The 576,716-nt window shown below is 42.2% G+C and overlaps 6 protein-coding genes, 4 long non-coding RNA genes and 1 pseudogene across 17 annotated transcripts; 4 read left to right on the top strand and 7 right to left on the bottom strand.

Moving 5' to 3' along the window:
• Positions 1-77,165: 77,165 nt before the first annotated feature.
• On the bottom strand, positions 77,166-77,785 carry LOC146234334 (uncharacterized). Its single transcript, XR_014741777.1, has 3 exons — positions 77,668-77,785; positions 77,472-77,574; positions 77,166-77,279 (listed from the first exon to the last, which is right to left on the bottom strand). It is a non-coding gene; the product is annotated as an uncharacterized LOC146234334 (long non-coding RNA).
• A 27,653-nt stretch (positions 77,786-105,438) lies between these two features.
• Positions 105,439-491,102, top strand: thsd7ba (thrombospondin, type I, domain containing 7Ba). Of its 2 annotated transcripts, none has more exons than XM_084689263.1 (28): positions 105,439-105,722; positions 118,906-119,088; positions 190,160-191,180; positions 194,810-195,058; positions 195,762-195,931; positions 198,793-198,951; positions 254,345-254,545; positions 295,127-295,321; positions 299,506-299,737; positions 302,165-302,280; positions 303,175-303,307; positions 314,727-314,830; positions 330,470-330,661; positions 356,945-357,235; positions 357,680-357,858; positions 418,207-418,340; positions 418,920-419,076; positions 421,753-421,894; positions 422,083-422,198; positions 422,502-422,619; positions 449,349-449,494; positions 450,597-450,768; positions 451,602-451,775; positions 455,918-456,013; positions 456,652-456,734; positions 457,542-457,734; positions 457,967-458,054; positions 489,450-491,102. In XM_084689263.1, exons 2-28 carry the CDS (start codon positions 118,941-118,943, stop codon positions 489,529-489,531), a joined length of 5,091 nt encoding a protein of 1,696 aa, XP_084545389.1. In that variant the 5' UTR covers positions 105,439-105,722; positions 118,906-118,940; the 3' UTR covers positions 489,532-491,102. The 2 variants fall into 2 exon arrangements, with proteins under 2 accessions (XP_084545389.1, XP_084545388.1); XM_084689262.1 differs by lacking the exon at positions 105,439-105,722 and adding an exon at positions 118,121-118,196.
• On the bottom strand, positions 252,082-253,084 carry LOC146234333 (uncharacterized; annotated as a pseudogene).
• LOC146234332 (uncharacterized) lies at positions 380,120-381,392 on the bottom strand. Its single transcript, XM_084689264.1, has 2 exons — positions 380,935-381,392; positions 380,120-380,776 (listed from the first exon to the last, which is right to left on the bottom strand). The coding sequence occupies exons 1-2, from the start codon at positions 381,092-381,094 to the stop codon at positions 380,451-380,453; spliced, it is 486 nt and encodes a 161-aa protein (XP_084545390.1). The 5' UTR covers positions 381,095-381,392; the 3' UTR covers positions 380,120-380,450.
• Positions 491,103-502,778: 11,676 nt separating the features above from the next.
• Positions 502,779-504,362, bottom strand: LOC146234330 (uncharacterized). The gene is made up of 3 exons (XR_014741759.1): positions 504,307-504,362; positions 503,717-503,873; positions 502,779-503,573 (listed from the first exon to the last, which is right to left on the bottom strand). It is a non-coding gene; the product is annotated as an uncharacterized LOC146234330 (long non-coding RNA).
• A 1,417-nt stretch (positions 504,363-505,779) lies between these two features.
• On the top strand, positions 505,780-508,819 carry LOC146234329 (histamine N-methyltransferase-like). Of its 3 annotated transcripts, none has more exons than XM_084689096.1 (7): positions 505,780-505,934; positions 506,245-506,427; positions 506,631-506,683; positions 506,782-506,889; positions 507,640-507,770; positions 507,901-507,994; positions 508,188-508,819. In XM_084689096.1, exons 2-7 carry the CDS (start codon positions 506,294-506,296, stop codon positions 508,547-508,549), a joined length of 882 nt encoding a protein of 293 aa, XP_084545222.1. In that variant the 5' UTR covers positions 505,780-505,934; positions 506,245-506,293; the 3' UTR covers positions 508,550-508,819. The 3 variants fall into 3 exon arrangements, with proteins under 3 accessions (XP_084545222.1, XP_084545221.1, XP_084545220.1); XM_084689095.1 differs by having other exon boundaries at positions 505,782-505,934; positions 506,064-506,427; XM_084689094.1 differs by having other exon boundaries at positions 505,782-506,427.
• Positions 508,820-513,957: 5,138 nt separating this feature from the next.
• On the top strand, positions 513,958-519,081 carry LOC146234328 (histamine N-methyltransferase-like). The gene is made up of 7 exons (XM_084689313.1): positions 513,958-514,069; positions 514,293-514,442; positions 514,799-514,851; positions 517,201-517,308; positions 517,934-518,064; positions 518,223-518,316; positions 518,584-519,081. Exons 2-7 carry the CDS (start codon positions 514,309-514,311, stop codon positions 518,934-518,936), a joined length of 873 nt encoding a protein of 290 aa, XP_084545439.1. The 5' UTR covers positions 513,958-514,069; positions 514,293-514,308; the 3' UTR covers positions 518,937-519,081.
• Positions 519,082-529,337: 10,256 nt separating this feature from the next.
• Positions 529,338-545,614, bottom strand: LOC146234327 (uncharacterized). Of its 2 annotated transcripts, none has more exons than XR_014741672.1 (4): positions 545,443-545,614; positions 534,296-534,432; positions 533,040-533,184; positions 529,338-532,949 (listed from the first exon to the last, which is right to left on the bottom strand). It is a non-coding gene; the product is annotated as an uncharacterized LOC146234327 (long non-coding RNA). The 2 variants fall into 2 exon arrangements; XR_014741673.1 differs by having other exon boundaries at positions 533,040-533,181.
• A 3,877-nt stretch (positions 545,615-549,491) lies between these two features.
• Positions 549,492-554,146, bottom strand: LOC146234326 (uncharacterized). The gene is made up of 3 exons (XR_014741726.1): positions 554,031-554,146; positions 550,763-551,670; positions 549,492-550,618 (listed from the first exon to the last, which is right to left on the bottom strand). It is a non-coding gene; the product is annotated as an uncharacterized LOC146234326 (long non-coding RNA).
• On the top strand, positions 552,354-565,229 carry spopla (speckle type BTB/POZ protein like a). Of its 4 annotated transcripts, XM_084689391.1 has the most exons (13): positions 552,354-552,585; positions 554,059-554,151; positions 554,842-554,982; positions 555,151-555,242; positions 555,348-555,469; positions 555,660-555,811; positions 555,953-556,080; positions 556,921-557,098; positions 557,431-557,486; positions 557,667-557,789; positions 562,514-562,656; positions 562,770-562,823; positions 563,567-565,229. In XM_084689391.1, the coding sequence occupies exons 5-13, from the start codon at positions 555,372-555,374 to the stop codon at positions 563,709-563,711; spliced, it is 1,077 nt and encodes a 358-aa protein (XP_084545517.1). In that variant the 5' UTR covers positions 552,354-552,585; positions 554,059-554,151; positions 554,842-554,982; positions 555,151-555,242; positions 555,348-555,371; the 3' UTR covers positions 563,712-565,229. The 4 variants fall into 4 exon arrangements, with proteins under 4 accessions (XP_084545517.1, XP_084545514.1, XP_084545515.1 ...); XM_084689388.1 differs by lacking the exon at positions 555,151-555,242; XM_084689389.1 differs by lacking the exon at positions 555,151-555,242 and having other exon boundaries at positions 554,059-554,207.
• Positions 565,230-568,032: 2,803 nt separating this feature from the next.
• On the bottom strand, positions 568,033-570,176 carry nxph2a (neurexophilin 2a; the record flags this gene model as incomplete). Its single annotated transcript, XM_084688983.1, has 2 exons — positions 568,033-569,257; positions 570,126-570,176. Coding segments are annotated over 2 exons (798 nt in total), but the record flags the coding sequence as incomplete, so codon positions are not given.
• Positions 570,177-576,716: the final 6,540 nt, after the last annotated feature.

The following is a 576,716-nucleotide window of genomic DNA, read 5'->3' as shown; positions in this document are numbered from 1 at the left end:
AACTTTGATAATTAATTCCTCCATCTGGTTCTGGGATTTGTAGTTTCTTCATGGTTACCATTATTGGAAGTCCTTTACCACTGTGATTGATACAGACATTAGTGTAAAGTCAGAGGGAGGCCTTGCCTACACTGATTACAAATAACCTCCAGTCCCTCTGTGTTGAAACATCCTGGAGACTAATTCCTTCTCTTACTGAGTGATGGAAATATCAATCACACCATGGAATCTTTAATGAAAATGGCAAATAGCTCAGAGCCACCTCCTGCTCAACGCTCGGTCAGTAATATGACTGTGCAGTGTGCAGGCTAGTTATATTTCATTCATGCCAGAGTTTGTCAGTCGTGTTAGCCACAGTTTTAGTTCCTCGCCTGGAAAACGGGGTTCTTGAGAGCAACCAGCTGTGCAAGGGAAACGCTTGCGCTTTAGAAATACCTTTGTCTTCTCGTACAGACCCAGAACCGTACTGATTGTCACTCGAGAGCCATCAGCTTCATCCCTAACACACAATGTATCAGGCTCATATAGCTGCAGCGATGACATGGACTCTGACTCATCTCTGTTACCATCATCTTTTATTTACCATTCAGAAGTAAACTAACAGACTTTAATTTCTTACCCTTTTTTTGGAAGGAAATTAGGGGAATAGAGAAAGCGTTAGGAGAGTCTGTGTTTTTCAGCTCTTTATGAGCTTCCAGGTTAGTGAGCTTGGTGATGGTCTCACTCTGCCTGGCTCCCTGGCTGCTCAGCTGTGACAGGCAGCCAGGGTAATGAGGGCTGGGAGTTTGACTGATGCATATTCTCAGCCTTGAATGCTTCATATAAAGAAGATGGACTGCTGTGGTTCGGAGGGAGCGCAGGACTAACTGTTGTGCTGTGAATCACCTCAACAAGCGACACTCCTTCCTTCTCCATTGATCTATCACAAGCACCCGCGACCCAACCCCACCACACACACAGTCATACAGACTTCGCTGCCCTCCAAGTTCCTAATTGAATTCCAGAAACCTATTGATTGAAATATGAGGGACCTCAATGGCCGGATGTGTGTGTAATCATGTTTCTGTGTTAAGGGTATCCTGGCAGTATCCCAGCATTTATTATAAAGACCAATGGATCTGTGGCGCAACCCTATGTACAATCCTTTAAAGAAGACATGTACAAACAACCAGTGGGAATTTCACAGTCAAGTAGTCTCCTGACTGAGAGAAAGAGCAACAAGAAGTGTTTGGCAGCTGATTGCATTGGTGATGAACAGTAGAGGACAGTGTTTCTTGGCAAACATGCCCCATCTGCCGCCTACGTCCGATAAGCAAAGGGGGAGCTTGCCATTACCCATGCTCGTTACCCAGTTCTGTTTCCCCTGTGGGAGATGATTCCATCCCATGCTAGGTTTCTCTGCTGATATCCATCTGATGCCATTGGTTACGGAGCACCCCATTTCCAGTGGCTTTATTGATTGAAGCATTCACTCTTTCAGCTATTTGATCCTAATTCTCTCTCTGTCTTCTTCCCTGCCACTCCCTCAGGCTCTCTGTGAGCAGAGGACCATCTGAACTGATAACAATCACGCCCTCAGATGGAGAGAAACACACTACCTTTCCCAGCCTGTCCATTATCTTCAGAAAGCCAGTCAGTTTCTCTCCTGTCTGTTAAGCTCTCAGCAGGGGCTGTATTTACACACCCTCAACACCCACAGGAGAACCAAGAAGGGTTCTTATTATCACAGCTATGATGGCTGCCATGCCTGTGTGACATGTTTTCTACTCTATACATACGTAAATGAGTGGATGGGGTTAACGTAGGTGGGTGGCTTTAAATTTGATTGTTACATCATCATTTCTGGAATGAAATGCACTTAACCTTGAGTAACAGTTCTAGATTATGTGTGCTGATGTTTTTTTTTTTTATCTACTAATTTCTACTCTACATTTGTAAGCATTCAAATCACCCAGTTTGTTGCTTTTCTAAACTGTACTGATTAAACTGATTGCACTTCACTGATAATGTAATGCAATATAAAATGTACATTTGACTGAAACAGAGAGTTCAATATGGAAGCAAATCAGTGACATGTTTTTATTTTAAAAGGCATTGAATACTTAATATTGAAATTTAAACAAGACCGAATTCTCATATGAATATATTTCAATGTAAAATACAATTCAGGTTGCTCAAATTCGAGCCTAAAAAAATCCATCTTAAAAATGTAAGCCAAAAATTTTTTGTCGTCGTCATCTACCGCTTGTCCGGGGATCGGGTCGCGGGGGCAACGACCTAAGCAGGGAGGCCCAGGCTTCCCTCTCCCCGGCCACTTCCACCACCTCTTCCTGGGGGACCCCGAGGCGTTCCCAGGCCAGCCGAGTGACATAGTCCCTCCAGCGTGTCCTGGGTCTTCCCCGGGGCCTCTTCCCGGTGGGACGTGCCCGGAACACCTCACCAGGGAGGCGTCCAGGAGGCATCCTACTCAGATGCCCGAGCCACCTCAGCCAAAAGAGCCAAAAAAATGTACCCCCCAAAATTTGGGCCTATCAAATTCAAGCCTATCAACTTCGAGCATAACATTTTCAACCTTAAAAAATTACGATTGTAACATCCGGAAAACCAAGGATAGGTAGAGCAATGGAGAAATAGAGAAGAGAGAACGCATGATGACAACCCATAGACTTATATATACTAGACACAGCAACTTTTCTCTTCCAAGATGGCGTGCCCATTCATTTCTATGAAAACGTGCCCGACCCTGTCTAAGGAGAGCCTGTCCTCTCCCTATTAAAGGGGCAATTGATTGCAGAACCGAATGAACCTTGTCACACTTGAAAAACGACAGTTCAGTGGGTAAAATGGACATACAGTGTACCTCAAAGTCCATTGACACCTCTTTCCCATGTAAATCTCACAATTAAAAAATGTAGCTGTGAAACAGGAGGTCTTGAAAAATCCCCCCCGCTGTGACGTCCCAACGGGGCTCCATCCTTTTTTGGTTCTGGTCTGTACCTTTGTCACGCCCCTTTGCTGCGCGCTGCTCTATGTACTTCCACAGAATTACAAAGAAGAACGTTTTTTCTAGCATATTAAAAATGGACTACGGGAATAAATGCAGTGTTCCAGACTGTACAGGGAATGCTGACACTTTTCAGAGTCTTCCTAAGGAACCAACACTCAGTGGGCTGTGTCATGTTTGTCTATATGAGAAGATCTGTGCAGTTCGACCCTCAATTACACATTTGCTCAAACCATTTCACCGAGGACAGTTTTGTATGAAAACCTTGGACAATTTAAAGGATTTGCGCCGCTGCTTTGCTCATCACAAACGCATTAGCAATTAGCAATGCTAACGTCTCCTGTATCTAGCATAGGTAGAATGCTAAATACGTGTCTAAACACATCAACATAGCTACCTTACTTAGCAAATGACTCTAGCTAGACTAGCTGTATTCTGCATTAAAAGAGAAGCTTCCGAAAAAATTGCCAGAAAACAAATAGCAGTCTAGACTATTGCTAGCGCCTGTCTAGATTATCTATTTGAAAGAACCGGAGAAAGGCAGGTGCTAGATACAGGATACGTTAGCATTGCTAATAACTGCCCTTACAAAAAAGAACTATATTAAAGTATACTATAAGTATACTAAAATATGTATAGTTCACTTTTAGTCCACTTTTGATATACTTTAAAAAGTATGCTTAAAATGTTTTCACTTTTGATATACTTTTAAGTATGCTTTGAAAATAGTTCACTTTTGTAAGAAGTATACTTAGAAAATAGTTCACTTTTGATGTACTTTTAAGTATGCTTTGAAAATAGTTCACTTTTGATATACTTTTAAGAAGTATGCTTAAGAACTGGTATACATTTCTTCTGGAGTAGGATGTACATTTCTATTATTATACAGCAAAAACAGTCCAAATCATTTTTAAGTACATTACAGGTAAATCTTTTTAGATCCATCTCATTCTAATTATTAATGTCTATGAAAATCTGTTATGCATTGCACATTATTTTTTTTTGGTATTGAAGCTGTAACCTTAATTACTGCAAAAACATTATGAAGCCCTATAATCTTATACTAATAATTATTAATTGGTGTATTAATGAAAAAAAAAAATGAAAAAGCTACTTGAGAAAAAAGTAGACAGAAGGGTTGCATTATGTATTTGAAGGTTATGCTGTCAAACTGACTGAAGAAGGAAAACAACGTGAAAATATAGGTGCAAGCAGCAATGTGGTGGCCGAGCAGGTCAGATGACCCAGAAGAAACTTTCGACATCTAGTGACTGCGGTGTACCTGGCTTCCTTTGCAGTGGCTTACAGTCTCGCTAAACAGAGAATCAGAGACATGACAAGCTTGTCAGCTTAGGCTGGATTCAAACCTCTGACGTTGACATTGCCAGGACACCAAGTTATCCTAGTGAGCTATTCTCAGTGCTGGAAATCACAGATTTCAGTTTCTGGGTAAAAATTTGATTCGTCCAAAGTTTGAACAGCTGTAATTCCGTTCTATTTTGACATTTCAAGGTGATTGTGGTCTGAAGATAATCTGTGCCAAATTAGGTGAATATTTGATATTTACCAATAACGATTCATTCATTCAAAATGGCGGCCACATCAATTCAGCTGGTATCACAATTTAACATGTATCAGACACAGGATCGCCCCCCAGCGGTTAGATGACACAAACTTTGTGGACCTCTTTGGAACAGGGTCCCAAACACCTGTACCAAGTTTGATGTTGATTCAGCAAATATTTCCTGAGATATGATCTCACTTCCTGTTTTGGCGGCTTCATCGCCGAATTTGATCAGCTTTACCAAAAGGTGAAAAGGTTTGTGAGGCTTGATCTGAAGATAAATGGTGCCAAATTTTTGCTTATTGCAGCGCCACCTAGAGGTGAAATGGCATGACCTATTTTGGACCTCTTTAGAACAGTGTCCCTAGTCCCTATACCAATTTTGGTGTCAATGCAGTAAAGAGGTGCTGAGATATGACCTCACTTCTTTTATGGTGGCTTGGTTGACGACTTTGATTGGCTGATGACTTTGATTGGCTGTTCCAGTCAAAAGTGTAGAAAAAAACAAACAAACATGTGATGTCTTTTGTGAAGCTTGATCTGAAGACAAATGGTGCCAAATTTTTGCTTATTGCAATGGCATGACCTATTTTGGACCTCTTTAGAACAGTGTCCCTATACCAAATTTGGTGTCAATGCAGTAAAGAGGTGCTGACATATGACCTCACTTCTTTTATGGTGGCTTGGTTGACGACTTTGATTGGCTGCCACTTTGATTGTCTGTTCCAGTCAATTGTGAGGTTTGGTCTGAAGATGATCTGTGCCAAATTTGGTGAAGATTGGACAAACCTCATAGGAGAGGTAGCGAAAAAATTGTATATTCAAAATGGCGGCCACATCAATTTGATGTGGCTGTAACTAACAAACGGTTGCGAAAATCAAAGCTCCAGGGGATAACTTTTGTGAGGCTTGGTCTGAAGATCATCTGTGGCAATTTTGAAGAAGATTTGACAAGAATTGTAGGAGGAGTAGCAAAAAAACGCTTTTCCTTTACATTCAAAATGGCGGAGAATCAATAGGACTGGGTATGATGTCATAGAGTGCGTTGAACTCGTCTTGATCCAGGGAATCCAACAATACCTCATTTTGGACAATGGGGCATATGGTTCAAAAGTAACATGTGTAAACACACCTTCAACTTTGACCCATTGGTGGCGCTAGATGGTTGGAATGGGAGACGTGAAACTTTGTGACATTGATGAGGGGACTGGTCCCAAAGAGTGTGCCAAATTTCACAACTTCTGACCATGTGGTTGGGGCTGCCATAGACTCCCATGACAGATGTGTAATAATAATAATAAATATAACTGCAAGCAGTAATGGCGGATTCCTCCAAACACTGCGAACCATTGAAAAATGTTTATTCTTGACAAATTGTAACTGTATAGAAAAATGTATGCTGCAGAATTACCAATGGCATACCAAATCTGAAATGCAATACCATCAAGATCCACAAGGGCCTTTATTTCAAGCCAGTAAGTGAAGGAAGGGGGCTTGGTGAGCTTATCCATTCCAGAAAGCCTTGTATCTTTATGCATTAAGGCGTGGCCTGTAGCGCCACCTATGGGTAATGGTGGGCCATTTGTGGTGTGGTAGTTACTCTTGGCCTATACTATTAATGTTTCAGGATTTTAAAAACTTTTTACCATTGCATATAAAATCGGAAATGCAATACCAACAGGATCCACATGGGCTTTGGGTAAAGTGTGGTAGTTACTCTTGGCCTGTACTGTCAATGTGTCAGGATTTGGAGACCTTTTTACTATTGCATACAAAGTAGGAAATGCAATGACACCAAGGTCCTCAAGGGCCTATGCTGATATTCAAGGAATGAGTGGGGGCTTGGTCAGCCCACACAGTCCTGATATGTTGCGTGTGTGTCTTGCCAAGCCCGCGCGTGTCAAGGGAAGAATGAGTGTCTGAGAATTTGGAGCATGCGCGGGGAGGAGCAGGGGACACATTTCATTGTAAATTTCCCTAGAAATTAGCCAAGCATGCATGTTTCAAAGATTCACCAAAAATCGACCTTTCATCTTAGAGTCAACTTTTTCTCAGATTTGTGTACTAAACATTCTCAAGAGTCTTCATATGAACTTGTTTGACTGGCTTACGTGTAAAGCATTGCGAACCATTGAAAAATGTATATTCTTGACAAATTGTAACTGTATAGAAAAATCAATGCTGCAGAATTTCCAATGGGATACCAAATCTGAAATGCAATAACATCAAGATCCACAAGGGCCTTTATTTCAAGCCAAGAAGTGAAGCGCTTTAATCTTCACAAGAAGTGAAGTGCTTTGTGCTTTAGGGCGTGGCCTGTAGCGACACCTATTGGTAATGGTGGGCCATTTGTGGTGTGGTAGTTACTCTTGGCCTATACTATCAATGTTTCAGGATGTTTTTAACTTTTTACCATTGCATACAAAATCGGAAATGCAATACCAACAAGATCCACATGGGCTTTTGTTAAAGTGTTGTTGTTACTCTTGGCCTTTACTATCAATGTTTCAGGATTTGGAGAACTTTTTACCATGGCAAACAAAATCTGAAATGCAATACCATCAAGATCCACATGGCCTTTGCAAAAGACCAAGGAACACTCTCCTGAAATGTTGCGTGTGCGTCTTGCCAAGCCCGCGCGTGTGTCAAGGGAAGACCTATGGGTAATAGTGGGCCATTTGTGGTGTGGTAGTTACTCTTGGTCTATACTATCAATGTTTCAGGATTTTTATAACTTTTTACCATTGTATACAAAATCGGAAAAGCAATACCAACAAGATCCACATGGGCTTTTTGTTAAAGTGTTTCTTTGCCTATACTATCTATGTTTCAGGATTTTGAGACCTTTTTACCATTGCATACAAAATCGGAAATGCAATACCATCAAGAGCCACATGGGCCTTTTTTTCAAGCCAATAAGTGAAGGGAGGGGGCTTGGTGAGCCTATCCATTCCAGAAAGCCTTGTATATTTGTGCTTTTTGGCGTGGCCTGTAGCGCCACCTATGGGTAATGGTGGGCCATTTGTGGTGTGGTAGTTACTCTTGGTCTATACTATCAATGTTTCAGGATTTTTATAACTTTTTACCATTGCATACAAAATCGGAAATGCAATACCAACAAGATCCACATGGGCTTTTGTTAAAGTGTTTCTCGGCCTACACTATCAATGTTTCAGGATTTGAGACCTTTTTACCATTGCATACAAAATCGGAAATGCAATACCATCAAGAGCCACATGGGCCTTTGCTAAAGACCAAGGAATGAGTGGGGGCTTGGTCAGCCCACACTCTCCTGAAATGTTGCGTGTGCGTCTTGGCCGCGCGTGTGTCAAGGGAAGGCTGAGTGTGTGTGAGATTTTGGAGCACGCGCGGGGAGGAGCAAGGGAGACATTCATTGGAAATTTGCCTAGAAATTAGCCAAGCAAGCATGTTTCAAATATTCACCAAAAATCGACCTTTCATCTTACAGTCAACTTTTTCACAGATTTGTGTTATGAACATTCTCAAGAGTCTTCATATGAACTTGTGATTGAATCAGAGTATCAGTTTTTGAATGGCTGATGTGTAAAGCATAATTTTAGCGTTAGCGATAAGTTCAATTTGCTTTATATCAATCATTTTTTGAGATATGAATTTGCCTTTGCACATGGTAACATGTTGTAGTGTCTTCCTCCGATCTACCAAGTTTAGTGTTGATATCTCAAAGATTTGCTGAGACATGACTTCACATCCTGTTTGGCGGCTTTTCTGATGAATTTGATTGGCTGTACCGGACAGACGGTTATGAGGATCAAAATTCCTTTGATAACTTTTGTGAGGCTTGGTCTGAAGATCATCTCTGGTGATTTTGAAGAAGATATGACAAAAATTGTAGGAGGAGTAGGCTTTCAAAGGTTTTTGATAAAACCGGAAATGGCGGGAAATCTATATAACCGGAAATTAACGCCATGGTGTGCGTTGAACTCGGCTTGATCCAGGGAATCCAATGGTACCTCATTTTTGAAAATGAGTCATACGGTTCAAAAGTTGCGTGTGTAAACACAAGTCCAACTTTGACCCATTGGTGGCGCTAGAGTGGTCTAATGGGAGACATGAAACTTGGTGTAGGTATAGAAGAAACTGTCCTTAATGAGTGTGCCAAATTTCACAAAAAGTTGTCGATGGGGTCTAGGGGCTGCCATTGACTCCCATGGTACAAGAATTACAAATAATAAAACCACCAATAACAATAGGTTTCCTCCTTACGGAGGAATCCTAAATATAACTGCAAGCAGTAATGGCGGATTCCTCCAAACACTGCGAACCATTGAAAAATGTTTATTCTTGACAAATTGTAACTGTATAGAAAAATGTATGCTGCAGAATTACCAATGGCATACCAAATCTGAAATGCAATACCATCAAGATCCACAAGGGCCTTTATTTCAAGCCAGTAAGTGAAGGAAGGGGGCTTGGTGAGCTTATCCATTCCAGAAAGCCTTGTATCTTTATGCATTAAGGCGTGGCCTGTAGCGCCACCTATGGGTAATGGTGGGCCATTTGTGGTGTGGTAGTTACTCTTGGCCTATACTATTAATGTTTCAGGATTTTAAAAACTTTTTACCATTGCATATAAAATCGGAAATGCAATACCAACAGGATCCACATGGGCTTTGGGTAAAGTGTGGTAGTTACTCTTGGCCTGTACTGTCAATTTGTCAGGATTTGGAGACCTTTTTACTATTGCATACAAAGTAGGAAATGCAATGACACCAAGGTCCTCAAGGGCCTATGCTGATATTCAAGGAATGAGTGGGGGCTTGGTCAGCCCACACAGTCCTGATATGTTGCGTGTGTGTCTTGCCAAGCCCGCGCGTGTCAAGGGAAGAATGAGTGTGTGAGAATTTGGAGCATGCGCGGGGAGGAGCAGGGGACACATTTCATTGTAAATTTTCCTAGAAATTAGCCGAGCATGCATGTTTCAAAGATTCACCAAAAATCGACCTTTCATCTTAGAGTCAACTTTTTCTCAGATTTGTGTACTAAACATTCTCAAGAGTCTTCATATGAACTTGTTTGACTGGCTTACGTGTAAAGCATTGAGAACCATTGAAAAATGTATATTCTTGACAAATTGTAACTGTATAGAAAAATCAATGCTGCAGAATGTCCAATGGGATACCAAATCTGAAATGCAATAACATCAAGATCCACAAGGGCCTTTATTTCAAGCCAAGAACTGAAGTGCTTTAATCTTCACAAGAAGTGAAGTGCTTTGTGCTTTAGGGCGTGGCCTGTAGCGACACCTATTGGTAATGGTGGGCCATTTGTGGTGTGGTAGTTACTCTTGGCCTATACTATCAATGTTTCAGGATGTTTTTAACTTTTTACCATTGCGTACAAAATCGGAAATGCAATACCAACAAGATCCACATGGGCTTTTGTTAAAGTGTTGTTGTTACTGTTGGCCTTTACTATCAATGTTTCAGGATTTGGAGAACTTTTTACCATGGCAAACATCTGAAATGCAATACCATCAAGATCCACAAGGCCTTTGCAAAAGACCAAGGAATGAGTGGGGGCTTGGTAAGCCCACACTCTCCTGAAATGTTGCGTGTGCGTCTTGCCAAGCCCGCGCGTGTGTCAAGGGAAGACCTATGGGTAATAGTGGGCCATTTGTGGTGTGGTAGTTACTCTTGGTCTATACTATCAATGTTTCAGGATTTTAATAACTTTTTACCATTGTATACAAAATCGGAAAAGCAATACCAACAAGATCCACATGGGCTTTTTGTTAAAGTGTTTCTTTGCCTATACTATCTATGTTTCAGGATTTTGAGACCTTTTTACCATTGCATACAAAATCGGAAATGCAATACCATCAAGATCCACATGGGCCTTTTTTTCAAGCCAATAAGTGAAGGGAGGGGGCTTGGTGAGCCTATCCATTCCAGAAAGCCTTGTATCTTTGTGCTTTTGGGCGTGGCCTGTAGCGCCACCTATGGGTAATGGTGGGCCATTTGTGGTGTGGTAGTTACTCTTGGTCTATACTATCAATGTTTCAGGATTTTTATAACTTTTTACCATTGCATACAAAATCGGAAATGCAATACCAACAAGATCCACATGGGCTTTTGTTAAAGTGTTTCTCGGCCTACACTATCAATGTTTCAGGATTTGAGACCTTTTTACCATTGCATACAAAATCGGAAATGCAATACCATCAAGAGCCACATGGGCCTTTGCTAAAGACCAAGGAATGAGTGGGGGCTTGGTCAGCCCACACTCTCCTGAAATGTTGCGTGTGCGTCTTGGCCGCGCGTGTGTCAAGGGAAGGCTGAGTGTGTGTGAGAATTTGGACCACGCGCGGGGAGGAGCAGGGGAGACATTCATTGGAAATTTGCCTAGAAATTAGCCAAGCTAGCATGTTTTAAATATTCACCAAAAATCGACCTTTCATCTTACAGTCAACTTTTTCCCAGATTTGTGTTATAAACATTCTCAAGAGTCTTCATATGAACTTGTGATTGAATCAGAGTATCACTTTTTGACTGGCTGATGTGTAAAGCATTATTTTAGCGGTAGCGATAAGTTCAATTTGCTTTACATCAATCATTTTTAGAGATATGAATTTGCCTTTGCACATGGTAACATGTTGTAGTGTCTTCCATCGATATACCAAGTTTAGTGTTGATATCTCAAAGATTTGCTGAGACATGACTTCACATCCTGTTTGGCGGCTTTTCTGATGAATTTGATTGGCTGTACCGGACAAACGGTTGTGAGGATCAAAATTATTTTCGATAACTTTTGTGAGGCTTGGTCTGAAGATCATCTCTGGTGATTTTGAAGAAGATATGACAAAAATTGTAGGAGGAGTAGGCTTTCAAAGGTTTTTGATAAAACCGGAAATGGCGGGAAATCTATATAACCGGAAATTAACGCCATGGTGTGCGTTGAACTCGGCTTGATCCAGGGAATCCAATGGTACCTCATTTTTGAAAATGAGTCATACGGTTCAAAAGTTGCGTGTGTAAACACAAGTCCAACTTTGACCCATTGGTGGCGCTAGAGTGGTCTAATGGGAGACATGAGACTTGGTGTAGGTATAGAAGAAACTGTCCTTAATGAGTGTGCCAAATTTCACAAAAAGTTGTCGATGGGGTCTAGGGGCTGCCATTGACTCCCATGGTACAAGAATTACAAATAATAAAACCACCAATAACAATAGGTTTCCTCCTTACGGAGGAATCCTAACTAGCCTATATGTTATGGGTAATAGCTTGCTACGCTGCAATACATAGCTACATAACCTACTTTCTACTAGCAAACAGGAATCCTTGGCTCAGCTAAAAGAAGCGTAAAAACAGTATAAAATCGTGTTCAAGTTATACGAATTAAAACGCTATAATATTGTGTATTGCTGTTATAGTTCTACTTTCATTACTTACTGTGCGGTCAAATGTAAACTAAAATCGAAAAAGCTGAGGGCAACAGTCGAATGAAAGATTGTTCTTCTCGATAATGAAGGTAACGGCACCGGTGTGTTGGTGGTATTGCATTTCCGATTTGGTACCCGACCTGTCGACTTTATTCGATTAACTCCAGTCAACAATTCTCGAACCTGACACGCTACTATACCTTGTTTTTTCAAACAAACAAAAAATCTGATTCTTGCGAAGTTTGAAACCCATCCGAAATGGGTAACCTAGCACCCCATTTATTTGCTTACGTCAAGAAAGGTTGCCTAAAAATGTCTAATAATCTACAGTGCGCCTACCTTGCGGTAGCCAGTTTTATAAATGGTTGCACACATAGGCTACATGATGGTCGTTTGAATGGTTGTTTATTCCGTTATTTTAAAACAGATTTAACAATTTTGTAATGAACAATATGTTCATAGCATGACAAACGTAAACTAATAGGCTATATTTAGTGTTATCGTGGCATGTTAGGGCGTCATTATAGATTGTTGACATGTTCTTCAACAAAGACAAAATTAAAGAAATCACGTCTGATAACCACAATATTGAATGTGTGTGCGTCTTCCTAAGCTTGCGTGAATGTGTGTGTGAGAATTTGATGCAGGCGCATTTGGAAGAATAGCTACCTAGCAATTAGCCAAGAATGCAAATTTCTAATATTCACAATAAATATACTTCAAACCGACCCAAAATGCCAGTAAAGTAGCCCAATATTTGTTGGGTGTACAACAAAGGAGTTACCACTAGTTCCAATAGATGCCTCCAGATTTAAAATGTAAAAATGACTGGTGGATTCATATTTTCCTTGTTTTCTGCTGTTTTTGGGTACTTTCCACATCAGCACCCATTTCCCAGTGTCATATAACTGGATCTAGTTAATGGTGTAATGTTATGGGCATGGAGATGAGGCTTCTACAAGGGACCGGGGAGCAGGGCAGTAGGATAAAGCAGGGCTAGACGTTATATACTGGACACACACCACGAATAAAAGGAGATTTCTCAAGTTTTATAAAACATGTCACGGAGCATTCATTCCACAAGCAGAAGCTTGTACACCCAGTTCCTCTATTGTACACTACTACACTTTGACTTTGAAACTTTAATGTAGTCCCATACTATACCAGTTACAGATATACAACACAGATGAGAGTGAATAAGAGATAATGGTAGTGAGATGGCACCACTGCTTTTGTTAGTGCCTGCAATGCTGGGAAGAAAACTATTTGACAACAATAATGTTTAATGTAACTGGCCTTTCTAACAGTACAACTGGGCCCAGCTTGGCACCCCAATGGTCTAGAACCTCCCATAGTTGCATTGCAAATCAAAACAAGTGCCTTTTCATTAGTCCAAGTGGCAGACTCATGCTGTTTGAGCTTGTCAAATATCACCAGACATGGACTTCTGCCTAAATTGACATGCACCAACTCAGAGCAATGAGTTTCAACAACCATTAGCACAGTTATTCAATTTGTTGACTTTACTCTTAATGCAAGACTATGTTTAAGTTATTGTCTGAAATTCTTTGTCGGCAACTGTTTATGGAAGAACCTTCCCTCACCAAATTGCTTTGGTCATGCTTTCTTAAAAGTCTAGTCTTTAGTTTAGATGTGCCAAAGAAGATGATAACATGACCAAGCTGCGTTTGGTTGATTCAACTGTATAGTTCTGAAGAAGAAGACCTTCTGTTTCTTTTAACAGGAGAATTAGCTGTGGCCAAACTAATCAGAGAATACCTACAAGTCTAAAATGGCTACTAGACTAAGGAGTAAAGGTGGGAGTTTGGTACTGTTGGGGCCATGTACTGTTATGGTTTTTGATTCAAACAACTTGCTAAATGATTAAATGTCTGTTAAATGTCAAATCCAACTTTAAATGTATAAAAGAGAGAATTAAACCTAGAGGTTTAAAAGGCTACGTTTATTTAAACAAATTACAGACAGGATTTGGGGAAAAAGCTCTAGAAATTAGCCAAGCATACATATTTTAAATATTTACAATTGATCTACTTTTCATCTTACATTGAACTATTTTTCTGATTTGTGGGGGTGCCGTTATAGGTTCTAGAGGTTTTTTGTTCCTTATTAGAAATAAGGCATGTGGTATGAATTTCAGAATTTTGGGACAAATGGGATGCAAATGGCATCACTTTGAAACTTCTTACCATTTACCATCAAGATCCACAAGGCCTTTGCTAGAGACTAAGGAATGAGTGGGGGCTTGGTCAGCCCACACTCTCCTGAAATGTTGCGTGTGCGTCTTGGCCGCGCGTGTGTCAAGGGAAGACTGAGTGTGTGTGAGAATTTGGAGCACGCGCGGGCAGGAGGAGGGGAGAGAGGGTTTTGCAGAATAGCTCTGAAATTAGCCAAGCATGCATGTTTCAAATATTCACCAAAAATATACTTTTCATCTCACAGTCAACTTTTTTTCAGATTTGAATACTAAACATTCTCAAGAGTCTTCATATGAACTAGTGATTGTATCAGAGTATCCGTTTTAGACCGGTGGATGTGTAAAGCATTATTTTAGCGTTAGCGATAAATTTGATTTGATTTATGTCAGTCATTTTTTAAAGTATTAAGTCAATTTTTCACATGGGAACATGTTGTATTGTCTTCCACCGATATACCAAGTTTGGTGTTGATATCTCAAAGATTTGCTGAGATTTGACCCAACTTCCTGTTTGGTTCCTTTGTTGATGATTTTGATTGGCTGTACTGGACAAACGGTTTTGAAAATCAAAAATCCTATTGATAACTTTTGTGAGGCTCAGTCTGGAGATCCTCTCTGGCAACTTTGAAGAAAATTTTAACCAAAAATGTAGGAGGAGTAGCGAAAAAACGTGTTTCCTCAATCTTTATTGTACAGAAAAATCCAATATGGCGGCCGTTATAGGTTCTAGAGGCTTTTTTGTTCCTCATGAGTAATAAGGCATATGTAATAAATTTCAGCATTTTGGGACTTATGGCCTGCAAATGGCATCACTTAAAAAATTGACATTTTGGGGCGTGGCCTGTAGCGCCACCTATTGTCTCACATGGCCCATGTTTGGTATGGTAGTTACTAATGGTCTGCAGTTTCAACATGCCAAATTTCACAACTTTTTACCATTGTGCTCTAGGGGCTGCCATTGACTCCCATGGGTAAAACATAATAATAATAAAACCACCAATAACAATAGGGTTCCCTCCTACCGGAGGAACCCTAAATATAGCTGCAAGCAGCAATGGAGGGGCCAAGCAGTCCAGAGCAGGACAAGGCCTCCATAGCACATGCGCAACAATGAAGTCACAGCAACCTGTTGCACTCATGCAACACACCAAGTTTGGTTGAAATATCTGTTTGCGTTCAAGAGTACTGAGTGTTCAAATTTTTTTTCTGGTATAACACCACAGGCCTCCTCTGCTCCTCATGGGAACGAAGGAACCGAAGTTTGGTGATGATCAGACACATTTTTGCTGAGTTATGCTCTCACGTGTCTTTTGCAGATTCGCTGCCGCCTTTGATCAGCTCTAACGAACAAACGGTTTTGAAAATGGAAAATCCATGCAACACCTTTGTGAAGCTTGGTCTGAAGATCATCTGTGCCAAATTTAGTCAACATTGGACAAAATTTGGGGCGTGCAAAAGGTTTTTACACTTTTCCATGAAATCCAAAATGGCGGCCGCGTCAATTCGGTTATTATGAAATATTATCAATGGCCAGGCTTGATATCTCACAAGATATCAAGAGACAAAGAAATTACTTTATTAAGGTAAACACTTCCATAGTTATTAGCCAAAACACGTTTATGCTTCTGGCCACGCCCCCTTTTAGTCACATGACACCATTTTTGGAGGACATCCTTAGAATAAAGTTCCGAGTAGGCCTAACAACTTTGGTGTCACTGCTTCAAAGAACTGCTGAGATATGGCTTCACTTCCTGTTTGGCGGCTTTTCTGCAGAATTTGATTGGCTGTACTGGACAAACGGTTTGGTAAATCAAATATCCTTCGATAACTTTTGTGAGGCTTGGTCTGAAGATCATCTGTGGCAATTTTGAAGAAGATTCGACAAGAATTGTAGGAGAAGTAGGCTTTCAAAGGTTTTTGATATAACCGGAAATAGCGGAAAATCTGTATACCGGAAATTGACGCCATGGTGTGCATTGAACTCGGCGTGATCCAGGGAATTCAGTGGTACCTCATTTTTGAAAATGGGTCATACGGTTCAAGAGTTGCGTGTGTAAACACAACTCAAACTGACCCGTTGGTGGCGCTAGAGTGCCAAAGCATGGGACATGAAACTTTGTGAATTGGACCAGGGGACTGTCCCCAATGAGTGTGCCAAATTTCAAAACTTTCGACCAAGCGCTTATGGGGGCTGCCATAGACACCCATGGCGGAAGAATAATAATAATAATAATAAAACTAACAATAACAATAGGTGCCTCGCAGCTTCGCTGCTTGGCCCCTAAATATAACTGCAAGCAGTAATGGAAGATTCCTCCAAACACTGCGAACCATTGAAAAATGTTTATTCTTGACAAATTGTAACTGTATAGAAAAATGTATGCTGCAGAATTACCAATGGCATACTAAATCTGAAATGCAATACCATCAAGATCCACAAGGGCCTTTATTTCAAGCCAGTAAGTGAAGGAAGGGGGCTTGGTGAGCTTATCCATTCCAGAAAGCCTTGTATCTTTATGCATTAAGGCGTGGCCTGTAGCGCCACCTATGGGTAATGGTGGGCCATTTGTGGTGTGGTAGTTACTCTTGGCCTTTACTATTAATGTTTCAGGATTTTAAAAACTTTTTACCATTGCATATAAAATCGGAAATGCAATACCAACAGGATCCACATGGGCTTTGGGTAAAGTGTGGTAGTTACTCTTGGCCTGTACTGTCAATGTGTCAGGATTTGGAGACCTTTTCACTATTGCATACAAAGTAGGAAATGCAATGACACCAAGGTCCTCAAGGGCCTATGCTGATATTCAAGGAATGAGTGGGGGCTTGGTCAGCCCACACAGTCCTGATATGTTGCGTGTGTGTCTTGCCAAGCCCGCGCGTGTCAAGGGAAGAATGAGTGTGTGAGAATTTGGAGCATGCGCGGGGAGGAGCAGGGGACACATTCCATTGTAAATTTCCCTAGAAATTAGCCAAGCATGCATGTTTCAAAGATTCACCAAAAATCGACCTTTCATCTTAGAGTCAACTTTTTCTCAGATTTGTGTACTAAACATTCTCAAGAGTCTTCAAATGAATTTGTTTGACTGACTTACGTGTAAAGCATTGCGAACCATTGAAAAATGTATATTCTTGACAAATTGTAACTGTATAGAAAAATCAATGCTGCAGAATTTCCAATGGGATACCAAATCTGAAATGCAATAACATCAAGATCCACAAGGGCCTTTATTTCAAGCCAAGAAGTGAAGTGCTTTAATCTTCACAAGAAGTGAAGTGCTTTGTGCTTTAGGGCGTGGCCTGTAGCGACACCTATTGGTAATGGTGGGCCATTTGTGGTGTGGTAGTTACTCTTGGCCTATACTATCAATGTTTCAGGATGTTTTTAACTTTTTACCATTGCATACAAAATCGGAAATGCAATACCAACAAGATCCTAATGGGCTTTTGTTAAAGTGTTGTTGTTACTGTTGGCCTTTACTATCAATGTTTCAGGATTTGGATAACTTTTTACCATGGCAAACAAAATCTGAAATGCAATACCATCAAGATCCACAAGGCCTTTGCAAAAGACTAAGGAATGAGTGGGGGCTTGGTAAGCCCACACTCTCCTGAAATGTTGCGTGTGCGTCTTGCCAAGCCCGCGCGTGTGTCAAGGGAAGACCTATGGGTAATAGTGGGCCACTTGTGGTGTGGTAGTTACTCTTGGTCTATACTATCAATGTTTCAGGATTTTTATAACTTTTTACCATTGTATACAAAATCGGAAAAGCAATACCAACAAGATCCACATGGGCTTTTTGTTAAAGTGTTTCTTTGCCTATACTGTCTATGTTTCAGGATTTTGAGACCTTTTTACCATTGCATACAAAATCGGAAATGCAATACCATCAAGAGCCACATGGGCCTTTGCTAAAGACCAAGGAATGAGTGGGGGCTTGGTCAGCCCACACTCTCCTGAAATGTTGCGTGTGCGTCTTGGCCGCGCGTGTGTCAAGGGAAGGCTGAGTGTGTGTGAGATTTTGGAGCACGCGCGGGGAGGAGCAGGGGAGACATTCATTGGAAATTTGCCTAGAAATTAGCCAAGCAAGCATGCTTCAAATATTCACCAAAAATCGACCTTTCATCTTACAGTCAACTTTTTCGCAGATTTGTGTTATGAACATTCTCAAGAGTCTTCATATGAACTTGTGATTGAATCAGAGTATCAGTTTTTGACAGGCTGATGTGTATAGCATTATTTTAGCGGTAGCGATAAGTTCAATTTGCTTTATATCAATCATTTTTAGAGATATGAATTTGCCTTTGCACATGGTAACATGTTGTAGTGTCTTCCTCCGATCTACCAAGTTTAGTGTTGATATCTCAAAGATTTGCTGAGACATGACTTCACATCCTGTTTGGCGGCTTTTCTGATTAATTTGATTGGCTGTACCGGACAGACGGTTATGAGGATCAAAATTCCTTTGATAACTTTTGTGAGGCTTGGTCTGAAGATCATCTCTGGTGATTTTGAAGAAGATATGACAAAAATTGTAGGAGGAGTAGGCTTTCAAAGGTTTTTGATAAAACCGGAAATGGCGGGAAATCTATATAACCGGAAATTAACGCCATGGTGTGCGTTGAACTCGGCTTGATCCAGGGAATCCAATGGTACCTCATTTTTGAAAATGAGTCATACGGTTCAAAAGTTGCGTGTGTAAACACAAGTCCAACTTTGACCCATTGGTGGCGCTAGAGTGGTCTAATGGGAGACATGAAACTTGGTGTAGGTATAGAAGAAACTGTCCTTAATGAGTGTGCCAAATTTCACAAAAAGTTGTCGATGGGGTCTAGGGGCTGCCATTGACTCCCATGGTACAAGAATTACAAATAATAAAACCACCAATAACAATAGGTTTCCTCCTTACGGAGGAATCCTAAATATAGCTGCAGGCAGCAATGGCGGGTTCCTCCTTAACATTGCAAACCATTACCAAATTGACATGACACAGACATGTATTTCACACATGTACACAATATTCCAAGACAATTGGATCAGTGGCTGATTTTAAGTCATTTTCAAAAATTCTTCACAAATTGTCACTGTAGAGAAATGTCCATGCTGCCGACATTGTGGGTTCTTGATACTCTTTTGTTCCCCATGAGCAATATGAGGCATGCGTACCAACTTTTAGAAATTTTGGACAAACGGGGTTAAAATGCTGTTGTCGTCGTTGTCATCTACCGCTTGTCCGGGGGTCGGGTCGCTGGGGCAGCAACCTAAGCAGGCCCCGACTTCCCTCTCCCCGGCCACTTCCACCAGCTCCCCCTGGGGGACCCCGAGGCGTTCCCAGGCCAGCCAAGAGACAGTCCCTCCAGCGTGTCCTGGGTCTTCCCCGGGGCCCCTTCCCAGTGGGACGTGCCCAAAACACCTCACCAGGGAGGCGTCCAGGAGGCATCCTGATCAGATGCCCGAGCCACCTCAGCTGGCTCCTCTCGACGCAGAGGAGCAGCGGTTCTCCTCTGAGCCCCTCCCGGATGACCGAGCTTCTTACCCTATCTCTAAGGGAAAGCCCGGACACCCTGCGGAGAAAGCTCATTTCGGCCGCTTGTATTCGGTCACCGCCCATAGTTCGTGACCATTGGTGAGGGTAGGAACGTAGATCGACTGGTAAATAGCGAGCTTTGCCTTTCGACTCAGCTCCTTCTTCACCACGACGGACCGATGCAGAGCCCGCATCACTGCGAACGCCGCACCGATCCGCCTGTCGATCTTGCGCTGCATTCTTCCCTCGTGAACAAGACCCAGAGATACTTGAAGTCCTCGGCTTGGGTCAATGTGCCTTTCATCAACCCCAAGTTTGCGTGCTACAGGTCTGTTGCTGCTTGTGAGTGCTTTCTGCACAGCTTTCTGTTTGAAAGCTAAAATATAAGAATGTTTTGGCATGCTAATTCAGATTTCTACAAAAAGGAGAGACACGCGCAGCTTCAATTTTACACTCAGCGTTTGTTTGACCTCCTTGTCTAGTTGTTTGTCTGCAGCGTTTAATCAAAGAAATATGGTATATGACAGCAATATTTTGTATGTAACTGGCCTTTTTAACATCACAAGTGGCCGCAGCTTTGCCCCTTATGGTCTAGGACTTCCCCTAGCTGCATTGCAAATCAAGAATAGAGCTTTTCATTTGGCCCAGTGGCAGACTGTCTGAGGTTGTCAAATGTCACCACTCATGGAATGCTTCTTGTCCAATAAAATAGACTTACTTGAATGGAACTAATTGTTGTGCACACATTTATATTCCAGTTATAAACAAACATCAACCATATTGTACATGGACAAAGTTGCTTCCTAATTGCATTCACTCTTATTTCATAGTTTTTGTGATGTCAAAGTAGAATAACTACATATGTGTCTTACATAAACATACACACTCAATTTTAAATCAATTGTAGTCAGTGTAGTTAAATGTGGTAATATGTCCATATCATTGTTGTGTTGGAAATGTATGTGAATGCTGGGTGGTTGACTATTTCTTATTGTATGATCTGTTTGAGATGTAAGCAAGGTAAATATTCCGTGAGGTCTTAAGATAGATAGCAGTTTTAGAATAAACAAATACTTTATTAGCAATGAACAAAATTTACAAGTTAAAGGCAAATGAATAAGTAACATGAATATAAGTAAAAGAACGTATGTCGAGCACACTCATGCTGTTTGAGGTTGTCAAATATCACCAGACATGGACTTCTGCCTAAATTGACATGCACCAACTCAGAGCAATGAGTTTCAACAACCATCAGCACAGTTATTCAATTTGTTGACTCTACTCTTAATGCAAGACTATGTTAAAGTTATTGTCTGACATTCTTTGTCGGCAACTGTTTATGGAGGAACCATCCCTCAACAAATTGCTTTGGTCATGCTTTCTTAAAAGTCTAGTCCTTAATTTAGATGTGCCAAAGAAGATGATAACATGACCAAGCTGTGTTTGGTTGATTCAACTGTATAGTTCTGAAGAAGAAGAAGACCTTCTGTTTCTTTTAACAGTAGAATTAGCTGTGGCCAAACTAATCACAGAATGCCTACTAGTCTAAAATGTCTACTAGACTAAGGAGTGAAGGTGGGAGCTTGGTACTGTTGGGGCCATGTACTGTTATGGTTTTTGAGTCAAACAACTTGCTAAATGATTAAATGTCAAATCCAACTTTAAATGTATAAAAGAGAGAATTAAACCTAGAGGTTTAAAAGGCTACATTTGTTTAAACAAACTACAGACAGGATTTGGGGTAAAAGCTCTAGAAATTAGCCAAGCATACATATTTTAAATATTCACAATTAATCTACTTTTCATCTTACATTAAACTATTTTTCAGATTTGTGGGGGTGCCGTTATAGGTTCGAGAGGCTTTTTTGCTCCTCATGAGAAATAAGGCATATGTAATGAATTTCAGAATTTTGGGACAAATGGGATGCAAATGGCATCACTTTGAAAATTGACAATTGGGGGGGTGGCCGTACGCCCACCTATGGATAATGGTGGGTCATTGTGGTGTGGTAGTTACTCATGGCCTATACCATCAATGTTTCAGGATTTTGAGAACTTTTTACCTTTGCATACAAAATCGGAAATGCAATACCATCAAGATCCACAAGGCCTTTGCTAGAAACTAAGGAATGAGTGGGGGCTTGGTCAGCCCACACTCTGGAGATGTTGCGTGTGCGTCTTGTCAAGCCCGCGCGTGTGTCAAGGGAAGGCTGAGTGTGTGTGAGGATTTGGAGCACGCGCGGGCAGGAAGAGGGGAGAGAGGATTTAGCCAAAAATCACTGAAATTAGCCAAGCATGTATATTTAAAATATTCACTAAAAATCTACTTTTCATCTTACAACCAACTTTTTTTCAGATTTGAAGACTAAACATTCTCAAGAGTCTTCACAAGAACTAGTGATAGTATCAGAGTATCCGTTTTAGACAGGTGGATGTGTAAAGCATTATTTTAGCGTTAGCGATAAATTCGATTTGCTTTACATCAGTCATTTTTTAAGATATTAAGTCAATTTTTCACATGGGAACATGTTGTAGTGTCTTCCACCGATATACAAAGTTTGGGGTTGATATCTTAAAGATTTGCTGAGATTTGACCCAACTTCCTGTTTGGTTCCTTTGTTGATGATTTGGATTGGCTGTACCGGACAAACGGTTTTGAAAATCAAAAATCCTATTGATAACTTTTGTGAGGCTCAGTCTGGAGATCATGTCTGGCAACGTTGAAGAAAATTCGACCAAAAATGTAGGAGGAGTAGCGAAAAAACGTGTTTCCTCAATCTTTATTGTACAGAAAAATCCAATATGGCGGCCGTTATAGGTTCTAGAGGCTTTTTTGTTCCTCATAAGAAATAAGGCATCTGTAATACATTTCAGCATTTTGGGACTTATGGCCTGCAAATGGCATCACTTTAAAAATTGACATTTTGGGGCGTGGCCTGTAGCGCCACCTATTGTCTCACATGGCCCATGTGTGGTATGGTAGTTACTAATGGTCTGCAGTTTCAACATGCCAAATTTCTCAACTTTTTACTATTGTGCTCTAGGGGCTGCCATTGACTCCCATGGGTAAAACATAATAATAATAATACCACCAATAACAATAGGGTTCCCTCCTACAGGAGGAACCCTAAATATAACTGCAAGCAGTAATGGCGGATTCCTCCAAACATTGTGAACCATTGATTTTTTTTAATTCTTGACAAATTGTAACTGTATAGAAAAATCAATGCTGCTGACTTACCAAGGGGATACCAAATCTGACCAATTCCAAATATAGCTGCAAGCAGCAATGAGGTGGCCAAGCAGTCAAATAACCCAGAAAACATTTTAGACATCCTCAGAAGAGGGTAACAAGTACACGCAGCAAGTTTGGTGTGAATCCATCAAAGATTTGCTGAGATACAACCCAACTTCCTGTTTGCTGGCTTAACGGCACATTTTGATTGCCTGTACCGGAAAAACGGTTTCGAAAATCAGAAAACCATTTGTTAGCTTTTGTGAGGCTTGGTCTGAAGATAATCTCTGCTAAATTTGGTGAAGATTTGACAACATGTGTAGGAGGAGTACAGAAAAAACGTTTTTCAATGAATTCAAAATGGCGGCCGCATAAATTCGGCTATTATCACAAATTATTATGAGTCACACACGGGATGTCCCAAGATATCATGAGACAAAGGAATCACTCAATAAAGGCAAACAAATCAATAGTTATTGGCCAAAACACATTTTTGCTTCCTGCGGCCACGCCCAGTGATCACATGACACCAAATTGTCTAGATATCCTCAGAAGAGGGTTCCGAGTCATCATACCAAGTTTGGTGTTGATATCTTGAAGATTTGCTGAGATATGACTTCACTTTCTGTTTGGCGGCTTTTCTGATGAATTTGATTGGCTGTACCGGACAAACGGTTGTGAGGATCACAATTCTTTTCGATAACTTTTGTGAGGCTCGGTCTGAAGGTCATCTCTGGTAACTTTGAAGAAGATTTGACAAGAATTGTAGGAGGAGTAGGCTTTCAAAGGTTTTTGATAAAACCGGAAATAGCGGAAAATCTATATAACCGGAAATTGACGCCATGGTGTGCGTTGAACTCGGCTTGATCCAGGGAATCCAATGGTACCTCATTTTTGAAAATCGGTCATACGGTTCAAAAGTTGCGTGTGTAAACACAAGTCCAACTTTGACCCGTTGGTGGCGCTAGAGTGGTCTAATGGGAGACCTGAAACTTGGTGTAGGTATAGAATGAACTGTCCTTAATGAGTGTGCCAAATTTTACAAAAAGTTGTCGAAGGGGTCTAGGGGCTGCCATTGACTCCCATGGCACTAGAATAAAAAAAAAAGAATAAAACTAACAATAAATATAGCTGCAAGCAGCAATGGAGGGGCCAAGCAGTCCAGAGCAGGACATGGCCTCCATAGCACTTGCGCAACAATTAAGTCACAATAACCTGTTGCACTCATGCAACACACCAAGTTTGGTTGAAATATCTGTTTGCGTTCCAAAGTACTGAGTGTTTAAAGTGTTTTTTTTCCGGTGTAACACCACAAGCCTCCTCTGCTCCTCTTGGGAACGATGGAACCCAAGTTCGGTGACAATCGCTAAAATGGTTGCTGAGTTACGCTCTAACGTGTCTTTTGTGGCTTCGCCGCCGCCTTTGATCGGCTCTACCGAACAAACGGTTTCGAAAATTTGAAAATCCATCAGACACCTTTGTGAAGCTTCGTCTGAAGATCATCTGTGCCAAATTTAGTAAACATTGGACAAAATTTGGGGCGTGTAAAAGGTTTTTACACTTTTCCATGAAATCCAAAATGGCGGCCGCGTCAATTCGGTTGTTATGAAATATTATCGATGGTCAAGCTTGATATCTCACAAGACATCAAGAGACAAAGAAATTACTTTATTAAGGTAAATACTTCAACAGTTATTAGCCAAAACACGTTTATGCTTCCGGCCACGCCCCCTTTTAGTCACATGACACCATTTTTGGAGAACATCCTTAGAATAAAGTTCCGAGTAGACGTACCAACTTTGGTGTCACTGCTTCAAAGAACTTCTGAGATATGGCTTCACTTCCTGTTTGGCGGCTTTTCTGCAGAATTTGATTGGCTATACCGGACAAACGGTTTTGAAAATCAAATATCCTTCGATAACTTTTGTGAAGCTTGGTCTGAAGATCATATCTGGTAATTTTGAAGAAGATTTGACAAAATTGGTAGGAGGAGTAGGCTTTTAAAGGTTTTTGATAAAACCGGAAATAGCGGAAAATCTATATAACCGGAAATTGACGCCATGGTGTGCATTGCACTCGGCTTGATCCAGGGAATCCAATGGTACCTCATTTTTGAAAATGGGACATACGGTTCAAAAGTTGCGTGTGTAAACACAACTCCAACTTTGACCCGTTGGTGGCGCTAGAGTGCCAAAGTATGGGACATGAAACTTTGTGACTTGGACCAGGGGACTGTCCCTAATGAGTGTGCCAAATTTCACAACTTTCGACCAAGCGCTTCTAGGGCCTGCCATAGACACCCAGTCTTAAGAATAATAATAATAAATATAACTGCAAGCAGTAATGGCGGATTCCTCCAAACACTGCAAACCATTGAAAAATGTTTATTCTTGACAAATTGTAACTGTATAGAAAAATGTATGCTGCAGAATTACCAATGGCATACCAAATCGGAAATGCAATACCATCAAGATCCACAAGGGCCTTTATTTCAAGCCAGTAAGTGAAGGAAGGGGGCTTGGTGAGCTTATCCATTCCAGAAAGCCTTGTATCTTTATGCATTAAGGCGTGGCCTGTAGCGCCACCTATGGGTAATGGTGGGCCATTTGTGGTGTGGTAGTTACTTTTGGCCTATACTATTAATGTTTCAGGATTTTAAAAACTTTTTACCATTGCATATAAAATCGCAAATGCAATACCAACAGGATCCACATGGGCTTTGGGTAAAGTGTCGTAGTTACTCTTGGCCTGTACTGTCAATGTGTCAGGATTTGGAGACCTTTTTACTATTGCATACAAAGTAGGAAATGCAATGACACCAAGGTCCTCAAGGGCCTATGCTGATATTCAAGGAATGAGTTGGGGCTTGGTCAGCCCACACAGTCCTGATATGTTGCGTGTATGTCTTGCCAAGCCCGCGCGTGTCAAGGGAAGAATGAGTGTGTGAGAATTTGGAGCATGCGCGGGGAGGAGCAGGGGACACATTTCATTGTAAATTTCCCTAGAAATTAGCCAAGCATGCATGTTTCAAAGATTCACCAAAAATCGACCTTTCATCTTAGAGTCAACTTTTTCTCAGATTTGTGTACTAAACATTCTCAAGAGTCTTCATATGAACTTGTTTGACTGGCTTACATGTAAAGCATTGCGAACCATTGAAAAATGTATATTCTTGACAAATTGTAACTGTATAGAAAAATCAATGCTGCAGAATTTCCAATGGGATACCAAATCTGAAATGCAATAACATCAAGATCCACAAGGGCCTTTATTTCAAGCCAAGAAGTGAAGTGCTTTAATCTTCACAAGAAGTGAAGTGCTTTGTGCTTTAAGGCGTGGCCTGTAGCGACACCTATTGGTAATGGTGGGCCATTTGTGGTGTGGTAGTTACTCTTGGCCTATACTATCAATGTTTCAGGATGTTTTTAACTTTTTACCATTGCATACAAAATCGGAAAAATATACCAACAATATCCACATGGGCTTTTGTTAAAGTGTTGTTGTTACTGTTGGCCTTTACTATCAATGTTTCAGGATTTGGAGAACTTTTTACCATGGCAAACAAAATCTGAAATGCAATACCATCAAGATCCACAAGGCCTTTGCAAAAGACCAAGGAATGAGTGGGGGCTTGGTAAGCCCACACTCTCCTGAAATGTTGCGTGTGCGTCTTGCCAAGCCCGCGCGTGTGTCAAGGGAAGACCTATGGGTAATAGTGGGCCATTTGTGGTGTGGTAGTTACTCTTGGTCTATACTATCAATGTTTCAGGATTTTTATAACTTTTTACCATTGTATACAAAATCGGAAAAGCAATACCAACAAGATCCACATGGGCTTTTTGTTAAACTGTTTCTTTGCCTATACTATCTATGTTTCAGGATTTTGAGACCTTTTTACCATTGCATACAAAATCGGAAATGCAATACCATCAAGATCCACATGGGCCTTTTTTCAAGCCAATACGTGAAGGGAGGGGGCTTGGTGAACCTATCCATTCCAGAAAGCCTTGTATCTTTGTGCTTTTGGGCGTGGCCTATAGCGCCACCTATGGGTAATGGTGGGCCATTTGAGGTGTGGTATTTACTCTTGGTCTATACTATCAATGTTTCAGGATTTGAGACCTTTTTACCATTGCATACAAAATCGGAAATGCAATACCATCAAGAGCCACATGGGCCTTTGCTAAAGACCAAGGAATGAGTGGGGGCTTGGTCAGCCCACACTCTCCTGAAATGTTGCGTGTGCGTCTTGGCCGCGCGTGTGTCAAGGGAAGGCTGAGTGTGTGTGAGATTTTGGAGCACGCGCGGGGAGGAGCAGGGGAGACATTCATTGGAAATTTGCCTAGAAATTAGCCAAGCAAGCATGTTTCAAATATTCACCAAAAATCGACCTTTCATCTTACAGTCAACTTTTTCACAGATTTGTGTTATGAACATTCTCAAGAGTCTTCATATGAACTTGTGATTGAATCAGAGTATCAGTTTTTGACTGGCTGATGTGCAAAGCATTATTTTAGCGTTAGCGATAAGTTCAATTTGATTTATATCAATCATTTTTAGAGATATGAATTTGCCTTTGCACATGGTAATATGTTGTAGTGTCTTCCTCCGATCTACCAAGTTTAGTGTTGATATCTCAAAGATTTGCTGAGACATGACTTCACATCCTGTTTGGCGGCTTTTCTGATGAATTTGATTGGCTGTACCGGACAGACGGTTATGAGGATCAAAATTCCTTTGATAACTTTTGTGAGGCTTGGTTTGAAGATCATCTCTGGTGATTTTGAAGAATATATGACAAAAATTGTAGGAGGAGTAGGCTTTCAAAGGTTTTTGATAAAACCGGAAATGGCGGGAAATCTATATAACCGGAAATTAACGCCATGGTGTGCGTTGAACTCGGCTTGATCCAGGGAATCCAATGGTACCTCATTTTTGAAAATTAGTCATACGGTTCAAAAGTTGCGTGTGTAAACACAAGTCCAACTTTGACCCATTGGTGGCGCTAGAGTGGTCTAATGGGAGACATGAAACTTGGTGTAGGTATAGAAGAAACTGTCCTTAATGAGTGTGCCAAATTTCACAAAAAGTTGTCGATGGGGTCTAGGGGCTGCCATTGACTCCCATGGTACAAGAATTACAAATAATAAAACCACCAATAACAATAGGTTTCCTCCTTACGGAGGAATCCTAATAATACTACCAATTACAATAGGTGCCTCGCAGCTTCGCTGCTTGGCCCCTAACAATAGGTTTCCTCCTTACGGAGGAATCCTAAATATAGCTGCAAGCAGCAATGGAGGGGCCAAGCAGTCCAGAGCAGGACATGGCCTCCATAGCACTTGCGCAACAATTAAGTCACAACAACCTGTTGCACTCATGCAACACACCAAGTTTGGTTGAAATATCTGTTTGCGTTCCAAAGTACTGAGTGTTTAAAGTGTTTTTTTCTGGTATAACACCACAGGCCTCCTCTGCTCCTCTTGGGAACGATGGAACCCAAGTTCGGTGACAATCGCTAAAATGGTTGCTGAGTTACGCTCTAACGTGTCTTTTGTGGCTTCGCCGCCGCCTTTGATCAGCTCTACCGAACAAACGGTTTCGAAAATTTGAAAATCCATCAGACACCTTTGTGAAGCTTGGTCTGAAGATCATCTGTGCCAAATTTAGTAAACATTGGACAAAATTTGGGGCGTGTAAAAGGTTTTTACACTTTTCCATGAAATCCAAAATGGCGGCCGCGTCAATTCGGTTGTTATGAAATATTATCGATGGTCAAGCTTGATATCTCACAAGACATCAAGAGACAAAGAAATTACTTTATTAAGGTAAATACTTCAACAGTTATTAGCCAAAACACGTTTATGCTTCCGGCCACGCCCCCTTTTAGTCACATGACACCATTTTTGGAGAACATCCTTAGAATAAAGTTCCGAGTAGGCGTACCAACTTTGGTGTCACTGCTTCAAAGAACTGCTGAGATATGGCTTCACTTCCTGTTTGGCGGCTTTTCTGCAGAATTTGATTGGCTATACCGGACAAACGGTTTTGAAAATCAAATATCCTTCGATAACTTTTGTGAAGCTTGGTCTGAAGATCATATCTGGTAATTTTGAAGAAGATTTGACAAAATTGGTAGGAGGAGTAGGCTTTTAAAGGTTTTTGATAAAACCGGAAATAGTGGAAAATCTATATAACCGGAAATTGACGCCATGGTGTGCATTGCACTCGTCTTGATTCAGGGAATCCGAAGGTACCTCATTTTTGAAAATCAGTCATACGGTTCAAAAGTTACGTGTGTAAACACAAGTCCAACTTTGACCCGTTGGTGGCGCTAGAGTGGTCTAATGGGAGACATGAAACTTGGTGTAAGTATAGAAGTAACTGTCCTTAATGAGTGTGCCAAATTTCTCAAAAAGTTACCATATGGTTCTAGGGGCTGCCATTGACTCCCATGGCACTAGAATAAAAAAAAAAAGAAATATAACTGCAAGCAGTAATGGCGGATTCCTCCAAACACTGCGAACCATTGAAAAATGTTTATTCTTGACTAATTTTAACTGTATAGAAAAATGTATGCTGCAGAATTGCATACCAAATCTGAAATGCAATACCATCAAGATCCACAAGGGCCTTTATTTCAAGCCAGTAAGTGTAGGAAGGGGGCTTGGTGAGCTTATCCATTCCAGAAAGCCTTATATCTTTATGCATTAAGGCGTGGCCTGTAGCGCCACCTATGGGTAATGGTGGGCCATTTGTGGTGTGGTAGTTACTCTTGGCCTATACTATTAATATTTCAGGATTTTAAAAACTTTTTACCATTGCATATAAAATCGGAAATGCAATACCAACAGGATCCACATGGGCTTTGGGTAAAGTGTGGTAGTTACTCTTGGCCTGTACTGTCAATGTGTCAGGATTTAGAGACCTTTTTACTATTGCATACAAAGTAGGAAATGCAATGACACCAAGGTCCTCAAGGGCCTATGCTGATATTCAAGGAATGAGTGTGGGCTTGGTAAGCCCACACAGTCCTGATATGTTACGTGTGTGTCTTGCCAAGCCCGCGCGTGTCAAGGGAAGAATGAGTGTGTGAGAATTTGGAGCATGCGCGGGGAGGAGCAGGGGACACATTTCATTGTAAATTTCCTTAGAAATTAGCCAAGCATGCATGTTTCAAAGATTCACCAAAAATCTACCTTTTATCTTAGAGTCAACTTTTTCTCAGATTTGTGTACTAAACATTCTCAAGAGTCTTCATATGAACTTGTTTGACTGGCTTACGTGTAAAGCATTGCGAACCATTCAAAAATGTATATTCTTGACAAATTGTAACTGTATAAAAAAATAAATGCTGCAGAATTTCCAATGGGATACCAAATCTGAAATGCAATAACATCAAGATCCACAAGGGCCTTTATTTCAAGCCAAGAAGTTAAGTGCTTTAATCTTCACAAGAAGTGAAGTGCTTTGTGCTTTAGGGCGTGGCCTGTAGCGCCACCTATGGGTAATGGTGGGCCATTTGTGGTGTGGTAGTTACTCTTGGCCTATACTATCAATGTTTCAGGATGTTTTTAACTTTTTACCATTGCATACAAAATCGGAAATGCAATACCAACAAGATCCACATGGGCTTTTGTTAAAGTGTTGTTGTTACTGTTGGCCTTTACTATCAATGTTTCAGGATTTGGAGAACTTTTTACCATGGCAAACAAAATCTGAAATGCAATACCATCAAGATCCACAAGGCCTTTGCAAAAGACCAAGGAATGAGTGGGGGCTTGGTAAGCCCACACTCTCCTGAAATGTTGCGTGTGCGTCTTGCCAAGTCCGCGCGTGTGTCAAGGGAAGACCTATGGGTAATAGTGGGCCATTTGTGGTGTGGTAGTTACTCTTGGTCTATACTATCAATGTTTCAGGATTTTTATAACTTTTTACCATTGCATACAAAATCGGAAATGCAATACCAACAAGATCCACATGGGCTTTTGTTAAAGTGTTTCTCGGCCTACACTATCATTGTTTCAGGATTTGAGACCTTTTTACCATTGCATACAAAATCGGAAATGCAATACCATCAAGAGCCACATGGGCCTTTGCTAAAGACCAAGGAATGAGTGGGGGCTTGGTCAGCCCACACTCTCCTGAAATGTTGCGTGTGCGTCTTGGCCGCGCGTGTGTCAAGGGAAGGCTGAGTGTGTGTGAGATTTTGGAGCACGCGCGGGGAGGAGCAGGGGAGACATTCATTGGAAATTTGCCTAGAAATTAGCCAAGCAAGCATGCTTCAAATATTCACCAAAAATCGACCTTTCATCTTACAGTCAACTTTTTCGCAGATTTGTGTTATGAACATTCTCAAGAGTCTTCATATGAACTTGTGATTGAATCAGAGTATCAGTTTTTGACAGGCTGATGTGTATAGCATTATTTTAGCGGTAGCGATAAGTTCAATTTGCTTTATATCAATCATTTTTAGAGATATGAATTTGCCTTTGCACATGGTAACATGTTGTAGTGTCTTCCTCCGATCTACCAAGTTTAGTGTTGATATCTCAAAGATTTGCTGAGACATGACTTCACATCCTGTTTGGCGGCTTTTCTGATTAATTTGATTGGCTGTACCGGACAGACGGTTATGAGGATCAAAATTCCTTTGATAACTTTTGTGAGGCTTGGTCTGAAGATCATCTCTGGTGATTTTGAAGAAGATATGACAAAAATTGTAGGAGGAGTAGGCTTTCAAAGGTTTTTGATAAAAACGGAAATGGCGGGAAGTCTATATAACCGGAAATTAACGCCATGGTGTGCGTTGAACTCGGCTTGATCCAGGGAATCCAATGGTACCTCATTTTTGAAAATGAGTCATACGGTTCAAAAGTTGCGTGTGTAAACACAAGTCCAACTTTGACCCATTGGTGGCGCTAGAGTGGTCTAATGAGAGACATGAAACTTGGTGTAGGTATAGAAGAAACTGTCCTTAATGAGTGTGCCAAATTTCACAAAAAGTTGTCGATGGGGTCTAGGGGCTGCCATTGACTCCCATGGTACAAGAATTACAAATAATAAAACCACCAATAACAATAGGTTTCCTCCTTACGGAGGAATCCTAATAAAACTAACAATAACAATAGGTTTCCTCCTTACGGAGGAATCCTAATAAAACCACCAATAACAATAGGTTTCCTCCTTACGGAGGAATCCTAATAAGAAGAAGAATACGTAGAAACCCTTAAGGTGGCTTCGCGGCTTGGCCACCAATAATGTAGTGTGGCTCATTGGCTAGTCAATTCCCATGATGCAAGGTGGTAAATGGTGTTAAAATTAACTGATAAGTTTGCCGTTTGTTCGAAATACAAATGTAACTTCATGAATTTCGTTTTTTAAATGTGTCTGCTTAGAATGTAGTGTTTTGTTGCGTGGTAATTGTCATTGTTGTGTTGGTTTACCATTGTAACCATGAGTTAAATGACTGTTACATTTCATAAGAACAGCTGGATTCTTGAAACATTCATGCTTATGCAGTGAATCGCTTCTTTCAGCTAAGAATCTGCAGTGAAATGTTGTGAGGGCCCCGTTCTCGATAAGTGACGTAAGATCTGAGGCGTTTGAAGGGCCGCTAAACATTTGAATACATTAGTAAGTAATAGTAAAATTAAATTTAGAATGTAGTTCTAAATGTTCTCTAATGTTCTCTAATGTTCTAATCTAATGTTCTTGATGTAGTTACATTTAATGAAAGTGCACTTAAAAGTATTGCAAAGTATACTTTGAGGGTCTTTAGGAAGTATACTTTATGAACTGAAAGTGCACTACACAGGTTACTTTAGAGTATTCCAAGTGTGGATGTCACGAGAACCGATACTTACGATACCTTTCGATGCTAAAATAACAAAACACCGACAATGCCCATTTTTTTGAAGCACCGTAAGCACTGATGCCAGATGTTAGCATCGGTGCTGCGCCTCTTCTGGAACTGATGGGGACAGTATTCAGGAGTGTTCCAGGCGACGTTTATATTCAGAAAACCAAGATGGCAGCTGCAGCGATCGCCCCATCTCGACTTGTTTACAACATAAGCACAAAAAGTTGTGGTTGGAAATAGCCTACTTTGCATTTGAGGCAGATGACCGTGGCGTAATAATTAATCCGTAGAAGCCACTATGCAGAAAATGCTACCGTGTTCTTCAGATCAAGGGAGGTAAAACTTCCAATTTAGCTAAGCAACTGAAAGATCGTCATCCGGATTTGTTTAAAGAATTCAAGGTGAGCCGTTCCAGAAGAGGCGCAGCACTGATGCTAACAACTGGCATTATACCAGATAAATCAATGTTCGTTGTGGTCGCTGCAAAGTTCTGAATACATCCAAAGAATGTACTCTCTGTTTTTTAACCTGTCATACACGTTACACGATGTTTGAGATGGTGGGCACTACAGTTACAATGGCTTATGTAATGTAGCCTACATAGTTTAGGTTAGCTATGCTGTAGTTTGAACTTAGCGTATAGCCTACCCTGGTTAGAAGGTAAACTCATGTTCATCTTGTCAGCTGAATGGCTTAATTGCACTGTATTACGTAGTGCTATGCTCTGTTGCACATGTTTTGTATGTCTTATGACATTTAGCTATTTTTCCAAATATTTTTATAAATAAGTTCATGTTTCAAGTTCAAGTACATGGAATCTTAGAAAATCCTTTTTTTTTTTACCATTGTATCGAAATTGGCATCGAGAATCGTGTTATATTACTGGTATTGGCACCGACTACTGAATTTTTGGTATCGTGACACCCCTAATTCCAAGGTATACTTTGAAGTATTTCAGGAAGTATACTTGATGAACTCAAAGTGCACTACACAGGTTACTTTTAAGTATTCCAAAGTATCGTTTGAAGTACTTAAGGACGTATACTTGATGAACTGAAAGTGCACTACACAGGCTACTTTAGAGTATTCCAAAGTATACTTTGAAGTACTTGAGGAAGTATACTTGATGAACTGAAAGTGCACTACACAGGCTACGTTGCAGTATTCAAAAGTAAACCTTGAAATGCACTAGAAGTGTACTTTAAAGTGTACTAAATGACTAAGTGGGCCAAATCAGTTTACTTAGTCCAAAAAAGTATATCAATAAGTACACAGCTAGTATACTTTAAGTAACATGATAGCATACTTAGTATACTTTGTTAAGTTCATTTTGTAAGTATACTTAGTATACAAAGTATACTTACAAAATGAACTTAAAGTATACTTCTTTTTTGTAAGGGTGTACCGACAAAATCATCCTACAGCTAGCGGTTGTGATGAACATAAGGTTGGAACGCACCTCTCTCAGCAACAGCTTCAAAGCAAATCCTGCTTTACATTGTCTCAGGTTTTCAAAAATTTGGTGAAATGGTTCGAGCAAATGTGTAATTGAGGGTCGAACTGCACAGGGATCTTCTACGCTAGAGCTACGGTATAGACAAACATCAGCCATGCCCGTTGAGTCAATGTTAGCTAGACTCTAGCTCATCTGCTTTTTATTAAAGGTCACATGACATGCTGTTTTTGGATACTTTATATAGGCCTTAGTGGTTCCCTTTTACTGTATCTGAAGTATCTTTCCCAAAATTCAGCCTTGGTGCATAATTACAGCCACTACCAGCAGTCCCACAATGAGCTTTCCTCAAAACGCGCTGTTTCTGTGTCTGTTGCTTTAAATGCTAATGAGGAGGAGAGGGATGGCAACATGTGCTAACGTTTACAATGGATGTATCGCAATGGCTCGTTGCTGTAACATGCCTTGAATTAAGCCATTCTCATCTGATCACCCTGGTTTGCAGAGATGCACACTCACAGTCATTTCAATAAGGGGAAAGGCGGATATCGCGCGCGCCCTAACACCAACAGCATAACGGTTATCCCAATTACAAAGAAGCGTTACAGCATGTGTATTCACACACATACTTGATGCTATCTACCTTTACATTAGCAACAGTAACTCAGTTGTTAGCTGCAGAGTTAATGTTACAGCCACATTCTAAGGGTAGCAAGCTAGGTAACCCATATACAGTAAAGCAACAAAATTATATAGCTTATATAGTTATTATACTACTATACTATAGTATAATATAGTTATTATACTACTATATATTATATAGTTAACTTACTTGTCCAAGGTTTGTAGCTTGACCAAGGAGAGTTAGTAATGATCCTGAATTTAATTTCAGCAAGGCCAGCTTTTTATAGGCTCAAGTTGAGGAAACAGTGGCTGAAATGTTTGGCGCAGACATACTAAACTTTGGAAAGTTGTGTCAGCGGATTTCCAGCAAAAATAAAATGAAGGAACTAAAAAAAAAGACTTTTGATTTGTACATTCAAAAACAGAGCAACTATTATGCTTAGTTTGTTTGCTAGCCATGATGTTTCTCCCTCCGGGAAAAAACAATATTGCACTTGCCTTTGCACGATCGTAGCTCAGTTTCTCATGGGCGGGCCAGATTATCTGGGCGGGAAAAGCAGAAAGAGGGGAGGTAACCTTCCACCTTGTGACATCACAAGGAGGAGATTTTCAAACAGAGCAATTGAGCCTTCATTTTCTCAAAGGCAGAGAACTGCCTGGTTGGTTTACACCTATCGAAAATTCTAGCCACTGGGGGACCAAAGGCAGGTTAGGGGAACTCATATTAATGTTAAATAACCTCCTGAAGTGAAGTTTTCATGTGACCTTTAACGCTGATTTGCAAGGAATGCAAGAACAGCTAGCTAGCGAAAACACCTAGACTGTAGGCATGTAAACTAGTTTAGCTTGCTAACGCAAGAGCATAGGTAGAATGTGTGATGATTTCGTTTATTGGTAATGGGGCTAACGTGTTTGTTATTTCATGTTCCTAACTGTGTTTCATTCGAATAAATAACCTGTGTTACATGTAAATCTCCAATGTGAGATGTTTGTCCACATCTTTGTCAGGGTATTTTTCAGTAAGATATCTAGAGCTAGCTAACTGAAGCTGAGTTGAATCCAGATATAGTTTGGTTGCAAAGCTGTAACGTTCTACCCACCGAAGTCAATCCAGTTTTCTTCGACAACAGAAGTGGAAACAAAGGTTATAATTTCAAATGATATCTAGTCACTGTTGAAAACAGCTTTGTGTAGACACAATAGATTAATTTGCACGTTTTTATTTCAAGTCTCCACCTTTGGTTGTGTTGCGTTTTTGCTCCCCAGCTTCACTCGTTGAAAACCAACCAATCAGCGCGCAGCTCATCTAAATATTAATGAGCATACCATAAAAGGAGAAAAGCTAGTGTTTTCTCCCAGGAAAACTTTAGAGGATCTATCAAGGGACATACAACAGCACCCGGGCTATTTTCAACCCAACCAATGTTACATACCCCATTCCGAGACCTTAAGGAACAGTGTGAAATACCCCTGTCAGAAATATTAATCTATCAAGCCTGCACAGTCAGTCGGTCAACAAGTTTAAGAAAGTTTATTGCTTGCGGCTGGCCCACAAGGAGACAAAAAAATCACACTCCATTGTGCTACAAAGTTTGTCCGCTAGCATGTTGTGCTAGCTAGCTATTTAAGCAGCCCTGCTCTTTACAGTCATTGGTTAAGACAAAGGCATGCACATGTTCCATGGCTCTTCTTCATCGGCTCCTTGCATAGACCTGGCATGTGTGTGTGCGTGTGTCTTTTGACCCCTGTAAGCTTGACCACATGATTCACCCAACACAGATAAAGCCAGACATCTTTTATGGCCTCTCCAGTAAGAGCGAGTTGGCAGCCCAGGTCTCCTTGTTTACATATGCCTAGTGTTACCCAAAGTTCAGATTTGGGGGTAGGCCTCTCTCCACACATTACAAGGAATGCTAAACACAGAATCATTCTTATACAGGATAAATGTGTTACATCTTCAATTTTCCCAACATATCCCTCCTGTTTATCCTGAATAAAATGTGTTATTCCAAACCCACGCCTACACACAGTCAATAAAATTAAAATACATAAAAATCAAAAATAATTCATAAATCAAAAATTTGTAATATTCAATCAGACTATACAGCATTATTGTCTTGTAGTGTGAATTCTTGTGCATGACGGGGAAGCCCATGGTATTGGGATAAAAACCTGTCATTACTCAACAGTGTGATCATTTGAAGTCTTATGTGTTGCACCTCATCTCAGATCTCCTTCACAAAAAATCAAATAGAAACAAAGATTGCAACAAAGAAATCAATACAGAAATAATCAGGATCTAATAACATGCCTACTTGTTGTCTACATGGTCATCTCTAAAACCATCAAACATCAGTAGACTGTCAGTCAGGTTTTCAGTCAGACAAGCCCTGATTGTGCTCTTCCTCTCCAGGTTAGGTGATAAGCATTTCTTTCCACGTCAGGGAGTCATAAACCTCAGTTAACCAAACAAAAACCTGTTTAACCCTTAAGTCACCCCAGATTTTGTCTCCAGATGTACTCCCCCAGTCAAACTTATCTCCATTTTATAGATGGTAAAACAAGCTCACCCTCCCCCAAAGGTGATCTCCTACAGAGCGGTCAGGACTTTTGGTCAACAGACATTTCTCTCCAGCCTGCTGCTAAGACACACATCCTGAAATCTCACTATATGTTCTCAATTTCTGTTTATTTTCAAATTAATACCAACTTTCTGTAGTGCAACCAAGTTTCTCAAAAACCAAACATTAAGCTTTAATGCAATTCCCAGATAATACTTCATCAAGTCACATAAATGAAACAGTATTGTTATCGCCTCTTCCAACAGTCAATAACTGTTCTCAAAACGTTCAAACTTCTGCCCTGAAACATAACAAATCAACTGGAACATCTTTACGTAACTGGTAGAACGTATCATGATAGGAGTGTTTGTACCTACATTTTATTCCACAGAAATTCTAATTCTAATTTATATCAAGATTAAAACTTCCCTTATGAATCCATTTAACATTTGCATTGTTACCAATGAAACAGTCAAATCATTATATCCGTAGTTATAGCACCATTTAGTCCATATGTATTTCAACATACAAAACGGAAAGTCATTCCCAAGACGATTCTCATTATTATCAAAGTCCAATTTGCTGAAATTGATGCCATGATTGTGTGCATGGTGATTGTGTAATCTTCTCTTAGAAAATGTCGTCTAGTTACAACGGCAACCTCAACGCACTGTACTATAGGCACAGCACAACATTTTCCTTAATTTGACGTCAAACAAAATGCACGCTTGACTCATGTGTACCATGCCATCCTCTCTGGAACTAGCCAGGAATGACCCCGTTCACCTTGGGTCATTTTCCAGGACTTAACGTGTAAAATCCATCATCACAATCCAGTCTCCTTAGGTCAGGGACTTCTCACTAGATTGAGACAGCATCTCTCTCCTGTCTGCAAATTTCAGAAGAAGTAGACTACACAGTAATTAAAATTACATTCTCACAGAGGTCAGTTGAAAGCAACTGACTCACCGTTGGTCAATTCCTAAATCTTTACATTTTGTTAGCTCAATTAAGTTCATGCATATATTGTTCTCTCTCAAATCGGGTATGCTAAAAAAGTTTTTTTCTTGAAGTTTTTCTTGAATAGTTTGCAAATCCATGAGCTATGAATACTTTCGTTATCACTCCCTCCTGTTGAGACATGATTTATCTCATGGCTCGATATTATAGCATAACGAAATAGATTCTTTAGTAACACAAGTTCCTCCTGTGAATTTACATAACCCATAATTTTTGTGACGCGTCTCGCATATCTCTTAAGACAGTCTCATCCACATTATACCTTTCCTAATGTTAAGACAACCTGTATGGCTGCCTCTTTTGCTGCCACATCTGCTTTAGCATTCCCAGAAAAATTAAAACAATGTTATCAGTATGAACTTCTAGTTGAGCAAACAAATTCTTCATAATCAATATCTTTCCTTGTAGATAGTCACTGAGGTTAAAACATTGCATCTTTTAACCATAGGGAACAGCAATGAGATGCTCTTGTATTGTTCAGTAACATAAAACTATTGTTATAATGTTTAAGCACACATTATAAACCTGTGTAATCTGTTTGATACTGTAGCACTGTGCCTGGTTGAGGTCTAGCTTTGGCACATGCAAGACAATTGGACTGCCCTTTTTATGCGAGCAGTAAACATTCTCCATTCCAACCACTAATTTTCTGTCAGTAAATCCAGTTCTTAATACTAGTGTGTTCTGCTCGTCTCAGCCTCGTGTCTATATCTCTCTATTGTTTCCACTAGGGGCATCATACAGGAGCAATCACCTTTTCAAACCATAGTATAGGGAAGACTATTATGAATATTTGCAACAGTAAGCTAAATATGGTACCACGGATGTCACAATACTACGGATGAGGAAATAAGTCACCCATCTTTTCTACCTTTCTCTGGTTAACATTTTGATCCACCAATTCAGGAATTTGGACTAGTTCTAGTAGAACCAACACAAGTTCTTCAGAATTCTTATCTTTCCAGGTGATCATTGCCCTATTTATCCATTGTTAAGCAAACATGTATAACAAGACAATACCTCATCATTTGATATTCAACTCCTATTACTTATGTCTAGAAATCTGTTTCTTTGTTACCTTTTAAACAAAATCAACTGTTAGTCTAATTTCTTTCACTCCAAAAACCTTTTCTTTCTTTAAAACCCGTTAAGTTTAAGACCTATATCATTTTAGATTCTCTGTTTAACCAAATCACACCTCTTTTTGTCAAAGATATGATAAAAACCATTGTCAACCATTGTCAACCAGAATGTAATCTGTATGCTTCTCAAATGAAAATATAGACCCAGGGTATCCGCGGGGTCTTAAAAAGTATTAAAAGTTGATAAATCCATTTAGGGAAAATTAAGTCTTAATCCCGATTTTACAAGGTATTACATTTTGTTCACGCTTTGTCCAAAGAGTTTGACTCTAAAAAGAATGCATGAATATATTTATTTTCCTCCCCATGACGGTTATAAACAACGAAGTGCTCGGTCAGCGAGTCACGTATTTTGCAAAATGCACGGTTAGGTGATGTGTCGCCCTCCACATGTCGCGAAACAAAGTCAGAAATGGGGAAATGTACATTTGCCGGATGAGTTTATACAATGGCTGAAGCCTGTCCCAGAAAACATGCTTACTGTACTTATTGTCAAAAGAAGATTAGCGTAGCTTCGATGGGCATCAACGCTGTCAAGGCCGCCATTGGCCGCAGATAGCAGCAGCTGCTGTCCATTGCCAGTTTCTGTGCTCCACCAGCGACACCACCACCCAACAAAACAGCTGAACTTGTCAAAACAGCTACGACAGCGACCTCTGCCCCATCGTCTGCCGACATCAGGGTGGCTATGGGTGGCACAAAAACGATGCGCACGGAGGTTATCTGGTGTCTCAGTAATGCGGTGAATCACCGCTCACTGAACTCAAACATTCAAATATTTCTATAAACCATGCCTTTTATTCTTTAATTTATTCTTTTGAGCTTTGTTTCTTCCGAGCTTATCTGAGTTCTGTTGTATGGTTGTGCTCTATAGATTTATTTGCAAACTACAACTGTTTATTAAGTTTAAAGGGGCAATTGACTGTTTTTTTTGGGGTACTTCACACTGTTCCTTAAGGTCTCCAAATAGGGTATGTAACATTGGTTGGGTTGAAAATGGCCCGGGTGCTGTTCTATGCCCACTGACAGATCCTCTGAAATGTTCCCAGGAAAAACACTAGCTTTTCTCTTTTATGGTATGCTCATTAATATTTAGATGAGCTGCGCGCTGATTGGTTGGTTTTCAACGAGTGAAGCTGGGGAGCAAAAACACAACACCGAAGTTGGAGACTTGACTTAAAAAGGTGCAAATAAATCTTTTGTGTCTACACAACACTGTTTTCAACAGATTGACTATATATCATTTGAAATGATAACATTACTTGTTTCCACTTCTGTTGTTGAAGCAAACTGGATTGACTTGGGTGGGTAGAACGTTAGGCTACAGCTTAGCAACCAAACCATATCCTGATTCTACTCGGCTTCAGTTAGCTAGCTAGCTCTAGATATCTTGCTGAAAAATAACAAGACCAGATCTGGACAAACATGCATCTTGAATTGTGGATTTACATTAGACAGGTTATTTATTTGAATGAAACACAGTCAGGAACATGAATCAACGTTAGCCCCATTGCCAATAAAGTTGGCTAAATTATCATACATTCTACTTATGCTCTTGCGTTAGCAAGCTAAACTTGTTTACATGCCTACAGTCTAGGTGTTACTAGTAACAGTTACTAGCACTGCTACCGAAAGAAAGGACTTGATAATCTACAGTTGACTGCCTTTATTGTAGCACTTTTTACAAATGGTTGCACACATACATGACGGTTGTTTGTAGAGTATATTTCTGTTATTTTGAAGCAGATTTAACCATTTTGTAATGAACGCTATTATGCTCATGGCATGACAAACGTAATTATAGCATATTATAATTGGTTATAATATCGTGGCATGTTACAGCGTCATTATAGATTGTTGACAAGTTATTCTGGCGCAAAGACGAAAATGTATAAATCTGGTCTGATCACCACAATAGTTATGGTCGTTTTATTCTTAGAACTTTGTCAGTTAACACCACAATGATGGCTTTAACAATAAGCTAGTAATAGTAAGTAACACTCATCATCATTATAATAGTAACATATGTGTAGCCAGGTGGGCAAGAGGTAGGGATTGTTTTATTGGCTTGGATAGCGACTTCTTGGTTAGGGTTACACTGTTACTTTAAGAGCAGTTCACCATAAGCTTGCAAGGGTGGTGAAATCGCGTTTTAAGTCAAAGTTAGCGCGGGTAGAAGACTTCAGAGCTAGCTTCCGATACAGGTGTGTATTCTTGCCGACAAAGTTAGAAATAAGGCTTTAAAACTTTTATTTTACCTTAATGGGCTATCAATGTTGGTGGATGAGAAGACTGCAAATGTAATGGGCCAATATTTGTTGTCGATGATTATAAATTCATGTAGATTTAATCTGGATGGTGACTGCATGTGAGCTGAAGGAATTTGCCACAAGGTGGAACGTATTGAACAGCGGGATAGTGTAAGCAATTAAACACAGTACACTAGAACATTGTTCAATATTGCAAAAGCCATGTATACTAATAAATTGTGTTTATTTTCATGTTCTTGCCTAATCCAGAGGGGAGATATTGCTGGCTGTATGTCTAATTTCCGTGTGTGATTTTATGGAACGCCGAGTTAGTCAAAATTAAATCAATAGATAAACACATACATAAATAAATACGGCTATGAAATAAACTCTGAAAAAAAAAAAAGATGGTAATAAATATATAAATATAACATTATATAATTATATAGCTGAATCCATTTACCGACATCAATAAATAAATACATGTATTTATTTAAAAATGATGTTTTTGTAAAGACAACATGTATTTAATTCATGGGACACATAATGCCACATTTATTTATTTTTTGAGACTTTTACGCACCACATTTTTTTCCACATGTATTTCCACACCACATTTATTTCCACTCCACATTTATTTCAGTGCTGTATTTATTTCACATCTCACATGCAAATGAGAGGGGCGTGGTTATCGTCAGACCAACAGCAGATAGCTATGCTACCTGTATGGGGGTGACAGTGGCATCGCACTGCCGAAAAGCATACAATGTAGACAAGCTTTGCCCATAATGTCTGTGTCGTCTCTGCCTTTGTATGGGAGTGATGGCGGTGACTTAGTAGCCTACGTGTGGGGACTTGATCTTTGATAGCTATGAGGTTGCGCTGAAGTTACCTTTATAAACATGGCTTTCGCTCGTGTGACGTGGAACTCGTCTGCAAAGCTAACAATCACTGCCAACACTATGTCTTCCTAGGTGGTATGTTGGCTATCACCGGTCTCGAAGTCGGCAACTGTAGGCCAAGTGGCTGGCTATCCGGCTAGCTAGCTGACAAAATAATAAAAGGACGACATCAGTGTGGCCATTTCAGCTAAAGCTAGCTACTGTAGAGCTAGTAGTGTTGTGCTGTATTGGCACATATGAACAGCCAAACCTGTTTTGTCACTGAATGGTCATTAAAACGAGTCCAGTGGTAGTGGTTTGATTCAATATTGAATAATTCCATAAACCTGTACATAATATCTGGGTTTGGTTATTGTGTACCGTGTTGAATGGGTCTTGGTCTTGACACGTCTTGGTTAGTTGCAACTTTAAATTGCCAATAATAACAAAGCGTTAAGAAACTTGACTTCAATTTGAAGCAGTAGCCTACTGTAAATCCACAGGTATGGGTAATGTCTGGAATGGTCTGGCTTCACTTCAGGTCTCGTCTCACTAAATGGTAATGCATGGCATAATGGTGAGGCTAGATCGTTATAATCAGGTGCCTTATCGACCTAGTTATCCACATAATAGCAGAGCGATGTAGCAGTGGTGGCAGTGATTGTCTTCTTTGTTGCTAGCTGTGTTAGCTAACATTACCTGGCACTTATCACCCCCCACTACCTGTACATCTTGCATACGAACAGTGCTCGATAAGTCTCAAACTATTTAAGACTTCAATATCTATGTTCTGTAGAGCACTTATCCGCCCAAGTACCTCTACAAAATCTACTATCTGTGCCAAAATAATATATCCTGACAAGCCATGCCGTTCGGCAGTGCGATTCCACTGTCACCCCCATACAGGTAGCATAGCTATCTGCTGCGTTGGTCTGACGATAACCACGCCCCTCTCGTTTGCATGTGAGATTTGAAATAAATACAGCACAGAAATAAATGTAGTGTGGAAATAAATGTGGCGTGGAAATACATGTGGAAATAAATGTGGCGTGTAAAAGTCCCATGAAATAAATAAATGTTGTCTTTACAAAAACGTCATTTTGAAATAAATAAATGTATTTATTTATTGATGTCGGTAAATGGATTCAGCTATGTAATTATATAATGCTATATTTATATATTTATTGCCATCTTTTTTTAATTTCAGAATTTATTCCATAGCCATATTTATTTATGTATGTATTTATCTATTTATTTACCTATTTATTTATTTAATTTTGACTAACTCGGCGTTCCATATGATTTAGCGCACAGGCGGTACACCGGAGAGAAAGTGAATTTCTATTTGAAATGTCATGAATATGGTTAATTGTCAAATGTTTTAATTAACCTATGTACCAATGTGTGGCTCAACCACTGTATTTTTGTTTATTTTCTTTCATTATTCAGAAGAGCCACTACTGTTGCTTATATTGCTTATACTGTTGCCTATTTTGTACCTATTGTATATAGCTAAGTGAGGAAATCAGTAATTTTGTTTGGAAATATCCTTAAAGCTTAAAACTGTACTTAATAAGTGCAGTCAGGGAATCAAACCCACAAATAAATATAAAAACGATCTTTACATTCCTGTGTCCAGTCTGACTATTACTGGTCCACATATGTAGGCTTAATTTAGCTTGCTATGCCGAGCTAGAACAGAGCTAGATATTCAAGTTTACAGTTTCTTTCATCAGACACAATAGGCCTACTTAAGCAGTCAAACTAAAAACACGAAGCAAAAAGAGCAAAGTATAGGCCCTGAACGTATAATAAGTACTAATAGTATTGATTTTCGTAAAGTTCACATGTATCAGCTTCTTGATCAGACTTGTAGGCTACCACATTCTGACAGTTTTCTGCAATGCCTTGTAGCTCTAGCTCAAAAGCTCGCGACTGGTTGTTGCAAAGTATGATGTGTACAGCTAGTTGCAAGCATGCACGAGTTTCCGAGCTCAGACAAAGTAATTAACACATAAAACACTCAGAGACTGCTGGTATGGCTGTTCTGATATCTGCAATTGATTTAGCTAGTGTTGCTGTTGTTGCTAAATTCAATAAATTCGAGGGGGCAGAGCTTTAGCTCCTTCAGGCGACACGCCCCCCCAGTCTCAAGCAAAGTAGACTGCTGATTTTCTCAAGATTTCAAAGCCTGATTTAACATACTTGTCTGTTTTATTTCATTTGAATATGGATGGGTAGTAACAGCACATTCTTCTGTGGTGTGATGAACTTAAAATTAATTTTCAGTTCCACTTTACAGGACCTTTAAGGCTCGATAGCTCAATTCCACTTTACAGGACCTTTAAGGCTCGATTACTCTACCTATCCCTGGTATCTCGGATGTTACATTCTTTTTTTAAAGGTCACATGACATGAAAACTTCACTTTAGGAGGTTATTTAACATTAATATGAGTTCCCCTAGCCTGCCTTTGGTCCCCCAGTGGCTAGAATTTTAGATAGGTGTAAACCAAGACCTGGGTGTTCTTCTCCGACTTTGAGAAAATGAAGGCTCAAACGCTCTGGTTGAAAATCTGCTTTTTGTGACGTCACAAGGAGCCTCTGCACAACCAGTAGCCTATCTTAATGTTATTTTAGCTGGAAATGCGCCGACACAACCTCTCAAAGTTTTGCATGTCTGCGCCAAACATTTCAGCCACCACTGTTTCCTTAGTTGAGCCAATACAAAGTTGGCCTTGCTGACCGTCTGAAATTAAATTCTGGATCAGTACTCCTTGGTCCAGCTACAAACCTCGGACAAGTAAGTCAACTAACGCCATATCATTTTGTTGCTTACTATATGGTTACGTAGCTTGCTACCCTTGGAATCTGGTTGTAACATTAGCTCTGCAGCTATCAGCTGAGGTACTGTTGCTAATGTAAAGGTAGATAGTATCAAGTATGTGTGTGAATACACATTCTGTAACGCAATGTTGTACGCTTCGTTGTTATGTGGATAACGTTCTGCTGTTGGGTGTTATGGCGCGCGCGATATCCGCTTTTCCCAACATTGAGTGTGCAACTCTGCAAACCAGGATTATCAGATGAGAATGGGCAAATTCGAGGCATCTTACAGCAACGGGTCTATGAGCCATTGCGATACATCCACTGTAAACATTAGCGCATGGTGCCGCCTCTCTCCTCCTCATTTAGCATTTAAAGCTACAGACACAGAAACAGCGCGTTCTGAGGAAAGCTCATTGTGGGACTACTCGTAATGGCTATAATTCTGCACCAAGGCTGAACTTCGGGAAAGAGACTTCAGATACAGTATTAGGGGACCACTAAGGCCTATATAAAAGCATCCAAAAACACCATTACATGTGACCTTTAAGCTCGAAAAAGTTTTTGGCTCGAATTTGATAGGCTCCAATTTTTGGGGCTCAATTTTTTTGGGCTCAACTTTATTTTACATTAGAATATATTCTTATGAGATTTTTTCAGATTTTTTCAAATATATATATATTTTTTTTGATATAAGCAAAAGAGAAGCACAGTACATGCATATTCAGCAGTCTGTGGCTCTCAGCTTCTATCTGCTCCTCTAATGACAGGCTGTGGAAGTATACAGCCGCTGGAAAGCTATCTATCAATGACAAGATTATCCTCACAGGACTGAGGTTGCTACATGGAACTTACAAATCTTATCTCACTAGTGACGTATTGGGACACCAGCCAACAAGGAGGACTTGTGAATCGTGTGCAGTGTCACTTCACATAGGGCAAAAATGTTGTTCTAAAGTTCCTATAAAAATGTAGTTCTAAAGATCACTGTGCAGATGGTCCTGCCTCCTGGACAGACAAGCAGGAGAGCCAATGAAACCATCTACAGTGGCTGCGCATTGGTCCTTCAAACATCAAACTGACTAGGTACCATAACTGAACACAATATAAAAGTAGTTTTGTAAAAAAATTGAACTGTTCATTGATAGACACTTCTTTTAAAAATCTGAAGGTGAGAATACTAACTTAGCCTGGTGAGTGTTCAATAGTGCATGGCAAGCCTTTTCATGGCGTAAAATTAAGTATTTCTAATAAAGTAGCCTGTATCCAGTCGCTGTCTTTGAGACTCTTTGGGAGTCTGGACATTGATTGGGTTTGACCACCTTGGCTGACAGAGAGGAGCCTCCAACAGTCAACAGTGGGAGGCCAGGTGAGCCTGAGGGTGAGATGGGATTTCCTGGGGGCTGGGTTGTGTGTGTGTGTGCATGCATGTGTGAGTGTCTGTCCAGCTGTGTGTGCACGTGTTTGTGTGTGTGTATATGTGAGTCTTTGTGTGTGTGTGTCTGTCAGGGCATTACCATGGCTGAGAGCAGCCAGTCAGTCCTTGATCTCATTACGTTGTCTGATAGACATCAGCTGAAGGTCAAGTCCTGTCAAATGGTGGACCACTGACACCCCTCTGACCACTGTCCTCCATGTGTGTGTGTGTGTGTGTGTGTGTCTGAGAGAGAGAGATCAAATCTGTGTGCAGGTGTGCTTACGTGAGAGAGCAAGTCAACCGAGTGCGTGTCAGGTATCAGGAGGGATAGTCGCCCACTGAACACAAACACTTAGTAGAGTCTATTGGATTTGCTAAACCCTTACACTTTTCAATTACATCAAAGCCCTGTCTGAATACAAAGAGGGAGGCATTGTGTGCATTATGTCATGGGAATGTGTCAAGTCAAGATGCTGGCTTATTTCTCAGTAGATGTTTTCCCTCTTCAACCCCCCCCCCCCCCCCCTTCCCCATCCTCTCGCACCTGTCTGCCACCTGCCTGACTGCATCCCCCCTGTCTCCCAGGGCTCCTGTTGCTGGCCAGGCTGAGACCCCTCCCCCCTCTTCCCACCCCCACCTCAACCATTACCTTTGTATCATTGAACATATTCAGTTCATATCTCTGTCACATAATGGAATTAGTGCAGTGAGACACTCCTTCCAGTCAAATGCGTTTTCCTATGTCCAGACCCCTGCTTATTTGTGATTGAGTCCCAGTGTGTCTTTGAGGTGTCAAGGGTAATTACATCTGAAGAAAAAGCGCAAGAGTTCCCAGGTAAAAAAAAAGTATACTTAAGAGTATTTCAAGCATATTCACATTTTCAATAGTACATTTTAAATATACTAAGAAAAAGTGTACTATCTGTGAATATATAAAAAGTATACTACCATCATGCTTTTACCAATTTTAACATTAATACGTTGAACACACTTTTAAAAAATTGTACTAAAGTACACTTTTAGTAAATATATTATAAAAAAATATACTTTAAGTAAAACGTATATCTAATTTCTAAAGTGTACAACTGGAACTTTGTGTTTAAACATATTATTTGTATATTTTAAAATGCATGCTAAAAACGATCTTTGTAACAATGCAGTTAAAACTTACTTTAAAAATAAACATTTTACTATGCTGCAATGTTAGGATATTTTAAGTTACTTTCGAAGTCCCTTCATCAGCTTTCAGTGTACTGGTATACATTTGCTGTACTATAGTGTGTAGTAGAGTAAAGTACATCTTTTTTTTCTTCTGGCTTCTTTCAAGATCTCTATTTAATGCTCAACACTTGAACGGGGGCTTATTACTTGAGGAATTATTTTTGGTATCGTCTCAGTTGCACTATCAGGGCTTGGAAATACAGTGACTTGCTTAAGTAGGCAAATGGCTTGTAGAACATAACATTTCATAATAATTTCAGTTAATCAAACAGCTGCAAGAACCGGTGAAATGTTATAGGCTAGCTAGCAAGCTAACGCTAGCATCGCTAACATTACTAATTCAACTTTGGTAGTGTAAACAAGCTCTTTTTAAGCTCGTTTTAGATGTAATTGTATATCGTGTGGACCATGAGACGCGGTATCTTTTCAAAACTTGTATTTTACCACTGCTCTTCTTGACATAGCCATTCGAACAGCCCTCACTAAAGCAACTCCCGTGGAACAAAACACCCTTGTCCTTTATCACATAGTAGGGTCTGCTACAATAGGCTATCCTCATGATTTGCAAGGTAGCTAACTAAACGTATAAAAGAATAATTTTGTAGACATAGCAATGGATTCTGCTACTAAATGAGTGGCTTTATTTCTGGAAATACAGTATCCACAACCGAAGTGTGTTACACAATGCTGTAAGATCGCCTATACTCGTGCATGGCTTTTTTGTACCCAGAATGCCCTGCGGCAAGCTGAAAAGCTACTAAGTTAAGGGAATTAGCTTGGTTAAATAAGCATTGTTTGGAGTTCTATTGTTGTGTTCGTTTTGTTTTGACATGTGTAATGCTATGGTCTATAGTCTAGATAATTTGAGTGTTCACCCTGATTGTGAATGTTGTCTATTTAGATAGCTATCCAAGCTATCCGTTAAGAATCATATACACATGTAAACCTTTTTAGTATAATTTTCGTTCAACGTCGGCTGCACAATGGTTCTCTGGTTTGAAGGAAATGCCCCTCCAGGTAAAAAAAGTACATGTTAAGTATACTTAATCATTGCATACCTGAGTATACTTGAACACTGATTAGTCATCAGTATACTCAAAATTATTGAATGATTAATTAATTTGAAGTGTGCTATTTTGGAATAACTTATTTTGTATTAAACATATTTAAATTGTAATTAAATTGTACCAAAGCACAATTTAAAGTGTATTAAGTGTACTTTTATGTGCTAAAGTGGAACAACTTCAAGTATACTTAGTACACTTTAAGTATATGGACATAGCCGTATACTTAAAGTGTACTAAGTATACTTGAAGTTGTTATGCTAAGATTTAGTATACTTAACATATTTTTTTTTACCTGGGTTGTTCAGTTGGAGAGAACACAGTGACCCATTACTAGGTTGTCTTTGAGGTGTCAGGGGTGAAATGTGTGTGTTTTCAAGTGAAACACATACAACCTTTTTATGCAAATGATCACCACGCTTGGGTCTAGATGGCTGTGACTTTTCCCTCTCTATTTCTTTGAGGGTCATAGGCCACATCCATGTAGAAAGACTCAGGATCAAACATGTTTGCATGATGATGACTCTTTATTTCACAACACCTGAGGCATTCTAGAAATAGCTGGTCTTCTGTAGATAGCTGCAGTTACAATGGACGTGTATTCCAGCACTCTCTCCTACGCCTGCTACAGTGCGCCGACCCTTCGCCTGAACACATAGATACTTCGGGAGCTCATCCTCATTGGGGGTTTACTACTTCATCATAATGATAATGTGTTAATTTATAGAAAGCCAACATACAGGGTAATATGAACCTCTTGATCTGCTGTCAAATGCCCTAACCATTGAGCCATACCAATCCCTCTGTCAGCATCCTCACTCCCCTCCCATCAGATAATGAGTCCTTTTACCAACAGGGATGCTGTTGGTGCATAATTACTCAAATACATGCATTACCACACTTGCCGATGGAATTATTATCATTTTTGACTATTAATTTTTTTTCTAAATTACCTCACTTTCACTTCCTGGGTTTTTCTCTCTTATTACAGAAGCCCTCTACTCAGTGTGAGAGGATCAGCAACAAGGCCTCAGATAAACTCTCTTCTCCGGATTTGTGAAATATGTGAGTTTTCCCTCCATGTCAAAATGGTTTGGTCTAACCCGAGCTCTCAGAAGTTTGTAATCCCTGTTCCATTTTGGATGTTTGTGTGCCTATTTTGCCTTCCCCCTCTCCCTCTCCCCTTCTGCATGTGAGGGATAACTGACAAACTCTCAGTTAAAGAACTTAGATAGGAGATAATAAGAAGACTTATGGGAAAGGGAAAGGGCTTTATCGAGCATTGACAACAAATCCTAAAATCAATTAAGTCTGTAATCATATACTGTACCTTATCTTGGCCCTTTGATGAAACACCTTACTCACCTACGTTTTAGTAAGTTTGGTAAATATATTGAGTGACCTGAAGATATTCTGAGGGTTCTTGAGTTGTTGGGTGTCCTTGCTCCTATGTGAGTTGCTTGATGTGTTTTATGTTAATATTATGTTTATGTTAATATTCTCATCACATTACAATATTCATGTTTATGCCCATCACATTTAACAGACATTTAACTTTTCTTATTGAGAGAAGACGGGTTGAATCAGCAGCTTGACTTGCTATCAGTCTGCCTGTTGGTCACAGATAAAGAGCCCGCAGGATGTTTTTCTGAATAGAGAGATGTTATTTTGTGTAGCCAGACAGACTACAGGCTTAGCTGAGAGAGCCGCCAGAAGTAAACAGGTGCTCCCCATGTCTCCTTGGAACTAGGTTACAAGGCTGGTCCGAAACAACTCTGGGTAACAACAGTAGAACTCTCTGAACCCTTCTGATGTCAGGTTCCGTACAGAACACTATAGAGCCCTCTAGGTATTTAGGCTGCAGCTTACACAGCTAAGAGGGGATCTGCTTGGATTTTGTCTGTCAGTTTAAACTGTAAATTTACAGTACAGTAAAACAAAGATTACACAGGCGTGACTCCAACCTCTTTGGTGCACAGTTTCTTATCCAATATGCTGTGAGGACTATATTAATTTCACGCCTTTCACAAACCTGGTTTTCTCTTCAGACCTCTAAGTTTGAGTGAAAAGCTGCTTTCAAAATATTAAAAAACAGACCGTTTTTTTCACCAGTGTGGATCCCCTGGTAGTTTATTATCAGGGAATCCATTAATTTCTACCCAGCAGCTCATGGGTTTCCTTTCAGTGTCCTATTTAACATTTCACAGTGACTACAAGCAGTTTCTTTGCTCCTTTGCATGTAATTAGCACACAGACTATATTGTACGCCTGCAAACAATGGGATAATGACTATGTCCGCTCTGGTGGCCCTACATTCTATTCATGAGAGCTGTGAGCCTTTCGGCTCAGACTACCATCATGACAAAGAAACAATCCTTCTCCATAGCAGGTGCAGTAAACACTCGGAACATTTGGAACCTACCTTCAGATCTTCCCTCTGTTCTCTAGCTGGCCTGGTTTATGTAGGTCATTGTACCTCTGCCCGGACGTCCCACAAGGCCGGGCAGAGGGTCAGAGCAGGTCCGGGGGACGACCCGGAGGCAGGGCAGAAGGTCGGGGCAGGTCCGGGGGGCGGCCCGGAGGCAGGGCAGAGGGTCGTGGCAGGTCTGGTAGACAGCCTGGGCACGGTGGCCCGGACGAGGGGGAGCCTGGGAGAGCGGACGCCTGGGAGCGCGGACGAGGGGGCGTCTGGGAGCGCGGACGAGGGGGCGCCTGGGAGTGCGGACGAGGGGGCGTCTGGGAGCTCGGACGAGGGGGCATCTGGGAGCGCGGACGAGGGGGCGCGGACATATGAAATATGTTTATAGGCATTAGTCGACTGAAGCATTATTACCTGTGAGATTAGTTATCTGTCATCACATGTAAAGTTCCTTAGTTTTTTAGACAGATGGACAAGGTAACGGCAATTGCATGAGTTTCTTGATTTTAACTGATCTTGATTTTGATGGCTGTTCGAAAAGACGCTCCAAATAAGATCCAAATTTACATACTAATAAATGTGAATATTAAAACATGAGAGGGTACAATTTCTGGGGAAATTGTGATGTCTGCTTTTCACGGTTGCAGATGGGTCCGTTTTTTACAACTACCGTATTTCTTCGAATATACGCCGCAGCGTTTATAACACAATGTTCATTTTTGGTGCAGCGTTTAATTAGTAAGAGTGATTTCGTGAATTGTAGCTGCAGTGCGGCCATTGGACTCGAGTACAAGTGCAGTATGAGTGTGGCAACTCCCTTTACAGTACAGTTTTTCCCAATAGCTAAAAGACTAAAACCCAGTGTCTGAACAAAGTTCTCAGTTGACTGAACTCATTTAACTCAATTGTGCAGTCTGTTGTCAATACCTTAAACCATTTCACATGGTAAAACACAATTTGCAGATCTCACTTAGACTTTTCAGCAAAACTCTAAACACATTCTCATTCTCAAAACACATTCTGCACTCTAATACACGTGTCATCCATACTGGTAAACACAAGTGGCAACAATCAAATACAAATAGAAATATAAGCCAGTTCAGAGAGCAAACAGGTTGTTGAAGGTGGGAAAATATTGCTTGTGATCAGGGTCGGACTGGGACTGAAAAACAGCCCGGAACTTTGAAACACAGACAGATTTTTTTTCTTGAATAGTGCCGTGGCCGTAGCGGCCGTTTGTTTGACCGGCCGTTCGGGAATTCTCCCGAGTCTCCCAATGGCCAGTCCGACCCTGCTTGTGATGTCAACAAAGTGCTCTGGCCTGACCCATCCCAAATAAAAGATTATAGCTGCAAGCAGCGATGCGGGTTCCTCCGCAAAATGGCAAAATATTGTAAACATGTACACTGTAGAAGATCGAGACTTGGACAACAAGAGAGCAAAACGATTTCATGTTTGGCCAACAACCATAGGCTGAACGGGGATTTGAACTCATGAGCAAGTCGGTCTCTCTAGCCTCTCTGCTACACATCAACAGCTGAGGAATTATAATTGGTAAGTATTAACTTTCCATAGAATATTGTAACTCTTCATGAGTTGATCTCTTTCCAGACTCTCAGTCAAAGCACAACTAACTACAGTCATGTGGACACTCGGGCTAAGGCAGAGGTCATATTTATCGCCTTGCGATTTGGCCTATGACAGTTTAGCAACCGACTCTCTGGTCCGATTAAACTACACAACATACACAATCAGGGTGACCAACAAGATTATATTAACTAACAAACAATAACATTACAAACATCTACCTGAACGAACACAACAACTGAAATCCCTCGCAAGGCTGTTGTAACCAAACTATTTTCCACAAGTCTTTGCGTTTTTGGACATCCCGCAGTGCATGCTGGGTACCCAAGTGGCTGACGCTGATTATCTAGCTGTGCACCGACTGCGTGATATGAGTATTAGTTTTTGGTCAGCTTGGGACAAAGGTTAAGAAACGGTTGACATTTCAAAGTGAAATTGCATGAAATTGCACATTGTATTTCAGAATGATGTCTGCCTGTTTAACAAAACAAGTAATCAAAATTGACAGGCCAAAAGACTGCCTGACCTTGCGCTTTGCAGGACAACATCTCGACCAATTGAGCCACCCGCAGAACTGAAAAAAGTCAGTTTCTGTGTAAAAAAAGAAAGCCTTTTCTCCTGCAGCATGGATTGCTGGATTCGGCCAAAGTTTAAACAGCTGTAATTCAAGGATCTTTTGACATATCAAGGTGAAATTGCGCATGGTACTTCAGAACTATGTCATCCTGTTTAACTAAACAGATATTCAAATCTACAACCTACAACCTTATACTTTGAAGATCGCCGTCCCAGCCCAGTGAGCTAATCTCAGTGTTGAATATTTTTATGTTCAGTTACTGAATAAAAAAGTACGCAGTTTCTCCTGTGGTAAGCGAAAGTTGAAACAGCTCTCATTCAATCATATTTTGACATACCAAGGTGAAATTGTGTATGGTACGTCAGAGTAATGTCACCTTAAAGCCTATTAGGTTTGAAAAACCATCATTCAAAAATGACATTTGATTTAGTGACACAAACATATTGAGTAAATGTGTACATTTACATAAATACACTACTTTCAGCCATTTTGTACTTGATTCAATTGCCTTAAGTAACATTTTTAAATACGTCAATGATACATATATGTACCAAATTTCAAGTCAATTAGACCTTTGGTTCAAGAGAAGAGGAATTTTGAATGTTTTCCCAAATTATCACTGTACAGGAAAATCCATCATGGCGGACCTTATGGGCGTGGCCTGTAGCGCCCCCTAAGGTCTGATGTGGGCCAGTCTGTGTTTGGGCCGTAGTTGTGGCATGTTGTATCAATATGCCAAATTTCAAAACTTTTTACCAATGTGTTCAAGAGATAAATTACAAGAATAAATATAGCTGCAAGCAGCAATGTGGTGGCCAAGCAGTCAAATGACCCATAAAACACTTTAGAAATCCTCAGAACAGGGTTCCGAGTGCATGCAGCAAGTTTGGTGTGAATCCATCAAAGATTTGCTGAGATACGACCCAACTTCCTGTTGGCTGGCGTAATGGCACATTTTGACTGCCTGTACCGGGCAAACGGTTCTGAAAATCAAAAAATCATGTGAAACCCTTTGTGAGGCTTGGTCTGAAGATACTCTCTGCCAAATTTGGTGAAGATTGGACAACATGTGTAGGAGGAGTAAAGAAAAAACGTTTTTCAATGAATTCAAAATGGCGGCTGGATCAATTTGGCTATTATCACAAGTTTTCATGTATCACATACGGGATGTCCCAACATATCATGAGACAAAGGAATCACTTAATAAAAGTAAACAAATCAACAGTTATTGGCCAAAACACATTTTTGCTTCCTGTGGCCACGCCCAGTGATCACATGACACCAAATTATTGGACAGCCTCAGAAGAGGGTTTTGAGTCATCCTATTAAGTTTGGTGTTGATTTCTCAAAGATTAGCTGAGATATGACCCAACTTCCTGTTTGGTTGCTTTGTTGCCGATTTTGATTGGCTGTACCGGACAAACGGTTTTGAAAATCGAATATCTTTTGATAACTTCTGTGAGGGTTGGTCTGATGATGATGTGTGCCAATTCTGGGGAAGATTTGAAAAAAATAGAAGTAGTTGAAGCGAAAAAACGTGTTTCCTTATAATTCAGAAATTGACGTCATAGGGTGTGTTGAACTCGTCTTGATCCAAGGAATCCAATGGTACCTCATTTTTGAAAATCAGTCATACGGTTCAAAAGTTACGTGTGTAAACACAAGTCCAACTTTGACCCGTTGGTGGCGCTAGAGTGCTCCAATGAGAGACATGAAACTTGGTGAATATAAAGAGGGGACTGTGCTTAATAAGTGTGCCAAATTTCACAACTTTTTACCATACGGTTCTAGGGGCTGCCATAGACTCCAATGACAGAAGAAGTGTAATAATAATAATAAGAAAAGGTAGAATCACTTATGTGGCTTCGCCGCTTCGCGGCTTGGCCACCAAATATAGCTGAAAGCAGCAATGGAGGGGCCAAGCAGTCCAGAGCAGGACATGGCCTCCATAGCACTTGCGCAACAATTAAGTCACAATAACCTGTTGCACTCATTGCAACACACCAAGTTTGGTTGAAATATCTGTTTGCGTTCCAAAGTACTGAGTGTTCAATTCAGTGATTTTTCTGGTATAACACCACAGGCTTCCTCTGCCCCTCGTGGGAAAGATGGAACCCAAGTTTGGTGACAATCGCACAAATGGTTGCTGAGTTATGCTCTCATGTGTCTTTTGCGGCTTCGCTGCCGCCTTTGATCGGCTCTACCGAACAAACGGTTTTGAAAATGGAAAATCCATCTGATACCTTTTTGAAGCTTGGTCTGAAGATCATCTGTGCCAAATTTTGTAAACATTGGACAAAATTTGGGGCGTGTAAAAGGTTTTTACACATATCCATTAAATCCAAAATGGCGGCCGCGTCAATTCGGTTGTTATGAAATATTATCGATGGTCAAGCTTGATAACTCACAAGACATCAACAGACAAAGAAATTACTTTATTAAGGTAAACACTTAAATAGTTATTAGCCAAAACACGTTTATGCTTCCGGCCACGCCCCCTTTTAGTCACATGACACAATATTTGGAGGACATCCTCAAAATTAGGTTCCGAGTAGGCATACCAAATTTCGTGTCACTGTCTCAAAGAACTGCTGAGATATTACTTCATTTCCTGTTTGGTGGCTTTCCTGATGACTTTGATTGGCTGTCACGGACAAACGGTTGTGGGGATCAAAATGCTCTACCATAACTTTTGTGCAGCTTAGTCTGAAGATCATCTCTGGTAATTTTTAAGAAGATTTGACAAGAATTGTAGGAGGAGTAGGCTTTCAAAGGTTTTTGATAAAACCGGAAATAGCGGACACTCTATATAACCGGAAATTGACGCCATGGTGTGCATTGAACTCGGCTTGATCCACGGAATCCAACGGTATCTCATTTTTGAAAATGGGTCATACGGTTCAAAAGTTGCGTGTGTAAACATAAGTCCAACTTTGACCCGTTGGTGGCGCTAGAGTGCCCAAGTATGGGACATGAAACTTTGTGAATTGGACCAGGGCACTGTCCCCAATGAGTGTGCCAAATTTCAAAACTTTCGACCATGCGCTTATGGGGGCTGCCATAGACACCCAGTCCTAAGAATAATAATAATAATAACAATAACAAATATAGCTGCAAGCAGCAATGGAGGGGCCAAGCAGTCCAGAGCAGGACATGGCCTCCATAGCACTTGCGCAACAATTAAGTCACAATAACCTGTTGCACTCATGCAACACACCAAGTTTGGTTGAAATATATGTTTGCGTTCAAGAGTACTGAGAGTTCAAAGTTATTTTTCTGGTATAACACTGCAGGCCTCCTCTGCTCCTCGTGGGAACGATGGAACCCAAGTTTGGTGACAATCGCACAAATGGTTGCTGAGATAGGCTCTTGCGTCTCGTTTGGCGGCTTCCCCGCTGCCTGAGTGTATGACACTTACATAATTGTGTGGGCAATATAGAATAGCAGACAGATATAAATGTATTGTTTAAAAGTTATGACCATTCTAGTGATAAATGAGAAAACAGGCTAAAGCATTTAGAATGTCAAGATTCATTTCACATGACCACTTCTCAAATACCTTTGCATACAATAAATTGCACCTGAAAATAACGGACACCACCACTGAAATATGCATTTTATGTGTTCAATAAAACACACACTTTATTTGTTTTGAACATTAAACTGTGAGGGGAATGATATCTCAGCAAAACATACAACAGCAAACTTTCTAACTATCTACTGTAAATCATTTTTTTTATAAATAACTGCGAAGCAGAATATATATTTAAATGCATAAACTCAACTGCAATCCCTGTTGAGAGAAGAGAGGGAGAAGACAGGGAGATAAAAAGGCAGGGGGAAGACAACACCAATAAACACATCCTTTTTCATCTACGCCTTGTCGCGATACTGGTCACACTCAGATGACTGCCAAAACTGAAAACAGTTCCTATTGCAAAGCAAGCAAAGTCGTTTGCCATTACATTTCGGCGCGCAAGAAACTACTTTTGTTTTATTTTCAGTCCTATTTTTACGATTAGCATAGCCAGGCAGTGGTTCTCAAACCTGTCCTCAAATACCACCTGTTCTGCATGTTTTAGATGTTTCCCTGCTCCAACACACCTGATTCAAATGCATGTTTGTTACCAGGCTTCTACAGAGCTAGATAACGACCCATTTATTTGAATCAGGTGTGTTGGAGCAGGAAAACATCTCATATGCAGGACAGGTGGTACCTGAGGACCGGTTTGAGAACCACTGTGTTACAGGATGTTTTCCATTCTAGGGAATATGGGTTGTGTGAAGTGACGACAAAGGAGGGACTACAGGTTTTAGCATAATAATCTGATTATTATGAGTATTAGTCTTATGGGAAACAGAAACAAATAATATACATTGATACATACCCAGATGATGTTCCTGGCTGGGTATCAGGTTCAATCTCATTTTTCCATCTCGTCCTGGTCTTCCTCCAGCAGTTCCTGGTTCAGTAGATCCTCCTCCTTTGTGCTGGTAATCAACAGTCAGCTGCCTCCTCCTCTTGCAGCGATAGTCTTCCTTCACCTCTACAACAGAAAAAAATCAAATTGGTAGCCTGCAGTGTGTTCTTCCCAAATCCGATAAACCATAATGTTGAACTGTGGACAGCCCTTTCACACCTTCCTTGCGAATAGTAAGATACAAACATCCTAAAATCATGTCTGTATGATGGATGGGTATAGCTATCTGCAAAAATATAGAAGGATGTTTCATGACATGAGAAAATCAACAAGCTAAACTTATCCAACTACTGTACAGTAGCACACAAGTTTCCAGGCAGTTCTGAACCTACCTATCCCAACCTCAGGCAAATGTACGGAAGCAACAACATTGGCCCAAAAAGTTACTGATCTTTAGCTAAAATATGACATAGTATTGCTAGTAACTATTTACTTCACACACACACACAAAACGTTGATATAAGAAGAGATTTGCTGCTTGCCTGTCAACAAGCACCGATTGGGTGACGTCGAAAAACTAACTAGCAGTGTAGTTACTCCTCCGCGTAACTACCAAGGTTTTACTATATTCCACAATCGACTAAATTGCCCCAAAAAGGTATAAATATTTAGCATAAAGTGTACATGGTGGTCCTAGCTAATGTTTATTATCCAGGTTTCCCAAAATTAGCTAAATCGTTTTTCTTTTTGCTCACGTCACTCCAGTCCTACTGTAGTTCTACAAATAAATGCTTCGTAACTAAAAACTTAGACTTTTAATTTGAACAATGTTGACAATATTGATATTGATAACACATGTGAAGAAACTTGTCTTACCTCGTATGATCGACTTAGTTTTCAAAATGAAGCAGTAAATCCAGCTCTTGCGGTAATCTTATACCATACCATAGATATCCTATATGTCTGTGCGGTCAGAAATAGGACTCTACCAGCAGTTTCAAAAACGTGTTTGTTTGGTTGCCACGGTGATGGTGCAGCTATGATTGCTAACAAGCTTGGCAGAGAGAATAATATACATTTACCTAGCATCCACACCTCAAACAAGTGAACCTAGACGCAAAACTATAAGTCCGATAAAAAAAATGAGGATATTTTCCGAGACCCAAGACTCTGCCGAAACCAGAGATGTCCTTTATATGTCTGTGCGGAAAGAAATACGACTCTACTGGCAGTTTAGAAATCGTCGTCCTTGTGCTTTGTCTGAGAAATGTGTCACTAGATTTGCATTGGGCTCTATGGGGCGAGAGTTGGACTTTGTCTCGCTTTTGTGGGGCTCTGAAAAAATGTGTAAGTCTGTTGGATTCCACAGACAACTGTCTACGACCAACACATAATTAGCTATCTATTGATCCAAAAATGAAGCATGAAGAGTGAAAATTGTGGCAATGCTGGCAAACTAGAAATACTTTTTGAAACTGATTTCGAAGCTCCCCTCCACTCTAAGCGTTTCAGTCAGCAGTCTAGACTCTCACATAGACACCCATGTAAATCTCAGAAACGGTTTGAAAAACTAATGAAACATAATCAGTGATATTAAAAAAAGTTGAAAATATATCAAAAGGCTGAATTACAGAAAAAATTGTTTAGGGTTTTGTCAACATTTTAAAGTTTAAATGGTGGCTGTAGCTGAAAGATTGAGGAAGAAGAACGTTGAAGAAGTTTAAGAGGATTGAGAGGATTTGAGAAAAAAAAACCATGTTAAAAATATGATGAATATTGATATTTTCCATGAAATCCAAAATGGCGGCCGCGTCAATTCGGTTATTATGAAAAGTTATCAATGGCCAGGCTTGATATCTCACAAGACATCAAGAGACAAAAAATTACTTTATTAAGGTAAACACTTCAACAGTTATTAGCCAAAACACGTTTATGCTTCCGGCCACGCCCCCTTTTAGTCACATGACACCATTTTTGGAGAACATCCTTAGAATAAAGTTCCGAGTAGGCGTACCAACTTTGGTGTCACTGCTTCAAAGAACTGCTGAGATATGGCTTCACTTCCTGTTTGGCGGCTTTTCTGCAGAATTTGATTGGCTGTACCGGACAAACGGTTTTGAAAATCAAATATCCTTCGATAACTTTTGTGAGGCTTGGTCTGAAGATCATATCTGGTAATTTTGAAGAAGATTTGACAAAATTTGTAGGAGGAGTAGGCTTTTAAAGGTTTTTGATAAAACCGGAAATAGCGGAAAATCTATATAACCGGAAATTGACGCCATGGTGTGCATTGCACTCGGCTTGATCCAGGGAATCCAATGGTACCTCATTTTTGAAAATGGGACATACGGTTCAAAAGTTGCGTGTGTAAACACAACTCCAACTTTGACCCGTTGGTGGCGCTAGAGTGCCAAAGTATGGGACATGAAACTTTGTGACTTGGACCAGGGGACTGTCCCTAATGAGTGTGCCAAATTTCACAACTTTCGACCAAGCGCTTCTAGGGCCTGCCATAGACACCCAGTCTTAAGAATAATAATAATAAATAATATAGCTGCAAGCAGCAATGGAGGGGCCAAGCAGTCCAGAGCAGGACATGGCCTCCATAGCACTTGCGCAACAATTAAGTCACAATAACCTGTTGCACTCATGCAACACACCAAGTTTGGTTGAAATATCTGTTTGCGTTCCAAAGTACTGAGTGTTTAAAGTGTTTTTTTTCCGGTGTAACACCACAAGCCTCCTCTGCTCCTCTTGGGAACGATGGAACCCAAGTTCGGTGACAATCGCTAAAATGGTTGCTGAGTTACGCTCTAACGTGTCTTTTGTGGCTTCGCCGCCGCCTTTGATCGGCTCTACCGAACAAACGGTTTCGAAAATTTGAAAATCCATCAGACACCTTTGTGAAGCTTCGTCTGAAGATCATCTGTGCCAAATTTAGTAAACATTGGACAAAATTTGGGGCGTGTAAAAGGTTTTTACACTTTTCCATGAAATCCAAAATGGCGGCCGCGTCAATTCGGTTGTTATGAAATATTATCGATGGTCAAGCTTGATATCTCACAAGACATCAAGAGACAAAGAAATTACTTTATTAAGGTAAATACTTCAACAGTTATTAGCCAAAACACGTTTATGCTTCCGGCCACGCCCCCTTTTAGTCACATGACACCATTTTTGGAGAACATCCTTAGAATAAAGTTCCGAGTAGGCGTACCAACTTTGGTGTCACTGCTTCAAAGAACTTCTGAGATATGGCTTCACTTCCTGTTTGGCGGCTTTTCTGCAGAATTTGATTGGCTATACCGGACAAACGGTTTTGAAAATCAAATATCCTTCGATAACTTTTGTGAAGCTTGGTCTGAAGATCATATCTGGTAATTTTGAAGAAGATTTGACAAAATTGGTAGGAGGAGTAGGCTTTTAAAGGTTTTTGATAAAACCGGAAATAGCGGAAAATCTATATAACCGGAAATTGACGCCATGGTGTGCATTGCACTCGGCTTGATCCAGGGAATCCAATGGTACCTCATTTTTGAAAATGGGACATACGGTTCAAAAGTTGCGTGTGTAAACACAACTCCAACTTTGACCCGTTGGTGGCGCTAGAGTGCCAAAGTATGGGACATGAAACTTTGTGACTTGGACCAGGGGACTGTCCCTAATGAGTGTGCCAAATTTCACAACTTTCGACCAAGCGCTTCTAGGGCCTGCCATAGACACCCAGTCTTAAGAATAATAATAATAATAATACTACCAATTACAATAGGTGCCTCGCAGCTTCGCTGCTTGGCCCCTAAATATAGCTGCAAGCAGCAATGGAGGGGCCAAGCAGTCCAGAGCAGGACATGGCCTCCATAGCACTTGCGCAACAATTAAGTCACAATAACCTGTTGCACTCATGCAACACACCAAGTTTGGTTGAAATATCTGTTTGCGTTCCAAAGTACTGAGTGTTTAAAGTGTTTTTTTCCGGTGTAACACCACAGGCCTCCTCTGATCCTCTTGGGAACGATGGAACCCAAGTTCGGTGACAATCGCTAAAATGGTTGCTGAGTTACGCTCTAACGTGTCTTTTGTGGCTTCGCCGCCGCCTTTGATCGGCTCTACCGAACAAACGGTTTCGAAAATTTGAAAATCCATCAGACACCTTTGTGAAGCTTGGTCTGAAGATCATCTGTGCCAAATTTAGTAAACATTGGACAAAATTTGGGGCGTGTAAAAGGTTTTTACACTTTTCCATGAAATCCAAAATGGCGGCCGCGTCAATTCGGTTGTTATGAAATATTATCGATGGTCAAGCTTGATATCTCACAAGACATCAAGAGACAAAGAAATTACTTTATTAAGGTAAATACTTCAACAGTTATTAGCCAAAACACGTTTATGCTTCCGGCCACGCCCCCTTTTAGTCACATGACACCATTTTTGGAGGACATCCTTAGAATAAAGTTCAGAGTAAGCGTACCAACTTTGGTGTCACTGCCTCAAAGAACTGCTGAGATATCGCTTCACTTCCTGTTTGGCGGCTTTTCTGCAGAATTTGATTGGCTGTACCGGACAAACGGTTTTGAAAATCAAATATCCTTCGATAACTTTTGTGAGGCTTGGTCTGAAGATCATATCTGGTAATTTTGAAGAAGATTTGACAAAATTTGTAGGAGGAGTAGGCTTTTAAAGGTTTTTGATAAAACCGGAAATAGCGGAAAATCTATATAACCGGAAATTGACGCCATGGTGTGCATTGCACTCGGCTTGATCCAGGGAATCCAATGGTACCTCATTTTTGAAAATGGGACATACGGTTCAAAAGTTGCGTGTGTAAACACAACTCCAACTTTGACCCGTTGGTGGCGCTAGAGTGCCAAAGTATGGGACATGAAACTTTGTGACTTGGACCGGGGGACTGTCCCTAATGAGTGTGCCAAATTTCACAACTTTCGACCAAGCGCTTCTAGGGCCTGCCATAGACACCCAGTCTTAAGAATAATAATAATAATAATACTACCAATTACAATAGGTGCCTCGCAGCTTCGCTGCTTGGCCCCTAATAACTGCAAGCAGTAATGGCGGATTCCTCCAAACACTGCGAACCATTGAAAAATGTTTATTTTTGACAAATTGTAACTGTATAGAAAAATGTATGCTGCAGAATTACCAATGGCATACCAAATCTGAAATGCAATACCATCAAGATCCACAAGGGCCTTTATTTCAAGCCAGTAAGTGAAGGAAGGGGGCTTGGTGAGCTTATCCATTCCAGAAAGCCTTGTATCTTTATGCATTAAGGCGTGGCCTGTAGCGCCACCTATGGGTAATGGTGGGCCATTTGTGGTGTGGTAGTTACTCTTGGCCTATACTATTAATGTTTCAGGATTTTAAAAACTTTTTACCATTGCATATAAAATCGGAAATGCAATACCAACAGGATCCACATGGGCTTTGGGTAAAGTGTGGTAGTTACTCTTGGCCTGTACTGTCAATGTGTCAGGATTTGGAGACCTTTTTACTATTGCATACAAAGTAGGAAATGCAATGACACCAAGGTCCTCAAGGGCCTATGCTGATATTCAAGGAATGAGTGGGGGCTTGGTCAGCCCACACAGTCCTGATATGTTGCGTGTGTGTCTTGCCAAGCCCGCGCGTGTCAAGGGAAGAATGAGTGTCTGAGAATTTGGAGCAGGGGACACATTTCATTGTAAATTTCCCTAGAAATTAGCCAAGCATGCATGTTTCAAAGATTCACCAAAAATCGACCTTTCATCTTAGAGTCAACTTTTTCTCAGATTTGTGTACTAAACATTCTCAAGAGTCTTCATATGAACTTGTTTGACTGGCTTACGTGTAAAGCATTGCGAACCATTGAAAAATGTATATTCTTGACAAATTGTAACTGTATAGAAAAATCAATGCTGCAGAATTTCCAATGGGATACCAAATCTGAAATGCAATAACATCAAGATCCACAAGGGCCTTTATTTCAAGCCAAGAAGTGAAGCGCTTTAATCTTCACAAGAAGTGAAGTGCTTTGTGCTTTAGGGCGTGGCCTGTAGCGACACCTATTGGTAATGGTGGGCCATTTGTGGTGTGGTAGTTACTCTTGGCCTATACTATCAATGTTTCAGGATGTTTTTAACTTTTTACCATTGCATACAAAATCGGAAATGCAATACCAACAAGATCCACATGGGCTTTTGTTAAAGTGTTGTTGTTACTCTTGGCCTTTACTATCAATGTTTCAGGATTTGGAGAACTTTTTACCATGGCAAACAAAATCTGAAATGCAATACCATCAAGATCCACATGGCCTTTGCAAAAGACCAAGGAACACTCTCCTGAAATGTTGCGTGTGCGTCTTGCCAAGCCCGCGCGTGTGTCAAGGGAAGACCTATGGGTAATAGTGGGCCATTTGTGGTGTGGTAGTTACTCTTGGTCTATACTATCAATGTTTCAGGATTTTTATAACTTTTTACCATTGTATACAAAATCGGAAAAGCAATACCAACAAGATCCACATGGGCTTTTTGTTAAAGTGTTTCTTTGCCTATACTATCTATGTTTCAGGATTTTGAGACCTTTTTACCATTGCATACAAAATCGGAAATGCAATACCATCAAGAGCCACATGGGCCTTTTTTTCAAGCCAATAAGTGAAGGGAGGGGGCTTGGTGAGCCTATCCATTCCAGTAAGCCTTGTATATTTGTGCTTTTTGGCGTGGCCTGTAGCGCCACCTATGGGTAATGGTGGGCCATTTGTGGTGTGGTAGTTACTCTTGGTCTATACTATCAATGTTTCAGGATTTTTATAACTTTTTACCATTGCATACAAAATCGGAAATGCAATACCAACAAGATCCACATGGGCTTTTGTTAAAGTGTTTCTCGGCCTACACTATCAATGTTTCAGGATTTGAGACCTTTTTACCATTGCATACAAAATCGGAAATGCAATACCATCAAGAGCCACATGGGCCTTTGCTAAAGACCAAGGAATGAGTGGGGGCTTGGTCAGCCCACACTCTCCTGAAATGTTGCGTGTGCGTCTTGGCCGCGCGTGTGTCAAGGGAAGGCTGAGTGTGTGTGAGATTTTGGAGCACGCGCGGGGAGGAGCAAGGGAGACATTCATTGGAAATTTGCCTAGAAATTAGCCAAGCAAGCATGTTTCAAATATTCACCAAAAATCGACCTTTCATCTTACAGTCAACTTTTTCACAGATTTGTGTTATGAACATTCTCAAGAGTTTTCATATGAACTTGTGATTGAATCAGAGTATCAGTTTTTGAATGGCTGATGTGTAAAGCATAATTTTAGCGTTAGCGATAAGTTCAATTTGCTTTATATCAATCATTTTTTGAGATATGAATTTGCCTTTGCACATGGTAACATGTTGTAGTGTCTTCCTCCGATCTACCAAGTTTAGTGTTGATATCTCAAAGATTTGCTGAGACATGACTTCACATCCTGTTTGGCGGCTTTTCTGATGAATTTGATTGGCTGTACCGGACAGACGGTTATGAGGATCAAAATTCCTTTGATAACTTTTGTGAGGCTTGGTCTGAAGATCATCTCTGGTGATTTTGAAGAAGATATGACAAAAATTGTAGGAGGAGTAGGCTTTCAAAGGTTTTTGATAAAACCGGAAATGGCGGGAAATCTATATAACCGGAAATTAACGCCATGGTGTGCGTTGAACTCGGCTTGATCCAGGGAATCCAATGGTACCTCATTTTTGAAAATGAGTCATACGGTTCAAAAGTTGCGTGTGTAAACACAAGTCCAACTTTGACCCATTGGTGGCGCTAGAGTGGTCTAATGGGAGACATGAAACTTGGTGTAGGTATAGAAGAAACTGTCCTTAATGAGTGTGCCAAATTTCACAAAAAGTTGTCGATGGGGTCTAGGGGCTGCCATTGACTCCCATGGTACAAGAATTACAAATAATAAAACCACCAATAACAATAGGTTTCCTCCTTACGGAGGAATCCTAAATATAACTGCAAGCAGTAATGGCGGATTCCTCCAAACACTGCGAACCATTGAAAAATGTTTATTCTTGACAAATTGTAACTGTATAGAAAAATGTATGCTGCAGAATTACCAATGGCATACCAAATCTGAAATGCAATACCATCAAGATCCACAAGGGCCTTTATTTCAAGCCAGTAAGTGTAGGAAGGGGGCTTGGTGAGCTTATCCATTCCAGAAAGCCTTGTATCTTTATGCATTAAGGCGTGGCCTCTAGCGCCACCTATGGGTAATGGTGGGCCATTTGTGGTGTGGTAGTTACTCTTGGCCTATACTATTAATGTTTCAGGATTTTAAAAACTTTTTACCATTGCATATAAAATCGGAAATGCAATACCAACAGGATCCACATGGGCTTTGGGTAAAGTGTGGTAGTTACTCTTGGCCTGTACTGTCAATGTGTCAGGATTTGGAGACCTTTTTACTATTGCATACAAAGTAGGAAATGCAATGACACCAAGGTCCTCAAGGGCCTATGCTGATATTCAAGGAATGAGTGGGGGCTTGGTCAGCCCACACAGTCCTGATATGTTGCGTGTGTGTCTTGCCAAGCCCGCGCGTGTCAAGGGAAGAATGAGTGTGTGAGAATTTGGAGCATGCGCGAGGAGGAGCAGGGGACACATTTCATTGTAAATTTCCCTAGAAATTAGCCAAGCATGCATGTTTCAAAGATTCACCAAAAATCGACCTTTCATCTTAGAGTCAACTTTTTCTCAGATTTGTGTACTAAACATTCTCAAGAGTCTTCATATGAACTTGTTTGACTGGCTTACGTGTAAAGCATTGCGAACCATTGAAAAATGTATATTCTTGACAAATTGTAACTGTATAGAAAAATCAATGCTGCAGAATTTCCAATGGGATACCAAATCTGAAATGCAATAACATCAAGATCCACAAGGGCCTTTATTTCAAGCCAAGAAGTGAAGTGCTTTAATCTTCACAAGAAGTGAAGTGCTTTGTGCTTTAAGGCGTGGCCTGTAGCGACACCTATTGGTAATGGTGGGCCATTTGTGGTGTGGTAGTTACTCTTGGCCTATACTATCAATGTTTCAGGATGTTTTTAACTTTTTACCATTGCATACAAAATCGGAAAAATATACCAACAATATCCACATGGGCTTTTGTTAAAGTGTTGTTGTTACTGTTGGCCTTTACTATCAATGTTTCAGGATTTGGAGAACTTTTTACCATGGCAAACAAAATCTGAAATGCAATACCATCAAGATCCACAAGGCCTTTGCAAAAGACCAAGGAATGAGTGGGGGCTTGGTAAGCCCACACTCTCCTGAAATGTTGCGTGTGCGTCTTGCCAAGCCCGCGCGTGTGTCAAGGGAAGACCTATGGGTAATAGTGGGTCATTTGTGGTGTGGTAGTTACTCTTGGTCTATACTATCAATGTTTCAGGATTTTTATAACCTTTTACCATTGTATACAAAATCGGAAAAGCAATACCAACAAGATCCACATGGGCTTTTTGTTAAACTGTTTCTTTGCCTATACTATCTATGTTTCAGGATTTTGAGACCTTTTTACCATTGCATACAAAATCGAAAATGCAATACCATCAAGATCCACATGGGCCTTTTTTCAAGCCAATACGTGAAGGGAGGGGGCTTGGTGAACCTATCCATTCCAGAAAGCCTTGTATCTTTGTGCTTTTGGGCGTGGCCTATAGCGCCACCTATGGGTAATGGTGGGCCATTTGAGGTGTGGTATTTACTCTTGGTCTATACTATCAATGTTTCAGGATTTGAGACCTTTTTACCATTGCATACAAAATCGGAAATGCAATACCATCAAGAGCCACATGGGCCTTTGCTAAAGACCAAGGAATGAGTGGGGGCTTGGTCAGCCCACACTCTCCTGAAATGTTGCGTGTGCGTCTTGGCCGCGCGTGTGTCAAGGGAAGGCTGAGTGTGTGTGAGATTTTGGAGCACGCGCGGGGAGGAGCAGGGGAGACATTCATTGGAAATTTGCCTAGAAATTAGCCAAGCAAGCATGTTTCAAATATTCACCAAAAATCGACCTTTCATCTTACAGTCAACTTTTTCACAGATTTGTGTTATGAACATTCTCAAGAGTCTTCATATGAACTTGTGATTGAATCAGAGTATCAGTTTTTGACTGGCTGATGTGCAAAGCATTATTTTAGCGTTAGCGATAAGTTCAATTTGATTTATATCAATCATTTTTAGAGATATGAATTTGCCTTTGCACATGGTAATATGTTGTAGTGTCTTCCTCCGATCTACCAAGTTTAGTGTTGATATCTCAAAGATTTGCTGAGACATGACTTCACATCCTGTTTGGCGGCTTTTCTGATGAATTTGATTGGCTGTACCGGACAGACGGTTATGAGGATCAAAATTCCTTTGATAACTTTTGTGAGGCTTGGTTTGAAGATCATCTCTGGTGATTTTGAAGAATATATGACAAAAATTGTAGGAGGAGTAGGCTTTCAAAGGTTTTTGATAAAACCGGAAATGGCGGGAAATCTATATAACCGGAAATTAACGCCATGGTGTGCGTTGAACTCGGCTTGATCCAGGGAATCCAATGGTACCTCATTTTTGAAAATGAGTCATACGGTTCAAAAGTTGCGTGTGTAAACACAAGTCCAACTTTGACCCATTGGTGGCGCTAGAGTGGTCTAATGGGAGACATGAAACTTGGTGTAGGTATAGAAGAAACTGTCCTTAATGAGTGTGCCAAATTTCACAAAAAGTTGTCGATGGGGTCTAGGGGCTGCCATTGACTCCCATGGTACAAGAATTACAAATAATAAAACCACCAATAACAATAGGTTTCCTCCTTACGGAGGAATCCTAATAATAATACTACCAATTACAATAGGTGCCTCGCAGCTTCGCTGCTTGGCCCCTAATAACAATAACAATGACTCCTTGAGTCACCACCTTACTGCGGTGGAGGGGTTTGCGTGTCCTAGTGATCCTGGAAGCTATGTTGTCGGGGGCTTTATGCCCCTGGTAGGGTCTCCCAAGGCAAACAGGTTCCAGGTGAAAGACCAGACAAAGCGTGGCTCAAAAAAACAACCATGAAGAAACACAACAATGGTTCTCAGTTGCCCCTGCCCGGAAGCGGGTCACTGGGGCACCCCCCTGGGGCCAGGCCCGGGGGTGGGGCTCGATGGCGAGCGCCTGGTGGCCGGGCCTTTTCCCATGGGGCCCGGTCGGGCATAGCCCGAAGAGACAACGTGGGACCCTCTTCCAGTGGGCTCACCATCCGCAGGAGGGGTCATGGGGGTCGGGTGCAGTGTGAGACGGGCGGCGGCCGAAGGCGGGGGCCTTGGAGGTCCGATCCTCGGCTGCAGAAGCTAGCATATAGTCGGCCTCGCCTCGACACACAGCACAGGCTCCGGAACCAGTCTCCTTGAGAGGGGCTGGACTCTCTTCCACTCTGGAGTTGCCCTTGGTGAGAGGCGTCGAGCTGGGGTGGGAATACTTGTTTCCCCTCGGTTCGGTGCCTGTACATTGGGGTTCACCCCGGTGGATGAGAGGGTAGCCTCCCTCCGCCTTCGGGTGGGGGGACGGGTCCTCACTGTCGTTTGTGCTTATGCACCAAACGGCAGCTCAGAGTACCCACCCTTTTTGGAGTCTCTGGAGGGGGTGCTGGAAAGCGCTCCTCCCGGGGATTCCCTCGTCCTCCTGGGGGACTTCAATGCTCATGTGGGCAATGACAGTGAGACCTGGAGGGGCGTGATTGGGAGGAACGGCCCCCCCGATCTGAACCCGAGTGGTGTTCTGTTGTTGGACTTCTGTGCTAAACACGGCTTGTCCATAACGAACACCATGTTCAAGCATAAGAGTGTCCATATGTGCACCTGGCACCAGGACACCCGAGGTCTCAGTTCGATGATCGACTTCGTAGTCGTGTCGTCGGACTTGAGGCCGCACGTCTTGGACACTCGGGTGAGGAAAGGGGCGGAGCTGTCAACTGATCACCACCTGGTGGTGAGTTGGCTCCGATGGTGGGGGAGGACGCCGGTCAGGCCTGGCAGGCCCAAACGTAATGTGAGGGTCTGCTGGGAACGGCTGGCGGAACCCTCTGTCAGAAGGAGCTTCAACTCCCACCTCCGGGAGAGCTTCGATCATGTCTCGGGGGGGGCCGGGGACATTGAGTCCGAATGGGCCATGTTCCGGGCCTCCATTGTTGAAGCGGCTGACCGGAGCTGCGGCCGCAAGGCGGTCGGTGCATGTCGCGGCGGTAACCCTCGGACCCGGTGGTGGACTCCGGAGGTGAGGGATGCCGTCAAGCTGAAGAAGGAGGCCTATCGGGCTTTAATGGCTGGTAGGACTCCTGAGGCAGCTGATGTGTACCGGCAGGCCAAGCGGAACGTGGCTTTGGCGGTCACGGAGGCAAAAACCCGGGCATGGGAGGAGTTCGGCGAGGCCATGGAGAATGACTTCCGAGCAGCTTCAAAAAGGTTCTGGACCACCATCCGGCGACTCAGGAGGGGGAAGCAGTGCTCTGTCAACACTGTATACGGTGGGGACGGTGCGCTGCTGACTTCGACGGGGGACGTCCTGGATCGGTGGAAGGAATACTTTGAAGACCTCCTTAATTCCACCAACACGCTTTCCGACGTGGAGGCAGAGTCTGGGGACATCGGGGGGGGCCCTTCTATCTCTGGGGCCGAGGTCGCCGAGGTGGTTGAAAAGCTCCGCGGTGGCAGGGCCCCTGGGGTGGATGAGGTCCGCCCGGAGTTCCTTAAGGCTCTGGATGTTGTAGGGCTGTCTTGGTTGACACGACTCTGCAACATCGCGTGGACATCGGGGACAGTGCCTCTGGACTGGCAGACCGGGGTGGTGGTTCCCCTCTTTAAAAAGGGGGACCGGAGGGTGTGCTCCAACTTTAGGGGGATCACACTCCTCAGCCTCCCTGGGAAAGTCTATTCAGGGGTCCTGGAGAGGAGGGTCCGCCGGATTGTCGAACCTCGGATTCAGGAGGAGCAATGTGTTTTTCGTCCTGGCCGTGGAACAGTGGACCAGCTCTATACCCTCCGCGGAGTCCTGGAGGGTACATGGGAGTTCGCCCAACCAGTCTACACATGTTTTGTGGATTTGGAAAAGGCGTTCGACCGTGTCCCTCGGGGGCTCATGTGGGGGGTGCTCCGAGAGTACGGGGTACCGGATTCCCTGATCGGGGCTGTCCGGTCCCTGTACGACCGGTGCCAGAGTTTGGTCCGCATTGCCGGTAGTAAGTCGAACTTGTTTCCGGTGAGGGTTGGACTCCGCCAGGGCTGCCCTATGTCACCGATTCTGTTCATTACCTATATGGACAGGATTTCTAGGCGCAGCCAGGGTGTTGAGGGGGTCCGGTTTGGTGACCTCAGGATCGGGTCGCTGCTTTTTGCAGATGATGTGGTCCTGTTGGCTTCATCGGGCCGTGACCTTCAGCTCTCACTGGAGCGGTTCGCAACCGAATGTGAAGCGGCTGGGATGCGAATCAGCACCTCCAAATCTGAGGCCATGGTTATCGACCGGAAAAGGGTGGAGTGCCATCTCCGGGTCGGGGAGGAGATCCTGAACCAAGTGGAGGAGTTCAAGTATCTCGGGGTCTTGTTCACGAGTGAGGGAAGAATGGAGCGCGAGGTCGACAGGCGGATCGGTGCGGCGTCCGCAGTGATGCGGGCTCTGCATCGGTCCGTTGTGGTGAAGAAGAAGCTGAGTCGAAAGGCGAAGCTCTCTATTTACCAGTCGATCTACGTTCCTACCCTCACCTATGGTCACGAACTATGGGTAGTGACCGAAAGAACGAGATCGCGAATACAAGCGGCCGAAATGAGCTTTCTCCGCACGGTGTCCGGGCTCTCCCTTAGAGATAGGGTGAGAAGCTCGGTCATCCGGGAGGGGCTCAGAGTAGAACCGCTGCTCCTCCGCGTCGAGAGGAGCCAGCTGAGGTGGCTCGGGAATCTGATTAGGATGCCTCCTGGACGCCTCCCTGGTGAGGTGTTCCGGGCACGTCCCACTGGGAAGAGGCCCCGGGGAAGACCCAGGACACGCTGGAGGGACTATGTCACTCGGCTGGCCTGGGAACGCCTCGGGGTCCCCCAGGAAGAGGCGGTGGAAGTGGCCGGGGAGAGGGAAGCCTGGGCCTCCCTGCTTAGGTCGTTGCCCCCGCGACCCGATCCCCGGACAAGCGGCAGATGACGACGACAATAACAATAGGTGCCTCGCAGCTTCGCTGCTTGGCCCCTAAAAAGAATAAAACTAACAATAACAATAGGTTTCTTCCTTACGGAGGAATCCTAATAAAACTAACAATAACAATAGGTTTCCTCCTGACGGAGGAACCCTAAAGACGCACATTGATCACATGTTTACTCCTTAGATTTGTCCCTTTTAGTATTTTATACTGTAGTACAGTGCATTGTAGGCTAAACACATTGTATGGGCCTGAACATTGTGCTTTCCATTTGTTACAGTACTGACTGCTCAATAGATTTTGACTGATGGCAGGTTCATATCAACAAAGAACAAGAATTATAATATTAAAGAGACAAAGGACAAGTTTGTGAGATGCAGGGTACAGTACTGTTAAAATAGGGGTACCAGGAGGAGGAAATTTGCAAAGAGCAAATGTAAAACAAAATGTAACCCAGTAAAAAGACAAATGACATTTATTGGTTATCTTAAATGGTTACATTTAAAGGTTAATTTGAGCAAAATGTGTATTTTTCTAACTAAAGAAAGTATTTAGAATAAGCCAATCACGTTTTAGAAATGGAATGATGAACACTTTAATTTATGCCTATCAGCTCACGGTGTGATGTAGGCTCACTCCCCACGCTCGAGGTGAACGAACGTGGGCAGGCAGAAAAAGCAGTTGAAACGATGAATGAAACCTGAAATCTGAAAGTGAACCAAGAAAAGTGATGTTTTATTTTCATTTAATAATAAGTGGTGTACATTAAAATATCTGACAAAAGATCGAAAAGTATAAAGAAAAGAACTGCATAGTTGATCCAAGGATTTGGTGAGTGGGAATTAATGTGTTGCTAGCCAGTTCATCATAAAGCTTTTGCTAGCTATTTCATTGCTATGTCTAAGTTTGCTTGCTCGGGGTGTTAACCAGGCTAGCCATTGTTCACGCCACGTGTAATTTTATTCCACGTGCGTTTAGTCGTGTTAGTGTTATGTTTTTCTGTAATGCCTAGACCGGTTTACTGTTTCATTAGTTCGACAGTAGTTTTCAACAGTGCTTGAAGTGGAGAAAAAAAGGTGCCGGTGTTACGTCCCTACTGGTTTCCGGGCTAACTGGTTTCCCAGCGTCGCGTACACCTATCAGTCTGCCTCTATCACCAGATTCGTCACAAATTCTCAAACATAAAACTGAGGATTTTAAAGTCGGATCTCATATTTGCTGCGGCGAATATGAAAGTATAGGCTACGTGCGCACTACATTACCATTTACGACAAAATAAATGGAGACAAAATAAAACATTTGCAGGCTCGCATGAAGTGGAATTCGATCGCACTAGAGCAAAACACTTCATTTTCCAAAGGCCCTTGCTTTACACCATGAGCCATTCCAGCTCATGGAAATCTTCAAATTAGTTATGTGCTTAATAACCACCTTGGCCTCCCGGTAACATCTTGATTTGGCTTCTTCTGGAACAACTGGTTACCATAGACACTACCCGAATGTAGGCTACTAATAACGTATTTCGGGTTTGTTCCGAGGCAATAGCCGTATTTACCCCGACATCAAAGCTCCTTTTGACACCACATATTAAAAATTCATACTAAGAACGTCGTGTTATCCCAGACAATACGATCAAAATACGCGTAACACAACATGGAAACTAGGGATGGGATTTCACCGATTTGCATCGGTGCATCGGCATAAATTCTCACGATGCGAAGGCCCGGATCAAAAAAGTGTGCACCGGATACAATGTGGGATGAAATCGCGATGCATCGTTTCTAACATCTTTGCATCGGTATAATCTGATGTATTTATATAGAATTGTGTATGCGAACACCTTTAGTATTTAGAGATTTGAGACTTTTGTGACCAATAATTTTATATTTAGATAGTTCTTAAGCACGCTCTTATCTCCACTGCTGTCACTGGCCGATTCTCATGAAGTCTCTCCGCAAAGTTTTGTGCGAGTTGGAGGTGTGTTTGGGCGGGTGTTGGTGGAGGAAGAGTTACACGTTTCTACAAATTGCAATGAATCCAAGGTTTGGCAACACTTCGGATTTTAAAAGAAAGATGGGCAATTTGACAAGACCCATGCAATTTGCAAGATATATCGTACTGTTATAAAGTACACAGGTAATGCACGGCTAATTTAGGTAGTCACCTGAAGAGGTTACATGGTATTTGTGTGTAGACGTCTGCCCCCCCCCTCGGATTCAGCTATGGCTACAGTCAGTGGCTAGCTCCAGCGGTACCCCTAGCAAGAATAGGAAACTATTCTCCAACAAAACAAATCCCTTTTGTGTACGACAAAGTAAGACGAGAGATAGCTGAGTCATTGAGAAAAATCTTAAGTAGGACGTATGAGTAGGAAAAGTAGGACGTATATGAGTTCAATTTAGTGTGTAGTGTTATGACAGTGTTTACAGCAGCTTGTGACTGGCAGTAGTTCACCCATTTTTACATTCAGAGAACACATACAACAGGAAGGACTGGTTTAAGGCAAGGTCCAGGCCTGATGTTATTTTATCTTTTGTCAGAGACATTGTTTAATATGTGAAATAAAACTTTCACTTGTTTAGTTAATTAATGATTTGCAGTCTGACAAAGAAATAAATCATAGCATAAAAGTAAATCATTAAGTACCATATTGAATTGCATAGCATCATATGCCCTTTGCTTCGCATCTCATTGAATCGCATCGTGTCAAATCGCACTGCATCGCAATAGGGGTGAATCGTATCGTATCACATTAGTAGTTGCTTTTATGTATCTTTAATGTATCGGATCGTTGGCAGTGCATCGAGATGTGTATCCCATCGTCCTCAGTGATGGAGATGCACATCCCTAACTCAACTGTGCTGTACAGTACTGTGTGAAAATACTTTAATTGATTGATTGACTCCTATGATAAGTGGCATGATATAGTAACGTGGGCACAGACATTATCCTACTTCTGATAATCATCGCAAGGTAACCCTAACAGGTAACCAGCTGTTAAGGATGAACCCCAAACCAAGTAACCTCAAAAGTTACCTGGATGTTAGATGTAATAATTGTTTATAGTACTTCATACAAACATGTGTAGTGCTTCACATAATAAAGACAATATGATGGCATTACATGAGTGTTGTGTGTTTGTTTGACATAAAATACAAATGTATGTATCATAGGAACCTCACAAAGTTTTGTGGACACTGCTCACAAATAAATTCGACACCTTCAGTGCTGTTATGCGGGTAGAATATTACTACATATACAGGCTACTACGTGATGAGTATTTTCGGGTAGTGTCTACGGTAACTAGTTGATTCAGAAGAACCAAAACAACTTGTTGCCTAAAGCCCAACGTAGGGCTTGGCGGTATGACGGTATATACCGTGCGACGGTAGAAATGTGTCTACCGGGAGACATTTGGCTATACCGTTTCAACCGCGGTATACTTTTATACTATATTTTTGTATTACACGTGTCAATTAAATGTCTGGTTGTTGTATTGTATATAAGCCATCATATAAATCAAATTCTTGCGATATTTAGAATTGTAGTTTAACTTTTATTTGATTTGCTATTTTCGTTTGACCTGAAGCACATTTGCGTTGGTCTGACGGAATTTTCGAGTAATGGCTGTAATGTAGTGATCACTACATTTGTTCAGAATATAAACTTGTGAAATGAATTGATTTCAAAAGATATAGCCAAGAAACACTCAGCCATAGGCTACACGAAATCGCATAGGAAACGAATGTTTCCATGTTGTGTTACGCGTATTTTGATTGTATTGTCTGGGATAACAGCGACGTTCTTAGTATGAATTTTTAATATGTGGTGTCAGAAGGAGCTTTGATGTCGGGTTAAATACGGCTATTGCCTCGGAACAAACCCGAAATATGTTATTAGTAGCCTACATTCTGCTAGTGTCTATGATAACCAGTTGTTCCAGAAGAAGCCAAATCAAGATGTTACCTGGAGGCCAAGGTGGTTATTAAGCACATAACTGATTTGACAGGGCTCCAGACTGCGACCAAATGGTCGCATTTTGCGACCAGTTTTTGAGACAGTGCAAGCATTTTTTACAAACACTCGCGCATGTGCAACCTACAAATGAATTCATTAGGTGTGCACAATGACAGTAGCCTGGCTACCAGCCCAACTTCGCAATGACAGCACACGTTAGCAACAATGCATAGATACGACGTTCTAGTCAGACAGTGGTATCGGTGTTCCTTCCCAGCTAACACAGTTACGTTGCCCTTACGTTGCCGCAACGTCACTCGTTGACCAAACGTCTTTGGCGACGTTGCGGGACCGTGCATCTGTGGGGCGCCAGTAGGTTGCCGCAACATCATCTTGTGACGTTGCCAGTCCGTAACCGCAACGTTATTTTCTGACGTTGCCAGTCCGTAACCGCAACCTCCTAGCAACGTAGCTTTCCGACGTTGCCAGTCCGTAACCGCGACGTCGTCGCAACGTTGTTTTGTGACGTTGCCAGTCCGTAACCGCAACGTTAATTACTAACCTATATTTCTCAGTTCTTTTGCGTATATTGGGGCGGTTCATATGCAGACCTCATTTGCCCCAAATGCTACTTGTTCTTGTATAATAGGCTACATAGCCAACTTCAGGAGGACTCTGTTTGTGTGGTGTGTTGCCTAACTCAAGCTAATCATAAACAAGGCAGCATTTCCATGTAACATTCAGTCATTTTATTTCAAACAAAGTGCCAGTGAATACAGTGAATGAAACAGTGAATGAACATCTTCTGCCAGTCCCCGCTACAGGTCCTGTCTGTTGGCCCTGACAATGAAGCACAAAATAAGTTAGTGTCCTATCAACATAATTGCACGCATGAAAGGGGCTATACAAGTCATAAAAAAAATCACATCTAGAATAATATACATCATCAAAAAAATATTATGGGATTCTAGTTTTTGGTCACATAGCCATGTGAAAGGTTGGATTGGGAAGCTGCCATCATCATTCATTCACCTGGCTTGTTTTGAATGGGCTGCCGGGGCGTGTTTGAGTGTCTACGCTGTGAGGAGCTCCACAGCCTTCTCTCCTAGTCCCGTCTTCCACTTCATCACAGCATCTGCAATTAGAAGTCATGAACTTATTGTTAGCACCAATTTGTACGTTGAACACTGCGTGTAAGCCATAGTTCACAACATCTTAAAACACCTACCACTCTTTCGGAACTCCAGCACCTTAAGGCGCTCCTCAAGGTCTTGGAGTTCAGCCTGTGTTTGGGCCACCTGTAGGTCCATCACTGGCACCTCTTCAGCATGTTTGCCCTGTCATCGCCTGAATAGGTGAGCCTCTTGCTGGTTCTCCTCCAATGTCTCCATCTTCTGGAACATAACCTCTAATGTGTCTGTCAGTAAAGACAAGTAAAACAAGTTTACAAGAGTTAACATGATTGGCATACACTGTGGTTCTTCTAGATTAGCTGTAACATTGATGTAAATAACACATGTTACCTTGAATGGCTGTATACAAAGCATTTGTAAGACAACATTTGTTGTTTTGACAAATATGTATCCCCCTGCCACGATCAGAACAACTTAAGTATGCCTTACAATGAGTTGGCAATGCTATTGAGAAGCTTTGAGTGTCTTATATTTGCATGGCCACACGGTGCTATCACACCCACACTTCACCGCAAAGTCACGCGTGTTCTCGGGACCGCTGGTGGGGTCTCATATACGGGTGCGCAGTGCCTCCCACAGTACTCTAGCTCTCCGCTCTATTCCTTAAAATCGCAACCTGAAACTAATGTGCGCCTACCTACATAATCAACAAGATAGAGATTAAAATCATGTACTCAGGTCTCCGGGGGTTCGGGACCCTCCCCTGGGGTCTGCTCTTTGAGGCTGCTCCACAAACAGCAGGAGAGCCTCCTCTACAGGCTGTGAGCGGACAAGGGTACCCCTATAGCCCCGCTATCTAGATCACCCTAACCTACCAGGATCCTCGCCCTGTCCCCCCTCGCTGTCTTCACGCCGGCAGCCCTAAATGGTCTGCGAACGCCGCTACCCCCCGATTGCGTACAGTGTGCTTTAAAGATTGACGACGTCCACCACAACGGCTCCCAGACCAACCACTACACTACCGACCGTCTACCCATTTATACCCTTCTCAACACTCCCCTCCACAGGTGCAGCCACTTGCCCAATCATCAGTGCAGTGCTTGACCGCTCCCCTAACTAACCCCGTCATTCACTGCAGTACCGTAGCTAAAAGTCTAGGAAAGTTGAGGCTGTTTTTCTCTAGGTACTTATAAACCTAGCTAAAAGTCTTGGAAAGTTCAGGCAATTTTTTTCTAGGTTCCTACGAACGTCGTAATCTGCCAGACAAGTGGGTTCCCCTTCGTTCTTTTGGTGAGCAGTTTCACAAGCCTTTCTTACCCGGCGTCATGGAGCCTAGCAGCTAAATACTTATTTAGCACTAGCGTTGCTACTGTATCCCTGCCTGTGTTTGAGCTGTTGTGCTGTTATACTCAGCAAGTATCGTGTTGTGGTGTCGGAGGTAGGGATGGGTATCGTTAATTTTTATCGATATCGATACCATTTTTGAGACTGCTTAACGATTCGAGTCTTTATCGATACCACTATCGATACTTTTCTATATCTTAAGTAAAACAGGTAGAACAAGGGGAAGGTGTTGCTCTCAGGAGGAGGCTGGCTCAAAGGAGCATATAAGCACAATGAATCCTGACTGGCTGAATCTAAATCTGTCCACTACAGATGTAATATCCACAACCTGGATGAGTAACTAGACTGTGATTGGTTGGTTGACAAAAAGTGACATTGTCAAGCTCATTGAATTTATGAAAAGTTGTACACGTTTCAACAAAAGGCATCTGATATAGCTAAATTACCAGCTAACCAAACCCAAACCTTCCTTATCTTATCCCTATTTTTTTCTGTCTCTGTTTTTGTTTAACACTATGCTTAAGCATCCCACAGAGCCATGCTCGTGGTGACTGTTTTGAATGATCAGCAGTGAGGAGGGGGGGGGGGGGCTTGTCTTTACTCACACACTGTGCTCGTAAATAATTTTTGCAGTTCACGCACACATCAAATTTTAGGGGTATATGCGAGTCAAATAGTTGCACTGTTGAGCCCTGAATTGGCTTATTATTATCAACAACGGAGACTCGTTACGAAGTTGGGGTGCGCTCCCCAGAGGATTGTCCTGCAAAGGCAGCTGGAGTTTGCACCGTTGCGACTCGGACACAGTCGAAGTACTGCATTTTATCTTTATCTGATGCAGGTGCTTTTTCATCGCAGTTGTTTTCCCCCTTTACAATAAATTACTTTAGAACATATACTGCACTTTGCTTTGTCTTTATCTAGCCAAGCCTTTGACCGTTCCGTGCGTTCTGCCATCGTAGCTAGCAAATGATAAATGAAGCGAAGTAGCGCGTGAGGCAATTACATTCTTCTTTGTTTAGTTTAAAGGGGGTTGGCAGGCATTTCAATTGAATTAGTCATTTTATTAGTCAAACATTGTATGTTTGTGCACCAGTGATTTGATTTAAATAACATTAATTGTTTCTCGAGACATAAATCAACGTTACATTATATTACTTGGTCTCGATAGCGGTATCGATAAACTTGGACCTTATTGATATTCGGGTTTTGAGAAATTTGGAACCGGGTCCTTACAGAACCGGTTCTCGATACCCATCCCTAGTCGGAGGACTGATTGACACAAGTCATTAACTAAGACTTGCATGTACAGTAGGCTACGTAATGTCACATTAAATAATGTATTTAAACTCAAGCTTATATGGTGTGTCGCTGTATATCAGTTGTAAAAATTACAGTAAAAAAACGGACCCATCTGCAACCGACGCAGGCACACCCCGCAATTTACCCAGAAATTGTCCCAGGGGCGATTCTAGGATCAGACCTTTAGGGGGGCTCAGCCCCCAATGAGAATGTGACATGAATACAGTGCCTTGCAAAAGTGCTAAACGTAAACCCCTTGCTAATATAAATCCCTAATTTCACTGGATAACAAAAAAATCCCAAAATATTATGCAAAATATTTAATGAAAGCTGTTGGAAAAATTGAAGATGTAACACATTTATCCTGTATAAGAATGATTCTGTGTTCAGCATTCCTTGTGTGTAGAGAGAGGCCTACACCCAAATCTGGACTTTGGGTAACACTAGGCATATGTAAACAAGGAGACCTGGGCTGACCACTCTCTCTTACTGGAGAGGCCATAAAAGATGTCTGGCCTTATCTGTGTTGGGTGAATCATGTGGTCAAGCTTACAGGGGTCAAAAGGCACACACACACTCAAACACGCACGCACACACGCGCACCAGGTCTACGCAAGGAACCAATGAAGAAGAGCCATGGAACATTTGCATGCTTTTGTCTTAACCAATGACTGTAAGAGCGCTTGTGCTTAAATAGTTAGCTAGCACAACATGCTAGCGGACAAATTTGTAGCACAATGGTGTGTGATGTTTTTGTCTCCTTGTGGGCCGGCTGCAAGCAATAAAGCTTTCTTAAACTTGTTCACCAACTGACTGTGCAATGCTTGATAGATTAATATTTCTGACAGGCACATCAACGATGTGCGCGGAGGTTATCTGGTGTCTCAATACTGTGGTGAATCACCGCTCACTGAACTCAAACATTCAAATATTTCTATAAACCTTGCCTTTTATTCTTTAATTTATTGTTTTGAGCTTCGTTTCTTCCGAGCTTATCTGAGTTCTGTTGTATGGTTGTGCTCTATAGATTTATTTGCTAACTACAACTGTTTAGTTTTTCTGAATTGCTAAAACACTAAAACCCATTGGCTGAACAAAGTTATCAGTTGCCTAAACTCATGTTGCTAATTGTGCAGTCTGTTGTCAATACCTTAAACCATTTCACATGGTAAAACACAATTTGCAAATCTCACATAGACTTTTCAGCAAAACTCTAAACACATTCTCATTCTCAAAACACATTCTGCACATGTCATCCATACTGGTAAACACAAATGGCAACAATCAAATACAAAAAACATGTCATTGACTAAACACAACCACTAAAATTGATTTCACTTGTTTTTAAATGATGTGACACAACAAATAAGCCAGTTCAGAGAGCAAACAGGTTGTTGAAGGTGGGAAAATATTCCTTGTGATGTCAATGACCCTGACCCAGCCCAAAGACAAGAAGAAGCACATTGATCACATGTTTACTCCTTTGATTTTTGTCCCTTATGTATAGTATTGTATACTGTAGTACAGTGCATTGTAGGCTCTATACTGTACAATTACGTAACAAATGGTATGGCCCTGAACATTGCACTTTCCATTTGTTACAGTAACAGTACTGAATGCTCAATAGATTTAGACTGGTTGCAGGTTTATATCAACAAAGAACAAGAGTGAGTTGTGGGTAGTGAGATGCGGGGTATAGTACTCTGATATATCGGCCGATATAGAAAATTACTGTAATGAAATAAAAAATCCAGAAACGCGTAACAAAACAAACAGATTTCCCTAACATTCTGCCCCACTCGTGTTGCCAACAGGGACGTTGTAGAGTGCCCTTTGGTGACAAACTATGCAAGGCCAGTATAATACTGTATAGGGGTACAAGGAGGAGAAAGAACAAGAACAATTGCAAAGAGCAAAGCAGAGTAGTAATTTCTGATAAATGTTGAGCTACTATGATAGAACATGTTTTCGTTCATCAAAAGACAATGACGGATAAATATGAAATTAGTTTGAGATTACGTAAAAATGTACTTCTCCTTGAGAACTATATGTTTTGAACAATGTGTTTTCAATTTTTTGGTGTATTGTTTACTGACTGCTTGATAGTGTATATCATTTTAATCACTTTGTTTATGATATGAGAGCAGTGTTTGATTTTGAGCACAGGTAAATCTGTTTTGAGGTGAAAGTTTGATTTTGAGGACAGGTAAAACTGTTTTGAGGTGAAAGTTTCATTTTGCAAGAGAATTCAGAGGTTTTGTAAATAGTGCTTGAAGATGAGGTTTTGTGTTTACAGTTTTGAGAAAATTGGTGACTGTTTCAAGAATGTGTTTTAGCAATTGTGAAAAACTGTATTAAATTTATGGTTTTTTTCAGATTAGAACTTGAAGTGGCGATGTGGTCTTAACCCTTGTGTTATCGTCATTGGGACCCACCGTCGTTTGCAACAACTTTACCCCATACAAAAACAAAGTGAAACATTTTCTTTTAACCGTTGGGCTGTCTCAGACCCCCCACATTGCGAAGGTAGAAAGAAAATTATTTTTATTTGCTTTTGTATTGGGTAAAATTGGGTAAACACAACGATGGTTCGTTATGAACCTTTTGGTCATGTGACCCGAAGGCAGCACAAGGGTTAAAATATTTTGAGAAGGTCTTAAAAAAGTCTTAAAAATGTATTGAAATTAACTTCAGGATTCCTGCATATACCCTGGTATTGCTCTGAGGACATTCTGCACTTTACCTGTAACTTGGCAGGAGGAGAAAGGTCCTTCAGTAAACTCATAATCATAAAAATGACGTGTGCTCCACAATGAGCCAGGAGAGGCTCAATCACAATACTTTCCATTGAGTGTGAAATGGCTAAACAAATTGACTTCAAATACATTATAAAACTTTGCATCCAGAAAGACAAGGAAGATGGCTGTATAATAGGCAAAGATGAAGGCAGTTAAATTTCATTTTATACTAGAAAATGTGAGTGTAGCAAATCTCAGTGTGTCAAATTGTTGTGTGTGTGTGTGTCTGGCCCGGCGCCACACAAGTTTTTAAGGCCTCTCAGTTATATTTATTAAACTTTATGTTTAAGTTTTATGTATAAAGATGTATTTGTTTTGCTATAATGTAGCTCCCATCACTGAGTAAGTCTCTCTAAGTTCATATATGTTTTATGTAGGAGAGAGAGCACACATGCGCATGCGTTAATAAGTAAAGACCTATTAGGGGGGGCCCTTTTCAGGGGCCCAGCAATTTCTATGGGCGGCCCTGCGTGTGTGTGTGTGTTTGTGTTTTTGCATGCATGTCACAGGCTTTACAGCTTCTTTGTGTAATCCTGTTCTTGGCCTTAAGGTTCCATTGATCAATGCGGTTGATTGTGAGCTTCTAGCGGCATTATCTCCAGCAGCATCAATGCTACAGGGCCTGATGCCTCCAAGTTACAGCACAGAGAGCAGAATTGCGTTTTTAGGTCCACACATGCTCAATATGGATGTGGACCAGTGTTGGGTAACGTTACATTTTAAAGTAACTAATTACAGTTACTAGTTACATTCCTTGTAAAGTAACTAGGTACGTTACTTAGTTACTTGCTGTAGAGAGTAAGGCGTTAAGTTACTTTTGCGTTACATTAAGAAAAGTCTTTTATTTCTAAGACAATTCACCTTGGTCACTCTTATGCCCAGAAGGCACATTTAATGGGTTGACCTCAGCAATAGCACATATTATACTGAATATTCAGTGTCACTCGCATATAACATGATCACTCCTCATTAAACAGCAAGACTGATCAAGGTAATAATCCACTATAATGAAAAGCAATATTTGCATGAAGTTCTTCAATCAAGGTTGGCTCCATGACGCCGGGTAAATTGGGCTCGTGAGATGCGCACCAAAAGAACGAAGGGGAACCCACCTGTCTAGCAGATTAAGACGTTTTCGTGGGTACCTAGCGAAAAGTATCTTCAACTTTCCTAGACTTTTAGCTACATGCTGAGTGCTCTCGACCAAAAGACTAAATTATGTAACGCGTTACTTGTTTGAACAAGGAACTAGTAACTGATTAATTCAATTAAATAAGTAACGTGTTATGTTACTCGTTACCTAACAAAAGTAGTCTGACTATTGTAACGCGTTACATCCAACACTGATGTGGACTGTATCAAAACATTTGAGGAAAGAAAAGGACTCATAGGAGATTTGATAGAATAACTCGAAGATGTAGTTTTAGTACGTAATATAACTCGACTTAGATAGCCTTTTAAGATCTATTTTGTTAAAAGCAAATCATGTTGTAAAACAGCATATTGATTTTGTGCCCCATTCTATTCAGGTATAAAAATACTATTGCAATACATACCAACCTATCCAGCCAAGGTGAAGTAGCAGGCTTGTTTTTTTTCCTCAAACTTATTTGGGAGGTGATTTTTCATCTAGGTTTCCCTCTTGAGTCCCCTGACCAAACCAGAAACCAACAATTGTGTTATTCCATCCTGGCCTATACTTTCAGAACAGAATGTGATAGACGCACAATCGGGAGTGGGCTAATTGGACCTGTCAGCCCACAAAAATCTGATCGGATTTGGCCAAGCCTGGGTCTCAGTTTTCCACGTCAGCTAACCCTGGGTTCACCTGAGAGACGAAATGCTCAATAAAACTTATTTCTCTCTGCCTCTCCATTTCCTTTCTCTTCCCTTCTCTCTCTTTTCTTCTCTACCTCTCCTCTCTTTCCCTCCCCCTCTCTTTCTCTCCTCTCTCCCCATCGCTTTTCCTTTCTCTCACCTTCATTCTCTCCATTCTCTCTCTCCTCTATGCATTCTCTTACCTTTGTTCTTCGCACATTCTTTTCTCTGTCATCCAGGAAGTGCCATTAGATGAGCTTCTCCCCCAGATGTGACATGTTGGGACCATGTGTCACAAAGCAGTGCCTTTGGCACCAAGTGATTATTAGCGTTCAGAATTTAAAAATCCTGAGATGGACACAAAATGACTCATTCTGGTCAAATCCCTATCCTCCCTCCTCCAAGAACAATACACCCAAGAGCAAAGCCCCTATCTATAGATGTTCTCTTTGCTCTACGTAAGCCATAATGTAATCTTATGAAGACATACTGTACTCTTTTTATATCATAGAATACAGTCCATTAGAAGAATGGGGTCACTCTGTTATTTGTGTCCTGGTACAATACTTTATCACCACTTCTGTGCTCTGGCTCTGGGAAACAGGATTTTAGAACCAACCTTTTAATGTGTATGAACTGAAAAATGTATGTTGGACATCAGAGCTGTTGAGTCCTCCCATCTGTACGTTTATGACCAAGCCAACTTAGTCGAGGTAGGAGGTCTTAAATAGGTTGTTCAGCAGGTCTTTATTCAACACGGTTCCAAATGAATGACCTAATTGGAGTCAACCCTTTTCAGTTTGTCCTTCCTGGAAGTGGTCAGGCAGAAGGCCAACAGAACAGCTCTGGTATGTTTGAATACATTATTGCTTCAATGATTCAGACCTTTGAGGGTGTGCTATTCGCATATCAAATGTGGATTGAGATTTGCTAGATGTTTCAGCGTTGCAATTTAAACCAGTAGAAACCGTTTACTGTAAAAAGAATGGACGATAAATCTCCGCTTCCTCCCACTGTACAAAAACGAAGCCTAAATATCTCGGATACGGGTGCTACCATCTTGCACTGGTGATGTCATTTGAAGCCAGAGGTTGTGCAGTAGTGATCGTGTGGTGGAGCCGCGGTATTGGGGTCTCACCCACACACTCGCCTGACCCCGCCTGATCACAAGCATACACTAACCCCTTTATATATCATCAAATAACCAATTAAACAAACTGATCAGAAAAATGAGCACTTGAGCAGTCATCAGCGTGATAAGAACTACCTAAGATGACAGAAAACAAAACGCCAACAAAAAATGTTGGCGTGCAATTTGATTTCTTTTTTTGGCTCTCGTCCCATCCGCTAACATGGAGGGGGCTGGACTATACTACAGCCAGCCATAGGCGATCGAGTAATTTTGGCTTCACTTTTCAGAGTTGTTATACTGTCCATTCGTTTTACAGTCTATGGCAAAAACACTTCACAAGGAACAGCATACATGAAACAGCATTTGAACTAACCGAAGAATGAACCTGGATTCAATGACGTTTTGTTCACATAAAGTTCAGTAATATATTCAAGCAGTTATTATATATTGGTGTCCAGGCCATACTAAATAAAATATTTGGTACATATTGGTTAATATTGCCAACTTACATTTACATGTACTCATTTAACGCTTTTATCCAAAGCGACTTCCAAGAGAAAGCTTTACAAAGGTCATAGGTCACTGATAATAACAACAAGATAGCCCCAAAAACATTGCGTGTAGCCAAAACATGAAGCACATATTGTGAACAACCAAAAATAAGTGCCAAAGGGAAGAACCATGAGAGCATGTAATTAAGCAAGTTACAATTAAACAACATGAATCGCTATAAGTGCAAGTGTACCTGTAGAAAGGTAAGCAACAGTAAAAAAATAAAATAATTATTTTGCAGCCCCTATCTCGCAACTTCATTAGGAGAATATCAAAAGCTTCTTGGTGTGGGCCAGGGGCTGACCTTCCCCTGTGTTTCACCTGTCTTGAACCCTGACCACTATAGCATGAAGGTTAACTTGGGGACAGAACTGTCCTTACTTGTCAGAATTTCAATTACTATCTGATTCACACACACTAACAAATGTACACACACACACAGACTCCCAAACACTTGCATATACACACATGCACAGACACATACACACCCAAAGCCAATGCTACATTATTCATGACAGCACCCATCAGTTACTGTCTGGCGATCCGAGGTGCTCCATCTTCTTTTTTTAGCCCCAATCATTCAAATCTGGCGCCAGGAAAGGCGTTATCTTACACTAGCTGGCGACAGTTGGGGTACATTAAAAGATACACATATATGGTTCATATTTCCATCTCACTGCAGTTAATAATTTCAATGTGAAGCTGTTATGGCTGTGATATTTAATAACCCTGAGGTGTTTTCACTTCTCGCTAACTTCTTGTCGTTGCTGACACCAATATCTTCCAAAATAAAATGTTCCCCACGTCTACCGACGAGCAGACACTTAGTCATAGATTTTCAGTTTTGTTTCCATAGCTTTGTTTACAGTGGAACCCTCTAGCCAACAATAATGTCAACACCCCAATACACCAAGAAAACAATGGCGTGTTTAAACAGGCATTTTTGTTATTAATACATTGTGAAGTACATTGTAGATCCTTTCATCCAAAGCAATGCACAAATAGTGCATTGACAGTAGGCTACCCGACTCATGGATCAGAAATTGGCCTTTAACGTCGCTATGGTGAGCTCCTCTGTCCTACTGCCTGGTGTCTAAGTTCTGCTGACTCCACACTCAAAGAGAAATATCTTATTAAGACTTGGTCCTGCTGAAAGCTACTAGCAATCAGGAACGCTATACATCCCGGCAAACGGCCAACCCCAAACAGGAAGTGGAGTTATTTCTAGCTTTAATGGAATCTGGGCTCTTTTATCTGCTTTTTCATCAGTTGATTAAGCAATGCATTGTTCCCCGAGAGAGATGGGCTGGGCTCACTGAAAAAACCTGAGTTTACCTAGGTCAAGCCCAAGGTGAGATGCAATCAAATGCCCCTCTTGTATACCGGCCAAGCCTGCTAGACAAGATATAATTACACTACATAAACTGTTGCAGTCTGTGAGTTAAAGTTACAGATAAGAGTGTCGTAGGGAAACCGTAGCTACTATGGCACATCGTGATATTTTTCATGTTAATTGCATTGTCAGGGTTCTGCATTGCTTGGCATTACAAAGACAAAGTTCCAAGGTGACTTTGAATCTTTTTTGTTGCTGTGTTGCTATTCAGTTTAAGTTCACAACTTTGAACTGTCCTTTTAATTAAAGGTAATGAACCCTGAAGGAATGTCTTGGTTGTGAATCCAGTCTAGTGAGGCAGATGTGAAGCATCTTGAATGCTGGATGAGGACCACATCACCCAGCAGCTAGATTTGCCATGTTCATCAGGTTGAATTTGTCCTGTCTTTAAAAACTTATCTGGCACAATTCCAGACTTTTTAATACTGATATTCTGAATTTTCCTTCTGAATGCCTCAGTAAGTTCATGATTCAGCACTACAAAGTTAGATTCAACCTCAAGCCCTTTTTATTAAAATATAACAAACAGAAAAACCCTGAATGATAATCAATGAGTTCTTGTTGCATATCAAGTAATTGTGGACCATATGCTGAGGCTGTGGCTGGCTTTTCATTTGCTTTTGTTTGTTTTTATCTAACTATTCAGAAACCCCATGTGTAGCTAATTATATATTAATGTGGTGTTTTACTTGGTTGGGGTGTGTACAATGTTACTAGTCTACTAGTGCTGCTATCCATTATCTCTTACTGCAATGGAAGCACTGATCTCATGTTCATGCACAAAGCAGGAGATCAAACCATTGCTTTGGTTACAAAGAGATTGGAGATTTAGACAGGACGAAAGGAAGCTGTAATCAGCCACTCATAATGATTATGAAAACAACATTGCAAAAAATGAAATGAAATATCCGTCATTAAGATACTTTACAAAATGCAAACTCTGAACATCCATTAGTCATGAGCAACCCATTCATGTTATTTTCTTTTCATGCTTTGAAAAGACTTTAAATTGTATGACCCATTAACTAAGTCCTACAACTCTACTATGCATACATATACACGATATTGCCAAAATTATTCACTCAGCTATCCAAATCAGGTACACAACCCAACCCCCAGTCCAGCACAACCCAACCTCATCCCAGCCACCCTGCTGTTATAGTCCATTTGAATGCTGACATGAATACAATCTCTGGACACCAGTTTTCCGTTCCTCCATCAGAGAGCCTGATTGAATTACCACCATGTGGACCAGCAGCTGTTGGTTCTGGCCACAGCAAGCTGCGCTGGCTAATTGAAGCATAATAGGATCAACAGTGGGGAAGGTCAGGAAGAGTGAGATCCAACCATGCCCAACCCCTGTCAGGTTTCAAACAGGGGTGCATTTAATTTTAACCCTCCAACAAATATAAACAGGTGCGAGGCAATGCTACCGATATTGGGGGGCAAAACTCTGTAAGATGGAGATGGTTCTTCAGAGTCCACATTTGGTCATTCCAGGCAGCTCATGAAAAGCTTCTGTAACCTCAAACCAAACCTTGTGTGTCAAGCTGCTGCGTATGGTAGTTGAACCCCTGATATGGTGGAGATGGTTGGATGGAAGTTGCCCATAGTCCCCCTATTGAGAGGATAATGGTGTGCATCAGTCCCCGTGATTCTTCCCTGCCCTCATTCATCAATGAGAGCCAACATCATGTCGGCTAGCAGAGAGAGAGTTTGAGAGCAACTGCAGGCTGGGCCTCGCCAAATTGGCTTTAGCCTATTACCAAACAAGAAATGCTACACTAGAGTGGCTGAGAAAAGAACAACTTTATAAGCCATGTCATTAGATCTGACTTTATTGTTTTAATGGAGATAACTATGTAATTTGGGTAATCTTTGACCATTGTGATCCTTAGGACTTTAACCTAAAGTCTTTTAGGTTTTTAGTTGCTGACTTCTGTGCTTCCTGAATCACTCTGTGGAATAGATGACAGGCTACTGAGTATCAACATTTTTTCATCAGCATCAATATTTCAGTCAGTTATCTCCCGGCACCTTGAGATCTGCTCTGAGAACCAGAGGAATTAGAGGACATTAGAGACATGACACAGATCGTTGGCAGGGGATCAGACATGTACAGGTTCCCAAAAGGATTTATGAGTGACAAACCCTTGCAGATGGATATGGGTTTACAACTAACCAGGATATAGCACACTGTACCCAGGGTCACACAGGTTCAAAGGCTCTCATCTGGGTTCTAATTGCAAACTTTCTACTTTCTGTTACCTTACACTGAAACCCCAAATCATACAGGAAGGGTCCCGCACAAATCAATATCTTTGTCCACCAGTGATGAACTTCGATTTAAGATAACTAGCTACCTTTTTAAATTCAAATTGTTTTCATGATGCTAAGGAAAGGTCAATGAGAGTATAAATCCAAAGAAAGACATGGGAGGTTGGAGCTGAGAAGCAAACGTACCAGATAGGTATAACACAGGTTTATGTTGCTTTTTCAGTTGGTGTATCCTCTCGTCAGTGAGAGTCATATGATAATGTTTTTGAGTCAGCACAAATATTGTTTCAAAACTGGGAAGAAGGCTCTCTGAAGAAGGACCATTTCCATCCATTTATGGGCAGATTTGTCATGTAAAATCTCGTTTTCATATTCTAGTCATTCACTTAGAAATGACTCAGACCTACTTTCATGGGGTCCTTTATGTTCCACAAATTGAAAATGTGAAAAGCTGAAGAGAGCAGAGGTACTTCATTCAAGCTCTTGTTGGTCCCTTAAAGCATCTCTCTCTTTCTCCTATCTTTTTTCTCTCACATGCACTTGCTCTCTTTCATACGGTCTCTCTCAATGTCTGCTTTTTCTCTCCCTTTTTCACTTTCTCCTGTCCTCTTTCGCTTTCTCCTTTCCTCTGTCTGGCTCCCTCTCTGTAGGTGTCTGTATATGTGTATATAAAGTAGGGCTGTGAAAAATAACGCGTTTATACCATTCAACTGTTTAACTGCAGTGATCCAAAATCCAAAGGGTGGGGGTGGGCATGTCCCCCGTGTAAACTTGAACGGTGCACTTGTCCGTCCATTTTACAGATCACGATTGGTCAAAAATCTATAGTTTTCCGAGTAGCCTACAGCCAATTTGTTGGAGCTATTTTAGCTAACATCGTTGTTTCTTTAGCAAAGAAATGGAAAGGAAAAGAAAAGGAGAAAAAAACAATGGGCACTGCAAGCAGGAAGAAGTATAGAAGACATGTTTAAGCCGTCAAAAGACGGAGAGAGTTTGCAGCCAGAAGATGCGGTTGTACCAGAGGCGCCAGGTGCAAGTAGCTGTAAGCTGCTGTATTTTTTACATTTAGAAATTTAAAATATAATTCCAAACCATATTGTTTTAATTTTTCTAAAAACAATATACATTTGGTATTATGGTAGCCAATATATAGGCTATACATTTTAAATGAACTAAAATAAATGGCCAAGAGAAAAAGGCACTCGTAAATATGCACATGTTTTTTGGCCTTAAATAATAAATGTGCTATGTGGCTCAAATGGAATTGTCTTGATTTTTTGTTCTGTATATTAAAGCAGGCACAAAAGACACAGGGAAAGAGATGGAGGCTGCTGTGGTGACAGGGTCCAGTGGAGATACTATGAGAGGTGCAGCACTGCACAACTCAAGAGTCAGTCTGTTAACAGGGTTATTATATGGAAATTAGTTAGTTGAATTGATTGACATTATTGAATATAGTTAACTGATTATTGTTCTTTTGCAACATCAAATAGCAGATGCAGAAACAGAGACAGGTATGGAAAAAGAAAGTGTCTGTTTTTCAGTCCCCGTCCGACCCTGGCCTTACATTTACATTTATTTAGGGTGAGTTCAGGTAATGTGGGACATCAGGTAAAGTGGGACAGTTATGCATTTTGATGATTTAATATGTGCAAAACTGACATCCCATCACCAGAGCTGATCTTGACTCGTAAATACAACACTTCTAGTCACTATGCAGTGGTTTTATTTGTCTGACATCATCAGAGTAGGCGTGATCTGGCTTGACAAGAGGTCTATACAGAAAAAACGCATCGAAAGTTCAGCGGCATATGACATTATATTTCTCAATGATAAGGCTGGCAAAGGAATTTAAATGAAGTTACAATGAGTACTATTGCAGAATATTGAAGGGGTTTAACCACTGATTGAAACACACAAAAACATTTGTAAAATAATGCTTTATTAGAAGAAAAAAGCATTTAATGTGACTGTCCCACATTACTTAATCATGTCAGTTAATGTGGGACAGCATTTTTAAGGTAAAGTGGGACATCTAGTATTGCTGTGTTTATGCTATAAAAATAATTTAATTCGACAGTTGTCAAATGTTTTATACCAATGCATCATACTGCACTTAAGTTCCCAACTAAATAACAACTTACACTGTCATTGAACCAGCGCTTTCAGACTTGTAAGCGTGACCGCAAACGTTAGTCCAACAAAATGCTAACGCAGCAGGACTAGCTAGCTAGCACATAGACTGCAGATCACTAAGGCTTACATCAGTTACACTTCATGCCTATTGTATAAGTCAACCCCCACAACTAAATTAATCTTGCCACACCCTTGCACCTAGTAGTGTTGTATATAAACTAATAATTATTATATCAGCAGACTAGGACGACAGACAATGACTGTCCCACTTTACCAGACAAGCTGTCCCACATTACCTGAAAATGCTGCCTGAGTGAGGGGGTCATGTTATGTTTGAAAGTGTGTAGCTTCTAAAATATTGTGTATTCCCATTTCATTCCAGCATGAAAATGTTCCTAAACCCTAAAACGATTAACAAAAACACCACTGGGGCAAGTTACCAGTTATTTTGTAAGTCTACTGGAGCCTCTACCAAAAAGTGTCCCACATTACCTGAAATCACCCTACATTTATTCATTTAGCTTTTATCCAAAGCGGCCTTAAGTAATCATATGTTTATTCACATCATAAAAATCCTTTAGTTCTCCTCTTCAATATGGTATAAACAGTTAAGGTGTATGATTTAATATGCAAATTCATATTAATATGAATATCATATTTCAACAGCATATGGAATGTTCGGAATGTTGTCTCAGGCACGTTATTATTAAATTACAGGATTAATTCGTTATTTTTGTTTAACACATTTAACGCAATATACCCACAATTCCACCCAATCTGCAACTTCTGGATGAGAAGTTTGTGTTCCAAAAAAACTAAGATGCAACATCCAATAAAACCAAAGTGATATGCACACTCTGCGGGAAGACGTTATCGCTCTGGATAAGAGCGTCTGCTAAATGACAATGCTAAATGACTGAATGTTATCATTTCACCGAAGCAATACCAGCCTAAAGTAACCTATACCACGACCACTATATTGCCTATAACGCGAAGCATGCGTTGGTCGGCGAGGGGAGTTCAAGTAGAATGCGCCAAACCACCCTCACTGAACAGCGTAGGGCCCTCACTAAGTCTGCCTGTGAAAAGGTGACTAGCACATTTGCCAAATGTATTGCAAAAAGCTGTAGACTGTAGTATATTGTTGAGGACGAGGGGTTCACCAAAGTTTTGTTAGTGGCAACGGGTGACTCGAGCATCAAGGTACCGCAAAATCTAAGACGCACACTAATGACAAAAATTCGGAAAATCGGTAATATATAATTATTCATGATTAATCCTCAGAAACCTGTGATTAATTTGATTTTAATCATTTCACAGCCCTAATATAAAGAGAAAAATGCTAATACACTGGTGTGAGACCAGACCTGGGAGTTCGCTTCACTACTCTGAAAATTGTTCTTCCTTCAAAGAAACAAACAGACTCAAAGAGGTTAAAGTTTAATCCTTATATCCAGGGCCAGGTTAAGGTCATCTGGGGCTCGGGGCAGAAGCCTCCCCGAGACCCCCCCCCCCCCCAACACCGCAAAAGTTTTTAAGTATATATATATTATTATTATTTATCAATATATATTACAGAGAGAGAATGATTGGTGATTAAATTATGACAGACAAAAATGTCAGTATGTGATACATTGTAATCAGTGGCGGCTGCTGGTCTTTCAAAGAGGGGAAGCTCATTTTCGGCCTACATCCTAAAAATGTTTTATTAATTGGCTAGTTCACTGGCTAGTTCACCCCTACGACAAGCCTAGCCTACGAATGACTTAATGAACGAAAAATCTAACAAAACAATATTAATCAAGGAGGAAATGTGGAAATGAGGTTAAACAAAGAATGTGGTGTATAATTGTATGAAATACATGATGAAAATTTGTTAGCGATTTCGCCAAGCAAATACCAAGAAATAGGTTGCTGCAGTTTGTCTTTTAACTACAGTTGCAAAATCCGCGATGAGACTGAGCTTGGATAGCTTCGGTGACTTTTTGTAGTACAAAAAAACGCGGAAGCCCAGCGTCCAGGCCAGCACACTCCTCCATTCACCCCCAGAGACGCTGAGCGTCCAGGGCGAGACATAATCGCAGCATTTGTCCAATGACCGTATCCAATCACCTTCATGCGAAGCCATTGTTGTCTTGCATGCTTTGATACCGGCAATAATACGTGACGCTAAGAGAACGTGCACTTCACTACGGGTAGGTAAATGCTTTTAAAAAAAAAAACATTTTTGTTCAGTTTATTTTTTTTTATCTCCCGTGCCAGGGCCCCCTAGTGGCCGGGGCAGCAGCCCCTCTTGCCCATTGCACAAACGCGGCCCTGCTCATATCAGCTATTCAGAGTAGCAATCAATTTTGGAAGTCACCCATAGCTGAGACCTATCCACAGAGTCTTGTCCCCAGTCAGAGTCTCTCCTCTCCAGCTGCTCTCACTCTCCCTGCACCGATGGCTGAAATCTGCTAATGATGGAGACTGAGAGAACCACGGGCCTTACCAACATCTGCCTCCATTGTACCCCTCACCCCCCTCCCTCTCTTTCTTGTCTCTTTGCCCAATCCCAGTGACCCTCTTAAGGGACAAAGAACTACGTTTCCCTCAAACACCCAAGTCAGCGCTGACGCTTTCTTCTTTCTGCAGCACTTTCTTATTTGTTTGTGAGAATTTTGGGGGGGTTTGTCTTTTACATGGAGGAAATTACCCATTGTGACCATTTCCACAATGACTTGAAGACACCTGAAGGAAGCGTTGGCTCGCCTGGCCCTGCCATGATCAGTATTTGTGTGGCAGATGTTGCCCCCTCTGTCTTTCTCTCTCCATTTCTCTCTTCCTTGCTGTTGCTTCATCTCTGATCATGTGGCATTGTTCTCATAATAGCACACACATGCTGTTTCTCATCACTTCGACAAATAACATTCTGAGGCATTGGTATCAGCTCATTGATTAGAGATGTCAGAGTGGATGTTCTGTAGATGATGCTGCCGATGTTGTTCTGGTGTCTCACAGTAGCGACGCTCATCACAGGTTTGGAAAGGTCAAAAACAAACAAGCTCTGACATTTGAATGTCAGATAATGTCAGCCATAATGACACATACTCTAACGTTCAAAACGCAAGAAAAGTTGTTTCCTTTCTTTCCTTTATTCTTCTCACAGCTGATAGAGGTTGTTTTACTGCTTAGGTTTGATGTCATTGTCTTCCTACGCCATTTGTTGTGGCATCTTAAATAATTTATATATAAATATATATGTTTCCCATACTGTAGCTTGTCTTGTCAAGGCCTGGTTTGCTAAGCTTTCTGCTTCTCTCTGTATATATATATGCATGATGGATTGCAAGGTTCAAACCAAACCCTGCGTATAAATAAAGCACATTCAAGACGATGACATGCAATTCCACTTTGAAGGTTTGGATTTACACTTTTATTATGTAAAGCTTTGCTCTGGAGGAGCAGAGGCCAATGTATCTCAGTTGTATCAATCTCTGTGAATGTGAGGACAATCTTAAATCTTTACACGGGAAAGGAATGCCATTTGATGGATATATTTTTCTTTGAACAACAAAAAACTAAAGATTTTGTGGTTTTTGAATAACCCAATGAAATGTTAAAAAAAGTGATTTGCTGAATCTTACACAGCCAATCATCATGGCTGGAAACTCAGTTTTAATTTCACCCATGGCTCCCTTTCCTCAGGCTCTGTAATGGACTTTTCCAGGTTCATAGCCAGTCAGACCTCTGCCTCATCCTGGTTCCTCGCTCCCCCGGACACTCTCTCCACACACCTGCTCTGTTCCCCACCATGTTCCACAGGGGAGGCCTACGGAAGCCGTCATGGTCCAGGGGTCCACTCCCCCCAACCAGGGAACTCTATTATCAGCCTGCACCAGCATCCAGGCCTTCTTAAGATGCTTAAGCGTACACACAAAGAGAGAAAGAGATACACACAAACAGACACACACAGAGGCACACATGGGCACATACATACACACCCCAGTCAGGCCCCCTTCAGGATACCCACTAGCCTGGACATCAGCATACTTTGATTCCCCTCAGAACCTCTTATCAGATCCTAGCGGTGACGGCCTGGATGGCAGTGCAGCCTCACTGCAGTGTTAATTATAAACCTGTTAACGAGCAGAGGAGGTGGCCAAGTGGAACTGGGAAGCGGAGAGTTTATTCTTGGGCTATGTCCAGACACGCTCTCTCATTTTTATTTTGTCTGTTTCTCTACACCTCTTTGTCTTTCCTTTTACTGTATTTCTCCCTCTCTCTCCTCCTCTGTCTCTCACTCTTTCTCTCTGTCAGTCTACGTCAACCTCTTTGTTTTTACTTTTACTATATAATCCTTACTGTGTCTGTCTTTCTTTTTTTCCATTATTGTTTTAGCTTTTCTTCCCCTATCCTTCTTGGTTCAGCATTCAAGAGGATATCAGTCAGCATGCGTGTATACATGTGTGTGTTTTATTTTACTTCCTCTATTCTTCATTCTCACTTTCCAAATGCTCCGTCCTCTCTGTCATCTCAAGTGAAGAGGGTAGCTTACTTCAACCCAGTGAAGATGAACTACCTCAAAAGCAGTCAATTAAATTCAGCATTACAGGGCAGTTTTATTTCTCTGTCCATGGCTGGAGTAGAGAAATCTCACCCTGGGTGTTGGTAACACTTTACGTGCAGTGCATGTAGATGATATTTGGAAACTTAGATAACAGATAATATATTAACTATCAACACATAATCAACACATTCTATCACTTATTAACTTTAAATCTTTTTTCAAGTTTCTTTTTCCATTGTATATTTTTTTTTATACGTTTTTGCCGTTACAGATAAATCAATGGATATAACTGAGTGTGTTACCCAGGTGTGAGGTCTCCTATTCTCTGCCGTCACAAGCCACGCTTACACAAAAACTTTTAACAGAGATCATTATTGCAGGCTCATGTTCAAAAGCATTTTCATTCCTCGCCATCAGTGGGTACCAAATGGGGTTTTCCAATCCTGTTTAATCGATGGATTATTGTACTGAAAATAGAAACTGTATCTGGTCACCTTGTTTGAAGCAAAACATCAATTAAAATGTTTTAGCTCCAGAGACTATTGATCCATTCTCAACAAGGGACATGTAGGAGGTAAAACAATACATGATTATCTTGCTGAGGTGAACAAGTGCCGTTGCTAGCCATTTTGGTACCCTGAGCATAATTCTTTATGATGCACGGGCATCATCTCGCAGTTCCAGTCTATTTTTTCTGCCCCTGACTCCTTTTTTCGAAAAGTTGACCCAGCCTACTGTCAAAGTTTGTCAGGCCACTGAGATGGGAAAGGGTACCCACCGTGTGCTTGGGAAGTTGAGGGTATATTTGTTTTGGGGGGGGTACCATCGTAACTTTTTTTGAGCAATTAAATATATCTCTTGTTCTGCCTATTTTGTGATATACATGCCTAAAAGGTGCCTAATATGTCTATACTGAAATAATATCGGCATTATAATTATTATAACTATAATGATTTTTCAGTTGGCAATTTTTTGGTGCCCCCTCAGGACTTGGTGCCCTACGCACAGTGCGTATTGAGCGTTATGGGAGCGGTGTGGTACTGGGTGAAGATGTGCTGCTAGTGTGCTGCTGGGGAGGTAACCCTGGATGTACAGCTAGTATATTAAAGATGAGGATAGAAAAAGAAAAAAGGAACATTAAGACATTTTGGTGAGATGTCAAGCTGCACTGTCAACATATTATTATGTGTCCATATCTTTATCAGGATTACCTGGTCAGCTTTAATGTATTGCTTGTCATTGATAAGCCTGTTGGTCCATCTCCCCTTCCTTATAGAGAAGAAAGCAGCTGTGCCCTGATGTGTCAGACTGGAGACAATCCAGATAAAGTCTCACCTATGGATTATTCTTCTAGACCAGACAGCTGATGCCTGAGAAACTGAAACTGGAATGGTGGAGAAAGTAATCTCAGGACCTGGGGTCTCATTTATAAAGCTTGCGTATGCACAAAACGGGGCTGAAAATGTGCGTACGCCACTTTCCACGCAAAGGTTGTGATTTATAAAAAACAAACTTGACTGGAGAATGTGCGGTCCTCCACGCAAACTCTGACCCTCCTGTAGGCCTACGCACATTTTGAAAACAGTTGGAATTGGCGACGCAGATGACCGTACTGTAGTCAGACTGCAGAAATTGAATGTGGGAAGAACATTACTCGTAATATTTATATCTTTTGTTTTCCTCACACACGTTTTTTTCATTCAATTTCATGATGATCATGAAGATTACATCCAGCAGTGTTATTTGCGCTTGTACTGAGTGATTCTTGTTCCATAAACACCTTGTAAAATCCAACTAAAAAAAAATTTAAAAAAATCAGCGCTTCCTCACCATCAGATTGTCCACTACGGGAGTTCAGGAGGGGGAGATTCCCCGACTGCATGGAATACAGTATAACATCACATATCCTACCTTTAGATAACTGCAGAACACAGTGTATAACTAAATATATGTATTTAATACTGTGCAAATATCCTCAAATGTCAAAAACTGCAAATACAATCGTTAAGCTCCCGTGCAATCGCTACACTGTACGTCCTCTTTATCAGTCCAGACTTTAATAGATTACTGTTCATAACAAAACGCTTTTGTTTTCAAATTGTATCTCAGTATCACTGGCACAGTTGACGCCACTCGCACAGTTTTTTTTAATTGGTGATCTACCGGCCACCACATTTTCGGAGTTTTCGGGCTCCACCAATAGGCTAACTGTCTGAGAAGTTGTCATGCGCAATGATTCACCGTAAAGAACAATCGTATGCCAGGGTCATGATGAGATACTAGATTAGCATTCATGAGGTGCTTTGCATTGACTATTTATGGTTAAAAATGGGCGTGTTCAGGGCGGGGTACAATGCTGATTCACGTACGCACACTTGTGGGTAATCTGTGATTTATAAAGTGAACATTGCGTACAGGTGTGTGTACCCACGGTTTTGTAAATCTGAATTTTTGTGTGCGTACGCCATTTTAGGCTCTTGGGCGTACGTACACTTTTAGTAAGAATCCTACGCACAGTTTTATAAATGAGACCCCAGGTGTTTGTTTTGTTCTACCAGTCTATGAAAACATGTATGCAATAACTTGCTTCTTTTAGTGGAAGCAGGATTGGTGGTTGAGGAGGTAAGTAGATACATAATAAAGCCCTTACAAGCCCTTTCCTGCTAAAGCTATTGAAGCTTAGCTTAATGCAGCGCTCATACCCATCCAGAAAGATTAACTGAGGTGATGGATCAAGTCATTACACTGACTAGCAATGATTAACATTCATCCTCTTGTGACGGTGTATAGGTTAAAGAGAGGAGTAAAGATGTTTTGTTTCTGAAGACAGTATTGCTTTTGTTATTTTTTGCAAAAAATAAAAAAGATGCTTGGAAATCATCAAGCTAATTCTTTAGTCAAAGTATGTAACTCAGATCCAGTTTCAGCAAGGATAGTCTTTCACCTGAACCTTAGGGTTCCCGGAAAAAAAGCGTGTTAAATGGGCAGTTTGGGTTACGGTTGCTTCAAGATGATGAACTAGAGAGGATACAATTTCTGGGGCAATTGTAGGGTGTGCTTGCTTCCGTCAGTTGCAGATGGGTCAATTTAACAAGCTGAACACCCTTTGAAACAAGCTATTCTAACAACGTTGTCACTGGCAGTATTTTTCAGATGGAATCGCAATTCAAACAGTACCATCTGCTGACTGAAAATATGCCCCCAAACATGTAAATAAGCTTGATATTTATTTAGGGGAAAATGGCTAATTCTAAAAAAGTTTGCTGGAAGCAAACTCAGCAGACTTTTGGTCTCAGGCCCCATCCACATTTAGAAACGCATACATGTCTGCGTTTGCACCTCCCGTCCACATTAATACGGCGTATTCGGACACTGAAAACTGAGCTTTTCGAATATGCTCCCCTAGCCACCCAGATAGCAAACTTCATTGAAACTACGTTGAATCAACATTCCGCTATCAACACTAATTTCATTGAACCAATGTCAGACTCTGTTGTTGATTCATCATCATTTTGCACCCTTATTTCATATTGAAACAACGTTGAAATCACAACCCAAAATCAACGCGATATTAACGGTATTTCCACCAATATTACTATTGAAACAACGTTGTAATCATAACCTAACTAAAGATCAACATGACTTCAATGGTATCTCAATCGATATGAAACCACAAAACGTAGCCTATAATAGGTGAAAATGTCCTGCTTACAGCCAGGATAAATGTTATGAAGGCTATCCTACACATTGGGTTTATGTGATATATAAATGAAAAAAAGAATTTTTATTAGTAGAAATATTTATTTGTAAAAAAAGAAAAAGATTTCGCTTCTGCTCTGTTTGGCATCCAGCCCCACTGTCTGGGGCAAGGCAGAGAAGACGGTTTAAACCAAACAGAGCGGCAATTCTGGGTGAGACCTGGCTGAACAGCTAGCTGGTAGGAGATTTTTTTTTTTTTCAAAACACCAAATAGTATTGCCCGAGGAGTATGTAAACAGAGCAGCATAGCTGGAAGGGGGGGGGCAGGAGTTGCATAACCATGACAACGATTGTAATGTACCCGTGTTAGTGTGGACGGCAAACATTTGGAAAACGATATGAAAACGCAAGTGCGGACGGAGAACGTTTTCAATTCGAATACGTGTATTTGTATTCACCCAGGCTAGTGTGGACGGGGCCTCAGTCTAGACTGTAGAGCCCTGCCTAAAGAAGCTGAATTGTGGTACGAGCAAGCTACTGTAGCCTAGCTGCTGTTGCTAGCCAAACTACACTGAGGGGATTGTTTGAATGCGACGAAAATTTTAAGTTTCTTTTGACATAAAGTTTAGGCTGTGGCATTGAAGACAGCAATGCACCACACAAGCTTGAGTTTAAATTAGTGCTGGGCATAGATTGATTTTTAATCTAGATTAATCTGAGCCATTAAAATGGGTCATTTGAATTCCGCCGAAGGCATTCAGAATATGTGTGCTACCCAAATAATGACAAAAAGTAAGTTTTTTCAAGCCAGGTGGCGCATTAGACCAGGGGCTCATCGTTTCCAAAATGCATCACAAACGGCTTGAGAAAGCTGTTCTACTATGATAATTGGTGATGAAAATAAATTATGTTCAATAAGATGTACTTGTGTTTATTAACTGTTTATCGGATTAGTTAGCTTGGCTGATAGAGCTTGGCTGATAGAGCTGTGCTGATGGGCTTGCCTCGGTTGCACTCAAACATAGTAGTTTGACGACGACTCTTCTCCTGCGCTACATCAGTGCTTGGCCCGGCATCTCCGCATTAGCTAAGGGATGCTTTGCTTTTAGGTGGTATTTGAGACTGGAAGAACTCCTACAGTAAACTAATTCTGCAAAGCACAAGGTGCAAACAACCTTAGTCTTGTCGAGGTTTCCATTGGGAAGCTTCTAAAAAATACATTTTCCCTGAAGCAAAGCAGGCGACTTCATAGCTGCATCCATGTTAGCAGGGCTGCGTTTGTGCAATGGGCAGGAGGAGCTGTTGCGCCGGCCACTAGGGGGCAACGGCACGGGAGATAAAAAAAAAACAACAACTAAAATATCCACAAGTTTCCACCGCCCCATAGTGCTTTGTGGGCTTCACCAGAGCCTGTTTAAACCCTTTCCTGCCGGACCATTCAAATATGGGAAATAAAATTCCCATGGTTCCCGCCTTAATATCTTTGCCGTCCAATCACCGATTTTATTTCTGAAAACTGCCAGATACTCATGACAAGTTAAGCTCAAAGCACATACCATTGGTTAAGGGGTTACTGGGAGGGGGAAATAAATACATCGTCAGCAACGGCAGCCATTGTTTTCCGAGGCGGAGCCAGAGCGGAGATAATGGGAGATTACCTACAGTGTTAGATTTACAGCTTCGAATTGAAATCGGAGACGATATTATGAGTAAAGACAAGTTTCTTAATATGTGTTGTCAATATTGTCAATTAAAAGTCTAAACTTTTTCCTTACGAAGAATTTGTTTGTGGCAGTGACGCGAGTTTTTTCAGGAAAGAATGACGTGTCTGGCTTGGCTGTTTGTGACAGGCAGCTATGACGGTAGTAGCATTGTTTAGCTTCGATTTGAGCAGATTTCTAAAAAACTTGGAAAAACAACATTAACTAGCTAGATTATGTACATTGTAAGCTAAATGTACATGCCTTTCTTGGCCAATTCGGTTTTTTAGTTATCGAGAGGAGTATCCAGCCATAGCGCTAGCTACTTTTGGGGGAGGATAATTCCGGTTTCCCCTATGTCTCCACTAGTCGCTAGAATGGTCATAACTTTTAATCAAAATAAGATATTTCTAATCTGTTTTCTGTTCTACATTGCCCACAGATTTGTGGATATTCCACCTGCTCAAAGTTTTTCTCTATCTCGTAATTAAAGTGGTTAAAAATTAAGTTGTCTGATGAGGTATGGTGGATGGAAACGTTTTTTGTAAAAAATGGCTGCCTAAAACCACCTTGATAAAATATGATTTTCCATAAGTAATCATATAATTATTTACATCATAAAAATCCCCTAGTTCTCCTCTTCAATATGGTATGAACAGTTAAGGTGTATGATTTAATATGAAAATTCATAAAATATGAAAATTAATATGAACATCATATTTCAACAGCATATGGAATGTTCAGAATTTTGTCCCAGGCAGTAAAGGGGGAGATGCTTGCCACTCCCTATTAAGCCCCATTGTCCCAAATTTAGCTGCACCAGAGTTCCACTGGGGGTGATCGTGAGCGAGTGCATGTTGAATGGGAGTCTATGGAGCTAAACGGCTAAATTTGTCTCTTTCGCCTGATTGTTGTTGAGAAATCTCCAATTTGATTGTAGTTTTTGCATGTTCAACATGGATTATAGGTCGAAAGTTGAATGAACGAGTACTTATATCCTTTTGATTTCTTACAGGGTGAGTCATTGTTGCCCATAACACGGTAGCATTCTGCTAATGAATGCTGATTGGTTAGTGAAGGACTGATACGACCAGAGCTCCCGCTTGATGGCATCCGAAGCGGAATCAGAATGTCAGAGCATTAGCAACATTAGCAACAACATTAGCGATCCAAAACTCTTTCTAGCATGTGTATTGACAGGGAGAGCCTAACCTGTCAGCTGTGTTGTCGATGCCCTGAGAGAAAAAAGTAAGTGACCAGGGGTCTCATTTATAAAACTGTGCATAAGATTCTTACTAAAAGTGTACGTACGCCCAAAAGCCTAAAATGGCGTACGCACACAAAAATTTAGATTTATAAAACCGTGCGTACGCACACCTGTACGCAATGTTCCCTTTATAAATCACAGATTACCCACAAGTGTGCGTACGTGAATCAGCATTGTACCCCGCCCTGAACACGCCCATTTTTAACCATAAATGCAAATGCAAAGCACCTCATGAATGCTAATCTAGTATCTCATCATGACCCTGGCATACGATTGTTCTTTACGGTTAATCACAGCGCATGACAACTCAGACACTGTTAGCCTATTGGTGGAGCCCGAAAACTCCGAAAACTGTGGAGGCCTGTAGACGGTAGATCACCAATTTTAAAAAATTGTGTGAGTGGCGTCAACTGTGCCAGTGATATACTGCGAGTTGAGATACAATTTGAAAACAAAAGCGTTTTGTTATGAACAGTAATCTATTAAAGTCTGGACTGATAAAGAGGACGTAGAGTGTAGCGATTGCACGGGAGCTTAACGACTGTATTCGCAGTTTTTGACATATGAGGATATTTGCACAGTATTAAATAAATATATTTAGTTATACACTGTGTTCTGCAGTTATCTAACTTTTCGGATAGTTACGGATACCCCTTGGCTATGATTGGTCCGCTAACGACATAATTACCGTTGCTCCACCTACTCTTCTGGCGGTGAATTGTTTTCAGCACTCACGGCCTTACAGAACCATAAACAAAAAAGAGTCTATCTTATCAGAAGGGGTTTGTGAAACTTGTGGACTTCTGAAACTCTGCCCACAAGGCACAATGCTTGTTGAATAGATGGAAAGCTTAAAAACCCTGGGAAATAAAGCTGGGTTCAGGGAAGATGTTAGGGGCAGAAGTATGACCTGGAAAGTTAATAAATGAGGGTGGAGGGGAGGTAGAGGTGGGGAAGTGAATGAGTATGGTTTGGAAGGGAGTGGTAGTTTGGGGTATGTTGTGAGGAAGGGAGAGGTGGGGGGTGGATAAGGGTAGGTTGGAAGGGAGTAGTAGTAGATTGGTAGATTGGAGTGGTAGGAGCATGGAGTGATGGATGAAGGACAGAAGAGAAGAGATGGGACAAAGGGCATGAGATGGGGAATGAGGGATTCTCTTTCAGCAGGATGAGTTCTTAGTAAAGGACCCAAGTGGTAGTGGTGAAAGGTAATCCCAGAATGTCAAAGTAGAGGTACAGGTATGGAAACTGCAAGTCTTTGATTGTACTCATGGTTTTGATATTGGTGACAGACTGTGACAGATGGCAAGGAGAGCTGTTGCCGCAATCCTCACAGTTTGCTTGAAATTTGCTAACACAAAAAGCTAGCTTGAATGTGTTTTTTTATCCTAAGAGATGGAGAAAGTGGTCCCCGTCTCTGAGATGTCTACTTTGTAATCAGACTGAATTCAGGAAACATAATCCTGGATTTGTGCGTCACAACTTCTCAGAGATCTCATAGCACAGCGAGGCAATTAAACAAATTGTAATTTTTCAGGATTTTGTAGAAAATGAGAGGATTGTTGCATGTGTATCATGGATCTTTATCAAAATATCTGTTATGTTATGTGGCTGTAATACTTTTTTTCCACTTGTGAGTCTGGTTTCAATGTCCCAAACCATCAGTGGAGGGGACAAGACTTTTGACAAGATTTGTTTCACAAACCTCATTCAGTTTTGAATTCTTCCCTCATAGGAAGGGAAAAGTGAGACTGGCATTAGGGGTGAATACTAATACCCCTTGGATCCAATAACAAAACTGGGTCTCAACTTCCTCTCGAAACATGACTAATCTCCTGTTTTTGAACTCCCCCTCTCTCCCTCCATTGCTCTCTGCACAGGCTCACTGTCTCCCACCTCCAATACTCCCCAGGGGGATTTGATCCGGTGGATACTTGACAGTGCAATCAGCGAGAGGTGACTGGAGGGCAGTCTTCTGGGAATGCTGTGACGAGGGGACATCTCCCAAAGTCGTGTACAGAGCCTCACAGAGGACACTCTGCTGCATGATGCGTCAGGAAAAAGACAAGGCTGTGTTTGTCTACCGTCAGCCCTAGCGAATGACAACTCCTGGGACGGGACATCTGACAGAACCTCGAACACCTGCCAGTCCGTGGAAAGGAATGATTGGCAGTCCACTGGTTCAGGTATGATTCACAGAGAGATGACTTGCAGTCCACTGGTTCAGGTACACAAAAAAAGTGGTAAAAAACAGCAATTAAGTCAGATTAAAACATAGATCAAATGTAAATAAAACCTGTCATTCGCTTTACTGTAATTACATTTAGATGTATTCATTTAGCAGACACTTTTATCCAAAGCGACTTCCAAGAGAGAGCTTTACAAAAAGTGCATAGGTCAATGATCATGAACAACAAGATAGCCCCAAAAAACATTGCGGGAAGCCAAAACATGTGTACATTGTGATAAGCAACCAAGTACCAATAGGAAGAAACATAAGAGGAAGAAGTTAAACAAGTTACAAATTAAACAACATGAATCTCAAAAATGCAAGAGTGTAACTGTAGGAAAGCAAGCAACAATTATATAATTTACAACGAGTACAAGTAGTTAACTCAGCTACAACTAACCAACAAGTTACAACGACCCAATAAGTGCAACAAGTCCCTCAGTAAGTGTCATTGTGTTCCTGGAGGAAATAAACTGACATCGGATCCAACAAATCTTTCCCATTGGGAGTGCCATTGTACTCCCAAAACTAATTCATTTATATCACTGTATTTTTTTTTTAACCAGAAAATCTCCCTATAATTCCATGAATAAAACCTCCAAAAATAAATTACATACTGACACTGAACCATGTATTAGGGCCTAAAATAAATGAGATGGTATTGGGAAAGGGGTATTTTTTTCCCCCAATCTGTCTCCCATGTGGAAGAGAGAATACACCTAATAATTTCACAGAGTTAAACAGAGATGGGATAGGGGGAAGTGTGAAGATGGTGATCGGGTCCAGACCCAGGATGCCCTCAGAGCCTAAGACTGTAATGGAGGAGGGGAAGGAGAATGAGTGGGCCCAGATTCAGGATACCCTCAGAGATTATAACAGTTAATGTCCACAACAGCAAAGCGATTTAAGCAAAGCAAAGCTTTCCATTTATTTTCAATGGAGCCAGGCAAATTTCTTGCGTGGTGTGTTGTGTGAAGGGAGGGGAATGCACAAAACTTGTGTTCTTTCAGTTTATCTATGTAAAGTCGTTAAGTTATGCAAAATGACAAAATATTTCTTTATTTTCTCATAGATTGTCTTGCAATTCTAAGTTTTTAACTGTATTTTTAACATCATTTTGATGTGGTTGACAGTGATATATTGCCATAACAATTTTTTTGGGGGGTAAAATGGCAGAAAATGCATCAACTATTGTCATACACATTATTAGGGTTCCTCCGTCATGAGGACCCTATTGTAATTGTTGGTATTATTAGGATTCCTCCGTCAGGAGAAAACCTATTGTTGGTGGCCAAGCCGCGAAGCGGCGAAGCCACCTTAAGGGTTTCTACGTATTCTTATTATTATTATTACACATCTGTCATTGGAGTCTATGGCAGTCCCAACCACATGGTCAGAAGTTGTGAAATTTGGCACATTCTTTGGGATCAGTCCCCTCATCAATTTCACCAAGTTTCATGTCTCCCATTCCAACCATCTAGCGCCACCAATGGGTCAAAGTTGAAGGTGTGTTTACACATGTTACTTTTGAACCATATGCCCCATTGTCCAAAATGAGGTATCGTTGGATTCCCTGGATCAAGACGAGTTCAACGCACTCTATGACATCATACCCAGTTCCATAGATTCTCCGCCATTTTGAATGTAAAGAAAAAGCGTTTTTTCGCTACTCCTCCTACAATTCTTGTTGAATCTTCTTCAAAATTGCCACAGATGATCTTCAGACCAAGCCTCACAAAAATTATACCCTGGAGCTTTGATTTTCGCAACCGTTTGTTAGTTACAGCCACATCAAATTTATGTGGCTGAATTGATATGGCCACCATTTTTAATATACAGTTTTTTCGCTACCTCTCCTATAAGGTTTGTCCAATCTTCACCAAATTTGGCACAGATCATCTTCAGACCAAGCCTCACAAGTTTTTTTGATTATCTAAACCTATTGACTGGAACAGCATATCAAAGTCGTCAGCCAATCAAAGTCATCAACCAAGCCACCATAAAAGAAGTGAGGTCATATCTCAGCACCTTTTTACTGCATTGACACCAAATTTGGTATAGGGACTAGGGACACTGTTCTAAAGAGGTCCAAAATAGGTCATGCCATTTCACCTCTAGGTGGCGCTGCAATAAGTAAAAATGTTGCACCATATATCTTCAGATCAAGCCTCACAAAAGACATCACGTTTTTTTGATTTTCTACACTTTCAACTGGAACAGCCAATCAAAGTCGTCAGCCAATCAAAGTCATCAACCAAGCCACCATAAAAGAAGTGAGGTCATATCTCAGCACCTCTTTACTGCATTGACACCAAATTTGGTATAGGGACTAGGGACACTGTTCTAAAGAGGTCCAAAATAGGTCATGCCATTTCACCTCTAGGTGGCGCTGCAATAAGTAAAAATTTGGCACCATTTATCTTCAGATCAAGCCTCACAAAAGACATCACGTTTTTTTGATTTTTTACACTTTTGACTGGAACAGCCAATCAAAGTTGTCAGCCAATCAAAGTCATCAACCAAGCCACCATAAAAGAAGTGAGGTCATATCTCAGCACCGCTTTACTGCATTGACACCAAATTTGGTATAGGGACTAGGGACACTGTTCTAAAGAGGTCCAAAATAGTTCATGCCATTTCACCTCTAGGTGGCACTGCAATAAGTAAAAATTTGGCACCATTTATCTTCAAGCCTCACAAAAGACATCAAGTTTTTTGATTTTCTACACTTTTGACTGGAACAGCCAATCAAAGTCGTCAGCCAATCAAAGTCGTCAACCAAGCCACCATAAAAGAAGTGAGGTCATATCTCAGCACCTCTTTACTGCATTGACACCAAATTTGGTATAGGGACTAGGGACACTGTTCTAAAGAGGTCCAAATAGGTCATGCCATTTCACCTCTAGGTGGCGCTGCAATAAGCAAAAAATTGTCATTTATCTTCAGATCAAGCCTCACAAACCCTTTCACATTTCGGAAAAGCTGATCAAAGTCGGCGATGAAGCCGCCAAAACAGGACGTGAGATCATATCTCAGGAAATATTTGCTGAAACGACATCAAACTTGGTACAGGTGCTCAGGACCGTGTTCCAAAGAGGTCCACAAAAGGTTGTGTCATCTAACTGCTAGGGGGCGATCCTGTGTTTGACACATGTTAAATTGTGATACCAGCTGAATTGATGTGGCCGCCATTTTAAATGAATGAACTGTTTTTGGTAAATATCATATATTCACCTCATTTGGCACAGATTATCTTCAGACAACAATCACCTTTACATGTCAAAATAGAACTGAATTACAGCTGTTTAAACTTTGGACAAATCACATTTTTACCCAGTAACTGAAATCTGTGATTTCCAGCACTGAGAATAGCTCACTAGGATAAGTTGGTGTCCTGGCAATGTCAACGTCAGAGGTTCGAATCCAGCCAAAGCTGACAAGCTTGTCATGTCTCTGATTCTCTGTTTAGCAAGACTGTAAGCCACTGCAAAGGAAGCCAGGTACACCGCAGTCACTAGATGTCGAAAGTTCCTTCTGGGTCATCTGACCTGCTTGGCCACCACATTGCTGCTTGCAGCTATATTTGTTGGTGGTTTTATTAATTGTAATTCTTGTACCATGGGAGTCAATGGCAGCCCCTAGAACCCTTCGATAACTTTTTGTGAAATTTGGCACACACATTAAGGACAGTTTCTTCTATACCTACACCAAGTTTCATGTCTCCCATTAGACCACTTTAGCGCCACCAATGGGTCAAAGTTGGACTTGTGTTTACACACGCAACTTTTGAACCGTATGACTGATTTTCAAAAATGAAGTACCAGGTATTCCCTGGATCAAGATGAGTTCAACTATGACGTCAATTTCCGGTTATATAGATTTTCTGCCATTTCCGGTTTTATCAAAAACCTTTGAAAGCCTACTCCTCCTACAATTTTTTTCCAATCTTCCCCAGAATTGGCACACATCATCACAGAAGTTATCAAAGGATATTTGATTTTGAAAACCGTTTGTCCGGTACAGCCAATCAAAATCGGCAACAAAGCAACCAAACAGGAAATTGGATCAAATCTTGGCAAATCTTTGACATGTCAACACCAAACTTGGTAAGATGACTCGGAACCCTCTTCTGAGGATGTCCACACAATTTGGTGTCATGTGATCACTGGGCGTGGCCGCAGGAGGCAAAAATGTGTTTAGGCCAATGACTTTTGATTTGTTTGCCTTTATTAAGTGATTCATTTGTCTCATGATATCTTGGGACATCCTTTATGTGAGTCATAATAATTTGTGATAATAGCCGAATTGATGCGGCCGCCATTTTGAATTCATTGAAAAAACGTTTTTTCTCTACTCCTCCTACACATGTTGTCCAATCTTCACCAAATTTGGTAGAGATTATCTTCAGACCAAGCCTCATACAAGTTATCACATGTTTTTTAGATTTTCGAAAGCATTTGCCTGGTACAGGCAATCAAAATGTGCCATTAAGCCAGCATACAGGAAGTTGGGTTGTATCTCATTTACATTTACATTTATTCATTTAGCAGACGCTTTTATCCAAAGCAACTTCCAAGAGAGAGCTTTACAAAGTGCATAGGTCACTGATAATAACAACAAGACCACCCCCACAGCATTGCGGGTAGCCAAAACAAGAAGTACACATTGTGAACAACCCAAAAATAAGTGCTAAAGGGAGGAAACCATAAGAGCATGTAGTTAAACAAGTTACAATTAAACAACATGAAACTCTAAGTGCAAGTGTACCTGTAGGAAAGCAATAAAAATAGGATTAACTAAAATAGAAAATAGTTTAAATCAGCTACCACTAACAAACAAGAGCAACAGTCTAAGCAAGAGTCATTGTGATCCTTGAGGAAACCAGCGTTGGGTTCGGCAAATCATTCCTAAGTACCGTTGTACTCCCGGAACAAGTGCGTCTTGAGCCTTCTCTTGAAGGTGGAGAGACAGTCTGTGTCTCTGATGGAGGTGGGGAGTTGATTCCACCACTGGGGGGCCAGGCAGGAGAATAGCTTGTGTTGGGATCGGGCGGTCTTGAGCGGTGGGACCACCAGGCGGTTGTCTGAAGAAGACCGTAGGTGGCGGGTGGGGGTTTAAGGCTGCAGGAGAGACTTGATGTAGTCGGGTGCAGTCCCGTTGACTGCTCGGAAGGTCAGTACCAGGGTCTTGAATCTGATGCGGGCCGTTATGGGTAGCCAGTGGAGGGAGATGAGGAGCGGGGTAACGTGGGAGCGTCTGGGTAGATTGTAGACTAGGCGGGCCGCCGCGTTCTGAATCCTCTGAAGAGGGCGGGTTGCGCATGCTGGGAGACCGGCGAGCAGCGAGTTGCAATAGTCAAACTTGGAGAGGACAAGTGCTTGGACAAGCAGCTGGGTGGAGTGCTCAGACAGGTATCTCCTGATCTTCCGGATGTTGTAGAGGGTGAATCTACACGACCAGGAGACCGCAGCAATGTGGGCTGTGAGGGAGAGCTCGTCATCCATGGTAACCCCAAGGTTCCTGGCAGAGTATGAGGGGGTCACCGTCGCAGATCCCAGGGTGATTGAGAGGTCGTGGGAGATGGAGGGTTTGGCTGGGATGATGAGAAGTTCAGTTTTGGTGAGGTTCAGCTGGAGGTGGTGCTCGGTCATCCAGGCGGAGATGTCTGCGAGGCAGGCCTCAATCCTAGCTGAGATCCCCGGATCGGTCAGGGGGAACAACAGGTACAGCTGCGTGTAGTCCGCGTAGCAGTGGTAGGAGAAGCCATGGGAGGTGATGATCGGTCCAAGTGAGGTGGTGTACAGAGAGAAGAGGAGGGGTCCAAGGACGGAGCCCTGTGGGACACCAGTGGAGAGCTGGTGAGGGTCTGACAGTTTGCCTCCCCAGGAGACCTGGGAGGATCTTCCCGACAGGTAGGATGAGATCCACTGGAGTGCAGTGCCAGTGATGCCCATCTCAGAAAGTCTGGAGAGCAGGATCTGGTGGTTAACCGTATCAAACGCTGCAGAAAGGTCCAGCAGAATGATGACGGATGACCTCGCAGCCGCTCTGGCAGACTGGAGGGCAGTGGTGACTGAAAGGAGGGCAGTCTCTGTGGAGTGGCCGGTCTTGAAGCCCGATTGGTTGGGGTCAAGCAGGTTGTTCAGAGAAAGAAAGTTAGACAGTTGGTTAGATACAGTACGTTCAATTGTTTTAGAGAAGAAGGGTAACAGTGATACCGGTCTGTAGTTCTGGAGGATGGCAGGGTTAAGGGAGGGTTTTTTGAGTAGAGGGGTAACTCTGGCCTGTTTGAAGGCAGAGGGGAAGGTGCCAGAGGTAAGAGAGGAGTTTAGAACATGGAGCAGAAAAGTTATGATAGAGGGGGAGATGGTTTGAAAGAGAGGGGAGGGGACAGGACCAAGGGGACAGGAGGTGGGGCGATGAGAGAGAATGAGGTCAGAGAGCTCTGCCTCGGATAGGGGAGAGAAAGAGTTTAGACATTTAGTTTGGTCAGTCATGGAGGGCTTGAGTTGCCTTTTTTGTTGTAGCAAGTTTAGCAAATCATTGTCACACATACATGAAATGTTGTTAATATAGTTTATTCCCGTTTTTTTTTTTAAACAGATTAGATTTTTTGTAAAAACTCATGACATGATGGCAAACATTATGTTAAGCGCGAGCATAGATTGTTGACATGTCTATCTGGAGCAAAGACGAAGATTAATACTTTAACTGTTAACCACAATAGTTGTAGCCATAAAATGATATATATTTAAATAATATTAGTCTTGCCTTCAGAAGCTTTTTTTAATTCTTTTTTTGATTGTGTCATCAAGCCAGACTGCTTTTGTGGGACAATGAAGGTCCTTAGTGACTATGTTTCACCCCCACTTACATCTGATGGAAACGTCTTGTAGCCTATGGTTCTATGAATATGCCCCTTTCAAAGGCAAATGTTCAATAAAGTATATTTTAAACACACTTCTCAAGCTTTTATTTATTACATTATTAACACGTCTTGTTAGATCACGTTATTATCCATTAATAGACGTTTGGTTTTCTAGGTTGAACATATAAAACACAGGTCACATTTCGACACTGATATGAAATTGAAGGCAGTGTGAAATTTGAGGCATTTCGTTTGAATATAAAGTTGACAGTAAGCTATGGTAAGTCTGCATTATGGAAGATTTCGGTTACCAAAATAACTATTAAGCTTTCTTTGCCTGGCGAGAACAACGACGGAGCTGTTCATGTTAACAGTTTATTTAATCCGATACAATGCGTTGGAAATCATACTCATGTCACGCAGAAAAAAAGTTCCATCTAGATTAGCCCTATATTTAGCCCTATAACCTATTTCTAAAAAACAAGTGAAAGGAATACTATACAGTGACAGAATACATTTCCGATAAGTTTGCATCATGTGTCTGATTCTTATCGAACTTGTACCCCTGTGACGGCCGCACCCCAGGCCACACAAACCCTAACCCCTACGTTATTGTAACATTTCTCTGTCACCTTTTGTTATAATTTCATCCCTGGGCATTGGGATACGCTTTGACCACATACACACATCAACCAGTAGATACATTACACATGTTCTTTATTTTCTTTGTGTTATGTGTCTGTGTGATTAGAGCATGGCACACTTCCAATTGTTGTTAATTGGGGGTAATTGGAAGATACCAGGTCCCTAAGAAGAGCAGGGGGGGTTGTGTTAAAGCAAGCGTTTAGTTAGTTGTTGATATGGCTTTTTCCACCCCCCACATGTCTGTATTGGTCTGACCCGTTGGGATATAGACTCCATGTCTGTTGGGAGATGGGGGGGCTTGCTTGGTATGCCCAGACATGTGTCGTTGTCTCTGCTCGGAACAATAAAAGAAAGATGAAATCTACCCATGATTCCTCGTGCTTTGCTGGGCGGTCCCTCACAACCCCATTCTGCCCATAGATTCTGCAACTGCAATGCCCACATGCTTGTAACCATATAAATCTATGCTCGCAACTGGTTGTTGCAAGTATGACGTGTACAGCTAGTTGCAAGCGTGCACTTTTGTTTGCTTCGCTAATGTTGCTGTGGTGTGCACCCGTGGGCCACCGTAAAAATGTCTCTCACTACATTTGGAATATACTGACGTGATGATGTGCAGATAAACTGAAGCTGTTCCACCAAGTCATTTATACATTTACCAGAGACATTATAAATGCTTTCTAACTTAAGCAAGAGAAAATCGATAACTTTGACAAACGCGCTTTCAGTTTCACAATCCAAATCTACAGTAGCAACCAACTCCATATCATCAACGGATTGCAGTAATGCAAACTGTCTGTCATGCGGTTGAACACTGGTAGAAATTGGAAGTTTTACAATAAGATCAGCTTTTAAGTCCTTACACAAGTGGGATGGGTGCTTTCGGCTTTTATGTGTAGCATAACTCCCATATATGTTAGTTTTGATCTCACAACCATCAAACACACACACTATTGTTTCTAGTCTTTTCAGATGAGGGTTAATGTGTTGAAAATAATCCTTGGTATTCGGAAAACATGAGTCACAAATTTTACATTTAAAAGCTTTGACCTCTTGCTGATTTTCGGTTTCACTGATTTGTGAGCTCTACACAAGTGTGTACGTAAGCTGCAATAATAAATAAGTTGTAAAAGAACATGAACAGTTCAAATGAATTCAAGGAAGAAAATGTCCATGACCTAAATGTCCGTGTTTCAGTCGGTGGTGTTTAATAAGCCCCCCCCTTTGATGATGCGACAAATTTACAAAGCTTACACTGCCACCCCCTGAGCTGTTACCTTAACGATGAATAAAAATCGTGGAGCCTCGGTGGCTAGTGTCCTATGAGGCTCAGTCCTTTCCACTGTGACCTAAGTTGAATATGGCCTACTGTCCTTTGTTGGTGTCCTCCCGTCTCTCTCACACATTCCTGTCCCGTCCCTGTTAAGTAAAGCATATGTTGAAACAAAAGAGATACAAACCTTTTATTGCCATAAAGGTTGATAGACTAAAGACAATTCCCCCCCTCCATTTTTTTTTTTAAGAAAACAAATGGTAACTTACCTAACATTTTCTTGATCAAGCCTTTTCCATCTGAAAAACTTATATATTAGGGATGGGCGTGGTTAATCGAATATCCGGATATCCTAAAGTAAGTTAGTATTCGAATACTTTTTTCGAATACTTATGAGCGTAGTTTAATTTAAAAAACATTTTTTATGAAAAACCGTCGCGTCGTGTTGTGAATTCTAATAGTTGTGATGTTAGAAATGATGAAAACCATCAAAAAAGGTAGGCTACGCTTGCGTTCTGCTGCGAGTCTCCTTTCATTTCATTTGGCGCTACAAGAAGCATTGTGTCCTGGCTAAGCAGTAGGCTACCTCGCAGCAACCTCAGTTCATGCAGTTTTTTCTACGCCGGCCTGCTCGTAAATCGACTCCGTACTGGCCTCTCCCCTGAGCATGTTTACATGCTCATTTTCCTGAATAAAAATGCGTACGGCTAATGCAGTTGTGGCTTATTTATTTTCTTACCAGTAGCCATGTAGAGCTAGCGTAATCCGCTGTTTATGTTTGCATTGTGTGGTGGCGCACCGTATCCTATAGGATTTCGGTTCCAAGTTAATATCCAAGTTAATATGCAATATTTCTCCATGTGTGTCTTTCGTTTTTATCGAGGATAGCCTTCCCAATGTGTTTAATTTAGTCCAATATAGCCTACTTTTTATTTCACATAATAATAGGCCAATCGCTTTTCCGCCAAATTAAGAGCCTACGTCTGAAGACGCAGCGTTTTTTCAAGTTCATTGTCTTTTCGTCATGTTAATAAATTGATCTTTCATTTGTTTTCTTTATTCAACCCTTATTTAATCTAATAGCTAAACAGTCCCAATTATTGCCAGAATGTGTGGTGGTTCATGTGTTTACTGTATGCTTTGCGTCACGGCAGGCTAATTAACGGAACCACATTAACAAAAATAGATTATCCGGATATTCGAAAATAATTTCGGATACTATTCGAATAGTGAAATCAGTTCAAATCTCCATCCCTTATATATATATATATATATATATATATATATATATATATATATATATATATATATATATATATATATATATATATATATATATATATATATATATATATATAGCAAGGATTATAACAACTCTTGAACTTTGGATATTAACTTTAAGAACAACCTTCTACACAAGTCATGAATTGCAATTAATGAATACTGCTCTGTTATGCCAGAGCAATGCATGATTTCCTCCTGAGTGGACCCCGAAAGATGCACATTTACCCACAGCAAGTTATCCCAACATAAAAACATGAAACAAATATGTACATGGATCCACAGCATCAACCTGGGATCAAACCACACCAGCATCACTTTTCTTAATCAACAAATACTTAATAGCTAATAGCTATCATATCGTACTTTTGTGAATATAATAGTTATTTATTTGTTACTCTTTATAAATAATTTTAGTTTACATTGAATTAATTTGTGCCCTGTAACCCTGGGTTACATTAGCCTTGCATATACCTGAATATTTTTCGACAGTTTGTTAAGGCCTAACTTCACACAGAGCTGCCAACTCTCTGAAGGAGTGGATCCCTCTCTGAATTGCTCCTCCCAAGGTTTCTTCCATTTTTTTCTCCTGTTGAGAGTTTTTCTGGGAGTTTTCCTTGTCTTCCTTGAGGGTTTAGGTTGGTTGAGGGGCAGTTCAATGGGCGTATGTGACCCCCTCTGTGACATGCTTGCGTGTAAAAAGGGCTATACAAATACATTTGATTTGATCTCTCACGCATTGGCAATGAGACACATGCATCAACCATTTCACACGCTCTCACGCTACACCTTGTATATCTCTCGCTGAAAAGACAAAGCCAACCAAGTAGCCCTGTTAACGTTGTAAAAAGGGCCGGGGTGGGGAATCGGGAGAGTTCCCAGTGGGCCGCTTCACTTTTGGGCTCGTCGAGGATTTTTTGTTGTTGACATTTGTCACGTTAGTATTATCTTTCCTTAAAGGGGCAATTGACTGTTTTTTGGGGGGTATTTCACACTGTTCCTTAAGGTCTCCAAATAGGGTATGTAAGATTGGATGGGTTGAAAATGGCCCGGGTGCTGTTCTATGCCCACTGACAGATCCTCTGAAATGTTCCCGGGAAAAAACACTAGCTTTTCTCCTTTTATGGTATGCTCATTAATATTTAGATGAGCTGCGCGCTGATTGGTTGGTTTTCAACGAGTGAAGCTGGGGAGCAAAAACGCAACACGGCCAACAGCAGCACTCGCTGAAACACCGAAGTTGGAGACTTGAAATAAAAATGTGTAAATAAATCTATTGTGTCTACACAACACTGTTTTCAACATATTGACTATATATCATTTGAAATGATAACATTACTTGTTTCCACTTCTGTTGTTGAAGCAAACTGGATTGACTTCGGTGGGTAGAACGTTAGGCTACAGTTTAGCAACCAAACCATATCCTGATTCTACTCGGCTTCAGTTAGCTAGCTAGCTCTAAATAACTTGCTGAAAAATAACACGACCGAGATCTGGACAAACATGCATCTTGAATTGTAGATTTACATTACACAGGTTATTTATTTGAATGAAACACAGTCAGGAACATGAATCAACGTTAGCCCCATTGCCAATAAAATAGGCTAAATTATCACACATTCTACCTATGCTCTTGCCTTAGCAAGCTATACTTGTTTACAAGCCTACAGTCTAGGTGTTACTAGTAACAGTTACTAGCAATGCTATCGTATCCTGTATCAAGCACCTGCCTTTCTCCAGTTCTTTCAAATAGATTATCTAGACAGGCGTTAGCAAAAAGCCAGACTGCTGTTCGTTTTCTGGCTATTTTTCGGAAGCTTCCCTTCTAATGCCGACTACAGCTAGTCTAGCTAGAGTCATTTGATGTGTGTATAAACGTATTTAGCATTTTACTTGGTATGCTATATTATACATGAAACGTTAGCATTGCTAATAACTGTTAGCACAACATCATACTGTCCTTATAGGCGGTTGCAATGAGCATACGGTCGGAACAGCACCTCTTTCCAGGTTCAGCTTCCTAGCAAATCCTGCTTGCAATTGTTCAAGGTTGTCAAAATTGTCCTGGGTGAAATGTTCAATATCCTTGTTATAATTCAAAACGTTCTTCTTTGTAATTCCTTATAAGTAGCTTACACAGAGCAGCGCGCAGCTAAACTAGTATCGGAGATGGACGCTACTTCGGGTTGGCCAGAATGTAAATTCTGGGGCGTGACAAAGATACAGACCAGAGCCAATAAGAGGGCGATCACCGGTCCTACGTATGACCGGTAGCTTTGTTGAAAAGCTAGCATTTTACAGCTACATTTTTTCTTTTTGAGATTTGAATAGGAAAGAGGTGTCAATGGACTTTGATATTCACGGTATGTTCATTTTACCCACCGAACTGTCGTTATTCAACTATGACAAGGTAAAATCGGTTTTGCAGTCAATTACCCCTTTAAAGTAGGCTACACACGTTCCGCATTCTGACACCTCAGTCTCTGCATGGGTTGTACCATGTGAGGGAGTTCTCCCCTCCGAAATAGAGTTGGTTGGGTCCATAGCCCGTCTTTTCCAAAAAGTTTTCTCAGATAGGCTACGGATAGCTGGGCCGGGGGCCCTACCGTAACGATACGCGCCAGCGAGGATGGATGGGAGCAGGGCCGGAGTGATGGCATCACTAGACAAGGTTTCACCAATTGAAAAACTTCGATGTTTATCTTACATAAAGCTAAATTGAACCATCGTGCGCTCATATAATGGCCAAAAATGTTCGCTCGCGCACAATGTGCGCTCGCATTACATGTGGTGGTCCCTATCTTGCATCACATCAAACCCATACGTCCTCGGTTTGGGCTAAGCCCAGAATGTTTACAAAGTCAGGCTCCGTTCCTGATTAACACTCGGAACGTTAGCACTCTAAGCAACTCTTACATTTACAAGTCCCTTTAATCATTTTTTATAGTGTTTAATCTAGTTTGTTTAAGGTAGTTTTGTCTCCATTGCTAGATTCCTACAGTCAAACCCCTCCTGGATGTGCAGTGGAGTTAAGTGTTGTGTGCTGAATAACCTGCGTTTACTCTTTCACAGGAGAAGAAGAGGGCAAAAAGTCAATTTGCAGGACTATGATTCTAAAAGATGACTCGGGTGTATCTGCCTGGACGCGACCAGATGGCCACCACCTCCTCCTCTTCCTCCTGTCTTTCACTGCCATCCGTGTCCATTCAGACATAGATTTTTCCAAGGACAGTCAGCACTTCTCATGGAAAACAGGTAAGATAGCTGAGTTACCAGCATCACTGTTGCATGCTACTTGAGCACAGGATTGCGCTGCCTAAATAGGATTAGCACAGGATTGGATGCCTAAATACTGGGGCTGACAGGTTAATCCATCTCTTGTTGGGTCAGCTCAATTACACACCAAAGCGGCATTGCAGGAGAATGAGGCCTCTAATTACGCAATTATTGTAGCATAATATATAATATATATATATAATTGTAGCACTTTGAGGTATATTAGGTCTATGTTTTGCAAGGATTTGTAGCTGCTGCTGTCGAGCATTGTTTTGAAAAGAACACATGAGCATTTATCCCTGGCATGCACTTCTGCTTCTAATACAGGTACATCCAGCAAATTTCATGCTGCGGTAACCAAATCATAATTACAGCGCAAATGTAAAGAAATATATAAACCCTGCAGTCTGATTGGCTGAGGTTCATTCATTGTTTCTCAAAAGCTTCACTGTTGGGAAAAAGTATTCTGTCAGTGAACAAAACATGGAGTAGACTCTCAGATAGACAGTGCACTGTTGATTTGATTCAGCCTCATTTCGACCAGCAGCTTACATTTGATTGATTTACTCATACCATCTTTAAAGGAAACGGGGCCCTCCCAGCTGAATGCTTGATCAAAGGACAAAGCCTGGACTTGAGGGGTAGTTGGCATAGCAATGTGTGCTGTTGAGATGATCTATCTACAGCCCTAAGGTGACAAAGAATGCAATATATATATATAAATATATGTAATATACAACGAGCATCTTTCCTCTGGCAGGCCCTACCTACGTGGCACCTGTTAATACATACAAGACCATGAATTCATGCCATTACAATACACAAAGCGTGTATTTGCGATAATGCATGTAGTGGTCTAATGCATGCTTTCTCCCTGACCCTGTCTTTCTGCTTGAGCAGCACTGGTTGAAACCTCAAAATATTGTAAACAATTTCTGCATATATGCAGGTAGCAACCAATCCCTCTAAGCTGCGCGCCTGCGCAGACCAGTTGAAGGATCCGCGCACTAGATTTTCCAGACCGCGCACAAAATAAAATCTGTATTTTTTTTATACAATTATTTTATAAAACCAATAAATGTTCAGTTGATCGGCGAAATGCGGTGAAGCCCACTTCATACATTTTAATGTCACTCTAGACGCAAGCTTTTAACAACGACCCTGGCGCTCTGCTCGAGCTTTGACTGGCAACGAAAATCAGAAACGTTACCTTCACGGTGCGTTCACACTGCAGCGGGGCGGGCAGAGTGGGGCGTCGGCTTCCAATTCATTTCAATGAAACCAGGCGTTGAGGCATTGTGTGGGAAGACGAGCGGGGCGTCAAAAGTTGGATTTTCTCAATTTTATGTAAATGAGGAGAGGAGCGTGAAAACGCTAGCGTTGGCCAATCGGGTTGGTTTCTTGTTTCTTGTAATGTAGCAACTGTTGGTCATGGTAAACATTTCTAGGTTTGACAATTTCAAGATGGAAGAGCAACTCATCGTATGTGTCTTCATACCCAGTATTGTATGATACGTCTATGTTCGATTACAGAGACGTAAACGAATGGCTGGCAGCCATTCGCTATCCATACACTGAATGTGTAGTGGCAAGTCATAATCTGGCGATTGATTGTCAGAGATTTTGAGTAGTATAATAAAAGGTTACACATGTCAACGTTTGTCTGATGCATTTTTTTTGTAGATAAGATCATGTCAGATCTAGAAAGCGTATTGGATTTTTGCTTAATGTGTGTAAAAGTTGTATTTTGTCTGCACATTTGCCATGACATTATACGAACTACAACAGTGATTTAAGAGAACTACAGTTCTGTCTGACACCCCCCCGAGCGTGGTGCACTGTGGGAAGGCCAGTGGTGCAGAGCAGTAAAAAACGCAGTGTGAACGCACCGTTACAGTGAGTGTCCACTACAGCGGAGCGGAGCGGCGCGTCAGTTTCCAATCCATTTTCAATGAAACCGGGCGTTGACGCTGGTGTAGAGCATTGTGGGAGCGTACGCGAGCGTCAACGCCCAGTTTCATCGAAAATGGATTGGAAGCCGACGCCAACGCACCGCCCGCTGTAGTGGACACGCACCGTTACAGGCGAAGGTTTGCGTAGGGTCCATAGGGACTATCTAGTAGCTAGTATTATTATCTTTACTATATTCTTTGCCCAGAAAAGTGAAAAATACATTTCCAAGTTAACCAAAGCGCCCTCGAGCCTGCGAGACAAGACAATGTCATTTAATTGGCTGAAGTGGCAGGCAGAGTCAGAAACACTTTGTGAATTGTGACTTGCAGAAAAAGAGCTGGCACTCAGTACGCCAGGAAATAATAAAGCCTCATATTAGTATTTTGTTTGGTCTCAGCATTGATATTTTTGACCCTTGTGTGCTTTATATATAGGAAAATGTCACCCAAAAAGAAGAGAGATATCAGAAGTTTTTTCACCACCCAGAGAGTAAGTAGCCAACAAGAAGGTTGTTGTTAGTTAGTTAGTTAGCTAATAGGAAAACTACACACACAGTGCAAACCTGCTGGCCTTACATCGACACCCATTCTATAATGGAAACATGTTTTGAAAGTTGTTAGTGTAGTGGAGCATGTAACTTTTGCTTGTATTCAATCTATCCCTAGCGTCTGCAATCTTTCGACCAGTGTGTTAGCAACAGCTTGTCTCGTTGAAGCCAGAAGGATAAAGCTAACCTACCCAAATAATGGGACTGTGCTAGTTTAGCCTAGTACCAGCAGGTAGCAACTCAAAAGTGACATTAACTGGTAATAAGTAGGCCTATATGATCCCTTGGATAGTAATATGTCTATCCCTGTAATCTCGACCAATGTCAGCAGTCAACTAAGCATGGTTAGCGTCTGTCTTAAATTGATGAATTACTGTGCAGGAAAAACAGCACCCTGAAGATACAGATGTAGAGCAGGTTGGTGATGAATCAGCATCAGGTGTTCAGGTGGGAAGTTGAATTGTTCATTTTGGTAAATACTGCATTAAATCATGTGCGTAGATTTAGGGGGGGACGCTAGGTACTTGTCCCCACAAACATTTGAAAATGACAAAATTGTCCCCACCAATATTTTAGCGAATTGTGTTGCTATTTGGATCGATTCCGACGGCCACGATGCGACAGTACAAGAAACGCCATAATTTGATTGGCTGAAAACCCGAAGAGGAGGGTTACCTGACACGCGACACGCACGGGAAGCATATGCTACTTTGCTTGCTTGCAATGGCAGTCACAGACAAGTTAGCGGGTGTGTCGGCGACAACGGTACAGCTAACTTACCAGGGCTGTCTGCCAACAATACATACATAAAAGGCCTGAGTATTACATTTTAATATTCCCTTCAGCATGTAGGCCTACATGTTTGCCCCTTTTTGTGCGTTGTAGATTAGATATGCCTCCACCCATGAAGAAGAAAGGGGACATGCAAAGCTTTTTGAAAAAGCAGTGTAAGTCAGGCTAAATAATTAGCCTCACTAGCAGTGGTAGTGACCAGGCTTTCAAATGCAAATTCTACTGTGGAAAATTATTAACTGGTGATATTATATGTTACCCAAGATATTGTTACAGCTAAACCTAACTTCTGTAGCTAATCTTTCAACCAAGGTTAGGAGTCTAGCCTAGGACAAATTCACAGTTGTCACTGCATTGCTAGACAGGTGCTGGAAAAAACAGTTGGCAATGTGAATAAGTTAACACTGTTGGTTATTCAAATATAATGAATCATGATTTGATTATTAATGGCCAAATAACACTGTATACAATATGGTAGGAGGGTTAAACTTTCTAGCCATAGGATAGGCTACAAAATGAATGAACCATTTTGTATGCAGGAAAGACAGCATGAAAACACTCCAGATGTAGAGCAGGATGAGGAAACAGCATCAGGGCTTCAGGTGAGGTTTATGATGATAAAACATTTTGTTGTTCAGCATTACAGTCTCATCATCACAGCCTCTTTTCTTGGAGAGTGCATTTTTAGATTATACAGTTACACTAGCTCTTTAGGGATAGTATACAGAATGGCATCTCAATTTGCGCGGATGGGTGGATGTCCCCACCAAGTCTGAGACCAAACCTACGCCCTTGCAATGGGGTCTATGTAACCTGTTCTGAAATGGTTCTATTATAATTTATATATCGTTATATATATTATTATCGCAAGACGCTGCAATGTAAATCGCAATATGGATTTTAGGCCATATCGCCCATCCCTACTCATGAAGGAAATTTAAAACATATTGTTTGTTTTTTATTAAATATGTTTTAGACCCTATATACCATACTGTACCACGCTGGGGGAGTGATACTGGAGTCAATGATGCAGCTCCAGCAGTGCTTCTTGTTGTGGTTAGGTTAGCATTATGAGGGATTTTTTGGGGAGCTTTAGAAATTGACATGAGTACCGTAATTTTCGGATTGTACGCTGCGCCTTTTGTCGCATTTTTCGACCCTGCGGTTTATATAACGGTGTGGCTAATCTATGGATTTTTACAGCTAACGGGTAACAGTTAATACATGGGAGCTTCCTCAAGCAGCCATCTCTTTCCCGACAACTAATTACATATGATAATTCAAAATTAAAACACCTGCGGTTTATAGTCCAGTGCGGCTTATACATGTACACATCATTCAATTTAGCTGCTGCGGCCTATATAACGGTGCGCCTTATTGTCAGAAAATTACAGTAATCATTCTTTGAACTTCAGGTAATCTCATAGTTCAATGGATTCATTCCTAATTTCTTCCGAACTTAACATGTCCCTACTTTAAAGCACCTAGTGCAGGAAACCGCCCCTTCCCTCTAAAAAAGTTCTCGCTGTGCGATTAGCACTTTCATTTCTCACTTTGTGGTTGGATAATGATACTGCCCCAGAGATAAAGAGATTGATTAATTTCACTTGAAAGGGAGTACGTTCAAAGGGAATGTAATCAGAGAGCCAGTGAGTGAGGATTTGACACCCTTGCAGGCTCTAAGAATACTTTTGCTGGTTGGTGTTTAATGGAAAAATAAGAAATCGCTTTATGAAACTAAATCTCACTGCACCTCAGAATGTGGCCATGTTATTTTGTTGCTGCAAAGTGAGCATGACAAAACATGCTACGTTTGTTCTGCACCACATACAAAGTACTACAATTTTCAAACTTGTATTGCTTCTAAAATCTACCACAAGTAGTCTGTAGAAGTTAATGTACATTTTGAATCCCATCAGGTTGCCATGGACTGGTTCTATTCTGCTTTAATGTCAACATGTGCTGTGTTCAGTTATCCTCACTACAACACTGGTTTTGATTGATGCACATTTACATGATTGATTCTCTCTCTGATGCCATTATTGATTTCATTATAACAGTCATAAGTGTGTTCAGATGGCATTAAACCAATACCTATGCTCCTCTATGACTATTGCATTCTGCAGAGAAGCAGGGTAAAGCGGAATGTGCTTCAGATTGCATGAATATGAGATTCAGACTGGAAAAAAAACCTTTCTATAAGATAAGTTTTTGATAATCTATTTGTTCCAACAAATTGAATGAGTTGAGGTCCAATGTACTGCAACCCAAGTACACAAGTAAACACCTTAAATCATGTTTGGCATGGAGCCATGTCAGGTGCTATTAGTTTGTGTGTGTGTTGTATCAGGGGGTGGGAGGGGGATATTTTTAAACAGATCTAAACAGAGTGTTTTAGTTGGATTGACATGTATGCTTGAATACGTCTTAATTTCAACCCCACTGAATAGCAACCTCACCGAAGGAATGTTGAGGTTCTCAAGGAATCTGATTTTACTAGGTCTATTTGTCGCCTTTGGAAAAAGTTAAATATCTCCAGATGATTGCTTTTAAAGATGAGTGTCCATTTGACTTTTATTTATGAATGCTTTATAGCCATGCTCTCAGTGTCTGGGGAAAAGCTGCTGAATTCTTCAGTTCCCCTCAGACAGGCATACAGGCTACATTGCACTTCAATGCTTCCTCCCTCTTTTCACAAAATTCACTTTTATCGATTAGGTTTCGATTAGATACATACACAACATAGATCTGGGACATACCATGTCTTGAGATAGCCCCAGAGGAGTATTCACTATACTACACTATACTATTCTGTACTTTTTACGACAAGATCTGGGGCCTCATGTATAAAGGATTGCACAGCTTTCATACCAGAAGATGGCGTACAGCCAAAACTTGAGTAGAAAAAAGTACCTTCGCACAGACATATTCACATATAAAACCGGTCGTACGCCAGGTCCTGCGCACCTTTCCTTTATAAATCACAATCAACGTGAGATTGACCGCATTTGAACGAGCCATTGACCCCGCCTTGCCTCCTCCCATAAATGGATACTATAAATGCGCTCCTGAGGTAATTTGTCTGAATTACCGTATTTATTTGAATACACACCGCCCTCGAATAAACGCCGCTCCAGAAATTAAGAAATGGTCCGATGTCAAACTTTAAATTAAGAAATGAGTGGTGGCATATCGTAACAGCATGGCAGCTATATCAGTATCATGCATTTCCTGAGTGATTTTATTGTTCGTTGGACACCCTCAAGTTTAACAGAAGTTATTTAGTGGTAGCGGAATAAACAGAAGGCTATATAACATTTCCCGTTTTGGGTTTTGGCATTTTGATGTGATCATCCACATTAATGATCAAACGAATGGCCAAACGAATGGCCATCTCTAGCAAAAATCGCTCCTCATTTGCATAAAGTTGAGAATCTCAACTTGATCGCGTCGCTACCCACAAAGGACCACGCAAGTGATTCGCCTGGCCCCATTGAAAAAGAATGGAAAACATGTTGTCGCTCGCATTGCGTCGTTCCATTGTAAACACACTGTAAGCCTAAATTGATCGTAGAATCCATTGTACAATGAATCTAAGTTTTACGGCCGTTCCCAAAGACATCGTAGTTAAAGTGTCTCTTGAAAATTCGTAGCTCTTGAAAGCGCATAGGTTAGCCTACTCCTTACGAGCATGTTTGGGAAAAGCACGTAAGAAATATCAATGGCTGATATTGGTCTTTTTGCTCGTTATCGGGAAACGCAGCCCAGTTAAGTCAAGACAATCACGTATTCGATTTGAGCATTTATTGATACCATGACATGGACATATGTTTGATTTTGTGGATAATCTCCTCGATGCTACGCATGCATACATGACATATGAGGTAGGGAGCAATATATAATAACCCTGGTGGATAGAACATAGAACATACAGACAGCAAGGGGGAGAAGGGGATGGTGGAGGGTGGCAGCAGCACTTATCATACAACAACCGGGGTGAGTGAGTGCGTGTCCGTGCACCCTTTTAAGGCCGTCTTATCGGACGTGGCCCAATGGGCTTGTTCTGGCTACCACAGGTGTGGTAATGAGCCGATGACGCGCGCTGCGCAATTGCCCTGCCTGAACTAGCTTCGCTCATAAGTTTCCTCACTTGTAGCAAATCTGCTTCAAATTCATGGAGATTTGGGTTTTTAACTGAGATGCAATAAACTTCCCAGTCATGTCTGTGGTTTAATGTACGTTTATAAAGTCCCAAAAGAAACTGTTTTTAATGCTGTTTTTGTTTGAAACCCAGCTTTGGTGGCAACCTCACACTGTGTGAACTGTTTTTTTCCTTTGATTAACCCTGCCAAGCTTCTCTGGAGCTTTTAATGATTGAGTCTCTTCACAGTTCATCCCAATTAAATGTGGGAATGTTTTGCTGAGGCCCAATGCTTGCAGCAAATGACAAATCAATAATAGCTTTCCTAAATGAGAAGTGTTAAAAAGGTTTAACTGTATATAGCTGTTGTAAAGGGCTTGGGTCATGGAGAACAAAAATGAAGAGATTGATTTCTATATTAAACAAATAAACATTATGTGGGCTTTTTCCATTTAAGGTACAGGATATGTGGTAAAAGCAAGTGTAGAAATGTTTTTAGACAAATCAATACTGTGTTTTTTTCCAAAATAGCTAGTTCATACATTTGTTGTTGACAACGTTTTTTATGTTGCTGTATGTTTGCAAAACAATTTGAGATAAGATTGAGATCTAAATTTGAATATTTTGCAGGAAGATTTATTAGTTGTGTCATAGGCCTATAGCCTACACATTTTAAATGGTAACTACTTGGTTGAACTATCACCTGTGGGCATCCTTTTAAACGGCCTGGAATGGTAGTTTCTGATCAAGATTGATTAATTCAGAACTGGTTATTGATTTGATACGGAAAGCTAAAGCACTCCTCCAATTTGATATAGCTTCAGGCTGTTTACAAACCCTTGCTCTACACTAATCAAATATAGCAAATTAACTGATAATTTTCTTCCTGTCTTCATGACCCAGACAGAAGGCTACTAGGTTGTGGATATCTTGACTAAAAAGCCAGTTGTTTTTCTGACTAAAGCGTTTTTCTAGATACAGACACTAATGCATGCATCATAACAGCTGACTTACAGAGAGTCCTGGGAGCAACTAGGTTGGAATTTCCAAGCTGAGCTGTCTTAATCCCTTGAGAATATTCTTGGATGGGAATTTGCTTCTTAGAGAAGCCCCCGTCTCAGAACTTCAAGTTGTCAGGAGCTTTCACGTCAGCCTTATGCTAAGAGTACCAGTTCCTGGAGACGCTTGACTCCAGTTTTCCATGGAGACTTTTTACAAATGAAGGATGAAGCAAAGAGCAGGGGGGAATGGATGATAATTGTGCTTGGAGAATGATGTAACCCTTATAAATATCCAACACTAATAAGGCCATGACATTTGTTATTAATATATAAGTAGATAAGCTGCAATTTTAGAATAAATGGACGAATAGTGATGTATCTAATTAGCATAATTATCTGGATGTTGACACTGACCAACGCTCACAGGCAGTTTGAAAATCTCTCATAGCTAGCAGTGTTTTATCTTTATATCCATCATCCCTGCCAACATTATGGTGTTTCCTTATGGACTTAGCCTTGTTATGTTCAGGTTGCTTCTAAATCTGATGTGAGCCAGAAACCTCCCAATAAAACCATCGCACAGGCCAATGTGTACCCTTTCATGATGGCTGTCTTTTAAGCTTGCCACTGGAAGACTACTGGCATGTGGTGTGTGGTGGCTTGATAGACAGGGCTACAAAATGTGATCAATGTATTTGCTTTTATCCAAAGCGATGTACTACTGCATATAGACAGTACAGCAGAAGATCGAGGATGTGAAGTGCCAAGTTCTAACAGTATTTTGTGGTCAGAGTAGAGCTGTCAACGAAGTTGACTTGCTTGGGAGATGGCAGTAAGTGCAGAACCCAGCTTGACAGCAGAGAAAGTGATTGTAACCCCAAAAATCTAAAGAGTGATGTCTGGAAATATTTCGGATTTTGGTCAGTTGATGGTTAACTTGTTGAGCCTACAGCTAAAGTAGTGTGTAAACTATGTAAGCTAGAGTTAGCTTACCATTCAACAACTAGCAACTTGAGGCTACATCTCCATGTTTACCACAGCACAGCTCGCTCGGAGCGTTCAATGTCGGTTCTATACTGTAAAACTTTAATGTAATTAATATTTGTTTCAATCACTGAATGAAGCCTGCCATATTTGGGACAAGAATTGCGACCTTAAATTGCTCGCACAAAACTCTTGATCAGAACTCAGCATTTGTTTATTGTTGTCATTCATTTTACACCGCTATGCGCAGAGAATGCGACAGTGCAGGAGAGAGAAAGAAAGACTGCGTGTGTGCGATCGAGAGGCCAAGGTCTGCGGCCAAGGTCTGCAGTCTACTTATTTTTGTGTAGGTAATTTGTCAAATATGTTTAAACTTAAGTAAATTAGGCCTACCTACAGTATACAAGTAGTTATGTTTTGTTGTATTAACTTGTCCTGTTATTGACGTACCTAATGCACAACCAGAAAATCGAATATATACGAATATATGTTTTTTTAAGGGAATATTTGAACGTCATTTTTTAGCAATTTTAACAGCCCTAGGTCAGAGTCAAGGAACAGTCTTATTTACTAAGACACATTGCAAAGTAGCCATATCTCAGCTACCACTCATGGTGAACTAAAATAATGTTACAATCCCTTACAAAAAAGAAGTATACTTCAAGTTTATTTTGTAAGTATACTTAGTATAAAAAGTATACTATTATCATGTTACTAAGTATACTAGCAGTGTACTTATTTATATACTTTTTTTGTACTAAGTAAATTGCATTGGCCCACTTTTTAGGTCATTTAGTACACTTTAAAGTACACTTGTAGTGTATTTCAAGGTTTACTTTTGAATACTGCAAAGTAGCCTGTGTAGTGCACTTTCAGTTCATCAAGTATACTTCCTCAAGTACTTCAAAGTATACTTTGGAATACTCTAAAGTAGCCTGTGTAGTGCACTTTTAGTTCATGAAGTATACTTCTTAAAGAACCTCAAAGTATACTTTGCAATACTTTCAAGTGCACTTTCATTTAATGTATGTACGTCAACATGTAAACTTCTAAATGTAATTTTACTATTATTTACTAATGTTAAAATGTTTATGGGCCCCTCAAACGCCTCAGATCTGGAGTCACTTGGCGAGAACGGGGCCTTCGTAACAATTTACTGCAGATTCGTAGCTCTTCACTACATACTCAATAATGTTCCTAGAATCCAGCTGCTCTTATCAAATGTAACAGTCATTTAACTCATGGTTACAATGGTAAACCAGCACAACAATGACAATTACCACGCAACAAAACTCTACATTCTAAGCAGACACATTTAAAAAACGAAATTCATGAAGTTACATTTGTATTTCGAACTAACGGCAAACTTATCAGCAAATTTTAACACTATTTACCGCCTTGCATCATGGGAATTGACTAGCCAATGAGCCACACTATCTTCATTATTTCACGTCGTTATTTCGTTCTTCAGTCAGTTTGACAGTTTGACAGTATAACCTTCAAATTTTCAAGGATCTTTTTCGTTTTTTTCCATTAATACTCCAATTGATAATTTTAGTATAAGAGTATAGGGTTTCAGAATGTTTTAGCAGTAATTAAGGTTACAGCTTCAGTAACAAAAAAAGATTCAATGTGCAATGCATTAGATTTTCATAGACATTAATAATTAGAATGAGATGGATCAAAAAAATGTAACCTGTAATGTACTTTAAAATTATTTTGACTGTTTTTGCTGTATAATAATAGAAAACATACATCCTACTCCAGAAAAAATGTATACCATTTTCTGTTTCAAAGCATACTTCCTAAAAGTACGTTATTGAGTACCTAGTGAAGAGCTAAGAATCTGCAGTAAACTATTATGAGGGCCCCGTTCTCGCCAAGTGACTCCAGATCTGAGGCGTTTGAGGGGCCCATAAACATTTTAATATATTAGTAAATAATAGTAAAATTACATTTAGAAGTTTACTTGTTGACGTACTTACATTAAATGAAAGTGCACTTGAAAGTATTGCAAAGTATACTTTGAGGTTCTTTAGGAAGTATACTTGATGAACTCAAAGTGCACTACACAGGTTACTTTAGAGTATTCCAAAGTATACTTTGAAGTACTTTAGGAAGTATACTCGATGAACTGAAAGTGCACTACACAGGCTACTTTTGAGTATTCAAAAGTATACTTTGAAGTACTTGAGGAAGTATACTCGATGAACTGTAAGTGCACTACACAGGCTACTTTGCAGTATTCAAAAGTGAACTAGTTTCAAAGCATACTTAAAAGTATATTAAAAGTAAACTATGTTCTAAGTATACTTCTTAAAAGTATATTAAAAGTGAACTATTTTCTAAGCATACTTCTTAAAAGTATATCAAAAGTGAACTAAAAGTGTTCTATCCATATTTTAGTATACTTTTAGTATACTTTAATATACTTCTTTTTTGTAAGGGATGCTACAAAAATCTCAATATTTACAAAGCTCTGTGCTCATCCAGATGATCAGGGGGAATCACACATCAACAGTCAGAAACACTTACTTTGCATAGTTCCATGCAAATCCGCTGTAGATGCTCTAACTACCAAAAGATTTTGACCTGAAACCCCAAGACGTCTCATACTGGCGACAAAAGGGTACCCTGTTCGTCTGCATCCGACGCCAGGGGCGGACTGGGGCTAAAAATTGGCCCGGGAGTTACAGTCAGACAGGCACACTCAATACACGGCGCGCAGCCCATTCAGTCCATGGCGAGTTGCCCACCCAATGCATCGCACATATCGACCACTCAGTGGCCTACTTGGAAAAATACCCATACACTTAACATTATTTTGGATGATTACATGATCATGTATATTTTTTCTTACGTTGAACGTCCGAAGTCCGTAAGAACACATTTCAGAAGACACTTCATAACATTTTCGAAAAGGAGGAGTATAAAAGTCAGTCATTTTAGACAGTCTTAGTGCAAATTATGTGTTCAAGCTGTGTAAAATGGAAAATAGATGGAGGTGCCGGCAATGTCAGAGGGAGGGCCGGTTGGTGAGGGAAGTGGGCCGGTATTTTGGACCAACCCAACCCCGTTGGCCCACCGGGGATTCCCCCGGTATCCCCGATGGCCAGTCCGCCCCTGCCTAGGGCTGTGACAAAGCGTCGGTATTTGACGACTTGGGAATGACAACAGGCTTTTATATGGCTCTGGCATCACTATATGAAAGGGGCAATTGTAAACTACTGCCCTTCTGCTTGTTTAAGGTCCAGCTGGCTCATTATTAACACACACGGCTTAGCATATCATTAGACAAATCAAGTAATTCCAACCTTCTAAACTATTAGTAGGTCAGGAGGTGCCCTAGCTATACTACTTGATTCAGATGGGTGATTTTATTGTGATTTCCTGCAAATAAATCGACAGATTCATACTGTATTGCAGGGGTGGGGAACGTCGGGCCGCGGGCTGTATGCGGCCCGCAAAATCATTTGGTCTGGCCCGCCATGGCACTGCAGGAACCGTATTATTAGGTGCATTATTCGTTGGCAGCAGCACTATTTTAATATGTGGAGGCGCATAGCGTTGCGTATAGGGCTGCAACAACGAATCGATGAAAATCGATTATTAAAAGCGTTGGCCACAAATTTCATTATCGATTCGTTGTGTTGCACGATTATTAGGCCACTCAATATGTCGCGGAGATGTAAAAAAAAAAAGTTTAGTTGAGGGCGGATCGGAGGTATGGGAAAGGCCATCGGAGAGACGTTGTTGAGTAACGTTGTTCTGAAACACATGGTGGAGGCAGAGAAATCAGTACAACCCAAGTCATCCAAGGTGTGGGAGCATTTCACACTAAATACCATCGAAACAGTGTGTAATTGACCGGGGTGAAGTCAGTTTCATATTTGACATTCGTCTCACATTCAGAAGACGCTACTTTGCAGCATCGCGTTAGGGACCTGGTGAAAACAACCCATACCATTTTTAAAAATGTAGACTTTTATAAAAAAATAATAATATAAAACCTCAAACAGACACCAGAGTATCTTAACAATGTCTGGTATAGTTCCACAGCCTTTACTTTTTCAATGAAGTTTCAAATAAAATGATAGAAAATCACTAATCTTTGAAAATAGCTTAATCCTTGCAAATCTTAACTTTTTCAAAATCGTGTCCAAAAATCTTAAATATACACCAGATTATTCTAATAAAGTCTGGCCTACTTCCAAAACCTTTCAATTTTCAATAATCTTGGAAAATAGCATTAAATCCATGCTAATATTATTAACTTTTTCAAAATTGTGTACCTGTTACGCACATTCTAAAGATTTTTTGCACTGTGAATTTGCACTGTCAATTCTGTTTTAGAATAAAGGGTTGGAAATGAATGCTTATTTGTTTTTGTTTTTTTATCCGATTCATCGAAAAAAGAATCGACAGATTAATCGATTATTAAAATAATCATTAGTTGCAGCCCTAGTTGCGTACCAATGTACCAAAAAATTTCGCGCACTCGCATTAACTGTGGAATTCCTTTGTAGCAAATCAGACCTGGAATACGTTGTTGGTTTGGGCTAAGCCCCAAATGTTTACAACGTATGGCTCCGCGCCTGATTAACACTCAGATCGATAAGCGGTCTCAAAAATGGTACCAATATAAAAAATAATACAAACCCCTTCCGTAATCATGATATGCCCCCAGAAATGTCAAAGTATATTGCATCCATGCCAGCTAAAATCACAAACCTCACCAAAGAGAAGCAGTTCCAGCCATCACATTAGGGGTTAATTAAATGTTTGACCAAATATAGCAGGCACATTTTTAAGTTGATAATTCTGTACGGCCACAAATGGCCCTTGGCAGAAAAAAGGTTCCCCACCCCGGCTGTATCGGGTGAATCACCTATGTGAGAGGCTGAGCGGTGTGTATCTTTGTAGCAGTGGAATGTTGTTCCCCTAGATTACACACTGGATTGTACAAAAGGACCATGTCAAGTAGGTCAAATTGGGAGGGGGATGTTGATCATTTGATGGCAAGGTCAAATTTCAATGTGTGTTTTTTTAAAAGTGTATTATAGATATAAATCCAATTTTTGGTGTATGGATATTTTTACACATTTATGTTACATCTTATGTAAAAATGTATGTTTTTCAAAAAGGTATGTGTTTTGGTTTGACGCATCACCGGTTATCTGTGTTCTGGCAGTTCTATTGTTCTTTTTGACCTGACCTACAGTTGTCACTGTAGTGAGGTACGTTGTCTTGGGGTCTGAAAATTGTTAAAGAACTGTGGTGAAATGTCGGGTTCATATTTGTGTTTTGTAACCATGGGGATATTGTACAGTAATATGTAATATTTAGTGTAAATATTATGGAGCTCGTTAACTAGGGTGCCTGTTATGACTTGTGGGGACGGCGGTTTATGAGGTTCCCATGTGCTAACTCAGGTGGCCGAGAGCTAGGAGCAAGGTACACACAAGAGTTAGGCTAACTGTACTGTTTCCTTGTGTACAGGTATGTCTTTTGTTTTAGTCCAAATTGTGTTTTATTTGGATTGTGTGGTGTGCTGTTGTGCGCTGAATGTGTATGCATAGCACCTGTTGCTTTGTTTTTGATGCATTTGTCGTTTCTATCGTCTTTTCTTCTTGCAGTTCTATTTTCTTCTTTTCGACCTGACCTCCGGCTAGTAAGGTGGCCGAGAGCAAGGAGCGAGGTACACGCAAGAGTTAGGCTGACTGTACTGTCTCTTCGTGTACAGGGAAAATAGCAGATCTACAGGTGTGTCAGTGTCTTCAATAAAAAAAATGACACAACGCTACATCTGCAGTGTTTCCCACAGATTTTAAATACATTTGTGGCGGGGGGGGGGGTGGTAGTTTCATGTCAGACGGGGGGGGGGGGGAATGAAAAATAATTCCTTTGTTAATAATTAGTTACACAGAACTTCATGATATTAAATTATAATCCAAAATGATTCACACCTTCACAAATCACAACAAACAAACAACTTCTGCATACGCTAGTGCTAAATAACTATTTAGCTGGTTGGCTCCATGATGCCGGGTAAGTAGCTAGCTAGGGCTCCTGAGACTGCTCACCAAAAGAACAAAGGGGAACCTTCGATGTCCGTAGGTACCTAGCGAAAAATCGCCTCTATTTTCCTAGACTTTCATCTACGGTACTAATGCTGAAGTCTCGCTGATATAGCTGTCTGTCTTACTAGAACGGTGTATGTATGTATCGTTGCTAACGTGTGCTGATGTTGTGACTGTGTGTGTGTGGGTCTGGGCGTGAGTGACAGAGAGACGGTGGGAGAGTAGGGAAGGGAAATGCAGTTTAACAAATACGCTGCGTGTTTTTGCCTAAATAGTGTAAATATATATATATATATATATATATATATATTATGAAATGCAATATGTGGCGGCCGGTGTTGATTCTGTGGCGCACTGCCACAAAATAGTCTTTGTGGGAAACATTGATCTGTGTGGTTGCCACGTTGATGGTGCAGCTATGATTGCTGACGCGCTGAGGGCAGAGAGAATAACAGAAATGTACCTAGAATCCACACCTCAAACAATTTAACCTAGACGCAAAACTATACGTTTAACGTGGAAAACCATGTGTTGTAAAATGGTGCGGCTCCTTTAAGAACAGCACGTACAGGGTGGGTGTGGCAGGGCGAGGAAGGGAGAGAGAGCGAGAAGAAAGTGGTAATACTAACGTATATGTTTGGTATGCAACGACCGGAGCATACATGTGTGCATGTAACTGGATTTCAGTGTCAATAATAAATCAAAACCAAAGAACACAGTGGGCATTATTTGCTAACCAGCAGCAGACAGAGAAGAAAGGGAAATTAACCCCAAAGTCTAGCTAATACTTCCGTCCTGGAACGTTTAACAACGTCTCCCCTGCAATCTCTAACTACGGTCAGAGACAGAGGTGGAAAGGTTAACACATGTAAAAAATATTATGAATATTGATTTATATTAATTCAAACATAAGAGATAGAAAGCTGAAAAGTAATAGCAGTCATAGCCTGAAACTGCTGAATTTTTTAATAGCTGAACGGTTTTAATAGCTGAAGATTTGAAGGAGCTGAAAGGTGTCACGGAAGAATAGAAGAATATTAAGAAGTTGAATAAAGTGCCGAAACAGCATTCCAACAATTATATATCTTTCATTTGTTTTTGTGACGACTGCTGTTCTGGTTGCAAGCACTATTTCTCTCTCGCTCTCTCTGTCACTTATTCTGTCTTTTGGCTTCTCTTCCTCACTCTCTCCCCTTTCTTTCTCCTTCCCTCTCCCTCCTTCTCTCCAATGCATCTCCCCCTCTCTCTCTTTTTTTTCATTCAAAATGATTCTCTCCAGTGCAGAACCGGTGGTACATAGTTTCAAATAGGAAAGCTTGTGATAAGTTTATATATTCTGTCCATGGCACAGTATATTTCAGGTGTAGCAGTAGTCTAGAGACTGTATGTGTGTGCCAGGTAATCAACATGGTATCGCCTGGCTCTGAGCAGGTTCTGAGCCCCACGAGACCAGCCTTGTCACACTTAGAAAAGGTGTCATGTGTGCCATTTCACACTTCTGCCTGTCAGGGGAAGGGGGTGGGGGATGTGGTTTTTGCTTTAGCGTGGCATCCATAGGGATCCCGAGCTAGCATAACCTACCCTGGCGAGTGTGGTGGTGGGGGGTATTGAAAGGGTGTTTTGGGGGACAGAGAAGGAGAAGCAATGTCCTTTTTTTCCCCCAGCGTGAGATCCCAGATCCACTCAAGCGCTGAGTGAAAACATTGTATCACGTTCATGCTTCAAATGTGTGTTACATTGTTCCTGTTACTGTGTATTTTAGTATATCAATGTGTGATGGTTTTCTTCCTCAAGTGGTGTTGTGAAAGCCCTTTATATAAGCCATAGTTCGTCAGAAGAGATAAAAGTGAGTAGATGAAGGAGGGGTCAGGAAAGAGGGAGGAAAGCAGGGATGGAAAAAGGCTGATGAATATGATTCAGTCAAAATCCTTGTTTGTAATAAGTCTATGGTAGGGTATTTACAAGGTTTGAAATTGAGATTGGGACCTCTGCGGTGGGTCAACATTTTTCAGTCTGCTTCTATCACCTTTTATTTTCTACAAGAAACAAAGACCAGGGGATTACCAGGTCTCAAATATGGGCACAGCAAATTTGTTTGATAAAATAATTGATTTGCTCAATGCTGTACTATTGACCCAAGACAAGGTTCAGACGCAGTCCTGAAAAACTGAAGCCATGTTTACTAAAAACTAAACACTATACATTTCTCTGAGCATATTTGTTCCACTAGAGATATTTTGCTCCAGAGATTGCGGTAAAAATTCAATTATAATTGTAAAACAGTTCTATCAGTATCCATGCAGAGTGTATTTTGCAGTCTTATGGGAATGTCGATGTGTTGGATCTCAAAATTATTCATCTGGGCCAAACCTTCGCTTAGGTATTCAACACTTACATAACCCCCCTGAAAACCAGTCAAAAATCAATATTTTGCAAACAGGCTGTGGTTTCATCGCCAGAACATGTGTGCATCACAGCTGGGACCTTGATCTCCAGGAAGTAAAGCGAGGGGGAGGCAAGGGGAGGGAGTACCTTGAGGATGCATTTCAATGTGTGGCTGCAGGAGTCAAAGCTCTTGTAAGGATGAAGCAAGAAAGAGGAAGGCCACAGCAGTGCCTTCAGGCTGAGTTTGGAGCTACATGGCAAATCCCTATGATCAGACAGCTTTGAGTGGCTGGGCTAGGCAAAATGAGGTGCCAGGTTATAAAGGGTGGTGGGGTTGGCCAGTAGTTGGGTAGGGGTTGCTCGAGGAGTTGTGAAAATGTGGTGAAACATTCTTTGGTTGTTAGCATTGGTTGTGTGGTGGGTGTTAGCATCCACCATGATAAATATACTAATGTCTCCATTGTTTTACAGTAGTTATATATGTGGCATATGTTCTAACCCTTTAAATTTAAATTCTGAACATTCCATTATGCTGTTGAAATATGATATTCATATTTTATGAATTTTCATATTAAATCATACACCTTAACTGTTCATACCCTATTGAAGAGGAGGACTAGGGGATTTTTATGATGCAAATAAATATATGATTACTTAAGGCAAATCATATTTTATCAAGGTGATTTCAGGAAGCCATTTTTTTTTACAAAAAGTTCTTCATCCACCATACCTCATCAGACAACTTAATTTTTAACCACTTTAATTACAAGATGGAGAAATACTTTGAGTAGGTTGAATATCCACAAATCTGTGGGAAATGTAGAACAGAAGACAGATTAGAAATATCATATTTTGATTTGAGGTGCTCAAATAATAAGCAGAATTTAATATTAATCGCACATTGCGTGATAGTCAGATCCAATTAGCACAGCAAGACACAGGCTAGCCTATACTTTTTGAGAGACAGGTTTTCTCATGAGGGTGTCATTTACATTAATCAGTTGGAACCACATTAAATTATGACGTTAGATAATAAAGTAATTACGAAAATAAGAAAATACAAAAACAAATAGGCCAAGCCTACTGTAATAAGCGATCTAACGTGGTCACTACATTTAATTTGTCTGCTACTTTTTGCCAGCCCTCTCCTGGATTTTGCAGACTTTGAGGTGTTCCCTGCCATTAAATCTTCCAATTTGGAGAATATTTTCGAGCAAGCTCTTGCTCTGTTTGGCTCTGTTGCGGAAAACACAGGGCGCTCTTTTTGGCCATGGTGAGCAGCCATAGATTTATGTGAGCAGCCAATAGCAGCGTTGCTGATCAAGGTTTCTTCAATTGATACATACCCCCTTTTTGACCAACGCATAACTCAGTCCAGCTGTACTAATCATAAACAACAAGGGTGTTGGAAGAACCGAATTAGCCAGATCATGAGTAGCACGATGATGTCATCTTGCATGTGTCATTTGATATCGGATGTAATAAGCGACGTGCGGAGAACGGGCTCCTGGGCCTTACGTTCTAAATTGATCTGTTATTGTTTACGTTCAAAAAAAGGTCTATTGCTCAACTTGACAATCAACAGTTAATTGTTGCAAATTTACTTGGCTATGTTGCGTAGTTTGTGTAGTAGGATTATAACAAAATAATGCAAGTGCATCCAGTCAGTCTAACTTCTTACTATGATTGTAATGCATCGTTTTGTTTTAGTTTTGCTGGCTTCCATCCAGTAACTTATTTTGTGAACATGGGCTGTGTTGCCAACTCAGAAGATTTACGAGATGGAAGCCAGCTCGAGAAAACAAAACGATGCATAGCAATCAAGTTAGACTGACTGGAAGTATCCGAAGTATTTTGTATTCGTTATAATCCTACCACACAAACAACGTAGCATAGCCTAGTATAGGAGTGACCAGATAATAATCTGGGGGGGGGGGGTGAGCAGATTTGAGTTGTGTGAAAAACGGGACACTTCATTACGGGGGGGGGGGGGGGTGTTGGCTGTTGTAATGTGCAATAGTAACTAGAAATGCATAAACGTAATGCTTTTACGAGTGCAATAACACAACAACAATTGAACATTGAATATGTTTCTTAGAATTATAGGGCTGGTAGCATGCCAAGGCCGGTGGATGGAGAGGCTGGTGGCAGAGCCGAGCCTGATGTTGGGGAGGCTGGTAGCGAGGCCGAGCCTAGCATCCTGTGAAGACAAGAGCGTCATTCTCTAGAATAGGATCAAGACTGAATGAAGTGGGTTAGGATGGGATAGTAGTTACCCGGCTGGATCTCGGGTGTAGTGGAAGTCCTTGAGGGTCGCAACTGAGCAGAAGCACGAGCAGATCCCCCTGGCGTGCCTGAGAGAAGCAGATGGTGGGAGGGCAACAAAACATGTGAGCATGCAGACAGGAGGAATAGAGTGTGTATGCAGAAACAATAGCCTACCTGGAAAGAGGGAGGTGCAGTCCAATTCTCCCATACTTCATTTGGCCTGATGTGGTATTCTCCTCCTGGATTTAAGTTAATTTCAAGTGCCTAATTCCATTTAGACATGAGTCAGTCATCAGTTGGAACAAAACTGTTCCTTGGGCGAGAGGTTCTTGTCCGGATAGACTGCAGCCTCCTGCCGGAGGTGAGTGGCTGGAACAGTGTGTCCAAGGCAGGGTACCAGATGGTGATGAAGGAGGTGAGGATGCACTCAAATATGGTACCCATCATTGTCAGTACCCAATACTGCACCATCATTTGTCTTTGACAGATCAACTTCTTCAGTTGACACAGGAAGTACATCCTGTTGTGCCTTCTTGGTGAGGGAGCTGATGCTACGTTTACATGTATTCATTTAGCAGACGCTTTTATCCAAAGCGCCTCTAAGAGAGAGATTTACAAAAAGTGCTGGGAAATGGTAGTGCCCAGGAAATGGAAGGATTCCACAGTGTTCACTGGGAAGTCACAGGGTGAAGGGGCTGGCAGGGTGTGAAAACTCATACAAAAATCATAAGCCATTTAGGGCCTACACAAAAAACTCATTGATGACACGTTGCCGTGCTTCAAAGCCAGCCAAGTACTGGATATGCCGGGGATCGTGGGCCTGCAGGGGAGGGCCATCTTCTTCCTCACCATCTTCCTCCAGCTGGTCTTCTTGAGGACCCAAGGGTGTTCCAGCTCTCACAGCTATGTTGTACAGCATTGCAGTTACTGCAATAACTGCACAGCATTTCGATGGGTGGAAAAGAAGACCTCCAGCCAACTTGTGGAGACATCGGCATCTTCCATGTGCCAAGAGTCCGCTCAACAATACTCCTGGCCACACGGTGAGCTTCGTTGTACCTCTCCTCAGCCTCGTTGTGGGGGTTGGCGACAGGAGTGAAAAGGTATGGCCTCAGGGGATACCCACTGTCCCCGAGAAACAGCCATCCATCCCTGGAAGCTTGTGCCTCCTGGCCAACAGAGGAGTTCGAAAAAACATAGGAGTCGTGGCTGCTGCCAGGCCATCTTGCCACAAGATCGGTGATGAGACCCTGATGGTCACAGACAACCTGGCAGTTGATGGCAGCATAGCCTTTCCAAAATAAAAAAAACATGGCCATCATTGGAAGGGGTTAGGATGGGAATGAGGGTGCCATCAATTACCCCAATTACTTGGGGGATGTAATTTTTCCCCAAAACAAAATCCTGCACCGCAGACTTGTCCCCTCTAGTTGTGGGGAATTGGATGTGGTCTGGGATGTGGCGAAGCAAGGCTGATGTTACTGCCTGCACAGATCTCAATAATGAGGCCTTGGAGAGCCCATATCCATCACCAAGAACCTCCAAGAAACTGCCAGTTGCATAAAACCGTAGCGCTGCCAGTAGCTGGGTTGCAGGGGTCAGTGCATAGGACCTCTGTGTTGGCAGGTCTGCCTCAACCAGGTTCAGGAGCATCATGATGTCAGCCCTCCTGAGACGGTATTTGTGTTGGATGGCAGAATCCTCGAGGATGTCCAGTGGACTCATCGTCCTCATAAAGGCGTTGAGTGTCACTAGCCTACTTCTGGGCCGCCGCCGCCGCCCTCTCTCTCTCAATTGGATTATTTGCTGTATTGCAGCCATGTTCCACTTGAGAAGTAGGCTAGACCTCTCCTTTATATACTGTGAGAATGTACGGGTCTGTCATCTGACACATCTAACACTTATACATTTACATTTATTCATTTAGCAGCCGCTTTTATCCGCAACTTCCAAGAGAGAGCTTTACAAAGTGCATAGGTCACTGATAATAACAACAAGATAACCCCAAAGCATTGCGGGTAGCCAAAACAAGAAGTACACATTGTGAACAACCAAAAAATAAGTGCTAAAGGGAGGAAACCATAAGAGCATGTAGTTAAACAAGTTACAATTAAACAACATGAATCTCTAAGTGCAAGTGTACCTGTAGGAAAGCAATAAAAATAGGATTAACTAAAATAGAAAACAGTTTAAATCAGCTACCACTAACAAACAAGAGCAACAGTCTAAGACAGTCTAGACTTTTGGAGGGGAATTGATTCCACCACTGGGGGGCCAGGCAGGAGAAGAGCTTGTGTTGGGATCGGGCGGTCTTGAGCGGTGGGACCACCAGGCAGTTGTCTGAAGAAGACCGTAGGTGGCGGGTGGGGATGTAAGGCTGCAGGAGAGACTTGATGTAGTCGGGTGCAGTCCCGTTCACTGCTCGGAAGGTCAGTACCAGGGTCTTGAATCTGATGCGGGCCATTATGGGTAGCCAGTGGAGGGAGATGAGGAGCGGGGTAACGTGGGAGCGTCTGGGTAGATTGTAGACCAGGCGTGCCGCCGCGTTCTGAATCCTCTGAAGAGGGCGGGTTGCGCATGCTGGGAGACCGGCGAGCAGCGAGTTGCAGTAGTCCAACTTGGAGAGGACAAGTGCTTGGACAAGCAGCTTGGTGGAGTGCTCAGACAGATATCTCCTGATCTTCCGGATGTTGTAGAGGGTGAATCTACACGACTGGGAGACCGCAGCAATGTGGGCCGTGAGGGAGAGCTCGTCATCCATGGTAACCCCAAGGTTCCTGGCAGAGTATGAGGGGGTCACTGTCGCGGATCCCAGGGTGATTGAGAGGTCGTGGGAGATGGAGGGTTTGGCCGGGATGATGAGAAGTTCTGTTTAGGCGAGGTTCAGCTGGAGGTGGTGCTCGGTCATCCAGGCGGAGATGTCTGCGAGGCAGGCCTCAATCCTAGCTGAGATCCCCGGATCGGTCGGGGGGAACGACAGGTACAGCTGCGTGTCGTCCGCGTAGCAGTGGTAGGAGAAGCCATGGGAGGTGATGATTGGTCCAAGTGAGGTGGTGTACAGAGAGAAGAGGAGGGGTCCAAGGACGGAGCCCTGTGGGACACCAGTGGAGAGCTGGCGAGGGTCTGACAGTTTGCCTCCCCAGGAGACCTGGTAGGATCTTCCCGACAGGTAGGATGAGATCCACTGGAGAGCAGTGCCAGTGATGCCCATCTCAGAAAGTCTGGAGAGCAGGATCTGGTAGTTAACCGTATCAAACGCTGTAGAAAGGTCCAGCAGAATGATGACGGATGACCTTGAAGCCGCTCTGGCAGACTGGAGGGCAGTGGTGACTGAAAGGAGGGCAGTCTCTGTGGAGTGGCCGGTCTTGAAGCCCGATTGGTTGGGGTCAAGCAGGTTGTTCTGAGAGAGAAAGGTAGACAGTTGGTTAGATACAGCACGTTCAATTGTTTTAGAGAAGAAGGGTAACAGTGATACCGGTCTGTAGTTCTGGAGGATGGCCGGGTTAAGGGAGGGTTTTTTGAGTAGAGGGGTAACTCTGGCCTGTTTGAAGGCAGAGGGGAAGGTGCCAGAGGTAAGAGAGGAGTTTAGAACATGGAGCAGAAAAGTTATGATAGAGGGGGAGATGGTTTGAAAGAGAGGGGAGGGGACAGGATCAAGGGGACAGGAGGTGGGGCGATGAGAGAGAATGAGGTCAGAGAGCTCTGCCTCGGATAGGGGAGAGAAAGATTTTAGACATTTAGTTGGGTCAGTCATGGAGGGTGAGGGGGTAGGAAAGGTGGGTTTAGGGAACCGACTGCTAATGTCTGCGACTTTTTTCTCAAAGAAGGAGGAGAAGTCGTCTGCTGTCAGGGTGGAGGGAGGGGGTGGGGGAGGTGGGTTAAGAAGGGTGGAGAAGTTAGAGAAAAGTTTGTGGGGGTTTGAAGCAGAGTTTATTTTGATAAGAATGTAGAGGGCTTTAGCACTAGTTATGTGAGAAGAGGGAGGGAGGGAAGATGTTACAATAGAGGAGAAATGGGAGGGGGATAGGGAGCGGAGGTTGCGCCGGAAAGTTACGAGGGGAGGGGAGGTGGGAGGGGTTGGAGGGAGAGAGACAGAGAATTGGATAAAGTAGTGATCAGAAATGTGCAGTGGGGTTACAGAGGTTAAGTCAGTGATACAGTTACGTGTCAGGACGAGGTCTAGCTGTTTGCCTGCCTTGTGGGTCGCCGGTGTGCTCAGCAGCGGCAGGTCGAAGGAGGTCAGGAGAGACAAGAAGTCGACAGCCTGCGTTCCTTGGAGGTGGATGTTGAAGTCCCCAAGGACTATCAGGGGGGTTCCATCATCCGGGAGAACGCTGAGGAACGTGTCCAGCTCCTCTACAAAGTCAGCTAGCGGACCTGGTGGGCGATAAAGAACAATTAAGCATGCTTTGATGGGATCAGTTAGCATAACATAATGATGTTCAAATGATTTGGCAGTAACAGAGAGTGGTGTGGATGTGTATTTAATATGTGAGGAAAGAAGCAAACCTGTCCCACCACCCCGCCCGGATGAGCGGGTAGAGTGAGAGAACACACACATAAGTATAACTCAACATTCACTCTACTTGCCTCGGGGGGAATGTCCCTGTACTTACTGTAAGTCGCTCTGGATAAGAGCATCTGCTAAATGACTAAATGTAAATGTAGATGATTAGTCGACTAATCGATCTAATAATCGTTAGATTAGTTGATTATCAAAATAATTGTTTGTTGCAGCCCTAATCGAAGGTTCCCCTTCGTTCTTTTGGTGAGAAGTCTCAGTAGTTACTTACCCGGCGTCATGGAGCTGACCAGTTAAATAGTTATTTAGCACTAGCGTTGCTACCTGCATATGAAGACATTATTTGTTTGTGGTTGATTTTGTGAAGGTGTGAATCATTTTGGATTAATATTTAATATAATAAAGTTCTGTATAACTAATTATTAACAAAGGAATTATTTTGAACCCCCCCCCCCCCGTTCATCGGAGGGCATTACGGATCCGTATTGAGCTGTGAGAAGTAGTGATGTGTCGTTCGTGAACGATTCGTTCATTTTGAACTCGGGAGTAACAAGTCCTCTCAAAGAGTGATTCGTTCATTTCCCGACTCGGTCTTCGGGTACGAGTCTTTGGATCCTTTTTCACGTGACCTGCATAGGCTCAGTGCTGGTAGCTAGACGAAACAAACGATTAGTTCATTTCCCGACTCGGTCTTCGGGTACGAGTCTTTGGATCCTTTTTCACGTGACCTGCATAGGCTCAGTGCTGGTAGCTAGAGGAAACAAACGATTAGTTCATTTCCCGACTCGGCCTTCGGGTACAAGTCTTTGGATCTTTTTTCATGTGACTTGCATAGGCCCAGTGCTGGTAGCTAGAGGAAACAAACGATTAGTTTATTTCCCGACTCGGTCTTTCTACGAGTCTTTGGATCCTTTTTTCATGTGACCCGCATTGTATTTTTTTGTAGAGGAAAGTTTCCTCATTCCCTTTCGCATGGCCGCTGTTTTAGTAAGACGTGAATGATATTCGCTAAAATCATCATACTCATCATACTGGTTTTGTTATTTTCACTTTACATTTACACTTACAGTTTAGTGCAGTGTAATTGTTTGCCATGAAAATTAAATGCTAGTGTGATAATAAATGACAATTTAAAACCATACAAGCTGTCATGTTGTACTGTATTTAAGGAACAGTGTGAAATACCCTATAAAATCATTATATGACCCCTTTAAGTAGGTTACAATTAAGAAACAACAGTTTTTTTTCTGGAGGTAGTCATGTCCTGCTCTGTAGTGTCAGACTCATCATTCTCCCTGAAGAACACTATCCATCCTGCATCCTGCCTTCTTCTCAGAGTTTGGTATTGTGGGAAACTGCAGACCTGGAAGGGTCCCGTCCTCCCCCCACCAGCAGCTCCCATTTATTAACCAGTGTGGGGACTGGGAACTCCATCCATTTAGAGGCAGCTTCTATCATTAATCTCTGGGATTTAATGAGATGACCAACCATAAGTTGCTGGTCTTCCTCTCCTCCCATTGTCTGAAGTATTGCTGGGTATATCAAGGAGAGTGTGGATGCAAAAGGGAGACAGTTTCGCCATTCGCTTTCAGAATGTCAAGTTGGCGTCTGCCAAGTGAGATATAATTAGTACCTAATTAAATTGAAAATGCAAAAAGCCATGCATCATTTTCCTCCCCAAACACTGTGGTCCCTAAATGAGAGGTGGGCTGATAGAATGTTGTACTAGAACTGGAGTCGTTGATAGGTTCTCTTAGTTGTGTTCCCATTGCCACAACAATGCTGAAATTGGAATATCACCCAAACAATACTGTGGTACGGCACCCTTTCTTTCAAGTAAGAGCCTTCCTTGTGAATCAACTCTTCTGTGAATAATAAGTAGCCATACAATTAGACTCAACAACAACAAGCCGTAACGTCCATCCTCAGGTGAAAAACATCAAGTTACCTACTTAGAGACCACCACTGTTAGTGTCCTACTTCTCAGTAGGTGATGGGCTGACAATTTGCTTCATTATGAGACCAATTATTCCTGCTGTGTCTTCTGCATGACCTATTCTGATTCTGGGCTGGAGGCTGGCCCCTGTGGGCTGGAGGCTGAGTGACAGGTGATACGCCCCATGGTGGTGTGTCTGTGATCCAGCTACAGACTTGAATTCATGTCGGAGGATCTGATGAGCTGTCTGGGCATGCTCGGAGCAAACCAAGAAATAAGGTTTTCTGAGAACTTTCTTCAAAAACAGAGAGGGTTATCAGTGTCTGTGTGAGTGTTTACTATTGGCTTTATTGACACTTTTTTCCAATGTCTGCAACATGTTGGTGGTCTAATTAACATTGTCAAATAGCTATTTAGTATGTAAAGTACCTCTATGAGCACCTCTTGAATTATACAGGATTTTACATAACAGGTTACATTTGCATAAAGCCAATTTGTGACTTTATGCAAATTCACTGAAGCTCAAGTAGGCTACATGTCGTTGCTTGCCAAACACTTTCTATGCCCCTTTCAATGTTAAGCGTAGAATAGGATGAGCAAAAAAAAAAAGGGGGTTATGATTAGTGCAAATTATTTGACTGTTCAATTACTCTGGGATACATATATATATATATATTTACAGTTTGCTTGAAAACCCCACCTGATGTTGTTTTAAGGGTTTCTTTTTCAGGGAGTCTCTCGAATGTACTGGAAGTATTCTAATTGCATCACCTTGAGGGCACCATCTGCCTGGAATCACAGAGTAGCTTCTCCCAAAGCCTGGTCTCAGCTTCTGTCATTCGTCAGAGAGCTGCCTCACACCAGCGAGGCCACAGCTACCTCTGAGGACTCACTGTGGTGGCTCGCCCAATATCGCTTCACGTTCATGTTAATCCCGACACTGCAATGTGCACCTATGCACGTGATTGCCTTGCCAAACTTAAGTGATGTCACAGATAAAAATAGCAATGCAGAAAGTACAGTAAATGATTTCACATTCCCTTGACACGTGTTACTCAGTGATGTGTTCTTGTAACATCTTTTGTTGAGAGGTGGAACGTGAAGGCAAACATTTGCCATTCGTTAAGGCCACAACAACCCTCAACATACAGCATGCCCTTATATCCTTCTGCCATACTTCAGGTGTTTTGCTGTGGTCACCTGGCACAGTTGGCACAGGCTCCATCTTGTCTAGGGAGAATAAAGGGCAATCTCCCACCTGATCTATCTGCACTCCCAGACGGTCCATTAGTTGTCTGTCCTGTCCAATACAGATAGAACAAGGGAATCTGAAGCATCTGCCCAACTCTAATGGACTCGATGATAACGACTTGCATGGACCTGCAGAAGCCAATCACTTTGTTTGGCTGTCTGATCAAATAAAATAAATACAAACAAATGATTAATGTCTATGAAAATCTATTATGCATTGCACACTGAATCTTTTTTGGTATTGAAGCTGTAACCTTAATTACTGCCAAAACATTCTGAAGCCCTATAATCTTATACTAATAATTATCAATTGGAGTATTAATGGAAAAAAACGAAAAAGCTACTTGAGAAAGAAGCAGACAGGAGGGTTGCATTATGCCTTTGAAGGTTATACTGTCAAACTGACTGAAGAACGAAATAACGATGTGAAATAATGAAGATAGTGTGGCTCATTGGCTAGTCAATTCCCATGATGCAAGGCGGTAAATAGTGTTAACATTTGCTGATAAGTTTGCCGTTTGTCCGAAATACAAATGTAACTTCATGAATTTTGTTTTTTAAATGTGTCTGCTTAGAATGTAGTGTTTTGTTGCGTGGTAATTGTCATTGTTGTTCTGGTTTACCATTGTAACCATGAGTTAAATGACCGTTACATTTCATAAGAACAGCTGGATTCTTGCAATGTTAATGCTGATACAGTGAATAGCTTCTTTCAGCTAAGAATCTGCAGTGAAATGTTGCAAAGGCCCCATTCTTGTCATTTGACTTAAGATCTGAGGCGTTTGAGGGGTCCCTAAACATTTTAATGCATTAGTAAGTAAAATTAAATTTAGAAGTTTACCTTGAAGTACTTACATTAAATGAAAGTGCAGTTGAAAGTATTGCAAAGTACACTTTGAGGCTCTTTAGGAAGTATACTTCATGAACTAAAAGTGCACTACACAGGCTACTTTAGCGTATTCCAAAGTATACTTTGAAGTACTTGAGGAAGTATACTTGATGAACTGAAAGTGCACTACACAGGCTACTTAGCAGTATTCAAAAGTAAACCTTGAAATACACTATAAGTGAACTTTAAAGTGTACTAAATGACCTAAAAAGTGGGCCAATTCAGTTTACTTAGTACAGAAAAAGTATATAAATAAGTACACTGCTAGTATACTTTAAGTAACATGATAATAGCATATTTTTATACTAAGTATACTTTCAAAATAAACTTGAAGTATACTACTTTTTGTAAGGGTGGCCAGTGTTTGTTTTGTGCATGGATAGTTCAACGGGTCACTGAAGCTTTAAACATCAAGTCCCAGATAGCCGTCTGACTTTCTCTACCACAGAATGTTGGTTGTCTTTGACAGCTTGCAGATTAATAAAGGCAAAGCAGTAAAGTCAAAGAAGTACTGGATGTTTATTGGTGTGTCCCCAGTTGTGCTTTACAGGTAAAATAGAGTGCACTCCACATGCAGTAATACCATGCCCCTCAACACTTTTTATTCTTGAAGACATCTCACTCTTTCAAATCAAATCACCCCAAATGACAAATGACCCCGCTGTGCCCCAAAGAAGAGGCATGTGTTCTTGTCCCAGAACACCGTGTGCTGGCGACCATGTTGGTTGTCCATGCATGATAGATAAATGTCCTTAAAGGTGGCAGAACGCTGATTAATGTTGCAGGGACAGAGGGAGCGGAGGTGACAGATGGAGGCTGGCTAACTTATTTAGCCTCAGCAGAAAGTGTTGCAATCACTATAATGTTGAATCTCAGGAGCTTGGCATGATCCTTTTTGATTGCCTATCCGTTGTTTGGACTTAAGGCCAATTTATACTTCTGCGTTTATACGGACACGCACACAGGGAACACCCTCTCCGTCAAGGAATTCCCTCTCCGTGCCCTCTCCGTACCCCTCGGAGAGCTCTGCGTGCACCTCCTGATTTTGCTGACTATCCGTCCGTCAGTCTTTCATTTTACGGATACCCCTTTGCTGTGATTGTCCATATTAAGAACCGCTTGCGTCAGGGGCGGGGTTGCCGTGACCAACAAGAGAACAGAATCCTTTGACCGCCATTGTTGTAAGTTTTTACAATTCATATTTCAGCTAAACAGTACATGTAAATCATCATCTGAATTAAAATGTGACGAGAACCGGGCAGTGTAGTTGCTAAGAATGTGCTTATTTTATTGATGAAACGGCTAATTTGTAAATTTGCTCCGACTTTTTGATAACCTAGCTAGCATTGCAGTGCAGCACCATCTACTGTTCTGGCGGTGAATTGCTTTCAGCACGCAGAGCCGTCGGAGTAGTATAAATTCAACCAACCCGTCCGACTCCGTGCGTGCGTCTGTCCGTAACGGAGTTGTAGAAGTATAAATCGGCCTTTAAGGTATCTTAACGACTCAGCGAGTGATTATTCGTTGTTGGTATTTATACTCTGAATAAAGGGGAAATGTCTTGAGGCAGGTAAAACAGTTAATTGGTCAAGTCCTTGGCCTGGGTGTTGTCCAAACAGGTTTACAGATAGGTGTGAAGGGGATGTAACTGTTGGATGGTTTCCAAAAAATGTTCATACCTTGCATACACTTCATAATATATCAACACAACATTAATTTAAAAATAATGTTTGTAGATTACAATACATTTGATACCAAGGTTGACTGATTTATCATAACATGAAAGGAAGTTACATTAAAACATCAAATTAACTCTAGTGCTGTCAGTTAAACGTGTTATTAACGCCTTTAACGCAACCCATTTTAACGGCGTCAATTTTATTATCGCAAGATTAACGTTCTTTTTGGCCTAACAAACTTAGCTAACTTTGTAGTTTTCATGACATGCTGTTGCAACAACCAGAGGCGGTCTTAACATAGAGGTCTAAGGCCAAAATATGCTACTCTGACTCTGTTTACGGATGGGAGGACGGACACGATACTCTTTTTTGTTTATGGTTCTCCGTAGGCTGTGGATGCTGAAAACAATTCACCGCTAGAAGAGTAAGTGGCGCAACATTTTTTTGTTGAAGACAACCTTAGAGAAACCGTCTGTGTGGGAGTCGTCGTTGAGTGTTTATTTACCTAGGTTATCGAAAAGTCAGAGCAAATTTACAAATTAGCCGCTTCATCAGCAGAACAAGCACATTTTCAGCAACTACACTGCCCATTTCTCGTCACATTTTAATTCAGATGCTGATTTACATGTGCTGTTTAGCTGAGATATGAATTGTAAAAACTTACAGCAATGGCGGTCTAAAGATTCTGTTCGTCTTGTTGGTCACGGCAACCCCGCCCCTGACGCAAACGGTTTTTAATACGGACCAATCACAGCCAAGGGGGTTTCCGTAACTATCCGAAATTACGACGGATAGTTAAAGGGGCGATTGATTGCAAAACCGATTTTACCTAGTCATAGTTGAATAATGACAGTTCGGTGGGTAAATGAACATACAGTGAACATCAAAGTCCATTGACACCTCTTTCCTATGCATATCTCAAAATGAAAAAATGGGGTTGTAAAACGCTAGCTTTTCAACAAAGCCACTGGACTGACGTCAGTTTGGGGACCACCTTTTTTGGCTCTGGTCTGTATCTTTGTCACGCCCCAAAAATTACATCCAGACCAGCCCACTCACTGGTGTTCATGCCCAGTCCGAGGTAGCGTAGATCTCCAATGCTAGTTTAGCTGCGCGCTGCTCTGTGTAGGCTACTTCTAAGCACTGACAAAGAATAACGTTTTGACTATAACAAGGATATTGAAAATGGACCACGGTCAATAATGCTGTGTTCCAGGCTGTATAGGGAAGGCTAACACTCATAGTCTTCCTAGGGAGCCAAACATTTGACAGGCATGGCTGCCGTTTGCCTATGTGAAGATCCCGGTGTTGTGTCCCCACTGGTTTCCGAACTAACTGGTTTCCCAGCGGTGCGTGCACCTATCAGTCAGCCTTTATCACCAGATTTGTCACAAATTCACAAACATATTACTAGTGTTTTTTCAAGTCGGATCTCATATTTGCTGCGGCGAATATGAAAGTGTAGGGTACGTGCGCACTACATTACCATTCACAACAAAATAAATTGACACAAAAAAAGCATTTGCAGGCTCGGATAAAGTGGGATTCGATCGCACTAGAGCAAAACACGTAATTCACCAAAGGCCCTTGCTTTACACCTCAAGCCATTCTAGCTGAAGGAAATTTTCAAATCAGTTATGTACTTAATAACCATCTTCAGGTAACATCTTGATTTGGCTTCTTCTGGAACAACTGGTTACCGTAGACACTACCCAAATGTAGGCTAGGGAACCAGTTAGTTCGGAAACCAGTAGGGACACAACACCGGCAAAGTTCGACACAATTATTCATTTAATCTGAACATTTCACCCAATACCGTTTTGACAACCTTGGACAATTTCATGCAGGATTTGCTAAAAAGCTGAACCTAAAAAGATGTGCTGTCCCGACAGTACGCTCATCGCAAGCTGTAAGTAGGCTACAGTATGATTTTGTCGCTAACAGTTATTAACAATGCTAACGTCTCCTGTATCAAGCATAGGTCGAATGCTAAACACATCCATGGGCGGAGATCCCGGGGGGGAACATGACCCCCCCAACACTGGGAAAAATATGATTTGTCCCCCCCCAATAAATCAATGTAAACATAACTATGTAATTTCAATAACATTAATAAAATGTAATGAAAGCGCCTTGCTGATTATGGACACAATGGCGTTTTTTAAAGTTTAACATGATTGCGAACCCCGCCCGCCCCTTGGTCCCACAATGGTTTGATCCACAGCCCCAGCCCTCAGTAGTGATGCAGGTGCGTGTGTGCAAATCGAACAGTATCTGTTTTTGTCGTTGGTGGCTGATGTCCAGTAAGTAGTTGTAAGAAAGGATTGGTTTGATAATTTATTTCTGCCACTCAATGCAATCAAACATTCATATCTGTCACCATTTTCCCCTGCATTGATCACTATGTTAGCTAGCTAGCTAAGTAACAGCACCAGCTTTTTGAATTAGTCAGTGACTGAGAGAAGCTAGCAATGCAGTAGTTGTGTTCCTTATCTGACAAGGTGAAATAAATGTCTACCATTTGAAATGCACGTAGCTAACGTGAAATTAATCCAGTTAATCGCATCATAGCGATTTCACTATGTTGGCAGGGTACACACACACTGAGCTAGCTGCATTTGCATAGCTAGCAAACAAACCGATGGAGCAAACATTAGCTAGCACCTATTCCATATGGCGTTGTCAAAAAATGGAAACTTTGCTATCGTCAATTTAATCCAAGATCAGCATGGATATTGTAGTTCTTCGAAATCCCTTTGCCATGGTTAGCGATACCGAACAGATCTATACTATATTCTACCATTTTCATAATTATTTTAAATGGTCTTGTTGCAAAAGCTAAGTTGTCTCTAGGGACTTTGAAGCACCTGTGTGCTGATCTGGAGTCAACTGGCAATAGCAAAGATGATGGCAAATAAAAAAAATAATATATATTCTAGAATCTCTGGTAAATGACCAACTCAAGGATTTTCTTCAGACCAATGCCATTATGTCTACATTTCAATCAGGTTTTAGAAAAAAACATAGCACGACCACAGCGGCACTGAAGGTGATAAATGACATCTCTGTAGCACGTGATAAGAAACAACACTGTGCATCACTGTTTATTGATTTGTCCAAAGCTTTCGACACAGTAGATCACAATGTTCTAAAAAGCAGGCTCCTCAACTCAGGACTATCAGAGCAAGGTCTCTTGGTTCCAAAACTACCTCAGTGATAGGACCCAGTGCATTAAACATGACGGTCTGTACTCAAACAATTTACCAATCTGTAAGGGTGTACCCCAGGGTTCTGTATTAGGCCCACTTTTATTCACCATTTACATTAATAATATTGATAAAAACGTGTCGGATGCCAATTTCCATTTTTATGCTGATGACACAGTTATTTATTGCTTTGCACCGACTCTTAAACAGGCTATTGAAAACTTGCAGAATGCTTTTATTGTCGTCCAAAATAGCCTTCATCAGCTGAAACTTGTTCTTAATGCAGATAAGACCAAACTCATGTTGTTTACTAGTTCTAGAGCTAGACCACAAAATGTCCCCTCTGTGGTCACTCTGGAGGGTAGTGTTATACAGGTGGTTACGTCTTATAGATACCTGGGTTTTCTGATTGATGACTCCCTCACCTTTAAGCCTCACATGCTCTATTTGGTAAAAAAGCTGAGGCTAAAGTTGGGATTTTATTTTAGAAATAAGATGTGTTTCTCTTTCAATGTAAAAAAGCGACTTGTGGCTGCTACTTTTTTGTCTGTTCTGGACTATGGTGATTTTTTGTATATGCATACCTCTGTTCAGTGTCTTAATATGATTGACTCGGCGTACCATTCATCCCTGAGATTCATCACAAACTGTAAGGCTCGGACTCACCACTGCCAGTTGTACTCTCGGGTAGGATGGCCTGCTTTGTCCACTCGTAGGCTCAGTCACTACTGCACATTTATTTACAAGGCAATACTTGGTGTGCTACCTAGCTATGTATGCTCCCTTATCATGCGGAAAAGTGCTGGTCCACACTTTTTAAGTTCGCAGGACTTGGTGTTGCTTTTGGTCCCCAATGTACGGACAGAACAGGGTAAAAAGGCTTTTGTGCACTCTGCCCCCACTGTGTGGAATACGCTGCAGAAAGACCTAGGACTTGTTGAATTAATTTCGTTGAATGCCTTTAAGTCGAAAATGAAGGAAATTGAGCTGGACTCTCAAAGATGTCAGTGTTTTTAATAGTTTTTTTTCCTGGTTACAGAAATGGGTCTATTTAGGATTGTTGCAGTGTGAATTGATTTGCTTTATTTTTTTTGTGCTATTTTAATTTTGTCCCTGTGTGTTTGTCATTGTGCTGCTGCCTGTCTTGGCCAGGTCACCTTTGAAAAAGAGATTTTTAATCTCAATAGGTTTTTTCCTGGTTAAATAAAGGTTAAATAAAAACAAATTTAAAAAAATACCACAGAAACTGAATTGGGGCTCGCTAGCTCTGCAAAATCAGCTATTCTGGTAAGCCAGCCAATATAAAACCAAAACATGAATTATATTAATATGACAAAAGTTGCAGTTTGCGTTGTGTAAAGGGTGAACTCATACAGCTGTCAATCCTTGTCAATGCAATCTGTTTCACCTTTCCTAACTGTCTAGCTACCTGGTAGATTGAAGCCTCTTCTAGAAGAATGGTAATAAATGATAGAAGCCCATCTCCTACTGTAAATAACCTGCACATTGTGTGTGCGGCCAAGAAAGAACCCTAGTGGCCTAATCTCAAAGACTAGTTGATAACATGTTAAATGATAAAAATGATGTGAAATGTGCTAATTTAATGTTTCATAATGATGCCATTAGGCAGAGGAGGCACCAGATGACAAACAGACAATAGAGCTGCAGGTAGGCAGGAACAGACTGGCAGAGACAGGGGGTCTCAGTTACGTTTGTTGAGTCTCTTGTTTGACAACATGACGGGTTCTCTTCTTTAGACTTGTAAAATAGGGACATAATTGGACAATGCCATGGATACCCCCACTCTCTACCTAAACTGATGACTGAACCAAGATTAGTTTGAGGTAATGGTATTGTTGTTGTAATTTATTGTGTAGTATTGGGTACTGGTAGTTAGGAGGATGGCAAACACCTTATGTCTTTTCTAGGAGACAGACTGTGAGTCAGTGAAGGTGGTGAAAGAGAAAGAGCCAGGGAGAGACTTCAGATGACAGTGTCACAGCCATGGCAGAACCGGGGGTCAACCTTTGTGCCAGCAGCACCAGTATAGGAGACAGTTGCATAGCACTGTCTAGTCACCTCAGTGGTGGCACAAAACCATATCAGCCACACCCACAATTTATAGAACCGCAGACTCATGCCAACAAAGTGTTGACACTTTGAGAAATGGTTTCGCAATTTTCCCAGACTTTATAATGCTTCAATTGAGATTATTTTAGATGACACTGCACCATGCCCATTGTAATTACATAAACTGCACTCATACAGTGTACAGTACATACTGGCCTTTCTTGGTATTGCTGGTTGTAAATACTGCACACCTGCATTCATACTTGACTGATAAGAAGCACTACTATAACTAGTGAAGATAACAAGTTGAGACAACCCTTCAGTTACTAACTAAATTATTCAGGAGTATTAATTATGGCTCCTCAAAAAACATTCATACCATGGTCTGGGTGAATACTCAATTCTGATTGGCTGCAGGGGTGTACATTATAGGGTGATAACGGACACCTACTGCGTCATTGTCTTTTCACCGTTCTAAATTATTCCGCTGGCTACACAGGAGCCTGTACAAAGTATCTGAAATAAGTAACCATAACAACAGTGACGGAGTCAAAGCCTCCATTTACAATTTTGAAAGACTTTAACAAGCTAACTTGTATTTACAACAATGAGTTACTTCAATATTTATTTTAACCTATTTGAAAAATGCTTCTTTTTCTGAATGTAGTGTGTCAGTGTCACGTAACCGCTCATCTCACATCCCATTCGCTATTCACCTCGCTAGTCAATCTACTTCAGTTGGTCTGCGGCCAACACGACAGTAGCAGCAACTCTACTGTACACATGGCCGATTATTTTCTTCTTAAAAATCTTTTATTTGGGGACAATGACATGGCTCGATAGCTGGCTAGTCTTGTTGTTAAACATACTGACAAATTATAATCACTGTTTGGAAAAAATGTAAAAACTTTGATGCGATCATCTCACAGCCATTTGCTATTCAACTCACTCCACATGCTGCGGCCCTAGTAGGCCTACTAGTATATGGCCAATATTGTTCGTGAAAATCTTGATATTGATTTTGAGACAGTGACATGGCTGGTTAGCTAGCAAATCTTATTGTCAAACATACTGTAAAATTATTTTTACTGTTTGTCAACCGTACACAATGTTATTGCCTTTAAATCTTGCTAGCATAACCTTAGCTTTTGGGCTAATAACTCAGCCAAAGGAAAGCCGGTGTTGGTTCTATGAGCTGAGCGGACTATAAATATCAGAGTTGGCTAACGTTGAAAAACATTAGATTTCTATAGCAAAACGCCTTAAAACATAAATTAATGTTTGTAAAAAAAAATCGTTGGCAAGTGACCATGGTATAAGCGGGATAATGCCCTTCGAGGTGTCCAATATCATCTGATAACGGACTCCTCCGCAGCGCGTCGGACGGCTCACGCCTCCGCATCGTCCGTTATCAGATGATATTGGACACCTCGTCGGGCATTATCCATTACTTTACATATTACAATGTAGGTTGTGTTACAGCAATCATTTTGGTGGCCGCCTCAGAAAATGCTCTTGAGAAAATGTCATATAATTGTCCCCCCCCCAAAATTGATAGCAGATTTTCGCCACTGAACACATCAACATACTTTACTTAGCAAATGACTCTAGCTAGACTAGCTGTAGTTGGCATTAGAAAGGAAGGTTCCGAAAAAATAGCCAGAAGAAAAGCAGTCTGGCCTATTGATAACGCCTGTCTAGATTATCTATTTGAAAGAACTGGAGAAAGGCAGGTGCTAGATACAGGATACGTTAGCATTGCTGATAACTGTTACCGACAAAATCATACTACAGCTTGCGGTTTTGATGAACGTAAGGTGGGAACACACCTCTTTTCAGCAACAGCTTCATAGCAAATCCTGCTTTACATTGTCCCAGGTTTTCAAAACCGCCCTGGTGAAATGGTTCGCGCAAACGTGTCGAGGGTCGAACTGCACAGGGATCTTTTATGCTACAGTATAGACAAACATCAGCCATGCCCGTCTAGTCAATGTTAGATAGACTAGCTCATCTGTGTCATGGAATGATCACATGCAGAATATGTTGAGACGTCATCACGTGACAGGGGGACGTTAGCGGTTGTTGTATGAACTGGGAGTGGAGTAAAAGCAACGTTAAGATAACGACTGTGTGGACATTCGTTATTCCATTAATAAGAGTTATTAATACATATTACATGGTGTCAGAAGTGACTTCAAACCGAAATGTTCAAACCTTCAAAACGTTTCTTGCGCTACCGAACGGCTACCAAGCTGGACCGGGAGGATGGCGAGGTACAGGTTAGCACCCTCATCTATACCCTGACAAAAAAGAAGTATACTTCAAGTTTATTTTGTAAGTATACTTAGTATAAAAAGTATACTATTATCATGTTACTTAAAGTATACTAGCAGTGTACTTATTTATATACTTTTTTTGTACTAAGTAAACTGCATTGGCCCACTTTTTAGGTCATTTAGTACACTTTAAAGTACACTTGTAGTGTATTTCAAGGTTTACTTTTGAATACTGCAAAGTAGCCTGTGTAGTGCACTTTCAGTTCATCAAGTATACTTCCTAAAGGACCTCAAAGTATACTTTGCAATACTTTCAAGTGCACTTTCATTTAATGTAAGTACGTCATCAAATAAAAACGGGCCCCATAAACGCCTCAGATCTTGAGTCACTTGGCGAGAACGGGGCCCTCATATTAGTTTACAGCAGATTCGTAGCTTTTCACTGCATTCTTGATAAGGTTCCAAGAATCCAGCTGTTCTTATCAAATGTAACAGTCATTTAACTCATGGTTACAATGGTAAACCAGCACAACAATGACAATTACCACGCAACAAAACTCTACATTCTAAGCAGACACATTTAAAAAACCAAATTCATGAAGTTACATTTGTTTTTCGAAAAAACTGCAAACTTATCAGCAAATTTTAACACTATTTACCGCCTTGCATCATGGGAATTGACTAGCCAATGAGCCACACTATCTTCATTATTTCACGTCGTTATTTCGTTCTTCAGTCAGTTTGACAGTATAACCTTCAAATTCTCCAGTAGCTTTTTCGTTTTTTTCCATTAATACTCCAATTGATAATTATTAGTATAAGAGTATAGGGTTTCAGAATGTTTCATCAGTAATTAAGGTTACAGCTTCAGTAACAAAAAAAGATTCAATGTGCAATGCATTAGATTTTCATAGACATTAATAATTAGAATGAGATGGATCAAAAAAATGTAACCTGTAATGTACTTTAAAATTATTTTGACTGTTTTTGCTGTATAATAATAATGTATACCATTTTCTGTTTCAAAGCATACTTCCTAAAAGTACGTTATTGAGTACCTAGTGAAGAGCTAAGAATCTGCAGTAAACTATTATGAGGGCCGCGTTCTCACCAAGTGACTCAAGATCTGAGGCGTTTGAGAGGCCCATAAACATTTAAATACATTAGTAAATAATATTAAAATTACATTTAGTTTACTAATTAAGTTTACTTGTTGACGTACCTACATTAAATGAAAGTGCACTTGAAAGTATTGCAAAGTATACTTTGAGGTTCTCTAGGAAGTATACTTCATGAACTCAAAGTGCACTACACAGGCTACTTTAGAGTATTCCGAAGTATACTTTGAAGTACTTGAGGAATTATACTTGATGAACTGAAAGTGCACTACACAGGCTCCTTTAGAGTATTCCAAAGTATATTTAGAAGTACATGAGGAAGTATAGTTGATGAACTGAAAGTGCACTACACTGGCTACTTTAGAGTATTCCAAAGTATACTTTGAAGTACTTGAGGAAGTATACTTGATGAACTGAAAGTGCACTACACAGGCTACTTTGCAGTATTCAAAAGTGAACTAGTTTCAAAGCATACTTAAAAGTATATTAAAAGTAAACTATGTTCTAAGTATACTTCTTAAAAGTATATTAAAAGTGAACTATTTTCTAAGCATACTTCTTAAAAGTATATCAAAAGTGAACTAAAAGTGTACTATCCATATTTTAGTATACTTATAGTATACTGTACTTTAATATATTTCTTTTTTGTAAGGGTAGGCTAGGCGGGGAAGCATAAAACATTTTCGGGTTGTTTACTTTCTTTGAAGAAGAGGAAAATGACTTTGATGTTGTACTGGCTAAGTTTGATGCTTACTTCATACCGAAACGGAATGTTATACACGAGAGAGCATGCTTTTATCAACATGTGCAGCGTGCAGGGGAAAAGGTGGAGACTTTTATTTGCGGACTTTATGAACTCTCTGAGCACTGCGATTTCGGAATAACTTGCGACGAACACATTAGAGACCGAATTGTGATGGGCATCAGGGACAGAGTTATCCCGGAAATTGCAGATGATACCGAATCTGACGTTGGAGGTGACCGTACAAGAGTCTCGTCAGCATGAGGAGGTGAAAGGCCAAGTTAGTCTGCAAGGGGAATCTGCATGCGCTGTGGAGGAGGTCGCGCGGGGTTACAGACAGCACAAAATGGATGAGCAAAAACAACGTAATGACACGGAACAACAACACAGACACAACAAACGCGGTGAGACATGCAATAGGTGTGGGAAAATAATGCACAAAAAGCAAGAATACTGTCCAGCAATTAAGTCCATGTGCAAGAAATGTGATGCAAGAAAGTAGGACACTGGGAAAGGATGTGCAAAAGTAAAGTTGTGAACGAAGTTACTGAACAGGAAGAAAATACAGCTTACTTTTTAGGCTCAGTAAAAAAGCACCCCTTTGAGCAGTGGCGAACAATGGACAGTTAAGCTGAATATCTGCCAAAAGCAAGTTTCCTTTAAAATAGATACTGGGGCAGACGTGTGCATTATGAGTGAGGAGACTTTTAAAACCCTCAAGTGAGTGACTGACCTACACCCTTTGGAGGCCATGCTGTGCAGTCCAGGTGGACAGCTGAACTGTATGGGCCAATTCAAAACATGTACATGGTACAAAAACAAGAAGCATTCACTTCAACTCTACGTAGTTAGAGGTGAGAGAGTGAGCAATCTACTAAGCAGGGCTGCAGCACAGGCAATGGGGCTTGGGTCAGTGGCAGTGGAGAATTTGGCCTGCTCAACACACAGCCAGTGAAAATAATGCTCCAGCCCTATGCCGTCCACACTGCACGCAAAGTTCCCATTCCTCTCATGAAACCTGTTAAGCTGGAGCTGGACAGGATGGAGGCAAACAGGGTCATAGAAAAGGTGACAGAGCCCACAGAGTGGTGCCTGCACCTAAGAAATCAGGCCAGGTGCGTATCTGCGTCGACTTGAGAAAGCTTAACAAGACCGTCAAGAGGGAGAAGTTTTTCTGCCAACAGCGGAGGAAATCACAGCTGAGCTGAGCGGGTCCACTGTGTTCTCCTCTTTGGACGCAGCATCACGGTTCTGGCAAACCGCTAGACAAGGACTGCCAGAGGCTGACAACCTTCATCACGCCATTTGCCAGGTATTGCTTCAAACGCCTATTTGGGATATCTAGTGCTCCGGAAATCTTTCAAAGGAAAATGATGGAAACACTCGAAGGCCTCCAGGGTAAAGCTGTTTACACGGATGACATCATAGTCCATGGAAAAGATCTGAGCCAGCACGATGAACGTCTTCAGAAAGTTATGGAACGTCTGGAGAGTGCTGGGCTGCAGCTAAATTCAGAAAAATGTGCTCTGCGGTAGAAATAACTCCACTTCCTGGGTAACGAGATTGACGTACACAGCCACACCCAACTAAGGTGTCTGCAATAGACAAGCTGAACTGTATGGGCCAATTCAAAACATGTACATGGTACAAAAACAAGAAGCATTCACTTCAACTCTACGTAGTTAGAGGTGAGAGAGTGAGCAATCTACTAAGCAGGGCTTAGTAGGGCAACATGCCAGTTACAGAGCGGAAGATGGACAACATCAGCAATGCCACCGCTGCTGATGACACACTGCAAACTGTGAGCAGATACATCCAGTCCGGGTGGCCCGACCACGTAAGTAGGGCACACCCCACTGTTAGGGAGTTCTTCCCCATGAGAAGCGAGTTGTCGACCCACCAGGGCCTGGTGATTAGAGGCAATAGGATAGTAATTTAGTAGGGATGGGCGTGGTTAATCGAATATCCGGATATCCTAAAGTAAGTTAGTATTCGAATACTTTTTTCGAATACTTATGAGCGTAATTTGATTAAAAAAAAAGTTTTATTGAAAAACCGTCGTGTTGTGAATTCTAATAGTTGTGACGTTAGAAAATGATGAAAACCATCAAAAAAGGTAGGCTACGCTTGTGTTCTGCTGCGAGTCTCCTTTCATTTCATTTGGCGCTACAAGAAGCATAGTGTCCTGGCTAAGCAGTACCTCGCAGCAACCTCAGTTCCTGCAGTCTTTTCTACGCCGGCCTGCTCGTAAATCGACTCCGTACTCGCCTCTCCCCTGAGCATGTTTACATGCTAATTCTCCTGAATAAAAATGCGTATGGCTAATGCAGTTGTGGCTTATTTATTTTCTTACTAGTAGCCATGTAGAGCTAGCGTAATCGGCTGTTTATGTTTGCATTGTGTGGTGGCGCACCGTATCCTATAGGATTCCGGTTCCAAGTTAATATCCAAGTTAATATGCAATATTTCTCTGTGTGTCTTTCGTTTTTATGGTGGATAGTCTACCCAATGTGTTTAATTTAGTCCAATGTAGCCTACTTTTGATTTCACATAATAATAGGCTAATCGCTTTTCCGCCAAATTAAGAGCCTAAGTCTGAAGACGCAGCGTTTTTTCAAGTTCATTGTCTTTTCGTCTAGTAATAAATTGATCTTTCATTTGTTTTCTTTATTCAACCCTTATTTAATCTAATAGTTTAACAGTCCCAATTATTGCCAGAATGTGTGGTGGTTCATGTGTTTACTGTATGCTTTGCGTCACGTCAGGCTAATTACATAACGGAACCACATTAACAAAATAGATTATCCGAATATTCGAAAACAATTTCGGATACTATTCGAATAGTGAAATCAGTTCAAATCTCCATCCCTATAATCCAGGGATGCAAACGGCGCGCTTTTCGGCGCCTCCCGCTTTTTTCACGTCAGTTTGGGTGACTTGTGTGAATCGTGCAGATCCGAAGAGAGGGGGGGGGGGGGGGGGTCTGATTATAATTGCACCAACAGTAATTCTGGATTGCCTCCACCAAACAAGTAAATAGGAAATAAGCAAATCAGCAGTATGTGCGCAAGCCTACTCGTGTGTCTTCTTGCTGCGTATCTTTTACTGTCTATGGCGAGGTGACTCAATAGGCAGATCCGGACCTAGACACAATACAAGCAAGATTTCATTGGTGCGTGTCCAATCTAAAGCTCTGTAATAACTGTAATCACCATGACAACTCACTCACTCAACATTGGCCGCAACCTTTGTGGGTCATGCAGGTCGTGTGTGTCATTGGGAACAACGCAGGCTCATCAATTTGGCTAGTAATGGGTAGCAATTTCGTCAACAAATACCAAGAAATAGGTTGCAGCAGTTTGTCTTTTGACTACACTTGCAAAATCCGCTAATAGGACTGAGCTCGAATAGCTTTGGCGACTTTTTATAGTACAAAATCCAGACATCCCGAAATGCAGAAACTCATTTCCGGGAGATAATTGCAGCATTTATCCAGTGACTGTATAGTTTTGAAGCACCAAAAAAACTGTTCAAAGCAGCTCCATTCAAGTCCCTGGATGCTGGGTTTCAACAGAGAAATGCACTGTTATGCTATGGGAAAGTATGAGAAGGAAATCGAGTCAGTCGACCTGCTACTATAATGTATCTGATTCTGAACGAACTCGTCTTCGAGATGAACGTGTTCTAACACATTCAAAATGTTAACACAATAGTAAATATTTGATCATACATTTTTTTGACATTTTAGGGGAAGCCGAGTTTCCCTTGCAGTCTTAAAGAAATCGCCTACTGTCATGGATTTTATTGGGAAGGTGACCATACACAGCTTGTGGCAAGTAGAATAAACTACCTCTCAAAAGTAAGACCCTACAGGCCTTGTCCTCCATTGATCCTGTGGTGAGGGGCCATTCCCAGGATACTCAGCTGAAGGAGTTGGCTTGGATCATCAACATTTAGTGCCCTTAGGTGGCCAGGAAGAAGAGGAAGGAGTAAAACCAGAAGAAGTGCTAGATAGTTTAATAAGAGTTTATGTATCGGAATAAAAAATTAAATAAAATATTCAAAATAAGTGTTGGTGTATTTTGATCTTTAGAATGTCATTTTACTCAATGTGCATGTAGGGGTGGGCCAGGGATGTCAGGGGGTTGGTGGCAAAGTAAGGATATGGATATTTGCTGCGGGGCAAGGGCTGAAATTACTTCTCTCTTTTTTGACCATACATGTGTTTGCATCCCTGGTAATCCCGGAGAATTTAAGAACTGAGGTTCTAGAGCGCATCCATAATGGCCATCAGGGACTGACTAAATGCTGCGACTGAGCTCTTGGTGTCTGGTGGCCGGGTATATCAAGCAGACAGTCTTATCCTGCCAGGTGTGACGGGTATGTAACAGACGTGGTCTTGCAAGCTCCGTCAGAGGTATCTGGCCAATGTTCACCCCCACGGGGAGTCGAACCTGCCACTTCTCGACTTCCAAGCGCAACCACTACCAGCTACGCCAAAGAAAAGCTAGCTGTTCGTTGACGCGGGTGGCCCATTACATACCTGAGGAGTGAGTTTCACCGATTCACACCAGTTACATTGGCATGTCAAGAACAAAGAGCTCAGTCCAGAGAGCCATTGATCTCCACACCGCTTCCTGACAGACCATGGAAACGAATTGGCATGGATTTGTGTGAATACAACCAACAAAATTACTTAGTCATATCTGATTACTATTCACAATTCATCAAGATCCTTCATATGACCACCACCACCACCCAAGTGGTCACAAAGCTAAAAGCTACTTTTGCCCGTTATGGAGTAGCAGACAAAGTGGTCAGTGACAATGGGCCACAGTTTTCCAGTGAAGAGTTAAAAATGTTTGCCTGTGAACTCGACTTTATGCATGTAACATCTAGCCCACACCAACCCGCAAAGCAACGGGCACACTGAGAGAGTGGTGCAGATAGCAAAAGGGATTCTTAAGCAAAAAAAAAACCCTCTCCTAGTACTCATGTGCTACCGATCCACACTGTGCAGCAGCACTGGCGGGGCTCAACATTAACATTTTTTGGCAATTTTGGCATTTTTTGTTGTAACAATTTATCATTGTTACAACAAAACCAAAGACTTATAAGTTGTGTTATTCTGTTAACATGTTTAACCATTTATTAAACACATCCTGGATATAAAAAGAACAAAAATGAAATCACTTTTCTAGTGATAATAAAAAGGTAATATGTAACCTGGATTAAAATAGTTAGATTTTGAGTAAATACCAATTCAATATATATATATATATATATATATATATATATATATATATATACACACATTTCATAATATTAATAATAAACTTCATGACTTAACCAGGTTAAATAAGATGAAAATAAATATAAAAAATAATAGCATCTTATTAGTTGTTAAAAAGGTATCCTGGTACTTCAAAAAACTATTGTTATATCAGCCAATCAGAATGGCTGTAGCTCTTTCTGTGGCGGGAAGAACGTGAGTTGCAAGAGATGAGAGCTCGAAGGAAGATGTTAGCAAGACTGAGCCAATGAGCTGAACAAGAATAGTAAAACTAAAGCGTTTTATACTCTTTTATTTTGATTTATAAAAGTGTTTATGTTACATTCTGTCTACACGTGTAGACTGTGGTTCATTTGTTGCTATTTAGTAAGTTGACCGAAGAGTGAATTTTCGAATGCTTGAAGCTAGCTACGTTTCTTGCTGCAAGCAGACGGTAAAGATGGCGAGCCTCCCACGAAGAAGATCTACAACGAACAATAACCTTGCATCTGTGAGTCACCAGCGTGTTGAACTCATTCATCCAGGTGGCAGTAGGACAAGCCTACTGAAACGTTCTTGATGTGAATGGAGTTACAGTTCTGGATTTAGGATTTCGGTAAGCGTGGACTCCAGCGGACTCACTGCTAATCGACAACTTTCCTTCTGCGTCACATCAAGCAGAATTTAGCATTGGACTGCCCAACGTGGTTGCTAGCAACAGTTGCATTTAATGAAAAGAGACTGATTATAGCTTTTCATATTATTGATTTGTGAATGTTATCTCATTTTACATTCCTTTTGTTATTTTCCTTGTGATTTTCCATGTAGCCTATGTTGCGTTGAACTGGCAAATGGGTATGATATTGTAAACCTTGATCTCTCCGGGAATAGGTTGTTTGTGTAGTAGACGTTTAAAGAATCATGGACACACGAGTTCGAACTGAGAAGACTTTTACTCAACTCCAGCCACAACAAATAACTCTCCTTTCTCTTGCTTTCTCCTCCAAACTCAATTACCCGCAAAGCATTATGGGTATAACAGTTCTTACACTATTGCAAAGGCTTAGCTTCAGTAGCTCACTGGCGTAGCAGGATAATAGGAAAATAACTAGATCCTAAAATAGTCCTCACTAAGTAAAAATAAGATTTTGACTAACCGAGATTTAAATGAGGACTTAAAGCAGAGTTAACTCGAGATAATAGAAACTGAATAGGAGCTTAAAGATCAACTTTAATTTAACTTAAGTTTGAAGTTATTCCTGAAACCAACTAGGTTGTCAAACTAAAACAAAGAAATACAATTTCAATTGTTTTCGTTCTTTCAAAAAGGTTGACACTTGAATAGATCGCATTTAAATGCAAAGACTGTGTCTATGTTATGTAAATTGTGTATGTAAACTGTGTTATTTGGTACCTTTGACTAATTCTATCTGCTTCTAAACTCTTTCCACTCTTTTATATAAACAAGCCGGCATTTAAAAGTTCTTGTCTTGGTCCGGGGTGTTATTATTATTTAGCTACCAACTGCTCCTCCAAACCTATACTCTGGTCCTGAGTAACTAACTTATCTACTACTCGTAAAAAGTGCTACAAATAGTCAGCAAAACAATTGACTTTTAACCTCAAACGTGACGTGCTCTCTTCCCTGCTGACAGCCATCTCTCTGCACAACTGAAACCTCTGGTTCCTCAATGCTAATATATAAAAGCTTCCATAGCATTTCATCAGTATGATACTAAGTACCCAAGTCGACACCATTCTTCCATTGCAGTTCAATAGCCTGGGGGAACAAGGCGAACGGCTGGCCCGTCTTAATTACGTGATATGCAGTTGTTATAAGTCGTGCAATAACACGATGGGCATCTACATTGAAATTCCTGACCAACGGCCTGGAAGATGGATTGTCAACCATCCGCTTAGCTGTCATCCAAACTTGGTGCTGTCTGCTACTGCTAGCATGGCTGGTCAGGTATTGTCTTCGAAAATTGTCGGTCTCTCTGTAAAATAACCACTTTTGTCTGCTTTAGATGGGAACATACGACAAACGACAGTGCATCTTCGTTCCATAAAAAAAGTTGCTTCCGTTTGAGCTCGCAGCTCTACTTTGCTGCCATCTTCACTTTATTGTCTCGCGCCAGTCTTGCGCCAGTTGTAAAAAAATGTATCGAGGTTAGAGAATTACAATTTGACAACCACTTGTCACTCCTCAACTCTTGATTTGCCAACTGTACGCCCCACGAGCTGCAAAGTTATTTATGCATTTAGCCGATAGCAAAACATGAAGGATGTTAACTTTTACAATGCACATTTTTTTTCAATCAAGAATTTGCAGTGGCCCGATCGGGCCAGTGAGTTGCTAGTTTAACTGTCCCAACGTTACTTTTTACTGGCCCCGGGCCAGTTGTTTTTCAGCAAAATATCTAGAGCTAGCTAACTGAAGCTGAGTTGAATAACGATATAGTTTGGTTGCTAAGCTGTAACTTTCTACCCACCTAAGTCAAAACAGTTTGCTTCGACAACAGAAGTGGAAACAACTAACGTTATCATTTCAAATGATATGTAGTCAATCTGTTGAAAATAGTGTTGTGAAGGCACAATAGATTTATTTGCGCGTTTTTATTTCAAGTCTTCACCTTCGGTGTTTCAGTGAGTACTGTTGGCCGTGTTGTGTTTTTGCTCCCCAGATTCACTTGTTGAAAACCAACCAATCAGCGCCCAGCTCATCTAAATATTAATGAGCATACCATAAAAGGAGAAAAGCTAGTGTTTTTTCCCGGGAAAATTTCAGAGGAACTATCAAGGGACATGGAACAGCACCCGGGCCACTTTCAACCCAATCAATGTTACATACCCTATTCGGAGTCCTTAAAGTGGAACTGAACTGCGATTAGACACAGTGATATTATAATAGTACATACATTTAATTACTTAAAAAAATATAACATACAACTGTATGCCATGTTCTATAAATAATTAAAATCTCTAGTGTAAATTATGTACTTAACCCTTGTGTTCTCTTTGGGTCATTCTGACCCATCAGTCATTGTGACCCACCGCCGTTTGCAACAACTTTACCGCATACAAAAACGAAGTGAAGCATTTTCTTTTAACCTTTGGGCTGTCTCAGACCCCCCCACATTGCGAAGGTTAAAATAAAAGTATTTTTATTTGCTTTTGTATTGGGTAAAATTGGGTAAACAACGATGGTTCGTTATGAACCTTTTGGTCATGTGACCCGAAGGCAGCACAAGGGTTAAAAAGAACTGGGCGCTGCCATGTTTAAATGACGTACACATCTGACGTCACGAGAATGGTTCCGCTCAATTTCAACCCGTCAAACTGCATAAAAAATTTAAGAAAATCGACCCATCATACCAATCCTTGTTCATCCTATGGTGTATGCTTTCGAACCAATATGTAATTATGTACCCGCAGGACCGCAGTTGTCCCATATGATGCAGAATGTGTTTTTGTCGGAAGATATAAATATAGATAACACCGACAAGTTGAACAACACCGAGTGGTGTACTTGTAGCTAGCTACTTGTCGTAACTGCAGACAATGCCAACAGACAGAATCAATCTGATCAAAGAGGCAGACCTGCATGACCTGGGTGTTGGTGGTCCACCAAAATTATCGTTCATCATTGAGCACAGGCTCTTTCCCGTGCTGTGTGAGGAGAAAGACCTTTTATGTTTGCTTATCATAGGCGTATCCTATGCTCGGTCTGACCCTTTGTTGTTCTGTGCATCTGACAATAAGTTTCGAGCACCCTACACATAGCTGGTGGCCTAAGTTGCAGTTACTAGTAGCCCCTTCAAGTTGTGTGAAACATGCTCACTGGTTGAGTTGATAACTTGTTCACTGCTAGGTTAAACAAACTACTGTGTAGGAAACATTACGTAACGGAGCTAGCTGTGGCTACAGATGTGAATTTAGGAGCTAGAGCTAGCTAGCGTAGCTATGTCAAAAACGCCAGTGTGTGTGTATTAACATAGTGTATTTAACAGGTTTATAAATATAATCCACCTCTGTAATCTGATCCCTGCAAATGCTGAATCCGGGGCAGATGGCTGTCTTTGGCGCTTTATAGCTACAAGCCATCTTCGTAAAACCGGTTGCCGCTTGGGTAGGACATTGATAGTGAATGCCTTCTGTCTTGTAAAATTTGTTTGTACAACCAGCCAGTAAGATCCGACTTTGCACCTTGTTTTAGCTGGTTCGTTTAAAGCCATTTATACCTCTGTTCTCCCTGAAAATCTATCAATGTCTATCTTGATGACTGCTAGCAGCCGGCAGTCACAGTACCTAACCATTCTCGTGACGTCACAGAAATAACGATTCAAAGATGGCCGTGCCCAGTAGTTAAATAGTAAAGTTTAAAACGTTTTTATTAACAAATGGAACATTTTGCTCTTTTAGTTGTCAGATAAAGTTTTGTGATTTTATTTTAATAATTATATGAGCCGTACTTCATAAATCAGTTCAGCTCCACTTTAATGAACAGTGTGAAATAGCCAAAAAACGCAGTCAATCACCCCTTTAAGAGGTATGTATGTATGTATGTATATTAGGGCTGTCAAAGTTAACGCAATCTCATTTTAATGAGACAAAACCCGGGGAATCACCTGTCGTCACATGATTTTGACTGCTGACGATAGCTGAATGATGGAGAGAGGGATTTTAGATGGGAAGTTCCATTTCAAAAAGTTCAGAGATGGCTCGGTTGACAAAACTAAGACTGTGTGTAGCCTACTGATTGTCAGGCTGAGTTGAGTTATCACCGGAGTACTTAATTTCATCCGGTGCGCCTAGAGATGGCTGCGCCGACGAGAGCTCCTCAAAAACTTTGCATTTTGTTTGTCATTTTAGTGTTTGTTACTTGTTTTGTCAGTGTTATATTGTCGTTTATTCAGTACGACTGGCAGACACTTCTGGACATTAAGTTGTCACTTGGCAAGGACTATTTTACGAACTTTAATTCCACTTTTCGGAGTGCGAGCTTGGACTGCAGCTGGCCTTTTGTTGTTCCGCCGTTCTGTTTACCTGCGAGACGGAGGAAGAATAAACGAGGCCGGCGTGCAGGACTGCACTGTCGCCTTTAACTCCTGATGAGTACAGGACGGCCAGATGCGACCTTCTGAAGGCCATCAAAGCAGCGAAAAGGGCTTACAGGACCACGGTGGAGTCCAGCTACCATGGGTCTGACCCCAGGTGCATGCGAAGTGGACTTAAAGCCATTACTGACTACAAAGGGAGAGGCTACAATGAGACCCAGTCCTCTGTCATACTGCCAGACGAGCTGAATTCCTTTTACGCTCGCTTTGAGAGGGATAGTGACCCCCCTGCAGTGGAGCTACCTGAAGGACAAGCCAGTGGTGTGCCTACACTAACTGTAGCCGAGGTGAGGCTGTGCTTTAAGAAGGTCAACCCTCGCAAGGAACCTGGCCCAGACGGCATTTCAGGTAGGGCCCTCAGGGGCTGCGCTGACCAGCTGGCAGGGGTCTTCAGTGACATCTTCAACCTCTCCCTCAACTTGTCTGTACTCCCCACCTGCTTCAAGAAGATCCCCATTATCCCTGTGCCCAAGAACACCAAGGTCACATGTTTGAATGACTATCACCCGATAGCACTGACCTCTGTCATCATGAAGTGCTTCGAGGGGCTAGTCAAATCATTCATCTGATCCTCGCTGCCCCCCACCCTGGACCCTATGCAGTTTGCATACCGGTCCAACAGGTCTACAGACGATGCCATCGCTCTGACTATGCACACCGCTCTCTCCCACCTGGACAAGGGGAATACATATGTGAGGATGCTGTTCATTGACTACAGCTCAGCATTCAACACCATCATCCCCTTCAGACTGGTCTCCAAGCTTGTGGACTTGGGACTAAGCACCTCCTTCTGCAAGTGGATCTTCCACTTCCTGACGGGGAGGCCACAGGTGGTGAGAATTGGTGACCGCACCTCATCTGTACTGATCACCAATACAGGTGTGCTCAGCCCTCTCTTGTTCTCCTTGTTCACTCACAACTGTGCGGCAACGCACAGCTCCAACCTCCTTGTTAAGTTTGCTGACGACACAACCATCGTGGGCCTCATCTCTGACAGTGACGAGTCAGCCTACAGAGAGGAGGTTGACACCCTGACATCATGGTGTCAGGACAATAACTTCTCTCTCAACATCAGCAAGACCAAGGAGATGATTGTGGACTATAGGAGGCGGCAGGAGGAGGAGCATGCACCCCTACTCATCAATGGATCTGAAATGGAGAAGGTCAGCTGCTTCAAGTTCCTTGGGGTGAACATCAGCAACGACCTCACCTGGTCTGTTCACACAGACAAGGTGGTCAAATTGGCCCGTAAGCGCCTCTTCTTCCTGAGGAGACTGAAGAAGTTTAGTGTGGACTCAGTCATCCTCACTAACTTTTACAGATGCACTATAGAGAGCATTCTGACTGGTTGTATTACAGTGTGGTATGGGAGCTGCACAGACAGGGACCGCAAGGCCCTACGAAGTGTGGTCCGTTCTGCTGAGTTCATCATCGGCAGGAAGCTCCCAGCCCTGCAGGACACCTACCACACACGTTGCCTAAGGAAAGCCTGCAGGATTCTAAGAGACTGTTCCCACCCATCCTTCAGTCTCTTTACCCCGTTGCCCTCTGGCAGGCGTTACCGCAGCACACGCAGACTGGACAACAGTTTCTACCCAAGGGCCATCAGGCTTCTGAATTGACACTGACATTGACATTGATTTACTGCACAGTAGTCACTTATACACTGTCACTTTCAGCTACTGGTTGCACTATCAGTAACATTGCACTACTGTACCTCACTGTACTTCGCCACCAGGCTCCTGTGTGGTCATTGACATAGTCACTGATCTGCAATTTTGCACTATTGTACTGTACTCCACTTAGGTTAGAATAGGTTATAGGGTTGAAATAGGTCTTATGTGCATTTAGGGTTAGTATAGTGTATTTTTTATTGTATCTGTAATTTAGGAAGTATTAGTATTAAAAATTAAAGAGCTAGAGACAGATTCCTTAAAATGTAAATGTTTTTAATGTATCTGGCTACGACACTAACTCACTACTACAAACTATATTTGTTTGTATGCTGCGGCTGTCTTGGCCAGGGGGGTATTCGTCGTAGCTCGCTAAGCAGTTTAGCGAGCTAATTTTCAGGCTAAGATAAAACACGCCCCTATTTTTGGTTCGTGGAAGCAAGTTTAGATAAATCACCATAGTAACATATCAATTAGCACTAACCTGCTCGAGAGCAGGCTAACGTAAGTGTAGCTGGATAAGCTTGCCACACCCCCGGAAAATAATTGGCAGCTCCCTTTTTGAGAGACCCAGCTGACCAAGGAGATATAGTTCGATTAACTTTCCATACCAATATAGTTCTTCACGATCGCCAAGATCCTTTATTTCACACGGATGAGTTCTTGTTTGAGCGATATCGATTCAGCCGACAAGGACTCATTTATTTGCAAGACCTTCTCGGGCCGTACATTGCAAATATCACACGCTGCAGCAAGCTATGCTTTATGAGCTTATGCTGCTGTATGTGAATATGTAACGCTATGTTCTAAGAAATGTCTTATCTGTTGTGCCTGTGCTTTTTATGTTTCACTGTGGGAGAGTGGGAAGCGTCATATCGATTCCTTTTTATGTCTTGACGTGACGAAATGGACTATAAAGCTACTTGAAACTTTTACTGTGCTTCAGACTCTCTGCATAGCCTTGAGGTTTTTCGCGTCAGGTAGGCTACATTTTTATACAGTATAGGCGATGCAGAAAACATTGGCAAAGCCACAGCATGCGTTGCTGTAAGAAAAGTGTACTTGGCGCTTAACCAGCTGATGAATCAATTCATCATATTCCTCGCCATGCCCCAGTCAATGAAATCAAAGAGGGATTTACACATAGGCCTACATGCATATACACATACATAGGGTGATATCAGGTAAAATGGGCCATTTAAGGTTTGGGGGTCCCAGCCCTGACAAGTAACAGGGGATTTGATTGCTTTATGGTTGCTATGGTGGGCGGGCCAATAATTCAAACAAGACTGCACCAGAAAGCTGCATGGTAAGTAGCCTGGCATACCAAATCTAATTAAACTATTATAAGGATGATAAATCTTTTTTTTTTTTTTTTTACATGCACATAAAAAAAACTATGAATATCTGTCTTGATGGCATCAATCACAAATTATGTTGTTAGTTTGGTATATGAACATATTTTTTGAAAAAGTTATGTTTTTCTTGGTGGTCCAATTTACCTTAACCCACTGAGGTAAAATGGGCCATCATTTGTGTCACTCACAAACACACATACACGTGTTGGAGTGTGTGTGTGTGTGTGTGTGTGTCACACCATGACCCCCCCAACAGTAATAATGGTAGTAGATATTTTATGTACAGTGAGTATGGCGAAGGAGAAGGAAGCAAGAGGAGAGGAGAAAGGGAGAAGGAAAGAGAGAAAAGAGAGTAGGAGCAAGGACCAGAGAGGAAAGGATACAAAGATGAAACAGGGATGGAAAGGAAGGCCAAACAATTACAATCTGTGGAAAGAGGAGAGGATGAAGGGGGCCTTAGATTAATACATGGAGGGAGAGAAGAAAGGAATTACAGTGAGTGTGCACCTCTTATCAAGAGCATGGGGTGTGCCGCAATCAACACTGCAAAGACCCATCAGTGGAAAGGTGACTGGCAGTGAACATGTGTCAGGGTAGAAGCCCTACCTTCCACAGGAGGCAGAAAGGGAGCTTGCTGCCACCCTCAACACATTGGCGCAGAGGGGGTTTCCCTTCACAAAACGTGATGTCCGGCAAGTGGCCTTTGATTTTGCAGCCAAGAACAACATTTCTGGTTTCTCCAAGACAGCAGGGAGGGCCGGATATGACTTTCTAAAGCACAACCCAGAGCTTTGGATGTGCAAGCCAGAGGTCTTGTCTGCAGCACGGGCTGCTGGACTCAACAAAGAGGTGGTTAGCCAGTGGTTCAACCAGTATGAGAGCCTTTTGGTTAAGCTGGGTATTGAGGGCACATCGTCACATATATATGGAACTGTGACGAGTCTTGGCTTCAGGATCATTTTTTTTTTATTATGGCACATATGAATATGTTTGTTTAGTGCAGTTTAAATGTTTTGTGGCTGTATAAGCAACTGTGTTTTAAAAGTAAATTTGATGATAAATTACTATTTCCCTTTGCAGTTTCACTGGCCCATTTTACCTGAACAGCTGGTCCATTTTACCTGAAAATGCTTGTGCCAAAAAAGTTGGCACAGCTGATGTTTCAAGAACTGTAGGGCCTAAATAATTATATTTTATTACATCATAAAAAATAAAAAAAAGATCAAAAACATTCATTAGTAATCATAAAAATACATGCAAAAGGCATATATGGTATTGTATTATTGTCCCAAACGATTTACCAAAAAGTGGCCCATTTTACCTGATATCACCTTAGTACATGCGCTTTCAGTAGGCCTACATATATCCTCATAAGTGTCTATGAATTAGTATCAATTATACTCTTTGGCCTTGTTTTTATACTTATTCTGAAAAAGTTGATATCATAATTTTCGCTAGCAAGATCTCATTCGGTGATTAATTTCCATTAAGCCTACTGCCAGCAGGCACATTTAAAGAAATGTGATCTGATTGATCGGGGTAATAAGGCACTAAAGATGAGCCATTTTACCAAAATACGCATTTAGTTTATCGGCAATTTTTTTGCCAAGATGCCTGTCTTGCTCTGGCAGCGGTGGCGGTGTTTGACTTAGCCATGATAATATGCTTATGCGTCTTCGTAGAGACTCATTATAATAGTTTGCTCAGATGGCGAGAATATCACCGCTCTCTCTTTCGTCTTTTCCGCCATCATACCGTTACAAAATCACGGTTTTGGTGAATGACCTTTCCTGCCTTTTGAAGTAGGACGTGCTCGTGCACTTGCCCTGATAAGTTTAGCCTGATTGAAATTAACCACATGATTTGGATGCGGATCAGCCGTCGACGAACCGATATTTGCGGTTCTCAGTTAGCTCGCTAATGTTAACGGTCTAAAGGGACAATGGATTAGCTTAGCTTCAACTCTTACGACGAACGGGCCCCAGGTCTCCCTTGAAAAAGAGATTCTTAATCTCAATGGGTCTCTCCTGGTTAAATTAAGGTTATAATAATTAGGGTCAGTATAGTCGATTATTTATTGCTATCTGTATATTTAGGAAGTTTCACTTATTTAAGCTCAGCGTAGATGTAAATGATGTTACGTGTACTTATATGTTATGTTATGCCAAGTGCTTGCGTTGTCTTGTCTTAAGATTTTCAGTGCCCAGTCTGACCTTGTGTTGTTCTGTGTACCTGACAAATAAAAGACTTGAACTTGAACTTCCAGCTTTAACTATCACATGCAAGCCAAGCACTCAGCTAGCAGCAGCATTAGCGGTAGCAGCAGCAGCGATGTCTTAAATGTATTTTATATTCCAGAATAAGTCACATTTTGTGGATGTTTATTATAAAGCAGTATAGTTTGTGAGTGAATAAAACTCCCTCACAATTGAAGTTGTGTTCCATCTGAACTTGTTATATTGACATTATCATCCAGTTAGGCCTATCTGAAGTTAAGTACACCCTAACCCTTTTAATGTTATTTCCACCCAAAAATCATTTATTGGGGTACAATTTTAACAGATAAAATAGATTGAATAATTTTGTGATTAACTGTGATTAATCGCGATTAACCATATAAAATAATGTGATTTTTCGCGATTAAATAAAAGAATAGAATTAGGCTGAAAGGTCTATTGCTTTATAGCATATTCAGGTTGTGCATCATGTTTTTGAAAAGTAACTAAGTAAAGTAAATGTGTAAAGTAACTAATTACTTTGAAAATAAGTAGTCAGTAAAGTAGCCTAACTGGATTACTTTCTTGGAGAAGTAATCAGGAACCAATTACTTTTTCCAAGTAACTTGACCAACACTGCTTAGGAAAAACTTTAAGTGAAGCTGGCTATATAAAATACTACTAATAACAATTGATCAGAGGTCAACAAATGTGTTGAAATATGATTTATTTATTTTTTGTTAGCTGGTCAAATCAATTTACAATACCTCACAAAGGACGGGGTGTGAATGAACAGTTTAAGTAGTGGCAGTAAGTGGCAGAGGGAAACAGGTGAGTTGAATCAGCAATCAGTACTCAGGGGACTGGGATCTACAGGGAGAGGTGCGTTTCCCAGCCTTTTGGGAAGGCTGCAGAGGAGACCTTACATAAACCCGTTCATAACAAAACCGGCATGAAGAAACGTGTTTTTACGGAAACTCTTGTTTTCAAATTGTTACCTGGCATTGCTTTTTTAATTTATTGGTGATCCCTCTGCTGTGGCCACCAAATTGGCCTAATGTGTTTTTTCGTTCCTCCACTTCGCCTGCAAGTATTTAAATGTCAGTGTCTGAGAAGTTGCGCCTTTTCGTTCTTTTCCCCCCCTGACGCCATGATTCAACGTAACGTAAGAACAATCTCATGCCAGGGCCATTAATATACTGTATTAGCATTCATGAGTTGCTTTGCATTGACTATTTATGGATAAAAAAGGGGCGTGTTCAGGGCGGGGTAAAATGCTGATTCACACTTGTGGGTAATTGTCAGGAATATTCATCTATCAAGCATTGCACAGTTAGTCGGTGAACAAGTTTAAGAAAGCTTTATTGCTTGCGGCCGGCCCACAAGGAGACAAAAACATCACATGCCATTGTGCTACAAAGTTTGTCCGCTAGCCTGTTGCGTTAGCTTTTTAAACATAAGCGCTCTTGACTGTCATTGGTTAAGACAAAACATGCAAATGTTCCATGGCTCTTCTTCATTGGCTCCTTGCATAGACCTGGTGCGCGTGTGTGCGTGCGTGTTTGAGTGTGTGCGTGTGAGGGTGTGTGTGCACTCTGAATCCTCCAAGTTTAACCATATGATTCACCCAACACAGATAAGGCCAGACATCTTTTATGGCCTCTCCAGTAAGAGAGAGTGGTCAGCCCAGGTCACCTTGTTTACATTAGCCTAGTGTTACCCAGAGTTTAGATTTGGGGGTAGGCCTCTCTTGGCACACAAGGAATGCTGAACACAGAATCATTCTTATACAGGATAACAGTTAGATCTTAACCTTTCTAACAGTAATCTGTGATTTATTAAGGGAACATTGCTTACAGGTGTGTGTACGCATGGTTTTATAAATCAGATTTTTGGGGGCCGTACGCCATTTTAGGCTTTTGGGCATACATACACTTTTAGTAAGAATCCTACGCACAGTTTTATAAATGAGACCCCAGGTCTGGTATCAACCCTTTGAGGCTCATCCAGAAAGATAGCATTGTATGAGGCATCATATAATGCAAAATCGGGGGTTCTTGTGCTAATGCAGTCGGCAGTACTGTGTCTTACTAAGGTGATCAGATAATGACCATGTTGATGGTTTGACTCTTTGCTACAATTGTTATTACAAATATTAGTTGAATTTTTGGGGCACTTCAGCAAAGATTGTAAGGCCAAACATAAATAATTTGTTGTCATATTTTCCACTGTGTGTCAGCACAAAGACTGTGTATTACATAGGAATCTAATTTGTAGATGGTTACAGACACAAAACACATTTTGGATACAACTCAGTGACAACCCTGACCAAAAGGTGAAGTGATGTGAAGAGCCACACAGACCTCCATAAGGAGCAGCTGTGACCGGCGCTGTCATGCCTTGTCCCCCTTTCCCCCCGTCAGCACAGCAAGTCTGTTTATAAACCCCTACTCCTCTTCTGTCTCTGTTCCACTGTGACCTCTGGTGACTTCTGCCATCCCAACAGCAGTGTCTCCTCCCCTCACAACTCTGGAGTCTGGATGTGGCTATTAGCCCCCTGCCTGCGGGCCAGACAGAGAATAGCCAGTCAGAGAGAGAGAAAGCTTGAGTGTAATCCCATCCAATTACTTGCTACGTCCCAGAAGTCTGTTCTTGAGACCTTGTAAGTCAAGCAATTTTACCTGGAGGGTTCTGATCGCCACACTTGCATCAAGGTTGAGGGAGATGAATGGGGTGTTGGGCGGTGTTGATGTTCAAGGCATTTGTTTTACATCAACAAATGTTGGATTCTATTTGAAATCCCAAATAGCACAATAACTACAACACGGACTTATGATGATTTCAGGCCAGGGGAAAGGAACATGCTATGTCCAGTGATTGATTGAGAAAAGGAAGGATATGCCTTTCACGCTCTACCCTGCCGCACCCTGCCCAGCTCCTGCCAGCTGGAGGTACCGCAGAGGCTCCTATAGATAACCATATGTTTACATGTCTGTATAATAAATTATTCATTTGTCAAACACAGATATCAGGCAGACTGTGTCTCTCACAGTTTCTTAGCCCTGCTGTCAGTCATGATCGTCTGCTCGCTTGGTCTACGAGGATCTTCCAGGTCAGAAAAACAGACGAACAATGGTGCCCACACGCCAGATTCCATCTATCACTGCCATTATTCATGCTCATATCTATGGTGTTGTTTCATTCCCTCTGTTGGACAGCGTCCAAATGCAAGCTGTTCTGAGCTGCTTTGAGGAGTCAACTAACTGCTGTGAGTATCTTATAAAATAAAGAGATTGGAAACTAAGTCAAATGGGAATCACGGAATGACCCAGAAAAAATGCTTGAAAATAAATAGCGTTGTGAGCCAGCTGCGTGGCAACAAAGCGCCCTAGACTTGAATGCACCCCGGTGAACTCTGCATGAGTTTGAACAGAGAGAGCACAGACTGAAACACCATCATTATTATTCAGATACATAAGTTCTGATCAATCAAATCAGTGAAAACTTTAGCAACACCAGAGCAGTGAATAGATATGCCTCCTTTCTGATAAGGAGACATTCCCCGAAGGACAAAAGCTCAATTGAATCACTCTGATGTTTACTGCAGTCATCTGTCAGGCTGTGCTTACTTCACTTACATCTTAGGAGACATGCACTGATCCTACTTATATGAACTTATATGAACAAAAATAGTTTTGTTTTGAACTGCTGAGGGGCTTGCAAAAGGATGATTAATTATTATTTTCAGAAATGTTATGTACAACCTTTCCAGCTGTTAGGATAGGCTACTCTTACTGTAGACACTAATGTTCGTTCGCATGGTGGAACATCCAAGTAATGAACGTAGAAGAACGTTTTGCATTTAGACTGTGAAGCTGAAAAGGAAATTACAACGGAAGCCTATTGGGCACTTTTGTGCTGTTGTACCCTAAAGGTAATTCATTAGTGCGTGTGTTTATGATGAGTTTAAGCTTCATTTGAAGCATGGCTCAAGGGGGATGGTTCTGCTACCACATATTATTACTCACACAAAAATTAACAAACAAACCCAGAGACAAATACCACAGTATTTCATAAACATTTTGTAAAAATGTTTGTGCATTTAGTTTAAACCAAATAAAAGCTTTGCATCTGGCATTCTTTAAAAAATGATTTACTTAGGTAGCTCTTTCCTGATGCTTCATTGAGTTATTGAAGGGGCTGAAGGGATGGGCCTGTAATTGGATCATCAGGCAGAACAGAAACATAAGATGTGTTCTCAAGATGATGTAAATATTTTCCAGTAAGCTATCCCCAAGATAATTATTTAGAAATTAAACATCCTTCATGTCTTGTGGTAGACACCTGCATGAAACAAACTGATTCAGGCCTCTCATGATTTCCTGCATTATATATGTTGTAATCAGGGTCGTACCTCAATGCTTGTGAGTTTAGTGAAAACCCTGAGTTGGGTAACCCTGAAATAAGGATAACTGGGTTTTCCGTTCCAGAAAGACGCAAACTTTTAGTCGGTGTCCATGGACACTGACTCTGTGAACCTAGCCTGCTCTAGAAAAATATTCATGGGGTAGCAAGAGGGTGGCAGGAGATTTTGAGGGGTTGCACCTTGTGGCAGAAGTGTTTGAGATAAAAAATGAAAACTAAAGCCTGTGCAACATGTATGCATCGTCAGTGAACACTGAAATTAATTTGAGGATTATAGGTCCCATGACCAAAAAGCTATTGAAGTTTGAAGATTTATTTAAAAGATTTATTTAAATAATTTTTAATAACATGAGATGAAAATGAACAAAATAAAGGCTGTGCTGCATGAATGCATACATCTTCAATAGTTTAAACATAACATAAACATTAATTTGACGCTCCTAGTTTATATTGTTGAAAAGTTGTTCACTTTTGAAATTTGTAATTTGTTGATGGTCCCTAAACATGCGCGTTGTTTAGGCAGCCAAAAGCATTGGTTAAGGCCCAATCCCAATACTCCCCCTTACCCCTTACCCTTAGTTTTGCGCGTTCCCGTGAGAGCTAGTTGTGTCCTAATACTCTTTGAGCTAGGGGTAGGGCTAAGACGAAGGGGTATACACCCCTTAAAACCAAGTAAGATCGGGAGCTTACTTTAAACCTAGAGCTATGTGAATACTGCGCGACCGGCAACAATGGCGGCCAGATCATCCAGAGAGTCCGATAAATGTAATATTTTCGGCTCATATCATTGATAAAAAAATTAAGACAGTCTTGTTTTGTGGTATACACAGTCCTGTACATATATATTTGCAACCATTTTCTTAATTGAAAAGTTTCTAAAAATAGCTAGTTTGGTAGGCTACGCTAATGTTACAGTGCTGATTTGCACAACAACATTAACAGCATTTCTCTGACTAGCACGTCTTCAATTTTAAGTAAACTCCATTAGCAGCGAATTTCGTTTGATATCAGTGCGTAACACTACTTGCTTTGGAGATATCGATACGTGCTAGATGACGTACCCATAGCCAAGTGGCGTCCCATTTCTTAGGGATATGTAGCCCTTACCCCTGCCAAGGGCTAGGGGTAAGGGGAGTATTGGGTTTGGCTAATGAAATAGGCCATCCGTCCGTCCGTCATCTGCCGCTTGTCCGGGGGTCGGGTCGTGGGGGCAGCAATCTAAGTAGGGAGGCCAGACTTCCCTCTCCCAGGCCACTTCCAACAGCTCTTCCAGGGGGACCCCGAGGCGTTCCCAAGCCAGCCGAGAGACAGTCCCTCCAGTGTGTCCTGGGTCTTCCCCCGGGGCCTCTTCCCAGTGGGACGTGCCCAGAACACTTCACCAGGGAGGCGTCCAGGAGGCATCCTTATCAGATGCCTGAACGTAGATCAACTGGTAAATAGAGAGCTTCGCCTTTCGACTCAGCTCTTTATTCACCACGACGGGCCGATGCAGAGCCCGCATCACTGCGAACGCGAAACCGATCCGCTTGTCGATCTCGCGCTCCATTCTTCCCTCACTCGTGAACAAGACCCCGAGATACTTTAACTCCTCCGTTTGGGTCAAGATCTCCTCCCGACCCGAAGATTGCACTCAACCCTTTTCCGGTCGATAACCATGGCCTCAGATTTGGAGGTGCTGATTCCCATCCCAGGATTAATGAAATAGGCACCAACTGATATTTACTTTGTATCATGTCGAATATGATTAAAATCAAGGTGACCTATAGGCTACAAGACTGCTGCTGCAGAAATGGATGCAGTGAAGCCTATGTATGATAGCTACTGGTAGTTCCCTCCCCATTTAGCCTACTTTTGTTTACAGGCTTGTGTGAAATTGTCAGTTACACTGACATTAAGAGAATAAAGAATAGAAAAACGATTTCCACATTCTGATCCTGTTGAACAGAGCATGGATGCTCTACACAGTGAGATGTTCATTTAGTGATTTACAATAATCATGGTAGAGTAGGTAAGCGTTAACCTCCATTTGTAATTGATTTAATTCATTTGCAATATGATTAAATTATTATTTTATTTAACCTTACTTTGACCATTCTTGCTCTGATTTAACCCATAGAGTCAAATAACTGTAATTCCATTGGTTGGTATTATTTGGTTAATGTTAATACACTGTTCAGTTTCCCATCTTCCTTCAAACCATATGGGATTTAGTTTGGCCAATATTGACCCCATACAATCTTTACATTGATTTGCTGGAACACCAGTTACAGGAGGGTACATGGTCACAGGTGAATCATGTAAATTGTAGGAACAATAGCCAATAAAAATACTCATTGTTGGATTTCTATTTATAGGGAATGAAGAAGACCAAACACAATTTCAATGATTTCAGTACCAAAAAGCATTTGGTCGGTTCTGAGTGCATGTCCATGGTGTTAGGGCTGCACGATTAATCGAATTTTAATCACGATTTCGGTTTCCCACGATCAAATTCGCGTGATCGAGCAATATTTAAAATGCGTCATTCCGTTCATAGAACGCTCCGTATCAAAGTTTGTTTTTTTGGAAAGCCAATCTAGCGCTCCGTAAACCAATGGGTGCGTTCAACATCGGCTGTGGCTGCATGAAACGACCAGCGAGAGTTGCCGCTTGCTGTCGGGGAGCAGTTATAAACGGATCCTTAAGTCGGAAAATGTGTCATTTTATGTATTGGGCTATGGTAAACTCTTTCTCCAATCTGCAGGCTGCAGCCGACTGCGGCGCTGCGTGGAGTCGAATATGTCCGTTCACGTGCCTCCATGAGCCAGTCAGTTGTTCCCTGCACCATACAGCTCAATTTCTAGATGTAGACGGTTACAGACAGAGTAACGTGAGGAAAATTCCGCAACAGATAGAAGTCGGTCATAAGGCTGCTATCTTAACAAAGAAAACAAAAAAAACTACATGTGACCTACCTTCGCTAATCCCTAAAGAATTATTTTAGATACAGTATAAGTTTAGATAGCTTGCAAATACAGAGGATAGCCCACCGAAGTTGAGTTAGCCAATGTCGTTAGCGATGCTAGCTAACGTTTGCTAGCTGCATAACTTTTAACTGGGTCTTGCAGCACTGCTTGATTTACTGAAATTATTCTGAAATGTTATGTTCTACTAGCCATTAGCCTATTTGAGCTTGGCACAGTTTTCCAAAGCCCTAGTGTAACTGTGTCGACACAGTAAATAATTCCTCTTTCAAGTAATAAGCCCCCGTTCAATTGTTGAGCATTAAATTAGCTGCAAGGTCTGTAGAGATCTTGGGACTATGCCACTCGAGCGAACACAGATCTGTGTTTTGCTCATGCAGAATTCGGTTAAATAAAATCGGTAAAATAAACGTAATGAGTGAAACAAAAGATGAAGTAACGTGGCATTTTATTTTGTGTGAGTTTTAACTTGTCCAGTGGGGCAAGTACATTTCTCTTCCACTTGCCCTACAAAAAAATCCACTTGTCCCGGACAAGCGGACAAGCCTTAATGCTGAGCCCTGCCGTATTTGTTTTTTATTGATTATATATTATGAGTTTTATACACACCCATTATGCAAGTACAATGTATTGTGACAATACAATTTGATTAGGTTATAATCAACAAATAATCGTGATAATTAATCGTGATCTCAATATTGATCAAAATAATCGTGATTATCATTTTGGCCTTAATCGTACAGCCCTACATGGTGTGTAACATTAGCGATGTAAGGGCAGAGAATGTTGCTAAAATACATTTTGGAGTATGACGGGAAACGGTAACGTTAACTTAGGTATTCATCAGGGAATTAAAGCACATCGAATCGCAGTCTTAAAGTCCTCTCCCGGCATACTAAGCGAATTACATTTTGCCCAAGATCGGTCGGCTGAACCAGGAAAGGACACCCAATGTCTGCCAACTGTATCAGGCTCAGAAAGTGGGAGGGAATGGGTAGAAATGCAGAGTTTGTCATGGGAAACCTGCTAGCGAGTAGGTTAGGTTCACAGAGTAAGTTACCATGGACACTGACAAAAAGTTTGCATAGGGGTCAGATGGCTGAGCGGTTAGGGAATCTGGCTTTTAATCAGAAGGTTGCTGGTTCGATTCCCGGCTTGTAAAATGACATTGTGTCCTTGGGCAAGGCACTTCACCCTACTTGTCTCGGGGGGATTGTCCCTGTACTTACTGTAAGTCGCTCAGGATAAGAGCGTCAACTAAATGTAATGACCTTTTATTTTATTTTAGGGTTACCCAACTCAGGGTTTTCACAAAACCCGCTTTCTGGAATACCCCCCAGAAGGTGCATCTTACCATGTTGATGTAACTTCACTAACAAACAGTTTCTGAGGAAGTGTAAGTTTAGTAAAGCGTAACGATATCTCATGGCACAATGGGGTGTTGAGGAACACTGCTGCTGGCCCACCAACATTCTTACAGGAGTTCAGCGATAGAGGGATGCTTTCTTCCCAGTTTTGGTGAAAATCAACATGCAAGCCCCCAGTTCTCCATCTCATCCCATCTTTTAGGGCAAGTAAATCTACGGGTGACCTCGAGGTCCGCATCGCCCCCTGAGGTGTCACTGTACTTACCAGGGAGGGGGAGGGGCTGGAGGCTGGCAGGTGTACAGACAACACTGGCTGGCTGACAGCTAAGAGTGTGAGGGTGAGATAGGGAGAGAGAGACGGAGAGGGAGAGGGAAAGAATGTAAGAGAGATAGAAAGACAAGTAGAGCAAGAGAGAGGGAGGGATCGGGAAAGAGAGATTATTCAGGTCTGGCTCCCTGTCAGTGTAATCAGTCCCAATCACACCTTCATACATCACACACAAACACACGTACACACACACACACACACACACACATGCTCAGACACATAGAAACACCTCTGCAGCTGTGCTGGTATTTGTGCAGAGCAAAGGTGGTCCTGCTAAAATTGTGAAGGCACAGAGGCTTTTAAGAAGTAAACCCAGGTTTACTATGTGAGGAGAGCAGGGTTGGGCTGCATCAGTGGGCAGAATAAATGCTAGGTCCTCTACCAGGTTTGGCTTTTCATTCTCAATAGCCAAGCACCTTGTAATATACTTTGTTTACATTGCACTTTGTTCAACCAGTTCCTATTTCCAATGTGACTGCCACACAACCACATGGTAATTGGATTTTAAAGGATTATGTCCGATTGTCAACTACATGTGTCAATCTATGTAGTCGGCCACAATCTTCCTCGCTCGCCTCAGGGTCCTCGAGGTGTGCAGGTCCTCAAGGGTAGGCAGTTTGCAGCCGATTACCTTCTCAGCAGTGCGGATGATACGCTGCAGTGTGCTCTTGTCCTTGGCAGTGGCAGCAGCGTACCAGATGGTGATGGAGGAGATCATTGTCTTTGGCAGGTTGAATTTCTTTAGCTGCCGCAGGAAGTACATCTTCTGTTGTGCTTTCTTAGTGAGGAAGCTGATGTCCAGTTCCCACTTGAGGTCCTGGGAGAGGATAGTGCCCAGGAAGCGGAAGGACTCCACAGTGTTGACTGGGGAGCCGCACAGTGTGATGGGGGTGAGTGGGGCTGTATTCTTCCTGAAGTCCACAACCATCTCCACTGTCTTTAGAGCATTAAAGTCCATATGGCAGGTTAACCACCACTGTTGATTAATGGGTACATAAAGCACTCAAGATATGTATATTATTCAAGAAATCTCAAAATGGTGTCTCAAAATGGTGTTTAAGACCAGTTTTTTACGTTTTTTTGTGTTAGCCTTAGCATAATAGCGCAATTCGGCGATGACGTCAAGTTGGGGAGTCGTGGAGGAGAGTAGCCTCAGTCTAGTACTAGAACTATGGCGATCTACTGGGATGAAGAAGAGGTGGCAAGAACGAATAATGTATATGATGGCCCGCAGCCATATAATTTTGAACCAAGTCGACCTTATGGCCGTCAAAGCCAATTAAATTGTACCGAGGAGAATGAGTGGAGAGTTGATAGTGTCCTGGTGAGTTGCTATCATTTAGCAACGCAGCAACGACACCTGGAGCTCGTCTATGAACAGCAGTGCACATATACTATTTATTTTGACTGTCAGTGAATAGCACCGAGTGGAAGTCAACGTTTTCTTTACATCTAGTGATCATTCAGGGCCTGACATTAACTTTTTGAGGCACTGCACTAAGTAGCCTACATAAGTTCCACTTTTTCATGCACAGGTCACGTCCGGGTAAAGATTGTGCTTTTGACCAACGAAGATGAGCTGTAATAATATACAAATGATAACAATTGAGGTGTTATAAAAATCATATTTGTTATATTAAACATTTACACAATTTCTGCAGAATAAAACACTTTCTGTTACGTAATGTATTGCATCTTCGTCCCAATATCTCTAGCTACAGACCGTGCAGCTAATTTGATGCCTAACACTTGAACGGGGGCTTATTACTTGAAAGATTAATTATTTACTGCATCTTCTCAGTTACATTATATGTGCTTTGAAATACTGTGACTTGCTAAAGTAGGCAAATGGATAGAACATAACATTTTATAATAATTTCAGTCAAACAGCTGCAAGACCCAGTGAAATGTTAGCATCAATGTCTATAGCATCGCTAAAGAGGAGAGGGTATAATTTCTGGGGAAATTGTCGTGTGTGCTTGCTTGCGTCGGTTCCAAATTGGTCAGTTTATTATGAAACAAGCCGAACCCCGTGTGATACATACAAGCTATTCTAACAACGTTGTCACCGGCAGTATTTTTCAGATGGAATCGCGATTCAAACAGTGTACTGTACCAACTACTAACTGAAAATATGCCCGCAAACACGTAAATAAGCTGGACATTTATTTAGGGGCAAATTCAAAGAAGTTTGCTGGAAGCGATCAATATCAGTAAATAAGCCAAAAGCGACCATTTCTGTCGGTCTCAGTCGAGCAAGCTAGCCTAGCTGCTGTTGCTAGCCAAACTTCACTGAATGTGCTGAAATGAAAACATTTCTTTTGGCAGAAAAGCCTGTGGCATTGAAGACAGTGACACACCACACTAGCTTGAGTTTAAATACATTATTTATGTATTTATTTATGTGACATTACTTACTGTAGGCTACATGCAAGTCTTGAATTTCTTAAATGTACGATGCTGCCACTACAAGGCAAGATACGATACTACCATTGTAGAACTACTTACTGTGCAACAGTCAATCCAGCCTAGCACATCCAAGCAAGTCGTATGTCTACTGCGTCGTCTCAGTTACACTATCAGGGCGTGTAAACACTGTGACTTGCTAAACAAACAGCTGCAAGAACCAGTGAAATGTAGCAATGCTAGCTAACGTTAGTTTGCTAGCAGTACACTGCTAGCAAACTAACGTTAGCTAGCATTGCTAACGACATTGGCTAACTCAACTTCGGTAGGCTATCCTCAGTATTTGCAAGTTGGCCACTGCAAGTAACATAGCTTTTTTTTTTTTTTTACTTGTCCTTAACCACTTAGTTACCTTTAGTAGTACTAGTAGTACAGTACAGTAGAATACATCATGCTATGGGCTAGCTATGGCTAACTTGCCAGTCCCACCTGTAAAATCCCCCCAAGATCATCGCTAATTAAATATTTTCCCCGACTTTGTAAACACATTTCCGAGATGTTCCACGTTTTGATGGTACTAGCAGAGCCCATATTAGACATTCTCTGGTACTAGCCTAGTAGTGTTTATTTCCAATGGATTTCAATGGTCTCAAAGCAGATTTTTGTCTGTTGTCTCCCCAACGTGACATCATACAATGCATTGTGGGGGAAAGAAGAATCATTGCAAAAAGTTGCTACTTTTTTGTATTATATTATGTTTTGTGACACCCAACAACATGAAATACAATGGATAACAGTTTAAATGTTTATTACCAACAACCAAATAGCGCAAATTCGTTGGAAAAATCAACCTGCCATATGGCCTTTAAGCTCCAAGTTGTTCTGGCTACACAAGGTCAGCAGGTTGTCAGCTTCCCACCTATAATTCGACTCATCTCAACCAGAGATGAGCCCAATGTGTTGTCCGCAAACTTCAATAGTTTGACGGACTGATACAGGGGTAGTCTGTAGAACTTGTCGTCCAAGGGTAGTCTGCAGAATGTGTTTTCCAGGGCTAGTCTGCAGAACGTGTCTTCCGAGGGATAGTCTGCAGAGCGTCTCCTGTGAAAGGTAGTCTGCAGGGGGAAAGATTTTTACTTCTGCTTTTGTGCCCTTCTGGTGGCTTTTCATCCTTGAAATGTATTTTTAGTTTGCTGAGGCTGATTCTGTTCTTAGAATGAAGTGTAGAAACTAGGCACTATGATAATACAGCCATTATGTGTCACATGGTATGTCTCCCTGGCCTTTATAATGTGAGGATAAATAAAGGCAATGATATGATCCAATGAACTATGAAACAATTCAGCAGTTTGAAATATTTCCCCCCCAAAGCAGAGTATAGCAGCTTGTAGGTAAAAAAAAGAACATTCATGCTGATCAGTGTTCAAGGCACACATTGTAGCTTTGTCATTGCACAAGTTTCACGATGGCAGCCTTATCAAACAATATTGTACATCTACTTTTTCTCTGTCACCATTTTAAACCAATCATTGGTTCACAACAGGATCTCATTATATCAGTTTAATTCCAATTATGATAGATGAAACAAATGATCCTGTACATGGCATGTGGCTAATTGACTCTGAAATGAGTAGGAAGAGCTATTAACTACAGTACAGTAAGGATATTACATCCATAAATTGACTAAATTGAGCACAGATAGACATTCACGCATGTTCACAATTGTTCATCAGTGGAATTTGACGGAGAAAAACAATAACTAAAAGTATTATTTTTCTCAAGTGACGTCAACTGGCATTCTTTGTTATGCTGGTAGTGTAAAGCAATGCTCTCTCTCTTTTCTTCAGTACCAGAACTATAGTATGTGACTGATTGTACTGGTTGTACTGTATTTATAATTAAAGATTCTGATCATGGCCTGTGTTCAACATATTTCTTTCTAACAATTGATGTCAAATAATAGGTTTAAATATAGCTGCAAGTAGCGATGCGGGTTCCTCCGCAAAGTAGCAAAATATTATAAACATGTACACTGCAGAAGATCGAGACCTTGGACAACGAGAGCAAAACGACTTCATGTTTGGCCACAAACAATTCCAGACTCTCAGTCAGTGCACAACTAACTGAAATCATGTGGGCAACTGGGGTAAGATAGCGTTCAAATTTAGCTCATAGCAAGAAGAACCCGTAACAGTTTAGCAGCCAACTCTCTGATCTGATTAAACTATACAACATACACAATCAGGGTGAACAACAAGATTATATTAACTAACCAACAATAACATTACAAACATCTAAATGAACAAACACAAGTGAAATCCCTCGCAAGGCTGTTGTAACCAAACTATTTTCCACAAGTCTTTGCATTTTTGGACATGCCGCACTGCATGCTGGGTACCCAAGGGTGCTGACTCTGATTATCTGGCTGTGCTCCGACTGCGTGATATGAGTATTAGTTTTTTGTCAGCTTTGGGACAAGGTTAAGAAAAGTTTGACATTTCAAGGTTAAATTGCATGAAATTGCGCATGGTATTTCAGAATGATGTCTGCCTGTTTAACTAAACAAGTAATCAAAATTATGACAGGCCAAAAGACTGCCTGGATTCGAACCTGTGGCCTTATGCTTTGCAGTACAACGCTTCAACCCATTGAGCTACCCGCAAGGCTGAGAAATTCTGGTTACTTTCTGTCGCGCCAAAAAAAGATGTATATCCTGTAGCAAGCCTGCAGCTTGTTTGATTCGGCCAAAGCTTAAACAGCTGTAACTCAATGATTTTTTGACATGTCAAGGTGAAATTGCGCATGGTACTTCAGAACAATGTCATCCTGTTTAACTAAACATGTATTCAAATTTAAGACAGACTCAGTGTTGCTGGATTTGAACCTACGACCTTGTACTTTGTAGGTCACCGTTCCAGCTCGTTGAGCTATTCTCAGTGTTGAGCATGTTCAGTTACTGTACAAAAAAAAGCTGTTTCTCCAATGGCAAGCATTGTCAGATTTGGTCCAAGTTCAAACAGCTGTAATTCAGTCATATTTTGACATATCAAGGTGAAATTGTTTATGGTACTTCATGGGCGTGTCACCTTAAAGCCTATTAGGTTTGAAAACCCATAATTCAAAATGAACTTTGATTTAGTGACACAAACATATTGAGGCAATGTGGAAATTTACATAAATACACCCCTTTCAGCTATTTAGTATTTTATTCAATTGCTATAAGTAACGTTTTTAAATACGTCAATGATACATATCTGTACAAAATCTCAAGTTAATTAGACCTTTGGTTCAAGAGAAGAGGAATTTTTAAGGTTTTCCCAAATTATCACTGTACAGGAAAATCGATCAGGCAGACCTTATGGGTCCTTGAGGCTTTTTTGTTTGCCATGAGAAATAAGGCATGCACACCAAGTTTCAGAAGAATTTGAGCAACGGGTTGGAAATGCTATCCCTTTGAAAATCGGACATTTGGGCGTCGCCTGTGGCGCTCCCTATGATCTGATGTGGGCCAGTCTGTGTTTGGGCCGTAGTTGTGGCATGTTGTATCAATATGCCAAATTTCAAAACTTTTTACCAATGTGTTCATGAGATAAATTACTAGAATAATAATAATAATACCAACAAACACAATATGGTCCTCCTGACGGAGGAACCCTAAATATAAGGCAAGGTGGTAGGTGATTGTAAGAGTAGCTGATTATATTGAAACCCCAGGGTTGGATTGGACAAAAAAAAAAAAAGCATTTTGGCTGCTTTGAATTGGATGGTAATTGATAAATGGTAATGTTTCTGCACCTACATTTTACATTTACATTTATCCGTAAACTGCTAAATGAATAAATGTAAAATGTAGGTGACCAAGATCACCTGTTCACAATAGGAAATACATTTCCCAGGGATCTTAGTTTGTTTGATTACCTTTAAAAACTTTTTTTTTTTAAGTCCTTCTTCCTGCTTGACCCACTGAAAACAAGTTGTTTGATTGGTTATGAAACACAGGTGCAGCTCCAGCGGACATTGTGTTGTGAAACTATGTTCCGTGATTCCCATGTAATCTCTTTGCTGGTTGTCTGTCTGTGTGATAGGCCAGTGGGGTCGCTGCCTGGGGGAGGAATGTGGCTCGGGTGGGACCCAGACCAGGATGGTGTGGTGCGTTCATGCAGAAGGCTGGACCACCCACCACTCCAACTGCCCGCAGGCAGACAAGCCAGAGGGCCAGCGCCATTGCTTCAAGGTGTGCGAGTGGCACCAGGACCTGTTTGAGTGGGAGGTGTCTGAGTGGGGTGCCTGCCTGCTCGTGCCCTACTTCTCCGACAAGCTCAAGCTGCAAACCGCAGAGTGTGTGACGGCGCAGCATGGAATCCAGCGGCGACGTGTCCAGTGCTCCCGCACCAACAACCGGACATTGGTGACCTCGCGCATCTGCGAGTTTTTTTCCCAGAAGCCCTCAGGGGAGCAGGCGTGTCTCATTCCCTGTCCCCAGGACTGTGTGGTGTCGCTTTTCACTTCCTGGTCCAGCTGCAGCCGGAGCTGTGGGGTGGGGCTTCAGCATCAGACTCGTCACGTTCTAGCGACGCCCATGTATGGAGGGGCCAGTTGTCCCAATCTTACCCAGACCAGGACGTGCTCCAATATTACCCCCTGCCCTCTAGGGGAGGGCGAGTTCCACTACAGCTTGAAGGTGGGCGCCTGGAGCGAGTGTCGTCTGCCCCTGCAGAGAGGGGTCTGGTTGAATGGGAGGACCATGGTAGATTTCAGCTCCAACTCCAAGAAGAAAAACACAGTCAAACGGCATACCCAGAGCTCCCACTATGACCAGCACTACCTTGACCCCAAACCTGACCCCAACTCTGACACGATCCCTGACACCAACCCTAACCTCAACCCTAACCTCAAACCCAACACCAACTCTGAACTTGGCCCTAACCCCAAGCCCAACCCTAGCCACAACCCCGACCTCAACCCCAACTCTGACCTCAACCCTAACCCAAACCCTTACCTCAGCCCCGACCCTGACCTCAACCCTAAGGCGTGGGACATTGAGGTTGGCTACCAGACACGGCAGGTCCGCTGCACACGGAGCGACGGAAAGAACGCCATGCTGAGGTAAGCCAATCAGACACAAGCACACGTCTCTGTACCATCCAATGAGAGATCAGACAGTATGTGTACTCCAGAGATGAGTTGGCTGTGAAAACAAGTCATTTTAAGGTCTAAAACCCAGATTAGTGTCATGAAAGCATGGTGGGTCTGCGGCAGCTGCTGTAATGATAGCTGTGAGCGAGGCTGAGTTGCAGACATGAATTACATAGTCCCACATTCACCTCCCTCTCCTCCGACAAAGCTGGCGTACAATAAAAACACAAGCACCTCAGATAAGACTCACGTGGCTCAGCGGTTAGAGAATTGGGTTAGTAGAAGCAGAAGGTTGCTGGATCGATTCCCGGTCATGCAAAATGACTGTGTCCTTTGGCAAGGCACTTCACCCTACTTGCCTACTGTACTTACTGTAAGTCGCTCTGGATAAAAGCGTCTGCTAAATGTAAAATGAAAATGAGACGTTCCATAATGTCAGCAACGCAAAGACACCTGCAGCCTGCTTGGAACAAAATTTAAAAAGATAGTTTTTGTGATGTTTACAGTTTATGGTTGCGTAATGTCTCTCTTGGTTTGTGAGAATCAATCCTAAATCACTTTACAATATTCCAGTTTATTTTCTTGCTGAGGGAACAGGAGATTTCTGCAGAAAGGCCTAATTCGTAATTGTTTATGGTTTTCAACGTTTCAATTATTGTGGGATTTTGGTGGGATCCCAGCAACTGTAATGTTTTCACAACCCTATGCTATTCTTGTAAATGTCAAATGCACTGCAGTCCTGAGACTCACAGCTAACCATGCTATTTCATTTGATAAGAGTGACTTTTACACATATCTCCACACTCACGTATACTAACACAGAGACACTGGCACACACACTGACACACATACTGATGCACGCACTGACACACACAAAACCTCTATATCTACTCTCTGGAATTGAGTCTGCTTTCTAGTATTCCATGTGCTCAGTGAGTGCATCGTAGTGTGGCTGGCATTCATGGAATATTGATGGAGTGCCACTATCATATCTGTCTGCTTTAAGTGATGTTATCAACTGTTTGTTGGAATATGGATGAATGAACGAATGACCTCCACCAATCAACTCCCATCGGTTACCATGGTTTCATGTACAGCAGCTGAAATCAATTTCATATGCACGCTGTGCTGCACGGAGCACACTGGAATAAACAGTTTTATTGCTTTGTGCTTGTTCAGTGCACACCAGTACAAAGGTTGCATTTCATGTAATAAGTGTTTGAGGGATGGCCGACATTCTTTCTCAGTCATGTTGTAAATGTCATCACATTCAGATCAGTTTTCCTTCTGTCACTTCCAGTCCTAAACTGCGGAGTTCAATGCTTTGTTCAACCCACAAAGTTTAAAGTGGTTGTTGAATGTGCACCTGGAATGTGCTTTGCCAGTTGCAATGAGTCTGAGTTGTTCATACTATGTATAGAGGCTTTTGCTAATGGATAGACTAGACTGTGAACTGAACATTTTTGTGGAGTCCAATTAACATATATTATTTAATATTCACAAGTTTCAACTCAGGAGCTTTTGAATATATATTTCCCACCTGAGTTCAGAAGCATTCTGCTTTTCCAATTTCACTGTAATTAGTAACATTATGGACATGCAGACAAGTACAAACACACACACATTATACATTCATATACAGTTTATAATTAAATTATCTTAATTATTGTAATTTAATTTTAATGTGAGTTATTATGTAATGCATTTGTTCACATTTCCAGATTAGCCTACTAGTGCCCTTTAAAGGTGACATGACATGCTGTTTTTGGATGCTTTTATATAGGCCTTAGTAGTCCCCTAATACTGTATCTGAAGTCTCTTTCCCGAAATTCAGCCATGGTGCAGAATTATAGCCACTACAAGTAGTCCCACAATCAGCTTTCCTCAGAACGCGCTGTTTCTGTGTCTGTAGCTTTAAATGCTAATGAGCAGGAGAGGGGCGGCAACATGCGCTAATGTTTACAACGGATGTGTCGCAATGGCTCGTAGCCCCCGTTGCTGTAAGATGCCTCGAATTTAGCCATTCTCATCTGATCACCCTGGTTTGCAGAGGTGCACACTCAGTCATTTCAATGTGGAGAAAGGCGGATATCGCGCACGCCATAACACCAACAGCAGAACGGTTATCCAAATAATAAACAAGTGTACGACACTCACGTTACAGCGTTTGAATTCACACACACACTTAATGCCATCTACCTTTACATTAGCGACAGTAACTCAGCTGGCTCGTAGCCCTGTTGCTGTAAGATGCTTCGAATTTGCCCATTCTCATCTGATCACCCTGGTTTGCAGAGGTGCGCACTCATAATAATTTCAATGAGGGGAAAGGCGGATATCGCGAATGCCCATAACACCAACAGCATAACGGTTATGCAAATGACAAAGAAGTGTACAACACTGGCGTTACAGCGTTTGTATTCACACACACACTGGATTCCATTTGCATTTATCTGTACGTTAGCAACAGTAACTCAGCTGTTGGCTGCAGAGCTAATGTTACAGTCACATTCTAAGGGTAGCAAGCTAGGTAACCTTATACACTAAAGCAACAAAATGATATAGCTTTAGTTAACTTACTTGTCCAAGGTTTGTAGCTTGACCAAGGAGATTTAGTAATGATCCAGAATTTAATTTCAGCAAGGCCAGCTTTGTGTTGGCTCAAGTTGAGGAAACAGTAGTGGCTGAAATTTTTGGCGCAGACATGCAAAACTTTGGGAAGTTGTGTCGGCGCATTTCCAGCGAAAAAAAAATTGAGATATTGGTTGTGCAGAGGCTCGGATGAAGGAATTAAATAAAGATTTGAGCTTGCATTTGTACATCCAAGCACTGAGCAACTGTTGTGCTTTGTTTGTTTGCTCGCCATGATGTCTTTCCAGGAAAAACCGATATCGCACTTGCCATTGCACGGTGGTAGCTCAGTTTCTCATGGGCGGGCCATATGATCTAGGCGGGCAAAGCAGAGAGAGGGGAGGTAACCTATCTCGTATCTACGTCACTTGGAGATTTTCAAACAGAGAGTTTGAGCCTTCATTTTGTCAAAGGCGGAGAAGAACACCCAGGGCTTTGTTAGACCTATCGAAAATTCTAGCCACTGGGGGACCAAAGGCAGGCTAGGGGAACTCATATTAATGTTAAATAACCTCATAAAATGAAGTTTTCATGTCATGTCACCTTTAATACCTTTTTGAATCAGGCCTCATGAAAGTTAATTTTATGTAAATAATGTATTATGTTGGTGAATCTGACTTTGCGTTTGACTTACTTTGATATTAGATATCACTTTTTTTCCGGTTTGATCATGTCTTCATCTAGAGCTCAAAGTCTTCTGCAATCTGTATTTTCTCACAGTTGATGCTAGATCTTACTTCTGCAATGTGCTATTTTAGGATACCTGTCCTGATGGCTCAGCCTGTGACAGTCTGAGGGCTATAATCACATCCCTATCTGGATGACATCATCCTCAGCCACAGTTTTCTCCATGCTTAGGTCTGGATACCTGATTCATCATACTCTGAAGGGGTGAAGGAGGCATAACATTCACAGATCAGGGTCCTCTTCTCTGTGTTAATCAGAACTTACTTCCTGATTGTCAACAGCCTCTGTACACATGACGATGGCCCCTTGACCTTCCAGTCTTGCATCATGCCTAAAGACTGCATTGCCTCCAATTGGTCCTCCTGGAGTCCTTGTTCCAAGACCTGCCGGGCCGTGGACCTATCACCTGGCTTCCGGATCAGGACTCGGCGTGTGACGCAGATCCCCATAGGTGGAGGCAGAGAATGTCCCGCCCTGGAGGAAAAGGAAGCTTGCAACATCATCGGAGACCTGCTACCAAACTGTCCCAGGTGCTCCACACTGTTTGCAAACTCAGTGTTACATGAATCAGGGTCGTATATTCAGCAGACACTTGAATCAAAAGCGATGGACAGGGGGTATTTGAACCCCAAATATCATTTAATTCTATACCACTATATGTGATGTAAAAACAGTGGTCCAACAGAAAATAAATGTTCCTTTTTAAAATAGTGTTCATATGTATTCATAGCAGCTGCATGGTGTGATTAGGGAAATACTCATAACTGAGATTAAGCATGTGATAAATGACTTCAGACTGGTGTCCTTTGAAATTCCCTCAACATTTTTACTTCCTACATCACAGCATTTTTCACAGTCAACCCATTTGCCATGAGTAGGCTCTTTTTTACGTGAAATCATGACCATGCTTTTCTGTCTCATTCTGTTGAGAGGCTTGCATGCTCAAAAAGGAAGCATCTTCTTTTAAATGCCACCCAATAGCCCTATCCATAATATTTAATCAATAATCAATCATTCTTATTCTGTGTGTATGTCTGTGTGTACGCCTGTGTCTGTTTGCGCCCTTGCATCTATGTGTGCATTTCTGTTTATGTCTATTTGTGCATGTGTCTGTGTGAGAATGTGTGTGTATCTGTATGTCTGTGTGTGGTGTGCGACTGTATCTGCATGTCTGTGTGTGTTCATCTGTGTTTGTATGTGTATATCTGTCTGCGTATGTATGTGCCCTCTCAGGTACGTGTGGAGGACCACAGATTGGGGAGAGTGTCGCGTTGCCCCCCTCCTCAGCCAGCAGGACAGGAGGCTGGTCGATGCCAGTGTCCTCTGTGGAGGAGGGCTGCAGACCAGGGACACTTACTGTGTCCAGGTACCCAACACCTCGTCACCACGCCACAGGAAGGAGGGTAAGGACACTTCCTGAACTCACAAGCCAATCAAGGGTGGGCCAACAAGGTAACTTGTTGCCATTTTTACCATGTATTTTGATTGCAAAAATAAATGTACATCTTTTAATCTTGTTTATTTTTTATTTATTTTTTACCTCTACAGGATATTTACCCCATAGTGTTCCAATGACATATATTTGAGCAGTGTCCTGAAACTCTTATACAGAGATCAGGCCTAGGTTTTTCAAAGATCTTGTTTAAGACCAAATCAATCGATGATGCACAATGGTAATTAATTCAGTTATGCCCCCAGTAAAGCCCGTCCTAGATTTGAATGCATCACTACATTGGGTAACAAGTTCCCCCATTTCCAGCCAGACCCATGCAGTCTCTTTCATGGTTAATAAACATAATTGATGGTTATTTCATCTTGTCACCTTGTTAAATCTCTTCATCGATTTTATGGCAAATGCATGAAGGCTCTGGAGAGAATTTGTTAGTGTTTTTAGGACTATTGAGATAAAACCTCTCACTGGGGAAGCAGACGCAAGGGGTTGGCCTTTTACTTGCACAACAGCGATGTGTCCACCGGTAGGATATCCCAACTGTGTTTGGCCTCCATCGAAACAAATGAATCCTGGAACTGAATTTGAATGAGAATCACTGTTTTGGAATCAATGAATCAATGAGATGAAGCTGGATCTCAGTGGTGACGTTGAAGTGTAGACACGACCCACACCGCTTCAGCTGATTTCAATAGAATGCCGTCAATACAGTTGGTTATAAAGAGTTGGCGTTGGTAATTTGGAAAGCTATTTGTTCCCCTGGAGGGTTGTGTTTCACAGTTGGCGGAAGGAGGGAGGCCCTATTGTGCGTTATAAAGGACGCTATCTTGTGAGACACAGTCTACAATTGGTGTTAAGTACTGTATATTTCTCTTCGGGCTTTCATTGAAATGGCAATTTGAAGCTCAACAATTTAAAATCAAAAATACAATACATATTTTACCATGGTCTGGGTGGATACTCAATTCTGATTGGAGGCAGGGGTGTCCATTATCAGATGATATATGGACACCTATTAAGTAGTTCCAGCAAAACTGTCTGTTCACCATTCTAAATAAGTGTGCTGGCTACATAGTATGAGCCTGTACAAAGTGTCTGAAATAAGTAACCATAACAACATAACAAAGCTTTTGAAAGACTTTAACAAGCTAACATTTCATTAATACAATGAGCGACTTTCATATTTCTTTTAACCTATTTGAAAAATGTCACTTTTCTGAATTTACTGTGTCAGTGTCACGTAACTGCTTAGTGACTAGTCTTGTTGTTAAACATACTGTCAAATTATAATTACTGTTTGGAGAATATGTCAACTTGGATGCGATCATCTCACATCTATTTGCTATTCAACTTGCTACACAGGCTGCGGCCATAGCCTAGTAGTCTATCTATGCCATGGCTGATACTTTGTTTGTGAAAATCTTCACATTTATTTGGGAACAATGACATAGCTGGCTAGCTTCTTGTCAAACATACTGTAAAATTATATTTACTTTTGGTCAACCGTACACAATGTTATTGCCTTTGAATCTTGCTAGCATAACGTTAGCTTTCGGGCTAATAGCTCAGCCAAAGGAAAGCCGGTGTTGGTTCTATGAGCTAAGCGGACTAGAAATATCAAAGTTGGCTAACGTTGCAAAACGCATGAAAACATAAATTAATGTTTGTAAAAAAAAAATTTGGCAAGTGACCATGGTATAAGCGGGATAATGCCCTTCAAGGTGTACATTATCACCTGATAATGGACTCCGTTGCGCGTCGGACGGTTCACGCCTCTGCATCAGGTGATAATGTGCACCTTGTCGGGCATTATCCCTCACATAAATCCCCTCATTGTGGATCGGTAACACATTCTGCTCCTTGTACCCAGCAGACAGGCAGTGAAAGAGCTCTGTCAGAAGCCATTAGAGGTGTACTGCAGTTGAACTAAGGTTTTATCAATCTTCTCTAATTTATCAAAGGGTCTAGCAGCTTGCAAACATCATATGATATCCGGCAAGTGTATTGCACAGGACCCAAGAACGTGCAGTGCTGCGTTTAAAGTTGTTGGCTGAGCGGGTTGAGTTTTTGAAAAAATAAATAAACGCGTAACCTCCATGTAGAGCTGCATGGATCTCAATAGAGACAGACAAAATGGCTACATACAACCATGTGGAGCCATTGATCTCGCAATCCATAAATGGGCATTTGCTATGACAAGAACACTGTTCAAATTGTGCCTACTCAATGCACTGCCAACAAGCTAAATTGACCACAATGGTGTTAGATTTAGCCTAATCTTTTTCTAAACTCCTCATATCCTGACATTATCAGCATCCTTCCAGGGACTTGTCATTATACAGAGCCATTATGTAAAAACTCTGCCTGCGTTCCCAAACTTGCCCTTTAATGCTAATGCACACAAACTCCAATTATGTTAAGACCGAATCAACTAACCGATATCTTAATCCCCAGCTGCATCACAGGCATGGGCACTGCACTAGTGATTACCTCAGACCCTGCTAACTGTGCTGTAATAACGTTTTCTCACTCCCATCAAGCCCAGTCACAGCCCCCTTGACAGCAGCATGCTAACGGCCCCTGTCTCACTCCCTACACACCCCCATACACTGCACTGGGCCTGGGGGGATGAAGAGAGTCTGAACCCTCCTTTTACTCCTCCTCTGCACCCTGGTTTTAACACTTTCCTGCTACTCCTGTTTTTCCACCTGGATCACTCATCACTCCTGTCTCCCCCTGCCCTCCTGTCTCCCCCCCACCGGTCTCTCCCTGTCTTTCCTCTGTTCCTCCTCACTCCCTACTCTCCCACGGCAGTATCCAGGCCTGTGAGCTGGCGTCTGTGTGCTGGCACGGAGCTTCCCTCTGCTGTCCAGCCATGCTCCCTCCCGTGTCCTGAGGCCTGCCTGTTCTCCCCCTGGGGCCCTTGGGGGCCCTGCCTGCACGACAACTGCCTGGAGGCCCAGGGACGCAAAGGTATGGACTGGGGGGAGAGGAAGGGGGGGAGTGAGGGTGAGGGTAGAGAAGAGGAAGAGAGCGAGTAGGGAAGACAGGGTGAGGTTTAAAAAAAAGCGGGATATAGTAAGACAGAGAGAGGAACTGAAGATGTAAGAGGCAAAGACAGAAAAAAGGGTAAGAGAATAAATAGAAATAGAGGGGGAGGAGGGAGGAGAAAGATAGATAGACAGAGAGAGAGGGAGGGAGAGATGGAGGTAGTAGAGAAGCATGTCTTAGCTGCTCAACCTGATGAGAGACAGAAGCAGGTCATACCTATGGCTCAGCCCAGTCCCAGGAGGGGCATCACTACATCACAGCACACAAAGTGTTACCTGCTGCGTATGTGTTTGCTTCTCAGTAAGGCTGAGTGTGTGTGTGTGTGTGTGTGTGTGTGTGCGGATTCTGTATGTCTCAATTTTAGAGGTGTGTGTGTGTGTCTGTGTGTGCACTAATCAGTTTGTGCAATGTGTCCTTGTATTCTGCTTGTTTCCGGTGTGAGCATTGGGAGAGTGGAGATTCTGTTTGTCTCCTGTGTGTGTGTGTGTGTGCGCGCATGCGCATGTTTAGGGATAAAAAGTGTGCTAAAGGACAGAATGACCTCCTTCCTCATATAAGTGATGGACCATAAGTGTCCCCATGGGTCGCAGAGACATATCGTTGATGGCCGTCACCACAGCATTCAGGCCCTGTTCACGCAGACACACAGTACTGAACTTAACTGACTGACCTAACATCCCCTTTAGTGTACACAAAATACATTTGACTCTCCTTATAACTGGGCTCTACAGTGCATGTACATTACATCACAGATTATTCAACAGCATTTATGAGAAAAAAAAACTCAAATAATGAAAACTGTATGTTATTATATGATACAGTCCCATTCCTGTATTGTAATGGAGTGTGTGATTATTGTTGTTTACAAGTAGACCCCTGCTTTTGATTTGTTGGTTCTCTGAAGCTGTCATCTAGTACTCTGTTACAGCTAATCACTATAACTACCCACAATCCTTCACTCCCGTCCACAGGCTCAGAGCATGGTGGAGCAGAGGTGCTATTCCAAGCCTCCAAAGAAAAACGGGTTCTTTAGTTCCCCCCCCCCCAACACATTTAAAATGTACATTTCCCAAAGCAACATTCTAGCCTTTTTGTTAAGCTATCCCGAACTTGTGAATGTGAATGTCGGAGAGACGTAATAACATTGCTTCTCAGACCAGAGGCAGGCAGTAAAGCAGGACTGATAAGAAGCAAGCAACGGCCAGCCAGCTGAGACACTCTCACTCCTTTGCAGGAACACAATCTGATATGACCGCCAGCAGCTTTCAATTATTCATATCCAGAGGGATGTGCCATGCCTTTTTTCCCCCTCACAGTTCTGAGATGGGTGTGGGGTTAGTGGGAGAGGTTTGAGGAGGGGGATGTGGGAAGGTTTGGGGAGAGGGGATGGGTGGAGGTTCAGGGATCAATGGCTGTAGTGAGAGGGTGTTGGCAGAGGGAATCAGAGAGAGAGAGAGTGGGGAGAGGGTGTGTGAGAGAGGGAGTGGGCAAGAGAGAGAGTGGGGAGAAGAGGAAGATGGCAAGAGAGAGTGAGAAAGAGGGGGAGCGTGTTGGAGAGGGAGAAACTCCCCTGGAGAGAGGGGCCTTCAAGGATGTGGATGAGGGGTGGAAGTAATTTGTCTGCGGGGTATCCTGGGGTTAGCTGGTGTCATCCGTGCTGGGGGTTCATTTTTGTTGAATTAAAAATTAAACAGTAGTTTCTACCTGACAGTACTACCTAAGAACACACTGAGAAAACACAGCCGATGGACTGGCAACCTTCTAGCGTTTACCATAATGGTTTTAATGACAGGGTTGGTAGGACCCATGGGCTCTCTGTATGCTGGGTATACTTGAGAGCTCCGCTGCTGTCACTAAACAGGATCAGTGACTGACCATTGTCACCTTCCTCGATCCCATCCAATCCAATTTCCAATTGGATTGGATGGAGCCCTGCTTTCACTGTACATACATACATACATACATACATACATACATACATACATACATACATACATACATACATACATACATACATACATACATACATACTGTACACTATACAGACATACAGACAGAGATACAGGTAAGAAACCCTTGCTCTACGGTGCGCTTTCAGAGGATGTGGGAAGAGACTCTGAAGATCAAACTGTAACGGATGGTTATGGATGATAAACTTTCTTATCAATGTCACCAGCTGTGCTTACACATGTTGATGTCAAGGGCCCGGCACGCAGCCTCAACAATGTGTGCTGTGACAGAAGGAATAGAACATGTGCTCCAAGTGCTTTACGAGTGCATCCAAGGCCGCCAACACCAGGCCACTGATGCCTGAGATTTATTAAGGGAAACGAGACGAGAGAGTAAAAAGTAAAAACTTTGTGAGAAATCCCCCCACCACCCCTGGTTTCAGCCTCCAGGTACTCGACATTGATGTATCGGAGATTTTGCAGAGTCTCGTGTTGGCTCAGTACCTCAGACTGCAGGGCGTTAGTGATTATTTTCTAAGTCTTAGATCTCCACAATCATTGTCTTTAGGCCCTGTGCAGAGTGCTGGGGAGCACCTAAGCACCCTGTCATATATAAAGTTAGAGGCCATCAACACAAAGAAAAGAGTGAAGCAGAGACAAAATGAGGTGAGATCAAGTGTGTTGAGATTCAATCACAATAGGAAAACAAGCCTTTTTCTCACTTGCTCCTTCCAATATGGAGATGACAGACAGTGAACGAATCACTATTCTTTTCTTTCAGTTGACAGTCCTATAATAAAATACAGTAGATGTACAATTATGCATCTGTAATCCATCTCCTGTTGTGTATGTGTATGTGTGCAGTCCAGCTATAGATGAGTCTAGCCAAGGCTGATCCTCAGCTAGCAGCAGGTAGGAGTAGGCGGTATACTAGTATGAACGCGAATACTGGTATTGCATTGTGCCATGATATGGATTTTGCCATATCATGGATATCACAATATATTAATACATGTATTAGTAAAGTGTTTCTGTTTGGTATAAAATAGAAGTCAAGTAATACTGCCTAGTGGGCTAATTCAAATTTGTATCTTTTAGCAAAACAAGGATGTTTGATTTAGGTCGTTAAAGTCTTTGTAATTTGAGCGAGTGCGGGTCGCCTGTGAGTAGTATTTTCGTTGCTAATTTTATAGAAAGAGGGACATTTTATGACGATATGACTATTGTGAAGACAGCCAGGTGGTGAGATTTTAATATAGGTTGCTGTAAAAACTTTGATTTGTTTGCTACGTGAGAGCCCCGTCAGCCTCCATTGATTGCGGCAGCAATCGTCGACAACAGTGTTGTCGATCTGCGTCTGATGAGTATTTTCTTAATTTCGTACCAGGGTCACTCGCCCACTGGCATTGTGTAGTAGTAGGTTACACGGCTGTTCTTAATGCTGTAGAATGCTCCATTCACTTGAATGGGGCTTCCCAACGTTCTTCGGTGAACAATTTTCTCATATTTGTAAGGGGCCAAGCAGCAAAGCTGCGAGGCACCTATTGTAATTGGTAGTATTATTATTATTATTAGGGGCCAAGCAGCAGCGAAGCTGCTGTGGCACCTATTGTAATTGTTAGTTTTATTATTAGGGGCCAAGCAGCAGCAAAGCTGCTGTGGCACCTATTGTAACTGTTAGTTTTATTATTATTAGGGGCCAAGCAGCAGCGAAGCTGCTGTGGCACCTATTGTAACTGTTAGTTTTATTATTATTATTATTATACTTAGGACTAGGAGTCTATGGCAGCCCATAGAACCGATTGGTGCGAAGTTTTGAAATTTGGCACACTGATTTGGAACGGTCTCCTGATTATCGTCACCAAGTTTCATGTCGATCCCTGAAGCACTATAGCGCCACCAAGGCGTGAAAGTTGGAGGTGCGTTTACGCCCACAACTTTTGAACCGTGAGACCGTTTTTCTTAATTGAGGTATCATTGGATTCCTTGGATGCAGACGATTCGATTGAACCCTGTGACGTCATTGTCGTCATGATGGTTTTTACGTCATTTGTATTTTAAGAAATTGCTACTTTTTCGAACTCGTCCTAGGCCGTTGCTCCGATTTTCATGAAAATTGCAACAGATCATCTTCAGACCATGCCGACAAAAAGTTATCAAAAGTTTATCGATAAGTCAAACCGTTCACGAGTAACGCGCCAACGATTTTGACAAGGAGCACGCCAAAGCGGACGTGAGGCCTTGTCTCTGCGACGGTTTACCGTATGGAGACGAAACTTTGATAATGTCATCACGAGCATGTCATGTAATCATCTTCCTACTACAATCACCTTGATATGTCAAACTATGACTGAATTACAGCTGTTTATTCTCGGGTCAAATCTGACAAAGCTCGCCACGGGAGAAACGGCTTCCTGTTTTTTATAATGTAACCGAACACATGATTTTCCAGCAGAGAGAATAGCTCACTTGGATAAGACGTGCTACTTTGGAACGCAAGGTCGTAGGATCGAACCCATCCACAGTCATCAAGCATGTTGTGACACTGTATTATCTGTTTAGCGAAGCCAGGTATGCCACAGTAGCTGTCTAGCAGTATAATCATAATAGTAACGATAACGTTTCATTGTCAGAGGATTTATATGTATACTTAGGACTAGGAGTCTATGGCAGCCCATACAACCGATTGGTGCGAAGTTTTGAAATTTGGCACACTGATTTGGAACGGTCTCCTGATTATCGTCACCAAGTTTCATGTCGATCCCTGAAGCACTATAGCGCCACCAAGGCGTGAAAGTTGGAGGTGCGTTTACGCCCACAACTTTTGAACCGTGAGATCATTTTTCTTAATTGAGGTATCATTGGATTCCTTGGATGCAGACGATTCGATCGAACCCTGTGACGTCATTGTCGTCATGATGGTTTTTACGTCATTTATATTTTAAGAAATGCCAACTTTTTGAACTCCTCCTAGGCCGTTAATCCGATTTTCATGAAAATCGCAACAGATCATCTTCAGACCATGCCGACAAAAAGTTATCAAAATTGTATTGATGAGTCAAACCGTTCACGAGTAACGCGCAAACGATTTAGACAAAGAGCACGCCAAAGCGGACGTGAGGCCTTGTCTCTGTGACGGTTTACCGTATGGAGTCGAAACTTTGGAAATGTCATCACGAGCATGTCATGTAATCATCTTCCTACTACAATCACCTTGATATGTCAAAATATGACTGAATTACAGCTGTTTATTCTTGGGTCAAATCTGACAAAGCTCGCCGCGGGAGTAACGGCTTCCTGTTTTTTATAATGTTACCGAACACAGCATTTTCCAGCAGCGAGAATAGCTCACAGGGATACGACGCGTTGCTTTGGAACGCAAGGTCGTAGGATCGAATCCAGCCACAGTCGTCAAGCATGTCGTGACACTGGATTATCTGTTTAGCGAAACCAGGTATGCCACTGTAGCTGTCTATTAGTATAATCGTATTAGTAACAGTAACATTTCATTGTCATGGGATTTATAGTCGAGAAGAAGTGGATTTATTGTGCTTTGTAGATACAACGCTGCTACATCTAGCCAGTGCATTTCGTCTCAAAATGACATGACTGTTTTATGATTTGTTTCTTTAGCTACTGAATTTCCATATTGAATGCTGCTTGGCCCCTTCATTGCTGCTTGCAGCTATATTTAGGATTCCTCCGTAAGGAGGAAACCTATTGTTATTGGTGGTTTTATTATTTGTAATTCTTGTACCATGGGAGTCAATGGCAGCCCCTACACCCCATCGACAACTTTTTGTGAAATTTGGCACACTCATTAAGGACAGTTTCTTCTATACCTACACCAAGTTTCATGTCTCCCATTAGACCACTCTAGCGCCACCAATGGGTCAAAGTTGGACTTGTGTTTACACACGCAACTTTTGAACCGTATGACTCATTTTCAAAAATGAGGTACCATTGGATTCCCTGGATCAAGCCGAGTTCAACGCACACCATGGCGTTAATTTCCGGTTATATAGATTTCCCGCCATTTCCGGTTTTATCAAAAACCTTTGAAAGCCTACTCCTCCTACAATTTTTGTCATATCTTCTTCAAAATCACCAGAGATGATCTTCAGACCAAGCCTCACAAAAGTTATCAAAGGAATTTTGATCCTCATAACCGTCTGTCCGGTACAGCCAATCAAATTCATCAGAAAAGCCGCCAAACAGGATGTGAAGTCATGTCTCAGCAAATCTTTGAGATATCAACACTAAACTTGGTAGATCGGAGGAAGACACTACAACATGTTACCATGTGCAAAGGCAAATTCATATCTCAAAAAATGATTGATATAAAGCAAATTGAACTTATCGCTAACGCTAAAATTATGCTTTACACATCAGCCATTCAAAAACTGATACTCTGATTCAATCACAAGTTCATATGAAAACTCTTGAGAATGTTCATAACACAAATCTGTGAAAAAGTTGACTGTAAGATGAAAGGTCGATTTTTGGTGAATATTTGAAACATGCTTGCTTGGCTAATTTCTAGGCAAATTTCCAATGAATGTCTCCCTTGCTCCTCCCCGCGCGTGCTCCAAAATCTCACACACACTCAGCCTTCCCTTGACACACGCGCGGCCAAGACGCACACGCAACATTTCAGGAGAGTGTGGGCTGACCAAGCCCCCACTCATTCCTTGGTCTTTAGCAAAGGCCCATGTGGCTCTTGATGGTATTGCATTTCCGATTTTGTATGCAATGGTAAAAAGGTCTCAAATCCTGAAACATTGATAGTGTAGGCCGAGAAACACTTTAACAAAAGCCCATGTGGATCTTGTTGGTATTGCATTTCCGATTTTGTATGCAATGGTAAAAAGTTATAAAAATCCTGAAACATTGATAGTATAGACCAAGAGTAACTACCACACCACAAATGGCCCACCATTACCCATAGGTGGCGCTACAGGCCACGCCAAAAAGCACAAATATACAAGGCTTTCTGGAATGGATAGGCTCACCAAGCCCCCTCCCTTCACTTATTGGCTTGAAATTTACAATGAAATGTGTCCCCTGCTCCTCCCCGCGCATGCTCCAAATTCTCAGACACTCATTCTTCCCTTGACACGCGCGGGCTTGGCAAGACACACACGCAACATATCAGGACTGTGTGGGCTGACCAAGCCCCCACTCATTCCTTGAATATCAGCATAGGCCCTTGAGGACCTTGGTGTCATTGCATTTCCTACTTTGTATGCAATAGTAAAAAGGTCTCCAAATCCTGACACATTGACAGTACAGGCCAAGAGTAACTACCACACTTTACCCAAAGCCCATGTGGATCCTGTTGGTATTGCATTTCCGATTTTATATGCAATGGTAAAAAGTTTTTAAAATCCTGAAACATTAATAGTATAGGCCAAGAGTAACTACCACACCACAAATGGCCCACCATTACCCATAGGTGGCGCTACAGGCCACGCCTTAATGCATAAAGATACAAGGCTTTCTGGAATGGATAAGCTCACCAAGCCCCCTTCCTTCACTTACTGGCTTGAAATAAAGGCCCTTGTGGATCTTGATGGTATTGCATTTCAGATTTGGTATGCCATTGGTAATTCTGCAGCATACATTTTTCTATACAGTTACAATTTGTCAAAAATAAACATTTTTCAATGGTTCGCAGTGTTTGGAGGAATCCGCCATTACTGCTTGCAGTTATATTTAGGATTCCTCCGTAAGGAGGAAACCTATTGTTATTGGTGGTTTTATTATTTGTCATTCTTGTACCATGGGAGTCAATGGCAGCCCCTAGACCCCATCGACAACTTTTTGTGAAATTTGGCACACTCATTAAGGACAGTTTCTTCTATACCTACACCAAGTTTCATGTCTCCCATTAGACCACTCTAGCGCCACCAATGGGTCAAAGTTGGACTTGTGTTTACACACGCAACTTTTGAACCGTATGACTAATTTTCAAAAATGAGGTACCATTGGATTCCCTGGATCAAGCCGAGTTCAACGCACACCATGGCGTTAATTTCCGGTTATATAGATTTCCCGCCATTTCCGGTTTTATCAAAAACCTTTGAAAGCCTACTCCTCCTACAATTTTTGTCATATATTCTTCAAAATCACCAGAGATGATCTTCAAACCAAGCCTCACAAAAGTTATCAAAGGAATTTTGATCCTCATAACCGTCTGTCCGGTACAGCCAATCAAATTCATCAGAAAAGCCGCCAAACAGGATGTGAAGTCATGTCTCAGCAAATCTTTGAGATATCAACACTAAACTTGGTAGATCGGAGGAAGACACTACAACATATTACCATGTGCAAAGGCAAATTCATATCTCTAAAAATGATTGATATAAATCAAATTGAACTTATCGCTAACGCTAAAATAATGCTTTGCACATCAGCCAGTCAAAAACTGATACTCTGATTCAATCACAAGTTCATATGAAGACTCTTGAGAATGTTCATAACACAAATCTGTGAAAAAGTTTGACTGTAAGATGAAAGGTCGATTTTTGGTGAATATTTGAAACATGCTTGCTTGGCTAATTTCTAGGCAAATTTCCAATGAATGTCTCCCCTGCTCCTCCCCGCGCGTGCTCCAAAATCTCACACACACTCAGCCTTCCCTTGACACACGCGCGGCCAAGACGCACACGCAACATTTCAGGAGAGTGTGGGCTGACCAAGCCCCCACTCATTCCTTGGTCTTTAGCAAAGGCCCATGTGGCTCTTGATGGTATTGCATTTCCGATTTTGTATGCAATGGTAAAAAGGTCTCAAATCCTGAAACATTGATAGTATAGACCAAGAGTAAATACCACACCTCAAATGGCCCACCATTACCCATAGGTGGCGCTATAGGCCACGCCCAAAAGCACAAAGATACAAGGCTTTCTGGAATGGATAGGTTCACCAAGCCCCCTCCCTTCACGTATTGGCTTGAAAAAAGGCCCATGTGGATCTTGATGGTATTGCATTTCCGATTTTGTATGCAATGGTAAAAAGGTCTCAAAATCCTGAAACATAGATAGTATAGGCAAAGAAACACTTTAACAAAAAGCCCATGTGGATCTTGTTGGTATTGCTTTTCCGATTTTGTATACAATGGTAAAAAGTTATAAAAATCCTGAAACATTGATAGTATAGACCAAGAGTAACTACCACACCACAAATGGCCCACTATTACCCATAGGTCTTCCCTTGACACACGCGCGGGCTTGGCAAGACGCACACGCAACATTTCAGGAGAGTGTTCCTTGGTCTTTTGCAAAGGCCATGTGGATCTTGATGGTATTGCATTTCAGATTTTGTTTGCCATGGTAAAAAGTTCTCCAAATCCTGAAACATTGATAGTAAAGGCCAAGAGTAACAACAACACTTTAACAAAAGCCCATGTGGATCTTGTTGGTATTGCATTTCCGATTTTGTATGCAATGGTAAAAAGTTAAAAACATCCTGAAACATTGATAGTATAGGCCAAGAGTAACTACCACACCACAAATGGCCCACCATTACCAATAGGTGTCGCTACAGGCCACGCCCTAAAGCACAAAGCACTTCACTTCTTGTGAAGATTAAAGCGCTTCACTTCTTGGCTTGAAATAAAGGCCCTTGTGGATCTTGATGTTATTGCATTTCAGATTTGGTATCCCATTGGAAATTCTGCAGCATTGATTTTTCTATACAGTTACAATTTGTCAAGAATATACATTTTTCAATGGTTCGCAATGCTTTACACGTAAGCCAGTCAAACAAGTTCATATGAAGACTCTTGAGAATGTTTAGTACACAAATCTGAGAAAAAGTTGACTCTAAGATGAAAGGTCGATTTTTGGTGAATCTTTGAAACATGCATGCTTGGCTAATTTCTAGGGAAATTTACAATGAAATGTGTCCCCTGCTCCTCCCCGCGCATGCTCCAAATTCTCAGACACTCATTCTTCCCTTGACACGCGCGGGCTTGGCAAGACACACACGCAACATATCAGGACTGTGTGGGCTGACCAAGCCCCCACTCATTCCTTGAATATCAGCATAGGCCCTTGAGGACCTTGGTGTCATTGCATTTCCTACTTTGTATGCAATAGTAAAAAGGTCTCCAAATCCTGACACATTGACAGTACAGGCCAAGAGTAACTACCACACTTTACCCAAAGCCCATGTGGATCCTGTTGGTATTGCATTTCCGATTTTATATGCAATGGTAAAAAGTTTTTAAAATCCTGAAACATTAATAGTATAGGCCAAGAGTAACTACCACACCACAAATGGCCCACCATTACCCATAGGTGGCGCTACAGGCCACGCCTTAATGCATAAAGATACAAGGCTTTCTGGAATGGATAAGCTCACCAAGCCCCCTTCCTTCACTTACTGGCTTGAAATAAAGGCCCTTGTGGATCTTGATGGTATTGCATTTCAGATTTGGTATGCCATTGGTAATTCTGCAGCATACATTTTTCTATACAGTTACAATTTGTCAAAAATAAACATTTTTCAATGGTTCGCAGTGTTTGGAGGAATCCGCCATTACTGCTTGCAGTTATATTTAGGATTCCTCCGTAAGGAGGAAACCTATTGTTATTGGTGGTTTTATTATTTGTCATTCTTGTACCATGGGAGTCAATGGCAGCCCCTAGACCCCATCGACAACTTTTTGTGAAATTTGGCACACTCATTAAGGACAGTTTCTTCTATACCTACACCAAGTTTCATGTCTCCCATTAGACCACTCTAGCGCCACCAATGGGTCAAAGTTGGACTTGTGTTTACACACGCAACTTTTGAACCGTATGACTAATTTTCAAAAATGAGGTACCATTGGATTCCCTGGATCAAGCCGAGTTCAACGCACACCATGGCGTTAATTTCCGGTTATATAGATTTCCCGCCATTTCCGGTTTTATCAAAAACCTTTGAAAGCCTACTCCTCCTACAATTTTTGTCATATATTCTTCAAAATCACCAGAGATGATCTTCAAACCAAGCCTCACAAAAGTTATCAAAGGAATTTTGATCCTCATAACCGTCTGTCCGGTACAGCCAATCAAATTCATCAGAAAAGCCGCCAAACAGGATGTGAAGTCATGTCTCAGCAAATCTTTGAGATATCAACACTAAACTTGGTAGATCGGAGGAAGACACTACAACATATTACCATGTGCAAAGGCAAATTCATATCTCTAAAAATGATTGATATAAATCAAATTGAACTTATCGCTAACGCTAAAATAATGCTTTGCACATCAGCCAGTCAAAAACTGATACTCTGATTCAATCACAAGTTCATATGAAGACTCTTGAGAATGTTCATAACACAAATCTGTGAAAAAGTTTGACTGTAAGATGAAAGGTCGATTTTTGGTGAATATTTGAAACATGCTTGCTTGGCTAATTTCTAGGCAAATTTCCAATGAATGTCTCCCCTGCTCCTCCCCGCGCGTGCTCCAAAATCTCACACACACTCAGCCTTCCCTTGACACACGCGCGGCCAAGACGCACACGCAACATTTCAGGAGAGTGTGGGCTGACCAAGCCCCCACTCATTCCTTGGTCTTTAGCAAAGGCCCATGTGGCTCTTGATGGTATTGCATTTCCGATTTTGTATGCAATGGTAAAAAGGTCTCAAATCCTGAAACATTGATAGTATAGACCAAGAGTAAATACCACACCTCAAATGGCCCACCATTACCCATAGGTGGCGCTATAGGCCACGCCCAAAAGCACAAAGATACAAGGCTTTCTGGAATGGATAGGTTCACCAAGCCCCCTCCCTTCACGTATTGGCTTGAAAAAAGGCCCATGTGGATCTTGATGGTATTGCATTTCCGATTTTGTATGCAATGGTAAAAAGGTCTCAAAATCCTGAAACATAGATAGTATAGGCAAAGAAACAGTTTAACAAAAAGCCCATGTGGATCTTGTTGGTATTGCTTTTCCGATTTTGTATACAATGGTAAAAAGTTATAAAAATCCTGAAACATTGATAGTATAGACCAAGAGTAACTACCACACCACAAATGGCCCACTATTACCCATAGGTCTTCCCTTGACACACGCGCGGGCTTGGCAAGACGCACACGCAACATTTCAGGAGAGTGTGGGCTTACCAAGCCCCCACTCATTCCTTGGTCTTTTGCAAAGGCCTTGTGGATCTTGATGGTATTGCATTTCAGATTTTGTTTGCCATGGTAAAAAGTTCTCCAAATCCTGAAACATTGATAGTAAAGGCCAACAGTAACAACAACACTTTAACAAAAGCCCATGTGGATCTTGTTGGTATATTTTTCCGATTTTGTATGCAATGGTAAAAAGTTAAAAACATCCTGAAACATTGATAGTATAGGCCAAGAGTAACTACCACACCACAAATGGCCCACCATTACCAATAGGTGTCGCTACAGGCCACGCCTTAAAGCACAAAGCACTTCACTTCTTGTGAAGATTAAAGCACTTCACTTCTTGGCTTGAAATAAAGGCCCTTGTGGATCTTGATGTTATTGCATTTCAGATTTGGTATCCCATTGGAAATTCTGCAGCATTGATTTTTCTATACAGTTACAATTTGTCAAGAATATACATTTTTCAATGGTTCGCAATGCTTTACATGTAAGCCAGTCAAACAAGTTCATATGAAGACTCTTGAGAATGTTCATAACACAAATCTGTGAAAAAGTTGACTCTAAGATGAAAGGTCGATTTTTGGTGAATCTTTGAAACATGCATGCTTGGCTAATTTCTAGGGAAATTTACAATGAAATGTGTCCCCTGCTCCTCCCCGCGCATGCTCCAAATTCTCACACACTCATTCTTCCCTTGACACGCGCGGGCTTGGCAAGACATACACGCAACATATCAGGACTGTGTGGGCTGACCAAGCCCCAACTCATTCCTTGAATATCAGCATAGGCCCTTGAGGACCTTGGTGTCATTGCATTTCCTACTTTGTATGCAATAGTAAAAAGGTCTCCAAATCCTGACACATTGACAGTACAGGCCAAGAGTAACTACCACACTTTACCCAAAGCCCATGTGGATCCTGTTGGTATTGCATTTCCGATTTTATATGCAATGGTAAAAAGTTTTTAAAATCCTGAAACATTAATAGTATAGGCCAAGAGTAACTACCACACCACAAATGGCCCACCATTACCCATAGGTGGCGCTACAGGCCACGCCTTAATGCATAAAGATACAAGGCTTTCTGGAATGGATAAGCTCACCAAGCCCCCTTCCTTCACTTACTGGCATCAAAATGTGCCGTTAAGCCAGCAAACAGGAAGTTGGGTTGTATCTCAGCAAATCTTTGATGGATTCACACCAAACTTGCTGCGTGTACTTGTTACCCTCTTCTGAGGATGTCTAAAATGTTTTCTGGGTTATTTGACTGCTTGGCCAATTCATTGCTGCTTGCAGCTATATTTGGAATTGGTCAGATTTGGTATCCCCTTGGTAAGTCTGCAGCATTGATTTTTCTATACAGTTACAATTTGTCAAGAATAAAAAAAATTCAATGGTTCGCGATGTTTGGAGGAATCCGCCATTACTGCTTGCAGTTATATTTAGGATTCCTCCGTAAGGAGGAAACCTATTGTTATTGGTGGTTTTATTATTTGTAATTCTTGTACCATGGGAGTCAATGGCAGCCCCTAGACCCCATCGACAACTTTTTGTGAAATTTGGCACACTCATTAAGGACAGTTTCTTCTATACCTACACCAAGTTTCATGTCTCCCATTAGACCACTCTAGCGCCACCAATGGGTCAAAGTTGGACTTGTGTTTACACACGCAACTTTTGAACCGTATGACTCATTTTCAAAAATGAGGTACCATTGGATTCCCTGGATCAAGCCGAGTTCAACGCACACCATGGCGTTAATTTCCGGTTATATAGATTTCCCGCCATTTCCGGTTTTATCAAAAACCTTTGAAAGCCTACTCCTCCTACAATTTTTGTCATATCTTCTTCAAAATCACCAGAGATGATCTTCAGACCAAGCCTCACAAAAGTTATCAAAGGAATTTTGATCCTCATAACCGTCTGTCCGGTACAGCCAATCAAATTCATCAGAAAAGCCGCAAAACAGGATGTGAAGTCATGTCTCAGCAAATCTTTGAGATATCAACACTAAACTTGGTAGATCGGAGGAAGACACTACAACATGTTACCATGTGCAAAGGCAAATTCATATCTCAAAAAATGATTGATATAAAGCAAATTGAACTTATCGCTAACGCTAAAATTATGCTTTACACATCAGCCATTCAAAAACTGATACTCTGATTCAATCACAAGTTCATATGAAAACTCTTGAGAATGTTCATAACACAAATCTGTGAAAAAGTTGACTGTAAGATGAAAGGTCGATTTTTGGTGAATATTTGAAACATGCTTGCTTGGCTAATTTCTAGGCAAATTTCCAATGAATGTCTCCCTTGCTCCTCCCCGCGCGTGCTCCAAAATCTCACACACACTCAGCCTTCCCTTGACACACGCGCGGCCAAGACGCACACGCAACATTTCAGGAGAGTGTGGGCTGACCAAGCCCCCACTCATTCCTTGGTCTTTAGCAAAGGCCCATGTGGCTCTTGATGGTATTGCATTTCCGATTTTGTATGCAATGGTAAAAAGGTCTCAAATCCTGAAACATTGATAGTGTAGGCCGAGAAACACTTTAACAAAAGCCCATGTGGATCTTGTTGGTATTGCATTTCCGATTTTGTATGCAATGGTAAAAAGTTATAAAAATCCTGAAACATTGATAGTATAGACCAAGAGTAACTACCACACCACAAATGGCCCACCATTACCCATAGGTGGCGCTACAGGCCACGCCAAAAAGCACAAATATACAAGGCTTTCTGGAATGGATAGGCTCACCAAGCCCCCTCCCTTCACTTATTGGCTTGAAAAAAAGGCCCATGTGGCTCTTGATGGTATTGCATTTCCGATTTTGTATGCAATGGTAAAAAGGTCTCAAAATCCTGAAACATAGATAGTATAGGCAAAGAAACACTTTAACAAAAAGCCCATGTGGATCTTGTTGGTATTGCTTTTCCGATTTTGTATACAATGGTAAAAAGTTATAAAAATCCTGAAACATTGATAGTATAGACCAAGAGTAACTACCACACCACAAATGGCCCACTATTACCCATAGGTCTTCCCTTGACACACGCGCGGGCTTGGCAAGACGCACACGCAACATTTCAGGAGAGTGTTCCTTGGTCTTTTGCAAAGGCCATGTGGATCTTGATGGTATTGCATTTCAGATTTTGTTTGCCATGGTAAAAAGTTATCCAAATCCTGAAACATTGATAGTAAAGGCCAAGAGTAACAACAACACTTTAACAAAAGCCCATGTGGATCTTGTTGGTATTGCATTTCCGATTTTGTATGCAATGGTAAAAAGTTAAAAACATCCTGAAACATTGATAGTATAGGCCAAGAGTAACTACCACACCACAAATGGCCCACCATTACCAATAGGTGTCGCTACAGGCCACGCCCTAAAGCACAAAGCACTTCACTTCTTGTGAAGATTAAAGCGCTTCACTTCTTGGCTTGAAATAAAGGCTCTTGTGGATGTTGATGTTATTGCATTTCAGATTTGGTATCCCATTGGAAATTCTGCAGCATTGATTTTTCTATACAGTTACAATTTGTCAAGAATATACATTTTTCAATGGTTCGCAATGCTTTACACGTAAGCCAGTCAAACAAGTTCATATGAAGACTCTTGAGAATGTTTAGTACACAAATCTGAGAAAAAGTTGACTCTAAGATGAAAGGTCGATTTTTGGTGAATCTTTGAAACATGCATGCTTGGCTAATTTCTAGGGAAATTTACAATGAAATGTGTCCCCTGCTCCTCCCCGCGCATGCTCCAAATTCTCAGACACTCATTCTTCCCTTGACACGCGCGGGCTTGGCAAGACACACACGCAACATATCAGGACTGTGTGGGCTGACCAAGCCCCCACTCATTCCTTGAATATCAGCATAGGCCCTTGAGGACCTTGGTGTCATTGCATTTCCTACTTTGTATGCAATAGTAAAAAGGTCTCCAAATCCTGACACATTGACAGTACAGGCCAAGAGTAACTACCACACTTTACCCAAAGCCCATGTGGATCCTGTTGGTATTGCATTTCCGATTTTATATGCAATGGTAAAACGTTTTGAAAATCCTGAAACATTAATAGTATAGGCCAAGAGTAACTACCACACCACAAATGGCCCACCATTACCCATAAGTGGCGCTACAGGCCACGCTTTAATGCATAAAGATACAAGGCTTTCTGGAATGGATAAGCTCACCAAGCCCCCTTCCTTCACTTACTGGCTTGAAATAAAGGCCCTTGTGGATCTTGATGGTATTGCATTTCAGATTTGGTATGCCATTGGTAATTCTGCAGCATACATTTTTCTATACAGTTACAATTTGTCAAGAATAAACATTTTTCAATGGTTCGCAGTGTTTGGAGGAATCCGCCATTACTGCTTGCAGTTATATTTAGGATTCCTCCGTAAGGAGGAAACCTATTGTTATTGGTGGTTTTATTATTAGGATTCCTCCGTAAGGAGGAAACCTATTGTTATTGGTGGTTTTATTATTTGTAATTCTTGTACCATGGGAGTCAATGGCAGCCCCTAGACCCCATCGACAACTTTTTGTGAAATTTGGCACACTCATTAAGGACAGTTTCTTCTATACCTACACCAAGTTTCATGTCTCCCATTAGACCACTCTAGCGCCACCAATGGGTCAAAGTTGGACTTGTGTTTACACACGCAACTTTTGAACCGTATGACTAATTTTCAAAAATGAGGTACCATTGGATTCCCTGGATCAAGCCGAGTTCAACGCACACCATGGCGTTAATTTCCGGTTATATAGATTTCCCGCCATTTCCGGTTTTATCAAAAACCTTTGAAAGCCTACTCCTCCTACAATTTTTGTCATATATTCTTCAAAATCACCAGAGATGATCTTCAAACCAAGCCTCACAAAAGTTATCAAAGGAATTTTGATCCTCATAACCGTCTGTCCGGTACAGCCAATCAAATTCATCAGAAAAGCCGCCAAACAGGATGTGAAGTCATGTCTCAGCAAATCTTTGAGATATCAACACTAAACTTGGTAGATCGGAGGAAGACACTACAACATATTACCATGTGCAAAGGCAAATTCATATCTCTAAAAATGATTGATATAAATCAAATTGAACTTATCGCTAACGCTAAAATAATGCTTTGCACATCAGCCAGTCAAAAACTGATACTCTGATTCAATCACAAGTTCATATGAAGACTCTTGAGAATGTTCATAACACAAATCTGTGAAAAAGTTGACTGTAAGATGAAAGGTCGATTTTTGGTGAATATTTGAAACATGCTTGCTTGGCTAATTTCTAGGCAAATTTCCAATGAATGTCTCCCCTGCTCCTCCCCGCGCGTGCTCCAAAATCTCACACACACTCAGCCTTCCCTTGACACACGCGCGGCCAAGACGCACACGCAACATTTCAGGAGAGTGTGGGCTGACCAAGCCCCCACTCATTCCTTGGTCTTTAGCAAAGGCCCATGTGGCTCTTGATGGTATTGCATTTCCGATTTTGTATGCAATGGTAAAAAGGTCTCAAATCCTGAAACATTGATAGTATAGACCAAGAGTAAATACCACACCTCAAATGGCCCACCATTACCCATAGGTGGCGCTATAGGCCACGCCCAAAAGCACAAAGATACAAGGCTTTCTGGAATGGATAGGTTCACCAAGCCCCCTCCCTTCACGTATTGGCTTGAAAAAAGGCCCATGTGGATCTTGATGGTATTGCATTTCCGATTTTGTATGCAATGGTAAAAAGGTCTCAAAATCCTGAAACATAGATAGTATAGGCAAAGAAACAGTTTAACAAAAAGCCCATGTGGATCTTGTTGGTATTGCTTTTCCGATTTTGTATACAATGGTAAAAAGTTATAAAAATCCTGAAACATTGATAGTATAGACCAAGAGTAACTACCACACCACAAATGGCCCACTATTACCCATAGGTCTTCCCTTGACACACGCGCGGGCTTGGCAAGACGCACACGCAACATTTCAGGAGAGTGTGGGCTTACCAAGCCCCCACTCATTCCTTGGTCTTTTGCAAAGGCCTTGTGGATCTTGATGGTATTGCATTTCAGATTTTGTTTGCCATGGTAAAAAGTTCTCCAAATCCTGAAACATTGATAGTAAAGGCCAACAGTAACAACAACACTTTAACAAAAGCCCATGTGGATATTGTTGGTATATTTTTCCGATTTTGTATGCAATGGTAAAAAGTTAAAAACATCCTGAAACATTGATAGTATAGGCCAAGAGTAACTACCACACCACAAATGGCCCACCATTACCAATAGGTGTCGCTACAGGCCACGCCTTAAAGCACAAAGCACTTCACTTCTTGTGAAGATTAAAGCACTTCACTTCTTGGCTTGAAATAAAGGCCCTTGTGGATCTTGATGTTATTGCATTTCAGATTTGGTATCCCATTGGAAATTCTGCAGCATTGATTTTTCTATACAGTTACAATTTGTCAAGAATATACATTTTTCAATGGTTCGCAATGCTTTACATGTAAGCCAGTCAAACAAGTTCATATGAAGACTCTTGAGAATGTTTAGTACACAAATCTGAGAAAAAGTTGACTCTAAGATGAAAGGTCGATTTTTGGTGAATCTTTGAAACATGCATGCTTGGCTAATTTCTAGGGAAATTTACAATGAAATGTGTCCCCTGCTCCTCCCCGCGCATGCTCCAAATTCTCACACACTCATTCTTCCCTTGACACGCGCGGCAAGACATACACGCAACATATCAGGACTGTGTGGGCTGACCAAGCCCCAACTCATTCCTTGAATATCAGCATAGGCCCTTGAGGACCTTGGTGTCATTGCATTTCCTACTTTGTATGCAATAGTAAAAAGGTCTCCAAATCCTGACACATTGACAGTACAGGCCAAGAGTAACTACCACACTTTACCCAAAGCCCATGTGGATCCTGTTGGTATTGCATTTTCGATTTTATATGCAGTGGTAAAAAGTTTTTAAAATCCTGAAACATTAATAGTATAGGCCAAGAGTAACTACCACACCACAAATGGCCCACCATTACCCATAGGTGGCGCTACAGGCCACGCCTTAATGCATAAAGATACAAGGCTTTCTGGAATGGATAAGCTCACCAAGCCCCCTTCCTTCACTTACTGGCTTGAAATAAAGGCCCTTGTGGATCTTGATGGTATTGCATTTCAGATTTGGTATGCCATTGGTAATTCTGCAGCATACATTCTTCTATACAGTTACAATTTGTCAAGAATAAACATTGTTCAATGGTTTGCAGTGTTTGGAGGAATCCGCCATTACTGCTTGCAGTTATATTTTGTAATTCTTGTACCATGGGAGTCAATGGCAGCCCCTAGACCCCATCGACAACTTTTTGTGAAATTTGGCACACTCATTAAGGACAGTTTCTTCTATACCTACACCAAGTTTCATGTCTCCCATTAGACCACTCTAGCGCCACCAATGGGTCAAAGTTGGACTTGTGTTTACACACGCAACTTTTGAACCGTATGACTCATTTTCAAAAATGAGGTACCATTGGATTCCCTGGATCAAGCCGAGTTCAACGCACACCATGGCGTTAATTTCCGGTTATATAGATTTCCCGCCATTTCCGGTTTTATCAAAAACCTTTGAAAGCCTACTCCTCCTACAATTTTTGTCATATCTTCTTCAAAATCACCAGAGATGATCTTCAGACCAAGCCTCACAAAAGTTATCAAAGGAATTTTGATCCTCATAACCGTCTGTCCGGTACAGCCAATCAAATTCATCAGAAAAGCCGCCAAACAGGATGTGAAGTCATGTCTCAGCAAATCTTTGAGATATCAACACTAAACTTGGTAGATCGGAGGAAGACACTACAACATGTTACCATGTGCAAAGGCAAATTCATATCTCAAAAAATGATTGATATAAAGCAAATTGAACTTATCGCTAACGCTAAAATTATGCTTTACACATCAGCCATTCAAAAACTGATACTCTGATTCAATCACAAGTTCATATGAAAACTCTTGAGAATGTTCATAACACAAATCTGTGAAAAAGTTGACTGTATGATGAAAGGTCGATTTTTGGTGAATATTTGAAACATGCTTGCTTGGCTAATTTCTAGGCAAATTTCCAATGAATGTCTCCCTTGCTCCTCCCCGCGCGTGCTCCAAAATCTCACACACACTCAGCCTTCCCTTGACACACGCGCGGCCAAGACGCACACGCAACATTTCAGGAGAGTGTGGGCTGACCAAGCCCCCACTCATTCCTTGGTCTTTAGCAAAGGCCCATGTGGCTCTTGATGGTATTGCATTTCCGATTTTGTATGCAATGGTAAAAAGGTCTCAAATCCTGAAACATTGATAGTGTAGGCCGAGAAACACTTTAACAAAAGCCCATGTGGATCTTGTTGGTATTGCATTTCCGATTTTGTATGCAATGGTAAAAAGTTATAAAAATCCTGAAACATTGATAGTATAGACCAAGAGTAACTACCACACCACAAATGGCCCACCATTACCCATAGGTGGCGCTACAGGCCACGCCAAAAAGCACAAATATACAAGGCTTTCTGGAATGGATAGGCTCACCAAGCCCCCTCCCTTCACTTATTGGCTTGAAAAAAAGGCCCATGTGGCTCTTGATGGTATTGCATTTCCGATTTTGTATGCAATGGTAAAAAGGTCTCAAAATCCTGAAACATAGATAGTATAGGCAAAGAAACACTTTAACAAAAAGCCCATGTGGATCTTGTTGGTATTGCTTTTCCGATTTTGTATACAATGGTAAAAAGTTATAAAAATCCTGAAACATTGATAGTATAGACCAAGAGTAACTACCACACCACAAATGGCCCACTATTACCCATAGGTCTTCCCTTGACACACGCGCGGGCTTGGCAAGACGCACACGCAACATTTCAGGAGAGTGTTCCTTGGTCTTTTGCAAAGGCCATGTGGATCTTGATGGTATTGCATTTCAGATTTTGTTTGCCATGGTAAAAAGTTATCCAAATCCTGAAACATTGATAGTAAAGGCCAAGAGTAACAACAACACTTTAACAAAAGCCCATGTGGATCTTGTTGGTATTGCATTTCCGATTTTGTATGCAATGGTAAAAAGTTTAAAACATCCTGAAACATTGATAGTATAGGCCAAGAGTAACTACCACACCACAAATGGCCCACCATTACCAATAGGTGTCGCTACAGGCCACGCCCTAAAGCACAAAGCACTTCACTTCTTGTGAAGATTAAAGCGCTTCACTTCTTGGCTTGAAATAAAGGCCCTTGTGGATGTTGATGTTATTGCATTTCAGATTTGGTATCCCATTGGAAATTCTGCAGCATTGATTTTTCTATACAGTTACAATTTGTCAAGAATATACATTTTTCAATGGTTTGCAATGCTTTACACGTAAGCCAGTCAAACAAGTTCATATGAAGACTCTTGAGAATGTTTAGTACACAAATCTGAGAAAAAGTTGACTCTAAGATGAAAGGTCGATTTTTGGTGAATCTTTGAAACATGCATGCTTGGCTAATTTCTAGGGAAATTTACAATGAAATGTGTCCCCTGCTCCTCCCCGCGCATGCTCCAAATTCTCAGACACTCATTCTTCCCTTGACACGCGCGGGCTTGGCAAGACACACACGCAACATATCAGGACTGTGTGGGCTGACCAAGCCCCCACTCATTCCTTGAATATCAGCATAGGCCCTTGAGGACCTTGGTGTCATTGCATTTCCTACTTTGTATGCAATAGTAAAAAGGTCTCCAAATCCTGACACATTGACAGTACAGGCCAAGAGTAACTACCACACTTTACCCAAAGCCCATGTGGATCCTGTTGGTATTGCATTTCCGATTTTATATGCAATGGTAAAAAGTTTTTAAAATCCTGAAACATTAATAGTATAGGCCAAGAGTAACTACCACACCACAAATGGTCCACCATTACCCATAGGTGGCGCTACAGGCCACGCCTTAATGCATAAAGATACAAGGCTTTCTGGAATGGATAAGCTCACCAAGCCCCCTTCCTTCACTTACTGGCTTGAAATAAAGGCCCTTGTGGATCTTGATGGTATTGCATTTCAGATTTGGTATGCCATTGGTAATTCTGCAGCATACATTTTTCTATACAGTTACAATTTGTCAAAAATAAACATTTTTCAATGGTTCGCAGTGTTTGGAGGAATCCGCCATTACTGCTTGCAGTTATATTTAGGATTCCTCCGTAAGGAGGAAACCTATTGTTATTGGTGGTTTTATTATTTGTAATTCTTGTACCATGGGAGTCAATGGCAGCCCCTAGACCCCATCGACAACTTTTTGTGAAATTTGGCACACTCATTAAGGACAGTTTCTTCTATACCTACACCAAGTTTCATGTCTCCCATTAGACCACTCTAGCGCCACCAATGGGTCAAAGTTGGACTTGTGTTTACACACGCAACTTTTGAACCGTATGACTCATTTTCAAAAATGAGGTACCATTGGATTCCCTGGATCAAGCCGAGTTCAACGCACACCATGGCGTTAATTTCCGGTTATATAGATTTCCCGCCATTTCCGGTTTTATCAAAAACCTTTGAAAGCCTACTCCTCCTACAATTTTTGTCATATCTTCTTCAAAATCACCAGAGATGATCTTCAGACCAAGCCTCACAAAAGTTATCAAAGGAATTTTGATCCTCATAACCGTCTGTCCGGTACAGCCAATCAAATTCATCAGAAAAGCCGCAAAACAGGGTGTGAAGTCATGTCTCAGCAAATCTTTGAGATATCAACACTAAACTTGGTAGATCGGAGGAAGACACTACAACATGTTACCATGTGCAAAGGCAAATTCATATCTCAAAAAATGATTGATATAAAGCAAATTGAACTTATCGCTAACGCTAAAATTATGCTTTACACATCAGCCATTCAAAAACTGATACTCTGATTCAATCACAAGTTCATATGAAAACTCTTGAGAATGTTCATAACACAAATCTGTGAAAAAGTTGACTGTAAGATGAAAGGTCGATTTTTGGTGAATATTTGAAACATGCTTGCTTGGCTAATTTCTAGGCAAATTTCCAATGAATGTCTCCCTTGCTCCTCCCCGCGCGTGCTCCAAAATCTCACACACACTCAGCCTTCCCTTGACACACGCGCGGCCAAGACGCACACGCAACATTTCAGGAGAGTGTGGGCTGACCAAGCCCCCACTCATTCCTTGGTCTTTAGCAAAGGCCCATGTGGCTCTTGATGGTATTGCATTTCCGATTTTGTATGCAATGGTAAAAAGGTCTCAAATCCTGAAACATTGATAGTGTAGGCCGAGAAACACTTTAACAAAAGCCCATGTGGATCTTGTTGGTATTGCATTTCCGATTTTGTATGCAATGGTAAAAAGTTATAAAAATCCTGAAACATTGATAGTATAGACCAAGAGTAACTACCACACCACAAATGGCCCACCATTACCCATAGGTGGCGCTACAGGCCACGCCAAAAAGCACAAATATACAAGGCTTTCTGGAATGGATAGGCTCACCAAGCCCCCTCCCTTCACTTATTGGCTTGAAAAAAAGGCCCATGTGGCTCTTGATGGTATTGCATTTCCGATTTTGTATGCAATGGTAAAAAGGTCTCAAAATCCTGAAACATAGATAGTATAGGCAAAGAAACACTTTAACAAAAAGCCCATGTGGATCTTGTTGGTATTGCTTTTCCGATTTTGTATACAATGGTAAAAAGTTATAAAAATCCTGAAACATTGATAGTATAGACCAAGAGTAACTACCACACCACAAATGGCCCACTATTACCCATAGGTCTTCCCTTGACACACGCGCGGGCTTGGCAAGACGCACACGCAACATTTCAGGAGAGTGTTCCTTGGTCTTTTGCAAAGGCCATGTGGATCTTGATGGTATTGCATTTCAGATTTTGTTTGCCATGGTAAAAAGTTATCCAAATCCTGAAACATTGATAGTAAAGGCCAAGAGTAACAACAACACTTTAACAAAAGCCCATGTGGATCTTGTTGGTATTGCATTTCCGATTTTGTATGCAATGGTAAAAAGTTAAAAACATCCTGAAACATTGATAGTATAGGCCAAGAGTAACTACCACACCACAAATGGCCCACCATTACCAATAGGTGTCGCTACAGGCCACGCCCTAAAGCACAAAGCACTTCACTTCTTGTGAAGATTAAAGCGCTTCACTTCTTGGCTTGAAATAAAGGCTCTTGTGGATGTTGATGTTATTGCATTTCAGATTTGGTATCCCATTGGAAATTCTGCAGCATTGATTTTTCTATACAGTTACAATTTGTCAAGAATATACATTTTTCAATGGTTCGCAATGCTTTACACGTGAGCCAGTCAAACAAGTTCATATGAAGACTCTTGAGAATGTTTAGTACACAAATCTGAGAAAAAGTTGACTCTAAGATGAAAGGTCGATTTTTGGTGAATCTTTGAAACATGCATGCTTGGCTAATTTCTAGGGAAATTTACAATGAAATGTGTCCCCTGCTCCTCCCCGCGCATGCTCCAAATTCTCAGACACTCATTCTTCCCTTGACACGCGCGGGCTTGGCAAGACACACACGCAACATATCAGGACTGTGTGGGCTGACCAAGCCCCCACTCATTCCTTGAATATCAGCATAGGCCCTTGAGGACCTTGGTGTCATTGCATTTCCTACTTTGTATGCAATAGTAAAAAGGTCTCCAAATCCTGACACATTGACAGTACAGGCCAAGAGTAACTACCACACTTTACCCAAAGCCCATGTGGATCCTGTTGGTATTGCATTTCCGATTTTATATGCAATGGTAAAACGTTTTGAAAATCCTGAAACATTAATAGTATAGGCCAAGAGTAACTACCACACCACAAATGGCCCACCATTACCCATAAGTGGCGCTACAGGCCACGCTTTAATGCATAAAGATACAAGGCTTTCTGGAATGGATAAGCTCACCAAGCCCCCTTCCTTCACTTACTGGCTTGAAATAAAGGCCCTTGTGGATCTTGATGGTATTGCATTTCAGATTTGGTATGCCATTGGTAATTCTGCAGCATACATTTTTCTATACAGTTACAATTTGTCAAGAATAAACATTTTTCAATGGTTCGCAGTGTTTGGAGGAATCCGCCATTACTGCTTGCAGTTATATTTAGGATTCCTCCGTAAGGAGGAAACCTATTGTTATTGGTGGTTTTATTATTAGGATTCCTCCGTAAGGAGGAAACCTATTGTTATTGGTGGTTTTATTATTTGTAATTCTTGTACCATGGGAGTCAATGGCAGCCCCTAGACCCCATCGACAACTTTTTGTGAAATTTGGCACACTCATTAAGGACAGTTTCTTCTATACCTACACCAAGTTTCATGTCTCCCATTAGACCACTCTAGCGCCACCAATGGGTCAAAGTTGGACTTGTGTTTACACACGCAACTTTTGAACCGTATGACTAATTTTCAAAAATGAGGTACCATTGGATTCCCTGGATCAAGCCGAGTTCAACGCACACCATGGCGTTAATTTCCGGTTATATAGATTTCCCGCCATTTCCGGTTTTATCAAAAACCTTTGAAAGCCTACTCCTCCTACAATTTTTGTCATATATTCTTCAAAATCACCAGAGATGATCTTCAAACCAAGCCTCACAAAAGTTATCAAAGGAATTTTGATCCTCATAACCGTCTGTCCGGTACAGCCAATCAAATTCATCAGAAAAGCCGCCAAACAGGATGTGAAGTCATGTCTCAGCAAATCTTTGAGATATCAACACTAAACTTGGTAGATCGGAGGAAGACACTACAACATATTACCATGTGCAAAGGCAAATTCATATCTCTAAAAATGATTGATATAAATCAAATTGAACTTATCGCTAACGCTAAAATAATGCTTTGCACATCAGCCAGTCAAAAACTGATACTCTGATTCAATCACAAGTTCATATGAAGACTCTTGAGAATGTTCATAACACAAATCTGTGAAAAAGTTGACTGTAAGATGAAAGGTCGATTTTTGGTGAATATTTGAAACATGCTTGCTTGGCTAATTTCTAGGCAAATTTCCAATGAATGTCTCCCCTGCTCCTCCCCGCGCGTGCTCCAAAATCTCACACACACTCAGCCTTCCCTTGACACACGCGCGGCCAAGACGCACACGCAACATTTCAGGAGAGTGTGGGCTGACCAAGCCCCCACTCATTCCTTGGTCTTTAGCAAAGGCCCATGTGGCTCTTGATGGTATTGCATTTCCGATTTTGTATGCAATGGTAAAAAGGTCTCAAATCCTGAAACATTGATAGTATAGACCAAGAGTAAATACCACACCTCAAATGGCCCACCATTACCCATAGGTGGCGCTATAGGCCACGCCCAAAAGCACAAAGATACAAGGCTTTCTGGAATGGATAGGTTCACCAAGCCCCCTCCCTTCACGTATTGGCTTGAAAAAAGGCCCATGTGGATCTTGATGGTATTGCATTTCCGATTTTGTATGCAATGGTAAAAAGGTCTCAAAATCCTGAAACATAGATAGTATAGGCAAAGAAACAGTTTAACAAAAAGCCCATGTGGATCTTGTTGGTATTGCTTTTCCGATTTTGTATACAATGGTAAAAAGTTATAAAAATCCTGAAACATTGATAGTATAGACCAAGAGTAACTACCACACCACAAATGGCCCACTATTACCCATAGGTCTTCCCTTGACACACGCGCGGGCTTGGCAAGACGCACACGCAACATTTCAGGAGAGTGTGGGCTTACCAAGCCCCCACTCATTCCTTGGTCTTTTGCAAAGGCCTTGTGGATCTTGATGGTATTGCATTTCAGATTTTGTTTGCCATGGTAAAAAGTTCTCCAAATCCTGAAACATTGATAGTAAAGGCCAACAGTAACAACAACACTTTAACAAAAGCCCATGTGGATATTGTTGGTATATTTTTCCGATTTTGTATGCAATGGTAAAAAGTTAAAAACATCCTGAAACATTGATAGTATAGGCCAAGAGTAACTACCACACCACAAATGGCCCACCATTACCAATAGGTGTCGCTACAGGCCACGCCTTAAAGCACAAAGCACTTCACTTCTTGTGAAGATTAAAGCACTTCACTTCTTGGCTTGAAATAAAGGCCCTTGTGGATCTTGATGTTATTGCATTTCAGATTTGGTATCCCATTGGAAATTCTGCAGCATTGATTTTTCTATACAGTTACAATTTGTCAAGAATATACATTTTTCAATGGTTCGCAATGCTTTACATGTAAGCCAGTCAAACAAGTTCATATGAAGACTCTTGAGAATGTTTAGTACACAAATCTGAGAAAAAGTTGACTCTAAGATGAAAGGTCGATTTTTGGTGAATCTTTGAAACATGCATGCTTGGCTAATTTCTAGGGAAATTTACAATGAAATGTGTCCCCTGCTCCTCCCCGCGCATGCTCCAAATTCTCACACACTCATTCTTCCCTTGACACGCGCGGCAAGACATACACGCAACATATCAGGACTGTGTGGGCTGACCAAGCCCCAACTCATTCCTTGAATATCAGCATAGGCCCTTGAGGACCTTGGTGTCATTGCATTTCCTACTTTGTATGCAATAGTAAAAAGGTCTCCAAATCCTGACACATTGACAGTACAGGCCAAGAGTAACTACCACACTTTACCCAAAGCCCATGTGGATCCTGTTGGTATTGCATTTTCGATTTTATATGCAGTGGTAAAAAGTTTTTAAAATCCTGAAACATTAATAGTATAGGCCAAGAGTAACTACCACACCACAAATGGCCCACCATTACCCATAGGTGGCGCTACAGGCCACGCCTTAATGCATAAAGATACAAGGCTTTCTGGAATGGATAAGCTCACCAAGCCCCCTTCCTTCACTTACTGGCTTGAAATAAAGGCCCTTGTGGATCTTGATGGTATTGCATTTCAGATTTGGTATGCCATTGGTAATTCTGCAGCATACATTCTTCTATACAGTTACAATTTGTCAAGAATAAACATTGTTCAATGGTTTGCAGTGTTTGGAGGAATCCGCCATTACTGCTTGCAGTTATATTTTGTAATTCTTGTACCATGGGAGTCAATGGCAGCCCCTAGACCCCATCGACAACTTTTTGTGAAATTTGGCACACTCATTAAGGACAGTTTCTTCTATACCTACACCAAGTTTCATGTCTCCCATTAGACCACTCTAGCGCCACCAATGGGTCAAAGTTGGACTTGTGTTTACACACGCAACTTTTGAACCGTATGACTCATTTTCAAAAATGAGGTACCATTGGATTCCCTGGATCAAGCCGAGTTCAACGCACACCATGGCGTTAATTTCCGGTTATATAGATTTCCCGCCATTTCCGGTTTTATCAAAAACCTTTGAAAGCCTACTCCTCCTACAATTTTTGTCATATCTTCTTCAAAATCACCAGAGATGATCTTCAGACCAAGCCTCACAAAAGTTATCAAAGGAATTTTGATCCTCATAACCGTCTGTCCGGTACAGCCAATCAAATTCATCAGAAAAGCCGCCAAACAGGATGTGAAGTCATGTCTCAGCAAATCTTTGAGATATCAACACTAAACTTGGTAGATCGGAGGAAGACACTACAACATGTTACCATGTGCAAAGGCAAATTCATATCTCAAAAAATGATTGATATAAAGCAAATTGAACTTATCGCTAACGCTAAAATTATGCTTTACACATCAGCCATTCAAAAACTGATACTCTGATTCAATCACAAGTTCATATGAAAACTCTTGAGAATGTTCATAACACAAATCTGTGAAAAAGTTGACTGTATGATGAAAGGTCGATTTTTGGTGAATATTTGAAACATGCTTGCTTGGCTAATTTCTAGGCAAATTTCCAATGAATGTCTCCCTTGCTCCTCCCCGCGCGTGCTCCAAAATCTCACACACACTCAGCCTTCCCTTGACACACGCGCGGCCAAGACGCACACGCAACATTTCAGGAGAGTGTGGGCTGACCAAGCCCCCACTCATTCCTTGGTCTTTAGCAAAGGCCCATGTGGCTCTTGATGGTATTGCATTTCCGATTTTGTATGCAATGGTAAAAAGGTCTCAAATCCTGAAACATTGATAGTGTAGGCCGAGAAACACTTTAACAAAAGCCCATGTGGATCTTGTTGGTATTGCATTTCCGATTTTGTATGCAATGGTAAAAAGTTATAAAAATCCTGAAACATTGATAGTATAGACCAAGAGTAACTACCACACCACAAATGGCCCACCATTACCCATAGGTGGCGCTACAGGCCACGCCAAAAAGCACAAATATACAAGGCTTTCTGGAATGGATAGGCTCACCAAGCCCCCTCCCTTCACTTATTGGCTTGAAAAAAAGGCCCATGTGGCTCTTGATGGTATTGCATTTCCGATTTTGTATGCAATGGTAAAAAGGTCTCAAAATCCTGAAACATAGATAGTATAGGCAAAGAAACACTTTAACAAAAAGCCCATGTGGATCTTGTTGGTATTGCTTTTCCGATTTTGTATACAATGGTAAAAAGTTATAAAAATCCTGAAACATTGATAGTATAGACCAAGAGTAACTACCACACCACAAATGGCCCACTATTACCCATAGGTCTTCCCTTGACACACGCGCGGGCTTGGCAAGACGCACACGCAACATTTCAGGAGAGTGTTCCTTGGTCTTTTGCAAAGGCCATGTGGATCTTGATGGTATTGCATTTCAGATTTTGTTTGCCATGGTAAAAAGTTATCCAAATCCTGAAACATTGATAGTAAAGGCCAAGAGTAACAACAACACTTTAACAAAAGCCCATGTGGATCTTGTTGGTATTGCATTTCCGATTTTGTATGCAATGGTAAAAAGTTTAAAACATCCTGAAACATTGATAGTATAGGCCAAGAGTAACTACCACACCACAAATGGCCCACCATTACCAATAGGTGTCGCTACAGGCCACGCCCTAAAGCACAAAGCACTTCACTTCTTGTGAAGATTAAAGCGCTTCACTTCTTGGCTTGAAATAAAGGCCCTTGTGGATGTTGATGTTATTGCATTTCAGATTTGGTATCCCATTGGAAATTCTGCAGCATTGATTTTTCTATACAGTTACAATTTGTCAAGAATATACATTTTTCAATGGTTTGCAATGCTTTACACGTAAGCCAGTCAAACAAGTTCATATGAAGACTCTTGAGAATGTTTAGTACACAAATCTGAGAAAAAGTTGACTCTAAGATGAAAGGTCGATTTTTGGTGAATCTTTGAAACATGCATGCTTGGCTAATTTCTAGGGAAATTTACAATGAAATGTGTCCCCTGCTCCTCCCCGCGCATGCTCCAAATTCTCAGACACTCATTCTTCCCTTGACACGCGCGGGCTTGGCAAGACACACACGCAACATATCAGGACTGTGTGGGCTGACCAAGCCCCCACTCATTCCTTGAATATCAGCATAGGCCCTTGAGGACCTTGGTGTCATTGCATTTCCTACTTTGTATGCAATAGTAAAAAGGTCTCCAAATCCTGACACATTGACAGTACAGGCCAAGAGTAACTACCACACTTTACCCAAAGCCCATGTGGATCCTGTTGGTATTGCATTTCCGATTTTATATGCAATGGTAAAAAGTTTTTAAAATCCTGAAACATTAATAGTATAGGCCAAGAGTAACTACCACACCACAAATGGTCCACCATTACCCATAGGTGGCGCTACAGGCCACGCCTTAATGCATAAAGATACAAGGCTTTCTGGAATGGATAAGCTCACCAAGCCCCCTTCCTTCACTTACTGGCTTGAAATAAAGGCCCTTGTGGATCTTGATGGTATTGCATTTCAGATTTGGTATGCCATTGGTAATTCTGCAGCATACATTTTTCTATACAGTTACAATTTGTCAAAAATAAACATTTTTCAATGGTTCGCAGTGTTTGGAGGAATCCGCCATTACTGCTTGCAGTTATATTTAGGATTCCTCCGTAAGGAGGAAACCTATTGTTATTGGTGGTTTTATTATTTGTAATTCTTGTACCATGGGAGTCAATGGCAGCCCCTAGACCCCATCGACAACTTTTTGTGAAATTTGGCACACTCATTAAGGACAGTTTCTTCTATACCTACACCAAGTTTCATGTCTCCCATTAGACCACTCTAGCGCCACCAATGGGTCAAAGTTGGACTTGTGTTTACACACGCAACTTTTGAACCGTATGACTCATTTTCAAAAATGAGGTACCATTGGATTCCCTGGATCAAGCCGAGTTCAACGCACACCATGGCGTTAATTTCCGGTTATATAGATTTCCCGCCATTTCCGGTTTTATCAAAAACCTTTGAAAGCCTACTCCTCCTACAATTTTTGTCATATCTTCTTCAAAATCACCAGAGATGATCTTCAGACCAAGCCTCACAAAAGTTATCAAAGGAATTTTGATCCTCATAACCGTCTGTCCGGTACAGCCAATCAAATTCATCAGAAAAGCCGCAAAACAGGGTGTGAAGTCATGTCTCAGCAAATCTTTGAGATATCAACACTAAACTTGGTAGATCGGAGGAAGACACTACAACATGTTACCATGTGCAAAGGCAAATTCATATCTCAAAAAATGATTGATATAAAGCAAATTGAACTTATCGCTAACGCTAAAATTATGCTTTACACATCAGCCATTCAAAAACTGATACTCTGATTCAATCACAAGTTCATATGAAAACTCTTGAGAATGTTCATAACACAAATCTGTGAAAAAGTTGACTGTAAGATGAAAGGTCGATTTTTGGTGAATATTTGAAACATGCTTGCTTGGCTAATTTCTAGGCAAATTTCCAATGAATGTCTCCCTTGCTCCTCCCCGCGCGTGCTCCAAAATCTCACACACACTCAGCCTTCCCTTGACACACGCGCGGCCAAGACGCACACGCAACATTTCAGGAGAGTGTGGGCTGACCAAGCCCCCACTCATTCCTTGGTCTTTAGCAAAGGCCCATGTGGCTCTTGATGGTATTGCATTTCCGATTTTGTATGCAATGGTAAAAAGGTCTCAAATCCTGAAACATTGATAGTGTAGGCCGAGAAACACTTTAACAAAAGCCCATGTGGATCTTGTTGGTATTGCATTTCCGATTTTGTATGCAATGGTAAAAAGTTATAAAAATCCTGAAACATTGATAGTATAGACCAAGAGTAACTACCACACCACAAATGGCCCACCATTACCCATAGGTGGCGCTACAGGCCACGCCAAAAAGCACAAATATACAAGGCTTTCTGGAATGGATAGGCTCACCAAGCCCCCTCCCTTCACTTATTGGCTTGAAAAAAAGGCCCATGTGGCTCTTGATGGTATTGCATTTCCGATTTTGTATGCAATGGTAAAAAGGTCTCAAAATCCTGAAACATAGATAGTATAGGCAAAGAAACACTTTAACAAAAAGCCCATGTGGATCTTGTTGGTATTGCTTTTCCGATTTTGTATACAATGGTAAAAAGTTATAAAAATCCTGAAACATTGATAGTATAGACCAAGAGTAACTACCACACCACAAATGGCCCACTATTACCCATAGGTCTTCCCTTGACAAACGCGCGGGCTTGGCAAGACGCACACGCAACATTTCAGGAGAGTGTTCCTTGGTCTTTTGCAAAGGCCATGTGGATCTTGATGGTATTGCATTTCAGATTTTGTTTGCCATGGTAAAAAGTTATCCAAATCCTGAAACATTGATAGTAAAGGCCAAGAGTAACAACAACACTTTAACAAAAGCCCATGTGGATCTTGTTGGTATTGCATTTCCGATTTTGTATGCAATGGTAAAAAGTTAAAAACATCCTGAAACATTGATAGTATAGGCCAAGAGTAACTACCACACCACAAATGGCCCACCATTACCAATAGGTGTCGCTACAGGCCACGCCCTAAAGCACAAAGCACTTCACTTCTTGTGAAGATTAAAGCGCTTCACTTCTTGGCTTGAAATAAAGGCCCTTGTGGATGTTGATGTTATTGCATTTCAGATTTGGTATCCCATTGGAAATTCTGCAGCATTGATTTATCTATACAGTTACAATTTGTCAAGAATATACATTTTTCAATGGTTCGCAATGCTTTACACGTAAGCCAGTCAAACAAGTTCATATGAAGACTCTTGAGAATGTTTAGTACACAAATCTGAGAAAAAGTTGACTCTAAGATGAAAGGTCGATTTTTGGTGAATCTTTGAAACATGCATGCTTGGCTAATTTCTAGGGAAATTTACAATGAAATGTGTCCCCTGCTCCTCCCCGCGCATGCTCCAAATTCTCAGACACTCATTCTTCCCTTGACACGCGCGGGCTTGGCAAGACACACACGCAACATATCAGGACTGTGTGGGCTGACCAAGCCCCCACTCATTCCTTGAATATCAGCATAGGCCCTTGAGGACCTTGGTGTCATTGCATTTCCTACTTTGTATGCAATAGTAAAAAGGTCTCCAAATCCTGACACATTGACAGTACAGGCCAAGAGTAACTACCACACTTTACCCAAAGCCCATGTGGATCCTGTTGGTATTGCATTTCCGATTTTATATGCAATGGTAAAAAGTTTTTAAAATCCTGAAACATTAATAGTATAGGCCAAGAGTAACTACCACACCACAAATGGTCCACCATTACCCATAGGTGGCGCTACAGGCCACGCCTTAATGCATAAAGATACAAGGCTTTCTGGAATGGATAAGCTCACCAAGCCCCCTTCCTTCACTTACTGGCTTGAAATAAAGGCCCTTGTGGATCTTGATGGTATTGCATTTCAGATTTGGTATGCCATTGGTAATTCTGCAGCATACATTTTTCTATACAGTTACAATTTGTCAAAAATAAACATTTTTCAATGGTTCGCAGCGTTTGGAGGAATCCGCCATTACTGCTTGCAGTTATATTTAGGATTCCTCCGTAAGGAGGAAACCTATTGTTATTGGTGGTTTTATTATTTGTAATTCTTGTACCATGGGAGTCAATGGCAGCCCCTAGACCCCATCGACAACTTTTTGTGAAATTTGGCACACTCATTAAGGACAGTTTCTTCTATACCTACACCAAGTTTCATGTCTCCCATTAGACCACTCTAGCGCCACCAATGGGTCAAAGTTGGACTTGTGTTTACACACGCAACTTTTGAACCGTATGACTCATTTTCAAAAATGAGGTACCATTGGATTCCCTGGATCAAGCCGAGTTCAACGCACACCATGGCGTTAATTTCCGGTTATATAGATTTCCCGCCATTTCCGGTTTTATCAAAAACCTTTGAAAGCCTACTCCTCCTACAATTTTTGTCATATCTTCTTCAAAATCACCAGAGATGATCTTCAGACCAAGCCTCACAAAAGTTATCAAAGGAATTTTGATCCTCATAACCGTCTGTCCGGTACAGCCAATCAAATTCATCAGAAAAGCCGCCAAACAGGATGTGAAGTCATGTCTCAGCAAATCTTTGAGATATCAACACTAAACTTGGTAGATCGGAGGAAGACACTACAACATGTTACCATGTGCAAAGGCAAATTCATATCTCTAAAAATGATTGATATAAAGCAAATTGAACTTATCGCTAACGCTAAAATAATGCTTTACACATCAGCCAGTCAAAAACTGATACTCTGATTCAATCACAAGTTCATATGAAGACTCTTGAGAATGTTCATAACACAAATCTGTGAAAAAGTTGACTGTAAGATGAAAGGTCGATTTTTGGTGAATATTTGAAACATGCTTGCTTGGCTAATTTCTAGGCAAATTTCCAATGAATGTCTCCCCTGCTCCTCCCCGCGCGTGCTCCAAAATCTCACACACACTCAGCCTTCCCTTGACACACGCGCGGCCAAGACGCACACGCAACATTTCAGGAGAGTGTGGGCTGACCAAGCCCCCACTCATTCCTTGGTCTTTAGCAAAGGCCCATGTGGCTCTTGATGGTATTGCATTTCCGATTTTGTATGCAATGGTAAAAAGGTCTCAAATCCTGAAACATTGATAGTATAGACCAAGAGTAAATACCACACCTCAAATGGCCCACCATTACCCATAGGTGGCGCTATAGGCCACGCCCAAAAGCACAAAGATACAAGGCTTTCTGGAATGGATAGGTTCACCAAGCCCCCTCCCTTCACGTATTGGCTTGAAAAAAGGCCCATGTGGATCTTGATGGTATTGCATTTCCGATTTTGTATGCAATGGTAAAAAGGTCTCAAAATCCTGAAACATAGATAGTATAGGCAAAGAAACAGTTTAACAAAAAGCCCATGTGGATCTTGTTGGTATTGCTTTTCCGATTTTGTATACAATGGTAAAAAGTTATAAAAATCCTGAAACATTGATAGTATAGACCAAGAGTAACTACCACACCACAAATGGCCCACTATTACCCATAGGTCTTCCCTTGACACACGCGCGGGCTTGGCAAGACGCACACGCAACATTTCAGGAGAGTGTGGGCTTACCAAGCCCCCACTCATTCCTTGGTCTTTTGCAAAGGCCTTGTGGATCTTGATGGTATTGCATTTCAGATTTTGTTTGCCATGGTAAAAAGTTCTCCAAATCCTGAAACATTGATAGTAAAGGCCAACAGTAACAACAACACTTTAACAAAAGCCCATGTGGATATTGTTGGTATATTTTTCCGATTTTGTATGCAATGGTAAAAAGTTAAAAACATCCTGAAACATTGATAGTATAGGCCAAGAGTAACTACCACACCACAAATGGCCCACCATTACCAATAGGTGTCGCTACAGGCCACGCCTTAAAGCACAAAGCACTTCACTTCTTGTGAAGATTAAAGCACTTCACTTCTTGGCTTGAAATAAAGGCCCTTGTGGATCTTGATGTTATTGCATTTCAGATTTGGTATCCCATTGGAAATTCTGCAGCATTGATTTTTCTATACAGTTACAATTTGTCAAGAATATACATTTTTCAATGGTTCGCAATGCTTTACATGTAAGCCAGTCAAACAAGTTCATATGAAGACTCTTGAGAATGTTTAGTACACAAATCTGAGAAAAAGTTGACTCTAAGATGAAAGGTCGATTTTTGGTGAATCTTTGAAACATGCATGCTTGGCTAATTTCTAGTGGAATTTACAATGAAATGTGTCCCCTGCTCCTCCCCGCGCATGCTCCAAATTCTCACACACTCATTCTTCCCTTGACACGCGCGGGCTTGGCAAGACATACACGCAACATATCAGGACTGTGTGGGCTGACCAAGCCCCAACTCATTCCTTGAATATCAGCATAGGCCCTTGAGGACCTTGGTGTCATTGCATTTCCTACTTTGTATGCAATAGTAAAAAGGTCTCCAAATCCTGACACATTGACAGTACAGGCCAAGAGTAACTACCACACTTTACCCAAAGCCATGTGGATCCTGTTGGTATTGCATTTTCGATTTTATATGCAGTGGTAAAAAGTTTTTAAAATCCTGAAACATTAATAGTATAGGCCAAGAGTAACTACCACACCACAAATGGCCCACCATTACCCATAGGTGGCGCTACAGGCCACGCCTTAATGCATAAAGATACAAGGCTTTCTGGAATGGATAAGCTCACCAAGCCCCCTTCCTTCACTTACTGGCTTGAAATAAAGGCCCTTGTGGATCTTGATGGTATTGCATTTCAGATTTGGTATGCCATTGGTAATTCTGCAGCATACATTCTTCTATACAGTTACAATTTGTCAAGAATAAACATTGTTCAATGGTTTGCAGTGTTTGGAGGAATCCGCCATTACTGCTTGCAGTTATATTTAGGATTCCTCCGTAAGGAGGAAACCTATTGTTATTGGTGGTTTTATTATTTGTAATTCTTGTACCATGGGAGTCAATGGCAGCCCCTAGACCCCATCGACAACTTTTGGTGAAATTTGGCACACTCATTAAGGACAGTTTCTTCTATACCTACACCAAGTTTCATGTCTCCCATTAGACCACTCTAGCGCCACCAATGGGTCAAAGTTGGACTTGTGTTTACACACGCAACTTTTGAACCGTATGACTCATTTTCAAAAATGAGGTACCATTGGATTCCCTGGATCAAGCCGAGTTCAACGCACACCATGGCGTTAATTTCCGGTTATATAGATTTCCCGCCATTTCCGGTTTTATCAAAAACCTTTGAAAGCCTACTCCTCCTACAATTTTTGTCATATCTTCTTCAAAATCACCAGAGATGATCTTCAGACCAAGCCTCACAAAAGTTATCGAAGGAATTTTGATCCTCATAACCGTCTGTCCGGTACAGCCAATCAAATTCATCAGAAAAGCCGCCAAACAGGATGTGAAGTCATGTCTCAGCAAATCTTTGAGATATCAACACTAAACTTGGTAGATCGGAGGAAGACACTACAACATGTTACCATGTGCAAAAGCAAATTCATATCTCAAAAAATGATTGATATAAAGCAAATTGAACTTATCGCTAACGCTAAAATAATGCTTTACACATCAGCCAGTCAAAAACTGATACTCTGATTCAATCACAAGTTCATATGAAGACTCTTGAGAATGTTCATAACACAAATCTGTGAAAAAGTTGACTGTAAGATGAAAGGTCGATTTTTGGTGAATATTTGAAACATGCTTGCTTGGCTAATTTCTAGGCAAATTTCCAATGAATGTCTCCCCTGCTCCTCCCCGCGCGTGCTCCAAAATCTCACACACACTCAGCCTTCCCTTGACACACGCGCGGCCAAGACGCACACGCAACATTTCAGGAGAGTGTGGGCTGACCAAGCCCCCACTCATTCCTTGGTCTTTAGCAAAGGCCCATGTGGCTCTTGATGGTATTGCATTTCCGATTTTGTATGCGATGGTAAAAAGGTCTCAAATCCTGAAACATTGATAGTGTAGGCCGAGAAACACTTTAACAAAAGCCCATGTGGATCTTGTTGGTATTGCATTTCCGATTTTGTATGCAATGGTAAAATGTTATAAAAATCCTGAAACATTGATAGTATAGACCAAGAGTAACTACCACACCACAAATGGCCCACCATTACCCATAGGTGGCGCTACAGGCCACGCCCAAAAGCACAAAGATACAAGGCTTTCTGGAATGGATAGGCTCACCAAGCCCCCTCCCTTCACTTATTGGCTTGAAAAAAAGGCCCATGTGGATCTTGATGGTATTGCATTTCCGATTTTGTATGCAATGGTAAAAAGGTCTCAAAATCCTGAAACATAGATAGTATAGGCAAATAAAAACTTTAACAAAAAGCCCATGTGGATCTTGTTGGTATTGCTTTTCCGATTTTGTATACAATGGTAAAAAGTTATAAAAATCCTGAAACATTGATAGTATATACCAAGAGTAACTACCACACCACAAATGGCCCACTATTACCCATAGGTCTTCCCTTGACACACGCGAACATTCTCAAGAGTCTTCATATGAACTTGTGATTGAATCAGAGTGTGCTTGGCAAGACGCACACGCAACATTTCAGGAGAGTGTGGGCTTACCAAGCCCCCACTCATTCCTTGGTCTTTTGTAAAGGCCTTGTGGATCTTGATGGTATTGCATTTCAGATTTTGTTTGCCATGGTAAAAAGTTAAAAACATCCTGAAACATTGATAGTATAGGCCAAGAGTAACAACAACACTTTAACAAAAGCCCATGTGGATCTTGTTGGTATTGCATTTCCGATTTTGTATGCAATGGTAAAAAGTTAAAAACATCCTGAAACATTGATAGTATAGGCCAAGAGTAACTACCACACCACAAATGGCCCACCATTACCAATAGGTGTCGCTACAGGCCACGCCCTAAAGCACAAAGCACTTCACTTCTTGTGAAGATTAAAGCACTTCACTTCTTGGCTTGAAATAAAGGCCCTTGTGGATCTTGATGTTATTGCATTTCAGATTTGGTATCCCATTAGAAATTCTGCAGCATTGATTTTTCTATACAGTTACAATTTGTCAAGAATATACATTTTTCAATGGTTCGCAATGCTTTACACGTAAGCCAGTCAAACAAGTTCATATGAAGACTCTTGAGAATGTTTAGTACACAAATCTGAGAAAAAGTTGACTCTAAGATGAAAGGTCGATTTTTGGTGAATCTTTGAAACATGCATGCTTGGCTAATTTCTAGGGAAATTTACAATGAAATGTGTCCCCCGCTCCTCCCCGCGCATGCTCCAAATTCTCACACACTCATTCTTCCCTTGACACGCGCGGGCTTGGCAAGACACACACGCAATATATCAGGACTGTGTGGGCTGACCAAGCCCCCACTCATTCCTTGAATATCAGCATAGGCCCTTGAGGACCTTGGTGTCATTGCATTTCCTACTTTGTATGAAATAGTAAAAAGGTCTCCAGATCCTGACACATTGACAGTACAGGCCAAGAGTAACTACCACACTTTACCCAAAGCCCATGTGGATCCTGTTGGTATTGCATTTCCGATTTTATATGCAATGGTAAAAAGTTTTTAAAATCCTGAAACATTAATAGTATAGGCCAAGAGTAACTACCACACCACAAATGGCCCACCATTACCCATAGGTGGCGCTACAGGCCACGCCTTAATGCATAAAGATACAAGGCTTTCTGGAATGGATAAGCTCACCAAGCCCCCTTCCTTCACTTACTGGCTTGAAATTAAGGCCCTTGTGGATCTTGATGGTATTGCATTTCAGATTTGGTATGCCATTGGTAATTCTGCAGCATACATTTTTCTATACAGTTACAATTTGTCAAGAATAAACATTTTTCAATGGTTCGCAGTGTTTGGAGGAATCCGCCATTACTGCTTGCAGTTATATTTATTATTATTATTACACTTCTTCTGTCATTGGAGTCTATGGCAGCCCCTAGAACCGTATGGTAAAAAGTTGTGAAATTTGGCACACTCATTAAGCACAGTCCCCTCTTTATATTCACCAAGTTTCATGTCTCTCATTGGAGCACTCTAGCGCCACCAACTGGTCAAAATTGGACTTGTGTTTACACATGTAACTTTTGAACCGTATGACTGATTTTCAAAAATGAGGTACCGTTGGATTCCCTGGATCAAGACGAGTTCAACACACCCTATGACGTCAATTTCCGGTTATATATATTTTCCACCATTTTGAATTGTAAGGAAACACGTTTTTTTGCTTCAACTACTTCTATTTTTGTCAAGTCTTCCCCAGAATTGGCACACATTATCATCAGACCAATCCTCACAAAAGTTATCAAAGGATCTTTGATTTTCAAAACCGTTTGTCCGGTACAGCCAATCAACATCGGCAACAAAGCAACCAAACAGGAAGTTGGGTCATATCTCAGCAAATCTTTGAGAAATCAACACCAAACTTAATATAATGACTCGGAACCCTCTTCTGAGGCTGTCCAATTAATTTGGTGTCATGTGATCACTGGGCGTGGCCGCAGGAAGCAAAAATGTGTTTTGGCCAATAACTGTTGATTTGTTTGCTTTTATTAAGTGATTCCTTTGTCTCATGATATGTTGGGACATCCCGTGTGTGATACATGATAACTTGTGATAATAGCCGAATTGATCCGGCCGCCATTTTGAATTAATTGAAAAACGTTTTTTCTTTACGCCTCCTACACATGTTGTCCAATCTTCACCAAATTTGGCAGAGAGTATCTTCAGACCAAGCCTCACAAAGAGTTTCACATGATTTTTTGATTTTCAGAACCGTTTGCCCGGTACAGGGAGTCAAAATGTGCAATTAAGCCAGCAAACAGGAAGTTGGGTCGTATCTCAGAAAATCTTTCATGTATTCACACCAAACTTGCTGCATGCCCTCGGAACCCTGTTCTAAGGATTTCTTAAGTGTTTTATGGGTCATTTGACTGCTTGGCCACCACATTGCTGCTTGCAGCTATATTTATTATTATTATACTTAGGACTAGGAGTCTATGGCAGCCCATAGAACCGATTGGTGCGAAGTTTTGAAATTTGGCACACTGATTTGGAACGGTCTACTGATTATCGTCACCAAGTTTCATGTCGATCTCTGAAGCACTATAGCGCCATCAAGGCGTCAAAGTTGGAAGTGCGTTTACGCCCACAACTTTTGAACTGTGAGACCGTTTTTCTTAAGTGAGGTTTCATTGGATCCCGTAGATGCAGACGATTCAATTGAACCCTATGGTGTCATTGTCGTCATGATGGTTTTTACGTCATTTGTATTTTAAGAAATTGCTACTTTTTCGAACTCGTCCTAGGCCGTTGCTCCGATTTTCATGAAAATTGCAACAGATCATCTTCAGACCATGCCGACAAAAAGTTATCAAAATCTTATCGATGAGTCAAACCATTCATGAATAACGTGCAAACGATTTTGACAAAGAGGACGCCAAAGCGGACGTGAGGCCTTGACTTTGTGACGGTTTACCATATGGAGTCGAAACTTTGGAAATGTCATCGCGAGCATGTAATCTAATCATCTTTTTACCACAGTAACCTTGATATGTCAAAATATGACTGAATTACAGCTGTTTATACTTGGGTCAAATCTGACAAAGCTTGCCACGGGAGAAACGTCTTCCTTTTTTTAAATAAAGTAACCGAACACAGCATTTTCCAGCAGCGAGAATAGCTCACTGGGATAAGACGTGCTCCTTTGAAACGCAAGGCTGTAGCATCGAATTCAGCCACAGTCATCAATCATGTTGTGACAATGGATTATCTGTTTATCGAAACCAGGTATGCCATAGTAGCTGTCTAGCAGTATAATCAAAATGGTAACGATAATTTTTCATTGTCAGGGGATTTATATTTATACTTAGGACTAGGAGTCTATGGCAGCCCACAGAACAGATTGGTGCGAAGTTTAGAAATTTGGCGCACTGATTTGGAACGGTCTCCTGATTATCGTCAGCAAAGTTTCATGTCGATCCCTGAAGCTCTATAGCGCCACCAAGGCGTCAAAGTTGGAGGTGCATTAACTTTTGAACCGTGAGACCGTTTTTCTTTATTGAGGTATCATTAGATTCCATGGATGCAGACTGTTCGATTTAACCCTGTGATGTAATTGTCGTCATGATGGTTTTTCCGTCATTTGTATTTTAAGAAATGCCAACTTTTTCAAACTCCTCCTAGGCAGTTGCTCCGATTTTCATGGAAATTGCAACAGATCATCTTCAGACCATGCCGACAAAAATGAATCAAAATGTTATCAATGAGTCAAACCGTTCATGAATAACACGCAAACGATTTTGACAAAGAGGACGCCAAAGCGGACGTGAGGCCTTGACTCTGTGACGGTTTACCATATGGAGTCAAAAATTTGGAAATGTCATCACGAGCATGTAATCTAATCATCTTCTTACCACAATAACCTTGATATGTCAAAATATGACTGAATTACAGCTGTTTATACTTGGGTCAAATCTGACAAAGCTCGCCACGGGAGAAACGGCTTCCTTTTTTTAAAATAAAGTAACCAAACACTGTACTTCCCAGCAGCCAGAATAGCTCATTGGGATGAGTCATGCTCCTTTGAAATGCAAGGTTGTAGGATCGAATCCAGCCACAGTCATCAAGTATGTCGTGACACCGGGTTATCTGTTTAGCGAAGCCAGGTACGCCACAGAAGTTGTCTTGCAGTATAATCATAATGGTAACGATAACGTTTCATTCTCAGGACATTTATACTCAGGAAGAGTCAGATTTATTGTGCTTTGTAGATATAACGCTGCCACATCTAGCCAGCGCATTTTGTCTCAAAATGACATGAATGTTTTTTATGAAAAGTTTTGCTTTGCTGCTTTAGCTACTGAATTTCCATATCAAATTATGCTTGGCCCCTTTGATTGCTGCTTGCAGCTATATTTAGGGGCCATGCAGCAGCGAATAGCTGCTGTGGCACCTATTGTAATTGTTAGTTTTATTAGGGTTCCTCCGTAAGGAGGAAACCTATTGTTTTCCTTAGTTTTATTATTATTATTATTATTCATCTTCTCCTTGCGCCACAATAACTCAACATGGTATTAGTAACTAATTTTCTAATTTGGCACAGTGATATTACATCTGAGTGGGTACCCCAATGCCAACTATGGGCCACATCAGACCATAGGGGGCGCCACAGGAAACGCCCAAAAGTCAGATTTTCAAAGTGATAGCATTTCTACCCCTTTGCTCCAATTCTTCTGAAACTTGGTGTGCATGCCTTATTTCTCATGGCGAACAAAAAAGCCTCAAGGACCCATAAGGTCTGCCTGATTTATTTTCCTGAACAGTAATAATTTGGGAAAAGCTTCAAAATACCTCTTCTCTTGAACCTAAGGTCACTAAATCAATCAAATGTCATTTTGAATGATGGGTTTTCAAACCTAGACTTTAAGGTAACATGCCCCTGAAGTACCATAACAATTTCACCTTGATATGTCAAAATATGACTGAATTACAGCTGTTTGAACTTGGACCAAATCTGGAAGCTGGAACGTTGATCTTCAAAGTATAAGGTTGTAGGTTTGAATCAGGCCACACTGAGTCTGTCTTAAATTTGAATATATATTTAGTTAAACAGGATGACATCGTTCTGAAGTACCACGCGCAATTTCACCATGATATGTCAAAAGATCATTGAATTACAGCTGTTTAAACTTTGGCCAAATCGAACAAGCCATGCTACAGGAGATACGTTTTTTTTTTTTTTTTTACAGAAACTGACCAGAATTTCTCACCCTTGCGGGCAGCTCAATGGGTTGAAACGTTGTCCTGCAAAGCACAAGGTCACAGGGTCGAATCCAGGCACAGTCTTTTGGCCTGTCATAATTTTGATGACTTGTTTAGTTAAACAGGCAGACATCATTCTGAAATACCATGCGCAATTTCATGCAATTTAACCTTGAAATGTCAACCGTTTCTTAACCTTTGTCCCAAAGCTGACAAAAAACTAATACTCATATCACGCAGTCGGAGCACTGCTAGATAATCAGCGTCAGATCCCTTGGGTACCCAGCATGCAGTGCGGCATGTCCAAAAACACAAAGACTTGTGGAAAATAGTTTGGTTACAACAGCCTTGTGAGGGATTTCAGTTGTTGTGTTCGTTCAATTAGATGTTTGTAATGTTATTGTTGGTTAGTTAATATAATCTTGTTGGTCACCCTGTTTGTGTATGTTGTGTAGTTTAATGGGACCAGAGAGTCGGCTGCTCAACCGTCACAGGCTATTCTTGCAAGGAGCTGAATATAAACGCTGCCCTAGCCCAGTTGCCCACATGACTTTAGTTAGTTGTGCATTGACTGAGAGTCTGTAATTGTTTTTGGCCAAACATGAAGTCGTTTTGGTCTCTTGTTGTCCAAGTCTCGATCTTCTGCAGTGTACATGTTTATAATATTTTGCCATTTTGCCGCATCGCTACTTGCAGCTATATTTTACTGTTGCTTGCTTTTTCTACAGGTACACTTGCACTTAGAGATTCATGTTGTTTAATTTGTAACTTGCTTAACTACATGCTCTTATGGTTTTTCCCTTTGGCACTTACTTTTTGGTTGTTTACAATGGGCCTCATTCACCAATATCTTCCTAAGTTATTTCTTAAATTTGTTCTTAAGAAAAGTCTACTCGTTGACGTGTTCCTAAACAGCGGAATTGTTCGCAGGTGTGTTCTTAGAAAAGCGAATCCCAATATTTCGTAAATTGAAAGCTTGTGCCCAGTTGCTCCTATTTAGCATAAATTAACACCCCGTAATTCCCATAAAAGGGCAGATGGCAGGGCCGTGTGCACACTCAGAAAATTTTCAAAAAGACATGGGAAAGACGGTAGAGGCCTCGACGCCAAAAGAAAGAAAAATGTCAGTAATTCTGAAGTGGAGATATTACTGCAAGAAGTAAGCGCGAAACGCAACATCTTATTTAGTAGCGTCAGCAGTGGCTACAAAGCTGTAAATAAAACCGATGCATGGAATGCAATTACCCATGCAGTGAATGCGGTATCCGGAGGAGGGCGCAGAACCAGAGGAAGTAAAAAATAAGTGGTTTGATCTGAAATCAGAGACCAAAAAAATATCTCAAAACATAGAAAACAGATGCTGGCCACTGGAGGGGGGAACGCTGGGCCTAAGTTATCTGAGCTGGACCAGCGCATTGGGGCCTTAATTGGACAGACAGCCCTCACGGGTGTGCCATCGGCCGAGGATTTGGATACAGACATCGGCCCCGTGTTGGCTGTTTCATCTCCTAGACCATCTCCTATCCCAGAATTGGAAGGTAAGCATTTTTTTTTGTTTTTCCAGAATTTATACAAGTTGGAAGATTCATTCAAGACAGAAGTGTGTATTTGTGTGTGAAGTGTTCTCCTCAACATCTTCAAACAGTCACTTATTTCATTTATGTAGATGAAGTCCTGCCAAGGCAACAGCAACCACCCTCTGAAGCTGAACCTGAAGCATCCATCAGCACATCCACACGTGCCCTCAGATCCCGTACAAGTTCTCCACATGTGATCACTGATGCGGTCCTGGACAACCAAGAGAAAATTGCCCAAGCATTTGCACAGATAGCCTCAACACTAACCACCATCTCCCAGATGCTTATAGAAATTAAAGAACACTTCAAAAAATAAAATGCACTGAAACCTGTGAGTGACTCAATGTATTTCTTGAAATTATAGCGAACAAAAAATCACTCATCAGCACCTCATGCTCCAATGGGACCTAGAGCAGTGTTTTCCAAAGACTGGGTCGCGACCCTCGGGTGGGTCGCAAGAGATTTTTTTGGGGTCGCCTTGTCACGATCAATGCGTTAGAACACGTTCATATCGAAGCCGAGTTCATTCAGAATCAGCTACATATATTAGCAGGTCGACTGACTGATTTCCTTCTCATACATTCCCGTAGCGCCACAGTGCATTTCCCTGTTGAAGCTCAGCTTCTATGGACTTCAATGGGGCTGCTTTGAACAGTTTTTTTCAGTGCTTCGAAACTATACGGTCATTGGATAAATGCTGCGATTATGTCCCGCCCATGGACGCTCAGGTGGGGGTGAATGGAGGAGTGGGCTGGCCTGGATGCAGGGCTTCCGCGTGATGATTGGAGGTTCTGTCGAAAGACATCTCCTTTTGATTGACAATAATTTTGTACTATAAAAACTCACCGAAGCTATTCAAGCTCAGTCCCATCGCGGATTCTGTAAGTGTTGTCGAAAGAGCTGCTGCAACCTATTTCTTGGTATTTGCTTGGCGAAGTTGCTAGCAAGTTTTCATCATACATTTCATACAATTATACACCACATGCCTTGTTTCAGTTGAACCTATAATTCCCACATTTTCTTCGAGTTTAATATTGTTTCGTTGATCGTTCCTTCATTCATTCATACACACAGTAGGCTGGGCTAGTGTCGTAAGGGTGAACTAGCCAGTGAACTAGAAAAATAATGTAAAATATATATGATTTATGAAAATGAACTTCTGTCTGCGCTTAATAAAACTCATCTCTTTGCGCTTATTGAGAACTTAGATCGCTATTTTCCAACAGAGAGGTATGCCCTTCTGAATGATGAAAGGTGGATGCAAAATCCCTTCAAATTTGAGAGTCCTCAGGCTTAACTTGAGTTGACGCTTAGTCCTGCTGAAGAAACCGAGTTATTGCAGCTCAGCTGCGATCGCACTGACGCATGGATCTGTGACCTTATCATTCTGGATAAGCATTTCGTCAGAATATCCTGTCCTCAGTAGGGCCAGTATTTCTAATTATATGCTTATTCCTTTCACTACCATGTACATGTGCGAATTGGGATTTTCTGTACTCACAAAAATGAAGACAAGCACAGAAACTGACTGAATGCTGCGCCTGATATGCGTGTTGCGCTCTCCTCCTGCACCACGGACTGAAACGCACTACAAAAACGTGGATAGGCCCAGCTATCCTAGCCTGGCTGCCAGCCCAACTTCTCCCCGCCCACAAAAAAATTTGGTCGGGAAGTTGAGTCTGGAGGGGCTCGTATTGGGGAACAACTACAGAAAACCAGAATCTGGGCGTACCAATGAAATTGCCAGGGCGGGCTTTATACGATGATGGACAGATGATCAACAGTAACGTAATCACCCAAGTCACAAAAGAGCGCTTAAATTGAATTCGTTTTGAACAAACAACATATTACGTTGCTCTGATTGGTTGTAGGTCTATCCAATTGAGCGAAGAGGCATTTGTTTTCCAGGCTCGTTTGAAACACGCCCTGTAGTCAAAGCCCAACGTAGAGTTCTCAGACTCATATTCTGACTAGAATTATGAGTATGACAACGTCAGGCTACAGCTATCCCATTAGCAATGTTGAAATGGTACAACATGTTTTGTATTGTTTGTCATCTTTTTGTAATTATTTCATATTTTGTTCCAATATTGCTGGTTCAATTGAATGTTGAAAATAAGAATACATGGGCTACATGTTTTTTTATAGTCTACATTGTATGTCCAATTAGGCACTTATTGGATACCTTCTTTAAACATTGCTGGTTCAATTGCTCAGAGAGAAGTGATCACTCAGTCTGAGATAGCTTATTAACTTTTAGAGGAGTGAGTTCTAAATATTACGACGCTGCCACCAGAGTGAGTTATTTTTTCAAAACGAAAGCTAGCGAGCTTTAGTTTGCTTCCGTTACCTAGCAACCTAGCATAATACTCGTAGCAATGCTACTACCTGCTAGTGTTACTTGTTAGCCTCCTAATTGTAAATTTTGAAGCCATACTATAGCATTTGTCATATAGTTTTTGTCTATCGGAAAATAGTCGGTTGGAATGTTCAGAATCACATATGTGACGCTACTAATTAACGGGTTAACAATGGCAGTAGGCGTACAAGTTCTGAAATAGCAATAAAATAACAGTAAAATATCCTCATTATTGTGCAATAATGGTCAAATCCACCTTTATTTTGTGATATACGAATAATCTCTATTGGCTTGGGTCGCGAAGGCTTGTGACTTTTAAAATATGGGTCCCCAGAAAAAAAGTTTGGGAAACACTGACCTAGAGGACTAAACTTGGAACAGAATCACAAACAGAACTAGAGAGGGTACAATTTCTGGGGAAATTGTAGAGTGTGCTTGCTTGCTTCAGATGCAGGTGGGTCCGTTTCCCTTCTGGTGATATTTTCAAGCATTTAGCCGACTCATATTGCATAATTCATTAAGAACACCCTTTGAAACAAGGAACCCCTTTGAAACAAGCTACTGTAACAACGTTGTCACTGGCAGTATTTCAGATGGAATTGTGAGTCAAATAGTACTGTCTGCTTAACTGAAAATAAGCCCTCTTAAACGTAAATAAGTTTGATATTAATTTAGGGGGACATGGCTAATTCAAAAGCAGTTTGCTAAAGGCAAGCTAGCTGCCGTTACTATCCAAACCACTGATTGTTTGACAGTGCAGGAAATTAAAACGTTTCTTTTGTAAGGGATATAGACCCGACATGGTGAAGGGTTTTGTTTCGCCCTGATGGGGCTTATTTCCTCGATAATGACCGGCGTTCAGCTGCTATATAAACAGTAACATAATACAAAGCAGTCGATAATTATCAGGCTTATTACACGGCTACTTGCCAACAAAAATAACTTAACACAGTGTGTCTTTTAACAATGTATCTGTTACAATTCGTATTGTTGATCAGCAGAGAAATAGTTCGCCAAAGACGTTGAACAGAGTACGCTGGGGTTGAAAAGTTACTGGACTATTTGCGGAGTGCTACGAAAGACGTGAATCCGAGGCAAAAAGGCCACTTCCCTTGACAGCGGTCAAATATGCATAGCAACTGTCAAATATGAGAAATTGTTCACCGCAGAACGTTGGGAAGCCCCATTCAAGTGAATGGAGCATTCTACAGCATTAAGAAAAGCCGTGTTATAAGACATAATAAAGTTTAGCCATAGCTGTGGCATTGAAGACAGTAGCCTACTACTACACACCAGTGGGCGAACCGAATCTGTGACTCTAAGGCTCAAAACAAGACACGGTCTCACTCAAATTCCAAGTTTTACACAAATAACAAACTATGCTGACCCACAGGCTGTCTTCGCAATCGCCATATCTTAAAACACGGCTGTCCATTTAGATGTAGAATTGACCCTCGTACGAAATTAAGAAAATACTCACCAGACGCAGATCGACAGTTGACTGAGTCAATGGAGGCTGACGGGCTCCCACGTAGCAAGCAAATCAACGTTTTTACAGCAATCTATATTAAAATCTCATCACCTGGCTGTTTTCACAATAGTCATATCGTCATAACATTTCCCTCTTTCAGTTTTTTAGTGTAAAATTGAACTATAAATTAGCTACAAAAAATACTACTATGACACTTTCTAGCATGGCTGCCACCTAAAAGACGAGGCGGTCTCACGGGCGACCAGCACTCGCTCAAATTTCAAAGTGTCACGACCTAAATCAAAAATACGAGATTGCAGTTCCACTCTAAATCGCTTTCTCTACAAAGCCAAATGGTTGTGATTTTTTGGGGGTGGTATTTTTCACTCGTAATCCAAACTCCAATTTGCGAGCTAGAAAGTCTCTATTACGTTGTATCCATGCGTTGTTTGCTAACACGTGGTGACATAGCTTGCACAGATTACCCTTTGTCGACAAAAGGCACTTTGTCCCCACAAAAACGTTGTAACCTCCTAAACTGTGCAACGGAACGTAAATCCGAATAGAAGCAACGCAATCGAGACCAAGACGAACCTTTTGACATCGACGTTGTCTATGTAGTCCAAATATTGACTGAGCCTTAGGGGCGCGAAAATAAACAATAATAATAATAAATATATAACTGAGATAACAATGGTTTGTGCTCGCCGAAGGCAAGCACACCCCAATTACAAACAAGCAATTAATTGCTCTCGAACTTGGACAGAAACTCTGTCTGGTCCCAGGAGTTGGTCAGGACGCTCATGCTCTTGTGGTGGCTGAGGGGGAAGTGCTACACCACGTTTCATGGCAATGTTGTGCAAGACACAGCAGGCCATGATTATCTTACACACCTAAAACAATGAATATGGCGTCATTTCAAATACAGAAAGCGTATGGTAGAACTTGGCCAGATAGGCTATTCTTGCCATATTTAAAGCAATTTTTCAACTGGTCTATAGACACACACACCTTCTCCGGTTTGTAAAGCAGCTTTCCACCTGCTGCGTCCAAACAAATCCAGCGTCCTTTTAAAATGCCAATGGTGCGCTCGATGGTGGAGCGAGTACGAGCATGCTTCCGATTGTATGACACCTCCTGGTAAGTCTGAGGGTTGGTCAGTGGGGTCATTAACCAGGGGGCCAGGGCATATCCTCCTAATAAAACAAGTCATTATAGGATTAGAAAGCAATTGTTGATGGAATAAATTATTCTGAATGCTTACCAATGAGCCATGCATCTCCAGCAACTCCTTGTTCGAGTCGCATACCCACAGAACTGTTTTGCACAATATAGGAATCATGTGCACCTCCTGGGAAGTGGGCGACTATATTCAGAAGTTGATTCTGGCAGTCGCAGATTAGTTGAACATTTATGGAGTGGTATTGCTTGCGGTTAAGATATGGGAACGGATCTGGTGATGGTGCCTTAATGCGCACGTGTGTGCAGTCTATTGCACCGATGGTGTTGGGGAAGCCAGAAATTAGATGGAATCCTCTCTTAATTGGGACCTATTCTTCTGCTGTATAGGGGAATTTTATGTATTGTGTAGCCAATTGATTGATTCCATTGATGACTCGTTGGAGTGCGCGGCTGATGGATGCCTGTAATATTCCCACCCGGTCTCCTAGCTCCCTCTGAAAGGTTCCAGTTGCGAAAAATCCCAAGATGGAGAGTACCTGCACATGTGGTGGTACAGGGTTAGAGCGTGTGGTATGGCTCTGCAGTGCTGGCTCCAAACTGTTACAAATGTCCATGAGGACTGCTCTTGGTAGCCTAAAGCGTCCCAACAGGTACTTGTCACTCTCTGCAAATAAATCTCTATGGTCACGGAAGATGCGTTCCCTCCTGAGGGCACGATCTGCAACATTTTCCAGCAGCAGTAAATACGCCATTGTATGGTGTAGTCCTAGTGTGTGGAATAGGCCTACTTTGAGCCTACAAATACCGTCACTTATTATTGGATGGCAAGGTTCCTTGTTAACATAATTGATGTGAATTGAAAGCAAAGCAAGGCTACTTAATTTAAATAGGCGTTGCACAATTCATACACCATGGCAATTCAAAGTGCTTTACAAATGAGCAGAAGTGTAGTGTGTATTTATTAAAACAAACAAACATATAATTATGTGTAAAATGATTAGTTGCACGATTATAAAGGAGAGAAATATTCAATTTTAATTTAGAACGAACGAAAACGGTATTACTACTTATTTTGCGCAAACATTTCAGCTCTCAATTGTGCGTAAGAGTGCTCTTCGGAGTGCGTAAATTCTGTAATTAGGGTTTGAGAACAAATTTGTTCGTAAGAACATTTGGTGAATGAGGCCCAATGTGTGCTTATTGTTTTGGCTACCCGCAATGCTTTGGGGCTATCTTGCTGTTATTGTCCGCGTTTCCCAGATTCCTTAAGAAGCTCTTAAGCGCCAAAACCTTCTTGGGAGCGCTCTGAAGAGCGCTGTGAAAGAAGGACGTGTTTCCCAGAGTCGTTCTTAGCTTAAGAAGATCTTTCACTAAGAAGGAAATGGAAGATCAGCCTGACCCACTCTTAACAGCCTTCTTAGCGACCAAACGCTCACTGCAGCCGCGTCAGGGAAAGTTATATCTGACACTCAAAGGAATACTAAAACCATGCGTGATGATAAATGTGCGCCCACAGCTGCAGAACCCTGACGCAAGAAAAATAATAGCATAAGAAGAAAAGTAACGATATAAAAATTAATAATTGCTCATGTGTTCCTTTAGCTACATAAATAACTGCGCCATGCCCGGGCACACATCAAAATGCCCACCACACAGGACGAGGTCCGCCAGGTCCACAGTGGATTTCACGCCATGGCTGGGATCCCCCGGGTAATCGGTGTCGTGGATGGCACACTCATCCCAATCCACAATCCCTCCCTGGTGGATCCGTGCTGGATTGGGAGGAAACACTACGCTGCCATCAACGTCCAGGTGGCAGTGGACCACGATGGCCTCATCACTGACATCGTTGCCAGGTGGCCAGGAGGCACACAAGACAGCTTTGTGTGGGCCAACTCAGCTGTGGGGCAGAAGGCTGGCAGAGGAGAGTTCGGCAGGAGCATCTTCCTCGGGGACAGTGGCTACCCTCTCCGGAGTTACCTCGTGACACCGGTGAACAACCCAGCAACACCACAGGAGGAGAGGTTCAATGAGGCCCACACACACACCAGGACCCACATTGAACGGGTGTTTGGCAGGTGGAAGGGACGTTTCCGAAGTATCCATCGTTCGTCGGGGGGGCTGCGCTTGTCACCTGCAAAGTGTTGCCGCGTGATTGTTGTCACAGCCATGCTGCATAACATTGCAGTGCGCGTTGGCGCAGATGAGGCGCCTCCTGAGGATGAGGATGAAGATGGGGAATCCTCAGAAGATGAAGCCCCCAACCTCGCCCCCCGCGAAACCCGAGCAGCACTCCACCAAGCTGGTGTCCAGACCAGAGAGGAGCTTGTCCATCTGTTTTGATGTCCATCATCCCCTACCCAGTCACCACGCACTGTTATCAGCACCACCCTACTCCCAACAATAAACCACCTACCACTCCCAACAATAAACCACCTACCACTACCATCACACAACCCATATCAACTATCATGTATAGGGCTCAAGGCCGTAGCCATGGAGTCAACATTGGGGGGACGAATTTATGATAATTTCGTAAAGCGTGTGTGGTTGCCTGTCGTAGCGTATAGCACATTTATATTTTCATATCAATATATTGGGGTGGACATTTTGACTAGACTTGAATATTGGGGGGGATGTGTCCCCCTCAATATGTATTATGATTACGGCCTTGATAGCTAGGAAATGACGCAAAATGATCCACACAACACATGGTTGAAAAGGAAAAGTAGTTTATTCAACAACAACAAAAAACGAAGAGGAACAAAAAGCAGTGGCACCTCTGGCTCACTGGGCGTCTGCCTCACCTGCAATGAAGGGAGATTGATTAGTGAAATTGAACAGGATACATTGTGCAATGCGGAGAAATCAAATATAAATGCCCCTCCATCCTGGGGGAGAATTATTGGGACCGAGATAGAGGGACAGTTGAATTGCGCCTCGGCCAGTGCGAGCTGTCTTTGTTGAAGATCCAGCTTCTGGCGTTTTATCGCCACCATCTCCTCCTGGAGGGCAGTCTGTCTCTCCAGGTGGCCCTCTATCCCCCGCAGCACCACCAGTTTCTCCTTTTCTATTTGTATCAGCGTCTCGCTGCAGGTGCAGGTCATTATGGGGGGCCGCCTTCTTAGGCCTCCCCGCATGCGGACACCGGGCCCTGCTGGTTGACGCACGGGGACAGTTCGGGGGTGGTCCTCTCCTGGGGATGTGTATGTGAGTACTCCGCTCCCCGATGGCTCCTCCTCGTCCTCACTGTTCCCCGAGAGGCCCTCGTCCCCAAGCATATCAATGCCTCCTCCACTGCCCTCAAAGGCCGTCTTTCCAATGATGGAAATAACTTTTTCTTCTTCAGGGGTGAGGGTTGTGGCACCGGGTGCGCCACCACCCGTGCCCGTGGTCTCTTGCCTCACTGTATTACTTTTTTTCTTGGTTTGGCTCTGAAATTCCTGCCATTTCTTTCTGACCGCACCCGGAGACCACAGGGGCTAGAGGGGGACATCCTTTGCGCTATGCCCTGCCAAATGCGTTTTTTTAGAACTAGGGTTTTTTACCCTTCGTTCCACCAAATAGGTCATCCTGGTGCTGGCTTACCTCATCTATTAGGACGGCCATCTCCTCCGGGGTAAAGGAGGGTGCCCTCTTACCTCGTATCGTCCCTGTTTTTTCCATTCTCACACGTGTGCCTAGCCACAGGGGGGTATATATGCGTTAATGGGCTTGATTACTACTTGAATACACCTGTTAGCTGTGATCACACACACGCGCGCGCGTAGCCCAATTGCACCTGTGTGTGGGGACCACAGGGTGTTGTGTGTGATTCATGCGCTGATAAAGTGGTGGGTGATCGATTTTCCTGGCATTGATTGATTTAGTTTCAACACCACGGCAGTGGACAGCTCCCACTAAGAGCTTCTTAAGAGGCTTCTTTGGCGGGATCTTAAGAAGGCAGTTAAGAACGCGTCTGGGAAACACCCCTATCTTAGCGCTCCTTCTTAGCCGAACCCTTCTTAAGAGCCTTCTTAAGTCCTTAAGAACGATCGAATCTGGGAAACGCGGCCATTATCAGTGACCTATGCACTTTGTAAAGCTCTCTCCTGGAAGTCGCTTAGGATAAAAGCGTCTGCTAAATGAATAAATGTAAGTGGTTTGAGGTCATCCACAACGCTTTGAAATCACTTTTTGTCCATATGTCCCTCTCTCTCTCTTTTGTTGTTATGCTCTTCCGTTCTTTTCTCTTCCCATCCTTCTTTTTCTCCACTCACACTCCCCTTTACAATGTAAGGCTGGGTGTCACCCTGCCCCCACCTCACATTTGCCAAAATCTGGAGTTGCTGGACGGAGTTTCTACTTGATGGGTGTCACACCTAATTGTGAAACTTACTGTTGCATTGCTAGTCATATGTTCATAAGTAAGGGCCAATATTCGGGTCTGATTGGTTGTTCTACAAATAATAGTTGGGTGTAATAGTTGGGAATTGTGAAGCATTGTTCTTTGGATTCTCAATCTCCTGTGGACTTCTCCTCAGCTCTGGCTTGTCCTACTCCTTTTCCTTCCTTACCTCTTACTCTTTATCTCTGATTTACAATAATCAGGGTAGATTGTAAACCTTCACTTTGTATCATGTTTGCCTTTGATTTAATTCCTTTGCCATGTAATTAAATATTTCTGTTATTTAACGTTACTTTGACCATTCTTGCTCTCGCAGTCAAATAACTGCAATTCCAGCATATTTGGTTAATTCACTTTTCAGTTTAGCCCTCTTCCTTTAAACTTAGGGGAATAGTTTTAGTTGTTTGCCCTACAACAACCTTTAGCTTCTTCCATGACCTCCTTCTCTGCATTGTTTCTCTTTCCCTTTATCTCTCTCTCTCTGTCTCTCTCGTCTCTCTCTTAATTTCTCCCTCCCCACCCTGTGTCCCTTTCTGCAGGGTTCAGACAAAGGAGGAGGGTGGTCCTCTGGTCTCCTCCTGGTTCTCCAGACAGATGTATCCACCTGGTGGAGTCAATTCCCTGTGAGGAGCCAGCGTGCTACCTGTGGCAGAGCCAGCCCGGGGCCCTGTGTGTGCCCAGCACAGGAGGCTGTGGCCCTGGCATCATGGTCAACACCGTCCTCTGTGTCAACACCCAAGGTACCAGAGCCTTTATGTTGCTGATACCTCTGCTTCTCACTTTCCTTCTCACTTCTCACTTTATTCTGACATATCTGTGGATACAGTACACATACCTAACTTATTAATATGTTAATATGATGTAAGACTGGCCCACATTGATATAAACTACATTAACAAAGTTTTACTCCCCTAGCAAGATTAAAACATGACACAGACAAGAAGACTTACGCAGTGTAACTGACAGTTCTAATCTTGTATTTTAGCATCGTTAATCGTCAGAGCTCAGGTAGAATGAGCGTGTTGCTGTTCCCGGACCTTCAGAACAGCCCAAACAGATTATTCATTATGTATGAGGGGATGATCCTGTAGTGTACATGCATGGTGAACACACCCAAACCTGAAGTCCAATTTGGGGCTTTGCGCAAGCCCTTAATTGCTCATCTCCACAGATCATGCACCTAATTGCATATTTTTTTGCGAGTTTTATTATTCTGTCACAATAGATTACTTGTATGTTTATTAGTGAGACAGCGGACAGTCCAGATGAATTACCCAGAGAGAGACGCTAACGAGGTTTGACACAACACCCGAGAGCCATTGCTCAAATGGGTTGGAAAAAGGAAAAGTTGATTCAATTAATCACCCCTCACTCTTTTTTGGCAAATACGTCAACAAGTTGACACGTTGTTCCGAATTTAAGTTTTAATTGGCTTGAAGAAATCACCCACACATTACAGTTTTGCCTCATCCAGGGAATGATTATTATTTGTCTAGGAGACCAAACTGCGTGTTTTATCTTAAGCGTGTTTTAGCTGTTATTAAATCAGAATAGTTGGTTTCCAACTGATGGTGATTAACTACAGCGTAGTTAATAGCTTAGATAGGCTCCTTCCACCTTTAGACAGGCCCTCATTCACCAGCGATTTGCTGTGTCTCCCCAGGAGCAGCTGCAAGCCAAAGGAAAAAAGCCTCATTAAGTACATCCATATGATACTGAACATAACTGCTTTCAATAATGACTGGCTAATAGGAGCAGCAAAACCAGATAATGGACCTTGTCATTACAATGAACATTGCCCTTTTGCTGATCAGCTCATAATTGTATTGGATTTTAGATTGGTGGACACATACCGTATTGGAGATTTCAGGGCCATTACTGAGCTTTCAGTGAGAGTGTTTTTGTTACAGAGAGATAGTGTAATGGTGAGTTTGCTGTTGTGAGTGTTCCCATTCACCCAGAAGGCTCCCAAGAAGTGATAGCATGTTGCCACAAATAAGAGCTCACATGAGGAGGAAGTTTTATCAGCCCTCAGAGAAAACTGAATATTATATCTCTTTTATATTCTGGAAAGGTCCCTGAGAGAAATCAAATTGCTCCGAGGAAGTGAGGGTCTACTACACCCACATTACACTTCCTACAGCCCACTGGTCACTTTTAAAAGTATGTGTTCACATCAGGGAAGAAAGTTTTGCAACAGAATAGACTGAGGAATGGGCTGACTGATAAAATGTAGGCTGGTGAAATGGTATTGTTAAATTGTTAATGGTCATGTCCTGTCTCAAAAGCATTAGTTCATCAACACAAATTAACTTATTTCACCCAGCAAGGAAAATACCAGACTCAAATACTCTGGAGAAAGAAGTAGAATCTCTTCTGGTCTTCATTTTCCGCTGTAGGTGAGTGATAGTTGGGATAGTCAATGCCTCTTTATTATGAATGCAGCAAGTGTGCGTGACAGATTAATTTATCAGCCCTTCAGAGTCTGTCATTGCCCTGCGACCAGTGTTCAGCTCTCCCACCTGTCTTCTGTCTGGGTCTGAGATGGACTTCATCCCTACCCAGGACACAAAGACCCGAGGCAGGTAGACACAGCCCCCAGCACTTCGGCCCATGCGAGACATGCAGACTTGAAAAAGTAAAAGGTTCAGAGCTTTTTTAAATCCCTGGAGGCTATTTATCGCAAACCTCTTGCTTGTCTCCAGCTGGACAGCTTGAGCTCACAAACGATTTATGTTCATGTCAACAAGCAGCATTCATGGATGGTTGGTGTGAAGGCACTGTCGAGTGAGCAACTCCAGCTTCAAGTGGGACTACAACAGAGGTGTGAAAAAACACTAGAAGCGTATGGGCATGTTCCAACTGGACATCAGGGTTCTCCAGGATGTTGTGTGCGTTTTACTTGACCATTTGAAGGGCTCTGGGCCATTGCAGCAGTGCCCTGGTGGAACCAGAGACAGACAAGTGTGAGAGATCTAGGATGGAAATCAAAGCCTTATCTTGAATACCCACATACAAGATTTCGTTTGTGAAATGTGTTGAATTTACATTAACAAATGCATGAAATTACGGTGCCATACTTGAATTTGAAAGCCAACAGTATGTTTTTCTCTTCTACTAGAGTTTAGATGAAGCTTAACATGCATTTGTCTCTCCTTTCTCTCACATGAGCTGTTTTCATTTTTGTGACTTATATATATATATATATTAGTGCTGTCAGTTTAACGCGTTATTAACGGCATTAACGCAAACCCAAATTAACGGCGTCAATTATTTTATCGCGCGATTAACGCTCTTTTTGGCCTAGCAAACTTTGTAGTTTTTTTCACATGCTGTTGCAACAACTACCGACGTTAGAAAAACTACAACACCACACCGGATCTAGCTAGACCGGAAACAAAACAACAGGCACGCCAAACACTCGTTTGGCTTGCGAGCTAGCTAAAGAGTAGTAGCAGAGCCCGTTTACGGATATTAGACATTCTCTGGTAGTAGGCTAACGTTACGTTTTGAGTGAATGACGAGCGCGAGATGCCGAAATGGATGCCAATAAGATTCTGAATGGAAAGTTTGCTTTTAAAAAGTTGCCAAATGGTTCTATTGACAAGACCAGTGATCTGTGTGTTTTGTCGTTGTAAACTGAGCTATCATCGCAGCACGTCCAGTCTGAAATACCACTTGATGGCCAAGCACACAGCTGATGCAAATTCTCTGCCCCCTCGTCAAAGCCAGGCGATTGCAATGTTGTTTTCAATAAAAAAAATATTTGCACAAAGCAATCCGAACCACTTTTCTATGTTGATAAGAGCATTAAAATTTGAAAAAAGATTGGGACAAAAAGAAATCAGGGACATTTAGAATAGATAAAAATGTGCGATTAATTGTGATTAATCGCGAGTTAACTATGACATTAATGCGATTAATCGCGATTAAATATTTTAATCGTTTGACAGCACTAATATATATATCATATATAGGGAGTCAGGTGGCTGAACGGTGAGGGAGTCGGGCTAGTAATCAGAAGGTCGCCAGTTCAATTCCCGGCTGTGCCACATGACGTTGTGTCCTTGGGCAAGGCACTTCACCCTACTTGCCTCAGGGGGACTGTCCCTGTACTTACTGTAAGTCGCTCTGGATAAGAGCGTCTGCTAAATGACTAAATGTAAATGTAAATATATAAAATAACACGATCAGAAGATAAAAGCATCAAGTGAATAATGGTGCAGTCTATCAAGTGTTTTTATAACACTGGTAGTGTTGGTGTGGTTGGCTGTAGATCTTTAAAGAGAGCCTACTGATAACTTTCCTTTAAGACTCACAGTGCAACAGTTTGAAGCTCTTCTCTACCAGCTCAGACACTTCACATTGCTGCAAAGAATATATTTACTTAGGTGCGTAAATCATGTTTTTGTTGTGCGTGTACTCCAGGGAACTCTTCACATGTAACACATGAGAGGTACATTTCAATCTATTTTACACAATGTTATCAACTTGAAGGCTTTGAGTTTCATCCTCGCAGTTTCCCATTTCTCAAGTTTTGTCACATCGGTCACAGTGTGCGTGGGTGACCGCACATTCTCACGAAAGTTTGCGTACGAACTGGCGTAGGCTTCGCATTATTTTGTGCGGATTGTGTTAGGAAAAACCTAACTAAATAAAAGCACGGCCATGGCCGTGACACTAGCGCTGGGTGTGAACAAAAAAAAATGAGGTGTGGTTAAAAAAGACAAGATGACTTGAAGTAGGCTATATCAATTTACAGTTTGGCCTATTTTAATATATCTTTTTTGTCATTATCTATGTTAACCTGATTTCTAGGATATGTACCAAGTAATATATACATGGCTTGTGGTCGCTGGTGCTTCAGCACCCTCAAGAAAGACCAAAGCACCCCGATATCCGCCCCAGAAATATCCAATCGGAGAATCGGATGTTAATTGTACTGAGTCTGACACGGAGTAGTCCACTGATGCGTTTGTCGCGGATGCAGAGACGGCAGCTAGAACAACTGCAGTTCCATTCAAATTAACTTCACGAGTGACCACGTTTTGCTCATTTATTAATAGTACTTATATATTATATATATATATATATATATATATATATAAATGCACAGCTCCCCCTGTCAATGATAGCATCTGCGCCGTCCCTGCTTTTTTCCCATGTAGGCCTATCTCCCGAGTCTCACTCTGGATTAAGATGGAATTCTCAGAAGCTTCCCAATCTTGACTGGCCTCAGACTAATTTAGTCATATCTAACGCTCAGGAATTTATCCATCTCCCAATCTGTCTGTAATTATTATTAAAGTGAAGAGCTCTGCAGCTGATAGATATGAGGGAGAGAACAAACTGGGACGATATTCGCCAGAAAATCTATTTCTCATGTGAAATATGTACAGTAGCTGATCCCCCTCCTCACTTCTTTATCCCTCCCAGGAGACGGCCCTCTCACTGATTAAACCTCTCATCAATCCCGCCGCGATATCGCCTCAGCGGTGTGGATGGATTCACACTCAAGGTTACCTTACACATAAAAAAACCCACAATCAACAGTTTGCTTCAGAATTGTGTTTTTTCTCTCTACCTGCCCATTCCTCTCCGCTAAATTGGGTGCAGGCTTCATCGGTGTTATCTCCCAGATGAACACCAGTGCTTTTGTCACGTCTGCCATTAAAATGCTAATGCCTTTGGCAAGGTATCTAAGGTCACATGAGTGGCGGACGTGTTGATCAATAGAAGTGACAGTCGGTCATCAGATTAGGTTGTACCCCTTAGTGATGACTGCTCACTGCACCTACTGATACACAGAGATAGGGCTTTGTTCAAAATACTTCATATCAAAACCATTAACACTGTGTGAACATCTGACTGGGTATACTTCAGTGACTGATTCCCACTTCTTGTTTAAAGAATTGCCCAAAGCTTGATGCAGTGTGTGCGTTTCTCACAGATCATCAGTCAGTTCAAACGTGTGATTCAAAGACTTTCTGCTTTTGCTCCTTTGAAATGTTGAGTTGGACTCTAATGGACAATTCTTCCTCAAAACTGCAAATAACAGGTATGTGTGACTTTATTTAACCTATTATAACCACCAGGGTGACATGACACATGACTAAAACAGCAGTCTCTCTTGCGTCCTTTCCCAAAGGTCACTGCAGACTGCAGAAGTATAAACTATAACAAAACCAGCATGAGGGCCATATAGTGTTCGGGTGCATTGGTGTGTCAGTTAGTGATGCTGCCAGGACTATCAACTATCAGGAGCAGTGAATTATGCATCCAGTGGCAAATGGCCATGATGAACAAATAAACTCTGCCTCAAACCCTCACAAACTTTTCTCTACCTCCTCCACCCTTCTTAACCCACCTCCTTACCGATCATCACCTCCCACGGCTTCTCCTACCATTGCTACGCTGACGAAACGCAGCTGAACCTGTCATTCCCCCCGACTGATCCGGGGATCTCAGCTATAATCGAGGCCTGCCTCTCAGACATCTCTGCCTGAATGACCAAGCACCACCTCCAGCTGAACCTGGCCAAAACTGAACTTCTCATCATCCCGGCCAAACCTTCCATCTCCCACGACCTCTCAATCACCCTGGGATCTGCGACGGTGACCCCCTCTTCCTCTGCCAGGAACCTCGGGGTTACCATGGACGACAAGCTCTCCCTCACAACTCTGTCTCCTGGTCGTGTAAATTCACCCTCTACAACATCCGGAAGATCAGGAGATACCTGTCTGAGCATTCCACCCAGCTGGTAGTCAAAGCACTTGTCCTCTCCAAGTCAGACTACTGCAACTCGCTGCTCGCCGGTCTCCCAGCATGCACAACCCGCCCTCTTCAGAGGATTCAGAACGCATCAGCCCGCCTGGTCTTCAATCTACCCAGACGTTCCCATGTAACCCTGCTCCTCATCTCTCTCCACTGGCTTCCCATCATGGCCCGTATCAGATTCAAGACCCTGGTACTGACCTTCAGAGCTGTGAACGGGACTGCATCCGACTACATCAAGTCTCTCCTCCAGCCTTACACCCCCACCCGCCACCTACGGTCTTCCTCTGACAACCGTCTGGTGGTCCCACCGCTCAAGAGTGCCCACTCCCAACCCAAGCTCTTCTCCTGTCTGGCCCCCCAATGGTGGAATCACCTCCATCAGAGACACTAAGGGCCTCATTTACTAACATTGCGACCGCAGCTTAATCTGAGCCTTTGCCCAACCTCAAATAGTGCACAGTGTATTTCCACATTTTGCGTGGTATTTATCAAACCAGATCCTCGTCGGGCAATCAGCGCCTTACTCCACCCTTTAGTGTTGATTAGTGCGCAGTTAAAAGACGGGAGAAATCGCCTGCATGTTACTGCCACCCTGGGTGATTCGAGGAAAAGAAAAAGAAGGTTTGCCGAACAGGAGATAGAATTATTGGTTCACTAAGTTACAGCAAACTTTAACATGTTACAAGGAAGAAATACACCTCTCCTCACATCTCTTTGCGGCACACACCCACTTTCCCTTATATCCTCCCAGCAGCTGTAATCTGCGTTTTTACTCAAGTGCGCTGCCTTTGTAAATACGGTTTTATGTCTTTACCTGCTATTTTATGCCTGAAATGGGTGCAAACCTGTTAGTAAATGAGGCCCTGACTGTCTCTCCACCTTCAAGAAAAGGCTAAAAACACTTGGTCCGGGTGTACAACGGTTCTTAGGAATGATTTGCTAGACTCTATGTTAGTTTCCTTCAGGAAAACAATGACTTATCGAGGGACTTGTTTTTCTTGTTGGCTAGTTGTAACTGATTTCACTTCTTGTACTTGCTTTGATTTATATTATTGTTGCTTGCTTTCCCACAGGTACACTTTTGAGGTTGATGTTGTTTAATTGTAACTTGTTTAACAATATGCTCTTATGTTTCTTCCCATTTTCACTTATTTGCTTTTCACAATGTATGCTTCATGTTTTGGCAATCCACAATGTTTTTGGGGTTATCTCGTTGTTCATGATCATTGACCTATGCACTTTTCTAAAGCTCTTGGAAGTCACTTTGGATAAAAGCGTCTGATAAATGAATAAATGTAATGTAACTGCACAGAAGCAATATCCTCACAGGTCACTAAAAACTCTCCCCTTTTACTCTTTCACTCACTCTCTCTCATTCTCACTCTTTTTCTCACTTTCTCTGTGCCTCTCTCACTCCTCTTTTTGTCGTCCACTCACTCTCTTACTCTCATCCACACTCACTCATGGTCTCCCACTCCTTCTTCTCTTAATACAGGGGTGTCCAAAGTCCGGTTTCAATTGGCCCGCAGCTTCGGTCTTCTAATGTGTTATCTATGGCCCGCCAGCACTGTTAAATAAATAATAAAACTTTCAAATACAATTCCTCCTTCAACCGCTAGGATAGGGTATTGGACTTTTACTTTGGCATCGACCAAATGTTCGTCTCGCGAGAACAAGGCAACAGTGTGATCGTTAGTACAGCTTTACTGTTGCGCACACACTTGTCCAACCGACTTTCAAACACACGTTGCCGCGAACCGTTCTCTGATCATTTCTACCATGGCAAGTAAAAAGAGGAAATTTGACAGTGAGGGCCGCCGCTTTCAGGAGAAATGGGAATTACAATATTTCTTCACTGACACTCGAGGCAACTGTGTTTGCCTAACTTGTCAAGAGACAGTTGCCTTGTTTAAGGAATTCAATGTAAAGAGACACTACCAGACAAAACATGCTAACGCATTTGACAAGCTAACGGCGAGTGACCGTGCTGAAAAAGTTAAACAACTCAAAGCTGCTCTGGCTTCACAACAGCGATTCTTCATGCGGGCCAATGATTCAAATGAAAACATTACCAAAGCAAGCTACGAAGTGGCCATGTTAATAGCTAAACATGACAAACCTTTTACAGAGGGTACGTTTATCAAAGACTGTGTCATGAAAATGGTGGAGAACATTTGCCCCGAGAAGAAGCAAGAATTTATGAACGTTTGCCTGGCTCGTAATACTGTGGCACGGAGAATTGAGGACATATCGTCAGATATTCATAGACAATTGGGGGACAGGGGAGTGACTTTTGATTATTTTTCATTAGCCTGCAATGAAAGCACAGATGCATCTGACACTGCACAGCTACTGATTTTTTTAAGAGGAGTTGATGACAACATGAAGGTAACAGAGGAGCTGCTTGACCTCCAAAGCCTCAAAGGCCGAACAAGAGGAACGGATTTATTCACTGCTGTTAGTGCCGCTGTTGAGGATATGAAACTACCATGGAGTAAAGTTTGTGGGATTATTACCGATGGTGTGCCTGCCATGACTGGTGAACGAAGTGGATTGTCCACACTGATCTGCAATAAAGTCAGCGAAGAAGGAGGTAACGCTATAAAACTCCACTGTATAATTCACCAGCAGGCTCTCTGCGCAAAAATTCTCAAATTTGATCATGTTATGAAACCGGCGGTAAAGGCAATAAATTCCATTCGATCTAAAGCTCTATAGCACCGCCAGTTTCAGCAGTTCTTGCTTGACATCCAAGCTGAATACGGAAACGTAATATATCACAATGATGTGAGGTAGCTCAGTCGGGGGTCTGCATTGCAGCGATTTTTCTCTCTCAGAGGGGAAATCAGAATTTTTTGGGATGAAAAGGGGCAACCAATGCAAGAACTGTCAGATCCTGTATGGCTGGCAGATTTGGCTTTTTTGGTTGACATAACAAAGCATCTGAATGCACTGAATGTTAATCTTCAAGGACGAGACGCAGTGGTGAGCCAGCTATATGCACACATCAAGGCCTTTGGAAGCAAGCTGCAACTTTTCCGAAGACACTTGTCACAATCAGAACCCTGCACTGCACATTTCCCAGCTCTGAAAGAGGTCATTGACAGTTTTCCACAGGACAACATCGGTGCGCAAATGGAGAGGTATGCAACAGACGTCACATCTCTTTCTGTGGAATTAAACAAACGCTTTCGGGATTTTGCAGCTATAGAAAAGGAGATGTTGCTTTTCTCTTCTCCCCTCTCCGTGGACCCTGATGATGCTCCTCCACAGCTGCAGCTGGAGCTCATTGAGCTGCAGTGTGACGACGAGTGGCGCGGCAGACACCAGCAGCTTTCTCTTGTTGACTTTTACCGGCAGCTGGATAAAGGAAAGTTTCCAGAAATGCGAACACATGCGAAGAAAATGCTGAGCTTATTCGGCTCCACATTTGTGTGAGCAGACATTCTCTGCCATTAATTTAAACAAGAGCCGATTGAGGTCAAAACTAAGTGACTCCCACTTACGTGACATTTTAAGCATCTCAACCAGTGCCGTCAAACCCGACCTGGCCTGTTTACTGAAATCCAGATCTCAGTATCACCCTTCTCATTATTGTCAGCAAGTTATCTGTTTCTTTGTCAATCTGAAATTATGTGTTTTTTAAGAATAACATCTGTCATTATTAACAGTGAAAATCCAAAAGCACAGTTAATATATGCACTTGGACTTATGGCACTTATTTTATTAAACTCTTGAATAAGATTTGGCTATAACTTTTGATGTTATGTACCTATAAATGTGACACAATCTATTACTGTCTGAATAATCTTCTGAATTTTGCTCTGTCTTTTACATGTTTTAACAGACAACAGACAGCATTACTTATTACTCCTGTTTAAAATGAAAGGTAAAGGTATTTCATGGAGTTTGTTCAATGTTATCTGACTCCAGATATGAATGAAAAGCAGAATTGTGTTTTTACAGTTGTTCACGCCTGACTGAGTGGCTTATATTTGGTTACATTGCCATTAAAAAATTGTGACAATGAAAATTGTTTATTATTTGCATGTAACTTTTATGGTTAAAAAATTTTTGGCCCCCGAGCATCTTCACATTATCAAATCAGGCCCTCTTTGAAAAACGTTTGGACACCCCTGTCTTAATATATCTCTCTCTCAGCATTTGTGAATTCTTCAAAAATTTTACAGGAAGGCTTCCAGGGTTCCCATCCCTGACTCGGTGGTTTCCTGTATGATAACAGTGGGTTTAAAACACTGTAGGTGTGCCAAGACACAAATTAATCTGGAGCTGCATGCAGCAAACAGTGGTATTATATCTGAGTAGGAGCCCTGGCGACAAATCCATATAATGTATTAATAATGCAGTGACTCACCTAGGGTAGAGATCTATTTATAGGAGACCCCCACGTACACTTACACAGACACATACACACATGTACACACAAATACAAACACACATTTGCCCCCAAACTGGAGAATCCTCATGAATTATAAACTTCTAAATGTCAAAAAGTACATAGATACACACACAGACATGCACACGCACACACTAGTCAATGCAGAAGATGTAATTCTTCTAGAGATCTAATAAGAATTTTGGGGATTATTTGAGAAAGACTGTTTGACAAAAATGATTCTATTAATGACTTCTCCCTTACAAACAAACCTGATGTGTGTCTGTCCTGTGCAAGACCTCTCTACTCCTCACAGCAGTGAAATTATTTGTGCACAGTAGAAAACCTGTCATTGACATGTGATGAGGTTGATGCCATTGAAGGAGAACCAAACTGTCTGCTTTGTTGCTGCTGCTTTGTGGTCATTCAGAGACGAGCCAGTGTTGTCGGTGTGTTCAGTCAATAGCGCTGACAATAATCTGTTAAATGATGTATTCTCTCAGGAGAGGATTCTGGGAGTGCAGTCATCTGCTCCGACTCAGGCCGGCTTTGATCAATGCCTTGGATTGTCTGTGTCGCAGGGTCGTTCCTGTCTGACACAGGTGGAGTTGTCACCTGGTTTCTGTCTGAAGTCTGAACTTCAGTTTCCATAGTGCCATTTAAAAAATTCACACTGCCAAGACATATGAAAGAGATGTTTGGTATTAATCCAGAGAAGAAAATCTTTCCCAAACTACACAAATACTTACGATACGTGTCCACTACAGCGTTTTTTAACACTCTGCACCACTTGCCTTCCCACAGTACACCACCATCGGGGGCATGTTAGACAAGTTAATACAGTTGTAGTTCTCTAAGGTCACTGTTGTAGTCATGGCCAGGCATGCAGACTTGGGTTCATGTACTCACAATATCAATCAAAACACCACTTTTACACAACATTTATGTAAAAATACACAATATTTTACTAGTGCAATACAGTAGACTAGGCTACATGTAATGCCACCGGTCACTCAACCAGTCATGTGTCCGAATCAGAAATGGATTTATTCGCCATGAATGTTTGCACAGACAAGGAATTTGCTTTGGCAGGGAAGTGCATACAATGAACATATATGAATCTTAAATTTAAATGTGGTCTAACTATACTAAGGATACATACACTAGCAATACTAAGTGGAATACAATTAAAATAAAATATACAATAAAATATAAGTTGCCAATTTACAATATAAAATACAATCTAAAATACAAATATTACAGGAATTGAATGTAGTGCAAAATGTAAATAGTTTTAAGACATTCAGTCAGTGTGAGCTCTTGGCCTTGTTGAGGAGGCCAACAGCGGAAGGGAAGAAACTGTTTGTGTGGCGTAAGGTTTTGGTCCTGATACACCGCAGCCTTCTGCCGGAGGGGAGTGACTGAAACGGAGTGTCCAGGGTGGGAGGAGTCCGCCACAATCTTCCTTGCTCGTCTCAGGGTCCTCGAGGTGTGCAGGTCCTTGAGGGAAGGTAGATTGCAGCCAATCACCTTTTCTGCAGTTCGGATGATATGCTGCAGCCTGCTCTTGTCCTTGGCAGTGGCAGCAGCGGACCAGGTGGTGATGGAGGAGGTGAGGATGGACTCAATGATGGCTGTGTAGAAGTGCACCATCATTGTCTTTGGCAGGTTGAATTTCTTCAGCTGCCGCAGGAAGTACATCCTCTGTTGTGCTTTCTTGGTGAGGGAGCTAATGTTCAGTTCCCACTTGAGGTCCTGGGAGAGGATAGTGCCCAGGAAGCGGAAGGACTCCACAGTGTTGACTGGGGAGTCACACAGGGTGATGGGGGTGAGTGGGACGGTGTTCTTCCTGAAGTCCACAACCATCTCCACTGTCTTGAGAGCATTGAGCTCTAGGTTGTTCTGGCTGCACCAGGTCACCAGGTTGTCTGCTTCCCACCTATAATCAGACTTGTCTCCAACAGAGATGAGCCCAATGAGGTTGGTGTCGTCCGCAAACTTCAGGAGTTTCACGGACGGATGACTGGAGGTGCAGCTGTTGGTGTACAGGATCCTGGCGTAGGATGCTGGGGAGTCCAGGTGCTGTAGAGTGAAGTGGAGGGCCATATTAACTGCATCGTCCACAGACCTGTTGACTCTGTAGGCAAACTGCAGGGGGTCCAGTAGAGGGTCTGTGATGGATTTAAGGTGTGCCAGCACCAGGCGCTCAAAAGACTTAATTACCACAGAGGTCAGGGCGACGGGTCTGTAGTCATTATGTCCAGTTGGCCTGGGCTTTTTGGGCACAGGGATGATGGTGGAGGACTTGAGACAGGCTGGCACATGGCATGTCTCCAGGGAGGTGTTGAAGATGTAGGTAAACACCGGAGACAGCTGGTCAGCGCAGTTCTTGAGGGTGGCTGGAGAGACAGAGTCCGGCCCAGCTGCTTTGCGGGGGTTCTGTCTCGAACAGTTTGTTCACTTTTCTCTCCTGAATGGAGAGGGTCGTCACTGTAGAGGGGGGGAGGGGGGAGGCCTCACGGGTGGAAAGGGGTTGTTCAGGACTGTCCAATTGTCTTTCAAAACGACAGTAGAACTCGTTCAGGTCGTTGGCCAGACAAGAGTCGTTAGTGGAGTGGGGGGCTCTGGGCTTGAAGTTGGTGATCTGCCTGAGGCCTCTCCAGACAAAAGCAGAGTCGTTAGCAGAGAACTGGCGCTTCAGCCTCTCTGAGTACAGTCGTTTAGCCTCTCTCATTGCCTTGCTAAACCTGTTCTTCGACTCCTTGAATCTGTCCATGTCCCCACTCCAAAACGCGGCCTCTTTGTCCAGCCTCAGCCTTCTGAGTTTAGCTGTAAAACAGGGTTTGTCGTTGTTGTAGCTCACCCTGGTGCGTGTTGGTATACAGCAGTCCTCACAGAAGCTGATGTAGGATGTCACAGCCTCTGTGAGCTCATCCAGACTATTGGAGGCAGTCATGAACATATCCCAGTAGAGTCAGTAGAGTCCAAGCACACCCGCAGTTCCTCCATAGCCTCACTGGTCCACTGTTTCGATGTCCTCTTAGCAGGCTTGCAGCGCTTAAGCTTCTGCCTGTATGTAGGAATCAGGTGAACCATGGCGTGGTCTGAGTGACCCAGTGCTGCTCAAGGAACCGCATGGTATGCTTTACTGACTGAAGAGTAGCAGTGATCCAAAGTGTTCCCTTCTCTGGTAGGGCATTTGATGAGTCGTCTGTATTTGGGGAGTTCTTGAGTGAGATTGCCTTTGTTAAAGTTGCCTAGCACAATAACCAAGGAATCCAGATTTTCATGCTCCACGCACGATATCTGGTTGGCGAGCACACGTTGAGCCTTGTTGGCGCTAGCCTGAGGGGACATGTAGACGCCAACCAGTATGAATGATGCAAACTCATGTGGCGAGTAAAAAGGTTTGCAGTTAATAAAAAATGATTCCAGATCAGGAGAACAGTGCTGCAGAATCACTGTCACATCTTCACAGCAGCCACTGTTAATGTAAAAACAAATACCACCACTTTTCGTTTTGCCAGAGAGCACAGGGTCACAATCCGCTCTCAGCAGTTTGAAACTTGCTAGCTGTAGCGCAGAGTCTGGGATCAGTTCACTTAGCCATGTCTCCGTAAAGCACAAAACGGAAGATGAACGAAAGTCTCTGTTTTTCCACACCAGTAGCTGAAGTTCATCCAGTTTGTTGCTCAGTGAACGCACGTTGGAGAGAAATATCCCCGGTAACGCTGTGCGTGCCCCACGCCGACGGACTCACACCAGTGCTCATTTGCCTCTTCTCCGGCGCTTTGCTGCTAGGACAAAACCGAGGGTGGCTTTGACTATAATTCCCACTAATTCTGCCGCTGGAAGCAGAAAAGTGGGAAATAAATAAATAATAATCCGCAGGAGTTGTAGTCCCGATGTTTACAAGTACTTCTCTTGTTAGAGAACCCCGGAAATCTTGGCAGAACACTAAAACACTAAACAGACAAAACAAGACAAAACAGAGAGCACCTAGCTACCGCGGCTGCCTTCGTCGGAACATCTTGATGAATCAGCTGGGCTAGTGAGCTAGCAGTGGCACAGACCAATCGCGTAATTTGACGAGACTGAATTTAAAAGTATAAAAACACACCAGGGAGACTGACAACATCGGCAATCCTGCACCATGCATTATTATTTTAATGTAATTTTTAAATTCAGGCTTGTCACATTACGTAACTTTGTTGTGAACAAACTGTCAGACCCTCGCCAGGTCTCCACTGGTGTCCCACAAGGCTCCGTCCTTGGACCCCTCCTCTTCTCTTTGTACACCACCTCACTTAGACCAATCATCTCCTCCCATGGCTTATCCTACCACTGCTACGCTGACGACACGCAGCTGTACCTGTCGTTCCCCCCGACCGATCCGGGGATCTCAGCTAGGATTGAGGCCTGCCTCGCAGACATCTCCGCCTGGATGACCAAGCACCACCTCCAGCTGAACCTCGCCAAAAGTGAACTTCTCATCATCCCGGCCAAACCCTCCATTTCCCACGACCTCTCAATCACCCTGGGATCTGTGATGGTGACCCCTTCATCCTCTTCCCGGAACCTTGGGGTTACCATGGATGACAAGCTCTCCCTCACGGCCCACATTGCTGCGGTCTTCCGGTCGTGTAGATTCACCCTCTACAACATCCGGAAGATCAGGAGATACCCGTCAGAGCATTCCACCCAGCTGCTAGTCCAAGCACTTGTCTTCTCCAAGTTGGACTACTGCAACTCGCTGCTCGCCGGTCTCCCAGCATGCACAACCCGCCCTCTTCAGAGGATTCAGAACGCAGCGGCCCGCCTGGTTTACAATCTACCCAGACACTCCCACGTTACCACGCTCCTCTTCTCCCTCCACTGGCTACCCATCACAGCCCGCATCAGATTCAGGACCCTGGTACTGACCTTCCGACTACATCAAGTCTCTCCTCCAGCCTTACACCCCCACCCGCCACCTACGGTCTTCTTCAGACAACCGCCTGGTGGTCCCAACGCTCAACACAAGCTCTTCTCCTGCCTGGCCCCCCAGTGGTGGAATCAACTCACCACCTCAATCAGAGACAGACTGTCTCTCCACATTCAAGAGAAGGCTCAGACGCACTTGTTCCGGGAGTACAACGGTACTTAGGAATGGTTTGCTGAACCCAATGCTAGTTTCCTCAAGGATCACAATGATTCTTGCTTAGAGACTTGTTGCTCTTTTTGGTTAGTGGTAACTGATTTAAACTGTTGTATTCGCTGCGAAATATTCTATTTTAGTTCATCTAATTTTTTAATTTTTATTTTACTCCTGCATGTTTTAGATGTTTCCCTGCTCCAACCAAACCTGATTCCAACTAATGGGTCGTTATCTAGTTATGAAAAAACCTGCTAATGACCATTCATTTGAATCAGGTGTGTTGGAACAAGGAAACATCTTAAACATGCAGGGCAGGGAGGCCCGAGGACCAGGATTGGGAACCCCTGGTTTAGATCATTTGAGTGTTCACCCTGATTGGGAATGTTGCCTAGTTAGATAGGTATCCAAGCTGTCCGCTGCAAACAATGTGTGTTTGCAAGTGATCCGTCGAGAGTATATATTCGCTTAAGCCCAATTTATATTTAGGTCGCAGACACTTTTGAAAAGGTCGCCGACAGAAATGTCGTCACAGTCGACACTTTTAACCGTCGCTTGAAAGTGTCGCCTACCAGGAGAAATTTCTACTGGCTCTGATGTCGTCACATATTAGCTACAGCCATTTTCTCCGATCGATCACCTAGGGCAGTGGTTCTCAACTGGGGGTACGCGTACCCCTGGGGGTACGTGAAGGCAGTCCAGGGGGTACGTGAGATTTTTAAAGATTAGCAACCATTAGCATCCATTCAAAAATCCTTTAAAAATAGTTATTATTCGGCTCTTCAGAATGTTCCAAAAAAGTTCTGTTGATTTGTATGGGTCATATGTAGGTTAAATGTCTTCGTTTGCAGGTCTGTAATTTCTTGATATTCATCGCTGCGAAAAGTTTATGACCGCTGTCATTGGCAACGGGTTTTGTGCTTCTAATTCACATCTTTCATATCATTCCGCAAGTAGTTCAGTCATTTAACGTAACGGAAAGTCATTGAAACTTGAAGTCAGAAGGTGGGTTGCTACACACAAAGTTTTACCAATTGAAAAATGGCTTTGTTTATTTTACACAAAGCTCAAAAAATATGTTGCGCTCAAATAAAGGCACAAAAAATTTGGATTGCGCGCTACGCGTGCTTGCATTAACAATTGATCTTCCGAACTAGCATCACATCTAACTCAGAATGTGCATTTATTAGCAGGGCAGGGCAGGGCAGCTGTGGTGGCGTATACGGGGGCCAGTTCTGGTGGGCGGGTCTGGATCAAAGTCCAGGGCCAACATGTGACAACCTCCGTGGATGCGGGGGTCGCGAGTCACTGACACCATTTTAGGGGTTGTGGGCTGAAATGTTTGAGAACCCCTGCTCTAGGTGGCACGGTTATCTCCTCTGGATATAGTTTTTCATGATGTTAACATTAATTTGCTAAATGTTTTCTGGTCTAATTTGAATAGCTCTTGGCTAGTAGTGTGCATTGAATATGTGATGTAATGTTGAATGAACACTACATTTTGTATTGCTTGAGGGAAGCTGAGGTGCAAAGAGAGAGAAAATAAGATGGCAATTTGTTGTTTCATTGTCTTCTGCAGGAGCAAATACATCTAAAAACCCACCCATGAGTTGTGCCTGTTCATGCCCTGAACACATTCGTTACAATGGCATAGCACTGTGTATTAGGGCCTACATATTTTTTTCAATCCAAAATGCTCTGCGCTGGTTAGGGGGTACTTGACTGAAAACATATTTCACAAGGGGTACATCACTGAAAAAAGGTTGAGAACCACTGACCTAGGGTACAAAGCATAAACAATGTAACCATAGCTATGAATGTAACAGTAAAATGATTCAGTTTACAGCAAGCGAACCTTGAGCACAGGCGACTGTTTCCCGAAGTATAAATACAGCAGCCTGAGCTACACTTTTTTTCCGTCGGCGACCACTTCAAAAGTGTCGGCGACATAAGTATAAATTAGGCTTTATCGTTGGGTGCGCAATGGTAACAGTTGCATTGGAAGTGATGGGAATAGTGCTGGGAAGTTCGGATCATATTACTGATTCGGTTCTTTGAATCTCGTTCAGTAAAATGAACAAATCTTTTTTCGAGTCATTCGTTCATTTCAACGGGGGGGGGGGGGGGGGGGGGAGGGATTAAACTCACTGCACTAAACTTTAAGTGTAAATGTAAAGTGAAAATAACAAAACCAGTCAGTCTGATGACTTATCATTCAGGTCGCGAATATCATTCAGGTCGCGAATACCATTCAGGTCTTAACACGGTAAAACACGCGAAAAGCAGGGGCGTGTCCAGACATTTTTGATAGGGTAGGCACCAGTGGGGCACTGACGTATGTAGGGGTGGCATGAAGTGTGAGCAGGAGCGCCTGCGCAGACATATACACTCACGTATGCACACACACACACACACACACCCAGGTGTCAGCATAGCATTAATTTACAATTTTTGTATCCAAAACCCATATCTACTTCATTTGCTAACACTGCAAGCAAGAACAGACCTACTAGTCATTCAGGAAAAGGCAACATACAAATGTGATTGAAAACTACCATACTTTATTCTAATTTCAAAACAACCTTCCAAGGTATGATATACAGTACATACAAAAAAGACAATGCAATTTCTGTATAAAGTGCCAACAAAATTAAAATAAAGAAGACTCTTTGGGCAAAATATTTACTTTACAAAAGTATGCAACTTTACAGGTGCAACAATGGTTGGAGGTACAGACTCTGTAGAATATTTTATCAACAGAGATAGCTGACCTTACCAGAGCTTATGTGTTTCTAAAAAAAGCTTACTTCACTTGTAACAAATCTTGTTTCAACACTGAATCGAATCAATGCACATAATGTTTTAAAGGTAAATTCACACATACCCTGATGTGTATGTGATGTTGAGGGTCTTTCATCTTTATGTGGTAGGGCTGACTTGCAGTGCATTGGGCACGCCCCCCTAAAGGTGGGGTGTATATATACTTCGTTTCCGCCCGACTGAGTAAATCATTTGAATTGTTTGGCGCGTGTTGTCCGTGGCTGTCTGTCGCTGGAGGGACTCTGGTAGGTTTCATTTATCTGTTTTGCTATGGGGGATTACTATACAGATCACTTGTATCAGTTTGTTAGCTGTGGTGTAACGCTTACAAAAGCGCTTGGTTAACGCAAACATTTAAATCTGCCACTGCAGTGGCATAGGAAGACCTGATTGCAGACTGCGTGTCGCGTTTGTGCTGGCGCATTGGCCGTCCTGTTAATCGTAAGCATAGTTTTTGACTACTGTTTTAACCATGTAAAGTTGTCATTCTGAGTTATGTGCAAGTATTTATGTCTTGTGTTTTAGCAGGAAATTGATCACTGTTTTCCCTTACCTTAATTTGTTTCGTAACTGTAGTCACCATCGATCCAGTGTCTAGTAGACAGGTTATCGGCACTTCACCCACACGAACCTCCACCACGGGACATTTACCAATAAGTTGGGGTGCTATTGGGAAGCTACAGCCCGAAGATTCCCCACCCGACGGTTGGGCCATAACGTCGGAGGGTGTTAGTTTTCCGCCCACTGGGTAGCGGGGACAGAGGGGACCTTACAAAACCGTGCAATGTGGCCAGGCTGACTGCAGAGCAAACAAATAGGTTTACTATCAGCGTGAAAACGATATCGAGAACCACGCGCCAGAGCTCCAGAGGTTGGGGAGCAAGCACCCTAGAATGTGCTGCCTCTGGTAAAAAGCGAGGTGCATCGAGACGCTTCAAGATGGTATCTAGCTGAGCTTGTTGTTTACGAAGACTTTCCTTTACCTCGACTAACTCTTTAGTGGATGTTAATGACACAGTTTGCGAGTCAACCGATAACTCTGTGATGCTATTGGTACTACATGACTGGGCCCGAGGACGCGGGGCACCAGAGTGTTCACCCTCTTCTACCCAACGGATTGCTTCCCGTCGGATATCCAAGAAACCAAGTCTGGGGTTAAGCCTAGTGTGACGGCATAACTCCCGACGCAGCATACTATCTCGCACAAATTCTATGAATTGGTCACGTAAAACAATGTCTGGATTTGAAAAACAATCTGGATCTTTGCGATTTACGATCTCCATCAGGGACATAAGAGCATGGAGTACTCCCGCAAAGACTCTCCCTCTAGTTGCCTTCGCTGAAAGAACTGCTTTTGAAGGCTAATGTACGACTGTGAACAACCATAGACATTACTAAGGATGGTAAATATTTTCTCTGGGTCATCTCTGTCCACAGCAGGACGAAACTTTATCTCTGTTCTAGCCTCACCATCCAACAAATCAAAAATGGCTAGGGCTTGTTCGGAAGTGGCCATAGGCCGTAAGGACAGGTGGCTGCGGGCCTCCTCAACCCAATCTTCCACAGTTAAAGAGTCGTGTGACAGCTTTCCCGAAAACCTTGGGCACTTGCGCTCCCTTGGAACATACACAAAACGCTCCACTGTCCCACTAGGGGCAGTGACTACAGTGTTACTCCGTGCGCTAGTGCTAGGGTGGCTGGGTGGTGAATTTACTGGTATATGGGGTGAAGGGGCTGATGTTACCTCTGCTCTAAGTGTGATGTTCTCAGCCTGGAGTTGCTGCACCAGCTCAGTAAGTGCCTTTAATTGAGCGCCCATCTCTTGAGCAATATCTTCGTCAGCCATTCTACCTCACAGGGATTGAAGTAGAACGAACAACAAAACAAGGACAACAAAAAGTTAATTGACAAAAAAAAACACAAATTCAAAGCAACAAACCCCAGTGGCAAGAGATAACAAGGCAATGGAGTTGGCAGTTATTTTAAGTTGCCCACGCCGACAGAGTCCTCATCTGGTCTTCAACCACTGTTTTCCCGAACCTAGCTAAGAACCACCAAAAAAACAAAACCAGCAACAACAAAAAACTACAAATCCAATTTCCAGCGACCAGACACTATACAAAGCTACTGACTATTACTGCCTCTGGCTGTGACCCTACTCGCAGGGCCAAATGTGACAAACCCTGACTGTCACTTATTAAGAAGGTCCACAGGACGCAGGCTAATCAATTGAATGACTATGCAGAGGCAGACATGTAGCAAAATAGTTTAGTTTATTTAATAAATATCCGGTCGCTGATGTTGAATGAGTTTACAGAACAATACACACATACATTCATACACTGCCATCAAAATAGCTCCCCACCACGGTACAGGCCACGAGTAACCAGTAACCAGTCTGACAAACCAATCCCCAATAAAAAGCAACACCATCTGGGTTAACACACTACAAATCACTCCATGTAAGTGGACCAACAGAATCCAGAACAAGGTTAAACTTACACTCCACACAAATGTGTTTGGGGACCTGAACACACAGCAAGATGTCAGAGGCAACCACAAAGGTTACATTAGGCCTAATACGTCCAAAGGTTGGTAGCACCCAGATGGCAATTAACTAAAAATAACACACATTCATACAAACCAAAAGGAAACAACGACCCAAAAGAAATGTGTTGGTGGCTCTCACTGACTAAAGTTACGAAACAAATTAAGGTAAGGGAAAACAGTGATCAATTTCCTGCTAAAACACAAGACATTAATACTTGCACATAATTCAGAATGACAACTTAACATGGTTAAAACAGTAGTCATAAACTATGCTTACGATTAACAGGACGGCCAATGCGCCAGCACAAACGCGACATGCAGTCTGCAATCAGGTCTTCCTATGCCGCTGCAGTGGCAGATTTAAATGTTTGCGTTAACCAAGCGCTTTTGTAAGCGTTACACCACAGCTAACAAACTGATACAAGTGATCTGTATAGTAATCCCTGATAGCAAAACAGATAAATGAAACCTACCAGAGTCCCTCCAGCGACAGACAGCCACGGACAACACGCGCCAAACAATTCAAATGAATTACTCAGTCGGGCGGAAACGAAGTATATATACACCTCACCTTTAGGGGGGCGTGCCCAATGCACTGCAAGTCAGCCCTACCACATTTACCATTCACATGTGACTCTATAATAATACATAAGCTGTGATTAGAATGATAATACAATCAACCTTTCCTAAGTAAACTAAGTGGTATGTTACAGTCAAACCAAATGAGTAAGTTCAAACATGAGAACAAACTTGAACGATCAGGATTTCACATACCTATGTGTACAGCTGAAGCCTGTTTCAGGACAAGCTGGCTCTCATCCTCTGACTGACTGCTCTGCCCCTGCTCTGGCTCTATTTTGGATTTCTTTCTTTTGAAGAAATCCTTTATATTCTGACTTCTTTTCATACTGTAATAGTCCCATAATGCACGACATTCTTATATGTTGTACAATAGATAATTGTGCATACACACGAATGTAATTGATGTTACACGGGTCTAACAACAATGTTACGCAGTACAGAATAGCTAAATTTTAGCTTTAGCATTGTTGACAGTCAAAACAGTGTTTGCTAATGAGATGAGATGATGACAGCCTTGTCCCAATTACAATAAAAAGAAATAAAACAAGACAGGGTAAATGTTTAGCTTATTACCGTTACAGCTTTTGACTACAGGCACAGTAAGTGTAGTAAAATGTAGGCTACCCACATCTTTCACAACGACGTTCCAGAGACATGTTGCTTCCATAGACTTGAGTTTGTTTCACCTGTAGGTTTGCCGCTCAAACTTCTTCTTCGCGCCTTTTTTTTTTGTTGCAGGCTACATACTACTTTAGCGCATCTCTGCCTCTCAGGTTTCAAAAGGAACTGCAACTCTAAACAAGAGGGCAGTTTAAATTCAGTGCCGTGGCCCGCCTCTGACTGGGCATATAGCCAATCATATTTTAAGATATTGGGGTGGCACTTGGGGTGGCCAATCAGATTTCAGGGGTGGCCCGTGCCACCCTAGGCCACTCCCTGAACACGCCAGTGGCAAAAGGGAATGAGGAAACTGTTTCCTCTACTAAAAAATACAATGCAGGTCACGTGAAAAATGATCCAAAGACTCGTAGGAAGAGAGAATCGGAAATGAATGAATCGTTTGTTTCCTCTAGCTACCAGTACAGAGGCTATGCATGTCACGTGAAAAATGATCCAAAGACTTATAGAAAGACCGAGTCGGGAAATGAACGAATCGTTTGTTTCCTCTACCTAACAGTACAAAGCCTATGCAAGTCACGTGAAAAATGATCCAAAGACTCATTCAAAGACCGAGTCGGGAAATGAACGAATGAACAACATGTTGTGCATGAAGTCGAACACGCCTATTGTTTTCCGAGGCGGAGCCAGAGCGGAGACCATGGGAGATTGCCTTCTGTGTTAGATTCACAGCTTAGAATTGAAATCGGAGACGATATTATGAGTAAAGACAAGTTTCTTAATATATGTTGTCAATATTGTCGATTAAAAGTCTAAACTTTTACTTACGAAGAATTTGTTTGTGGGAGTGACGTGAGTTATTTGAGCAAAGAATTATGTGTCCGGCTTGGCCGTTTTTGATAGGCAGCTATGACAGTTGTAGTACTTTAGCCTCGATTTTAGCAGCTTTCTGTGAAATTTGGAAAAACAACATGAACTAGCTAGATTATATAAACTTTAAGCTAAATGTACGTGCCTTGTTTGGCCAATTCGGTCGATTGTGGAAGAAGTACAAGTACTATAGCGACTGCCCTGATGCCTACAGTCGGTGCCACTTGTGTAAAATTTGCTGGCCAATGTTATACCAGTAATATCTGTTTTATTTCTACAATAGCATTCTCGTGTCAGTTGTGTCATATAAGTCAGTGTTATGGAATATGACAAATCAAGTCTCAGTTCATAGCTGGGTATACACCGGCCGGTGCAGTAAACATAGGGGGCTAGGCTAGCTTGCTAGCTACAATTTCAGTACAGTAATTTCAAAGATTCTTGCTAAATATTTCTCAACGTTGGTAAGATTCTATTCACAAAATGCAACAAATAGTACTGTAATGGTAAATATTACTTGTGAAAAGCAATCCCCTGAGCCCAATTTAAGATGGTTCACTGATTAGAGCATGAGTATGCTGCACAGAGTTGCGGCATCTTGTTTAATCTGCTGCTACGCAACTGGGATTTTGACCTTTCCAAGATGGCGGCCGCATTTCTCGGGCCCAGCAGCCAATGCGGCGTCTACTCTTTATTATGTCTATGGGCTATAGCACAAAATCACGCACCAATGAATTGCGTCTAGGTATTGCGGTCCAGATCCGGTTTATTGAGTATCCACCGCAGACAGTAAAAGATACGCATTAAGAAGAAACACTAGTTTCATTTATTTCCTATTTAACTACTTGTTTGGTGGAGGCAATCCAGAATTACTGAAATGTTTATCTGACCTCCTCCCCCCCCCCCCCCCCCTTAAAAAAAATAGCCTACTCCATTTATTTTTTCCAGGATTATCGATCTAAATGAATGCACTGACTAAAAAAGTAAATTGTTAAAACTCAAACTTTAGATTTTACTGGGGCACAGCAGATTTATACTGGGGCACTCGCCCCAGTAAAAAGGGTCTAACGACACCCCTGGTCCTACTGCTACTGGAATTTGTTGACAGCGTATTATAACGTTTGGCAAATTATAACCTTACTGATCTTTTTTTCTGTGGATGAATTCAGTGGATAATTTTGTAATGTCAGCCTTGTCAGGCGATTATTTTACACTGCTGACCACACGTTAAACGTTTGTTTCGGTTAACGCAGTAATGTTAGTAGATGGCTATGCGCTAGCTCCTAACATTAATCACTCCAATATCGTGACGTTGGACGAGGCAAGCTATGCTATTTCTCGTGAACCACAGGACCCCTACAGCTAGTTTAACACTCGCTAATATTCTGAGCAATAACGTTACAACGCGCACATTTTCAAAAGAGGAGCGAACCATGGACCAAACCTTTTTTTACAAAGGGTGTTATTGCTCGCAAAATATAACCTCTTTTAAATTTTGCTTGATTTTGTATTTCATTCCACACCATAACCATGTGAATGCATACACATGTCACAAATGAAATGACACAAATGACATACAATCATTTATTTATAGCCTACCTTAACACAATTACAAAATACAAATGTAAAATGTTTTTTGTGCCATTTAGTCCAGTGCTTCTGTGGCTTTCAGTGGTGGTTTAATGTGTCTTGTCCATATATTAAAGCAATAAATGTAACAAATAATAAATTATTTATATGGGTACATTAAAATACGAAAATAAAGACACATTTACGTTGCAGCATGGCTGCAGATGTCATGTGCTGTTGTAAACAATGCAAGTAGTGGAGGCGGCAAGGTGCTCAGTTTTGCCAGATTGGAAATGCCGAAGTATTGTACGAATGGCTCAAAATGATCGTATTTGGAGGATAATAATCGTGCATCTGGCAACACTGAGAAGGCGGTCGACCAATGACAGTTTTCTCTACAGTCAAGAGCTCGCGCAAAAAGGTAGAATATAAGGGAGATACACTTTCCAAAACTTGTAAGGGCGTAATAATTAGTTTGTGAAAGACCCCGAGAAACACAAACATCCGACAAGACAAAATCCCGGACATTTTAGGAAACCCTGCCGGACGCATTTTTTAGGTCTCGAAAAGAGGACATGTCCGGGTAAAAGAGGACGTCTGGTCACCCTAGTTAGGCCTAGGCATTATAATTTAGTCATAGAAAGGGAAGCCTACATAATGTTTTTTTAGTGGCCCCCCCCTGGGTTGTGGGCCCCTAGAATTGTCATCATCTTTCTTCTGTCATTGTTACACAGTCCTCCAGCTCTCTGAGTCAGTGTTCATTGTCTCAACTTTTCACGTGAATGTCAAGCCCAGCGTTCCTGTTATTACCACAGAGGTGACAATTGCCACCTTTGTTCTGTTAGACAGCGTAGTGCTGAGAAGGGATAAGTGCTTGCAATGTGACTCGATCCGCACCATTACGTGAAATGTTGTCTACTGTACTCAAATGGGTCAAGTTTGCAAAGTATAACCATATAAATTGCTGTCGTTTTCTCATCAATGGAATATTTTACTTTGTGAAATTCAGGACGTTTCAGTGGTTATCAGCGACCTGTGTCTATGACCATGACCTGTGGTGCTGTACTACACGCTGCAAGTGGTAAAAGTATTGTGCTATATTCCCTGTTTTCTTAAAACCCCAAAAATGTTAACCGTGTTTATCTTTATTAGTTTTGTAAAGACAGACAGTCCTGTGTCTGCTATTTTACTATTGGTATATTTTTTTTAACCAGATATCTTAAAGTAAGGTTGACTGGGAACATGGAAGGGTGAACATTATATGGGTTAGTGACTTGTTGACCTGGGATTTGAGGCCATTTAGCTGCAATTCTTGTATGAAATGTGCTATATAAATAAAGTATTATAATACAAATTATTGGGGTGTGCTTGCCTTCGGCGAGCACAAACCATTGTAATCTCACATATATATTTATTTATTATTATTGTTTATTTTCGCGCCCCTAAGGCTCCTTCAATATTTGGACTACATAGACGACGTTGATGTCAAAAGGTTCGTCTTGGTCGCAATTGCGTTGGTTCTATTGGGATTTATGTACCGTTGCATGGTTTAGGTTTTAATTAAGTTTTTGTGGCAAAAGTGAAGCTAACGGTGGCTAACTTGCTAGCCACAGTCACTGACGCTACTGACGTCACTAACGTCACGAAATATCGCGTAACTACCTCTAGCAGAACATTAGTTTAGCAGCTCGTTAACTTCTGGGAGATAGCTAGGCTAACTGCTTTACTGCAAGGGAGCTGCAGAAACGCCACAAGCAAATAGGACAGGGTGATAACTATTTACTAATTTTACTTTGTGATATGAAAAACAATATAAGCTGATATAAGGAAGTAGTTATATCTACTTTCGGAAACAGTAGTCTACTATTTCACTGAAGCATTAGCATCATGACATTAGCCTCTGTTGTCCGGGCAACACATACTACAGCGGTCTATGATGCATCTGTTTTCAATCGTTAAAATAAACATTCCTCACAATTACATTTTCGTTGTAGGATTTATTATGACATTAGATTACAAGTAAACTATTTGTTGGTGAAATTATCATTACCTGTGGTTTCAAACCAGTGTAGCTCACTGCAACGCTGTACTGTAGCCTAGTCTAGTACAGTAGCTAAAAAAAAAACATCTCCACAGCTGTTTACAGTACAGTAGCCTACGTAGGAAGTCAAACGGCACATGTTCGGCACTACCAATACTTAAATCAAAAGTCTTTCAATAGGTGAAACTATCTGACTAATGACTACTAACCTGAACTTCATTGCCACAGCCTAAACTTCAATCTGTTCATGAAAATAATTAATTTCAGCCTAGAACGTACAACGGAAGTAACGTTAAATCAAATTCAACCAACGCAATTGCTACCAAGACAGTCTACTGTAGTAGTAGTTGTAGCCTACAATTTACCAGGGCAGCTTCTCCACACAGCAGGGCTATATCGCATTTTGCCTTTTTACTGACAATGATCGCTACCACTGACATTTTTATGAATGAGTGATTTTCCCCCAAATAAATGTCAAGCTTATTTACATTTTTGGGGGCATATTTTCAGTGAGCAGATGGTACTATTTGAATCACGATTCCTTCTGAGATAGCTGCTGGTAACGTCGTTGTTAAAATAAGCTTCAAAGGGGGTTCTTTATTATTGAATGAATGCAATATGAGTAGGCTAAATGCCTGAAAATATTACGAGAAGGGAAAAACTTACAATGACATTTAAGTCATAGAGATTAGGTCAATTTTTACACCGGTCTACCAAATATATTTGTTTTGATTCAACTATGAGGTTGCTGATCACCATTCCCTCTTGCAGGGGAAATGAGTAGACAACTATTTAATTCTACTCTTCACTCTTAGAATTTTGAGTTGTAAATGAGCAGAAAAAAATATGCTTTTAAATCTATGTAATCTTTATAAATAATAAGTAGGCTATGCATTTTAATATAAAATATACAGAAATGTAATTTAAATACGGACCCCTGCAACCAACGCAAGTAAGCAAGCACACCCTACAATTTCCCCAGAAATTTTACCCTCTCTAGTTATTATTATTATTATTATTACACTGAGATTAACCAGAAGACTTGAAACTTTCGAGCCGTTTCTCCAATGGCCAGCATTGTCAGATTTGGTTAAAGTTCAAACAGCTGTAATTCAGTCAGGCTTTGCCGGATGTTGAAAAAGGTGAGCCACCTACTGTTGCGGACATGAAGTCTGCCGTATTGCACAAAAACACAAACTAGGCCGTTGATGTAAATGTTAAAAGATAGGAAAAGCTCCTTTACTTCAATAATGATTTACTTAATTCGAAGACTATTTGGTTCTTCAAACACAACATCATTACTCAATTGCCACATAGAGACCAAATTCACAATGTAGGCTATAGCCTATTAGCTAGATAGCTACAGACCGTGACATTGCCTAGGCTACTGTGATATAGAATGATTGTGGACTAAATGTTACCGGCAATGTGTAAAACTTTGAATTTGCATAGAATGCCTATTGACCTTATTCCGGAAGTCACGATGGGCGCAGCCCATAGAGTTAATATAACTAGAGTAAGCTACTTTTGTCTTCCAAGATGGCGTCCCCATTCATTTCTATGAAAAGTGCTCAGTTGCGCAGTGAGGCAAGCGAGAGCGCGAGACTGGACGCGGCCATCTTTCCACTTCCGACTCTTCCGGTCTAGCTTTAAACAGTGGCTCTTTTTCTCAAGCTCCGAGACCTTGTGCACGCTTGCAACTAGCTGTACACTCATACTTTGCGACAACCAGTCGCGATCATAGATTTATATGGTTACGAGCGTGTGAGCTAAGGCATTGCAGTGGCAGAATCAATGGGCAGAAAGGGGTACAAGTCCGATAAGAATCAGAGACATGATGCAAACTTAACGGAAATGTATTCTGTCACTGTATAGTATTCCTTTCACTTGTTTTTTAGAAATAGACTATAGGGCTAAATATAGGGCTATTCTAGATGGAACTCATCACATATGTTGCTTTTTTTCGTCTTGATATGAGTATGATTTACAACGCATTGTATCGGATGAAATAAACTGTTAACATGAACAGCTCTGTCGTTGTTCTCGCCAGGCAAAGAAAGCCTAATAGTTATTTTGGTAACCAAAATCTTCCATAATGCAGACTTATCATAGCTTACTGTCAACTTTATATTCAAACGAAATGCCACGAAATTCACACTGCCTTCAATTTATCATCAGTGTGGAAATGTGGCCTGTGTTTTATATATTCATCCTACAAAACCAAACGCCTATTAATGGATATAACGTGATCTAACAAGACTTGGTAATAATGTAATAAATAAAAGCTTGACAGCTGTGTCTAAAATATACTTTATTGAACATTTGCCTTTGAAAGGGGCATATTCACAGAACCATATAGGCTACAAGACGTTTCCATCAGATGTAAGTGGGGGTGAAACAGTCACTGAGGACCTTCATTGTCCCTCAAAAGCAGTCTGGCTTGATGACACGATCAAAAAAAGAATAATGGGTGTGTTTAACAAAAGCTTCTGAAGGCAAGATTAATATTATTTAAATATATATCATTTCCTATTGTGATTAACAGTTAAAGTATTAATCTTCGTCCTTGCTCCAGATAGACATGTAAACAATCTGCTCACGCTTAACATAATATATTTGCCATCATGTCATAAACGTTTTAACAAAAAATCACATCTGTTTTAAAATAACGTGAATAAACTATATTAACAACATTTTATGTATGTGTGACAACCATTTGCTGAACTTGCTACAGCAAGGCAGGCAACTCAAGCCATTTCTCCCTGTGCTCATTCAATATAAGTCTATGGCTCATTCAGCTCAATGTAAATTGGCTATCGGCCAATGTGAACTTTTGTGCTTGTGCCCTGTTAGTATCCGCAAGCACATTTGCAGGCAACTTTTATTGACGTAGGCAAATACATTGGGTGCTAGTTTACCCATTTCGGATTGGTTTCAAACTTAGCAAAAATCAGGAAAAATTCTATGAAAAAGCTAAGTAGGCTAGTATGAGCCAGGTTCGAGAATCGAACAAAAATTATTGGGGGAGATAGTTTTGTAAATGTTGACTGGAGTTGATAGAATAAAAACGACCAGAAGAGTCGGCAACCTAACCGTAAATGTAATACCACCTACATCCACCGGGGCCGTTGCTTCAAGCCGAGGGGCGAGGAGTGGGGGTCTGGCGCGGCCATCCGCGTATTCTTATTTCCAGTTTAGATACTTTCCACTTTAAAACGTTGCTAAAAGAGTGTCTTAAACAGGCTCTGGTACTAATTTATGGCTAATAGAGATGCCCAGCGTCAACTGCAGTTTGTGGATGCCATAACAGGTGGCGAAAATGGAATCAGACCATGGAAAGAAGAGGTCCGAGTGTTATGGGCCGACATACTTTGCATTGACCTCCAACCAAAGTTGAGGATCTGCGTCCCTGGCTGAAGGCGCTGAATTAAAAAAAACACAAAAGTTTCCTTTTGTCTGCTAGTATCACTAAAGGGTGTAATAAGAGATAAACTAGCTATATTTTAGTATGTTTTAGTGTTCTCAATTCATGATAAAATAGATACAAGATTATAACCAAATGTTTGGGCATGGCTGTGAGCAAAACAATTGCTGCAGTGCATCTAAATTTAATGTAAAGCTTTTGAAACAACGCAGCAATCAAATTATTTCATAGATGTGTCTTTTTAATTGCCATTAGATAGGAGGGAAGATACATATTGTGTAAGTTTTAACACGTTGCATATAGCTTGTACCAAAGCCCCTCAATTAAAAAGTTGTTACTATTTATTATTGTTGGGAAAATTGAAGATGTAACACATTTATCCTGTATAAGAATGATTCTGTGTTCAGCATTCCTTGTGTGTAGAGAGAGGCCTACCTCCAAATCTGAACTTTGGGGAACACGAGGCATATGTAAACAAGGTGACCTGGGCTGACCACTCTCTTACTGGAGAGGCCATAAAAGATGTCTGGCCTTATCTGTGTTGGGTGAATCATGTGGTCAAGCTTACAGGGGTCAAAAGGCACACACACTCAAACACGCACGCACACACGCCTGCGCCAGGTCTATGCAAGGAGCCAATGAAGAAGAGCAATGGAACATTTGCATGCCTTTGTCTTAACCAATGACTGTAAAGAGCGGTTCTGCTTAAATAGCTAGCTAGCACAACATGCTAGCGGACAAACTTTGTAGCACAATGGCGTGTGATGTTTTTGTCTCCTTGTGTGCCGGCCGCAAGCAATAAACTTTCTTAAACTTGTTCATCGACTGACTGTGCAATGCTTGATAGATTAATATTTCTGACAATTATTACAGCACATTCACTCGTACATTTGCAGTTTATGGCAAATAGCAGAGACCTGATGTAAAAACTAGAGCCTCAAGTAGATAAACAAGTAGCTAGCTAACGTTCTATTGTTAACAGTGCTAGCTGGTCGGTTTTGCAGGGAAATCTCAAATACATGTAATGACTGTAAAATTAATCACACGACTGAATTCTAAAGGACCTAAGCTTTCAAACAAAGTATAGCAAATCCATATGTCCTGCTAGCCTGGTCCTAACCAGACCCTCATACATTTCATTTGTACAGAGGGTCTGGGATCGCCCCATTGACAAGCGTTAACTTCCTTGAAGGCGAGTCCTCTGTTGAAGTTTAAAACTATTGGATCTGCCCAGAGCCACTCTGATCTGCCATAACCAATCGCAAGCGTTCGTCTTAGCCAACTCCTTCACCACTACTGTAACGGAGCTAGCTTCCGTAGCTGGAAAATCAAACTTTTCCCGAACCCCGTGGGGAGGAGGGTTACAACATCATGGCCAACTACAAAACTCAGCAAGGAATGTTCTTGCTCTGGCTTTAACTTATGGATATTCGGCAGCATTGCCACAACCGCAGAATAACTTCGCTCGCATCTTTCTCCGCCGCCATTACTGAACTACCCAAACTAGTGCACAAGATTAACGTAATCGTTCTCAGCCACTCCCTCTGTTCACCGATTGGACCTACAAAAAAATTGTTTTCTGAAAACAGACTTCCGAGCCTTGCTCCCAGACCTAGTACTGAAGCAAAATCCAAATTGAGCGGAAGTACGTAGGAGGGCAGAGCCAGGGTAATGCCCTGCAGTGAAATCGTTAGAACATCTTATGTTTGTGGCTAATTCGCAGCACAGCAGAGTGCAGGGCAGCGATCTGACCGGCAAACGAATTATATAAACACTTAAGTCATTTTCAAGCCATCCAGTGAAAGGCTGTATTGTTGACTTGTTGTAGCACACGAACATAGCACATCTTGCACAAATCCACCAAATTATTTAATATTTTAGCAGCGGGACTTCTCGGCAGTTCTCCATTGAATTGAATGATATTCCCGGTAAAGCGGAAGTGCAAATACAAGTGGAAGTGCAAAAATATGAAGTGGGCGGGGCGGAATAAGGTGAATAGACCTTTTTGGATGAACATTCTAGAATTTGTTTGGTAAGTTTGGCCCTTGAAAGCTTCTGGATTTCAGATGAGCGAATGATTGTTTTGATGGAGTTTAGAAGCATAAGAAGTGAGCAAGTTACTGTGGTAAATGTTTTAAACAATGTCAATCCTGTTGCTGTGTTCAGCTACTCGTTGTGATTGGGGAAGAAAAAGTTGTCCCCAATCAAGATATGTACATTTCCTTTAAAAACGGGACAAAGGGGGACTTCCTGTGTGGCGCTAGAGCGAGATGGACGCATAGTAGAGAGCTCCTCTAATCGGTTTTAGAAAAATGCCTCCTATTAAAAAATATCAGAATTATATACACCTAAAATCCAATGTGAGAGGAGGGAAGATGCAAAAGAGTCAAAAGAACGATAAAAAGATGCCTAAAAAGTCGGGAAATGGGAAAGAGGGAGAAGAAGAAATGGCCACAAGTAGGAGTAACGATGCTAGCATTAACAATGTGCTAGAAAGTCTGTCACAACTATCTAAAGAGCTGAAATATTTCAAACAAGACATGAGAAAGGACCTAAGTGAATTTAAAAGCGATGTCACGAAGTCTATGAAGGATGACCTTGCTGAATTCAAAGCAGAAGTTCTGAGTGAGTTGCAGAGTCAGAATGCTAGCATTACGGAGGCGCAAACACGCATAGCCGACCTGGAGTCAGTCTGCCTGGAATTGAAAGACACGTTGATAACAGTGGTGAAACAAAGCACGGAGATGCGGGACAAGATAATTGATCTGGAGAGCCGCTCTAGACGAAATAACCTGCGAATCTATGGAATACCAGAAGGCAAAGAAGGAAAATCAGTCGCTCACTTCGTAAGTGAACTGCTCAAAAAACATCTCGGTCTGCCGCCTGGAGTTGAACTTCAGATACAGCGGGCGCACCGTGCACTGATCCCTAAGCCAGCTGCGACAGCAACCCCTAGATCGATAATAGTGAACTTTCTGAAATAGTGAATTGTGGTTCTTCAGAAAGCCTGGCAGACGAAGTTTGAGATCGATAGACAGCGAATTTACTTCGATAATGACTATGCAACTGACATCGTGAAGAAACGCAAAGCATACGGGCCGATCAAAACCATATTGAAGGAGAAGGGGATCCGTTTCCAGACGCCCTACACGAGGATGCGCGTCCACTGGGGAACTGGGCTACAGATCTACGGGAGTGCAGATGAGGCGGCCGAGGACCTGAATAGACGAGGATACCAGGTCACTGTGGAGAAGACAAACACTGCAACGGTCGTTGAGGAACGGCTGAATGAGCTACTTCCATGGAAAAACACCACTTCAGACAGAGCAGCTCAACGTGCAAGGGAGAGACTCACCGAGTTTAGAAGGGACCATGACTGACGGACCAGGGAGATAAACGCTCAAAGAAAGAAGACATTGGAAGCTCATTTTTGAAGAGACATAAAAGTAGAGGTATTATTTTGGTTATTAGATTACACATACATCTACATTAGATTAGATTCCCATTCGAACTAAGTCTCTGTTATAATCTATTTAGATTACATATAATTTTGAAGGCAAGGTTTCCACCTATTGCTAGCCTGTTCTTTTGTTGCTGTTTTTTTCTTTTCTCCCCTTTTGATGCGAACTACAATTGATTCAGGGCGACATGCTGTATATAAAGACTCTAGCAAGTCTATCTTTCAAAACCGATTGAGGAAATGGCCTTAGCGCGGAATGTTGGACATTTCTAGTAGGAACGAGTATTTTCTCACCACTAGGGAGGGCCCCTACGAGCACGAGGCACCTTTCCCTCCTCCCACCAACAGGGAACATAGAGGATGGCTAAACTCATCCTTTTCTTTGGAAGTCACAATGTTTTATGTTCAATTCATGTTTCAGAGTTCACTTACTGTTATTGTTTTTATGTTAAGGTCTGGATTGCAATATTACAACCACAGAAATGATAGAGAATAACATTAAGATACTGTCATTGAATGTTAATGGCCTTAATAATCCCATTAAGCGTAAAAAGGTAATGACCAAATTGAAAAAAGACAAAGCTCAAATTATATACCTACAGGAAACACACTTGTCTGGGCAGGAAAGTGAGAAACTTAAGAAGTTTGGCTATACCAATACATTTCATAGTTCCTTCCGTCAGGGTGGTAGAAGAGGAGTAATCATACTAATATCAAATTCAGTCAAATTTGAATGTATCAAAATAATTAGTGACAAAAATAGAAGATTTATTATTGTAAAGGGAAAATTAGAGAATGAAATAGTGACACTGGTTAATGTTTATGCCCCACCTGACAGTGGAAAGCATTTCTTTAAATCTTTGCTCAACAACATAATATTGGAAGCAGAAGGAATATTAGTTTGTGGGGGCGACTTCAACATTGTGATGAATAATAAACTAGATACAACAAACAAAAAGAAAAAAGCCAACCAAGTCACTTCAATGGTCAAAACTACATTCAAAGAATTTGGTATAGCTGATCTCTGGAGGGAATTCCACCCCTCTAAGAGGGACTATACACACTACTCTGCCCCGCATGATAGCTATTCCAGAATTGACTACTTTTTTATTAACAAAAAGGACCTGTACAGAGTAAAAGAGTGTGAACTTGAAGGAGCTGATGTCTCTGACCACTGTACAGTGTATCTGAAAATCCAACTAAAACCACAAGAGACAAGAAAATTGTGGAGACTAAATGTTGGCATTTTAAATGATAAAGTACTTGTCGAGGAAATAAAAGAGATTAAAACATATCTAACTGAAAATGACAATGGAGAGGTTAGCCCAGTTATTTTGTGGGATGCTCTTAAAGCAGTCTTAAGAGGGAGGCTAATAGCTAAGACAGCATCTATTAAAAAAGCTAAAGAGGAAACCTACAGGAGAGAAAAGGAGAAACTGACTGAGATTGAACATCTTCATAAGAGAACAGGCAACCCTTCACTACTTCCTCAAATTAAAGAAGCTAGGACTAGTATAAATAAACTATTAAATATAGAAATTGAAAAGAAGACAAGATTCTTAAAACAATCTTATTATGAAGTGGGGCCTAAGGCCACTAGATTACTAGCAAAAAGATTTAAAAAACAACAGGCTGATAGGACGATCCATAAGATAAGGGATATAACCACAAATAAAATTACCTATGAGCCTAAGGAGATTGAAACTCATTTTAGGAACTATTATAAGAATCTCTATAGCCAACCTCCATCGGCTAATATTGAGCAAATTAAGGCATTTCTACAGACACTGGACTTGCCAACAATTGGGGAGCAACAGAATGGTCTTTTGACTTCTCCAATTACAAGAGCAGAAATAGAAAAAGCAATGGGTAGACTAAAGGCAAATACATCTCCCGGCAGTGATGGTCTACCGTCACAATGGTACAAAACATTCAATGAACAACTTGTACCACTACTTGAGGCATCTTTCAATCACACACTTGAGAATGGGGTATTACCTCCATCCTGGAAAGAAGCTGTGATATCAGTGATCTCTAAGGGAAATAACAATGAATCCTGCTCAGGTTACAGACCTATATCAATACTCAATGTAGATTATAAACTATATACCTCAATTATTACAAAAAGATTTGATCACTTTATGAATGACATTATAGATGAAGACCAGACAGTCTTTATTAAGGGTCGTCAAACCCATGATAATATAAGAAGAACACTACATATTCTTGAGCATGTTGGACACAACAATATCAGTGCAGCCTTAATAAGCCTTGACGCTGAAAAGGCTTTTGACTGTGTAAACTGGGAATTTCTTTATCAGGTCCTCAAAAAATTTGGATTGAACAAGAAGGCCATTCAATGCATTAAAACACTTTATCAAAAACCAACTGCAAGGATTAAAATTAATGGCAGCCTGACAGAGAGCATACAATTAGAGAGATCTACCAGGCAAGGTTGTTGCCTATCACCAACACTTTTTGCAATTTTTATAGAACCGCTGGCGCAAGCAATTACACAGAATGAGGATCTTAAAGGTATTAAGGTTGGGAATGAAGACCACACCATTGGGCTTTTTGCTGATGATGTGATCTGCTACCTAAAAGACCCAGACACATGTCTTCCTGTACTAATTAACCAACTTGAGATCTTTGGCTTTTACTCTGGTTATAAGTTGAACTTGGCGAAAACTCAGATATTAACATTGAACTATTCCCCATCCAAAACTATAAAACAAAACTACAAACTAAACTGGAAATCAACAACAATGAAATACCTTGGGGTAACTATAACAAGGGGGATGGATGACTTATATGAAGCCAATTTTGTTAAAATAGACAAAACTATCAAGAATGATAAACAGGTGGGCTGTCTTGTCCCTGGACTTCAGTTCACGAATAGAGACCATAAAGATGAATATTCTCCCGCGACTCCTCTACCTCTTTCAGGCTCTTCCCACTGAGATACCTGAAAAACAATTTAGAGCATGGGACAAAATTATCTCAAGGTTCATATGGAATGGACAAAGACCGAGAATCAGATTTGAGACTCTTCAACTTGGGAAACATAAAGGTGGAATGGCGTTGCCAATCCTCAAGGAATATTTTCATGCTGCACAGATTAGACCTATAGTTTGCTGGTGTGATGAACGCTATGAGGCTAAATGGAAAAGCCTTGAACAATATGTTCAAGGAAGGGAAATCCAAAGTCTCATTGGGGGTGGTAAGGACGCTAAAGATTTAATTAAACAGATGGACAGAATCACCCAATTTACATTCAAAGTGTGGTATGACACCACACGTAAATATAAATTAGAAGGTGATCTCAGACTACTTAGGTGGGCAGCCTATGACAAACAATTCATTCCAAACACTCTTGACCAGAGAATCAAACAATGGATACCAAATGGAATAACAGCACTGTGTACAGTAACAAAAGATGGTAATTTCATGAGTTTTCAGCAGATAAAAGAAAAGTTTGCATTGTATAACCAGGATCTCTTCAGATATTTGCAACTAAGGGACTACTTTGAGAGGGACGTAAAACCAAATACAAACCAGGACAAAAATGGTGTAATTTCAATTGTAATAGGAACATACAACTCAGGGAGGTACAGAATAATATCTGCATTGTATCAGCAATTAATGGAGAGTAAAGGGAATTTAACCCTATATGTCAAGCAGAAATGGGAAAAAGAGTTGGGTGTGAATATTTCTGAGGATGATTGGCTGCATATATGGAGAACCCAGCAATCTACTGCATCATCACGTACATGGAGAGAACACTGTTGGAAGAATATAATAAGATTTTTTATCACTCCCAAACTTAGGAGCAAATTTGTATCAGTGTCCCAACCATGTTGGAGAGAATGTGGTGCTGTAAATGTGAATCATGCTCATGTCTTCTGGCTCTGCCCAGACATTGTTCAGTTTTGGCAAGATGTGCACTTGATTTTGGCCAACATCCTGGGTTACGAAGTACCTAATTCATGTATAGTACTGTATTTTGGTAATATGGCTGGAAATATTGTGGCAAGAACAGACAGATACTTGTTCAAAATCTTGATAGCGGCCTGCAAAAAAGCTATTACAAAAAGATGGTATAAACCAGGTCCCCCAACTCGAGATGAATGGCTGAAAATTGTGAGTGAGATGTATGTGATGGAACAACTAACACACAGATTAAGAGTACAGGCAGAGCAATGTGAAGAGAAATGGGTGAAATGGACTCTATTTAAATGTCAATGAGAGGTTGATGTTTGAAAACTGTATATGTCTCAGGATCACTTTGTGGAATCAATGCAATCCAGCATGTTCATGGTTGTTTTTTGTTTTTGTATTATTTTTTGTCAGTCTTGTGTGTTTGTTTACTTTTCTGTTCCTCTGTATCTGTGGAAAAACTTTGTAAAAAATAAAGTGTAAAAAAAAAAAAAAAAAAAAACGGGACAAAGGGAAGACTGGGTTGCTGCTGTAAAGAATAGCTTACTTGTAGTGCTTTGAAAAGGTTGTTTGGGGTGCCATGACTATACAAAATGTTAAGTCAATCGGACCTTTGGTTCAAGAGAAAAGTAATTTTGATGGTTTTCCCAAAGTATCACTGTACAGGAAAATCCATCATGACGGACCTTATGAGTCCTTGAGGCTTTTTTGTATCTCCTGACTGGGAATCCCAATAATGAAAAAAGAATTTGCTGCAGCTTGGCTTGCTCTCTTTGTGTCACAGCCCCTTCACTCTGATTGTCCTCTGGTCTGTCTGCAGTGAGTCTGGTCTGATATTTCAAGAACCTTTTTTATCATCCAGACCTCGACCCCTCGGCTTGAAGCAACGTCCCCGGTGGATGTAGTTGGTATTGCATTTATTGTTAGACTTCCGGCTCTTCGGTCGTTTTTATTTTATTAACTCCAGTCAACATTTCTAAAATATCTCCCCCTATAATTTTAGTTCGATTCTCGAACCTGGCTCATACTACTAGCTTTTTCATAGAATAATGTCATGATTTTTGCGAAGTTTGAAACCAACCCGAAATGACATTGGCCGATTTACCTGGAGCTAGACCCAAATGCAGACAGGAAGCGGGGTAGTTTGCAGTGGAACAGTTTATTCAAGCGATTTCGTAGTCCAGGGCAAACAATGGTCTGCAACAGAGTGGCAAGGCAGAGGTACACTGGGGCAGGCAGACTCGTTGGTCGGTGGGCAGTCGGAGGGTCGTAACGAGGCTGAATGGCAGAGGTACACTGGGGGCAGGCAGGTCCGTGGTCGGGAGACAAAACAGGCAGCGATCAAACCCGAGAAGATTTGGACGAGAAAACTCATCAAAATGCTGGAAATGACGATCTGGCAACTGATAGAATACAGAACAGAGGTTAAATACAGACAATAGGGAACACCTGGTGAGGGGTGGAGACAAACCAACAGGTGAAACGGATCAGGGAGTGACAATAACATAGGAAACAGCAGACAAATATAGGCTACCACAGCATTGGCAATGTGACTAAAAAATGTGGAGGTTGAACAAGCACTTCAGAGATGACAGAGAATTTCATTTGTGATCTGACAAATATGGGTACCAAAACCACTGAGAAAAACCGTCATCACCAGCTGCATCACGGGCACAGCAATATCTATCAATAATTCCAGAAATATGTGTGTTATCAACATCATCGATGGCACTGTGCCCTATCTATAATTCCAGGAATCTCTGTGTGTGTACACCAATTATATCATGGGCACTATGCACTATCTATAGTTCAAGGAATCTGTATTTGTGTGTTTCACTGACATCTTAATCACTGACTGCATCACAGGCACTGTGCGCTAGTTTATCTGAACTCAAGAACATGTCATGTGGTGGCTTGTGGAGCTTCTTTACTACCGCTTTGAGTTTGGAAAGAACCTTTTCTTTTTCTCTCTGTTTCTCTCACTAATTTCCCATCTCTCTATCTCTCTCTCTCTCTCTCTCTTTGTTTTTCTCGCTCCCATTTCCTATCTCACTCTTTCTGTTTTGTCATGTCTCCCATTTCCACACCTGGGGAGGGAGGGGGAGACAGCAGGGAAGGAGGGCAAGATAGCAGGGAGGGAGGGTGGAGGGCAGCGGGAGAGGGAGGGGGAGAGCGGGGAGGAGGAAGAGAGTGATAACATAGTGACAAATCTGACCTTGGGTTGTTATTGTTGAACCCAGGTGACAGGTCAGGGACAGGTCATTACTTCTGTTAAACTCTGTTCGACAGAGTTTAACAGAAGTAATGATTCGTACCCTGCAAGGGAGTGCACCACCGCCACTCATGCTCCTGGCAGTACGTGCATCTGAGCACTGTCCCGGTTTTGAAACGATTGTGTCACATTGTGAGGACCATGGGAGCTGAGAAGGTTAACCCAGGGAGAGGAGTACAGCTTTTTTAACTAATGGAGTGTGATGTTAATGTGTAGCGTTGAATCTCTCATCGAAGTGATGACTAACTGATAGTTTGGCAGAGGGGACGTGTAGAAAATTAATGGCACAAGTCTTTAATGGTAATGAGATTAAAACTGAAATCCAGATTGCGTATGACAGCATATTTTCTTTGAGTTGGTGTCTAGACGAGTTAGCTCTGGGTCTCACTCTCTTGAGAAAAGAAGAACTTCACACTCCTCTGATCGTGATCAAAGACCTATTGCAGTACGTTTTCTCCCTATTACTCTCAAAAATAAGACTATGAAACTCAAAATGCCAGTGTTATGGAGTTGGTTTTTATTTGGTCAAACTGTTCAGCCTCTGTTGAATACTGTGTTAAACCTTTTATCTCTAGCAAAATGAAAAACAAGTGAGACCAAAGCAGCTTGTCACAGGAGATACAGTTATTTAAATGTTGTTGATGTTAGTGTTACCGTATATTAGATGCAGTTAGTGTACTATAGATGCCGTTAATGTAGGTAAAATATGCATAATATTACTGTACATAAAGTTACTGTTAGTGATGTTACTGTAGATGATGTAAATACATGTTACTGTAGGTAACAGGACTGTAGGTGATGTTTCTGTGCCATTGTACCCTATCAGCTCTGCTGTCAGACTCCCTCTGTGTTGATTATCTCTTGTCATCCCCCAGGAATGGAGGTGTCATCAGCCCTGTGTCAGGACAGCCCCACTCCTCCCCCGGAGGCAGCCTGTGAGGTGGCCTGCCTTGGGGACTGTGTAGTGGGGTCCTGGTCCCCCTGGTCCTCCTGCTCCAACTCTTGCTCCACCAAGAACGCCGAGGGCAGGCAGAGCCGTACTCGCACTGTCTTGGCACTGCCAGGGGAAGGTAAATGTGATCCTCCTGCCTCTGGACAACATCATTAGACCAATGATCCTGTATGTGTTTACATGGAAATAGGGATCTTGGATAAAATCCGATCACTATCTAAGATAGGTAACTGCGTAATATAATTCTTTATTAGAAGCATTGTCCAGAGAAAGTAACCATGTCTGTGATCTTGGTAGAGGGCAACTCTGATTGTATTTCCAGAATAAGTTAGCTGTTTTGGGATCTGGAGGACCATTTTTGTCAAAAAAAAGTACCTAATACAACTAAATACCCTGTCCTCTTAGACAGGGAAGTTGTTGGCAGCCAAGTACAACTAATGAATCCCTGTAACTGAGAGAATATCTGGATTGCCAGTCGATTAAGCTCATTTACGCCTGTTTAAATCCAGATCTAAAAACGCTGGATAACCTGTCCTTGAATATCTCCTTGTTGGCAGAATGGACTTGGACTAAGTGTGTGTATGTGTGTGACTGTGTGTTTGTGTATTGTGTGACTGTGTAGTACAATATGTGTGTACTGTGTATATGTGTTTCTTGGTATTTATTTAGAGGAGTCATTGACTGGGTTTGTTTGGGTATTTCACACTGTTTCTTAAGTTCTCCGAATAGGGTATGTAACATTGGTTGGGCTGAAAAAGGCCTGGGTGCTGTTTTATGCCCCCCGATACATCCAGTGAAATTTTCCCGGGAAAAAACGCGAGGTTTCTCCTTTTATGGTATGCTCATGAATATATAGATGAGCTGTGCGCTGATTGGTTGGTTTACAACGAGTGAAGCTGCGGAGCGTAACGTTAGCACTACAGCTTAGCAAACAAACTATCGTGATTCTACTCAGCTTCAGTTAGCTCTAGCCATCTTGCTGAAAAATAGATCTGGACAAACATGCATCTTGAATTGTAGATTTACATGACAACACAGGTTATTTATTTGAATGAAACACAGTCATGAACATGAAATAACGTTATCCCCATTGGCAATAAACTAGGCTAAATCATCACACATATTCTACCTATGCTCTTGCGTTAGCAAGCTAAACTAGTTTACATGCCTACAGTCTAGGTGTTTTCGCTATCTAGCTGTTCTTGCATTCCTTGCAAATCAGCATTAATAAAAAGTAGGTGCGCTAGAGTCTAGCTAACATTGACTTGACGGGCATGACGGATGTTTGTCTATACCGTAGCGTAAAAGATCCCTGTGTAGTTCGACCCTCGACACATTTGCGCAAACCATTTAACCAAGGATGGTTTCGAAAACCTGGGACAATTTAAAGCAGGATTTGCTATGAAGCTGTTGCTGAAAAGAGGTGCGTTCCGACCTTATGTTCATCGCAAGCTGTAGTATGATTTTGTCGGTAAAAGTTAGTAGCAATGCTAACGTACCCCAGACATCCCAACCTGCAGAAACCCATCTCTGGGAGGCTTTGCCACCCTCCACCCCGGGACGCAATCCGGTCGCATGATGTACCTCCTCAACCAGCACATAACCCCCCCCCCTCCCCCGAGACGCAATCTGGACACGTGCTATGCTCCTGTCTCTACCAGAAATGACCATTGGACATCCCGGAACTTCCGGGAGACTTGGGATGTCTATCCTTCTATCAGAGAATGTGTAATATAGGGAGAACTACCAATCTTGGGAAACTCCCAGGTTCTGAACTGGTTGCAGTTCCACTCTAGTTCCATGTGAGGGCGTTAATGAGTGAGTGCAGAATGAACTTTTCTCGGGATACAATTTTTTGTTTAGTAATTTGATTTCTGAATTCGAAAGGGGAGGCTAGAAAAAATACACACTGCTGGCTGTATTCTTTTAAAGTTGCCTTTCTGTTCTAAAAAGCCTTACACATGATACGACCAGAGCTACTGCTTTACGGCTCTGGTCACTTCCTTTTTTCTCTCAAGGCATTGACAACACAGCTGACAGGTTAGGCTCTCCCTGTCAATACACATGCTTGAAAGAGTTTTGGCTTGCTAATGTTGTTGCTAATGCTCTGACATTCTGATTCTGCTTTGAGCGGGAGCTCTGGTCTTAGTCAGTCCTTCACTAACCAATCAGCATTCATTAGCAGAATGCTAGCATGTTATGGGCAACAACGATTCACCCTGTAAGAAATCAAAAGGACATAAGTACTCGTTCATTCAACTTTCGACCTATAATCTCTGTTGAACATGCAAAAACTACAATCAAATCGCTGATTTCTCAATGACAATCAGGCGAAAGAGACAAATTTAGCCGTTTAGCTCCATAGTCTCCCATTCAACATGCACTTGCTCGCGATCCCCCCCAGTGGTACTCAGTGGAACTGCAACCAAATTCGGTACAATGGGGCTTAATAGGGAGTGGCAAGGCTCTCCTTAAACAGGCTCTGCTTCTATACAGGATGATATCCTGTATCTAGCACCTGCCTTTCGCCAGTTCTTTCAAATAGATAATCTAGACAGGCATTAGCAATAGGCTAGTCTAGCTAGAGTCATTTTCTAAGTAAGGTATGTTGTGTGTTTAGAAACGTATTTAGCATCCTACCTATGCTAGACACAGGATACGTTAGCATTGCTAATAGGCTAACTGTTAGCGACAAAATCATACTTACAGCTTGCGTTTGTGATGAGCATACGGTTGGAACAGCACCTATTTTCAGCAACAGCGGCTTAGCAAATCCTTTTTAAAATTGTCCAAGGTTTTCATTTGAAACTGTCTGGTGAAATGGTTCGAGCAAATGAATACATTTACTTCACAGGTCTTCTCATAGAAAAACATCAGCCATGCCTGTTGTGTGTCCGGTTCCTTGGAAAGATTATGAAAAGTGTCAGCATTCCCAGTACAGCCTGGAACATTGCATTTATGATGGTCTATTTTCAATATACTTTAAAAACGTTCTAACTTTCTCCTTTGTTGTTCCCATGGAAGTACACAGAGCAGCGCACAGCTAAACTAGTGTCTTAGATCCTGGACCAGAACACCAGAGGGCTGGTCTGTATGTAAATATTGGGGCGTGACAAAAGTTATGCGCTTATTCAAAACCAATTGTTTTACAGTTTCAAGTTGTGAGATTTAGATAGGAAAGAGGTGTCAATGGACTTTGAGGTTCACTGTATGTCCATTTTACCCACCGAACTGTCGTTATTCAACTATGACAAGGTAAAATCGGTTTTGCAGTCACTGACCCCTTTAATGTGTGTGTGTGTGCGCGCGTGTTTGTGTGTGAATTGAACACATGCTGGTGGTAAACAGGTGGGTGGCTAACTGTGTGGCTGTGGTTCAGCAAGAGAAAACATCCCGGGTTGGTGACTCAAAAGAGTTGAGTAATTAAGACAAAAATACACCTGGGCTGCCATGCCACACCGCTGATGATACTTTTCCAGATTCCCCCCTCCCCCCTCCTTGTCTGTCCAGAGCTCTAACAATAAGAACCAGAACATTTTTGTCAGGGTTTTTTCTCTGCAGAGCAGCAGTTCAATGTTATTAGCCAGTACAGCCGCCTTCTCTCCCTCTGTTTCACATTAATATTCATCCAGTCTGCTGTGTCATTCATCATCTACAAACGCTGGTGAAGGCTGTGTATCTGCTGGCCAAAACAACAGAGACTGTCAGTTTCTGAAGTCACGCTGCGTTCAAGGGCACACCTGGCTGGAATGACAACTTCACCTCATAGTGGACCCAGGAGATAAATTCCAATGGATTAGATCACTGAGATGTGTATGTACTGTAGGAAGATGTATTTTATCACTTCATCTTTGAACATCGGCACAGGAGGTGCTCCTGGTTTTGTCTTCAAGGTCACTGTGTCACCATTGGAACACGCTGAGAAATTGTGGTTAGAGTTATTCTGAGGAACAAAACCTGTAACTGGACGGTTGTTTGATGGTAAAGCATGCTTTTGGTGTATTTACACCACTACTTTGAGGTTACACAGGTTAAAAGGGTTAGGGATGAAGGAGTATGCATTACAGTAAAGTCACATTAAACTTGCTTTCAGATTTAATCATAGTCTGTCTACATAATTATTTTGGGATGTTTTTGACAAGGTACTGTGAAGCATCTCTGTGGTACATTAATATGTCATCACTACATTGAGGTGACACAGGTTGAAATAAGAAATTAAAGGGTTAGAAGAGATTAAAGCCACATTAAAGGGGATATTAAACTTGTTGTGACCCTCGTTGTGTCGTTGGTCCTCCCTGCCAGGAGGGAGGGCATGTCCTGCAGGCCCAGCTCTGGAGGAGTGGAAGCCGTGTAACAACCACCCCTGCATGGTGTTTTACTGGGAGGCATTGCTGTGGGGACCCTGCATGGAAGACGCTGCCCTGAGCCTCAATGGAAGCATCCTGTGGAACGGCACCACCACCTGTGCCGTCGGAGCCCAGAGCCGCAAAGTGACTTGCATGAAGATGAATGCCGGACAGGTGATCCCCAAAAGGTACATTCCACCCTTTTGACTGAACATACAGGGCACCCTATCACTCGGTGGGTTACAGGACTATACTGCATTTTGGGGTTGTGATGACTGTACGTATGGAACTATGTATGTTAAACTGAATATTGTTGTCCTTCTCACCCTGCTGAGATCGACATGGTCCCGGGGCCTCCCTAAAACCGTGCCAGAAAGCCCTTGACAGAGAAAGTTGTTGTGGTCCAGGTGTTTCCGGTTTAATGGTTCTTTTGGTTTGGGCTCCACCATCATCTGATTTTGTTTCAGAAAAAGAGTATCTATCAGTTCCTGCCCAGCAAGAGGAGGCATTGTGTTGCAAAGCATTGTGGGGGATAGGTAGATAAATAATTCAAATAGTTTGTCCTGCTTTAGCTCAATATATTATTGACAAGGACAAAAAGCGGTTTATGGATAGGTGTATTTCATGCGCTTGTTGCATGTATGCTTCCCTACCCCACTAATCCCCCCTCCTCTATTTCTAAGAAGACTTTAATGAAAGCTGGCACTGAAGTAGAGCACACGTTCCTGTTCTTCGTTCCTCTGGTAACACATTGTTCATGTGACAAAGCAACTGTCTGCGTATACTGTCATGTATCATATTCCTCAAAGCTGTCTTTGACGTTGAGAGTACATAGTGTTTCTGTGTGTGTGGGTGTATATAGTAGAGCTGGGGTGCTTGTCCTTCTCTACAATACTTCCTGTAGGACTGTGTTGTGGTGCTGTTGCTTCTGCAGCGGCCTGACACAGCAGCTCATTATGCACAGAACTTAGATACCACGTGTCTCAACCCATGTAGTAAGCTTCTCAAGCACGTAGACCTGCACTAGACTAAACGGTGCTGAGAGATTCTGCTGGATGAGTCATGAGGACATTAGTTTTTCAGCATCTCTCCAGCAGCACCATTTCAGAGTGTTGATGTGAAGGGTCAGGAATCCAGGGAACAGCTCTGCTCCTGGAAGAGCCCTCAGAACTGTGTCTTTGATGTTTTCCATCTCATTAAAGTCGATTTTTGTAAGAGAGAGCACTTCTAAGGCTCTTCTCCACAGCTACCACATTTGCATTTTTTGTATCTATCAATGATTGACTAGATAGACAAGGTAGTCTGTCTGTTGGCAAACCATATTCTAGTCATATTCTACACACTGAATTGTGTGAAGTGTGTGTGTTTATGTGTGTGTACAAACATGAGCCACTGAGGTTGGATCCAGTTCACTGATTGACATTTGAATCAGAATGACCAGATTGAGCCTCGTCAGGTGTGTGTGGGGGAGGGGGGACATCAGGGTTGGTCACTGCTCAAGGTACTGGAAACAGATGACAGCACGCCTCAGTGGATTTTTTTTTTTTTTTTTTTTTCAGTGTGCTTGATTTGGCATAATCACAGTGAAAACCCCATGAAGTAGTCCCCCAGGGCCTGTGCTATATAACTACACAGTTAGTTACTTTACCAGCCCATAGACTTCTCCCTTACAGAGTGCTATAAGTAAATCAAATATCTCTTTAACGGCTTTTGCTAAGTCATCCCTGTCAAGAGCAAGACTATTTCATTGGTGAACAGTTTGCATATCTTCACTTTTCTCTGCTTTAATTAGCAGGCATGTTATGGACTCTGATTGATTCCCCTCCTCCAGGACTCTCCTGGGTGGCTGCTGGAGGCTGCTGGGTGATGCTCTCTGTGTTCAGAACTTCAGATAGAGAGATAACACTCTCTCTCGCTGTCTCTCTTGCTCACTTTTCTCTTTCTCACTTTTCTGCTCTCTTTCACTTTCTCTCTCTCTCGCTCTCAAACTCATTCTTCTCTCTCTTGCGCACACCCTTGCTCTCACTCTTTCACTCTCTTTTCGGTTTCTCACATGCATGCACGCACACACACATACAAAAATTCTTATGTATGTTTTCAAAAGACATATGGAAGGCCTCTCCTTCACACAGTACATCCCTGAGTGAGCTGTAGTGATGAACCTGGTGTGTTCATCAGGAAGTGAGGATGGGCTGACATTCTGGAGCAGTGTCCTTGGCTGCGGCTGCATACTAATGAAGTTTCTGCTAATTGATATTCCCAAGTGAAATGGCCTAACAGACCATACTGTAGGCCTGAATAAGCATATGGACATATTACACTTATGAGGGGTATATACCATTGCATGCTGTTATATCTGGCTCTACAGAATGTGAGGTTTTGAGTAGATGCTTTACAAAAGCGACTTGGATGGTGTGAAAACTGTAAATCTTTAAATTTTTCATCAGTTTCCCCCCAGCTCCAAAGGGGAGAAGAGAATATGTCATGTTTGCAGCATGTGAGAGATGTCAAGGACAGGGCAGTTGTTCCTCTGCGGCTGGTGTCCTGTGACTCTCATCACTCATCATTCAGCGCCTGTGGGAGAACAGAATTTCAGACCCCTCTCTGTGCCCTAGGTGTCCAGATTCCACCCGACCGGAAAACATCAGGCCCTGTTTACTTCCCTGTAAGAAAGACTGCGTGGTGACTCCCTTCAGCGAATGGACAGCCTGTCCCTCATCCTGCCAGCCAGGTAGACAGTACCCCTGGGGTCTAGAACTCTCCCCACGAAGCATAATCAGTGCACGTCTATGTGATGTCAGATGCACAATACATTCAGAGCTGTAAATGAAGAAGTAAAGCAAATATAGCCTTAGAGAGTCTTATTAAAACAGAATTATGCAGTGTCCCTAGAAATATATTCATGAAAATTAGAGTGGAAGCATCTTAAGATTAAATCTTTTGGAGCTCATTTAAAATTTAAGTTGTTGTATTAAAGAGGCTATCTTTTGGGAAATGGTTTATTCCCAGATGTCCAATGACAACACTTAAATGTAATGGACAACAGCAACTGTTAGTTGTAATAGGTTGATTTGTGAAAAGCTAAATAATGAAGGGGATTTGACCGATATTTTACAGCGTTTTAGAAATCAAAAGTGTAACTGTTTTAGAGAACTAGGTCAGCATTTCATCTGTAAATACACTTTAGCCTGTTGGCAGCTTTCTTAATTGCACTCTTTCCATATTTATTCATTAGCATGGTGTAACAAGCCTTGAGCCTCAGCCTACTTAAGTTGTTACATCAGTCTGGTTCTTTCTAATAAATTAAATGGCAGCAAAGTGGAAGACTTTGCATCATGTATACTTCTATGATCTTCTTCTACTTCAGCCCCATCAGCAAAACACCTAAAGAATAACTGCACCTGCAGCTTGATAGCTGAACGTGTCTGAGTTCATTTAAATCCTTCCAACTCAAACTGAATGCTTCAAGTGGTGTCTTATTTACCCACAGAACCAAGGTTTGGTTTGAAATTAGAGTAGTGTTTACCTGTTATGCAGACTTTTATTCATATTTTAATTGTAGTCTGTCCATCCTTGATATTTCTTTGAGTCTGGTGTACATTAAAGGTGTTTCTGGTTCTACCAGCCAACGTCACAGCAGCCAGACAATCCCGGTACAGGACCATCATCCATAGGCCAGCCCACGGGGGCCAGGAGTGTCCTGACACACTCTATGAGGAACGAGAGTGTGAATCCCTTCCTGTTTGTCCCATCTACTGGTAAACACACAAACACAAATTTTCAACTGTGAAATAGCAATGTTTGTGTTAAAGTGTTTTGTTAAAACTTCAGCTTTCTGACTGCAGGTTTAGAAACAGTTTAAGAAAGAGAGGCAGCTTACTGTACAGTTATGTTAAAGGAGTCATTGACTGATTTTATAGGGAATTTCACACTGTTCCTTAAGGTCTCCGAATAGGGTATGTAACATTGGTTGGGCTGAAAATGGCCCGGGTGCTGTTCTATGCGCCCTAATGCAATCCTGTGAAATAGCCCTAGAATGAAACGAGAGGTTTTCTCCCTTTTATGGTATGTAGGGATGAACGATTTCGGAAAATAAGCTAATTGCAATTATTTCGACTAATATAGCAATTGCGATTATTATATGATTTATTATGAATAAATATAGATATATACTTGTGGGAGCAGCCTAGCTGACTCACTAGCCTAGGACCTAAAGTTATTTTGTACTCAATACAAATGTCAAAAATAAAAGTCCATTATCCAAAAAGTGTATATTATTGTATGTTTACTGATCAGCTTAAAATAAACAATATAACAAGATACGGATAGTATTTTTAACAAGTAAGTATAGGTCAAAAGACTGTGGTGCTTCAAGGTCCAAAAGCTTATGACTGTTTAGCAGGGATTCTTGGCTTTTAAATGCAAACAAACAGCCAATCAAATTAGGCAGAAAATGGCTACAACATAGCCTGGCTGCCAGCCCAACTTGCCCCACCCACAAAAAAATTGGATCGGGAAGTTGGGTCTGGGGTAGCTCGGTTGGGGAAAAAGTATGTCTGAACAGGAGCTGTTCGGACCAATCAAATTGTCAGGGCGGGCTTTATACGATGATGGACAGATGATCAACAGTAACGTAATCAACCACGTCACCAAAGAGCGCTTGGGTTGAATTTGTTTTCAACAAACAACATACTACGTTGCTCTGATTGGTTGTAGGTATATCCAATTGAGCGAAGAGGCATTCAGTTGAAACAGTTCAGTTGAAACACGCCCCATACTCACAGCCCAACGGAGCGGTTTCAGACTCATATTCTGACTAGAATTATGAGTATGACAACGTCAGGCTAGCTACAACATATCTCGGCCCCTAATTTACTAGGCCTTAGCATATCAATTACCAACTTAAAACTTCAAATTGGGGCCAACAACATTTTTGTAAAGCTTCTTTTAAGCGAGGATCTTCTTCTTTTCACAAGTAAATACAGGTAAATATAAACATGTAAGTATTTACAGTCTTATCAAACTTTCTCTTTAATCTTAATTCTTCACCCTGCAATAAACAAAGTTTTGTTATGGGTCTGTGAATGACACTGGTCTTGGTCCGGACCTCAGCGCTTCGGACAACTCATTTGTAGTCTGCCATCACCTTCATGATTCTGCCTTACAACCAGTAGTTCCTTGGCAGTAATGAATCAGCGACGAGGACAACATCTCCAAACTTGAAACCTCTCATCAGGCCGAGCCACTTTTGTCGTTCTTGCAGGAGCGGTAGGTACTCATGAGTCCACCTCCACCAGAATAGATCCGCCATGTATTGGATTTGTCGCCAGCAATGAAGGGCATAGACATCCTTAACGAACACGTGGAAAGCTGGGCTGTGCCTTCAAGGTGAGCAGATGATTCGGTGTCAGTGATTCGAGAACGTTGGGTTGTTCTGTGTTGGTGGTTAAGGGTCTCCCATTGATGATGCTCTCCACATCGCATAGAAGAGTTTGTAGTCCTTTGTCATCTAAAGGCCCCGTCACACCATAACGTTCTTGTCAAAGTTCTCTGAACGTTGTAATCGTTCAATTTCGAGCGTTCTAGGGCGAGGTGGACACATCTGGCGTGTGACTAACGTGTGACTATAACGCATGACTAGTGTGGGACTGACGCATGGTAACCCTAACCACCATGGTGGGATGCAGCAGGAGGGTTGAAAGTCCACTGCACACCTTTTTTCATCTTGGCTTCATTAATACGAGACAGGTCTCTGCTAATGCTTCTCACAGCTCTCGTTCAGCGCCGACGAAATTTGTGCCATTGTCGGAACAAAGTATTGACACTTGTCCTCTTCTGGCTTGGAAATGCCGCAGGGCATTAATATACGAATCAGTGTCAAGGGAATGGGCTACTTCTAAATGCACTGCTCTCACAGTTAAGCATGTGAAAAGCACTCCATAACGCTTCACCTTGACACGTCCTCTTCTGACCTTGATAGATCCAAAATAATCCACACCCATGTTGGTGAAGGGTGGTTTGTCAGGAAGCAGACAATCTTGCGGCAGGTCCGCCATTTTTTCTCTCCTGTCTTTGCATTCAGTCTTCTACAGAGATTGCACTCTGTAATCACTCTTCTTGCTGCTGCCTTGGCTCTTGGTATCCAATACCGTTGTCTAAGTCTGGCTAACACGTGGTTTCTGCCTCCTGGTCCAGTCTCTTGGTGGATGTGGTGAAGAATAAGGTGGGCTATTCTGTGTTGTTTATGCAGAATGGCAGGATGCATGGCCTCCTCGGGCACAGCCGATCGGTTCAGACGTCCTCCTTCCCTCAACACACCATATTCGATGTATGGATCCAGTTTGAAAATTGGACTATTCCTTTTCACACGGGAGCATCCTGTGTGCAAGGCCTTTATCTCTTCAACATAGGTTTGTCAGTGACTGAATTTGATCAGTTCTATTTCAGCTCTGGATATATCTGCCACAGTAAGTGTTCTTTGTTCCAGGTTTTTCTTACATTTACATTACATTTTTACATGTATTCATTTAGCAGACGCTTTTATCCAAAGAGACTTACAAGAGAGAGCTTTACAAAGTGCATAGGTCACTGATAATAACAACAAGATAGCCCCAAAGCATTGCGGGTAGCCAAAACAAGAAGCACACATTGTGAACAACCCAAAAATAAGTGCCAAAGGGAAGAACCATAAGAGCATGTAGTTAAGCAAGTTACAATTAAACAACATGAATCTCTAAGTGCAAGTGTACCTGTAGAAAAAGCAAGCAACAGTAAAAATAAAAATAAGATTAACTAAAATAGAATATTTTGTAGGGAATACAACAGTTTAAATCAGTTACCACTAACCAACAAGAGCAACAACTGTCTAAGCAAGAGTCATTATGATCCTTGAGGAAACTAGCATTCGGTTCAGCAAACCATTCCTAAGTACCGTTGTACTCCTGGAACAAGTGCGTCTTGAGCCTTCTCTTGAAGGTGGAGAGACAGTCTGTGTCTCTGATGGAGGTGGGGAGTTGATTCCACTACTGGGGGGCCAGGCAGGAGAAGACCTTGCGGTGGGACCACCAGGTGGTTGTCTGAAGAAGACCATAGGTGGCGGGTGGGGGTGTAAGGCTGCAGGAGAGACTTGATGTTGTCGCAGTCCTTTTCACTGCTCGGAAGGCCAGTACCAGGATCTTGAATCTGATGCGGGCCGTGATGAGTAGCCAGTGGAGGGAAATTAGGAGCGGAGTAACATGGGAGTGTCTGGGTAGATTGTAGACCAGGCGGGCCGCTGCATTCTGAATCCTCTGAAGAGGGCGGGTTGTGCATGCTGGGAGGCCGGCGAGCAGCGAGTTGCAGTAGTCAAACTTGGAGAGGACAAGTGCTTGGACAAGCAGCTAGGTGGAGTGCTCAGACGAGTATCTCCTGATCTTCCAGATGTTGTAGAGGGTGAATCTACACGACCGGGAGACCGCAGCAATGTGGGCCATGAGGGAGAGCTCATCATCCATGGTAACCCCAAGGTTCCTGGCAGAGGAAGAGGGGGTCACCGTCGCAGATCCCAGGGTGATTGAGAGGTTGTGGGAGATGGAGGGTTTGGCCGGGATGATGAGAAGTTCTGTTTTGGCGAGGTTCAGCTGGAGGTGGTGCTCGGTCATCCAGGCAGAGAAGTCTGAGAGGCAGGCCTCAATCCTAGCTGAGATCCCCGGATCGGTCGGGGGGAACGACAGATACAGCTGCACGTCGTCAGTGTAGCAGTGGTAGGAGACGCCATGGGAGGCGATGATTGGTCCAAGTGACGTGGTGTACAGAGAGAAGAGGAGGGGTCCAACGACGGATCCCTGTGGGACACCAGTGGAGAGCTGGCGAGGGTCTGACAGTTTGCCTCCCCAGGAGACCTGGTAGGATCTTTTTCCTCAAAGAAGGAGGAGAAGTCGTCTGCTGTCAGGGTGGGGGAGGTGGATTAAGAAGGGTGGAGAAGGTAGAGAAAAGTTTGTGGGGGTTTGAAGCGGAGTTAATTTTGTTCCGAAAGTAGAGGGTTTTAGTACCAGTTATGTGAGAAGAGAAGCATTTAAGGAGGGAGTGATACTTATCAAGGTCCAGACCGTCTTTGGACTTGCGCCATCTCCTCTCAGCTGCTTGAAGGGTGGACCGTTCTTCACGAATAACATCCGTAAGCCACGGGCAGGAGGGAGAAGATTGTGCAGGCCTGGTTGACAGGGGACAGAGAGAGTCAGTTAAAGTGGTTAACAGGGTGTCGGTGGCAGTGTTAGTGGGGTGGGACAAGAACTCGTCAATGGGAGGGAGGGAGGATGTTACAATAGAGGAGAAATGGGAGGGGGATAGGGAGCAGAGGTTGCACCGGAAAGTTATGAGGGGAGGAGAGGTAGGAGGAGTTGGAGGGAGAGAGACAGAGAATTGGATAAAGTAGTGATCAGAAATGTGCAGTGGGGTTACAGAGGTTACGTCAGTGATACAGTTACGTGTCAGGAAGAGGTCTAGCTGTTTGCCTGCCTTGTGGGTTGCCGGTGTGCTCAGCAGTGTCAGGTCGAAGGAGGTCAGGAGAGACAAGAAGTCGACGGCCTGCGTTCCTTGGAGGTGGATGTTGAAGTCCCCAAGGACTATCAGGGGGGTTCCATCATCCGGGAGGACGCTGAGGAGCATGTCCAGCTCCTCCACAAAGTCGGCTAGCGGTCCTGGTGGGCGATAAAGAACAATTAAGCATGCTTTGATAGGATCAGTTAGCATCACATAATGGTGTTCAAATGATTTGGCAGTAACAGAGAGTGGTGTGGATCTGTATTTAATATGTGGGGAAAGACCTGTCCCACCACCCCGCCCGGTTGAGCGGGGTGAGTGAGTGAAGGAGTGGTTGACGGAGAGAGCAGCTGGAGTTGCAGTGTTCTCTGGGCGGATCCACGTCTCTGTCAGCGCGAGGGCATGAAGAAAAGCATGGGATGCTAACGCCGGGATGAAGTCTGCCTTGTTCACAGCAGACTGGCAGTTCCAGAGCCCTAAAGAAAGAGAGAGGGCAGGTGGAGAAGATCTGGATAGGTAGTGAAGGTTAGAAGTTGACCGTATATACTTTGTGACATGTCTATGTCTACGGGTAGTGTAATGAACAGGAATGCTAAGGAAACACATGCTAGCTATGAATAAGTTCTAGGTATAATATAATCTAAATATGAATAGGTTGATACTTATCAGAAGAGGTGATCCGCCTCATCGGCCTTCCTCGGTGGACTCCCGCAGGTAGACTCCCTGTCTTTATTCGACTGAGTCTTTGTGCACCGAGGCTGCCAGGCGAGGCTGCCTCTGTAGTGCTAGCCGCCTTAAATATGCTATTGCGAAGATATAACGCCCCCAATTACTGTCAAACAAAAGAATACCCTGAGTACCCTGAAACCGAAAATGACTCACTGGCTAGCTACTTTTTGATCAGTTTAAACTGGTTATCTAACTGCTGACCCTTCAGCTCTACCCAAGAGACTAAGTTTTAGCTCAACTCAATATTATACTACAGCCTTGATCACTCGCAGTCAATGCGGCGGTCTCGATGTTCACTTCAGCAGGACACTATACGCTCTCAGCTGATTCCAGATGACTGCAGCTTTTAAACCTAGACCTAGAATCTACAACGCCCCCAATTACTGTCAAACAAAAGAATACCCTGAGTACCCTGAAACCGAAAATGACTCACTGGCTAGCTACCCTTTGACCAGTTTAAACTGGTTATCTAACTGCCGACCCTTCAGCTCTACCCAAGAGACTAAATTTTAGCTCAACTCAATATTATACTACAGCCTTGATCACTTGCAGTCAATGCGGCGGTCTCGATGTTCACTTCAGCAGGACGCTGTACGCTCTCGGACATGTCACCATCTGCTGATCAACCATGGATTTGTGCCTTTTTGGATCATTCTCTGTCAGCTGCATGCTCCGCTCCAAGTTGTTTCTTTTCTCGCTCAAGTGTTGCAACGTCCTTTTCAAGTGCAGAATCCAAGTTGTGGCCTTTTTCAACTTCTGCCAACCAGAGTAATACTCAACAAGCTGATCCAATGGATCTGTGCATTCGTCCAGATTTGTGCATGACACAAGCAGATGTCTTCACCTCAACATCATCTCCTGTAAGATAAGTACACTATTCAGGTTGTTCTGGCCACTCGCTTTCATTCTGCAGGAAACTAGGTCCCTGAAACCAGCTCTCACGTTCCATGAAACTCTTGGTCTTCAAGCCTCTTGAAGCTTGATCTGCTGAGTTTTGAGAGGTGTTGACATACTTACACTGAGACATTGTTTGAGCCTCTCTAATGAAGGAAACACGGTTTGCCACAAAGGTTTTGAAATGAAGGACATATTTTCAATGTATCTTAACACTGATGTACTATTTGTCCAGACGACCGACTCGATCAGGGGAACTTCAAGTTCTTCTCTCACCATCCGATCCAACTTGACTGCAATCATTGCTGCTGTCAAGTCCATTCTCGGGATCGGGATCTGTATGAGTGGAGCGACTCTAAACTTTACCATAAAGAAGGTTACGTTTCTCACCCTGATCATTCATTGACATGCGATACGACACAACGCCATACCCATCTTGACTTGCGTCTGAGAAGTGGTGAATTTGAGCAGCCTTTGTGGACCCAACTGGGGCTTGAAACATCGGTTCCAACTGAGTTCTGAAAACTTGCCTAGGTCTTTCTGCCACTTCATCCATGTTTGGCGTGGCTTGTCAAGGATTTCTTCATCCCAACCTTTCTTCTCTTTGCATAGATCTCTCAAAATGAGCTTGGCAGGTAAGAGCAGTGGTGCCAAAAAGCCCATTGGGTCATACACCGAACTAACAATGGATAAGATGCCGCGTCTTGTGCATGGCTTGTCTGGCAGGTTTATCTTAAACATAAAGCTGTCAGTGCTTGTGCACCATTGCACACCTAATGCACGTTCCACTGGCAGTTCCTTGTGCTCCAAGTCTAAATCTTTGGCTTCAGCTGCTCGTTCGTGTTCAGGGATGGAGCCCAGCAGGACTCGACTGTTGCTGACCCATTTGGTCAAATGGAAACCACCACTGGCACACAACGTTATCAGCTCCTTCACAAGAACAACGGCTTTGTCTTCTGTAGGTACTGACTTCAGGCAGTCATCCACGTAGAATTTCTTCAGCACTGACTGTATGGACTCTGTGCTTCTTGTTGCTGCATCTTCCGCTGTTCTTCTCAGTGCATATGACTCACAACTAGGGGATGATGTAGCTCCGAACAGATGCACACACATTCTATACTCCTCTACTTCCACATTCAGATTGCCGCCTGGCCACCAGAGATAGCGTAGCAAATCTGCATCAGCGTCTGGAGTCCGCACTTGGTAGAACATGGATTCGATGTCCTCCATCATTGCGACAGGCTCCTGTCTGAATCTCAGCAACACTCCGATGAGGGTGTTTGTTAAGTCAGGTCCTTGCAACAACTGGTCATTCAGCAACACCCCTTGATACGTTACAGCACAGTTGAAGACGACTCGCAGTTTCTTCTTTTTTGAATAGTACACCCCATGGTGTGGGATGAACCATACTCTTCCATCGCTGCAACTCAACTGCTCTTCTGGAACCCTTGTTGCGTAACCTTTCTCCAGAATGTTGTTCATGAAAGTCTTGTACTCTTAAAATAAGTCTGTATTCCTACTGAACTTCCTTTTTAAGGAGTTAAGTCTCTGTTCAGCAATGCCACAGTTGCATGGCATCTTCACCTTGTCATCTTTCAAAGGCAGCTTGATGCAAAAGTGACCATCCACGAGTTGCGCTGATGTCGTCACCGTATGCATGAACTGCTTGTCATGTTGAGAATGTTCTTGTCGGTCATCACATTGTCTTTCTGGGAAATCCGCATTGTAATGTTTCACCAACATGTCTATGTTCATCACAGAGATTTGATTGACAAGGAAACTCTGCTGTTTACCGTCATCTGATTAGTTTTCTTGGCATCTGCTGATTGGCCCATTGACGACCCAACCAAGAACTGTCTTCACAGCGTAAGGTCCGTTGTTCTGACTACTGATGATCTCCCAAGGCTCCATGGCTTTGAACCCGTTGGCGCCAATGAGAAGACCAACTTCTGCTTCTAGTTTTGGGAGATGAACTCGACTCGGGTAAGACCGCTTCACCAAATCTTTCTTATGTGGTATGTCGGCTTTCTTTGCAGATATGTCTGGAGTGTACACATTGGGCATCTGGATGTATTCTTCTCCATCTAAGCCACACACCTCCAGGTCGGTAAGTACATAGCTACTCACTTTCTGTTCTTGGGCTATGATTTTGTAGCAGGAATTCTGTCTTTCTGCTATGTTCAACTTCTTTGCCAAGTCTTCAGTACAGAAAGTTGCTGTGCTTCCTTGATCCAGGAATGCATAGGTCTGTACAATCTTTGTGCCTTTCCTGTGTTTTATCTGCACAGGTACAATGGGAAGAATACACTCTCGGCCCCAGTATGATCATCTCTTCTACACGCTGCGGACACAAGTGCACTTGTGACTTCTCTTGTGCCCTGTGAGCCATCATCTGCACCAATCTTCTCTGAGGCAGCATATTCCCTCATAACGTGCAAGATAGCTTGGTGCTTGAGTGAACAATCTGAGCATTACGCTTTTTTCTTAGAGTCCTTGGACATATGACCTGCTGTCAGACATCAAAGCAAAGCCAGTTTGTTTTCAGGAACTGTATTCTTTCTTTCAAAGGCTGTTCTCGGAACTCTGCACACGTTCAGTGCACGGTTCTTCTGACAGTAGTGACAAGGACTTTGGAAAACACGTATTGACTTAACTAAAAAAGGTTTCTTCTCAGGCTGGTCTTTAATGACATCTTTTCACTTGCAGACGTGTTTACAGTAGGGCTGTCAAAGTTAACGCGTTAACGCAATCTCACTTTTACACGACAATAAAAGAGCTGTTAGCAGCGTTAGCGGTAGCAGCAGCAGCGTTCACTTCGGTAATATGGCAGACAACACTCGCAAAAGAAGCGAGCAGCTGACTGGGTTCATGACGATAGAAACTGATATGTTCAATATTAAGGTCAATCTGTGGTTGCTTAAGTATATGAAGAATATTTGAGTGAGATTTGAATATTATGGAGCAGGATATTGTAGTAGGCTTTAATGTATTTTACATTCCAGAATAAGTCTAATTTGTGGATGTTTATTATACAGCAGTATAGTTTGTGAGTGAATAAAACTCCATCACAATTTAAGTTGTGTTCCATTTGAACTTGTTAGATGGACATTATCATCCAGTTAGGCCTCTCTGAAGTTAAGTACACCCTTTTAATGTTTTTCCACAAAAACATAATTTATTGGGGTAACATTTTTACAGATTACATAGATTGAATATGAAATAATGCGATTAATCGCGAATACATATTTTAATCGCTTGACAGCCCTAGTTTACAGCAAAGCTGCTTTTCCTAGACACACCGTTTGCGCTATTGAGTGGCTTCTTGAAGCTGTTCTGACTATCTGCAGTGGAGTCCAGGATGTCTCCAAACAATGGGTCATTGGAAACCTGCTTCATAGACGGGAGTTCAGAAGATCAGGAAATCTGTCTCTTTTTCCACTTTCTTGGATGTTATATGCACAACCTCTCCATCTTTCCTTCAATTTGTATGGAAGTTTGGACAAGATTTACTTCATGTTGGTGGGATTGTTCATTTCGTCCATGTAATCCACGTCATTCATTGTGTTGCAACATCCAATCAAGAACGATGCAAAGGCGTTGCAAATGAAGGAAAACGTACTGCCACCACCTCTTAGAAAATATTTTGCTAAATCAAAGCTAAAAGTAGGCTAATAACATGTGCGTTCCACTACAGCTAGCTAGCTACCGTTTTGGAAAAAAAACTTGCGCTGTGGGGGCCGTCGGAAATATTTAGAGCATCTAAAGGTTAAATCTTAAAAGAAAAGAAACACTGTCTGAACATTTCTGATCCAGTCAGTAGCCTAACAAAAACATGGCACTGACAGCCATAGTGATCCTCCTGTATGTATATCACTGAGGGGCATCATATCTTTCGTGATGAACACTGTTACTGCTTGAGGAATTTCGTACATGAATATGGAGTTAAGCTTTGAAACATTTCGATCAGGGATCCTGTCGGGTGTTATTTGGCTTTTTTGATACACTGGTGTTCAGCATTTTAGCTATGCATCGTACATGGCTTTGTGGTGTTGCCGAATTAGGTTGATGGTGTTGCCCCGTGAGGTAGCAATGTTAGCCAGGCAGGTAAATGCAATTAATTGTTCAGCCCTAATGACATGCTCATGAATGATGAGCTCAGATGAGCTGCGTGCTGATTGGTTGGTTTACAACAAGCGAAGCTGCGGAGCAAAGACGCAATATAGCCAAACATGGATTGTGAATTGTAGATTTACATTACAACACAGGTTATTTATTCAAATGAAACACAGTCTGGAAAATGAAATAACGTTAGCCCCATTGACAATCAACTAAATCATCACACATTCTACCTATGCTAGATACAGGAGACGTTAGCATTGCTAATAACTGTTAGCGACAAAATCATACTTACAGCTTGCGGTTGTGATGAACATACAGTCGGAACAGCACCTCTTTTCAGCAACAGCGGCTTAGCAAATCCTGCTTTAAATTATCCATGTTTTCAAAACTGTCTTTGGTGAAATGGTTCAAGCAAATTAATAATTGAGTGTGGAATTTCACAGGGATTTGTGTTTGGTTCCTTGGGAAGACTGAAAAGTGTCAGCATTCCTTGTATAGCCTGCAACACTGCATTTTTCAATATCCTTCAAAAACTTCAAAACTTTCTTCTTTGTAATTCCCAAGTAAGAAGTACACAGAGCAGCGCGCAGCAAATTTTGGGGCATGATAAAGACAAAAAAGTGGAAACCAACCGTTTTACAGCAGCGGTTTCAAATTGTGAGATTTGCACAGGAAGGAGGTGTCAATGGACTTTGAGGTTCACTGTATGTCCATTTTACCCACCGAACTGTCGTTATTCAATTATGACAAGGTAAACTCGGTTTTGCAGTCAATGACCCTTTTAAGAAAGGAGATATGAAAGTAGACCATAAGTGAAGAAATATATTTTCATATTGCCATCCAATATGCAGATTGCTTGCCATCCAAGCATTCTGTTTTTAGTTGTGTAACGTCCATGCCTTGACATCCTTGTAGGTGGAAGACACACAAGTGGCAAGCATGCACACTGGTCCCAGACTCAGTCCGTCAAGGAATGGCAGGACCAGTAGAAGCTTGTGGCAACGGATTAGAGACAAGAGGTGAGTTTTTTTCTCTTCACCCCTCCCCTCTCCAGAGATAGTTTTAGCAGATCTCTTTATTGCGCCATCCCCTGTTGCAGCTCCTATCACTCTCCCCTCTTCCCCATCAGAGCTGTTACAGCCTTCTGAGGATAGTTCTCTGACATTGTCCTTAATTGTGATGACACGCTAGTGATTGCAGCACAAAGAAGCTGCCAATTTTCTCCACTGAACATGAGAGCTGGGCAGTGGAAACTGTGAAGAATAAAATAATAAAAACGTGTGTCACCACGGTGATTCACAGTCAATATATGCACTCCTGGAGATGACAGGAGCTCTTACAGAGATAGAGGAATAATTAACCCCTACACTGCCATGTGTTGGAAACACAAACATACCATATACACACATTCACACACACACATACCGGCATGGTATGTGTCACACACACACCTACACATACCTTAGACACACACACACTTTTTACTCATTTATGCGGTGTTCCCCCACACATTTCGTTCCTGCATCAGAACTTGTGGTTTGCATTGAGGCAGTCGAACACAAGATGCAGACAAACCAATTACACAACCATATATCAGCCATGGCATGTTCACAGCCATTTAAAAAAACATTCTAAGACCAAGAAGCCCCATCAATGGAGATTTATAGTGGTTGTTAAAATGAATTACTTCCTTTGTTATGCCTGGAGACTGAACTGGCCTCAAGTTCAATGTCAGGAACCAATACTTGCCTTTACACCAATCATGTGTTTTGTTGGACTGTCCTTCTCTTCTATTTTCAATGTGCAATAGTTCGGAGTTCTAAAAGGAGTAGGAAACAGGTAGACAGAACAGTTCTGGAGATCAGATAGCACATGCACCAAATAAAACCCGAAGTGTCAATTAGATCATTTCAGACTTGGCAGACACATTTTCAACACTGTTATTCCAAGAAATGACTTGTTAGAGGGAATTTATTATATAATACTATTATATACGTTTTCATGTTATTATCATAATATTGTTGTCTAATAGGTGTTCTTTATGCTGCTATCCAGTAATAATATACTCTGTGACAAAATAACAGGTTACCTCAAATTATTGTAGACTTTTTTTTTTTTTCAAACCAAGAGGAAGAGTTGAATATCTTTAAGAGTATGGAGATGATTCTGAATAGGAATTGTCAATTGGCTGTGTTGGGTTGAGAATAACCTGTACTGACCTTTAGTACTTATTATTTGAATATGATTATAATATCAGCAAATTACCTGTGACATTTCAAGAACTAAGTTTTAGGCCAGAATGGTTTATGATAGTGGTAGAAAGCAGTCATTAAAAATAATGAGAAAGTGAGAGTATTATTTAAAACAGAGATACGATAAGACAAGATAGTTTATTAATCACCAGGATGGGGACTTTGCAGCACCAGAAAGAAAGAAAAATAATACGAGATAATAAAATAAAAAAATACAACAGACAAATAATAAATATACAACTTAAATATGCATACATGAACATAATATAAACAATATGAACATAGGTAAAAACAGTATAAACACTTCATGGTTTCATGAACAACAATATGGACATACAAATATAGGACACCAGTGTAAACATATAAGCAAAAAAACTAACGAAAAGAAAATATACAATGTAACATGTACAGTATACAGAGAATTAGATGATGGCTGTGGTGAGGTCAGGGTAAGATGCTCCGTCTGGCACCTGGTGGGACAAGGCTGTGGCTAAAGGTACTCTCCATCTGCCACAACTTATCATAGAGGGAGACTGTGGTGCTCTTGACACCGATCTGTAACCACACTGGCTTACGTCACCAACAGAAAACTTTCTAAAATCCATCCAACTTCCAAATTGTATTAATATTTTGACAACCATGTCCGCCAATGTGTAACTCTGCATCACAATGTGCCCATGGTACACAAGAACTCCTGTCATCCTCCAGAACTCCTTCTGAGGCAGCTCTTAGAAGCTAGCTTCCCATGGAGTAAAACAGCATTGACAATAACAAAGTCTTCCTTGTCACCATGCTGTACAACACTGCGGAACACAAGCCCAACAGTAGGTTACCTACTGTAATCTGAGGGCGCTTTGCAGATGTCGACTCTCAGGTGTATCAGCAGTCTCAGAAAGGAGACTTTCACAGCAGTTGGAGGCGCTGGAGGGGGGATTCAGGTGAGCGAGCTTGGAAATGTCTGGCTGAAACATTCATCAGCATAGGACTGAAAAAATATCTGTGTGAGGGATAGTATAAGCAGTAAATTGCATCCAGTGAACCAGCGATGGTGGAATCTCTTCAAGAAGGCAAAGAAAAGTTGTGTGGTTTCTAAGACAATGAAACTGACCTTCATTACGTAGTACTTGAGACTGTATGAGAGATAATGACTGTTAATCTTTAAATACTACCCAGCTCTAATAGACACCCCATATTACTCTGGGTCAGTGGAACAGTGCAATGCCACCTACCATTACTTTTGTGTAAACAGCAGTGTATTCACACGGTATATTTCAGATTTAATCATAGGAAAATATAGCTAATGTTTGCTAGCTACATGGAACGTTTTCTGTTATGTTGTCTGTGATAGAAGTGTGTGACAGTGTCAGAAATAGCTGTTTTCTTCATAGACCTCTCTTTCTCAAGGTCAGAGATAGAATGGTGCCGTAGCCTTAAAAAACACAAAGGAACTTAACACTTATTTAATCTGCTCTCGACTCAGCAGCAGCCGTAGCCTGGCTGCCAGCCCAACTTCGCCCCGCCCACAAAAAAATTTGGTCAGGAAGTTGGGTCTGGAGGCTCTCGTATTGGGAACAACTATATAAAACCAGGATCTGGGCGGACCAAAGAAATTGTCAGGGCGGGCTTTATACGATGATGGACAGATGATCAACAGTAACGTAATCAACAACATCACGAAAGAGCCCTTGGGTCGAATTCGTTTTCAACAAACAACATATTACGTTGCTCTGATTGCTTTTGATTACTCAAAAAAAGTAATAGATTACACATTACTAGTTACTTTTTAAAGTAATGCTTTAATTTACTAGATTACTCTTCTGCAAGTAACTAGTTACATTACTTTTGGATTACTCCGTAACATCACCTGAGATGCACTTGCCAAATAACAATATATGTACCATATATGTGCCCAAATCAACTCAAGTTATTATAATGACGACAGGGGCCAGTTGCATAAACTTAGTTTAAGACTAGTCTTAGCCTAGTCTTAAATTGTCAGGTAAGACTAGTCTAATTAAGCCTGTCTGTTGCATAAATAGTAAGACTGACTTAATTTGAGGTAGAAAAGTTAGCCACCTCTCCCCCTGGCTAAACCTTGCAGTAAGGTCTGAGTTGCTATGGCAACGAACTGTTAGAATGTTGGAGGGCATCATTTTTTCAACTGAAAAGGACAAGAAAGAAGCAACTTTTATTTTGGTTTGAGTGTAGCTAGCTTTCTTAGTACTATATCTAGAAGATGGCAAATATATGGTTTTTGGAAAGAGCCCTAAGAAGAGAGAGAGTATTCAGGGACAGATGCAACCCATTAGAGATATACTCTTATCCTGAACTAATCGAGAGGTTTCGGTTTCCTCAAGAAACTATCCTTCTGCTAGCTGGAAAACTAAAGGATCGCATAACCCCTGGAACAGCAAGAAACAATAGCGTTCCTACAGCTTTGCAAGTGTGTGTGGCATTAAGATTTTATGCCACAGGGAGTTTCCTAAACTCTGTTGGTGATGCTGTTGGACTTCATAAATCATGTCTCAAGGATTGTGTACAGGGTCTCCAGTGAAATCAGCAAGATGCTTCCTGAATTCCCCAAAAACCTTAACGCCTTAAATAAGCTCAAAGTGGAGTTTCATTCAATTGCGGGATTTCCTAATGTAGTAGGAGCAATAGATGGGACACATGTAAGGCTGCAGGCCCCCTCTTCGGATGAGCATCTATATGTCAACAGAAAGGGATACCACCGCATTAATGTGCAAGCAATATGTGACGCCAATTAAATAAAAAATAAAAAAAATGTGTTATTTGTTTTGAAACTGCAAGTGGCAGCTCGGATCTAAGACGGATTCGAGAGACCGCAGATAGAGTGCGGCTTGTCTGGGTTGTTGTATGTTTGGAAACTGCACGAGGCAGCTTGGGTCTAGGACAGATTCGAAAGACCGCAGATAGAGTGCGGCTTGTCTGGGTTGTTTTATGTGCGGAAACTGCAAGTGGCAGCTCGGATCCAAGACAAATTCGAGAGACCGCAGATAGAGTGTGTTACGGTAGTTGCAGGAATGAGGAGGCAATTGCAGATTTGATGGTCCGTTTTAATAACCTTCCAAGAGTTCACACGGACCGAGGCACATGATCCGGATCACAAATTAAATCTCTGACACGACAGGACAGTGTAACGCATAATAACCGACAACCAAGTAGAACAAAAACCCAGGTTATATACTCTACAAATGATAATCAAAAACAGGTGAGCAAAGGGTAACACAGGTGTGCGCAATGATGCGCAACGCACTGACAGCGCCGCCCTAGTACTCTGGCAAATCCGAGCGTCGACGGGGAGCCGCTGGTCCAGACGTAACAGTACCCCCTCCCCCAGGGGCGGCTCCAGCCGACCTGACAGAACGGGATTGAGGACGCCCCCGAGGACGCGGAGCCGGACGATCCGGACGACGACGGTGGTAGTCCCTGATGAGGGAAGGATCCATGATGTCCCGTGCCGGGACCCAACTACGCTCCTCGGGTCCGTAGCCCTCCCACTCCACTAGATATTGTAATCGACCCCCTCTCCATCGGGAGTCCAGGAGCCCGCGGACAAGATAGGCAGGATCCCCGTCGATATCCAAAGGAGGGGGCGGCACGGCCGGCGGGACGCCGCTATCCAGAGGACCCATCACCACCGGCCTGAGGAGGGAGACATGAAAGGTGTGATGGATCTTAAAGTGCTCAGGAAGATGGAGGGAGTACGTTACCTCAGTCACCCTCCTCAGGACCTTAAAAGGCCCTATATACCGGGGTGCTAATTTCCGGCAGGGCAGGCGCAACCGCAGATTTTGTGTGGACAACCATACGCGATCTCCGGGTCTGAACACAGGAGCCGTGCTCCTGTGTCGATCAGCTTGTATACGCTGGCGGCGCACAGCACTTTGCAGGCGGACATGGGCCGCATTCCATGTGGATTCAGCCCGTCGAAACCACTCATCCACTGCAGGGGTTTGCGTCAGACTAGGATGCCAAGGCGCTAAGGGGGGCTGGAAGCCTAGAACACATTGGAAGGGCGTCAAACCAGTGGCAGAATGTCGGAGAGAGTTTTGGGCGTACTCAGCCCAAGGAAGAACGTCAGCCCACTCCCCAGGGCGGTCGTGGCAGTAACTCCGCAGGAACCTTCCCAGCTCTTGGTTCACCCTTTCCACTTGACCGTTGGACTGTGGGCGATGACCAGACGTTAAACTAACAGACACACCAAGCCGTTCCATGAAGGACTTCCACACTCTGGAGGTAAATTGGGGTCCGCGGTCAGACACGATGTCCTCCGGTATGCCATAACACCGGAAGACATACGTGAATATTACCTCTGCTGCCCGGAAAGCGGTAGGTAGCTTCGACAGAGGAATGAGCCTGCAGGATTTCGAAAACCGGTCCACCACGACCATGATGGTGGTATGGCCCTGGGATGGAGGCAGATCTGTGACGAAATCCACCGACAGGTGAGACCAAGGTCGTTGCGGCACTGGGAGAGGGTGGATCTTACCGTAGGGAAGGTGTCGAGGAGTTTTGCTCTGAGCGCAGATGGAACAGGAGGAGACGTATTTACGCACATCAGATGCCATTTCCTGCCACCAATACTTCCCTTGTAAGGCCTGCAGGGTGCGCGTGATTCCAGGGTGACCAGATGCTAGGGTTGTGTGGGCCCAGGCGAGGAGTTGATCTCTTACCACTGCAGGAACATAGGACACCCCTTGGGGACAGTTAGAAGGAGACGGTTCGCTTACTAGTCCCTGGCTTATGGCCTCATCCACCTCCCAAGTGATGGGTGCAATGATGCGTGCTGGTGGGAGAATGGGACCCTCCTCTGCACCGTCCTCCTTGCTCTCATGTATCCGCGATAGTGCATCGGCCTTAGCGTTCTTTGAGCCCGGTCTGTAAGATAAGGTAAAATCAAAACGAGAGAAATACAGAGCCCATCTGGCTTGTCTAGGGTTGAGTCGACGAGCCGCCTTGATATATTCCAGGTTACGATGATCCGTTAAGACCACGAACGGATGTTTGGCACCCTCTAGCCAGTGACGCCATGCCTGCAGGCTCCTCTTGACTGCCAGTAGTTCTCTATCCCCGACATCGTAATTCCTCTCTGCTGGTGTGAGTTTACAGGAGTAGAAGGCACAGGGGAAGAGTTTAGAGGGCGTACCTTGGCGCTGGGACAAATCGGCTCCTATGCCCACCTCTGAAGTGTCAACCTCTACTACGAACGGCAACGTGGGGTCCGGGTGTTTCAAGACGGGAGCCGTCGTGAAGCATCTCTTTAAGCGCTCGAATGCCACTCCAGCTTCTGGCGTCCATGTCAGAACACGGGGAGTTCCTTTCAGGAGGGAGGTGAGAGGAGCCGCCACCGTACTGAAACTGCGGATAAACCTCCGATAATAATTCGCAAATCCCAAGAATCTCTGGAGAGCTTTGATAGAAGCAGGAATTGGCCAAGACAAGACAGCATCAACCTTGTTCATCTCCATCTCCACTCCTGCAGTGGAGATTCTATAGCCCAGGAACGAGATCGATGTCTGATGGAAAGTACATTTTTCAGCTTTGGCGTAGAGTTGGTTGTCTAACAGCCGCCCTAGGGCCTCCCTCACGTGTAGTACATGGAGTTCGTATGTTGCGGAATGGATCAGAATGTCGTCGATGTAAACGATTACGCAGCGTCCCAGCATGTCTCTGAACACCTCGTTGATGAACGCCTGGAAGACTGAAGGAGCATTGGTTAATCCGTATGGCATGACCAAGTACTCATAATGCCCTGTAGTTGTACTAAAGGCGGTCTTCCATTCGTCCCCCTCACGGATGCGAATGAGATTGTAGGCACTACGCAAGTCCAGCTTCGTGAAATACTTGGCTCCGTGCAGCATTTCAACGGTGGAGTGAATGATCGGCAGAGGGTACCTGTACTTGGTAGTGATGTTGTTTAGTGCTCTGTAATCAATGCAGGGTCGGAGTCCTCCGTCCTTCTTCTTGACAAAGAAAAAACTGGACACTGCAGGCGAGGTGGACGGCCGAATGAATCCCTGAGCCAAGGCCTCCTTGATATATGTCTCCATAGCTTCCGTCTCCGCATAAGACAGGGGAGGGGGTATACGTGGCCTCGAGGAAGTGGAGCTCCTGGCTGCATGTCGATGGCGCAGTCCCAGGGTCGATGCGGAGGAAGTTTCGTGGCACTGGTTTTCGAGAAGGCCTTCTGTAAATCTTTGTACTCAGGGGGAACAGACACAGAACAGACGTTATCTGGACTCTCCACCGACGTAGCCCCCATATCTACCCTCAGACACCTCTCATGGCAAGCCGGTGACCAGGCTGTAATCCTCTTGTCCGTCCATGATATGGAGGGGTTGTGTAGGATGAGCCAGGGCATGCCTAAAACTATGGGGTGAGCAGGAGCCTCAATGACAAAAAAACTAAGGTCCTCCATGTGCTGGTTGTTGATCGACACTGATAATGGGGTTGTTTTGTGTGTAATCTTGCCCTTACCAACAGGTCGACTGTCCACTGCCAGAACAGGAATGGGAACACTCAACGGTACGGTAGGTATATGCAGATCCCGAACTACCTGCTCATCCATAAAGTTCCCTGCAGCACCGGAATCCACTAATGCGGGAAAGGAACGACTCACAGGATAGTCAACCAGTAATGCTTCCACAGATAATAAACGAATGTTCAAGAGACCACCAGGGGAGGGTTCTCCTACCTTGGTGACGGTCTGGGGGGTTCGTCTTGGCCCCAGTCCCCCTCCTCGGGTGTGGGTGCACTGGGCCACGACATGTCCCTCCTCCCCGCAATAAAGGCAGAGCCCCTGACGAATACGGCGCCGTCTCTCTGCGGGGGTAAGACGCGTTGAGCCCATCTCCATAGGTTCCTCCTCCTGTGGTGCCCTCCATGGGGGGGACGGGGAAGGTGTTCGACGAGAAGACCCCCTCCTTGCTCGCAGCAGCCCATCAAGACGTACTGCCATCTTGACAAGCTGATCTAAGGACGCTTCCTCGTCCCTACACGCCAGCTCCGTCTTGATGTCCTCTCGGAGGCCACTCCGGAACAAGGTGATGAGAGCCGCATCGTTCCACCCGCAGGTAGAGGCCAGGGTACGGAATTCCAAGGCGTAATCCGACGCAGCACGGTTTCCCTGCCGTAGTTTCAACAACCGCTCACCGCTCTCCTTTCCAGTGGCCGGATGGTCAAAGATAGATCGGAACAATTTGATGAACTCTTCGTAGGACGTCAACTCTGTGCCTGCCCTCTCCCACACCGCTGTAGCCCATTCCAGTGCTCTCCCGGTAAGAACAGAGATGACAGCGGCAACCTTGGCTCTCTCGGGTAGTTCAGGACCGGAGCGATGAGCGAAATACAAGCCGCATTGCAACAGGAAACTGCGGCACTTGTCCGGGTGGCCATCGTATCGTTCTGGCAGGGAGAGGTTTAGACTGGGAGCAGGATATGCCCCTGAATCCCGTGAGGTGTGGGAAATGGGGTTTGTGTCAGCAGGAGCCGGCCGGCCGGTTGTCTCCAAACGTCGGAGCGCTTGAAGTACCTCGTCCATAGCTGTGCCGAGGTGGGCTAGTTGATGATGGTGCTGTTGTAGAACACGGTCGTGTTCACCCAATGCTTGGGTAAGGTCATCTTCTGCTGTCTCCATGTTTTCAGGTCGGTTATTCTGTTACGGTAGTTGCAGGAATGAGGAGGCAATTGCAGATTTGATGGTCCGTTTTACTAACCTTCCAAGAGTTCACACGGACCGAGGCACATGATCCGGATCACAAATTAAATCTCTGACACGACAGGACAGTGTAACGCATAATAACCGACAACCAAGTAGAACAAAAACCCAGGTTATATACTCTACAAATGATAATCAAAAACAGGTGAGCAAAGGGTAACACAGGTGTGCGCAATGATGCGCAACGCACTGACAGCGCCGCCCTAGTACTCTGGCGAATCCGAGCGTCGACGGGGAGCCGCTGGTCCAGACGTAACAGAGTGCGGCTTGTCAGGTTTGTTATATGTTTGGAAACTGCACGAGCCAGCTCGGATCCAAGACGGATTCGAGAGACCGCAGATAGAGTGCGGCTTGTCTGGGTTGTTATATGTTTGGAAACTGTACGAGGCAGCTCGGATCCAAGACGGATTCGAGAGACCGCAGTTAGAGTGCGGCTAGTCTGGTTTGTTATGTTTTAGATCCTTAGATACTTTTATCACTTGTATTATTGTTTCTGTTGATTTTATGTAAAGCACCTTGACTTACTTACTTACTTACTTCGTGGCTTGCTGGGCAGGATCAACCCACGACTCCAGGATCCTGCTGCAGTCACATATTGGACAGGCATTTGAGCAGGGCCTTATCGATGGTATTCTCCTGGGTGACTCTGGCTATCCCCTCAAACCTTGGCTCCTTACCCCATACCTAAATCCAAGAAATCGCAGTGAGGAAAGGTACAACCATGCTCACTGCAAAACCAGAAATACAGTTGAGCGCAACTTTGGAGTTCTGAAGAGGAGGTTCCATTGCCTCCATGGAGAGCTTCGAATGTCACCAGCGAGGGTCTGCAAAATAATTGGTGCATGTGTGGTCCTCCATAATATGGCAAGGTACTTGACAAGTAGTCAGAACCATCATGTGTTTGGTGGCTGTATCATTATTGAAGAGTTGCTATCAGTGCTGTCTAGTGACCCTGTTCACAATTTTCAGAGATCTAGCCCTTCCTGAGCCTAATGAGCCAGCAGGGGCGGTTTTAGGCACGGGCAGACCGGGCAGCCGCCCGGGGCGGCATTTTTTCATGTCACGTGGGGGGCGCACGAGCATTAAAAAAAGAAATCTCTGTGCGGTTTTCTCTTATCGATCATTTCAGTTTGTGGGGAATTGGCATATTGGCGCCCCCTTCAGGCAGCTGCAGGCACCCCTGCTTGCCGTGCAGCAGTTTCGTTTTCGTTTGTCGCAGCCAGGTAGTAGCGGTGGTCGTTCTGAGGGCGCTGTCAGGGGGTGGCCGACGGGCAGGGGGCGGCACACGATTTCTTCCTTCCTGGCGGGGGGGGTGCAAGTGATAAACTTGCCCTGGGCGCATATTGTGCTAGAACCGCCACTGTGAGCCAGAGCTTGGAATGGTGGTGGATGCAGAGCCCGCACAGGAAAATGAGCTTGACATGGAGCAAGGTGTTGGCCGCTATGTCCGGCAGGCACTGGTAGACAATCTTCTCAGCATGATAGCTACAACTACCTCGACGTTTATATTTCTTATCCATATAGACACACAAAGCACAAGCCAGCTATTTCAAATACTTATTTATTTTACTTTGGGAAAGAATGTCAATCTTTGATTTGCTGTAGTAGATTTTGTATTAATAAATAACATTAATGCGGTTCTCAACAAAACTTAAATGTTGAATTAGATTGTTAACAGGCTACACTTTTTTCATTCAGTGTGATAGTCTCTGGATTTCCAAGTTCAGTTTTTGTTTTTCCAATTCTAGTTTTTCAATTTCAAGTTTTAATTTGATATGCTCCACTTCAAAATTCCTGTACTGCTGCTCCAGAACCATGGACAAGGTCACTTTTGGGACAGCTGTTGCATTCTTGTCCATTGGGGCACTGGTGGTGGTGACGTTGGTGCTGCCAGTGGCTATGTCCTCGTTGTCTGGAGCTAAACATAAATAAAACAAGAAGTTGATGTCCGTATTTAACATTTACTTTGCTACATTTAGCTACCTCACTATATAACAATCGTTGCGTTGATACATTAGCTCATAGCTAGAGCTAGCACATCTACACCCCCGTTAGTGTCGCAGCCTCATGATTGCTTAAATCGTAACATAAGTTGCCCTCTTAACAAACATTAACAACAAGAATATTGTGAAATACTGTAGAGCTAGCTATGTATAGCTAACCTACAGCACAATCAATCGACTAAACTGTTGAGCAAAACACAACACCAACTCACTCCAAACCATAGGGAAAATTAGCTGTGAGGATAACATAACACTGACATTCATTAGCCTACTTTACAAATAATAGCACAACTGTTATTTTACAATACAATGAGGTCATGTCAATGTACCTGTGGTGCTACTGTCTGACAGTAGAGATGTTTCAGGCGTAGTATCAGGCGTTACGGTGGCGATCTTTGGGGAAAGGTCCTCCGAGGAGTCCTCAACCTCGAACAGTACACCCTCAACTCCGCTCTCTTGGGCTCCAGAAATCCCCCAAAACATGGGTGACTCGTTGCCATAAATCTCAATGATGAGCTCAGAAGTCTTTTTGAGCTTACGGGGAGGTCCTCCTCCAGTTGCTGTTTTTTTTCCGTTTCCAAATTTCTTTTTTTGACTCTTGAACCATGTTCTTAAACCGTTTCTGAACATCTTTAACGGTTCTAATAACCGCTGGATTAATGCTATTTACTTTTCTGGTTATTTTGTCCCATACTTGGTGTCGCTTTTGATTCCCATTAAGTTGATTAAAACTGCTCATCAACACACCCTTTTCAATTTTATATTCTTCTAATAGACACAAGTTTTCAGAAGGTAAATTTTTTTTGATCTTCCGCCGCTAACTGTAACTGTTGTGTCCGACATTTTTTCAGTTGTTACAAAGTGTCTTATTTTACCCATAATGCATAGCGTGACAGGCTATGTAAGTCAGTCTTACGTTAGTCACCCATGTTAAAGCTTTATGCAACGGGTAAATTGAAGTGTCTATGGCAAGTCGGACTTAAAGTTACATTTAAGTCTAAGACTAGGTCTATTTTTATGCAACTGGCCCCATATCTCTCTTTTATGGTTTTTAATACCACAAAAATGACAAAAAAGTTGTTAACATCAACCTAAAAGTTGGCAAGTATAACAAGGCTACAGTACTGGCAGTAAGTAAAATAATGCTTAAAACTTTAGATGGCAACATTTCCTCTACTATGTATGCTGCTACAAGCCTGTTTATCTCTGCCCTGTTTATTTAGCTTTTGGAGAGCTAAAGGTGATGTTGAAATAATAGGGTCGGGTCTTACAGGGCTAAGGGGCTCTGCCATTCTTGTTTCGCCCCCTGAACTCTGGGGCTTAGTCAAGTGACGAGTGTTACGCAAACACACATACTGTAAAGGGAAGTTTGATTTGTTGTTTTTTTCTCCTCCCGGATTGCAGTAATGCAAGTAACACAAGACATTTCTGTATTAGTAACTGTAATGCAATTACTGAAGTTATCAACAGTAATGCGTTACATTACTGCGCTACAGACAAATGTAATCTGATTACAGTAACTGGCGTAACGCGCTACCCCCAACACTGCGGAGAGCTATGTGAAGTTTACATAGAAGCTTTACCCTTTTGTTAGGTACCATCAAAAAAGGTCACTCTTGGTTTGAACTAGGCCTATACTTTTCCTAACATATGTCCCAAATAAATTTTTAGCAGTCGAGCATCTGTCAAATCCACAGAAAGAAAGCAAACTTGATTACAAAGGGTATTTGAGGTAGAATAAGTATTTTTTCTTATCTTTTCTGTAAAACAAGTGAATATTATGTGTGTGTATACTGTGTCTGCATCTTCAGAGGTTGAGAAGCAGAATGGGGCTATGGGGGGGTGAGTAGTCCGATACAATGTCCTTTAAACAGTCAGCAAACACTGTCACCCTTCTAAAGTACTGTATTATTAAAGATGATCCCTGTCACGAGTAGAGATAAAAATAAAATGCTAATAATTTGGAGAGTTGATAAAGTGGAAATCGTGCTTGGCTGAGGCTAAGAAAATTTGAAATAATCGCGCAAAAAATGGATGAGTCGTGATTCTGAACTCAGAATGTCAGCCGTGTCAACCCCCACCTTGCTGTGGAAAAGCTAAGAAAAGACGAGAGAATTAAATAAAAGGGAGAGAATGAAAGAGAGATGGGGAAAGAATGTAGCCTGGCTCTGCACTCCTACGTATTTCCGCTCAATTTGGATTTAGCTTCTGTACTAGGTCTGGGAGCTTGACTTTGAAGTCGGTTTTCAGAAACACATTTTTTGTAGGTCCTATCAGCGAACAGAGGGAGTGGCTGAGAACGATGATGTTAATGTCTTGCACTAGTTTGAGTAGTTCAGTAATGGCGGCGGAGAAAGATGCGAGCGAAACTATTCTGCGGTTGTGGCAATGCTGCCGAATATCCATAGGTTAAAGCTGGAGCAAGAACATTCCTTGCTGAGTTTTGTTGGTGGCCATGATGTTGTGGTCCTCCTCCCCACGGGGTTAGGGAAAAGTTTGATTTTCCAGCTACGGCAGCTAGCTCCGTTACAGTAGTGGTGAAGGAGTTGGCTAAGGCTTGCTAAGGTTATGGCAAATCAGAGTGGCTCTGGGCAGATCCAATAGTTTTAAACTTCAACAGAGGACCCGCCTTCAAGGAAGTTAACGTTTGTCAATGGAGCGATCCCAGACCCTCTGTACAAATGAAATGTACGAGGGTCTGGTTATGACCAGGCTAGAGAGAATGAGGGCGAGAGAGAAAATAAAACTGATAGTGCTGTACAATTTGCCAAAGGGAGAGGTAATTGAAATGAGTCAATAAGCAAGCCGATTTTGATTGCAGTCAAGTAAAGATTAGATTTAATTTGCAGGTAGTCTAAAAAAGACTATCTATAGTACATCGAAAAACTATTTCCATTCTTAATTTAATAGGTGTTTATACATGTATGTGTGTGTACATGTATGTGTGCAATTGTGTCTGTTTGAAAAAATGCTGTTCAACAGAAAACATTTGACGGCACCAATAAGTATATCATATTTAACTCTCGTGAGACCACCATCTTGTATTGACCTTATGAAAGGATGAAAATGCATTAAGGTATTAATCAGGGATATGAACTAGCATCTTTTGTAAGAGTCATCGACAAGAGCAGTGCCAGAGCATTCTCCCCCAGACCACCCACACAAACAATTCTGTGGGCTTTGGTCAGAGTGCAAGATTTAAAAGTCAAATAGGAATCAATACGATGTGTTAAAGGTATGTTTGTCGATTAATTGTACTCCAAAGATGTGGGAGTGTGTGTTTGAATGTGTGTGCGTGGGGGGTTCCTCAGGGGAGGTGGGGCAGCGCGAGGGGAGTTGCTCCCATGAATTGTACATTTGAGTAAAATCTTTTGGCCGATGTGATTCTTTGTAAAAGCGAGCTAAGCAAACAAAGAGCAGTATTTGAGAGGTTCTGACCCTCGTCACAAGAACATCTCCATCCCTCCAACTCTTATCCCTGTTTGCTGTGACATGTCAGTCTTAACCATAAGGGAAAATGAGAGCTTGCCCATCTGGTTAGCTACCATATAATTCCAACTTTCTTTCTCTTTCTTTCTTTCTTTCTTTCTTTCTTTCTATTTAAAAAATATGGCCGCCTGTACACCAAGGTGGCATTCATGTCCATGTTTTCTCTACCTTGTGCCGTTCACATGAGATGAGGCATTTCATCCATGTTAAGTTGTGACTTAGCTGGTTGTTCTCTTGTCAAGTAATGCTTTCACTTCCATGATAATTATTTTACTCTCTCCAGTACTTGAAGCTTATGCAGGGGATATTCTGAATATTAACTGCGACAATAGTAGAATTGGACTGGCTCTTGAATTTTATTAGCAGTCTCTGATGTGCTTTTTCTTTATCAGACCGTAAAACACATCTGGTCTAAAATGTGTTTCTTTCATTGCATTTTTTTAATACTTCATATTTAACATTTAAATAACATTTCATAGAATTTCATACAATTACACCTTCATTCAGTTTATCATTTTAGAGTTCTTGTAGAGTGACTAGGCATCTGTGCATTTGTAAAACTCAAAAATATGTTGAACGTCTCCCAGATACAATGCTGCATTCAGTGGTCTCTCACTGTTGTCTTCCCTCCTGTTCCTCTGCTGGTATTGCTATCTAAATGTTGCTTTCTGGCAGGCAACAATTTTACCAAAACAAAACCAAAATAATTGGGACAAGTTGTCTTTTACTGATTACATCAACCAGCCTACTGTCAAACTCCGAGACCTCAGAAATAGTTAGTATGCGGAGGTTGTGACCTCCAGTACAGTACATGTAAAAGCTAGAAGAATCGATTCTCCAGTTGCTTTAACAGTAACTCACAATCACAGCCACACCTGAACAGTCCCACAGAAAATAAAGGCTGAGGTAGCTTGCTGTTGGTACATGTAAATGGGAACTCCACCATCTCCCAAGCTCGGTATTATCATCACCTGCTTTTCTTTGTTCACAGAATGGCAATCGATAGGCTTGGGGTTAGGGTTATCCTCAGGGTTAGGATTAGACTTCGGTTTTGGGTGAACGCCGTAGAAGGTCGGACCCCCAAAAAACTGTATAGAAGTGTAAAATGTGCTTTCACATTTGTAGATGCCAAACTTGAGTCCCAAAGATGTCAAAAATTCTGTCCTCCTCCAGGGCTCAGCTGCGTGGGAGAAGACGATCGGCCAGCTGACATGGCGGAGTGCCTGCAGTGGGCCGGCGCTGTCCCTGACCGGGTCTGGGAGTGCCGGGTTCCGTGCCCAGAAGACTGCACCCTCAGCGCCTGGTCCAAGTTCTCAGAGTGCTTGGGATGTGGAGGCTCACGGACTCGCAAACGCTCTCTCACAGGTACAGCCTGATAGGTATCTCACACAAGCATCCACAGCTTTAGGGCGCACTCATTTTCCAGCAGTGAAGCAAACTTCATAGCGTAGCATTGACACAGACATGTCCCTACCAATGTCAAGAGACCACTGAAACATCCCCATCAATAATCAGCACCAGAGCAGGGGTGGAGGTGTAATTGTAGTGATGAAAAATGTTCCTCATATAATATGCTGTTCTTATTGGTCCACAGACGTTCTCAAAAGTTTACAAACCCATTTGTATACCTCCTGAAAGTTTGCAGAGGTAAACAAAAGTTTTTTTGAAACTCCACAGAGTTGTTCGATATGTTGCCTTGGAGATGTAGTGACATCACCAGTGCAAGTGCAGCTGATTGCTCTGACAACATGGTGTCTGCTCCAGATTCACCGTGTTTGATTTGGGATCTTCCCATGTATTGTTGTAGTATATAAAAAAACTAAATGTTTACTCTTCGATAGGTCAGCAAATGCTTTTTCGCCTTGATTTGTTAAAACGATTTAACAAATCTTTGCAGTTTGTCCTCACCAATGTATAAACTAGACCTAAGCCCCTGACTCTTGGTTCCAGCCATCGCAGGCCATGAAACCCTCTTTTGAGGTAAGAGAAGCTCAGGCACCCAGTAGATGCACTGTTTATTAGGTTTTTGCTTTGAATCTGTCTTCATTAATTCCTTTACTTCACACAGTTTAGGTAGGCAGTCTTAGTATATCTAGGTTTGTATGCACTGTAGCCAACTACAAATACTAGTCAATTCCCATGCTCACTCTATGGCGTTTGTATAAACGCTAAATCACTTCCCTGTTTAAACAGCAGCCGACTCTGTAGTCTTGTGCTGGGTCTAAATTAGGCAGCCGTGCATCTACACTAAGCAATCCCTTTATTTCAGCTTAGATGACAAACTCTCCTGACTGGGTTACATGGTGTGTGGTTCCACAGCGAGCCTGCTATCATTTGTCTTCATGAATATTTGATCCGTTGCCTTTAAGCCCAAAGTGAGTATCACAGCATCGCTCAGTCTTTATCTGTATGGCTTTTAAAAGCTGACATCAGTCTTGTGTGCCACTACAGGGTTAGCTAGTCAGGAACGTAGCCTTATATACTTTATATACAAATTATAATGGATGCTTCTGGTCACTCTTCTAGCTTCCTTGGCCAGCTTGTTAGACAACGTAGATACTGTATCACCGTTACGAGATGTGTTTGTGTCCAAAAAGGAACTCAGGACAGAGAAAAGATTGAGAGAGGAGGCCAAGAAGCATCTCAGTCTGATTGGAGGGTCTCTGAGGACAGGCAGAGCAGTGTAATCCACTACTATTGAAAAGTAGAAACAAGAGTTGAATTCTGACAAATTGATCAATTTGAATTAGGATGTGTTAGTGTCCGGACAGCTAAACAGAGAACATGCAGAATAATAGAGAGAGGCATAGTTACATTCATGCATTTTCTTTGTTTAAGGTAATTTCCCTGCTCTTATGTGTCTGCGGAGCGTTGCTTGCAGTACTCATTTGACAGTAATTTCCATATTCAAAGATACCTGCTGAGAACAATTTCAGCAGCAGATTAGAAAGCAACTTAGAGTGGGGCTTGGGGGAGCTTGATAGCAAAAAGCTTTCCTCTCCTCCCCCCTACTCACCCTTCCAAAAACCCTCGCAGTGTCCTCCAATATATTTTTTCTAGATTTTCCTCTGAACTCCACAGTTTATAATTTGTAATCAAACTATTTCCAAGTGGTTAAAGTCCTCTGTCACAAGTTTTACTAAAGGGTCAATTCAAGCATTTTGGTTTCAACATGTATAATTACAACACCTTTATGTATGTTGCCCCCCCCCCCCCCCCCATTTCCGGTCACTTTAACTCTCACAAATTAATTAATAGGCAGTATACCTTAAAGATGTCAAAACTGCAATGTAAGGAAAACTCAAGTTGGTCTTAATTGTAGATAACAATGGAGGTGAGGTAGGGTGGAGGCCCGGTGGATGGGGCTTGTCAGGGAGGGCAGTAGCCTGGAGGGGAGGGGAGGAGGGGGGGGCTCAGCCGGGAGCTCAGCTGGGAGTGTGGACTCCGGGCAGGGAGGGTTGGGTAAGGGTTCAGCCGGAAGGGTGGGCTTGGCGGGGAGCAGGGTCGGACTGGCCATCGGGAGGCTCGGGAGAATTCCCGAACGGCCGGTCAAACAAACGGCCGCTACGGCCACGGCACTATCCAAGAAAAAAGATCCTAATAGTTTACACTCACTTTAAGGACAGCCTTAATACCATTCAACTGTTTAACTGGAGCGATCCAAAGGGTGGGGGTGGGCATTTCCCCCGTGTAAACTTGAACGGTGCACTTGTCCGTCTATTTTACAGATCACGATTGGTCAAAAATCAATCGTTTTCCGAGTAGCCTACAGCCAATTCGTTGGAGCTATTTTAGCTAACATCGTTGTTTCTTTAGCAAAGAAATGGAAAGGAAAAGAAAAGGAGAAAAAAAAAACAACGGGCACTGCAAGCAGGAAGAAGTATAGAATACATGTTTATGCCGTCAAAAGAAGGAGAGAGTTTGCAGCCCGAAGATGCGGTTGTACCAGAGGCGCAAGTAGCTTCGACATTTAGAAAATTTCAAATATCATTCCAAAACATAATGTTAAATTTTTTCATTTGGTATTATGTTAGCCAATATATAGGCTATACATTTTAAATGAAGTAAAATAAATGGCCAAGAGAAAAAGGCACTCATCTAATTATGCACAACATGTTTTTTGGCTTTAAATAATAAATGTGCTAAGTGGCGCAAATGCAATTGTCTTGATTTTTTGTTATGTGTATTAAAGCAGGCACAGGTGACACAGGGAAAGAGATGGAGGCTGCTGTGGTGACAGGGTCCAGTGGAGAGACTATGACAGGTGCAGCACTGCAACTGTACACAAGACTCAAGAGTCAGTCTGTTAACAGGGTTATTATATGGAAATTAGTTTGTTGAATTTATTGTCATTATTGGATATAGTTAACTGATTATTGTTCTTTTGCAACATCAAATAGTAGATGTAGCTGTTTTTCAGTCCCAGTCCGACCCTGGCGGGGAGCATGGGGGCCCGGTGGGGAGGGCTCAGTCAGGTGGTTGGGCACCTCCCACCAGTAGCAGAACCAGCCAAGGCCATAGCCATGGAGTCAACATTGGGGGGGACGAAATCTGCTTGGGAGTCTGAGGGTCCCCCCCTGAAAACTTTTTATGTTTAGTTATGAATATGATCAATTTGGACAGCGTGGGTGGTTGCCATTTATATTTTATTTATATATTTATATCAATATATTGGGGGTGACATGATTAAGATTACGGCCCTGGAACCAGCCTCGAAGAATCTCATGTCTGGCAACTAGTGCTGTCAAATGATTAAATATTTACTTGCGATTAATCGCATTAATGTCATAGTTAACTCAAGATTAATCGCACATTTGTATCTATTCTAAATGTCCCTTGATTTATTTTTGTCCCGTTATTTTTTCTCATTTTAATGCACTTATCAACATGGAAAAGTGGATTAGATTGCTTAGTGCAAAAGTTTTTTTTTATTGAAAACAATATCGCATTCGCCTGGCTTTGATGAGGGGGCAGAGAATTCGTATCAACTGTGTGCTTGGCCATTAAGTGGTATTTCAGACTGGACGTGCTGCAATGATAGCTCAGTTCACAACGACAAAACACACAGATCACTTTGGTCTTGTCAATGGAACCATTTGGCAACTTTTTAAAAGTAAACTTTCCATTCAGAATCTTATTGGCATCCATTTTGGCGTCTCGCGCTTGCCATCTACTCAAAAAGTAAAGTTAGCCTACTACTCTTTAGCCAGCTCGCAAGCCCAAACAAATGTATGTGGCATGCTTGTTGTTTTGTTTCCGGTCTAGCTAGATCCGGTGTGGTGTTGTAGTTTTTCTAACATCAGTAGTTGTTGCAACAGCATGTGAAAAAAACTACAAAGTTTACTAGGCCAAAAAGTTACTAGGCCAAATGTTAATCGCGCAATAAAAAAACAGACGCCGTTAATTTGGGTTTGCGTTAACGCAGTTAATAACACGTTAAACTGACAGCACTACTGGCAACACATCGGGGCTACTGCAGAGCAATGTTCTCCCATGTTCATGCCATCTGGCCTTCCGGCCAGACTGTTGGAGCTGCTATCTGTACTGTTTGATTTCAGAGCTGCTCTGTGTAACATGTGGGACATACACCGGACCTCTGATGAGAGCCAGTACTCTCCAAACCAGGAAGCTTGACTTTAAATAGAGAGCCTCTGGCATTGTATTTTATTTTTACCATGTAACATTCCATTGGGTAAACACAAGTGGAAGTGCTTGGATATGTGTTTGATATGTGAGTGTTGTGTCTCTGTCAGCAGCTCTGCTAAGTCTTTAAACCTGCTGTGTGAATGAAGTGTCTGCCTGACTGACGAAGCTGGGTGTACCTGGCTGGCTGTGTTTAACAGGCCTCTCTCTCCCCTGACTGACTTGACACATTGTCTTACCAACCCAGATCCACACTGTGCCGCTCGTACAGTTAGAAAAGCTTCTCAGTATCTCTTCATTTGGGCTGGGCTGGATCTGTGTTATTAAACACGTTGGGCTGTAATTTCATGCCTGAACATACAAGCCAATGCTACAGTCAAACAGCATAACCTTTTCAAAGCCAAATATGTCTTGACAATGGGGAATTTTCCACATAGGTTTAAGATTGTTCACCATCTGTCATCTTTAAGGAATACTAGAGCCACATTTAATTCTATAGTTTGACATGTTTTGACAAGACAAAGCTTTCAGATGTCAACAGACAGTAAGAACAGCACCACATAAATCAGGCGAATACATTTGGAAATTACAGCTTTTTTCCACTGATTCAAAATGCCCCTGGACACAGCATGACACCTTAAAGATGTTTGAGAGGAAAGGTCAGTTGGATTTGTTCTTTCTATTCTCTGGCAGGATGAGTGGCAATGAGTCTGAAGCTAACACATTTGTCTCACCCGGACAAAACTTCCATGGTAACATAATAATTATAATCAGATGTAATGGACAAGTCTAATTATAACTGCCGGAAAGCAAGGCCCAATGAGAGGCACTAATAGCCACTCAAATACAGCTCTTTACTCTATGAAATCCTTTCATTTTCATCTCCCTCATTAGAGAAGTAGAATTGAAAAGGGTCTGTTGTGCGTGTGACAGATGCTGGGACGAGCCCTCACCTCTCCACTGTCAGACAGAACACTTGATACAAAGGCTGTGTCTGTGTTCTAGTGATTCCATTACAACGTCTTTGTGTACACAAACAAAGACTCTAGAGTTACTAAGAAGGTAGAGGTATTCAATCAATAGTGGTGTTAGCTGAAAAGCTATCAAGCTAATGATCTACCCAACACTTATTTAATTTCATAGTACATGATTTCACACGAACGTTTTGACTCCATGGTTGATTTTGTTGTAGCTGTTACCATGGTTACATGGCGTATAGAGATATGTTGCAAATTCTTCATAAGACCCTGCCAGCCTCCTATTCTAAATTGTTGTAGTGTAAGGGGTCCCATTATTGTCCGTTCAAACTGTCCAACGTTAGGGCTCATCCCACCAGATCTGGCACCCCGCAGCTATTAAATATAAAAAACTGTGGCGACTGACTGTGGCTGCAAGGGTCATCACCAGCGGCTCCTCCGGGAGTGCAAAGACAAGGAGCAGGCGGCCGAAAACAGAATGGAGGCTCTTTTTCTATACTCAAACTGTAGGAAACTAGAACCACCAACACACGTCAAAGGGGAAGGGGGGGTGGGGGGCTGGACGCACAGACCTAGTTGGCTTTAGAGGGCCATCAATGGGGCATTCCTATTGGGTCAAACAATGTGTCAATCAAAAGGGCAGAGTGTAGCGGCCATTTTAAGACTACCCCCGCGTTTGTACTCGACCCACATCTCCTCCTATGATCAATAGTGCGTGAGAGACTGAAATAAAAATAATTGGCAAAGGAAGAATGAAGCTACAAGATTGTGGCTATGTGTGGCTGTAATTCATCGTTTGGACAACTACTCGACATGGTTAGATACTTTGGACCTTTGGGAATGTAAGAAGATTAGTTTTTGAGGGGTTGTGTACATACCTAGAACATTCCGACGTAATGGTAGGTAAGTAAAACTTTTTTCTCTGGCATTGTTGAAGGAACGGTCACCGGACAAAGACGTTGACTGTACTTGCTGTTGCGACTTGATCTTGAATTGGTTTATTTCAAAGGAAGCACAAGAATCGTAGCTTTCCAATGTTATATCATTTGTGTAGCCGCCTAACAAAATGTTTTATTGAGGATTGAGTGCGTTGTAACTGAGGAAGGGAGTAGGCCGTAAGGTGAACCCTGTTATCGTTTCATCCCGCTCCACAGTCTGACACAATCTTTAGCTCATAAAAAAGAACGAGTTGTGCTAACCTACCAAAAAAAAGTTTGTCGCTGAAATTCCAGTCGATTGTCGATGCATCTATGTTTTATGTAGAACTAGTTTCTTCAGAGCCTAATAGAGGGTTTTCACCGACGTCACGTTCTGGGCGGTAATCCGGAATGCACGGCCATTGTGGAGGCACTCGGTGTAAAAAACTGAACGGAGTACAGTGTAGTATTATGCCCTTTGGATACTTCAAGTGAATGTAGCCATGTTCAAACAACCAAAATGCACATCAAAATGCGTCCAAGATGCAAAGGCATATAGGGAAGGACTTGGACTACAAAAAATGTGCGATATTTCAAGAAATTACAATTTATTGGCGGTGCAGATCCCTAGTACGAGTTAGCGTTAGCTCCCTCTTGGATCCGTGACAACCCTGTGATTCTTCCTTCAGTTGCATATCCCGATATTAGGGCTCAACATTAACTTTTTGAGGCACTTGTCCTTTGGACTTTGCACTTGTCCTTTGTCCTTTGGACAAGTACATTAACGTTTAACTTGTCCATACACAAAAGTCACTTGTCCGGGTAAAGATTTATCATTTTATAAAAAATAATAATTGTTTTGGCCTTTTATTAGTTAGCTAGCGTCGGCAGTAATGTACCTCGCAAGTGTTAGCAGCATTTGTATTGGTTAAATGTACATAGTTAAATATCAGCTAATATTCAACTGTAAAGTAGGCTATACACCAGTGGGGATTTAAGACCCTTTTTAGGGGCTCTCTCTCTCTCTCTCTCTCTCTCTCTCTCTCTCTCTCTCTCTCTCTCTCTCTCTCTCTCTCTCTCTCTCTCTCTCTCTCTCTCTCTCTCTCTCTCTCTATATATATATATATAATTATTTATTATCATTTGATGCTGGTAGTTCATGAAGAAAGGGACATCCTTAGTTTTTTCATTCATTCAATATATTGCATAATAATACATAAATCTATTAATTGTTATCAAGTGAAATTAGGGATTGATATTAGCAAGGGGGTTTAGCACTTTTGCAAGGCACTGTATTCATGTCACATTCTAATTGGGGGCTGAGCACCCCTAGAGGTCTGATCCTAGAATCGCCCCTGCTCACACTCTCTCACGCCAAACCTTGTATTTCTCATGCTGAGAAGGCAGCCAACTAAGTAGTCCTGCTAACAATGTAAACAGAAATGGACAAGGTGCAGGTCCACGGAGTGAAGCAACATAGACACACGAACACCTGTGAAAGCTTGTCTCGGGGCTATTTGTCTTATATCAGATACAGTATAAGTTTAGATAGCTTGCAAATCAAGGGCGTAGGTTTGGTCTCAGACTTGGTAGGGACATCCACCTATCAACCCCCCCCCCCCCCCCCCCAAACCTCACCTGAAGCCCTGGTGCTGCCAGTGCAAGCAAGCAAAGTAGCATGTGCTTCTTCCCGTGCGTGTCACGTGTCAGATAACCCTCCCCCTTCGGATTTTCAGCCAATCAAATTATGGCGTTTCTTGTACTGTCGCTTCATGGCCGTCGGAATCGATCCAAATAGCAGCACAATTCGCTAAAATATTGGTGGGGACAATTTTGTCATTTTCAAATGTTGGTGGGGACAAGTACCTAGCGTCCCCCACTAAATCTACGCCCATGTTGCAAATACTGAGGATGGCCTACCAAAGTGGAGTTAGCCAATGTTGTAGCGATGCTAGCTAATGTTAGTTTGCTTGCTGTATAACATTTCATTGGGTCTTACAGCATTGCTTGATTTACTGAATGTATTATGAAATGTTATGTTCTACTAGCCATTTGCCTACTTGAGCAAGTCACAGTTTTTTAAAGCCCTGATAGTGTAACTGAGATGACACAGTAAATAATTCCTCTTACAAGTAAAAGCCCCCGTTCAAGTGTTTAGCATTAAATTAGCTGCACGGTCATAGATCATGGGACAAAGCCACTTATTTTGTGTTTTGCTAATGCAGAATTCGGTCAAATAAAATCGGTAAAAGACGTAATGATTGGAACATAAGGTGAAGTAACAGCATTTTACTTTGTTTGAGTTTTAACTTGTCCAGTGGGACAAGTAAAGTTCTCTTCCACTTGCCCTACAAAAAAATCCACTTGTCCCGGACAAGCCTTAATGTCGAGCCCTGCGATATAGTCAACTATACCTGGTTTTCTCGCCGAGCCCATACACAGCGGACCCAGCACACCTTAAATCCTACAAAGGTTTGGAGGCCTATAACCAGATGGTGTGTGGATCGGTGATTGAGACTCAGTACCAAGTTATCAATGACCGTTGTGTTGTGAAAGCCAAAGTAAGTAATGCAATAACGTCTTTAACCAACCTAACCTTAAAGGGGCAATTGACTGGGTTTTTGGGGTATTTCACACTGTTCCTTAAGGTCTCTGAATAGGGTATGTAACATTGGTTGGGTTGAAAATGGCCCGGGTGCTGTTCTATGCCCTCTGACACATCCTCTGAAATGTTCCCGGGAAAAAACACTAGCTTTTCTCCTTTTATGGTATGCTCATTAATATTTAGATAAGCTGCGCGCTGATTGGTTGGTTATCAACGAGTGAAGCTGGGAGCAAAAACGCAACATGGCCAACAGCAGCACTCGCTGAAACACTGAAGTTGGATACTTGAAATAAAAACGCGCAAATAAATCTATTGTGTGTACACAACACTGTTTTCAACAGACTGACTATATATCATTTGAAATGATAACATTACTTGTTTCCACTTCTGTTGTTGTTCTGGATTGACTTAGGTGGGTAGAACGTTAGGCTACAGCTTAGCAACCAAACCGTATCGTGATTCTACTCAGTTAGCTAGCTAGGCTAACTCTAGATATCTTGCTGTAAAATAACATGACAAAGATCTGGACAAACATGCATCGTGAATTGTAGATTTTCATTACACAGGTTATTTATTTGAATGAAACAGTCAGGAACATGAATCAAGGTTAGCCCCATTGCCAATAAACTATGCTAAATTATCACACATTCTACCTATGCTCTTGCGTTGAACTAGCAAGCTAAACTTGTTTACATGCCTACAGTCTAGGTGTTACTAGTAACCATTACTAGCAATGCTAACGTATCCTGTATCTAGAACCTGCCTTTCTCCAGTTCTTTCAAATAGATTATCTAGACAGGCGTTAGCAATAAGCCAGACTGCTGTTTGTTTTCTGGCTATTTTTCGGAAGCTTCCCTTCTAATGCCGACTACAGCTAGTGCTAGTCTAGCTAGAGTAATTTGATGTGTGTAGAAACGTATTTAGAATTCTACCTGGTATGCTATATACAGGAAACGTTAGCATTGCTAATAACTGTTAGCACAACATCATACTGTCCTTATAGCTTGCGGTTGCAATGGATATTCAATATCCTTGTTATAATTCAAAACGTTCTTCTTTGTAATTCCTTATAAGTAGCCTACACAGAGCAGCGCGCAGCTAAACTAGTATCGGAGATAGACAGGATACCTCAGGATTGGTCTGGATGTCAATTCTGGGGCGTGACAAAGATACAGACCAGAGCCAGTAAGAGGGCGATTACCGGTCCTACGTAAGCTAGCGTTTTACAGCCAATTTTTTTCTTTTTGAGATTTGAATAGGAAAGAGGTGTCAATGGACTTTGATATTCACGGTATGTTCAGTTTACCCACCGAACTGTCGTTATTCAACTATGACAAGGTAAAATCGGTTTTGCTGTCAATTGCCCCTTTAACTGTATGATATCATTGGGATACTCAGGGTGTAGCCAAGTGACTCAATTGTTTTTTTTCCTTGGTAGATCTTGGTTTAGCATTGCCAACCACAAGCGCCTCCTTTACTTTGATAATCTCTGACATTCCTCTCCCTGGTTTTTAATAACTTTTGGAAGTCGATAATATTGCAAATGTTTTTCTCGATCTGTCCTAATGGTACAACTTGAAACACGGCAATAATTAACTATTTTCCTTGACGACGTTCCGTAAATACTTCAGTGCCTGTGCTTTGTTGTGATGCGGAGTGCCTCCAATATGGCGACTTCGGGTCTTATGACGCGCTGTGAAAACACGTAATCGGTATACACCAAAAAGGTAGCTGCTTTTTGTCAACATGGATGGATATGGTTGGCAAATAGAGGATGGGACCTTAAGCGTCACCGGGGGGCTATTGCACAAAACCAGGATAAGGGATTAAGTAGGGATATTCAAGTTATCCTGGATGAATGTAGCTTTGACTTGGTTGCACGAAAGCAGTTTGAATTAAAATTTTAGCATGGCTAACAGCCATGCTAAAATTAATCCTGGAGTCTCTTGTGTTACGTAAATCAGCTGCCGTTCTCATCCAAAATAAACGTTTTTAACAGTTTATTCCATTGTCTTCTAATTGTGTTCTTATTTATTTTTATTAATTAACATGCACTACTTGTCACTATTGCTGTCACGAGTTTGATTTTAGAAATGGTTGATGAAGTTGCAACGGTGATTTCAGTCAGTAATGAGGGCGATATACTGTATAAAGTCCCATTCACCTGTGTTTCTTACTGCACCATGGCATTCTGATTTCTGAACTAAGTTATGGATGATGAAGCATCGTTATTGAGACGTGCTTTCCAACGTGAGAGGTTAATACATTGTTTTACAGATATGCTTAAGTGTGGATTGAAGTCACTTCTTTTTCTAGTTTCTTTATCTCCAGATACAGTTTCCTCAGTGTTTTCTTCTTGATTTCAATACCAATGTCCAGATCCTGGAGACTTTTACTGACAGCAATCTGTGCATCTGCCAGCTCAATTAGCTTTTTCATTATATATATATATATATAATGAGTGCTATATAACTGACTTTTATTGTGTTAATTGTTGTGTGGTTTGTGTTGTATATTCTCATGTGATTGTGCCTTCTTGCTGCATACAAATTGCCCTTCTGGAACAAAGAATAAACTGAACTGACTTCTCGTACATTATGGGCTTAATATGCATTTCCATAGGATGTACATGATACCTCAGGCCTTCTGGAGTCCAGTGACACAGTCTCCTCATCATCAGCTGCAGAAGCCCCTTCCCATACTACAGAAGTTCCTACCCCTTGCCATATTGAATAGACTTTGTATTGACAGGATGTGCCAAGCCATGTGCTAATTTAATGAATAATACTCACTGAATCTTCGTCTGGTGGCAGGAGAGTAACTGTCTGGAGCCAGTTTGTACCCAATTGTGGACCTCCATTTATTCCTGCTGGCTAGTTAGATTTAATACAACATTGTTTGGTGCCAAAACCCGGGATATCTAGTCTGCAACGGAACACAGGAAAATGGAGGAAGAACAACTGGAGCGATTGAAAAGAAAGCGTGGAGCAATACATGGAGCTACAACGCAACTCCTGCAAACTTTCAACACGGAGCTAAGTGAAGACAATGTGGATGTCGGACGTTTGCGTGAGTTATTGGCGAATTTGTCTGCAAAGGAAGAAACATTGCTGGATTTAGACCATGGGATTGAATAAAGAATTGCCACGGACAATTTGGAAGCAGAAATAACAAACACAGAGGAATACAAGGAACGAGTCATCACGATGAGGAGCCGTGCACAGCGAGTGATACAGGCTAGTGACAGCGTAGTACTAGGTGACAGAACTCAAACTCAGAACTCTATTAAATTACCCAAGCTGACAATTCAGAAATTTTGTGGAGATGTAAGTTTATGGAGAGACTTTTGGAACAAATTTGAGACGGCTATTCACAAGAATGAGACTTTGAGCAAAACTGAACGGTTTTAAATCGTACCTCACTGGCGCTGCAGCTAAGACAGTAGCAGGACTGATGCTAACAGACCGCAACAATGACCATGCGCTGGAATTACTACATGACAGATATGGCAGAAAATACATTGTAGTGAATACGCACATGACAAAGTTGTTGAATCTTTACCCTGTGAAGAGAGGACGAGGAGATTATAATAATGCCTGTTTTGCGTTGGCAACATGTTCTCCGCGATAGGTTACACCCCTTAGACATATACGACAACTTTGATTCATACTCGCGCTTTCGTTTCACAAGAGCAAAGATACAGAAAATTACCGATCTGCTAGCTGCAGACTTGCAGCGCGACTCCGACAGAAACGGGGCCAGGCATTACGCTATTTCGCTACGGGCTCATTTCAAAACTCGGTTGGGGATTCCATTCAACTGCATAAATCTACATTATGTAGAACAATTAGAATAGTTGCACTATCATTGTGTAAGCGCTTGATGTACAGTTTCCAACTCAACCTGAGCCACAAAACACGACCCGTCAGAATCAGAAACTCCATCAGATAGCCGGTTTCCCTGACATACTTGGCTGTGTAGATGGCACCCACATCAGAATTAAGGGACCCAAAGAAAACGAAAATGACTTTGTAAACCGGAAGGGATTACACACGATCAACACACAGATTGTATGTGATGCTGACCTTGTAATCACAGATTCAGTGATCAAATGGCCAGGGGTAAAGCATGACAGCTGCATCCTCAAGCAATCTAGCCTTTGGTGAGACTTCGAGGCTGGAAGATACCCCAGGAGGTTGCTAGGAGATTCAGGGTATCCCTTGAGAAAATGGCTTATGACCCCATACCTAAACCCAGCAAGTGTCAGTGAGCAGCGCTCAATCAAGCACACACCAAGACCAGAAATGTGGTAGAGTGGTGTATAGGTGTTCTGAAGAACCAATGGGCCTGTTTGCACAGAGGTATCCAGCTATATTTTATTCTAACTTCATTGCCTACTTTATTTTAAGCACTGCAGGCTGTGGATCCTCACATAGCCTTTTATGTCCCCAAATGAATACCTACATGCCTTCCTTTTGTATAGGCATCTTGATGGAGCCTGACAGAGCTGCCACTGTAGCTGGTGTCTGCATTGTCCTACACAACATGGCAATGATGTGGAAAGTACCACTGGTGGAGGAAAGAAATGCAGATGATAGGGGTGACATAGACATTCCTTCCGATGAGGACAACATACCAACTAAGGCTACCACTGTCCGGACCTATCTTACTACATCCTACTTTGGATGAGCTGCTAATAAATAACCTCCCACAAAAATCGGCATGAACAAAAACTGTATATTGCAATACATTTATTAGGTATAGGCCTACTGCAAAACAAAAACACGATAGCAAAAAAATAATTCTCCAAATATTTGAAAGAAGAATCTGCACAAATAAATAATAATTATCAATAAAAAAATATAATAGAAATAGTAAAATATTATTATTCATCCATTTATTCTGCCTTAGAGTTCTCTGAATGCTATGGCTCATTTGAAAGTGTGATGACGTATCCCTTTGATTTAAGATCTTCTTTTAGTGTAAATATTTCTATGTTCAATTTGATATTTTCAAGCTCATTTTTTCTTATTCTGCTTGTATCATTTCTGTTTCCTGTTTGAGCTTTTCAATTTCCGCTTTAAAGAGTTGACATCTCAGTGTGTCAATATTTTCCTCTGTGCTAGGAGGAGGAGGCCGTCTGTTGCCTTTAGCACGCTTGGCTGCTGGTCGTAGGTGAGTATTGGAGCCATCCTGAGGTGTCTCAAGCAGACATGTGTCTGTAGGTGGGGAGAGAGGTTGTTCGGCTGTATGAGGGCGAGGTGGTGCTGGTGTTGGTGCGAGGGCTGTTGCTGGGAGAGATTTGGGGGAAACCGGTGCCGGAGCATCTTCTGCTGTTCCTCTCTCAACCCCACATGAAATCCCAATTACTGAGATGGAGTCCTCACCAACAATGTCCAATACAAGAGAGGAATATGGTCCCATGTCTGGCTTTGGACCACCTCCTGTTGGGACACTTCTTGGAAAGTCCTCAACGGCTTGCATCTTTAAATCACTCCACTTTCTAACTTCCTTGACATCCCTGTGCTCCACTCCTTTCGATTTGATGGTGTCTTTGATGTCCTCCCATATTTGTTGTTTCACATTATTTGTTACAAAGGTGTTAAATTTGGATTAATGGTCCTTTGTTTAGTTTATATTTTGAAAGCAGGATGATAATTTCTTCATGTGTGAAGTTCTTTCTTGGCCTAAGGTCAAACAAATCCCTGAAACAGTACAAACTTATGTGTCAACGGCATTAAACTGTTATTAAACTAGATTAACTAGCAAAGCTGGTAACTTGACTAACGTAACATTACATTGTTGAAGAGGAAATATAACCCCATTTTGGATTAGATAGCTAACTTTAAACAATTCTAATTGATAGTCTTTGTCAATGTTAGGCCATCATTATGTTTTTGTTATAATGTTACAATTTTGCCTGCCCAGTAGGCTAGCTACTACTAGTAGGCTACAGTTTGTTACTACTGTAGCTGTTGCAGTAGACTAGCTAGCGTTATGAACCCTGGCCTGGTATCTTAAGAGTTGACGGTTTCACCGATCACCACTCGTCTTCACTGTGTTGCACTAGCTGTTTACATGAAGATTAAGGTAGTACTTAAGTTATCACCTAACAATTTTTCCTAGTTTACGTAATCTAGATACCTTTTTTTTGTTGTTTTGTGATTATCGTTTTGCCGATAGCCTCTTCTAGATGCATAGCCAAGTGTTCAAACTGACAGATGGGCATGAGAGACATGTTTGAAACTGTCACGGTCACATTAAAAATAACAGTAAACACAATGAATGACAACATAAGTAATTTATTTCCGAGTTGATCATTGCATAAATGCAAGAATGCCTAACAGATGTACGTTTAGTTACATTGTTAGCTTGCACTAAGTTAGCTGAGTAGCTAGTCTATGAAACCCACCTAGCGTTATCATTTGTCAGCTGTTTTCATAATATATTTTTGACAACACGGTACTAAACACTGCATCAAGAATAGTGCTTATCACTGATTGGCCACAGAAAGATAAAACGTCACTTTCCGCGACATTATTTTGGTTAGTGTTGACTTTACGCTAGTGTAGCTAAGATGAAACGTACGTATCCGTGGTGCAACCAAACATTGTCTCAGCTTTAGTATTAAACTAACTAGTTTAAAGGTATCGGTTAGTATGGACTTTGCACCCTAGACTAAGAAAGAACTTATGCACAGCTGGTGCAACAGGCTGCTGGAGCCGAGTGCACCAGCTGGGCGTACGCCTGGGCGTATGCTACGTCCGACGTAGAACTGAAAATTACGACTAAAGGCCGAATTATACTTCTCCGACTCTGTTATGAACGGATGCACGCAGTCGGACGGATTGATTGAATTTATACTACTAAGGCGAGAAAAAGTCGTCCGTGATCGCACAAATCCACTGTTAATTTTATTGGTGATCGATTTCCAAGCTGATTGTTTCTGTTTGTTTGTGTTGATATTATTAGGCCTACATTTCCCCGTGGGCACGCTTCTATTCTGAGTAAACAACTCTAGAAGTTTTCAAATTTCTAATACTTTTAATAAACAGAACTAACTACTAATAATTTTAATAATCAGTAAAATGTATTTACCTTTTCTTTCTTAAAAAAAAAAAAAAATCCATGACTTGTTTTGAAGGGAGATAGGCTAGCTAAGTGCGCTTTGGATAGGCTCTTCAATGTGTTGCATGGCAACAATCGACGCTTTCGCATTTTCACAAGGACACGCATCTTCGTGTTCTGTCAAGCTGGTGCACTCGGCTCCTGAGTCTTATCAGTACCTCCGCAGCAATAAAGTTGGTCGCGTTTTAATAAAGGAGGTGGGACACAACCTTGTCTACCTTAAAGCAGACATAGAGCCTTGTCAGAGCCTTAAAGTCCCACATTACCAGTCCTGGGTTTTAGTTTCATCGTCAGGTGAAATACAAACAGCTGGGTGCTCATGTGTTGCTAGACCAGGGCACTACTAGTACTAACCCACAAAAATTCCTAAATGAACACTTGCATCCCACCTTTACTGGCAGTAGTGCAACTAAATCTGTGGAGGTCTTTCGTAGCCCAAACACAAAGTAGGATGTGGATTTCCTCCGTCGGCTTTTTGTCCACAAAATGAAATTAGTACACATACGATAGTGTTTTGGGTGGTCTCTTCAAGGCTAGGTTTTTCAGCTAAATTCTTTTGTATTCCTCGTCTGTTGGCAGGCGATGGAAACTGTACCATTTGTCACAAGAACAATCCCTTTTTGTTGTGGGTGTGTGTTCAACACACTGTCGTTGAAGCCACAGATGAGCTTAGTTTGGTTGTTATTAAAGCCGCGAACAGCGCAAAAGGTAGCCTACCAGAGCTCCGCAATGACATTTTATAACAATAATAATAACAATACAAATGACAACATTAAAAACAAACCAGTTTTAGTGAAATTATAGTTGAAATTAATTTAGAAAGAATTACTGACGTCTGGCTGGGACGTATAGCAAACCGCAACTTCCGCTATCTCACCGGACGTTGCACCCATAATCATTTCTACAGTAGACCCAGAGCCTTGCCACTCCCTATTAAGCCCCATTGTACCGAATTGTGTTGCAGTTCCACCAGAGTTCCTCTGGGAGTGATCGCGGTCGGGTGCAAAATGAATGGGAGTCTATGGAGCTGAACGGCTAAATTTATCTCTTTTGTTTGATTGTCGTTGGGAATCTCAGATTTGATTGTAGTTTTTGCATGATCAACATGGATTACAAGTCAAAAGTTGAATGAACGATTACTTATGTCCTTTCGATTTCTTACAGGGTAAGTCATTTTTGCCCATAACACGCTAGCATTCTGCTAACGAATGCTGATTGGTTAGTGAAGGACTGACTACGACCAGAGATCCCGCTTGATGGCATCCGAAGCAGAACCAGAATGTCAGAGCATTAGCAACATTAGCAAGTCAAAACTCTTTTTAGCATGTGTATTGACAGGGAGAGCCTAACCTGTCAGCTGTGTTGTCGATGCCTCGAGAGAAAAATGGAAGTAACCAGACCTTGCCGTCAAGCGGTAGCTCTGGTTGTACAATGTGTATGACGTCAGTGACATTTTCAAAGGCTTTTTAGAACAGAAAGGCGACTTAATTTATTTTTTACACCCAGCGGTGTGTTTTTTTTGCCTACCCTTTCAAATTCAGAATTCAAATTACTAGACACAAAATTATATCCTGAGAAAAGTGGATTTTGAGGGGTATAGCTCCATAGACCTAGCCTGCTCCTAACCAGACCCTCGTACATTGCATTTGTACAGAGGGTCTTGGATCTCTCCATTGACAAACGTTAACTTCCTTGAAGGCGGGTCCTCTGTTGAAGTTGAAAACTATTGGATCCGCCCAGAGCCACTCTGATTTGCCATAACCAATCGCAAGCGTTCATCTTAGCCAACTCCTTCACCATTACTGTAACGGAGCTAGCTGCCGAAGCTGGAAAATCAAACTTTTCCCGAACCCCTTTGGGAGGAGGGCCACAACATCATGGCCACCAACAAAACTCAGCAAGGAATGTTCTTGCTCTGGCTTTAACCTATGGATATTCGGCAGCGTTGCTGCCACAACCGCAGAATAGTTTCGCTCGCATCTTTCTCCGCCGCCATTACTGAACTACTCAAACTAGTGCACGACATTAACGTCATCGTTCTCAGCCACTCCCTCTGTTCGCTGATTGGACCTACAAAAAATTTGTTTCTAGAAACCGACTTCAGAGCCTAGCTCCCAGACCTAGTACAGAAGCAAAATCCAAATTGAGCGGAAGTATGTAGGAGGACAGAGCCAGGCTACCATAGACCTCCATTCATTCTGCACTCGACTGTTAGCGCCATCATATGGAACTTTAGTGGAACTGCAACCAGTTCAGAACCCGGAAGTTTCCTGAGAGTGGCAGTTCTCCCTTCATTAGACATTCTCTGGTATTAGCTTAGTTAGATAAGCATTGTTCGGAGTTCTATTGTTGTGTTTGTTCTGTTTTGATATGTGTAATGCTATGGTCTGTAGTTTAGATAAATTGAGTGTTCACCCTGATTGGGAATGTTGTCTAGTTAGATGGCTATCCAGGCTGTCCTTTGGGAAAGTGATGTCTGGGTAAATAAACAATCGTGAGACGTGAGCATTGTTCCGCGTGTAGGGAAACGCAATGCCTCACTATTTATGAAGTCAATGCATAATCAATATGCAAATTTGAATGAAAATAGAAAATTATTATGTGATTACTATAACACTTATTATGTTTATTGTATGCACCTGCCCACCATAGTAAATTCCTTGTTTGTGTACACTTACTTGGCGATTAAACACATTTCTGATTCTGGTTCTTCTGATTTGCATTTTCATGATCGTTGAACGCTTTAATGATGTTTTCCTTTAATTAGTTGATCATGATTATAATCATAATAAAACACAGGACAAAGAGTTTTGCTAAATATTGTTTAATTCAACAATATCAACAATATAACAGTGTAATTTTTTGTGATAAATTAAGTCAATAGTGCAAATGAATAAAAGTGCAAATAACAGATCAAAAGCAAAAACTGGCTCTCATTCACGACCTTTGGCTTCAGGGGCGGTTTTAGGCATGGGCAGACCGGGCAGCCGCCCGGGGCGGCATTTTTTCATGTCACGTGGGGGGCGCACGAGCATTAAAAAAAGAAATCTCTGTGCGGTTTTCTCTTATCGATCATTTCAGTTTGTGGGGAATTGGCATATTGGCGCCCCCTTCAGGCAGCTGCAGGCACCCCTGCTTGCCGTGCAGCAATTTCGTTTTCGTTTGTCGCAGCCAGGTAGTAGCGGTGGTCATTCTGAGGGCGCTGTCGGGGGGCGGCCGACGGGGTAGGGGGCGGCACACGATTTCTTCCTTCTTGGCGGGAGGGGGGGGGGGGGGGGTGCAAGTGATAAACTTGCCCTGGGCGCATATTGTGCTAGAACCGCCACTGTTTGGCTTTTTGCCCCAAAGAGCCGTCCTGTGTCAAAGTAATTATTCCCTGAGGTCCCCTTTTTCGGCCCTGTCCCCATGTTGAGAACTACAGATTTATAGGTTTTTGTTCAAAAACACTTCTTCTCTGACTTACTAACTCTCCTGCGTTAGAAAAAATCCTTTCTGCAGGTACAGATGTTGCAATTATTCCCAGGTGTTTCTTGGCATGCTTGCTTAGAGAGGGGAATGTTGGCTCATTTGTTTTCAACCAAAGAAGTGGGTCTCCATCCCGTGGAATTGGCTTGTCTTCTGAGTACCATTTCAATAGAGGCATCAGTGCCAGTTGTGTGATGCTGCTGAGATGCAAGTACTTGAGAGTCAAACTCTGTCCATATCCCACTTTTTGTTGCAGGTGGGGATGGAAAAGCCCCTTCAGTGGAGCTTGAGGTAGTTGCAGGAGCCATTGCTGAGACAGAGCTGGTGGCAGAGCTTGTGCTTGGTTCAAGAGCTGACAATGAAGAGGCTGGGGTCTGGTTCACTGATTGAATTTCAGTGATGAGTTGTTTTTTCACAGCGTCAATATTTGCCATGTCACAGAACCCAAAGTTTTTAAATCTTGTGTCCAGGTAGGTGCTGACAGCAAGACCATAAAAGGATTCAATACTACTGAAAAGCTTATGGCATTGTGCTGACAGCTCAGTAGCTAGCTTGCTACCTTGGCACTCATGAGATACAGTTGATCTCTGAAGTATTCTAACCAGGGGAATCACTTTTGAAACTGAAACATGTTTTTCAGTTGATATCTCTCTTTACTTCTTCAAATGGTCTCAGGGCATCAATGGAGAGACTAACCACGGACCAATCTTCCTCACTCAAGCACAGAGAGTTTTTTCCAAGAACACAAAGTACTGTAGTGACCGCTTCCTTTTGCTCAAGCAGTCTCTCGAACATGTAAAACACAGAGTTCCACCTTGTTTCCACTGATTGTATTAGTTTGTGTTCATGAAACTTCAGTTGTTTCTGAATTTCTTTGAGTTTCTCTGTTGCTTTTGTGCTGTGGTGAAAGAAAGCTATAATAGCACTGCATCTCTGTTGGATGTCAAGAAGATCAGGGAGAGCCTTAATGGAGTTTTTTACAACTAAATTTAAGGTGTGTGCAAAACATTGATAATGTGCCCAACCTGCTTTGCGCACAGCATCAACCATGTTGGCACCATTATCTGTGATTACAGCCTGAACAGTTATGCTGTTCCTAACCTGGCAGTTATGCTCTATTCATAAGTGATTCTTTTTAATTCTGAGCAAATGTTGTCAGCACTGTGTTTTCCTAAATAACTACTGGTTTCCAGGGCATAAGTTTGCATTTGCCAGTTCTCATCAATGATATGGCATGAGACAGTTAAATAAGCCTCTGTGGCTCTTGATGTCCACATATATGTTGTGAGTACAACACTGTTTGCAACATCCAGAGATTTTTTCACTTTTGAGCGACACTCTACACACAGTGTGGGTATTTTGCCTCCCATCAAGGTTTTCCTACTTGGAATCTTGTAGCGATAATCAAGAGTCTTCACAAAATTCTCAAAACCTTCATCTTCAACCACAGAGAGCGGTTGTTGGTCCTTCACAATCATTTCAGCAAGGCTCCTTGTGATATCTATAGCTCTTGGGGAATCACCTAGGGGAAATAACAAAATAATTAAGAGTAGTTCCTATATGCATGTAGCCTAAATATACTGTAAATACTAATGTTCATTTGACAGTTAACACACAAGGGTTATTAATTCAGCCATATTCATATTTCAGGTTTGAGGTATGTCCTTATAAAGAAATATATTGTTCAGTTCCAGTAAAATAATTCATTTACATTTATTGGCTATTATTATATTATTATTATTATACTATATATATAGTATATAGTATGACTGACCGAATAGTATCCTATTGAATCAGTCTGCTAAAATTACCACTATGATGACCAATAAAAAACATTAACTTATGCTGGATATGCTTAACCCTTGTGCTGCCTTCGGGTCACATGACCAAAAGGTTCATAACGAACCATCGTTGTGTTTACTCAATTTTACCCAATACAAAAGCAAATACAAATAATTTTCTTTTAACCTTCGCAATGTGGGGGGTCTGAGACAGCCCAACGGTTAAAAGAAAATTTTTCACTTTGTTTTTGTATGCGGTAAAGTTGTTGCAAACGACGGTGGGTCCCAATGACTTTGGGTCAGAATGACCCGAAGATAACACAAGGGTTAAATCTTACTTTCACTGCTATAAATCAGCTACCTGGATATTATTTCTGACCATGTTGAAAGGCCTCTGCCAGTGAGCTCTGTCTCGGTGCCGGGGTTCTGGTTTGGGGGTCCCCCTCCTCGTTCCGTTTACTTTGCAGCTCGGAGTTCTCTTTTGCGTGAGTTTTCATGTGTTTATTTCATGTGTTGCAACAGTACCGTATGTCTTTCCTGCAAACATCACAGCTTGTAGTATTTGTGTCTTTAGCTGTAAAGTAACTCCAGATGGCGCCTCTCTGTCTCTCTGCCATGATAAAGCCAGCAGTGTGCTGCTGACTGAGTAATGTACTGCACGTGCATGCAGAGGCGCAGATGGAATTTTTGAACTGGGGGGGACCAAGCTGTCAGCAAATGATTCCAACTCCATTTGTTATTTTGTGTAATATATATGTACATATATGCAATGTTTATTGCAGCTTCAGTATATATAGGCCTACTGAAGTGCAACACTGAGGTAACAAAAGTGAGAACGATACTGCAATCCCCCGACCCTGTAGGGGGGTCTAGGGGCATGCTCTCCCGGAAGAACATTTCTTAAAATGTAAAGTTAAACGCACCAATCTTGTGCACTTTGAGAGAAAAATTAAGAGGCTATCGATGTAGAATCTGTGCTCTTCTAAACAATATCATGTTATTTTAACCAGCCCCTGATTGGCTGTGAGGTTTAGGCATGAGGTGAGGAGTTTGCATGCATGCAACATATTATTGACATATAGTAGCGATTTCATTTCAATTTCGCAAAACAAAGAAGACATTCTCAATTTTAAAATGAAATATAATGTAAATCATTTGAACCAGACCAGCAATATTTACCTTCATAAGTTCTTCTTCACGTCCTCTGCCTCTGTAGAGCTAGTCACCTGGCTAGAACTAGCTGTTGCTAGTGCCATATTTTCTGATTTTAAATCTCTATCTACGTCCCGTAGTAGCCTATAATTTAATTTAATGTCTTTAGACCACGGCGCACAGGGATGGGTAATGAGCGTTGTTTAAGATCAAAATTACAATGCAACATACAGCAGACATCTTAGATATGAGAGACCCCCTCAGATTTTTGACTTTGTTGCTTTCATGGGAGCCAGTCCTCACTCTATGGGAGCTCGGCTCCCTCTGGCTACCACGTAATTCGAGCACTGATGAAAGGGAGCGAGCCAAACATTACAATTTTAAGCAGTCAAAAGAACGGGCCTACTAACTTCATCTCCATGACAACCAGGAAGACGCCAAGCCTAAAAGCACAAACGCCGGCTCCAAAAATACTTTAAAATAGCATAATACACTTTTTCTTTTCAAGTGTTGTAGTACTTTTGTGTGGCCAACGTTACACACGCTAACATCGCCTAATCAGCTGTGCATTTATAACTGATGCTTGTTGCCTTACGTAGGGGGAGAGTGGTGGGGACGGATCGGGGTCGCTAGGAATCTGGGAGGGACATGTCCCCCCTGTCCCCAGTGCCATCTGCGCACATGCGTGCACGCCGGCAACAAATCACAGCATAGCGGGGGAGGGGCAAAGTGAGCTTGAGCGAAGTAAGAGGAGCGGTGTTTGCACAATCACTATGTAGGAGTTGTGTGCTTAATGTAGAGAAGAGAAATTTAAACTTAAGGATTGATCTTTTCACGCTAGTATCGATCAATACTGATACCAATGTTGGTATCGATACTATAGATCGATCCGCCCACCCCTACTATATTCCAGTGCGGCCTGTACTTTACCCTGTAAAAACACGAAGCTCCCATTCTGGTGGGGTGCGGCTTATAGAAAATGCGGCTTATTTTCCGAAAATACGGTAGGTTGTAATGAGAGCGAGCTACACAATGGCTGTGTAGAGCGCGTGGGGAGGGGGAGGAGAAAGAGAGAGATAGGCCTCTAGAACAAATGGTGGACAGTCAATGGTAACTAAAGCAATGGCGCAACGTAGTAACGACGGGTCCCAGTGCAAGATATTATGACGGCCCCCCACCCTCTAGTGAACATTTTACATTGAAATAGATGGGGAAACACTTTGTTACATTTGACTCCCCTCCTAGGAATAGCCACCCTAGAACCCTGCTAGGCTATTGGCTATCTTAACGTAATAATTTGCTATCCACCTAGTAGTGACCACTATTTACCCAACTTGTATCCTAGTTATACTGCCCGACCATAATGTATGTAGGCTATAACTTGGCTTGAAATGTATATCTATCACAATAGTCGTAGATTATCTGTCTGAGGGCAGCGATACTGATCCCAGCTGAACTGCTTCACTGCTGCTAGCAGGGGGACGTCCCGTGTCGGGGTCATCCGTGGGGGGGTCGTCCGTGGCGGACTTCTTGGGCTGGCGACTAGTTGATGGTCTACTTAAAAAATAATCAAATTTCGGCAGCTTTGCTGCCTTCTCATCTTGTTCTTTTTTCTCTTGCCTTTTCCTGCTTCCACTCTTATGCTTAAAAGGCATTGCTACACGTTCAGTTGTGCTGTGCTCAATGAACTGCGTTGTCGTGACCTTCGAATTGGTGTAACTATAGCGTATTGTATCGTCACATGATCAAATAGAGACTTGACATTGGACAACATACATATTACCCAGCAATCATCATTGCTAGTCACAAAAATACCAAAGAAAATAAGAACTTATTCATTTCATTGAATAGTTTTTTGATAGTTTCTATAGTACATGTAGGATAAGCATATGATTTTGGTATAAATTGCTACTTTTCCCCAAAAAATAATAACAACCATGACTGAGATAAGTTTGCCTTTTTAGGTGTATAAATAGCATGACACCACCATTAGATTATTAACAGCGCATATTTGAACATAAGTATATCCAGGGAGTACAGCGCTGTACTGAGGGAGGGCCCGTCGTGCGACGGTACTTGGAGGGGGGGGGGGCCCGTCAAGTGACGCGTGTATGTCTTTGGACACCCCACGGGCCCAGGTGCAGCCGCACCTGCTGCACCCCCTATATTTACGCCCCTGAACTAAACCTAACGAAAGTCAGGTTAAATCATTTGCAAACTAAATCAAACATAACAAATTAAATCATAACATGCCAATCTTACAAGTAAGAAATGTAGCAAATCGCAGTTACTGTTGTCAGTTTGAAGAAGAAGAGTCAAAGTTTTGTTTGTTGTCGTCAAACGTTTAGAGCAAAGGAATCTTTCCTCAAAGTTCCTGGTGGTCCAGCGAGTTGCTGATTGACAAGGATAGGTCAGAGGTGTTGCAATTCCGGTAAATCCTTACGAAAAAGCAAGGTTTGCTTGTGCCGGTTTCATAATCTAAGCGAAAGGGGGTATCCTTTTGAAGGTGAACTATTTGATTGGTCAGTTATTTCCACTGGGCGTCGTCCTGAGATAAGCGTATAGGTGTGAAATGGCTGGTAAAAAAAAGACAGTTTCAGAAGCTTTCCTGTGCTTTTTTTGGACAGAGCCAAGAAACCGGTCCCCATCTTCCCCGTTTTCCCAGGAACCAGTGCTAACCCGTCCCATGACACCACCAACTGGTAACCATGTGAACCCACTGTAGCAATCCTTTGTATTGAAGAGAATACAATGATTATAGAATCAGTGTATTTGCATCTCCTTTGTCTTCTTAGCTGGATCATCAACAATGTCAGAGGATGGGGTCAATCTCTGTCGGCCGTGTTTGGAAATTGACCCACCAAAGAAAATGAAGAGGTGGTGTCATGGGTCCAGTGTGAATACTGTGAGCGCTGGTTCCACTCCTCCTGTGTGGATTGGGAAGATGAGGAGGATGGGAACTTTTATTGTACATTTTTTACACAAGTTATGTCCAAGCGAAAAGCAATGGTGCAACATCATACCATTAAGATGAGCAGTGGGATCCAGTTCTCCACTGGATCTAACAGTGTGCACACTAAGCAAGGTTAATTTTTATAATTATTTAAATCCGAAGATGTCTGTTATGGCAAGCCGTTTTATCATTTTAACCAATTAATTCTTGATATCCAAAATGCAATTCTTGATATCAAGAATTCAAATTTTGGATATCAAAAATTCAAATTTTGGATATCAAAAATTCAAATTTTGTATATCAAAAATTCAAATTTTGTATATCAAAAATTCATTGGTTAAATGATAAAACGTCTTGCCATAGTCTAGAGTTGATGTGAACGCAATCACCAACGATTTCTCACAATTTCATTAACACTTCTAACATGGAGAGTTTTCTTAAATGCGATTCCCCTTGTGTTTTTTTAAGGAATCGCTTTTGACTGCTATTTCGAGTTCGGAAAGTCTTCTGAAGTTCAGAACAAATCCCAGATGAGAAAACTTTCATGAATGCCAAATGTTTTCCTAAATCCAAATCAGAAGAAATTCTTTCTTAAATTCTTCTTAACTGCGTTCGAGAACGTGGCCCATTGTTCTTTCATAGAGTTCTAGGTAGTGTGGTTTGAACAACCCCACCGGTACTCTACACAACATCACGTCTTTAGAAAATATTAAGAAATGCATGGTCAATATTCCGTGTGAACTCCTTATCATGGGTTCCTCAGGCCTCAGAGAAACATACACAGCTTTCAAAAATACATGTGTCTGATGATGCCACACATTGAAACACATTTCAACTTGTTTTCATTGCATCCACAGCCATTATTTTTTTTCATCTTAGATCCTTGTCTATATAGACATATATTACAAATAATGTAATCCGCCTACAAAAGAGGCTTATTCCTTACAGTGTTTTTACACAGAAATCCAGAGGTCTTTCCTCGGAAAGCGTGTTTTTTTGAGAATGTCTGTGAACTGTCTGTGAACAGGGCAGAGCAAGAAGAAGGGCCGCTGCCTAAGGGCGGAGCTATACCCACTGGTGGAGACGGAGGCTTGTCCCTGTGCCAACTTCCTGTCCAGGCCCTATGGGAACTGGTCATCCTGCATCCTGCCTGAATCCCCAGGACCGAGTGCTATGCTAGGCTGGAGGGGAAAGGGAGAGGGCCTGACCGAGGCCCAGAGGGAGGCCAGAGAGTGTGGCCAGGGCCTGAGGTACAGAGCCCTGCTCTGCCTGGACCAGCAGGAACAAGTGGTCAGCCACACTCTCTGCAGTGACTCAGGTACTGAAGTGTTCGTGCTTGTTTGAGTTCTTTCTCTCTTTATGTCTCTTTCTATAAATATTTATATAAATGTATACTAACATGGACTCCTGCTGCTTGTATTTCATCAGACAGTTTGGTCACTGAGACACTAGATCATTCTAAAAAAGGACACTGTTAAGGTGGTTGCATTTGCCTTATAAAATGGATAAACACACTCCCAAAAACTAACTGCCGAAAAGTTCCCACATGCCGCTGAGTGTACATTGAACACGATCATTAGTCAGAAGGGAGCCCTCCGTCTGCCACGGTGTCACTACAAATGAGACAGAGGTCTCAGCCCGAGTCCAGAGGACTGCCTCCTGACATTATTACTGTGATGGCGTTCTTGATCTCTGTGGCTCTCTCCTCCCCCTCCATGACCCCTCCTCTCCTTGTCTGTGCATTTTTAATCCCCTCTGCCAGGCTATGTGGAGGAGGTCTGCCACATCCCCTGCCCCCTGGACTGCAAGCTCAGTGATTGGTCTGCCTGGACGCCCTGCAGCGCCCCCTGTGGAGGAGGACTGAAGATCAGGTCCAAGTGGCTCCGGGAGAAGGCCTTCAACGGTGGCCGGCCTTGCCCCAAGCTAGACCTGAGGAACCAGGTGAGCAGAAGTGTAGCTCAGGGCCCTCAGCCCTGCTCCTGTTCCATTACCGTTTTGTGGGATTAAGCTAACCATCGTTTCATCTATATGTGTCTTATGGTCTTGGTAGTAACATGATTTGTCTTTATTCCAATCTGAATCCTACAGACCTAGCAAGTTGGATGTTTTTTTTCAGTAACTTATTTAGCGAATAAACCTAATTTGCCAGGGTTGATGTATTGAATACATTTTCGTTCACTTTGGTACCAGTGCAAAACAGTACTGTTCTTAATTAACCACCCAGCCTCGAGAAAACACATTACGGTTTCCTTGTGGAGTCAATGCAAACACAACCTTATCAACCATAAGTATTGTCCTCAGTCCCTCCCTCTATCAGCAAGTCTAAACAGCCACACAGGGATGGATGTGCTAACGAGAATGGAGCGGTGTGATTATTGCATGGTAACCATTCCTAATAGACACCTGTGAGTTGACCCCTGGCTGGAAGGTAAGGCAGAGTGATGTGAAATCATGACCCATGACCTCACTCCTACCGGTCATCACAACCCAATTTCTTCATTGGTACTGTCATTTAGTTAGTCAGATTCAGATATTGAACATTATTAATGTCATCCACACGTTCCCTAGTTTTGAAGGGACTGTCTTATCACAGTGAACAGAATGGAGAGAGTACGATGTCTCTTCATTTGTTTGGTATAGTGTGCATCTAATGTGTGTAGTGTGTCCATCCTGCGTGTCTGCCTCTTTGAGGTGATTCTGTGTTCCAGCAGTCACCTCACATTTCAATGACAGAATTTTATTACCCAGAGATTCCTGGGCCCCATTTAGCCCCTTGGTGTCTGGATGGACCAGATCAATCGCCTGGCATGTCACGTTGGAAAGCTGTCCCTGGTTTCAACACTGCGAGGTGTGGAAGACTAAGAAACAGGACAGATGGGCAGGCTCTGAGTGCCACTGTCAGGTGTGGCCCTTCCTGGTACTTGAGACAGCACATCTCCCACAGGCCGTGGTTAAAAGAGGGAAATTGTATTGTAAATGCCGCTGGGTATGCTTGGATGGGCTTGAAAGGACATTCTGGTTCGTAGAGGTCAGTATGCAGATGAGGCGCAGAGCATGAAAGATATTCCCGGTGTGTGCTGGTGGAGATTTGTGTACAGATGGTCAAGTGTGCACTAACATGCTGTACGTACCCCCTGTTACTTACCACTGCCCTGCAATAACCTTCCCCAGGAAATCAGCACAGCGCCATCTCCCCTTTCAAAAGGGAAGGATGAGTTCTCTGTGATAACTGCATTGGGAATGGCTTGTAAAAATGGAGAGCTTAAATCTGTTCAAGGTTAGATGGGCCGATTTAACAGCATTGCCAATGCCTACTCCATTTTCACTTGGTGAGGAGCCACTAGGTCCCTGGCACCACCTGGTTCAGCTGCTATTGGCTGGCTGTGCAGTACTTCACACTGGGAGAGCTTGCTGTATCATGGACAGAGAGCTTACCTTAATAAACGGCTTTTTTTCTCTGCTTCTCCTGACGGACAATTTGAGGACCTTGATGTGGCGGGGAGTCGGACTGTCCATCCTGGCCGAGGAGACTCTTCTCTCAGCGAAGCGGGTTCTCACCTGTCACCCGAGGTGACCTGTTCTCTGAATGTGTTTGGACGCCAGCTCTCCCTCTAGCAGATGTTTCCCTTCTCCCCTCTGCCAAAAACTGACTGGCTTGACAGAGACAAGATTTATACTGCAGCGCATCTCCTCTCTGCATGCCTGAAAGAGAAAGAGATAAGACGGGGAGAGGAGGGGAAGGGGGGAGTTGAGAGAGGGGTAGAGAGAAAGAAGACGAAGAAAAGGAATGGTAGAGGAAGACAGAGAGGGAGGCGTACAGACAAGGGGGAAGAGAGAGGGCGGAAAGGGAGGGAGTGGTTGAGAGACAGCGAAGATAGAAAGGGAGGGAGGGAAAAAGAAAAGATGGAAAGAGGATAGAGTAGAGAGAGAGGAAATGTAAAGAGAGAGGTTTGAGGAAACAAAGAGGATGTGAGCAAGATAGAGAACAGGAAGGTAGTCTGCTTGTAGAGAGCAAAACTGTGACTCAAACATATATAGAGAGAGGGAAAAAGAGAAAGAAAGAAAAAAGAGACAGAGTGAGAGGGAGACAGAGAGAATGAGACAGTGTCAGACTGGCACCTTGGAAACAGTAAGACAGCACTGTCACAACTGAGTGTGAGCGTGAGCTAGACTGACGGCTCACGTTAGCAGGGCTCCACATAACCCAGTATCATTACATCAGATATTGCTAGGGATAAACCAGGGAGAAAACTTAAGAAATGGTTCCAGGTGTTTTGCAGTCCTACATAACTCTACAATGAAATCTCTGAGTACATTTATTTGTAAATTATAGTGAGAGTGATAAGTACCACAAGAGACTATAAAATGTGGATTCATAACAAATCAAGGACATTAACATATTGAGTATTTTGCTTTCTTTAAATCTTTGTGTAGGACCAGATGGAATGTTTACAGCATCATCATCTTCATACACTTATACTTTTATTGCAAGAGGCATTCAAATGTGGACATAATTTTCAAAAGCTAAGCGATTCAGTGTGGCGCTGAACAAAACGGTACAGTTTCTATGAGTTGTAACAGATCAGGTTGACCCTTGAGTTCCAGTAGCCGGATTCTGATGGATCCGACACACGCTCATGTGTGTTGTGTGTGTGTGCGCATTCATGTTTCTGTGTGTGTGTTTTGTGTATGTGTTTCTCTGGCCTAAAATGTGTAGAGATTTCTTCCTGCTCAACTCCAATGCTCTTATCCACATGGCAGCAAGCAATTAGGGGTCGGGGTTGTGTGTGTCCATGTGTGCACTGCATTGGCAAGTTTTGAGTGCATGTGTGCGTTCATCAAGTCTAATAAACTTCTTCCAAAAGAAAGAAAATGAAATTGCTGGTTTAAAAACCTTAGAAACCCTTTAAAGTGAATTCTTTACTGATACAATGACACTCCTTGGGAAATAGTAGTCTAGTCTAATACACAGAGGGCCTCATGTACATACATTTGCACCGTAGCATTATTAGCGCCATGGGCAACCCGCAGTTTGCGCATGCTGTGATACTTCGTCATATTTACGAAACCTGCAGGTGATTGGGTAAACAGCGCCTTTCTCTGTCTACTATATCGTACATTGCGAGCATTTAAACACGCAATTGAATGGGGCTCCTTCTCTCTTTCTATCATGGATCAGCCACGAAAGTCAAAACAGCTATGACTGTTTGAAATGATCCTGATGCCAATATTTGTAATGTAGCGAGGAGTTTAACAACTGCTGGAATGAAATGTGAACGCTGAGTCACAGATTTGATGTAATATTTGATTTCTTCCAGTAACTATATTGCATGGCTGCTTAATCTGTAACGCGTAATGATTTTGTGTCATAGACTTATATATTAATAGACACAGCTAGATTTTTCTTCCAAGATGGCGTCCCCATTCATTTCTATGAAAAGTGCTCAGTGGCGCTAGCCTGGTCCTTACCAGACTCTCGTACATTTCGTTTGTACAGAGAGTCTGGCCTCGCTCCATTGACAAGCGTTGACTTCTGTTGCGGACTTCCAAGGGCCACAAAGTTCAAGAATAGGCTTAGTCAGAGATCGGATACAAGGCTCACTTTATTTTGCAGAAGGATTGGAATCTCATGCGCTAGGCAGTCTCAGCAGACACAGTCTGGCTGGACCACAATTTCAGCCGATATTTATACAGAGCATAACACGTCATACAGATAATTTTAGGCTGCATGTTGACAATCAGTCGTGGGTAATGATAAACAGATGGGAAGACTGTTTGTTTGGCTCGTTGCTAAGTCCCAAGGGTCAGTTTATCCAGGCGGACAGTTTCTATGTCAACGTGACCTGGCTTCCTGTATCGTACACAACTTAGAGTACTCTTGTTGGGACAGAAAATTCCATTAAAGATAACGTCAATGAGCCCACAGAAGGAAATGTTCTGAGAATGTGTTGCACAGGAAAATGGTTAGCTCCTTGTGCAAGTGGCCGCCTGGCACAGCCTGGTGTCATACCAGGGGCTGTTTACAGCAACTCGTGTCCTAACCCCAATCTAGTGTGCATGTCCTAAATAGAGGGTTTTCGAGACCACAACAGATCACTCCTTATGAGGGTATTATCCTCGCACTACCTCAGAAATCTGTATTTGGGGGACTTCAGAACGTTTAAACATTGAAAGAAAAAATAAAACGTTAACAAAAGAAACAGAAATCCCCCCAAAATTCTTGACTATATGGATATATGGTTTAAGTAGTATGCTAGTGTTTGTCTTTTTTGAACCTGTCCAGATTTAGTGTCGTGTGACAAGATATCCATTTTGCAGTCCTTCTCAAAACTACTACAACAGTTGTACACAAGATCAATGAATCAAATAAACATCAATTTAATTATCAATAAAACAAAAATCAAAGCAATAAACACATTTACGAGCCTAAAAATAATCATTGATTGGGGGTCCACCACCTTGTAGTGGCTCGATTGATTTGTCGAGACCTGGTGTGGTCTGGATACCTTTCAGCCATCCTGACTCTCAGCCCCCTGCCCCTCCTTGGCCCTTCCGGGCACCGGGTACAGGTCAAGACTGGAGACCCTGTTTGAGAGCAGGAAAGAGGTTTGTGGGTCAGCCGACTCCTTTTTTAGGGTCCTCACAGCCGCAATTGGGGAGGCAAAGTGGGTTTTGACACAAGACCGGAAAATGGGCATGCAGCAGCAGACAATGAGTACTAACACTAATAAAGTCAGTAGCACAGCGATTCCTATCTTGACAAAACTTTACCCCCACCTTGCCAAATTTTGTTTTAAAGTTTATTTTTTAAAGTTTTAGTTTTCTTAGTTTCATGTCCTGTATTAGCCTTCACCTCATCTCTCAGTGCTCTTAGGTCAGACAAGGCTTGGGTGAATCTTCCTGTTGGGGCAGTGTTATTTGGTATGAACGTGCAACATACCTGTCCAATCAAAGTGCACAACCCCCCACGCTCAGCCAGCAGCCAATCCAATACCTGCCGATTCTGCCAGGCCATGGCCGAGGTTGCTGACAGATGCTGTCCCAGGGCGGTGAGAGCCTCATCAGTATAGTTAATGAAACGCTGCTAACTATAATACAGGTAATTGATTCCATTCAGTGTTCTTATTTACTGTTATCCATGGTAGGATAGATTCAAATCCGGAGGCCACCTAATTTCTAGCTTTAAAGTCATTGGGCACCCCCCTTGGCTGACCTATTGCGTCGATTGTTACGTCAGATGTAAAGGCACGACGAGCACGCGAGGCCCCCTGAAGTTTGCCTGATGCTTGGGCTAACTTGAAGTGGATCCCATGGGTGACTGCATGTACCCTGGCACATCTCCCTGCCCACCCCACTGGTAAAGTTGGTCCTAACCCCTTTGCATAGTCATACAGCCAAAAAACATTAGCGACTACTCGGGTAGGGACAGGACGGTGGAATTGGACACCTTTCTTTTTCTCCCTTTATCTGTCTGGCTTGTCCATCTATCACCTTGGTACAGACACCACCCACTTACCAGATATAGCTGCAGTCCTCCTCTGGCACTGTGCCTACATCTACGCTGCCCTGCTTCTCATAGCACTCAAATTACTTCTATAAAATCAGAGACACTCCTGTTGGTATTGCTATCTCTTCTTTTAACTGGGGCAACATGCCGTCTAGATATTGACAATTGATTGACAATTGATCTGGATGTCTTCTTTAACTTTCTCTCCCAGATCCCCGTCAACCCCCTGTGTATACTTACGCTGCGATCTCTACCTGTTTTACCGCTGGTAGCCATATCAGAGTTAGAGGGCACAAACGCATCTCTGGTTGCTCGGGAAGAGCCGTGGCCAATCCCCGGTTGGGGGTTCCCCAACACCATAGTGCTTCTAGGCTTAGGAGGACCACACACAACAGAACATTTTTCATTATTAGCTGGAACATTGTTGCTTTGGTTTGAATGTGCAGACATAGTATCAACTGATGTCATTGGATTGGGCCGGGGATTTTTGACGCAGTGGTTCAGGTGAAACCACGTGTTTGATCCCTCAACCTGTACAGCAGTTGCTGTTGCTTTGGGAACCTCGGCTTCAGGCCCCCCTGCTTTCCCTCTGGCACGACCCCTGGATCTGTTTTTACTTTCTCCTGGAATTAGATACAGTCCCAGGAACAGGATACTTATGTGACCAGGGGAGAGTCTTATTTTGTTAGATGATCTTGGTGCATTAGTTTGCACTCTGTCATCATAATGGTGAGTTTTACAGTGCCTTGTGAAGTATTGGCCCCCCTTGAACTTTTTGACCTTTTGCCACATTTCAGACTTCAAACATAAACATATAAAAAACAACAACAAGTGGGACACAATCATGAAGTGGTATGACATTTTTGGGATATTTCAAACTTTTTTAACAAATCAAAAACTGAAAAATTGAGCGTGCAAAATTATTTGGCCCCCTTAACTTGATACTTTGTAGCGCCACCTTTTGCTGCAATTACAGCTGTAAGTCGCTTGGGGTATGTCTCTATCTGTTGTGCACATCGAGAGACTGACATTTTTGCCCATTCCTCCTTGCAAAACAGCTCAAGCTCAGTGAGGTTGGATGGAGAGCGTTTGTGAACAGCAGTTTACAGTTCTTTCCACAGATTCTCGATTGGATTCAGGTCTGGACTTTGACTTGGCCATTCTAACACCTGGATATGTTTATTTGTGAACCATTCCATGGTAGATTTTGCTTTATGTTTTGGATCATTGTCTTGTTGGAAGACAAATCTCCGTCCCAGTCTCAGGTCTTTTGCAGACTCGATCAGGTTTTCTTCCAGAATGGTCCTGTATTTGACTCCATCCATCTTCCCATCAATTTTAACCATCTTCCCTGTCCCTGCTGAAGAAAAGCAGGCCCAAACCATGATGCTGCCACCACCATGTTTGACAATGGGGATGGTGTGTTCAGGGTGATGAGCTGTGTTGCTTTACGCCAAACATAACGTTTTGCATTGTTGCCAAAAAGTTCGATTTTGGATTCATCTGACCAGAGCACCTTCTTCCACATGTTTGGTGTGTCTCCCAGGTGGCTTTTGGCAAACTTTATGTGACACTTTATGGATATCTTTAATAGGGCTGCACGATTGAGGCGAAAATGATAATCACGATTATTTTGATCAATATTGAGATCACGATTAATTATCACGATTATTTGTTGATTATAACCTAATCCAATTGTATTGTCACAATACATTGTACTTGCATAATGGGTGTGTATAAAACTCATAATATATAATCAATAAAAAACAAATACGGCAGGGCTCAGCATTAAGGCTTGTCCGCTTGTCCGGGACAAGTGGATTTTTTTGTAGGGCAAGTGGAAGAGAAATGTACTTGCCCCACTGGACAAGTTAAAACTCACACAAAATAAAATGCCACGTTACTTCATCTTTTGTTCCACTCATTACGTTTTTTTTACCGATTTTATTTAACCGAATTCTGCATGAGCAAAACACAGATCTGTGTTTGCTCGAGTGGCATAGTCCCAAGATCTCTACAGACCTTGCAGCTAATTTAATGCTCAACAATTGAACCGGGGCTTATTACTTGAAAGAGGAATTATTTACTGTGTCGACACAGTTACACTAGGGCTTTGGAAAACTGTGCCAAGCTCAAATAGGCTAATGGCTAGTAGAACATAACATTTCAGAATAATTTCAGTAAATCAAGCAGTGCTGCAAGACCCAGTTAAAAGTTATGCAGCTAGCAAACGTTAGCTAGCATCGCTAACGACATTGGCTAACTCAACTTCGGTAGGCTATCCTCTGTATTTGCAAGCTATATAAACTTATACTGTATCTAAAATAATTATTTAGGGATTAGCGAAGGCAGGTCACATGTAGTTTTTTTTGTTTTCTTTGTTAAGATAGCAGCCTTATGACCGACTTCTATCTGTTGCGGAATTTTCCTCACGTTACTCTGTAACCGTCTACATCTAGAAATTGAGCTGTATGGTGCAGGGAACAACTCTGACTGGCTCATGAAGGCACGTGAACGGACATATTCGACTCCACACAGCGCCGCAGCCGGCTGCAGCCTGCAGATTGGAGAAAGAGTTTACCATAGCCCAATACATAAAATGACAAATTTTCCGACTTAAGGATCCGTTTATAACTCCTCCCCGACAGCAAGCGGCAACTCTCGCTGGTCGTTTCATGCAGCCACAGCCGATGTCGAACGCACCTATTGGTTTACGGAGCGCTAGATTGGCTTTGCAAAAAAAACGTTGATACGGAGCGTTCTATGAACGGAATGACGCATTTTAAATATCGCTCGATCACGCGAATTTGATCGTGGGAAGCCGAAATCATGATTGTGATTAAAATTCGATTAATCGTGCAGCCCTAATCTTTAAGAAATGTCTCTCTTCTTGCCACTCTTCCATAAAGGCCAGATTTGTGCAGTATACGACTGATTGTTGTCCTATGGATAGAGTCTCCCACCTCAGCTGTAGATCTCTGCAGTTCATCCAAAGTGATCATGGGCCTCTTGGCTGCATCTCTGATCAGTCTTCTCCTTGTATGAGCTGAAAGTTTAGAGGGAAGGCCGGGTCTTCGTAGATTTGCAGTGGTCTGATACAACTTCCATTTCAATATTATCACTTGCACAGTGCTCGTTGGGATGTTTGAAGCTTGGGAAATCTTTTTGTATCCAAATCCGGCTTTAAACTTCTCCACAACAGTATCTCGGACCTGCCTGGTGTGTTCCTTGTTCTTCATGATGCTCTCTGCGCTTTAAACGGACCTCTGAGACTATCACACAGCAGGTGCATTTATACGGAGACTTGATTACACAGAGGTGGATTCTATTTATCATCATTAGTCATTTAGGTCAACATTGGATCATTCAGAGATCCTCACTGAACTTCTGGAGAGTATTTGCTGCACTGAAAGTAAAGGGGCCAAATACTTTTGCACGGCCAATTTTTCAGTTTTTGATTTGTTAAAAAAGTTTGAAATATTCAATAAATTTTGTACCACTTCATTATTGTGTCCCACTTGTTGTTGATTTTTTCAAAAAAACATTTTGTTTTATATCTTTATGTTTGAAGCCTGAAAGGTGGCAAAAGGTCAAAAAGTTCAAGGGGGGCCAATACTTTCGCAAGGCACTGTATAGAAACCGGGACGAAGAGATGGGTATATAGCCATAACAGCTTCAAGCTTAATGTGTTTAGTTTAGTCATAGCTTTTGTGAAACTTCATCATGAACAATGTGGGTGTAGTCTATACATCACCAATCCCTACTTTCCTCTGCCACTCACCAGTTGTTCTCCATGCAATGGCAGTGGACACTGGGAGGTGTTAACTCAGAGCCAACAAACATCGTTGATGACATCAATAAACCCTGGTTCTATCAACCTAAACCACCTAGGCATTTTGTTAACAATTACTTTAGTTTCACATTTCAAACGACAAAATTGCTGTCGCATCCACCTCATCTGCCCTTTTGGTTTCACTCACCCCCCTTCTTCCCAGTTGGAACGCAACCAAGAAGGGATTGTTTTTATTCGGCGGTTGAGTTTTATTTTCTGATCCCTTTCTTGGTTTTGGTTTTTCTAGGTTTGAGTGACTGTTCGCCGTTGACCAGGGTGGCTTGATAACTTCGGGCCCCGAGCAGGAAGCTCTCAACCTCAGTCTCAGGCCCAGTTTGAGGGCTGAGAGTTAACCAACGTCATTTGTGTGCTTTGCCTTCAGGACAGCACTGTCCTGTACTGTATCAGGGAAATCAGAGTCTCTCGTCTCGTCTCTCGTCTCGTCATCTGCCGCTTGTCCGGGGATCGGGTCGCGGGGGCAACGACCAAAGCAGGGTGGCCCAGGCTTCCCTCTCCCCGGCCACTTCCACCACCTCTTCCTGGGGGACCCCGAGGCGATCCCAGGCCAGCCGAGTGACATAGTCCCTCCAGCGTGTCCTGGGTCTTCCCCGGGGCCTCTTCCCAGTGGGACGTGCCCGGAACACCTCACCAGGGAGGCGTCCAGGAGGCATCCTAATCAGATGCCCGAGCCACCTCAGCTGGCTCCTCTCGACGCGGAGGAGCAGCGGTTCTACTCTGAGCCCCTCCCGGATGACCGAGCTTCTCACCCTATCTCTAAGGGAGAGCCCGGACACCCTGCGGAGAAAGCTCATTTCGGCCGCTTGTATTCGCGATCTCGTTCTTTCGGTCACTACCCATAGTTCGTGACCATAGGTGAGGGTAGGAACGTAGATCGACTGGTAAATAGAGAGCTTCGCCTTTCGACTCAGCTCCTTCTTCACCACGACGGACCGATGCAGAGCCCGCATCACTGCGGACGCCGCACCGATCCGCCTGTCGACCTCGCGCTCCATTCTTCCCTCACTCGTGAACAAGACCCCGAGATACTTGAACTCCTCCACTTGGTTCAGGATCTCCTCCCCGACCCGGAGATGGCACTCCACCCTTTTCCGGTCGATAACCATGGCCTCAGATTTGGAGGTGCTGATTCGCATCCCAGCCGCTTCACATTCGGTTGCGAACTGCTCCAGTGAGAGCTGAAGGTCACGGCCCGATGAAGCCAACAGGACCACATCATCTGCAAAAAGCAGCGACCCGATCCTGAGGTCACCAAACCGGACCCCCTCAACACCCTGGCTGCGCCTAGAAATCCTGTCCATATAGGTAATGAACAGAATCGGTGACATAGGGCAGCCCTGGCGGAGTCCAACCCTCACCGGAAACAAGTTCGACTTACTACCGGCAATGCGGACCAAACTCTGGCACCGGTCGTACAGGGACCGGACAGCCCCGATCAGGGAATCCGGTACCCCGTACTCTCGGAGCACCCCCCACATGAGCCCCCAAGGGACACGGTCGAACGCCTTTTCCAAATCCACAAAACATGTGTAGACTGGTTGGGCGAACTCCCATGTACCCTCCAGGACTCCGCGGAGGGTATAGAGCTGGTCCACTGTTCCATGGCCAGGACGAAAACCACATTGCTCCTCCTGAATCCGAGGTTCGACAATCCGGCGGACCCTCCTCTCCAGGACCCCTGAATAGACCTTCCCAGGGAGGCTGAGGAGTGTGATCCCCCTAAAGTTGGAGCACACCCTCCGGTCCCCCTTTTTAAAGAGGGGAACCACCACCCCGGTCTGCCAGTCCAGAGGCACTGTCCCCGATGTCCACGCGATGTTGCAGAGTCGTGTCAACCAAGACAGCCCTACAACATCCAGAGCCTTAAGGAACTCCGGGCGGACCTCGTCCACCCCAGGGGCCCTGCCACCGTGGAGCTTTTCAACCACCTCGGCGACCTCGGCCCCAGAGATAGAAGGGCCCCCCCCGATGTCCCCAGACTCTGCCTCCACGTCGGAAAGCGTGTTGGTGGAATTAAGGAGGTCTTCAAAGTATTCCTTCCACCGATCCAGGACGTCCCCCGTCGAAGTCAGCAGCGCACCGTCCCTACCGTATACAGTGTTGACAGAGCACTGCTTCCCCCTCCTGAGTCGCCGGATGGTGGTCCAGAACCTTTTTGAAGCCGTTCGGAAGTCATTCTCCATGGCCTCGCCGAACTCCTCCCATGCCCGGGTTTTTGCCTCCGCGACCGCCAGAGCCGCGTTCCGCTTGGCCTGCCGGTACACATCAGCTGCCTCAGGAGTCCTACCAGCCAATAAAGCCCGATAGGCCTCCTTCTTCAGCTTGACGGCATCCCTCACCTCCGGAGTCCACCACCGGGTCCGAGGGTTACCGCCGCGACATGCACCGACCGCCTTGCGGCCGCAGCTCCGGTCAGCCGCTTCAACAATGGAGGCCCGGAACATGGCCCATTCGGACTCAATGTCCCCGGCCCCCCCCGAGACATGATCGAAGCTCTCCCGGAGGTGGGAGTTGAAGCTCCTTCTGACAGAGGGTTCCGCCAGCCGTTCCCAGCAGACCCTCACATTACGTTTGGGCCTGCCAGGCCTGACCGGCGTCCTCCCCCACCATCGGAGCCAACTCACCACCAGGTGGTGATCAGTTGACAGCTCCGCCCCTCTCCTCACCCGAGTGTCCAAGACATGCGGCCTCAAGTCCGACGACACGACTACGAAGTCGATCATCGAACTGAGACCTCGGGTGTCCATGTGCCAGGTGCACATATGGACACCCTTATGCTTGAACATGGTGTTCGTTATGGACAAACCGTGTTTAGCACAGAAGTCCAACAACAGAACACCACTCGGGTTCAGATCGGGGGGGCCGTTCCTCCCAATCACGCCCCTCCAGGTCTCACTGTCATTGCCCACATGAGCATGACCCCAGGAGGACGAGGGAATCCCCGGGAGGAGCGCTTTCCAGCACCCCCTCCAGAGACTCCAAAAAGAGACTCCAAAAAGGGTGGGTACTCTGAGCTGCCGTTTGGTGCATAAGCACAAACGACAGTGAGGACCCGTCCCCCCACCCGAAGGCGGAGGGAGGCTACCCTCTCATCCACCGGGGTGAACCCCAATGTACAGGCACCGAACCGAGGGGAAACGAGTATTCCCACCCCAGCTCGACGCCTCTCACCAAGGGCAACTCCAGAGTGGAAGAGAGTCCAGCCCCTCTCAAGGAGACTGGTTCCGGAGCCCGTGCTGTGCGTCGAGGCGAGGCCGACTATATCTAGCCGGAAACTCTCTACCTCGCGCACCAGCTCAGGCACCTTTCCCGCCAGCGAGGTGACGTTCCACGTCCCTAAAGCTAGCTTCTGCAGCCGAGGATCGGACCGCCAAGGCCCCCGCCTTCGGCCGCCGCCCGTCTCACACTGCACCCGACCCCCATGACCCCTCCTGCGGATGGTGAGCCCACTGGAAGAGGGTCCCACGTTGTCTTTTCGGGCTGTGCCCGACCGGGCCCCATGGGAAAAGGCCCGGCCACCAGGCGCTCGCCATCGAGCCCCACCCCCGGGCCTGGCTCCAGGGGGGGGCCCCGGTGACCCGCTTCCGGGCAGGGGCAACTGGGAACCATTGTTGTGTTTCTTCATGGTTGGTTTTTTGAGCCACGCTTTGTCTGGTCTTTCACCTGGAACCTGTTTGCCTTGGGAGACCCTACCAGGGGCATAAAGCCCCCGACAACATAGCTTCCAGGATCACTAGGACATGCAAACCCCTCCACCGCGGTAAGGTGGTGACTCACGGAGGGGGAAATCAGAGTCAATAGGTGTTATAGGTGTGACCAAGTCTGATCCGGGATTTATAACGGTGATTCCAGATGGACCACAAGGTTGACCCTTCAAACTGTGTTGTGGTCATCATTGCTCGTGTCCCTGTGTTCAGGCAGTGTTTCTACACGGGGGTGTTTGACTTTTCCCCCGGTCGACTTTAATGGAGACTCGGCCACCAGGCTGGATACTGGTTGGTTTCTCTGAGACTCGTTCTCTCCTCCTTCTCCTTTCTCGTACTCCTACAAAACATCTTCAACAAAAAAGCTTCACCATTGTCTAAGGGTTACACTATCAAAATTATAGATGTTAATACTTAGGGTGTGCTTTGCTTATCTATCAAATAAGTTATCAATTTAAAATTGCCTCAATACTCTCTGAGGCCATAGTCCACATTTTTCTATCATTAACTTTTTCTATCATTAACTCATTCCTAAGGGACAGAAAAAATATGTTAGTGACAAGCTAAATTCTTCATATTCCTTCACATATTATATAATATTTTCGCCTCTTTTCCTGTTTATATCTCCTGCTTTTTGCAGAGTTTGGGGATATTTAATCAAACTTTAATAACCTTGTACTTGTTTTAGTCCTGTCCACCACAGCAAATCACTTGGTTCCTGAAACAAGATCCGTCTACCGACAGAGCTAAATCAGACGTTTCTAAAGGCTCGGGTGTCAAATTAGCCCTTAGTTTTACATACTGTGCTGTTTAAACTTCACAGTTGTGAGGTCTGCCCTCCCCTGGGAGGGGAATGGTTTCAGCTGGATTTACAGTGGTGGATGCAGGCATTAATGTTAACAGCTGGGTAATCATTGACACACAGTTTTATTTTCCTTTATTACAGTCTCTTATGTGAACCTTCTTTATCAGTTTTTCAAAAAAGGGCGTCCAAATGTTCGGATTTCAGCGTCTGTAATTTTCAGAGAACACAACTTTGCATATATTGCATCTTGCAAGTTTACTTTCAGATCTAGTTTACAGCTACTTTAAACATTCAACACCTTGAAACCTTTCTGGTCAGTTTCTACAAACTTTCACAGATCCTTCCTATCAATAGTTTAGTTCAATAGTTTCCCTATCAAACATTAAACTCTTCAGGATATGACCTTGTTAACATCAATGTTAAACCTTTTTATATTTATCTTATCAACTCCGTTTTTATCTGCTCCATACTCGTTAACTTTTTAAAGATATCTTTCATTGATCCTTTTAATATCAATTATTCGATCTGACTCCATCTCATATTATCTTTTATGTTAAACACACATTGTTTTAGGCAGCACCCTTTTGAACCTGCTCCGCCCCTCCTTTACAGATCACTTTTCCTCTGAGCTGTGAAAATGCGAGGGTTTTGCACAGACGCAAGGCACGTAACCGGCACATGCTCTATGTCACAGGCATTAAATATTAACGTTAACTCCTTCAAGGTCCTAACTTGTTAATATCAAAAACCTTTCGGCAGTTGGTTAACATAGATTCTTTTATAACTTCATTTATCTGATTCCATCTCTTTATCATGTTTTAGCATTTAACAGATATCCAGTCCTTCTTTTCCCCCTCCCTTAGACAGCCCCTGTTCAAGACAGCTGTCTCAGGAAATTTCAGAAAACATGAAAGACTTTCACAGGTCTCAAGGTCATATCACCAAAACACAGCTTATTCATTTTATATACATTATTTACGGATATCCATCTACTGTAGTTTATCCAGCGCGTCTTAAGTAAATAATACGGGTAGCTACTCCTGTTTATTTACTTGACTGAAGATATAGTGGCCACTAACTCTCTGCTGGCTTACTGCTGTTATCAGTGAAAAAACTAGACAGGATATGGATATGTTATTCAAAACAACGACATTTGGTTCTCAGGTCTGTTAAAAGGTTAGTCACACAGATGTTCCAGAATTCTTAACATTTCTTAGCTAACATGATTTTTCCAACAGACTTGTAATTTCCAGCGTAACTTTTCAAACAGTTAGTTAATTACACACGGTTTTAATAATTTTTGTTGATTCAAAGCGATCTTCCAAACTTAACCGAGCTAGGTCAAAAGTTCAAAGTCATGGTTTTGTGTGACAGTTTCTCCGAATAACACTCTTCAACCAATCCTTCTGTGTCTAAAAGACAGTTATAAATTGAAATCGCCAGAGAAGTCATTACTGTCTTTTATCTGGACACGATAGAAGAAAGCTTTTAGCAAGGCACATAAATATTCATTCCTTTTCATACATTCGGGAAGATATTACAGTTTTTGTACTTCCTGGTACAAAATCAAGCGTTTGCGTCCGGTTCAAGGTTTTTTTAATTGCCTACCTTGGTAATGTAGATTTCTCAGGATCACGTCGGCGTCAGCAGTTTTGTTGCGGACTTCCAAGGGCCACAAAGTTCAAGAATAGGTTTAGTCAGAGATCGGACATAAGGCTCACTTTATTTTGCAGAAGGATTGGAATCTCATGCGCTAGGCAGTCTCGGCAGACACAGTTTGGCTGGACCACAATTTCAGCAGATATTTAGACAGAGCATAACATGTCATACAGATAATTTTAAGTTGAATGTTGACAATCAGTCGTGGGTAATGATAAACAGATGGGAAGACTGTTTGTTTGGCTCGTTGCCAAAGGTCAGTTTATCCTGGCGGACAGTTTCTATGTCAACGTGACCTGGCTTCCTGTATCGTACACAACCTTGAGTACTCTTGTTGGGACAGAAAATTCCATTAAAGATAACGTCAATGAGCCCACAGAAGGAAATGTTCTGAGAATGTGTTGCACAGGAAAATGGTTAGCTCCTTGTGCAAGTGGCCGTCTGGCACAGCCTGGTGTCATACCAGGGGCTGTTTACAGCAACTCGTGTCCTAATTTGGGCCTAATTTGGGTGTCCTAAACTAACCCCAATCTAGTGTGTATGTCCAAAATACAGGATTTTAGAGACCACAACACTTCCTTGTAGGCGGGTACTCTGTTGAAGTTTAAAACTATTGGATCTGCCCAGAGCCACTCTGATCTTCCATAACCAATCGCTAGCGTTCGCCTTAGCCAATTCCTTCACCACTACTGTAAAAGAGCTAGCTGCAGTAGCTGGAAAATCAAACTTTTCACAAACCCCGTGGGGAGGAGGGCCACAACATCATGGCCACCAACAAAACTCAGCAAAACTTGTTCTTGCTCTGGCTTTAGCTGTTGGATATACGGCAGCGTTGCCACAACGGACCGAATGGCTTTGCCATTTCTCCGCCGCCATTATGGTACTACAACACAAACTAGCGGACAACATCAACATCATCGTTCTCAGCCACTACTTCTGTTCGCTGATTGGCTGGTTAAAAAGTAACCTGCAAAATCTGACTTATCTACTGAATGGCCAGACCGAGTACAGAAGCAAAATCAAGATTGAGCGGAAATACGTAGGACGGCAGAACCAGGCTACAGTGGCGCAGTGAGGCAAGCGAGAGCACGAAATGGACCGCGCCTTTCCAGACCGACTCGTCCGGTCTTGCGCAGAAGCTTGTTCCTAGCTCCGAAACTTGTGCATGCTTGCAACTAGCTGTACACTTCATACTTTGCGACAACCTCCAAGTATACTAGTCTGCGATAGCAAGCTGTCATGAATATTTTTTCAAGCTTGTTGTTTGTCAACGATGTCAACATGACACGCGCGCTTTTTATTTCGAGTCTTTGAGACTATGACAGGTGCAGCACAGGGTTATTATATGTAAATGTGTTTGTTGAATTGATTTGAACAGAGATGATTTGATTTTTTTAGGCACGTGAATGACCGTGGTTGGTTTGAAGTTCGATATTTAACAGATATTTGGACGCCCAGTAGGCTATTGTGTTATTACGGTGTTAGCACCTCTACGACTGGCCGCTTAGCCAATGCTTTCGGCTGCCTAAACAACGCGTATGTTTAGGGAACATCAACAAATTACACGTTTCAAAAGTCAATAGCTTCTCAACAACATGAACTAATAGTGTCAAAATAATGTTAAACTGTTGAAGATGTATGTATTCATTCTGCAAAGTCTTTATTTTGTAAAATTATGAAGTTATTAAAAAGTAATTCTTTATTCAAAATAAACCTTCAAACTTCAATAGCTTTTTGGTCATGTGACCTATAATCCTCATTCATTTCAGTGTTCACTGACTATGCATATATTTATTTATTTATGAATATTCCCTGAGGAGCATGCCCCGGACCCCCAAGAGGGTTCGGATCCTTGTCACCTTTTTCATCCCTGATGAGTTTGCACCCCTGAATATAACGACCATAACAATATTGTGGTTATCAGACATGATTTATTCATCTTTGTCTTTGCTCCAGAACATGTCAACAATCTATAATGACGCCGTAACATGCCACGATATTATAACTAATTATATTATGCTATAATTACGTTTGTCATGCCATGAACATAATAGCATTCATAACAAAATGGTTAAATCTGCTTTAAAATAACGGAAATCAACTCTACAAACAACCCTCATGTATATGTGCAACCATTTGTAAAACGTGCTACAATACAGGCAGGCAACTATAGATTATCAAGTCCTTTCTCCTTGTTTTCATTCAGCTCAGGTAAATCAGCGATTTGCTGATGTTCCCTTTTGTGTTTGTCCCGTTCGTATCCGCCAACACGTTTCCAGGCAACTTTTTTTGACATAGGCAAAGAAATGGGGTGCTAGTTTACCCATTTCGGATTGGTTTCAAACTTTAAAAAATCAGGAAAAAATTTTCCAAGAAAAAGCTAGTAGTATGAGCCAGGTTCGAGAATAGAAATTTTTTTTGGGGGGGAGATAGTTTTAGAAATGTTGACTGGAGTTAATAGAATAAAAACGACCGGACGTGTCAGGTAGAAAATCGAAAATGCAATACCACCTACATTTACATTTATTCATTTAGCAGACACTTTTATACAAAGCAACTTCCAAGGGAGAGCTTTACAAAGTGCATAGGTCACTGATAATAACAACAAGATAGCCCCAAAAACATTGCGAGTAGCCAAACATGAAGCACATATTGTGATGATGATTGCTGGGTAATATGTATGTTGTTGTCCAATGTCAAGTCTCTATTTGATCATGTGACGATACCAGGGTCGGACTGGCCTCGGGAGACTCGGGAGAATTCCCGAATGGCCGGTCAAACAAACGGCTGCTACGGCCACGGCACTAGGCCTATTCAAGAAAAAAAAATCCAAATAGTTTACGCTCACTTTGAGGACGCATTAATACCATTCAGCTGTTTAACTGGAGCGATCCAAAGGGTGGGGGTGGGCATTTCCCCTGTGTAAACTTGAACGGTGCACTTGTCCGTCCATTTTACAGATCACGATTGGTCAAAAATCAATCGTTTTCTGAGTACAGCCAATTCGTTGGAGCTATTTTAGCTAACATCGTTGTTTGTTTAGCAAAGAAATGAAAGGAAAAGGAGAAAAAAAAACAACGGGCACTGCAAGCAGGAAGAAGTATAGAATACATTTTACAGTTTACGCCGTCAAAAGACGGAGAGAGTTTGCAGCCCGAAGATGCGGCTGTACCAGAGGCGCCAGGTGCAAGTAGCTGTAAGCTGCTGTATTTTCGACATATAGAAATTTCAAATATCATTCCAAACCATAGTTTTAATTTTTCTAAAAACATTATACATTTGGTATTATGTTAGCAAATATATAGGCTATACATTTTAAATGAAGTAAAATAAATGGCCAAGAGAAAAAGGCACTCATCTAAATATGCACAACATGTTTTTTGGCTTTAAATAATAAATGTGCTAAGTGGCTCAAATGCAATTGTCTTGATTTTTTGTTCTGTGTATTAAAGCAGGCACATGTGACACAAGGGAAGAGATGGAGGCTGCTGTGGTGACAGGGTCCAGTGGAGAGACTATGACAGGTGCAGCACAGGGTTATTATATGTAAATGTGTTTGTTGAATTGATTGTCATTATTGAATATAGTTTACTCATTGTTCTTTTGCAACATCAAATAGCAGATGCAGAAACAGAGACAAGTATGGAAAAAGAAAGTGAGGGAGAAAGTGGAGGGGGGGGCGGGCCGGTCTGTGTTTCAAAGTCCCGGGCTGTTTTTCAGTCCCAGTCCGACCCTGGACGATACAATACACTATAGTTACACCAATTCGAAAGTCACAATAACGCAGTTCATTGAGCACAGCACAACTGAACGTGTAGCAATGCCTTTTAAGCATATAGAGTGGAAGCAGGAAAAGGCAAAAGAAAAAAGAAAGAGGTGAGAAGGCGGCAAAGCTTCCGAAATTTGATAATTTTTTTACTAGACCATCAACGAGTCGCCAGCCCACTAAGTCCGCCACGGACGACCCCCCCCCACCCCCCCAAGGACGACCCCGACATGGACGTCCCCCCTGCTAGCAGCAGTTCAGCTGGGATCAGTATCGCTGCCATAAGACAGATAATCTACGACTATTGTGATAGATATACATTTCAAGCCAAGTTATAGCCAACATACATTATGGTCGGGCAGGATAACTAGGATACAAGTTGGGTAAATAGTGGTCACTCGGTGGATAGCAAATTATTATGTTAAGCTAGCCAATAGACCTTTTACACAACTTCCGTATTTGTTACCGGAAATACGCAATCGTCGTGAAAATCTTCTTCCTCTGTCCAGAGCAACAGCGGTAAACAAATGGCGCAAGCAACGAGCAAGAGTTATTGTAGCGTACCGGGCTGTTCTTGTTATTCCCAAAAGCAGCCATATTTGTCGTTTCATTCCTTCCCTGTTGATGGTGAAGTTTGACGAAAATGTATTCAGGCTATCCGGCGGGATGAAGGACCAAACTTTACGATTAAAAAGGGGAGCACTTACCGTAAGGGGTTGCATTATCGTCCACCTAGATCTCGACGCTGGTTAGAAATGTTTCCAAGATGTTGTTATAATACAAATTATAACGTTATGTCACAGCATTGTACTTTAATATGTAGATACACACCTATATTTTAACATTCCGGTTTTGAAGTTCAATCAAGATATGCCTAAAAATGTTACTTTCCTGATTTTAGGAGTTAGCCAGGGGTCCCATTATCGTCCACCCAATCACTTTCAAAGGAGAAATGTCAGTTTGATGCTACACATACGGTTTGAGAGCGTATTTACATACTCAAATCTCAAAGTAAGAAGCTGTAATTTGGTGTGCAGCAATATAAGATGTGTACATATCGATGAGTTACTTTCTTTTGTTACTGCTGCATTAGCCTGACGTTGTCATACTCATAATTCTAGACAGAATATGAGTCTGAGAACTCTCCGTTGGGCTTTGACTACGGGGCGTGTTTCAAACGAGCCTGGAAAACAAATGCCTCTTCGCTCAATTGGATTGACCTACAACCAATCAGAGCAACGTAATATGTTGTTTGTTCAAAACTAATTCAACTTAAGCGCTCTTTTGTGATGTGGGTGATTACGTTACTGTTGATCATCTGTCCATCATCGTATAAAGCCCGCCCTGGCAATTTCATTGGTACGCCCAGATTCTGGTTTTCTGTAGTTGTTCCCCAATACGAGACCCTCCAGACCTAGCCTGACGTTGTCATACTCATAATTCTAGTCAGAATATGAGTCTGAAAACTCTCAGTTGGGATTTGAGTACGGAGCGTGTTTCAACTGAACTCGTAAAACAAATGCCTCTACGCTCAATTGGATAGACCTACAACCAATCAGAGCAACGTATTATGTTATTTGTTGAAAACGAATTCAACCCAAGGGCTCTTTCGTGACGTTGTTGATTACGTTACTGTTGATCATCTGTCCATCATCATATAAAGCCCGCCCTGGCAATTTCATTGGTCCGTCCCGATTCTGGGTTTTCTGTAGTTGTCCCCAATACGAGACCCTCCAGACCCAACTTCCCAAACACATTTTTTTGTGGGCGGGAGAAGTTGGGCTGGCAGCCAGGCTACTCCAGACCCAACTTCCCAACCACATTTTTTTGTGGGCGGGGAGAAGTTGGGCTTGCAGCCAGGCTACTGCTGCATATCTTCTTTAAGAAATTAACGAAAGAAACGGTTGTAGACGATAATGGGGCCCCTTACACTATGTCTGCAGCAGACACTTTACCTAGACGACTACGTTTTAGGGATCACTGTTTGCCTCTTGAAACCAGAGGAGCTGCAACTGCAGATAGTGAACAATACTGCAACGGCAGTAAGAAGCTCAGGTTGCCAATATAAGAACAGGGAACATGTGCACTTAGTGGTCAAACCTCTAGTTGGTGAGGATCCTCATTTTTCCTCTGAGATGGGTAGCATCTAACCCTCACAAAAACCTGCCCGTCTACTACATTTGATACTGACACGCAAACACATGTATATCAACAGACATTGCCAGAGAAAAATGTTAACTGATGAAGTTAGCATTCGGCTAACATTATTGTCGCTACACACAAGACGTTCACTTGGACAAGCATACATTGATACCATAATGCTTCATTAAAAGCAGACTATAATGCTTTAGTATGTTTGTCTATATCCTCTGATCCAGGGGTTTTCAAAGTGTAAGACAGTAAGCCTCCCTTGAGAGAACATCAAGTTACCGGGGCTTCCCCCATTTTAACGGGGTCATAGAATTATTTTTTAGGGGTATTTCACACTGTTCCTTAAGGTTTCTGAATAGGGTATGTAACATTGGTTGGGCTGAAAATGTCCCGGGTGCTGTTCTATGCACCCTGTGAAATAGCCCTGGAATAAAACGAGAGGTTTTCTTCTTTCTATGGTATGCTCATGAACAGAGGTGGGACTAAGTCATTTTTTTTGCAAGTCCCAAGTAAGTCTCAAGTCTTTGACCTCAAGTCCCAAGTCAAGACAGGCAAGTCCAAAGTCAAGTCCAAAGTCAAGACTGACAAGTCTCAAGTCAAGTCCAAGCCCTGCAGTTTGAGTTTCGAGTCCTTTTGATCACAGAGTAATAATATATTTACACAGATCATGTATGCTTTTAAAATATGTATTTATTTATAAAAAGTGCAATTGAAATTGCAGAAAAAAATTGTGCTGACATTGCACTACTAACCAGTCATTTTTAATATTTAACTCATATTTTGAAAGAATATTCTTCATTTTAAACCACTCCTTTACAGAATGAACACATTTGAAAAAACAAAAGTGCAACTGTAATTATGTGTACAAAAGTGCTAACATAGTATTTTGCATTTTAACTAGTTCCACAGCAGTTTCTGTTCTGTATTTATCTCATCTCATTTATCTCACCTCATATTGTCTGTGTGTGTGTACATGTGAGAAACGTAACAAATACATGAACATAACAATTAACAGGGTTGTGCTTTTTATATGTCAGGGCCCTATGCTGCATTGCATTTGCAAAAGACCAAATTGGCCAAAAGTCTGTCAGTCATTTGTGCACGATGGGGACGTAGTATGATTCCACCATGGCTGAAAACTCGCTCCACTGGAGCACTGGAGGCAGGCACTGCCAGGACTCTCGGAACAGTGAAGGAAGAGTCTTCATGTTCAATTCCCAGAACAAAAGCGCGTTCTGTCCTTCGGCTATGTCAAGGTAGTGACTTAGTTGTAGTGCTGGAGTGGTCCCAACATCCGTCTTCTGCCTCTTATGGTATGCAGCAAACAGCCCTTCTCCTTCTTTAAGGTCCTCTTGCTCTTCTTCATCAACAAGAGGCACAGGTTGCTCTGTCTCTGCAGCATCATGCAAGATCAATTCTGGCAAAACATGTAAAAACAATAGCATAAACAAAAGAGCCCTTATTACCCTTTGTGTTGGTGATGCAGTGTGTTAGACTGAAATACTTAATTATTGTTGCAGTCAATTATATCAGATAATGTGGGGAAAAAGGTACACTAGACTCAGTAACATTTACCTTTAACACGTTGTACCACCTCTGTCTTGGCGTCACGACTGACCAGGACATGGGGCTCCACCCACAACAGAGAAAAGGCTGAATCCAAGGCAGCTGCTTTGAGGTAGACTGGATCTGAAATAGGGGCAGTGATCCCATCTTGTGTCTTGGCCATTTTCATGTTGATGAAGATTCCTAGAAATCTTTTGTTCAGGGATGCCTGGAGACTTCTGACCAGGCCACTCAGGAAACAGACTTAAGGCTTCATCTTCTCAAGGTGGTGGTTGAGGGACAAGATGGATGGAACAACAGCACTGATTGTGATGACCTTCTCCCCCGTGTCAAATCAGTCGCTTCTCCAAATGGCTTCAAGATGTCCACCAACTCCTTCAGCAGATTCCACTCCCGTGCTGTGAATGACAACTCCCTGTGCCCAGCCTTTTCTAGAACAGCACCAAGTTTTAGATGATTGCACTGGAGAACTGCCTTCACTTGCCTCAGTGTTGAGTTCCATCTTGTGTTGACTGCAGCAGGGATGCCTTTCTGTTCCCCAAATTCAGCATCAAACGCATCTTTGAATGTTGTGCTTGTGTGCAGCAGTGAGCTGAGTTTTGATAACTTTGAAAGAGAAGGAGATGCCACTTTTGTTTCTTTCAACTGTCTCCCACCACCTGCTGAAACACTGCAAGCGCTGTTTCTTCACCATAGCAACATCTACTGTTTGCTGATCTTCCAGGGTTAAGTCACACCAGAGCTCAGGGTCATCAAGATGATCTCCGTCATCCTCTTGTTCACTGGGGAAGCACACAGTAAATGCTTTTCGCATGTTAGCAGCATTGTCACTAATAATGTAGTCCAGTTTATCTTTAATGTTGTATTCATCACATATTGCCTCAAATTGGTCAGATTCTTTCAGCTGTGTGTGAGCCTTTGAAGCGCTCACTGGCCAAGAGATTGGACCTTAGCTGTATCCTCTCTGCCTCTTTCTCTATCCAGTGCACAGTGACACCAAGGAATACCCTCATCTTTCGGTCAGACCAAATGTCCACAGTGACTGAAACATGGTCAGTGTTGCTCAATTGAGTTTTTAATTTTGAACGTTTCTCTTCAGTGAGGTTCTCTGTTTTTGATGTCAGTGTTCTGCGACATATTGGGCTATACTTGCTGTCAAGCACTGTCAGAAAGTGCCGAAAACACTTGTTTTCCACAATAGACGGGGGCAAGTTGCAATCAATAATCAAGTCGGACATTATTGCATTGGTGATAGCTTTCTGCTTTGGATGGCTCATGCTGTAATGGCCTACACGATTGTCCAGGAATTGCGAAATTGAGGGCTGCTGTGGTTCATTTGATGCTTTTGTTCTTCTGGTATTCTTCAAATCTGTAAGAGGTAAGCATATTAAAACGGATGTCAGAAAATCCCTTATGGCCTCAAATGAATTGTATTGAAACTACTCTTTATTACTCATATTATTAATATCAATCTTAATATTGTGTTAATATGAATTGTATTGTGTGTGTGTGTGGTAAACATCATGTTAGAGTTGCTGCTGTAGCAGATTACAGCACTGGTCATGTATTGTAAAACGTATTTCGGGATTTGTGAAGTTGGGTTGTATGAGGGACTACCGTTCTTTGTGCAACTTTAAATGTCGAACGAAGTTGGAAGTTGTTGCGTCTCCGTCTGAAATCTTTGACCTGTACGTTTTGCAGACTGCACTTCGTTTTTTGTTGACCACCTCGTAGTTTTTATACCCGAACGAAACTCTTTGGTATCATTTTTTCCCTAACTGGCGCGTTGTTTGACAGTTGCTCTTCATTGGTTGAACTGCAGTTTGATTGGATGGATGCTGTCGCTTCAAAACAACGTGGATCTAATTTGATTGGATGTTGTGCCGACAGCACGTACACACACACACACACAATGAACAGAGTGTTCCTTAATAACATACTTTTTAATATTTGGGGTTTGGGGAAAGGAGCAAGTCTTGGGCAAGGCACTTCACCCTACTTGCCTCGGGGTAATGTCCCTGTACTTACTGTAAGTCGCTCTGGATAAGAGCGTCTACTAAATGTAAATGTTATCAAGTCAAAAGGCTCAAGTCCAAGTGAAGTCATGAGTCATTGATGTTTAAGTCCAAGTCGAGTCGCAAGTCTCTTTACATTTTGTCAAGTCGAGTTTAAAGTCATCAAATTCATGGCTCGAGTCTGACTCGAGTCCAAGTCATGTGACTCGAGTCCACACCTCTGCTCATGAAAAAATAGATGAGCTGCGCTCTGATTGGTCACTGAGACATCGAAGGTGGAGACTTAAAATAAAAACACTGTTTTCAACAGATCGACTAGACATCATTTGAAATGATAATGTAATGGTTTGTTTGCTTGCTCTAAACCAAAGATCTGGAATGAGACTTCAGCGACCACCAGTAAACTTCACAAACTTGAGTATAATGAATTTATTGAATACCTCTAAAAACAGCAGATCGCAGGTCTGGTACCCTACTACAGCATATGCTCCATAACCCAGTTCACATACACCACGGTGGAATAAGCACTGTAATTATACACGTTAAAGTGTTAACACTAGTGCTGTCAAACGATTAAAATATTTAATCGCGATTAATCGCATTAATGTCATAGTTAACTCGCGATTAATCACAATTAATCGCACATTTTTATCTATTCTAAATGTCCCTGATTTCTTTTTGTCCCAATCTTTTTTCACATTTTAATGCTCTTATCAACATAGAAAAGTGGTTCGGATTGCTTTGTGCAAATATTTTTTTTATTGAAAACAACATTGCAATCGCCTGGCTTTGACGAGGGGGCAGAGAATTCGCATCAGCTGTGTGCTTGGCCATCAAGTGGTATTTCAGACTGGACGTGCTGCGATGATAGCTCAGTTTACAACGACAAAACACACAGATCACTGGTCTTGTCAATAGAACCATTTGGCAACTTTTTAAAAGCAAACTTTCCATTCAGAATCTTATTGGCATCCATTTCGGCATCTCGCGCTCGTCATCCACTCAAAACGTAACGTTAGCCTACTACCAGAGAATGTCTAATATCCGTAAACGGGCTCTGCTACTACTCTTTAGCCAGCTCGCAAGCCAAACGAGTGTTTGGCGTGCCTGTTGTTTTGTTTCCGGTCTAGCTAGATCCGGTGTGGTGTTGTAGTTTTTCTAACGTCGGTAGTTGTTGCAACAGCATGTGAAAAAAACTACAAAGTTTGCTAGGCCAAAAAGAGCGTTAATCGCGCGATAAAATATTTGACGCCGTTAATTTGGGTTTGCGTTAACGCCGTTAATAACGCGTTAAACTGACAGCACTAGTTAACACGATACACTAGGTGAGCACACGCACACAACATAGGCACACGCACTTCAAACGGCAGTGAGGTTTCACGGCAATAAAGAGGTCTACGTATAGCTAGCTTTAGGTACAAAACTGCTTAGGACACTGACCGTACATCCACGGTTAAAACCAACAATAATACAGAAGTTAAAAAATACAAAAAAGAACAAGGATCGCAACTTCACCAGTCCACATTATTCGTCCCGCTGCTCACTCCACTTCGTCACCGTACAAATGCCCACTCACATGATTTTACACGCAGATTGCGAAACAATACGCCTGAAGTGGGCGCAAAAGCGTTAGTACATGAGGCCCAGAGTCACTTACCTGTGCTGGAGGAGACATTTTGGGAAATGGAAAAACAGTGTCAGTTGAGATGTTGTTCCCAGCTATAACTGTACACCTGTTCCTGTGGCAGAACATTGTATTTAAGCAATAAGGTACGAGAGGCAGTACTTTATCGTCAATAATGTACGGGTTCCAGGGTGTTGATAGGCAGGTGGGGGCAGTGCCCCACCTGTTATCAACAGAAAGAACTGCAACAAAATTGTTATTTTTAATTTCTCTAACATTTTTTTTTTAGTTTCCTTCCAATAATTTAGTATCTATGAATATAGCGTCTTCCTAAATTGTTTTATTTCATTCGTTTGTGTTAAGATTTTATTTCATGTTCATTGGTCCCTGCCTTGTTGCTTCACACTGCGTTCTGCCAATTCGAGTTAGCATAGGCTAATCGTGAAGGTGGGGCACTGGTGGGGCTAGCCCCTCTCTCACAATGCAATGTACATTGGACGTGGGAAAGTATTAATACGCATGCTCAGAATATAATGTAATGTAAAGTAGATCACACAAATTTGATGCTAGTGGGGCTGAGAGCCAGTTGCCCCACCACAGCGTCATTTCGTATTTCAGACCTGATTGGCTGCTTGTCGCCAACATTAGTCGGCAAGAAGAACGAGGAGATGTAGCTAGATTGTCTTAGCTAGCTTCTTAGCTTCACAAACGCCAGATAACTTGAGAAAATGAATAAAGTGGATTTCATACTTGAGCACTGGTTATATACCTTTATATACCCTATAAACCCTTAATTTGGAGGATAAAGTTGAAGTAAAGCAGCTTAAGTGGTGCCCATCATCCACAATATTGTCATCGCTCAAACTGCTGGTAAAAGTAACCGCAGGTTTAACGTGGAGTGGTTTTTGAAGAAAAAGAATAACGGTTAGTCTACATTTAGCATACAAAAGAAGGCACCTTTCTCTTCAAGTGAGCTCTCAGCCTTGGTGAGTGAAAGCATATTTTGTCATCCTGCCTTTGTGGCGCTGGTCCGTGCATTGGTCATATTATGGGGCTGGATCGATAGATAAAGATGGTGACGTGTCAGTGTGTCCATGCTTATCTGGTTGTTGTCATAGAATGGATCTGGATCCCTAAAAAGTTGTATTTCTGCTTCGTTGTGGCTTTCCTGTTGTGTTGAGCTCATTGCTGTTTGCACATGGCCATGTAGGCACATTGGTTCTGAGCTTGGTTACATTCCTAATTTAGGTTTGTAAATATGACAGTGGTAATTGTGGTAACATGTGTGAGAGAGAAGAGGAGAGCAATTACACAAGAAGGTCTCTCTCTCTCCAGTTTGTGTGCTACAACACCTGGTAGAAGCAAGCGGCTCTGTCATTAAAAGTGTTGTGTGGAGCCACGCTCTTTGTAGACATGTTAAATAAACACATCAAGAGGGACTTTTGTAGCTTATCCTATATTTTGAAATGTTTTTTGCCCCACCAATTTTTTACATATAAAAACGCCACTGGTTAGGCCTGACACGCAGCAGAGGAAATAGTCCTGTACGTGTGACTGTTGCTATGCAACGGACAAACAATATTGTGAACTTCACGTTTGTTAGTCTTCTAAAGAAGTTATGCATAAGGCACAACCTGAGAGCATAACCTGGCGATCTGATACAAAGGCATAGCATTACATCAGGATCATCAGTTTAACAAGCAAGTTATCAGTACAGTGACTGAAATACTTTCAGCAACATGCACACACATCCCTGGAACAATATCGTTACTAGCAGCTATCTTGCTCCACACTGCTACGTTACTGTAGTGTACTTTAGATTGTCACCATCCAAGCTAGTGCTAGCTAGCTAGACACCTCGCAAGAGATGGAATACAGACAGGGGTGGTTTTAGGCACGGGCAGCCGCCCGAGGCGGCATTTTTTCATGTCACGTGGCACGAGCATTTAAAAAAAGAAATCTCTGCGCGGTTTTCTCTTATTGATCATTTCAGTTTGTGGGGAATTGGCATATTGGCGCCCCCTTCAGGCAGCTGCAGGCACCCCTGCTTGCCGTGCAGCAGTTTTGTTTTCGTTTGTTGCAGCCAGGTAGTAGGGGGGGGGGGGGGGGGGTGCAAGTGATAAACTCGCCCTGGGCGCACAATGTGCCAGAACCGCCACTGAATACAGAATAATAATAATCTTTGTAGGTTATATGCTAGCTTTAAATATTATATACAGATCTTACCCAGTGGTGAAAGAACACGACTACAGTCTACAGTACAAGGTTGTGCTGGTGGCATTAAATGAAGAGGTTGTGGGGTTTCTCATTTTTTGATTGAGACCTGTAGCTATACTTTTGCTTCGATTATTGTTGTGTCCCCTTCGTTGTTGGTCTTAATGTTTTGGATATATCCTTCCACTGCATATTGCAGTCCAAAAGACATAGCAACAGTAAGGGCGCGGGGCTTTTGCAAACGGTCATAGCGCGCTTGGGCCACTGATTCGCCAAACCTGCTTGCAGTCTGTGTTCTACAACAGTCCTCGACGTTTGGTCTCATCACTCTCATGATTAATTTTTTTTTCTAAACATGATTCGATTTTGTAACGAGTAACGAAGGTTTAAGGGGAAATGTATCGGAGTAAAAGTATCAGTTTTCTTTGCAAAATGTAGCAAAGTAAAAGTAAACAGAAATATAAGTAGTAAAGTAAAGTACAGATATCCAAAAAAACGACTTAAGTACAGTAACAAAGTATTTCTACTTTGTTACAATACAACACTGGCTAGCCTACTAGTACATATGCTGTAAACAAGTTACGAGTGACTTGGGAGTTGATAGACTAACATTAGGCTGTTGTTAAGGTTAGCTTATGTTGATTTGGATATCTCCATTAATTGTGCATCCGTGGAAAACGTCGTTTTAAGAAGCCAAGACCAGGTCATGTAATTGCATGGCTACAGAGCTAAAATTAAATAAGTGGATATCTAGTTAGCAGCTAATGGCTAGACCTGAGCTTCCGTCCAACGTTTCAGTAGCTAGACCAGCTAGTTAGCACTGATAGCACGGGACAGTGCAATATTAATAGTCAAAAATTAACTGAATGTTGCTAGTCTAACTTGCTAACCAATAAACTGCTGAACACCAGCACTTGTAGACAGTCTTTTTCTTCGGCAACCTTTATGTTATTTTGAGTGCGCAGTAATATGTAACGCTCCCATTTTAAGGTAAATGTAAAAAGGCGTACAGCAGGCCCGGATGCAGCCTGCTTTGACTTGGGGGGCAGTGAACATTTCTGGGGGGGCATCATGATAACGGAAGGGGGTCGTCTAATTTTTTATATAACCATTATGTTAGCATTTTTGAGTCTGCTTAACGATCCGAGTGTTAATCAGGCACAGAGCCATACGTTATAAACATTCGGGGCTTAACCCAAACCCATGACATATCCTGGGTTTGGTGTGATGCTTGATATAGGATCGTCCACAGTGCGAGCGCGCACAGCGCGCAAGCAAACATTTTGGGCATTCATTTGAGTGCAAAATAGTTTTTTTAGCTCTGTTAATTAAACCGCCGCCGTTTCCTTCGGTAAAAACCTTGTCTATGAAGGTGATGTCTTTATAATTTCTGGCTCCAAATTATCGACAGGGGAAGCAGAAACATGCATGTAGCTTGGCTGAGTACTCTAACCAAGTATGAGTGCGATGCCTACCTTGGCTAAAATGTGCACGTTTGCAGTACAGGCTGCATTGGATTGCTGTCATTCAAACCATGCTCGCCTTCAACCACAGCAGCGGTAACGTTGGTACCGAGAGACAGGGAAGTGCTTCCACTAGGACCAGCACGCTCTGCCTGCTCTGGAGTAGACTATGAGCTTAATATCCCTTGTCGCAGGGGCAGTAGTAGATGGTTTGGGGATCAGAAATCGATGCATGATAAAAGGTTTTACTCTGTAGTTACAAACACGCGCGCAAAGAACAATCAATGGCTAACGAAGCTAAAAGACTAGCCTACTGTAAACGTCTTTCGTGTATCTTCTACGAAAACAAATAAAGATTAAAACTGAAACAGAAGTATGAAATTCCAGGGTTTAACATTAAACACCAATGCTAAACTTTACTATTCGTCAAAAATCCTCCACAAAAGACCGATATACAATAACTTCGAGAACAAGTGAGTGGCAAGAGATTCGAGGTTGGTTTCACTTTTATCGGTAAACGTGGATGCGGAGCTCTAACCTACGTTGCCCATTATCAACCAGACAATCACTGGGGAATCTTTGTAAAAGATTGGTAAAAAACAAAAACAAAAAAAGCATATTACTGAAACACTAACAGACATTTTCATAACTTCAACATGTAACCATATTGGCTGAAGTCAGAAGGAGCTTGGGGGAGGGGGGGCGCGGCAGAAATCTGGGATCCGGCCCTGGCGTACAGTACTTTATCACTCATTATTATATGGCAACGACGGTACAAGCTTTCTGATTGGCTAATGGGGAGTCATGCCAGACGCGTATTGCCCTCCTCAGTGGTCAATACGGCTCCATATTGCCCTCTGACGTCATCTTCAAAATGAGCGACGAGTCAGCTGCTGAGTTTTACTATCCAGATGATGCTGAAAAGATTTGTCATCGAAAGTGAGGATGAAGACTAGACTCTTTTAATCACTTGTGTCGTTATTTTGTGATGAAATTAAAGCCATTTTAGCATGTTGTCCGTTGTCCGCTTTCCATCAAAAGTAATGAGTTGCTAGGCAACACATGAAACACAGCGTGAGAAGACTTGAGAGCTAGCTACAATTAGCCAAGAGGTACCATTTATTTTCGTTTACAAAATGAAAAGAAGCTAAAAATGCCATATTCTAAACTACTTACTAACCTCAACCGTTCGGTCATGCCGGGAAATATCAAACCTCGGCTTTGCCGTATCAAACTCGCTATCGCTCGGTCGATATGTTCCAGCCTCAGTTTGATATTTCCCGGCATGACCTCACTCTCGGTTAGTAAGTAGTTATTAATGCACACCCAGATCTCCCTCTCAACCAATCAGAATGCTTGATTTCATCCACCCATATTAAAATGGTATTTTGACACTGATAATATGCCCAGTCAAACTGATGGCCCTGGATTGTTTCATGCCACTGCAGAGGGGAGGCGGTGACATTGATGTTTTGATATGCAGGGCCGAAGCCATCCTCATTAAGGAGCACCCCTCAGAAGCCCCACTAGTCTCTTCCCTGCATGGAAATGTGTTTGATGCTGCTAAATTAGTCATTCATCCTCTCCATCCAATTCAGCTATTCAGCTGTGATAAGTCATATCAACAAGCAGACAAAAGCTCTCTCTCAGGAGGCTCCACGCTAGAGAGAGTGAGAGACCAATATAGTGAGTGGTAGAGAGAGACCGGTGGAGGGAGAGAGACTGAGTGTGAGAGAAAGGGGCACAAAAACAGTGATTTTGGCAGAGCACCACTCACAATCCTATTCTGTTTTTACGAGGTTCAAATTGAATTTGGAGTAGTCAGTCAGTGTGGAGCTGTTTTGGTTTTTCCTTCTCATTGGTGATTGGCAGCACAACTACAGTTGCTATAGACTCACATGTTAAACACATTATACTGAACACTTTTTTTTACCATGATAGCTACAATAATTGTATACTCTGATTTGATCAAAATGTGCAAAAAAATCTGTCGATCATCAGTTTATCAACCAATACAGTGCTGTGTGCTCAGAGTAAGGTGATTGGGTGGTTTTTAATCTGCTTGTGGTGCAAAGTGGTCCACGTAAGGTCCAATAGGTCATCATTCACAGCAGCACAGTAGCGGTTCTAGACACATTTTATTGGGGGGGGGAGCCAAGGGGGGGCCAGGGACACTACAGGGGCCCTTGTAGAAACACCCCTGCAGCAGCATGAGCCATGCCATTTCCATATTCTAGACTGAATCTCACTCTCAATGCAGGGCTATTAATTTTCCATCTGCACACGGCCCTGGTGGGGCGGACTCCAGTCTGTGTGCTTCATTATCAGAGCAGGGTGAGTCCAGTTGGCGGGAGAAGACACCTGACGCTGGTCAGGTGTAATTACTCAGAGAGCTGGTTGTGTGCGTGTTATCTTCATACCCACCGCTCCCCCCTCTCCCAACCCCTCCATGCCATCCCAGACAGCACAATGTTCGTCTTTGCATCCCAAACCTTTCTGGAAAAAAAATCTGTGTTTGGTTCAGATGGTCTCATGTGATCATGGCATCTGTCCCCCTGCTCTGTCCTGGAGCCTCTCCAGTTCCCGTCCTCCAACTGCCCAGATGGCCCACTATGTTTTATCTGAGTTGCAACAGGTTAGCCGTGGTGCTTTGGGCTAATTACTACAACAAAATCGATGGAGTGGCAGGGAAGAGAGGAATGAATAACGGACGTTGTGTTGCCATCTCATAACGCTCTTCCTCAGAGGAAGTAGGTCACTGGCACTCAGAAATTGTATTTGGGCATTAACCCCTTCTGGATCCTGTTTAATTTTCCCCAAAACACCTAAACAGCATACCCAAAGTAAATTGACTGCTGTTCTTGAACCATTTGGAGTACATGCATGTAATTGGACTCTTTTGAAAGCTGACACTCTGAAGTTATGTATGACCCCTGTCAGTCCTACTGGTGTTGACTAATAGAAGCTTGAACACAAGGAAAGTGAAAGTTTCTATTTCCGCCTCGAATTTGTGTTGAAAACAGAGGCCTGAAGAGGCCTAGAAGTGGTAGGTATTAGCTGGAAGACAGCATAGGACCACAGGTTGAAGCCTTACCAAATTCAAATCAAAAGTCAAACATAATACCACAATATATTCAGATTTGACAAAGGTTTTTATAAGAGTACATCCAGGCGTTTTCTTTTGGAGACTCCAGAATGACCCTTGTAACCAAGGTCAAATTCTTAGTATAAAAAGGTATAATTGTTATTTATAATGAAAGGTGGTACTTAGAACTATCATATATAACACTAATAAACTAATAAATCCCTCATTAGTATTACTGAAACACAAAAACTGAAGCATGAACACATTGGAGTGCTTTATCTGATTCCCAGGATTGGCACTCATAGAACACTGACATATTGTGCAATCGACTTTTATTTTGAAGGTTCCAAAACCCCTAGCATATGGGGTATCGCCATTTTCAGCTAGCTCTAAGCTACAAGGATAGCTAGCTCATTTCATAGCCAGACAAGGCCAGTTAGAAAAAATCGTGTAGAGGGGGTGGGGGGGGCGGGCAGGCGAACAGTAGTAGTCTATATATGGGATAATATTCTACCCGCGACACAGTAGGCAATTAGTGTCGCATGCATTTGTGAATAGCATCCAGGTTTCTATGATACATACATTTGTATTTTGTGTCTAACCAACACACGACACGTGTATTGCCATCGTATTTCCTTTATTATGTGAAGTACTACACATGTTTGTATGAAGTACGATAAACAATGATCAAATCTCCTTCGAATATCCCTTTTGACAAGCAGTGTCACAAACTTCATAGAACTGTTCCTCAACCAACCTCAAATCTCAAGGAAAAACTCCCAGAAAAAAAACTCACTAGAGGACAAAAACATGGAATAAACCTTCGTCAGAATCAGAAAGGGATTTATTCGCCATGAAAGTTTGCACAGACAAGGAATTTGCATTGGCAGGACTGACGACACTAATTGCCTACTGTGTCGCGGGTAGAATATTATCCCATATATAGACTACTACTGTTCGCTTTTAAACTGATCGTATTGTCTGGGTTAACAGCGACGATTTAAGTATTACTTTGCTTTATGTGGTGTCATTAGGGGGCATTGATATCTTGGTAAATATGGCCATTGCCTCGAGTTAACCCCAAATACGTTTTTAGTAGCCTACATTTGGGTAGTGTCAACGGTAACCAGTTGTTTCAGACGAAGCCAAAACAAAAGGTTAGGCCTACCTGAAACCCAACGTTGGTAAATGTTTGACTGAATGTTACATTGTCTCATCCGTTTCAGTCGCTCACTGTGGAAGGCAACGGACTTCAATGTTGGATGTGTTTTTGCTCGTGGAATCGAATCCCACTGGATTCTTTTATTTTCTTAGCTTCCATTTATTTTGTCCTGGCGAATGGCTGTAATGTACGCTAGTGCTCGCTACATATACAACTTTGAAATGAATTGATTTCAAAAGATACAGCGAAGAAACACTCAGCCATACACGAAATCGCATAGGAAACGAATGGACACATGTTGTGTTTCAAAGGGTTACGCGCAGGTTATTTTGATCGTATTATCTGGGTTAGCAGCGACGTTCTTAGTATGAATTTTTAATATGTGGTGTTAGAAGGAGCTGTGATGTCGTGAAAAATACGGCTATTGGCTCGAAACAACCACAAATACGTGATTAGTAGCCTAAATTCAGGTAGTGTCTATGGGAACCAGAAGCCAAAACAAGATGTCACCTGAAGGCCAACGTAGTTAATAAATACGTACCGATTTTATAATATTTTGTGAGCCAAATAGTTCTCAGTGTAAGGCAACGGACTGCCATGTGGAGTGCGTTTTTGCTCTAGTGCGATCGAATCCCACTTCATGCGAGCACGCAAATGTTTTATTTTGTCTCCATTTATTTTGTTGTGAATGGATGTAATGTAGTGCGCACGTAACCTATACTTTCATACTTTCATATTCGCCGCCGCAAATAAGAGATCCGACTTGAAAATCGCCAGTAGCATGTTTGTGAATTTGTGACGAATCTGGTGATGGAGGAAGACTGATGCGTTGAAAGCACAGCTGGGGAACCAGTTAGTGTGGTAACCAGTTGGGCGACAACACCGGCGAGCCAAGGAACGGGAAGAGGTTTTAACCCCATGCAGTATGTCCCTCTCATGCTCTGTCATTAGAGAGAGCTATCTGAGCCCAGCCCGCCACTGATAAAGGAGTCATGAAAGCAACAGTGGAAGGTTTGATGAATGCTTGACGTTGCTACATTGTGCATCCTCATTGCGTGGCTGTGAGTAAAATCTTGCCAACGTCCATAATGCTGTAGTTTTAATTCAACACCTATCCCCAAAACAATTTCTGCATCCAGGCAGTCAGTCCTCCCCAGTAAATGACAATCATTAATGCAGTGGGATGAAACGAGAAGGCCCATAATGTACAAGGCCCTGCTTCAAAAACTACTCTGTACAGGGGAGGAGAGAGCTCAGTGGTTAGAGCACTTGATGGCGGATATAGAGGTCGTAGGTTCCACACCCTCACCTGTACTGTTTATTGCTTTGGAGAAAAGCATCTGCTCAGGAATGCATTTTATTATTACCACCTGTCTGGTTTAGACACACCCTTCCCTCATTCTTGACTTTCCTGTATTTCCTCCTCGTCTCCTGCTCACAGCTGCCGTCTCATGGTTTTAGCAGCCATTATGAACCAGGCGTTCATCACCTCCCGTTCCGCCATGCAGCCATTGTTCTGTATCACGCTAGCGGTCCCAGAGACGGTAACGGCCTTATCTGTTTGAAGCTGGAGCTACTCTGTGTGACAGAGAGAGTTTTATGGAGAGGCTCGCTATGCCACTGTCTCCTCTTTCCAGTGAGCAACTCCCAAGAGCAGCACTGTGTGTGTGTTTGTGTATGTCTGTTTGTCAGAGTGTGTGTGTGTGTGTGCATGTCAAAATGTTCTTAACTGATTGCTTGGATATCACACAGATTTGCAGTGTTATAGTCTGACAGCACAGCCAAAATCAATAGGCACATGATCATGAACCAGTATTTCACAGCAAATACGTCAACCCAAATAACTTCCCTTTCTGCACCCCAGCATCAGTCCATGTTTCAGACCCAGATCCAGAAAACACCTCACCTCAGTTGCAGTTCCTCACTCCTCTCCTTTCTCTGGGGTAGACTTCATGGGGTGGATATTTATAAGAGAACCCCAGGCCTTAGTAGCACAGTTGTTGCTATCCACTGCAACACTGCGTCTCTCCAAACCATTACTTATTTCAATAGACAAACCGTACACCACCTATAGATACAGAATACATGATGAGCCTCTAAATCATCGTTTCCCTCATTAATTAAACCACGGTGGTGAAAATCAATCTTAGTCTAGCAGCGCAGTAGGCATATATTCGTATACACTGTGGACGGTAAAATAAAGCAAACTAATGGCTATATTATTGTTCTTCTCTCCCCTGTTGCTTGTCATGCACTGCTAATATGGACATCCACACAGGCACAGGTCAGTGACCATCCTTCTGTATCTATGCTATCTGCACATGCACGCATGCACACACACACACGCACACACACACACACACACACACACACGGATAACCCCTTCCCAGTCACCATCCTTTGAACAAGAGGAAGAATAGGCAATTTGATCTGAGTGCTCCACACAAATAATACAAATAACTTTAAGAAGCCCGCTCAATGAAATTCCATCTTCATTTCATCTGGTGCCCTCTCTCTGACATTTCTGAAGGAGCGGGGGACTTCATTATCCAAAGAATTGTGGATCGGCTTTTGAAGGGGGAGCTCAAAAGAGCAGACCTAATATTATTATTCTTTCTTCCCACCAAAATATTCACTCAAACTGAGAGGTAAGAAGCGTTGAGAGATGGAAGGAGGAATCAACATATCTCTTTTTGTTTAACATTAAGATGAGAATCCTTTGTCTGTTTCTTTCAACTCAGTCTTTGCAATACAGTTTAGATGGAGGTGACCAGTTCAGGAACACCTACCATACTGTATTTGTTGCTGCTTGCCTTTGGCTTGTTCTCCCATCCCTCTATCCCTGGTATTTCCTTAAGTCTCCCTATTGTCTTCACTACTGGCTTTACTTTTACATGATACAGTGATCAGATCCTAGTGAGGAGGAGGTGAGGGTATTAGGAGGAGGATGGGGCCGTTTGGCTGTGGTGTGAAGAGCAGTGGGGCAGAGCCCTGGAGAGCTGGAGCAGGGTGGGTGCCAGGGTACCGAGAAGGGGCATCTGCTCTCACAGATGGGGAATGATGAGGGTGTGTAATAGACGTCTATGGGCCCCGTAGGGGTTGGGAAAACACACACACATATACTATACACGCACACACATTTATTACATACACAAGCGCACATGCGCACACACACAGTACTATACACACATGCACTGACACATACATTGCTTGTAGTTGTCCATCGAGGCCGATGATGACGTCCACCTCTGATTTCACCGGTGGATTCTCTGGTGACTGTACAGTCCTATTCTGGATCCACAGATTGTGTCACATGTGGGACATGTGTATGTGCTAGTAATGGTACTGGCAACCTTGGCTGTGTTTCCTCTACGCCTTCTTTCCTGCCTGTCCTGTCTCCTGGCTGTCCTGTCCTCCTCCAGCGCTTCTGCCCCGTCCCGGCACACCTGGCGCCAGGTGTTACGGTCAGCAGCCAAGCCCTCCAGGTCCCCAGGTCTGACTTTACATCTCTTCAGTGATGTTTTTATCTGATCTTTATAGCGCTTCTTCTGCCCCCCAGCAGAGCGTTGGCCTTGGGCAAGCTGGCCATACAGCACTTTGTGAGGCAGCCGATTGAGGGGCATCCTTATAACGTGCCCCAGCCATCTCAGCTGATGGTGGGTGATGGTGGCCTCAATGCTCTTACAGCCTGCTCTCCTGAGGATCTCAGTGTGTGGCACTCGGTCACGCCAAGTGATTCCTAGCATGCGCTGGAGACAGCGGATGTGAAAATGCTCCAGGAACTTCACATGACGGCTGTAAGTGACCCAGGCTTCGCAACTGTAGAGGAGGGTGGTGATGCAAACGGCTTGATACACAGAGATTTTTGTATGGAGATATAAGTTCTTGTTTTGAAAGACCCGGCGCCTGAGTCTCCCAAAGGCAACTGATGCTTGTTGGATTCTGTTCTGGACCTCATCGTCGATGTTATTGTCCTCAGAGAGAATGCTCCCCAGATATTTAAATGATGGTACGACAGACAGATGCTTCAGTGATGCTGAAGATGGGTGAAGTGGATGGGATGTTGTTGCTCCACTGACAGACTACCTCTGTTTTGGTGATGTTGATAGTCAGCCCCATCCTGCTGTAAGCCTTCACAGCTGCATCCAGGACAGCCTGGAGGTCTTGTGGACTGTGAGCCACAAGAGCGCAGTCATCTGCATACTGCAGCTCAAGGACCCTCACTCTGTGCAGCTTGGTGGTTGCTTGCAGCCTTCTGATGTTAAAAAGATTACCATCTAGTCTGTAAACTACTGTCACCCCGCTGTTGTCCTCAACTTCTTTATGGAAAAGTTGGGTGACGCATAGGAGGAAGATGTTGAAGAGCACTGGTGCTAGTACACACCCCTGCCGGACCCCTGTGCACACAGGGAAGGAGGCCGACTCTTGTCCTGCTATTGTCACCCTAGCATTCATACCATCATGAAACTGACGGAGGATGTTAACAAACTTGCTAGGGCATCCAAACCGGAGCAAGATGTCCCACAGTAGGTCTCTCTGCACAGTGTTGAAGGCTTTGGAGAGGTCAACAAAAGCCATAAACAGGTCTTGATGTTGCTCCCTGCACTTTTCCTGAAGTTGCCTGGCTGTAAAGACCATGTCGACTGTACTCCTGTTCTTTCTGAAGCCACACTGTGATTCTGGGAGCAATGACTCTGTGATGTTGTCGAGTAACCTCGGCAGCAACACCTTGGCCAGGACCTTACCAGCAACAGCAAGGAGTGATATACCCCTGTGGTTGCCACATATGGTCTTGTCACCTTTGTTCTTGTAGATGGTGACAATTTTGGCATCTCTCCATTGCTGTGGGATGTTTTCATCAGCCCATACTTTCATAATGTGTTGATGTAACGCTCTTGTACAGAGGTAACCACCCTGCTTAAGCAGTTCTGCAGGGATATTGTCAATGCCCGGAGACTTGTTGTTCTTCAGGGAATGGACGGCTGACAGAACCTCCAGGAAGGTCGGGGGCTGGTTAAGCTTGTCAATCGGTGGAAGTTCAGGCAGTTGATCCAGGATGGTGTGATCTGCTTCAGAGTCCTGATTCAGCAGGGTCTTAAAATGTTCAGCCCATCTCTCCAGTCCACTGCTCTGGTCTTTTAGGACTCTGAGCCCATCTGCTGTTTTCAGGGGTGTAATGCTGTGGTTTGTTGGGCCGTAAATAGATTTGGCTGCATTGTAAAAGTTATGCATATCATTTCTATCAGCAAAAGACTGGATTTCCTGAGCCTTCTCTGTCCACCACCTGTTTTGCATTGTCCGCAGGGTTCTTTGCACTTCACGCCTCGCTCTCTGCCATTGCTGTCTGGTGGCGCTCGATGAGGGTTTTTTCAGAGTTGCCTGGTGTGCTTTGTGCATGGCGTTCAGCGAGTTACGGATGGTGTCTGAGTTATTGTCAAACCAGTCCTGGTGATTCTTGGTCTTATAGCCGATTGAGTGGGCTGCTGCTTCATGAAGGGCTGAGCTGATAGTGGTCCACTGCTGGTCTGTGGCATTCTCTACACTAAGAGCGAGCTCTAGCTTTTTTAAGTTTTTCAGCCAGAGAGCATCGAAACTCATTTCTTGTGCTGGTATCTTCCAGATGGGCGCAATCTAAGCGTCTCCCACTGGACCCACGTTTCCGCGTGGGGTGGCGTACGCTCATGTGGATTTTGGCCATTATCATCCGGTGGTCTGTCCAGCATTCTGCACCTCTCATGGCCCGGCACATGTGAACGTCTTTGATGTCACAACGTCTCATGATGACATAGTCAATCAGGTGCCAGTGTTTAGAGCGTGGGTGCATCCATGATGTTTTATATTTGGTCTTTTGCTGAAAGATGGTGTTGGTTATGGTCAGGTTGTGTTCAGAGCAGAGAGTAAGTAATCTCATGCCATTTGAATTGGCCTGACCAATACCATGCCTGCCAAGCACTCCTTTCCATATCCTGTCACTCTGCCCCACACGAGCATTGAAGTCCCCAAGGAGGAGGATCTTGTCGGTCTTGGGGATCCGGTGAAGAGCCTCATCCAGTGACTGATAGAATGAGTCTTTAACCTCAGTGTCGGATGGCAGGGTTGGGGCATACACACTAAGGAGTGTAGCAAAGCGGTTCTTCGCCAAGGGGATACGGAGGGTCATCAGTCTTTCACTGATGCCCACAGGTGTTTCAGTGAGTCTTGGTAGCAGTGTGTTCCTGATGGCCAGTCCCACACCGTGCAGATGTTTTCCCCCTAGGGGGTAGCCTTTCCAGAAGAAGGTGTAACCGGCCCCCTTCTCTATCAGCGACCCTTCATCAAGGAGCCTGGTCTCGCTAATTGCGGCAATATCGATGTTGTAACGTCTCAGCTCCTCCGCAATCAGTGCTGTTCTTCTGTGAGGTCTTTCGGTCCTGCCATAAGAGTCCAGGAGAGTTCTCACATTCCATGTTGTCAGTTGTAGGTTTTGGGATTTATTTCTTCTGTTTCGACCGCAGAAGTGGAATGACCCGACAGGTGCGGTATCCTGTCCAGGTGTGAATTGAGTGGGCATTTTTTAGGCCACCTTTTCTAGGCCCCTCCTCAGTTTGAGGTGAGCAGTGTGGTCCCTAAATAGGGGCTGCTCAGTCACACAGGGTGCTGCCGAGATCAGCTGCCACTCAGTCCCAGCTGATAGCGACCAATACCCTGTGCCGCTGACGTGCAGGGTTCTGACTAGAAGCTCCCAGTCTATTCAAACCTGCTCCCGTCGCCAGTTGCCCCAACGCCGCCAGACTTCAACCAGATGTGGATCCAGAGAGTATACACCGTGGTCAGAGGTAGATACCTGCGCAAAGAGATTATTTAGAGTGCAGTTGGAGGCACGCTATCCCCAGTAGCACTATCTCCGCCATGGTGAGGTCAATCTGGTGGCAAGGGTGAACCCAGGACGACCAGTTCCCCATCCAGGCTGCAGGAGGCTGCCGGGTCTTGGCTCTGTTTAAGCCCGCCTATTGCGCACCGCCAGCGCATTGCTTTTCTGTCTGGGTCTGCTCCCTTAGCCTTGCCTCGAGAGGCTAACCCACAAGGCAGTGGGGCTATTTACCCATAGCTGGGGCAGTGGTTGACGGGTGCCAGGGCGTGTTCACCTTATGGTGGGCCTGCACACCACATCTCTGGGGCCCACTGCTGCTCCGAGATCCCCTGCAGTTTAGCCTGGGACCGCAGGGTACCCAGTTACCATGTGTGGCCGCGAGGAGGCACTGCAGGAGTCTTGGTGGTGGAGAGGCTATGTACTGGCAGAGGAGACTTACACTCTCGGCTCCTCTTTTCACCCTCTGTAAGGGGGCTAGCCAGCGGCGGTAGCTGAAAGCAGAGAGTGACATGCAGAGGGCAGCATGCAGCTGCAGCTTCTACACTACTGCACTAGGCGCTTCACACACACCCTGTCTCACACACACACACACACAGGCACATACATATGCACACACACACACACACACACAGGCACACACACACACACAGGCAAAAACACAACGTTTTCATGATGGTCTCTCCTGAGTCTTGCTATGCAGCAGATTGTTATGTCCATGTAAAGAAACCATTTCTATGAGCTTACATGTCTGTAGGTGTGTGTCTACCTGGAGCTGTGTTGTCATTCCCAGATGTACACTTCACTGCTTGGCTGGAAACTAGTGCATTAGCTGGAGACTCATCTGTATTTTCATAAGGTCATTAAAGTATTTTTATAGGTAACTCATTATCAACTTATTATCACTTTAACAAAACTGTAAAAAAACAGGAACAATCTGGCAGCTGGGACAACAGATTACACCCATTAAGTTACGGTAAAAAAAAAAAAGATTAACATGAATTAACCATAAAATAATTGTAATTTTCCAGTACCAAATGTACAAGAAATATCTGTAGAATTACATTACAGGCTGTTCTTTGCCGAAGCTACGTTACTTGTTTTTTATTTATAGCGCGTTACATTTCTTCAATGATTATAATAAGATTTTCATGAGAAATATCTATGTAGGCCTATATGAACTTGATTTGTAAAAATTGTGGCAATTTCCTCCCACGCCTGTTTAACCGAAGCTAATTTGGGTGGGTTTCTTCTCCCATCTCCATCAGCTAAAGATCCACAATAAACATATACGGGTCTTAAATTAAGTAAAAAAGTACAATAGTTAAACTAATTCTAAGAACTAAACAATTTAAAAATATAACAATCAAAACATAATATATATATAAAAATAAGAATACGAATTTGAATGAGCAGCATAAGCGGGCAATTTCGTGCAATGAGAACTGCTCTGCCTTTCTCATACAATGTCACTTCTGTTACGGCCATGACTAGAACGTTGGTTCTGGGATGAAAATAAATATCTGCAAAATAACTGTTAAAATAGCTAGTTTTGATAAAGTGAAGTTATGTGTTTTAACAGAACATTTTAGTGAACATTTTATTATCATAACAAAAAAAAAAGACATTTTAGTGAAATGACATGCTGTTTTTGGATGCTTTTATATAGGCCTTAGTGGTCCCCTAATACTGTATCTGAAGTCTCTTTGCCGAAATTCAGCCATGGTGCAGAATTATAGCCACTACAAGTAGTCCCACAATCAGCTTTTCTCAGAATGCGCTGTTTCTGTGTCTGTAGCTTTAAATGCTAATGAGGAGGAGAGGGGCGGCAACATGCGCTACTGTTTACAACGGATGTATCGCAATGGCTCGTAGCCCCCGTTGCTGTAAGATGCCTCGAATTTAGCCATTCTCATCTGATCACCCTGGTTTGCAGAGGTGCACACTCAGTCATTTCAATGTGGAGAAAGGCGGATATCACGCACGCCATAACACCAACAGCAGAACAGTTATCCAAATAACAAAGAAGTGTACAACACTCGCGTTACAGCGTTTGTATTCACACACACACTTGATGCCATCTACTTTTACATTAGCGACAGTAACTCAGCTGGCTCGTAGCCCCATTCTGTAAGACGCTTCGAATTTGCCCATTCTCATCTGATTACCCTGGTTTGCAGAGATGCACACTCAAAATAATTTCAATGAGGGGAAAGGCGGTGTTGGACCAAATTCTCACTCCCCCGCAGAATGCCACTCCCCTACGCGTGATTGCGCATTGCCTTCATAGCGTATTGCTAGTTGCAGTTTGACGAACCAAGGCGATTTTTACAAGCCTAAATTCCCTCGTCTTAGACTTTGAGGAAACTGTCAGTAGGATATTTAATTCATGTTTCATCAAAATATACGTTTTTGTTGTGCTGCACTTGAGAGCCGATACGAAGTATGTCATTCTACTCGTAAAATCCGAATGATTCACTCACGAAAATAGACGTAGTTTGGAGCTGCACTTGAAAACCATGTTGAAGTCGATGTTGTGCTATACTGTCCTATTATCGGAATGAGGGTGATATGTGAATTATGTGCGACTGCTGTTATGTCACTGTCTGGTTAAAGCGAGCATTCTTCTTTGTATTCATTTGTACACATCACTTTTAGTAGAACTATTCACTTCTGATTCTTGATTACGTTGTACTTGCTGTTATAGGCTACTTACTAAATGCACTATATTTTGGCATGTATGAAAAACAGTGTCGCCAAAATCCTACTCCCCTTCTAACTTTTACATTGTTGTAGCTAGTATTAAAAGCGTTTTATGGCACACTCTACAGGGCATAAGGAGCCACCAAAATAATTTTGGGGTGTGTCAGATCTTACAGTCCCAAGATATGAGGGGGGGAGGATTACGGCAGGTATGAAAAACAGTGTTACCAAAATCCTACTCCCCTTCTAACTTTTACATTTTTGCAACTAGTATCAAAAGCTTTTTATGGTACACTCTACAGGACATGAGGAGCCATCAAAATAATTTTGGGGTGTGTCAGATCTTACCGTCCCAAGATATGAGGGGGGGAGGATTTTGGCATGTATGAAAAACAGTGTTGCCAAAATCCTACTCCCCTCCTAACTTTTACATGTATGCAACTAGTATTAAACGCTTCTTATGGCACACTCTACAGGACATGAGGAGCCACCAAAATAATCTTGGGGTGTGTCAGATCTTACCGTCCCAAGATATGAGGGGGGGAGGATTTCGGCAGGTATAAAAAACAGTGTTGCCAAAATTCTACTCCCCTTCTAACTTTTACATTTTTGCAACTAGTATCAAAAGCTTTTTATGGCACACTTTACAGGGCATGAGGAGCCACCAAAATATTTTGGGGGTGTGTCAGATCTTATAGCCCCAATATATGGGGGGAGTAGGATGAGCATACTTGCATAAGCACATAGGAAATGTATTTTCTTCCACGCCCTATATCCCTGAAATGTTCAAATAGAACTGTGTTCATTTATGTTTAATACAACTTAATGCCCCATTATTTTCACCTTGTATGCAGTGCAGTAGGCTACTGTGTATGAGTTCTCTTTATCTCACACGCTACCTCACCGAGGGAGGAAGATTGTGGCCAACCCCTCCCACCTTGGCCACTCCCTGTTCCAGCTACTCCCCTCCAGCAGAAGGCTGCGGTCCATCAGGACCAAAACCTCACGCCATAAGAACAGTTTCTTTCCATCTGCTACTGGCCTCTTCAACAAGGCCAAGGACTCCCGCTGACATTAATTCAGTATTTAACCCAGTATCTGATTGCACTATGTTGACCACTCATGCTGCTCTTTCTTATTTTTATATATATTTTATTGGTGGCCAAGCCGCGAAGCGGCGAAGCCACATAAGTGATTTTACCTTTTCTTATTATTATTATTGGTGGCCAAGCCGCGAAGCGGCGAAGCCACATAAGTGATTTTACCTTTTCTTATTATTATTATTGGTGGCCAAGCCGCGAAGCGGCGAAGCCACATAAGTGATTCTACCTTTTCTTATTGGTGACCAAGCCGCGAAGCGGCGAAGCCACATAAGTGATTCTACCTTTTCTTATTATTATTGGTGGCCAAGCCGCGAAGTGGCGAAGCCACATAAGTGATTCTACCTTTTCTTATTATTATTATTGGTGGCCAAGCCGCGAAGCGGCGAAGCCACATAAGTGATTCTACCTTTTCTTATTATTATTAGGGGCCAAGCAGCGAAGCTGCGAGGCACCTATTGTTATTGTTAGTTTTATTATTATTAGGGGCCAAGCAGCGAAGCTGCGAGGCACCTATTGTTATTGTTAGTTTTATTATTATTATTATTATTATTATTCTTCCGCCATGGGTGTCTATGGCAGCCCCCATAAGCGCTTGGTCGAAAGTTTTGAAATTTGGCACACTCATTGGGGACAGTCCCCTGGTCCAATTCACAAAGTTTCATGTCCCATGCTTTGGCACTCTAGCGCCACCAACGGGTCAAAGTTTGAGTTGTGTTTACACACGCAACTCTTGAACCGTATGACCCATTTTCAAAAATGAGGTACCACTGGATTCCCTGGATCACGCCGAGTTCAATGCACACCATGGCGTCAATTTCCGGTATACAGATTTTCCGCTATTTCCGGTTTTATCAAAAACCTCAAAATTGCCACAGATGATCTTCAGACCAAGCCTCACAAAAGTTATCGAAGGATATTTGATTTACCAAACCGTTTGTCCAGTACAGCCAATCAAATTCTGCAGAAAAGCCGCCAAACAGGAAGTGAAGCCATATCTCAGCAGTTCTTTGAAGCAGTGACACCAAAGTTGTTAGGCCTACTCGGAACTTTATTCTAAGGATGTCCTCCAAAAATGGTGTCATGTGACTAAAAGGGGGCGTGGCCGGAAGCATAAACGTGTTTTGGCTAATAACTATGGAAGTGTTTACCTTAATGAAGTAATTTCTTTGTCTCTTGATGTCTTGTGAGATATCAAGCCTGGCCATTGATAATATTTCATAATAACCGAATTGACGCGGCCGCCATTTTGGATTTCATGGAAAAGTGTAAAAACCTTTTGCACGCCCCAAATTTTGTTGACTAAATTTGGCACAGATGATCTTCAGACCAAGCTTCACAAAGTTGTTGCATGGATTTTCCATTTTCAAAACCGTTTGTTCGTTAGAGCTGATCAAAGGCGGCAGCGAAGCTGCAAAAGACACGTGAGAGCATAACTCAGCAAAAATTTGTCTGATCATCACCAAACTTCGGTTCCTTCGTTCCCATGAGGAGCAGAGGAGGCCTGTGGTGTTATACCAGAAAAAAAATTAAAATTTGAACACTCAGTCCTCTTGAACGCAAACAGATATTTCAACCAAACTTGGTGTGTTGCATGAGTGCAACAGGTTGCTGTGACTTCATTGTTGCGCATGTGCTATGGAGGCCTTGTCCTGCTCTGGACTGCTTGGCCCCTCCATTGCTGCTTGCAGCTATATTTGGTGGCGAAGCGGCGAAGCCACATAAGTGATTCTACCTTTTCTTATTGGTGGCCAAGCCGCGAAGCGGCTTATTATTATTAGGATTCCTCCGTAAGGAGGAAACCTATTGTTATTGGTGGTTTTATTATTAGGATTCCTCCGTAAGGAGGAAACCTATTGTTATTGGTGGTTTTATTATTTGTAATTCTTGTACCATGGGAGTCAATGGCAGCCCCTAGACCCCATCGACAACTTTTTGTGAAATTTGGCACACTCATTAAGGACAGTTTCTTCTATACCTACACCAAGTCTCATGTCTCCCATTAGACCACTCTAGCGCCACCAATGGGTCAAAGTTGGACTTGTGTTTACACACGCAACTTTTGAACCGTATGACTCATTTTCAAAAATGAGGTACCATTGGATTCCCTGGATCAAGCCGAGTTCAACGCACACCATGGCGTTAATTTCCGGTTATATAGATTTCCCGCCATTTCCGGTTTTATCAAAAACCTTTGAAAGCCTACTCCTCCTACAATTTTTGTCATATCTTCTTCAAAATCACCAGAGATGATCTTCAGACCAAGCCTCACAAAAGTTATCGAAAATAATTTTGATCCTCACAACCGTTTGTCCGGTACAGCCAATCAAATTCATCAGAAAAGCCGCCAAACAGGATGTGAAGTCATGTCTCAGCAAATCTTTGAGATATCAACACTAAACTTGGTATATCGATGGAAGACACTACAACATGTTACCATGTGCAAAGGCAAATTCATATCTCTAAAAATGATTGATGTAAAGCAAATTGAACTTATCGCTACCGCTAAAATAATGCTTTACACATCAGCCAGTCAAAAAGTGATACTCTGATTCAATCACAAGTTCATATGAAGACTCTTGAGAATGTTTATAACACAAATCTGGGAAAAAGTTGACTGTAAGATGAAAGGTCGATTTTTGGTGAATATTTAAAACATGCTAGCTTGGCTAATTTCTAGGCAAATTTCCAATGAATGTCTCCCCAGCTCCTCCCCGCGCGTGGTCCAAATTCTCACACACACTCAGCCTTCCCTTGACACACGCGCGGCCAAGACGCACACGCAACATTTCAGGAGAGTGTGGGCTGACCAAGCCCCCACTCATTCCTTGGTCTTTAGCAAAGGCCCATGTGGCTCTTGATGGTATTGCATTTCCGATTTTGTATGCAATGGTAAAAAGGTCTCAAATCCTGAAACATTGATAGTGTAGGCCGAGAAACACTTTAACAAAAGCCCATGTGGATCTTGTTGGTATTGCATTTCCGATTTGATATGCAATGGTAAAAAGTTTTTAAAATCCTGAAACATTAATAGTATAGGCCAAGAGTAACTACCACACTTTACCCAAAGCCCATGTGGATCCTGTTGGTATTGCATTTCCGATTTTATATGCAATGGTAAAAAGTTTTTAAAATCCTGAAACATTAATAGTATAGGCCAAGAGTAACTACCACACCACAAATGGCCCACCATTACCCATAGGTGGCGCTACAGGCCACACCTTAATGCATAAAGATACAAGGCTTTCTGGAATGGATAAGCTCACCAAGCCCCCTTCCTTCACTTACTGGCTTGAAATAAAGGCCCTTGTGGATCTTGATGGTATTGCATTTCAGATTTGGTATGCCATTGGTAATTCTGCAGCATACATTTTTCTATACAGTTACAATTTGTCAAGAATAAACATTTTTCAATGGTTCGCAGTGTTTGGAGGAATCCGCCATTACTGCTTGCAGTTATATTTTGTAATTCTTGTACCATGGGAGTCAATGGCAGCCCCTAGACCCCATCGACAACTTTTTGTGAAATTTGGCACACTCATTAAGGACAGTTTCTTCTATACCTACACCAAGTTTCATGTCTCCCATTAGACCACTCTAGCGCCACCAATGGGTCAAAGTTGGACTTGTGTTTACACACGCAACTTTTGAACCGTATGACTAATTTTCAAAAATGAGATACCATTGGATTCCCTGGATCAAGCCGAGTTCAACGCACACCATGGCGTTAATTTCCGGTTATATAGATTTCCCGCCATTTCCGGTTTTATCAAAAACCTTTGAAAGCCTACTCCTCCTACAATTTTTGTCATATATTCTTCAAAATCACCAGAGATGATCTTCAAACCAAGCCTCACAAAAGTTATCAAAGGAATTTTGATCCTCATAACCGTCTGTCCGGTACAGCCAATCAAATTCATCAGAAAAGAGGCCAAACAGGATGTGAAGTCATGTCTCAGCAAATCTTTGAGATATCAACACTAAACTTGGTAGATCGGAGGAAGACACTACAACATATTACCATGTGCAAAGGCAAATTCATATCTCTAAAAATGATTGATATAAATCAAATTGAACTTATCGCTAACGCTAAAATAATGCTTTGCACATCAGCCAGTCAAAAACTGATACTCTGATTCAATCACAAGTTCATATGAAGACTCTTGAGAATGTTCATAACACAAATCTGTGAAAAAGTTGACTGTAAGATGAAAGGTCGATTTTTGGTGAATATTTGAAACATGCTTGCTTGGCTAATTTCTAGGCAAATTTCCAATGAATGTCTCCCCTGCTCCTCCCCGCGCGTGCTCCAAAATCTCACACACACTCAGCCTTCCCTTGACACACGCGCGGCCAAGACGCACACGCAACATTTCAGGAGAGTGTGGGCTGACCAAGCCCCCACTCATTCCTTGGTCTTTAGCAAAGGCCCATGTGGCTCTTGATGGTATTGCATTTCCGATTTTGTATGCAATGGTAAAAAGGTCTCAAATACTGAAACATTGATAGTATAGACCAAGAGTAAATACCACACCTCAAATGGCCCACCATTACCCATAGGTGGCGCTATAGGCCACGCCCAAAAGCACAAAGATACAAGGCTTTCTGGAATGGATAGGTTCACCAAGCCCCCTCCCTTCACGTATTGGCTTGAAAAAAGGCCCATGTGGATCTTGATGGTATTGCATTTCCGATTTTGTATGCAATGGTAAAAAGGTCTCAAAATCCTGAAACATAGATAGTATAGGCAAAGAAACAGTTTAACAAAAAGCCCATGTGGATCTTGTTGGTATTGCTTTTCCGATTTTGTATACAATGGTAAAAAGTTATAAAAATCCTGAAACATTGATAGTATAGACCAAGAGTAACTACCACACCACAAATGGCCCACTATTACCCATAGGTCTTCCATTGACACACACGCGGACTTGGCAAGACGAACACGCAACATTTCAGGAGAGTGTGGGCTTACCAAGCCTCCACTCATTCCTTGGTCTTTTGCAAAGGCCTTGTGGATCTTGATGGTATTGCATTTCAGATTTTGTTTGCCATGGTAAAAAGTTCTCCAAATCCTGAAACATTGATAGTAAAGGCCAAGAGTAACAACAGCACTTTAACAAAAGCCCATGTGGATCTTGTTGGTATTGCATTTCCGATTTTGTATGCAATGGTAAAAAGTTAAAAACATCCTGAAACATTGATAGTATAGGCCAAGAGTAACTACCACACCACAAATGGCCCACCATTACCAATAGGTGTCGCTACAGGCCATGCCCTAAAGCACAAAGCACTTCACTTCTTGTGAAGATTAAAGCACTTCACTTCTTGGCTTGAAATAAAGGCCCTTGTGGATCTTGATGTTATTGCATTTCAGATTTGGTATCCCATTGGAAATTCTGCAGCATTGATTTTTCTATACAGTTACAATTTGTCAAGAATAAACATTTTTCAATGGTTCGCAATGCTTTACACGTAAGCCAGTCAAACAAGTTCATATGAAGACTCTTGAGAATGTTTAGTACACAAATCTGAGAAAAAGTTGACTAAGATGAAAGGTCGATTTTTGGTGAATCTTTGAAACATGCATGCTTGGCTAATTTCTAGGGAAATTTACAATGAAATGTGTCCCCTGCTCCTCCCCGCGCATGCTCCAAATTCTCACACACTCATTCTTCCCTTGACACGCGCGGGCTTGGCAAGACACACACGCAACATATCAGGACTGTGTGGGCTGACCAAGCCCCCACTCATTCCTTGAATATCAGCATAGGCCCTTGAGGACCTTGGTGTCATTGCATTTCCTACTTTGTATGCAATAGTAAAAAGGTCTCCAAATCCTGACACATTGACAGTACAGGCCAAGAGTAACTACCACACTTTACCCAAAGCCCATGTGGATCCTGTTGGTATTGCATTTCCGATTTTATATGCAATGGTAAAAAGTTTTTAAAATCCTGAAACATTAATAGTATAGGCCAAGAGTAACTACCACACCACAAATGGCCCACCATTACCCATAGGTGGCGCTACAGGCCACGCCTTAATGCATAAAGATACAAGGCTTTCTGGAATGGATAAGCTCACCAAGCCCCCTTCCTTCACTTACTGGCTTGAAATAAAGGCCCTTGTGGATCTTGATGGTATTGCATTTCAGATTTGGTATGCCATTGGTAATTCTGCAGCATAAATTTTTCTATACAGTTACAATTTGTCAAAAATAAACATTTTTCAATGGTTCGCAGTGTTCGGAGGAATCCGCCATTACTGCTTGCAGTTATATTTATTATTATTATTACACTTCTTCTGTCATTGGAGTCTATGGCAGCCCCTAGAACCGTATGGTAAAAAGTTGTGAAATTTGGCACACTTATTAAGCACAGTCCCCGCGGTACAGGCAGTCAAAATTTGCCATTAATCCAGCCAACAGGAAGTTGGGTCGTATCTCGGCAAATCTTTGATGGATTCACACCAAACTTGCTGCATGCACTCGGAACCCTGTTCTGAGGATTTCTAAAGTGTTTTATGGGTCATTTGACTGCTTGGCCACCACATTGCTGCTTGCAGCTATATTTTTATATTGAAATTGTTTAGTTTAGTTCTTAGGAATATTTAAACTTTTGTACCTTTACTTAATCTAAGATTTGTATATGTTTGGTGTTTTCACCTCCCTGCCACAGTAAATTCTGTGTTTGAAATTCTGATTCCGAGTAGGATTTTGGCAACACTGTTTTGCATACCTGCCAAAATCCCCCCCCCCCCCCCCCTCATATCTTGGGACGGTAAGATCTGACACACCCCAAGATTATTTTGGTGGCTCCTCATGTCCTGTAGAGTGTGCCATAAAAAGCTTTTAATACTAGTTGCATACATGTAAAAGTTAGGAGGGGAGTAGGATTTTGGCAACACTGTTTTGCATCCCTGCCGAAATCCTCCCCCCCCTCATATCTTGGGACGGTAAGATCTGACACACCCCAAAATTATTTTGGTGGCTCCTTATGCACTGTAGAGTGTGCCATAAAAACCTTTTAATACTAGTTACAAAAATGTAAAAGTTAGAAGGGGAGTAGGATTTTGGCGACACTGTTTTTCATACATGCCAAAATATAGTGCATTTAGTAAGTAGCCTATAACAGCAAGTACAACGTAATCAAGAATCAGAAGTGAATAGTTCTACTAAAAGTGATGTGTACAAATGAATACAAAGAAGAATGCTCGCTTTAACCAGTGACATAACAGCAGTCGCACATAATTCACATATTACCCTCATTCCGATAATAGGACAGTATAGCACAACATCGACTTCAACATGGTTTTCAAGTGCAGCTCCAAACTACGTCTATTTTCGTGAGTGAATCATTCGGATTTTACGAGTAGAATGACATACTTCGTATCGGCTCTCAAGTGCAGCACAACAAAAACGTATATTTTGATGAAACATGAATTAAATATCCTACTGACAGTTTCCTCAAAGTCTAAGACGAGGGAATTTAGGCTTGTAAAAATCGCCTTGGTTCGTCAAACTGCAACTAGCAATATGCTATGAAGGCAATGCGCGATCACGCGTAGGGCAGAGCCATAGAAAGAGAGTTGCGACACTTCCATAGACTCCCATTGTTATCGAGGAATGCGGAAGTAAAGCGTGTCTCACGCGAGCTATAGTTCCAAACATTGTATTTTCCACCGTTGAACCCCATTCATTTTCAGTGTCTCCAAAGCAAGTTGGCTGGTAAATTGATTAAAATCATGCATTTTTTCATATTTCAACCACCACATATCAATCGTTATGAGTAGTATTTCATATAGCCAACTTTAGATAAACATTTTCGTAAGATTTTAGCTTGTTAGATTCTAAATGCAGTTAGAGCTTGACTGTGGGTCTAGTATCTAGAGGCTCTAGATAGAGCTAAGCAACACTTTTACTGTAGCTAGCTAGAGAGCACCTGTATCATAACCAGAAGTTCGTTGGTTTATAGTCTGTCAAATTAGTTCTAGTTATTGGTGTTCGTTGGCATACAGTTTACAGAATCTGCTCTTATTAGCCTAGTACATCTGATTAGAGCTAGCAACAATGAATTGCAGATTAAAGCCTTGGGTCCCTTATCGTCCAGCAACGCTCGACAGGAATTTCAGGTCCACTCAATAGCTAGCTAGTTAGCACAACTAGATGCATCTACTATTGCAGTCTAAGGTTTGTGAAAATCAGACATTTAGATCACCTGGTCACTACAAACAAAAGGAGTGGAAGAACACTGGACATATTGTACAATAAAATGTTTTATTGAATTGCAGTTGGTTGCCTTGTATATTCTGTTCTATTAAATTCCATTGAACAGTTGCTGGTGATCATGGTTAGATTCAACTTGCATCAAGTACTACAAACGTCAAAGGTAAAACATTAAGTGGAACAATATAGGCTACTGCTAGCATAGCCATTTCTAGCTTTGCTTCACAATATTGCGTTATGTATTATAAGTTAATGTTATACATAGATGTTAATAAAGTAGCAGACATACATGATACAACACACCAGTAACCAATTGACATTGTGTTAATATACCGAAAATATCCGTGAAATGAGATGGTGCTGCTGTCTGTCCCGCCGAAAACCATTCAAACAGGTTGACAGCAGTGTTTTTTTTTTATTGCAGCGAGCTACCGGAACCACGTGGCAAAAAAGCTCTAGCTTTTTCCCTGCGTTTCACCGGCAGTGAGTGTTCACAATGTTATAGTTCACTCCATGTTACACCCAAAACGTCAGGGAGGACTGCCTTATGTAGATACGAGTCAGCTGAAGATAGCCAGAATATTGGATTTCTTCAACCGAGCCTGTTTCATTCGTCATTTGCCTGAGAAAGCGACTTCCGTTGGCCAGCTCCATTGAAAACCATTAAAAAAAGTTGACAGCAGTGGGGGTTTTTGGAACTACAGCGAGCTACATGAACCACGTGTCGACGAGATCAAAGCGTGTCGCAACTCTCTTTTTCTATGGCTCTGGCGGAGGGGAGTGGGATTCTGCGGGGGAGTGACGGTGCGTTCACACTGCAGCGGGGTGGGCAGAGCGGGGCGTCGGCTTCCCCAGAGAATGTCTAATATAGAGAGAACTGCCACTCTCGGGAAACTTCGAAGTTGAAGTTCCATGTGAGGGCGCTAACGAGCGAGTGCAGAATGAATGGAGGTCTATGGAGCGGTACACCTCAAAATCCACTTTTCTCAGGATATAATTTTTTGTCTAGTAATTTGAATTCAGAATTCTAAAGGGGAGACAAAAAAAATACACACTGCTGGCTGTTGGATTGTTTTAAAGTCGCCTTTCTGTTCTAAAAAGCTTTTGAAAATGTCATTGACGTCATACACATCCTACGACCAGAGCTACTGCTTGACGGCAAGCTCTGGTCACTTACTTTTTTCTCTCAGGGCATCGACAACACAGCTGACACGTTAGGCTCTCCCTGTCAATACACATGCTAGAAAGAGTTTTGGCTTGCTAATGTTTTTGCTAATGTTGCTAATGCTCCGACATTCTGATTCTGCTTCGGATGTCATCAAGCGGGAGCTAGGGTCGTATCAGTCCTTCACTGACCAATCAGCATTCATTAGCAGAATGCTAGTGTGTTATGGGCAACAACGACTCACCATGTAAGAAATCAAAAGGACATAAGTACTCGTTCATTCAACTTTCGACCTATAATCCATGTTGAACATGCACAAACTACAATCAAATCTGAGATTTTTCAACGACAATCAGGCGAAAGAGACAAATTTATCCGTTTAGCTCCAGACTCCCATTCAACATGCACTCGCTCGCGATCACCCCCAGTGGAACTCTGGTGGAACTGCAGCCAAATTCTGTACAATGGGGCTTAATAGGGAGTGGCAAGGCTCTCCTTAAACAGGCTCTGGCTTCCCATTCATTTTCAATGAAACCAGGCATTGACGCCCGCGTAGGGCATTGTGGGAAGGCGAGCGGGGCGTTGCCGCTCGCGTAGGGCATTGTGGGAAGGCGAGCAGGGCGGCGAAAGTTGGATTTTCTCAACTTTATTTAAATGAGGAGCATGAAAACGCCAGATGGCCAATGTCAGAAATACTAATCTATCAAGCATTGCACAGTCAGTCGATGAACAAGTTTCAGAAAGCTTTATTGCTTGCGGCCGGCCCACAAGGAGACAAAAACATCACACGCCATTGTGCTACAAAGTTTGTCCGCTAGCATGTTGTGCTAGCTAGCTATTTAAGCAGAACCGCTCTTTACAGTCATTGGTTAAGACAAAGGCATGCAAATGTTCCATTGCTCTTCTTCATTGGCTCCTTGCATAGACCTGGCGCGCGTGTGTGCGTGCGTGTTTGAGTGTGTGTGCCTTTTGACCCCTGTAAGCTTGACCAAATGATTCACCCAACACAGATAAGGCCAGACATCTTTTATGGCCTCTCCAGTAAGAGAGAGTGGTCAGCCCAGGTCACCTTGTTTACATATGCCTCGTGTTCCCCAAAGTTCAGATTTGGGGGTAGGCCTCTCTCTACACACAAGGAATGCTGAACACAGAATCATTCTTATACAGGATAAATGTGTTACATCTTCAATTTTCCCAACAGCCAATCGGGTTGGTTTCTTGTTTCTTGTAACGTAGCAACTGTTGGTCATGGTAAACATTTCTAGGTTTGACAATTTCAAGATGGAAGATCAACTCATCGTATGTGTGTCTTCATACCCAGTATTGTATGATACCTCTATGTTCAATTACAGAGATGTAAACAAAAAAAATTATGCCTGGCGCAGGGTTGCTGAGGTTGTCGGCGTCCCTGGTGTGTTGTATTTTGTACTTTAATTCAGTTTTTCACATTACGTAACTTTCTTCTGTGCTAGTTGCATAGTCTAGCTAGCTCACCCTGCACACGATTGACATTCAACGCTGAAATGCTGGCTGGCAGCCACTCGCTATCCATACAGTGAATGTGTAGTGGCAAGTCATAATCTAGCGATTGATTTGCAGAGATTTCGAGTAATATAATAAAAGGTTACACATGTCAACGTTTGTCTGATGCATCTTTTTTTCCAACCGGAACAAGACCCGTTACTGTACATAGAGTGCGGGTGGCATTTAATCTTTCACTCGGCCTAAAAAAAGTGTGGAAAAAGATAACCTATTGTGTGCTGTAGATAAGATCATGTCAGATCCAGAATGCGTATCGGATTTTTGCTTAATGTGTGTAAAAGTTGTATTTTGTCTGCATATTTGCCATGACATTATACGAACTACAACAGTGATTTAAGAGAACTACAGCTCTGAATTAATCTGTCTGACACGCCCCCAAGCGTGGTGCACTGTGGGAAGGCCGGCGGTGCAGAGCGGTAAAAAAGTCTGCAGTGTGAACGCACCGTGAGAATTCGGTCCAACAGCGGATATTGCGTACGCCATAACACCAACAGCATAACGGTTATCCAAATAACAAAGAAGTGTACAACACTGGCGTTACAGCGTTTGTATTCACACACACACTTGATGCCATTTATCTTTACGTTAGCAACAGTAACTCAGCTGTTAGCTGCAGAGCTAATGTTACAGCCACATTCTAAGGGTAGCAAGCTTGGTAACTATATTGACCTTATTCCGGAAGTCACAATGGGCGCGGCCATCCGCGTATTCTCATTTCCGGTTTAGATACTTTCCACTTTATAACGGTGCTAAAAGACAGTGTCTTAAACAGGCTCTGGTACTCATTTATGGCTAATAGAGATGCCCAGCGTCAACTGCAGTTTGTGGCTGCCATAACAGGTGGAGAAGACGGAATCAGACCCTGTATGATCATTGTTTTGACCATGGAAAGAAGAGGTCCGAGTGTTGTGGGCCGACATAATTTGCATCGACCTCCAACCGAAGTTGAGGATCTGCGTCCCTGGCTGAAGGCGCTGAATAAAAAAAAACACAGAAGTTTCCTTTTGTCTGCTCGTACCAATAAAGGGTGTAAAGTAACTATATTTTAGTATGTTTTAGTGTTCTCAATTCATGAAAGATACATGATTATAACCAAATGTATGGGCATGGCTGTGAGCAAAACAATTGCTGCAGTGCATCTAAGTTTAATATAAAGCTTTTGAAACAACGCAGCAATCAAATTATTTCATGCATCTTTATAATTGCCATTAGATAGGAGGGAAGATACATATTTTGTAAGTTTTAACACGTTGCATATCGCTTGTACCAAAGCCCCTCGATGAAAAAGTTGTTACTATTTATTATTACAGCACAATTTGTCACTCATAAATTTGCAGTTTATGGCTAATAGCAGAGACCTGATGCAAAAACTAGAGCCTCAAGTAGATAAACAAGAAGCTATACGTTCTACTGCTCACAGTGCTAGCTGGTCGGTTTTGAGGCGAAGTCTCAAATACATGTACTGACTGTAAAATGTATCACACGACTGAATTCTAGAGGACCTAAGCTTTCAAACAAAGTATAGCAAATGCATATGCCCTGCAGTGAAATCGTTAGAATATCTTATGTTTGTGGCTAATGTGATGCCTGCATATCGCAGCACAGCAGAGTGCAGGGCAGCGATCTGACCGGCAAACAAATTATATCAACAAAAAGTCTTTTTCAAGCCATCCAGTGAAAGGGTGTATGTGTTGACTTGTGTGTCGGCGCATTTCCAGCGAAAATACATTTAAGATACGGGTTGTGCAGAGGCTCGGATGAAGGAACTAAAGAAAGATGTGTGCTTGCATTTGTACATCCAAGCACTGAGCAACTGTTTTGCTTCGTTTGTTTGCTCGCCATGATGTCTCTCCAGGAAAAACTGATATTGCACTCGCCCTTGGACGGTGGTAGCTCAGTTTCTCATGGACGGGCCAGATGATCTGGTCGGGCAAAGCAGAGAGAGGGGAGGTAACCTTCCCCCGATATACGTCACTCGGGGGAGATTTTCAAACAGCGCAAATGAGCCTTCATTTTGTCAAAGGCGGAGAAGAACACGCAGGACTTGGTTTACACTTATCGAAAATTCTAGCCACTGGGGGACCAAAGGCAAGCTAGGGGAACTCATATTAATGTTAAATAACCTCATAAAATGACGTTTTCATGTCATGTCACCTTTAAGTAACAACATTTGGCTGTAATTCTTATGTAAAATTATAAATTGTCTTTCTATCTGTATTTCCTGTCATTCAGAAATACAGAAATTACACGTATAATTTACAGAAAAAATACTGTAATTTAATCTGTCTTTTTTACAGTGAATTTAAACACTGTATGAAGGCTGTCTGGTAGATTTGTGTTGCACAGCAAGCATCACGTTAGTTTTTCTGAGTCTGACGGAATGAGTAAGATCCAAGAGCCCAGGGTTAAATATTGTATTCCTGTATTTGTATTTATTTACTGTTTATGTACCCACGCATTTCTTTCTTTCTTCTACTGCCAATCCTGTGCATCTGTGTGTATCCAAAGTCATTTACACATTCGTCGTCGTCATCTGCCGCTTGTCCGGGGATCGGGTCGCGGGGGCAACGACCTAAGCAGGGAGGCCCAGGCTTCCCTCTCCCCGGCCACTTCCACCACCTCTTCCTGGGGGACCCCGAGGCGTTCCCAGGCCAGCCGAGTGCAGCGGTTCTACTCTGAGCCCCTCCCGGATGACCGAGCTTCTCACCCTATCTCTAAGGGAGAGCCCGGACACCCTGCGGAGAAAGCTCATTTCGGCCGCTTGTATTCGCGATCTCGTTCTTTCGGTCACTACCCATAGTTTGTGACCATAGGTGAGGGTAGGAACGTAGATCGACTGGTAAATAGAGAGCTTCGCCTTTCGACTCAGCTCCTTCTTCACCACGACGGACCTATGCAGAGCCCGCATCACTGCGGACGCCGCACCGATCCGCCTGTCGACCTCGCGCTCCATTCTTCCATCACTTGTGAACAAGACCCCGAGATACTTGAACTCCTCCACTTGGTTCAGGATCTCCTCCCCGACCCGGAGATGGCACTCCACCCTTTTCCGGTCGATAACCATGGCCTCAGATTTGGAGGTGCTGATTCGCATCCCAGCCGCTTCACATTCGGTTGCGAACCGCTCCAGTGAGAGCTGAAGGTCACGGCCCGATGAAGCCAACAGGACCACATCATCTGCAAAAAGCAGCGACCCGATCCTGAGGTCACCAAACCGGACCCCCTCAACACCCTGGCTGCGCCTAGAAATCCTGTCCATATAGGTAATGAACAGAATCGGTGACATAGGGCAGCCCTGGCGGAGTCCAACCCTCACCGGAAACAAGTTCGACTTACTACCGGCAATGCGGACCAAACTCTGGCACCGGTCGTACAGGGACCGGACAGCCCCGATCAGGGAATCCGGTACCCCGTACTCTCGGAGCACCCCCCACATGAGCCCCCAAGGGACACAGTCGAACGCCTTTTCCAAATCCACAAAACATGTGTAGACTGGTTGGGCGAACTCCCATGTACCCTCCAGGACTCCGCGGAGGGTATAGAGCTGGTCCACTGTTCCACGGCCAGGACGAAAACCACATTGCTCCTCCTGAATCCGAGGTTCGACAATCCGGCGGACCCTCCTCTCCAGGACCCCTGAATAGACTTTCCCAGGGAGGCTGAGGAGTGTGATCCCCCTAAAGTTGGAGCACACCCTCCGGTCCCCCTTTTTAAAGAGGGGAACCACCACCCCGGTCTGCCAGTCCAGAGGCACTGTCCCCGATGTCCACGCGATGTTGCAGAGTTGTGTCAACATTACACATCCTTTACACATTCACTGTTCTTTTAAATTCTCTGGTGTGTAGACATCCACTTCAAATGTTGTGCTGTTTTGATGTAAGTTTTAGTATGTGTGGACTGTACATAGTCACTATACTTGATTTTTATGTATTAGGCTGTGTGGGTGGGCATGTATAGGTTTGGCTGTGCCTGTGTGTATGTAGTTTGGATTAACTTGGTATGTGTTGGTGTGTGTGTATGAGCTTATGTGTGTGTGTGTGTGCGGGGAGGGGGGTGTTGGCTGTGCTGGGGTGTATGTATGTATGTGTGGGTGTATACACACACACTGATCTCCACCTCCCCTGTGTATGTCTCCAGGTGTACGAGGCTATGCCGTGCCACTCTCAGTGCAAGCAGTATGAGTGGAGGGCAGAGCCCTGGTCCATGTGTACTATCAACACTGTGGACGAGTTGCCAGCCTGCGGAGAGGGGGTGCAGAGCCGCAAGATCAGGTCAGTGTGGCCATGCACATCCTCATGGCTAGGAATAGCAGCAATGCTGTAGGGTGACGTAGTTAAGAGGGGCCTTATTTAACCCTGCAACAATGTAAAATTTTTCCCTTTTATAACATGGGTTTGAAATATACATTTCACCATGTGATATGATATTTATGTTGCCACAAGAATGTACTGTACAATATATAATTTACTAATGTCAATAAACTGTCAATATTGTTGAAGAGTGTGGCTGAGAATATAATATTAATTCAAGAGTCCATTTAATTCAAATTCGAATTAAAATAGTCATTGTGTATTGTAACATATTCATTACTATTCAATTAATGTGGTAGGAAGAACAGGCCATATGATTATGATTACCAAATACGTTGTACTGTTTTTGATAATTTTTATAATTTTACAAAGAAAAGGAGCTCAATAAAAAATTGAGTGATATGATTTGGAGGTAGTTATAACTTGAACTGTACAGTACTGTAGTAGAAGGTGGTTACAACTGTAAAGTACTGTAGTAGGAGGTAGTTAATTCACAGGCAAAGCGGGTTGTGACAGCACTGTATCTCGGGTGGCTGACAGGTGTGTGAGGAGGGGAGCAGAGGGGGCCCAGGAGCCCAGCGAAGATGATAGCTTGTGTGACCAGAAAGAGATTCCACCTGGTGCCCAGACCTGCTTCCTGCCTTGCCCAGAGGAATGTGTGATGGCGAATTGGGGACAGTGGAGCACCTGCCCTCTGGTAGAGATTCTGCACTTCCTGTCAATGGTCGTATATGTTTTCTATCCCATTACCAACAACTCAAATTAACTTCTTAGTTCTTCATTATTTTTTGAACGATGTTATTCTGGCACTTTTAACTCTTCTAGCTGTTTGCATTCATAAAGGTTATGATCATTATAATGGATGCAGTTTTTATATGTCAATCACACCTTGCAATGAGAAACTTTTCACTGCCAGTGTTTCATCCCTCATGTGTAGCTAGAAAAATCACTTTTGTAGCAAGTTATTTCACTGTGTAGCTAGTACTGTCGGAGCGTCACGCTGTAACTAGCATTGTCTTTGTGTATAATTTAACTAGCTACTAATTGGGACCTTGCATTATCACAACGCTATAGGTTTTCTGCCACAACTAACGGGTCAGTGATCCAAAGCACAATCCTCCTAGAGCAGGCCAGATGAACAATTAGTCCAGGGGCGCAGATGGAATTTTTGAACTGGGGGGACCAAGCTGTCAGCAAATGATTCCAACTCCATTTGTTATTTTGTGTAATATATATGTACACTTATGCAATGTTTATTGCAGCTTCAGTATATATAGGCCTACTGGAGTGCAATACTGATGTAACAAAAGTGAGAACGATACTGCAATCCCCCGACCCTGTAGGGGGGTTCGGGGCATGCTCCCCCGGAAGAACATTTCTTAAAATGTAAAGTTAAACGCACCAATCTAGTGCACTTTGAGAGAAAAATTAAGAGGCTATCAATGTAGGATCTGTGCGGTCTTCTAAACAATATCATGTAATTTTAACCAGCCCCTGATTGGCTGTGAGGTGTAGGCATTAGGTGAGGAGTTTGCATGCATGCAACATATTATTGATATATAGTAGCAATAGTCCATATTTCATTTTTATTTCGCAAAACAAAGACGACATTCTCAATTTTAAAATTAAATATAACGTAACTCATTTGAACCAGACCAGCAATATTTACCTTCATAAATTCTTCTTCACGTCCTCTGCCTCTGTAGAGCTAGTCGCCTGGCTAGAACTAGCTGTTGCTAGTGCCATATTTTCTGATTCTAAATCTGCATCTTCGTCCCGTAGTAGCCTATAATTTAATTTAACGTCTTTAGACCGCGACGCACAGGGATGGGTAATGAGCGTTGCTTAAGATCAAAATTACAACGCAACATACAGCAGACATCTTAGATATGAGAGACCCCCTCAGATTTTTGACTTTGTTGCTTTCATGGGAGCCAATACTCACTCTATGGGAGCTCGGCTTTCTCTGGCTACCACGTAATTCGAGCACTGATGAAAGGAAGCGAGCCAAACATTACAATTTTAAGCAGCCAAAATGAACGGGCCTACTAACGTCATCTTGATGACAACCAGGAAGACGCCAAGCCTAAAAGCACAAACGCCAGCTCCAAAAACACTTTAAAATAAGCATAATACACTTTTTCTTTTCAAGTGTTGTAGTACTTTTGTGTGGCCAACGTTACACATGCTAACATCTCCTAATCAGCTGTGCAGTTATAACTGATGCTTGTTGCCTTACGTAGGGAGAGTGGTGGGGACGGATCGGGGTCGCTAGGAATCTGGGGGGGACATGTCCCCCCCATCCCCAGTGCCATCTGCGCGCATGAATTAGTCGTTAATGTGTCTTCAATTAGAGACTCTGGCATTCCTTATGCAGTCCACCAAGCCTTTGGCCTCTAATATTGATGAAAACAACCATTTGGAATTTACAGGATCTCCTGTTGGATTTGTTCAACAACACAGTGTTGTTGAATATTAGTCCTTCCAGAATACAAATGAAGTATAACGACAATATTAATTGCTTTGTTCAAATTTGTGCAATTCACACACTGGATACAGCTTTCAGTGCATGCTAGTGAAGGTGTAGGTAAACCTTGCCTAGGGGCTAAATGTGCTAGGACCGGCACTGAACATCCTACACTTCACACAACGCTGCAAGCTAAATGTTCTCCATGTGCCAACAGAAGCATTAAAACATTCCAAATGCTATTTCCTTACTGTGTTTTAGTTTTTCCCCACACTTACTTGCTAACTTGTTTTGATGTTATTTCTAGCATTCAGTGTGGTTTCAAAGCCCCTGTACAAAAACCCATTATCCCTTTAAGGATTTGTTCCATATATAGATAGTCATCAACCCTGCCAAGAAACCAGCATTGTCATGTTTGTATGGGAAGTGTGGGGTGTTGCTGAAATTCTAGTGTACTGTTACTTCACTGCCAGCACAGCTAATAAAAGAACCTCTGAATCTAACAGATTAACAGTCATTAAGCATTGACAGTGATGGAGATGGATATTATCTCACCACAGCCACCATGCCCCTTGAGGCAAACTGAGATCACATCCTCGATGAGGGCTTTTTCAACCTTGATGCTGTACTCTGTTTAATTGACCACATTTACTCTCTTCCATCCTGCCTCCCTGTGAAAAGCATTGCTTCCTTGGTCTTCTCTTCAATTCATAAAATGTAGGATGTTGGATGTTCAGGTAGACACTAGTCTTCAGGCATCCACTCATATCCGTTCACATCAAGCAGGAGCAGGAGGAAGGGTGCATCTTTTTGGTCCCTGTACATGAATAGACTAAGATTGTTGTTTAATATTTTACGGCACAGTAGGTAAAATAGTTAATCTGATTTTCGTCTTGTGCTCTGGAGCCGTGTGACCCAGGCATGTTGAGGAACAGGACCAGACAGGTGCTGCGTCTGCCTGCCCCTGGCAGTTCTTGTCCAGAACACACCCAAATGGAGGCTTGCCTCCTCAACTCCACCTGCTTCTCCTACCACTACAAGGTCTCAGGTAGGACACTTGTCTAGTCTATACTATCAGGTACTACACGGTTCTATCAGGTAGGACACTGGTTTAGTCTATACAGTCAGGTAGGAGACTGGTCTAGTATAAACTGTCATGAAATGTGGCTTGTACAAGTGGTCACTTATCATAATAGTCTAAAGGTTTATGTGTGTGTGTGCGCATGTGTTTTTCAGCATGGAGCACCTGTCAGCTGAATGAGAATGCAGTCTGTGGCCCAGGGTCACGGTCCCGCCTCCTGAACTGCGTTCGCAGCGACGGCAAGGTTGTTGAACTGAGCGTGTGTGAGGAGGTAACCTCTGTCTAACCAATCAGGGATTAACAGCTGGGGGTCGGTGCTGGAGTGCAGCTCTGTGAGGATGGCGGTGGGGCACCTGGCATTCAGGATCAAGTTTAAATAAATAGCTTGAATCAGAAAACCTCACATTCTTATGAATAATCATTGAGTGTTTCTATTCATGTTTTTCTTTCTTGATAGTTTTAGTATTGCTGTTTTTCAACACTTGGAAGTACAGAGAGTCACATTTTTGGAGTGGGTTGGATACTTTATTTCAGTATTTTCTTCCTATCCTTCCTTCTCCTTCTTCCTCTCCAGCTTGGTCTGGTCAATGAGGAGATGTTGGCAGGAAGCTGTATGGTCGACTGTCCTGTCAGTTGTATGCTCTCCGATTGGTCACCTTGGTCGGAATGCTCGCACACCTGTGGTAACCAAGGTAACGCCCCTTACACACTCTGCTGGTTGAACCTGTATAGCAAGTGTGTAGGCAGCAAGCCACTTCATATTACAGGGTCAAACATGCAGAGAAGTTGGACTATACAATTGTATATTCATTAGTGGTAGGCCGTTATCGGTGTTAACGTGCTGCGTTAACGTGAGACTCTTATCGGGCGATTAAAAACAATTTAGCCGTTAATCTATTCTCAAAGTTGGGTTGGGAGCTTGGTCTACACTGTTAAAAATACATGAAAAAATACTGCACTTTTTCTGTAAATTATACGTTTTTTTTCTGAATTACAGGAAATACAGATAAAAAGACAATGGCAAACTGTAAATGTATAATTTTACATAAGAATTACAGCCAAATGTTGTTACTTAAAAATACACTAAAATGACAGTTTTTTTTATATTAATAAAATGTTCACAAAAATGTTCTGTTAAAACACACAACTTTTAACAGTTATTTTGCTGATATTTACTTTCATCCAACGGACAAATAACTTAATAACATAATTTTTGGTTTAGACAAAGGAACCTTGAATTGTTAACTGAGCTCGGGTAGTTGACGTCATGCAATCCCAGCATGCACCAGTCAATATCAAAGACTATAAAAGCCTGCAAAAGCCTTTTTGGGGCTCTCGTTTATGATCATTGACCAATGCATATATAGTAAAGCTGTCTCTTGGAAGTCGCTTTTGATAAAAGCGTCTGCTAAATGAATAAATGTAAAGATACCAGAGTAGGACGAAGGAAAGTTGATTAGATAGTTGTGTAGCGGCAATGCTCCTGTTACCCAGAATGCCCCGCGGCACGCTGAGAAGCTACAGAGTTAAAGGTTTAAACTTAGTTAGATAAGCATTGTTTGGAGTTTTGTTATTGTGTTCGTTCTGTTTTGATATGTGTAATGTGATGGTCTGTAGTTTGGATACATTAAGTGTTCACCCTGATTGTGAATGTTGCCCCGTTAGATGCTGGTCTGACCTGTCTTTTAAAATAATGTTCCACCAAGTAAAATACTTTCCAGTTTGTACAGGTAGCTGGCGCTACAGGTGTAATCTGAAGTGCCGGTAATGTCTGTAGTATTTGGATACTGATTACAGCATCTGAATGCTGTGTGTTGTGCACACGAGCTGCTTGGAATGAACATGTTAAATCATTATATCTTAATTAGGCTTTATTCATTATTTTTATTTATTGAAAATGCCGTTATTTACAGAGAAGTTATACTAATGCTTTCAGTGCGTTCACACTGGGGCGGGCAGAGCGAGGGGTAGGCTTCCAATAAATTTTCAATGAAACCAGGCGTTGACGCTCGCGTAGGGCATTGTGGGAAGGCGAGCAGGGCGTAGAAAGTTGGATTTTCTCAACTTTATGTAAATGAGGAGCGTGAAAACTAGGGCTGTAGTCAACCAAAGAAATGCTTAGTCGACCAAAGTCTTGTCCTGCCCAACGATCAGTCAAAAAAAAAAAAAAAAGGAGACGCGATGTTTTGCATTTTGATTGACCATTTATTAAACAATTGTCATAGAGCTTTTATAAAACAACGAAAAAACAGCAATAATACATAAAACTATAATAATAATTTAAAAAAAAGAAAATTGAGTGATTTTTTTAACTGCAAAGTGAGGAGCTCTGTCCTAGGTCTATAGTGACCGTCACAATCGTGCACCTGACCACACCACACGCTACAAAAAATTGCTAAAACTGCAAAAACTGCCAAATAATGAAAAATCCTAACAAAAGCTCTTGTTTATACAGGCTGTATATTCTTCTTTACTTTCAAAGCTATGGGTTAACTTTTGTCCAGCCGATCTAAGCGTTTTAAAACAAACACAAAAAACCCAAATAGCCTAAAAAAACAATGCTAACAATAATAGGCTGTATAGTAGGAAGGCCTATAGGTTTATTTTCGTTTTGTTACATTATTAAGGCTATTTCCAAACACGTCAAGTGTATAAATAAAAACAAAAACATAAGAAAACACAATCTATTGAGTTAGCATAATAAAGCCGTAAGGCTACTTACAGATCTGCAGGCCTAGTCCACCTTTTTTATGTTGTGGGCCAAAAACACTAACATGTCCACATTCTTGGGTAAAAGACAGCTCCTCGACTTGTTAACAATAAATCCTGCTTTGGAAAATATGCGCTCTGCAGGAGTGGAGGTTGCAGGGATGCAGAGTTTGGCTGCCCGAGCAAGTTGTGGATATCTCTCCTCATTATTTTTCCACCACGCAAGTGGCCCAGCAGTGTCCACTTTACTTCTGTCCAGAAGATAATCTTTCATTTCGTCGCAAGAGGATCTTTGTGCGCTTGGCTCAGCAGGGTCATCCTCTGCACCATGTCCACAAAGAAGCATTGCTATCTCCTTCTCTTTTGCCGTTTTCTGTTTTTTTGCCAACGGGTCCTCATCATCCCCCATCTGCTCTGCGCTGTTTGTGCAAGTTTTGCGACTTCAGAATAGGCCTCATCCCGTTTCTTATCACTAAGAAAAGGTAGCTGTTTGAAGCGCGGGTCAAGTACTGCAGCTGAAATGTACAGGCTGCTTGTCATCACAACTCGGTCTTTGAGTTTCCATCGACTATCTATTTCCTTCACAAGCTTAAGTTTCATATTCTTCTTTGTTGGGCTATCGTTATCTGTGACGGCAAAATGACATTTTTTCAGATTCTCAAGCATTGGGAAGGCCGCAGACAGGGATGTGTTAGTCTCCTCCGACAACAGCTTAGTCAGTGTAATAAAGGGCTTAAGAACGTCTGTGATGTCGTCAGCCATATTCCACTGCTCTGTTGTCATGTCCAAAGTGCTGCTGTCACTCCTCTTGGTGTAATTGGGGTCCGATAAAACGGCGGTGATGGGCCAGCGCTGCTCCAACAGTCGCTCCAACATAAAGCAGGTGGAGTTCCACCGGGTGGCCACATCCTGGATGAGTTCGTGCCCAGGAGCTTTTTGCTGCACCTGTTTCTCTTTGAGACCCGTTTTTGCTTTGTGTCCCTTTTTGAAGTGCCCAACAAGACGGCGCGCCGCAGCCACCGTGCGCGACACCGGGTCTTCTTTTAAGGCAGCATTTACGCACAGCTGCAGGTTGTGGCCTGCACACCTAACCAACTCCACGTCTGGCCACTGACCGGATCCCTTAAGTAATTCCACCGAGAGGACCATGTTGGCAGGGTTGTCCCTTACCACTGACAGCCGCTTCTCTGGTGGAATGTTGTAAGTGTCCGCGACTTCAGTGAGTCGCGCAGCGACATTTTCTCCCGTGTGCGCTTCATCCATCTGCTTTGTTTCTAACACAACGCTATTCATTTTCCAGTCTGCATCGATAAAATGGGCCGTAACTGTCATGTATGCCTCCATTCTAAGCGAAGACCACAAATCAGTTGTGAGGCTTACAGCCTCGGAGGATTGGAGTAGCTGGTTTACATTTACTTTAAGTCCATCAAACCGCGAACGTAGCGCACGCATGACAGTATCCCATGCTGGCACAGTATATCTTGGCTCGACGATTTTAAACATGTTCTTAAAGCCCTCTCCTTCCACTGTGTTGACTGGCCTCATATCTTGGTCGATGTAATGCACAATCCCCTTAGTGATGTCCTCCTTTCTCTTCGCCGACAGAGGATGGACCAACTCCAGTTGCGTCTGGGTGCTTCCTGACGCCTGTGGCATGGCCTAGGGATGCGCCTAGTACATAACCAATACAATATATAAACTTTTAGACATTAGACATAGCAAGCTCAGCTGTCTGACACGTGTATAAATCGCTAACCGCTTTTAGGTAATAGGCCATATTGGTTGTTGAGCTATGGTAAATTAGCTTTAGGCCGCATAGCTTGCACTCCAGTCTTGTCGTCTTTTTTTGTAAAATGCAGCCAGACAAAAGATTTAGATTTCTTGGACATTTTGTCGACCAAAGACAAAACACGTAGCGTTCTAACTGAATGAATACAGCAAAACTACCCATATTCCTTAGGCTACTGAGCAAGAAGCAGCAGTGCAGCCAGCCTCGTGCGGTTCCCGAGTGTTCTACGTGGTGCGCTAAACTGTGGCGCTGTTATGAAATAGCCTAAATTAAAGCATTTAAAGTTGGGGATAAAACATAGGCTAATTATATTTTGAATACAGTAATATATAACTGCTTATAAAGGAATAAATATCAAAGAGTAAATCAATGAAAATTTCTTTATTGGTAAAAAAATAAATAAATGCAACTGGTCGACCAATGAGATTGTCAGTCGACCAAGACGAAATCGACCGATTAGTCGACTAAAAGACTAAAGTTGACAGCCCTAGTGAAAACGCTAGCGTTGGCCAATCGGGTTGGTTTCTTGTTACGTAGCAACTGTTGTTCATGGTAAACATTTCTAGGTTTGACAATTTCAAGATGGAAGAGCAACTCATTGTATGTGTGTCTTCATACCCAGTATTGTATGATACGTCTGTTCGATTACAGAGACGTAAACAAAAAAATGTTGCCTGGCGCAGGGTTGCTGAGGTTGTCAGCGTCCCTGGTGTGTATTTAGTACTTTAATTCAATTTTGGCACATTACGTAACTTTCTTCTGTGGCACCCGGCACACGATTGATATTCAACGTTGAAATGCTGGCTGGCAGCCACTCGCTATCCATACAGTGAATGTGTAGTGGCAAGTCATAATCTAGCAATTGATTTGCTGATATTTTGAGTAATATAATAAAAGGTTACACGTCAACGTTTGTCTGATGCATCTTTTTTGTAGATAAGATCATGTCAGATCTGGAAAGCGTAACGGATTTTTGCTTAATTTGTGTAAAAGTTGTATTTTGTATTTGCCATGACATTATACGAACTACAACAGTGAATTAAGAGAACTACAGCTCTGAATTAATCTGTCTGACACGCCGCCGAGTGTGGTGCACTGTGGGAAGCCCAACGGTGCAGAGCGGTAAAAAACGCTGCAGTGTGAACGCACCGTAAGAAATGGGAGGCCACTTGGTTACAGGTACATCATCTAGCATGTATCGATATCTCCAAAGCAAGTAGTGTTATGCACTGATATTAAACGAAATTCGCTGCTAATGGAGTTTACTTAAAACTGTAGAACTGTGGAACTGTTGTGCAAATCAGCACTGTAACATAGAGGGTTTTACACCGACGTCATGTTCTGGGCGTTAACCCGGATGCGCGGCCATTGTGGAGGCACTCGGTGTTAAAAACTGAACGGAGTACAATGGAGTATTATGCGCTTAAGTGAATGTAGCCATGTCCAAACAACCGAAAAGCTCATCAAAACGCATCCAAGATGCAAAAGCATGTAGGGAAGGACTTGGACCACAAGAAAATGCTCGATATTTCGAGAAATTACGATTTATTGGCGGTGCAGATCCCTACGAGTTAGCTAGCTCCCTCTTGGATCCATGACGACCCGGTGATTCTTCCTTCAGTTGCATATCCCAATATAGTCAACTACCTGGTTTTCTCGCCGAGCCCATACACAGCGGAAGAACTTAAATCCTACAAAAGGTTTGGAGGCCTATAACCAGATGGTGTGTGGATGGGTGAGGGAGAGGCAGTACCAAGTTATCAAAGACCGTCGTGTTGTGAAGGCCAAAGTAAGTAGCGTTAATGCAATAACGTCTTTAACCAACCTAACTTTAACTGTATGATATCATTGTGATACTCAATGTTTTTTCCCTGGTAGATCTTGGTTGAGCATTGCCAACCACAAGCGCCTCCTTTACTTTAATAATCTCTGACATTCCTCTCCCTGGTTTTTAATAACTTTTGGAAGTCGATAATATTGCAAATGTTTTTCTCGATCTGTCCTATTGGTACAACTTGAAACACGGCAATAATTAACCATTTTCCTTGACGACGTTTGGTATATACTTCAGTGCCTGTGCTTTGTTGTGATGCGGAGTGCCTCCAATATGGCAACTTCCGGTCTGATGGCGCGCTGTGAAAACCCTCTATTAGCGTACCAAACCAGCGATTTTTTGAAACGTTTCAATTTGGAAAATGGTTGCAAATATATGTTCAGGACTGTGTATAGCACAAAACAAGACTGTCATAATTTTTTTAAATTAATGCCAAAAATATTATATTTTTCGGGCTCTCTGGATGGTCTGGCCGCCATTGTTGCCGGTCGCGCAGTATTCACATAGCCCAAGGTTTCAAGTAAGCTCCCGATCTTACTTGGTTTTGAGGGGTGTATACCCCTTAGTCTTAGTCCTACCCCTAGCTCGAAACGAGTATTGGGACACCACTAGCTCTCACGGGAACGCACAAAACTAAGGGGAAGGGGTAAGGGGGAGTATTGGGATTCGGCCTTAGTTTACTGTAGGAGTTCTTCCAGTCTGAAATACCACCTAAACGCAAAGCATCCCTTAGCTAATGCGGAAGATGCTGGCCAAGCACTGATGTAGCGCAGGAGTCGTCATCAAACTACGATGTTTGAGTGCAACCGAGGCAAAGCCGTCAGCACAGCTTTATCAGCTAAGCTAACTAATCTAATAAACAGTTAATAAACACAAGTAGGCTACATGTTATTGATCATCATTTATTTTCATCACCAATTATCATAGTAGAACAGCTTTCTCAAGCAGTTTGTGATGCATTTTGGAAACAGGAGAAGAGCCCCTGGTCTAAATGCCCCACCTGGCTTGAGAAACCCGTTCTCAAAGACTTACTTTTAGTCATTATTTTAAATGTCGAAACAGTATCAGCCTCCCTAATTGAGACAGGTCATTTGTTCCAGAGAAGAGGTGCTCTATATAAGAATGCCCTACCTCCAGCAGTTTTTTTCTTAATTTTGGGTATTACCAGATAGCCGGCATCTTGAGACCTTAGACTCCTTGCGGGGCAATAGGGTGCAAGGAGACCAGAGAGGTACAGTGGTGCCAATCCATGTAGAGATTTGTAAGTTAGTAGTAAAACTTTGAAATCAGCTCTGGCTTGGATAGGGAGCCAGTGTAAAGAGATAAGAGTAGAGGTTATATGATCAAACTTTCTTGTTTTTGTCAATAGTCTAGCAGCAGCATTTTGTACCAACTGTAAATTTTTCAAGTAGGTAATTGGGAGGCCAGAGAACAACACATTGCAGTAGTCCAATTGGGACGTAACAAAAGCATGTATTAGTTTTTCAGCATCATCCTTTGAGAGGAATTTTCGTATTTTGGCAATATTACGTAGATGGAAAAATGCAGTTCTGGTGATTTGTTTAATATGGTACTCAAACGAAAGGTCTGGGTCCAATGTGACTCCTAAATTTTTTACCAACTGGCTTTGAGATACTTTGACGCCATCTAAGTTTAAGGTCAGATTGGATAAATTATTTCTGTATTTTTTATGGCTGAAAATTTTAACCTCGGTTTTATCCAAATTAAGAAGAAGGAAATTTGCTGTCATCCAAGTTCTCAACCCGGAAACACAATTTTCCATAGCATGTGGAAATTCTCCAGGCTTTATGGACATGTATAGCTGAGTATCATCTGCATAACAGTGAAAATTTACCCCAGAGCTTCTAATTATGTTTCCTAAAAGCAACATATAGAGTGAAAATAACAGAGGGCCTAGAACTGAACCCTGTGGTACTCCGTATTTTACAGTAGTGCTCCTGGATGAGCAACCATCATAGTGGACATATTGTGATCTATCAGATATATACGATCTAAACCACTGAAGTGAAGTACCAGAGATCCCAACATAGTTCTCCATACGCTCCAGGAGAATCTCATGATCCACAGTGTCAAATGCTGCACTAAGGTCTAGAAGAACCAGAACAGAGATGGAGCCTGCGCCAGAGGCTAATAATAGATCATTGACTACCTTAGCTAATGCAGTTTCAGTGCTGTGGTGAAGACGAAATCCAGACTGGAGAGGTTCATAAAGCTGATTTGAGGAGAGGTGCTCAGTGAGCTGTTGTGCCACAGCTTTTTCTAAAATTTTGGAGAATAGTGGCAAATTTGAAATTGGCCTGTAGTTGCTAAGACAACCTGGATCCAGGTTTGTTTTTTTAAGAAGGGGCTTAATAATAGCTTGTTTGAAATCGTCAGGGACTTTTCCAGTTACAATAGATTCATTAATAATACTAAGCATGGGTGGTCCAATAATAGGAAGAAGTTCCCTACAAAGTTTGGCAGGGATGGGATCAAGAAGGCAGCTGATGGGTTTCGAGGAATCTACCAGCTCGATGAACGTTTCCATAGAAATAGGGTTAAAGTGAGTCAGAGCCTCAACATGCAGCATGCTGGGTATAGAGTAAAATTCAGTGTTGATGGCCACTCCTCCAGGACTAGTCTGTAGTTTGTCCCTTATTGCACAGATTTTTTGGTCAAAGAAATCTAAGAAATCATTGGGAGAGAGATCTGAACTAACACAGAGTGTACTTTTCTTAGTGAGTTTTGCAACATTATCAAATAGGAACTTTGTGTTGTGTTTGTTCTTACTAATCAATTTAGAGAAATATTCTGATCTGGACCTGATGAGGACTTGCTTGTACTCCATTTGGCTGTCCTTCCAGGCCAGGCGGAAAACCTCCAATTTAGTGGTACCCCACTTATGCTCTAATTTTCTAGTGGACCTCTTGAGAGTGCGGCTTTCCTCTGAATACCATGGTGCCATTTTCTTGTCTTTTCTTTTCCTTGGTTTGAGTGGGGCAACAGAATCTAGGGATAACTGAAGAACCAAATTCAGATCCCTTGTTTTAGCATTTAATGATTTATTTGGGACGTCCAGTGCTTCTTGTGCAGCAGGTAGAATACTAGCAAGTTCCATAGCTGTGTTTGGGGTTATGCAGCGGCTAGTAGAAATATTCTGGGTGCCTCCAGGGCTCTGGCGATCCATATTAAAGGTAACCAGGCAATGGTCTGATAATATAGGATTGTGGGGGTGGACAATGATGTCACTAATCTTGATTCCCCGTGTGAGAACTAAATCCAATGTATGCGAGTGAAGATGGGTAGGTTTAGAAACCACCTAAGTGAGACCTGTGGAATCTAATAGAGCAGTAAAGGCCTTACTTAGAGGATCTTTTGGGTCATCCACATGGATGTTAAAATCACCCATAATTAAGATATTATCAGTATATGTCACAAGATCAGCACTAAAATCTGCAAATTCCTCTAGGAAGAGGGAATACGGGCCGGGGGGGCGGTATAGAGTAACTAAACAAAATGAGGGAGGGGGGGCAATAGTAGAAGAATTAGTCCTTTTGAGAGTAGTTGGTGGTTTCATGCAAATTATCTCAAATGATTTAAAGGTATTTACAGATTTTAGGCTAAGGTTGAAGCTAGCTTTATATATCATAGCAACACCGCCACCTTTCTTTGAGACACGAGGGATGTGTGAGTACGCAAAATCCGGAGGCAATGCTTCATTCAGGGAGGAATATTCTTCAGGTTTTAACCAGGTTTCGGTGAGTCCAATCATCCAGGCTGCATTCAGACATCAGATCATTAATCAAAACGGCCTTTGGGGTTAGAGATCTGATGTTTAGGAGCCCAACATTCCAGTATGGGTTTTTGGCAGCTTTAGACGTAGGTAATCCTTCTGGAAAGGTGGCACTGCTATCACAAAACTTAGTAGGAAGAGCAACGGGGGAGCAAGGCTGAATACATATCAAATTGGTATAATTCCTAATAATTGAGGGCCGGAATTTGGAAAAATGGCGGGGGACAGACACCGTCTCAATGGGAGAAACAACATCAGCATCCACGATGGCTACACTACAAGCTGAGCTATCGGGCCCCCAACAGCTCACAACATGCCTATCAACATACCTATCGGACTCTCTAAGAGACTGTGGCCCGGCTTGTTCTAGTGAGTGTCAGGCCTACTCTAAAATAGCTTCAATATTCCTAGACAAAGAAAAGCACCTCTCTAGCTAGGATGGAGCCCGTCACTTTTCAACAAGCCAGGTTTGGCCCAGAAACTAGACCAATTATCTACAAATCCTAAACCCTGTTCTGAGCAAAAGCGAGCCAACCAGCGGTTGAGAGAGACAAGCCTGCTGTAGATCTCGTCAGTCCCCCTAACAGGTAGTGGGCCAGAGACTATTACTCAATGCCGACTCATCTTTTGAGCAAGGTCACATGCCCGAGCTATATTAACCTTCGTGACCTCTGACTGCCTCAGCCTTACATCATTGGTGCCGACATGAATGACAATGTGTAGTGCACTTTGAGTTCATGAAGTATACTTCCTAAAGAACCTCAAAGTATACTTTGCAATACTTTCAAGTGCACTATCATTTAATGTAAGTATGTCATCAAGTACATTTGTAAATGTAATTTTACTATTATTTACTAATGTATTAAAATGTTTAAGGGCCCCTCAAGCGCCTCAGATATTGAATCACTTGGAGAGAACGTGGCCCTCATATTAGTTTACTGCAGATTTGTAGCTTTTCACTGCATATTAAATAATGTTTTAAGAATCCAGCTGCTTTTAAAATGTAACAGTCATTTAACTCATGGTTACAATGGTAAACCAGCACAACAATGACAATTACCACACAACAAAACTCTACATTCTAAGCAGACACATTTAAAAAACGAAATTCATGAAGTTACATTTGTATTTCGAAAAAACGGCAAACTTATCAGCAAATTTTAACACTATTTACCCACTTGCATCATGGGAATTGACTAGCCAATGAGCCACACTATCTTCATTATTTCACGTCGTTATTTCATTCTTCAGTCAGTTTGATAGTATAACCTTCAAATTCTCAAGTAGTTTTTTCGTTTTTTTCCATGAATACTCAAATTGATAATTATTAGTATAAGAGTAAAGGGTTTCAGAATGTTTTAGCAGTAATTAAGGTTACAGCTTCAGTAATAAAAAAAAGATTCAATGTGCAATGCATTAGATTTTCATAGACATGAATAATTAGAATGAGATGGATCAAAAAAATGTAATCTGTAATGTACTTTAAAATTATTTTGACTGTTTTTGCTGTATAGTAATGGAAAACATACATCCTACTCCAGAAAAAATTTATACCATTTTCTGTTTCTAAGCATACTTCCTAAAAGTACGTTATTGAGTACTTAGTGAAGAGCTACGAATCTGCAGTAAACTATTATGAGGGCCCCGTTCTCACCAAGTGACTCAAGATCTGAGGCGTTTGAGGGGCCCATAAACATTTTAATACATTAGTAAATAATAGTAAAATTACATTTATAAGTTTACTTGTTGACGTACCTACATTAAATGAAAGTGCACTTGAAAGTATTGCAAAGTATACTTTGAGGTTCTTTAGGAAGTATACTTCATGAACTGAAAGTGCACTACAAAGGCTACTTTAGAGTATTCCAAAGTATACTTTGAAGTACTTTAGGAAGTATACTTGATGAACTGAAAGTGCACTACACAGGCTACTTTGCAGTATTCAAAAGTGAACTAGTTTCAAAGCATACTTAAAGTATATTAAAAGTAAACTATGTTATAAGTATACTTCTTAAAAGTATATTAAAGGTGAACTATTTTCTAAGCATACTTCTTTAAAGTATATCAAAAGTAAACTAGACGCACTTGTTCCGGGAGTACAACGGCACTTAAGAATGCTTGGCTGGATTTGTTAGTTTCCTCCAGGATCACTACGACTCTTATTGAGTGACTTGTTGCTATTGTAGGTTAGATATAACGAAGTTAAGTCTTGTACTTGCTGTGTAATATTTTACTGTTGATTGTTCTTTTACAGGTACAGTCCTGCACTTTTGTGGTTCATGTTGTTTTATTTGTAACTTGTATAACTACATGCTCTTATGGGTCTTCCCTTTTGGCACTTGTTTAGCTTTTTCACAATGTATGCTTCATGTTTTGGCTGCTTGCAATGTTTGGGACTATCTCGTTTTTATGTTCAGTGACCTATGCTCTTTTGTAAAGCTCTCTCTTGGAAGTCGCTTTGGATAAAAGCGTCTGCTAAATGAATAAATGTAAATGTAAATGTAAAAACTAAAAGTGTACTATCCATATTTTAGTATACTTATAGTATACTTTAATATACTTATTTTTTGTAAGGGGAAACTTGCACCATCATCCTTCTGCAACAAAGTGTCGCCGTGTCTTCTTGTATCGGCCCTACTGCTGTATGTTTGAATCCTACTAAGAAAGCCGAGTAAATGCACTCAATGGTAGGCTACATCTGCTACTGCTATTACTATCCCAACTATAATTTCAGCTGTTAAAACGATAATATTCTTGTTATGACTGGCTAGCCTACTTCTTCTCCTGTTTAACAGTTCAGCTTTCAGCTTCTCCCGCATTGTAGGCTATTTTAGCTCTTAGCTTTGTTAGATCATGCAGTTCAGCTTCCACACTGCTTCTTTTGTGTGACTCACACATTTTTGAAATTAATTTCAGCTTGCGGGTATTTTCTCATTTCTGTATTTTCAGCAATAAAAAAAAATATATATATAAAAAAACAAACGTTCAGTTCCTTCAGGAGATGTGTGCTGTGTTTTGGTATTTGTCCCTTTTATACTTTTTAAAAAAATGTTAAGGTTTTTGTGCAAATTATTCTCCCTTTAAAAGTAATGGTAAATCCTTTCAAATCATTAAAAAAGCTTCCTCTTTCAAACTTAACTACTTCAGCATACTTTCAGTCCTCCTCTTTCAAACTTAACTACTTCAGCATACTTTCAGATAGAGACACCATTCAACCTTTAAAATGTTCACAAGACATTCAGCTTATAACTTTCTACTAAATTTTCACTATTTTCAGCTTTTTTTAGCATGGTCAGCTATCCCCATTCAGGTTTTCAGCATTCTCACTGCTGTTTCGCAGGAACAGCCTTTTCTAGTTGTGAGAATGCTGTTAAGCATTCTCACTATTGCTTTTCAACTTCTCAATTCTTCCGCCGTTTTTTGGCCTTTAACTAGTCCTGCATACTTTCACCGATTCCTACAATTTTTGTATCAAAACGTTCAGCTCCTTCAGGAGATGATGGCTATGACTTCTGGTATTTCTCACTTTTATACTTTTTAAAGAATTAAGGTTTTTGTGCAAATTAAACATTTAGCTCCTTCTTGATTTTTATGATTGAGCAGCCAGCAGAGTGGCACACTCTACTGGCTGCTCTTTTTCTGGTATTCCACTAAATTGTCAAACAAATTCCTCTGACGTTCATATAGTTTAACTTACACAAACAAGTTATACCTTAAAATGTAGGAAAACTTGTCCTCTTTCAGCCAATGTAACTACTTAAGAGCTCACATTTACAGATTTTCAGCTTTGAGCCTTGAAGCGAGAGCAGCCTTTCAAATTCTCTCACTGACATATAAAGGACATGTCTGGTTTCGGGAGAGTCTTGGGTCTCGGAAAATATCCTCATTTTTTTGGATTGGACGTATAGTTTTGCGTCTAGGTTAACTTGTTTGAGGTCTGGAATCCAGCTAAATTCGTGATTCTCTGCCCAGCTCGTTAGCGAGCACAGCTGCTCCATTGCCGTGGCAACCAAACAAACACACACCAGGAAACCAAAGGAACACGTTTTCAAGACTGCAGGTAGAGTCTATTTCTGACTGTACAGACATATAAAGAATATCTCTGGTTTCGGCAGAGTCTTGGGTCTCGGAAAATATCCGAATTTTTTGGATTGGACGTACAGTTTTGCGTCTAGGTTAACTTGTTTGAGGTGTGGATTCTAGCTAAATGTGTCATTCTCTCTGCTCAGCTCGTTAGCGAGTACAGCTGCTCCATTGCAGTGGCAACCAAACAGAGACGCACCATGAAAGCAGAATTGGGTAACGTTTTGGAAACTGCAAAAAGAGTTGTATTTCTGACCGCACAGACACATAAAGGATATCAATGGTTTCGGCAGAGTCTTGGTCTCGGAAAATATCCGTTTTTTGGGGGGATTGGACGTGTAGTTTTGCGTGTAGTTTAACTTGTTTGAGGTATGGATGCTAGGCAAATTTCTGTTATTCGCACGCATGTTCACGCATTATAAGTTTCTCCTCCGTCTTGAACCTGAAACCTAGATTCTATTAAAAAATGTTGCCAGTCTGTTGCCAATGACCAATGGTTGCTACGTTTTCCAGCAAGTTCAAGTCATTCCAGTGTTGTCCTCTTACCTTCAAATTCGTTCAACCCAGATTTAAGCAACTGGTTTTCTGCTAGGTTTTCACATTTTCCTGCAGCTCATCTTTCTGAAATGTTCCCCTTTTTAACATACATTTCAGGCCTTTTGAAACTCCAGAAAATATTTTTTCGCTAAATGTTCACATTTTTATGCATAGTTTCTCTTAATTCAGTTTTTTTTCACTTTGTTTTGCATTTTTCTTCTCTTTCCTGTAGTTTTATGCCTTCGTCCAGCCCCTATTTAAAATACCTTTTCGATCGCTTTGAAGCTTCAGCTTATAACTTTCTAAAGAATTTCACAATTTTCAGCTTATTTAGCATGGTCAGCTATCCCCATTCAGGTTTTCAGCATTCTCACTGCTGTTTCGCAGGAACAGCCTTTTCTAGTTATATCAACTTCTTTCTTCCGCCGTTTTTTGGCCTTTAACTAGTCCAGCATTCTTTCACCGATTCCTACAATTTTGGTATCAAAACGTTCAGCTCCTCCAGGAGATGATGGCTATGACTTCTGGTATTTCTCACTTTTATACTTTTTAAAGAATTAAGGTTTTTGTGCAAATTATTGTCCCATTTAAACTAATGGTAAATACTTTCAAATCATTAAAAAGCTTCCTCCTCTTTCAAACTTAACTAGTTTAGCATACTTTCAGCTAGAGACACCATTCAAACTTTAAAATGTTCACAAGACATTCAGCTATTCCCAAATGATTCAGCTTTTCCGAATATATAGCCAATTTTGAATCGTGACAGTTTTAAATACATGAAAAATGTAGCTCCTTCTTGATTTTTATGGTTGAGCGGCTGCTGTTTTTCTGATATTCAACTAAATTGCCAAACAAATTCCTTTGACGTTCATATAGTTTAACTTACAGAAACAAGTTTGACCTTAAAATGTAGGAAAACGTGTCCTCTTTCAGCCAATTTAACTACTAAAGAGCTCACATTTACAGATTTTCAGCTTTGAGCCTTGAAGCGAAAGCAGCCTTTCAAATTCTCTCACTAACTTCAATGGAGAGGTGGGTAAAATTCGTCAGAGAATTTCGAAAGTAGACGTGTTTTTAAACTGCCGGTAGAGTCGTATTTTCGACCGCACAGACATATAAAGGACATCGCTGGGTCTTGGGTCTCGGAAAATATCCAAATTTTTTGGATTGGACATATAGTTTTGCGTCTAGGTTAACTTGTTTGAGGTGTGGATGCTAGGTAAATGTTGGTTATTCTCTGCCCTCAGCGTGTTAGCAATCATCGCTGCACCATCACCAAACAAACAAGCACCATGAATGCAGAATTGGGTAACGTTTTGGAAACTGCAGCTAGAGTCGTATTTCTGACCGCAGAAACATATAAAGGACATCTCTGGTTTCGGCAGAGTCTTGGGTCTCGGAAAATATCCACATTTTTTGGATTGGACGTATAGTTTTGCGTCTAGGTTAACTTGTTTGAGGTGTGGATGCTAGCTAAATGTGTCATTCTCTCTGCCCAGCTCGTTAGCGAGTACAGCTGCTCCATTGTCGTGGCAACCAAACAGACACGCACCATGGGAGCAGAATTGGGTAACGTTTTGGAAACTGCAAAAAGAGTTGTATTTCTGACCGCACAGACACATAAAGGATATCAATGGCTTCGGCAGTCTTAGGACGTATAGTTTTGCGTCTAGGTTAACTTATTTGAGGTGTGGATGCTAGGCAATTTCTGTTATTCTCGACGAACCAATAAAGTCCATCATTTATCAAACCCGATTACTAGCAATTGTCAGTTTATGCCAATAATACAATTACTCCGTTTACATGTGTAATTAGTTCAGTCAAGACAATCACGTATTAGATTTGAGTATTTATTGAAACATGACATGGACATGTAGATTTACTTTGGCGGAATGGATGATCTTAAGGCCGTTATATGCTACTCCGTACTATACGATTACGGACACATGGGAAGGGGCTACGCATAGTTGGAACGCCCTGAAACGCCCTCTCCGTCGTCTGCGGGGCCGACGGAGACCTTTCCCGTGCACCGTTTAAATTCCTGTAGATCCGTCGTGCCGTGCTGTACGCGACGGATACCCCTTGGCAGTGATTGGTCCGCTAAGACATCATTTCCAAACGACATCATTTCCGACTTCGACAGAAAGGCGTTTTCTCTAAGGTCGTCTTTTTGAAAGACGTCTGTGATGAGAACTTCTTGGAGAGAAATTTTATTGTGAGCTAGTTTATGCTCTACTCTAGCGAATTCAGAAACGTGAGTTTGTTGTCTGTGCACTGACTGCCACAGTTTAGTGACCTAGAGTAGTACATTGTAGTTTTGACTGTAGCCTACATACAGTTTGTATGGATCTTTTTGTTTCCAATTATATCAGTCTTTTTGTTTATCATTTTTCACATTGGATTATACACTTGGTGGAGAAATGAATTCACAAAACCAGAGCCTTGTCTATATCGCAGGGGTGTCAAACCCATTTTCACCGAGGGCCACATCAGCATGGTTGCCGTCAAAGGGCCAGTTGTAACTACGATGTAACGTCAGTAACGATGTAAAAACATGGTGTTTTTGTTGTAGCTTTTGTGAACATAGGGCATATTATGCTGCAATTTAAGTCCGCCTTTTAATTCTTGGACAATCTGCTGTTTTTCTTGGAGGATACATTTGCAAATCTTTCTCAGTGTTTGGTGACAAAACGCAAGCGCGCATAGCGCAAGAGCAAAACTTGTTTTGCCCTTCATCTGAACGCAGAATAGCTTTTTGAGCTTTATGTAAAATAAACATTGCCGTTTTCCAATAGCCTAGGTAAAACCTTGTCTAATGAAGGTGATGTCTTCATCATTGCTGGCTCCAAATTGTCGATAAGGGAAGTAGAAACATGCTAGCTTGGCTGAGTACTCTAACCAAGTTCGAGAGCGATACCAACTTGGGTTGAATGCCCGAGGACCTTGGCTGAAAATGCACATGGGGTACGTTCGCAGAACCGGCTGCATTGGAGTGCTGTCATTCAAACCATGCTCGCCTTCACCCAGTTAAACTTTGCGTTTAACACTGATGTGCATACACTGCTTTCTAGAGGCGGGATGTCGTCACTTTGCCGTAACACAATTGAAATGCATGGTGAGAGATGTCGTTTATGGTCAATGCACGCTGTAAAGCAGCGTAGACTTATTTCAATAGCCCATTAATCTTCCGCGGGCCACATAAAATGACGCGGCGGGCCTTGAGTTTGTCTTTAATATAATATTATGTGACTGCACCTGCTGCACTCATCGTCTGACTAGTGACAGCTGGTAAGAGTGTCACACGTGTGATGAGAGGTGGGAGATAAACAACGACGATTTCTAACTTACAAAGACGCAACAAAGCAGCGTGTTTTTGACAAAAAAACGCTTCTCCACCTACTGTTCTGGCGGTGAATTGTTTTCAGCACCCCCAGCCTTCGGAGAACCATAAAGGCAACAGAAATGCTAATTAATCCGTCCTATCCGGCGGCCCGCCCATCCGTAACGGAGTCGGAGTACCATACTGGCACCTTAAGGGAAGCACTCCCTGCCTCCTCGATGCAACACATAGGCCTACATACATGACATATGAGGCAGGGAGCAATAGAGATATAATCGCCCTGTTGGATAGACATAGCATGGGGGACAGCATGGGGGAGAAGGGGACGGTGGAGGGTGGCAGCAGCACTGATCATACAACGACCGGGGTGAGTGTGTGCATATCCGCGCGTCTTTTAAAGACGCCTGATCGGACGTGGCCCAATGGATATACGCTGCTGACATGGGTGTGGTAGTGGGTGGAGTAAGGAAGATGGAGTAAGACGCCTTACGTCCCCGACAAGGGCGTAGGTTTGGTCTCAGACTTGGTGGGGACATCCACCCATCCGCGCAAATCGAGATGCCATTCTGTATACTATCCCTAAAAAGCTAGTATAACTGTATAATCTAAAAATGCACTCTCCAAAAAAAGAGGCTGTGATGATGAGACTGTAATGCTGAATAACAACATGTTTTATTATCATAAACCTCACCTGAAGCCCTGATGCTGTTTCCTCATCCTGCTCTACATCTGGAGTGCTTTCATGCTGTCTTTCCTGCATACAAAATGGTTAATTCATTTTGTAGCCTATCCTATGCTAGCAAGTTTAACCCTCCTACCATATTGTATACAGTGTTATTTGGACATTAATAATCAAATAATGATTCATTATATTTGAATAACCAACAGTGTTAACTTATTCACATTGCCAACTGTTTTTTCCAGAACCTGTCTAGCAATGCAGTGACAGTCCATCAACTGTGAATTTGTCCTAGGCTAGACTCCTAACCTTGGTTGAAAGATTAGCTACAGAAGCTAGGTTTAGCTGTAACAATATCCTGGGTAACATATAATATCACCAGTTAATACTTTTCCACAGTAGAATTTGCATTTGAAAGCCTGGTCACTACCACTGCTAGTGAGGCTAGTTATTTAGCCTGACTTACACTACTTTTTCAAAAAGCTTTGTATATCCCCTTTCTTCTTCTTGGGTGGAGGCATATCTAATCTACAAAGCACAAAAAGGGGCAAACATGTAGGCCTACATGCTGAAGGGAATATTAAAATGTGTTACTCTGGCCTTTTATGTATGTATTGTTGGCAGACAGCCCTGGTAAGTTAGCTGTACCGTTGTCGCCGACACACCCGCTAACTTGTCTGCGACTGCCAATGCAAGCAAGCAAAGTAGCATATGCTTCTTCCCGTGCGTGTCGCGTGTCAGGTAACCCTCCCCTTCGGGTTTTCAGCCAATCAAATTATGGCGTTTCTTGTACTGTCGCGTCCTGGCAAAAGTGGCAAAGTGTGGCCGTGTCTTCTTGTATCGGCCCTAATGCTGTATGTTTGAATCCTAATAAGAAAGCCGATTAAATGCACTCAATGGTATGCCTATAATTTCAGCTGTTAAAACGATAATATTCTTGTTACGGCTAGCTAGCCTACTTCTTCTCCTGTTTAACAGTTCAGCTTTCAGCTTCTCCCGCATTGTAGGCTATTTTAGCTCTTAGCTTTGTTAGATCATGCAGTTCAGCTTCCACACTGCCTCTGTTGTGTGACTCACACATTTTTGAAATTCATTTCAGCTTTCAGCTTGCGGGTATTTTCTAATTTCTGTATTTTCAGCAATAAAAATAAAAAAATCTTTCAAAAAAAACGTTCAGCTCCTTCAGGAGATGTGTGCTATGTGTTTTTGGTATTTCTAAATTTTATACTTAAAAAATATTAAGGTTTTTGTGCAAATTATTCTCCCTTTAAAAGTAATGGGAAATCCTTTCAAATCATTAAAAAAAGCTTCCTCCTCTTTCAAACTTAACTACTTCACCATACTTTCAGTCCTCCTCTTTCAAACTTAACTACTTCAGCATACTTTCAGATAGAGACACCATTCAACCTTTAAAATGTTCCCTAGACATTCAGTTTATAACTTTCTACAAAATTCTCACTATTTTCAGCTTTTTTAGCATGGTCAGCTATCCCCATTCAGGTTTTCAGCATTGTCACTGCTGTTTCGCAGGAACAGCCTTTTCTAGTTATCATTATAACAGTAATGTTTGTGTATTTGTTTATGTTGTTTGTATTGATATGGATCCCCCTGGGTCTGAAATAAAGAATTATATATATAGTAACATAGGTATAGGCTTAATTTAGCTTGCTTTGCCGATAAAACAACAACGGAGCCAGATTCAAGTTGACAGTTTCTTTAATCCGACACAATACTTAAGCAGTCAAACTAAAAACATGAAGCACAAAGAACAACGTAGGCTATAGGCCCTGCACGTACAATACCACAGTATTAATAGTCAGTGCTTGAAGTGGAGAAAAAAAGGTGCCGGTACTCTCTTGCATTGGCAAATCATTATGAAAATTGAGATTTCTACAGTGAAAAACAAAACTTGGATTGCTGGTACAACAAAAATGTATTGTTAGCCTATTTATTAACAACATAAATGCATAGCCTCGGGAACATATTTTATCAGGGGGGTGGCTTAATGTTGCGGGGCGGCAGGGATGGACTGGGAGTAAAAATAGGCCCTGGACTTTTATCCAGACCAGCCCACCAGAACCAGCCCCCGTATAGCTACGCCACCACAGCTGCCTGCTAATGCATGCACAGTCTCTGTTTGATGTGATGCTAGGTCGGGAGTTCGATACTTAAAGGCCAACTTTTTTGGCCTTCATTTGAGCGCAAAATAGTTTTTGAGCCTTGTGTAAAATAAAAATGGCTGTATTAATTGGTAAAACCTTGTCTAGTGAAAGTGATGTATTTTTTTTTTTTTTTGCCCCACCCTTACGTTTCTTATCCTCGTTTTCCATCGTTATTCTTCACCCGGTGTTCCCGATGGCCAGTCCCCTACTGCGGAGCTATTCCGCGGTGGTGGATTTTAAAGTCATATTTTTTAATTCTTGTGCTGTCAGGAGGTGCTGCAGCACCCTCAGCACCGCTAGTTCCCGCAGCCATACATAAATATATACATTTATTTAAACAAGTTTGAAGCATGAAGCATGATTCGTAGCCTATCCGATGTTTCTGGTTGGACTTGGACCTCTGAAGTGTCTGGCTCTGGCACACGCCTCTTTTAGTGCCTTTCTGAAGCCAGGCTAACATAATTACAAATGAAAGTTGTTTAGTTTCTAGGTTTGAAAGCAGCAGTGAAAAGTCTGTTTTACTCAGGCATCAGTTGATGCCGTCTAGAAAACTTTTTCGAATCTAGCGTACCTGGCAAGCAAGAAAAGGTGCCGGTACGCAAGAAAAGGTGCCGGTACGCTTAAGAGTAAAATGTAGAGGTGCCAGTACTGCGTACCGGTGAGTACTACCGGCCCACTTTTAGCGCTGCTAATAGTATTGATTTTCGTTAAGTCCACATGTAGCTTCTTGATTGGACTTGTACCACATTCTTACAGTTTTCTGCAATGCCTTAGCTCCACCTCACAAGCTCGCGACTGGTTGTCGCAAAGTATGACGTGTACAGCTAGTTGCAAGCATGCACGAGTTTCGGAGCTTGGAGAACAATTCACTTTAATGTGATAACATCTTTAAAACAAAAGCAGAGGACATTTTTAATGAAAACTGGAGGAAAGTTTAAGAAGAAAAAATTATGGTAAACACTGGGATAATACAAAATTTCAGATTCGGAATATGGCAATTAAAAGGGCTAAATAATTAGCATAAGAGAAAAGGTTTGAACAAGATAGAATACTTATAAATATAATTTATATTTATGAAAAAGACAGTATATCTTTTTTTTATTAATTTTTTACTATGCGTCTTCAGAGAGGCTATAGAAGTTGGCAAACTTCCACCTACTATGTGTCAGGGTATAATTACCTTGATCCCTAAACCTAATAAAGACAAACTTGTGCTTGATAACTGACCTATAACCCTAATTAATAATGATACAAAATTATTCTCTCACATCTACACAAAGACTCAAGGCATGTCTAGACACAATAATAGATGACTGCCAGTCTGGATTTAACAATATTCGCTTGATTTTAGATTTGATTGACTATAAGGATTACATAACAGACAACAGCTACATTTTATTTATAGACATTTATAAAGCCTTTGATACTGTAAAGCATAGTTTTTTATTTGATGTGTTAGATTTTTTTGGCTTTGGTCAATACTTCAGAAGAGCAATTACAAACTTTGTATAGTGACTGCAATAGTTCAGTTAAACTTCCGTGGGGAACAACTCATAGATTAACATATCTCGTGGTATAAAACAAGGAGATTCTGTACCCCCGTTCTTGTTTCTCTTAGTAATGCAAGTAATTAATTAATGTTGTAGGGAAATAAATAAAATGTTGCCAGCTAGCTGATGACACAGCCATTTTCTTAAAATAAGAGTTTCAGGTTAAAATAGTTATTGCTTGTCTTAATGTATTCTCTAAATGTTCAGGATTAGCATTAAATAAGTAAAAAAGTACCCTTTTTCCACTTAAAGAAAGCAATATACATTCAACAGAATTTGAGGGTATCTCTGTTAAAGAGGAAGTAACATACTTAGAAATTCATAATTGTAAAAGTCAAACAGAAAGGATGAAATCCAACTCATTCTATAAGTTAAAAATAAATGTGATAGATAGCTCATGAGAGATCTATCACTCAAAGGCTGGGTACTTTTGTCCAAAACTGAAGGATTATCCAGAGTAGTTTATCCGGCCAAAGTTTTAGATGTTTCAAAACCTTTTATTAAGAAAATGGATTCTACATTATTCAGTTTCATATGGAAAAATAAGCCTCACTATTTAAACAAAAATACTTTATGTAATCCAAACAATCAAAGAGGTCTGAATGATCTTGATTTCTATACATCTAATATAATTTCCAAGGTGAACTGGATTAAACATTATATAAAGAATAAAGTGTGGTATTTCATTGGAAATTGTATTTTTCAAAACGTTGGGGGTATTGAATTCTTACTAGAATGCAATTTTGGTATTAATAAAATCCTTCTTCAGCTATCTAACTTTCATAGACAGGCTTGTTTATGTTGGCTTCTTATGTATAAACACATTTTTTCACCCCACAAACATTTGATATGGAATAATAAAGACTTAATGTATAAAAACTAGTAAATATTATATCCCAAATGGGTCCAAAACAATATTTTATTGATCTCCCAGTTGATTAATGACAACAGTAGTTACTTACGTATTCAGAATTTTTAAGGAAGTTTAATATTCCAATAATTGCACAAGATTATAGCATAGTATTTGATGCTATACCCACGGGTTACATAAGAGTGCTGCAGGGTAGTAATGTATCTAATGACCAGTCAACATTTATAACAGATGTTTTATTAAATGGGATTGACATAAAGGATAAAAAGTGCAATAATAGATATTTTAGACATTTGATATATTGCCCCACAGCTGCCAGGTGCAAACAATATTGGAATAACCACTTTGGGAATATCAATTGGAATTTGATTTTGACCTATGATAATAAATATGTTTTTAATAATAAAGTCAATGAAGTATATTTCAAAATTGTCCATTGCAACTACCAAACAAATCCAATTTTAAAGAAATATAAATCTGATCTTTCTGAATCCTGCATATTTTGTGGTGTCTTCACAGAGACGATTGCTCATTTGTTTTGTGAATGTCTTTATGTCAGATTGTTCTGGATTGAGGTGGAGGATGTATTTCATGCATTGTGTGGCTCTTGGATAAAACTACAAAACAGAGATATCATTTTTTACTATGAAGGTAATGATTTGGTTAAATGCCATGTTTTCCCTTTGAATCTTTTAATTTAATTTGGAAAACGTTATATCCATAAATGTAAATGGTCTGAAAGAAAAACAAATATTCACCAATTTAAAAGTGACATGAAATTATATTTTGAAACTTTAAAAGGACTGACAAATAAGAAAGCCATCCGGACTCTGAACATTTACAATGCCTTACAACCTCTCTAATGTAAATCTCATGCGCCCCTTTTTCCATGTATGTATGGGTTCATGTAATGTTTCAATGTGTTTTTGTATTTGTACTTGAATAATAAAGTATGAAAAGAGTTTCGGAGCTAGAAACAAGCTTCTGCGCAAGACCGGCCGAGTCGGTCTGGAAAGGTGGCGCGGTCCATTTTGCGCTCTCGCTTGCCTCACTGCGCCACTAAGCACTTTTCATAGAAATGAGTGGAGACGCTGTCTTGGAAGAAAAATCTAGCTGTGTCTTAATATATAAGTCTATGGTTAGAACCGAAACTGTACTGTACTGTAATGAGTGGTACGTGCCAGTGGAGCGAGTGGTACGCGACAGTAGCTAGTGGTACATGCCAGTGCCTCCACTGGCACGTGACAGTGGCTAATGATACGTGCCAGTGCCTCCACTGGTACATGACAGTGGCTAGTGGTACATGCCAGCGCCTCTACTGGCACATGACAGTTACTGTTCTGTTGATAGTGGTACGCAAGTGTCTCGTGGCAGTTTTATTGGGTGTCTTGCAGCTTTTGTTTACTATTGTGTAACTGCCCCACAGCCATTTTAGAATAGGATAACAGGCCACACTTGCGTACCACTATCAACAGAACAGTAACTGTCATGTGCCAGTAGAGGCGCTGGCATGTACCACGAGCTACTGTCACGTACCATTGGAGGCGCTGGCACGTACTACGAGCTCCACTGGCACGTACCACTCGCTACTGTACAGTACAGTTTCGGTTCAAACCGCCTCTCACATTCGCGTAGTGTCTATTATTGATGTGTCGTACGTGAACGATTCATTCACTTTGAACGAATCCTTACAAGGACTCGGGAGAAACGAGTCCTCTCAAAGAGTGATTTGTTCATTTTCTCATGGCCGCGCATCAGGACTGTTGCATAGGCTCGTCCAAGTAAACAGAAATTATTCATTCATTTCCCGACTCGGTCTTCGGGTACGAGTCTTTGGATAATTTTTCACATGACCTGCATAGGCTCTATTTGGGCTGGGCAGTATAGGTAAAAAATTATCAATATAGATATTTATATTTACATTCGATAACGATAATTAAAATGATAGACCACAGATCTGTAGTAGTAGCAAAATAAGTCTCTTCCTCAACTTTTTCCAGACACTCGGCATAAACTTTAGGCAGAGCGGTGTGAGAGAAATGTTTGTGGCCAGGGAGGAGCACGGACCTGGGGTCAAGTAACTTTTTAGAACCTTGCTTTTTATCAATAGCCTACCTATCAATACCTTGGCAGAAAACTCACACTTTCTGCATGTTCCAACGAGTGATTTAGCTTCAGGTGGTAAAAAAGGTTTCTTATATACTAGTTTTATAATTGGACCAACACGCAGTTCTTATTGGTCCAGAGACGTTCTAAGAGTTCCTCAAACGATTTACGGACCTAGCAAGCGGTTGCTTTGGAGATGTTGACAACATGGTGTCTGCTCCAGATTCGTCGTGTTTGATTTGGGACTTTCCTACGTGTTGTTGTATTATTATAAAAAAAAAACAAATATGGACTTTTTGACAGATCTACAAACACCTTTGTAAGCAGAGATTTGTCCAAACGTTTGTTAACCGAGACCGTAGGTCGAGGTCAACAAGAAGTCCACATTTGCAGTTTGTCGTATTACCAGACTTGGTAGCCACCTGTTGTTTACTACACCAATTTGCACCAAACATTGCTCTGCTCTTTAACGGTTTTCAAAAAGCCAAACAACTTCGAAATAACTGAAGAAGACGAACCCTTTTTATCAAACATTAGCTACTCTACTCGAGGTGGTCAGTATATTTTAGTGAACGTAGGCTACCATTTTTCCGCAACTTCCTGCTTCATCACAGAAATTGATGGACTGCTGTTCCTAATTATTCTCTATCGATATTATTGAAAATGAATTAATGTTACGATATCTTTATTGAGGGAAGTCATTACTTCGATAATTATTTATCAACTTATCACCCAGCCCTAGTCTCTGTACTGGTAGCTAGAGGAAACAAACTATTTGTTCACTTGCTGACTCGGTCTTTCTACGAGTCTTTGGATCCTTTTTTCACGTGACCCGCATTGTATTTTTTAGTAGACAGTTTCCTCATTCCCTTTTGCGTGGCCGCTGTTTTAGTAAGATGTGAATGATATTCGCTCAACCCATCATACTGACTGGTTTTGTTATTTTCACTTTACATTTACACTTACAGTTTAGTGCAGTGTACTTGTTGGCCGTGATAATTAAATGATAATGTGATAATAAATGACCAAATCATACAAACTGTCATGATACATTATTTTAATGCAGGAATTTCTTTTAAAATAGTGTCTGCTGGTGCACATGTCATGCACTAACCTACCTGAGAATATGATAGGTGTTTGCATCACAAACTGCTTAAGAAAGCTGTTTTACTATGATAATTGGTGACAATAAATTGTGTTCAATAAGATGTTTGTGTTTATTAACTGTTAATTAGATTAGTAAGCTTGGCTGATAGAGCTTGGCTGATAGATCTGTGCTGACGGGCTTGCCTCGGTTGCACTGAAACATAGTAGTTTGACGACAACACTTCCCCTGCTCTACATCAGTGCTTGGCCCATCATCTTCCGCATAAGCTAAGGGATGCTTTGTGTTTAGGTGGTATTTCAGACTGGGAGAACTCCTACAGTAAACTAATTCCGCATAGCACAAGGTGCAAACAACCTTATTCTTGTCAAGGTTTCCATTGGGAAGCTTCTTAAAAATACATTTTCCCCGGAGAAAACCAGGCTTCATAGCTGCATGTTAGCACATCATGTTTGATGTGATAATTTCATACACAAGGCATACACACAGGTTCAAAGACTCGTTCTCGCCCCCTACTGTGTAATTCGGCTAGGTATACATCCGCGCTAAAATATCAAGGTGAAAGTCATCATATCTTGCGTAGTATAGACCCAGCTCCCAACCCAACTTTGAGAATAGATTAATGGCGATATCTTTATTATTATTTGTTATCGCCCGATAAGAGTCTCACGTTAACGCAGCACGTTAACGCCGATAACGCCACTAACTAAAACAAAGCATTTTCATAGTATCATAGAAACTAAACTAGCAAACCCGCTTTAAAACCGAATTAAAACTAAGCCTAATTTGAAAACAAAAAGTCAAAACTAAATAAAAATAAAAACTCATGAAAAATGCAAAACTAATAACCTTGATCCCTGCAGGTCAGACCATGCGCTTCCGGACCATCCTCCAGCAGGCCCATGACGAGGGGCGTCCCTGTCCCCCCTTACTGTCCCAGACCAAGCCCTGTCCTATCAGGCCCTGCTATACCTGGATGCTCGGAGACAGGACCCCCTGCACTGTGGAGGTACGGCACACATTGAGGACAACAGCTAGCTTAGCTACAAGTGTAAATACTGTACACACACAAAGGACTACAGCTAGCTAAGCTAAAACTGTAAACACACACATTGAGGTCTATAGCTAGCTTAGCGAATACTGTACACATAATGTAGGTGTGGAGGTAAGATGAAGTAGCTCTTAATGAAACAATGTTTTGGATCTATACTCCTTTCATTGATGTAAAAACCAAATGTGGTTTGATTTTAATCTCCTCTCATCCCTTCATTTTCTCATCTCATCTAAATTGACTTTGATTTTATGTCTTGCGGCCCTCAGTATCCCCAGTCTCTCTTTCTCTCTTCCCACCCTTTCTTTCTGTCTCTCTCTCTCTCTCCCCCATTGCCCTCTCTCTGTCTCCCCTCTCTCATTACTCTACCAGCCCCTCACTAACTTAAAGATCCTGTAAAGTGAAATTGAAAATTAGTTATAAGTTCATTACACCACAGAAGAATGTGTTGTTAACTCCCCATCCAAATTCGAATGGAAAAAGAAACACAGACAAGTATGTTAAATTAGGCTTTGAAATTAAAGAAAATCAGAAGTCTTTTGAGAGAGACTGGGGGGGGGGGGGTTCTGACGTAGATCGGTCGGGTTTTGACTCTGCCTATACAGAACCTTAGCTGAAAACGGAAAACTGTTCAACGGTCTAACTCCACATTTCAGTGCAAAGTTTTCGTGCTTTGCACATGCCTTCAGGAACTAATTTCACACGTATATAATGTACTGAGAAGCAAATCATGGAATTTACTTTACAGGATCTGCAACAAAGACAACCCATCCTGCTGTGGTTTAATGAACAACACATAGATTTAGCAATTTTGTACCACTTTCTTTATAGTTTATTTATGTATATAATTATGTATACTTGTGTGTTTTTAATTATATTTGTCAAGAGGCAACTTTGGTCAAGACATATCTGAGATCTATCTGATGTTTTATCTTGTATTTTATTGTTTTGTGTTGTGCTATGTTGTGTCGTGTTGCGTTTTTGTATATTATGTTATTTTGTGTTGTATTGCAGTGTACTGTGTAGTGTAATAAAGTGTTGTGTTCTGTTGTATTTCCAGGGAGCAGTGTGTGGGGAAGGGGTGCGCAGGAGGAACCTGACCTGTGTGGTCCATGGAGGAGATTGGCCCACAACCTCCTCTGCCAAGGCTGTGGATGAGGGCCTGTGTGGAGGGAAGCCGTGGAGAGAGAGCGAGCAGGACCTGCTGCTGCCCTGCTCCATCCCTTGCCCTGGTACTCAGCTGATCAACTTGAACTACTTAAGCTGGGCTGGACCGGACCGACTAGACTAGACTAGACTGGCTGGAGTGTCTAGACAGGGCTCTACTGGACTAGACTTGGCTGGGCTGTGATGTGTCTCTTGAGGCATGGAGAGAGGCATTTCCTTGCTCTGTTAATGTGGGCTGTGTTGGCTCGGCCATCCTCACCTAATCTTGCCCTGAACTTCTCGCGGGTGGAGGTGGAAGAGGAGCAAGAGGGTTCCTCACTGCAGCCTATGCTGTGTGTGTGGGGTGGAGGAAGAGGAGCAGAGTATTCTCCTCAGCAGCTCATGGTACAGCCTAGGTTTCAGCAGGCAGGGATGAAAACAGAGCAGCCTGTGAAGATGAAGCATAATGAGCTGCTTCGCCGCACAGATTGGCTTTAATGGTGAGTCAGGGCACAGAATCAAAGAGGTGTCATGGCTGAGGGGCCGATGCAGAAAGAGCAGCGATGGTTGGGAGAGAGTGTCCTCACCGTGGATTAGAAAGGGATATTGATGTATGACCTTTGCTAAATGATCTGCTAATATGATATTTATAATATATATTTATTACAAGCATAATAGATGAATTCCTCTCTTATGCATTGATGTCTCATGTACAATAGACCCGGCTCAAAAGCTTATTTGCTGTGAGAAATGTCATTGTGGAGGTGCAATTGATTTAGCTCCCCCTATGCAAATAAGCCAATCACTCAAAAATAGCCTCGGAAAGATGACAAATAAAACAATTGCCCCTCAAGTGTTAATATATAATACATTACAATCCAGTATGGAACATTAACGCTGGATTCATCTCTGTGTGCAGGAGACTGTCACCTGACTGACTGGTCTTCCTGGAGCTCGTGCCAGCTGACCTGTCTGGAGGGGCGGAGCTTCGAGACCACGGGTCGACAGGCTCGCTCCAGAGCTGTCGTGATGACGGTCCTGGAGAACCAGGACAACTGTCCCCAGCAGGTGTTTGAGACGCGACCTTGCAAAGGTACATACCTCTCCTACCTCCCCTCCTCTCTCCCCCACCTCCTCTCCTCTTTCCTCCACCCCCTCTCCTCTCTTCATCATCCATCCGACCATCTCCCCCATTTCCCCTCCTCTCTCCATCACCTCGCCTCCTCTCTCCATTATCTCCCCTACTCTCTCTATCACATCCTCTCCTCTCTATATCACTGTCCCCTCCTCTCTCCCCCCACCCTCCATCCACTTTCTTCCACCTCCCCTCCTCTCTCCCCACCTCCCCTACTCGTTCCCTCCCCTCCTCTATCTCCTCCCCTCCTTTCTGCTCTACTGCTTGCTGGGTATGTTATATTGGTGCTAAACTTTTTTTTCTTCATAAACTTGTTTTAGTGCTAATTAGTGTTTTTAATTAGAAATTGGAAATGTTTGTACTTTTATTAAGGATTGTTCTTGCAGTTTGACGAACATCTTTGGAACCCATTGAACACATTCAACTTCTCAACCACTCGTACGTTTACCACAGTACAGTATGTCTCCAATCCAGGGGCGGTGTGTTCATTAGGGCGATGTGGGCAACGCACTGCCAAACGGGAAAAGGAAGGGATTTTTTTCTAATCAATTATATCACGGCAACAGTCGTTATCAGTGTTCTAATCTAGACGTCTGATCTGCCACTAAATGTCCAATCAGGCTAAAGTCGTGCTTCAAATGGCCCCACCCCTTTTGGGGCGATTTCAGTCAGGTTGAAAATCGCCCCAGAAGTCTCTCATAGACTCTCATGTAAAATCATTTTTTTCAAATATCAGAGCTTTCAATACAATCTCTATGGGTTCTGGGATGGCTTGCACTTACGAGCTTTCGTCATACGTAACATAACCATGAACGTAACTAAGAAAAGAGCGGGTAGTAGCGTCAATCAATTCACGTACTACTGTCAAGATGGCTAGCGTTCAGTGCAACTCGATTGTCTCTTTGAAAGAAGTTCCTTTTTGTCGGCGAACAAATCAAGATAAATTGGCAACGAAACAATTACGACCTCCCAGACCAAATGTAAAAATTCAACAGGTTTCTACTAAAGGGGGAAAGTCCTACACCCGAGGATTTTCCAAAAATTGGTACGAACGAAAAACCTGGCTAACAGGCTGCGATGTAGCTAATGCAGTCTTCTGCTACCCCTGCTTACTCTTTCACCCTGAAGGCGGCACGGCAGACAGCACCGCTTGGACAGCGACTGGTGTAACGGACATGCACCATCTTTCAGAAAAGATTAAGAAACATGAGCTGTCAAAGACCCACATGAATAGCTGTTTGAGATTGTCTGTTTTGGGGAGAGTGAACATTGCCACTCAACTGGATGAGGGATACAGGCTAGCTGTCCGCCGCCACAACGATGAGGTTTAGTTTATGCAGTGTTGAGGAATGTGAAAGAACACCCTTGATTATTTTTACTGTGATAACTTTTTTTGCTTTTGTAAGCCAACACTTTTGAGATCAGTCAATAAATGCTTCTGGTGTTGACTTATATGCTGCCCCTGTCTTCATGTTATTGCTGGACATATTTTTTTTTTTATGTGTGTAGGTCACCTAAATCATAAGAAAAATTGCCCCCCCCCCCCCAGAGAATGTTTTCAGGAGCCGCCACTGCTCCAATCATCGTCAAAACGAAAAATACAAAAATATTCCTTCATTTTGCTGAGTTGCCTGAGGGAAGACAGGCTGCTTATTTCATGCTTTTAAACATCCCTCCCATTTGTCTCCTTCCTATTTTTTTCATTCCATATTCCCCCAAAAGCTTTTGTGTAGTAATAGCCTCATGCTGCATAGCCAAAGACTGGAAAATGTGCCTGTAGTTCCTCTGCAGCTTGAATATGTTTCTCCCCAGGACATCTATTTGTCTGTGAGTCGTCTGCTAACCCCCAAGGGCGCCTCCAGCCAGCCCAAGGTGCACAGCCCTAACCCATCCACAAACTCCTCAAGACCCTGGCCTCCAGCCATGCCTTGGGATACATGGAGGGATGGACTGATTACCCATCATCCTTTGTATATTGTATCTGCCCTTGTATTTGCAGAAGCATATTGCTCATGCACACTGACATGTAGCCAGCTTTGGCTAACTGAATGCATTATGGTAGATGGCAAAATTAACTCTTTTTGGCCTCTACATGGATACATATTTATTACAGTTTTTCACATTTGCCTAAACACTAAATCCCATTCTCTGAATCAAATGTTACTGAACTAAACCAATTTGTCAAATCAGACACTCTTTTGGCAAACTCTAAACACATTCTCATTCACTAAACACATTTTGCACTGTGATGCACTTGTGCTGCAAAATGGTAAACACAGGTGGCAGTAAACACAACTACAACAGTTGTCATCTGTAAAACACAATCCCCCCTATTTTGACGATCTGAAACGCAAGTATCAAAACGCAAAGCGCAAGTAACTTTGTGGGCGTGACTTCAGCTTGGTTGTTATTTTGCCGGCGGGATAAATGACTTTGCGCCTGGCGCAAATCTAAAAAGGGTTGGTCTGAAGTAACTACATTACTAATGGGTGTGGTTTGGGCGTAACGTGCAATAAACCAATCAGAGCATCATCTCACATTCCCCTTTAAGAGCAGCGCTTGTTCCATAGCGAATTGCTATTATAACGGCGGATTTGCCAGGCGCACGCCAGCGGTTCACAGCCGAGGAGATCGACGTTGTCGTCAGGGCCGTAAAAGATAGAGAAGTGACATTGTATGAGAAAGGCAGAGCAGTTTTCTCATTGCACTAAATTGCAAAATAGCACCAGGGAACGTTTGGTACGGAACACGCCTCCTTTTTCGCTGAACCGCCCACGGGAGCGCAAAGTCATTTCGACCTGCGTCTGTGGAGGGAAAAGTCGGCTTTGCGTCGAGTGCAAACTAGGAATGACACTTGCGTCGTTGACTAAGTCAATTGCGCTGGGTGCAAGATAGGGCCCAATGACTAAAAATTGGTCACACTTGTTTCTAATGGTGGTTTGGGACAATGTCATCTTTCACTGTGGTGTACAAGAATAGTTAAACATCAACCAGTATTTTTTACTGTAAATGTTTACCTTCCACCATAGTTTTTCTCTGTGGCGGTGAAAGGTCTATGACCGAAACCCATATACCAGGGTAAATCTCTACAGTCAATGGAATTGGCCTGTGGTTACATAGGTGTGGAGTGTTTTCAAGGCTGGATCCAGCACACCAGAGGGTTTTTACCCCGTTTTTCTTTATTCTTTGTTGACAGTACTACTGTAAGTCGTGATGGTTACTGTAATATTTTCAATCCAAATCAAATGCACAGTATTTGTATAGCCCTTTTTACAAGCAATGTCACAGAGGGCTTCACATACACTGATAGAACTGCCACCCAGCCAATCTCAACCCTCAAGGAAGACAGGGAAAAACTTCCAGAAAACTAACTACAGGAGAAAAAATGTAATAAACCTTGGGAGGAGCAATTCAGTGAGGGATCTTCTCCTCCAGGAAAGGTTGGCAAAACAGAGGTTCAGAACACATGCTAAACATAGTCCTACATCAGGAAAGTGTTAATGGGTGTTGAAACACCAAAATCCAATATTTCAAAATCCAAAATCAATTTCCTTTATTGCTATGTAAATGCATTTACTGTGTATACATAAACAAATGTCTTTACATGGAACTACATGGTCTGGATGTTGTGTTCTCCATTTTTATGTGTTGTGTCTAATGATTGCTCCATGGTGTTTATATATTGATTTGCTGTGTTTATGATCTGACAGCATAGTTTGAGATTGAGCACAGGTTACATGGTTTACGGGCGAGGGTTTGATTTTGCCAGAAGAGTCAGAAGTTTTGGAAATTTAGTTTGAATATTTGGTTTTGTGTTTACAGTTTTGAGAAAATGGTTGACTGTTTCAATAAATGTGTTTTAGCAATTGTGAAAAACTGTATAAGATTGAAGACCCTTTGTGTTTGTTTTAACCACAATTTTGTGTGACATCTGGGTTTTTCCAATTGTTTGCATATTTTGTTTATTCTAAAGAGCAGCAATTAGCTACCATTAGCTTTGATGTTATTTAGGGTTCAGTTGCTATAGGTGACAAGGTCCCTTGAAATCCGGACATTTGCATTGCTATGACATTGTTGATGACGTTTTGTGGTGGTTTCAGAGGGGCGGTGCCACAGCTACGAGTGGAGGGCCAGTGGATGGAACGACAACGAGAGAGCCGTGTGGTGCCAGCGCTCAGATGGAGTCAATGTCACAGGTAGCTGTATACACTAACATTACCACATTTGACATAAATACAGATGCATACAGATACATTGCACAGATGCACTGCGATGTGTGGCATGCATACTTGGACTCATACATGGACACACACATGCACATACACCCACATATTTGATCACGCTCAGCACAGCTAGCATTGATCTCCTCTCTACCCTCCAAATACTTGCAATCAATACCACACCAAATCTCTCAGAGGTTCTCCGTCCATACAAATATGAGGAAAAACAAGGTTTTCATTTGTTCAAACTAAATTAAACAAATAAATTAAAAAACATGCAGACAAGAAGTGCAACTTGAAGGTGTTCACAATAAGGGAATGTGAGTCTTTGGAGAGCTTAATGTGCTGCAAATATCAGGTGAATGTGATCTTATTACTGTAAGTCTGCCACAAAGCAACTCTGCCAGTGTAATCTCTCCCTGCCGAGAATGCGAAAGCCCAAGGCATTACTCTTTGATATTCAGACATGTAATTTTCCATTTTAGAATTACACTGTTCTCACATTGATCAGAGAGTCTGATAGCAGACCCAGGCACATTAATCAGGAGTGACATTACATTCATTTGGTTATCAATGGAGGGCCGGTATTAAGAACTTCTGTTTCACCGTTACAGGGGGGTGCTTTCTACACAACCGGCCGACAACAGTCCGACACTGCCACCCTCCCTGCACCAAGCCCTTCTCCCATTGCACACCGGTAAGACCCACATCCTACTGACTCATACACATCCATCTCCTTGCCCGCAACGTCTCTCACCTGTTCTCACAAGGCCTTGTGGGTAATGGGGTTTGGCTTTTATCTGGTTATCGTTAAAAGCTTTTGTCAATTATCATATTTGAATTGTGGGCTAGCATGATTGTGGGCTAGCATGTCTATGGCTGAGAGACAGCACTCAGATCCAGAGTTGCACTGGAAACAAGTAACTGATATCCATAGTTGAGATGCTGCTGCCTCTCAGAGGATGGTGTATGTAACTACAGGTGAAATGTTGCCACCTCCCCAGTCCCACTCAATTTGTCTCTTAACACTGATACTCCTGCAAGGTGTAGTTAAAGCTCTCACATTAAACACTAAATAAACTATCTGGATTGAATTGTTGTTTTGTGGGAACACGATGATCACCCAAAACTTAATACCCGCACACTCTAGCCAAGACACGAAACACATCACAGAAAAAGCAAGGAAAACAACCTGCAGTTAAAACGCTGGTACATTGGAATAAAAGCCCGGAATCAGGCTATTAATCAGGAGGTTGCCAGTTCGATTCCCCTCCGTGCCAAATGTTGTGGGGTCCTTGGGCAAGGCACTTCACCCTACTTGCCTCGGGGGATTGTCCCTGTACTTACTGTAAGTCGCTGTGGATAAGAGCGTCTGCTAAATGACTAAATGTAATGTAAAAGATCTGAGTGAGGATTGTGACTCAGAGTCCTTAAAAACACATTGATGACAACTGTTACCCAGTTAGCTCTGAATGAGGCCCCCTGCCTCCCCTGTGTCCACCAGAGTGGAGTGTGTGGGTGTGAGAAGGGCTACACAGAGGTGATGACCACCCACGGCTTCCTGGACTACTGCACCAAGACCCCTGGGGCCGACACCAAGAAGGCTGATGTGAAGACCAGCTCTGGCAGGCTGAAGCCAGGGCCCTCCCAGGCCCAAGACCTCTTCAGTGAGTGGAGCCTGCGGCCTGTCGGACCAGGTATTGGAAACCACATATCACTCTCCAGACATAGCACCTCTGGATCTACTATGTGCTTGTCTCTTTGGTTTAGGGAAATTGTATTGCTTCCTGTATGCACTTTTACATCTTTGTACTTTACTAATGCTAGTCTCACGAGAAATACAATTTTCAGTATGACAGTAAGCTATATTAAAGAAAACTATTAAGAACTACAGACAAACAACATCTAAAGCCTCTGCTCTCTGCACAGATGGAAGAGTGAAACTCTGGGTGTATGGTGTGACAGCTGGAGGATTCATCTTGATATTATTAATGATTGCTTTATTGTTCCTGTTGTGGTACGTATAAATGTGTACATATTGTGTAAGTTTATATTGTACACATTGTATCCATATTTATACATAAAATGTTCAGCCACATAATGTCTACTTCAATTTTGGAGAATAAATGAGAAAAGATTCCAGACTACAAGTGCTGTTTGAGTTTACAGTTTTTCACAATTGCTAAAACACTAAACCCCATTCTCTGAATCAAATGTTCAGTGAACTAAACCAATTTGTCAAATCAGACACTCTTTTGGCAAAACTGTAAACACATTCTCATTCACAAAACACATTTTGCACTGTGATGCACTTGTGCTGCAAAATGGTAAACACTCGCGGCAAACAGTAAACACAACTACAACACAGTTGTCACCTGTAAAACACAATGACTCAAAATTGTTCACACTTGTTTCGAATGCTGGTTTGGGACAATGTAAGCTTTCACTGTGGTGTCCGTGTACGAGAATAGTTCAACATCAACCGGCATTTTTTACTGTAAATGTTTGCCTTCCACCATATGGCCCTTTTCTCAACCCAATTGAAGATTTTTTCTGTGTGGCGGTAGATGGTCTATGACTTAAACCCCTATACCAGGGTACATTTCCTACAGATACTGTAATGGAATTGGCCTGTGGTAACATAAATGTGGAGTGTTTTTTTAAAGGCTGGATCCCATGGTGCCCATAATTCAGGAAATGGATCATGGCAGCTCGGAATAAGCTGGATAAAGCCCGCCCTGACAATTTGATTGGTTCGGACATTTTCCCCAACTGAGCTACCCCAGACCTAGCCTGGTCCTAACCAGACTCTCGAACATTTCATTGAAACAGAGTCTGGCCTCGCTCCATTGACAAGCGTTGATTTCCTTGTAGGCGGGTACTCTGTTGAAGTTTAAAACTATTGGATCTGCCCAGAGCCACTCTGAGCCATAAGCGATCGCTAGCATTCGCCTTAGCCAATTCCTTTGCCACTACTGTAACAGAGCTGCTGTAGCTGGAAAATCAAACTGTTCCAGAACCCCGTGGGGAGGAGGGCCACAACATCATGGCCACCAACAAAATTCAGCAAAACGTGTTCTTGCTCCGGCTTTAGTTTATAGATATTCGGCAGTGTTGCCATAACGGACCGAATGGCTTCGCTCGCATCTTTCTCCGCCACCATTACGGAACTACAACACAATCTAGCGCACAACATCAACGTCATCGTTCTTAGCCACTCCCCCTGTTTGCTGATTCGCCGGTAGATAATCAACCTGCAAAATCTGATGTACGTACCGAATGGCCAGACCAAGCACAGCAGAGAATGGCCGTTTATCAATCCACTTTGTTTTTCGTTCTTGTGTTCTTGCGAACTCGTTATACGTCATCTTTCGTTGTCCAAGGACGGTTCCATTCCAAAAAACACAAGTCACCAAGGACGCCAAAAATACCCGGAAATGTTCCTGTTCCGCGCCTTTTATCGAGGATGCATCGGATGGTGAGAGAACGCTTCTGATTTCCCAGAAGTCCTTGCGGACTTGCAAGACCATTCTCACAAGGACACTTGCAAGAACGTTCTTTAAAAGATTGTACTTGCATTTCTCAGCGATTGATAAACAGCCAATGTCTAATATAGGGAGAACTGCCACTCGAGAAACTTCCGAGTTCTGAACTGGTTGCAGTTCCACTCAAGTTCCATATGAGGGCGCTAACGGTCGAGTGCAGAATGAATAGAGGTCTATGGAGCTATACCCCTCAAAATCCACTTTTCTCAGGATAATTTTTTTTGTCAAGTAATTTGAATTCTGAATTTGAAAAGGGAGGCAAGCTCTGGTTACTTCCACTTTTCTCTCGAGGCATCGACAACACAGCTGACAGGTTCTAAGGCTCTCCCTGTCAATACACATGCTAGAAAGAGTTTTGGCTTGCTGTTGTTGCTAATGTTGCTAATGGTCTGACATTCTGGTTCTGCTTCGGATGCCATCAAGCGGGATCTCTGGTCGTAGTCAGTCCTTCACTAACCAATCAGCATTTGTTAGCAGAATGCTAGCGTGTTATGGGCAACAAACACTTGGTCATCACAAAATGGTCATCAAAACCCGTCCAAGATCCAAAGGCATATAGGGAAGGACTTGGACCACAAGAAAAGGGTCGATATTTTGAGAAATTAGGATTTATTGGCGGTGCAGATCCCTACCAGTTAGCTCCTTCTACTTGGATCCGTGACGACCTGGTGATTCTGCCTTCAGTTGGATATCCCGATATTGTTAACTACCTGATTTTCTCGCCGAACCCATACACATGCAGTAGTTTGATATAAATTATATTATGTCAATGTCAGCTTTACAGTAAAATAAGCACAGTAAAAACAAAAGCAGTAATTGTTTTTACTATTTACTATTAAAAATATTATCATTACAATAGAACATTTGTTATGAGCTGCTGAAATAAACATTTCACAATACCTGAGAAGAAATGTGCCGAACAAATACTGATGTTGTCCAGATTTTTCCCTCGTAGATCTTGGTTGAGCTTTGCAAACCACAAGCGCCTCCTTTACTCAGATAATCTCTTGCATTCCTCTCCCTTGTTTTTAATAACTTTTGGAAGTCGATAATATACCAAATGTTTTGATCTGTCCTATTGGTACAACCTGAAACACGGCAATAATTCAACATTTTCCTTGACGACGTTCGGGATATACTTCAGTGCCAGTGCTTTGTTGTGATGCGGAGTGCCTCCAAGATGGCGACACCTGGTCCAATGACACATTGTGAAAACCCTCTTAAACCAAGCCCCCACCCCTCGCCCCTTGGCTTGAAGCAACGGCCCCAGTGGATGTAGGTGGTATTGCATTTACGGTTAGGTTTCCGACTCTTCCGGTCGTTTTTATTCTATTATTTCCAGTCATCATTTACAAAACTATCTCCCCCAATAATTTTTGTTCGATTCTCGAACCTGGCTCATACTACTAGCTTTTTCATAGAATAATCTTGCCCGATTTTTGCTAAGTTTGAAACCAATCCGAAATGGGTAAACTAGCACCCCATTTATTTGCTTACGTCAATAAAAGTTTCCTGCAAATGTGCTCGCGGATAGATTCTTCGTAAAAACGTTCATGACATGATGGCAAATATATTTTGTTAAGCGCAAGCATAGATTTTTGACGTCTATCTGGAGCAAAGACGAAGATTAATACTTTAACCGATAACCACAATAGGAAATTATGTAGGCCTATATTTAAATAATATTAGTCTTGCCTTCAGAAGCTTTTGTTAAACACACCCATTATTCTTTTTTTGATCGTTTCATCAAGCCAGACTGCTTTTGTGGGACAATGAATTAAGGTCCTCAGTGACTATGTTTCACCCCCACTTACATCTGATGGAAATGTCTTGTAACCTATATGGTTCTAAGAATATTCCCCTTTCAAAGGCAAATGTTCAATAAAGTATATTTTAGACACAGTTCTCAAGCTTTTATTTATTACATTATTATGTCTTGTTAGATCACATTATATCTATTACTAGGCGTTTGGTTTTGTAGGATGAACATATAAAACACAGGCCATATTTCTACACTGATGTTAAATTGAAGGCAGTGTGAATTGCGTGGCATTTCGTTTGAATATAAAGTTGACAGTAAGCTATGGTAAGTCTGCATTATGGAAGATTTCGGTTACCAAAATAACTATTAAGCTTTCTTTGCCTGGCGAGAACAACGACGGAGCTGTTCATGTTAACAGTTTATTTCATCCGATACAATGTGTTGGAAATCATACTCATATCACGAAGAAAAAAAAGCAACATATGTGATGAGTTTCATCTAGAATAGCCCTATATTTAGCCATATAGCCTAAAAAACAAGTTAAAGGAATACTATACAGTGACAGAATACATTTCCGAAGAATAATGGGTGTGTTTAACAAAAGCTTCTGAAGGCAAGACTAATATTATTTAAATATATATCATTTCCTATTGTGGTTAACAGTTAAAGTATTAATCTTCGTATGCCGCCCTTAGTCATACATCCAAGGTCCATGTTCTTTGTACTGGTGTTCTTTATTGCGCCGACAAAGATTGACACCAAAATACCGTAGAACTATGCAGAAATGAATAAAAGACATACAGCAATCAATCATACGTTCATAAACACTTAAATAATAACCATACAATCCACACATACCACTTTTGCCTGCTTGTGGACAAAGAGTGGATGGATATACTGCTTGTACCGTCTTCTTCAATTAGCTCAACTTTAGCTAACTTAAACATGCAAACATCATTTATTTTATATGCTTCACAGGAAGTGACATACCACATGTGTGATTGCTCAAGATGCCACAGTGGAGAAACAATATAAAACTAGTGACTGCAATTACACTCCCACCATCACACAAGGTGTGATCTTAAAGACTCAAAGGTTAGTTCAAACATAGAATTCCTCACATTTATCAAAACACAAGTACATGAACACATGTCAGTTGCATTTGGGAAACACATTAAACTTACACTTTAATCAGATTCAAGTAAAGATACTGTTTTGTGTATGGGTCTGTCTAGATATACTGGCTTAATGGTGCGTGCACCGTTGCTGACTAGTGTCGCATCACCGACCAAAAGTTTGACTTTCCTGACCCGTCCATCAGATCCTGGGAAGACTTCAACCACTTTCGCAAGCTTCCAACGGTTCCGTGGTACCAGGTCATCTTGAAGTAGGACAACGTCATTGACCTTTACGTCTCGGCGATTCTTACTCCACTTATTCCTTTGTTGCAAAGTCAAAATATACTCCTTCTTCCACCTGGTCCAGAACTCATTAGCCAGGAATTGGACTCTCTTCCATCTCTTCCTTAAATAGAGATCTTCTCTAGAGAACTCTCCAGGTGGTGGTGCAATAATCTCAGACTTCATAGTCAAGATATGATTTGGCGTTAATGGCTCTGGCGCCAATGGATCGTTGAGGTGTTCAGAGGTCAAAGGTCGACTATTCACGATTGCCATGGCTTCATACATGAAAGTTCTAAGTGAAAAACTGTCTAGGGTTTTGGCAGACTGATCTAAGATGGCTGTCAAGACACTCCTAACTGTTCGGATCTGTTGCTCCCAGACTCCGCCCATATGACTGGAGGAAGGCGGATACAGGATGAAGCGACAGCCTAGCTCTTTCACGCGTTCTTGAGTGAATCCTTTCATGAGTTCCATGAACTCTCTCTTCGCACCAACAAAGTTAGTGCCTTGGTTGCTATGGAGCTGACTTACATTCCCACGGATGGAAATGAAGCAACGCAATGCGTGAAGAAATGCGTCAGAACTGAGATCATCAAGCACTTCAATATGAACAGCTCTAGAACACATGCAAGTGAACAGAAGCCCATATCGCTTCAATTCCTTTCTTCCATCCTTCACATAGAATGGCCCGAAACAGTCCATTCTACTGTATGTAAATGGAGGGGTAGGTTCTAATCTTTCAGGCGGTAGATCATCCATGACTTGTTCTTGCATGCATTTGCAATACCTCCTGCATTTCACACATTTGTAGATGATGGAGGACACTTCACTGCTACATCCCAGAATCCAAAAGCCATTAGAGCGGATCTCATTCATGGTCATGCCACGACCTTGATGGCAAATCCGTTCATGAAAATGTGTTATGAGTAGACGGGAAACATTTTGTCCCTTAGGCAGAATAGCGGGGTGCTTGACATAGGGATGGAGTGCTGCGCGAGTCAATCTTCCTCCCACCCGCAGAATATCCTGGTCATCCACAAATGGACTTAACTTCTGCAGTTTGGAAGACTGGTTTGATTTCCCCTCTTTCCCTTGCTTAAGAGCCTGGATTTCTTCCCTGAAGACTTCTTCTTGGACTAAGCGGATTATGAATTGTTCAGCATCTCGTCTTTCATAAAGTGATGTGGACTCTGATCTTTCTGTCAGCCCTTTCATATTCTTTGCACAGCGCTTGAGTCTTGCTACAGCCTTCGCCATTTTACTCCAGTCTGAGAACCTTTGCAAGCGATCCAACAGATATTTCAGCTCCGTTCCTTTAGTTGTGTGGACTTGAGCCTTTTTGAGCTCTGGGTCACCGTCACTCACTCCCACCTTGACCTCTTCTTTGGGGAGTTCTCTTTGCCACAGGAAACTCGGCCCAGTGAACCAATTTGACTCCATGAGCTCCTTCACAGTGAGTCCACGAGAGGCATGGTCCGCTGGGTTACGTTCTATAGCCACATGCCTCCATTGTTGAGGTTCTGTGCTTGACTTGATCTGCTGAATTCTATTGGCCACAAAGAAATGAAACCGTCTTGCCTCATTGTTAATGTAGCCAAGAACGACCTTGGAATCGGTCCAATAGTATTCACTGAGCTGACTCAATTCCAGTTCTCTTTTAAGTAGATCACCTGTTCTGGTGGCGATGATGGCAGCAGAGAGCTCTAATCTGGGGATGGTCGTCACTTTCGTTGGTGCCACTCTGGCTTTCCCCATGACAAGCATACAATGCACTTCACCAGACAGGGTCACAGTCCTAAGGTAAGAGCAGACACCATAGCCGGTAGCACTAGCATCAGCAAAATTGTGCAATTCATGACACTGAACATCTTTAAATGTTGATGGCACATAGCAGCGGGATATCTTTATAGCTGACAGATCATGGAGGTCTTGAAGCCAAGCTTCCCAATGTGGCTTGAGGTCATCTGGAAGTGGCTCGTCCCAGCCAACCTTGTCTCTACACATGGTTTGCAGTATTCTTTTCCCAACTAGAATGAAGGGTGCCACAAAACCAAGGGGATCAAAGATTGAGGCCACTGTTGACAGAACACCTCTTCTGGTGAATGGGTTTTCCTTCACGGTCACTCGGAATTGGAATGTGTCAGATGCCACACACCACTGCACTCCAAGTGCCCGTTCTACCTTGGACTCTCCTAGGGCAAGGTCAAAGTCAGCTGCACCTTCAGCACATTCTTCTCTTGGGAGAGAAGCAACCACCTGCTTACTGTTAGAGATTAACTTGTGCAGGTGGAGCTTCCCAGACTTGCAGAGGTCTCTGGCTTCTCTCACAAGCTGGATAGTCTCAGACTCTGTGTCGACACTTGTCAGACCATCGTCAACATAGAAGTTGCGTTGTATGAATCTTACTGCAGCTTGACTGAACTTGCCCTCGCCTTGAGCAGCGAGATACTTGAGTCCAAAGTTTGCGCATCCAGGCGAGGAGGCAGCGCCGAACAGGTGGACTCTCATTCGGAATACTGATGGCTGAGTTTCCAACTCACCCTTTTCCCACCACAAGAATCTGAAGTAGTCTTGATCTTCCTGTGTGACATGGAACTGATGAAACATGCGCTCTACATCGCACATGATAGCCACTTGACCCTTACGGAAGCGACACAAGCCTCCTACAAGGGTGTTTGTGAGGTCCAGTCAGAAGATGTTCATTTAGGTAAGTGCCATGAAATTTTGCAGAGCAGTCAAAGACTATTCGGATCTTGCCAGGCTTCTGGGGGTGATAGACCCCATGGTGAGGGATGTACCAGGCTGGCCGACTACTAATCTCCCACCTTTTCTGCATTGCCTCTGGCAATAATATCCGCCATGAAGGCCATGTAATCTTTATAGTACTGTCCATCTTTCTTGAAGCGTCTCTTTAGACACTGAAGTCGATGTTCTGCACAAGCCTTGTTGTTTGGCAGAATTGGCCTTCCTTCTTTGAAGGGCAGTGGCATCACTAAATGCCCGTCCTCCTTCTGCTTGATACCTTGCTTCAGCTTGGCTAAAAAACGTAAGTCTTCTTGGGACATAGCTATGTCTTCGCCAGTCCTCTCTGTGAAATTGGACTCAAAGATCTTTACCATGTCTGCTGGAGTAATTCCTTCACCTTAGTCCAGCACACAAAGTGGACCTCAAACTTGAGTCTGAGAGGTGGTTGAGTGGCTGGAAAGACGTCTCTTGAGATGATTCGATGACTGACTCCGATTTCATATTCGAGACCACCATCAAAATCACTGTAGCCAATGATGCTCCACCCCAACACAGACTTCTGGGCAAATGGCTGGCCTTCTGCGCCACTGACCACATTTCTTGGAAGCAAGACTTGGGGGCAGTTATAGCCAATCAGCAATCCCACATCACAGTCAAGTTCAGATGGCATCTCATCAGCTAGATGTTCTAGATGAGGCCAACCTTTTGCAGTTCTGCATGTGGGAATGTCAGATTTATTGGCAGGTATGTATTCTCTGGTGTATGTTACTGGGAGCTTGATTCTTTCTTCAGACATCAAGCCTCTTACTTGTAGTCCATACAACTTGTGACTTGACACAACCTTTGTTCTTGACGTGATCGTGGAGATCTTGAGTCTCACAGGGTCTTGCTTGACGTGCAACAGATCAGCTATATCCTTTAGAATAAAAGTGGTGTCGCTCTGAGTGTCGAGCAAGGCATACACCAAAACCTCTTCCTCAGGATTAGCTGCTGTTGACACGTACACAGGAAGGATTGACGACGTGTGAGTACTTTTCTTCTGCTGAATGACTCTGTTGGAGGTTTCTTGCTGCGTCTCTAGATTGTCATTGGGTTGCTCAGGCCTTCTTTCTGCAGACCCTTGGCTCACCAGGGTGTTTTGGTGAGTTTTGAGTCTTGGGTTTCTCTCCAAATCTTGATGCAGACAGGTTGGATGACGTTTGTTGCATTTCTCACAGACGCTTCTTGAGATGCAGCACTTGGAATTGTGACCGATCTTGAGACAGGCAAAGCACAGTTTCTCTGACTGAACAAATTTCACCCTTTCTTGAACTGTCTTTTCCATGATTTTTCGACATTTATGCAAAGTATGTCCATGCCTTTTGCAAAAAACACACACAGAGTTGCTCTTCTCACTTGAACTTGTGGTAAACGTCTTGGCGCTTGAGTTACGATTTCTTTGAAGCTTCTGATCTGGATCACTTTGTCTAGACCAGGGGTCTTCAACGTTTTTCAGGCCAAGGTCCCCCAAACTGATGGCGAGATGGAGTAGGGACCCCCTACTATATAAATTGCATAAAATTATGTTTATTATACTGGGCCTATTGCCATGTATAAACATAGCTACCCTGTTATTGTGCATTCTATAAGCTATTCAAATAAGACACAGGTTCATGTATTCATTAAAATGTATATATATTTTTTTTATATGTTCAAGGTACAGGGTGGCCGTGCCACTGGCATTTATAAACATACATCTTGCATACATCACTGAGCTGACAATTAGTAACAACTTATTACAATAACTCACAGATTTATGTTTTTATTTTAAACACATATATAGAAGGGACAGTGAATCCTCAATCCATCTTTGTGTAGCCCTGTGGGATGTTGTGGTATTTCCACAATCATTGTATTTCATTTGTTTATTTTCTTTAAAATTGTATGATTTATAATGTTAAGAATGTGGATGTTATGTTTATATGTATTTCAATTAAGTTAATTAATATTCACGTTCCTTAAAAAAAAAAAAAGATCAATTTAGAGTCAGGGTGAGAGGTCGTGGGGTGTTGATGGCACACATACTCCCAGATTAGTGAGATATCTGACCCTGATGTGTTGCACACAACTTATCTAACTTTGGACGGATGGAGGTGGTCAAGCAGAGGGTCATATCAGCCTCAGGCTGCAGCCTTGACCTGTATTTGTTTTTCAGGTAGGTGAGTAAGGAAAATCCACTATCGCAAAGATATGTTGTTGCAAAAGGCTCATCATAGCTTTTGCTGCCAAAAATTGGAAAAACTTTCTGTCAAGAGATCCAGAACTGGGTGAGTGGTTTAGTTTCGTAAATGTTTCTGAACGTACTGTCAGTGGATAGTTCGATGAGCTGATCCTCTTCTGTCACGGTCAGGCGTGTGCCGTCTGCTGCGTTGTTCCTAAATTGTCCTTCGAGTGCCTCCAAGTGCGCAAGAATTGTGCGTGTTACGGGAGGCGAGAGCACAGCAGAATCTCCCAGCTCATCCACTGATGGAAACATTGAAAATGTTCCCTCCCCGACGCACTCCCTCCATTTTCGGATTTTTTTTAGAAAGCCTTCCATTCTGTCATACAGCTGATTGGCATGTGTATTGCGACCTTGCATGGAACTGTTAAGTTTGTTCAGCTCAGCAAAAATGTCAGCAAGATATGAAAGTTTGGTGACCCAGACATTGTCACTGAAAAGTGCATCCAGCTCTGTGTGCTTTTGGAGAAGTAAAAGCTCCCGGATAGATTTGCGTAATTCCAACACACGTGACAACACTGTTCCGCGCGAAAGCCATCGAATCTCAGAATGGTACAGTAGCGCAGTGTGTTCTTCTCCCTCAGCAGCACAGAGATTAGAGAAGATACGCGTTTGCAAAGCACTCTTCTTGACTATATTGACAACTTTCACAACCGAGTCCATGACATCTGACAATTCTGTGCTCATGTCTTTGGCAACAAGTGCCTCCCTGTGTAGTATGCAGTGCGTCCAAATCACTTGCGGAGCCACTTCCCTTACAAGCGCGATTAGTCCACTTTTTATACCAGCCATTGCTCTTGCACCGTCGGTGCACAGCGCAATACATTTTGCCCATGGAATGTTATTTTCTCTGAAAAAAAATGGATCACTTTGAATATTTCAGAACTTGGGAGTCAGATGGCTCAACGGTAAGGGAGTCGGGCTAGTAATCAGAAGGTTGCTGGGTCGATTCCCCGCCGTGCCAAATTACATTGTGTCCTTGGGCAAGGCACTTCACCCTACTTGCCTCAGGGGGGAATGTCCCTGTACTTACTGTAAGTCACTCTGGATAAGAGCGTCTGCTAAATGTAAATGTAAACTAGTTGTGCGTTCAGGGAGGCGCTTACAAAACAAAGATTCCTCCTGCATTTCCTTTTGATCGACAAAGCGCACAAACGCCAGAAGCTGGGCGTCCTTTGCCACATCTGTTGACTCATCTAATTGTAATGCAAATGCATCTGCCAGCCTCAGCTTCTCCATCAGTTGCTCCCTCACATCCGAGGCCATCTGGTCAATGCGGCGAGCAATGGTTGTGTCCGACAGTGGAATAGTTTTCAGTTTATTAATGCCAATATCATTCCCATACATTGTTTTACACGTCAGTTGCTGAAGGCAATATTAAATCCTCTCCAATAGTATATGGCTGTTTGTTCTGGGCAATCCGAAGAGCAACATCATCAGAACATTTCAGAGCTAGCTCACCAACTTTGGCTGATTCCCTCATCATGTTTGCTGACCTTGGAGGGATTTGATAGGCTTGTCTTTTAAATGGCTGATGATTGATCATCAAATGTCTTTTGATGGCTTCATCGATTCATTTGACAATATGGTAGAACCAATGACACACATGGGTAATTCAATACCATCTGTCTCCTTACATGTAAATCCAAACTTCAGATATTGATCTGTATACTTTCTTGTCTTCTGTCGTTTGCGCTTATTAGTTCCTATATCAGCAGCAGGTGCCCCCCCCCCACTTGCATTTTCACCTGTGGTTTCTGATGATTTTTTGGGTCGAGTGACAAAACAATCCATTTTCTATATTAACAATTTCCATACACTTGGTATTTGTTTATTTTGGAGCTTTGCGCTTTTAGACGTGTGCATAAACGCGATCTAATTGGCTAGCAGTGCATAAACATTTTTGCTCACCAGCCACTGTGGCTAGTGGTTTTCCAAAGTTACTGAGCAATTTCATTAGCTTTTGTTAGGAAATTAAGTTTGATTTGATAAATATGACTAGGGATTGCTACAATTGACTTGAAGAACTAGTTTTACACTCCTTTCAAATGTAAATGACCATTGTAAACACCTAAATCAAGACTACATAAAATGTAGGCTATAGCTAGCTATGTAGGCTACAGTCACCAAATCTTCAGCTTTTAATTCTATTCCACTTAGTATTGCTAGTTTATGTACCCTTAGTATAGTTGGACCACATATAAATTTAAGATTCCTATATGTTTATTGTATGCACCTTCCTGCCAAAGCAAATTCCTTGTCTGTGCAAACTTTCATGGCGAATACATATCTTTCTGATTCTTTCTGAGCTCTTATAAGTGACAAAGACGTAAAGAGTAGCTCATTGCATATAACTGTAGCGAACCAGCCGTCTTCGTCCGTTTCTTTGCAATGCTTTTGACATGGCCAACGGCTGTGTGCCGCCACATCCCTGCCTTGCACTGAGCAGGGTCCTCAGGTTTTAAAGCGTGTTCGCGCGTCTGTTGCTTAGTAATGAACCTACAGAGGCCGAGACTGTTTTAACACAGGGGGAAACGATACGTGTTGGTTGAAATGCGTGTCTTTCTCACGATCAATGCGTGAGGCTTGAGAACCCTGTTCAATGAGTTTATTATTTTAGATGTGTTTTGAGAATACTAAAATAAAAAATACAAATAAAACAATTTAAAAAAAGAAATATAAAAATGGTCTCATCAACCAAACATTTCGCGACCCCCCCCCTGCAGTACCTCCGCGGACCCCCTGTTGAAGACCTCTGGTCTAGACCCTTCTTGTTCTGTTGGCTTTAATGCTTGCAATGAGGTGATAGGATTACAGGCAATCCTGGCTTCTTTGTTGAGAAAATGAACAAAGTACTTGAAGTCAAGAAAGGCTTTGTGTTCATCTTGAAAGATTGTAGCTGTTCTGTTCCAACGGGAACTCAACCAGTCAGGCAACTTGGCGATGATTCTCTGATTTTCAACAGTCATTCAAAGTTTGCAAGCCCTGAATATAAGGCATGGCGGTTTCAACGCTCATTAAGAAGTCTACAAACTCACGAAGATCCTTACAGTTTTTTTTTACGCCATGACTGTATCTTGTCTCTGTATGCTTTGCCAACTATGAAGGGATTTCCAAAGCGGTCATCATGTATGTCCCAGGCATCACGATAGGCATCTTGTGTTCCGATTAAGGAATATCCTTCAATAGCTCGTTTGGCCAAGCCACCAACGTACTTGCGTAGAAAAAATAGTTTTTCTTGAGCTGGCAAATTCTTACGATCAATTAATGTCTGAAAGGACAGCTTCCAGTCTGTGTACTGCAAGGGAAAAAGACAGCAAGTTCTGGAATCGGAATCCTGTTAGCTGTTATTGCGTCTGCAAGCATTTTTACAAGGTCATTGATAGCTGAAGGTGCAGTAGCTAGTATGTCTGCTTGAGGTACAGCTGCTGCATGACTGGAGCTTTGTAAGAGTGGAGAGGATGGTCTAATTGAAGGGACCCTACCTTGCACGGGCACAAGTGGAAGAACAAGGGGTCCAAGCAAGTTGAGTGCGGTGACACAACTGCCTTGTCTATCTAGAGAAGCTAAAGCAGGAAGGTCTTCTGGCTCTTCCCCAGCATAAACCTGTAGTCTGGCCTGTGCAGCATTATGCCTTTTCAGTTCCTCCAATTCCTCTTCTTTTTTCTTTTCCTCTTATATCCTTTTTCTTGCAGAGCTTTCTGCTACAAACAGAGCCTTTTGCCTTGCCTTCTCTGCTTCCATCGCTTTTTCATCTGCTTCTCGCTCAGCGGTCACTCTTTTCTCCTCTGCTTCAAGTTCCTGAATCTCCTCATCACATTGATGTTGAGATTTCATGATTTTAAGCACCTCTTGAGTTGCTGCCACTTCGGCTGCTGCTTGCTGCCTTTTCTGTGCTGACTTGAGTGAGGTCCGATCGGAAAACTGGGAAGCAGAAAAGGATTGCAGAGAAGCGATGGTAGACTCTGTGCGACCAAACACTGAGTCAGTCTTAGGCCAGGGTATGTCTTCTGGATCACCAGCAGAATCAATGAAGCACTGAGCCTTTTCATTTGCAGTCTTGGTGATGGCATTACATGAGTCATTTTTTCCTTCTTATTTCAAAGTCAGGCATTGCAATAGCTCTGATTTGATCATAAATGATGTTAACATCAACGTGATGGGCATTAAGGGTAGTGACAACTTCAAAAATAAACTCTTCTTTGTGTAGCTTCTTTGTGTTTAATGGATCTTTTTAATCCATTGATATGATACTTCCACCTTGTATATGTGCATTCAAAGTCTCTTCTTAGATTATTCAGTTTAGCATCTTGCAACACCTTTCCCTTTTCAGTGAGTGTGCGTTGACTTTCCGAACGTCTATGGTTTCAACTGAATCATCAACATCTGGGCTTTTATGTGTCTGTTGAATTTGTGTAGACTCTTCAATTTGTTTATCTTCATCAACTTGTTCCTTATTCGTATTTTGTGGGTCAGGAAGATTTGCCTTTTCACTAGTGTCTGACATGTTAAATTACTATCTGGTGTCAAAATTAATTTTGAGGATTAAGCTAATTTGCAATTAAAATAGCGTATAAAATTGCATCAGTAGGCTATTCAATAAACTGCAATGTTAATGTTTGAACATTAAACTTAATGTGTCAGTTAAGGCGAATGTAAATTGAAATATAAATGAAATCTGAGTTAAAATAGTCTAAACAGGAGCAGTGATAGACTAGGTTACAATGCAATATCAAATTGAGATGTTAACATTTAACATAGCATAGCATCCAAGTCAGACTAGGCTACGATGTAAGTCCAGTGTAACACAGCAATAGCAACTAGCATTAAATATTCACACATTAGTCAAAGCAACTTTCAAAATGGCAAATCGTAGAAATACCCTTGAAACAATTTGATGCAGTCGATATCCGTAAATCTTAGAACGCAAGGGGGACGTGAGATTGAAAGTTCCAACAACAGTTCACAGAGGCTACTTTCGCGACTTCCAAGACACCAACTTTAAGTGCTTGCTTGTTTGCTTAGCCTTACTTGTCTGCTAGCTGCTTTACGGTGCGTTCACACTGCAGCGACGCGAATCGCTTGACATCGCTCGCCTTCCCACAGTTCACCACGCTCGGGGGCGTTTCAAACAGATTCATGTAGAATGTAGTTCTCTAAAGTCACTGTTGTAGTTGTAATGGCCAAGTGTGCAGAATTGGGTTTACGTACTCGCAACATCAATCAAAATACAACTTGTATACAAAATACAAAACTGTTTAATAGACATACACGTTGACATGTGTAAAAAACGTTTTCTCTGCTAATCTGTCGATACGATAGGGAGTTCCAGCCGGGCTAGCTAGTTACTACAGAACAAAGTTACGTAATGTCACTAAACTGAATTAGAAAGTACAAGCACCAACAACTTCGGCAACCTTGTGCCATGCTTCGTTTTTTTTAAATTAACATCTCTGTACGAATACAGCTATGTATCGTACAGGACTGGGTAAGCAGCCACACAAACGATTAGTTTCTCCTCCACCTTGAAACCTAGAAAGCTAGAAATGTTTACCATGGTTGCCACGTTACGAGAAACAAGAAAACACTCCGATTGGCCATCGCTAGCGAAAATCACTCCTCATTTACATAAAGTTGAGAAAATCTCAACTCTGTCGCGTCGCTTCCCACAATGCACCACGCAAGCGATTCGCCTGGCTTCATAGACAATGAATGGAAAACATGTTGTCGCTCGCATCGCGTCGCTGCAGTGTGAACGCACCGTTAGTCCTTAAAACGACTTGATCCTGGAATGCGTTACTTCTTTGCCAAACACGAAAGGTTTCTCATTTGCTTGCCGACTTCAACGTGCAGGTAACTTCTGATCCTCGACTTCACCGATGCAGCTAGTGTTCTACTATGCCGCCCTTAGTCACACATCCAAGGTCCAGGTTCTTTGTACTGATGTTCTTTATTGCGCCGACAAAGATTGACACCAAAACACCGTAGAACTATGCATAAATGAATAAAAGACATACAGCAATCAATCATACGTTCATAAACACTCAAATAATAACCATACAAAACACACATACCACTTTTGCCTGCTTGTGGACTAAGAGTGGATGGATATACTGCTTGTACCTTCTTCTTCAATTAGCTCAACCTTAGCTAACTTAAACATGCGAACATCAATTATTTTATATGCTTCACAGGAAGTGACATCCCACATGTGTGATTGCTCAAGATGCCACATAGTGGAGAAACAATATAAAACTAGAGAGGGTACAATTTCTGGGGAAATTGTAGGGTGTGCTTGCTTGCGTCAGATGCAGGTGGGTCCGTTTTCCCTTCTAGTGATATTTTCAAGCATTTATCCTACTCATATTGAATAATTCATTAAGAATACCCTTTGAAACAAGCTACTGTAACAACGTTGTCAATGGCAGTATTTCAGATGGAATTGTGATTCAAATACTACAGTCTGCTAACTGAAAGTAAGCCTCCCAAAATGTTCTATATTAATTTAGGGGGACATGGCTAATTCAAAAGCAGTTTGCTAGAGGCAAGCTAGCTGCCGTTGCTATCCACTCTCCACTGATTGTTTGAAAGCGCAGGAAATTAGAATGTTTCTTTTGTAAGGGATAATTAAGCAATAAGCCCCAAGAGGCCGTGGTTTGCGCTGATTTTAGAACAGGTAAGGGGAGTTGTTAGCGAAGCAGAGTTTTCTCCAGTTTAGTTTTACCATAAAGGGGCTTATTTCCCCGATAATGAACAGCGTTCTATACATTATCCCGCTTATTACACGGCCAGTGGCGTAACTATAGGGAGTGCAGGGAGTGCAGCTGCACTAGGGCCCGTGGCGAAAGGGGGCCCGTCCTCGATCTCAAGTGAGAACTCTACTTGAAGAACTGACCGGGCCCCTCGCTCCGCGTAAATCACCGAAAGGTTAACATATGATCCAGTCCGATCAATTCGTAAACATTTCTCAATTATGGTTATTCTCATCTGCCCAATAAACATTTTAACAATAGTCTTCTCAATAGTCTTAACAACAGCAAATAATTCATTTGGCCTCATTTGCCTTTTGCTGAATGAAACAAATCTCGTTTTTATTAAGTAATATTGTCTGGGTAATATGGTGTCAACGATTCTATAGCCCACCCACACGTTGTGATCGTTTGCCATCCTGTTGTGTTGCATTGCGTGTTGAGTAATTGCGGTAAGTAGGCTACCCCATCATGCCCTTCTTTCAAAAACACAAAAGTGGCTGCAGGAAGCGGCACAAACGCAAAGCGCAGGATTAAAGGGTGGCAAAGCTGGCAAAATTATCTTCATTTGGATTTGTGGCGAGGTGTTCAAGAGGATGCTACGTCTGACCCCCAGCCCAACAGCAATGAGTTAAACTCAGCCACCAGGGTAGGCTAACGTTTACTGTCTGGTATAGCCTATTGAAAGCATTTAGACATGGCTATTAAACATCATTAAATGCACGTATAGGCATAAGGCAGCAGCCAGGTTAGATATTTAAAACAATGTGCAGGATGTTGTTGGAAAACAGATAGGCTAAACATTAAGCTAGCATATACAAAAATAAAAGCAAACATTCACCAATCAATTCACAATGTGTATTGTAAAAGCAGTGTTGGGAAAGTTTACTTTCTACATGAACTAGTTCAGTTCATAGTTCATAATTCAAAATGTTGAACTAAGTTCAAAGCATTTAGACATGGCTATTAAACATCATTAAATGCACGTATAGGCATAAGGCAGCAGCCAGGTTAGATATTTAAAACAATGTGCAGGATGTTGTTGGAAAACAGATAGGCTAAACATTAAGCTAGCATATACAAAAATAAAAGCAAACATTCACCAATCAATTCACAATGTGTATTGTAAAAGCAGTGTTGGGAAAGTTTACTTTCTACATGAACTAGTTCAGTTCATAGTTCATAATTCAAAATGTTGAACTAAGTTCAAAGCTCCAAATAATGAACTAGTTTAGTTCAGTTCTTTTTTTCAATATGTGGCTGCCGTCTGAAATACCGCTCTCTGCCTCTACACAATTCGTCGTTTTCACACTTGCCATGCATAGACAGTAGAAGAAAGAAAGAAAGCACACGCAGCAATTGACAGGTTGGGTAAACCTGGACACAAGACTGTCAACGGTGTGTTTTTAGTCTGGAAGTCTCTAGAAATCTGGCGCCTTATTAAACTAAATTTAAAAGAGTGAACGTGCCATTCACAGACACCAGAATGAGTGCGTCCGCTGCACAGTATTGTTCATCAGGCAGTAGCCTAATACAGTAGACTACGATCAGTTCACGTTCACCAAAATTATGAGCGTGTTCATGAACGTGTTCAGACGCAACACTGATAATAAATACATTTCGATGCGCCACTCCAAGATCCACACACACGTCTGACGATAGGTCGGTTAAGGGGCCCGTTGGTGACACTACACTGCCAGTGTAGCGAGCTGAGTCTGTGACGGCTAACGTCAAAACAAGACGCAGTCTGACTCAAATTCCAAGTTTTACACAAATAACAAACTATGCTGACCCGCTGGCTGTCTTAGCAATCGCCATATCTTTAAAACACTGCTGTCCATTTAGATGTAGAATTGACCCTGGTACGTAATTAAGAAAATACTCACCAGACGCAGATCAACAGTTGACTGAGTGACAACACTGTTGACAACACTGTTGTTGCTTCCGCAATCGTCAATGGAGGTTGACAGGCTCTCACGTAGCAAACAAATCAAGTTTTTACAGCAATCTATATTAAAATCTCACCACCTGGCTGTTTTCACATTAGTCATATCGTCATAACATTTCCCTCTTTCAGTTTTTTTGTGTAAAATTGAACTATAAAATTAGCTAGCTACAAAAAATACTACTATGACGCTTTCTAGTATGGCTGCCGCCTAAAAGACGAGGCGGTCTCACAGGCGACCTGCACTCGCTCAAATTTTAAAGACTGTTACGACCTAAATCAAAAATGCGAGATTGCAGTTCCACTCGAAATCGCTTTCTCTACAAAGCCAAATGGTTGTGATTTTTTGTGGGTGGTATTTTTCACTCCTAATCCAAGCTCCAATTTGCGAGCTAGAAAGTCTCTATCACGTTGTATCCATGCGTCGTTGCTAACGTGTGTTGACGTGGTGACGTAGCTAGCACAGATTACCCTTCGTCCACGAAAGACACTTTGTCCCCACAAAAACGTTGTAACCTCCTAAACTGTGCAACGGAACATAAATCCAAATACAAGCAACTCAATGGAGACCAAGACAAACATTTTGACACAGGCATTGTGTATGTAGTCCAAATATTGACAAAGTTTTAGGGGGCCAAAAATAAATAATAATAATAATAATAATATATATGTGAGACAACAATGGTTTGTGCTCGCCGAAGCCAAGCACACCCAAACTAGGGACTGCAATTACACTTCGTCTTTGCTCCAGATAGACATGTCAACAATCTATGCTCGCTCTTAACATAATATATTTGCCATCATGTCATTTCGTCGTTTTTTACGAAAAATCAAATCTATTTGAAAATAACGGGAATAAACTATATTAACAGCATTCCATGTAGGCCTATGTGTGACAACAATTTGCTAAACTTGCTACAATAAGGCAGGCAACTCAAGCCATTTCTCCCTGTGCTCATTCAATATAAGTCTATGGCTCATTCAGCTCAATGTAAATCGGCTATTGGCCAATGTGAACTTTTGTGCTCGTGCCCTGTTAGTATCCGCACGCACATTTGCAGGCAACTTTTCTTGACGTAAGCAAATAAATGGGCTGCTAGTTTACCCATTTCGGATTGGTTTCAATCTTAGCAAAAATCTGGAAAAAAATTCTATGAAAAAGCTAGTAGTATGAGCCAGGTTCGAGAATCGAACAAAAATTATTGGGGGAGATAGTTTTGTAAATGTTGACTGTAGTTAATAGAATAAAAACGACCGGAAGACACGGGAACCTAACCGTAAATGCAATACCACCTACATCCACCGGGGCCGTTGCTTCAAGGCGAGGGGCGAGGGGTGGGGGCTTGGCAGGAGGGCATAGCCAGGCTACCCCAGACCCAACTTCCCGACCAAATGTTTTTGTGGGCGGGGTTAAATTGGGCTGGCAGCCAGGAGGGTATTCGTCGTAGCTCGCTAAGCAGTTTAGCAAGCTAATTTTCAGGCTAAGATAAAAAACGCCCCTTTTTTTGGTTCGTGGAAGCAACTTTCGATAAATCACCATAATAACATATCAATTAGCACTAACCTGCTCGAGAGCAGGCTTACGTGAGTGTATCTGGATAAGCTTGCCACACCCTGGAAAGTAACTGGCAGCTCCCTTTTTGAGAGACCCAGCTGACCAAGGAGATATATTCTAGTTCGATTAGCTTTCCATAACAATAGAGTTTTTCGCGATCGCCAAGATTCTTTATTTCACACGGATGAGTTCTTGTTTGAGCGACATCGATTCGGCCGACAAGGACTCGTTTATTTGCAAGACCTTCTCGGGCCGTACATTGCAAATATAACAAGCCGCAGCAAGTTTTATGCTTTATGAGCTTATGCTGCTGTATGTGAATATGTAACGCAATGTTTTAAGAAATTTCTTATCTGTTGTGCCTGTGCTTTTTATGTTTCACTGTGGGAGAGTGGGAAACGTCATATCGATTCCTTTTTATGTCTTGACATGTGAAGACATTGACAACAAAGCTACTTGAAACTTTTACTGTGCTTCAGACTCTCTGCATAGCCTTGAGGTTTTTTGCTCAGGTACGTTTTTATACAGTATAAGCGATGCAGAAAACATTGGCAAAGCCACAGCATGCATTGCTGTAAGAAAAGTGTACTTGGCCCTTAACCAGCTGATGAATCAATTCATCATATTCCCTGGCCATGTCCTAGTCAACGAAATCAAAGAGGGATTTACACATGAGCCTACATGCATATACACATATATAGTGTGATATCAGGTAAAATGGGCCATCAGGTAAAACACATACACATTGGTTGGAGTGTGTGAGGGTGTGTGTGTGTAACACCATGACCCCCCCAACAGTAATAATGGTAGTAGATATTTTATGTATAGTGAGTATGGCGAACGAGAAGGAAGCAAGAGGACAGAGGGAGAATGAAAGGGAGATAAAAGAGAGGAGGAGCAAGGACCAGAGAGGAAAAGATACAAAGATAAAACAGGGATGGAAAGGAAGGCCAAACAATTACAATCTGTGGAAAGAGGAGAGGATGAAGGGGACCTTAGATGAATACATGGAGGGAGAGAAGAAAGGAATTACAGTGAGTGTGCACCTCTTATCCAGAGCATGGGTCGTGCCGCGATCCATATCCACATTGCAAAGACGCAGCAGGGGAAAGGTGACTGGCAGTGAACATGTGTCAGGGCAGAAGCCACAGGAGGCGGAAAGGGAGCTTTCTGCCACCCTCAACACATTGGCGCAGAGGGGGTTTCCCTTCACAAAACGTGATGTCCAGCAAGTGGCCTTTGATTTTGCAGCCAAGAACAACATATCTGGTTTCTTTAAGACAGCAAGGAGGGCCGGATATTACTGGTTTAAGAACTTTCTAAAGCGCAACCCAGAGCTTGGGATGCGCAAGCCAGAGGTCCTGTCTGCAGCATGGGCTGCTGGACTCAACAAAGAGGTGGTTAGCCAGTGGTTTAACCAGTATGAGAGCCTTTTGGTCAAGCTGATGTTTCAAGAACTGTAGGGCCTAAATAATTATATTTTATTACATCATTTCAACAAAAAATGATCAAAAACAGTCATAAGTAATCATAAAAACACATGGAAAAGGCATATATGTTATTGTATTGTTGTCCCAAACGATTTACCAAAAAGTGGCCCATTTTACCTGATATCCCCCTACATATATCCTCATGAATCCTCAGTGTCTATGAATTCCTATCAATTAGATTCTCTTTGGCCTTGTTTTTATACTTATTCTGAAAGAGTTTATATCATTATTTTCGCTAGCAAGATCTAATTCGATGATTAATTTCCATTAAGCCTACTGCCAGCAGGCACATTTAAAGAAATGTGGTCTGATTGATGGAGTAATAAGGCACTCAATTTGAGCCTATACATTTTAGCAAAATACGCATTTAGTTAATCGGCAATTTTTTAGCCAAGATGCCTGTCTTGCTCTGGCAGTGGTGGCGGTGTTTGACTTTGCCATGATAATATGCTTATTGTCTTCATAGAGACTCATGATAATAGTTTGCTCAGATGGCGAGAATTATCACCGCTCTCTCTTTTGTCTTTTCCGCCATCATACCGTTACAAAATCACGGTTTTGGTGATCGACCTTTCCTGCCTTTTAAAGTAGGACGTGCTCGTGCACTTGCCCTGATAAGTTTAGCCTGATTGAATTTAACCACATGATTTGGATGCGGATCAGCCGTCGACTTACCGATATTTGCGGTTCTCAGTTAGCTCAGTTAACGGGCTAAAGTGACAATTGATTAACTTAGCTTCAACCCCTACGACGAACGGGCCCCAGGCTATGGTGTTTATATATAGACCAATTATTTGTTTGTAAACATTCGGGATGCGCGTGCAATGTGGTTGCAGAAAACTGGGAAAGGATAGCATTTAAAACGGGAAAAGGACCTCACGGATCATACAAATAGTTAAATTTAAAAAGGTTGTGGAAGACAGCCCTTAAGAGAGAAAGCGATTACCCATTGATTTGTCACATCAGAATTTTGATTTGGATCACTAAAGTCTTGAAATCGGAGTGAGACTGCCTCCCCGTATTGACGTTATTGTAGTAGATACGAGCCTGCTAGCCAGCATCTCAGATTTCTTTAACCAAACCTGTTCATTCATCATGTGCTTGAGAAAGCGACCTCCGTTAGCCAGGCTAGTTTTGCCCAAGACAGCCTAGTTTTGCCAATTCACTCCATTCTATCCCAAAAACGTCAGGGAGGACTGTCTGTTGTGGATACGAGCCTGCTGAAAATAGCCAGCATCTTGGATTTCTTTAACCGAGCCTGTTTAATTTTAGCCTGACGTTGTCATACTCATAATTCTAGTCAGAATATGAGTCTGAAAATTCTCCGTTGGGCTGTGACTACGGGGTGTGTTTCAACTGAACTCGTAAAACAAATGCCTCTTCGCTCAATTGGATAGACCTACAACCAATCAGAGCAACGTAATATGTTGTTTGTTGAAAACAAATTCAACCCAAGGGCTCTTTCGTGACGTTGTTGATTACGTTGCTGTTGATCATCTGTCCATCATCGTATAAAGCCCGCCCTGGCAATTTCATTGGTCCGTCCCGATCCTGGTTTTATGTAGTTGTTCCCAATACAAGACAATCCAGACCCAACTTCCCGACCAAATTGTTTTGTGGGCGGGGAGAAGTTGGGCTGGCAGCCAGGCTAGTTTAATTTGTCATTTGCCTGAGAAAGCGACCTCCATTAGCCAGGCTAGTTTTGCCCGATCACTTGGTCAGGCTATTTAAGGGTATCGGGGTCAAGTGACTTTTGTGCATAGACAAGTGAAACGTAATGTAAATGTACTTGTCCAAAGGACAAGTGTGCTCAAAATCAAACAATGCTGTCAGATCATAAACACAGCAAATCAATAGACCAATTATCACTCTACGTCACACGACTGTCAAGCAGGTTCAACTGAGCTACTTGTCCAAAGGACTTGTCCAAAGGACAAGTGCCTCAAAATGTTAATGTCGAGCCCTGCAATCCAGTGGCCAGAGATATATGATGACCTGATCGACACTCCAAGTGTAATAGACCCGGGAGAAGTTCGTCTTTTGCAACCGACATGCGCAGTTGAGCCTGCTTGACAGTCGTGTGACTTAGGGTGATAATTGGTCTATTGATTTGCTGTGTTTATGATCTGACAGCATTGTTTGATTTTGAGCACAGGTTACATGGTTTAGGGGCGAGTGTTTGATTTTGCCAGAAGAGTCAGAGATTTTGGTAATTTAGTTTGAACATTTGGTTTTGTGTTTACAGTTTTGAGAAAATGGTTGACTGTTTCAAGAAATGTGTTTAAGCAATCGAAAAAACAGCAATAGAACAAGCAGTGCACTGCTGCTACAAGGTGCAACTTCCTGGGGCCCGTTCGTCGTAAGGGTTGAAGCTAAGTTAATCAATTGTCCCTTTAGCCCGTTAACATTAGCGAGCTAACAGAGAACCGCAAATATCGGTTTGTCGACAGCTGATCCGCATCCAAATCATGTGGTTAATTTCAATCAGGCTAAACTTATCAGGGCAAGTGCACGAGCACGTCCTACTTAAAAAGGCAGGAAAGGTCGATCACTAAAACCGTGATTTTGTAACGGTATGATGGCGGAAAAGACGAAAGAGAGAGCGGTGATATTCTCGCCATCTGAGTAAACTATTATAATGAGTCTACAAAGACAATAAGCATATTATTATGTCTAAATCAAACACCGCCACCGCTGCCAGAGCAAGACAGGCAGCTTGGCTAAAAAATTGCTGATAAACTAAATGTGTATTTTGGTAAAATGTATATGCTCATCTTTAGTGCCTTATTACCCCGATCAATCAGATCACATTTCTTTAAATGTGCCAGCTGGCAGTAGGCTTAATGGAAATTAATCATCGAATTAGATCTTGCTAGCGAAAATAATGATATCAACTCTTTCAGAATAAGTATAAAAACAAGGCCAAAGAGTATCTAATTGAGACAAATTCATAGACACTTATGAGGATATATGTAGGCCTACTGAAAGCGCATGTACTAGGGTGATATCAGGTAAAATGGGCCACTTAAATCGTTTCGGACAATAATAGGCTACAATACCATGCCTTTTCCATGTGTTTTTATGGTTACTAATGACTGTTTTTGATCATTTTTTGTTGAAATGATGTAATAAAATTATTTAGGCCCTACAGTTCTTGAAACATCAGCTGTGCCAACTTTTTTTGCACAAGCAGTTTCAGGTAAAATGGACCAGCTGTTCAGGTAAAATGGGCCAGTGAAACTGCAAAGGGAAATAGTAATTTATCATCCATTTTAATTTTAAAACACAGTTGCTTATACAGCCACATAACATTTAAGCTGCATTAAACAAACATATTCATATGTGCCATAATAAAAAAAAATGATCCTGAAGCCCAGACTTGTCACTGTTCCATATATATGTGACGGTGTGCCCTCAATACCCAGCTTGACCAAAAGGCTCTCATACTGGTTAAACCACTGGCTAACCACCTCTTTGATGAGTCCAGCAACCCATGCTGCAGACAGGACCTCTGGCTTGCGCATCCCAAGCTCTGGGTTGCGCTTTAGAAAATGCTTAAACCAGTAAAATCTGGCCCTCCCCGCTGTCTTGGAGAAACCAGATATGTTGTTCTTGGCTGCAAAATCAGAGGCCACTTGCTGGACATCACGTTTTGTGAAGGGAAACCCCCTCTGCGCCAATGTGTTGAGGGTGGCAGCACGCTCCCTTTCCGCCTCCTGTGAAAGGTAGGGCTTCCGCCCTGACACATGTTCACTGCCAGCTTTCCACTGATGCGTCTTTGCAGTGTGGATCGCCGCATACCCCATGCTTCTGATAAGAGGTGCACACTCACTGTAATTCCTTTCTTCTCTCCCTCCATGTATTCATCTAAGGCCCCCTTCATCCTCTCCTCTTTCCACAGATTGTAATTGTTTGGCCTTCCTTTCCATCCCTGTTTTATCTTTGTATCCTTTCTTCTCTGGTCCTTGCTCCTCCTCTTTTCTCTCCCTTTCCTTCTCCCTCTCTCCTCTCCTCTCGCTTCCTTCTCGTTCGCCATACTCACTATACATAAAATATCTACTACCATTATTACTGTTGGGGGGGTCATTATTTCTGATTGATGCCATCAAGACAGATATTATGCATAGTTGTTTTTGTTGATTTGAGTGGGGGTCATATGCTCTCATACAGTAATCTGATTGGACGTTACGTTTTGCTGTATGGTATATAACACGTGCACAATAAATGTTTTTCTCTTTCCGGTAAAGTAATTCCGATGGCGATGTACAATGCAACAGGTTATGGGCCCAGACGGGACGTTAGAAACCGATGGAGCAGGTTATGCTTTGACGGAGATGAAAAGAATTATGAGATATGGGAAACGAAGTTTTTGGGCTACCTACGTCTTCAAGGGCTGAAGGAGACCATACTGGATGAACCAGACGAGGACGATGTTAATGACGAAGTAAAAAACGAAGAAGCCTATGCCGAGTTAATACAGTTTTTGGATGACAAAAGTCTCTCTCTGGTCATGAGAGAAGCAACTGACAACGGCCGAAAAGCGTTGACCATTTTGAGGGATCATTACGCAGGTAAAGGAAAACCACGTGTAATTAGCCTATACACTGAGCTAACGTCTCTACAGAAGGCAGCTAATGAGAGTGTCACAGACTACATTATTAGGGCCGAGGCTGCCATTACAGCGCTTCGAAATGCTGAAGAAAACCTTAGTGATGGACTTCTAATAGCAATGATTCTGAAGGGGTTGCCGGAGTCATTTAAGCCATTTGCCATCCACATAACCCAGGGTGACGAGAAGATGGAATTTACGGAATTTAAAACCAAGCTGAGAAGTTTTGAGAGCACTGAGAAGCAAAGTGCTAACTCAAGTGATGACGGTGTGATGAAAGTGACTGCCTCAACCTCGGGAGCGGGGGGAAGAGAGTGCATTACTTGTTACAACTGCAATCAGAAGGGACATATAGCTAGAGCATGTCCGAACGAGCAGCACCAGCGACCGAAACAGTGGTGCAGCTTTTGCCGAAGTCCAACACACAGAAACGCCACGTGCAGACGGAGAACGGAAGACGATGCCAAGCAAGCGATTGATGCTGACGAGGAAAAAGAACGTGGATATGCGTTCAAAATAAGTGAACGACCAATCAACGGATCAAGACAGAGAGGCTTGATGGTCGATACGGGCGCTACATCCCACATAATAACTGACATTGAAAAATTCAAGAACTTTGACGACTCTTTCCAGCCAGAGAAGCACGTTTTGGAATTGGCCGATGGGACGAGGACGTGCGGTGTCGCGACAAAAAGAGGTGACGCAGAGATTTTCCTCATGACCAGCGAGGGCAAACGGGTGAAAGCGACGCTGAAAAAGGCGTTGTATATTCCGTCCTATCCGCAGGACATTTTCTCTGTGAAAACCGCGACGACCAACGGAGCTTCAGTGAACTTCAAACAGGGCAGTGACCAGCTCATCCACAGGGACGGGACCAGGTTTGACATCAATGAGTGCAACAGACTGTACTATCTGAATACTTATAGTGGTGAGAACGATGAGTGTAATGCATGTTATGATATCCAAACCTGGCACCAGATCCTAGGTCACTGTAACTATGATGATGTCTCTAAACTGCAAAATGTTGTAGAGGGAATGAAAATCAAAGGGCCAATCGATAGATCTAGCTTAAATTGTGAGGTCTGCATACAAGGGAAATTTGCTCAGAGCAGAAACCGAGAACCAGATGAAAGAGCAAAGGCTGCACTTGATCTAGTGCACACTGATTTAGCTGGCCCTATCGAGCCAGAAGCAAAAGATGGTTTCCGATATGTTTTATCCTTTACTGATGACTACACAGGCGTAGTATTTGTATACTTCTTGAAGGTTAAAAGTGATACTGCCAAAGCAACTGAGAAATTAATTGCTGACACTGCCCCTTATGGGAAGATAAAGTGTATTAGGTCAGACAATGGCACAGAGTACACAGGAGAAAAATTCCAAACTTTGCTGAGTAAGAATAGCATACGACATGAGACCTCAGCACCTTACTCTCCTCACCAAAACGGAACTGCTGAGAGAAACTGGAGAACTCTATTTGAGATGGGTAGATGTATCCTTATCGAGAGCAACTTGCCTAAAGAATTGTGGACATATGCCGTGATGACTGCTGCAGTAATACGCAACAGGTGCTACAATAGTCGGGTCAAACAAACACCATACTACATGCTGACAGGAAAGAAACCAGACCTTTCAAAAATGAGAGTATTTGGAACGGTGTGTTATGCATACAAACAGGACAGGAAAAAGTTGGATCCCAGATGCGAGAAGGGAATTTTTGTAGGGTTTGACAAGAATAGCCCAGCACACTTGGTCTACTACCCACACACAAGGAAAGTACTGAAGCACAGGCTTGTGAAGTTCATTACGAAGAATGTAGTTGAACATGAAACTCAGACTGACCTAGAAATGACAGATGATGCTCATGGGAAGAGATTTGCATCCCCCATGCCCAGACATCAGATAGCTGACCAGACCCCAAAAGAGGACCAAGAGTCTGGGCCTGACTTGGTAGATTCAGAAATGACTCTCAGACAAGACACAGACAACAGAGGTGCCATACTGACAAAAGATAGTAGTACACGGTACCCCGGAAGGAATAGGATCCCTCCTAAATACTTAAATGATTATGTGTCTGATGTTGATAGTGAGGATCAGTTATTTGCCAATCTTGACTATTGCTACAGGATGGTATGTAGCAGTGTACCACAAACCTTTGGTGAAGCCATGGATTCACCAAAGTCACTGATTTGGGCTGAGGCTATGGTGGAAGAGATTAGTTCTCTCAAAGAGAATAACACATACACTTTGACCACATTGCCAAAGGGTAAGACTGCAGTGGGGGGTAGGTGGGTCTTTGCAGTTAAAAGTAATGCTGACGACTCTGAGACGTATAAAGCAAGATATGTTGCTAAAGGTTATAGTCAAGTAGCTGGAATAGACTACAAGGAGACTTTTTCTCCAACTGCACATATGACATCAATACGTACTCTGATGCAAATGGCAGCCCAGTATGACCTTAAACTCCATCAAATGGATGTCAAGACGGCTTATCTTAATGCTCCTATAGATTGTGAGGTTTACATAGAGCAACCAGAAGGTTTTGAAGTCAAATCAGAGACAGGTGAAAAACTTGTCGGTAAACTAAACAAGTCACTATATGGTTTGAAACAGTCTGGACGGAATTGGAATAGGGTGTTACACGATCACCTCAGTGAAAATGGATTTACTCAGAATCCAGCAGACAATTGTGTCTACTACAAAGAAACGGGAAATGATAGGGTCATACTGATCATCTGGGTTGATGATCTACTCATAGCATCTAGGGACAGTGATTCACTCAATGATGTGAAGAAAATGTTGACAGCGAGATTCAAAATGAAAGATCTTGGAGGACTTAAACACTTCCTAGGCATAGATTTTAACCAGAGTGAGGGGGAGGTAAGAATGAACCAAAAGCGATACATATCAAAAATACTGGAGAAGTTTGGTATGTCAGAGTGCAAAGCAAGGTCGACCCCATGTGAACAGAAACTAAACTTGGATGGTGATGAAGAACTTTGCGATTCTAGGAGATATCGAGAGGTGATAGGCAGCTTGATTTATGTAATGACATGTACAAGACCAGACCTAAGTTGGATAGTCAGCAAGCTTTCACAGTACCTATCACAGCCAAAACAACAACACATGGTGGCGGCCAAACATGTTATAAGATACTTGAAATGCACAATCAACAAGGAGTTATGCTATAAGAAAAGTAAAGAGGCACTGAAACTTGTGGCATATAGTGATGCTGATTGGGCAGCAGACCTGAAGGATAGACGCAGTACTACAGGGTATTGTGTAGGTCTAACTGAAAAGGGTCCTGTTGTGTCATGGAAATCAAAGAAGCAGCCAACAGTTGCGTTATCTACATGTGAAGCTGAATATATGGCTTTGGCTGCGACTACTCAAGAATGCCTTTACCTTATACAACTATTGAATGGAATGGATAGTGAGTGTAAATATGTGCCAGTGAAAATCTTGGAAGACAACCAAGGAGCAATTGCTTTGTCCAAAAATCCTGTAAATCGTCAGAGGTGTAAACATGTTGATATTCGTTTTCATTTTGTTCGATCAGCACTCAATGATGGCAATATAATTATGGAATATTGCCCAACAGCAGAGACGATAGCAGATGTTATGACTAAGCCTGCAACAAAGTTTAAGCTTGAGCAGTTTAGACATTTTCTTTTTGGAATGTAGCCTAAGCTGCCAAACAAACGTCAAATGTGATATTGTATTTTTTTTTTGTTTTTTTGTTGTGTAAGATGAGAGCAAGTGGGGGTGTTGATTTGAGTGGGGGTCATATGCTCTCATACAGTAATCTGATTGGACGTTACGTTTTGCTGTATGGTATATAAGCACGTGCACAATAAATGTTTTTCTCTTTCCGGTAAAGTAATTCCGATGGCGATGTGTCACTTATTCCTCCGTACATGTGTAGATAAGTAAACCGGTTATCCTACCCTAAGATGTACAATGCAACAGTTTTAGTAGCATGTTTAAAAAAAATTGATTTATCATCCTTATAATAGTTAAGTTAGATTTGGTATGCCAGGCTACTTACCATGCAGCTTTCTGGTGCAATCTTGTTTGAATTATTGGCCCGCCCACCATAGCAACCATAAAGCAGTCAAATCCCCTGTTACTTGTCAGGGCTGGGACCCCCAAACCTGAAATGGCCCATTTTACTTGATGGCCCATTTGACCTGACATCATATGTGTATATCCATGTAGGCCTATGTGTAAATCCCTCTTTGATTATATTGACTGGGACATGGCCAGGGAATATAAATTGATTCCTCAGCTGTTAAAGCGCCAATAGCCTACACTTTTCTTACAGCAACGCATGCTGCGGCTTTGCCAATGTTTTCTGCATCGCCTATACTGTATAAAAATGTACCTGACGCAAAAAAAAAACTCAAGGCTATGCAAAGAATCTGAAGCACAGTAAAGTTTCAAGTAGCTTTATTGTCCATTTCTTCACGTCAAGACATAAAAAGGAATCGATATGACGTTTCCCACTCTCCCACAGTGAAACATAAAAGCACAGGCACAACAGATAAGACATTTCTTAAAACATTGCGTTACATATTCACATACAGCAGCATAAGCTCATAAAGCCTACAACTTGCTGTGGCGTGTGATATTTGCGATGTACGGCCCGAGAAGGTCTTGCAAATATATGAGTCCTTGTCGGCTGAATCGATATCGCTCAAACAAGAACTCATCCGTGTGAAAGGATCTTGGCGATTGCGAATAACTCCATTGGTATGGAAAGCTAATCGAAATAGAATATATCTCCTTGGTGAGCTGGGTCTCTCAAAAAGGGAGCTGCCAATTATTTTCCGGGGGTGTGGCAAGATTATCCAGCTACACTTACGTTAGCCTGCTCTCGAGCAGGTTAGTGCTTTATCGAAAGTTGCTTCCACGAACCAAAAAGAGGGGCGTGTTTTATCTTAGCCTGAAAATTAGCTCGCTAAACTGCTTAACGAGCTACGACGAATACCCCCCAGGTTCACTCTAATGTGAAAACAATTAGCAAAGAACTAGCTTTGTCGTCTAGTGTTGAGCACATCTTCAGAGAAAGGCGTGTGTGGTTTATTGTTTTAAGTCCTCGTAGAGTTTGTATAATTATATCAGCTTTTATTAGAAGAACCTTCTTATTTGAAGTGAAATTAAAGTGAATTGGAGCATTACGTGAAAAAGCATTGTGAGCATAAAAACATTTTATTTCTAGATTTACAGTATGATTGACTGAATTCAGTTCACCTTCGTCACATCAACTGTTAATTACATGTTTGTGAACTTTCTATATGTCTATAGAAGGTTCTCTTCTGTTTCATTGTCTTCTTGATGTTTTTTCAGTAAACCTCCCAAGATGAAAAAGACAGCCTCTCCACCTCAGAAGCCTTTGACTCTGGCCTATGACGGGGATGCAGACATGTAGCCATGATGTCACAGACAGATTATGTACTGAATTTTATTGTACCGACACATGGACAGGATATTTACTGAATTGGTTCTAAGATGGTCTGAGGGACATTTCCATCACTCTCAGAAAGAGGAACCTTTGACCTCTAACCCAGGGACCATGAGGTGGACGTGTCTGGATTAACACTGCATCTTATTTTCATGGAAAGTTTGAGATTTTAACTTGGGGGGCGTTTGTTTTTCCAGAAACATTTTGAGAGTCAAACTTTCTCAACATGTCACAGTATCAACAGCTACTATGGGAGAGTGACTTTTTAACGCTGGGAGGATAAACTCAAAGCTGTATGCACTACATTAGTGCTGTTTCATTCTTGTTTTTCTTTTCAAACAAGTTTTTTCTAGTGTTTTCATTGTAATGAAAGTTACTGCAGTGAAGTTGTGTATTAATTGATAATGTCATAGGATGTGTAAGCTTGGATTTTTGACAGTTCAACCAAATGTAGGCTTGCCAGAATTCTATCTGAGGTCATTGACATGCCCCCTTAAACCCACTAGCCTGGTCACTCTTGAAACATCTGCTTTAGTCAAGAAAAGAATGTATCCAATTAAACAAATGTAATTTTCCCATATGCACACAATGCCACTACGCAGATCGAATCCTTTCCTTTAGTAAGTATTTTTTATAAATTGGACTGAAGTGAGTTTGAGGAAGAAATGTATTCAGTCAGATAAAAAAAAATCAGATTGTTTATCAGCACAACCAACAGGAGGCACCTGAATTGGATTCATGGTGACAAACAATTCAGAAGAAACTGAACTTAATTATTCCTCTTAGCTGTATATGGATCTACCTCCAAGTCTGTTGTTAACAGACAAGCAATTAATAAAGCTGGTGAAAGATGTAATAAAGAAGGACAGATTTATTTGTATTATTTACATGTGCATTTATTTAAATGATTCAATACATCCTGCAGACATCAATAGGATTCTAAGTATTTAACTTTACTTCAGAAATGCAATTGGACATCTTTCCATTGTGAATTTAACAAAGAATGTCTCACAAACAAGTTTGTAATCTGAAGGGTGTATGAATATTTTTGTTTCTTGCTACAACAATAATATTTTATCACCCAGTTGTATGTATGCATGCTTGATCTGTTCAGACAGAAATCATGATGCTCTATAAGTGGCCTTGCAATGAATCTGTTTAATTTCCATGTGAAGTTCTGTGGTGCATTTGGGTATATTAGCACTCTAGTTTATGATAGTTTCCAGCTGTTGTCACTTGTTTGCTCAGACATTATGTGGTACATCTGATCCTTTCTGAGTGGAGTTATCGCAAGCAGTATTCCAAAGTCATTCAAGAATACTTAAACAACTATCAGCTTGTTTCTGTACCATAGAATCGAGTGCAACCATAACATGCTCTCCAGTGACGCTGAGGGCTCAAGTCCCTTTTTTTACATCACCTTTTATGTTGTGCTAGAATGCTGTAAACAAATTGGTATATTGAGTAGTAACTTATAATTTACTGTACCTTGTCTTTTGTGTTTTTGCTGTGGAGAGTTGGACAGACATGCTAATAAAGTGTGGTACTATGTGCACCAACAGCTATGAAGCTCCTTCTGTCCAAATCAGTAAACAGTTAGCACATGCATGCTCTACCAATGAATGTACTGGGTCAGATCATTTCCTGTTGGGCTTCATTGCAAAACAACATGTGTCTGGTAAACTGACATCCCTCTATACTTGTGATGTGTGTGATTCTATTACACACACTTCCACACCTAAACTACTGGACATTATGTTGCTGTAGTTAAGAGTGTAGGATATTTGATTCAAATCAATTCACTTCATTAATTCTTAAATAAAAATCAAGAGTTTTTTTTTGTGTGGAGCACTCTCTGTACCTCTTAAATAGGGTAAATATCCATTACTTCCAAACAGGTAGTGAAAGATTAACTTTCCCCTATCTTAGCCTATTTTTCAATAATCCTCTGAGGCTCCTTGTCTATAAATTGTAATTACTTACATGGGATAATTAGCTGGGCCAGCTTCATGTATTACTGCTGAGTAATTTTACATTCTAAATCCAGACAGACTATTAGATAATCCCAAGGTGTTCAGAGGATGTAGGAGAAATACAAATCTTATATCTTTTGTTTAATCTAATTCATTTAGTGAAGACTGTCACTTCTGATTAGCAGGGATGTGGATGATAATAGCTGTGTCAAGGCCACGGTGAAGATAAGCAATGAGAGAAGGCAATCTAGTCAACTCTAATTCATCCATTACAGTTCCTCCCCAGGCATTGCCTTATTTTGCAGTTTTCTGGATGGCCCCTAACAGCTTGGGTTTCATTTAAATCATCTCTTAGCTCTAGACTAATTACTTGAATAAAGTGCAATGTAGTTTGGCTCATTTGAGTGCAAATGAGCATGTCTAGAAGATGTGACTGAATGGGGTGTTGTGGTTTTGAAGGGTGCGCTTCTCTCTATTCTCTCTATAAAAATCTGTTTTTCGATGAAATACAGCTGTAGGTCAAGACTCTGCTGTTAGTAGGCTGCACAAAAATCATCAAACCTTTTCAGCAGTATGGCACCACCAGCCTGTGTTGCAACTTCCTTCTATAAGCCATTATAAGCCACTTGTAAGTGGCTAGCTCTTCGTAAAATGATCAAAATAAGTTAAACTGAAATACCCCTAGAAATGTAGAAATAATTATGACCTTTCCAGTTTTAACAAAACTACAAATAAGTTCTTAGCCGACATGTGGTTTATATAAACCCTAGTTGTTAAATATTGAATTCGTTATTTTGGGATGTGTCCAGTTTCAAGCAATATTCCAACTGGTGGAGAGTATGAGTTGGCCTAAGCTACATGATTGTACAATATAGGGTAAACATCACAGCGCAAAACTTCCAGTTGTTATTAACAACTAAAGGCCGATTTATACTTCTTCTGTTTTTACGCACACGCACACAGGGAACACCCTCTCCGTCAAGGAACTCCCTCTCCGTGCCCTCTCCGAACCCCTCGCAGAGCTTTGCGTTTTCCTGACTATCCGTCTGTCCGTCCGTCATTTTACGGATACCCCTTGGCTGTGATAGGTCCGTATTAAGAATCGCTTGCGTCAGGGGCGGGGTTGCCGTGACCAACAAGAGAACAGAATCAGAGAATGTGACAGAATCCTTTGACGCCATTGTTGTACGTTTTTACAATTCATATTTCAGCTAAACAGTACATGTAAATCAGCATCTGAATTAAAATGTGACGAGAAATGGGCAGTGTAGTTGCTAAGAATGTGCTTATTTTATCGATGAAGCGGCTCATTTGTAAATTTGCTCCGAGTTTTTGATAACCGAGCTAACATTGCAGTGCAGCGCCATCTACTCTTCTGGCGGTGAATTGCTTTCAGCACGCAGAGCCGTCGGAGTAGTATAATTCAACCAATCCGTCCGACTCGTACAGTTAATATAACTAGAGTAAGCTACCTTTGTCTTCCAAGATGGCGTCCCCATTCATTTCTATGAAAAGTGCTCAGTGGCGCAGTGAGGCAAGCGAGAGCGCGAGACTGGACGCGGCCATCTTTCCACTTCCGTGTCTTCCGGTCTAGCTTTAAACAATGGGTGCGTTCGACTTCATGCGGCGCCGGTGTCGCCTGCAGCCGCCTGCAGCCCAGCTGACTTGAAGCAGCCAATGGCATTCTCAGCTTCAAGGCAGCCGACTGCAGCCGACTGTCGGCGCCGCCGGCGCTGCATGAAGTCGAACGCGCCTGGCTCTTTTTTTCCCTAGCTCCGAGACCTTTTTATTTATTTTTTTATTTTTATTTTTTTTATTAGCAATTTCAACAAAGTCAAGTGCATTGGAGTTTACAAGATGCAAAAAGTAAAAAAAACAAAAACATTTACGTTCGGAGTAAACATGTATCAATACAAAATAACATAACAAAAAATTCACGCTAGGGGATATAAACCTTTACATTAATATATTTAAACTACTACAGATTGTTACTGTCTTAATGGCCTTGGTATTTTTGGCATTTTTTATTGAAAAAATATATTGTCTGAGCTCTCCGTTCAAGGCAATAAAGCAAGGTTTTCTTCCCATGAATTTGCATCTATGAATATGATACTTGGCCATAATAATAATAAAATTAATTATATATACACAGTTATTTTTCCTGGAACCGTCAAAAAGCCCAAACAATACATACTTCCAGAATAAACAAAAATCCGCCTCAATACTTTCAGTAATAAACTTACAAAGATTTTGACAAAATTATTTTACAATTGGACAATTCCAGAATAAATGCACAACCGTTTCTTCACATTCATTACAAAAAGTGCAAACAACATCAATGTCTTTCTTAAATCTTTTCTTAATATAGCTTTTTGCTGGATAACATTTATGGATAAGTTTAAAAGAAATTTCCTTCACTTTATTTGTTACTAAATATAGATTAGGTAAAAGCCATACATTCTTCCAAACAATATCATTGACAAAACGATTCCAGTAAGGAATAACACAAGACACCGTAGTTATATCTCTGAAACAAAGATCGAATAGATCTATTATTATTTCTACCAGTATTGGAAAAGCAGGTTTTGCCTATAGGGGAGACTGTAACAGGATTATGCACAAGAGGACAATTTTGGAGTGTAACCCTTGGCTGAGATTTAAAAAGCATACAAATACCAGAGGGAATTGTGCCAAATACTTTTGCATAATCCCCAGGTGTGACTGGAATCCTGTATTTAGCAAGAAACTCCTCATAAGTGAAAGGACAACCCTTCTCATTAAATAATTGATCTACCCGCAAGATATTATTACAGACCCAATTCTCCAAAAAGAGAGATTTGTGTTTATATAAAATATTCTTGTTATTCCAGATCAAATAGTTGTGAGGAGAAAAATTGTGTTTGTATATGAGAGACCAAGCCAAAAAAAACCTGTCGGTGATACGCAGATAATTTCACGGGAATTTTGTCAATGTCATAGTCACAAGCAAGAAAAAAGTTTAAGCCACCAAGATTAAACAACACATGGAGAGGTATCATATTCCAAACTGAAGAGGGGTTTCCAAAAAACTGTTTCAGCCAATTTATTTTAAAAGTATTATTTAAAGTACCAAAATCCAATACATTTAGTCCACCATTTTCATAGGAATCCATAAGAACAGTCTTTCTTATATAATGTGTCTTATTTTGCCAGATGAAATTGAATATCATTTTGTCTATCTCCTTTAGTAGCTTATTATCCAGATGCAGGGCCAAAGCTGCATAAGTCAAACGAGAGAGACCCTCTGCCTTAGTAATCAATACTCTACCTCTAATTGATAAATCTCTTAATAGCCATTGATTAAATCTCTCGAGATTTTTTAATGACTGGGGAAAAATTGGAATGACGTCTCTTATTTTGGTCTTTGGTAACTACAATACCCAAATAGAGAACTTCATCTTTAACTGGAATATTGTAAAGAGAGGAGGAAGTGCACTCCTTGATAGACAGAAGTTCACACTTATTAACATTTAAATGTAAACCAGACGCCTCTGAAAATTCTTTAATTGTTTTTATAGCAGCAGGAATTTGAAACTGATTCTTCAGAAATAGTGTGGTATCATCTGCCAGCTGTGTCAATAGTAATTCACTACCAAGTAGAGAGATACCTTTCACAGCACTAGCTTTAATATGGTCAGCCAACAACTGAGCTACTAAAAGGAAGAGATAGGGGGAGGTAGGGCATCCCTGCCGTATACCTCTAGACACCTCGAATCTAGGGGATGTGCCGCCTGTTAACTGAATAGAACTATTACTATGCATATACAAAGTTTTAATAGCCGTAGAAAAGTAATTACCAAATCCAAACTTTCTCAGAGAATGCAAAATAAACTGATGTTCCACAGTATCGAAGGCCTTGTAAAAATCCAAAAACAAAATAAAACCATTATCATCAATCACGTCTGAGTAATCCAAAATGTCCAAAACCAGCCTAATATTATTTGTAATATGTCTTTTTGCCATGAAACCAGATTGTGTTTCATCAATAATAGAAGTCAACACCATCTTGAGTCTTTTAGCCAAAAGTATCACTAGAATTTGATAATCATTGTTAAGTAAGCAAATTGGGCGCCAATTGTCAATTAGCAGTTTGTCTTTGTTGGGTTTGGGAATTAAAACAGTCACCCCTTGAGTCATAGTAGTTGGGAGGCAATTTTTCTTTAAGGATTCCGTAAAGACCTCCAATAAAAACGGAGCTAGTTCATCAGCAAATGCCTTGTAAAATTCAGACGTCAGCCCATCAGTACCAGGTGATTTGTTGTTTTTTAGCAGATTCAAATTATTCTTAATCTCCTGTAAAGAGATAATCTTATCGCACATCTCCATTTGGCTCTTATCAATAGTTTTAACATTCAGAGAGTCCAGGTAATTATCCGCAGTTGTATCACAAAACTTAGAGCTATATAATTTTTTATAAAAATTGCTACAATAATTGGATATCACTTTGAAGTCATCTGAAATAACCCCATCAATATTCAATTTATTTATACTCTGTTTATTGGAATGAGTTCTTTCCAAATTAAAGAAATAGTGGGAATTTTGTTCCCCCTCTTCCAACCATTTAGCTCTCGACCTAATATAAGCACCCCTTGCCTTCTGATTATACAAGTCATCTAATTGAGCTTGTAGATTAACTAATTCAACCTTTTCCTCGTCTAATAAAGTATTTGGGCTTTTATTTGACAAAGAGGTAATCCTTGTTATTACCCTTAATTCTGCAGATCTTTGAGATTTGGACTTCATAGAGCCATATTTTCTAAAAAAGATTCCCACCTCAAATTTAAACAGCTCCCAATTACTACTAAATCGTTCTTCTTCTTTAGCTTTTGTCCAAAAATAAGAAATCAGATTTAAAACTTCTGTTCTAACATCATCATCTTGTAATATTGAGCAATTAAGTTTCCAATACCTTGACTGAGCAGTCCCACTTTTCAAATTGGCTAACTTTAAACAAAAACATAAAGCCTTATGATCTGTAAGAGGAGTTGGGCATATATCCACCTCTACAGCATCTACGTTCAGACTCCCAGAGATTAACCAAAAATCTATTCTAGACCGACTCGAACCTGTACTATTACTCCACGTGAATGATTTATCATCAGGATATTTTTTTTCCCCTCCTTGAGTCACCACCTTACCGCGGTGGAGGGGTTTGCGTGTCCTAGTGATCCTGGAAGCTATGTTGTCGGGGGCTTTATGCCCCTGGTAGGGTCTCCCAAGGCAAACAGGTTCCAGGTGAAAGACCAGACAAAGCGTGGCTCAAAAAAACAACCATGAAGAAACACAACAATGGTTCTCAGTTGCCTGGAGCCAGGCCCGGGGGTGGGGCTCGATGGCGAGCGCCTGGTGGCCGGGCCTTTTCCCATGGGGCCCGGTCGGGCACAGCCCGAAGAGACAACGTGGGACCCTCTTCCAGTGGGCTCACCATCCGCAGGAGGGGTCATGGGGGTCGGGTGCAGTGTGAGACGGGCGGCGGCCGAAGGCGGGGGCCTTGGCGGTCCGATCCTCGGCTGCAGAAGCTAGCTTTAGGGACGTGGAACGTCACCTCGCTGGCGGGAAAGGAGCCTGAGCTGGTGCGCGAGGTAGAGAGTTTCCGGCTAGATATAGTCGGCCTCGCCTCGACGCACAGCACGGGCTCCGGAACCAGTCTCCTTGAGAGGGGCTGGACTCTCTTCCACTCTGGAGTTGCCCTTGGTGAGAGGCGTCGAGCTGGGGTGGGAATACTCGTTTCCCCTCGGTTCGGTGCCTGTACATTGGGGTTCACCCCGGTGGATGAGAGGGTAGCCTCCCTCCGCCTTCGGGTGGGGGGACGGGTCCTCACTGTCGTTTGTGCTTATGCACCAAACGGCAGCTCAGAGTACCCACCCTTTTTGGAGTCTCTGGAGGGGGTGCTGGAAAGCGCTCCTCCCGGGGATTCCCTCGTCCTCCTGGGGGACTTCAATGCTCATGTGGGCAATGACAGTGAGACCTGGAGGGGCGTGATTGGGAGGAACGGCCCCCCCGATCTGAACCCGAGTGGTGTTCTGTTGTTGGACTTCTGTGCTAAACACGGCTTGTCCATAACGAACACCATGTTCAAGCATAAGGGTGTCCATATGTGCACCTGGCACCAGGACACCCGAGGTCTCAGTTCGATGATCGACTTCGTAGTCGTGTCGTCGGACTTGAGGCCGCATGTCTTGGACACTCGGGTGAGGAGAGGGGCGGAGCTGTCAACTGATCACCACCTGGTGGTGAGTTGGCTCCGATGGTGGGGGAGGATGCCGGTCAGGCCTGGCAGGCCCAAACGTAATGTGAGGGTCTGCTGGGAATGGCTGGCGGAACCCTCTGTCAGAAGGAGCTTCAACTCCCACCTCCGGGAGAGCTTCGATCATGTCTCGGGGGGGGCCGGGGACATTGAGTCCGAATGGGCCATGTTCCGGGCCTCCATTGTTGAAGCGGCTGACCGGAGCTGCGGCCGCAAGGCGGTCGGTGCATGTCGCGGCGGTAACCCTCGGACCCGGTGGTGGACTCCGGAGGTGAGGGATGCCGTCAAGCTGAAGAAGGAGGCCTATCGGGCTTTATTGGCTGGTAGGACTCCTGAGGCAGCTGATGTGTACCGGCAGGCCAAGCGGAACGCGGCTCTGGCGGTCGCGGAGGCAAAAACCCGGGCATGGGAGGAGTTCGGCGAGGCCATGGAGAATGACTTCCGAACGGCTTCAAAAAGGTTCTGGACCACCATCCGGCGACTCAGGAGGGAGAAGCAGTGCTCTGTCAACACTGTATACGGTGGGGACGGTGCGCTGCTGACTTCGACGGGGGACGTCCTGGATCAAGTGGAAGGAATACTTTGAAGACCTCCTTAATTCCACCAACACGCTTTCCGACGTGGAGGCAGAGTCTGGGGACATCGGGGGGGGGCCCTTCTATCTCTGGGGCCGAGGTCGCCGAGGTGGTTGAAAAGCTCCGCGGTGGCAGGGCCCCTGGGGTGGACGAGGTCCGCCCGGAGTTCCTTAAGGCTCTGGATGTTGTAGGGCTGTCTTGGTTGACACGACTCTGCAACATCGCGTGGACATCGGGGACAGTGCCTCTGGACTGGCAGACCGGGGTGGTGGTTCCCCTCTTTAAAAAGGGGGACCGGAGGGTGTGCTCCAACTTTAGGGGGATCACACTCCTCAGCCTCCCTGGGAAAGTCTATTCAGGGGTCCTGGAGAGGAGGGTCCGCCGGATTGTCGAACCTCGGATTCAGGAGGAGCAATGTGGTTTTCGTCCTGGCCGTGGAACAGTGGACCAGCTCTATACCCTCCGCGGAGTCCTGTACGGGGTACCGGATTCCCTGATCTGGGCTGTTCGGTCCCTGTACGACCGGTGCCAGAGTTTGGTCCGCATTGCCGGTAGTAAGTCGAACTTGTTTCCGGTGAGGGTTGGACTCCGCCAGGGCTGCCCTATGTCACCGATTCTGTTCATTACCTATATGGACAGGATTTCTAGGCGCAGCCAGGATGTTGAGGGGGTCCGGTTTGGTGACCTCAGGATCGGGTCGCTGCTTTTTGCAGATGATGTGGTCCTGTTGGCTTCATCGGGCCGTGACCTTCAGCTCTCACTGGAGCGGTTCGCAACCGAATGTGAAGCGGCTGGGATGCGAATCAGCACCTCCAAATCTGAGGCCATGGTTATCGACCGGAAAAGGGTGGAGTGCCATCTCCGGGTCGGGGAGGAGATCCTGAACCAAGTGGAGGAGTTCAAGTATCTCGGGGTCTTGTTCACGAGTGATGGAAGAATGGAGCGCGAGGTCGACAGGCGGATCGGTGCGGCGTCCGCAGTGATGCGGGCTCTGCATCGGTCCGTCGTGGTGAAGAAGGAGCTGAGTCGAAAGGCGAAGCTCTCTATTTACCAGTCGATCTACGTTCCTACCCTCACCTATGGTCACAAACTATGGGTAGTGACCGAAAGAACGAGATCGCGAATACAAGCGGCCGAAATGAGCTTTCTCCGCAGGGTGTCCGGGCTCTCCCTTAGAGATAGGGTGAGAAGCTCGGTCATCCGGGAGGGGCTCAAAGTAGAACCGCTGCTCCTCCGCGTCGAGAGGAGCCAGCTGAGGTGGCTCGGGCATCTGATTAGGATGCCTCCTGGACGCCTCCCTGGTGAGGTGTTCCGGGCACGTCCCACTGGGAAGAGGCCCCGGGGAAGACCCAGGACACGCTGGAGGGACTATGTCACTCGGCTGGCCTGGGAACGCCTCGGGGTCCCCCAGGAAGAGGTGGTGGAAGTGGCCGGGGAGAGGGAAGCCTGGGGCTCCCTGCTTAGGTCGTTGCCCCCGCGACCCGACCCCCGGACAAGCGGCAGATGACGACGACGACGACGATATTTTTTTCTCCATATGTCTATGAGATCAAATCTATCCATAAATGCTGTGAGACTAGTATTGTTTCTATTTGGCTTACCAGGAGGCCATTTATCCATACGACCATCTAAAACGTTGTTAAAGTCCCCTCCCAATAACAGAATGGCACTAGGAAATGTAGCCAACCAGTCTTCCAGAATATTCTCTAAGATACCAGTCAGGTCATCATTCTCCTTTTTTGTGTTATATCCATAGATGTTGCAAATAATAAAAATCAACTCGTTGTATTTAATCACTTGACATATAAAGTGTCCAGCTGGATCACATTTAGTAAGTAAAACCTCTCCACAAAACCTATTCTTTAATGTAGCCACACCCGCAGAACGTTCTGTACCATGAGAAAGCCATATGGAATTACCCCATTGAGATTTCCAAAAACTGACGTCATTTCAAATAGAATGTGATTCTTGAAAGTAACAAAAATCTGTCTTGAACTGTTTAGCATATAAAAATAAAGCTTTACGCTTAACATTGTTACGTAAACCCCTAGCGTTAAGAGAAACAAAAGATAACGATAGCATATTGCTATAACTAGTAGTGAATAACAATGGATACGAAACAGTGAAATAGAACCATATCCGAGAACCGCTCGTTTAGTGATTGTAATTGAGCATTTCTGAAAATAAAACATTAAAAGTTGCTTGTATTATTTCACAATTAGAAGTAACTGAGGCTCAATATAGTTAGAGTAAAAATAAAAAAAAAACCTGATTAACTTGAAAGTATATCACTTCTACATATGCCTATACCTCAGACATTAATAGCCTCTCAATTCACCCAGCACCAATATAGAAAGTAAATTGCACCAATATAGAAAGTAGACAAACAGCAGTATGCACCACCATATAGGCTCAACATTACAATGAACCTGAGATATTGTAAGAAACCCTACTCTACCTTATCTTAGTTTATGTCTATAACCTAATTTCTGAACCATTTACAAAACCTCTACCTCCCACGAAGTAGGCTGCTTTTCCATCTTCACGAGCCTTCTTTATCGCGGGCCACAGCTTTTGTCTATTCTCTCTGTCCTCTTTAGTCAAGTCCTCTGTGAAGCGCAGTCCCTTGCTCTGAAGGAAGTTGTTATTCTTTGCAGCCTTCCAAATTGCATCCCTGTGTCTCCGGGAGATAAATCTGATAATGATACCCCGGGGCTTCGGGTCATCTTGTCGCTGTTTCCCTACACGATGTGCAACGTCAATGGCATCAGGAAGCTTCACTCTCTCCTCTGGTAGCACTTTTTGGCAGACATTGATCACCTCTGCCCGTAAATTTTCCTTTTCCACTTCTGATACACCATAGAGCCTTAAATTCCACCGACGTCCATAACGCTCCAATTCCGACACTAGGTTCACACATTCCGTCGTAGTTTCCTCACTTCTCTCCACACGCTTTTCAATGGTGATAAACTTCACTATGGGGCTATTATTGTAGCAAAAGTATTCACAAATGCACAGCACGATCCACGAATGCACAGCAAGATTCACAAATGCACAGCAGATCCACGAATGCACAGCACGATTCACGAATGCACAGCACGATTCACGAATGCACAGCAAGATCCACAAATGTGTACGATCCACAAATGTGTACTATCCACAAATGGTTACCGCGATCCACAAATGCGTACAAGGATCCACAAATGCGCTCTCAGATTTGTGTATGTGTAAAACCTTGTCCAAATATAGTCACAAAGGCTGGCCTCTCAATTGGCTGTGTTTTTTACACGTGACTTTTGCTACACTTCTGCCGTGGTACAAATCCACAACTCGTGTGCATGTGCGACAATATGTGCCTCGGTAGCTGTAAAGCCTCCATACCACCAGCTGGCGGTATAGTGGTCCAGTGATTTTTAAGGCAACATGACATTGCTGGGTGGTTCAAGTGGTTCCTTACACTCGTCGTGGCTGCACTTGGGATGCAAGGCAGACACCTCGAGAGCTTTCGGTAAGTATGTTATTATGTTTAGTAGTAAGCCTAGGTGTCAAAAGTAGCCTTATATTGCCCAGTAAAATACAATATTATCAGTAACACTAGTTATCTGTGAATAAATAACTTTAGCTCCGCTTATGCGTCACCGAGCAAACATCAGTGAAGTGGCACTAGCAAGCTAACGCTAGACCAAATTAACCAACCTGAAAATGTCTGGGCCGTATATGGTGTGTAGGTAGCTAGGATCGAGTCACGATCAGGAGTCTATCTAGCTTTAAAACTAGTTTGGTGGAAGTTTGTATTTAAAAAAGGCTAATAATTAAGAGTTGTCTTGAGTGTCATCAGCTAGCAAGCTAGGCACATTCAATCATCAGAAAATGTTTTCCCAATGTACATTTAGACTTTTTCTTTGTTCTCTTTTTAATGCTCTGCACATGTCTGGACTGAAGTTAGTAAGTGTATATATTTAAGTGGCCGAACAACTAAAAGTGCCTCTTAATCCCGCTAGGCTAGCTGTAGTGTTAATTCAAGGCTCTCTACAGTAGCTTGCATCCATTTGTCTTGAAAGTACAGTAACCACGTGCTTCTTACGACAGTATGGTATTGAATGAGTCTGTTTGACATTATACAATAACTTAATAAGATGAACAAATCGATCCTCCACTTAAAGCTCTTAATGTCAGTTAATAAAGTGGGCCATCCTGTCATGATTATGCATGACTTTACAGTCGGATGCAAATCCAAATGTTAACATCTTAAATTATGTTTCTATAGGAGTTGCACATACCAGAGATTGACTGGGAGTCCAATGACAATGATGCTGACCAGAGGCCTGGTGTCCATGTACCAGTCCTTGAGAATTGTCTGGATGAACTGGAGATGGATCATCTAAAAATATCAATAGACCCAGTTGCCACCTCTGCTGAAGCTTAGTTTTGGCCGCTGAAGATGTGTGGCAATTATTATAATTTATATAAGCTTTTGTGTTTGCATTGAAGTACATCTTTAAGCTCCGTCTCCTCCCGTTTAGTGCTCCACGCACCTGAATAGTGTCATATCCGCTTAATGTTAGGCTCTCCAGCCTTGAGACGAAGGGGACCGTAATAGCGAGGATGGCTTATGTACAATTTGTGTGTGTATCTAATAAACTATTAATAGCAAAACTTAGTGAGCTTGAAACTGTTAAGAGAAATTAGATATAACCTTTTATTCTGTATAAAGTGATAATGTGTTCAGCATTCCTTGCCTACAGAATGGGGGAACCTTACCAAATGAACTCAGCCAACACCAAGCTTATCTTTACAACATGCCATTTGGTAAGCCTAACAGAGTAGAACTCCAAAGCACAGACATACACATGCGAGATCTTTCAACTAGCTGTTATGCAGGGGAGTTAGCCATGACAGAAGAAACATGGGACCAAAGAACCAGAACCGCAGCAGATTCCTCAGATGCCCTGAAGAGGCTGTTGAAAAGACAGACCTGTGAGACACTTGTTCTATACTCTTCTTTATATTTACACACTTTATAAACAAAAAGCCATTGAAGGAGGGTTAGAGGCAGGAAGGATGGAAGTAAGGGTTAGGGTTCAATAAAAGTCCGAAATTAAGCCGTCACCCGAGTGACAACCTCGACAGAGACATCTTCGTCATCAACGTCTGGGTGATGTGTGCAAGAATCATCTGGAAAGACAGAGAATGATAATGAAGATGTAGCCAACTCATACATGGGAATACAAACTGGAGAGTAGGTAATCAAGAAGGGGTCTTTAAAAAAAGATTGGATAAATATCTCAATTATTTAAGTACTAAACCAAATCATGTACCTTGGGTGTGATTTCAGCATCTTTCTCGTAAGGGAAAAGCAGGTTGGTTGACCACATCTTATCTGTTAGAAGTGGCCAAATGCCAGTCACCTTTAATCCCTTTCTCAACTGTTGCATTTGTTTCCTGATCGGCCACTTAAATACATATACTTACTAACTTATGTCCAGACATGTGCAGAGCATTAAAAAGAGAACAAAGAAAAAGTCTAAATGTACATTAGGAAAACATTTTCTGATGATTGAATGTGCCTAGCTTGCTAGCTGATGACACTCAAGACAAATCTTAATTATTAGCCTTTTTTAAATACAAACTTCCACCAAACTAGTTTTAAAGCTAGATAGACTCCTGATCGTGACTCGATCCTAGCTACCTACACACCATATACGGCCCAGACATTTTCAGGTTGGTTAATTGGTCTAGCGTTAGCTTGCTAGTGCCACTTCAATGATGTTTGCTCGGTGACGCATAAGCGGAGCTAAAGTTATTTATTCACAGATAACTAGTGTGACTGAAAATATTGTATTTTACTGGGCAATATAAAGCTACTTATGACACCTAGGCTTACTACTAAACATAATAACATACTTACCGAAAGCTCTCGAGGTGTCTGCCTTGCATCCCAAGTGCAGCCACGACGAGTCTAAGGAACCACTTGAACCACCCAGCCATGTCATGTTGCCTTAAAAATCACTGGACCACTATACCGCCAGCTGGTGGTATGGAGGCTTTACAGCTACCGAGGCACATATTGTCGCACATGCACACGAGTTGTGGATTTGTACCACGGCAGAAGTGTAGCAAAAGTCACGTGTAAAAAACACAGCCAATTGAGAGGCCAGCCTTTGTGATTATATATGTGGACAAGGTTTTACACATACACAAATCTGAGAGCGCATTTGTGGATCCTTGTACGCATTTGTGGATCGCGGTAACCATTTGTGGATAGTACACATTTGTGGATCGTACACATTTGTGGATCTTGCTGTGCATTCGTGAATCGTGCTGTGCATTCCTGAATCGTGCTGTGCATTCGTGGATCTGCTGTGCATTTGTGAATCTTGCTGTGCATTCGTGGATCGTGCTGTGCATTTGTGAATACTTGAAATGCCCCAAATTCACACTGCCTTCAATTTAACATCAGTGTAGAAATATGGCCTGTGTTTTATATGTTCATCCTTCAAAACCAAACGCCTAGTAATAGAGATAACGTGATCTTTGTAATAATGTAATACATAAAAGCTTGAGAACTGTGTCTAAAATATACTTTATTGAACATTTGCCTTTGAAAGGGGAATATTCGCAGAACCATATAGGCTACAAGACGTCTCCATCAGATGTAAGTGGGGTGAAACAGATTCACTGAGGACCTTAATTCATTGTCCCACAAAAACAGTCTGGCTTGATGACACGATCAAAAAAAGAATAATGGGTGTGTTTAACAAAAGCTTCTGAAGGCAAGACTAATATTATTTAAATATATTTGCCATCATGTCATGAACGTTTTTACAAAAAATCTAATCTGTTTTAAAATAACGGGAATAAACTATATTAACAACATTTCATGTATGTGTGACAACCATTTGCCAAACTTGCTAGAACAGGGCAAGCAACTCAAGCCAGTTCTCCCTGTGCTCATTCAATAAGTCTATGGGTCATTCAGCTCCATGTAAATCGGCTATCGGCCAATGTGAACTTTTGTGCTCGTGCCCTGTTAGTATCCGCGAGCACATTTGCAGGAAACTTTTATTGACGTAAGCAAATAAATGGGGTGCTAGTTTACCCATTTAGGATTGGTTTCAAACTTAGCAAAAATCGGGAAAAAATTATTGTATGAAAAAGCTAGTAGTATGAGCCAGGTTCTAGAATCGAACAAAAATTATTGGAGGAGATAGTTTTGTAAATGTTGACTGGAGTTAATAGAATAAAAACGACCGGAAGAGTCGGAAACCTAACCGTAAATGCAATACCACCTACATCCACCGGGGCCATTGGTTCAAGCCGAGGGGCGAGGGGTGGGGGGGTTGTCCGACTCCGTCCGACTCCGTGCGTGCGTCTGTCCGTTAACGGAGACGCAGAAGTATAAATCGGCCTTAAAGGGGAAGGAAGGCGCAGCTGCACTTTGTCTCCCAGGAAGAAGAATAAGTAGGAGGAGTTTCCTCAATATTTTTTCCACCGGGCATCTGCGGCTGTAACGACTGTAATATCGTCAGACCATATGTAAGTTTAAAAGAAATGTAGCCTATGACAGCACATGCTCTATACACGTAGCCCACACAATTATTATTTAATTCGCAAATGAGTTAAGCGCGTTTGTAAATGTAATTTCTTACCCTGTACCCCATTTAGTCTCCGCAGGGTTATTCCTCTCGGTTAAACGAAACCTCCGAAGCAAAAGATTGGGGAGGACAAATGCAGGGATAGCCTATCTACCTACCCATCTACGATGTTCTAAATTTAATCTCCACGTTCACTGTGTGAGAAATCTGATTTTCTGTTTTATTGGCCGTCTGCCTGTGCTCTGCGTCAGACTAGGCTATACGCCCTGTATCGTGCCAAGTGGTAAGGAAATTCACCATATGGCATCATTAAGGAGTCTGGTTGAAGACGACAGCAGGTATCAGAAGTCTTTTCAGCTGTTTCTGGATCGCTCCTCCGAGCACCAGTGCATGCAGGACTTTATCCATGGCGTCCTCCCTGACATACTGTCCAGGTAAAACTACAAATATTCCGTAACTCTCTCGAAAAAAGACAATAAAACATAGCCCATTATTCTAATTTAAAAGTTTTTTGTTATATTTAAATTGATTGAATCTTTAACAACATCTTAAGAAGTATCGCATTATTATTTAGTAACAAAAGCTAGTATCTTGATATGACCACAATGCCCTCTAAGTAAAAAGCTTGCCTCTGCAGCATTGGAGAGGGTAAAGGACACCTGAATGTCATGGGAGTTGGGAGTGGGGCAGGTGAGAAAGAGTCAACATGGCCGTCATTTATTTATCACTATGTAGACCTCACTACTTCTGCAGGTTATATTGATCAGTCTAGATGCTTGTGTCTGCAGGTCAGATTGACCTAGAAATGTTCTCCCAGCTGCGTCTCAAGCACCCAGGGATCACCATTGAAAATGAAGTGGTGGAACCCAGCGCCCAGCAACTGCACAACTACAAGGGTATAGTAAAACTCCAAGGGTTTAGTATAACTTAAAGGAAAGAGTAGAACTCCAAGGGTATAGTAGAACTCCAATGAGACAGTATAACTCTAATCGTAATATAGAACTCCAAGGGTATAGAAGATCACAAGGAGACCGTTTGAACTCTGAATCCGAATTGCCAAGTAATTTTGCACAAACAAGGAATTTACTATGCCAGGAAGGTGCATATGGTAAACATTTTACATTTTATATTTAAAACAAACGTTTTAAATATAAAATGTAGAAAATGTGCAACAGTATCTAAATAATTCTAACCACTACTACACAATGTAAAAAAAAAAAAAATATCCGATAAAAATAAAATTTGATATAAAGAACAGTGCAATGTGATTTGTGCATCGTGCAATGACAGATGGACTTTGTGCGTGATCCGTGACATCATGACTGTGTTAGTGGCAGTTGGGAGTTCTAGGCCTTCTTGTGGCTTGAGGTTTTTGTCCTGATGGACCGCAGCCTCCTTCCGAAGGGAAGTGGCTGGAACAGTGTGTGTCCAGGGGTTAACTCAAAGGTTAATGTAGAACTCCAAGGGTATAGAAGAATCACAAGGACACAGTAGAACTCCAGTGGTACTCAGAGTTGTTACCTCCTTTTCACCAACTAAAGTAACGAAAGATATTCCAAAGGACTACGCATATGTAAATATGTGATTATTTCTATGTATCCTGTTTACATTATTTATTTTAACTGTATCTTAATTGGTTTTCACAGTACTTGTGTCAAAAACACCTAAATTAGATTATATCAACTTCACCTGGAATAAGATGACTGCCTTTGAGTTTGAGAAACACTGGAGAGACAACAACAGGACAGAGAAGATAGACTTTCTTCACATGATACAAGTAGGCCACTCATAAACTAATTATAGATCATTCATTAGATTTGATAATTTTCTGATATGTATTCTTACCATCTATTGTATGTACGTGAAGAACACATTAAAATATATGGTGATGTTCATGTTTTCTTCAGATGCTGTACTATGTGAAGGATCCTGGTGCCACCATCTCCTTCTTCCACAGCCTCTTGAGCAAGAATGGGAAACTTCTCATAATTCTTGTGTCAGGTAAGATATTTAATTATGTAATGAGCAATGTGAATGCATAGGGTCTCCAGTACTGAAAGACTATTCCCTTGTCCACCATATTTTGTTCTGTTAAGTCAGGAAAAAAAGTATTTATGAAATTCTTTGTTTTGATGGTGTTCTGTTGTGCAGTTTTTTGTTGTGCTGGTATTGTGTTGTGTTGGTGTGTTAACAGGTACAAGTGGTTGGGGGAAGCTGTGGAGGACTTATAGAGCACAGTTGTGTAACACTGAGATCAGCCAATGTGTGACTACGGCCGACATCAAGAGCTTCCTGGACTCCAGAGGTCTCCGCTACCACACCTATGAGCTGCCCTCTCAGATGGACATCACAGAGTGCTTTACGGTGGGCAACGAGAAGGGAGAGCTGCTGCTGGATTTCCTGACAGAGGTGTTGGACTTCAGCAGGACAGCTCCCCCTGAGCTGAGAGCAGGAGTGTTAGATCTTCTGCATCACCCTGACTGCAGCACCCAGTCAGATGGGAGGGTCATGTTCAACAACAACCTAGAAGTGATGGTTGTCGACCCTCTGACTTAAATGTAGGAACTCCCTGCCTGCTGGACTATAGCCTCAGCATTGAAAACTCTTGTCTAGGATAACTACATTTTGGTTAATGAATAGCACCGCTAAGAACATTCTTAAAGCTCCTGTTGCAATGCATTCACAACATAAAAACTGGTTGGTTGGAGCACCTCAGATGAGAAGATGGGCTTCATATTTCATAATCCTGTTAGCAAAGCATCTAGGGTCAAATGAGTCGGGTCACTGCAAGAAAATCTATTTCTAAATAAAACGTCTGAATCCGAATTACTTTGTTTTATCAATTTTTTATCAAAACCAACAAACTAAGACACATAATAAGAAGTAGTGTGCTCAATGCTCAGTTTATAGAGTGTTGTCTAAAAACCAACATTGTTGGTGTAAGTTACATTTTACATTCAATTTATTTAGCAAAATATTTTAATCAAAGTACAGCTAGTTCATGTAGAAAGTTTTGCAGAAGATCAAGGATCAGAAGTGCATAGTTCAACAGTATTTCTGTGGTCAGAGTGAAAGAAACAGTCTGTATTGACTTGCCATACACACTGGATGCAATTCAACATTTATCCAAGGTTGTAAAGATAAATAATTAACTTGAATATTTATGAGGCTTTAAAAACGTGTAAATTCAAATACATTGGTATAGTATATCTAACTTGTGCTGACTGTACATATGTCATGTACACTATCTACAGTCAATGACGATCCCCACCATCTAGCATAAATTAGTACGGGTTAGAATGGATAGAGGACTGTTAAGCGCTTATTTATCATACAAACAGTATAAAATCATATTTTATACTGTATTTTATTTAAATGTAATACATTTTCTTCCGGGGGAGCATGCCCCCGGACCCCCCTAGAGGGTCAGGGGGTTTGCCGTATCCTTCTCACCTTTCTTTACCCCTGACCTGTTTGCATGACTGTTATTAGCAAGGGTTTAGCACTTTTGCAAGGCACTGTATTCATGTCACATTCTCATTTGGGGCTGAGCACCCCTGAAGGTTTGATCCTATAATTGCCCCTGGGATCCACCATGGCACCCGGCGACAAAAAACGTTGCCCTACTTCACCACACTTTAGATATGTTTTATTATGTGTTTATGGTCAATCTCAGCCTATTCCGGAAAAAAGCAACACGGCTGTGGCAGCGTATACAATTGGCATGGGACACAATTGCTTCTGAATCAATGCATACATTTGAATGCAATGGCCAGTCCATACATTGAACATTTAACCCCACTGTCTGTTAATATTACAGGAGAAAAAGTGGTGGAGTTAATATAATAGCATGTTCAATGTTCTATTAAATATAAAAACATACTACGAACAGGTAAGGAAGGCATATTTAGCATAGGCCTATAGCATGGGTTTTCAACTGGTTTTGTCCCAGGGACCACCATTCTTACTAGAAAGTAATCCGCGGCCCACTGATGTGCCTGCACACGCGTGCGTGCCTAGATGTGTGTGTGCGCGTGCGTGCATGTGGACATAAGTAAGTTTTAACATTTGGTTTTCCATGTTGCCTTTATTTAAAAACCTCAAACAAATCTAGATATATCTACTTAAAAACCTCAAACAATATACACAGAATAAATTTTTTTTGAAATATATGTATTACTTCAAAAATAAACATATGCTACGCTTAACCACAGATGCTTGTCAACTTCGTTCTGAATAACATGCATATGGTGTTCAGTAGGCTGCCTCTAACAACGGCATCCAGCGGTGCACCCCGTTGTGCAGGCCACACAGAGGTCACCCAATCGGGTATTCCCAGGTTCCCGTGGGGGCGCATGCACAGGGGCATCACCTTTATATTATTTTAGACATATTTTTCTTATTTCCGATATTTTTCACGAAATTCAAGAGTAATCAGGAAATTTGTTGAAATATCAAAGCAAATTTATTTAAAAAACTAAAACAATGATGGACTGATGAACATAGGCTTGTGTCGTGGACCCGCTGCAATGAAAACACAGCCTATACGCTTGTGATTGTAGCCTCTACGTCACCTTGGTTTTAATCATATTTGACATGATACAAAGTAAATATCAGTTGGTGCGTATTTCAGGTTGTAGTAGCAGTTACCCCCAACAGAATGCTTTTCATCACAGAATGATGATGATGATTATGATGACAAAGAGACATTGCCTGGTGCCGCAGAAATGGATGCAGAGAATTATATATGGTAGCTACTGGTAGCTACTCTCCCCATGAAGGTCTACTTTTATTTACAGGCTTGTGTGGAATTGTCAGTTACACTGACATTATGAGAATAATGAATATAAAAACGATTTTCACATTCTGATCCTGTTGAATAGAGCAGGATGCTATATACACTACAGTGAGATGCTCATTTAATGGCAGGTGAATTCTGCATGTGGAACTGTAGAATGTAATGTAATCTCATGTATTCCCAGTTACAAGTAAATGAGTTGTACAAACTGCATCTCATGAAGAAAGTGCCAAAAACTGACCAAGAGATGGTGTAGGCCTAGCCTGTCTCTGCCCTCCTACATACTTCCGCTCAATTTTTATTTTAGGTGCGTTCAACACGGACTGCGGCTGCATGAAACAACTGGCGAGAGTAGCCGCTTGCAGTCGGGGGGCTTTGATTAATGCGCTCGGCTACACAGCCGGCAGTTCTCGAATCGATCTTACGGTACTTTGATGGCTACGTCACAGTGACCTAGCCTTGGCGCCATCTCAAGTCGGACAAAAAGTCTAACCAGAATTCATTGTTTCAAGTCAGCTGCCTGCAGCCGGCTGCGGCACTGCATGAAGTCAGTCCATGTCGAACGCACCTATTGCTTCTGTAGTAGGTCTGGGAATTCGGCACATAAGTCGGTTTTCTCAAATCAACTTTTTGTAGGGCCAATCAGCGAACAGCGGGAGTGGCTGAGAACGATGACATTGATGTTGTGCACTAGTTTGAGTTGTAATTCAGTAATGGCGACAGAGAAAGATGCGAGCGAAGCCATTCGGTCCATTGTGGCAACGCTGCCGAATATCCAAAAGTTAAAGCCGGAGCAAGAACAATCTTTGCTAAGTTTTGTTGGTGCGGCAGCTAGCTCCGTTACAGTAGTGGTGAAGGAGTTGGCTAAGGCAAACGCTAGCAATTGGTTATGGCAGATCAGAGTGGCTCTGGGCAGATCCAATAGTTTTAAACTTCAACAGAGTACCTGCCTTCAAGGAAGTTAATGCTTGTCAATGGAACGATCCCAGACCCTCTGTACAAATTAAATGTACGAGGCTCTGGTTAGGACCAGGCTAGTGTAGGCTTACTTAGGGTAGAAGAATTAAGGCCAATCTAAAAAAAAGATTTACTGGAACCCTTACAGGAGGGTGCATGGTCACGTGATGTAAATTGTAGAGACAATAGCGGATACAAATACTAATTGTTGGATTTATATTTGTAGGCAAGGAAGAAGACCAAATACAATTTCAATTATTTGTCTTTATTTCAGTGCCAAAAAGCATTTGACCGGTTCTGAGTGCACATCCACGGTGTGTAACATTAGCGATGTAAGGGCTGAGAATGTTGCTAAAATAAATTACAGATTTTGACAGGAAATGGTAACATTAATTTAGGTATTCATCAAGGAATTAAAGCACATCGAATCGCAGTCTTAAAATCCTCTCACAGCGTAAAACTAAGTGGATTTTGTTAGAGATCAGGCAGCTTAGCCAGGAAAGGATATCTCATGTCTGCCAACGCTATCAGGCTCAGAAAGTGGGAGGGGATGGGTAGAAACACTAGCCTGGTCTTAACCCGACACTCGTACATTTCATTTGTACAGAGAGCCTGGGCTCGCTCCATTGACAAGCGTTGACTTCCTTGTAGGCAGGTACTCCGTTTAAGTTTAAAACTATTGGATCTGTCTAGAGCCACTCTGATCTGCCATAACCCATCGCTAGCGTTCGTCTTAGCCAATTCCTTCACCACTACTGTAATAGAGCTAGCTGCTGTAGCTGGAAAATCAAACTGTTCCCGAAACCCATGGGGAGGAGGGCCACAACATCATGGCCACCAACAAAACTCAGCAAAACGTGTTCTTGCTCCGGCTGTAGCTTATGGATATTCGGCAGCGTTGCCACCACGGACGAAATTGCTTCGCTCGCATCTTTCTCCGCCGCTATTACCGAACTACAACACAATCTAGCGCACAACATCAACGTCATCGTTCTCAGCCACTCCCGCTGTTTGCTGTTTGGATAGGTAGAAAGTTCACCTGAGACATCTGACTTACGTACCTCAATCCCAGACGCAGTACAAAAGCAAAAGCAAAATTGAGCGGAAGTACATAGGAGGGCAGAGCCAGGCTATAAAAACGCAGTTTGTCATGGAAAACATGCTACCTGAAATACCAGCGCTGGCGTGCTAAGGCACATGCACACACACACGCACACATGCAAACTGTCTTCTCATCTCAGGCTTCAGATCTGTGGTCAAGGGTCACAACATGGAGGCTGAGTTTCTGAGCCAAACATTAGCTAAACACAGATGTGTAGGTGGCTTGCACACGGATGTCCATCAGCCTATTTGCCAGCATGTAAAAAGGCATGATGACATTATATCACGTTAATGGCTGACAACACAAAAAATTACATAAAAAACATCCATCAAGTTCAACAAGAATTTCATAATTGTTTTCATTTAGGGAGATTTGTCCTTTGACAGTGCACAAGGCATGTAATTGGCCATTGGAGAGTTATTTTTCTCTCTCAGTAAACTCAATGCATCATTCACCCTGCCAAGTGCCCAACGGGTGAATCTCCCAGTGCTGTGACTGGGAACTGCATTGATAAAGAGGCAGTCATGGTCAACTTTGTCTAACAGAATTCCTGGGAACCAACGAAACAGATTCATAGTCTCATAGATTAAGCAGATGAATCAGCAGTAGCCATGCTTCAGTCAGTCCTCAAACAGAAGTATCCAGAATGGGTTACGGTCTGAGCAGGGCCCGGGTGGTGGGGGTGATGAGGGGGTGGGGGAGTCATGAACTGAGCTCTGTGAACTGAGTTAGATCATCAAGTATTCTTGATACAGACAGAGGGGTCTAAACTGGAGAGGGGATGGGAACAGTTCACAAACAGTTAAGCTTTAGTAAAAACTTGTCATATTTACTTATGTATAACACTTGTCAAACAAATGTCACTGCTTGCATAAGGGGGTCAGATGGCTGAGCGGTTAGGCAATTGGGCTATAAATCAGAAAGTTGCCGGTTTAATTCCTGGCAGTGCAAATTACATTGTGTCCTTGGGATAAATGTCCAAATGCATAACAGGAAGTGGGATCTGTTCAGAGACTACTGCTTCAGTCTGACAAGTGCAGCTGTTTTGCCTGTCGTTCAACACCCAAGCCCCTGTTCATGTACAGGGAGTATCTGTCTTATGTAAAGAGTTACACAATCTGGGGGAGGAGGGAAATTAGCCCAACCCAACTCAGACATGGAGCACTCATTGAACTTTACAGAGCACAGAACACGAAGCTCTCTCTCTACACATTAAAAGGTAATTTTCAATACCTCTCACTGAAGTTTTTTCATTAATACAATTGTAGTGAAAACTATTTATTTAGCATTTTATGCCACGGAATCGGGCTGCACATAGAGACTAGTCCTGAAGTTTGTACTTTTGTGGTGCAGCATGATGTGCACAGCAGTGTTAGTAACTTATCATTAATTTCACATGACCCATAGTACAGTTATCTAATGAAGTCGTCTTTTTCCTATAGGTCACAGGCTGCAGTTATGACTTCAGAGCCAAAGCAAGCTGGATATGAGGGTCGCTATATTCAAGGTTTCCAGTACTACCTGCAAAACTCAGAAGAACACAAACACATCTGTCAGTTTGTTGATAAGGTTCTGACAGGGGAATTTCCAAGGTACAAAAAGTCCTATTTTTGTGTGTCTGTATCACATAAATTAGAGGGGGGTGTTGGTAATATATCTGATTGGCTGGTAGGTGGCGTTGAACTCGGTCTAACACGAGACAACTATAAACTCTGCAAAAAACATCCCTTCCTATGACCGCACCTCATCCATTAATTGTATATTGTATATAGCAGGACAAGTTATCACTTAGTTCTCAGCGTGAGACATACAAGGTGTTGCGTGAGAGCATGAAAAATTGTTGAAATGCGTGCCCTGATTCAAAACTGCAACACATAGCAATTATGAGGGCATAATTTACAATTGTTATTGTCATTTAACAACAAATTTTCATATTTTTTTTCTTTAGAATAGCAGAGGGGAAGACCAGTGTGGAGGTGCTGGGGGTTGGTAGTGGAGGAGGTGAGTGATGTCATGAGGTGATGCAAGAGGTCGAAGGCAGGCCACTGCCCCTCCCTGTCGAACTAAGTAATCCCCTGTATCTGGCGGTTTTATTCTCGGTCACAGACAGGACATCAGTGTTATTTAAAACTCTTTATTTTATATTTTTGTTAATTTACAGAATTACTAGTGCTGTAAAACGATTAAAATATTTAATCGCGATTAATCGCATTAATGTCATAGTTAACTCGCGATTAATCACAATTAATCGCACATTTTTATCTATTCTAAATGTCCCTGATTTCTTTTTGTCCCAATCTTTTTTCAAATTTTAATGCTCTTATCAACATAGAAAAGTGGTTCGGATTGCTTTGTGCAAATATTTTTTTTATTGAAAACAACATTGCAATCGCCTGGCTTTGACGAGGGGGCAGAGAATTCGCATCAGCTGTGTGCTTGGCCATCAAGTGGTATTTCAGACTGGACGTGCTGCGATGATAGCTCAGTTTACAACGACAAAACACACAGATCACTGGTCTTGTCAATAGAACCATTTGGCAACTTTTTAAAAGCAAACTTTCCATTCAGAATCTTAATGGCATCCATTTCGGCATCTCGCGCTCGTCATCCACTCAAAACGTAACGTTAGCCTACTACCAGAGAATGTCTAATATCCGTAAACGGGCTCTGCTACTACTCTTTAGCCAGCTCGCAAGCCAAACGAGTGTTTGGCGTGCCTGTTGTTTTGTTTCCGGTCTAGCTAGATCCGGTGTGGTGTTGTAGTTTTTCTAACGTCGGTAGTTGTTGCAACAGCATGTGAAAAAAACTACAAAGTTTGCTAGGCCAAAAAGAGCGTTAATCGCGCGATAAAATAATTGACGCCGTTAATTTGGGTTTGCGTTAACGCCGTTAATAACGCGTTAAACTGACAGCACTAAGAATTACATTTACATTTAGTCATTTAGCTCTTATCCAGAGCGACTTACAGTAAGTACAGGGACAGTGCCGGTCCTAGCACATTGGGCGCCCCGGGCGAGTTTATCACTTGCCTTTTTAATTAAATGCTTGTGCGCCCCCCACGTGACATGAAAAAATGCCGACCCGTGCCTAAAACTGCCCCTGTACAGCAGGAGTGTAGCCACGGGTAGGCCTGGGTAGACACAGGCCTACCCAATTTGTTCTAAGGCCCAGGGGCGTTTCTACACGGGGGCCTACAGGGGCCAGTGCCCCTGTAAAAATGTCCCTGGCCCCCCCTGTGACCCCCCTGAGCTGACAGTTTTTTTTATCACGTTTTTCTTCTTCTAGTAGTCATCATGAACCGAGGAAGAGACATTGCAGCATTTTTTGCCCCAGTAAATAAAGAAGTTAGAGAAACATATCAAGGTATTGAGAGAGCTGAGGAGCTGGAAAAGGGAGAGCCAGAGCATTTAGTATGATTTTAATGTAAAGCAAATGTAAGTATTTAATGTTTAAATATCATTTGTTTCCGTTTTTTAATGTGCCCCTCTGATTAAACACTGCCCCCCCCCCCCCTTGGCCCCACCAGTAAAATTCGTCTAGAACCGCCACTGCTAAGGCCTACCCAAAAACGAAAATATCTCTGAAAAATGATGCACCGGGTGCACATCGCAAAGTAAATAAGTAAAAAAAAAACTGAAAAGATGCCTATTCATATTTTTCTAGGCCTACCCAAAAATATTTTTCTGGCTGCGCCCCTGCTGTACAGGGACACTCTCCCCGAGGCAAGTAGGGTGAAGTGCCTTCCCAAGGACACAACGTCATTTTTCTCGCCCGGAATCGAACCAACAACCTTCTGATTAATAACCCGACTCCCTAACCGCTCAGCCATCAGACCCTCGATTTATATTTAATTTGGCCTCACGTTGCATCTATCGTAGCCTGACGTTGTCATACTCATAATTCTAATCAGAATATGAGTCTGAAAACTCTCCGTTGGGCTGTGACTACGGGGCGTGTTTCAACCGAACTCGTAAAACAAATGCCTCTACGCTCAATTGGATAGACCTACAACCAATCAGAGCAACGTAATATGTTGTTTGTTGAAAACAAATTCAACCCAAGGGCTCTTTCGTGACGTTGTTGATTACGTTACTGTTGATCATCTGTCCATCATCGTATAAAGCCCGCCCTGGCAATTTCATTAGTCCGCCCAGATCCTGGTTTTATGTAGTTGTTCCCAATACGAGACCCTCCAGACCCAACTTCCCGACCAAATTTTTTTGTGGGCGGGGAGAAGTTGGGCTGGCAGCCAGGCTACATCTATCGTATATATGGGTGTGTTTCCAGCACAGGTTGCTCCTCTCTTCATCCTCCATGTCAACGTGTGTGTATCTTTTCCCTGTGTTGCAGGAGAGTTGGATGCCCACATGCTATCTGTACTGCAGACCAAGCTCCCAGGAACCCTAATCACAGCTGATATAGTGGAACCCAGCTCCAAACTCACTGAGCAGTTCAAAGGTTTTACCCTTTCAGACACCCCCCCCCCCAAAAAAAAACAAAAACACATAAGCATGCACTCACTCACACAGACACAGTCACTCAGATATCCCATCTCTAAAAACATTTATACTCACTTCTGTTTCTCAAAGGACATAACAGTGTTTGTCTAGAGCAGGGGTGTCAAACTCTGGAGATAATATCACATTTCTACTTGAGCTGGCCCGCCATTAACGCAGTGGGGGGCTGCAAGGCCTTCTCTGCTGGCCTAAACACTATTAGAATCACTGCCATATGATTTAATATAAAAAAAATGCCATTAAATATGAAATCTGGCCCGTGACATTGTCCCAGTTTTTAATTTTGGCCCATTGTGTATCTGAGTTTGACACCCCTGGTCTAGAGAGCATAAGGCCTTGGTTCAGGGCTGGCGCAAGCACCTTCGCCTCCCTAGGCAAGATGTTTCAACGCCCCCCCTTCCCGTCTCGGCGCCCTATGCTGCTGGTGCGGGACGGTAAATAATGGACGAAATTTGGAATTTGGCGCCCCCCTCTTCATGGCGCCCTAGGCGGCTGCCTAGTTCGCCTATAGCAAACGCCGGCCCTGCCTTGGTTAATGACGTTGGCTTCTATAATCTGATCTTTAGCTTTGGTGGCCAAGACAGCCAACCTCCAAAAGATTCCTTTTGCCTGGCATGGTGTGTCCTGTGGGGAGTATGAGAAGCAGGTCAAGGACAAAGGACAGATCAAGAGATTTGATTTCATACACATGATTCAGGTGATATAAGGTTTGAATACGTAATCAGAGTAAAGCAATCATCTTATTAATGCTACTAAATATAGCTCAGATTTGTATCATACAATCAGATGTCATTCTCAGTATAAATGTAATGAGGATCTTCAACCATCTTGTAACTGGGCCTCTTCCTTGCATAGATGCTTTTCTATGTGGATGACTATGCAGCAACCATCAAGTTCTTCCACAGTCTTCTGAATGAGAATGGCAAGCTCCTGATCATCCATGAAGCAGGTCAGTGGACTGCAGGCTAGAGTGACATAGGGCAGGTTACCAACTGAGTAGCTAGTTGTTTGAAGAACCAGTATCTTGTAGCTGTGTACAGACATTGGGTTAAACCTCCATCACCATTGAACAGATCCTGATATGTGCATTTCATGGAATCCTGATCTGAGATATCTTGATCTGTTTCACAGAACTCATTTTCTTAAAATATGTTTTTTGTACTTATATTTTTTAATTCTTCTTAATGTTTTTGTTTTTGTCTCCCTCTAAACCCAGCCAACAGCGGCTGGGACAAGCTGTGGAAGACCTTCAAACGAGAGCTGTGTACCAAAACAATATCCGAATACCTGTCGTCCGGAGAGATCAAAGGCCACCTGAACAAGCTGGGTCTGAAGTATGAGGAGCACATGATCCCCAACACCTTTGACGTCACCAATTGTTTCACTCAGGGCAGCAAACAGGGCGAGCTGCTGCTTGACTTCATGACTGACACGGACAACTTCCAGCAGAATTTCAGCGAGGAGGTCAAAGTGGGCATGCTGGACCTGATAAAGAACAAGTGCAGCATTCAGAAGGATGGCAGAGTGCTATTCGACTGCACCCTGAGCTGTCTGCTGGTGTTTGCCTGAACCACCTGTTCTGTTAGATGAGAGGAGGGATCGGGTGGTTGATACTGATACCCCATCCTCTATCATTCTTAACTGTGGATATGCTGGTCCGAAATTGCCTGTTAACCTTTATATTGTTTTCCAATAAAGCTTTTGCATTACAGAGTTTTCTTTTCAGGCTTCTGTTCTTGTATCTTGTGACGGTATCATTGTTAAAAACCAAGAGCATTATTGGGTTGATGAGGCAAATTTGTGTACATGTTTCAGCCCAAGGCCGGTAGATGGCGCTGTAACATAAAAATGCTCCAGCCAAGTTATGTAAAAGCTTTTGTCTTGATAAACACCAGGTGGTGGTCTGGGCTTTGAGATGAGATTATCAACTTAATTTGTTTGATACACTTGAAAATGTGAAGAAAAATGTAAATCCCTCAACAACAACAAAATATTGTTAATAGGCTCATTATCATGTAATACCTACAGCTCCCATTGAAACTAAATGTACTGGCCTTACATTGGAACAGGGATACTTGGCAAGACTTGGTGTAGACAGCCAGGTTTACCACTTCATTGAAAAGGAACCTAAGTTAGGGACACTATTGTTCAGAATGGATGGTCCTATGTTGTCCACTGCCACTGTGTATGCGTTTTGCATCGCCTCGAACCACAGAGGAAGGTCTCGTCTCCTGTTATCAAGCCAGGACATTCAGGCTTACTCATCCTCCTCATTAGCTTTAATAAGTCCGTAATTGAAATTCATTACAAATTCCTGTAATGAATTCCCAGTGTGAGTGGGCTCATCGCACCTGCTCAGGAACTATTATTTGGGGGGTGGTCAGGGGTTGGGAAGCTCGCCACTCCTATCTGCAACCGACAGACCATTTGTCATTTAGAAAATTAAGCTCTAGGCGGACTGAGGGACCTGATCTCCTCAGAGAAAACGATATCGAAGTGGAAAATCAGAAAGCCCCTTATAATGAAAAAGGACTTACATTTGTATTTATTATTTTAAACACTCCTATTCCAGCCAAGTACCAGTAATTAAGAATTGTGTAAAAAAAAGGAAGGAAACCATTTCCCATTTTGACCACCTTTGTCCAATGTGAACAGTAGCTTCAAAAGGTGTATGCTTCAAACTGTGAAAGCTTTCTCAAGTATCAGTGCCCTCCATAAACGACTTTTGTATATTTTTACTTTTTTAAACTATTGTCCTCTAAGAGGCAACATGTGTTACAGAACAGAAAGACATAGGATGTCACATTCACAACTCAAATCATGCTGGTGATCATACAATCACATTTTCTCAGTGTGGTTTGAAGACGTCATGCTCTCCCTGATCACATCAAACATCATCTACATCTACCTCCAGTACATCTACCCTGTCAGACAGACAAGTCACAGCTCCAGGCCTTACCGAGCACTGCTTCAAACAAATAATCAAGTCAACGGAAGAAAGGGCAGAAAGGTTCTTCCTTGTCTTCCTCCACTTCCTCTCTGCTAAAAGTATCTTGTCTTTCAGTTTGTCCCCCTAAATGAGGACTTGCCATTTTCCAAACCTCAAATGAAAGAAATACATGTCTCTTCCACTGCTGAATGTAGTGTTCCCCTCTTCTCTCTGAAGCCCTTAGAGCGGATGCAGTATCAATCACGGGCCCTTCTATCACCTTCCACCTCAGCGTGTAGGCCCCACTGTGATGACGGCAAGTCATAAACCATCTCTTTAATACATCAAACAGAGTTTAATGGGTGTACGCAAGGGCCAGGCCTTGAAATACAGCTCTTATACCCCTGTCCTGTAAATGGCTGCTCTCTGCAGCGTATTTCATTCAGGAGAATTAGTGCTGTTTAGCACTGCAGTTATAAAGCACCTGTCCAGCATCAGACCCTAAAAAAAACAAGACCTCTGTTTGAGGATTCCTGGGTTGTTTCTCTCTCCATCTCTCTCTCTTTCTCTCACTGTCCCGTTCTCTCTCTATCTCTCTCTTTGTCACTCTCGCTCCTTTTCTCACTGTCCCTTTCTCTCTCTCTTTTTTTCTGTCACTCTCTCTTTCTCCCTTTGAATCTCTCTTTCTGTCCTATTAAAGTAGGCTGTGTATTACGTAAGCTCTGAGGAACAAGGTGGAGGAGAAGAAGATTGCCCTGCTTGAGGGGTGACTCTCCTTGCCTGCTTCACATCTGCTTGGTCCAGCAGCAGACAAGGCCTTACTATATTCAGCCGAGGCTCACCAGGCTTGGATCAATCCTGGGCAATTACTGTAACAACAAATCAGTAGGAGGAAAGGACAGACTCTACGGTAATCAAGTTTACCTTTGTCTGGCTCATTAATCTGGTGAACCCCTGCCTCACATGTTCCCTTCTACAGGCTTGTTCTTCTAAACCAGACTGTGCCAGATTAGCACAGATAAGCAGTGATAGTGATGTATGACTGTTATTGTGCCACAAAGTATTTATGTGTAGCGTCATATAATGAATCTGTGCTGTGGAATATGAGCCGTGTCTACATTCTTATTAATTGATCTGAGTTCATATCTTCTTGATCCATGACATGAAATTGAATATTTTAGGAGGATTTATGATACTTGGGAGAAAGAGGGTTTGTGAAAAGTTGTCTTTTGAGTAGGGGGAAGAACAATTTAGTTGGGTTTGGACATGGGCGGAGGAGACTTCTGGAGAAATTATGCATCTGTCTGAAGGATGTGATAACATTTTGGAGAGAAGTTAATTAACATTGGCTTGGAGCCAAGCTCTTAAGGCAAACCTGTATTTGCTCCTTTAATTAAGAGAGACACAGTCAGATGTTCACTTTGTCAATAAGGAGAGGAGCTGTGGGCGAGAGGCTCCATAATTACCCGGCATGCTGCTTACCGATTTGGGAAGTCAGACTTACACTTCTCTCTGAAGGGCTTTCTACACCTAAAGTCCTCCATGAGTCATTTGGAACATTGCAACCAAATTACAATTTATACTTTGTTGCATCTTGCTTTTTAGACAGCTTTGGCATGATAATCCCTACTGCTTATCCTTGTTCTGCAAATGAGCAAAGAATCTGTCCTTCCACCCAAACACCAACCAGGACACTGAGATTTACATGGGGTTATTACCAATGCTGGGATTACTTGTGTTTAAGCTCATGTCCCACACTGGGTCTTCCAGTACATTTCCCCATAGACCTGACTTGGTCTTTGCCTCTCCTGATCTTATTATGTCACAGTATATTAATCAGGTTGTGTCTAACTTTGCTTTTATTAAATGTCATTTCAGGCTCAGATTTGTTCGGAGAATCTGTAATCTTTTCCTTCTCTTGGGAACCAGCTCAATTGTGCAATTAAGTTTCCAACTGAATGCATCATGCAAAGGCAGACAGTGTCAGGAGTTGGGCTATGTCTTTATAACATCTAAGAAGGTGGGCTGTTTTGTGCAATGGACTTGTTTGGGGCACATAAGAAAGGCTTACAGACCCTCAGAGAAGCTACAGTGAAGACAACATAGTTGAAGATGTGGATTGCCTCACAGGGCGAGACAGACATGTATGTAGTTTAGGATATTTCCTTCACAATTGCATGAAATGAGACAGCAGGAGTTATCCCCAAGAAAGAGGTCTTTAAAATGTGTCACTCAGTGTACTCTGTCTTTAAATGAATCTTTTTGCTGTTTAAATTTTCACGTTGTATCACATTGGGTCATATGGCAGACTTGTTTTTTATTATTGACAGTAATTTAGGAATATGGTGGTATTAACAAAATCCTGATTGATTTACAATTGTTTCTTTCTTCTGTGTTGCATCTGTTATAGCAGCAGTGAACTGATATTCCCGCGTGTACCCTCTCTCTCGTTCTCACATGCGTCAATGTCAGAACCTCGTTGGATCAATATGCGTATTGATGAGCGTCCGATTGAAACCATTAAGGATACAAGCCTTAATTCTTTACCTGAATTGATTTCATTTAAAATGATCCATGTTCATGTGGCAGAGCACGTTTGCTTTTGTGTGTTTTACCTTGGTTAACCCTATGTCAGGCCGCTGTTATTCATCACAAAGGGAATCTCTTCACACCCCAATAAAATGCAGAGTAACTAAGCTTCTGTAGGCGCTGTCACTGCTTTATAAAGGATGACACAATTATATTTTACCAGCTCTCCAAAAATGCTGACAAGCTCTGGTTCAATAAAACGCAATCTGGAAAGAGTAAGGCAGGCTGGCTGCTCTGACGGGGAGGCCATAGCTCATGGTCTGCTGGGTGTCACTGCTGTTGCCCAGCCCTCCTCAAAGTAATGCTGCACACACCTGACACTCTCATCTTAGGGATCAAATTTAAAACATGTGCGATTAAATATGTTTTGAAAACAGTGTAACAAAATATACTGATGGTCTTGAAAATAATGAGTTATACATTTTATCTGTTGACAAAATGGCTTAAATCTGATATATATCATACTGAATTTAGCATGGAGGTAAACCTAGATGGTATTTTCCTGTGAACAAAAAGAGACGTGATGCATGACTGGGCTAAGCAGCCAACCTCACAATGTCGTGCAACAGAAGATGATGTCATCGCCATAAAAAGAGCACAGAGGAGACAGCGAGTGTGACTTTGAGACTGCAGACCACATCTTCCCTGCTGTTCTCTGGTTTCCTGCCGAGGGACTCTGCTGACTCTTCCAGCGCGGGCTGTTTTCACTCTGAGAGAGACACATCTGGCCCCCTGGATAATCCTCGGTCTTCTTCTGAGTAACACACACAGCTCAGCTCCATGTTGTCCTCCGACTGTGCTTTTCTTCTTGGCGTGGATAACTTGGACTGTAGCGGGAATTATATGTCATGTCTCAGCTTCTTTCCTCTCTTTCTCTCTCTCTCTGGTCACCAGGGCTTTGGAGCTGGTTATTTAGAGAAGATATATCTAGAAGCAAATGTTTTTAGTTGTGATGTTACTACTTAGGGCCTACATGGCTGTGTTACATGCTGTGTAAAACTACTGTCTGGCTGAGAAAAGATAGAAATCTTTGCTAGAAACCAGAATAACTGGAAAACGAGACTTCCTATTCAAATACCCATGCAGCACAAGAGAAGGATAGATGCCTCAACATAACAAAACAACGTGAAGTAAGAATAATTATTGTGTATTTAAAAGTGCCGGTGTAATTTTGACAAGGGTCATAATCACATTGTTAGTGTGAATGAAGAAATTAACAATGAACGTGATTGAACATCATGCAATCTTAATGGTAATGGAACGTGAGTTTTGCATCCCGGAGCCTTCAGTATGACACCGACCCTCTATAGCTAACTTGTTTATTTATTAACTGACAAATTGTCTGCTTCACTTGCTATCAGTGGAGCCTGACAACAGCAGAGCGTAGGTGATGCATGAGCCAATATGTGGACTGGAGAGGACTCAACGTCGCACATCAATATGAAAATCAGTTTCTCGCTGCAGCAATAGCCCAGGGCAGTACATCCAGCTAAAAAAAGTGACTAATCTCAGGGTCATAAACCCTGCTTGAGACGCCTAAGGTCTTTCTTAAAGACAGAATCCAGAAATGTCATCGTTTTCCATTCCGGAGTCCCTGGACCCTCGGCTCAGCGTTAGTACACTTCTTTTAATAGTGTGTGAAATAGGGTGGTTGCCTTAACTAAGTGAAGGAGCAAATAAAACGAGAGGGAGGGAGGGAGGAAGGGAGAAATAGAGGGAGAGAGATGGAGGGAGGGAGGAAGAAAGGAAGGAAGGGAGAGGGAGGCATGGAGCCAGGCAGGGAGGGAGAGAGAGAGAGAGAGAGAGAGAGAGAGAGAGAGAGAGAGAGAGAGAGAGAGAGAGAGAGAGAGAGAGAGAGAGAGAGAGAGAGAGAGAGAGAGAGAGAGAGAGAGAGAGAGAGAAAGAAAGGTGACTTTAGTTTCTCAAACGGCAGATTACAAACTTCAAATACTCAGGCCAGAGGCTTCTATGCTCACTGGAGACAGACACAGAGACCAGAGGCACGTCCATAGTTGAATGGAGGATGCAGTAGTATAAACTGAATTTTTTTTCACTTCCACATAAAATAGCTTTGTACCTGCAGAGGTAATTGGTCATTGGTTTATCCCTGCAGCACAGTGTCAATTAACTTTTGGTTTTTAATAATACATCAGCTTGTGATGCCATAAGATCCACGCATATAGAAGTACAGTATACACACAGCACATCCTTCATTAAAGCCATTGTGATTACAGAGAGAGAGAGCATTAGAACGTATTCATAGCTAGATATTAATAACTATAATGTCTATTTTTAGGCCAGTTTGATTTGACGGGTAATAGCAATCAAAATATTGTACTTATTCAGTTACAAGCCATCTCAAAAGCATAGCCTACTCATGCACTGAACTGACTGGCTGATCTGTAGGCAGCAGAATACTGGAGGTGAATTTTCGGTATAGTTTCCCCCAGCGGCCAGATATTAACTCAGCCAGCTTAATTACAGACTTGGCTTCTCAAAGGAAACAAAATACCAGGAAAAAGATTTCACTCATGAGGAAAGAGGAAACAATGGCCTTCCAAATCCTGGAATGGATTTGTATCTCAAAGCTGGTGGTGAAGCGTGCTTGAATCGTGGCATCACTGAGTGCTGTAATTACTGGTGAATGACTTACTCCGAGTCCTTGACCCAGTTAAGATTCCTTATCATAACGCATGGCTCTGAGTCGAGATTACTTTTTAAACTTTGGGAAAAGCGTGAGGGGTAGCAGAAAACAAGCTGATGCCGTAGGAGAAATACATGGCGGTCGCAGCCAAGAGCCATTTAGAAAGCAATAGCCCATTCCAAGATGTGGCATAGAACTGGCATGCGCGCAGCTCTCAAATTCCTTCTCTCCAGCCAGATGGCAACGGAATTACACATTTTTTAATCTAAAGCATGAACCTCTCCAGGCTCGCGGAAATCTTCTTGGGATAGCCATTCTGGATTCATTTGTGGGAAAAGCGTAGTCTGTTATACCTGGGGGCAACTCGTCTGGTAAATATGAGGGCCAACATTAAATGTCTTCACTCCTCGGATTGCTTATCCGTATTTGGTGCAACATCTCCACCAGGCTGTTGACCCTGTTGCTAACCGAGTGCTGAACGGTCACATCTAGTTGGCAACACTTGCTGTGTGTCAAGGGGAGAGGGGTGCAAGAATCAGGAAATCCATAAAGTGAATTAATCTGGTTTGTCTATAAAATATGACTTCTTATGAGTCAGAGACAGAGCCCCTGTTCTGCTCAAGGGATGGCTTCTACATGTGTGTCATGGTGACTGTAACTAAATGTAACATGCAAATGTATATGCAAAGCCACCAAACAAAGTTCCATAATTTGTATATATTTCTGTGAAACAAATGTCTCTAAGCCTGTATTCCTATATTACACAATGTATGAACCAAGCTGCCATCAAACAGTAGCCTATGGTTCAAGGACAACACTCCCCTGCTTTCCCACCTGATCTGAGTAAAAAAAATCTAAACTTGTGTTGTTCTGCAAACAGAAAAGCAAAAAATGTCAAGTTTCTGGCAGTCTCTCTCCACAGTAATGCAACATCAAGCGATGCACTTAAAGGTTAATTAGAAAAATTATCTCCAGAGCTGAAAACAAATGGTGCTCCGGAGTCCCCCTGCTGGCAGAGCGGTTTGTGTACGGCAGGTCTCCTCCCTGGTCCACCTGCGATCTGTCTCCGTCACTCGCCATGACAGTCCCCATGGGCCGCCGCCAAGGGGTTCCGCTTCGTCGCGCCGCCCATGCCGCTGTGACCGGCGTGCTAATGAATGGAGGAGATCAGACCCGTCGAGGCTGCCGCCACTTCTCTCTCTCTCTCGCTCTCTCACACACACCCTTCCCCACTAAGATCTCCACTCGCCGGAGAGCCGGCTCAAATGGACCAGAACACGGCTCTCCTTGTGTCTGAGAATGGAGAGAGGAGTTAGGAGGCACTGGCCCATACAGACAATGTATGCTCAAAATTCACCACTGCAGTCAAACTGACTGGAGAGGAGTGTTTCTCAAGGCCACATAGATATACAGAGATTAGATACTCCTCCGTCCAGTCTCCTTGACCCCTCGGCCAAATCCTTGAGCTGTGAAGGCGAGGGCTTGCAATATCAACGGATGTGGTGGACGCAGAGATCAAACACCCGGTCAAACACCCACTATAACAGTTCCATAACAACAGCCTCTGTCCAAGACGCTGTGCTCGGTCACAGTATAATCTGTTTGCGGTGATGACATTCACAGACCACCATTAGAGAACGTGCCAGGAAGATCGCCACCTTCATCTCTCAATTATTGACGCAAATGCCCCCGTGTCATCACAGGAAGCCAAGCAGTCAGTCTGTACACGTTCATTCTGATGACGTTATACCATGTATGATTGTTATTCACAAATTACAGTGGACTTACTCTTTGTAAGTGTATAGCTAACTATAATGAGAAGTGGGTTGATATTTCAGTGTAAGGTAGTTGAGTTTGTGTAAGAAAACTACTCAGAGACCACTTTCACATCCTAGCCTACACCATTCCCATAAAACACCCATATCGTCTGTCTGCAGAAGTCAGGGCACCACTTTGTGAATCCAACTGTTACATTTTTCTCACTGCACAGTGACACTAGTGCGCCAGCATCCACACCCATCCACAGACAAATACACACACACACACCCCAACACACACACACCTCACTAGCAGGTGACAGCAGGTGACCCTGCAGGAGACTGGCTTCCTGCTGTCTCTACAGTATGCTATCACACACAGGAACACACAGACACCTCAGCCCCATACAGCTGCCTGTTGCCACTCACCACACAGTTTATAGATGACAGCCACAGAGACACTTCAGTCATCTCTATGGTAATGGCGCCATTTAAATGATTGAATAGGTGTCCATTGATGAGTGCCATTAATTTGTTACCCTAATCTGATACATGATATATGAGGACATCCTTGAGATCCCTGACATCCGTGATACATGGGGACATCCTGGATGAGGGAGGGAAGAGCAGCTCAGCCTGGCATCCCAGAATCCAGTTAAACGGTGACATGTGCATAATTGTTGATGTTGTCTTTGTTTACTTGGATTGAAAGTTAAGTTAGTTTTAACACTGTTGGTATGGTATATGTCCAGGCATTTGAGGGGACCGCAGTGGAGCTGCAGAGGCCATTGGGTCTGGGCACAAGGGATCAGCACATCCTTACTGATAGGTCAGATCACATCCAGGGTGTTGTTTTTGTTTTCTTATTGTTTTTCTGCCATGGTTGCTGTGATCATGATGACACTGTGATGCTGAGATTTTGTTGTGGGGGTCAGGATCATGAGTGTGTTAATCAACTTCTTATAGAATCCAATAGTAAGCATTTAATTATGTCCTGTGATGGTATTTTGAATACCATAGTAAAACCAGGGGCAAATGTTTAATGTTTAATATTTAATTGTTTGTGTCAATGTTTGTTTGATTGTAAGACACACAACTGTGTGTGTGTGTGTGTGTCTGACCACCCTCCCACCTGTCCCTGTTTTCATAAAGAGTTACGATCATTCAGGTCTTGGTTGTAATAAATAGCTGACACTGCACTTTTATCAGCAATGCCGTGACCCTCAACATTGTGACCTCATCATTAATAAGTCGAAGGCGGATGATTGATCCTACCATGGCCCAGTGAAGCATCCCCAGGCTAACTGGCCTTGGACTGTAGATCAGAGCAAACCAGTCCAGTTGGAAAAGAACACTCCACGTGCAGACAGTCAAACTTGTTTCAGCTTTCTGCAAATTACACATAGTTAATCCCCCCTGTGGAGTTCAAAGATTTTATGTATATAGACATGTAGGCTACATTGAAGCCCATGAGAATTCTGTGTGGTTCTGTTGTAATTCATGAACCATTTCTCCACACACCAACAAAATGAATTTGGTATTTGAAATGTGAAATGTACTGTCAGTGTTGTTGTTCCCATAAACTCGCCAGTTGTGCACTGTTGTTGAATAGTTGACTGTTTCCGTTATCAGTCATACAATAACAACATTTTGATTTCTATCGACATCCACAGGATTCCATCAGTGCAGCGTCAAGAGAGTTCTTCAACGCTCCTGTCAACTGGAGGGTGTAGTGCCACATTTCTCAGGCTATTTTCACTCCTGGTATCTTAGAGTGATAGTCCCTCTCCAGACAAACATAGCTCAGTCTCTACAGGTAGCAGGTAGTGGGAGCTGGTGACTATCAGTCTTCCCTCCGCTGCAGAGCAGGTGTCAGGCAAGCGGCTGCTCTGTTGTCAGAGCTGCCCGGCACGGCGTCTGAGGTGATTCATCTTGTTGCCGGCATCATTAACTTCCTGCGAGAGGGATGTGAGAGGGACTGACAGAGGTAAAGTCAGAGCAGGCTCCCAGAGAGTTGGGAGCCTTGTCAATGTCTACCTTAGTAATAGGATGGAGACTTTGTCAAGACGTAGCTTCTTGGTTTTTAATTGATGTTCTGATCCAGCTATAACTGTCAGCACAGTATAAAATGTTCATGGCTACTGATATGATGCTTTTAGACATTTTCTAATGCACTAAAGAAATTCAACAGCTTAACAGAGAAGTATTCTATACACTTTGCACTGTTGTTTATGTTTTGCCAAGCTGTACTTCAGTAATTATACCAGGGATGTATTTTGTTGTACAGAAAAATTGCTTGTGCATGAAAAAGTAAAGAGAAGAATTGTGTCTATGTTAAACAGTTTAAGAAAGAAGCTACATCATACTTATATAAAATGTGCAGTTCAATTTCAATGCAATGACAATTGGTGAATACACACATTCATTAACAGTGGAATAGGGCATCAGTTAAACAAACAGACAAAAAAAATGTACACTGTAATTTTGCCATTACCCTAATGAGGCTGTGTCTGTGATCATTAATTGCTTCATTTCAGCAATGTTGTCCATGTTTATGACTGCAATGACATATGTTTTACTGCAGCATGACTCGTGTTCATTTAGGACATCAAAGGCTCATTAAGGCAGTCAATTAACTGGTGATCAAGGTGTAGACCAGTCAAATTATATATTTTTCCAGTACATTACATTCTTATATCACGCTTAAGTGATTACCTAAGTGCGTTCATCCCATTATTAAATGTCATGACAGGTACCTTTGTAAACAAATACGTTCTGAGAATAATGAAGAGGTGATTTTGAGAGGATGTAATGCCGACATATATAATCATATACATGATTTTAAATACAAAGACATAGATAAAAACACATCATGACATACGTAAAAACACATAAAATCATGGTAAATAGGTAGGAATGTGAAAAAAAGGTTTACTAATCGAACGTGACAACACTTCGGTAGTGGCATGGCAAAATGTGTCAATGCTCTTTTAGTGGTGTGTAAGGATTCATGTTTAAAGGGTTTTCTAAATAGGTTTTGTCAAAGTTTGTAGACTAACTTCAATGATGTTCTATTTCAATGTGCTTCTTTGTGTGAACTTCATGGTGTGCACCTTGTCACTTATTTCTCCAACATTCACATAAAAAACTAATCTGATTTGATAGGTCCTGGAGATTATTTTTCTGGGAGAAAATGAAAGCCACCTCACCTACGACCTCTAGTCCCTAAACTTCTGTTGTTGTTGCCTGGTAACAAGTTCTTACTCAACACTGCAGCCTTTTCAGACACAGTGGTAGAAGAATGAGAGGTTTTATGTTGGGGTATTATTGATGCAGGAGCACAAGCATTAAAATGGAATATCTTAGTCTGCCTCAGCTTCACTACTGGTGTGCTCTACAAAAAAGACCTGCTTCACGCCTGTTTCACTCCTCCTCTGCTCCACCCTCCCATGCTGTGTTGTAAAGTAAGTCCTTCATTATTGTGTAAGCGTGGTTTAGAAGCAAGGGTTGTTTACCATTGTGTCCCATGTCATGTAATAAAGAACCAGAAACAAGACAAGATTTCCTCCAACCACTAACACACCAGACAGATGGTTTATGTTTGATTTGAGGATTCTTATCAGCCGTTTTCCCTCCTTGCTGGTCTGATATTGGAAATCAGTTCCGGTTCTAGGACAGTCATATTCATTCAGTGGATATTTCTCAAATGGCTTAAACAGGGCCTGTGCATATCCCAGAGTTGTCTGGGAAAAAAATGTTGTTATATAATACATACAGAACATTTTCAAACCCTATACCATACAGTGGCAGTAACCCTAGAGCCTGAAATCCTTCCATTCACCTCAGTTCCGGTTTTTATTCTGTGGGATGAGTTGGGATATAATATCTGCTTTATGGTGGAGTTAAAAATATTTCAAAGGATTATGATCCATCTTTGCACACTTCAAAGACAATTGTGTGGCAGGATGTTTGATTATTTTTTAGGCTCTGCAATGGTTCACGTCCACTACAGTCCATTTGTTTAGGATCATTGTTTGCTGTGTATACAGAGAGCCTCATAAATGCCTCTGTAAATTCCCTCTGTGTGTTAATAGGGTTATGGTAGAGAGAGGTTGGCATTAAAGGAAAAACGTGGAACACACTGGCAGTTTCATCTCTGGTGTCTCCACTTGATTAGTTTAACAGCTCCTTTGATCTTTCACTGTGATTGAAGTGTTTTAGTGGAACACGGGGCATTCTTGGAGCCAGAGAGCAGGTGTCAAGCAACGTGCCACAAAATGCCTAAGAGGCACAACATCTTAATGTCAGACTGAAATTAAACAGTTTTCCATTACTGGGGCCCTTGAATCTTAATTCATTCCTTTGCAAACTATACAAAACAGGTGACAAGGTCAGTAAATACTTATTGAATAAGAGGTGAATGTTGACCTTTGAAAGCAGGTATAAAAGAATATAATTTTATTTAAGATGTATTTTGGAGGGAGGGGTCAGATTTCAGTACATTGAGTTGTAGCCTTTTGGAGTAACATGGAAGAATTGTGTCTGGACACAGATTGTGCACAGAAGTCGTAAGAAGTAAAAAAGCTGATTTTCTTCGTACAGGAAATTGGAATAATTTCTCTGCAGGCTCCGTAAGATTCCTCGTAATTGTCCGTGGTTCGAGTCACAACATCAACTGTTCATCACTTCAACTCCAGCAAGTTGCAGTTCTGAGTCGAAAGACCCATAAAGCTCGAGGTATCTCCAAGACACACTTCACAACACGAAACAATTTGCTACTTGTAATGTTACGTCAATATCTCTAGACACAAGACAGATGTTGCCATTACTTTTGACATTTGCACAAGTTGGACAGCAGCAGAGATAATGTCTGCCCTCCACTAGAAAGTCAGATAATGACGGTGCAGTAAGAACAGAGCATTGTGTTTATTATCACTGACAGACCCGCAAAAAATATTTCTGATAAACCCAGGGACTGGGCTTGGTATCTCTTCTGCTCATGAATGTAGATAACTACTTCTACATTGGTGTGTATTGTACAAGGAATGTTTGTGATGTTCTTAATGAGTTCAAATGCTAACATTAAGCAACCAGCCTAAACAATTGAGCAGGAGCTAAAACAGCACATTGTTTCCTGGGACAATGAAATGGGTCATCAACTCAGCCTTGCCCACTGTAATGGGCACATGCACAGATTGTTAGAAGTGCTGAGATAGGGAACAACTGCTTTTATGGTTAATTTTTATTTTATTTGTATGTTTTTCCATGGTGAGGTGCTGTGTGCCTCTTAGCGGCGCTAAGGATGGATGCGCCTTTGCTACTTCTACACTGCCATCCAACATCAACACTGCTTACCCCAGAAGACCTATCAAAAAAGCTAGAAATGTATTTTCTTGGTCAGGTAGCAGTCAGTGGCATTACAAAGGTTCCGATCAAGAGAGATCTCCCCACAGGAGAGATCATCCCAGTGATTCTTGTTAAGACTCCAAATCATTCCAATTAGGTTTGCTCCAAAGTGACTTTTTCAGTCATGCATCCAGGGATTTCTGCTGCCATCAATTAGAGACGTCAGTTTTAATCTGGGCTGGTTTCCCAGACACTGGTCATTTCCCATTACAGTCATCTTCTGGGAGGATCCTGTGATGCGATAGACATCTCCACGCCTCAGTAGAGGAGACGTGGAGGAGACCATAATTAAAGAAGTGGCATTTACTCCCAGTCAGGCTCCCTCTTAGATCTGAATCTGCAATTACCTTCTAGAAAATAGCTTTGTCAGGACAAGGCCCCCATTCAGCATGGCTCCCATCCTGGTGGCAACACTACAGAATGCAATCATTTTCACTGAAGCCGCAGTTTGATTGTTTAGCCCTTCACCCAGGGTTATCGCTAGCCACTCTACTGTAACAGATGTAGGGAGGGGAAGAATAGGGTAAGGGGTAAGAGAAGAATCATGTGCTTTTATTTATATTTAGTATTTTTTGCTGAATAATGATCTGCTGCAAGCTGATGAAAGAGAAAGCACAACCATAATTACGTTTTGATTTGAGGGCTAAACGTTCGAGACTTAACACTGGTATAATTAATCTCTTTCCTCTGCCTCTCTTTCTTTCTCTCTTCATCTCTCTCTCTCTCTCTCTCACCTCTTCCTCCCTTTCTTTCTTGCCTCTCCCTATGCCCTCCCTCCCACCCGTCCTCCCTCCCTCTTTCTCTTTCTCCCTCACACACACACACACACACACACACACCCTCTCCAACTCTTTATCAAGCTCATAAGGACTATTTGCACAGAAGGCAATTAAAAGCTTTGGTGGTTCCTGTAGACTAAGGGGTCATTTGGGGGCCCCAGGCCACACATGCGGCAGGGCCTTATTGGACAGGGCTGCGTTGTGCAGTCAAATAGCATCAGTAAATAGACTCCAGGTAGGGCCTGAGAGCCAACAAGAGCGCATCTGCATTAATCAATGGGAAATTATCCTGGATGTAATTTGTGGAGGGTAGCCATGCACCTGCCTAGAAATGTGATATGTGTGTATATGTTCATAAATGTCTGTGTATATGCGTGTGTGTGGTTGGAGGGGAGGATAGTACCTGAATAAACAATCTTTAAAGTCTGTTGTTGACAAGAAATTAGATGCAATTAGAGACAAAGAGACAAAGTAGAACAATAGAAACAAAATCCTTGGCACATAACACTCTGTATACGAACAGATGAGTGTAAACAGATTTAAGGAACCATGCGCAGACCCACACACACTCTCCAGGTAGCAAACAGCAGGAAATAAATTGATACTTAATGGTGGCGCCAGAGATAAGCATGTCCTTAAAATGACCATATGCAAGTGTGCAGATAATGAAGATATACAGCGGATTATCTCCTTTGCATATCTGACCAATCAATCCTCTCTCTGTGGTCGCATGCTGAGGCCACAATCATTACGCCACACCTCCTAATCAGTGTTACTCTTTGAAAACGAATGCACTGCATGCTCTTACCCACAACTTACCCTACCTGTGCCCTCCATTCTAAGGATGCAGGTGTGGACGGCAGTTTGGCCTTTTCCAGCTTCCCTTCCTCCTCTCTTCCCTCTTCCAGTCTCCCACGGCCCCTCCCCTTGTCTCCTGTCACTCACGTCCATCATGCCATCTCTAAACAGAGAAAGATAGTAAGAGAGAGAGAAAAGAGGACAATCTGGAGTGTTTTTGGGCCTCCACTGTCAGCTGGTGACCTTCTACAACATGACTCTCTCCTGCCTCGTTTTCAGGATTTAGACGCTCGCCGCTCTCTCTCTTTATCACTCCTCGGGATCAGCAATCGCTCACAGCACAGTCTCTCGGCAGTGCACTGGTCAACTCTACACCGCACACTGCTCTGGGACTACAATGGCTACAACACAAAACCAAGGGGTGGGTGGGGGTTACAGTATGTGGTTTCCTTTATATCCATTACCAAATTATGTGGCTCATTTACGGACAGAAGCTTAATCCCAGATGACCTGGTGGGAATTTGTGTACAGTGTCCACTTCCTTCTCAAGTGGTTGTCAAGGTTTTGTGTCAAAACTGGAATCACCAAGAAAGGGAACGTTTGTTTCTTGACTGGGAGGTACTTCAGGAAATACAAAATAAAACATAACTTTACAGACACATATGCAAGTGGGCCCGTTCTCCATACGTCGCTTATTACATTCAAGATCAAATGACACATTTGACACGCTTATCATGATCTGGCTAATTCGGTTCTTTGAACACCCATGTTGTTTATAATTGGGTGTGCTTGCCTTCGGCAAGACCACAACCTTTGTTATCTCACATATATATTATTATTAGGGTTCTTCCGGTAGGAGGAAACCTATTGTTTTTGTTACTATTCTTCTTATTATTAGGGTTCCTCCGGTAGGAGGAAACCTATTGTTTTTGTTAGTATTCTTCTTATTATTAGGGTTCCTCCGGTAGGAGGGAACCTATTGTTTTTGTTAGTATTCTTATTATTAGGGTTCCTCCGGTAGGAGAAAACCTATTGTTTTTGTTAGTATTCTTCTTCTTATTAGGGTTCCTCCGGTAGGAGGAAACGGAAACCTATTGTTTTTGTTAGTATTCTTCTTATTATTATTATATTTCTCCGCTAAACGGCCCAATAGCTCAAAAAGTCCTGGACAAGATTTTTTCCAATTTGGCCCAATGATACAACAGGTCACTCATTACTCCCAGACGGCTAGTGGCCCATGTGCGCCCATAGGTGGCGCTATAAAACACACCCAAAGTCTACGTGATTTCCCCAGCGCCCCATTACTCCAAAATGCCTGAAAATGTGTACACATGCCTTATTTCTAATGGGGAACAGAAAAGCCTCAAGGACCCATATTGTCAGACTTATGAATTTTCTTGTACTGTCCAAATTTGGTACAACCTTCAAAACCCTTCTACTCATAAACCATAGACCCAATTGACTTGAAATTAGTTCCAGATGTGTAAAATACATGTCTTTACATAGGGTGACATGGAATAAGAAATGCAATACAAATGGCATGAATGTATTTATGCAAATGTCAAAATTGCCTCAATATTTTTTTTGTTAATAAATCAAATATAATTTTGACTGATTGTTTTTCAAACCTAATAGGGTTCAAGATGACATCAATCTCTAGTACCATAAACAATTTCACCTTGGTATGTCAATATATGATTGAATTCAATTGAATTGCTCCACAGTGCGCACGCTCAAAATTCTCACAGACTCATCCTGCCCCTTGACACTAGGGTGACCACCTGTCCCGCTTTGCGTTGTGTCGCACAGCATTTTCACCCCTTGTTCCGTACGTCGCATATTGAAAATGCTGTGCCATACAGCGCAAAGAGGAACAGGTGGTCAACCTACTGACGCGCGAGCTTGGCAAGACGCACACACATTCTTTCTGGAAATGGTGTGCTGACCAAGCCCCCACCCTTGGTCTTTAGCTCCTGTTTCGCAGCTCGCCGTTACGAATATAAATTATTTTTCGGCGGCCATTGTTGTTTTCAACTGGAATCGCGTGATAGCCGTGTTGGAGGCAGCCACGTTCGGTAAGTCCTATTTTTACACATTTTAAGCTAGAATCAATGATTGGGTTCGTGAAAGTACACTACTCTTGAATTATGGTGAAGGTTTGAGCACTTTGAGACCTTTGGATCGTTAGTTTGAAGTGACGGAAAACCGAACTCGAAAAGTAGCTTTTTCCCTCTGTGTTCTTACTGAATCATGAAGCATCTCGGCAAATTCATCAAAAAGGTAGAGGAGGGCAGCTTTTAGGAGAACAAGCGATTCCCAACAGACCTGTCGGCTCAGAATTTTGATTTGGCTTGTGAAAGTCTTTGTAATATTAAGCCTATGCGCCAGGGAGACCGCAAACATCCATGTTTTGGTCGCATCATGATCATAAGTTCACAATTTTACAGTTCGGTCGACACCAAAAATGTCAAGGAGGGCAGCCTTTAGGAGATGTGGGAATCGTGAAAGTCTTTGTAATTTGAACGAGTGCGGGTCACCCGTGAGAGTATTTTAGGCGGCAGCCATGCTAGAAAGCGTCATAGTAGTATTTTTCGTAATTGTATAGTTCAATTTTACACGAAAAGACTGAAAGAGGGAAATGTTATGACAATATGACTATTGTGAAGACAGCCAGCGGGTCAGCATATTTTTGTGATTTGTTTTGACGTTAGCCTCACAGTCAGACTGGCAGTGTGTAGCTAGTAGTAGGATACTGCCTTCAATGCCACAGCTATGGCTAAACTTTATTTTGTCAAAAGAAACGTTAGATGACAAGAAAACGATTTGTGGGTGAAATTATCATGACCTGTGGTTTCAAACCAGTGTAGCTCACTGCAATGCTGTAGTCTAGTACTGTAGCTAGCTGACAAAAACATCCCCACAGCTGTTTACAGTCAAAAGTCAAACGAAACGCCGGCACATGTTCGGCACTACCCTTACTTAAATCAAAAGTCTTTCAATAGGTGAAACTATCTGACTAATACACTGAACTCCATTGCCACAGCCTTAACTTTGTCAATCTGTTCATGAAAATAATTCATATCAGCTAGACTGTTCAACGGAAGTAACATTAAATCGAATTCAACCAACTCAATCGCTACCAAGACAAACAGTCTAGTAGTAGTAGTAGCCTACAACTATTGCATATTTTCAGTTAGCAGATGGTACTATTTGAATTGCGATTCCATGTGAGATAGCAACTGCTGGTAACGTTGTTGTTAAAATAAGCTTTAAAGGGGGTTCTTTATTAATGAATTAATGCAATATGAGTAAGCTAAATGCCTGAAAATATCAAGGGAGAAACGTAGAATGACATGTAAGTCATAGAGATTAGGTCAAGTTTAACACCGGTCTGCCAAATGTATTCGTTATGATTCAACTATGTGGTTGCTGATCACCATTCCCTCTTGCAGGGGAAGTAAGACAACTATTTCATTCTACTCTTGACTTTTAGTATTTTGAGTTGTAAATGAGCAGAAAAAAATATGCTTTTAAATCTGTATCATCTTTATGAATAATAAGTAGGCTATGCATTTTTATATAAAATATACAGAAATAACAGTTGTAAAATGTAATTTAAATACGGACCCCTGCAACCAACGCAAGCAAGCACACCCTACAATTTCCCCAGAAATTGTACCCTCTCTAGTTATTATAGCTGGATTGAGTTATGCGTTGGTCTAAAAGGGGGTATGTATCGATAGTAGAAACCTTGATCAGCAACGCTGCTATTGGCTGCTCACATAAGTCTATGGCTGCTCACCGTGGCCAAAATGAGTGCCCTGTTTTTTCCTCAACAGAGCCAACAGCGCAACAGCTTGCTCGAAGGTTACTCCAAATTTGAAGATTTAATCGGAACGCCAGGGAACACCTTAAAGTCTGCAAAATCCAAGAAAGAAGGCTGGCAAAAAGTATCAGACCAAATTAAATTTAGAGTAGTGACCACGCATTTTATCGCTTATTACAGTAAGCTAGGCCTATGTTTTCATACTTCCAAATTTTCATTTATCATATTTAAATCATATGATGTGGTTTCAACAAATGTATTATGTAAATTACACCCTCACGACAGGCTATCCGCTAAAAAAGTATAGGCTAGCATATCGCGCTGTGCTTAAGGAGCCAATCACGCATTGAGCAATTAATTCGTTTTCATGTTAAATTCTGCTAATTATTCTTGCAGGTTCCTGTAGTAAAACCGGACAAGAGATATCTGTGACAGACTTCCTGTATCACCTTTGCTTGTAAAGCCTCAATCATGTTTACATAAAATAAACATGCTCCCGAGCAGGTTTAAGCTTCTAATATGTTATCCATATTCATGTGGCTTGCCACTTCCTTCATTTACTTCTGGAGCAATAAAGTATCAATCTAATCTTCCTATGAACCCGGTTAACACAAAATATTGTACACTGCTAATCGTCAGCTAACTAAATGGTAGGCGAATAGACAATCAAGCTTGATATGGTTTGGTCATGAACTAGCACTGTTCAAAGATGTCCAACCCAAGTTCTCAATGTCTGCAGAAAAACACAAAAGAACAGAAACCTGCTCTCGCAATGCAGTGTTAGGCTACTAATAAAATAATTGTGATAACTTTAATTTATCTTCACAGTGCCCGCCCACTAGGGATAATTTTCCATATCAAATAACGCAATGCGTCCTCTACTTTTATGAGGTGACCTGACGCTTAGGTCATTGACCTTTAGTGACACCATCTATATGGGTAACACCATTTTCATTATCTGGGAAGTCATACCCTAATCTTTTGTTACATTTCCTTCTCATGTAATACACTTTCCCCTAAATTCAGCCTAATAACATACTCCAAACTAACACAATGTACCATCATTAGGCTACAGTGTCTTGGTAAAGGGGTGAAAAATACTAGATTTTAATTAAACTTCCATTCAGGATTACGACTGCAGATGCATTGATTAAAGAGAAGTTTAAAGAATTATAACATTCTTTAAACATTTTTCCAACGGTACACTCAAAAGCCAATGCTACTAAGAAACCCTTTTAAAATCAAACACTCTAAAAATAAGGTTATAATATTTAATTTGATGTCTTTAATTCATTCAATTATGCCTTATGTGTCAGAGTGTGTGGTGGGGTAGGACCCAAACGCAGAAGAGTAGCAAGACATTGCCTCAAACAAAGGGTTTATTCTTTTAAACGGGAAACAACCAGGGTCAGTAGCGGTCCTAACACATTTGGCGCCCTAGGCAAGATTTTTCACCAGCACCCACTCTTATGCCGCCCTAGGCGGCTGCTTATGTCGCCTATAGGAAAGACCGGCACTGGACAGGGTACTCACGTTAACAAGGGTAAGGACAAGACAAAGACTGGACACAAAACAGGAACCTAAAATACACAGAACCAAACAAGACACAGATGGACATGATAATACAAACAAGGACTGAAACCACTCAACGAGACACAGGTGAAGACAATGGCAGACACAAGGACGCGGTAGGGCAGGGCAAAACCAAAAACGGGGGCACGGCTGTGGCCGTGACATTATGCCTGCCCAAAGGTGGGTGAATGTATTATCCCAACGTTGCAGCAACGTTGCCAGTAGGTGCTCAGTTGGTAACGCCCGACGTTACCTTCTGGCAACATCGTAGCAACGTTAAAGGGAATGTTGCCAGTTGGTCCCATGGACAAGGTTCCCACAACGTTGTACCTTGGTCGGCTGGTTACGTTATTTTTAGACCTGTGGGCAACGTTGCCGCGACGTCGTACCTTGGTCGGCTGGTTAGGCTATGTTATTTTTAGACCTGTGGGCAACGTTGCCGTGACGTCGTACCTTGGTCGGCTGGTTACATTATTTTTTTGGTCCCATGGACAACGTTGCCGCGACGTCATTTTTAGGTCCGTGGGCAACGTTGCCGCGACGTACCTTGGTCGGCTGGTTACTTTATTTTTTGGTCCCATGGACAACGTTGCCGCGACGTTGTACCTTGGTCGGCTGGTAACGTCATTTTTAGGTCCGTGGGCAACGTTGCCGCGACATCGTACCTTGGTCGGCTGGTTACGTTAATTTTTGGTCCCGTGGACAACGTTGCCGCGATGTCGTACCTTGGTCGGCTGGATACATTCATTTTGGTACCATGGATTAAGTTGCTGTTAAGTCGCTCTTTGGTCGCAGGACAACGGATCTCGAGTGCAGTGGTTTATCATAGATCACACTGGACTGCTCTCAGTTCTGACACTTTTGTAATGTAGCCATAGTCTACATGAATTTCAATCACACAATATTAAATGTTGCACCCAGCACGTATAAATGTAGAAAATGTATGTAATTCATGTGCAGCTCAGCCCCAGCATGGCCATCAACTTTCTCAAATGCAGGAACATAGCTTTAATAAATAAAAGACTGAATTTGGAATGTAATTCTTATATTCTTAGCCTTGGGCCTATATTAAAATATAAGTATTTCATTCTTTACATGTACAAAAGCAATCAATGTGTGATGTGTAACATGATTAAGCAAACATTCTTTGTCCAGCACACCAAAGCTGTATGACACACAATGCAAATTTGAGCTGCAATAACTTTGTAATACATAATTGTTAAATGTGACCAAAAGGCAAGCGACTCTTTAAGTTTCATTTCAAAAGACAAGTCATCACAGAATATTACAATTCTTACTCAGCAAATCTAGGTTTGCTCAGTCTGCCCCTGAGCAACAACTTTGTGCATGCCCATTTCAACGCACCTCTGAAACTGGGATTTCAGAAAAGAGTTTGCAGGGATTCAAACTGAACGCATGGATTAAATTAGGAAATTAGCTACTTCAAAGGTGAGTTTCTTTACAGAAATAGATTTAAATATATAAACATATTTTCTGAAATTGGATGGAGCATGCTATTACGTATAGGTTTGAAATTTAGGCTATTTAATTTAGCCTGGTTATCTGTTTCAGATTCACATTGTTTACGTTAGGATTTCGCTAGCTACTAGTAGTAAAGCTAGTATAATGTACTGTAGAGGTAAGGCTAAACCCTCAAGAAAGTTATGTTTAGACTGAAAATACATACATAAAAGTTTTGCGTCTCACAAATCACCCACAAAAGAATCAGTGAAAATAAACGTTCAGAACTGTTTGAAAAAACCTTGTCCGAAAATAGTTTATTTAGCCCTGGATTTTCAAAGACTGTGGAGCTAGCGCGTGGCTGGTCACGTTTTGATCAGTCAGTCATGGCAATGCACAGCAATGGCGTCTATAAAAGTATCATGTCACTAATTCTTCCAATTTGTACATGACATCTGTTTTTGGATAAGTTTATTCGTTTTAACCTTAAGATGCGTGAGTTCTAAATATTTCCGCCGCTTCCACGAGTCAGTTTTTTCCAAAACGGCAGCTAGGCAGCTTTAGCTTCCGTTACCTAGCAACCTAGCATAACACTCGTAGCAATGCTCCTACCTGCTAGTGTTACTTGTTAGCCTACTAATTGTACATTTTGAAGCTATACTATAGCGTTTGTCATATTGTTTGTCTTGTTGGTTTTGCCGGGAATGTGGACAATTTGGTAGGTAAACTGTTGCAGGTACAGCAACCACCGTTCCTCTCGGGCTGATGGGGGTAGTGAATTGGGTGATAGCACCTTCACCGATGAGGTACAAACTGAATTTTCGACAGGCCCAGAATACTCAGAGAGCTTCTCTTTGAACTGAGAGTAGCGTGTCTCAGTAGGCGTGAGCTTCCTGCTGGCGTAATAGACAGGCTTCAGACTCCGTCTGTCTGTTGTTGCTCTAAGATACTGCATAAGCCGATGGGAGAAGCGTCACAGGTGATTCTGGTTGGTCTTCCAACTGAGTAGTATGCCATGATGGGGGCGTTGATCAAAGCGGTTTTGAGCTGGTCAAACGCACTCTGTTCTTCCCTCTCCAATTTCCACTCAGCATCTTGCTTAGTGAGCTCCCAGAGAGGCGCAGTTATGGTGGCGAACTGTGAGACAAACTTTGCACAGAAATGGGCCAATCCGTGGAAGCTGCGCATTTGTGACGCATCAGTTGGTGGGGGAGCATGCGCGATGGCTTTGACCTTTTCATCTGACACCTTTAGGCCTTCTTGTGATAGGACATGACCCATGTACTTGATGAATGTCAGTTTGATCTGGCATTTCTTCTCATTGACTGTCAGTCCTCTTTCAGCTAGCCGTTGCATCACGGTAGCCAGCCTTGTGTCATGTTCAGCTTCTGTGCTGCCAACTATGACTATGTCGTCAGACATGTTGTATGCACCTGGGCAGTCTTTGATAACTTGGCTGATTATCTGTTGGAATTTTTCAGATGCCATTTTCACTCCGAACAAGAGCCTCTTGTATCTGTAGAGTCCTTCTGGTGCAGCGAATGTTGTGATTTCTCTGGAGTCGGGATGGAGCTCTACTTGGTGATACGCCATGTTGAGGTCAATTTTGGAAAAGTATTTTCCTCCGGCCATTTCCTGGATGGTCTCGTCGATGGTAGGCACTGGGTGACGCTCACGGATGATGGCCACATTAGCTCTTCGCATGTCGATGCATATTCGCACATCTCCATGTTTGCAGTCATTTTCTGGCCTTTTCTCCCAGTGACTAGTGGATTTACCCAGTGAGCTGGTTCTGGCACTCGCTCAATGACGTCTAGGTCCACTAGCTCTTGTAGTTTTTCGATGACGCGCTTTTCTGCGATTGAATGGAATCCTCCGCACAGGCTGAATGACTGGAGTGACGTCTGGATCAATTTTCAGTCTGAGCTGGTAGTTCTCGAGTTTCCCCAGCCCAGTGAAGACTTGAGGGTACTTGTGCGTAGACTTGACCATACGTCGGCTCCAGAACAGCTCAGGATGTTTGCGTCGATGCCCACTCTCAACAGTCCTGGGTCTTTGCTGGTTCTGCTGCTTAAGAGTGATGCTTGTGCTTGTGGCACCACGAAGAACGAAGCAGTGGCACGCCGTGTTGTGTTTGGGACTTCAACTTCAAGTGTGCACTTGCCTAAGAGCGTGAGGGGTTGTTTGTTGGCATAAGAATACAATTTGGTGGACGCAGACTGCAGACTGACTTTGGGCCAAGCCTTCTTTAATCTTTTTCAAAATCATGCACGGACAGCGTGTTGTGGTGAGCACCTGAGTCTATCACCATGGGTAAGGTGAAACCGTTCAGGCGCAGGTCTAAGGCGTCCTCTGTTTTAGATATTCTGAATAGGTAGAGATCTTCAGAATCACTCCATGAGTCCTTACGTTCTCCTTCTTCTACCCTATGTTGGTAGCCTGACGTTGTCATACTCATAATTCTAGTCAGAATATGAGTCTGAAAACTCTCCGTTGGGCTGTGACTACGGGGCGTGTTTCAACCGAACTCGTGAAACAAATGCCTCTTCGCTCAATTGGATAGACCTATAACCAATCAGAGCAACGTAATATGTTGTTTGTTGAAAACAAATTCAACCCAAGGGCTCTTTCGTGACGTTGTTGATTACGTTAATGTTGATCATCTGTCCATCATCGTATAAAGCCCGCCCTGGCAATTTCATTGGTCCGTCCCGATCCTGGTTTTATGTAGTTGTTCCCAATACGAGACCCTCCAGACCCAACTTCCTGACCAAATTTTTTTGTGGGCGGGGAGAAGTTGGGCTGGCAGCCAGGCTACTATGTTGGCCTTTTTTGTTTCGACCTTTGCTTTGCTTTGGATCATCCTTGCTGCGACCTGAGGCTCTGCTGCGACCCTGTGAACTCGGCATGTCATCTGGGTTTGACTTGCATTTGTCTTTGTGGAAACAGAGATCATCAAAGTGACCCTTTTTGCCACAGTGGCTGCACTTCTATGGTTCTTGGATCGGATGCATTCGCGACCTATGTGTCCTTGTGCACCACATTTGTAGCACCCTGACTGTGATGCTGACTTGGGCTTTGGTTTGGGCCTTGCTCTGCTGGAGACATGGTTTGTGTTGGATGGAGGACTGAGAATTGGCGCCTCCTTGTGGTGGTATGAGCCAATTACTTGGATAAGGCGATCCAATGTGAGATTATCTTCTCTGTATAATTTGTCTTTTAACTCGGAATTTTTAATGTGCAGTAGTACTTCATCTCTTACATGGTTATCAGCTTCAGCATTGAAGTTGCATGTTTTCACTAGTACTTTGAGGCGAGTGATGAAATTATTTATTGTTTCACCAGCATTGGGCTCAGTTTCCCAGAATTTTGTACGGGATTTTGGTATGTTCTCCCTTAATGCAAAAGCGATATCGAAGATTCCGATGGCTACTTGATACACATCACGCTGATCATTAGCAGGTTGGTGGGCTCTCTGCTCGTCAGTGAAATTTTTCCAAATCTCACGCAGTCCCTCTCCCCTGTTCGCAATAACACAGCTCGCTTTTGTGCAGCATTTACAACCCCTGATGCTATGATGTATATTTCAAGTTCATCCTTCCACATTTCCCATCGTTGATGTAAAGTTTCAGGCTCGCCAACAGTGTCTAATGGTTTCGGTGGCGCGAGACCACCAAGGGCAACATGAGCCATCTTTACTTTCGATTTCAAACGAGGCTTCTAACAGGTTTCGTAAGCAGTAATTCTGGCATATATACGCTCAATTTCGGTTATTAAACATTTTGGCATCACACAGAAAACTTATTTCACTTCCCTGAAAGAGTTGTCGAAATTTTCCAGTGAAGATCCGGAATTGTAGATCCGACTTTCGTTGCAACGTCCTTACAAGGTTGTGAGTTGCAGATATTTTATTTTTCTGCTTCGGGTCCGTCCACAGCTGAGAGGGCTTCTTAATTCCGTCCTTCTATGCTATCGATCTCATCCTCGTCGCCAGTTGTGGCGTGTTATGAATCACACACACGAAAGTATGTCAGTTTTATGGAGCTTTAATAAACACATTCACCTCGCATGGACACATGTGTATCAACGGTTCACTCTCTAACATTTTAGTCTTGTTATGATCTTGTGATAGTATACTTCTATTATAAGAACGCTACAGACGGCTAAACATATGATACCTCGTTGGAAAGCTACGATTCTTGTGCTTTCATTGAAATAAACCAATTCAAGCTCAACTCGCAACAGCAAGTACCGTCAACGTCTTTGTCCAGTGACCGTTCCTTCAACAATGCCAGAGAAAAAAGTTTGACTTACCTATGATTACTTTGGAATGTTCCAGGTATGCACACAACTCATCAAAACCTCATCTTCTTACATTCCTAAAGGTCCAAAGTATTAAACCATGTCGAGTAGTTGTCCAAACAATGAATTATATCCACACATAGCCACGATCTTGTTGCTTCATTCTTCCTTCGTCATTAAAAAAAAAAAATTGTGTCAAAACAATCACTCATAGCAAGAGATCTGAGCAGAGTACAAACGCGCGGATAGTCTTAAAATGGCCGCTACACCCTAAGATTTTGATCGACACCTCATTTGACCCAATAGGAGCACCCATACCCCGGCGACAGCCCTCTAAAGCCAACTAGGTCTGTGTGGTATTGTTTGACTTTTGATTTGAATTGGGTAATGCTTCAACCTTCAACCTGGCTTCAACCTTCAACCTCAGGCCTCTGTTTTCAACACAAACTCTAGGCGGAAATTGAAACTTTCACTTTCCTTGACTTCAAGCTTCTATTACTCAACACCAGTAGGACTGACAGGGGTCCTAACAACAAGAAACATAACGAGTGTCAGCTTTCAAAAGAGTCCATTTACATGCATTTACTCCAAATGGTTCAAGAACAGCATTCAATTTACTTTGGGTATGCTGTTTAGGCATTTTTGGGAACATTTAACAGGATCCAGAAGGGGTTAAATACAACTTTCCCACAGTGTCCAACCTAGGCACAGAATGTCTTCTTTAACAGTCAGTCCACCCTTGACAGAAAGCATTGTATGTGTCAGGGGCCTAGATGTGTCTGTGAGAATTTGGAGCACGTGTGCATGTAAGAGGAGGAAGGCAGACAGTCATTGGAAGAGGCCCTAGCATTTAGTCAAGCATGCATATTTCAAATAGTCACAATAAATCTTTTTCTCATCTTACATTCAACAAACATTTGTATTCTAAACATTGTCAAGAGTCTTCCAATGAACTAGCGATTGAATCGGAGTATCGGTTTTAGATGATGTGTAAAGTAGTATTTTATCATTAGCGAAAAACTTGATTTCCTTTTCATGAAGTACTTTTTGGAGATATGAAGTTGCACTTGCACATGGTAATATTTTGTGGTGTCTTCCTCTTGTGTGGAACAGACCAAGTCCCTAGATCAATGTGGCATTGAATTATGAACACCTGAAATATGTGCACAGGTGTAAATTCACCATTATCTTAATAATTTGGCAATTTTGTTATATATTCTTTATTGCTTATCACTCTATAGAAAAACATATGTCCTATAAATCTGTATCACATTTGTTAATTGGAGCTACGGTTCAGGAGAAGATTTCTGTAGTTTTATACACATTTTCATTGTGCAGAAAAATCCAAGACGGCGGCAGTTATGGGTTCCTGAGGCTATTTTGTTCCTCATGAGAAAAAAGCATGGACATATGTATTTCAGAATGTGACATGCAATGAGAATATTCATGTTTTCTGGCAGGAAATTTGACATGTTAGAACAGTGAAACAGTTTAACATTGAACATTTGTATTTTCTGTTATAGTGTATTGATTAGGTGTGCAAAATTATATTAATTACAGATCACTTAAAACACAACCTCATACTGAAGGGTAAGATAATTTTCCAACAATGGCATGCTGCCACACTTAATTTTAAAATCAACCAGAATAAAACCTTTTGCATTCTGGTAAAAATCAGTGTCTGATTTCCATACAAAACCACTCTATTAATATCCCTGCCCTTATGTGCAGTTTATCTCGTCACTCACAGGGAAATGAGCTATGAAGAATGATAATAATTATCAACGGACATCTCTGCAGTAGAGCATCTGTTGCTCTTCTTCGTACAAAACAATCAGTGTCAAACACAAATGCTGAAAGAAGCACAATTGTTGAAAAGGAAAACTAAAAAGCAAATACCTAATTGAGTTTGTGAAAAAACACGTATAATGTCACCTTGTTAGCAGTTTCATCATGTTTGTTTAATTATGGATATTTCTTCACATTCTCAGAATATAGGGAATCCTCAAATTTAATGCTAACTCACACTTCTTTAATAACATGACCTCCCATGATACTTTTCTAAACAGACACCACGACCAGAACAATTTCCTGTGTTCACTTGAATTATAACATAGTATTCTGTTTTTATATTACAAACTTACGCTTATAGTAATGTCACTGGATATTAAAGATGGTTCTGTTTTAAATTGTATCCCTATTCTTAGAGAATCTCCTCAGCTCCCAGTGCAAAGCATCTCTGGGTCTTGACCAGGATGAAGCATTAGACCACAGAATCCCCAGGATCATATTGATCATCCCCTCTGATGGCTTGAGAGAAAGTGAACTCACATAACCAGACAAGATGTCATGTGCATAGGAGAGGAACTAGTCTCCAATGCTATTTCACTGATCACGTCTGGGAATGAGAGTCCCAGACCGAATAACCAGGTTAACATGAGCCTGAAGGTACCAGAGAAACTTTCAGAGAAGGTGATTGCATTACATGGTGTTCGGTAGATTTTCAACATTTTATTCAGTAAACTGTCTAACACGTGGTACAGAAGATGTAGCATCAGCTAACATGTTTAGGCATAATTCCAGTCAGATACAGCAGGTTGTGTCCTAAAGACGAACAAGTAGTTGATCTCCTTATGACGTGAATGACTATGAAGAGGATGATAAAAGTGATGGTCTGTGTGCAGTGGGTATGTGTGTGTATGTATGTGTGTTTGCGTGCAGTGTGTATGTGTGTGTGAGTGTATGTATATTTGCTTGCCGAGTGCCTAATGTTCTACATGCCAAACACAGTTGTGACTGAGATTAAAAGAGCAGCATGCGTGGATGGTATGAAATTATGGATTTAGCAGGATCAACCTCATTACGTATGCAGTTATTCAGGAATCTGTCTGTGGAGTGTGTGTGACACACCTCCAGACTGACAGCTCATGTGTGAAACATACTGAGCAACACCAAGGAGCTGCTGGTCTCCCATTGATACATCTGCTGCTGCCAGGAGCAGCAAAGCAAAAGGAGGTTGTTGTAAGGAATAATGAGGTGTTTAGCTAATTATCCCAGTCGAAATGTTGAAAATAATCTCATCAGTGATGCACATTAACAGATGAAGTTGCCATGTTAGTATATGTACCTGTATGACAGTGTCTCATAACTGAACAGCATGACTGATGACAGAACATCTTGGAAGCATCCCAAAGATTTTTTACTTGACATATTCTGATTCTGATTAATTTGAATGCAAATCACCCTAAGGTAAAGGACACCTTAGAAGTCATGGAGATTGAAACATTATTTTCAGTGAGAGGGGACTCATTTCCACTTTGCAGGTACTTATCCGTGGGTACATTAATATACAAGGAGTTTTTACACATTTCATGTATATTTTGGCCCATGACATTTACACATTTCATGTATATTTTGGCCCTTGACATTTACTATCAGTCTCCCTAAATGACTGTAGAGAGGACCCTTATATGGTCATCTATGGTCAAAATGGAAGACTACTTTGAAATGATAATTCAAGGAGATTTTCAAAGTTAATGATTTGGACTATGCTTCTTTTAACTTTCCAGAAGGTAGGTTCCAGAACAAAATCTCAGGATTTTTTTGCAGTATATCTAAGCAATAACACCATCTTATGTAGAGTTGCGATGTCTATAGCAACCCAATAAAAGACACGTTCCATGCTTGCAGTTACGGTATATATTTGAGATGTCACTGGAGTCATCTTTCAAACAAATCAGTGGAAGGATATGAAATAAGATTTTTTTTCTTTCCAGTACAAGAACACTGTCGAGACAAAATCATTACCACAAGAATGACTCTCTCTCTCCAATGTTAAAGTATCCTCATGAATGGCATTAATGTATCTTATTAACAAAATAATTTCCTAAAATAAAACAATGTTAGGGATAATGGAATCTCTTCGCATACCCTTTTGTGTAAATGTATAAAGTAAGACATTTAAAGACACAGCGAGATTGTAAGTCTGGCAAAGATTTGTGACAAATGTCTCTTTATTTCTCAGACTACTGGTGTCTGGACTGTGCTCTGATAAGGTCACAATGGGGTCATCTGGTCACAATAGCCTTATTCTCTCTAGTCATGAGGCCTATCATTTATCATTTTTCATCACAGACACCATTTGCTGTGACTCGGGAGTAATATCTGTAGCTTTTCAAATCACCTTGCCAAAATAAGATTGCAGTCCAAATGTATGTCCGTCTGTTACAATCCATACATCTCTACAATGCTATATGGTTCGAGCACAGAGTTTATTTCCTGGAAACTTCCAAATGAAAATGAGAAATATTCTGTATCATCTTTAAGCAGCAGGAAATCATCTGTGGCCTAAAGGGCACATACACACTACAGTACCAATAATCAAAGACAGTTAATAATGAGAGGATCTAAAATTAAACCATGATGGACATCACAATGTCTTCATAAAGACCGCACAATAATTGCCTATTGAAATGGAAAAGTCTCAGAAGACGTATCTGTATTCCCTGCATGTACATCACCCCCACATATGAGTGCTGAGTCTCGTAAGAAGAAGAGCAGGTATCTGCAATTACTGAGATGTTTTTGTGGTAATATACAGAGCAACCACATGATTGGAGACCAAGAAATGACCAGAATGATCTAATGTAAAACATTTATACACTTTTTTACCAAATGAGGTATTCCTCTGTTCTATTTTAATCTTAATAATAATTATAATATATAAGCCTGAGCGTAATTTAAGTAAATGCATCACAAATTTAAAAAGTTGTGTTGTGAGAGAAATGGAAATAGAATGTAAAAAAAAATCTGAAATCACTTGAAATCACATTTTTGTTTTAAGAACATTAAGCTTATGTTTATTTTATTTTTTTATCCCTATATACACTAATCAGCCATAACATTATGACCACTGACAGGTCAAATGAATAACACTGATTATCTTGTTATCCTGGCACCTGTAGATGGCTGGGATATATTATGGCTAGACGACTGGGTCAGAGCATCTCCAAAACTGCTGCTCTTGTGAGGTGTTCCTGGTTTGCACTGGTTTGCAGTGGTCAGTACCTATCATTAGAAGGAAAATCAGTAAACCGGCAACTGGGTCATGGGTTGCAAAAGCTCATCGATGCGTGTGGGGACCAAAGGCTGGACCGCGTGGTCCAATCCAACAGACGAGCTTCTGTAGCTGAAATTGTTGAAAAGGTTCATATTAGTTCTGATAGAAAGGTGTCAGAACAGTGCATCACAGTTTGTTGTATATATGGGCTGTGTAGCCACAGACCGTTCAAGGTGTCCATGCTGACCACTGTCCACTGCCAAAAGTACTTACAATGAGCATCAGAACAAAGACCACAGAGCAATGAATGAAGGTAGTCTGATCTGATGAATCACATTTTCTTTTACACCACGTGGATGGCCAGGTGCGTTTGTGTTGCTTACGTGGGGAACACATGGTGCCAGGATGCACTATGGGAAGAAGGCAAGACAGCGAAGGCAGTGTGATGCTTTGGGCTCTGCTGGGAAACCTTGGGTTCTGCCATTCATGTGGATGTTACTTTGACATGTACTACCCACTTAAGCATTGTTGCAGACCATGTACACCCTTTCATGGAACCTGTATTCACTGATGGCAGTGGCATCTTTCAGCAGGATAATGTGCCCTACCACAAAGCAAAAGTGGTTCAGGAATGGTTTGAGGAACACAATAAGAAGTTCAAGGTGTTTAACTGGCCTCCAAGATCTCAATCCAATCGAGCATCTGTGGGATGTGCTGGACAAATAAGTCTGATTCATGGAGGCCCCACTGCTAACGTCTTGGTGCCAGATACCACAGAACACTTTCAGAGGTCAAGTGGAGTCCATGCCACGATGGGTCAGGGCTGTTTTGGCGGTAAAATGGGGACCTACACAATATTTGGTAAGTGGTCATAATGTTATGGCTGATTGGTGTATATTCCTCTACAGTAGTAAAATTAGTCTTGCCACAACTCATGATCCAGCATGTGTCCATACAACCATGAATTGCAACTGATTGGTCCATTGTAGCTCATTCTAAGGGGTATCCATCCAAACATGAATGGGAATTACTTATCGCAGGACTGCAGGGTGTCATTGGAGTATTGTCTTAGAGTGGCTTAGCCAAAGCTGCTTTCTGTGTGACATCTGAGAGAGGAACAGAGGGGAGACAGAAGCCTTGCTGCCTACTGGAGTCTTCAGCACAGTTGGCGGAATCTAGGCCTGAGAAGCAGAACATTGCAGTTAATTTACGTTATTTATTTTGAATTGTATTTATTTAATTGTTTTCAATTGTAAAACGATGATGAACACAATATAGGTGGTTTGCACCTATACATGCACTGCATGTGTGCAAACAGTTTGCCATCAGAATTCTGTGAATTGAAGAATGGGTTACTGGATGCAGCATCTGTTGATAAATGTTACTTTAGTATTGCTGCATTCCTCAGGGGAAAGTACATTAGGTCCCATGTAGCTGCTTTGGGAGTCATAGAAGGTATGTTAACACCAGCCCATTTGTGCAATCTGCACTTTGCATCATGGCTGTATAAAGTGCTACCCTCAATCAGGATTTAAATATTACAGATGTGGAAATGTTATCAGATTGGGCATCTGTAACTCCAGTGTGCATAATGTCCCCCTCCCATTCTCATTTTGCCTGCTGTCTTTTCATTTGAATTCAGATTGCATTGTGTTTCTCCTATTGGCAGCCTGTTAGAATAACCAAGGAATGTGACTGTTTTAAGGGCATTTCGGTAAATGCGTCTCTTTTGTATTTTACAGCTGTCAGAAATGTCAAATAGCGTCCTTATTCTTAAACAGCAGTCAGTAACTTATTAGACCACAACATAAAGCAACGAGGATGGTGATCAGCTGGTGGATAGTGAGACCAGGAAGTTTGATATGCAGCTTCTGCGCAAGCGTTGTTCAAGTGAGCAGCTAGACTGGTCTGCCTCCACCTCAACAGCCTAACTAGCAAAGTAGCCTAGCTAGCAATCCAGAGTGTAGAAATATAAATTTAACCAAAATCAAGGAACGTGTTAGACTTGATATTCTATTGATGTAATAACAAGTGCCGAGTGGAGCGGCTGATATAGTGTTTATTGCATTTAGCTAGTGGAAGCATGAAGATGAAAGGTTTGTAATCAAAACATCTTATTTTTTCCATTTCCTTTGGCCAACGTTAGCTCGCTAGCAACAGCAGCTACGTTTTCCACAAGGATCAGGCACGTCTTTTGCTTTAGAGCCAACAAAAGTATTTTCCTTAAATTAATTATGGCTACATTTGGGTAGCTTGCTAAGCTAATTAGCGGCGTTTCATTGTGTCTGCTTGGCTACTACAGGCTGTACCGCAGCTGTAAGATCTGTTAACATTAGCCAGTACATTAACACCAAACAGATTATGGAGAAGGGCCTTCTGGCTTTGTTTAGTAGCTGGCTAGCTTGCGGTGCTTGAATGATGTTGGTCACCGTTAGCAACTTGGTAACTGTTATTTAGCTAGTTAGTAGCCTAGCTATCATGCTAGTGATCTAGGAAGCCTGGCAGGCCCGATTGGCAAAGAAAGTTGTGAACATTGTTAGCATTAGCCTCTGTTCCGGCTGGCCAAACAATAAGCTTATCTACTAGTTAGCTAGCTATTGCCAATACATACTGTAATCGTTTCTAAACTAACTTGAGCCAAATGCTTGCAAGCTAACGTTAGCTGTCTACAGTAAGATTGGCTAGCTGGTCAGATGTAGTAGCATCACAAAGCAACTTCGGCAAAGCACGCTAGCTGCTGTAATGATATAGCTAGGTAGTTCTACATATTTTACTGCCTGTCTTCATTAACTATTTTAGTTGTTTTGACTCATGTTAGCTAGCTACCTAGTTATTTTGTAATCGTTGCATTTAAATTGATTTTCATCCTGTATCCAACTTAAACCGCAAGGTAGCTAGCTCTAGCTAGCCTAATGTTGCCTGCATACAGTTGTCAGGGAGTGCTATCTAGCTAGGGTAGTTATCTACCTACGCTGGAGAAGCTTCGAAGGTTGCTAGCATGCAAATGAATTGCATTGTATTGCTGGCTTTATACCTAGCTACTGTAGCTAATAAAGCGAGGGAACAGGCTGGCTCGCTACTGTAGAAAACACGTCCACAATTCATCAGCGTGCTGTTGTCGGCAAGAAAACTAGCTACCTGCCAGCACAGTACTTACAGCCAACGTAACCAAGCTAGCTAACTAATTGGCGAACTGGAGGCTAACCTAACTTAATTGGCTAAATGATGCCGACAGCTAACGTGCTACCAATCATCAATTTCACGTCTTGACAAATCAAAAGTGGTCCTAGCTATTTGTTAGTGAGATGACGAGCTACCACTCTAGTTACCCAAAGTAAAGAAACCTGCCCAAATAAACTGGACGAGGTCCTATAAATGTATGTATAAGTAATGAACTTATAATAGCAGTCATTCACAATAGTAAACTAGTCAGTGTTTATATATCACGGCAGCCAGAATGGATATATTCTGTGGGCCGAAAGTTTACGTTCAGTGTTAGACCAGAAAGGGCGTTATTGTTTACAAGAAACATTTGTCTGACCTTTTGTTTTGATTTGTTGTACCCTCAGAGTGGGATCTGGAGAAAGGACCATGAAGCATTCAGTGATAACCTAGGCCAGCGTGATCCTCATACCATTCATTTAATCACTTCCTCTCAAGAGGTGCGTACATGGAAAATACCAACAATAGAATGAAATGTAAACCTTTAAATAATTTGGTAAGTATATAGTTAGATAAAATCAGAATACAGTCTACAAAATCAGTCATATTGTTGCTTTAAGATATCTCTGCCCCTCTGTTACTTTTAAAATGGTGTATTACCAAATATAATTTGAATATGTGGCAATAGAGGCCTTGAAGTAAATATTGGATGATTTAGGCAAGTTAAGCTGTCTAACTCAAATCTAAACTTTCAGACTTATTTCTTCTGGTCTACGGTTTGTTCAGGCAAGCCATGGAGCGGCTATGGAGATGTTTTGGAGACTTCAACATACTAGATTTTTAGTAACGTGTTCTTAGCTGCTCACTAATCAATAATAAGGTGCTTACCCTGTAATTGAGGGCTGATCACATACATATCTATCAATTTGTTTATAGATTCTTAGTCAAACACAAATTCTTAGTTTGTACCAAAGCTGGCACACAATGTCGTCCCCTTCATCTCCTGTTAACACCTGTAAACCTCTATTGGGGAATGTGCCTACCTTAGTCAGGCCAACTCTGCCATTTCACTTGTTCGGCAAATGGTGGTGCCATGGCCAGGCCATGTGTAAATGTTATAGTGTGTGTGTGGGGGGTTTATGTTGAGCCATGTTGCAGATCCTGTAAATACTGCCCGTGTTCCTCCCTAGGAACGGTTAAGTGGTGAAAGCTAAGCAGGTCAGCACTGCTGCTGCCAAGGGGCAAAGCTGGCAATGTCCAGGGTTCCAACCCCCCCTCCCCCTGGGGAGATGGCCAGCGGACCTGTGGCAGAGAGCTGGTGTTACACACAGGTAGGTGTTACACACAGGTAGGGGCCACTGGGAGTTTACCTCACAAAAAATAGTCTAAAAGGTGTAATTTGGAACATCATGTGTGCCGTTTGTGTGTAGGACTGCACATTTCATGTTTTAAGATAGTTATGGCGTGCTGTCTAAAGCCGTTGTCCCTAATTCTGACAGGGTTTTGCTGTAGGTTTGTGTGACCCACTAGTCTGCTGAATCTCTATAATCATTCTATCAACATCTGAAAGGAATGACGGGGCAGCAGAAATGTGGGTGAACTGATATTGCTGTGAAGGACAGCATAAAAAATGTTGTAGGGTAAGTCTTCCCTTCCCTGGCCTGTTCTGAGCCGGGCTCTGTTCTCACTTGTCTAGGTCAAAGTGGTGAAGTTTTCTTACATGTGGACCATCAACAACTTCAGTTTCTGCCGAGAGGAAATGGGCGAGGTATTAAAGAGCTCAACCTTCTCATCGGGTCCCAATGACAAAATGAAATGGTGAGACATTCTGCTGTTTGGTTGTGTATATTGAATCATACCTGTAATCTTTGAAGGCAGGATTAAGCAAACTCCATCCTTACAGCTTAATGTGTTTTGAGTTTTAACTAATGATTAATGCATTAAGAGTGCACAGTTTGTTTGTAATGTAATGAACCCGATGCACTGTTATCTGTGTCTGCCTTGTCAGGTGTCTTCGAGTCAATCCAAAGGGACTTGATGACGAAAGCAAAGATTATCTGTCGTTGTATTTACTTCTTGTTAGTTGTCCAAAAAGTGAAGTTAGAGCAAAGTTCAAGTTTTCCTTATTGAATGCAAAAAGAGAAGAAACTAAAGCTATGGGTGAGTTTAAGATGGCTCCCAACAGTTGAAGTATTTAATCAATCATACATTTACTATTTCCTTTCAATATTTTGGGTAACATGTAAATCATATTTACTTCCGCCTTAATTTTTTCCCCAACTTCCTTCCCCTCCACAACAGAGAGCCAAAGAGCATATCGATTCGTCCAGGGAAAAGACTGGGGCTTCAAAAAGTTTATTAGAAGAGATTTCCTGCTTGACGAGGCCAATGGTCTCCTACCAGATGACAAGCTCACCCTGTTCTGTGAGGTAATCTTGCATGTGAAACACTACCTGATACAATATCCACCAAGTATGCTTCCTGTGGATTGAGTTTGCTGCAAGATCCATAGTGTTATAAGAAAGGGCCACGCAGAAGCAGTGGATTATCGGTATGGGTTTCATGTAATCATATGATATCATCAATCATATAATCAGAGCTTCAGATTGTCAACGCTAGCGACAAATGTGAAACTGAATGTGTGCTAGGTTGTCTTCACTTCAAATTAAATCAAAAGAATCCACTTCCAAGTGAAACAGATCAGACAAGCTGTGACAGAATTCATTACGGGCTGCTAATAGTAGTTGTAAAACAAATAATTCAATAGAATGTGTCAGGAAGAATAAGCGTTTTCTGAAATGTGTCTTTGGAAAGACTAAACGAAGTGTCCACTGAATTAGCTATAAATGCAATTAACCAAAACACTGCAAGGACTAAATGCCAGTGTGCCAGACCAGGTTTGCTGCAAGGTTGAACATTTTCAGGAAATTGGCAATTTCATAAGCAAATTAGATTCAAATTGAAAATGGAATGTCTCTCCTCATTAATTAGGCGTTCCAGCAAAGTTAATTAATTTGGGTTACAATTGGCTGTGTTTTTGCAATTACCGATTCCTTTTCCCATTGTAGAACTCTAAATGCATCAACAAAGACCAATGAAATGGGGGGAAGGCTTCTCTGTTACTAACAACTTTTAATAATGACAACAGTTGGATCACAATGCGTGATTCAGAAACAGTGTACTAGTAGTGTCAGTTTTATGCAGAAAGAGCAGTATATGGATGTGAGATACAGTTGCTGTGCATGTTCATATGTGTCATCCGTAACCAGGTGAGCGTCGTCCAGGACTCGGTCAACATCTCGGGCCAGTCCAACATGAACATGCTGAAGGTTCCGGAGTGCCAGCTGTCTGAGGATCTGGGGAACCTGTGGGAGTGTTCTCGGTTCACTGACTGCAGCCTGTATGTGGGAGGGCAGGAGTTCAAGGCCCACAAATCCATCCTGGCAGGTTAGACCTCAAGACTACCTCCCCCACACTACAGGCAGAGAGGTAGTCTCTCTCTACCTCTCTGCCTCTCTCTTTACCCATGGCTGTATTGGACATGGCTGAATCTGCTCTGAATCAAACTGCTGACAGAACTCCTCACAGAATACAGCATCTTTTTAACATCCTATATTTTATATTTATAATCTCATAGGCTGTCTTCATGGAATTGCACTGTAATGGTTTAATAAATGGTAATCTGGTTTGTGGTATGGTAAAATGCTCTTGTACAATTAATAAAGTGCATTTGCTTGTCAAAGAACCATGTATAAGGGAATGTTGTTTTGTTTTGACAGCCCGGTCCCCAGTTTTCAATGCCATGTTTGAACATGAAATGGAGGAAAGTAAAAAGGTTGGTTATTTGAGTGGTATTTCGTCAGACTTTGCACAGTTGTCAAACTTGCCATTTATATCTTATCTTTAGACAGAGGTTCTGCTACTCACGGTGTCAGACGCCTTAGGGTTAACATTCTCAGTTAACAGCTCTCCATACTTCTCTTAGTCTTGTTTATTTACTTTTGTATTTTCCCAGAACCGAGTGGACATCAGTGATGTGGACCCAGATGTCTTTAAAGAAATGATGGGCTTCATCTACACAGGGAAGTCTCCAAACCTGGAGAAAATGGCCGACAATCTGCTGGCAGCAGCAGACAAAGTGAGTCCGGTGAAACTGAATGATAAATCTTCCATTTTTTTCTGGGGGGTTACTGGAACGTCAGTTAGTATTTGAAAGTCTTTTGTGCTCGATTAAGGTTGTCTGATGCAACTCAGCCCATTAAGTAAACCCATTAATGCAGACCTCAATGTTCAGGCTGAAGCTAACACTTAATGTTTTAAAGGGTTCCCAGTGACCACATGCAGACGCAACATTAACCTAGCTAAACAGCTAATGATTAACAGTAGCATGTCGTCCCATATCCTTCAGTGTAATGTTTGATGTAATGTTCAGGTTAGGTGACTTTAAGGAGTCAAAACACAGGCCCTGTTCATACTTGGCAGTAGCATGCGTCTTGGCTGATCCGATCAAAAGTGACAGCTCTACGTCTCATTGAGATCCGATTGCTCAGACCACTGAAGGAGGGCCTACTCACCTGAAGTCCTTTTGAAGCAGAAGTACACACTCCAGTATAGGGCTGCAACTAACGATTATTTTAATAATCGATTAATCTGTCGGTTATTTTTTCGATTAATCGATGAATCGGATAAAAAAACAACTAGAGGGTACAATTTCTGGGGAAATTGTAGGGTGTGCTTGCTTGCATTGGTTGTAGGGGTCCGTATTTAAATTACATTTTACAACTGATATTTCTGTATATTTTATATAAAAATGCATATCCTGCTTATTTATAAAGATAACATATATTTAAAAGCATATTTTTTTTCTGCTCATTTACAACTCAAAATACTAAGAGTGAAGAGTAGAATGAAATAGTTGTCTTCTCATTTCCCCTGCAAGAGGGAACAGTGATCAGCAACCTCATAATTGAATCAAAACTAATACATTTGGCAGAACGGTGAGAAAACTGACCTAATCTCTATGACTGAAACGTCATTGTACGTTTTTCCCTTCTCGTGATATTTTCAGGCATTTAGCCTACTCATATTGCATGCATTCATTAATAAAAAACACCTTTTGAAGCTTATTTTAACAACGACGTCACCAGCAGTAGCTATCTCAGATGGAATTGTGATTCAAATAGTACTAAGCTAACTGACAATATGCCCCCAAAAACGTAAATAATATGGACATTTATTTAGGGGAAAATCACTCATTCATAAACATGTCAGTGGTAGCGATCATTGTCAGTAACAAGGCAAAATGCGATATAGCCCTGCTGTGTGGAGAAGGTGCCCTGGTAAATTGTAGGCTACTACTACTACTAGTCTGTCTTGGTAGCGATTGCGTTGGTTGGTCAGGGACTGTGGCTAGCAAGTTAGCCACCGTTAGCTTCACTTTTCACCACAAAAACGTAATTTCTACTTAAACCGCCCAACGGAACGTAAATCCCAATAAAAGCAACTCAATCGCTACCAAGACGAAACGTTTGACACCTAGGTTGTCTATGTAGTCCAAATGTTAACAAGGTTTTAGGGGGGGAAAAAAGAGTAATAATAATACATGTGAGATAACAATGGTTGTGCGCTTGCCGAAGGCAAAGCACACCCAAAAAAGCATTAATTTCCAACCCTTAATTCAAAAACAGAACTGACAGTGCAAATTCACAGTGCCAAAAATCTTCAGAATGTGCACAAACAGGCACACAATTTTGAAAAGTTATTAATATTAGCATGGACTTAATGCTATTTTCCAAGATGAGCAATTTATTTGAGTTTTATTTAAAACTTGAAAATTTTGTTGTGGAAGCAGGCCAGACTTTATTAGAATAATCTGGTGGATATTTAAGACATTTTTGACACCCTTTTGAAAAAAGTTGTGAGGATTAAGCTATTTTCAAAGATTTGTGATTTTCTATCATTTTATTTGAAACTTCATTTAAAACGTAAAGGCTGTGGAACATTGTTAAGATACTCTGGTGTCTGTTTGAGGATTTATATTCCCAAAAATATTATAAAAGTCTACATTTTTCAAAATGGTATGGGTTGTTTTCACCCAGTCCCTAACGCGATACTGCAAAATAGCGTCTTCCGAATGTGAGACGAATGTTGAATATGAAACTAACTTCACCTCTGTCAATTAACACACTGTTTCGATGTATTTAGTGTGAAATGCTCCCACACCTTGGATGACTTGGGTCGTACTGATTTCTCTGCCTCTGCCACGTGTTTCTGAACAATGTTCCCTCTCCGATGGCCTTTCCTCTACCTCCGCTCCGAGCTCAACTTAACTTTTTTTTTTTTTATACTCAACTCACTTTTTAAAACATCTTCGCGACATATTGAGTGGCGTAATAATCGCGCGACACAACAAATCGATAATGAAATTCGTTGCCAACGCTTTTAATAATCGTTTTAATCGATTCATTGTTGCAGCCCTACTCCAGTGTTTCCTTTTGGATAATTTTTTTTGCAGTGGGGGGCAGGTCTGTCCGAACAACAACCCCCCCAGCCGAAACAAAGGTCACCATATTTCAGAGCAGGTTAATGTAATAGTCTACTGTCAAATAGCTAATGTAATATTGGACACATTTTCGTCCTATTTCCCCTAAAGCTATAAGGTTAGGCTACTTAAAGACACCCCTTCCACTCATTAAATATGTTCTAAATGGCATAAATGCTGCCAATTAATAATTGACGTAACAACTTATGGTAAATGGTCAGTAGCCTAGCCTATCGATTTAAGGTAGGCCACTCTAAAGCACGTACACTGCCTGCTTAATTTGATCTTGACATATAGGCTAAGATAGCCTGACGTTGTCATACTCATAAATCTAATCAGAATATTAGTCTGAAAACTCTCAGTTGGGCTATGACTATGGGGCTTGTTTCAACCGAACTCGTAAAACAAATGCCTCTTCGCTTAATTGGATAGACCTATAACCAATCAGAGCAACGTAATATGTTGTTTGTTGAAAACAAATTCAACCAAAGGGCTATTTTGTGACGTTGTTAATTACGTTATTGTTGATCATCTGTCCATCCTCGTATAAAACCCGCCCTGGCAATTTCATTGGTCCGCCCAGATCCTGGTTTTATATAGTTGTTCCCAATACGAGACCCTCCAGACCCAACTTCCCGACCAAATGTTTTTGTGGGCGGGGAGAAGTTGGGCTGGCAGCCAGGCTAAGGCTAAACATTCTGTAGCAAATAACAATAAACCCACTACTAATTACTAACTGAGAGTGTGGTCATGACCGAACGGTCGAGGTTAGTAAGTAGTTTATTATATGGCATTTTTAGCTTCTTTTCTTTTTGTAAACGAAAATGAATAGTACCTCTAGGCTAATTGTAGCTAGCTCTCCAGTCTTCTCACAGTGTGTTTCATGTGTTGCCTAGCAACTCATTACTTTTGATAGAAAGCGGACAACATGGTTCTGCTAAAATGGCTTTAATTTCAACACAAAATAACGACACAAGTGATTCAAAGAGTCTAGTCTTCATCCTCACTTTCGATGACAAATGTTTTCAGCATCATCTGTAGCTATAGTAAAACTCAGCAGCTGACTCGTCGATATCGCTCATTTTGAAGATTACGTCAGAGGGCAATAAGAATACTTATCAGACCGTGGTCAATACACGGCTGGCATGACTACCCATTAGCCAATCAGAAAGCTCGTACCGTCGTTGCCATATCATAAATTATCTTAATGCAGTGTAACTACTTCAGCATAATAATGCACCTAAAATACAAATGTGAGCAAGGGCGTTCAGCAATCGCTATCGAATCAACAGCCACGTGCAATTTAGCTAGCAGGTGAAGATTACAAACAACAAAAATCGCCAGTTAACTTAAGTTAAATTTGCAAGAACTATAGACAAATACAATAACAGGCTTAAATGAACTGACAACATAAGTGATATGACTTGCGAGGACGTACAGTGGTGCTCGTGCCCGCTGGCGTGGTGTAGCGTGTGTCTGAGCTATTCTCCGACATGCACTTTAACAATCACTGCTGATAAGACGGCCTTTTGTACAGCCCTATTTTTTACACTGTGGTGGCAGAAATGTTGCCGTCAAAAATCAACATAGAAGAAACACTGCACTCATTTGCATGGCATTGGCTATAAAAGTACAACAACAGGCTAAATGGATTCTCATGGATGGAGCACACACCAAACACGCTGTCTGATTTCCATTTGGGCTGAAGAGTCAGTAGGCTACAACACTAAATGGAAACTGGTAGATTCACATCGCAACTGGGTGATCTATGAGAACATTTTGAAATAGATGGAGTTCCAGTTAGTAATGCCAACGTAAAACAAGCACCTGAAGAATGCTTTAAAAAAAGCCAAGTACTCAAACAGTAGACCCAGTCGGTGAGGTTTTGATTCCTTCTTTTAATTTCCGGAAGACTAGGCACAGGAAGTGCATTACTGCCTCCCGCCGGTTAAAAATAACACTTATGGTCTGTGCAAACAGAAATGATGTGCGTGTTTATCTGCATATAGAGTGGGGAAGTGAGATCCCGTCAAGTGGCCTGGAGCTATGTGGAGATGCATTCTAATGCCAGGTGTGAACTCATGTAGCCTACTAAGTGTCCACTCCTGATCAGATCACTAATGTTAATAGTAGGTGTGAAAAGGGCCATCATGTCACTTCCCCACACTATCACTGGTATCCCACTCCCCACCAGCAGGCTCTTATGGGATGTTTAGGTTTAGTGTAAGACACACACACACAGCTTCCCCCATGCTGTACTCTCCCCACTGTGGTTTGCTGCGGTGTTCAGGTTAGAAACCCCCTCTCCTGTTCCTCCCCAGTACGCTCTGGAGCGTCTAAAGGTGATGTGTGAGGAGGCACTGTGTAACAGCCTCTCTGTGGAGAACGTGGCGGACACCCTCATCCTCGCAGACCTGCACAGCGCCGAGCAACTCAAAGCACAAGCCATAGATTTTATCAACAGGCAAGTATAAGGAAGGGGGGAGGAGAGGCACAAAAAAAAGTCCTGGTGATGAATTTCTGCTGCCATTTCTGTTTACCGGCCCTGAATGCTTACTTTTTATCTCTCCTCCATAGGTGCAGTGTCCTGAGACAGCTGGGCTGTAAAGATGGCAAGAACTGGAATAGCAAGTATGTAATTAGCTGATATATGTGACACAAGATTAATAACAAACTCTTATCTCTCGCTCACTCTCACATGCATTAGAATTCATTGTTTTAGCCGGGGCAGAGAGACAGCAGAGAGGGCCTCCCTATCTGTGGATCCGTGTTATTAATAGACTCATACCTGGAGAAGCTCAGGGAATGGAACATTTCTGGAATATGAAATGGAAAAAGGGGCAGTCAGCCATGAAGTTTTACCTCAAGCTGATTTAGTGTTGTTGTTGTTGTTTTAGGACACCTTGAGATGTGGTAATCAATTACCAAGGGAGGGAATAGTTTTCATTTACGCAGCGTTACTATGTAGGGAGCCAGATAGGCTCTGTACGTCTGGAGGAATACTCCAGAATACTCAAACTTGAGGGAAGGTTGCCTTGTGGGCTTGTTTGGGAAGGTAGCTTTACCATGTGGACCTCTCTGCGAAGGCACATTGATGGTAGGACAGACGTTAGCCAAACAGGAAGATATGAAGGGAGTTACTGTTGTGGATTTATGGAACGGCACCTAACCGTTTTCATCACAGTGTAATGAGGCGCATTGACTGTGCTCCTGACACAACTGCAGGACTTTGCTGTCGGGAAACTGGCTCGTCAATCATATCTCTGTTATTTGCCTCATTGTTTCAATCTCATTTGTCTTGATGGTTTTTTAATGTGAGTGATATCCTGTTCTTGTTTCTCTTAACTCCCTCCTGCCCTGTTCTGTGCTTACAGTCATGCAACAGACATAATGGAGACTGCAGGCTGGAAGTCGATGATCCAGTCCCACCCTCACTTAGTGGCAGAGGCCTTCCGCGCTCTCGCCTCCGCACAATGCCCGCCCTTCGGCCTGCCACGCAAACGCCTAAAACAGTCGTGACCGCCCCTCACTGCCATGAGACTTTACCAGGGTGCAAGGCAGGAGGACATGATGGGAGGACAATGAGGAGAGCTGCTCTGTTTCTACCACCACCTGACCCTTTCAAAACCAGGCAAGGGCAAGGATTGGAACTGGAAGGAAGGAAGGAAGGAAGGAAGGAAGGAAGGAAGGAAGGAAGGAAGGAAGGAAGGAAGGAAGGAAGGAAGGAAGGAAGGAAGGAAGGAAGGAAGGAAGGAAGGAAGGAAGGAAGGAAGGAAGGAAGGAAGGAAGGAAGGAAGGAAGGAAGGAAGGAAGAGGTGGAGGCTGGCTGGTTGGCATGTGGCTGGCTGACTTTAACAGTAAGGAAACATTTGGCTGTGGTCCTAAAGTGTTGTCTGCTACTATTTTTCTGTAATTTTCTAAATGGCCTTAATATATCTGCCATTGCTCTGGAGTTGCTCGAGTACTTCGTCTATGTGACTCTGTGCCTGCCTTGTCCTGAACACCAGGCCCTCTCCAGATTGCACTAGTTCCCATAAAAATAGTCATTTTGATATGGAGTTCTATAGGAACGTGTTAAGGGTTTGATAAATGGGAAATATTATATATTTGTAATGTTTAGCCCATTTTGCGACTAGACATTAAAGAAGCGTGAACACTTTCAGTGCAAGGTCAATTCTTTACACTTTTTAAAAGATGAATATGCCCCATATTGATGGCACCATTTCTATGTAAATGACAGTTGTACCATCTTCAGAAGACTGGTGTAAAAGCAAGTCTGTTCTATTGCATATTTGTGAAAATATTCCTGGCATTCTGAGACCCTGTGTTAATGCTGTATTACATGTTAGACAAAACACGATGTCTATACTCGGCCCCTAAACCTATTAAAACTATCGGATGAATATCAAAGTGATTTAACCAGTGTCCCATCTGATGATTGCTTATGTAAGAACATAAGATTAGTCCACTCTTAGAGATCCAACCTTTCCATAGTATTACCAACTTGCAAATATTTATATATTCTCAATATATTGTGGTTAATAAAAGAAAAAAAATAAGTGGAAAGACTAATGCATGGTCCTGTATTGTTGAAAAGAGTGTCCAAGTACCAATTTTGTCGTTAACAATTTTTATAATTTTTCTGCAATTATCAACAAACAAAAAAAATATCTGTAAGGAACTAAATGAATTGAGTATAGTCCATGGGCAACCCTGCTTTCAACATGCTTGGAGTTGTTTAGGATGCAGAGCATCGTTTCCATTGGCGCTGTTGTTGTGTGTGTGTGTGTGTGTGTGTGTGTGTGGATGGATGGGGGTCACATGTCTGTTGTTAACTGTTTGTTTCATATGTGGTGTGGTATGACAGACAAGCTTCTCCTGAGGATTTTGTAAATTAACTGATAGTGACATCATTTTTACATGGAATTACCCAAGTCATTCTGTGTTACATTGAGATGTTGAATTTTTCCATTAGAAAAAAAGATGAAGTTGTCTGCAAGAATGCCTGCATTAACCCATTAAAGATGTTTTCCAGCATTTGTGATTCATTATTTTCAGTTAATGTTATTCCTTAATCAGTACCTGAAAGGTTCCTTGGATGAATAAATGATGCATATAGTCTAATTTTCCATCTTGGAAGGTTCATCATCACCATGACGACATGTGTTGTTCAGTGACTCCTGCTATCTGGTTTCTTGGTGATGCTCTCATTCGGAATGTGTCTTTCTTAGCTGTAGATGGGTTTCATGCAGTATGATTGTGTTATTAAGGCCATCTCAAATGTAATCTAAGCGATCGGTGTAGTTTCTTCAGCTTTGTATTATTTTCTTCATATGTAATACAAGGAAAACCATTTTTATAGGTCCACTCAAACTCAGATGTGCTTGTACTTTAAACTCGCTGTTAAAACGATCACAAGGTCAAAACATATGAAGTGTGTGTGTGGAAAGTGAGGAGCGCTGTAATCGTTCGCACCAAAGCCACCCCCTAGTATCTTACTCAGTAGATTGCTGGAGCAATCTGATGAGAGCAGGCTGCAGTGAGGACGTCTTCATTTGTAGTGTCAGCATGCAGCTGTGAGCCCGCCCCTTCTCTCTGTGATTCCAAAGAGCTGTAGACACCATCTCTGCTGTAGAGTGAGGGTCAGGCCCCACAACTTCTCTGCTCCAATTCTCCTTCCCTGGTCTTAAACCAGAGTGGAACAGAGACCAGGGTGGCAGCTCCTACATTAAAAATCATTTAGACCATGAGGTATTCTGCCGTAGAAGAGAAGGAGGATTTCTTCACTGCTTGGATGTATGTGTGTAGTATGTGTGTGTATGTACTGAATGTGTGTGTGTACTGTATGTGTGCATGTAGTCTGCGTGTGTGTATTTCTTACAACCCTTGATGTGTCCTTTTGAGGAAAGGGCTCTGTGACAGTGATCTGCCAAGGGACAGAGACTAATGTCCCAGATGGATGGAGTGATCAGGATCCTCCTGATGTTTTGTCATCTGATCATAAGACTACGTCCTGTAAGATAAAAAAGGACGTTTTGGTGAAATGGGTTATGATACTAGTGTTGCACCAGTGAGGCGGCTTTGTGTTCTGCTGAGATTGTGTTGTATGCTGCAGGCCTGGCCGAGGTTTTCTGTGAGTGTGAAGATGCATGTCTTTGCGATGTGATAAGACTGATGGCGGAGAAGGAAAGCAGGGTTCATCCCGCAGGATGGATTAGTTCCCTGGGGTACATAGTACATCCTCTGTGCCCTTGCCCTGCCAACAAGAATTCAGAGAGAATTAGAACACCATGCTGAAATGCATCTTTTAAAATGTCTGGTTCTCCCACTGACTCCTTTAGTTTAGATGAAGAGAAAGATGGTCAGCAAATAATCAAGTTGACCTCCTTCTGTGTGTCCAATTCAAATCAATTTTAATGTCATAAAAACCTAAATAGATTTTTTACAAACAACTTCATATTGATAAAATAAATTCCTATTCAATTATATACTCAAATGAACACTTTACTTACACTATTGACAACTATAAAAAAAAATATGAAGCAAGCAGGAAATGAACACAGCTCGGAGCATTGCAAGGTTTACAAAAAATACATTCTAATTGAATTTCTAATTTTCAATTAATACATTTAACATACCTCTACCAAACACCAAACTTATAGATAACGATATAGATTGATATCTACAGGTGTATTTCTCTGGAAAATTATAACAAAAACTGACATCATTTTTTACTTATAAGCCATTAGTAAACACAGTTTAGTTAATTACCAGTTATTACACATAACACATTTTGCATTGCACAATGGTGAGAAACTAAAACAACACTCAACTCCAGTCTTTCATACCGTTGTCTCACAAATCTAGTCGCTTTTACAACAGTAGAGTATCATACAAGTTTCAAGAAACACATCAGAGACTGCAAACAACAATCTTGCTAAGTCACTTCTCACAAGATTGACATACATTTGGTCAATGGAGCATTCCCTGGCCAATCCTCTGTTTGGATATCAATGTCCGACCATATGGCTGATGACATGTCTTGTGTGTGTGCTGTATTTCATATAACCCATACAAGCCTGACCAGCCCAATAATTCTATATGTTTATGGCTTTATGCTACCCAGTAAATACATTTAAAAACTATGAAGCACCCGGTACTTGTGAAACGTCCATACAGGGTTGAAAAATAACAGTGAATCCGATCAATATTTCAACCTCAAGTAAAACCATTCCACAGGAGAAACCAAACATATAATTCCTTTTTTCATTTGGTCTGGTCGGCCAGGATGACTAAATGGAAATTTTCTGGGGTAATTAAAGTCAATTAAAGCCAGGCGGTGTCAGGATTGGTGGCAGGACCATGACTAAGAGCTGTTAACTGGCTGCCAGATCCAGTAAACCCACCTGTCCAGCAGCTCTGTCCTCTCAACTGGAACATCCACCAGTTTCTATCCAATATGCACATTCTTTGTTCACTGTCAATAATGCAATTCAGAATGAGGCATTCAGAATGTTGGCTGAAGTTGTAGAGTGCAGACAAAATTACGTATGAATGGTTGTCTCAGATGTTTTGGGATGCTATGTCCACAATAACGAACTAGTAGAGTTTTTTTGTGTCTCTCTCTCACGTAGGTAGCCAGATTGCTGACAGATGTGAGATGAGGATGTGTGTTGATGTGTTGGCTCGTAAATCCTGAGTGATTCTAGGGGTAACTTTTTTAACTGGCTTCCCAGCCTTGTATTGCAAACAAATGTCATTCCTCACATTACTGTTTTTGGAGAAATCAGGAATGTTGCCAAAAGAAATCCCTAAAAGTTTAACTTGAAATTCTTCTTAACGTTCTTATTTCTTCTTTTGATGAAGCTGGGGAAACCCCAGCGAAGACAAGGATGATGATGAGGATACTGATGGGGAGGATAAGGACGAGTTTTACAATGAATCAGGATGGGGATAATGAATGAGGATGCATAGGGATAATTGTGATTTAAGTGATGATGTCAACAATGATGACAATGAAGAAGACGCTACCGAAGTACAAACAGGAGCTGGAGGGTTCAACCAGGGTGTACCATACTGAGGATGAATCCCAAACCTTCCCCTTGATCCTCCCCCCCCTCAAATACTTGAGTACATCCAAGAGGTTTGACTGAATACAAGCAACATTTCACCTGGCCTATCAGAACGGAAATGTGTGGATACAACGGTCTCGGATTTACTCAAGAGTCTCGGTGTTCGGGGTCAGGGCGAGGGTCAGGTCTGGGTTAGGGTTGAACGAAAGGGTAGATCCAGGCACATGCTGCAGACCGCTAGCTCTGTCAGCCGGTGGAGGAGTACGGTGTGTCGCTGTGGTAGTTGTAGTCAGGGCACACCTTCTGAACCAGTTTGTAGTCAACACTGTAAAAGGCGATGTAGATGCAAATTACTTTGAAGGGCTTGGAGCAGAGCCAGGAGACGTGGCTCTGGGTCTGCTCCTGGTAGCACACCTTGGACGGGTCGAAGCTGCACAGCGCTGTCTTCTTGTTCCGGTCCGTCTTTTCGTATTCGATGCGACAGTTGAAAGCTTTGGAGTCTTTGGTCTCCAGCGTGGATTGTTGAGCCACCTCAAACTCCACCACCTTGGAGGGCGGGACCAGGCTGACGGACACGTTCCCCAGCCCCGTGGAGTTGTGGCGAAAGTATACGCTGAAGGTACCGTTCCCGTGATCCACAATTTTCCCTGTGATCAGCAGGTTGAGCTTCACCGTCTTGATGTTGGAGTGGAAGTCGCCCCAGCCAAACATCTTTTTGAATTTCCCTGTCTTCACGATGGGCCTGCGTTTAGTTCTGGCTTGCGCCGCCTGGACATCTGTCTGGTTAGATAACCAGTCCCAGAAGTCCTCCATGCTCTCCACGTATGCCATGTTCCTGGCGCTGCTGTGCAGCCCAGCAGGGCCCTTGGAGAACAGTCGCAGGGGGTTCAGGACGCGCGGGCTGGCCCCTGTGGGAGAGAACTTCTGTTGGTTCTCCCCTTCCCCCCATCCCATCACCTCTGTCTGGCTAGCCGGCCTCCTCCTGCAGCTCACCTTAGGAGGGGGCAGAGAGCAACACAACACAAGGGGGGGTTAGGCAACTTGAACTGCAAACGGGCAAACTCCTCTCATACATTAACACACTGCGTCCTGCAGCTCCTAGTAGCGATTTGTTAAACGGAATGAATATTCCAGTTTAAATGAACTGAAGACAAAACAAACAACAGAACATAATGAAACTGGATTAACATGGAGGGTGGAGGGAAGGAAACCCTTGCATCAAACACCCGTCTACAGCTGTCTATTCATTTAGACACTCGTTTCTTCAATCCAACAGACAATGTGACAGTTTACCAATGACCCCCCATCACAGACAAGGAGCCCACACCAGACATACTGAGACGTCCCAACATCAGATGGAACAATGCAGGATGTGAACTTTGAAAGTTCCAAAGGAGGAAGCAGTAATACAGACAACACTGATCCCTTGTACCTCCCAACCCCCTCGGAGCCAGGGGGCGTCCGTGGTCCACTTCAGATAAAGCTTTAATAACTCACGATAATAAGCTGAGCTCGTTTTATTGGTAATTAGTGCCTGTGCCTGCGTTCCCCAGGCCTGGTTGTAGGGATCACTGAGAGAGACAGATGGAGGAAGCTCTGAACAGGAGCTGTTTGAAATCTTCCAAAGCAGCTTCCAAGTATTTCCAACCCAATTATAATTCTTGCTGTAAGCTTAATTGAAGCACATGTGTGCACAGCGAACAAACCAGCCCCCCCTCCCCCGCCCCATTCCAGAGTTTGTTGATTGTTGCAACATAATAACCTACTGTACCTATCAGCTTATTATGTAGAACACAAGCCTCAACATTGTTAAACATTAAATTATTTAAAATGTGTGATATATTGTAAAGTCACTTGTTACCAGACTGCTGCCATGTGCCTTCCTCAACAGTCCGTCTGCGCCTGACGCACCTTAATGGGGCTGACAGGGTTTAATAGCATGGCAGTTTGGGAGCTCCGCCACGTGTAATGTGAAATCGATGCGTCTCCCATGCGTGGAGAGCTGTTTCCATCCATCAGGAATCACTGTTCCTAATTAAGACAGGACGTCGACGAAAACATGATTGACTGAGAACACATAATGTAATAATGTCGCTTTGTAGCTCATCTAATTCAAAGGCATTTAATCGACAAATATAAGCGACTTCTTGTTCACGTGTAATTTGGCTCGTGGTTTTGGTTTAGAGAATAAATTGTCAGACATGGCATAAAGGGTTGGGCCTATGTACATGTGGATGTTTTTATGTATATACACTAAGTATATTATCTGTGTAGTCTGCCATGACGGCCAAAGGACAATTCCCATCTGGGTGGAGAATTGTTTTCTATCCTTTTCTAATGTTATTTTGAATTTAATCAGTGTGACTCCAGATCCTCCACCAACCTCAGTATAAAAATAACATTTATTCACTTAATCTTACCGCAGAAGAGCGCACTCTTAAGGGATTATAATATCACCTATATTTCCGTTTCTCATTTTGAACCTCATACCGGGTGATTTCAAAACCGAAACAAGGATGTGTATCTCACACTTTCAGCTAAAATGTCAGGTGATGTTTCTACCAGATGATTAGAATGGAAATGAGGAAGGAGTTAAGTATGATGAGCAACTGGGTAAATTGCAGTGGCAACACCGGGGATCATGAGGAGGATATCAAGTACTTAAATGCCTTGAGAGAAACCAAACACTGAGAACATGAAAGCCTGGGTCTGACACTATCTCCCTCTCTCTATTTGTCTCCCTCTCTACTTCTCTCCTCTCCATTTCTCCCTCTCTTGCTCTCTCTCAAACAAACATACACAATTGGTTGTTTGTACGTCTGTGCATCTCTGTGTGTGCTTAAGTGTTTGTGTGAGAGGCTGTTTGCTTTGGGTCAGAACATTCAAACTGAAGAAATAAGTGGTGGGTTCTACTACGAAAAGGGATACGAACAAGAATGGCAGGCTAGGTCTAATGAAGGAGAAATCTTAATTAAGATTTCTTAATCGCAGCTGCTTTGCTGAAGGCGTTTCAGGGCAACTTGGCTTAAAACAATACAGTATTATGATAATAGCCCCAGACTTATTACATTGGCAACCTCAGACATTATTCAAGTGTTCAAGGCAGAATGATTAGCTGCAAACGTAGGGAAATTCCTCAAATTATGGTTTTACTCTCTCCAAACAACTTTGTTCAGATATCCTTAAAGCTCTAACCTTGTGTAGTAAAGTGGACTGTACTAACCATGGTGGATAGAACAGAGCAAACCTACATTTCAGCAGCCATGGCTTCATGCAGGTGTGCTCTGTCAAGACAACAGCTGTGTTGACACGTGTCTGCTGAGTGTACAAGAACCCTTAAAGGACTCTATATACTCCAGTTTTGTATGTGTATGTATGCATGTTTGCACATGCTACGCAGGTGAGACGTACATGAAATATGCACCAAACGAACAGCGGACACGGACGACAGCCAACCTTTGATTGAATCATTCTACCATGTGCCGTGTGTCTCTGGATAATGTCCAGAGAAGGTCTGGGTTGGAAGAACGTCTGAGAAAGCGATAGCCGCCACGCAATGGTCAAGATGAATCAGCTCAGTCGTCGGTCTGTAATGAGCATTACGGAGCACGCTATCTGGACTCCCTCGGGGAGACATATCTTTTAGAGCCCTGACATAAAGGTAATTGCCACGGTGACCAGAAGTAGGCTCTAGAAAGTTATTAAGAACTCAGAGGCATCTGGCGGGTTGTGTCATCTAGCGAGGCCACCGTTCAGAATGGTGTTTTGAGGTGCGGCGACACAGTGTTCCACAGTGATGGGTTCCCGCCCTGGGCATCTCAAGCGAGCTGGATAGTGTCGATGGCATCGGATTCCTTTATCTATCCATCTCTCTCTCTTTCTTTCTGCCTCTCTCTCTGTCTCTTTCTCACACTCCATCTCTTGGTTTCTCTCTCTCTCCCCCCCAGTTCATCACGATCTGTGTGTGTGTATATGTGTGTGTCTCTCCCTTTCTTCTTGCCTTACTTCTGTCATGAATAAACTAGAACTGATGAGAACATGGCACATGAGAACATGGAGGTTTCTGCTGAGGTTTTCAGTGAGCTTGCACCAGTATTACTTTCATTTTTTTTCTTCTCTCCCTTTGTTTTGAAAGCCTGGAAAATAAATGTAATTGTTGTCTTTCCAGTCTAAATTTCACCTGAACATAAGGCTGTGTTCCGTGTCTGGGGAGAATAGTCTCAGACATCTTCCTCATAATAAACAAAATGGGCAATTAACCCACTCACTGGTCCAGGAAGAACACTTCTGACGATGTGCACTGTGCTTCATGGATTAATCTGTGCAAATAGACCTAACTTTTGTGGTGCAATACATTTCTCCGCTAATTTTCTTTCTTCATTAACTTAATTCCTTTCTTCCAAGTAAAACACTGTCTGTCTTGTATAAATAGATGTCTCTCATCTCAGTGTCTGTGCCTTATACTATGTCATGTGTGCCTTGCTGCCTGAGCTACAGACATATTGGAATGTCTTCAGTGGTCAGTCAGTGGCCTTAAGCATACACACACACAAACACAGCTAACAAGCATACATGCATGCATATACACACACACTGGATCACACATTTTGGGTGAGAAAATGCAGCTTCTTGTTTTCAGGAATCAAACATGACATTCACATGAAGCCCTTCCTCTCCTCTCCTCTTCCCTGCCTTCTCCCTTCCCTCCTGGCCCTCTTCTTGCTTCTCCTCCCTCCTCTCCCCCAGCCTCAGCCTTCCATCTCCTTCTCCCTGAACGTTACTGGGCATTTCATTTGTAATGATTCACACAAAGAGCCGGTTCCAGGAGAGGGGGCCCCGGGGGGCTCCCAGGCTGCCCAAGGCTTGAGTCTACACGCTCCTGAAGAATAGATTGCTGGTGTGATGGCTGCAGCAGTCTCCCGCTCCAGAGCCATCACTCTTAATCACAGAGCAGCTTCAGTCGGCCTCAACGCCAAGGAGCATCACAGCCCAGCCGTGGATCCACACTATCAGCCCTTGCTGACAATGGAGCTCGGGGGCCTGTCGGTGTGTGAGAGTACGTGTGTGTTGTAACTGTGTGAAGTATGTGCATTTATGTAAGTGTGTGTCGTCTGTGTGCTGTATGTGTCTCAAGTGTGTATGTTATTTGTTGTGTCTGTGTGTGTGTTGTGTGTGTATGTCTGGAATGTGTGTAGAACATGTCTACTGTCAATAATCCCTACCGTCATCACCGCCTAAGTCTGGGTGTGAGATAGATCACCACATGGCCATGTCAAACGCCAGAGCTGTCAGTCACTTGCTCCCTCGTGCCACAGATCCAACACGGACGTCGGAATCTCATTTAATGCATCATTAAGTGTTTAAGAACGCAAATATGAGTGTTTAAATGGCAGGGGTTTGTGATTACATGGTTGTAGGTACTGATGAATGCTCAAAGGTCATTGCTCGGATTGAGCCCATGTAAAACACTCAGCTTGGTGTTCTATAATCTTTATCTGATTATGAATCATTTCTATGAGTCCACACAAACATGATTTCATCAAATACTCTCACCGGCATTTTATACATTTCATACTCTATGTATAACCTATATATCATATACATGCACCCACATACACACATATTCAAACACACGTTTACAGTGTGGATGGAGGGTGTTGAATTGTTATGTGGGTTAAGTCTTTTTTACAGTGTTGATGGACTAAGCGGATTTCTGAAGTGTGATTAGCTGGCAGTTGCTATTAGAATCACAGCTCATTCATTCTCTATCTGGATATTGAAAACTGTGGATGAGCCCAGATTCAGTTAACTGGGATCAACGCCAACGCAAGGTGTGAACCTCAACATGTGGATGACAAGACCCCCTTCCCCACCCACTGCTGGGCTGCTAACCAGGCACTGGGCCCAAGGAGGCAGGAGGAACGGAGCCGTCAGGTACTCTGGAATGCTGTTGTTATCTCAGCTCCTGCCATGTCTGACAGCAGCAAAGCCCCGAACACTTCACTTTCCTGCAGGTGTTACCTTTCAACGCATCATCACTTTCATAATCCCCTTACACGACCAAAGCACCTTCTCCACCACCCTCACACCTGACACCAGCATGGCTGATAGCAGGGATTGGAGGGGATCAGAAAACTGTACACCATTAATGGGATGAATTACCCTTGATGCTATGATTTTGTAGATTTCTTCCTCTATGATTAATGACTACAATGAGTGCAGTCTACAGTTACACACAACTTTATACAGAGAACGTCTGTTCTTCTAAATAAGTTGCGTGGAATGTCCTCCTGTCATACTTCCAACAGAGTAATTTTCTTTTTCTCAGAAACTGCGAATCTGTGTTCTTTCTTGTTCTTCAGATCCGTAAACGTAAACACATGCCATATTCAAATGTTTCAGGTGTTCCTACTTGATTCTGCTCACATGATCGTTCCTAATGGTTCAGCTCAATTTGACAGAGAAAATGTTTCTGTTCTCAGAGTAGATCAGCCTCTGACGGATGTCTGAGAGACAGCTTGCTTTGAAGCAGAAAATAAGAAGAAAAAAAGGCATTGCTTCCATTTTTCTCAGCAGTAGTGAAGACAGGTACTTCACAAGAAATATGCAGAGACAGAGAGCGTCTGACAGTGCTTTGTTGGCCTGAAAATGACAAGCTGAAAGAGAGGCCTCAAAGAACCGGAGGGGGGACGAAAACCGAAAACACAGGGAATAATCAGAGCCAGATTTATAACGCTTATTCTAAAGCTGCCACGTCTTGTAGAAGAAAGCCATACAGATTTAATTAAAGAGGTCAATCATTTTACAAAGCCCTGACATGTATTGTGATTGCCCTTCCCAAACAGCAGGTGGTGATTAGTGCAGACATGACAGAGACGGTCTGAGGGAGTCGTGTGTAGAGAGAATACTGTAGCTTACTATCAGAGGGGTGCTGGAGGGCCACGTCCTGATTACTCAGCCCACAAATGTGTGCGAAAGTTCTGTAGGGTTGTAAAACCTCTCAGATTAGAGGTCATCCTGTTGTTTTATCTGAACAAACTTCCACATAGTCACCAGCAAGTCTTACGCTGGACTAGTAAAATTGGCCAATGGGATGCTTTTACAGGAATCTGGACTAGTGCCGTAGAACTATGGGCTAGTCTTACAGGACTTTGGCCTAGTGCTGTATAACTATGGGCTAGTCACTCCCCCCAGGATTTCGCAAGCCTTTTTTATGATAGTTGCGGGCTAAAATTCCTGATTTTGCGGGAGCTTTGCCAAAATGTTGCGATGAAAGCTACGATGCTTTTTAGGTGTTTGTTGCGATGAAATTGCGGGAGCAAGTGAAAGTTGCGATAAAAAGTTGCGAATTTCCCTCTTTGTAATTTTAATTGAGTTAGTTGAAAAATAAGTAATTAATAAACAAACATTTATTAAAGAATAAAACCATTTGGAAATGGCATGTCCCGCCTCCTGCCAGTGGCATGTACTTCCGATGCCACATGCCAGTTAAAGATTTAACCAGTGTTGGGAAAGTTCAGTTTCTACATGGACTAGTTCAGTTTATAGTTCACACATTTTAAAATGAACTGGTTCAGTTCATAGTTTATAATTAAAGATTTTGAACTAAGTTCACAGCTCCAAAAAATGAAATAGTTCAGTTATTTTTTTCAATATGTTGCGAGCTATAATTTTCCTAAATGATTTACACAGCCCATATAGAACCACAGACAGCAATTATTTAATTAGTTTAACGCTAAAACTATGTGTCAGATTTCATATCCAATTTTTAACCCGTTAATTTGTAGCGTCACGTATATGTGATCGTTCGAAAGCGGGCCCCACAAAGTACCGTCACACATATGTGATTCTGAACATTCCAACCGACTATTTTCCGATAGACAAAAACTATATGACAAACACTATAGTATGGCTTCATAATTTACAATTAGGAGGCTAACAAGTAACACTAGCAGGTAGTAGCATTGCTACGAGTATTATGCTAGTTTGCTAGGTAACGGAAGCTAACTAAAGCTAGCTAGCTTTCGTTTTGAAAAAATAACTCACTCTGGTGGCAGAGTTGGTAATATTTAGAACTCACTCCTCTAAAGGTTAATCCTTATCCAACCAGGATTCGCATTCAAGGGAGGAATCTCCCTTTTTTTAACAAAAAAGATAGAAATCTCTGTCTGCAATACCGCCCTCGACCTTTATGCAACTTCCTCTAAGCGCTCTCACGCTTGCCAGGCATAGACAGTAGAAAAAAGCACACACAGCGATTAGGTGCGTTCGACTTCATGCAGGGCCGGCATCGCCTGCAGCCGCCTGCAGCCCGGCTGACTTGAAGCAGCCAATGGCATTCTCAGCTTCAAGGCAGCCGGCTGCAGCCGGCTGTCAGCGCCGCCGGTACTGCATGAAGTCGAACACACCTATTGACTGGAAATGTTAACGGTGTGTTTTTCGCCTGGAAGTC

This window comes from Hypomesus nipponensis, chromosome 23, assembly GCF_054491055.1.
Source record: "Hypomesus nipponensis isolate SF chromosome 23, ASM5449105v1, whole genome shotgun sequence".
In the NCBI taxonomy this organism is placed as follows: domain Eukaryota; kingdom Metazoa; phylum Chordata; class Actinopteri; order Osmeriformes; family Osmeridae; genus Hypomesus; species Hypomesus nipponensis.
This window is presented reverse-complemented; position numbering and strand designations above follow the sequence as displayed.

Excerpts from the sequence above, each read along its gene's own strand:
- thsd7ba (XM_084689262.1), top strand. Across the intron at positions 198,952-254,344 it reads GGAGGCCCAGGGACGCAAAG|GGTTCAGACAAAGGAGGAGG; the intron begins GTATGGACTGGG and ends CCCTTTCTGCAG. Across the intron at positions 422,620-449,348 it reads GCACACCTGTGGTAACCAAG|GTCAGACCATGCGCTTCCGG; the intron begins GTAACGCCCCTT and ends TGATCCCTGCAG.
- LOC146234332 (XM_084689264.1), bottom strand. The coding sequence starts at position 381,094 with ATGAAAATGGCCAAGACACAAGATGGGATCACTGCCCCTATTTCAGAT. Across the intron at positions 380,777-380,934 it reads GGTGGTACAACGTGTTAAAG|AATTGATCTTGCATGATGCT; the intron begins GTAAATGTTACT and ends ATGTTTTGCCAG.
- LOC146234329 (XM_084689096.1), top strand. The coding sequence starts at position 506,294 with ATGGCATCATTAAGGAGTCTGGTTGAAGACGACAGCAGGTATCAGAAG. Across the intron at positions 506,428-506,630 it reads CTCCCTGACATACTGTCCAG|CATTGGAGAGGGTAAAGGAC; the intron begins GTAAAACTACAA and ends TTGCCTCTGCAG. Across the intron at positions 507,771-507,900 it reads ACTTTCTTCACATGATACAA|ATGCTGTACTATGTGAAGGA; the intron begins GTAGGCCACTCA and ends TGTTTTCTTCAG.
- LOC146234328 (XM_084689313.1), top strand. The coding sequence starts at position 514,309 with ATGACTTCAGAGCCAAAGCAAGCTGGATATGAGGGTCGCTATATTCAA. Across the intron at positions 514,443-514,798 it reads CTGACAGGGGAATTTCCAAG|AATAGCAGAGGGGAAGACCA; the intron begins GTACAAAAAGTC and ends TTTTTTCTTTAG. Across the intron at positions 517,309-517,933 it reads ACTCACTGAGCAGTTCAAAG|CTTTGGTGGCCAAGACAGCC; the intron begins GTTTTACCCTTT and ends TCTGATCTTTAG.
- spopla (XM_084689388.1), top strand. The coding sequence starts at position 554,905 with ATGTCCAGGGTTCCAACCCCCCCTCCCCCTGGGGAGATGGCCAGCGGA. Across the intron at positions 555,470-555,659 it reads CCCAATGACAAAATGAAATG|GTGTCTTCGAGTCAATCCAA; the intron begins GTGAGACATTCT and ends CTGCCTTGTCAG. Across the intron at positions 557,099-557,430 it reads CCACAAATCCATCCTGGCAG|CCCGGTCCCCAGTTTTCAAT; the intron begins GTTAGACCTCAA and ends TTGTTTTGACAG.